General features: G+C 41.3%; 30 protein-coding genes and 4 long non-coding RNA genes across 64 annotated transcripts; 11 read left to right on the top strand and 23 right to left on the bottom strand.

The window, feature by feature from the left end:
* Positions 1 to 6,493: 6,493 nt before the first annotated feature.
* On the bottom strand, positions 6,494 to 10,147 carry hoxc12a (homeobox C12a). Its single transcript, XM_077596162.1, has 2 exons — positions 9,289 to 10,147; positions 6,494 to 8,377 (listed from the first exon to the last, which is right to left on the bottom strand). The coding sequence occupies exons 1-2, from the start codon at positions 9,992 to 9,994 to the stop codon at positions 8,139 to 8,141; spliced, it is 945 nt and encodes a 314-aa protein (XP_077452288.1). The 5' UTR covers positions 9,995 to 10,147; the 3' UTR covers positions 6,494 to 8,138.
* Positions 10,148 to 16,775: 6,628 nt separating this feature from the next.
* On the bottom strand, positions 16,776 to 20,311 carry hoxc13a (homeobox C13a). Of its 2 annotated transcripts, XM_077595153.1 has the most exons (3): positions 20,105 to 20,311; positions 19,485 to 20,008; positions 16,776 to 17,802 (listed from the first exon to the last, which is right to left on the bottom strand). In XM_077595153.1, exons 1-3 carry the CDS (start codon positions 20,149 to 20,151, stop codon positions 17,546 to 17,548), a joined length of 828 nt encoding a protein of 275 aa, XP_077451279.1. In that variant the 5' UTR covers positions 20,152 to 20,311; the 3' UTR covers positions 16,776 to 17,545. The 2 variants fall into 2 exon arrangements, with proteins under 2 accessions (XP_077451279.1, XP_077451271.1); XM_077595145.1 differs by having other exon boundaries at positions 19,485 to 20,311.
* Positions 20,312 to 25,368: 5,057 nt separating this feature from the next.
* LOC144074915 (uncharacterized) lies at positions 25,369 to 72,458 on the bottom strand. 2 transcript variants are annotated; one of them, XR_013300412.1, is made up of 3 exons: positions 72,123 to 72,458; positions 64,377 to 64,508; positions 25,369 to 26,295 (listed from the first exon to the last, which is right to left on the bottom strand). It is a non-coding gene; the product is annotated as an uncharacterized LOC144074915 (long non-coding RNA). The 2 variants fall into 2 exon arrangements; XR_013300411.1 differs by lacking the exon at positions 25,369 to 26,295 and adding an exon at positions 61,228 to 62,090.
* A 2,961-nt stretch (positions 72,459 to 75,419) lies between these two features.
* Positions 75,420 to 81,324, bottom strand: LOC144075350 (uncharacterized). Its single transcript, XR_013300543.1, has 3 exons — positions 81,157 to 81,324; positions 77,124 to 77,250; positions 75,420 to 77,056 (listed from the first exon to the last, which is right to left on the bottom strand). It is a non-coding gene; the product is annotated as an uncharacterized LOC144075350 (long non-coding RNA).
* Positions 81,325 to 86,700: 5,376 nt separating this feature from the next.
* On the bottom strand, positions 86,701 to 127,548 carry rarga (retinoic acid receptor gamma a). Of its 6 annotated transcripts, XM_077597470.1 has the most exons (11): positions 127,454 to 127,548; positions 127,214 to 127,321; positions 121,865 to 121,922; positions 115,592 to 115,938; positions 92,977 to 93,125; positions 92,584 to 92,725; positions 91,129 to 91,292; positions 90,620 to 90,796; positions 90,176 to 90,380; positions 89,938 to 90,096; positions 86,701 to 89,396 (listed from the first exon to the last, which is right to left on the bottom strand). In XM_077597470.1, the coding sequence occupies exons 4-11, from the start codon at positions 115,758 to 115,760 to the stop codon at positions 89,029 to 89,031; spliced, it is 1,533 nt and encodes a 510-aa protein (XP_077453596.1). In that variant the 5' UTR covers positions 115,761 to 115,938; positions 121,865 to 121,922; positions 127,214 to 127,321; positions 127,454 to 127,548; the 3' UTR covers positions 86,701 to 89,028. The 6 variants fall into 6 exon arrangements, with proteins under 6 accessions (XP_077453596.1, XP_077453603.1, XP_077453587.1 ...); XM_077597477.1 differs by lacking the exon at positions 121,865 to 121,922; XM_077597461.1 differs by having other exon boundaries at positions 127,214 to 127,490.
* Positions 127,549 to 139,324: 11,776 nt separating this feature from the next.
* LOC144071872 (nuclear receptor subfamily 1 group D member 1-like) lies at positions 139,325 to 144,837 on the top strand. Its single transcript, XM_077597347.1, has 7 exons — positions 139,325 to 139,533; positions 139,632 to 139,720; positions 139,837 to 139,964; positions 142,238 to 142,758; positions 142,844 to 143,029; positions 143,128 to 143,338; positions 143,593 to 144,837. The coding sequence occupies exons 1-7, from the start codon at positions 139,480 to 139,482 to the stop codon at positions 143,787 to 143,789; spliced, it is 1,386 nt and encodes a 461-aa protein (XP_077453473.1). The 5' UTR covers positions 139,325 to 139,479; the 3' UTR covers positions 143,790 to 144,837.
* A 1,809-nt stretch (positions 144,838 to 146,646) lies between these two features.
* Positions 146,647 to 149,306, top strand: slc61a1 (solute carrier family 61 member 1). The gene is made up of 2 exons (XM_077597337.1): positions 146,647 to 146,813; positions 147,005 to 149,306. The coding sequence occupies exon 2, from the start codon at positions 147,093 to 147,095 to the stop codon at positions 148,527 to 148,529; it is 1,437 nt and encodes a 478-aa protein (XP_077453463.1). The 5' UTR covers positions 146,647 to 146,813; positions 147,005 to 147,092; the 3' UTR covers positions 148,530 to 149,306.
* An 869-nt stretch (positions 149,307 to 150,175) lies between these two features.
* On the top strand, positions 150,176 to 153,827 carry LOC144075832 (protein lifeguard 2-like). The gene is made up of 8 exons (XM_077603252.1): positions 150,176 to 150,942; positions 151,015 to 151,035; positions 151,340 to 151,494; positions 151,569 to 151,606; positions 151,803 to 151,890; positions 151,982 to 152,077; positions 152,246 to 152,299; positions 152,386 to 153,827. The coding sequence occupies exons 1-8, from the start codon at positions 150,777 to 150,779 to the stop codon at positions 152,533 to 152,535; spliced, it is 768 nt and encodes a 255-aa protein (XP_077459378.1). The 5' UTR covers positions 150,176 to 150,776; the 3' UTR covers positions 152,536 to 153,827.
* Positions 153,828 to 153,985: 158 nt separating this feature from the next.
* On the top strand, positions 153,986 to 160,470 carry senp1 (SUMO specific peptidase 1). 2 transcript variants are annotated; one of them, XM_077597320.1, is made up of 18 exons: positions 153,992 to 154,673; positions 154,758 to 154,816; positions 154,899 to 155,086; positions 155,334 to 155,412; positions 155,537 to 155,690; positions 155,794 to 155,929; positions 156,002 to 156,117; positions 156,523 to 156,791; positions 156,879 to 156,942; positions 157,078 to 157,116; positions 157,203 to 157,287; positions 157,373 to 157,507; positions 157,641 to 157,772; positions 158,008 to 158,211; positions 158,285 to 158,364; positions 158,457 to 158,541; positions 159,180 to 159,275; positions 159,375 to 160,470. In XM_077597320.1, the coding sequence occupies exons 1-18, from the start codon at positions 154,534 to 154,536 to the stop codon at positions 159,435 to 159,437; spliced, it is 2,124 nt and encodes a 707-aa protein (XP_077453446.1). In that variant the 5' UTR covers positions 153,992 to 154,533; the 3' UTR covers positions 159,438 to 160,470. The 2 variants fall into 2 exon arrangements, 1 of the variants encoding a protein (XP_077453446.1); XR_013299753.1 differs by lacking the exon at positions 158,285 to 158,364 and having other exon boundaries at positions 153,986 to 154,673; positions 159,375 to 159,429.
* A 955-nt stretch (positions 160,471 to 161,425) lies between these two features.
* On the bottom strand, positions 161,426 to 177,845 carry LOC144071880 (RNA-binding motif, single-stranded-interacting protein 2-like). Its single transcript, XM_077597358.1, has 14 exons — positions 177,574 to 177,845; positions 169,973 to 170,157; positions 168,085 to 168,143; positions 167,281 to 167,372; positions 164,893 to 165,050; positions 164,518 to 164,597; positions 164,278 to 164,387; positions 164,048 to 164,094; positions 163,872 to 163,965; positions 163,750 to 163,800; positions 163,562 to 163,672; positions 163,401 to 163,481; positions 163,256 to 163,341; positions 161,426 to 163,161 (listed from the first exon to the last, which is right to left on the bottom strand). Exons 1-13 carry the CDS (start codon positions 177,646 to 177,648, stop codon positions 163,264 to 163,266), a joined length of 1,221 nt encoding a protein of 406 aa, XP_077453484.1. The 5' UTR covers positions 177,649 to 177,845; the 3' UTR covers positions 161,426 to 163,161; positions 163,256 to 163,263.
* Positions 177,846 to 178,380: 535 nt separating this feature from the next.
* Positions 178,381 to 184,965, bottom strand: LOC144071891 (uncharacterized). Its single transcript, XR_013299768.1, has 3 exons — positions 183,670 to 184,965; positions 181,707 to 181,907; positions 178,381 to 181,452 (listed from the first exon to the last, which is right to left on the bottom strand). It is a non-coding gene; the product is annotated as an uncharacterized LOC144071891 (long non-coding RNA).
* On the top strand, positions 183,976 to 259,042 carry LOC144071820 (low-density lipoprotein receptor-related protein 1-like). 2 transcript variants are annotated; one of them, XM_077597249.1, is made up of 90 exons: positions 183,976 to 184,612; positions 195,142 to 195,282; positions 204,939 to 205,076; positions 211,538 to 211,657; positions 212,075 to 212,203; positions 212,285 to 212,545; positions 220,204 to 220,366; positions 220,598 to 220,820; positions 221,467 to 221,656; positions 221,747 to 221,890; positions 221,974 to 222,210; positions 222,392 to 222,572; positions 222,669 to 222,891; positions 222,978 to 223,167; positions 223,252 to 223,374; positions 224,394 to 224,534; positions 224,955 to 225,080; positions 225,906 to 226,022; positions 226,095 to 226,175; positions 226,256 to 226,423; positions 228,052 to 228,234; positions 228,430 to 228,627; positions 229,259 to 229,504; positions 229,581 to 229,778; positions 230,818 to 231,022; positions 231,105 to 231,269; positions 231,343 to 231,587; positions 231,951 to 232,082; positions 232,423 to 232,650; positions 232,744 to 232,918; positions 233,003 to 233,097; positions 233,191 to 233,340; positions 233,427 to 233,567; positions 233,657 to 233,785; positions 233,881 to 234,012; positions 234,097 to 234,231; positions 234,467 to 234,596; positions 234,726 to 234,852; positions 235,404 to 235,555; positions 235,697 to 235,821; positions 236,200 to 236,574; positions 239,839 to 240,028; positions 240,222 to 240,426; positions 240,795 to 240,987; positions 241,141 to 241,266; positions 241,356 to 241,484; positions 241,912 to 242,031; positions 242,183 to 242,296; positions 242,360 to 242,509; positions 242,595 to 242,717; positions 242,973 to 243,089; positions 243,337 to 243,465; positions 243,534 to 243,659; positions 243,754 to 243,894; positions 243,985 to 244,172; positions 244,871 to 245,054; positions 245,128 to 245,213; positions 245,296 to 245,415; positions 245,485 to 245,672; positions 245,747 to 245,952; positions 246,786 to 246,974; positions 247,242 to 247,390; positions 247,464 to 247,557; positions 247,632 to 247,748; positions 247,837 to 247,956; positions 248,030 to 248,152; positions 248,718 to 248,843; positions 248,959 to 249,075; positions 250,697 to 250,803; positions 250,886 to 251,018; positions 251,117 to 251,239; positions 251,505 to 251,627; positions 251,713 to 251,850; positions 251,998 to 252,135; positions 252,219 to 252,338; positions 252,836 to 253,113; positions 253,187 to 253,365; positions 253,447 to 253,553; positions 253,950 to 254,069; positions 254,158 to 254,334; positions 254,473 to 254,613; positions 254,717 to 254,890; positions 255,342 to 255,503; positions 255,579 to 255,750; positions 255,877 to 255,978; positions 256,095 to 256,165; positions 256,238 to 256,331; positions 256,420 to 256,458; positions 257,249 to 257,393; positions 257,458 to 259,042. In XM_077597249.1, exons 1-90 carry the CDS (start codon positions 184,540 to 184,542, stop codon positions 257,593 to 257,595), a joined length of 13,686 nt encoding a protein of 4,561 aa, XP_077453375.1. In that variant the 5' UTR covers positions 183,976 to 184,539; the 3' UTR covers positions 257,596 to 259,042. The 2 variants fall into 2 exon arrangements, with proteins under 2 accessions (XP_077453375.1, XP_077453383.1); XM_077597257.1 differs by lacking the exon at positions 256,420 to 256,458 and having other exon boundaries at positions 183,977 to 184,612.
* On the bottom strand, positions 237,367 to 238,398 carry LOC144071886 (galanin receptor type 1). Its single transcript, XM_077597371.1, has one exon. The coding sequence runs from the start codon at positions 238,396 to 238,398 to the stop codon at positions 237,367 to 237,369; it is 1,032 nt and encodes a 343-aa protein (XP_077453497.1).
* fmnl3 (formin-like 3) lies at positions 258,551 to 289,164 on the bottom strand. Of its 5 annotated transcripts, XR_013299747.1 has the most exons (27): positions 287,236 to 287,712; positions 276,709 to 276,792; positions 276,527 to 276,607; positions 276,383 to 276,459; positions 273,646 to 273,729; positions 273,062 to 273,196; positions 271,790 to 271,898; positions 271,538 to 271,614; positions 270,811 to 270,904; positions 269,616 to 269,690; positions 269,440 to 269,550; positions 269,227 to 269,376; positions 268,608 to 268,709; positions 268,051 to 268,426; positions 267,329 to 267,421; positions 267,133 to 267,257; positions 266,651 to 266,853; positions 266,261 to 266,564; positions 266,100 to 266,180; positions 265,866 to 265,995; positions 265,543 to 265,703; positions 264,878 to 264,979; positions 263,529 to 263,621; positions 263,299 to 263,422; positions 262,061 to 262,183; positions 261,603 to 261,640; positions 258,551 to 260,142 (listed from the first exon to the last, which is right to left on the bottom strand). XR_013299747.1 is itself a non-coding variant. In XM_077597302.1 (26 exons), exons 2-25 carry the CDS (start codon positions 276,784 to 276,786, stop codon positions 262,092 to 262,094), a joined length of 3,057 nt encoding a protein of 1,018 aa, XP_077453428.1. In that variant the 5' UTR covers positions 276,787 to 276,792; positions 288,296 to 289,164; the 3' UTR covers positions 258,551 to 260,142; positions 262,061 to 262,091. The 5 variants fall into 5 exon arrangements, 4 of the variants coding, with proteins under 4 accessions (XP_077453428.1, XP_077453406.1, XP_077453418.1 ...); XM_077597302.1 differs by lacking the exons at positions 261,603 to 261,640; positions 287,236 to 287,712 and adding an exon at positions 288,296 to 289,164; XM_077597280.1 differs by lacking the exon at positions 261,603 to 261,640.
* A 199-nt stretch (positions 289,165 to 289,363) lies between these two features.
* esyt1a (extended synaptotagmin-like protein 1a) lies at positions 289,364 to 304,454 on the bottom strand. The gene is made up of 31 exons (XM_077597269.1): positions 303,651 to 304,454; positions 302,729 to 302,770; positions 299,833 to 299,967; positions 299,551 to 299,624; positions 299,363 to 299,435; positions 298,876 to 298,965; positions 298,488 to 298,543; positions 297,739 to 297,859; positions 297,428 to 297,604; positions 296,921 to 297,003; positions 296,754 to 296,802; positions 296,450 to 296,539; positions 295,628 to 295,723; positions 295,489 to 295,560; positions 295,334 to 295,420; positions 295,064 to 295,213; positions 294,142 to 294,324; positions 293,891 to 294,067; positions 293,736 to 293,818; positions 293,619 to 293,667; positions 293,453 to 293,542; positions 293,210 to 293,305; positions 292,885 to 292,956; positions 292,718 to 292,804; positions 292,501 to 292,647; positions 292,299 to 292,420; positions 292,017 to 292,112; positions 291,808 to 291,939; positions 291,223 to 291,328; positions 290,066 to 290,115; positions 289,364 to 289,987 (listed from the first exon to the last, which is right to left on the bottom strand). The coding sequence occupies exons 1-31, from the start codon at positions 303,978 to 303,980 to the stop codon at positions 289,960 to 289,962; spliced, it is 3,243 nt and encodes a 1,080-aa protein (XP_077453395.1). The 5' UTR covers positions 303,981 to 304,454; the 3' UTR covers positions 289,364 to 289,959.
* A 4,301-nt stretch (positions 304,455 to 308,755) lies between these two features.
* LOC144071623 (uncharacterized) lies at positions 308,756 to 309,874 on the bottom strand. Of its 2 annotated transcripts, none has more exons than XR_013299683.1 (5): positions 309,740 to 309,874; positions 309,510 to 309,584; positions 309,376 to 309,402; positions 309,132 to 309,154; positions 308,756 to 309,053 (listed from the first exon to the last, which is right to left on the bottom strand). It is a non-coding gene; the product is annotated as an uncharacterized LOC144071623 (long non-coding RNA). The 2 variants fall into 2 exon arrangements; XR_013299686.1 differs by having other exon boundaries at positions 309,756 to 309,774.
* A 290-nt stretch (positions 309,875 to 310,164) lies between these two features.
* On the bottom strand, positions 310,165 to 316,105 carry LOC144082209 (proliferation-associated protein 2G4-like). The gene is made up of 13 exons (XM_077609184.1): positions 315,889 to 316,105; positions 314,869 to 314,997; positions 314,686 to 314,791; positions 314,538 to 314,607; positions 313,742 to 313,834; positions 313,614 to 313,677; positions 313,451 to 313,529; positions 312,919 to 312,997; positions 312,680 to 312,813; positions 311,525 to 311,619; positions 311,322 to 311,449; positions 311,097 to 311,150; positions 310,165 to 311,003 (listed from the first exon to the last, which is right to left on the bottom strand). Exons 1-13 carry the CDS (start codon positions 315,974 to 315,976, stop codon positions 310,944 to 310,946), a joined length of 1,179 nt encoding a protein of 392 aa, XP_077465310.1. The 5' UTR covers positions 315,977 to 316,105; the 3' UTR covers positions 310,165 to 310,943.
* A 936-nt stretch (positions 316,106 to 317,041) lies between these two features.
* On the bottom strand, positions 317,042 to 328,169 carry erbb3b (erb-b2 receptor tyrosine kinase 3b). Its single transcript, XM_077608301.1, has 27 exons — positions 327,957 to 328,169; positions 326,435 to 326,589; positions 326,099 to 326,285; positions 325,295 to 325,420; positions 325,148 to 325,210; positions 324,863 to 324,981; positions 324,039 to 324,180; positions 323,824 to 323,937; positions 323,623 to 323,740; positions 323,463 to 323,536; positions 323,270 to 323,360; positions 322,602 to 322,804; positions 322,375 to 322,507; positions 322,021 to 322,114; positions 321,658 to 321,815; positions 321,132 to 321,188; positions 320,378 to 320,519; positions 320,182 to 320,301; positions 320,006 to 320,104; positions 319,750 to 319,935; positions 319,530 to 319,685; positions 319,378 to 319,453; positions 319,149 to 319,295; positions 318,985 to 319,082; positions 318,733 to 318,909; positions 318,589 to 318,660; positions 317,042 to 318,445 (listed from the first exon to the last, which is right to left on the bottom strand). The coding sequence occupies exons 1-27, from the start codon at positions 328,033 to 328,035 to the stop codon at positions 317,327 to 317,329; spliced, it is 4,305 nt and encodes a 1,434-aa protein (XP_077464427.1). The 5' UTR covers positions 328,036 to 328,169; the 3' UTR covers positions 317,042 to 317,326.
* A 2,378-nt stretch (positions 328,170 to 330,547) lies between these two features.
* arf3a (ADP-ribosylation factor 3a) lies at positions 330,548 to 334,650 on the bottom strand. The gene is made up of 5 exons (XM_077597545.1): positions 334,540 to 334,650; positions 333,039 to 333,225; positions 332,850 to 332,960; positions 332,431 to 332,555; positions 330,548 to 332,337 (listed from the first exon to the last, which is right to left on the bottom strand). The coding sequence occupies exons 2-5, from the start codon at positions 333,184 to 333,186 to the stop codon at positions 332,176 to 332,178; spliced, it is 546 nt and encodes a 181-aa protein (XP_077453671.1). The 5' UTR covers positions 333,187 to 333,225; positions 334,540 to 334,650; the 3' UTR covers positions 330,548 to 332,175.
* Positions 334,651 to 338,332: 3,682 nt separating this feature from the next.
* On the bottom strand, positions 338,333 to 341,865 carry wnt10b (wingless-type MMTV integration site family, member 10b). The gene is made up of 4 exons (XM_077597544.1): positions 341,789 to 341,865; positions 341,231 to 341,493; positions 339,978 to 340,411; positions 338,333 to 338,959 (listed from the first exon to the last, which is right to left on the bottom strand). The coding sequence occupies exons 1-4, from the start codon at positions 341,863 to 341,865 to the stop codon at positions 338,459 to 338,461; spliced, it is 1,275 nt and encodes a 424-aa protein (XP_077453670.1). The 3' UTR covers positions 338,333 to 338,458.
* Positions 341,866 to 344,463: 2,598 nt separating this feature from the next.
* Positions 344,464 to 347,961, top strand: wnt1 (wingless-type MMTV integration site family, member 1). The gene is made up of 5 exons (XM_077620518.1): positions 344,464 to 344,471; positions 344,537 to 344,652; positions 345,717 to 345,970; positions 346,252 to 346,517; positions 346,594 to 347,961. Exons 2-5 carry the CDS (start codon positions 344,552 to 344,554, stop codon positions 347,074 to 347,076), a joined length of 1,104 nt encoding a protein of 367 aa, XP_077476644.1. The 5' UTR covers positions 344,464 to 344,471; positions 344,537 to 344,551; the 3' UTR covers positions 347,077 to 347,961.
* A 4,443-nt stretch (positions 347,962 to 352,404) lies between these two features.
* Positions 352,405 to 358,283, bottom strand: ikzf4 (IKAROS family zinc finger 4). Of its 2 annotated transcripts, XM_077597192.1 has the most exons (8): positions 358,168 to 358,283; positions 357,209 to 357,269; positions 357,059 to 357,139; positions 356,706 to 356,981; positions 356,451 to 356,618; positions 355,190 to 355,345; positions 354,948 to 355,079; positions 352,405 to 354,760 (listed from the first exon to the last, which is right to left on the bottom strand). In XM_077597192.1, the coding sequence occupies exons 2-8, from the start codon at positions 357,267 to 357,269 to the stop codon at positions 353,982 to 353,984; spliced, it is 1,653 nt and encodes a 550-aa protein (XP_077453318.1). In that variant the 5' UTR covers positions 358,168 to 358,283; the 3' UTR covers positions 352,405 to 353,981. The 2 variants fall into 2 exon arrangements, with proteins under 2 accessions (XP_077453318.1, XP_077453310.1); XM_077597184.1 differs by having other exon boundaries at positions 356,451 to 356,981.
* Positions 358,284 to 358,383: 100 nt separating this feature from the next.
* Positions 358,384 to 362,362, bottom strand: dnajc22 (DnaJ (Hsp40) homolog, subfamily C, member 22). The gene is made up of 5 exons (XM_077597235.1): positions 362,226 to 362,362; positions 361,330 to 361,467; positions 359,960 to 360,569; positions 359,572 to 359,864; positions 358,384 to 359,375 (listed from the first exon to the last, which is right to left on the bottom strand). Exons 3-5 carry the CDS (start codon positions 360,507 to 360,509, stop codon positions 359,199 to 359,201), a joined length of 1,020 nt encoding a protein of 339 aa, XP_077453361.1. The 5' UTR covers positions 360,510 to 360,569; positions 361,330 to 361,467; positions 362,226 to 362,362; the 3' UTR covers positions 358,384 to 359,198.
* On the top strand, positions 361,787 to 375,505 carry lmbr1l (limb development membrane protein 1-like). Its single transcript, XM_077597202.1, has 17 exons — positions 361,787 to 362,043; positions 366,839 to 366,923; positions 370,692 to 370,725; positions 371,084 to 371,223; positions 371,448 to 371,551; positions 371,636 to 371,759; positions 371,843 to 371,911; positions 372,002 to 372,066; positions 372,481 to 372,553; positions 372,646 to 372,735; positions 372,799 to 372,875; positions 372,961 to 373,038; positions 373,116 to 373,189; positions 373,337 to 373,427; positions 373,684 to 373,750; positions 373,879 to 374,040; positions 374,468 to 375,505. Exons 1-17 carry the CDS (start codon positions 361,981 to 361,983, stop codon positions 374,551 to 374,553), a joined length of 1,482 nt encoding a protein of 493 aa, XP_077453328.1. The 5' UTR covers positions 361,787 to 361,980; the 3' UTR covers positions 374,554 to 375,505.
* A 5,376-nt stretch (positions 375,506 to 380,881) lies between these two features.
* Positions 380,882 to 385,403, top strand: dhh (desert hedgehog signaling molecule). 2 transcript variants are annotated; one of them, XM_077597224.1, is made up of 4 exons: positions 380,882 to 381,119; positions 381,212 to 381,571; positions 384,055 to 384,316; positions 384,401 to 385,403. In XM_077597224.1, exons 2-4 carry the CDS (start codon positions 381,272 to 381,274, stop codon positions 385,174 to 385,176), a joined length of 1,338 nt encoding a protein of 445 aa, XP_077453350.1. In that variant the 5' UTR covers positions 380,882 to 381,119; positions 381,212 to 381,271; the 3' UTR covers positions 385,177 to 385,403. The 2 variants fall into 2 exon arrangements, with proteins under 2 accessions (XP_077453350.1, XP_077453340.1); XM_077597214.1 differs by having other exon boundaries at positions 380,882 to 381,571.
* Positions 385,404 to 388,246: 2,843 nt separating this feature from the next.
* On the top strand, positions 388,247 to 421,932 carry kmt2d (lysine (K)-specific methyltransferase 2D). 3 transcript variants are annotated; one of them, XM_077597175.1, is made up of 55 exons: positions 388,247 to 388,538; positions 390,560 to 390,642; positions 390,798 to 390,915; positions 392,388 to 392,590; positions 392,694 to 392,803; positions 392,898 to 393,060; positions 393,645 to 393,816; positions 393,932 to 394,046; positions 394,141 to 394,319; positions 394,396 to 394,682; positions 395,031 to 395,150; positions 395,263 to 395,984; positions 396,056 to 396,166; positions 396,272 to 396,385; positions 396,480 to 396,584; positions 396,671 to 396,852; positions 397,109 to 397,273; positions 398,482 to 398,591; positions 398,695 to 398,736; positions 398,814 to 398,984; positions 399,099 to 399,269; positions 399,341 to 399,463; positions 399,825 to 399,946; positions 400,024 to 400,159; positions 400,242 to 400,319; positions 400,405 to 400,482; positions 400,566 to 400,724; positions 400,843 to 400,912; positions 401,043 to 401,281; positions 401,371 to 401,444; positions 401,769 to 401,819; positions 401,903 to 403,498; positions 403,588 to 403,761; positions 404,446 to 404,585; positions 404,847 to 406,594; positions 406,688 to 406,811; positions 407,019 to 407,100; positions 407,942 to 408,008; positions 409,040 to 409,272; positions 409,423 to 412,302; positions 412,509 to 412,658; positions 412,740 to 412,904; positions 412,982 to 413,129; positions 413,208 to 413,289; positions 413,369 to 413,541; positions 413,780 to 413,904; positions 413,995 to 414,130; positions 414,261 to 414,382; positions 414,469 to 415,810; positions 415,913 to 416,049; positions 416,276 to 416,406; positions 416,515 to 416,800; positions 416,888 to 416,961; positions 418,737 to 418,845; positions 419,534 to 421,932. In XM_077597175.1, exons 2-55 carry the CDS (start codon positions 390,594 to 390,596, stop codon positions 419,624 to 419,626), a joined length of 14,856 nt encoding a protein of 4,951 aa, XP_077453301.1. In that variant the 5' UTR covers positions 388,247 to 388,538; positions 390,560 to 390,593; the 3' UTR covers positions 419,627 to 421,932. The 3 variants fall into 3 exon arrangements, with proteins under 3 accessions (XP_077453301.1, XP_077453292.1, XP_077453285.1); XM_077597166.1 differs by having other exon boundaries at positions 398,814 to 398,999; positions 400,242 to 400,313; XM_077597159.1 differs by having other exon boundaries at positions 398,814 to 398,999.
* Positions 421,933 to 422,064: 132 nt separating this feature from the next.
* Positions 422,065 to 436,454, bottom strand: acvr1ba (activin A receptor type 1Ba). Of its 2 annotated transcripts, XM_077597126.1 has the most exons (9): positions 436,205 to 436,453; positions 427,362 to 427,598; positions 427,027 to 427,284; positions 425,382 to 425,612; positions 424,714 to 424,881; positions 424,488 to 424,644; positions 423,662 to 423,786; positions 423,468 to 423,598; positions 422,065 to 423,404 (listed from the first exon to the last, which is right to left on the bottom strand). In XM_077597126.1, the coding sequence occupies exons 1-9, from the start codon at positions 436,266 to 436,268 to the stop codon at positions 423,279 to 423,281; spliced, it is 1,497 nt and encodes a 498-aa protein (XP_077453252.1). In that variant the 5' UTR covers positions 436,269 to 436,453; the 3' UTR covers positions 422,065 to 423,278. The 2 variants fall into 2 exon arrangements, with proteins under 2 accessions (XP_077453252.1, XP_077453242.1); XM_077597116.1 differs by having other exon boundaries at positions 423,468 to 423,786; positions 436,205 to 436,454.
* Positions 436,455 to 439,209: 2,755 nt separating this feature from the next.
* acvrl1 (activin A receptor like type 1) lies at positions 439,210 to 453,169 on the bottom strand. 2 transcript variants are annotated; one of them, XM_077598962.1, is made up of 10 exons: positions 452,759 to 453,169; positions 447,065 to 447,136; positions 444,926 to 445,159; positions 444,086 to 444,291; positions 443,919 to 444,018; positions 443,690 to 443,836; positions 443,328 to 443,603; positions 443,040 to 443,237; positions 441,215 to 441,345; positions 439,210 to 440,028 (listed from the first exon to the last, which is right to left on the bottom strand). In XM_077598962.1, the coding sequence occupies exons 1-10, from the start codon at positions 452,874 to 452,876 to the stop codon at positions 439,882 to 439,884; spliced, it is 1,629 nt and encodes a 542-aa protein (XP_077455088.1). In that variant the 5' UTR covers positions 452,877 to 453,169; the 3' UTR covers positions 439,210 to 439,881. The 2 variants fall into 2 exon arrangements, with proteins under 2 accessions (XP_077455088.1, XP_077455096.1); XM_077598970.1 differs by lacking the exons at positions 447,065 to 447,136; positions 452,759 to 453,169 and having other exon boundaries at positions 444,511 to 445,073.
* A 708-nt stretch (positions 453,170 to 453,877) lies between these two features.
* Positions 453,878 to 459,935, bottom strand: ankrd33aa (ankyrin repeat domain 33Aa). The gene is made up of 5 exons (XM_077602028.1): positions 459,641 to 459,935; positions 457,898 to 458,226; positions 457,044 to 457,173; positions 456,698 to 456,838; positions 453,878 to 455,425 (listed from the first exon to the last, which is right to left on the bottom strand). Exons 2-5 carry the CDS (start codon positions 458,153 to 458,155, stop codon positions 454,617 to 454,619), a joined length of 1,338 nt encoding a protein of 445 aa, XP_077458154.1. The 5' UTR covers positions 458,156 to 458,226; positions 459,641 to 459,935; the 3' UTR covers positions 453,878 to 454,616.
* Positions 458,427 to 516,340, top strand: arhgef25a (Rho guanine nucleotide exchange factor (GEF) 25a). 9 transcript variants are annotated; one of them, XM_077601985.1, is made up of 18 exons: positions 458,427 to 458,488; positions 458,670 to 458,807; positions 463,939 to 464,050; positions 484,541 to 484,848; positions 485,218 to 485,331; positions 489,120 to 489,253; positions 491,268 to 491,334; positions 491,884 to 491,987; positions 492,101 to 492,170; positions 493,096 to 493,185; positions 493,536 to 493,628; positions 493,923 to 493,973; positions 494,060 to 494,137; positions 494,252 to 494,443; positions 494,823 to 495,003; positions 496,084 to 496,313; positions 496,405 to 496,533; positions 498,204 to 500,161. In XM_077601985.1, the coding sequence occupies exons 2-18, from the start codon at positions 458,805 to 458,807 to the stop codon at positions 498,318 to 498,320; spliced, it is 2,073 nt and encodes a 690-aa protein (XP_077458111.1). In that variant the 5' UTR covers positions 458,427 to 458,488; positions 458,670 to 458,804; the 3' UTR covers positions 498,321 to 500,161. The 9 variants fall into 9 exon arrangements, 7 of the variants coding, with proteins under 7 accessions (XP_077458111.1, XP_077458126.1, XP_077458102.1 ...); XR_013300493.1 differs by lacking the exons at positions 458,427 to 458,488; positions 458,670 to 458,807 and adding exons at positions 462,347 to 462,966; positions 516,226 to 516,340 and having other exon boundaries at positions 498,204 to 499,955; XR_013300496.1 differs by lacking the exons at positions 458,427 to 458,488; positions 458,670 to 458,807 and adding exons at positions 462,347 to 462,966; positions 509,527 to 509,542 and having other exon boundaries at positions 498,204 to 499,955.
* sp5l (Sp5 transcription factor-like) lies at positions 501,891 to 504,445 on the bottom strand. Its single transcript, XM_077599504.1, has 2 exons — positions 504,177 to 504,445; positions 501,891 to 503,382 (listed from the first exon to the last, which is right to left on the bottom strand). Exons 1-2 carry the CDS (start codon positions 504,228 to 504,230, stop codon positions 502,333 to 502,335), a joined length of 1,104 nt encoding a protein of 367 aa, XP_077455630.1. The 5' UTR covers positions 504,231 to 504,445; the 3' UTR covers positions 501,891 to 502,332.
* Positions 516,341 to 522,981: 6,641 nt separating the features above from the next.
* On the top strand, positions 522,982 to 534,354 carry slc26a10 (solute carrier family 26 member 10). Of its 2 annotated transcripts, none has more exons than XM_077597643.1 (18): positions 522,982 to 523,091; positions 529,410 to 529,520; positions 529,658 to 529,815; positions 529,904 to 530,068; positions 530,182 to 530,334; positions 530,942 to 531,024; positions 531,106 to 531,253; positions 531,316 to 531,429; positions 531,558 to 531,635; positions 531,715 to 531,810; positions 532,114 to 532,220; positions 532,441 to 532,510; positions 532,755 to 532,937; positions 533,032 to 533,086; positions 533,693 to 533,781; positions 533,849 to 533,903; positions 534,002 to 534,108; positions 534,182 to 534,354. In XM_077597643.1, the coding sequence occupies exons 1-18, from the start codon at positions 523,052 to 523,054 to the stop codon at positions 534,218 to 534,220; spliced, it is 1,851 nt and encodes a 616-aa protein (XP_077453769.1). In that variant the 5' UTR covers positions 522,982 to 523,051; the 3' UTR covers positions 534,221 to 534,354. The 2 variants fall into 2 exon arrangements, with proteins under 2 accessions (XP_077453769.1, XP_077453758.1); XM_077597632.1 differs by lacking the exon at positions 522,982 to 523,091 and adding an exon at positions 527,577 to 527,988.
* Positions 534,355 to 536,986: 2,632 nt separating this feature from the next.
* b4galnt1a (beta-1,4-N-acetyl-galactosaminyl transferase 1a) lies at positions 536,987 to 542,691 on the bottom strand. Its single transcript, XM_077615686.1, has 11 exons — positions 542,556 to 542,691; positions 541,500 to 541,714; positions 541,244 to 541,426; positions 540,667 to 540,773; positions 540,510 to 540,547; positions 540,233 to 540,413; positions 538,473 to 538,565; positions 538,019 to 538,206; positions 537,816 to 537,956; positions 537,464 to 537,701; positions 536,987 to 537,358 (listed from the first exon to the last, which is right to left on the bottom strand). The coding sequence occupies exons 2-11, from the start codon at positions 541,712 to 541,714 to the stop codon at positions 537,147 to 537,149; spliced, it is 1,596 nt and encodes a 531-aa protein (XP_077471812.1). The 5' UTR covers positions 542,556 to 542,691; the 3' UTR covers positions 536,987 to 537,146.
* An 8,643-nt stretch (positions 542,692 to 551,334) lies between these two features.
* On the bottom strand, positions 551,335 to 553,157 carry tac3a (tachykinin precursor 3a). 2 transcript variants are annotated; one of them, XM_077601882.1, is made up of 7 exons: positions 553,064 to 553,157; positions 552,745 to 552,860; positions 552,546 to 552,651; positions 552,443 to 552,466; positions 552,323 to 552,376; positions 551,982 to 552,048; positions 551,335 to 551,696 (listed from the first exon to the last, which is right to left on the bottom strand). In XM_077601882.1, exons 2-7 carry the CDS (start codon positions 552,844 to 552,846, stop codon positions 551,678 to 551,680), a joined length of 372 nt encoding a protein of 123 aa, XP_077458008.1. In that variant the 5' UTR covers positions 552,847 to 552,860; positions 553,064 to 553,157; the 3' UTR covers positions 551,335 to 551,677. The 2 variants fall into 2 exon arrangements, with proteins under 2 accessions (XP_077458008.1, XP_077458015.1); XM_077601889.1 differs by having other exon boundaries at positions 552,546 to 552,648.
* Between the last annotated feature and the right edge of the window lie 13,229 nt (positions 553,158 to 566,386).

Genomic DNA, 566,386 nt, shown 5'->3' with positions numbered 1-566,386 from the left:
AAACAATTCCATACCATAATAAATATCCTCAGTCCTGCTCGATAACTTTTTTTTGTTATTGATATTCTTCTTTTTTTCATGCAGGTGGGTGGTGCCGTCCCGTGCAAGTTGTGAGCACGAATAAGAACACTGACGCTGACCTGTCAATGCCGTCCTGACGTCTTTTGATTTTTGTTTTATTTCGGTCACGAGCCTGTTGCACTTCAAGTATTATTCAACACATGCAGGTGGCAGCATTTGCAGCATATGCCCCCCACCCCTTATATTTTACAGGGATTCTACACTTGTGGGCTTCCCGCAATATACCGAATGTGCTGTTAAACACAAATAATGTTTTTTTTCCTGTGCACAAATGTGTTTTCAGTACAATGGATTCAGATGTGGTTTGCCTTTGAATCCGAAGGGGAAACACAAAAGTCGTTGCAGAAAGTACGAACAGTGAAGCACACCATGTCTCCTCACGCAAACAGCAATTCGAAGTGGCGTCAGATTTGATCTTTTTTTCTTCTTTTTTATTTTTTTTTGGAATTTCAGCATTATTATTGCGCCTGCTAATTGTATTATTTACAGGTAAGCGCCAATGCAGTCAAAACTCGTGACACTTTTAGTATAAAAATATGTTGCCAAGGAAGGAATGCGTAATCACTCGCATGGTCTAAATGTCTTTTTGACGTCGTCATGAGCACTTTGGGGATAAAACACTATTTGTGATTTCGACATTTGCCTGTTAAAGTAAATAAATCCCATCTGATGCGTATGTGATCATGTTTTATTTTATTTTTTTATTTTTGCAGCAGAATGTCGACATTAAGCAGCGGGGGGCGTGCTTGTTTTCTTGTTATGTTTTTGAAAATAAATTAACGAGTGGTTTGAAAAGATGCGTTTGTTTGTTCTTTCCTGCCTCGCTGTAAACTTTTAATTGTACTGCTGAGGGCCGTCTTTGACTCTTTATAGACTAACAGATACAATCACACGGTGGGATTAATATAATGGTCCATTGTTTATGATTATTGGACACTTCCTAAATCCTACAGTAGACTTTTGAATTATTGCCCAATATTCTGATATCACAAAACATGTACTTTTGCGTAAAACAACACAGTCCACACCGGGGTTTAGTCAGCATAACTGCGTGTTTGGAAGAAGAAGAAAAAAACGTGGCAATGGCATTAGCTTGTTTACTACCATTACTGACAAAAGGTGGTCTCACATGATGCATTCAAGTACAAAGAAAGCAGACAGCTGTCCAGACACAGCACTTGAATTTGACCACTAAAAATCGCCTCAATACGTCTACCATAAAACTGGCCAATGGCTGTAGTAACACTAAATTCTTTTGTTCTACCAAAACCATAAAGGCTGAGAATGGGGGGAATTTGGATGTCAAATCACAAGATATTCGACGCACATCTCAACTAAACACCCACAGCTAGTATTAGTTACTATTTACCCTATAATGTGGCGCAATTCAAAGCTAATCCACTCCCCCGTTTTGCTTATACTATCTCTTAAATAAGAACGTTCAGTTAAAACAGAGCTTTTGACAGTCAACGAATAATATGGCTATTTATAGGGGTTAAATTATATCTAGAGTATTGATAAATTTATTTTCTCTTCATTTGAATAGGCACACAAAAGGGAAAGCAAGGATAAATCATTTTTTTGGGTGAAAGTTATGAAAGAAAACAGTTGACTCGGAAAATGATTTTGGAACAAACAATTGCCAGATTGGGTGGGCAGACTGATATTAATAATATGAATATTTATGATTTGCATATCTACATTTCAAAATTTCAATTTTCGCAGATGTTACAGCACGAAATAATGCACCTCTAAGTAAGTACGTATTTTAAAAAGTATTTTGCACCAAATCGTTGTCTAGTAGAACAAGTTCATAATTTAACCATTGCAATATGAAGTTATTTTGAAGCCATTTGTTTTGGGGATGCACCTATTTATGAATATACCTCGTGTGCTAATAAATGCATTAAAAAAGAAGAAGAAAAAAATCTTTGACTGTAAGTTGAAATGTGTCGAAAGCACTTCAGATGACTTCCCAGCACGACAGAAAGCGTTTAAAGCCCGCGCGGCCAATGGGCCCTTCGCAGCATTTACATCGGGGCGTTTGTCATAATGTGTCAAAATGCAAGCAGCAAACGTCCATCACTGGGAAATATTTGTCTAGTGGGGGTTTTAAGGCTGCCCATCGCCGCGCTGGTGCGTGCAGCAGATTACCAAAGAATGAGCTTTATCATGTGTTTATTTCCTCGCATGGCTGACTCCCAGCAGTTGATATTCCGCTCGCAGTAGGACCCTGGACAGCCTGACTGACGCTCGCTGCCTTTTGCACAAAAATGTCCGACTTTGGAGCGAGATGAGTAGCGAGCTTTTGGCTGAAAAGAGCGAGCGAGTATACACGGCGTCGTCAACCAACGCAGCGCTGCTTTCAAGGACGGCTGCATGCGTGGAATGTACACGCGATCTGTACTGCCAGCCCCCCTCGATGAAATATAAAGCTGCATTTGAGACTGCCTCTGAAAGTCTGTCAAAAGGAGAGCAAGCCCGTGCACACAATGGCTGCACTCTGTGGGCCGGGCTCTCTGTTGCATGGGGAAAGCCCGTGTAATCACGTTACTGTCCCCTCATGGCCTAGATAAGTTTAATTGGATGTAAGTCGGCCAGTTAAACCCGGCTGCGAGCACTTTGAAGCCACACTGAAGAGCCTTGTTTGCTTTTTTACGGAGCGCCCCGTGAATGCAGCACGCGTGAATCCTCAGTGGCGCAGACGACACAAGCCCAAAAGATAAGGGACGGGTGTTGGGGGGTGGGTGGGGGATTTTCTCTACCATAAAGCTTTCATAATCACCTGGTTACTTTTTTATTATTTATTTTTATTATGATGAAGGATGACATTATTGCTCGTCACGTGCAAAAAGGCCAAGTATGTGGAATGTTTTATTTTTGGGGGTGTCCATTGAAATGCTCTTTTAAACACAATTTCAAGGAGCAAAGATTGGTCTCATTATGTTCATTTTGAATTATAGGCGTTAGGGAAAGACTTGTCTGACGCTAAATCTACATGTACTTTAAAGCTGGTGTTTTTTTAAGCATTATTTAGCTAATTGTCCAAATGAATGTAAAGATCACGGATAATGATATATAAACAATAGTGGCAAACTATGCTAGTGAACTTGTAATTAAATGTTTAAAATTCATGGGTCGTAGCATTTTTGAAGGAGACAGTAGACAAACTTCGTTTTCAAATATAGATTTAAACAAAACATTTTCAGGGTTTATCCACATGGCGTCTAAATATTAGAATAAAAAAAGTTAACGTGATTTATTTCTTGAGCATTAACTTATCCAAATTTCAAATTCCCCAACGTGAAAGATGAGTAACTATTGCACCCACACCGCTTCCAATTAGTTGCTTTATTTATATTCTTACTTTCAACTTCAATATTAAATTCCTCTGAATGCGATGGAATTTCATTCGGCTCAATTGTTGCCAAGGACATAGACAAACAGATTAATTATCTAAAGATGTGCAAATGGCTTAAACAAGTTTTCACCCCACTCCCACACACAGATATACATATTCATATTTTTTTTTAAAAAATAATAAAAGATAACACCTATAAACTTAGCGTTTGTATTATTGACCTACGAGTTAATGATAAATAATTAGTATTTAGATAGCTCACATAAGACATTTTTTTTCAGAATTACCAGGGAATAAATTGAACCATTTGTTGAATTTTACTAACAACTGTAATATTACGTTTAGTTTATTTAATAAAAATATAAGTTAGTATTTTTGAAGGATCTGGCAATATATAGATGTCTTTTCAAATGTTCCTGCTTTTATTAACTTTTTAACAGTATATATAGTTATGATTATTTAGCTGCATGCTTGATAAATTTGCTCATCAAAAATATACCTTGAATAGTGCATAAAGCCTTGTCTGGTAAATTCGTTTAGCGTGTGATCCATATGTAAAAGCCATTCACAACGTTTTTATTGCTCTTTGCTACATAGTCGTTGACCTTCAATTTATAATTTGCAAAACGTTTCAAATTGACGCATATTGATTGCTGTTTTTTTTTGGTTTGTTGTTTTTTTAACAGTGATTGACTTAATATAAAATGAGAACAGTATGAAATCGATTGGTCAATCTTTCTTAAAACGCAATTTGGATCAATTTAAAAGTTATTTTTGAGTCTATTAGAGAGACTCGCTTTTCTGACAGGTAGTGTACGAGGCCGCAATGAAACGGACATTAAAAAAAGAGAGTAAGAATTAGAGAGAACATCTCGGGAATATAGAGACAAGTCATCTAACATAATGTCCAAATCAATAGATGACAGTTTGGAAAGGAGACAAGTGAGATGAACTGCTTTCTTTTCAGGACAATTTAAGCTGTGCACACGTATAGACTCGCACACATGCACACACACGTGCACACACACGCATACACACGCGCGCACACACACACACACACACACACACACACACACTCACGTACCTACACGCACGCACACACAGTTGGGCAAGAACAACAGTGTGTTGTATTTTTCTTGCTGTTTTTTTTTCTTGCCAACTCCACGCCATAAAGAGCGTTGGAATCAGGGGAGGGGGTGCTCTGCGCCCATGTGACACAAGTTCTCTGCGAAGGGCACCGTGAAGCTCACTGACCTTTGAGACGTGGAGACAGGCCACCATAAACACATTTGGTCAGTCTCAAAGTCAAACTTAGTCGTGAGCATGCAACGGCCTTGCCATTGTTCAAGTCCCGCAAAAGCTTTTACAATCGGATGTCTCAAGGTTCCCCCGCAGTCAGCGCTGTTTTCTTTTCAGGGTTTTTCTTTTATTGCTGGAAGGCGAAATACTGACAATTTGGACACAATCACGCAGGAGGAAAAAAAGTATGGCAGTGATCGCTGAGCGTATATTTAGGAGATGACGTGATTGCTGCGGAGGAAGAAAAAAGAAAGGCGTGCGAGCAGGAAAAACGAAATATAGTTAGCAAAGTGACACATGCACGTCAAGTTATGTTGCACAAGTTCAAGTTAAAGAGGAGTGCTGAGACGTCAGTGGAAAGCCTTTCGATAAATTGGGGAGAAAAGTTTTTGCACGGGTGAAAAGTTGACACATTAACAAAGAAAATATCGCACATTTTCACAAGCTTCAATATTGACCCACTAAACATTGACAATTATTTTTTTTCTCGGATTGACCTTGGCTGATTGGAAATGTGCCCGAAAGCAGTGCCCGAGCAAACCCAGTGAAGAGGAAGACGCAAGAGCATTTTGCATCCATTACGTACACGTGCGGCCATTTAACAAGGCAGCAACAAACAAATAATATGAAGGCGCTACTTTATCTCCGTTCACGGCCAACTGCCTATTTGACAGCTAAAAACATTACTGCTATGAATGATTGAATGATGAAGTGAAATCACAACTCGTTGCTTTCCCATCGCCTCGCTTACACTGTTTGTTGCACTTTACACACCCAAATAATGAATTAAAAAGCAAATTCGACACGTCAACTCAAACCGCAAATCTTCTCGAGATCACAGTTTAACTTAACTATCAGTGGAAGCTTAAACGTGAAAATCGTGACGTGGACATGGGGTTTAAACGTCAACCACATATAGGAGGAATTCGACGTGAAGGATTTTGGAAGACAAAGCAGATCTGCAGCTGTTGGTCATCATCCGCGGTCCACAAAGTGCGGCAGCAACTAATTCGACGTCCAACTTGAACGTTTTTTTTAAATCCAAATTTTTTTTTGCAAACTTTCAAACGAATTGGCATTAAAAGTGTACAACAAACAGTGTAACGAACACGACAGCTGAGTGAAGCCCTCGCTCGCAGCAATTCGTGTCCTGACGCGTCCACTGACTTAATTAAATTAATCAAACTATGCAGAATACTTGAGTGGGGGGCCTGAAAAGACAACAACAAACGGTTCCAGAGCAACCACATGCTCTTCATACACAACACACTCCTGCATTGCTTTCTTTTTACCAGTAGGGAGAGCTTTGCGTCTGCATTTATTTACCACAGAAGGCCTACTTTACTTTTATAAAGAACTTCATAAGCAAGTGCGCATATGTCATGGGGTGCCTTTGACGCAGCAACCCCACCCCCCACCCACCAAAAATAGTAGAAAACAGTGTGACAAGAGAGCTATTTCCTATTTAGTTGTGCCGTTTTGCACCCTATTTTAGTTCAAATGTCCCAAATAATTAAAAAACGAGCACATTTCCGCATAAAGTTTTTACCTTTTGTATTGAGGTGGCCCTTATAAAACAAGGACAACCTGTGTGGGCTCTTATCGCTCGCAGTTCACAGCGTGTGCAATTATGAGTCAACAAAACACCCCCTCAAATCCTTCCAAATGTTCAGATGTGCACTTGAGCCATCATTTCTATTTGGGGCATGTAACAAGTCAGCGTCCGGTAACACGATGCAGGGAACAGCCATCAACGTTGCAATATTCTGTTTATTGGAGACCGTACGCATATACATTCATATCATTATTACTATACAAGACAATGAAGCAATCCTTACAAGCGCAGAGAAAGGAATGCAAAAATGATGGACGAAATAAAATGAACCATCAGAACAAACAACGACTACACTGAACATTGGGGGGGGGGGGGGGGGGGTTGATGTCAAACTTTTGGCAGTTTATAATATCACAGGCCTACATATGCCCCTCCGGAACGACCACCAATAGGCTATATGGAATGCAGCATTATTGTTCAAGACGATCAATAACATAAAGCACCATTACATAGCAAGGACGGACCCAAACGAGAGTCACGTGTGTAATTACATTTTACAAAGTTATACACGAGAAGATAGGAAGATGACAACACGCAGGCCTTGGAGCATGTGTGTTTGTCTTTCTTCATGAAAACACGTCAAGAACATTCTTTCTTGGTGACAAAAACGCTTCTTCAAATTGTACAGGAATTATATATATATATATATATATATATATATATATATATATATATATATATATATATATATATATATATATATATATATATATATATATATTTAAAAAGGCAAAGAGCAAAGAGAAGGAGAAAAAGTCACCGACGTAAAAAGTGGCCCGCATAGAATGACTTTTAGTAATTTCACATTGATAACATGCTGCAAATACACTGCTCACTGCTACAGTTTACTCATTAGACTTGACAGATGGCGCACTGCATTCGCTCCGCTATAAGGGAGCACACACGTATACTGCTATTAGAATTAGTATGATTATTCAGTAAGTTACTTAGTTGTCATGAGCACCAACAATTCAGAAAACATATTTAAGGCCTAGAGGGGGAAATCTTGTATCTTAAATTGGCAACATCAGGCCTTAAACGAATGAAAAGTTCCATTATTTATAATACTTGAAAATGCGGAAACGAGTTTTCATGTGACAATAATACGTCAACTAATGTTTTTTTCCTCATCCGTGCAGCAATTCTCACAAAGGAAAGATAAAAATGAAACAGTACAATGAAAGCAGATGAGCACAGTCATTGCAGTCATTGTAATGCACATTCCCAATCCAGGTTCTTCCTGCTGCACACTCGCTGCCCGTGACCGTGAACGTGCCCACGCAAAGTGTGCATGGGCCCAAGTATAGGATGAAGGACAGATTTCGCTCCGCGATTTGATCACGTTTGTGGATAGCGTGCCTTCTGCATGGCGTTTTTCCTTTCAATATCGAACTTTTTTTGTTTATTTTTTTTTGACAAAAGGGGCGATTTTCGTTTCTCACTCACGCACACACGGTCGCAAACATACACGATTTCGAGAAATATTTCCAATTTGGCTCTTTGCTCGAACGCATTTCCTTCAAATGGGGGAGCCTGCCTCAATTGGAAAAGTAGAGCAACTCCCCAAATTTGTGCGATGATAGCAATGATTGAATGGAAAAGGTTAGAGTTTCATTTAAAAGATGATGAAGAGATGCCGTGCATGCACTTGAAGACCACGTGAGCACAGAAGGTTCGGCGATTTTTTTTTTATGGAGGGGAGGGGGAAGGGGGTGTGGGGTACTTTTTTGTTGTTGTGGCTGTTTCGAAAGTGCCTTATTGATTCACCTTCTGTATCCGCACTTAAAAGTACGCCAGGGCTTGTTCCCTCAGCATGAGTCTCTTCTTCTTCATCCTGCGGTTCTGGAACCAGATCTTCACCTGCTGGTCGCTGAGGTTGAGCCGGTCGGAAAGCTCCCTCCGCCGCTGCCTGGTGATGAACTCGTTCAGCATGAATTCACCCTCCAGCTCGGCCAGCTGAAGTTTGGAATAAGGTTTGCGCTTCTTCCTGGTCCGCGTGTGCATCGGGTACCACGGGGCACCTGGAGAAGGGAGAGGGGCCGACATGCATAGTGAGGAGGGGAGGGGCGTGGGGGCATAACGCAAAATCACGGTCACCTCCAAGGTTAGGGGGAGTCTGGAGGGGCGTCAGCCTACTGGGGGCTCACTCAAATGTAACCTTGCAGGTTTAACAAGCGCCGCAAATGTCTCGTGATCACCCACACAAGGGATATTAATACTCGATAAGGAGCCTGCTTTGCATTAGGAATCAGACCAAGGAAGCCTAACGGAATTAATTTCTTTGATAGCATCAGGAAATCAACAACAATAGGAAGGAAGCCCCCCTTCGCATACACACACCAAATCCATATCTTGCCTTCCTTCATTTGTCCGAGTGCTTTTGTGTCCGAGCCCAAAGTTTTATTGTTGCAGTTAAAGTTGCATTAACGTGATAATTAACCCGCGCCGTCTTTATTTGCCCGTTTCTGGGCACGTTAAATTAGCGTTGAGTACACATGCAACAGATATTAATCCCGTTTACAAGTCATAAAAAAACAAGAGCGAGAAAACTGGTCTGCAGGCATTCAGGCGGGGCGGATCTCTCTCTTTATGCTTGCTTTCTTTTTTCTTTTCTTTTTCTTTTTGATAATAAAAGCGCGAGGTACGTGGTGGGCGCGTCAAGCAATAGTCACGCAGGCGACGATGCGTGCGGTGACAAAGATGCTGTGGTTTTAGGAAACGGGGGCTTCACGGTGAGTTGACGCCACCAAAAAAAAGCACATGGCGCGAGGAGGATTTTTAGGGCAACCCCTAGTGGCGTGTGTGCACCTCGCAAGTCGTCCTGCAGCCTCCTCAACATTGACGCCAGGCAAGCGGCACTAATTGAGGCTTTTCCGCACTCGTGCATGTGCGGACTAGCTGTGGTTGAGCGAAAAATGGAGAGTGCACCCACCTCCGCCTGCGGCCAAGTTGCCGGCGTGGCTTCCGGGGGACACCAGGCTCTGCGTGTCGCTGGACGGGGGCTTGCTGCTCTCGTTGAGCAGCGACGAGCTGGAGTCGGACTCCATGGACTGACAGGACGGAGGGTCCTGCGTCAGCTGCTCGTTGCCGTACTCGTACTTGGCGAAGGCGGCGGCGGCAGCGGCGGCCGCCGAAACGCCAGAGGCGGCGACGGCGGACGCCGCGGCCGCGCCAATCCCGGCGTGCATCGCGTGCTCGGACGTTAGGGATGAGGAGGATGTGTCCCTCGCCCTGTCCTCCCGCTTGAGGCCGCCCGAGCCGGAGCCGGAGCCGGTGCCGGAGCTCGAGCCCGAGCCTCCTCCGTTTCCGCCGCCGACGCCGCCGCCGCCGCACGCTTCCCTGGCGCCGTTGCTGTAGTAACACTTGGCCTCCTCGGCTCTGCTGATCTCACACGAGCGGTTGAACGAGGGGTTAATGGAAACCGGGCTGCTGAAGTAGGACTGGGAGTATCCATTGCACGGCTCCGAAGGATTCCACGGGAGGGAGCAAACGTTGTCCCTCCTCGGGTAAGAGAGAGACGGCAGCCCCGCCAGTTGTCCCCCCGAGGCTCGAAAATTGGGGAAATAAAAGGTGTCTCCAGTGTGGATGTTTACCAAAGGTCCCACAAACCCTGGATTAAGGAGATTATGCTCGCCCATTTCCGCGGGCCCGACCAACAGCTTCTAGTTTATTGCAATCTGACATTTAACATAGTTAAACCTGGGGGGGCGCCTGATTGGTCACCCTCAGACCACGTGGTCAGGCCAACTTGTGCTGCTCGGGGTACCACCCACTCGCTCCGGCTCAGACAAAACAAAACATTAACTTCTCTCTATCTCATCTTTACACGCTTTTGAAAAATACTATAAAGCTTCCCTTAAAAAAAATAAAATCATACAACCTTGTTTCTTTCTTGTCTGACTCATGAGAAAGAACGAAGCCAATTCTGATGAATCTCCCTTTTTTCTGCTCCTTTTTAAAAAACTACCACACCAAGCCTTGTCCGCGGCCTCGTTTAATACCTTTACAAGCTGGCAAAAGTTTTTATTTTTGCTTAAATGCTCAATCTCATGAAAACACTTTTGGAGGGTTTGCATGTGGCATCGTGCAGCAAATTATGGTTGAATTCCTTGTCACATAAAGACGTGATGTCCCAACTTTACAAGCTTGTTTTAAAGAAAAGACTGATGCTCATTGCCGTATTTACAGTAAGAGAGGGTCAAGCAGGTTGAAGCCAGTGGCTCCGTAAAAAAGGAAGGGGGGCATTCTATAAGGTTACTTTAAGAGGGTATATTTCACGTAATATGCTATAGTACACCTCACATGAACAAGTTTAACAGATCCCTTCAATAAAGCCCCACTGACAAACTCTTGTGGGATTGTTACCCTCTCACAATTCTTTTATATGATTTTTACAGGATAACAGAGGGACACTTAATAGATGCAGCCAGCAAAGAGACTCTGTGTGCCCTAATTACTTGATTTGTGGAGTCACTTCTGATGGAGAGACCACGCACAAATATTTAAGGGCTATTTTTGATTGAAGCAAAGTTTTGAAATAATTTAAGAGGAACAAAAATATCCCGAGTAATGGCTTAATTTTAGAGAAAGACATTGTGTCATTAAACTGCAAAACACACTCAAATGTTCGCACGGAAACTTTCACAGGCAAACAAGCAAATATAAAATCCCACAACAGCTCAACAGGATAACATTTTTCATTTACGAAACTAAAAAATAAGTGTAATGGAAAAAATGTGGATTTCAATTACATGTAAATTATGTTTAAAAGACGCTGCGCAATAAAGTTGAACCAACATTTCAGTGAAAAGATCGATGAGTGCGTGTGTATAAAAAAATAAATCAATCAACAAGGAATGTAATTGTTATATAAGCGGACCCGCGTATGATCCAGCCAAGTTCACGGTTGCTTGAACTTGGTTTTGAACTCGAAAAAGACTTACGTTGCTTCTCCCAAACTTAACCATTAAATACTTTACACCACTTCAACAACGGTGGCTAAATTATAAATATTGTTTTCCTACTTTCTACCCCTTTTGTGTTGGTTTATATTGTGGGGTTGTATGTGCGCGCGTGTGTGTGGGTGTGTGTGTGTGTGAATTAAGAGGACGAGTTTGAGTTTGTCCAATTTTTTTTTTACAAAAAAACTTGTGCAATTCCAAGTGTCAAATGCGTCATTAACAAGTATGTGAGGGCTGCTTTCCAAAGTGATCATTACATGCTGCAAATGTGCTCGTGCAGTGTTATGTGAGAAGTGCAGCAACCGTTCAAACAGTATTTGAGGAAACTTTTCCCCTTTCTGCAAGCCAGTCGACATTTGAGAGTATAAAGCTGATGTTGTCACGTGTCGTACATAGAAAAAGCCCAAAAGCGTCAACTGGTTAGTTCTCTTGAAGTAGACGTCGCTGCAAATTATCCTATTTCCTTATCTTGTGCAGCGTCTCTTTGCATTTTAGGCTTCTAACCCCTTAAATAGGAAACAGCCCGGTAATCCAACGTGACGTGTCGTGCAAAATTACCCTGCACAGCCATCGGCCATGTGTGAACGTGAGAGACACGAAGGCTCGAGTCTTTACCTTGGAGAAGCGAGCACCATGTGTTGGCTTTCATGCGGCTCCTCTGCTCCCCAACGTCCGCATTTGACTTTCAAACTATAGTGCAAGGCTGCTCGGGGCCATGTCCCGCATGATCTCGATGATGTCATGGCTGGCGACCACCGAAATCCATTTGCCTTTGCTCTCATTAAAGTAAAAAAAAAGGAGCCGAGAAAAGCCTTAAAAAAACCGGGCAACTATATCGAGCATAGAGACAGTCAAGGTCACTGTCTAGTACACCGTCGCCTCGATAATGGAATTAGACTCCTGGAATCCATTGGTCGCGTCCAGACAGGGCAATAGCCTCAAACAAAAGCCCTTTCTTTCCATTTTCTCTCTTTGATTCGGTGGAGGCAGGTTGTTATGCAGGCTTGCTGCAGTCCTTTTCAAAGCTCCCTTCAAGGGAGAGAAGTGGGAACGCACAACAAGCCAGAAAAGTGCTAAAGTTGAACTCGGACGGATACACATGGGAGGGCATTTTGCAAAAAGCACCACAAACAACAACTACAGCGACGCACACGAAGAAATGTGCGAAACGCAAATAAAATATTCCCCAGAGAATCGAATGTGTGCTTTTATTTAAAACACACTCGCAGAACAGAACGAAACACCACTGCTAATTTTCATTGTTAAATTCGCCTAACACAACATTGTTACACAAACTTGACAATAATTTAACACCAGGGTGAACTTGACCATCACTTGGGAAAAGTGATCATATTATTATTTGCAAATGCAAAAAAATACAAGCAAAAAAAAACAAAATATAAGACGTTTAGTATAAATATATAAATATATATATATATATATATATATATATATATATATATATATACACACATATATACATATATATACATACATATATATATATATATACACACACACACATATATATATATATATATATATATATATATATATATATATACACACACATACATATGTATACATATATACACACAGACACACAAAATACATTTTTACATATATACTATCACTGTGTGAAATCGGGTATTTGTGTATATATCTCTATGTCTATATCATGTGTCTGTACCCCCCAGCAAATATATATATACTATATATATATATATATATATATATATATATATATATATATATATATATATATATATATATATATATATATATATATATATATATATATATATATATATATATATATATATATATATATATTTATTTTTTATTTTTTTTCTAGCAGATGATAACTAAATTACCTATTGTTATATTTGCAGATTAAATCCATTAAAGCAGCGTTGCAGCCATGGACTAAACGTAAAGAAAGAAAGGAAAGGAGAATCATTCTAAAATGTTAAATGATGTATGACAATGCATTTGGAGTGAACAATAGTTGTCTTTTAATTTTTTTATGTTATACTCAGCAAACTAAAGTAAAATGTATTGTGTTATAAAATGTATTGTGTTATAAAAAGTAAAATGTACAACAGAAATAGTGAAAAGTTATTGTTATGATCTGAACAGATAATAATACTCAAGTTAAAACTGAAAGTGAAAAGATCAGATTTACTCTATTTAATATTCTAAATCTGACTATTATTATGGTTACTATTATGTACAATTCCTAAAAAAAATGAAAATATAAACACCAGCGTTGTAATGGCACTTTTATTTTAAAGTCGTGTAATTCAAATGAGTGACTCCAAAACTTAACAAAATTCAACTCTTCTTTTCTTGTCGCCTGCGCCAAAGCTGGCATTCATTCAAGCGTAAAACTGCAAATAATAATCACACATTTTTGTTCTGAGCAACAACTGCTGGCTTTTCTACCCGCGAAACCACAATAAAGTGAAAAGTAAGAAAAGTAAACAGATGTCTATTGTGCAAGGCTGCCATTTTTTGCTTACATAGCAGCAAGCAGTACTTCCTGATATTTTCCTCTGGTCGCCACCAGAGGTTATCAGCCCCCTTTTCATGGCTCTAACTGGGGCCTACCGCACCCCGCACTCCCACCCCCCACAAACCTCACACACACTCTCACAAACGCAACTAACACTCTTTACACATTGAAAACTAAACAACCGTGTGAGAAAGTTACAATGAACGACGGAATACAAGTTTAATTCGAATACGTGCCATTAAAAAAAGGTTGAATCTGCCATTTTAGAATGAATCAAATTCATTTCAAATTGGAATTTATACTTGAGTTATGCTACACGCCAGTAAAACAACTTTTGCAAAAGTCGACTTTGTAGTTCTGCCTGCTAGTCATGGCTTTTTGGGCACTTGTTTTAATATGTATCCACAATTCATTGCTATTTTTTTTAAAGAATGTTAACACTTGGATGCGCTATAGTTAAGTTATGTAGTTAAGCTATATGGTAATACTTTTTTTTTTTTAAGAAGTGGGTACAAATATGACGATTCGTTATTCATGATGGTTGCCACGATGCATTATCTGGTTAGAAAACACACTTGAGCTTATTATGTTTATTCAATGTGTGTCTCTAATTGCTACTGGAAATATGTTTGTAGCAAATGTCGGACAAGTGTATATAACAAAGTGTACGTATTTACTATAAACACGAGACAAAGTCCGATGCATACTCTTCAAACAACAACAGCAGAGGCAAAACTGGTGAGTTTTTGCAGCTCAAACATCCCAATGTGACATTTTTAAATGTCCAAACACGAGAAGCAACGTGGCCCGCTGCCACCAAGTATAGAAAACAACAACAACAACAACAACAACAATTCTAATTCTTAAAGTTAGTGTTGTCAAGCCGCTGTGTGGTGTGCCATCTTAAAAATCCTACCTGTGCTGTGTGTGTGATCATCCACGTCCACCCCACTAAGAAGCACTTTTTGGGTAAGCGCTTCTGTAAAAAGAGCCAGTAGACAAAAGAGCAGAGAGCAAATGTTAATGTAAGGCCCCGAGAGATGGTCAGAAATGTGGTCAGAGGATTTCGGCCGACTTCCCCTTTTTTTTATGTATTTATGGCACGTCATTAAGTTTGCCTGTCTAGACAGGGAAATAACACCTTGTTTGCCTACAAACAAACCGCCAGCATTGGTGTCCAGCCCCCTATTTATTATGCACAATCTGCCGCCATGTCAAGGTCAAAGTGACTGCATAGTCATGGTCAAGGGTAAAATCCGGCTCAAAAAGTGCAAAGACAAAAACAACCACAACTTGGATTGCCAACAGCAAGCTCAAAAAAAGTTAGAGGAGGAACAACAACAAAAAAGTTCGAGTGCAGCCACCAAATGGCCGAGCACATTGCTAGTGAGCTATAATGACAGCTTATTCGATTTCCAACTGGATATGTCTCGACATTTCCCTCATCAAATAAATCCAGGCAGGAAAATAGTAACCGTGTCAAATACATATCGATTATTCCAAGTAATAAAATTGCAAATGAAAAAGCTGGGCTCACATCAATTCAAGTAAAGTTGCTCTAAATTGCTGTGTGAGCCACGAGCAACTTTCTACTTTTCTATTCTCCAAGTTTAAAATCGGCCAAAGATGTCAAATGTGGAAAAAAAAACGAAAAAAAGAGTAGCTGAAACTAAATAGTTTTCATTGGTGTTAAATTATACTGTGTAGCGAAATAACTTGTTTGCGTGTGTAAAATTAAAATAACTCTAGTTGGGGATGGGGAAGAGAAAAATTCTAATTTAAAAGAAAGCTCAAGTTAAAGGAAATCTCATCTGCGTCTACACGCGTCTCAAACCGCCATCTTGAATTGAAGCTGAAATAGAAATAAGCTACAACATACGTGAAATGCTTACAAAGATATTATTTATATATTTAGAATGAATGCAAATAATAATCTGCAAGGAGTAGAAAAACAAACGTTTTGAAATACTTGTGTGATGTTGGGCGAAATAATATATCTCTTAATATGTGTACATATAATATTAAATAGTCCAGAATTATTAATTCAAAAATATCAGGGAAGATAAGATGAGACGATTTTTTTTTTTGACATGAGAACTCTTTTCTAAACGTTCAACAAATGAATCGAATTAGATGTTAATGTAAAACGCACCATATTAAACAATGTTCATAGAATGTTGTCATAATTAGAAATGTGATTTTTAAAATCAACAAGAGCGAAGACGAGAGACAACAAAACATTTAGTCGTTAGTGTTGTTTTCTCTTTTACAACAAGGCTGACTGAAAATGTGCAATAAATTCAATATGAATATATATGCATCATATTAAACTATACGGCAAATAGAGCATATGTTAGTTATGGATTATTTAAAACGATAGAAGAAGGAAAGAACAATTATTGAACACATTTCGTAATTTCACTAGCAGCTGGGCTTCCCAAACGCCATATTTGCTGTTATTTATTTATACTAAATGTCAGTAAACGCTTATATAATTGTACACAAACGCCGCTTTTTGTAAAGCGAGTGAGAATAATTAGAAATCCATTTAACACCCAGTGCAAAGAGCGAAAGGGCAGAACAAAATTGAATCTTGAAATTATTTTTCTCTTCCCGTTTCATCGTTGTGCAACAACAAAAATGTCCGGCTAGGAAATGGGCATCACGAGTATAATGCGTATGGGTGTGTGCGTGTGTGTGTGTGTGTGCGTGGCGAAAAAAAAATAGCAGTCAGGCAAACGCTATGATGCCTAAAAAATATTAGTTGGGATTAATCTGTATGTACATCCATGCTCAGCCAATGGAGAGGGGACAACACAAGGTTTGCCTTGTGTTGCTGGGAAATGGGAATTTAGAATTTCATGATCATTTATTTATGAAACTATAACGGGATAGTGCAGCAAAGTTACAAGCTCGCAACGACACAAATAAAACGAGTGTGCATTCATGTGTAATACTCACTGACTTTAATGGTTTACAATCATTGCAGATGCATGACAGAATCCTCTTGGACAAAAAAAGGAGAACATACAGGTACTGGATACTCTAGTTTACAGTTCGGTCATACTACTTAATATGAATTAAATAATAGGAAGGCATTGCACTACACAGTTAAACAACATCGCAGCCTTAGAAGGTACAGAGAAGATCGTTGCTTTTAAATTCAGAGAGAAGAAAAGAAAGGCTTTCACCCAAAGCTCCTCTTTTTCTTTTTGCTTTTTTTTCCACGAGGATTTTTAAGTCTTTTGGGTGCAACCTGACATGAAGTCACAAACATTCCTGTCTGTATGGCGATTATACCCCGCCTCTTCCAAAAATATATATTGAAACGAAAACGTCAGCAAACATCAGTCTCATATTGTTGTTGATTTCTTTTTTTTTAAAATGACATCAGTCCTGTCGTGATTTGGTTTGGAAATAGGAAATAAGAAAATTAAAAAAAGGAAAAAAGCACGCAATACTTGACTTTAAAATACAGATATCGTTTTAAATATTATATATTTATATATGTACAGTCATATAAAACAAATATGGAGTCAATTTTCAATATTTTCACAGTTTTTAGAGCACTGCTCTCTAATTTGGGGGCCAAAAAGAAAAAAGAAAAAAAAAAGAGCGGCGTGGCCGCGCATTGTTGGGATGAAACTTAAATGAAAAACAACCAGGATGCTCTTTGAGATTTTCTTTCCGTTGTGACGCAAAGGACGGGCCAATCAAGTGGTGTGCAGGTGATTGCTCTTGGATTTACTGACGAATTTCTTCTCCTTGACCCGTCGGTTCTGGAACCAGATGGTGACTTGGCGCTCCGAGAGATTGGTGGCGGCCGAGATCCGTCTTCTCTTGTCTTTGGTGATGAACTTGCTGGCCGCGTACTCCTTCTCCAGCTCCTTCAACTGCAGCTTGGTGTAGGGGACGCGCTTTTTACGGCCGCGCCGGTAACTGCTCACCTCGGGCGGCAGGGGGACCACATCTGCATGCGGGCACGGAGACACACACACAGAGAGAACACAAGGTCAAACGCGCGTCCATAAAGACACGCAAATGTCACAGCGGATAAGATCCAAACGCTGGGGTCTTTATGAATGGAGAGCGCGCTTGGCCGCTCGTGAAATGATTCATCATGTAAATCCGACGAGATGCATTCACAGACGAGCGTTTCCCGGGAAACACACAACTATCCTTCATGCAAGTACAATGTACAGTGCACAACACGCATGCATGGAATAACATTGATTTCAGGGGAGAATATACAGAAATTGCTTTATGATGATTCCGAAGATCTACGCGTGTGTCTCTCTCTTCCTCGTTATCTACCCATCTATCATCCATCCCTCCATCCATCATCCACCCATCCATCTATCTATCCATCCATTCATCCATGAAACGATATTCCGCATATGCTGCACTGTCAATATCGAAATGCTGATTTGCGCAAGAGGCGCCCAGCAGAATTGTGGGTAATTTCGCCAAGCAGAAACAACAGTGTAGTGCTATAAGCAAAAGCAAGCAATCTTTGACAAATGCAGCCACTCCAAATAATTTTCATGTGTTTACGTTGCTTTGAAACTACTATTTGAAGTGATATAACAGAAGAAAAGTCGGAAAAAAAGTTCATTTTCCTTCCTTGTTCGTGCTAGCGGACATTTCAAGTTTTTTCAATATGGCGCTATATGTACAACATGGGGGATAGTGAGGGGAGCTTCTTGGTGTCCTGCCTGTCATCTGAAAAGCTAAACAGTGCATATGGAGCAGCTGGGTCCGTGTGTGTATGCATGTGTGCGTGCATGTGAGCGAGAGTGTGTGTGTGTGTTTTCCACACTCCTCTGGCAAATGGAAGTTAGCTTCAAGAACGAGCATATATATACGTGCCAATAATAGAAATGAAGGACAGTGCAGTAAACACCTTCGAGTGGAGTTTAGTGGGAATGCGTTTGACACGATCCTAACTAGGGTAAACTCACGCCGAAATAATACGACACGCTATCTATTGAGCAGTTATTGTGTGTAACACGATGCCGATAGGAGTGTGTGTGCGCGTGTGTAGGTGTGTGTCACAAGTGGGTCCTGATATATGCAAGGCATCACAGGGCGTTGAGGTTTATTGGCACAGTCCAAACAGGCGAAGCCACTATCTTGTCATAAAGGGGGCAAAGGTTTGCAGTGCTCTTCCCTTATTGTGCCTGAGTGAAAACTCAACTTGTGCCCATCCATCACAATTCTGCCCCCCCCACCTCCCCTCAAAAAAAACCAAGGCTGCGTCCTGAGGTCAGGTCACGAAGTGGCCTTTATTATTTATTTATTTGTATTTTTCGGGGTTGGGTGCAAGCTGTAGGACAACAAAGCCCATCAGATGGAATAAATTTATAGGCAAGCTGGAGGAGTTGTTTGTTTTGGTGAGCAATCTTCTCTTTTGTAGCGGAAACCATGCCATTAAAAAAAATCATAAGCAAAATATCCAAAGGTAAACAAAGCTGTCACGTTTGAAAAAGGCCATTCACTTTGTCCCAAACAACAACAACAACAACAACAACAAAAATAACACCAACAACAACTACTACTACTACTACTATTACTACTAACACTCCAAAAAAACTCACCCAGCTAAATGAAAACAATCGTAAATGAGAGTACTCCCAAGTCAACGTGATTTACCTGGAAAGGGCGACTTCCACAGATGACCGGACTGCGCCTGGTCCTTGGAGCAGTACACCTGCCCATCCCAGCCATTGGAAAGAGCCCAATGCTGGTAGCCCTCCATGGGAATGAGAGCGTCGTGTCGCGGTTCGGGGTGTCCGCTGATACCGGGTACCACCGACACGTCCAGATATCCGGGGACGGCCTGGTAGGAGCTGGCGAAGCTGGGGTAGAAGGCGAACTCTTTGGCTCGGCTCGACAGCTCCTCCGTGGGCAGCGCCGTGCTGGGCTCGGCATATTTGTCCGCGGGGTGGTACGAGCAGGGCTTCTGCTGCAAGTTGACATTGTGCGAGTGGGAGAGCCGACAGCCGTAGTAGGGCCCCCCGAATGGGTAGCCGTAGCCGAGCGAGGCGCCCGAAGACGACTGCGCGGCTGGGCACTGGCGAGTGCTGTCCGGCGAGGAAATATCCGAGTAGACGGAGCCTTGGTGGCCGGCTATGGTGCCGGAGTGCCGTCCCAGGGCGGGGTGCGACATCAGGTCCCTGCAGTGGGTCGCGGGGCAATTAGCGCTCAGTCCCTCCATTGTTTGGCTTTTATTCGGCGGCCCGCTTTCATTCGGGCTTTTTTCGTAAACGTACATCAAGGTGTCCGCCCAGCGTGGATGCACAAGCAGCGAAGTCGTCATATCAGGGGCTGCCGATGCTTTTTAAAAGTCGACTTCTCCAAGACGGACACCTCATTTCCAAGTACATTTTACGCCCGGCGCATGCGCACGCGGGCGCCCCTCGTGTGTCCACTTCATTAGGGATGTGGCACGTGATACGCTAACAGGTCCTCGGCTCGGCGCACAACAGCCACAGTGAGCCAGGCAGCCGGGCCGGAGGAGCCCTTTAAAGAGCCACTGGCTCGCATGTCAGCTCTTCTCTCGCACGCCACGCGGCGCTGCCATTGGCTGCGGCCGGCCAGCCTCACTCCCTTAAAGGGAAGTTTGCACACTGGAGGCGAGAGTGGCAAATGAAAACAATCTGTGCCTTTTAGCCGGCTTCCAAGTGCCCATTGAGGCCAGGACAAGCGAGCGTTTAACACTTTTTGCGTCTTCAATCGGAATCACACCAAAATGCCTTACCAGGGCGTAAAAGTGTCCTTTTAACGTCTGCTCATTTTTTTGGGAACAAGACGCCTTATCTGCGCCCCCCACGCGTGCGTGTGTGTGTGTGTGTGTGTGTGTGTGTGTGTGTGTGTGCGTGCGCGTGTGTGTTTGAGAGAAACAAAAAAACACAGACACACACACACACTCACACACACTCAAACACACGCACTTTGACAGTTTACACGTTCCAATAGTTTCCAAAAAGGTAAGTGCGCAGAAGGTTTTAAAAGTTGCACAGGAAACGATAAATGAACAATGATGTCATCTGCCTGCAATTCAGAATCATCTAAATGCGTTGAAAGGAGACAGGAAGTGCCAACAGGGCACTTACCTGTTGATATCCTCGTTTGGAGAAACACGACGTGCGTTTAACCCTCCGTATTTGCTCAAATATTGCCCTATCGTTTAGTGCACATATACACAATAGGCTAAAACGATTCAGATAATAGTTTGTAAATCCAAAATATGTATATTAGGGGCCACGTCAAAATGTCTGATATGACCAAGGTGCAAATATCACATGTTACAGCTAATATATATATATATATACATTATTTTTTGTAAATTACTCCAAAACGTGGAAGATTGGAGGCCACGTCTTCACACATCTGGAGCAATAAAACATGAAATAAAACACCATCTGACATGAAATAACCTATATAGCTGCTGCATTGAAAAATCTGATAGAAAGTTATCAAGCAACTATAATTTCAAAATAGTTCAACAAGCGATTTCCCAGAATGAAAAAAATACCCCACATGAAATGAACATTTTCGTGAGAAATATAAATATACACTGCGTCGTAGCCATGTCATCGCTAAATACTTCAGCACTGTAAAGTAGACATTGAATTGGGCGGCTTTTGACACGATGGAGGGATCTCACTGATCTCACTTTGGGTGCTGGCAGGCAACGTTTTGCTGCATTTTGACTGCAGTGTTATGAAAGTGAGTGTGCTGCATTGATAAGTAAGTAGATCCCGATCCCCCTCAGAATTTAAAAAAACGCAAAGGACTGTGTCTTTAATTTAGACGCCATGCTCCAAGTATTTGCCATGATGCTTTTATTATTGAATCCTGCACTCACTTGCGGGTCAATGTGAAAACAGAATATGCGCCTCCGTCACAGTTTATAATGCGGACGTGTTTATTTTCAGGGACTCGCGGATTAATACCAAACTGCCGTGCGGCTCTATTTTGGAGGCGAACATTTTTTTCCCGAGCGGAGAGGCCGAAATGGACTTTCAAATGCCTGACTATCAACATTTCAGGCCAGCCCGAGTTGTCATAGGAAATGTGTGTGGACCCTGCACGCCACGAAGGAAGACCCCCACCCTCTCGTCCTTTTGAGGAGAGGGACTAACTAAAGCTCTTTTGTCTTTAAAAAAAACACACACACACACACACACAAGTACGAAGGGCGCATCTATAGGTGGCAGCTGCACGGAAGTCCAAGGTCAAGGTAAAAAAAGGAAGACAAACAGGGTCGTAATCAGAGTCTAGACAGGCAAGAATGAACTTCACACGATGCAAACTAGTTGTTATTTGCAGGCGCAAACATTTGCCGTGTGTGAAGGCCAGTCCACGACATCACGAGCTAGACGCAAAAGTCTTCACGACTGGGAAAAAAGACACTCGAGTGCACCCAAACTAGTCCCCTAAGACTTGTTTTTTTAGCTGGACGCTCCACGATTTCGTAAACTACTTATTACTTAGTTTTGTAAATGATAATTGTGCAAACAAGAGCTTCAAATTTCAAATCAAAATTGCCCTAGATTAACATAGTGATCAGTGCGCATAATATGTTCCTCTATTCATTTAATTTGGACAAAATAATTTATTGATATGTAACATTTTTGATTTTGTAAGTTGGTAAATAAAAAGCGAGAAATTGTGTTTTTTACATCATTGAAATTCGTACACTGATAGAATTTGTTTTCATACAATAACACTTCAAGTGACTCTTGAAAATCAATTTTAAGTAGCAAGACCGTTGCTCGTGACAAAACACAGCTGCAATTTCATCAAACTTGTCTCAAAGTCGAAGGCATTCGTCACACACCTAAACAATTCTCATGTTATAAATATACCACTTCAAGAAACCATTTTAAAGAAATATGCTCAGCTGGTTTGCAGGCTGCGACTGCATGCAGTGAACATCGAACGATCTTACATACCAAACAAATAAAACGCTGCTGTTCACGCTTTATTTCGACTGCATATTTTCTTTCCAGTGTGACTCAGACTGCAACAAGTTGAGAAGTGACGTCAATGTATTGGACAGCAAATGCAAGTATCCTACAACATAACTATATTTTTCTTTTACTCGTTTAAAAGTACACAGCCTATTTATTTGCAAAATAGTCGGGACTATGTAACTTGAACTGTCTCGACAAGCAGCCATGTTGTGTTCTTGTAAATATCTTAACAAGCGGACTTCGTGTCTTTCCACGTAGACGCTGTCTGAAGTGAGGGTCTGTGTATCAGAGAGGAGGGCTGGGGGGGGGGGGGGGGGGGGGTCCATGCCAGCTAAAACGCTGTCTACCTGCGGCTTCCGCTCTCAGGAAGTTGGCTGCATGGCAGCGCTCATCTCATTAGCCTGCCTTTAGACTGCATACAAAATGACTCTTAAGAAAGGGATGGGGTGGTGGGGGGATACGGGCCCAACCGATGCTGCATGTGCACACGTATCAGCGAAAAAAAGTTTATTATCATCAATGAATCAAAAATCAATCTCAGATTTGGGCCGCGTCCCAATACTATTGGGTGCGGCATGCATCAGGTGCTGCAAAATGAGTTGACTACTTGCGTGCAGCAAATATGTATAAGACACGTTGAATTGGATGAATGGAATTTTCCTGTGAGGTGAATGAATGAATACAAATGTGTGTGACTAAAGTGATTTTACTGGAAATACTAAAGGCGACGGTGCGAGCGGTAAGTTGTAACAAGATGAGTCACCAATGCCGGAGGGACGTGTGCGAGCCTCGGTGTTTCATAAAGCTTTTTGGACCGCACTGCGTGCAACTTGGACTGCACAAAAAGTAAGTTTCGACAGCGTTGAAGATTAGGCACTCGGGCATAAGCAAACCAGCTGTGTGCAAGACAATAGATATTGTTTTCATATCCATCATATTTATGAATAAACACATAGATGTGTGTCGATACTTGTACTCTGGATTTCCAATTTTTCTACAAGAAAGCATTATCGTCATGGAAATATCTGATAATTGTGTTTTAATCAATTATTATTCAAAGTGCATTATATGAATAACAGAAAAGAAATCCTTGTCAATGGCACATCGAAATGATCTGTTGTTGTTTACTGTCAAGAAAAAAACAAAACAAGGAAAAAGCTCCTGGTTCATAAATGAAACTCTTATGGACTGTTTTTATTTTCCAAACAAACGTCTCTAAAGTTGTACCACGCATTTGTAATGTGCAAGCGAATGAACACACAAGAGCTCCAAACGTTATTATTAAAATATATAATAAATAACAGAAATACCACTCAACGATGCAGACGATATATATATGTATATATATATATATATATATATATATATATATATATATATATATATATATATATATATATATATATATATATATATATATATATATATATATATATATATATATGTGTGTGAATTGAGCTGAAATTGAATGCTTATATTGTTTTTTATTTATTTTTATTATTTTACATATTATCTGTATACACACACACAATTGCGCAGATAGTATACAGCGTTTTGAGACAAGATTAATCTGCTTGTACGAAACATTTTTATCTCAAACACACTACAATGTTCACCTGTTCCTTCATATCCAAATATTGCGGTTGTGTTTGCGTGCTTAGCGTTTAAATGTGTGTGCGCGCACGCGCGTGTGTGTGGACACGAGCTAGCTAATGTACAAGAAGCATTTTATATTATGTCCAAAATATTTTTGGTCGCAATACAAATCGACCAATCAAACAAAACAAAAAGGCTGTTTAATTTGGGTATTTGTATTATTATTATTATTGCGTTCAATATCCCAAATATTCTTCAAGCTAAATGACATGGGCCTAGTGAGAAATGGTCGAAAGTCAAGATCCAAAAGAGGTGGGACCGTGTAAAAAGAATATTAAAAAGAGCTAAAGCTAAGTTTTTCTTTTTTTTCTTCTTCATTTTAATACATGGGCATTGAGCTTCACGTTCCTGCCATATTCCTCATCACGTTGCATCTGAAGTTTTCCACGTGACGTATCACGCCAATATTAACAAACTAGATGAACTTCATCCCCGTCACAGGAAGTTTGCATAACATCAGCTGAATATTCGTGACACCCATGCATGTGTCCACCTCAGGCCTCGAAGGCGAGGGGTGGTATAGGCGTAGACATAGTGCGCGTGCACGAGGGTGCATGCTAATTTAAGTCCAATATTTCTACACGTGCCTAACACCCCCTCTGCGACACACGTGTTTCAATATCCTGACAAATCAAGCCCCCCCAGGAGGATGTTTTGCACCATTCATTTCCACCTACTGTTATTATAGTGTGAGCATGACGCAGGAAAATGAGTAAGTAGATTGCAACCAAAAAATTGGCTTCTAAAATCGACACGTTGAAATTCCTCCTGAGCTGCACAGACTTTTAAATAACCTCACACCTGCACGTAGAAAGTGCTCACACGAGAAAAAAACATTTTTTACGACGAGGGTGTACTCAATATGTGCCATTTTGCTTTGATTATGATGATAGTAGACCATATAGTTAAAAGCACAGGGCGTTCACATGACAATTTAAACGACCGTATCTTAAATGCATTGTTTTCTGAAGGTGCTGTGTTCCAACTGTTAAGAAAAAGCATAAGAAAAGTTAAAAAAAGATATTTGACAAACGTGTTCATATAAGTGGAAAAGATGTTTTGTGAGGGAAAAAAAAAAACGTTTTTGCAAAGGTTCTCGGTTTTGTTGGAATTTGAGTCGACTAGTTTTCCATATAGGACAAAGTCACTGAAGGGTTACAATACTGAATCATTATATTGTAATTATGCACAGTCTATAACGCCTTGCGTTACACCCTTCTTGTTTTAAACAGCAGCAAGACTGGGCATTGAACACAAATTGCGATTAGTATATTCATAGCTAATCTCAAATTCATTTCATCTCTGTGACTTTGTCTTGCGGTTATTTAGCCTTTTAAAAGGTTTTAATATTTTGACAATTCATGAATCATATTTAGAATATTTCCAAACTCAAGAATACACATTTGTATCCTACTTTTCACATTCCCATTCAACGGGTGTGGCGTGACGAGAAAAAGGAAGCATCATATAATGCTATATTTGCACAGCTCATGCACTAACAATTACATATGATAAACCCTAGCTAGCAGCACCCAGGGACTTGTGCAGTCCTCTTTTTTCTTTTTTTTAATTTACTAAACTCTCACGTATAAGTTTGAGTGCTGCTCGCTCCATCTTCATCCTAGATAGTTTTCTTATCTTTCAATCGCAGCATTGATGAGGAAAATGTCACGTGATGTGTCTGTCCATAGTAAGTCGCCTAACATGGCGGCCAGAGTGAGATGCAGTCTGAGAGCAGACCAAATAAATCCTGCAGGGCACGACGCGTCTCGTCGGAAGTCCAAGTTCAAGTTAAGAGGAGAGGAGGTGCATGGTGGTGGCGGCGGCTGGCAGACAAAAGACACACACGTTCATCATTAATCATCGCAACCTCCCAAACAGACCAAAAAGTGCACTGAGCATGTCACAACACTTTATAACATAAGATTGTCATGCATTAGTTTGATCACTCTTTATAGTCATTGTCATGACTGAGCTGTAATTGATACTTTCCAAATATCCTCTCATTTTGTGACACGAGAAGTGGTAAACTGGAGTGACTGAATGTGCAAAGCAGAAGTAAACAACCTCAAAAAACGAAATAAAACAATTTAGAAACACGATCTGAGACTTTAAGCTATTGAGCAATACGTCCGTCTGGATATTAATGTCATATAGATGAGTGGGACTATCTTCTCTTCTTATTAATTAAAAAAACCAAACTTTTCAGCTTCTCATTAATAATAAAACAAAAATACACCTTCTTATTAAGAATAATCTAACACGTTTCAAAAATATAGGCAGTGGAATACGTTACATTAGAACTATTTCTTTGGCCGACATGATTGTTATGTGTTGCATCATACTTCGATGTGACTTTAACATTTTGCCCCTCCCAAGTGAATGCGACTAAACGAACACCGCAGTGTAGTTCAAGTCCAAATAAATATTGTAAAATGAAACACCGTGAGCAAAAGTAACAATAAGATAGTTTTCTATTTTGCCGTCCTTTAATGAAGATTTGTAGGGTGCATGCTTCTCAAATGTTGCACTCATTTTGAAACTTAAACTACATTTTAAGACATCTTAGCTTGATGCAAGGAATTTGTGCATCTTTAAAAAATGAGATATGATAGCGTATGTTTGAATGCAATAATAGTACACCAATTCGAGAAGATGGGAAAGGGGGACTACTTCATGTGAATAAGGCTGAAATCCAAGTTAAATTTGATATTTCCCCAAAGCAAACATGCATAATACAACAAATACACATTTTTTCCACGCGCGTCTGTTTTTGAACGCCCCACTTGAATGATAAGGCTTTTTTTTAAAATCTTCCTTTATTTTTGATGCGGAATAACCGTTAAGTAGAACATTCTGCCATCAGAGATTTCACAATCAATACTGAATTGCCGCTTAGGAGCACGCATACGGGAAGGAAAAGAGGTAAAAGAGAAGAAGCAAGGCCTGCGTGGGCGAACCGGACCGAACTGGTGCCTTGGGCCGGCCAGCCAGCCAACATATAGTCGCCCGCATTTTCTCTCGTGTTAGAGATATCTTGCAAAACTAAATCTCTCTGTGCGACTGCGAATATTTGATGCTTATGGGGCGCAAAAATGAGTAAACACAGGAAATCTTAAAGACAATTTTGCAGGGAGAAATTACACCTGCAGTGTGATATACTTATTCCGCTGTAATGTTGCTAAAATTCGGAGTTGACACGGGACAGGCGCTCATTTGTTTGGGATTAATGTCATTCGAGGAAAATAGAAAATAGTTAGAAACTCAACTAAAGCGGCTAAAAGTGAGCCTCAAATAAAATATGTCACTTGTGAATGCGGCAAAAGTGCAAAAACATTTGCATGAGGTGACCAGTCGATTGGAACGTTTACATTCGCAGATTAAAAACACAAAAACAAAAACTATATAACGTTTATTTTTTTGACAATTCAATTTAAATTAGTTTTAGACTGCTTGATCTCAAAAAGTTACTCACGCCATCAATCAAAATACTTTTTTTTCTTCCATTTGGAGGCTGTCAAAACAATTTCAGATGTTCATATGCGCAAATATCCACATAATAAGGGGGCTATTTTTCCTTCTCGTCCTAAAGTGAATACAGACCATTGTGGAAATCTTAAAGGAAGTCGTGCGACAGTTGTTTGTCCCCAAATGTTTTCCCCTCGCAAGTCTCCAATCAATGCAGAGACGCTCATTAGTGCAACCACATTAGTGTCGCTGCAGTGCGTCGTCCATCAGCAAAATAGCAAGATGAAGTTCAAGTTCAAAGTCTCTTTGGACGGACATGCACAGTTGGGGTGCAGGGCCGCCTAATCCGCTCCCGAGACGACCCCCACAACACACACACACGTCTCAAAATAAAGTATTTGTTGCGAGGTCAACAACAAACGAACTATAAACATAAAAAGGTAGACGGACGACGCAAGTCTGGATTTATTTGGATTCTATTTAATGTAACTTGGATTCACAAATTCAAACAATTTAATTGGATGCAAAGTAAAAGCAACAAATGTGTTTTTAAATGTAAAATAAAAAGCTAATAGTAAAAAAAAAAGTGCGAGCTGATTACTCTTCATTGCAGTTGCATTTTTTTAAACGAGCGAATGAAAACAGATGATTATTTCACAGCTTGTCCACGATAAATAGTCTAATGAGAATTATAATTCCAAGTTTGCCGTGGTTTATCACAAAGTAACATCTGTTTTTCTCCACTAGAGCACGCAGGTATATCAAAACAAACATGTGCGCATTGCGACGCATTTACTGATTTCGTTGGGGACAAAACAAGTTTTGCAAAAATACAGACAGGCAAAGATGTACACCCCCCTCTTTTCCCCCCATCCCTAAATTGTAACCGAGTTTCAAAACGTTTTTATTTACCTCTATTTACCCCGAAAATGTCACTTCTATCGATACATACATTTGAAATGATATTTTTATGAACGAATTTTATATTCTAACCTGTTGAAAAATAATGCTGAATATTATAAAATCAGCTCTAAAAAGTTTTTATCCCGACAGCTTTGCTATTGGAGATAATACCTAAAAGGAATAATCAAGCCAACCAAAAGTAACACATGTCAAGATAACAAAAGGGAGAAGAAACGATTATTTTGCATGTTCAGTAAACATGTGTTTCTAAGCTAGTTCTTAGAAGCATATGCACTGATGAAACAAAAGGTGTTTTAATGGCTGGTGGGAAGACATCAGCTTGCAGTATAAAATGAGAGTAGCCTGCAAACTCAATTTGCTCTATGTTAATAGGGATTTATACTTTTCATTGAGCTAAATGAAGGGCATGCTGTAAAGGGGCAACTTAAGGCAGGAATTGACAGTGAATTCTGCGGCTCTCGTGAATGCCTGCAGGATGCGTCGCTTGTGGCAAATGGTTGCTGCTTGTGTCAACTCTTTTTACTCTTGTGAAACCTTGGAAATATCCTCATTAGGAATATTTGTCGACAGTCATTTGAAGTTCAGCATTCAGTAAGACCTTGTGTGTCTGGGAAATTCCTCCCTTAATCCGAAAGGACTCAAATCATGGAAAAACTGCTTCACGATAAAGTGCCAAAGAGGGAGAAATGCTGGAGTCGTCACTTTTGGAGCTGCATAACTCTAAAGCTCAGTAATAATGCAGCTGTGCATGTAATATTAATGCTTTTCACTGCAGATTCAATCTTAAGTATGAATACACCAGCTATTGCTGTTTTTGCTTCCGACTTTGAACTTTTGCTACCATTTGGTTTTCGGGCTTCTTTTATCCCCTGAAATGATTGCCATCATCAATATTTCTTGTGTGGCTTAAATCAAAAGTCTACTCATGTTTCAAATATAGCCTCTGAAAACACATGTACTCTATATTAGATTTTAAAACACTGTTTAAAATGAGTTTGATATATACGTTGTCGTGACATCGGTTAGCCGTAGGCTGAGCTGCACTGCATTTATTAACAGAGTGAACTAGCGGCTAATACGCCTGGACGAATATTACTTTATATTATAAGACTACTCTGCCCTCCTCCATTTTCTGTCAGAATTTTGTTTTCCCCTGTACAGAATACCCTATGTAACACTAAATATTTATATACAAACACACATACACATTACTGGGTGAAACTGGGGCCACTATTTTGGCTGATTATATACACAATTTGGATTATTTAGCTTCCCCAAAAATTGGGTTATTTAGGCCAAAATATGCAAGACAGACCTTATCATAAGTATACTTTTTATTTTATTTCTTATTGGTTGTTGGAGAGACGCTAGTATGCATCTTTCCTGCTTTCGTGGTGCCCTTCAGCAAGGTCGTCCTCGCCACTAAGCCTTTTGCATGCTTGTGTGTGTAAACCACGTCCACCTCCATGTCTGGTATGCAACACAAAATGTTCATCGGCGTGGGAGTTTCACTTTTATGACATAAAAAATTGCATTACTGCTGACCAGTTTTGGAATTCTACATTCAACTGTAGTGTACTCATTCTTTGCAAATTAATAGCCACACATATCCAATCTGTTTGAACGGGTTAAAGTTAGCAGTGATCACTCACTGCTAGTCCTACTTCTCAATGTCAATGGTACCGAATGAGGCAAAGTGGTCTTCAAATCGAGACCTTTGACAAGCCCATCAGCAATATGAATTCCATTCCATATATGGTTTGGTAATGTGTTCCCAAATAAGTTATATTTGTTCACAACAAAATATCAATAGCCAACTAAATATATGCACAATATTTGCAAATGAATTTATTAGCATCAAGTCATAGGCCTAAATTTATTACATCAACAGAGGCTTTTTTATGTATTTATTTTTAACTACATGGACCTTGGGCAATGTCAGGGGACGTTTGGCTGCAAGCTAGCACCATTTAAACTTTTTACAAAAAGAGGGAACAAACAGTAAAAAGTATCAAGGCAAGTCATTAAAAAGTTACATCGACCGCACATGATAGAAAACAGAAAGACAGGAAATCCGTAACGTGAATGAGCTAAATAGCACCACGGCGGCATTGTGATGAGTCTTCACACTGGAGCCATAGGAAGTGGCCATGCTGATCGACCATTATTACGGCAGACAGGGAGGAATGAGCCCTGGAGGTCCCTGCGTCACTACGACAAAGTTGGCGAGTTGACGTTTGCGAAACGCAAGCGGAGAAAAAGAAGCCTTCTTGTAGTTTTGGCACACTGCTGTCACGTGGCGCGTTCTTCCGTTCCCGCTGTGCTGGCACTTCTCTCAAATGTTTTGTTTCCTTTTAGCACCATTGGAGTGTAGCAGCATGCATTGCAGCGTCCATTCATGCGCTCAAAGTTTGAGATTGTGAGCGAAAAAGTGGCAATATGGAGAAAAGGCGTTGATCGAAATGAATTGAAGACAAGAAAATGAGTGTGTTCGTGGCATTCACTCACAATTGCATTGGGATTTTATAAAAAGGTAGCTAAAACAGATTGAAAATGTCCAATCATCACCTTTTTTTTCTTCAAAACTAAACACAAAAAGTGTTAGCTTTTGAAATGCTGTAAGTTGCAACTCAATGTTTTAGGACTTCATTTTGTGACAGTTATAATAACTATTTGGGTCAACTTTTGTACTGGCAGAGTTTCACTTTAGTGCTGGGAATGATCGTTGTTAGAGGGGGTTACAATAATGCTTACTTACAAATATTGTTTTCCGAATGGAATTTTCCAGGAAGTGATCGTAAAAATAGCTTCCCTATTGAAAATATTGCTTCATTTGTTGGTATCTGAATAGACGATGATGAGATCACAGGTATATGGGATTGTAGATTCAAGCATTTTCATAACAAGGGTCTTTTTAAGTTGGGCTATAACAAGATAGGAAGGTTTTAATTTTTAGTCATGACCAAGCACCACTCAGCACACTGAGGAAAGACGGCTCGTCCGAAATGATAAGTTTGTTGGGAGTTAAAGAGCAGGTCCCATAAGGGAGGATACAGCCATGCTGGAAGAAAGCATTCAAATCAGGCAGTGCCACCGTGTCAGCCTGAGCTGCCAGGCTCAGAATTATGGCCAATGTTGGCTCAAATGAAAAAGCCAATTTGTTTTCGGAGCATATTGTGGAGGAAGGACTGAGTCATCGATCACTTCCCGTTAACAGCGAACACTGCAGCCTTTGGAGTGGGCACCCTCCGAGAAGAAAATATAATTGACTTGATTGAAATTTCTTAGGTATGCATTTTGGCAGAAGATGTTCCGTAATGCTCAAGTGCCATTACTGAAAATGTTTACTTGAGGCTATGGTTTCCAAAGAATGGTTAAGCATTTATTAAATCAAAGGATTCCCTTACTTTTCCTCCCTGCCCTGTGAATATTTAAATGTTATTTTCAGTCCCAATATGAAAAACTAGGGATGCACCGAAAATTTGGGGATGAGAATTTCCGGCTGAAATGTGATGAAGAAAGCCGGTCCAATGCGCTTTGAAACGTCAAAATAATACGCCCAACAGCGGAATTTGCTTTGACGCATGTAAAACGCTGGGTAACGTGCACGACTCTTGCTCCTTGTTTGGTGAACGATGGAGTGTTGCCTCGGTACAGCTGTTCGCACTTACAATTGAACAGCATCCGCGAGGTTCACTTCCCACCACCTTTAGATCTTCTCTGTTTTCTTCTTTGAGCAGTTTAAAGGCAGAGCTACCAGTTGTACTATTCCGGTTTTATTTTATTCTCATTGCCACAGCTCTGTTTTCTCACGATGGCTCGACTGCACGCAAAACTACAGGGAGTGTTTAATGGCCACTCCGAGAAAACTGTTTAAAAATGATCCCCTCAATTCCCATCCGGAAATACAAATGAAAACGACAGAAAACGTAAAAAAAGTATTATGCAAATAATGAAAGTAAAGAATAAAGGGAGTGTGAGCCAATAAAATATTTGTATTATTAGCAGTTGGAAAATGCGTTTTACTTTGTAGAGGGTCAAATTAAACATATAATTCAGTGTTTAATCTTATTTTATGTTGTGCATTGATGACACTTCAGCACCAACTAAATATGCTCAAATAAAGATATTTGTAACTCTAAGCAATAAGACTTCACACTTTGTATATTAAATAAATAGCATAAAAATACTAATCAGATTCTTTTAATATATATGTATTTTGAATAATGATTGGGTTCAGTTTTTTCTTCTCCACCAGGCTCAGTTTTCTTATATACAGTAATAAGTTTAGGTCCAAAACTGTGCATCCATAACAAAAACATATAGTTATATAGTGTGGTTTGATTTATCCAGACTATTTGTGTAATGTTGTGATCCGGAGAAAGATCAGAGCGGAATTGTAATACATTTTTGAAGAAATGTAAGAAATTACAAATACTTTTTCCATGCCATATAACATGCACTGATTTATGTGCCACTAGATTTTTTTAAAAAAAACATGTATTCTGTTCACTGGGTATACAAAGAAAGTGACAAATACTAATGAAAAAAAGTTTGGGGGTAAAATTCTCTAAAATGTAAAACCTGCATACTGTTGATGGCTATGAGTCATGGTAGAGCCTTGTTTACAACCTTACAGCTGCCACTTCCTGTCTGACTATTAAGATACACCATGCAGGGGAATTTTGCCATCCAGGATTTGGTTGCGCTCGGGGGTGATGTGATGTATCCATCACGGCAGAATGCCAACGAGTCTGAAATTATCACTTATTTGGGCCTTTTGCCGGGAAAGCGCACCTTGTGGAGAAGCACTACCAATTTCGTCATACGCAGTTATCTGGGTATGATGACAATTAGGCTTTTGTCGAGTCAATGATGATGACAAAGCCTATGTCCGATTATGTTATGTAGGATTGAGGCTAGCAGAGTTTAATGGTGCAGAGATTAAGATGATGTATGGGAGTGAACCGTGTCAGCCTGTATCAGTGTGGCCCGTGTCGTGTAACTGCCACATTAGTGAACGAAGCAGCGACAGTCACACTCTTATGCGTGCCCACAGATACAGCCCATTCCACTGAGTATTCACTATTCTTCAATCTGCATTGAAGAAACTTTTTCAAGGAAAGATTTCCACTAAGTCCTCATTTGGATGTGAACACATATTCAAAGGTTCGATTGTGAATTGCCTTCTGCATGGAACTTTAGAGCTGAGTGATTTTGAGATTAAAATTGAAAATGGAATTTTGTTTTTATTAAGTCGAGTCGAGTTCGGGTGTTTTTGAGCAGTCCCACTAACCTATTCCAGTGTTGATGGTTTTCAAGCAGTTTAGTACTCTCCTGTTGATGTGAACAGTAACAAATAATACACAAGATAGAAAATTGCAGATTAATATATGAAATATATTAAATGGAAAATGCCATTCAAGTGCTAACTGAATGCAAGAAGTGTTGTTTGGAAGAGGATGAGTATTCTCTGCTGCGAACATTTAAAATAATATTAAGTTCATATTGGAATGAAATGTTTAAATCTACTCTATGTTCTCATGTATTAGTTGCAGATAGTTTAAAACTACTGATAAAAAAATAAAGAAATAAAAATAAATACACAACAAGTAAAAAAATAAATTGGGAAAAACCATTGAGATTAGATTAAGAACAAAAAAAACAAGATTGTCTAGTCCTAAATCAAATAAGTGATACAATCAACAACAAACAAAAAAGGCAATTTTGGGGCTGAAAATTTGTTTTGTTTTTTTATTCCAGGAAAGTCATTCTGGAGATGTTAGGTTTTTGCACAAAACCACGGATAAGACATAATAGAAGTCTCCAATATGATATGAAATGTTTTTGTCTATGTAACCTGTCTGTATGATTTATTCAATAAAGTAGAAAAATCAGTTCAACACTATTAATATTAGGGCACAAACAAACAGATGAAGGATGCAAAGCAAAAGGACAAACCTTTAATGTGAAACTAGTTATTCATACAGACAAGTCACATGCGTAAATACACACGCACGCAAACATTAACACTCGCTCAGCCGAGGTCTTTTTACCTTTTCACAAGCATTTTTTCCCCCTGAGAAAACACTTATGTGGAAAAAAACAACAACAAAATCATCTGGAGAACAATTACACTTACTCAGACTTATAAATGTGATCATTGTATCATGTTTTCCATCTACCGTGCGTTACATCTGAAAATATTAAACGTAGATTGACAAAACTGCTCATTTGAAAATATGTATTGGTACATCTATTTTTTTAATATGCTATAAATCCTCCTATCTATTTTTACCACAGAATGTGCAGTGGGGTATCCTGTAATGTGAATTAATTGCCCTTTCCAGAGCACATGACGAATTTGGGTACAGTTTATTTTACAGATACAGCACAAGATGAATAAAGATGTGTAAGATATGGAGGAACTTCTCAAGTGCAAAAACACCAACTGAATGGAACATGAACAAGTTTTTTTTAATCAGCCAGCGAGGCAACAAACAGTTTACTCTCAAGTCCGCACTGTTTTTGCCTCTTCCATCTCGTAACGGCCGTGGTAGTAACTAAAAACATTCACGGAGCGTAACAGCAGGAGGATAACAGAACAGGGCAATTCTATCACGAGCTCAAATCCGAGGCAGAGTATTTGAAGACAATCTAAAAAGTGAAAGGGCTAGCTGTCCTGTATAGCAAAACATGCCTCATCTTAGGACTACATCTGTCACCTACATGTCAAATGCTATTTCATTTCCCTCCTTGATGGTTGTCTTCATTCAACCAGTGTCATCTGCCTCCTGCTAAATATGTCTTGCTCTTCAAACCATCAACTGTATTGAAAATGGTTCATTTTACAAAATAATTTGCGTCATTCAATGAAAACACGCGCTATTGGAAACAAGTTTCCCTTCACATAGTATTCCACGGGATGTGTTAGAGCTGCCTCTTGCGGGCAATGGCTAAGCAGATATGAGGACAAGCGCGAGGTCTCTGTCCATTTTTACCGCTGTATATGTTTTATGAGCAGATTTTTATGATGGTCGGTGCATGCACGGCCACAAGGACACCAGTATTCAAAGAGAATATGCAGGGCAGCAATACACACTTGTAGCCATGCTTGCGGAGTGGTCAAGTGCTGCACAAAGAAGAGTAATGTGGCTGTGAAGTGACCAGGAAGGCCACAGAATGACCATCAGCCATACTAAATAAACTTAGCTGACAAGGTAAGGTGTTAAAAACCGGAACAATCATGTCAGCTCATGCATATTGCACAACAGTCGTGTCAAAGATTTATTTTATACTAGTTTAAATAGTCGTATCGCAAATCATCTTTGCCTCCTGAAATGAGTGGCAACGTAATCAGCTGCTCTCCCAAAATAAGCCAACACGAGTATTTTGGGTGAAATTCAGTGATATTGTCGTCAAACTCAATTAGACGTAAACTATTTTTGCCTTAATTCAATGGATATTGTGCATGACAGGCATGGATATGCAGATAGTGTTTTAAATTGCGGTAAAAATCCCTTTTTTGCAAATGATGAAGCAGTCAATATTGTTACAGTGTTTCTCTACATGTGTTGTTCCACCATTTGTAGGTGTAAAATATCTGTCGGCCTTAGATATTTTATACGGTTTTTGTTACTTTAATATAAATAGAGTGAATTAATAGCAAGCCTATGGGGGGATTTTGTAAAATTCTACCCTATCTGTGAGAACCGCTGCTTGTTGTGGACTGGATTGAGTTTACCTCCACATGGTCATTCATGTATCTCTCAGAAACCACTATATATTTGTATTTGTTTGTTGCTTTCGCATCTTGTGAACATTTCTTCAACATACTATGTTTTCTTTAATATCTTGGGGGTTCATGATTAAACATTTTCAAACCTAATACCTTTAGTGGTACGTAATTTAAGTGAAAAGTAAAGTCATGTTTTTATAAGGCTATCCACCTCACTGTTCAAATAAGCATGTAGTAAGAAATAAACACTTATATTTATAAATATGATTCATACCAAACACATACACACTAAATAATTAATGCAACGTCATAGCACAGTGTATGGCCACATTTGTAGCAATGCATTATGGGGACGATAATGTTCACGGGCCCATCATCCATCCCCCTTTTCCCATTAGATCACGAGGCATGTACTATACTATTTTCAGAATTCAACTGAGGACCAATTTGAAGAGATGCTAGTAGTATAAAGCAAGAAAAGCATCGATACCTCTTGTTTGTTCCATGTGTTCTAAGAAGTCAGCCATGTCATGCCTTACATTGCGGGAAGCGATCTGTGTACGGGAGCCTCGTAAAGGCACAGCCTCGCCTTCCTTTGCTGTCTCAAGTCCTTCCCTGTACAATATCCAGATATCCTCTCATGCACTGTGGCACAAACGCTTATAAAATACTCCCCGACATTTTGAATTAAAAGGATATCTTATTGATTGTAGTTTGCACTGTTTTCTAAATTATTCCTGGTATAAAAAAATGCTTCCTGGGTAAAAGTAGTGAGACATTATTCAATTTTGGTCACTAAAATAGAAAAATGGGATCAAAAGTGTCAATTGCTTATCATTTTTAAGATCCGGTATCTTAGGGTATTTGAAAGGACTGTAATCTCAAAGTAAATATGAATATATTGTTGGATTAGGAATGAAAGTAAAAACTTTTAACAACCTGACAAATTGGAATGACTAAAAAAATCAATACATGTAATAAGGCTTTAAAAAGGGATGAAAAACAGCTTGCCTAATCAATATACTAAGATTCTGTGGGCGTACCCATGCCAACTGTCTGTCAATCATACTAACGTTGATGCTGTTACGGTTATCGGGTTTTCTCTGTCAACTCAATCGTCCATTTTTTAACCATCCGAGCCAAAATCTAAATTCTTAACAAGACAACGTTTTTCTGATTGTTTCTCTCGGTCTGCACCATAAATGTACAGTATTTTCTCTTTTTAAAAATGACCAAATCTTTCATTCATTCATTCATTTTCTGACCTATTTTATCCTCATTAGGGTCACGCGGGCTGCTGGAGCCTATCCCAGCTGACTCTGCGTCAGAGGCGCGGGACACACTGAATCGGTGGCTAGCCGATCACACGGCGCAAGGAGACAGATAACCATGCACTCTCACCCAATTTAGAGTGTCCAATCAGCCTACCATCCATGTTTTTGGAATGTGGGAGAAAACCGGAGAGAACATGCAAAAGCCACACAGGTGGACTAACCTGGATTTGAACCCAGGACCCCAGAGCTGTGAGGCCGACGCCCTAACCGCTCATCCGTCAGGCCTCCTGATCAAGACATAATCTATTTTAATCTGATTGTTTTGTGCGACATATTGAGGAATATATATATATATATATATATATATATATATATATATATATATATATATATATATATATATATATATATATATATTAAATAAAAGAACAAATGTCAACCTCACCCATCATAGTCAAGATGTCACTGCTGACCATGGATTTGAGTTGCAGCCAATGCATGTTGGCATCATGGGGAGACAGACAAGGTAGACTACTATAAATAATTCTAAAACGCAAAATAGAATCCAACGCAAAGCCATGTTGCTTCTGCTTGAATTTTACAGTATTATCATTTGTGAAATGCTCAGTCACTCCAGAGAGGTTTAGTCGGGGATTCATACTCCTTTGTTATCAGAACAATTGGTGCGTTAGTGGACCGCAGAATCGCCAAATTTTAAGAAACGGAGAAATACTTAGGTAGAACTTAGGTTTTCATTTGTGCCGCTCTCAATGAAGTCATTTTAATATCTCCTGACTTTTCTGTAATTTAAAAAATGTCACCATGTTTTCACTGCATTGTGGGATCCAGGAAAAGTACTTATTAAAGGCATTGTGGTATTGGCCCTTGTTAAAATGGAAAACCAACTGACTTATCTCGTGGTAGGTGCGGCCAGAAAGCAGTAATGATACTCAGCCACGGCTTCGTGGCAACAGGCAACACAAATTCGAATTTTAAACCCGCCTAAAATAAAAATTGGCAAAAAACAGAGTAAAAGTTTTTCTGCTTATAGGTCAGAGATCCATCACTCACTTGCGCTCAACTTTAACCCATATTGCATCACTTATCTTCAAACAGATTTCATGTAGTATTTGGTAGCAAATCATCAAAATAAGTTTACAGTCAACACTAAGTAACGTTCAGTTTTCAGTGATTTTTACGAGGCCAGCGGGCACAAGCAGTAGTGTTTTGCCCAACGGAAGACTTCATTTACCATGAGGACCTTTGTGAATGCCGTAAAGTTCTAATCTCCCGGTCGCCTGTGGTTGGACAGAAGTACATTTTTCCTTCTAGTGGCTGTGGGCAGGATGAATGGCGATGAGGTAATGAATCCAATTTTGGCTAAACAATATCATAAAAGGGGAAAGTGACGTATGCTGCAAAGCTGGCAGCACTAGGCAATTTGTATTATTATTATATTTTTTGTGGCAGGGTTTCTACCATCCTTTGACATTAAATATTTCCAAAACTTCAGCCAACCAGCACTAAAATATTTTATTTTCCAATCCATGTCACAGTAGCAAGAACAATTTAACCATTTCCTTTTTCACTGAAAGAGGTATTTTCCATTAGGCACGATGCAGCTAGTGTTAATTCCTTTATTTTAAGCATATTAGCAAAAAAATCAATCAATCAATCAAATGAAATGTCATTTACAAAGCAACATTATGAAAATGTTTCAAAACAACAAATACTACACTTTACATCTAATCCATATTAATATTAATTGGATCCTATGAGGTCTTCTTATAATAAGATGGCATTATAAATATGTATTTATTAATAGAAGGATTCAGTGATTGACTGACCTTCCGCTATATTACCATATATGTAAATAAAAACAATCATTATATGTCTGCATTGCAATCTATTTTAAGACTATTATGAACAGTATTCATTCTGTCCAGGCATTCTGACAAGTCTGATGTATAACACAAAAATTCAGAATTCTTGCAAATTGTATGTGTTAATGTATGATATTTGTTCATACATATTGTAAAAATAAATAGGAGGAAATTAGGAGGATTTTGATGCATTGCAAATAGTGTGAATGTTTATGTTAATAGCTTTAGTTCCAAGACGGACCGACTCTTGTAGGACACCTAATATAACAGCAAACCAGTCATTGTTCATCACACATTGTTGCAATTCTTTAAACACAGCCTCACCTAATTTAAAAACTTCCTGTAAATCACATATTACTTTTGTGTGATTGAAAACACTGTCTATATTTATTTGAATAATTGTAGCATTTTTTTTCTAAATATCCAAATATTCCATTCACATTTAGTAGTTAATTCCTCATTTCCCCTGTGAGTTCTGTTAAAGGTGTAATGCAGACTGATTAGCTCTGAATCTATACACTCTCATTCAGTAAATGTTGTTACTTATGAATATATGTAAAATATATGTGTATGTATGTATATATATATGTGTATATGTATGTATGTGTATATATCAGTGGCGGGCCGTCAGGGCCTTCAAGGCCTTCTCTGCTGGCCTAAGAAATATCTGAACCATATTATATTTTGTCCATCAATACTTATTGTGGAGTATGGAATGTATTCTTATGCTTTTTATTAGTCAATAGTTTCATTTAGTGTAGTCACTAGGATAGAATTTTGCATGGGCTAGCGGAAATTTCCGTCCGTGACACCTATGAGTTGGGGGCGCATCATCTGCATGTGATAGTATAAAACATGATTAGATCACTGTCCCGCCTTCTGTTTGTACCTATGTCACATGACCTTTGTCAATAAAACTAGTCGACCTGCTGGGGGGATTGAGGGAGTTCAAACTAGTCAGGCTGGAGGATAGACGCGCTCCTGCCGCTGGCTGCTCTGACCCCCTCCTTCAGCTGAAGCTAGATAAAACTCATCATGGCCGACTCTGTGTGCTTCCTCTAATTCGAAGTTATTGAATGTTTATCGATTAGATCCAACATTTTCTGGTGCCGAAACCCGGGAGATTCATTTCTGAATTTTCGGACCGCGGTGGACTGAAGGCCAGGAATTACTGACGTCAGCTACTCTTACTTTGAAAGAGAGAGGCATTTCGGTCGATCGCGGCCCGTTTGAAGAACGAACCCCCATCGGAAAAGAGGAGGCACAAGAGACGGTAAGGGGCTGTTTAAAATTAATATTTAGGACAAGGCTGGTGGGAATCCCGTTTTTCATTCATGGAATAGTCGAGAAAAACGCCTCATAAATAGGGGATAAATTGTGCATACTGTTGAGAAGTACGTATGTCAGAAAAAAGGAAAATAGATACGTAAGGTATGCAACGGACGTACATTTAGTCGGTCTGGCCAACTAAATGTCGATCCAAGAGGTGGGCTGGTGACGCGGCTTAACCTAGGGTGGGGGTTAAAAGTCCCCCTAAGGTGGGGGTTAGAGTCCCCTTTGTTAAAAGGATTTCTGGAGATTGTCAAAAATAAAGCTTCCAAAAATACTGCACCCGATGAGTAAGAAAGCGCTCGATTAAAAAGTATAGTACTACTATTATATAAACCAGAAGCGTTTGTTAAGAACCGGAAGTAGGCCGTGACGCGCTTTATGTCGCGCTTGGTACGCGCTTGGTATGCGCTCATGAATCGAGAGGATTGAAGAGAATAACGGTTAAAAAGACGACGTAGACGGATAAATAGGATAATAAAAGATAAGTATTAAAGAGATAATAAATTAGATGCAACGTCCCTAAAGAATCGCCGTAAAATATCGCCTTAAATGTATTAATAGCGTAACATGTGACCATTGTTTTAAAAAAAAACGTTCAAACAAAGGGACGTGAAGTAAGAAGATGTGGAATTCATGCTGAGAGATTTTCCTGATCATTGAAGAATGAAACTAAAACATGGTTAACATGCTTGTGAAGATTCTGGACAGAAAGGATGAGGAGCTGCTTTAGGTGGTTGTCTTTCCTCAAGAAACTTTCTATCTTCATGGAGAACAAGAATTATATGTTTTTCACAAGTTCAGGTAATAGTCACACATTTCAAAATTGGGGCCCTCCCTATGAAGATCATTGAACATGAGCTCAAGAGGTACGGCCTTTGGCAAGATGAGCTACAAAGGGAGAGAGAAGGGGGAATGAGCACATGTAAGACAGAACAAAGGACGAAAATGGCCGAATAATGTGGAGCCAGGCAAGAAGCCCACTTTACGGCCAGGCCCCCTTCACAGAAGCGGACACCCCTCACCCGACAAGCCAAGCACACCCGGTGCAAACAAAAAGAGGGGGGGGGGGCTCGCCCATAGCTCTTACTGCCCATTTCACACCTGGACCCAGGAGAGAGCCCACACCAGCCCAGCCCAAGGCCCCCCCCCTGCACAAAGAGAGAGAGGAACCACAGCACGCAAATGCCACTGCAGGTTTGAACCTAAATCACTTGAGTCCGATTGTCTCCCCACGGAGGGGGAGGGAAGGAGAGAGAGACAGAGAGATGACAGTGTTGTAATATATTAGTGACAAATTATGGGTCCTTTATTAAACACTGATATTTATTTATATTAGGAAATGCCTAGTGAAAGGTTATTTTCCCTAAATTGTAATTGAGGTAACAGTGAGCACAGAAAATGGCTCTTATTTTAAATAAAACCGCCTTCTTAGAGCGGATAGGAATTCAGCCAGAGCTTTAACTATTGGTTTTAGATATATGACAGTGATTTGCGATTTAGACTTAAGTATTAAGAATCATCCAAATTATTAATGATATCAAACAAGAGAACAATGCAGAAATGGCATTTATCCAAATTATTAGGTAAATTTAGATAGAATAATTAATTTAGGATAGGCATGATTTCACTGAGATGGAATAAACATCATGGAATACCGTCAGTGCACGGAGGGTATTTCATTGTTTGCCCATCAGCAGGTGGAATATGCTTTGGCGTGGGTCATATTAATGACTATTAGAATATTAATGATATACGAATTGCATTAGCATCAAACAGTTGATGTCAACCAAATGACGTTAACCTATTTCTTTTGAGAATGATTAGGCTGATAAGACAGCAAAATGGAGGTAAGCTGCCAAAAAGCCCAGACGTGGGATGACGCTCTTCACCAGTAATGAAAAATTGCAGACCACTGATTTCTGAAAATGAGTAAGTGTGAATGATTGTTTGTTTGTCTTTTTGTGTTTCTAATTGGCCGACCACCAAGATATAATCAATCGGTTAGGTATCAAGGTGGAAAATGATTTAGCAAATTGGAATCGATTTCGGAATTCGCCAATAAGCCCGTTCCAGGGATGGCAACGACAAATTATGGAAAAATATTTTGTCCAAGGAATTTTTTAATGGAAAAAGCAGCAGTACTCCAAATGTGAAAATTGAAGTGGAGAAACAAATCTGCTATGCAAAATTTAGGAGCACTGAAAAGACAGTGCTTGATACCAAATTCCAAAGTACTATTGATTTATTGTGATAATGGCATCCAAATTGTGTTAACAGAATAATTGACTGAATTGACAAAAGTTTCCATATTTCGTTCCGGAAAAATATGGAAATCCAATTTAGTGGAATGTACCAAACGCCATTATTAACTACACGATTGGAATTGGAGGATGAGGCTAATCATATGTCTGCATAAAAGAAAAAACTTTAAAGAAACGCATTAATTTTGGGTTGGCAGAGGGAGATTGCATTTCTCAACAGGAAACATGATGAGCAACCCAGGATGAGAGTGCAAATGTTCCTGACCAAACCAGCAGACATGAAAATAGCGGATCCATTTTGTGCTCTGTAAGAAGGTTCTCTCAGTTGAAACGTATGCGGAGGCAGGTAAGATAAACTTTTGACGTAATCAGACAAAATGGCAAGCACTCCAATATTGATTGGAAAGATTATTGCTCGGGGAGCAATGCTATAAGCCATGAGGAACTTTTTATATTGGTTTTATTGTCTCCATATAAAAAAGCGTTTCAATTGAGACTACACCTTCTTACAGATAGTTAAAGTAAACAATTGTGACTAGATCTTCTTACATATTTTTAAAGTAAACAATTAGAGAGAAAAGAGAAACTACAATGGATAGAAATGTAACTAGATTTTAATTTTATGCCTGACTATTGAGAAATATTGATTAAGAAAGTTTTGTAGGAGCTGATTGGCAAACTCCAAAGACAATGGAATGTTACATTTGATTAAAAGACTACTAGTTTGGGATATTTTGAATTTCAAACAACTGAGGTTAATATGCAACGCGATACACATTGTTAATTGAATTGGGACTTGATTAGTATGCATTTTAAAAGTAATGGGCTTTAATTGCTCTAAAAGACAGTTATGCTAAAAATGTTGACCCTGACAAACAAGGGGTGGTTACAATTTAGTGGGTTCAATTCTATTCAGAATTATAAATGTGTGCATTTTGTTTTTGGATATTAATTGATGTGAATCTAAACTGTTACAGAAAACGGGAAAGCTGTTTTCCTGGGGAGAAAGCAGCCTGGTTTGCTTTTTGTATTTTTCCTATTCTTAGTATGATTAGTTAATTTGTGTAATTGTAGGAAAGAGAAAAAAACAAATATGGGTTTTGATCTTAACAAGGAAACAGTGTTCAAAATAGAATATCAGCTAGCATGTTTAATTTTGACTGATAAGGTATTTAAATTTTCACAAACTATAGAGCAGACGAACTGTACAAAGCTAAAGGCCTACCGTGCCTACCAAAAATGTATTCCATAATTGAGCCATAAATGTCTCAACAGGGGGGAGGTATGGTGAACAGGTATAAATACCTATTTTAAATTTTTTGTAGGAACTGTTTAATTTGTTATTTTATTGATCTGTAAAGAACATGGGATCTCCAGAATCATCTGGAGTGACAATGGAGCTTATTTTTCAAACAGCATAGTGCAAAACATGGCAAAACAACTGGTAGAACTAGCTTGAGATTAACACTTTTTGAGATAGTTATTGGAAGACCATTTCAACTTCCTTTATGGGAAGATGAAGGAGAGAAACTCATCCAAAGAACATGTAAGGTGCCGTGATCTTTTTGTATATCTTGCAGGAGGTGGTGTAGCCAGGTGACTGGATCCTGATCCGAGTCATAAAAATGAAGTCCTGGTTCTCTCCACGATGGGAAGACCCATTCGTGGCCCAACTCACCAACCTCCACAGCAGCAAAGATCGCTGAAAAGTCAAAGTCGATTCAGGTCAAGAGTTCGAGACAGGTGACTCTGAGTGGACTAAGTCGGACGGTGTCAAAACCCTTGTCCGTGAAGAAACTCATCTGACGTCTACTCACCAGCCACGAGCACCCCTCACTTAACCCTGACCTCCCATAGACTTTGCACCTCTATACAGAAGCCACAGTGAAAGCTGTTGCCACCCACATCACAGTGACTGGACTGTCAGTGACTGCACTGTCAGTGACAACCTGGGCGTATCTGAACGCCCCGCCCACAGAGACTCGAGTTGGAAAACAAGTGCAGGAAACGTCCTGCCTCATCACTGGAAAGGCAGAGCCAAGCGGTCCGCTCTTGGATGGGGACCCAACCTACATCAACATCGGGGTTCCCCGCAGTGTACCAGATGAGTATAAGCTCGCTGACCAAATTGCACGTTCATCCCGAACAACACAGCAGCTGACGGGAGTTTAACCAAGGCCCTGGAGGGTCTTCGATCCCTCAACAGCAAGATGAAAGAACAATCTGGAGAACTACTATGAAGAAGACGTGTGGTATCCTGACAACCTGAATTCACTGGGTCTAGACGCCACACTTAAATCTGCAGTGGTGCAGATGAGATGCATTCCTTTTAAGGCGAGTGAACATAATAGTAAGAGATCAAAATCAGTGCAAAATCAGTGCAATTCAAACCACATGATGCAATCTGGGGTAGTGATGTTCCTGGTGACCATAAGTTGTGGTCCGCCCCCCCAGAAAATCATACAGTTGCTATTTTCCCAACTTGGGGTGGATAAAGTTATGCTTCGTGTAAAGACATTGAACTGTTACATGAGTGTTTATTAACCAAACTGTCATAGCCCTTAGGGATGTTGCGGGACAGAGGATGGAGGTGTGTGTGCCATGATGGGAGAACACTGCTGCACCTTCATCCCAGACGAAACCAGTCAATGCTGTTTAAATTTGCAACTTCCTCATTTGCGATTTTGTTTCTGTTCTGTATTTTTTCTGTGTGTGTAATCCCCTGTATCAAAGTTATGATTTGAAACACTATCCAGCACACGCTGGTAGCTTACAGTGACATACAGTATCACCGCATGGCAAACCATACTGGAGATTATTGCGCTTTCAAAGTGTGACGAGCCTCAGTTTGTCGAGTCGTCCGGGTAATTGTACTTGTCTTGACTTAAAAAATTGTGTTCGCTCATTAAGAGGGACGCAGAGGAATTTTTCTCGAATGACGCTAAATACCTCGAGTTTTTCGCCTCTGCCTTGACAAGTGATTTTATTATTTTCCATACCCTGTTGAAAGTAACTGTTGATGATATTTGTATTCTAGAACCTGGATAGGAGGGATATAAATTGATGTCTAATGAAAATTCTTTCAAAGTAACTACAGGGGGGAAATGTGGAGTATGGAATGTATTCTTATGCTTTTTATTAGTCAATAGTTTCATTTAGTGTAGTCACTAGGATAGAATTTTGCATGGGCTAGCGGAAATTTCCGTCCGTGACACCTATGAGTTGGGGGCGCATCATCTGCATGTGATAGTATAAAACATGATTAGATCACTGTCCCGCCTTCTGTTTGTACCTATGTCACATGACCTTTGTCAATAAAACTAGTCGACCTGCTGGGGGGATTGAGGGAGTTCAAACTAGTCAGGCTGGAGGATAGACGCGCTCCTGCCGCTGGCTGCTCTGACCCCCTCCTTCAGCTGAAGCTAGATAAAACTCATCATGGCCGACTCTGTGTGCTTCCTCTAATTCGAAGTTATTGAATGTTTATCGATTAGATCCAACACTTATTATTCCAAATGGTCTGTTAGCTTCCTTTCATTGCTTTTCCCCCTGGTTGCACTGCTTCCAGATGTGTGCTTTCATATTGAAGCATTTAACCAATCACATTTCAGCCATTATTTGTTGCCAGATCAGATCTGCCTCAAAGCCTTCACAATCAGTTCTTGCGGGCTCTGCTGCATTAAACTAGACTGTTGCTTTTAACCAATCAGATTTCGAGTTGGCAACCCCACAATGATTTTTCATAGGCATTAGCATTTTGCTGGCTGGGACATGTCATTGCTTTCACCACACTATGATTGGCTAGTAGGCGGGCCAAAGCAGTACCCGAGGCAGCCGAGATCGCAAACTCCACCCACTATGGCCGATAGAAGCAAAAACAAATGGATTCTGTTTGCTTACAAGGCTATTTTCCAGACGGACTTTTCCAGAAAAAAATGGACATCATTAAGAAAGGGCGGTCAACTCCGAAGCTAGCAAGCCTGTTACAGCCGGGAAAATGGTGTGTGGGGCACTTTCAGCGCGCTAACTTAGCTCCATAAGCAAATAGTATATTGTTGTGTTGATTTAATGCTATTTTCAAAACGGACTATGCCGGAAATATGACAGGACAGGCTCGACTTTCATCATTAGCTTCGATGGCGATAGGAAAGAAGGAAGAAAGAAAGGAGGATGGATATTGTGTAAAAAGGATTTTTGGTGAGTAAAATATGGCTATATTCCTAAATAATATTTCAATTGTGGGCCAAGTTCTGATATCTGAAAAGCTCCAGTGTTTGTATTTAATCACAAAATGCTGCTAGGAAGTGGATTTTACCCCAGTTTAATTTTTGGCGTTTCACCATTGACGTCCATCGCTGTCTTTTCCCGGGAAAAATCACCCCCCTGGCCTGGTTGTAATGTCTCAAAAGCTCCAGTATTTGTATTCAATCAATAAATGATGCTAGGAAGTGGATTTTACCTAATTTTAGTGCATTTTTTGTCATTTCACGTATGGACGTATCGACGTTCATCGCTGTCTTTTTACCGGGGAAATGATACTCCGGTCCGGTTCTGATGTCTAAAAAGCTCCAGTATTTGTATTTAATCAATAAATGCTGTTTTCGGCTGGATTTTACCGCATTTTCGGGCAATGTTTGCCTGTACGCCATTGACGTTCATCGCTGTCTTTTCCCGGGAAAATCACCCCCTGGCCTGGTTTTAATGTCTGAAAAGCTCCAGTATTTGTATTTAATCATGAAATGCTGCTAGGAAGTGGATTTTACCCCATTTTTGTGCATTAATTTATTGATTATTTTTTATGTGTCGCAGCTGTAGCTGCAGTAGAGGTTTTATAGCCATAAAATAGTTTTTGAGGGTTGGATTGATACGTTGAAGGCGCTACCAGAAAATGCACCGCCCGTCACTGGTATATATAAATATAAATATATATATATATATATATATATATATATATATATATATATATATATATATATATATATATATATATATATATATATATATACCAGTGACGGGCGGTGCATTTTCTGGTAGCGCCTTCAACGTATCAATCCAACCCTCAAAAACTATTTTATGGCTATAAAACCTCTACTGCAGCTACAGCTGCGACACACAAAAAATAATCAATAAATTCAATATATATATATATATATATATATATATATATATATGTGTGTGTGTATATATGTATATATGTGTGTGTATATATATGTATATATATATGTATGTATATATATATATATATGTATATATATGTGTGTGTGTATATATATGTATGTATATATCCTTGTTTTCGCCATTTTTCAAAATACAAGCATCTCTTAACCCTGAATCGCAACAGAATGAATCTCCTTTTTAAAAATGCCCTGCAGATTCTCAATTAGGTTGAGGTCAGGGGACAATGGTGTACACACTATGACATATCTTTCCCTATTATACCCAGAAAGCAGGTTCAGTAGTTTCATTAGAATATTCCTCAGAATGGAATGGTGCATTGCCTTGCAGGAGTTATTTTACTGCGGTGGTACAGAAGTAGGCCATTTATCAGTAAACACAACTAGTTGAAGGTAGTCTATGTTTTTAGCAGCCTACTTCAAACGCTTTTTTCCTTAAGAGGCTGGTTCGAGGTGGCCAAAATTGGTTTTATGTGGGGCGGCAAGAATGTGGAGCATCAAGAGGTTCTTGCGGTGTAAGCGACACCATCGGCTTCAAATACCTACTTGCCAATCACCGGTGACTTTTTTTAAAAAAAGCTTCTCTCGTACTGTTCCATTTGCACGACCCTTGCTCAACACCTCATTATATATAACATATACATAAGATACTCACTTGCTTGTTGAGAAAAAAAAATACGGTCTGAATTTTGCTAAAATGTTGTTGAAATGCCGAATATATAGTGAGGTTCTCAGGCTGTTTTGAAATTATGACCCTTATTACTTACAGGACTGCTATGACTACACTTTTTTTCCTTGTCCAAAAGTCCCTGCACCTCATTTTTTTTCTACTGCCATGTAAAAGGGTGGTACATTCAATTTATTTGACAAACAAACATATATAGCAATGGTGATCACATTAATAAATCTAAAGATATGGAAAGACATATTTTCTCAACAGTGTGGGGGAACCCTTTAAGTGTCTGCTGTGATTCATCCACAAATCATTCTTACTTTGTACAGCACTAAAATATCATCCCAACAATTGCCATAGGTGCAAAAAAGGACAAATGCAATATTGCAAGAAGTATAAGTTGAAGCCAAGTTATAAGTAGTTGGAAGGATCAATAATGTATTAAATTGCTAGTTGATAATCAACGTGAAGTCATTAAGGACAATCCGTCACAATTTCTACTACACATGCAATTTTTATGGCAAAATTATGCCTGAAAATAAAATCAGTGACATAATAATCAATAATTCATTTTCTGCAGCCTTATGTTACACCTCATTAACATTCAGTTGCTGGTCCCAATTGCCAAAGTGATTTCAATCTGATCCAGAGTTAGTATTGGGGAATCCTTTCACTGTTTGCTTTATGATTTTGTTGCCTAATGACTAACACAAAATATGCCCTCAGCCATTTTAAATACACTGTGCGATGAGACTGATAGAACCCTTGGAGCTTAAATGTTCCTAAATGGTGGCGCCCCCTCAACAAAAACTCATTTTCACAACCGCTTCCTGAAGCTATGAGAGGAAACGACGTAGTTCTTCCTCCACGGGAAAAGCAGGAGCCCCACCATTCAAGTTATACTTTGTAATGGTATTGGGAGGACAATAAAAGTGTCAAAGCTCCGTGAACAGGCCATCACACACTGAGCTCAGGTCTGCAGCCATTTTTCAATCACAAAGAATTGCACACTTCGGAAACAAAGTGCTGGAAGTGTTACAATCATTTTAATTTGCCTCCAATTAGTATTAGAGTTTGGGAGGAGTGACGCTGATGAACGACCGATAGAGAAAGGCTAATAAAACGAACCAATCGTACTGCAATGCAACACTAATGTAGGACATAATATTTTGTAGAGAGCATGATAGTTTTGACATTGGTTTCGCCAAAATCTAAGATTTGTACATCCAAGTGATAACAAATATATTATTTTTGATTAAACGATTGAGGACTCGTTAGCTGAAGATTTATTCCAAAACACTACCTCTGGCACCAATACTACTATCCATCTACTAAGTGTCAACTGGGTCCGGATAACGTCACTATCTGGAAAAGAAAAAAATGTTTGTAATTCTCTGAGTGAAACTGGCTAAACCAACAGCAATTTACTATTCTTTGACGGTAGCTCTTCCTCTGCTTGTGTAAAGAATTTGGATTCTTCCTGTTCCTCCGAAAGCTTCTTCCTCCCTTTGTTTGTCAGTCTTGTGATGAGTCCAAGTGTACGTTTCACTTTAAACAATGACAATTTTTGAAGCGACAGAGTGAAATCTCTGTGCTGCTCCAGTTAGACAGGTGTGATGTTTCACATGGCTCTTAATATCAAGCAGATTCACTGCTGTAAAACTTTGCGGGCACATGTATACCAACGTTTGAGACGATCTCCTCTTCCAACCGCCAAGCTGACATTTATAGTTTTACAGCAAAATATCATCACATCTAACGAATGAATGCAGCGGAATTTGCTATACACTTTTATGTTACCCCGAGGATGTCACAAACTGATGTTTCAACGACAATTTAGTGGCATCACTGCCAATAGTGAATTCAGAGGAAAAAGACACAAAAGTGTTTAGGGAGCGCCATAGTAGGGTTATTGGGACAACGTTGTCTCTGTTCAAAACAATTAACACTACTTCAAATCCAAAACACAGGACTGAAATAAGCAGTTTGTATTTCTATCACCGCTTTTTTTTTCATTCAATGGGTTAAAAAAAAGATTAAAAATACATTAGATAGAATCCAATGAAAGAGAAGTATGTTTTGTTTTAAATGTTACTCAACTGTTTTACATTATGCACGGCGTGAGGTTAAAAAGAAAAATAACACATTATATTGTATCATGAAATTATTATACTATTATGAGAGATTTATATTTCCTGTCTCGGCTGCAGTGACTATTAACGTAGCTTCGACGGTACTGTCATGGAATGAGAATTTCGGCCCCCCAGTTGCTGCGTTTACTACCTGTCGGCCTCATTGCGCACTTAGAATGTGAGAGACATACTCGAGGACTTGCTGCATGTTGAAAATGTCATGTTATGGCGGTCAAGGAATCAAAAAGATTCAGATATTTGACCACGAGCTTGGGAATTACTTCTGCACTTTTTATAAGGATGAGTGGCAAATTAAAACAATACTACAAATCAGGTCCGTAACTCAAAGACACACACACTCACTTTTTTTTAAATAAAAAATAAATAAAACTAAGCATGATGAACAGAAATTAGTGACTTTTTTGTAATAGTTTCATCACTGTCTTATAGTATGCTTCAAAATGTTTTTTTTCCAATATCTTTTTTTTGAAAAACCTTATAACTTGTAGTCTGACTAGAAAGCAACACATTGGGAACACTACAAGAGAAAATCAAATTAACCCATTATTTTAATTGTAAAATTCTAGAAATACACTATTATTTTGTCACTTGAATGTCCAAAATTGGCAGCTAGAGTTTAAAAAAATATGAAAACAATATCAGATATGTAAATAAAACAATATCTACTAATATTTTGCCCTTATTAGAGCAATGAGTTTAGGCAGGACATTTCTTTCTAAAATTGGCTTCAAGTGCTGAATAAAATCACAACTAGCATATGGTGGCTTTATAGAAGAACAACAAAGAAGTATACATTTAGTTAACATTAGCAAAACATTAAACTTATGAAGACCATATAATGTGACAAAAATATGAATCTATATATTGAATTGAATGCCTTTATTGTCATAATGCAAGAATAATGAGATTTTAAGCTTCACCTTGAAGTACACACATATATACTATATATATATGTATAAATATAAATATATATATATATACATATATATATATATATATATATATATATATATATATATATATATATATATACACACACATATACAGACACACACACACAAACGAGTGCCAATGAATACAGCACATTCATTAATCATAAGATTAGTGACACCATAACTGAGCTTTGTTGTATGAACGGACGAAGCACGAGATGAAACTTCTTTCAGAAAACCACAACAGTCTAGTAGCCCTTAATTCCTGACAATTACAAATTTATTATCCCTTATGAAATATAAATTTAAGATTTGGCTTCACCATAATGTCTGACTCTAGCGAGGCACGTAACTAACACACACACACCCAAGCGAGCACACACTCAGCCACACACACGACTGTAAACGTGGCAGTAGACAAAAGCTTCTATGCAAAAGGCAAAATGATCATGATTGAATTCTTTGGGTCCAAGTGATTATAGTGACGCTAAAATATGTAAAGAATTAGTCTTTGATTAGATTTCTCAATTTCTATTTAATACAGCATAAGACAGGCTTCTCAATGATCTGACATTGAATGAGTTACCTATCCCATGTCAATTTTGTGAAGCACTTAAGTTGTTGTGCGGCAAAAATGTCCCACCTAAATCAGTGACGCAGTGTGTTGTATTATTCACAGATTTTTTTTCTATTTAATCAGTAGTTGGAAAGATTGAAAAACTTTCTCTTTGTCTCTAACTTTTGATTATGTAGGACAATGAGCACCAATATTCGATATGAAGAAGGTAACCGAAGCCTGATAGTTTACTGCGGTGACCAGCAGAGATGACATCATTGAAATTTTATGACCTCTGCCAAGGAGGTCATAAAACTCGAGGTTAGGTTTTCATTACTATTTATTCGTTGTTTGTCACCTTTGTTCTCCACCTCTGACTGATATCAAAACGTAGTTGTCTGCAACGCATGCTCAGGAAAACCATTCCGCTCGTGAAAAGAAACACTTTTTCTAGCCAATGGAAAACTTCATTTCAATCTCATAAATATCCATCATAGTAGTCCAGTTATCCTAAGAAATATGCATTCAAATTCATGAAAGATTTGGTTTCACACAAGGACAGCGATGAGTCGTGCTTTGGCCTGAAAAACGAACTAACTGCAAGGCGCTTAGACTTTCTCCAAGCGATGCTAATAAAGTATTTTGTCATGTTCAGGGGACCTAGAAGAAGATGCAACACGTCCAAATGTGATGCTTAGAACTATTGTGGCAAACTCTGGCCAAATGCTAGTTAGTCACATGATATCGAGGAGGGTCATTTTTATGGAAACTATTGCTGCTTGCTGAATTTTGGCTACTTAGGGTGGAGCAAACAACACCCACCCTTAAAGGTATACACTTTTTCTATATCTTGAGCATTTATGGCCAGTCTGTGAGTCGTGTTTCACAATTTTATCCTCACATTGTTTACTAGAGATTTTAGTATCAATAAACTTAAAAAAATATTGTTTAACAGACAGTGACGGTCAGTTTTTGTGTAAAAAAGCCAATCTATAAATTTAGGAATATCATTTAGTGGAATTCCTTGTTGGACATTTCCATGGGAAGCTGTCCATGTGTTGCACTGTCGTACATGGCGCGTCTACTTCAGGCCGTCTAAAACAGCAATTGTTGTAAATCAAAGTAACCCCATTGCGGTGCATCGTTTCTGGTGGCCCTTTTAGATAGTGGCGTAAAAACACTCATTTAAGACTTTCATATCCTTTAGTTTGGTAGTTTTCCTTTAACTAGTTTTCCATGTCGACATGTAATGTTCTCCTGTGAATAATTACTCAAGTATAGCTTTACACCATTGTCATAAAGCTGTAGCAAAAGGGGTGGAAAAAAATGTTTTTCCCCCAATGAGACCACCAAACTGTTGGCTGTTTGGTTGGCATTACCGGGATTTAAGGGTTTGGACGAGTAGGCGGAGTTTAAGAAAGGCAGAAACTGCGTCATGGCTTCCCATCCAATTGTGAGCAAATGGAGGAAAGGGGCTGCAGCACAACTGCATCTAGCAGACCAGAGTCATTTGACACCTGCGCATTGAAATCATTCATCAATGCCAACTGTTCTTTTTTCCTGCTCAAGTAATGTTATTCCGCTTGTCTGTCTCATTTTTCCTCACGTCGGATTGAGATGATGTACTGACATCTGGGCATTTATGGCGCTGGCAAACAATGGCCGCTGGCCACAGCTTAGCATACTTTCGAACAACAAGCAGGGTAGGCGTCCAAACGGATACATTATCCATTGCTAATTTTAGCTAAATCCTAAATCCAGCCAAAACATTCCAACTGCTCACAGTTGGACGAGCGTATGATAGATTTGCTGTGCATGGATAATTTATTGTAATAGATTAGTTTGAAGAGTTTTGATCTATTTCTGCATTGAGCATTTTTCATTCAGCTTGTGTGTGTGTGGTGGGGGGTGCATGGATGTGTGTGTGGGGGGGGATGAGTGGATGTGTGTGTGTGTGTGTGTGTGTGTGTGTGTGTATGGGTGGGGGATGCATGGATATGTGTGTGTGTTTCTGTGTGTAAAACACAAATAGTGATTTATTGTTCACCTTAATTTGAACATTTGCCCGTATTTGTCAGTTATGTGACTTACCATTTATCATCTTTTTGTATTCATTGTTTTGGTCACATTGATCATCTTGGTGAAAAGAAAAAACATTGCTGCCACACAAATTAAGATGACAAGCTTGACAACAGATCTAAGCATTCTATGAGAGAAAACAGTTCAGGTAAATATTAGTTGTGTTCTTTCGAAATTTTAAATGAACTGGCCCTTTTTTTTAAGACCCAGTGTATAGAATATCACTTTAAAGTATATAGTATTAAACAAAGTAATTATATGACACAAAAAGACTATGAACTGATTGTCAAATACTAGAACATGAACATAATTATTTTCACTGTTTTAACATATTTTACCTCACTATGTATGATTTTAAGCTGCTACTCAACATAATATAATGTGATATGAAAATATTTTTCTAATTGAGCAGCAATAAGATCATGTCCATTACAAATGCATACTGTACATGGTAGAAGGGAAAACACTACCTTTTGGAATCAAGCGTATATGGAGTTAAAATGTAAATAAAACTTCAATTCTTAATTTATTATGGCACCGCATCATCTCAGCAATTCAATGCTAGTCTGTTATACATGTACATTTGAAGCCCAGAATAATAGTTGACTTTTGACAACTGTCAGATGTTCGTCAGTTGGTTTCCATGTTGCTGCCATTGGGCATAATACCTACATTTTCAAAAGCACCGCAGAAAACAGCAAAAAAAATTTGAATCAGTAATATTGCAAATCATTCTCAACTCTGCATCAATCAATCATTGGTGAAAATAACAAATTGAAGTCGGGGCGTGCCAATAGTGTCCAGTATAGAAAAAGATTATATGAAATTGACCCTATTTGGACTTGGGACATGTATGCTAGTAGTGACACGATACGGTTATCTTATATGAGGTCACATAAGAATACATTATTTTTTGATGGCAAAAATCCCTGCACACGGTCCGAGCAAATCCCATTGAGTGCCTTAAAAGTCCTGTATTAAACGAAGACCCAAATGTCAGTAGTGACAATCTGCCAGTTTTGAAGGCTTCTGGTGCTTTTTGGGTGGATGATTGAGTGGTATGAAGAAACAAAGACTTAAGGGCAAGCAATAAATCAATGAAGACCTTGTTTCCCCGGGGCTATTCAGCCACTTGGGGTGTAAAACTCTTAAAGGCAATGAGTACTTGAAAGTCTGTGACTGTGGACGGATTCTGACCAGCAATTATCCTGTCTGCGTGCCTCCTCGACACTGCATACCAGATATGTTTGGAGCGCTTCTGCGACACTTGAAGTTCTGATCAGACAGACAGACACTAATGGCACTTTTCCAAGTTGCGGGAAGCAAGGGCCTCTGGCGACGGTCGGTCCTAAAACGCACGCCACACAGCCTGCACCACCCACACCACACAGACAAGTTATTGATGACCACTGACGGCTCGCCTCCTCACATGAGCCGGGGTGGCCGCCGTGGGCAACAAAGCAGTAAAAACAAACTGTCAAGGTAACGCAACTTGCTCATCAGCAGTTCCCGTCACTCGTCTTGTTCCTCAAGACAGATATCTCATAAAGGTGTGTGCGTTATAGCCCTGATTTCTCATCACCTACAGTTGCGGGGCGCCCTCCGAGACTTTGCATTTCCTTTTGGGCGGTGGCCCCGGCAAGGAGCGGGCTGACCAGCTCCTGTCAGGAGGATTGATGTGTCCAGCTGGTGAGCAAGAGGTGGGTTAAGAGACACGGGAGCAGGGGCAGCACACATTAAATTAGACGGACCAGAGGGGTGTGGTCGGGACCCTGGCGGAAGGAAGAGATGAGCTAAGACGGCGTAACAGATGATTGCCAGAGAAGGGGACGGAAGTGGCTCTACCTTGGATATCTTCAAGGTGACTCACTATTACATGTACATTCCCAGGGGTTTACTACAGCAGAAAGGGATTTAGAGCGAAGGTAAGGCGATAATTTCAAGGTGCAAAAGCTCTTTGCAGATGTCCAAATATGCAGTAAATCACAGCCAAGACCTGAGGGTGTGCAAATGCTTTTGACTGAATCGGTCTGCTGGCCAAGTGGCTCCAGAATGACTTAAACATTAACAGGAGTCTTCAGAGTAGTGGCAGTGGTCCACCCATCCCCCCATCGGCACCAAGTACACTCTGCAAACATGAGGCCAAACCAAAATGGCCTCCGTTCAGATGTTGTCTGAATGCCCCAAAAACTTTTGAAAGCTGACAAATGCCAGAGGAGATGACCGGCTTGCGTGCAAACTGACTATTTCGCCGCGTGTCCCCATTCCTAGTCATAAAGCTGCCGCTGGCATTTGAGCGGAGATGTTTGTGTGTCGAGTTACAGGTGTTCTTTTTAACGCAGTTGCTTGAAAAAAATAAAAACAGCTTTATGACTCGTTTTCCATTGCAGGTCCGAGGAAACAGAAGTAGCTGTGGCACTCAAAAATAATCTGAAAACCGAGACCTAATATGTGTATTGGATTTAACCAGAAAGGTCAAACATTAAAAAATAAAACATACTTAACTTTTAATTACACACTTAGCAAACATACTTGTTGACAGGAATCACATTTGCAGCAAAAGCAAACATTATATGTACAGTATATAGTTACTGAATATGTACAAATGAAGGCATTAGCGATTTCTTTAACGCTCCATTAACTCATGTTCAATTCATTCAGACTGGAAGAGTTGGCAGTGAATGATCATTGTCATTCGTCTCAGTTCAAATAAATTTGACGTCTATTACCGCCAAAGGCAGCCAAGGAGTTACTTGGACTGTGCCTTTGTATACCTTGTTATTGTGGTGTGTGTCCTGGCTGCTTGGGGGCAGTGTGGCGCATGCATGCGGATGAAACCTATAGTACAAGGGTTAAATAACCAGAAGAATGAAGCTCCAAATGAACTACGTAATGAATAAAATGTTTTTCAAACAAAAGAGAGGAAGAATATCTGACACCAACTAACAGTATGTTCCCACAACATTTTTGTGTTAATTTTATTTTATTTTGAAGTAGATAATAACAGTGACTTTGATGCAACTTTTATGTCATTCAATGGGTTTTACATCATGTTAGCATTAAGATGGTGAGTCAAGGATGTGTTTTATTTAAATGCATGAATGATTACAGCACAGTTTAATTGAGTTTTGATGTAGACCGCCATATGTTTTTGCTTGTTTGTTGAGAATTAATTTGAAATGTTGCCATAAAAAATATAGAGGAAAGGGAATAAGAGTGTTAAAAACTTTAGATAAAATTTTACCGTGCAGTACATTTAGAACAAATACAAAATGTGGAATTATTTTCTTTTGATTAATCGTAAGTTGTGCATGGAAACCATTCACAGAGTAGACGAACATACAAAGTTGGAAGATAACTGGTAAGACTTATCTGGATTAGGGTATAACTGCTAACAGTTAAAGGTTAACGCTATTAAAATAGAAATTTCAAAATTATGACCTATAGATATTTCAATTACTTTTTCAAAGTAAAATAGTGTAACAAGAAAGATTTTTGTACAGTTGGAATTATTAAAAATATATTTTAAATAAAAGCTGTCAGCTGTTAACCATTTGCTCATTTTAAGACTTGATAGTGTCTCAATACTGCAGCAATACTTAAGACTACATAAATACAATGTAATAACTGACAATACAAAATGTAACTGTACTATCTTTTGTTTACAGTAGCAGTACTTAAGGCACAAGTACCATAATATTTGCCCATGTAACCAATTTCTTGATATTTACATAAATAGCTTGAAATAAAATAATAAACACACTTTCAAGGTAATATTAAAGGGGGGAAATGTTTTTGACCTACATCTTCATTAATAATATCGTACTAAAATCAGACTTTATATTGTTAACTGACTGTGTGCCAATAGTATTATGGTTGAGCTGCAGAATGCCACATGACCAGAACCACCCAATCACAACTTGTAGTTCAGAAGTATCAGCTTCATAGGGGGTAGAAAGAAATGATTTCATATTTACAGTTTTTGTGGTGATTTTTTCAAATGAAGTCCAAACTCAAATGACAATTTGAAATTTGTTCATCACCAACCGTTATGTAGATAGAGTGAAATATAAAACACATATAAACACATTTAGATTGTTTTTACTTTATTGATTCTTTGATTACATGCTAGATTTATATGATATAATGTATCCATATATTATGTATTTATATAGTCCCTACTCTATATATACACACAGTACACAGTTTACACAAACATACACATGCTTATATACACATACACATAGATACTGTGAATAAGGTATTAAGTACACTATATTTATAATATATATAGTGTGTAGTATATTTACATGTGCTTTGTATAAGTATTATATATTGTTTAGACCTCTATACTCACCTATTACACACATTATACATCACATATATATATTTATGTACATCTACACAATTCGGTATTTACATGCGTGTTTGTGTGTGTGTGTGTGCTTGGTGGCGAGAAATACATGTATTTACACACACATACATATATACATATATATATATATATATGTATACATATATATACACATATATATATATACATATATATATACACACACATATATATACATACACACACATATATACACATACATATATACACATATATATACACATATATATATATATACATACATATATATATACACACATATATATATACACATACATATATACACATACATATATACACATATATATACACATACATATATACACATTTATACACATACATATATACACATATATATATATACACACATACATATATATACACATACATATATACATATATATATACATATACACACACATATATATATATATATATATGTGTGTGTGTATATGTATATATATAATACAAAATAATATTCGTTTCATAGTTCGAAATTTCAACAGATCGAAAGATTCAGAGTCACGTTACAATGCGTACAAATTCTTCTGAAAATGACGGGCGCATTATGGAACCGAACGGGCATGGATAGATTACATTTTGCGAGTTGAATGGGGAAAAAAATATTTATATAAATGATCTACTCGGCGAGTATTTAGAAAGACGTTTCGAGTCTTAGCTGCACCGTGATTTGAATGTGCCGTAAAATGAATTTATTGAATTCTTTCATCTTCCATACCGTGCATCCTCGTAATGGTTGCCGAAGTCTATCCTGGCCGACAACACACCCTCGACTGGCCGCCGACAGAGAGACAGACGACCATTCGCCCTCACAATCATACCCCCACCATATAAAATTCGTATTGCTCATAAATAGTTAAGTGGCGATATGAGTAGTATCAAAATCACTATTTTGCAATTTCTTAGCCATACAATTACAAATCTACATTTGTAAATATATGACTGTTGCGCCAACTGTGCAGTGTATTTAAATATTAACCATTTGTATGATCTTTCCAATTTTCTATAGTTTTATTTTTTTATTGTTCTTGCATTGGCAATCAGAAGACGATTTCCTCTGCCGCGCTCACTTCGCCTCTTCTGACCTCGGAATGAAAAACAATTTAATGTTTGTGCAGTGAACATTAACAGGGACAAAAACCAATACAGCCTTAGAATTATAAGAGCCTAATTCAGCAACGGGCCTTTCAAAGTTATCCTTTTACGGTGCATGGCAGAATAAATCCGAGTAACACGTGGTCATCTTCGCAAAATTAATTACGACAACCTCCATTCGCTGCATGCATTTACAATAAACGCTTTGAGAGTCTCGAGGGTGGAAAGACACACTATGACGTCCCTGTTGTCTCCATGCGTGTGCTCGACTGCCCCCTGGCAGATGCACTTAGTATTGCACTAGCCTTTCTGTACAAATGACCACTCCCTAGCAAGAAAATACGACCACCAAAAATCAACAGTCCGAGCCTTAAACGCGTCATTTTACAGCTAAGAAAAAGAATAGTCCTGCTTCTGTGAATAAAAGAAAATCATTGTGAGTATCTGAACGGATTATGGGCCGTATGGGAGATCTAACCATTCTATGATCTGCAACAAAACAGAGGGAAAAAGTCCCAGTTGGTTTCCCAACTGCAGTTTGGGGGTAGAAAGGGCCAACCATCAAATGGAGCTCGCATTGTTACTTTTTATTCATGTGTGTTCTTTTTCCCCCTTTTGTCAATGTTTGAATTTGCAGCATTTGAGCTACTTTCAGGCTATTGAGGAAATATATTTGACTTTTTTACATTTTGCATACGCTGGACCCACCACCAGATTTATGATCATGTTTGCATACTAATAACACAGGAATCCATTCTGAAAATATGGCTTTATTTTGATTGACAGCCAGAGAGTTATTAATATGTGCAGTAATTAACATGCAGGAAAAACCATTTCTGCTATTTCTTCTTCCCTCTTTAAACCGGTGCATTTTGCATATTAGAAACGCCCTAGTGCAGACCTGGGCAACCCAGTCCTGGAGGACGGCAGTGGGTGCAGGTTTTTCTTCCAACCGATCCAGCACAGACAGTTTAACTAATTAGATTTCTGCTGATTGCACTTCTAAGATACCAGATTGGTGGAAAGGTTTCCTCTTATGAGTTGAAACGAAAAACCTGCACCCACTGTGGCCCTTTGTGGAATTAATTGCCCAGGTCTGACCTAGTGCAACTCTACCCCAGTGCTATTTAAGTATTTGCCAGTTCAGTCTGACAGAAATAAAAATGCAGAAGCGATCCTGTCAAAATTTGAAATGATAACTTATAAAGAGGCAAACTTTCAAGCCAGCTGGGCAGTATATGTCTGTGTCAGGGTGTTTGCAATAAAGCTTGCATGTTCACGGCTCCACTCCCTGTAACCTGGTAAGGTTAGATGTGCTATTAAACTACCCTCTGTCACAAACACATGCTATGTGACTTCACTGCGGAGTAGCCCCAAAACTGACACGGTGGAAATGGATACTGCATTACAGTACCGCAGTTACACTAAAGGTGGCAGCAAAGGCCCTGACAACACGCCACAACACACCACAGGCCAAGAGTATCTCCAACAACACATTCCTATGACAGGTAGCTGCGTGGAGGAGCCCAACCTTAAGTGGGATGAAAGGAGCTCCCCCTTGCTGAGGACCTTAAATAGTCAATCAATAGCTTCTCTTCCATTTGAGGTGAGAAATACTGCAGTGTCTCTTTTCACAGCCGAAGAGAGTCTTGTGTTGAGCAACACCTGATAAATGGACGAAGAGGACACGTCTTAAAAGGGCTTAACGAAGAAATTGGGCAAGTGTTTGTCAAATGAGGTCATCACGATCAATGGCAGTGAGGTAAAAGCAAACCAAGGGATTTGTATTATTGCTGAATTTCAATGTGGACGAAAAGGAGATGTTGGCACAAAATTGATGCTCTCGTATTATGATTACCGTGGTTTTCTGACACTAAAGTATACTGGATTATAAACTCAACCCACCCAAATTTTCAAGGAAATTATTTGTTCATACAGGAGCCGCAGGGGAGAAAAGTTGGAGGTATAGTTGGACGATTACAGTATTTCTCAGTGCAGCGAAGTTCATTAAAAAAGATAGAATATGATGTACAAATCCTTTATTTACAAAGCTGTATTTACTGTATTTTCACTGTCTCTAGATTTTTTTGTGACTTGGGTAACATGTGTATATCCGCTACATTATATAGGAACAATCACCAAAATAATCAAACAAAAAATGAAATTTCGCATTTGCTCAAATGAACTGAAATAATGTTTGTTAGGAGCAATACTGACATAGATTTCTAACTATCTGGTACAATGAGTATCAAGATGCAGCAGAGATTATATTCCTCTATTCTGCCAGTGTTTACGTTTTCAAATCTTCCACAAGCCTTCCCAGAAAATCGAACTTTCCCATCACAGTTTTGCAGTGGTCCTTTGGAGGCAACATGGCTCCCAATGGCCCCGTGTTCGTGACCCTTCATTCAAATGTTTTGTGATCCAAGTCATTAAATTTCCAAGTGTCCAGCGTGAGTAGTGATAACGAGGTTGTACGTTGTTTCATTTCAAGATACACTTAAGATCCCTGTCAGTATAAATTACTCCCCGTGATGCTTTTTTTTTTTTTTTACCATTTGATGAGCAAGATTCCAGATTAGAGAAATACACTTGTCACATCATTTCCCGATAAATCCTGAAATAAAATGTATGCTCCGATGGCGTTTTATTTGAAGGCGCTGGTTCGGGGACATCTGGGGTAACTCAGGTAGATAAGTTAATCGAGAGGTTTGCTAATACCGGGGATAAATCGCTCGCGGGCTACAAAAAGCCGATCAATATAGAAAGCATGTAAACAAACTAGGGTGGAAATGAAGTTGAGATGGATGGAGAATAGGAGGAGGAGTGAGTGTGACCACTAGTGCTTCAAATAAAGCACATGGCTGGGGGAAGAATGGAAGGAGGTGGGTGGGCGGCAGAGACTGGGGGATGCTGAAGTGAGGAGCAGCAGAAATGCAAATGAAGGGATGGAAGACGCCAGAGGAGGAGAGAGGAGGAGAACATCCAACAGAGATGGGGGCAGCGAGAAATGGAGGGAGAGAAGAAAAAAAAAGCTTGTGTATAAGTGATTTATGCCAGTTGTATAATTTTCTACAACGCTGACCCCCCCAACAACCCTACTCCTCCATTTCCCCATCCCTGCCTGCACCCTCCCACCATGCAGGCTGCGCTCCTCCTCACTGTCACACCAAGAAGAGTCCCCGCATGGCCACAGTGGCAAAGTGATTAAGATTCTGCCGTGATGCGACTGCAGCACTTCGCAAATGGAAGACTGGACATAATTTCCCTAAAATGCTGTTTTTTATCACCTATTTCCCCTTCATCAGCTTGCCGCACACGATTGATAGCTGATGGCACCTCTGACAACTTAACGATTTTATGCTTAGATTTATGGGCTATCTGCTCCTCTCCTTTTACAGCTCAAACTCTGTAAAAATGCTTATTTCTCAGATAAGGAGAGGGAGGGCGCGCGTCTATGTGTATGGAATAGTATCATAGCCAGCAAAATGAGTGCATGGGAGATGAGCTCCTTCACTGCATTGCAGCCAAAAAGAGGCTTTCTATGACTTCATAGCTTTTTGAAAGCCGAAATTATGCCCACACATCACCGTCTATTTAATACCACTGCTTAGATAGCGGGCCACCTTGCGCTCATCAGCTCTTAATCACCACATCACAAAGCATCATCTGCTCAATGTGGACTCTTTTCCCTGCATGGCGTCATCATTTTTTAGGATTTTGCTCCATTTACTTTAAAGCAGGGAATTACAGCAACAGCAACAATATAACTATCACGCTTTTCATTTCCCATCAAATAAACTGTAGAAGCACACCAGCTTGATGTACATTAGGTATGTCATGATAAGTCATTACACTTCTCAGGTCATAACAATCTTCTTGACTTTTGATGAGTGATGTCATGCAAGTTATTTCGCAGGGAGGGGCGGGAGTGACTTTGAGTGGACTTACTGGGCTGTGGTGGTGATGAGGCCACCCTAGGAACACCTCCCGACCTGGACAGATTTACAGCCAAGTACAGGCTCCCAGTTAGCCTTCTCCTCGTCTCCACTGATGAGCCTGGCAGATCCCAGACAGATGTCCCTGGGGAGGAGAGTGTGGCAGAGAAAACAGGGTTGGGGGGGTTAAAGAGAGAGTGAGAGAGAGAGAGAAGAGCAGGCTGGTGAGCTCAGTGAATCAAAGACAGCAAAGGAGGACACACCCTGGAATGGGGTAATACCACACGTTTTAACAGGGAGCGTCTATAATTCATTACAGTTACCAAGGATACGAGCACCACCTTAGGAGGGAGGAAACCACCCCGACTGCATGTTATTCGACGCAACACATGCACGGGCGGGTGGCTGGGTGCTTAATTAATATTCAACCCTACTATGAACTTGACCTTGGTTATAAAGACCAATCTTTCATTGAATCAAATCAGCATATTTGTTGTTTGTGGGCTGCAGATCCATTCGATTTCTCTTTGTACAGTGCATAAAATTTAGGAGAGTGGCGAAAACAAGCTGTGGCATTTTATTTGGTTACGGTTACTATTCTGTCATTTTTTTTAAAATAAAAAAACTGTAAAAATTAAAAACTAAATAAACGCTACCCTTTAATTGATAGTGCCAAACTGAATGCAACTTAACAGTATTTTTTTAATATTATAAATATCTTTAACATGACATTAATAAATGCTTGAATATTAAATATGTTTAAATCTATTTTTGTGCTGCCTAATTGCACTTATTTATGGTAGAAGTGGGCGGGGTAAAAATAAAAATAAACTCAGGTACCGGAATGTTCATTTTTCTTTGTTCCGGTAAGCACTACTTACCGTAATTGACACTGGGTTTGGTCACCCAACCCTAATGTAATGTATGATAAAGATGACTAAAAATGTTTGTCTTCATTAATGCTTGCCTAAAACTGCGCATTTATGCATGAAGTGAAAATCTTTATGAAAAATGCCCTAAAATTAATCCTTCAATCTAAATACTTTCTGTGCCTCTATTATTCACATAAAACAGGGCACCTAATGAATTTCTGTAATGAGTTTAAAAAAAAACCTAAAAGTTAGGAAAATTATTTTCTTTTTATAGCAAAATTCTATCCACAGTATAATTTTTATACATATCAGGTATTGTAACTAAGCCATTTGAATTGGGAGGGTTAGCAGTGATCATTTAGGAAAATGAGAAACTGAATGGAATCTTTTGTGTTGAGGTGCAGTCTGATGAGGGTTCCACTTTGAGGATTTCATCCTGAATCGTCAGCTTCTTGTGGCTGCCACTGACAGCAATAGATGTCCAATAGATTTGAGGGATTTTTAAAAGGGCTATTTCATCCGAGTTAGCAGTGAATGATTATCGCAAGTTCTTCCAGTTCAAATCCATTGGACATATGCTACTGTCAACTGGAAAAAGTAATCTGATTTTGAAAAATTCAGAGCTGCAACAGGATATTGCAACCAGGGCAAACTTTGGAACAAAGTTGTGTTTGCCTTTGGATATTATGACAATTTTAGTTGTATTTGATTTGAAAAATGCTTGCTTCAGTTGACTCTGGATTGTTGTTCCCATCCAAGATGAGTATGTAAAAGTTGACCACAATTTCACATAAAAACCTTTGTCTCTAAAACAATGTAGTACAATGATACGCCTTTTTTCCCATGGCTCACAAAAGCAGCTTTACACTCCCTGGAATGCTTAATTACTGTGCTCATTCTACATAATTGCTGTTGCTTGCTCTATCTGGGGTTTTACTACAACTACTGTATGGTTTGACGGTGGCTTTGCAAGGCAGACACATAACACTTTAAATTTAGGGTATTTTCTGCCTTACTTGGACATTGACTAGTTCTTGAGAGTGCACAATCTTCACATTTTCTATGCGAAAGACTGATGATGGTGAGCAAATGACGATGATTACAGACTTCTGAAAGGGGCTAGAGGTAGAACTTGAGAACATTTGGATTTATCATCATACCTTTTTGTCAAATCAGGATGGTAATGATATCCTCATCTAGATCTAAACACAGTAAATAAAGGCAAGGCTTATGTAAATCACGATAATGGAAGCGATCCCGTCTTCGGAAGGTCACGAACTGGTTTAACTTGGAAAAACATTCTATGGGATTAGATAGTAAAAATACATAAGCATCCCGGTTCCAGTAAATCACTTTCAACATTTGATTAGTACCCGTTTCCAGTAAACGCCAGCAGGCGAAGAGGCTGGTTCGGTCATCTCGTCGTTACATCGGATTGCTCTATAGGATGTTTCAGATTAGTGTGAATATTAATGCCAATGGGGAGCCAGCGTGGGTGTACAAAAATGTAAAGAAGGAATTTGGAGGAGCGTTTTAAAGAGGGCCATTTCATCAGAATCATTATTTTTTTGCGGTTCTCTGAAGGCTCGTAACTGACGGCCTATGAAGAGAGACATGCCGCAGTGGGGCTTAATTTAAAACCAGAAAGGTCACTGCACTAAGAAAGGTCCTCAGCTCAGCCAAAAATATAAAACCAGGAGAAAAGGCAGGCGGCAGGGGTGGGAGCGAGCGGTGGTGGGCTGGGAATGAAAGGAGATGAGAGGAATCAGATTGAGAGTGGGGCCCAGGCTGGTAGGAAATAGGTTCAAATTATTGGAGAAAACGGCAGCGCGGATGGGAATCGGAGACGAGCAAGAGGAAAAGTACGGGTAATGATGCGAATTGCAAATGAACTGGAACGGTTCTCGGATCAAACAGATGCATCGGCTTTTTTGTTTACTCTAATGGTGTGTTTTTTCTCTCCCCCCGCACGTCATTTGTTATAATGGCCGGCAATATTAACGGAAAACACTGCATCCACGCAGTCTGTCCAACAATCTGTGTTGGCACAAACACAAGCACCCCGAGCCTTTTGCTGAGTTGGGCGCGGCCTGCTTCAAACTGGACCCGTGTTCTAATGGTCAGATGGGAGATTTGCTTTGCCATATGCAACTCAGCACAAAAATGGCTCTGACCCGATCAGTGTGTTTACAAGCATTGATGAGATTTGATTTGGCTAAGAAATGTATGCCTGTCATGTGTTGGATTTGGCCTTGTTAACAATTGTAAACTATTGGGCAGCCTACCCCCATCGTGCATCCCACAGACCACCATCCATGTCTTCAATCACTTGTTTATCTATCAGTTGGCTTTAGTTGTCCGCTGGGTTTTTGACTGCACAACATTACATAAAAACTCACAGGAGCCTCATGGCAGCGGCATGACAGCTTCTGATGTAAAGCCTCATGCTCCGCACAGATAAGGCGGGTTCAATTTTAATGTTGCTAGCACACCGAGACGCACCAGGCTCACTTGTAAAACAGAATGCCCCAATCGCTTGTAAACGCGGCAACCCGGGAGGAGGGAAGGGTGTGGGGGGGTTGGGCCGGTATGAGGTGGGGCCGCATTAAAGAGGAGAGGAATTCTACTTGGCCAACTCCAGCAATACATAGGTGGATCAATTTCGTCTCTCAAATCCCCCAATCTATTCCTCATCTCGTTTAAAAACTAATACGTACCCAATTCCAATCAGCAGCGCAGTAAAGCGCATCTTGTAAAAGGTCACGGCGTGACCTCCGAGTTGGCCCACTTTCATTTGAAATAAATACCGAACTGCCCGGTTTCAGAAGCAAGAGGGAAATCTATATTTTCAAGACTCAGACTTTGAGTGTTCCTCGTCTATTTCGGGGGAAAGGGAAACCGAGAACCCAAAGGGCCAAATGGGGGATGTTTGGGATAGGTGTGCGTCTGGCGGCCACAGGCAGAATGCCGGCATATACGTTAGTGGTGCCTCTCCGTGCACCCAGCCAGGGGAACTGATCAGATGGACGATCAAACACTAATCATTCCCTCACGGCCCATACCGAGTAAAGCTGTCATTAATTTTGCGGAATTACATCAAATCTGAGACATTCTTTATGTGGCCCACGGCCTGTAGACAGTTATACGACAGGGACTGCTGCGCTAAGCAGATGGGGCAGCTTGGCCGTGCATACTAAATACCTCCGTCCCCCTTCTCTCCATCTCCTCCCTCCCTCCCTACGCTGGTACCTACTTGGAGGCGCTCTGCTCCGACTCGCTGCCTTTGTTTTCCACCCATCTACTGCGTCTTCTTGAATATATCATCTCATCGGTCTGACTCATTGTGTCACCCGTTGCACAGACTGGCGTCCAATACTTAACCAGAGATTGTTTAATTAGAGGGCAAAGTGCATTCATCTCTGTTACTTGTTACAAAACGGCGTTCAACGCGAAACACTGGCGTGAGATGGGGGGGCCACAATTGCTGACGGACATAAATGTTAATGTTTTTCTCTTGGATGTTGACAAATCTAATGGTTACACACAACAGAAGGTCATAATCCCATTTGAGGTTTCCTTGGCAACTGATTATGGCTGGAGGCAATGTGCAATTTACGGCGAGTGACACATACCTGCCATTGCCTTTGAATGAGACATGTGGTAAGCTATATTCAGAATGACCACCCCAGGTAATGAAACTGCAGTAGCACTCAGGGGCTATGCCATTTCCTTATATTGAGAGGAATTCCAGGCCAGGTTGGAAATAAATACAATAAAAATAAGAAAATAAAATCAACAGACAAGAGGAATTAAAACGGTGCTATCACTGATAAACAGCATACTTAGACTTTGGTACCATAATTGTTTTTTGTTGTTGTTTTTGTCTAATCTAATACTTAACCGTGTATGTGTGTGATTGTGTAGGGGTGTGCAAGTGTGTTTACGACAGCCAAAGGAGGCATAACAGCAAGCTGCCAGAACAAGAGCAAGCCGTTCTATGGACAATCAGTCTACAAATTACTCCGAAGCCTATACACAATCCAACTAACCCGCACGCGTTCTTATCATTTAAAAGTCAAAGCAATTCTCTCGAACAGAAAGGCGCATTAAACCGAAAACATGGTAAAAAATCTCCGGCAAACCAGCAAATACAATAAAGGCAGGCAACAACAGATTCAGCTAGTCATTGCGGTTCAAACTATTTAATTATCTGGCTGCACAGAGTGGTACTGCTCGCTCACATGGAGACTGCACACTATTAATCCACTTAAACACAATTTATGGGGACTAAACATCGACTGTCCATCGACATAAAATTACTTGAAGCATCCTTATAGCGTCTTGAGCAGACTAAATTAGCCAAACTGGACTTCCTAATTGAGGAGGAGTAAAAGTACTGTGTGACTGGATTGACTGCTCGTTGAGCAGAGATAAATAAGCAGGCTATAAAGCGGATGAGAACACCAATAACTATAATTATAAATTACCAACATCATTTAAGATGAGGTTACTGATACGGGGTTACCTTCCTACCAAGTGTCATTTTTCTTCACATACTCTTTTTGTGAACTTCATGGCCCTCGTGGAACATCAGTCTTTGCACTTTAAAGTGAGCAACACATCGGAAACCAGTTTAAAAAAAATCTCATTTCAATCTTCTAGAATTCTCATTCCCACATGGCAAACATTTAACACTATATATTAGAAAATACAATACCAGCTCATATCAGCCTTTTAACTTTGGCACACCTGCTCCAATGTCTTAATAAATTTGGAAGGTACATAGGCAATAATAAGTTTGAATTATTTTCATGATGAGTGGCAACATTGCATTATCATTCATTATAAAACCTTTTTTCCTAGGAGCACAAAATATAAAAATCAATCCTGAAATTTGCAATTTAAAATGGAATGTGTCTTTATTTATCTGGAAAGTCTGAGATTATTAACCCCTCTTAATCTGCATGTAAAGGCATTTCTCGAAATGCATCTGGTTATCAAAATGGAATACTGCCATCTGCTGTGCAACTTTGGTACAAGCGAAAGTGTGCAGGACAACAATTGAGCAAAACCCTCAAAATTCTCCTGGAATTCATTAAAGCTGTTTGATTTTGGGCACGAGGTTTCCAATGTGGTGCTTCAAACAATTCCAAAAAACAATAACACTTTTCCACTCCCAGCTCAATCAGTGAGTAGTCAACAATAAAATTTAGTCCTTTGAAAGGTTTACAACTGGAACAAACTGTCCTGTGGCGAAATTGGGAAAATGTTTTGCAAAAACAATTATAGCATTCATTCATATCTTAAGTGATTTTCACCTTGTATCGTTTCCACGCTGAAGTCAAACAATTCTGACGCACACACTCAAACAAAATGGACATCCGTAGAGGGGATTTTTTTTAAAAATTCAAACTACAACCATGTGACACCTTTTTTACTGTCCTTCTGGGGTTTGTAGTTTAAAGCATAGACTGTGAACCTCATGAGCCAAATGATAAACTACATTTCCCCAAATTCATCAGAAGAACAGGACATGCGGTGCTGATTTTTTGTTATAATTTAGTTGATGTTGACAAATTCACAACCTCGCTTGAAAAATATTTTTTTAAGGTCAATTTCAGGTTACTTCTGTTTCCTCTCCATCAAATACCAACAGAGAATGTCCACAGTGCTATGAACAAGTATTTTCCTGTCTCCATTTTTTTTACCCTATGCTTGCCAAATGGTAACATATCAAATCATAAAATAACAGTATCAAAGACATCCCAAATAAACAAAACTTAACAGTTAACAAAGCACCCAGATAGAACCAATCTGAAAAAAAGGACAATCCAAAAGAAGAACACTGCAAACAAAAGCCATGATGCAAAGAAATTTAAAATAAAAAATAATTGCCATTATTCTAAAAAAGTGTTTATAAAGATATTTCGAAAGCGTTTGAACCCCCTAAAGTCACAGAGAAATTAATTAACCACAAATGGCAAAAACATGGAGAAGTGGTCAACATTCCTAAGAGTGGATGGTGTATAAAAATCAACCAAAAATCATCCTGAAGGTAAAAAAAAGAATCAAGGTTATTTAAATATTTCAGATCTTACTTTAGGCTAGTGTTCATAATTGAACAATATGAGGGACTTGGCAAAAGCAAAATAGACACAAAAAAGGACAGGATATTTAGAAATATATTTTCTGCAGAGACAAAGATTTAGCTTTTTAGAAGCCGTACGTCAATTTGCAACTGTCCGATGAGTCACGTATTCCCTATGACTGAGTGTCAGTAATAATTTTCTATTGATATTTTTTAATCTATTGTTACCACAGGTAAGAGCTCTCACAAAGTGAATACACTGAATATTTAACACTTTGTACATATAAACACAAAGTGAAACTATTATTCACCTAAGACATTGAAAAAAACGGCGTAAAGGAGCTATTTAAATTTTTTCCTGCTGCATATCACTAAAAGATCATAGATACATCTAAAATATTCATATAATCATCAACAATATTGTGTGACAATGTGGATGCTGTAAGCAGTACACATTTGCTCTCCTTTTCCGTCTGTAGAGTTTTAAATGCTTTTCATCAGGAAGGTGAGTAATGACAGAGCCGAGACACTGGCAAGGGCCGCCCATGAGCATGATTCAGTGTGAGGGGCACAGGTACAGCAGATGAGGCACTGACCTCTGCAGGAGTTATTTATTATCGCACACTGAAGCATATTGTCACTGTTAGTCTTGCTTGAGATAGTACTAGGAGTGAAGAAACTCCATAGAAATGGTGCTTTGTTCCATATCAGTGATGAAAAAGTGACATTGCCCCAAAAGTGACCCGTGTTTGGCACAGTGAATTACAATACAGCTCATAAATTTGGTTGTGTGACTTACTGGTCGGCTTTACAGGCCTCCTCCTCCATTTGGTGCATGGCGTTGTCAAAGGAAACCTGCATAAATTACTCCGCATTAATGTGATGTGGAATCATATGATGCCAGCTTCCTTTATGGACTGTGTGTGGTCACTTTAGCGGGCGGGGCACTGGTCACATCAGGAAGGAAACACAGAAAGATCATTCAGGGCGCGTGTGGACGGGGGGGCAATGTGGTTATTGCAATAGATTTCAATTCATTTGAACTGGGAGGCCCTCTAAATCAATGGTGACCCATTGGTTAACTGTATATTTATGCACGACATGTTTGTGTTGGGTGGGCGAGTGGGTAGGCAGAGGTGGGCAAACCGGTCCTCGAGGGCCACTGTGGGTGCAAGTTTTTGTTCCAACCGGCACAGACACTTTAGCCAATGAGATTTCTGCAGAGAACAAGAAGCACCTGACTACAATCCACTGATTGCACTTGTAGGAGACCAGATTGGTGAAAAGGTGTCCTCTTTATGGGTTGGAATGAAAACCCACACCCACTGCGGCCCTTTGTGGAATAGTTTGCCCACCCCTGGGTTAGAGCGTCGCCCTCACAGTTCTGAGATCGAAAGTTCGATCCCGGGTCCAGACCTTCTTGTTTAAAGTTTGCATGTTCTTCCTGGGCTTGTATAGATTTTCTCCAGGTACTCTGGTTTCCTTCCACATCGCAAAAACATGCTTGGTAGGCTAGTTGAACACTCTAAATTGTCCCTAGGTGTGAGTGTGAACATGAATGGTTGTCCGTCTCCTTGCGCTCTGCGATTGGCTGTCCACCAATTCAGGGTGTACCCTGGCTGGTGCCCAGAGTTGGCTGGAATAGGCTCTAGAACCCATTGCGACCCTTGTGAGGATAAGCGATTCAGAAAATGAATGTTTGTGTTGTGTTGTGACTATCAGACCCCTGGTTTGCTGGTATGGGGACACCTAGCGGCCATTCTGCCTCATTCATTTAAGCAATGTCATCAAAGTAAAGTTGGGTCTCGAGTATTTTTAATAATACATGATTAAACTTCACAAGAGAAGGAATTTATGGCAATGTATAATTTACTATCGTTTTGGTGACACACCTTCATATCGGCCAGCACTACAGTCTTGTCCAGTGGTGGGCAAACTATTCCACAATGGCCGCACTGGGTGCGGGTAGTCATATCAGGAAGGAAATGCACAGAAGCAACATTGATGGGTAAAATCATCGGAGGCTTCATTGACGAGGCTTTAGCTTTAAAATTAGTCACTAGGTAGATGTCACATATTTGTTTGGCATTTTCATGGTTTCTCTCAATATGTCACGCCAGGAAACTAAGCGAATGACGGCGGATGATGGTCAGAATCCAAGTCAAAGGAGGGTAGCGACAATTCTATCGTGTTTTATTCATTTAGACCAGTTTCCAAGTGGTGCTAGTGCAAACTCATGTTTTGCTTGGTTTATGCGTCTGTTGCTCCCAGTGCTGCCAACAAATGCTGATGCCAAGCAGCTACCATTTATGCGGTATACTTTTGGGCCTTTCAGGTTTTTTTTTTTTTAATGGTAAAATCTTTTTACGCAAATCATCCTTAATGTACTCAGGTCTTACTTTTTAAAATAACATACTACCAATAAAATGTAAGGGTTTGGCAGATTTCTAATGATCAGTTAATCGTCACTCCTCACCAATCCACATACACTCATGAAATTCAATCGAACAGCTGTGTCATAAATTCAGCTGTCACAAGTATAATAACAATGCTCAGCTTGGTCGTTTAGAAACTCTCAGTATGATAGTTTTCCTCAAATACAGAACCACACTGTAACCATTATAGTAAAAGTGTTCATTTATTATGCCTCTGTACTATCTAGTACACTACCATCATTACAGACCAAAAACCTTCTACCGCATCTAGCATACATTGGCAGCCTTCAAGATGGAATTTCTTTAGTTTTATTGATAATAATGTGTCTGTTTTCCATAATCAAACTGTTCATTTATGCTCCTCTTCCATGCATCCTTCATTTTTAAGCCGAGCGACTGAGAGTGTGAATTTGTAAACATTATTGTCCCCGAGACATCCCGTAGCTCTAAATTTACGTTTTGCGCCCCCAAACCCCTGGAGGATTTAGTGACCCCGAGGAGGAGCCACATGGGGACGAAACGGGCAGTTACATTTTTCTGGTCGTACCTTGAGCTGAATTACTGCAGGTGAAAATGACAATTACAAGGAGGAAAAGCAAACAGACTTTTGACTGAAGACTTTTTTCCCCTTTCTCAACAGAGCTACCTGCAAGACTATTAGTATAAGCGGCCGTGACGTTTGCAGATGCGAGAGGCAGCACATGAGCAAAAGGAGAAGGAGAGGGACAACTTTGATAGAGAGAGGGATGCTCGGAACAGACGTCACACAATGTTGGAAGGTTACATCAGCAGCCTGCACGATGAGCTGCGGAGGAGCCAGGAAAAGATGGTGGATATTGCAAAGAAGCAGAAGGTATCATTAGACTGCTCGCAAAATTTAACGACATCCAACAAATGATTGTGCCGCTCCCAAAAATGATCATGCGCAGTCAGTGGTGTAAGCTGAATAAAACATTGAATCTTTTTGGCGTTCTCTATGATGACTATTGTACTGTATGTTACTGAGATTTCTTTGTAATATGTTGGGTAGCGAATATAGCTACATGTCCATATCAAAACATTAGCTCTAAGTATAAGTTTATTGTATTTACACATTTATGTTACCCCGCCTGTGGCCCGGAGACAGCTGGGATAGGCTCCAGCACCCCCCGCGACCCTAATGAGGATAAAGCGGTTCAGAAAATGAGATGAGATGAGACATTTATGTCATATACATTCTATTTAAATATTGATACATTACAGTATTTACATATGGATTTAATTGTGAAACGTTTCATATCTACACTTCTTGATATTGTATGGACGCAAAAACATGGTAGAAATAGGGTTGATCCTACTTTGCATTTTCTCGATTATGTCTGGGTTACATTATATGCAAAATTCGAGTACTGTATTTAAAATCTTGAGTTAGCACAACTTTCTTGAAGTATGATTTTTTTCCCAGAATGTAGCTAGTACTAGTCTCTCTTGTTTTCCTCACTTTTCCTACCTGTATGGCCCCTAGATAGTCCAAGAGTCTGGAACAGACGGAGATGATCTTCGTAGTTTGTCCAAAGCATTCTAGGGATTGAAGAATGCGATGACACAGAGAAACTCCAGCGTGATGAAACTTCAGAACTCCATCAGCACCCATCTAGAAACTCACCACATTCCAGAAGAGGTCAACAGAACCCTAAACTGGCACAATCGAAAACAAGCCCTATGTGAACACTAATAGCACAACTCCAATTAACAGTATGATTGCTGCAGTGGTGTTGTTTAATTTGGCAACGCCTCACTTGAACCTGTTTTAAGTTGAAATACACAATCACAACCAATAGATACCATTATTTTTATTTTGTATTGTTGTCAGAAGTTGTAGAGGGTGACAGGTCATAGGGGGCTTTAAGAACGACATGTGCACAGCGGTTACCCAAAAAGACCACGAGCATGACAATCTGTGACAGGCCCTTCACGCCGTCCATCTAACCTTGGAGCTTGGAGAGTGCAGTCTGACCCTGAGAAAAGGTGGAATACAATGAGCTCGAGAAAAGCAAAGCCTGCAGCTCACCTTTGAGGTACAGTTGATGGACTCGGCAAGGGACATGACTCTTTTGTTGTCTAATGTAAGGATGGGTGCGTATCATTCTAGTAGGAGCACAAACTTATTGAGAGTTTTACAGCAGAGATGCAGACATTGGAAGAAAGATAAGCTGAAGGTAGAGCTTAGGAAGGAAAAGGATTGCAACTGGGTTAGAAAGACCACGACATTTATGAGAGTCCAGTGCTGCACTCTGAGAACATCTTCTGACTTATTGTGTACCACACGTACAGTTACAAGTGAGCAAAATGTGCCAGGAACTCCAGGAGTTGAAGACCAGCCCGAGTGTCGCCCAGAAGGAGAAGGAGTCCCTGCTTTCGGAGAAGAAAGTAGTTGTTGAATATCCTTAATGTACCGTTTATGTTCTCTTTGTAATCAGCTGATAAGCTCCAGAGGCGACTTAATGGCTTGTATGGATTAACAAATAAATAGCAGTTGTTTTTCCCCTTCTTGAGACTAGTACTGCCATTAAACTGCTACTTCATTCAACTGGACTCATTATCAGCTTTAAATTAAGTCCCGGTAACAGTTCGTATCACTCTCGAGTTCCAAATAGTGACACTATTGCTATTAATATACCAATCCATTGTTGAAGTGGGACCAAAGCGTACTGTCCTTGCAAATTTCCCAGTTGTGGGGCATCTTTGGTCCATTGTTGTCTTTTTAGCTGTTATTGAGCAATATAAAACATTTACGGCATGAAATAAATCAGTGCTTTTCAAGGCAGTCAGTGCTGCCGTTAAAATGCCTGCACAGTTTTGTCGTTGGCTAAACGCCATGGCTTTGGCCCACCACGTGCCTGCCATCCACGGCCAATGTTTTTGTAAACGCCGGTCCAGTTTATGCAAATGCTCGTTGCGTGCCACGATGGTACTAGTGGGCACCGTGTCGTAAATCGTTCGAGTGGAATCATGTTTGACGTGTAGTCGTCGTTGTAAAGTGCGTGTTTACATAACAGCAAACACAGCGTATTGTGTAGCGTGCGTGTCCACTTTATGTGGCAGACATATGGGGGTTATGAGAGCACTAGCTACTGAAGCTGCGATTATGGAAAGCACGCCCCACTGTGTGCAATGATGGCTGTATTCCCCACCACAGGACTTGATGGACTACATCTGTCAGTTGGAGCAAAAGATGGGAACAGCAGCCAGTGCCAAGTGGAGCGCTTCCCCCGCCGCTTCCACAGGTGAATGAAGCCACATTAATCTGCCCAACACCCTGCAGATGGGGACAGTAAAAGTGTTAACTTTCATTCAGCGGTAACACTAAATAGCCTTCAGACCACCTTGTGAGTGGCCTGACTCGTGAAGCTCCCGTGCTTCGTGTTCCCCTTGTCCAGGGCGTCTCACTGACCCCTCGTCGGACGTGTTGAAAGGACAGCCCGTCACATTCACTGCAACGTAATGAAGCCCCTATAGAAACATTTGGGTAATATAGAATATGCTTGTTAGATGTTTTGTGTGGATGGGTGTGTTTTCCTTTTGTGTCCTGTCTGCGTGATTGTATGCCTTTCACCTGCTGTGTCCCTTTTGGTTCTCCTTCCCGTGTGTGACCCAGATGTTTGTGATTGTCATCAACCTATGTCTGTGTATTTAAACCCTGTGTTTTGTATGTCGGGCTGGGAGTGTTATGGTAAGATTTCGCCTGGGCTGCGGAGCAAAAGGGAACCCAGGAGCAGGAAGCAGGCAAACGCGAGGGAAGTGGTGGTGCACAACTTGGGATTTTAATGAAAAACAACCATACAAATAATAAAAACCGGGGCCTAATTAACAGGAATACAAACAAGGGAGACACACACTGACAAACAGGGAAACATTACCAACTAGGAAACAATACTCCCACACTGACGTACAAAAACACAGGGTTAACATACACATACTCAGTTGATGAAAATCACAAACACCTAGGCCACACAAGGGAAGGAGAGGCAAAAGGGACACGGCAGGGGAAACGCATACAATTATGCAGACGGGACACGGACGGAAAACACACCCATACACCAAAAACCCCAACAAAACGTGACGACACCAAATGCAATTCACAGTCAACAAAACTTGGACATAAAGGTCATTTTAGCGGAAGATCTTACAAGACATAAAAATGTTTGGAGTTTCATGTCCTTGTTCGGCAAGGGACAAAGCCAGGGCCTTATTTTTCTTTGTGTGTACCAGACTCGGGTGAAAGCTTTATCTGCAGTGAAGTGCGATACCCGGGATCACAAATACGGATAATTTCATAATTCAGTTGGAGCTGTGACTTATGTCTTCTAACATCAGTCAGTGTTACTATGCGAGTTGTTTGCTATGTTCTTCTAATGTAAAGACATGCTGCAGGCCACAATATTTGTTGAAAATGTTTTGGAAATGGCTTCTTTTCTGTTAAAAACTTGACTTTTTTCCACCACACAATATTTTTCTATCTAAAAAGACTGCGACCGTTAAAGTAATTGACATCACGAGTTTAAGACTTTGTGGTTTGTTATGATTATCACTCGGCAAACTCTGCATGCATTTCATTGTTGGAGGTATTTGATGTTGCCTGTTATTGGACAATTTAGATGTTAGAGCCTCAAACAAAACAGAATTGTGCCAAGAACACAATGAGTTTACTGCATGAGCCAGAGCAGTTTGAAGGTCATCCCACATTGCCCTTAGATTGGGGACCAAGGTCATGCGCGACGAGCACTACAAATGGAGCGCATTTGAAGATTTTTAAAGGGAGATTTGCATTATTGACGCCATATTAAAATGAACATTTCTTTTGAACAAGCCTACAAATTTGCCCGCTGTCACGGCGGCTGATTTAAACATGAGCAATGCATCACACTTTATGAGCCCGCCGCTTGATTTGTGTGTACAACCTCACTCCGCAAAGTAATTAGTGAACCCAGCCAGCGGGGAAGACGCAGCCGAGTAAAAAGTAGCATATTTCTCCTTGAAATACAGCAAAGCGAAAGAATAAAGAATCCCAAAATGGTAGAATTAAGTGCCTCCACTAAATTGTACCTCACACATCTGGCCCCAAACACGAAAAAAATGACTTCGCCAATGAATTTGGAGTTCACTAATGCACACAGACAAAACGGCAGCCATTATTTATGGTGACAGGACGAGTATGGCCGGAAGATGAAAGTTTTGAGTATGTGCTCGTAAAAAGAAGTTGAGGTGGTGGGGGAGGGGAGCGGTGGGAGGGCCGAGATGGGAGGACAAGGGGACAGATAAGTTGACAGCAGGCTGTAGCAATGATTTACCTGCGGGGGTGTAGCGCCGTCACAGGCCAATTTTCAGCGTCATTAAAGCCCTCGTTCTCCCTTTCAGACACTCCCTCCGTCTAACCTTTTGCAACCACGCTGTGCGGCGTTTCTCTCACTTTTGCGCACTCGGCTCTGTATCCCCCATCCCACCGGCGACGCCTCCGACACATCGTCATGGTAACCGGCCATGTGTGACCGTCCCACGTGGGAGAAGAAGCAGCCCCCCCCCCCAATTCTTCCATTCTTCAAAGAGTCATTGTCAGTATGTACATGTAATCATCCTCGTCCCCCCTTTCTCAAGATCCACGTGACGAGAACCCAACCAGAACAGGTCAAGCCGACGTTTACGACGGATGTAAGACGCCGGCCCAGGTGGGCGCAGCGAACGGCGTTTAGGCTCCGCTTCGCAGGATGTAGCCCAACACTTGCAGTTGAATCATTGCGACGTCGAGAGTTTTACGGCGGATGTTATGTCGTTTTTATGACATTTGTGATTAGGAGTCATGACAGGCACCGTAATTATGATGTTTTGTGCAGGGCCGGGCCCCGCTGAAAATCATGGCAAAGCTTCCTCGCGAGCATTAAATTCTCCCCATCGCAGCTTTGAATGCGATTCATGACAGCATAAAGCATCGAGCCAGGATTATTTTGCCGTGACGTTATATCGCTCCTCTATTTACTCCCGGACTAAGATTTTAAATGCACTTTCTTAGACACGTTAGCAGTTGATGAGCGCGCAGTAAAAATTTAAGAGTCGCTGAGGCGCTGAAAGATGTTTTTGCAATCAAACGCTTGTTGAACAGATTGAAGTTGACAGAAACTTTGTATTCATGATATTCCAACTTTGATGCCTTCTTTTCCCACCAACTGGACTAGCATTTTTGGGCTGCTCTTGGGGAACCTTTAATACATACGTCTAAGCTTAATTCACATTCACCCGGCTCTAAATTTGCCTGTAAATAATTCAAGAGCACTCTTATGAAAGAAAATCTTCTTTATAGATAGCGACATCATCCTATGCTGTCAGCGTGTTCCCCGAGGCCTCTGGGGAGATACTGCCTAGTAAAAGTTGCTGCCCATCTTTTCATCAATACTGTATGCAGTGTCTAGATTTTTCTATTTATGATTAAAACGGGTTGTGCTGCAATTAAGCTCCATTCGGGCGATTTCCAAAAAGTAGTCATGCTTGGAAGAGAACCTTTTGATGCTTATGAGTTTATGTGCTGATTTTGCAACCTGTTTTTATTGGTCTAGGGTTTTTATGGTGATTTTATAAAGTTAATACATAGAATAGGGATGGGAAGATTACTTCATTAATCATTTGGTTGAGTGTGTATGGAGTTGGCAATCATGATAGTTGACGTTTTAAAGCAAACTAAATTACTAAAATATAGTAGTTTTGGGGGGAATGAGCAGAGGTGCTGTTGAGTCAGTATTTACTAGCTTGTTTTGTAAAGAAAGAATAACTTGGCACAAGGATGACAATCAATTAATTTAACAGCAACTTATTTTTTAGTCCGCATCCTGCATCACAATTGCATCAAACTCTGAAAGGACGCAGTAAAGTAAATTGAAAAGGGAAAGATGGCAAAATGCCTTCAAGGCAAAAAAAAATCCAAGTTATTGGTGGTCATAATTGTACTTACACAGTATTTTAGCGCTATTTATGTCACTACAAAAATAGAAAATCGCATTGGACCTTGGCAGTTCTGAAATGAATTCTTCATATTCTGTATTTCATTTAACCCGTTGGCTGCCATTAATGGTTGTTGATGAACCAGAGTTGCCTTAAAATTGAGCTCTTTTTTATTGACCACACTATGCATTTGTCAATTTAAAACTAAATAAATGGGTCTGCAACCATCCTATAGCTATAAAGTTTTTCATCAATAAACTCAATGGCTGTCATTGATGGTGATGGACATTTAGCTGGGAATGATGTGGTATGTCCAGGCTGTTTTATCCAACTTGGAATCAAAATGGTTTTGGGTTTTTTTTTCTTTGGAAAGGGCAGGTACTGCACTCCTCCCAAAAAACTCTTTGGGTACCCATCTGATTTACATACCCCATAGGCACACAGCTTCACCCTTTTGGACGTCCGCTGCTCGTTGATCCTTTCCGAGGCTTCTTTAAAGTTGGCGGTCAGGTAATCAACCACAAAAGTAAGCATTGCGAGAATAGGGAAGTGCTAAACCAGGGGTGGTCAAACCGATCCTCGAGGGGCCGCTATGGGTGCAGGTTTTTGTTCCAACCAATCCAGCACAGACACCTTGACCAATAAGATTTCTACAGAAAACAAGAAGCACCTGACTGCAATCCACTGATTGCACTTATAGGGGACCAGATTGGTGAAAAAGTGTCCTCTTGATGGGTTGGAATGAAAACCCGCACCCACTGCGGCCCTTTTTGGAATAGTTTGCCCACCCCAGTGCTAAACTTTTACAGAACAACAGCTGCTAGGGCGTACAATTGGTCAATGTTTGTATTTGGGGTGGGGTTTGCGAAAGAGCCATCATTCCATTACCACCATGAGGAGAATTGATCATTGCAAAATTGCAAAATAAAATAAAAAGATATATATTTTGCAGTCGGGTTCCATATTGAACTTCCTAGGGACCCATTCAAACATGTGGGTCTTCTAGACTGACTATATCAGAAGCCCTCACACATTTTTGCTCCAAGATCAACTTTTCAATGAGCCAAATGATGATGCCAAATTCATAAGAGCCTAGCTAAGGAAATCGACAGGGGAGGGTTCAAAATGTTATTGTTGTGCGATCTACCAATAGTTCCTAGCAATCTACATAATGTGATTACATCTTAATCCATTCATGCTGTGTGTGTGTGTTGTTTCTATCCAGATTTTCAATTGAAACATTTTTCACCATAGCATGTAAAGGAGAGATAATTTGTTGAACTCAGCAAGAAGGGAAATGGATTAATAATGTGCAAAAGAAATGGATTTTAATGTTTAATCATCTTCAGCAAGATTATTGAAAAAGTCATAACTGCGGAGTCTGAGAAGGTTTAGTAGGCCAATCTCTCACTGTCAGTGTCTTATTCTTGTGTGCGTCCTTCATGTTTGAAATGGGAAGAACGTTACATGTATCTTTCTTTATGTTCAGATGCAGATTTTTTAAATATTTCTTTAGCAACTACAGGAGATCATAAATATTGCAGTAAAAATCCCATACATGATTTGTTTTGTAATCATGTTCATCCTGCCCTCTATTGTCTTGCTATCAGCCATGTAACAGGCTTTTGGGCAAGGTCTCTTGTACAATAAAATGGTTTATGTATCCATTATTGGGTGTAATGTGTCTTATTCTGGCCAAAGATCATGGCAATATTTGGATCCTGCCGTGACATTTAACCGGCAATTAACTGTGCCATTTCTTTTCTCGCCGCTGCCACATTCCCTTCTGGCTCATTGTCTGCTTCACTCACACTCCTTATTCAAGGTGGGTTCTCCCCGTACTCCCTCCCTACAGCTACACCCCCTCAGAGTCGACCTCCTCATCATCATCATCATCTTCATCCTCACGCCTCGCTGCTCCACTTGACGGTCGCCTCCTTTTTTTTTTTTTGGTTTGAATTTCTACCCAAGCACACTCCCTCCGTCTTGAGTGCAGGGTGACGATAGCTAATTATAAAATCAATGATGCCGGGCTGCCTAGTTTACAGCCCCCTCTAAAACCTTAACTGGGAAATCACTGTGGGATTGATGACTCCCTCACTCTTTATCTCTTTTAATTAGAAATGTAAAAGATATGAAAGAGCCAGAGGCCAGAACACATCTCCGAGTTTTTTATGACGCTGCCTCCTCCTGCCAAAATCACCTCTTCCCGCTACCTGTGCCTTGTTTATTTCCTCTCCCTTCATTTTCCTCCCTGCTGGCACACCCTCCATCCTCAGTTTCGTCACCGCCCGCTTTTCCATCACTTGTTCCATTACCCTTCCTTTAAGACGGCCGGCGCTCACACACACATACGCGAGGGGAGGCGTTAAATTTACGGTCTTTGCACTTGAGAACGTTCCTCACCTTCCCCTCACCTCGCCTCACTTTTCCCTTGACTGAGCCGCAACCCTCGGCGCCTTCGTCGTACGTGTAACAAATGAGGAGCACGTCCTTTCTGTCTGCTCTGACCCAAGCGGGAGCTGTAAAATGATGTCGCGTCACACGTAACGACCCCCGCTGCCAGCTGAGTGCAGCCGACATACTGCGGGACTCACGCATCTCTGTCTTGTGCGTGGCCTCGGTTGGGTCTCGGCGTCACGTCGAGCCACGCTCCGCCGGGAATTGTATCGGTGTCAGGGGTCAAAACATTCCTCTCGCAATACTTGGGTTCATTGAGCTTTATCAGCCAACCACTTCCCTGATGTGGCTATTGTATTCTTACAGCTCATCCCAAGCCAAGCCAATTGTGATCCGGTTTGGAAAAAAAAAATGTTCGACTAAGTGAGCTCTGAAAGGATTTACTCAAGTGCACTTTATTTTGTTTTGTTGCGACAGTAACCACAAATCCATAAATTCAAGTCTCATCAATCCGAGTAGTCAAATTGAGTGGAAATTGCAAAAACAAACCAGTTTCCTCCAAAATAACTAACGTAAAAACAACTAGTAACGTTCACCAGCGTTGAAGATTAACAACTAGTCCTACAAAATGTCAATGAATGATCACTGCCGACCTTCCCAATTCAAATGGATTGGGGTTCTTTTGCCATCAATAGCAGTCAATGAGTTAATATCATCACCTGACCCAATAATGATTTCAATATTTGACCTACATCCCAAAATACCCGAGCTCTTTGCCCTTCAAAGTCAAACGTCCATCATTTTCTTCTCAACATAATCAACTATGGCCGAGCTGGGACGACGTGTGTGCCTTTTTAAAGGCTGCCCCCCAACCCCCAGGTTACCATGGCAACCCCCTTACAGCGCCTCAGTATATGAGGCCATTTGATTGTTCCTTGTAAAATAGTGTATAATGTATGAGCCTTATTTTAATTTGAGTCTGGCATTATTGATCTGTCTTTAATGATAGTTAATTAAAAACAATCATATAATTGATAGAATCTCGTCTCTGTTTATCACCTTGCTCCTATCTATTAATAAAATCAAGGTGAGGCGTTTGTATCTAAATGGCAGAGTGGGGCGGGGGTGGGGGTTCAAAATAAAAAAAGATGTTTACTATGAGTATAGCTGCTCCGCTCCTCGCAGAATTTATGAGAATATCAAAATAAGCGGATCTGATCAGCTGAGGTATGTGTTGTAAACTTTGTGCTAAAGACATAAATCGCCATTATTGACGTGACATTTACACAAGCCATCACAAAGGCTTCTTTTATTCATTTGCTTGTTTCTGACGTGCTTTGGACAAACATTTAAAAGGTGCTATTGTGACAAACGCGAGACTGTTTAACTTTAAGGCCCTGATGTCCTATAATTTGTCACAGATTGGGTGTCAGATCTCCGAGGACTCTGCTATCTTATCTCATAAAAACAAACAAGACGCTGTCTTCTAAAGATTGAGTATCGCTCAGGCATCTGCGGCCTCCAAAATCAATAAAATTTGGGACGTTTCCCGGCAGAGGCTTGACTATGCCGATTTACAATTGACTTCCTGGACTATATATCTCCTCATACATACACATATCGCCCCTTTTATTTGCACATTTGACCTTATCCACAAGTGTCGCCTATGCTGTGATGCACACCTATTCCAAGAGCTTCTCTATTGCATGTTGTCCTTAAGTTGGGGTCATAAATCAGCAAAGACAAGTTTAGCTCACAGCTAGTAGAGCACTCCATCTTTGCGACAAAACTCGAGCCCGAGCAAACGTGAGGAAAGCTGCGAGCGAGCCCCATTAATGCTGGCAGCTGCCTTCCTTCCAAGTGCTAGCCGAACAAGCGTTAAGAGCAGAGCTTTATCTGATGTCCTTGTTCACCGGGAGCCTGTGATTTATGACCCACTGCACCCACTTCCCCATATGACCTTAGCACCCATGCAGCTTTTTCTCTCTCTCTATCCTCCAAGAGCCAAATGCTTGAGTCGCAGTGCACGACTTCCCTCTAGTGGTGAAGGTTGCTCGAGTGGAGATGTTTTTGTAGACAAATGTGGACAATGCATTCACAACTGCGAGCACGGGCTCTTAAACATTTTAACTCTCTCGTACACAAATTTCGACTTTCTATCCTCAGGGGGTACCCATTTTTCTCGTTGGCTACCATGGACAGCTCCAGACCCCTAATCTATTTTAGCTGGGATTGGCGAATTAATGCTCGTTCGTTCAATACTCCCAGTCAAAATGGATTGGACGTCTAGCACTGCCAATGGCACTGAAAGATGTACTGTTACGGTCAGTCCTCCCTCCTAGTTTAAACAAATCGGATGTCGATCTGCATCAATGATTTTTAAATACTGGGAAAGGGGGAGGGGAATCTATTTTAGAGTGTTACTTGAGACTGTAACTAAAGTGCATTGTAGTACTATACCTAATGCAGCTTTTCATAATATTGTATAAATGTATTTATAATTATATAAAAGTCATATATAGACATGCAATAATGTCTAATAACTTTGAGGAAAAACTAGTTTTGTTATAATTGCTTATAGCTCCCGATGGTGCAGTGGTTCTTTCATCTGACTTCAGTGTGGGCAGCGTGGGATCAATTCCCACTTGATTGACTGACGACCAATCTAGGCTGCAGTTCCTCTTTTTCTTGAAGTCAGCTGTGTTGGCTACTGCACCCCTCGATCTTGACAAGGATGAGCAGCGTTTAAAATCAGATGAGATGATAACTGATATTTAACTTTTATTGAATGACCAAAAATAGGCAGTTCTCCAATAAAGTGTTAAATGCCTTATGTGCCAACATTTCAATTGCTGTCCACTATACTGACCACTGCCCAAGGGGTCTATTACTACTACTAGGCCTATTACCGCAGCTCAAGTTAAAGTAACAATTACAGACTCTTAAAAGTTCAAACTAGTTCCGGATACTTGGCTCAACCAATAAAACTGCAGAAAATAGTTCTCCCTTTTATAGACTTTTGACCATGATGATTGATGACATGCGCATCTGGGTGAAAGACAAAGTACACCACTAGTAAACAAGCACTAAGATTAGACCAAAGCAGAGCAATTGGGAAAATACCGTATCAGAAATTGCTTGATTGATGATTTTTGTCATTTCCTCTACTGCTGCAATTCGACTGTATGACATGTCAGCCAAAAATGAAGTTACCCGAGGGAGGGAAAATACTTCCAGGTGGAAAACAAACATTGACGCCACTCAAGGGTCATGGGATGCTTGATCTTTTTGCGTTTGGGTAGCATTTCTGCATCAGCCGATGTTGGACTTTCAAACTTTACATTTACATATCGACTCATTCGCTCCCATTGACCTTGATACACCGATCTATTGTAGGAGGAAGAATTGGGAGGAATCATTCACTGCTAGCCCATCCCTGTTAATAGATCTATCGTCGTCAATGGCACTGAGCTGTAATCGTTCACTGCCAGTGCCAGCTAAGTATATATTTGACGTCTATTGCCGTCATTGACAGGGAATAAGTTAAACAGTCAAACGAAAGTTGCCCACAAATCTCACAAAAGTAGTTTATTGTGCCTCTTAATGTTTATATGGCTTTTCTTTGTATAACAAGAGTTGACATAAACAATGGGTACACAACACATTGGTCATGTTGAAAAAGTCGAACAATAAAAACAGCGTCGTCACAAATGTTTTGCCTGCTTTAACATGATATTGACCTGATAACAGACCAGCAGAGCAGAGTCATCACACCAAGACGCTTGAGTGTGTGACAGCACCTTAACAGCGGGCATCCTATGGCTGAAAACACGCTTAATGCTCAGTCGGCACAAAGTCATTGTTCTCAGCCAGGGTACATTTTGAGTTGACGTGAATTTTTATTAGGTGATACTCCTGACTGGAATTGACACAAGTTATGATGGCGAGATTAGCCCTCCTTTTTTTCATAACTATCAGACATCTATCGCCATCAATGGTAGTGAATGAGCTCATGTGTACCACAATGGCTATTTTCATAGTTTTTCAAATCTTGAGAAAAATAACATTCATCTTAACAAATAAAAAATGGGAAACATAATGTTTTGTGCCATTATAAATGATCCAGATGAAGAGATTTGATTTGATTTTTTCAATGTGGTACGTTCTGTAAAAAGTTTAAGAACTACTATCTTGTACATTCGACATGCGACGAGCAAAAGTCAGTGGATATTAATATATAATTCTATATTCCACATTTTTGAGTCATTTCCAGCTCCACTAAAAATTCACCTTGACTCAAAATTTGGCTTGGGCACCAATAATTTTGGGCAGTACTGCGCGCACATTCACGCACAACTGAAAATGAGGAGGCCTGCCCACATTCACTTTATGGGCTCTCTCGTCGCTACAGTTCATATTGCTTGAAAGAGAAGAAGAAACTTTAAATTCTGTATATCTGCTGCTTTTCCCACCACTGCTTGCCAAAAACGGGACATTTTGGCAATGGAATATAGAAAATCATACATAAGAAGACATCTTTCTACACATTAAAGAGAAGTGAAGATATACACAAGAAATAATGACCTAATGATGGCTTTTTGGGATGAGAAGGCAGCGTGTAGCACAGATGCCAGCCTGAGTGGAGGCCAGGCCAAGATCGAGCTAAAAGGAAGTCACGCCGGCATCCACACTCCCTGCTTGGACTTCTATGTACACGCAGATTGGGGTTCAGCTAATCAAATGGGGGTCAAGAATACACACATAAATATTGCCTGTTTCTAGTGCCTGCAAGCAGCCTAGCGTTTGGTCCTCACCGAAAAGCCCTGAGTCTTATTCCGAAATGTCTTCCATAATAATTTTTCTACTTTCGGTTTGCATACAAGTATTTTTTGTTTGTTTGTCTCTTCCTCCGCACGTTTGCGTATGTCCACTGACATCATGAGAAAGAGCTCTGAGCTCGATTGTATTGCCGGTTGAACATGCCAATGCATTTGTCTTGTACAAAAGTGCTACATTTACGATCAAGTGTAAATCTGCTGTAGTCAAGAGTGTTTCTGAATTATGGCGCGAGTAGTCAAACGCCTCCCACCCAAGCCCAGTAAAAATCGGAACTTTTCCCAACTTTGGCACAACATTGAATTCAAAAGAGAATGCTGCCAATTCCTCTGACAACACAGATGTGATTATTCACCGCAACTTGACAACAGTCTTCACGGTTTGATTAGTACTGTTGTCCACAGTGAGTCCCCCTCCCCGCTATGAGGGGTGAAAAAAAATACCAAAAAAAAGCTTGTTGAACTGTTACGGAAGACCCAGCCTGCATTCTACTTTCCCTCTGAATATCCTCTGAGGAAAGCTCTTCAAAAGAAACAATAAGTCATACATAGATATAAAACAAGGGGGGAAAAGACAAAAACTATAATAGTAAATATATATAAGCATAGGTATGGACTTCTGAAAATTGAGAAAAAGAGGAAAAACAATAGTCAACAGCAATAAGCACAAAAACAAAGATGAACATGTACTGTGATTTGGTTTATCCTTGTTCTCATTTTGTTTTGCAAAATGTGCTTTTAGTCTTCAAGCGACAAAACTGGAGACAAGGGAGCACGCATCACTTGTTTTTGCCACGTGACATCCTGCCTCGCCTTGACACTGGTTTGCGTGTGTCTCTTTACTGTCGTGTCTCCTTTGCTTGATTTGTCTGGAGTTCATTTGTCGCTGAGCATGTGGGCCACAATTTAATGTGTCTGAACTCATAAGGCTCCACTGTGGAGGACACCAGGATGGCGAGAAGGCCAGCTTTTTATTGAGATGGGAGATGGAGTGAGGTTATCAGTGTGTGTGTGTGCGTGTGTCAGTTTGTGTCATCAATCAGTGCGTGTGTACGAAAGGGGCCGTTTACTGAGCCCTCCCTACAAGGCCTTTCCTGCCGCCGTCTAAATCGATGGCATCCAGAGCCCCCCATTGCTCCCCATCGCTGTCCGAGCCCCTGTCTCGCTCTTCGTCGGCCGCGTCGTCTTCGTCGTCGTCGTCCTCCTCTTCCGGCGACGGCTCGCTGCCGTTCTCCGTGGTCCAGCTGTCATCCTCGTCTTCCACCTCCTGCTTCAGCACCAGAGTGGGGGGCTGCGGTGGAGGCGGCGGCGGCGGGGGGCTATCATTGCGCTCCGTTTGGTCCTCGAAAGCCTCAGGGTTTTCCAGCATCTCCCTGATCAGAGGAGGCATCGGGCCTGGGATTTCCATCTTCAAAGTGATGGCTCTCTCTGCTCCTGGGGGGTGGAGGGGGGGATGATTTTAGGTCAGTGTGTGGCTAATTCAAGTCAAACAGGAGATCTCGATTTAGCTAGTCAATGTACAGAGATGTTCAGTATGAACATAAAATCTCAATTCATTATATGCTAGCCAATTTTCTTCTCACCTGCTCGGAAAAATGAAGTAAGAATTTAATGCCATGAAAGGAAGGAATTATCGCATGAGGTTTAACTACTTTTTTAAAGGGTTTCCACTAGAGTTGAGGTGACAAAAAGCTGTGTGACAACTAAGAGAGTCCATAGACGCAATTATTTTTTGAGGAAAGAACCCTCAGGGAGTGAAACGTGTTCTCTGAGTATGTAATTGTAGTATTAGTTTTAGGTTCTTGTATGACTCTTGAGTTAAAAATGGTCAAATCTTATCTTTTCTACAGATTAAAAAAACATTCCCATCTGTTCTGTCCTCACCACTGAATTAAAACATATGGTGCATATGGGTTATTTTCTTTTTTGTTGTGACAAGTAAAACAATTCCATCAGAATGACAAATTGTGATTACCCTTAGTGCTGATGCCTCTGAGGTCCGTAATCTTCATGAGCATGCGAGGGAACATGTGAGGCTTGTCGGGGCGACGGCGGCGAGCATAAATCTTTAAAGCCTCTAGCAGAGGTTCTTGTAACTTATCCACTTTTTGAGGCTCCTCCAGATCCATACGATCTGAAGAACAACAGAGCGCACCCATTGATGTATTAATTCTTCTGTTTATGTTATCAATTGAGAAATCCTGCGACTGTACCTCCACAGATGAGGCAGATGGCGCTAAGGAGGCCAGTTTCGGTGTCGTCCATCTCCAGAGGCAAAAGCTGCCCAGCAAAGGCAAACACCAGGTCTGTCAGCGGTCCAAAACCGGCGTTGTGCATTTGAGTCCGGTTCAAGGTCAGGCCATCGGAGAAGGTCATTGTATCCTGATCTGGAGTGTAGCGTGTGCAGATCCTGAGCATCTGTGGCCGGCGGAGAGGAGCACTTGTTTATTATTAAATTTCAACAAATAATGGCCGAGAGATAATTATGACACGCTATAAGTGCCTGACCAATCACAGAACCAAAACACAGCAAGGTCAGTGCAGGACAAAACAGTCCTCTTGCGTTACCAACTACGTCCAGCAGGGACCAGTATTTCTTCAAATCTAGTCAAATCATTTGAAAAAAAATCACTTTCTCTGGTGGGAGTTGAACTCACCAGAATGTCCAAGCAAGCAGATTTAAGAAGGGTTATCTGGTCAGCGATGGTGAGGGTGGTGAACCCTGGTAACCGTTTGGCGAATTCCACAATCTTGATGATGCATTTGGTGGAGAGCTCGCTGAACTTGTCCCAAAGACCCAGATCTAGCTGAACGCGGTGGTCCGAGCTGGAGTTCTGAACACATACACATACACACAGAAGCACAGACAGATGAGCGTGTCGCCCGCGGAGGCGGCGGGCAACCCTGTTTGCATCGAGCGCGTTTCCGAGCCCTCGCAAGCCATTTACATTTTACATCCATCAAGGGGCAGAAATCTATTTACATGTTGCATCAATCATCGGGAGGCCTCGCAGATGGCTAAACAGGGAAGTGAATTAGTTAAGCCACCACCACCATGGAAAAGCTAGGGTGAATGTATCCCTTTAAATGCAACTTATGTTACCACATACACTGGAAGAAGAAAAGAAAAAAAGGAAGATGGGGGATACATTTCTGTGTGACTTACAGTGGTGTATTTGCCCAGTTGACCAAGTGAAGGGAAGGTTTCTTGATGAGCTTTGCTGACTTTATTGACCAACTCCTCCAGCTCTCCACTGAGCTCGTAGCTCTCTGGGAGCACCACCTCCTCCTTCACGTCTTTCTTCTTCTTGTTTCTGTCATTGCGGACCGCTAAATGAGAACAAAAATGCAAGAAAAAAAGAGAAGACATCATTATTTTCGTGCAAGCACCAAAGAGAATGCTCTCTTGTGATCTCATGTGACAACACTCACGCTCTTTGTTGTTTTTACTGGCGTCATGGCCATGGAAACCAGAAGCGACTAACAACCAAGGTTGCCCTTAACAGTATTAACATATTTCCTTTAGTACCGCTTTTTCACCGGCTATCTCCGCTTTATCACCACTCTTTTCCTCGTCCATCTCTCTATCAACTTGATAGGCGAGTCTTCTCTCTCCCTCCTCCCATTCTTTCCTTCCTCTCAGGATATCCAGTAATAGCAGAGACACAATGTGATCCTAGCCTTAACATACATCCCGCGCAAAACATTACACCCACGTGCATGTCCCTGGGGCTGCGTGCATGGCGACAAACGGACATCCACCTGACTTCTGGAAAGGGCAACTGTGAATTCAGCCACTGTATTGGGAATTTAGAATGCTTATGTTACAAGAAGACTTAAAAGAATGGAATAGCTGGTGCAATTTATATTAAGGTGCGACTTAATAATCCAGAAAATATGGTGTGCGTGTATAAATCACATCTTATCGCACCTGCTCTTATATAATCATCACCAGCTTCCAGCTTCAGATTTTTAATAATACACTGTAAGAAAAAGTCCAGGCAAAATCTCCTGACTGAAATATCACCACTAAAGCGGCTGTGGGAAGTAAGTGAATATTTTATATTGGTATAGTTGTGAAATAGCAAAGCAGGGTGTCATTGAAGAAAGATTGTCGCTGTGCAAGTCTCTGCGATGTGTCAATGTCACCACATGCCTTCCGAATGCTTCCGACTTCCTGCTGACACACCTACTCTGCAGACGGCCAATCAGAGCGGAGTCTATTCAATTTAGATCCAGTCAGCTACAAAGTCATAAGAAACGGCACTAAAATTACCAACAAAATTCGCATGAAAAATGACATTCAAGGAACTTTTAAACCGGATTGCGTTTTCACAACACATTTCTTCGAAGGTTATAAAAAAATAAAAAAATATTTTAGTGCCACATACGTCATCTCGATGTTAAATTGATTAATAGCAAGTTTTATTTTAAACACCGTACGTCAACTCCGATTGAACCTTTCTGCCTAAACCACTATTTAAAGTTTATACATGATGATCCAAACTATATTGAAAGGCACAGAGAAGTGATTTCAAATTTCCCTCCCTCATCGGGAGTCAAATGGTAAACTGCTGATGTGATGGTGGGTCGGTTCACAAAGGAAAACTGCAGCACTCACCTTCCTTGGACATGCCGACCTCGAAGCACTTCTGCAGCCTGCAATACTGGCAGCGGTTGCGCGTGACCTTGTTAATCTGACAATTCTTGTCTCGGTGGCAGGTGTACACCATGTTCTTCTGGATACTGCGACGGAAGAAACCCTGAAGCGCCGAGAAGCGCAGAGCGAGACAAAAGGGGAGAGGGCAAGAAACACGTTCCTCGTTATCGTCGAGCCATCAAATTATGTGACATTTTAATTGCAAGGCAGCTTTTCCTTTGAGACTCTATTTTTAAACTTCACAGTTCTGCGCCTTCTTTCTTGGCAATTTAATTTGCTCAGGTAATGAAATCCAAAGCAATTTTCCAAACGCTTTGAGAACAGAGTCGTGTTACTACGGCGGGATCTTCTCACCTTGCAACCCTCACAAGAGCTGACCCCATAGTGATACCCCGAGGACTTGTCCTGGCACACAAAGCATGGCTTGTAGACACGAGGTGGGGGAGGTGGAGATGGAGAACTGGGTACCATCTCCTCCGAGCTGGTGCTCTGGGTCTCCACCGCTATAGAAGGGGGGATAAAGAAAAAGAGCGCATGAGCACTTGATATGTCACAAATCGTTGTCCTACGGCGATGGTGTATGCACCGAGGATGTCGACTGTGTAGAATTGCTTTCAAGGATGAAATGACAGCCGGTGGCATTTCACTTCCCGCTGATTGATTTGTTTTGATTTGTGGAGCCAGCAACAGATGCTGAGATATATAGATATGTTGTGTTGAAAATACAGAAATCAACCATTTTTAAATAAAGGTTCATTAAAAAAATAAGAAAACTAAATTTGTTTGCAATGTGTACGCAAGGTGAGAAGCTCTATAATGCCAAATTGAATTTCATCTGGAGCCAAACTGCACTTTCAATTGGACAGCAGGTCAAAGTGGCCATGATTTTTTTTTAATGCATCAATAGAAGAGGTGCAACAATTTATCAAAAAATGGTCAGTTAGCAAATCAATTCATCACTACTATTGATGATCAGTGACAGCTGGGATTGGCTCCAGCACCCCCACAACCCTAAAGAGGATAAAGCGGTTCAGAAAAGGAGATGAGAGATGAGAATTCATTATTCAAAGACAGAAATCCTTTGGAATTTCTGCTTCTCAAATTTCTCAGATTCATTTGTACTTGAAAGCTGACTGTTTATATTTGCATTGAATCAAAAGATGAATTTTCCCAACTTCTGCTTTTATTTTAGAAACAAACGATAAACATTCTCTTGCAATTGGCTGGCAACCAGTTCGGGATGTAACCGGCCTCCTGCCATATAGATAATTAGGATAGACTCCAGCAACCCCTCGACTCTCAGGAGGATAAGCAGTACAGAAGATGAAGGAATGATCAATATTTTTCTTCATACCTACATACATCTATGTACTCATCTAACAGTTCAAACCTGAAAATGAATCACAATATATATATATATATATATATATATATATATATATATATATATATATATATATATATATATATATATACTGGGAGAGAGATTAATTATGTATAACCTGCATGCACCAGCCTCAGCTTTTGGGAGCCTATCACATGATTGTGTGTGTTAATGCTTGACAGTTGAGACCAAACAGTTTTATTTTTTTTGCCGTTGAGTGACAGCTCCCTGATAAGACCAGGTGACACAACAAGTCGGAACTGGCAACTCATCATTCTACAGTCTGACTTTTTTCATGTAGACATCCAAATAGAACTGTCCCAACTAGCTGACGTTGTCAATGACGTAAATGCGTTGACTGGCACAACATACCGTTGGTGATTGATAGCGTGAATACATGGCACCATCGAGTTAGTTGAAAACTGGTTAAAATGGCGAGGCTCAAATTACCATTGTTTCGGCCGAGGAAGAGGACAGCGGCACAATTAAAATGCAGATATCTTAGGATCATTCCATGGCAGTGTTTCACCCAGGTACTAAAGCATCTATTGTTTGAGCAAACGTAACCCCAGCACCCCAAATGTGACCTCAAGTCATTGAATGTATTTGTTATACTCTATGACTCATACTATTGAGCGGGCACGACTTACAGCACACGCATCTCAATTCCCTTGACAACGTGCTAACACACATGTAGTACCCGCCAGGCCTTCTTCACACATGCACTCAGTTCAACTTTCCCCATTAGTCACCCTTAAACTTCAACCCCCCCTTAAACTTGGTATCCCGCCACCCCCTGACACACAAACCCTATTTTTCTCTTGTTTCCTGGCCCTAAATTCCTCAGCGCAGCCCTGCCAGGTTTTAATAGAGGCCTGTGCTCGTAAGGCAGCCTATAAAGGCGATCCCATAGCCTGGCTGGAGGCCCCGGCCGGGCTGGCCTTCACTTTATTGGGACTCGGTCACCTTGGGCAGCTATTCACACTCACACCAGCTGGAGCTCCCCGCCTGTAAAAAAAAGGCAATCATAAAATAAAAACAGGGAGGCTCTAAAATGTGAACTTTTACTAAACCAACCTTCCCCCAATGCCCTCAATGGAAAGCACAGAGGGCTAGCCTAAACTTAACCTACAACCCAACCCCCCCCAACCCTGGCCTTCCCCCTCTCTCACACCCATGGCAGCCGCGAGAACCGCCGACTGGACTTTTACAAGGGAAGGAAGACTTCAAAAAGAAGAAAGAGGGACATAAATGGAGGGATTTGATTGGGACAAGAGAAAATGGCAGGGAGAGAAAGGTGGAGTAGTGGACAAAATGAAGGAAAGTCTTGTACAAGACCAAAGTGACCACTACCACCACTTGTGTTGCGGCTAACGGCGAGCTCATTGATGACTCTAACAGAAAAATGTTGTGCATTTTTCATCTTGTCGACTGCTCCTCGAGCATCTGTTATTGATATAAATTGGAAGGTTCACATTGAACTTTGAGGAATTCACTTGTAATTTTGTCCCTCAAAGCCTAAGTTTGCTGGAGGTAAAAGTATTTTTCGTTGCCGTTTCTTTTTACAGCAACCTCAAAGCCAAATGTTCAACAGTTGCTGGCAGCCTCCAGTAGGTTCTACTGTCAGAAAGAAGCGGGGGTCAAGTAAAGAGCAATGCCGTCAACCTTTGTGTTTACGCAATAATAACAGCAGCCAATGAAGGCTCCTGGGTGAGTGCTGACAAGGCAGAAAAAGAGACCAGCCGAATGTGGTGAAACACACGGTGGCTGACGTCACCGTCCTGGAGCGAGTTTTCAAAGCAACTAGTGGGAGACGCTGTCTCCTATCCAGTTGGCCACTCGCAGACTGTTCGCAAGCCTCATGCGGTTGGAGTCGGGCAAGTCATCCGTGAGCACTTAGCCCGAGGCACCACAGTAAGAGGAGCCCTGGCTCTGGCAGCTGCCGTGAGCCCCTTTCGCCGCTTTCCTCAACTCAGCTCATTGCTGTTTAGAAAACAAAGGCCTGTGAAATGAGAGGCCCACCTTATCAGCGTTCCGAGGCCCAGGGCAGCATTTGCATGACAATCCCCCCATCGGAGGCCTGTGAGCTGATGATGGATGGATGAGATGAGAGGATGAGAGGTAGGATAGGTGGGTGGCTTCTGTTGTTTGAGAAGGGAACTCGGAATGGAGGGGGGGTTGACTTATCTATCGCCCGTGCTGGTTTCCTGCCAGGTATCAACTTGCTAATCCTTTCTCTCATTGCGACCCAGCTGCAGCGGCCGGGCATAATGCCTGCACGCACAATCCGATACTGCAAACACTAGGAACAAACTAACAAACGACATTTAACCTGGGCTACATAGCACTTAAGTGCTACAGACTGGGTAGGACTGTGTGGGATCATTAGCCTCATTAAGAGGGAATATTAAGGGACAGAAATAGCATGGCATCTCAAGGTGATTATTTTCAATTCTGGGTCACGTCAGTCGCTCTACTTTAAGTTAACCATATACAATATATCCAAAAGGAACGTCACGATTAATCAACTATCAAATTCATCGACGACTATGTTGACCAAAAAGAACATCCAAGTACTCTTTTCATGATCTGTTGGATGTCATTGATGGCAGTAGAGAGCCAATACATTTGGACTGGGAGTTCATTCGAATGCTGCCACACTTTCCCAGATCAAAAGGATTGGATGCCAATCGCTCCCGATGGCAGTGAATGAGTCAAAAACTGAATTTTATGTTCACTTGAGTTATCTTTGTGTTGTGTTTTTCTTTTTAAACTAAATTAAAAGTAATCTATTTTTTAATCAAACAAAAAGAAAAAAATGGATACATCATTTTGAACCCCAAATTAAAAAATATTTTTCAATTCTTTTTTTACTTTTCTAAGACAAAAATACAGGGAAAACAACTATTTTCTTTTCATTCTATTAATTCTGAATGTTTGTAAAAATGAATCAAATAATGAAAACACAGGAAAATAATACTACAATAAAAAGCCTGATTTATCTAGCCAATTAGTAGACTGATGGTGATTTTTTTTAATGAAACAAAAGTAAAAAACAGTAAATATATAACTTTTAAACCTATAATTAAAAAATGTATCTTTAATATGTTTAATGCGTTATTTTTTAACTTTTCTATTACAGAAATAAAGAGAAAATTATTTTCTTTTATTTATTCAATGTTGAATGTTATTTTTTACAATAATGTATTAAATTATTTTTTTTAAAGGCCAAAAATAAGAGCAATAAAAAACATTTATTTAACCGATTAGTGGCGATAACAATTGGCATTAAGCTCACTATCAAACAGCAGCATGAAACAGTTAGCAGCATGCAGTAAAGGAGCGTGTGGCGTTACTGGAAACACTGAAGGCGACTGTTGTTCACTAAACTAGAAATGAGAGTGTTCCTCATGTATGTGAGCAAAGGCATGACGACGCGGCTCGTGCTTGCTCTTGCAACACCTCGCTTTTTACTGCGCAGCATATGACAGCCTGGCAGCGGAACAAGTGCTCTTTCACAATAGATCTTGTCTACGTGACTTGTTGGTGAGAGCACATTTTCGATGGGATATTTGCTTAATAAGTGCAACGGCGGCACATTACGGAAGCCGCACGGCATGAGAACAATATTCTGTATAGTGTGCGAGAGATTGGCACGGCCCTGTTTGTAGGTATTCCACTCGTTTATGTGAGCAAGGCACGCTCATAGCCGCCTCAACGTTTGATTTGTAAAGGGCAGCCTGTTCCTAACAGCCTAGCAGTGTTTGAGGGGCTCATTATGTTCATGTTTTTGCTCTTCGTGTGACTGCGAGCGTGGGCATGTGGAGCCTTTGTCTCCATCTTTACCTTCATTAAACAGGCTGCAAAGCTTGCGTGTTCCTGACGCAGTTTGCCGAGCGGTAAAAGAGAGCGCGAGCTTCACAGGCGGCGCGTGAGAACGGGCCACAAAATAGGACCCTCTGTTTAAAAAGGGCTTTTTCACTGGCCGGGCAAAAGCGGCAGAAGGGGAGCAGATTGAGAAGGGGGAAGGTTAAACAGTGGGTTGGAGAACTTGCCGGCCCCTTTCTATGTGCCATGGCGCTCTACCTCGGGCCAGCAGCAGAGCTGCTGAGGACTTTTAATTTTTAAAAAAAGAGGAAAAGAAAGTACCACACCCTTGTCGTACTGCCACTTTCCTCTTTGTCTCTACCCACGTCTTCCTGCCATCCCTCTGAGGCCTTTGCTGCAAGGTCCCACACACATCACACTCATTTCCTTCCCCTTTTTTTGGAACCGTTTTTTCCTGAGGATCTCCGTCACTGCTTTTGTAGCCAGGTCTACGTCCCGCTTACATCTCCCACCGCTCACATTATTCCGCTATTTCGTTCCAACTCTATTTCACACAGCTGAGTCACCAGCGAGCTTTCATGTCAAAAGTCTATCAAAAGTCCATTGTGTGACTTGCACAAGGCTCAAGAACACACACACACACACACACACACACACACACAATGAAACTAGCTCACAATAGGGGAGGAAATAGTTTATGTACTGTAAGGCTGGAGTCAAAAGACTAATCTCATAATTTTATTTTTTTTATTTTTTACCAACCTGTATAATGTTTTACTGTTTTTTGTTGTAATTTTATTATAATTTTATATGACAAAAAAGGTGTAATAATTTTTAAAGTTGGAATTTGCAATACCAAGAGCTATTATTCAGAACAGTATTTTACACTATTTTATTTGTCCATTTAGACTTTAAAGAGCTATTGTATTAAAGATCACACAGAAGGGACATTTAAGCCAGTTATGAAGTTGCCGGACTGAGTCGCCACTTTTTTGGAAATCGAATTTTGGTCTCCATATATATTGCATGTCTGTCACCGTCGCTGGCCCTGAAACATGACAATTTACAGATAACCTTCCTAGTTCAAATGGACTGGACTATAATGGCCAGCGGCCTTAAGAAAACACACACAGCACACCCATCCAGGAATTCACACCAGTCTGTTGGAATCAGCATAAAGTCACGAAACGAAAGAGACAGGCATGATGCAAACATATAATCTGAGAAAAAAATTAGTACAACATTTTAGTGTTTGCTCATAGGTGCCGTGGTGGCTGCAGAGGAAATCTTGGACATTTCAGTCCAAAATAGCGTACAAATCCGCACACAGGCACGATCCCTTGATAAAAATGCACATAAGCAGAACGGAGCGTGGCAGGAGGTGGGATGAGACAGTACCTTTAGGGAGCATTTTTGTAAGCCTAATAAGATAGTTGGCTAAATGGGATTTTGTTATTGGAAAACAATTTCTGGCAAGCGCATCGGTGCTCTTTATTGCTCTTGTAACAGTAAGTTAAAAACGACTTGAGCAATTATGGTACGGGGCGAACAATTTGAAAAAGCAGAATGATCCTGCAGTCAGATTGTGCTTTCAAAACACCCTTTCTTCTTTACGGCACCTCATAAAAGAGCCTTTTGATATCTTCTTGATGGAGTGAGCCAAGCCGACATTTGGCAACAAGCGCCCCCTTTTCCTGTTACACACAGCCCAGTCAAAAACACACGCAAGTTGATTTCCAACGCCAAACGGCCCGTCCCCAGTGAACCTAGTAAAAAGGTTTCCTTCAAATGTCCTTGCACGAAACCTGAGGAAGGAGCCTTCTAAAAAAAGAACAAGGTGGGTAGGGGAGGATTTAGCGGGAAGTTAAATGGAATCAAAGCATTTCAGATAGCGGATTTTGATGGCAGACGTGGGCAAAAGAAAACAGTCAAGTGCAGTTTTGTGGAAAATATGTGGCCCCTCATCCCTGTGGTGAGCTCCAGCTGATTGTTCATCTGCCCACCAGAAGAGAGGGGAGCACAGCTTCACTTCAATGACTGGAGAGTGAACCCGTACCGGGCAATATGGCTCAGCCTTGGGCCATTGATCATGTCAAGAACACAGGAACGAGTGACGGGCGGGCAAGGAAGCCGGCAGCGAGCGGAGGAAGCAGACGGGCGAGACGAGGAGAGAGGAGATTCATCGAGGGAGGCCCGCAGCCTTTGATCCTCGCCTTCTTTCTCGTCCTTACAGACTTCCTCTCACCATCTGTAGCCCTGGCTCTCACCTGCCTCTCTGGCAAGGTCTCCAGAACTCATTCAATGGCTATTGCTTCCTCTTCACAACAATAGAAACCTACAAAAGTAGAAGTAGCACTGCCGTGGCTGCAGCCTCGCTCTGTCAGAGGAAGTGAGGGGAGAGGAGGTTAATGTAAACAACAACAGTAGTACTCACTCCCACTCATTAGGGAAGCGCCAAACACCAAAATGAGCAAATGCAAGACTCAAATGGAACCAGACTGGAGTGTAGGCCATTCCCAATCTGAATCTACATGCACTGGATTCTTTTCTGTTGTAAACAGAGCTTGGGAGTCAAAATTGCTTCTCACTCAATATATGTGACATCTGACTGCTCAATTTCCAACAGGCACACTCCAAACTCGAGGAGAAAGTCAAACCGGTTTCCCTGCAAGACTTTGTATGCATCCAATTTCTGTGCAGCTTCCTTTAAAAGCAGGTCGATCCAAACCGTAGAACAAAAACAAAAAAGCCACCAAGAAGAGACGGTAGCTTTCTGGTGACTGAATGACGACAGTGACTTCTGAAAGGAAGACAGTCCCTGAAACTCTCCTGAAACACCGGCATGAGCTCATCTGAGAAGATACTGTCCTTAGGAGATTTTTGAGACAGAAGTGACAACCTTCACTGTACCCAACACTCAGACAGACACACAACTTCACTGCCATGGTCGAACGTTTGACAACGTAGAAAATTAGCCCCAAAGAAAAGTCTATTTAGTGTGTCTCTGAAGTAAGTGTGTGGTTTTGGTAGTATTCAAGTATGGAGGAAAATCACCACACTCTCAAAGACGCTTGCCTGTGAGAGTGTACCTTGCAGTCATTCAGCATTCTTGAAGAAAGCATAAATCATCCCCAGCAGCGCCTCACAGCTTTGCTGGATGACTTCCTGTCTGTCAGCATAGTGGGCTGCTTCTCTCCGTGTTTTTTGGCATCCACGCTCAAACTTTGGAGCAAGAGTTGACACATCCTGGCCTACAGACAGTAAGGCAACAGTGACGATAAGACGCCTGCACCCAGAGAAGAGCGCCTACTTGCTTGCGAATGTGTCATGTGCGCAAAGTTCGTACTCAGAAACCTGGTTAGTGTCCTGTCGTGCCGAGAAATTAGGAAAGATGTTGAGCAGCGGCTAGAGAAGGAGCCCAATGAAATGACTTGACATATGCACATAACGAGCAAAAGAGAGCAGCACTGGAAAAGCGGCGGTGAAACCAAAGGAAATATAATCACCATGGCAGGGAAAAATCATGCGTCCAAGGTAAATAAATACAAATGGGACTATAAGAGAACCCGAGACTAAAATAAACATGGACGTTTCCACATCTGTGCATGAGGCTATTTGCAGAGTTCACAGTGAGGCAAAAAAATGTGTGGTCCTGGTTCAAAGATACAACAGTAGGTTAGGGAGAAATGTGATGAGTGAGGCTGTACGATGGGAACGTGTTCTCTCGTTTCCCGCTTTGAGCAGAAACACGCATTCATTCCTTGAGATGTGTTTTTAAACTCGTTCTATTACCATCCTCTTAAACCAAAACACTTGAATCATCTTTCTCCATTAAAGCAAATAGAAATGAGGGGTTTTGATGAAGAAGATTTGAATTAATTCAACATTTTGCCCACAATGATGTTATGCTAAAACTCAATTCATTGTGCTACTCCTTCTTTTGGTTTGTTTTGGCAGAATAATGCAGTGATTTCAAGGTGAGTACAGTTCATGACCTTGGCCAAATGTTTGCTCACATTTAGTAAGTATCTCAAGCTATTACTGTATAAAAAGTCAGCTTAGTGTCCCAACATTCACATTTAAAAAGCAACACTAAAAATGGGACTCCAGGCAGTTTTTAAATTTCTCTTCCAAGGTAGTACACCAAATTCTCTAATAGCCTCCACCCATAAGCCTGGACAATAGTTGTACACCATCAGCCGCCCACCACCCCCTGCCAAAAAAACTGCTGCAAAAACACTCCATTCACACAGGGAGGAGGCTCGTCTGGCTCGGGAGGCCCGTCTTGGCCTCGGCTTCTCATAACAGTCAGCCCCTAGCAACGCTGGAGCCAAGCTGTCAGTCAATAAGACGATGATAACAGGGTTGCTCTCTTCACACACGGCTCCCAGGTGTCACACGCATGCTCCCATATAAACTATACACACATCTAACTCCATGTTATGGACTCGCGGTTAGGGGTAAACACACCAATATGCACATGCGCATAGGCTGCCAATTTCCCACGTCTTTGAGCGAGGGATTCTGTTCTCACTAAACAGCAACAATAGCAGCAGCCAGATATGAAGTGTGCAAACTTGTGAAAAGTCCATATTTTTGCACTGCACTGATATGCCAAACTGTTGGCTGGGGGCGTTCACAGTTTCTGCTCAACCGAATTCTGCCTCTTGATTTGGTAGCAAGCTATCGCCACATGCGAAAGAGATTTTCAATATGTGGGACAAGAAGGCACTGCGAGTCAGCGCGACGTGACATATTCAGTCTGCACGCGGTTGATGACTTTTATTTACAGCCGTGCGACTGACGCTGCCGAGGGGGGCTATAAACTGCCATTAGGGCCGCGCCAGATTCCAACACGGGCTTGTGGAATCCAGCCTGGCACATTGACTGTCTCTGGATTGGACGCGGCAGTTTAAGTGCCCAAACAGGCACATAAACACTGCAGTCATTGACATATAGGAGTTCACATATAGACTCCACACACGCAAGCATGGACGGTATCGCCGCCTGTTCCCTGTCTATAAGCAGAATAGCCCATGAAAGTGATTTTGTGGGGAAAGCGAGTGGAAAGACTAAATCCGATTATTTATAGCCTGTGCTCTTTGTCCATATGTGGCATACCTCAGAACAAGTGTGCATCAACTGAGAAGAACTTTTTGTAAATCCTCACTGGACACAATGTAAAAGAAAACTGTTAACTGATGGGTGTACCATCTCTTTGCTCAGTCTCTTTGATCAGCAATATCTATTGAGTAAAAACAGCAGCAGCATACAAAATAAAACGTGTGCCGGTGCCAAGAAACGTGTCTTTTGCTCAATGTCAAATGAAAGAATAATTAAGAATCAGACCTTGGAACATGTCGCTCTAAACGGCACTGAAGTTGTGGGTATAAACTGGTTACATTGCTTGTGCGCTTGCTTTGTTGGAGTGTAATAGTTTACTAAAACAGGTGAGGGGCCGCCCCTCACTTATCCATTGTCACCCAATGACCTTGAAGCAGCTGACTGCTTAACCCTTTTAACTTTAGCACATTCATTGACATGATCTTGAAAGGATCAACAGGGTTTAGGTATATAGTAGCACAAGTCCTCATTAGAACTGTAGGCTTTGTCGCACAAGTCTCCAGCATGCTGCCCCCTCCAATATCCCCCCCACCCCCCTATTCATACCCCCACCCAGCAACACCACCACAAGAAAGATAGCACTATCTATCCTGCGTCCCGACCCCCCGGGCATTCTAATCTTTTAATTGAATCTTTTGTAATTATATTGAAATAACTGCAGACTTCCATCAGTGCTAAATTATCAGGGCCCAAACGTACCAGCGGTCAGGGATGCCGTTAGTTTTCCTGTACTTCTGTACACACATTTCAATCACCTTGTGATTTCACGGCAGAATGATGAATAAGTCGAGTAGAAAATTGGGAGTTAGGCGTGTGTTTTGGTAGGAGAGAAAGATTTCCCCTTCTTGTGACCCTGGAGAACTACTAGGCGTAATTGCTTCATTCTTCTAAGCAAATGAACATTGACAGAGAGGCGATTGGTCTGCTCAGGCTCCCTCAAATGGCTTCCCTCGCAGTTGACTAATCCAGTTCTCATTGACGTATGACTAAATCAGTGTCCATTATCTTTACGTGTAAGGCAGCTCAGATGTAGTAGCAGCCCCGTGGCATAAGGCACTTAAGGCACTTTTCAGTGCGGTGACAAGGCCACCACACATGGAGAAGAACTGACATTGGCCAGGCCGCAGCCCCTGACTAACCTCTGACATTGAGGTCTCACTCTGTTGAACAAAAAAACAGGAAAACTGACCACACACTTTTAAATCCTCCAATTGTTCCTGGGCCGACGGCCAACAGTAGTGACACTTATCACCGCCGGAGATTTACCACCAACACAAAAGGATGCATTCATTTTGTAGCCAGATTTGGAAAGAATGGATGTTCTAATGAGACTTTGTATACTTTCTCTTCCCTCAAACAGCAGCCGTTTTCAAAGAATGAGTTGAAACTGTACCGTTGACGAAGCAAAACAAATGTTTGACCGTTGCCTCATTCTGCGACTCTGAGCAAATCATGTGGTTATTTTGGTGTGCCGTATCACGAGCCCGGCAGGCTTTCGTGCAGTGCAGCTGGACCAGCTATAATGAGATATCACTCTCAAACATCAATTCATCAGACTCATTGAGGAGGACAATGAGGGGCAACTGCTTCGGTAAAGAGAGGCATTATAGCTCCCCGTGTCAGAATAGGGTGGCCTTGTTTACAAAGGTTATTGGGCTTGAAACAGTACACCGCAGCAGCCTCCACTTGGCTCTGCTGTGTTCCACTCCACTCCCTTACCCTCGAGGCAGCTTCTCAGGACTTTTTTTGTACCTCTTTGATTTTCTGGAACAAAGCCTGAAAGAAAAATGTTCTTCTGGAATGCAGAGGTCCACTTTTCAAGCATGTGTATTTGTGTGAATGGGTTTCAAGTAAGGCTGCAGAAGGGGTTATAGATGCCTGATTAAATAAACAATTCTCATCTTGTTATCATCAGGACTCAGCTCACTAAGGAGAGCAAGCCGTGATGGCTGGAGTCCCCCCTGGCCTAGGCCTCCACTGACAGGGCATCTGTCTTCATTAAAGCTGAGCCAGTGTGCATGACAGCCACTGAAACGCTGGTGTCTTCACGATTAATGAAGACAGATGACCCAATAGCCCCCCCTCATCCCAACAACCCCAGGCAGTGAAAAGGAACAAAAAGCAGGAGAATGGCCAAACAGAAATAAATGAAAAATGATCAGAGGCCAATTCTGTTTACCCAACTGTCTCTTCTCCTAGATTTGTTTCCCCTTCACATCGCGCTTCTTGCCCGCTTCACACTTCTCCCAACATATCATAGACACACACACACTTTCCTTTAGCACACATTGGAAGTGTATGGAAATGTGCCACAGTTTTATCTGTCCACAGCCAGGCCTCTTGTTCCAGTCGGAGGGACGAGATGAGACGAGAGAGGGAAAAAAACCCTCCCTGTGCGCATTCCGCATTTCTGATTTATTCATCCATTTGCCGTTAAATAATTCATCTCCTTATTAATTCATGGCTTCGTGTTAGACTCGAGAGGAATATCATTATCCATCTAGTATCCAAAAGCATAAACAAACCTTCGACCTTTTCTGCGCTGCAGTGGACTACGTTCAACTCACTTTTATCATCTGTACTATCGAGCAGGCTCCGTTTGTCATTTATATTTCACGAGAAACCCACCACAACCCTTCTTTCTGGTGTCGAGCCCAAATGACGAAACGTGGATTAAGGCCAGGCACGCACACACACATGCACACATTGAGCATATCATATCATAGCAGAGTTTCTCTCAGATGGCTGAGCAGCTCAAAACCAGCTGTGGGCTGAGGGGTGTGGGAAGAGGAGGAGAGGAGACTGTCTGTCCCAGTCTCTTCCTGTGCTCCTCGCTAGCCCCTGACAGCAGCCCCCTTGGCCGAGCCCTGAGGGGTAAACAAGCCAGCTATGAAAGAGAGAGAACTAGGGAGTAAGTGTCTATTTGAGAGAGAGAGAGATTGAGAGAGAGAGAGAGAGAGGGATTGAGAGAAGGAGAGAGAGAGAGCGAGAGAGAGAAAGAGAGAGAGAGATGGAATGGTTGTGTCATGTGAGAAAAAGCCAGACACGATGCCACTTACACTGGACGCTGGCACTGCCTGTCCAAGCAAAGGGGTCCAGCCCCGCGAAGAAGGGGCTCGCCTTCCGCAGCATGCATGCACCACGGCTGGTGACATCATAGAGCTGGCGGGGGCCCATTCCCAACGCCTCCATGCAGTCAAACATGGCACCCCCCCACCCCTCAGGAAAAGATTCTCCCTCTACGTGCACTCAGTCTGCTGCTGTTCACGTCAGCGGCTGCAACAAACTGCAGCAACAGCTCGCTGGAAATGCCGCCGATCCTGTCCGAGTCGTGCTCTTTCGCTCCGGGCCGGAATGCAGATCTGCTTCCTCCCTGACAGATCTGAGTGTGGTTCTTAGGTCTCCCCTTGCCTGTACTGCCTGAGATGCTCCCTGTCTGCTGTAACAGACCTAAATAACAGCCTCTCGCAGCTTTCACTGAGACCCAGACACTGCGGAGTGAACCAACTGCCTCTGCGTGACGCTCACAGAGGGGGGAGGAGAGAGAACTAGAATGCCAGAGAGGGAGGGGAAGGCTTGGGAGGAGGGTTGAGGGAAGGGGTGGGGGGCAGCAGAGGCCGAATAAGAGGAAGAGCTCATCTGGTTAGAGGACAAACTTTATTCTCATTCTGTACCAGCAACAATTCATATCTCACGCCCTAAACAAAAACAAACATGCCCCACCGCCTTATGCACGCCTCCATTCAAACCCTATCCCAGTCCTGTTTTTTCATCGCACTTCCCCCAGTTGGCCTTGCAGTACATATGAGCCCCTACACTCCCTCCTCTGAGCCCCCGTCTCTAATCATAACCATATTAAACTCCTGCCACTAGTGTTGTGAGTCTGTGAAAAAGAAAAAGACAGGGTGTTGGTGTGTGTGGGGGTGGGAGGGCTGCAATGAGCTGGAGTTGAACCCAGAAACCAGATGCCAGGATGCAAGTCCCTCCCTCCTCTCATTTTGCCCCCAAAGAACTGAGGATGGGCAGCTCTTTCTCTGGAAGTGTTTCAAGAGTGATGAATGAGAGATGCATGACTCAATCCCTGCAGTGCTATTACACAGACAAATAGCACCGGTACAGAAACACACCATGCACTAGACACACTTCTCACAGGTTCACTTGACCTGCGAAGCTCCATGTACATGAGATGGATTCATTCAAGTGAACTGAATTTGAAGACGCTTCGGGCATCAGTTCACATTTAAGTCCCATCTTATTTTTTTTATTTGGCTATCACAATTACATTTAAACTGTCTTTCCCTTCTGGGGATAATTCGTCAAAACCAAATCAATGAGCGCGCTGCTGAACATAAATAAGCTCAGTCCTAACTGTTGCTCGGCAGACGGATAGACCTTGACGGCACTAAAGCAAACAGCCTCATACAATGCGAGCTATATGATAATACAATGGCTTCAGACTGTGAGCTTTGCTCATTCGTCTACCCCTGTCAGATCAGTACAAGTGGTACAGCCCAGAAGGCAAAAAAGACACAATTTCCTGTCAATCTATGCTGCTGGCTAGGCTCTCCATAAACACACATTCATTCTGCCCCCTCCTCTTCCTTCTCCACTGTCTAAAACTTCACTCCTTTTCCTGTCTCATGAAAAAGAAAAAAATTGCTCTCACATCTTGCCTTTTTCTTTTTTTAAATTAAATTGCTTATTTGACTTCAAACTTTCTGTTAAAGTTGCGAGCACTTATCTTTTTCCAGGTCATGTCAGCATCACACAGTAGTGCGCATGCCTTGACACAAACACTTTGGCTCACACATACTTTGTTGCAACAAACAGTAAACAACATCAGTAGTTTTTATACGGTTCCCCGTACAGTTGTCAGGTCATAAAGAGGAAGCTTTATAACAGCTACTGAAAGGTTAGATAAACCGTCATCTATCAAAGATGCCTCTACTGGTAGTTTGTCGCCAAAATATGTTGGGCCTCTGTTTCAGATGGAATTATCACAACCACGAGTCACAAATGTAGGATTCACAAGCTCTGCTCCCACACACATCTTTCATCTTCTTCCTGACTTTTTCCTATGGCAGCTCATTTCACAGTATCCTGGAAAATGAACTGTCCAATCCCTCGGTGACCGCATGTTCAGCGCAATATCAGCGTTTAGTTTGCCAGAACCTCTCTTTGGTCTGATGCGCTGCAACGCAACCGATTTATAACGCAGCACCAAGGGCCAAATCTCCAAAATTATGTTTTTGGAGATTAATGGGCCATAGCCTTCTCTTTTAGTTTTACCATTTGACTACATAGGTGAGTAGAATAAGAATGGCTAAAGCCAGGCCGTCCACTTACGGAGGGCATTTATGGACTGAGTTGAGACATCTAATCTACACATACTCACACATTCTACTGCTGACCCAGGCTGGTCCCTGGCTCCCCACCCTCCTCCTCTTCCTTCCCCGGCCAGAGAGATTGAACTCAAGAAGAACCCCCCCTTGGGCCACTAACTTTCCCCCCAAAAAAACTTATCTCGCCCCGGTTCCTCAGTTTCTGGCTCACGAATCGCGCACTCAGTTGCTTCCCCCCTGCACAGACTCTCCATTTCAATAAGTTCCCCACATCCAGTTTTTCCTGACTGCATGATTTGTTTTGGTTGACAAATTTCTGCGCTTTTGTTCCGGGTTTGGGGAATGTTCCATTTTCAAGCCCGGCTGCCAAATGATTTGGTGCGTGCAAGGAAAATGCCAGCTTTTGTTCTCAGTGCCTCTTGTGATATGATTTTGTAACAATCACGTGTCACCGTTTCATCTATATAACTGAAAATGCAGCCAGCTGGACTGAGTGGTCTTAAAGTATACACCTGTGTTAGAATCCAAGAAAATCAGGCTTTACTACTGTCTGGCACTCCGATGCCGATTACAGATAAGACGTATACAACACATTGTTGCTACTTCCTCTGTATACAATCATTCAGGTTCCAGCCAAGCAGTCAACAACACAGTGGTGTGTGAGGCAATAAACGAGGGTTTCTTTTTAAAATGGCAAATGCAGCATGATACTTCTCTGTGCAGAGGAATGCAATGGTGCGGTATGTGGACATGCAGAGACAAATTGGCTGTGATGATAGAGGAATAACCCCTTCTTACAAATTTTCAGCCATTTTCAAGGTGTAACTGAGCTGATCAAAACAAAGTGCGCAATCCTAGTTTACCTGCCTGTCACATCCATCAAGCAGCAGCCAGTTTGACATGTGTTCAGCTTCAAAAAAGCGTGTAGCCTCCTGCCATTGAATGCTCATACAGTATATCTCTGGGAGGAATCTGATGTGTCAGTGAGCAGGAAAATGGGTAGTAAGATGTCCAAGTTATGAGAGAACATGTTAGTCTATGTTTGCCTCTGTTCACATGCTCGACCCCTAAAGGCTTAACACACTGCTACTTTTCACAACATTATCAGGCCTGGACATCTTTCAGCAGCCTTTTTGTCTCTCTGCAGGCCCACAGCCATGACGTTTTGCTACTTGAATTGTGTGGGATGACAGAGGGGGGTGGTGTTGGGGGGGCATACTCTTTTTTTACAGCTAGGCCCCAAAAACCAGTCTAGTAGTATATTTCACAGCAAGTGGCGCCTACGCCTTCTGGAGACCCTGCCCCCTTCCAGTTTTCATAGTAGCCTCTTTATCTACATAAGTCATCTTGTCAGTGCTGCAACACAATTTGTAGCCTCTCCTTCAACAGCAACCTTAGCTGACTTTCCTCTCTTCTTCTCTTTCAAAGTAGGCATAAGCGCCCAAAAAGTTTCTGCGAGTTTCCAGGACTTAGGGCGATTGGCTCCAACTTGAAAAAAAGGGATAACAAGAGGAAATCTGAGGGGAAGGCAGCAGAGAATGCGAGAGGAGAGAGGAGCGAGCGAGGGAACTTGAGAGTGCATAAGCCACCAGGGTTTAGGTGGATATCATTGGAGAAGCAGATCTAGCACGGCCTATCTATTTCACAAAAACCTCCTGGGTGCTTAAATTGTCAGGAAAACTAAGAGGGTCTTTCTGTCCAATCCCGCTTTATTTGGTGAATCCTGACCAGCTTCACTTCAAACCAGAAAAGAGTGACGTGCGGGGAATATCTTTCCAAAAAGGAGTCTCAGTAAGCTGTCATCTCACAACTGGTGGCGTTCCAGGGAGATGAAAGCGGGGATGTCAGATGATGCAGAATTGTTTATGAAAGGCGAAGCGGCTATAAGCGTCACTGATAGATCAACGACGAGCGGTGCCGCACAAGCTGTCACCAGCGCAAGAGAGCACAAATGGACCAGGGCTAGCATGGTTAATTTGCTGTGTATATCATGGACGCCAGAGCAGTGTTGACAGGAGGCAGATGGTTCTTTTATTTCTGCTGAGGTTTTGGCCTTTGGAACATTTCAATGGCTGCCGGGCAATTAGCAGAAAGTCAGGACCAGAAATGGAGAAGATGTTGGTGTTGGAACTAGGTAGCGTGTGTTTCACTTCTGTCAAAATGAAATATGACTTTCTCTAGATGCAACATACAAATGGTTGTTTCATTCCAGTCATTTACAAAAATCCACCCGTGTCTCGTATTTTTGATGCAGCACGTTCACATTCATATAAAGTTGTGTGATGATCTGCCGTTGGCTATAATGTGTTCGCAATTTTTCAGTTCCAACTCATGCCTTTATGTCCACAATCCATATAGTTTTGATAGTTATCCCATCTTTGGTCATGTGATATTTCACATTGATACTAGCAAATGCACAAGAGTAGTTGTGACGTTTATATCGGCCGACAGCAGAGGGTAAAATTACCAAACATGGAGGAGCCCTGAGATTGTTGAAGACTGATGAATTATTCTGTTTCATTCATACCCCACCGATGCAATATTAATCAGAATATCATCTGTTTAATAGTGCTAGCACATAAAACCTTTTTTCGCAAGAAAGCAAACGACTGCATGTTTTTGTTCCCTTTAAGGATGCTTATTTGTCATTTTCGACCACGGGTTGAGGTCATTGCACTTAGCCTATACAACAAATAAATCAGTAAATGTCATCAAGCGCGATAGCGGTAGCCAGAGAAGGATTATGTGTCCTGCAGCAGTTTTGTGTCAAAAAGCGAGGAGACGATGCCGTTTGTAAACAGCATGTATAAAGAGCATGGAGAAGGGTGTTGGGTCATCCTGGCTTGCGAGGCAGCACGAGGTAGCGAACTCGAGCTCATTTTACCATGCAAAGCCAAATGTCTCTTCTTAAATACATATGTGCGCTCACATGAGCGCAAAATATGCATCTGTGCATTTCAAAACTCATGTTCTTGACAGCTACCCCGGGCAAGGCTGAAACCAAGCACTTCAATCATTATTAAAATAAATAAAGCACCACAATGTGCTGTTTGTGCTGTGCTCACCGCGTCAAAGTATGCTACTCTCAGATATTTGACGTCTTTTCCTACAGTCTTTTACCTCCATTATAATATGCACTTTTTTCTTTCTCTGACAAAAAATGGTCTCTATATACCTCCCCGAGCTCCATATGCCAAAAAGAACCCAGTGTTTTTTTCAAAGGAATGCAAGGAGTGTTTTTAATTAAGTCAAATTTCCTTTCACTGCCGACCTGACTGAAGGTTGCGTAGGTGCAAATACATGCACTCATGCCTGGCAGCTACGATGCTAATGCCAGTGCATCTGTGTGGGTGTGAGCTATTCCAATCCATATGCGACAAACATTAAAACGTAACATGAGATGACGGCTCCTCATCTCCGCAAGAGGCACCACTGAGCAAACGCAGGCCGTTCTTCCCACAAGTTCCAACAAGCCACTGACTGTCATTCCTATGACTACTGCTCTTTTAATTTCATCCCACTGTGTTCCAGTTCTCACATCTGAGCCTCTCCCTTTCCTCTCTCTTCAAGTCACGTCAGCAGGCATAAAACCCAACAAGAGGCTTTGAACAGTCAATCGGAGACCTCGTAGCTCGGTCTTGGCCGTGTCGGCGGAAGGAAATGACCGAACAGCTTTTCAAAACATCCCTGTGGCTGACTCGGGGGCCAGGGCTCCGGCCTCCATTGGCAAAAGCTTAGAGAGGTGTTTCACTGGCTCAGTGGCGATGTTATCTCATAGTAAGTGGCCTTAATAGGCTTCCAACTGTTTGTTTGAAGGACTCCCATAATGACAGGGATCAACTGATACTGGCCTCTGCTTCGGCACGCTGTAAAGAGGCTCCTCTCATGGATGAACAAACTTATTTCCCGGCTATTAAGCACATTTGGACCAATCCGCCTCCTGCGACGTGTAAAAGTTCAGTGCAGTTGGTTGTCTTTCGTCATTTGGAAATGACGCCAAACCATCACTCGCTACATGTGCAAACACAGGCCGGCCATCACAACCCTCCCCTCCTCTGTCTCTTCCCACCTCTGTGCAGAACAGGTATTTCCAAAGACACACTGGTGCCAAAAGAGCACAGCAGCGGGAGCTGCTCCGACCTGTTGGCACAGAACTCAACAATAGTAGGTGTCACTGGAGCAATTACACACAGAGCGATGAAGATGGGCAAGAATGCGGTGCTATTTGCGACATGCACAAATATCTGCAGCTTTACTCCCTTTATATGGAATGTATTTTCTCAGTCTGGTCCACAGACACTCCTGACAACAATAAGGAGGCGTGTTAAGGCGACTCGTGGTGAAGAAGTGGAAGCAGAAGAAAAACAGGGTCTGGGCAATTTCTCAACCGAGGCTTTTTGTTCTTTAAGAGAACATTGAGCAAGCAGTGACTCTGCAGTTATTAAAGTGACTCGTAACTAGTCACTACAACTGTTGTGCAACAAAAAAAAGCACATTTAGTCATCAAGTCGCATAAGAATGTGTTTTGTAAGAGATTGGTAATTGTAGTGTGTAGGATCCTATTGTTGGGTGTTTGTTTCTTTGAAATATGTTTTTAGCTAGTCTTATCAACAATTTTGTCATCTTATTTTCTCGGAACTGTGCTGTTATTTTAACAAACGAATGTCCAAAAGTGCATGCAACAAGGTGTCACTTAATGTCTTTAGAAAAATGTCATACAATGGATTGGGTAATATTGTTAAATATTTTCATTTTACTGTGTAACTAACTAAAGCTACTAATGCGAGTACATTCCTTCTTGTTATATTGCAACTTTAGTATAAGAAACTCAAAATCTCATAAATCTCATCACAACATTATTGTGAAAATGTTTTTTCGTTTTCATAACTGCATTATTCTTCTAAAACTATCTTTATTCAGTGCGACTTAAACATTCTTTTACATAACATAAAAATGCTCTCTGTTACATTAACAAATGTGTTTATGCTCATTTGAATTCACATTAAAAGTCATGACTTCATGGCTTCATTTTTGTTGCAACACAACTCAGTCAACAACAATGATAACGCGGATAACAATAATAATCTATGGCCCTTCACTACGTTTCAAATTTTCCCCAATAGGGATTTTTTTCTCTTTTGGGGGTTCAAATATAAATAAATCTGACTTGACTTGTTCTCAGAGAATCCAAAAGCATGCATGTTAACTCATCGGGTGCCGTTAATGGGGAAAGACAAACCAAATATGCTCTCATATTGAACCATTTGTTTCATTGATTACACAGTAAGCAAGTTTATCATATTCCCACCTACAACATTAAAACTAAGGAAATTAATCAACAACCATCCTACTGATGGGACTGGTTTTATTTTAAGTTCAAGGCAGGCTAAAGTGTCCTTAGGTACAAATATTTATATAAATTTCACCCCCAATCCACTAATACACAATCCCTTAAGATCAGCCATGGCGAAAGGGTTGGAGCGCTATATGGGTGGATAGTAATTACAGCGAAGGTTCTCACTGTTTAAAACTATTTGTCAATGAGACCAACTTAAACTCTGACCCTGACCTTATTTAAGCTCCATTTACAGTCCCACCACGTGGCCCGGATGTTTCCACACAAGCTGTTCATGTAGGAACTTCTGGCCCGTGTGCTAACTTGTGCTCTGATACTTTTTCTGTTTGATGCCACTGCGAAAAACCAAAACGAGTCCATCTGTCAGCGCATTGGGATTTCATTCTGCATCAAGGGGGGTTCGTCTCTAGTTTTTGGATGAAAGACAGGCTTGTGTGAGGCCAGATGAGAGAGTGGGAAGTGTCTCTGCTCACGTTTGCATGTGTGTATTTGTGTGTTTTCCTAGCAAGGCTTGTTCTTGGATTCCACCACACCGGGACATCACCCCAGGTGTTCAACTCCCCCCCCCCCCCCCCCCCCCCCTACTTTCTGCTCCGCCCCCCCATAGTCTCTCTCTCTCTCACCTCTCTCTCTCTCTCTCTCTCTCTATCTCTCTCTCTCTCTCCCTCTATCTTTCTCTCTCTATTTCCCCCCTTTTTTTCTCTCTCTCTCTATTGGGTTCTGTGAAAATATCTCTAGGATTAGGTGGGTAGCATCTTCGAAGTGTGGGGGGTGAGGTAGTGATTGACGGCTGAATGGTTGGAGAGGTGCTCAGGCATGCTGCGGTTGAAAAGGGACGGGGGTGAAGTGGGAATCCACACAAGGGCGGATTTGGTTTGGCTTGGCGGGGGACACTCAGCTGTTGCCACCCACACCCATTATAGCCTCTCCACCTGCCACCCTTTTTCCACAGCACAAGGTTGAAATTTCAAAATCAATTCTGCTCACATTTACTGCCATGCCCGTAAAAAAAAGTACTCACTTAACACCATCCCAAACTGGAAGTCTTGCAGAAAATATGACATAATCGCCATATGTCAAATGATGTGGAAAAATAATAATAATAATATCCACCATTACTTCAATATATATATATGCTTATAGGCGAGGATGGCCTCCTTCCCATTTCCATAGCTAAAAACTCTCTCCATTGGCAACAATCTCTTCTTTGAGATCCATTTCCCATACATCTTTATCATCCCATTCTGACAAGTGAGAGGACAACAGTGTCGCCTGTGGACGTTTTTGAAACTACAATCCAGACCCACGCATCCGTAACTTGAAGTTGACTTCGTCTAATGGTGAGGTGATTCTGATTTTGTCTTACTAATCTTAAAAAAACGTTCAGTTAAGACAGAGGTTCCTGTTTGCGTATTTTTTTGTATATTCTTAAATATTTGACAGTGCCTGAGGCGCTCGTCACCTCACCCTGTAAGAATGTTGTTTTGTCACTAATTGTAGATTTGTGGGTTGCCTGCCTGAAAGGCTACACCCCCCCCTACATAAACCGACACACCCCCACGCACACAGGCACAGCTTGCGGACACAGCCGCACTATATACACACTTCTATAAGGTAACCACAGAGACTATGCAATCACTGCATCGATGGACGTGTATTTTCCCCTCACAGTTCCATTGTGGGATGGGTTTTTTTTTACACCACCCATCCTATATCACAAGCCGCCTGTCAAATTTTCCGTGTCTACAAAATTACATGTAATAAAGGGTAATTTAAGTCACCATATTTTCCACTTTCCATTGGATGTCCAAATTGTTCAAAGCAGGTTAGCCAAATGATTGTGGGCCGTATACTCTAAGTACTCGGGGCTTGAATGGAAAATGACACATGAGAGGCAGGACAAGTCAAACACATATGCTGATGATGAGAACTTACAGAGTGCAGCCATCTCTTTGGGCAGGTCAGCACTGAATCTCCCAAAAAGGCTGCTCTTGGCCAGCAGGTCAAAGGGAGAGTGGCTCCTCATGGAGTTGAAAGCGAAGGGGTACACGGCAGGTGGGAAGCCCGTCATGTGGCCCACCTGCTGTTCCCTGTTGGTAGCCATGGCAATGACGTACCAGCAGGCCTGCTGGCGGATGGGAACGCGCTCACCAGTCACCCTTGGAAATCCCCGCAAACTTTGTGTCCTCTCAAAATGTTGTCAGGATGTGGGAGAATGGATGAGTAAGGGTGAAAGCCTCTAGTTTAGTGAGGAATTGCTCTTGAGTGGAAATATTCAATTTCTGGGGAAGAGAAGACAGAAAGACTTGTTATTTTTTCATTTTATAGCATGAAACACAAGAATGAACCTCTGATTGGCAAGAACATGATACTTAAGTGGTTTCTGTTAGGACTAAAAACATGTTCAAACTGACAGCAACGCTGAACCACGCTCCCACGGGGAGGGGTAAACGTTTATCCATAATTATAATACGAGAAGAATGGGCAAACTTGACATGAACAGGTATAAGGAGAAGATCAGTGATGGCTAGTCCATATATAGATGTATGAGAGAAGAAGAATGAGAGGAACATCCAGAAAAAAAATGGGAAAAGGAGATAAGATAAAAAGTTATAACAGAGAAGATCAGGAGGTGGGGGTTTAGAGGAGAGAGAGAAAAAGAGAGAGCACTCTGTTCTTTCAGTTTTGAAGAGCATCCAGACTTGTGCACTGATTCCAGGCAATGCCATATGATTTAAATCACCAGAACTCTGCTATAAAGAGCTTCTCTGTTCCTGCTGCCAGCCTAGCACAGCAGCCTGCGTCCCTCTCAGCCCCCCTCCCTCCCCACCACCACCAGAGGCCCAGACACAGGGTCCGTGGGGTGGTGGTGGAGGGAGAAAATGAGATTCCACTGATTGCTAACTGCTGCTGTCACTTCCGACAAGCTTGTGTTGAGGTAAGGCTTTAAAACCCCTAAAGTCATTTTGGCTGAAATTTCCACAACCCTCTTGTCACTCATACAACAGTAGGCACGTAAGCAGTCATGCTATTGATTGTTAATGGAGAAGCGTCAAAAGAGAGAGAAAATGTTTTTGCCGACCGCTCCCTGAGCTTGATTTTTGGAGTGGGTGGTGTGATGAGTTTGTTTTCACAAAATGTGGCTTTGAAAATGAGCAGAGCCAAGGAATTTGGTACCGCTTGTGGAAACCCTCCAAATTATGGAGATGAAGTCAATGAGGTTGATTAGAAGGGGAATCCTGGGGAACATAAACATGTCCATCAGTACAAGGAAAATAGGGAAAAGAAAGAAATAGGGAAATAAAGAAAGAAGGAAAGAGAGAGTGAAAGAGAGAGAGAGAGAGAGAGAGAGAGAGAGAGAGAGAGAGAGAGAGAGAGAGAGAGAGAGAGAGAGAGAGAGAGAGAGAGAGAGAGAGAGAGAGAGAGAGAGAGAGAGAGAGAGAGCGATGGACAGAAAGAACAAAAGAAAGAAAGAAAGAAAGGAGGATGGACAGTGGCAAAGTTTGGGCACAGGGGGGCACTGTGAGGCGGCGCCATGTCCTATTTACGAAACTGGCAAGGAGCTTTCCAAGGCATTTATATATACCACAAAGTCTGAAATACATAGTACAAACGCATGCAATTAAGCACTTGGGGGAAAAATGACATGTGTTAAAACATACACACGCACACACCTCTCACCCATGCGTCTTTTCCAGTGCTCTGCCTCTCTTTTTTTCTCTCTCTCTCTCTCTCTCTTTCAACAGAGCCAGTTAATTACACCCTACTGCTGCAGGCCGCTTCAAACCACCACTAATTTAGAGTTCCATTACAGTAAACTATTCCACATGTGCATCCAGGGTCTGGGCAGGCTCGGGTGACCACGTTTCAGGAAGGAGCAGCCGTCGATAGGCACCAACCCCCATCCTGCCAACATAGCCTTACTTCCATCTTTCTTTTCAATTTCGCACCCTGGTCCCGCTCTGCAATCATAAACTTACGGACATCAGGGCAGCATGTAGCTGGTGCCTGTGGGTCAGTGGGTTCAATCATTAGCAAACAAACCAAAAGTTGACAGAAGACTTTAACGCTGGGGAAAAGGGAGATGTACAATGCGGGATGGAAAATCAAAAAGTATGCGCATGATGTGTTTGGCCCATTTGGGTAACTGCCTCATGCGCTCTTCAAAGAAAGTAAAATCTGCCAGCGCTCAGAGTAGAGAGTAGGATAAAGGCTTATGTATTCTCACAGGAGTAAACAAGAGTGTATTGATCCATCTATTCATCCAGTATTGCAGCCATGAATACAAAGGCGTTCTCAGCTACTGAAGCTACTCAGAGAATGCAAACCTAGCAAAATTACCCACAGAAGGAAAAGTCATAAAGAAAATAAGCAAGGAGCAGAGAAGGCAAACAGCCTTTTAAAATAGAACACGGCAGATTTACTCTCCTCCCCAAACCCAATAATGAATTAATAAAAGCAAAAAAGACGGCGCCAGTGTTTTTTAATGAGCCACATCAGTCCAGAAGTTTTTTTTTTTTAAAGAGTCATTTGTGTTTTATTAGGGGCTCCTGTGGTAGGCTGGCTTCGCCACCGGGTCGGGCTCTATAAGGGGGGACGAGGGGAATTTGGAGTGACTTCATCCGCTGCTGGAGAGGGCCAAAATGGCATGGAGGCCCACTTCCCTTGAGCCTGGGGGGCACACAGGAGGCAGCAGGCGGGTGAGGAGGAGCACCAGGTTTTCAGACTACTGCGGGGACTTTCCACCGCTGGCCGAGACAGGCGCACTGGAGCGAAGTGTCCGACCTCACAGTGCGCCACACTGCGCTGCAGCAGCCACGTTTATTACGCTTCAGATTATCTGCAGAGTTTATCAAAACCAAACCTTTGCCTGTAGCAATTGAATCAAGTCAGTTAATTTGGAGATGGCTCAACAAGACGAGGCACGCTTGGGCGCAACCAGACTCGTTTGCAAAGTTTTAGTTATGACAATGTCAAAGAATGGAGACAAGGGAAGAAAAAGGTTGGCGCCTGAATTCACACCATGTACAGTATAACGCCGGTCATACAGATGTTGCTAAACATGGCTTGCGCTTAGTTAAATCACATTAAACTCTGTTGAAAAAAGTCATTTAAAAGTATTCTCCACTCCTGTAGAGGGCGGATATCTGACAAAGAAAGAAGCTGTGTGCGTCAATTTCCACAAATCGGAGTTCTTTCACAACGAATTATTCCCAGATATCCTACGTTGAGCTGTATTAGACATTAATGGGTTTTGTTATTGACAAAGATATACTCCACCTAGACTAAATTCCTATTCAAAATGGAAATACTAATCATTAGGAACATTGATGGTGACCACTTATAGGAATCATTCCACTCCACTCCAGGGCTTGAGTCACACTTCTCACCCAGGGTCAGCTAAAATAGATACAAACCCACCCACAAACCTGATTAGGATAGGCAATATATGAATCAGATGCTGTGATGGTGTGGGAGGATTACTTTTTTATATCAGTGGTGTACAGAAGAGCTAATGTCATGTTAGACAACAAACTAGTTGGGTTAGTCTGCTGGTTGAACCCAAGCAGCACACTAAATGTTGCTTTAATTGCAAAGTCACAAGTTTGCAATTATTCTTAACAGCCAAATAATAAATTATTATGTCCACCTTTGGGTCATTTGAGATACATTGATATATGTCATCCCAACTTTGTGTACATATTTGTTTTAAGGGATGTTTTATAACTCATCACCTAGAAAGAAAAAACATTTTAAAAACTACAAAAAATACTTGTGAGCTGTAAGCACATGCAATCCTGTAATTAATTAAAAGTCATCTTTTGTCCAGATATTTGATATGAAGTAACTTCCTGCCTTTTTTTAACTTTTTAAAAACTGTTTGAACTGTTGACTTCACAGTCTCCTAATATATGAAAAGTAACCTGTATTCTTGGCAGAAAAACCTTGGTAGACTACCGTTTTTTTTAACCCTCTGACTTGTCCACTCATGCTCACTCTTTTTCAACAAAAACCTGAGCATGTCTTCCAGGCACTGTTTGTCACAATGAATTATGTTCTATAACTTTGTAAAGGAAGTGATTGGAAACACACAAGGTTATGTTAGAGTTCTGGGTCACAGGTGAAGTCATATTACTACACATGTAAAACTATTCTTTTTAAAATGACATGTCAGATGCGTTGATGTCCAAACAGACATTTTGGGATCATTTTATTATCTGACTGATGGCGTCGGCGACATTTTGTCTATTGAAACTGAAACCCATTATACTGCTGACTTTTGAACTGACAACTCAGCGTCTTTCAACAAGTGTGTGCTTAATGGCTGGGCGAGAGACACTCAGTGACAGACGACTCGCTGTGGCCAAACACACCTGCATTCCATCACCTCAAACTTGTTTGACATCTGCCTGCTCTTGGCATCGCGCAAACACGTATTTGCTTACACGCAACAATGCAAAGTAGCACTTGGGTGCAATTATTTGACATTTAAAGAACAGCCTGTTCCCTGGGAGTGCAAATGGGAGAGACGATACACAACTAAAACCTAATTAAAATAAGGTAATTGTGTTCTCAACATTACACTTTTTGAATTGACATTGCTCACTCGATTCTTTCTCGCACAGAGTCCCTAAAAACATCAAGAAAATTATGGAAAATTTTCAACTCAGCAAGACATAAAACACTTTCTTATGATGATGTCATTCTCACAATTTTCTCTTTCCATGATGTGGTAGAGCACTCTGGCGTACTGAGCACTCTCTTCAATTTTAGGTCCAACAAAACAAGAACACGCACACCACAACCGGAAAAGAAAGATGATGGAATACAATTTTTAGACATAAACACAACCAGACGATACAAAATCACCCATGAGGGAAGCGTTCTCTCCTTTTTCAACAAGCGAAAATGGAAATGTTTGTAATCCTCCGTTCTGAGAGAAAACAAGTCTTCCTCTATATGAAGATAACTCCTCGCCCCAGGAACTACAGCAAGACAAAGTGGGCCCAAACAAACACAGGCAAAACACAAAATGCTAATAGTCTAATTGAACATGCAAATATACACAAACACACCTGTAAAAATAACCATAGGGGATGTCCTCCAAATTATTTCCTAGTTAATTAAAGTGCAACAGTGGCAAGATAGACGCTTCTGTGCGTTCCCTCAAAAAAAAAAAAACAACAAAAAGAATACTTCTCTTACCTGCCATCCATTAAGTCTAAAGAGTGCAGCCAACAACAGGTTTTGACAGCTCTCTGCATGGATGGGACAGAATGGGGAACACTTTTGTGTAGCAATCTATGGCTCATAGGATGAAGAAAAAAAATGACTTATATACAAATCTTCCACTCCGGAGGTCTCATCCTCCAGTCCAACTAGTGTGCTTCCGCACGCGTCTTCACTTAGCAAGGCTGTTACTTTCTCTCTCTTCTGAACTAAGCTTCGCTCTTACGTCAGGTCTACCGGGGGAGATAAAACTGCAGATGGCAGGTGCGGCGCTTGACAGTCGCCTTTGCAACACGGCAACTCTGCATGAAAGCTACATGCACAAGCGAAACAAGTAAAAACACGCAGTGACATCAGGCGCCCCATCGCTCCGATGTAAACGCCGGTAACAAGTGGAACCTGTTATCCATGGCAATATGCCAGAATCAGGAGATACAATTCACTGACAGGCGACCGACTATGGGAACACAATGAATAAACCTTCCGTGTAAACTAAGAGGCACACGCTGGAATAAGGCTATGCTACTAAAGGTGTGGAAAACAATCCAAGTTTCCAGCATGTTCGTTATAATAAAAAAGGTCAAGGACTGGTGACTCCTCTGGTGAATAGACATCAAACACATGCAGGCGTGTACACACTAACACACGCACATATGCTAATAATAAAGAGCTCCACAGGCACTGGGTAACAGCCACTAATAAGCACATGTGTGCACAGAGGAGCACACAGGCAAAATCACGTCCTCAAGTACGTATTCATGCGAATGCGGCGTGTTGTCCACAAAAGCCTAATGAAAGAAACGTGCGTGTGGATGTTTTATTGTTTGCTCATGCTCGCCTTTGATTGAGGCAAGTGTGGTCTTCAATTTGAAAAAAAACGCAAGCTCTCACTGCAAACAAAGGCTAAGTTAAAAAGAAAAGCAAAGCCTGGCAGAGGTTATATGATCTTCAAAACTTTTTTACACGTTAGCTACTCACCAGTTCCAGGGCAAACAAATTGATGGCTTGACGCTACGGTCCGATGAGTGGAGCCAGCCTGGAGGAGGGTAAAAAAAAGGAAGACGAGATGTGTGCACGTTCTTCAGAGTCCTTCTGACAGCACCAGGAGGGCAACAGCCAACCTCTCTCTCTCTCTCTCTCTCTCTCTCTCTCTCTCTCTCTCTCTCTCTCGCTCTCTCTCACCCTCTCTCTCTTGCTGTCTCGCTCTCTCTGTATCTCCCTCTGCCGACTTTCTCCTCCTTCTCTCACTACATCTGAAAATCACTCTTTCATGCACGCTAGGAAATAATTATACTCTGATTCATAATGCAGTCCTCATACACGTGACCCGACATTTCAAATATACAGCACATATTTTCACAAGCCGCAAAACGTCTGTAGGGAAGAAAAGGCAATCGAGCTTGAGTTTCTGTTTTTAATTCTCTGTCTTCTTGTCTATTGGTTGGGCTCCTTTCCTTTCCTTCATCTTCTTGGCTACTGAGTTGTTTGCCGACTAACTGGGGTCACGCTGTCATCGAAAGTCGCAAACAGTGAACTTGCTGCTGAGAATCTCAGATAATATGCATTGTCATATTTTGATCTGGCCCAGATGGCGTTTATGAGGTCGTTCTGCCTGCCTAGAGAGGTTCACTTCATGAAACTGGAAGACACATTTCACCCGTATCTGGCAACATGAGTTCCCCTCAAATCAGATGCGATTCAATACTAAGAACAACGCTGGGAAGTCAGTTGGCATGTAGAACTGAAAGCAAGATGCTCTTATTGAGGCTAAATTAAAGCCAGAATTTGGCTTTCAAAGCATTTTTGAGGGATATACAACATCTGTCCACATCCTGACAAACATTGTGCAGTTGAGAATGTATTGAAGCACAAGATGGCTTTTGCGAAACTTTGTGGCTTTGCGAAAAATGGTGGCACGTCAGTTGAAGGGGAAGTTCTGCATGATGGCAGAGTACGGCAGCGACAACTTTGGGTGTGCCCCTCAATGTGCCCCTCTTAGCCATATGAGATCATATGTTTCAAATCTGTTTATGTGTTTGTGGTTATGGGCGTGTGCCTTGCTTTTCTGAATGTAATGTTTCTCAAGATGTTTTGGTTATGGGGAACAGTTGACAACTAGGAGGAGAGGACACACCTTAACTGGCAGCTCAACAGGAACCTTTACTGAGTGCACATTGACTTTTAACTGGGGTGCAAGTGGCTGTTTGTGTATATTATATATATATATATATATATATATATATATATATATATATATATATATATATATATATATATATATATATATATATATATATATATCAAGCAGCAAAGTCAGGTTCCAATCAATGGCTCCTTTTAAAAAAATGTAAATGTAATTTCTTTTGCATTAACATATTTCCCTATTTACGTTATTTTAGGTAACATCATGTCTCTGGATTGCCAATGGGCTGCAGTCACAATGTTGGCCCAAAAATCGGTATTGGTTGTTCAGAGCAATCCAAATTTGACTTGAAAAACACGTGTCCAGTGATTTGGACACATAACCTAAATTGGAGAGTCAGCATCTTTTGTAAGTTGTTTGAATGTTAATGTCAGATGATGCACGTGGCACTTGCGTATGATTGTTTGTATAGTATTGATGTTTTAGATAATTGGCCCAAGAAACAAATGCAAGGCCTGCCATCGTTACTGTCATAACACCAAGTTGAACCACAAAGCATTCTGTTGGATGTTGATTTAGTTGACTTTGAAAACATTTTGCACGGAACTGAATAACACTTGGAAACATTGGTTCTACAGCCAAGAATATGTATTTTAAGTAACTTTGCACAAAAATAAACAGAAGCTACACAGTCACAAATTGGTAGTAAGATGTTAAAAACAATGGGGAAGCTAAACACTGGCCAAATGAATGCTAATTCAGTCATAGTTTTTATATGCAGTAGTTATGGAAATACAAAATGAGCATAACTGAATGGTTAAACAGGCACACGTGCTGCTACGTTTGCTTTGCTCTTTTTTTTTTCCCCCGCGACGTAATCATATTCAGGAAGCGCCCATCTTAGCCACTCTGCAAAGGCACCTCTACAGATCCTTATCTCGTTTACATTTGATTCGTGAGGTGTTCCTTATGAGGCCACTGAAGCTAAAAGAAATCCCTTAACTGTTTATATAGCAGCGCTAAATCAGCAATTGCATAACGTGTAACAAGATGGCAAATACCTCTGTGGGACCTTTAAAGACTAACTGTAGTATTTAGTGGTTCGGGTGACGTGAATTTCAAATCGGCTTGATAGCATCGAGCCGACTCTAAGCATACGTAAGTGACTGAAGGTGCAGCGGAGTGCACGGAGATGGTGTCAGTGCACGGGCTGTGCTGTGGCCCTTATTAAATGGTGATAGAGGGAGGGAATCATGAGTGTGTGTATACAGCGTGCACTCGCCGTCTGCTCCTCCTCGGATGAGTGTGCGCAGGCAGTAGCGAAGAGAGGGTCAGAGGTTACTAGTGTTTGTGTTTCAGTGTCAGTGAAGTGTGCTTCAGGCAGAGATTTATGATCATTGTGTCTGGGAGGCTGCAGAATGGGGGATAATGAAGACAGATCAGGGTGCTATCTCCCTCTCTGGGCACCACTGGAAACATGGCCTCTTGCCCCCTCCATTCGTGAGTCATTAACTTCAGCCGGTGACATCACAACGCGCTGCCCTGACATCAAACCAAACACGACACTCGTTCCGGCGAAAAGCTCACCGTGGGGAGTTCAATTCCTTACAGGAAGTCATCCGGCAAACATGGGCAGTGTTAAGGCGCGAAACTCTGTGGTTCCTCTGAATGTGTTTATGACGGTATGAAATATTCATAAGAGCCGGTCGTGTGTTTCCACTTAAGATTCAACATATTTGCATTCACAAAGTAATGTAGCCGAGGCCTGGGGCTTGCTGGCAAAAGGAAAAGGAGCAAAGGCAGGCGAGGAAAGAGTAAAGCGTGCTGACAGAGGACGCAAGAAAGGGAGGAAGTGAGGTCAGTTGGTTTTACAGAGAAAAAGGTTGAAAAAGACCACGGCTGGCACAGTGATCGTGTGAGAAAGGGGTACAAAATGTGACGGGGAGTCAGGGGTGAGGGTGGGATGGATGGAGGTGTGGATTCTAGCGGGAGCGGGGTTTGATAATATTGGCGAGCGGGGAGCGGGTGCTTGTGACGGCAGGTTTTAATCAGTAACAAGATGCCTGCATTGAGATCACCATTTCCCCACGTTGAAATTGATGTCACGTCACCTTTGGTAGCGCCTTGGCAATCCAAAGGGGAACGAGCTCGTACACAAATATACACTAACACTTTCTCGCCTGTGGACTTAAACACACATCCGAAGAAATGAAGGACCTCATTCATCCTGCCTGGCAAACTCTGCTCATTTATAGTCCAACTACCTTGAAGTACGCGGTGGAATACTCACCGGAAAAAGACTTAGTCATGGCAAAGGAGAAATGCATAAGTGCGTTAAGGGCCAGGACAGGTTTCTACCACAATGTATTATTGGAGCAAAAACAAATGAGCAAGAGGTTGGAAGAAAGTTCTCATTTTACTACACTGGAAACTGCAGGGGGAACAGGGGGGAAAAATAGGAGTGTGCATAATTTCGGGGTGCATTCAGAGGTTGCGGACACAGCTACCAGTGTGTGTGCCAGCAAATGAGCGCTCTCGCCTGTTCCCCCAACATGTGTGTTCAATGAAAGGTGAACGTCTCTCCTGTCTATACTTTCCTCAAAAATCAACCATGATGTCACCATGAACCCATCTTGAACCCACCTCTGTCAAAAAGCATTACTCCAGCCCTCCCTTTCCCTCAGCCTCATTTTCTGTTCCACCTCTCCCTCCTTCATGCTCTGCTCCTGCCTTGCAAATTCTTCTCCGAGCTCCCATTCTTTGCCTTTTCCTCCTTTTTCATATTTCCTTATTTTCCGCGTTTCCCCTCTGCCTGTCTGTCCGTGTCTCGCCGTTGCTCGCTCCTCTTTTGACAAGGACACGCACATATTTTTGGCAAGCGTGGTTAATTTAATCACCCCAACATAGTGGTTGTTTGCCAAAAATGCCAGGATGTTCTGATTACCATAAACTTTGTTTAAGCTGCGGTTTGACCCAAAAAATGCTCCGAGTGCATGAAGGGAAGCCAAGCAAAATAAAAGTAGCAAAAGTAGGAATAAAGGGAGAATGAGAATGTCAGAGGGAAGAGAAGAAGAGAGAGAGAGGGAAAAGAGGGGTGGTGGGGGCAGCGAGAAGGCAGCCAGAGAGCCACATATGGAAGTGATTCTGTAATTACTGCAAATCTGTGAGCTCAAAGGGAAAGGTCTTCTTTTCCATGCCTCTTTCCCTGCACATAAAACTGCCCTTGTGAAAAGACTGGGCACTCAACACTACTGCAACACAAACTGCATTTACTTTTGGCGCTGCTGTTTCATACATAAACATGCAGCGTTTTCCAACTTGACTTGACTTTTATCCACAAGAAGGAAGTGCGGTTGATCGTGCATGGGGGTTACTTTTCTGTATTCTTTGGTCGCTGGCTCTGCAATTTTTTTGGGGGGTCTGATCACAATCAACCACCCTGCCGGCTAATCTAACGCAAACTGGGAGGTTCTGCGTGGAATACATTTAAATCTCTCATCGGCCACGCAGTTGGCTGTCATTACTCACATAAAGGCCACATTCAACAAGTTATTGGGAGGGGCGCCGAGGGGACGGGTGGTAGGCAGGAAGGCAGGCTTGCAGGCAGGGAGACAGACATGGGACGGTGATGAAGGCCGTCTAGGGAGCCTCGGGCGGACCACAGTGCTTTGCAGGTGTGTTGGTAGATACTCGTGCTCCGCTCAGAGCCCACAAAACACTCTGTGTAGCCTATAATTACACTGTGCCCTGCCGGAACGTGTTCCGCTTATGACTGCGCGTTTCTGACATCTTTACAAGGCGGTAAAAAAAAAATCATTCATTTTCTGTACCGCTTCTCCTCACAAGGGTCGTGGGGGGTGCTGGAGCCTAGCCTAGCTGACCTCTGGCACCAGGCAGGGGACACCCTCAATTGGTGGGCAGCCAATCGCCGGGCACGAGGAGAAAAACAAACATTCATGCTCACACTGATACCTAGGGGAGTGTTCAACCAACCTACCATGCCAGTTTTGGGAAGGTGGGATAAAATCCGAAATCTACACAGTGAGGACCGACCTGGGATCGAACCCACGACCCCAGAACTGTGAGTCGGACGCGCTAAACACCACGATAGAAACAAAACCGCTTTGTATACTAGGGTACGCTAAATTAACGAGGCAAAAAGTTAGGTGGAGTGCAAAGCCTACCTTTCATACGCCCGAAGCTGTGTGCCGTGTTTCAGTCTCAGCATTCCCCACAAGTTCTGTGATCGAGCGAGTGAGTGACAGGCAGAAGGCAGAAGGCGGCACACTTGACTGAGAAGGAGACGACAACAAAGTCACTCGACATATTCTCAAGAGTCTTCCTCCGCCAGCGCGTCAAGAAAACATGACACCATTTGCTCTTGACGCCTCACAGATAAACATTGGAGTCATTTGTCAGATTACCCTCGTTGGTTGCCATCGCTAATCCGTCACTGAGTCCCTTCCAGAGTAGGTTAGGGGCGTCGATAGGATCTGCCGAGCGTGCATTTTCCTAGCACGGTGGCTCCCCCTTGCCGTGTGAAGGAGAAACTGCAGCAGAAATCGCTCATTGCAATTTACACCAATCTTCTCCCAGAGGATTTTTCATTAAAAAAAGGGTACACTGTAACTTCCACAGGTCAATTCGAACGTGGTTTAAGCACTATAGAGCGCACCTGACTAGAAACCATAAATGGACTTGTCCTCATTTACCTACTGAGCACCAGGATCAAATGTGGGCTTCAATATCTTGCTCAAGGGTAGTACGACGAGGTCAACGGGGATGGGAATCGAACCCGCATCCCCAACTTAAAAGCTGCACTGGCGAAATTTAAAAAAAAAAAAAGAAAAAAAATCTAAATTATGTATACCCGCACTGGAATTTCACCTGCTATTCTCAATATGGGATGCTTACACAGGTGGTAGACAGGAACATTTCATTGAACTAAAACATTTTTATTGAACAAATTATCATCAGCATGCCAAGTTGTGTCCTCCTCATTCATATCCTGTGATCTGCTAGGGGAGACAGACACCACAGGTCCGTCTTGTGTTCTCTGAAGTACTCTGAAACAATAAAAAATATATACATTTAAAAAAATGTCACTACGTACTCTGTTTACAAAGAAGAAATAAATAAGATCCACTTTACCCTAACTTCTGTTGTTGCATGAGATCATGTCCTCCCTGAAAATCCCCTTAATTTTGTGTGAAATTGCAAATGCATGTCTAACTGGTGAGTCTTATGGTAGTTTTTGTGCCACTTTGTCTTCTCTTTTTGACTCAATGTAGATTAATTAAAAAAACAAATTACTCACATTTGATCTCCCAAAATTGAGTCATTCCACATTTTTGGTGTGGGTCGTATATTTCCCTTTTTTTCTCAATTGCTCTGTGTCGATCAAAGGACATGTTAAGATGTGTTTACTAATGGTCATCATAATGAAACACTTCTCGATCCTCACTATTTCAGAATTGTTAAAACTCTGTGTTTACAGAGGAAAGTATAGCCACGGAGTTTAGTGTCACATGCTTTTCTCACCTGTAGTGGAAACGAGACCAAAAGAGCAATTGAAAAGCGTAAAGCAAAGAGCATCCTTAGAAATAGATGTAATTATAAAAAATTGCCCCCAAAAAGTTTAACACATCTTCATTCAGAAGTTTTGGATATCTTAATTCCAAAATCTGGAAAGAGTCAGTCTCATCCTAAAAGTTATATCACTAACTAGTAAAGGCCAATATATCCAGGAAATAGGCATAAATACCGTGAACAGATAATTGTAAATGATAGAAGTGTGGAAGCCAATGATATATACTATGAGTATTTCAGAGAGTCCAAAATTGCTAGTGATGTCAGACACCTCCAATGTTTCCCAGGCTATTTCATTGGCAGTGTTGTTTATATGAAAGTCATCATAATATTATATAATGTTTTGGCTCAGACAAAAGATTACAAAATGACAATGCTGTGTATATTTTTCCCTACTCACGTTGCTGGGGGTTTCTAGCTGGTCAAACGTTTGTTTTGTGTGGTTTTCTCCTGTTCTGCAGCTTTTCTTCCACTCAGTTGTGTAGAGTATAATGGTTTCATACACTGATTTTGATTGGAAAAATAACAAAAAGAAAAAGAGAAGGCAGGGTCAATATGCCATAATGTTCATCTTTTGGGTGTAGGAAGAGGATAATACTAAGAGCAAAGAAAAAAAAAGAGCATGGATTGAATGGGAAGACGACACTATATGGAGTAACTTTTCGCCAGACCAAAGGCTTTGCTTGCATATAAAGTGGAAAGTAAGAAACAATGCAACCCCAGAGAAAGTAGAAGTGGAAAACATAGTAGAAAATTTGGGTCATGTGACCTCATTTACTTTTGCTTCTTCATACTTCTGCTAACATGCTGTACAAAGATCAGAATATTTGGCATTAATATTTCATTGGGTGTAGCATAAAAATGTAATGTAAAAGTAAGATAAACAATTGGGCGTTTTTTGATCGCTTCTGCTTATTCTTCTCCCAATGAAGATACTAAATCCAATGGTTGTCTCACCTCATCTTAAATTATCTGGCAGCACCCTGTAGCTGCTCTCACAAGCAATACATTATTTGAGAAATGATTTATTGCTTAAATTGAGTCACTTATTTCGTCATTCTATTTTTCATCAGCACACAAAAAAACCCCACATATATATATATATATATATATATATAGGAATATATATATATATATATATATATATATATATATATATATATATATATATATATATATATATATATATATATATATACAGTGGTACCTCGAGATACGAGCTTAATCCGTTCCGGGACTGAGCTCGTATGACAAGTTACTCGTAACTCGAGGTAAAGTTTCCCATTGAAATGAATGGGAAACAATTTAATTCGTTCCAACTCTCTGAAAAAAACACCAGAAACAGGATATTGGATTGAAAAAAAATGTTTTATTTCTTATAATTCGCCATATATTGACAAAGTAATAAATAACGAGTGGTTTAATAGAAATAAAGTGTTTAATCTAACTAAAATTGGCCGGATTTCGCCGAGGGGAGAGGGGCTTCGTTTTTTTTTTCCCTCCACACAACGCACTCGTAAACAGAACAAACACTCCACCCTCACGTTCGCTATCGATGGGCTGTTTGCTGTCGTACTATTCCCTTCAAAATATTCCGAAAATGATGCACACAAATGTCCTCACAATCGGAGAACGCACGACCACTTGCCAACGAGCAGCAAGCAGTCTTATCAGCGATCGCCCCGCTGCTCATCTTCTTCTTCTTCTTCTTCTTCTTTTTCACCTCAGGCGCCTGAGGATTACCCTCAGCAGCGCTAGGGCTGCCACTGGAACACGGATAAGTTCATCCAGGGAGTTGCCCAAGCCGCGATGGTAGCGTTCGGTCATTAAGGCCGGACAGCGGAGCCATAAGTGTTCAGACGACTCTGTTTCCTCGTCGCACAGGCGGCAGCGATCCGAGTCGGATTTCTCATGGGAGCTACAGGGGCGCTGGCTAGCGGCTCCTTTTAGCTTGTAGCATCTGTGTTCGCGTCCCATCGAACGGCGCCTATGATAGAGTTGCTGCCGGGGATACTTTTGCGAGCACGAGTATACTTCATTACCCAGAAAGCCCTCTTTTCACCGCGCATGCGCGTTGTGCGTTTCCTGGTCTGAATAGCTCATCCGGTGCTCGTAAATATTGTTATACACGAAAGATATGCCAAAAAAAATGCCATGGCAACCTGGCTTGGTCGCATGACGAAACTTTGACCGCATCACGGGCGAATTATTCGATCGAAATTTCCCCCGTAAGACGAGCATTCCGTATGACGAACGGTCGTATGACGAGGTACCACTGTATATATATATATATATATATATATATATATATATATATATATATATATATATACACACTCAATATATCCATAGTCTTCTTACTCAGGTTGTTTTTATTCTAAATACATACATCAAATCTGGGCTCAAGATGAGAGCAAGCGAGTACTGAATGTCTGAGTTATCGGCAGAAACTCTTTTGGCCTGATTTTTAAAATCTTTGTTATGGGCGGGTTCAAAACGGAATTTCATGTTGTCATGAGCCGAAGCCCAGTGTCATAACTGCTTTGTGGCCTGCCCCTAACAGTCAGTCGGTTTTCCATTTTAGTAAGGACTCATCCTCCTAACTTTCAACTCCTAATATTCACATTTACTGGATGCCACATTGAGTCACCCATTTTCCGAACCACTTACCCTCAGAGGGGTCACGGGAGGGTGGCTCTCAGTAATGGGATCAAGACAGTTTGTAACTGCAAAAATATGAACGTTAAAAGGTTTTTATTTCTCCCCTTCTCAAAATTTGGTGACGCTGCAGTCCACTAACAGTGCATACCAATTGTTCCAATAACAAAAGGGTATGAATCCCCAACTAAACCTCTTTCTGTGGCCAGTGAGCATTTTACAAAGGGTAGTTTTTCCAAACTGTTATTTATACTATATCCGGTGGCCCGGTGACGCGAGTGGTTAGCGCGTCGGCCTCACAGCTCTGGGGTCCTGGGTTCAGATCCAGGTCACGTCCATCTGTGTGGAGTTTGCTTTTTCTCCCCGGGCCTGCGTGGGTTTCCTTTGGGTACTCCGGTTTCCTCCCACATTCCAAAAACATGCATGGTAGGCTGATTGAACACTCTAAATTGCCCCTAGGTATGGGTGCGAGTGTGCATGGTTGTCCGTCTGCTTGTGCCCTGTGATCGGCTGGCCACCAATTCGGTACACGGTCGTTTGGTCGCCGGTCTTTTGATCGCCGGTCTTTTGGTCTCCCGGAAGGTTATTGATAATTACCATTTAAATCGTTGCTCAAATTCCCTAAATACAAACTGTGAATTACTATTTAGTCATACTTAATGCACTATTAATTATTAGGCTAAAGAAAAGCTCCAAATTTCCCATACTTTTATTGTTTTTTGTTGGAGAACTTGTTAAGACCCTGACTGACGTACCTTCCTAAGGGGACAACTCATGTACATACAAACTCTTATACACTCACACGTCGGCTCAGTGAAACTGCTCAGGGCCATTGTTGGCTTTTATTGATGCGTAGAACGTGTTGTTTTACCTTGTTTTGTCGCCGGTCTTTTGGTCGCCGGTCTTTTGGTCGCCCGTTGTCGCGGTCCGGACGACCAAAAGACCGGCGACCAAAAGACCGGCGACCAATCGACCGCACACGACCGATTCAGGGTGTCCCTCGCCTCTGGCCCGGAGACAGCTGGGATTGGCTCCAGCACCCCCCGCAACCCTAATGAGGGTAAAGCGGTTCAGAAAAGGAGATGAGATGAGGTGGGACTATATCCCCTGTCTCAGTCACCATGACACCACCTGTCCACGTGATTGTTCACCTGCTGTCTTTTCTGGCTCTCCTTCCCTTGTGTGACCCAGGTGTTTATTATTGTCATCAACTTCTGTCTGTGTATTTAAATCCCGTCTTTGTGTGCGTCGGCGTGCAAGTATTTTCTGTCTTTGTTATGTCTCCCTTCGTCGGTGAGGCTGAACATAACACTATCGGCTGTACCTTCGCAATTCGGCTCCCCGGACAGCGGTGACATCTTAACTACAATGGGTGTAATATCATACATGTCAACCTTTGCCGATAACTGCCCTTATAAATGATTATGATTTCCCCTTACAAACCCCCCCAAAAACCTTACAAACACCGTACGAGTCGTACGGTGTTTGTAAGTTTTTGGGGGGGGTTGTAAGGGGAAATCATAATCATGCTCTCTTCTCCGTCAAAATTTTATTTTCAATATAGAGGTTCAGAAAATGAATGAATAAATAGACATTTAAACAGGGTGTAATTTGAAAATACAATTGCTTTTTCAACGTGTTTTTTAAACCCGTAGTTATAACGCAGAAATAAGTCCCTAAACAGTATGTGCTTATCATAACTTTGCGTGTTTGGCGCTGCTTGGTGTTTTACAGGCAACTTAAGAGTCTCGTTGGTCAGAAAAAGCAGGTCAAAGCAGTCACGGTGAGCCCCGCCTCATGTCCATGTGCTTCATCCTCCATGCTCCAATGCCTTTCGCACCACACGCTCTACAAATTTGCATAAAATGTGTATCAGTAGGACAGCGCTCGAACCGGCACATGGAGAGCGCACATGTTGCACGGCTTTACTGAATAAAACTCCCCTGTCTCACATCCCTGCCAAGAAAGTGCAGCGAAACGTGAGCGAGGGGGGAGAGAGAGAATGGGAGAGAGAGTGCGAGAGAGAGCCAGAGAGAGAGAGGAACCGGCGAGGTACAAAGAGTGAGGCAGATTCCATACATGCAAACACACAAGTTGGTGACGCTCACATTTCCTACTCACCTGCAAACGTGACGGATGTGGGTGTTTGTATCAGTGGGTGTGTGTGTCACAGTGGCACGCGAGTGTGTTGACTCCAATTTCTTGGAAAGCACGAGAATGGTTTGATCCACCCTCTTGCTGGAAGCATCCTGGTTACCTCCAAGAAAAAAAGCAACCGCCCAGAGTGCATGTTGGCCATTCACATCCGAGACTGAGACAGAGAGGGCTGCACGCAATTGACAGCCGGGGAGACTCTTTCATCACTTGCATTCTATTTCTTTATTTTTCGTTCCACTGAGCTGATATTTTGACACTTTTGAGGCTCACTTTAGCTTCCGACTGATTTTAAAGTTGACCTTCAACATCTAGAAGCGAAATGGACAACAGCCCCGGAGGCGGTAAGAGAATTATACTTCTTCTATTATTATGACTGCTTAAACTATCATGTGAAAACAATGTAATTTTGTCTCATTGGAAATTGTAGTGACTGCTAATTTGCATGTGCTGCATAACACATTTCACAACGGTAAATGTGTCCCAAAATGTACATTTGAATCAGAAGCCATAGTGATTTGTGGAGAGGCTGGCTATACTTCCCACTGATCTCTATAAAAACAAACTCACGTGCACCCGTTGCATGGCTGCCACTCTAATTAGAGCAGTTATTGCAACCTGCCAGCGGCATTCGCGTGTCAAGTTTTGTTCAACAAACAAGCAAGCCAACTCTGGCTCAGAAGAGCAGGTTTCTTTCCAATATCAAGGCCACCCTAAAAGTTAACAGCGTGGGACCGCTATTCCAGTTTTTGACATTGACAAGTTGTTGACAGTGATGGAGTTGGGCAGTTCTTTCTCAGGGTCAGCCAAAGTGCACGTCCTCTCCTTGCCTGTCTTTTCTAATTAATGGTGAATCATTAATAGCATAGTAGAGTCACGTTCCTGTACAGGTGATGGCCACACCTTGGGCTTCCGTCCGCATGCTATACCAATCTGAAGATGACACACACTAAACAGTTAATCAGAACATACTCAGGTATTTCTGGCTGCATAACTGGCATTGCTGGGGAATGTGTGTTAGCATTTTCACATTTGAATGACATAGTATAATGGTATATAATATCAGTAAGACATTGTACAGTACATCCAGTCAAGATGGCAATCATTATCTTGGTGATGGAATTTGATAAAAGTAATATGTTACCATGGCAAATGCTAGTCAACAACTGCATTTGCTGCGACTTGCGTGACATTTTGCACAAAAGATACAGCATATTATGTACGTCATACAAATATTAGCTCCATTTATTATAACACTATAGAACACACTCATGACAAGCTCATTAATCAAAGACGGACATTGGCGTCTTGCCCCAAGTCCGCCACAGTCAGGGTGCCTGATAACCTTTAAATAAAAAGTTTATTTCATCCCAAAACCTTGTTGCCAATTAAACAATACACATTTTAACTAGTGTACTGTTTGTATACACTGTATCATAAAGGTCAGCCATAATCACCCATATAAGTGATCATCAGCATCCAAATAATTGCATAAACAACCCTCCCTTCCACAGATGCAATCATTTTAATTTGCAGGGCATTGCTGCCATAATGTATATTATGGTTTAATTTTGAAGTTCTGTGTGTTGTTGAATATGTCATGCATTCAAGCAAACCCATGAAGCAATTGCCAAAATATCGGAAACACCTATGTTGTATTGCTATTTATGAAAAAAACATCTTAGTTTTCTATTTTAGAGCTTTTTAATTACACTCTCCCAAATTTTTACACACATTCCTATGATAATATCATAGGAATGTGTGTAAAATTTGGTATTTACTAATATATAACAGTATTTTAAAGCAGAGCATAAAATCCACCACCATTTTGAGGGTATATGACCCAATTAGGATTGCGGGCAATGTTTTGTTGCATTGTCCGCAAATAGTTGGATATATTTAAAATATGTAAACAATAAATACACGGTGTTTGCATGTTTAAAACTTGAATGAATAATAAATAGACTGTGCCAAAAGTGGAGACCACCCGCCCGAAAGACAGGATGCTTCTCTAGTTCTTTGTCTCCTCCTGCTGTCACAAAGCTCTGCCACCTGACTGGAGGCAAGCTTTGCATCTTCCCTTTTGAAAACTCCAGCTAAAGGGGGGGAAAAAAAACCCTCACGTGGCCTCCCTCGCCGAGCCCCGTGCAACGCGTGAGCTACTGAGCCCCGCCCACCTCCCCGCTGCGGCTTCCGAGCTGTCACCGCCGCTTCAGTGATGTTGTTACCGCCTCCCGAGTTTGGTCAGTGGGTCAGCGATTCCACGCATTAAAGTGCGGTGTTTGTTGCTTGCCCCGTGCCCCCTCTTAATTAGTCACGTTTTCTCGCCTCATGCACATTTTGCGCGTGTCGAGTCAGGCAGGATGCCCCGCCCCCTCGTGCACTAGAGGCTGAGTCGATGCCGTGCCTTGTTGTCTTTGCAGCATCTGTCCCCGTGTCATCGTTTCAGGGTAAATACACGATTAGGGTGCGTTTGCCGCTGGAACGTGACTGTGTTTTGAAACCAAAAGGATTTCCTCTAACTAGATTGCAGCTATGGAAGAAAAGAAAAAAAGAAATGGAGTCGGGGAAAGGCACTGGTTCAAACGGATGGTGTTGTTGTTGTTTTTTGTTTAAACTCGTTACATTTCTGACCCTCAAGTATAATTTTCCATACTAAGTAGTGAACATAATGTCATGCCTACGGCCGAATTTGTCTATGAAGCACACATGTGAAACGTATGCTTAAAATACAAATTTAATGAATATGGAAATTTTAATCATAAACTGCGGGAGAGATTTTGACGTATTACACCTATCTATATGTATTACACAAATCAGCGCTATTGTAATTCAGGTGCTCCTTATAATTGCATGAGCCAGAAGTAGTGTGATGCAGCGTCAATTTAGAGAGAGGCTTTAGGCAGGTTCCTGTGATATTGACCTACTTCCGTGCACTCACTTGGAGTTCACGGGTTTGCCACAAACACCTAAAATAATTAGTAGTGCGTAATTCAATTATCCCTTATTATTTCTTGTTGCGTAAGGATAATGAATTTTATAAGAGAGGCTGTCTGTGATACATTCACCTTAACAACAGCTAGTCACTGCGTGACTGCTTAAGCAGCAGGGACGAGAGGAGTGCATATACCCGTGAAGATGTTCCCCACTCACGTTGTTTCTCCTCCTGACTTCAGTCATGGGTGAGCTCAAGATTGGCATTGAAGCGTCATTGTCTATTCAATTAATGCCGTCTACAGTGACCTAAATTCGAAGCGGCTCGGGCCTAGTGACAGTTTGCTAATCAATCCTATTTGGGAAATCCCAAGGAGGAAATTGCGGGAAAAGTGAGAGATGCATCTATGCCAGTGAGCGGCAGGCGTACTAATGTGACATGGTGGTTGACTTTCTTATCACAGTGCTGCTTTGAGAAAAGATGAGATGACTTTAATTAATTCCATGACCATGCTATCAAATGAAACACACATAAGGAATTATCTTTACCTATTGAAATGAATAGAGATGCAGTTAATATTTTTTTCTGAGATTATATAATTAAAACAAAAATTTAAACTTATAGGTGAAAGAAAATTTTGCATGTCTCCCAACATTCATTATAGATTTTTTTTAATTAATAAGGCAAACTCTGACGTATTTAAATTAAATTTAAATAAGGGAATTTTGAAAAATTCTATTAAATGAATACGGAGCAATAGAGAGGAATGGAACCCCTCCATTTCTTTGATCCTACTATGTACGTACCATATAGTCATGACTAGCCCTTTTAAAGCACCACCACTCAAAGGCAAACTTTTTAAGTTGACTGACTGTGTTTATATCAACTACAAGGCTCATCCATAAACATAAAATGTATATCCAATTATTCAGGTGGAGAAGCCATGTGTATGGGTTGAGGTAAGGGCTTAGGCTCATCTGTATGTCAGCCGGGAGAGAGGTGAAGTTCAGGCCTGCATTTTGTTGGGTCTGTCTCTGGCTCTTGGCTGGCATGAGTCAACAAATCCATTGACACGTGCTGTTTCAGGGATTATCTCAGTGAGAGAACTAGAAGCACACACACTAACATAGATGTTGTGCAAAGGCTTGTGTCAGACATAATCACTTCAACCTGAAGTCAAATCAAAGAAAATAATATTCAGAATACTGACATTTTTTTTATTAACAGTGTTTCATTGATTTGGTTTCCACACAAGTCATATTAAACACACAAATAAGAATAATGCAGCTCATTTGTGTTTTTGGGAATCTCAGGAGGGGAAGTGGTCTAACCAGTCTCACCTAAGTGCACGTGCAGCTTATTTGACTCTCATCATTATTGCCTTTATCAGCAGGAATTTTGAACACCAACAATCTATACTGTTTGTTATGTTGCAGTATTCCTGCACTCAGGGGTTCTCTTTTGAAAAAGAAAAAAAAACGTGGCTAATACACAATGATCTGCTGTTGGCGGACTCATGCAGTGGATTGACTGTTTAAAAGCCCAGTCTCGGGTTTTGTTGCTCATCTCGACACGGGACTGCGGATTTGTTTGAGGGTGAAACCGTGTCAGGAGTGCACGCATGTGAGGCAGCAGTCAGGTGTCATGCAGCTCTCCGGCGCTGGGCACGGTGCCAGGGGAGAGCGAGCGCGGCTATTATTGGAGTAGAGGAGTCAGCCGAGCCGGCAGACACGTGAGGCCGTGTCTCAGCTCATCCACAACGCATGACTAGAAGTGGAGGGGCGGGGGCAACAAAGCTCAGATGAGAGTAGCTGAACGGGCTAAACATCCCATTGTGTGTGCAGCAGCATATTCCTTTTCTTATGACAGTTGGAATAAACACGCGCCTGGTGTTTCCGGCGAATGTGAGTCCTCTGATTCCGTGCCATCCATTGTGTTTATAGCCGGCACGTTTTGTCCGGTTGAGCTCCCCAAGATGAGGCAACAAGCCTCGGCTTCTCACGGAGATTTACTGGGACACAGCTACCCATGGGGCATTTGCAACAATAGATGACAAGGCATATTGGGGAGCAATTTAATTTTTTTTTTACTCTGAAATGTAGGCACAAACGAGCAAATCTTGTCACCTAGAGTGCACTTTTCCAGTGTTTTCAACAAAGCACGTATAAATGACATCCTCTCCTACTGATAATAGTCACTTGGCGACCTGTATGAAGATAATGCGGGCGGTGCTATTGACCATAAAAGACTACAAAACTCAACCACTACGATTGCACACACTCATATCTACAGACAATTTTGAGTGTTGAGTCAGCCTACAAGGCGTGTTTTTGGTATGTGGCAGGAAACCAGAGTACCCAGAGAAAACCGTGCTGATAATAATAAATCATTAACCTTCATTTTCATTCATTCATTTACAACCTCGCTTGCCCTTGCCAGGATCGCAAGATCCTGGCGCCTATCCCAGATAACCTTGGGCAAAACATGGACTACGCCCTAACCTGAACTAACATAGAATCAACCATTCACATCCACAATCACACCAACACTGAGTGAGAAATCAACCCTACGCTGCCAGCACTAAAGTCAGGGGAATTAACCACTACACCTCCATGAACCTTTAGTTTCGAAGATGTTTAAATACGAGTTGTTCAATTCCACAGTTTTAGGGAAAGCAAACCCAGCAGTTTGAGCAGGCATTCAATTTTAGCCTGAATTAAAATGGTCATCTTTAGCGGTTTAACTCATCAATTTATTGGGCGGTTGCATCTTTCAAGTTGTGTATAGAAAATTTTAAGCCGTGCTTGCAAAGTTAACTTAAAGTGAATACTCAAAGCAGCCTGGTCTTTGCTTTATTTGCAGCAGGTGGAGGAGTCATCCTGTATGCAGGCTCCTCTGGAAGTTCAAGCCCCAGCCCAGGCAGCCCCTCTAGCGGGTACCAGACACAGTCCCCTTGCTCACATTCACAGCCATCATCACCGGAGGAAGTCACCTTCACAGAAATTGGGGCACTGAACGAGAGGCCAGCTGGATCTACTACTCCTACCCCGAAACTGGTGTTCCAGTTCCCTGAGGTCTATCGTGGGTCTCCAGCAGCCACTCAGCAGAATAACTATGCACATCCGATTGCAGCAAAAAGGCCATGTGGCTTCCATGGCACTTTCACTAGTACGTACTATATTTCCTCACTGTCTCTGTCTCCCATTTTGTTTTCCATAGACACACGGAGCAATTGTCACTCAATACTGTTTTTTTCTTCTCAACAGAGAATGGTGGAATGGTCCTACTCTGTAAGGTGTGTGGAGACATTGCATCTGGTTTCCACTATGGAGTCCATGCCTGTGAAGGATGCAAGGTTAGCCTCCTCAAACCAAGAATTGACCAAATTGTTCCACATTGTTTTAAAGACGTTTATTTCGATGTATACATATATATAAACATATTCTCATTTTAGGGTTTTTTTCGTCGCAGCATCCAGCAGAACATCAATTATAAGATGTGCGTGAAGAACGAGAGCTGTCTGATCATGCGTATGAATCGCAATCGGTGCCAGCACTGCCGCTTCAAGAAATGCATGTCTGTTGGCATGTCACGAGACGGTGAGACACGTTGACACACTTTAAAGCAAGGGGGTTTTATGTGAAGTTCTGTTACGGTGCCCTCATTAGGCAACTCAGCGGGGAAATGGGCAGTCTTACTAAAAAAGATACCATGGAAAGTTCTTTGAGGTTATCGTCCCACTAGTTTGGTGTCAATGCTCTCATGCAACCGTCTTGCTCTGCAATTTAACTGCCAATGATTCCATTACAACAATGACAGTATTTTTTATAGTGTACTAATCTGACCAAGGGGGCTTTATATCACTCGTAATTGGATGCACCACTTATTTTGATGATTGATTTTAAATCCGTGAACGATATTTGAAGACAAGTGCTGAAGATTAAATTAAAACCCCCTTCATCAATATAAATTTTCCATGGGATTCATGTGTGTTTTCTGTTACAATTACTGACAGCAACTGTTGCACGATGCACTGTGACCGCTTGCTAACGTGGTGCTGGGTGTCGTTCCCTGCCGCCGGCCAACTGTTTGGCTTTTGCTAAGGTCCGCTGACAAGAGATATTTGCGTTTATTATATGACAGCCCTTTTCAAAGCTATTTTCCCAATAATACCAGTATTTCAGATAATTTTCAAGGCCTAAAGTATATGATGTTGTGTGAAATATGAGCAATAAATTCATTGAGAGTAGACCATGTTCTTTTCCCATAAAAAGGGTAGTTTCCATTCTTTAGTTATCAGCAGTAGACCACTCACAGTCACTGTTTTATGACCTAAACTGAAAAATACAGTAAATAATAATTTGTTAAAAGTAACACATCACTCAGAACGAGTAATTTTTGTAAAACCCTTTTTTCTTTGGATCCCAATTGATGATTACATAGCACTGAATGAGCTAAAATTCTTAAATGTCATTCTATGCCTCTTAGCAGTATTCTCCAACAATACCTTCGGATAAATACTTTTCTTTCGCACACCATCTCCCCCGTGGTCCACCCCACCATTTTCCCCAAACCCTCCTTCATCTACCTGTCAGAGAATGATTTACAAGTACAGGAGCCTTACGGTCCCTGAAGCTATCTATCAACTGGGAAAGTGCAGCAAACACAGGAATTATTTTAAGAATTTGGAACAGCATTGACTTTATTATCTTGTATACGCCACTAAAACATCATTGGGAATATAAAAAAATTAAGCCAATAATGCAAAAAGGCGACCGACGCGCAGCTTTTTTAAACCAGATTGAAGTTAATATCTCTTTCATTGCTGCACACTGATTGATCACTAATCGCTTCAAATTGAAAAATAACTAGGCTGACCTAGAAAAACTGGGTTTATAATGTTCTCATATGTAATGACCTAGTTGGTGTAGTGTGCCAACCTTTCTTTTTGTCACTGCAGTTTGTCTATATGCCCACCCAACTGGATCTAATATTTAGGTTAGGCTGGTTAGTTTGGCGTGTGCCTGAAACTTCAGAGAACAGATCGGTGGCAAAACGTAGCAGAGTGACAGTAAATGTTGTTAACTTGACCCTGTTACTATGCCATTTCTTTGGCAAGTTCTAGACCGCAACCTAAAAACCCACTTTTAGTTTGTTTCAATCATTACAAAAACAGGAAAACCACATGCAACTGCCAACAGCCCCCATTCTTTACATTACCACCGCAGGCACCAAGCCCTACAAAAATGGAAATTATTATGCATGCTCTATATTGCGGTGGCTGAGAAAAAGTGGGTACCAGCAAAAAATCCAGTAAATCATCACACCTTCATGTTTTTTTTTGCATACACTAGGGAATGTAGAGCTTCCAGTGTACTTTGTCAAGTTTTGTCATTTTAAAACTTTGTTGTTACCTCATATAACCCCACCTTCCAGGCACTCACGATCTTAATTTCCATGCATGCCCCCCTCCCATATCATCAAACTTTATCTTTGTCCCTTCGAGCCCACCTCTTCTCATCCTTCTCCTGCTCACAAGCACAGTACTAGTGACATCACGCTCACGTTGCCCCACTGCCCTACTTGCAAGAGAGGGAGAGCAGGGAGAGAGTGGTGGAGGAAGGAGAGAATGAGGCAGATGGTAGCAGGGAGTCTATAAATAGCCTCTCCAGCTGATGGTTACCGTGGGAAGAAGGAAGGGGAGGAGAGGGGAGAGCAAACTTTGCATCTTACCACTTTACATGATTCTCTTTGAAAGCCCTCAAACGTTCTGTCGGTTATTTATTTTTGAGAAATTTTAGCAAAGCTAAAAGCGTTACAACCTAGATTTCCTGCCGATTCTGACCCTTTTGACTGTCCTTGTTTTCTGCAGCTGTGCGTTTTGGCCGCATCCCGAAACGAGAGAAGCAGCGACTTCTGGATGAGATGCAGAGTTACATGAACAGCCTAAATGAGTCGGCTGCCTTGGAAATGGACTCATGCTCTGTAAAAGATCGGTCTCCCAGCGAAGAAGATGGCAGCTCGAAGGAGGCCATTGGGGCCATCTCCAGAGCTTACCAAGACATCTTCCATGGTAGCGGCCAGGAGAGGGCTGCCAAGAGGGCTAGAATCACCACTAACAATGATTCTAAAGATTGCAGTCTGCAGCTTATCTCAGAGCAGACCAACACTGCCCAGAGCTACCAATCTTGCCCATTTGCCCACGACAGCAACCAATTTACATTCCACAACATGGACAACAATGTTTATGCATATACAGTATCAACAAATCAAAATAATCAACCAAGTGTCAGCACTCCTCAAAGAGTCTCTGCCAATTTTTCATGCAAGACAGAAAATATCGTAAATCAACCCTCCTGCCCATGGAAGTTGGCTCCAGGAGCTAAAGTGCTGGTAAGAACTAGAACGAACAAACATTTCTTCTCTGCGTCGTAGTTGACTCAAAGCTTATGCATGTCTTTGTTTTCCTCCTTTAAAGGCCTGTCCTCTTAATGTGTGCCCTGTATCTGGGGCCGATCGCACCAGTCAGGAGATTTGGGAATCCTTTTCTCAGTGTTTCACTCCTGCTGTCAAGGAGGTGGTAGAATTCGCCAAGGGTATTCCAGGATTTCAAGAGCTTAGCCAGCAGGACCAAGTCATGCTGCTTAAATCAGGCACCTTCCAGGTAACACATTAATCATAACTACTCTTGAGACACGCTTTGCCCTGAATCCAAAAGGCGGGAGTTGCTGAAATAAACATCTATTTTTCCTGGTCCCTCAGGTTCTGATGGTGAGGTTTTGCACTTTGTTCAACGCTGCAGAGCAGACAGTGACATTCTTGAACGGACAAACGTACCCCCTGTCTACCCTTCGTGCTTTAGGCATGGGCTCTTTACTGGACGCAATGTTCGACTTCAGCGAAAAGTTGGCTTCAATGGGGTTAGAGCCTGATGAAATGGCACTCTTCATGGCTGTGGTGTTGGTTTCAGCAGGTGAGAAATGTTCACCGGGGCGCGTATTCATGATAAACGAAAGATGCCACCACCTATAATAGTATAATAGTATACTGCTTTGAGATGAAAGCTAAGTGATGGCAGTTTTTTTTATCTACAAGCCAAAATATGTTGTTGTGTTTTTTAACTACAAAACTACTCACAGAAACAATTAAACTTGTATCACAAGACAGCACGCTCATGTATTTATTAACAGGCCACGTTATAACATGAGAATCCTCTGCTTTCCCCAGATCGTTCCGGCATCTTCGACACACTTGCTGTCGAACAGCTCCAAGAGGGTCTGATCTATGCTTTGCGCTCACTGATTACTCGGCGCCGTCCAGATGACACTTCGCTCTTTTCCAAACTGCTTCTGCGACTGCCAGATCTTCGCACCCTCAACAACCTGCACTCTGATAAACTTTTGGCCTTTCGCATTGACCCGTGAGAAAGCCCTTACAGCGTAGCAAAAGAACAACACACACATTCAAACACATTTTACCTTCCAAGGATGGAACTTTCTTTATAAGAGAGGAACAAGAGTGCAATAAAATGTGTTTTATGTAAAAATGTAGCAAAAAATATTTTGGATCCTCTGCTCAGTTGGAAAAAGTTTAAATCTACACATTGTCAGGTGCGCACACAAAAATGCAAGAAAAAAATGCAGTGACAACATAATTCATTGTGCATGGTCGATGTTACCAACAAATCATTGTTTGACTCAATATTTATAAATCAGTGTAATTAATAGTATCACAGGCCATGTTTACAAATATCATAGAACCATGACGTTAGGGACCATCCATGATCGTGTGTTTTGAGTCAGTTCGCCTTTAAGGAAATATGTATATAAGATCTGAAATATAGTCTTTCACTGTATCACCATCTCCTTTAATTCTGGAATGCCATTCAACTATTGTCACCTACATATAACATTGTTTTGGACTAAATATATACAACGTATATAAAGACTTTTCAATGTTTTCCACTAAAACATTATGTCTACATTGACATGATTATCCAAAATTTCTGCCCTGAGAAAAGTCTCTGTGCATGTTTTGTAGTTCTGTTGTTTATTTTCTCCCTGTAAATACTGTATATTATGTTTATCTAAATGTGACTGAACAGATGTAAGAGTTTGGTGAAAATAAGAATGTTCTGCTGACCTTCCAGTATAGGTGGGGGGTTGGTGTAGGGGGCTTTGCACAGAAGAACAGTGGTCGGGATTCAAAATTGACATTTAAACCACTGCCTGCATTGACATGATGTAAGCAACCAGCAAAATCCCAGGAATCACCAGCAGTCACTCCATATGCATCCTGCACCTGCCCCCAATGTTTGTCATACAAACTAAAGAGATATTTTAGCATGGCAGAGGTTATTTGATTGGTCATCTCACTGATTGTTCGAGTGATTGTGGCTGATTGAGCACTTGTTGTACATTTGTAAATCTTTGTTCTTTAATAGAAATGATATAAACTTCAGATTGTGTATTATTCTGGTGAAGTGTATTTTATTTCAAAATCCATCCCTCATTGCTCAAAGGCCTGAAGGTGACCTGAAGACTATCCCTGCTGACTTTGAGGCACGGTACACCCTGATTTGGTAACCAGCTAATGGCAGAGACATTAAATATTACATATTATCATTCAGCCTTCAATTAAACAAGTGCCCTGAATTTATCATCACAATATAGAGTTATTAATTCATTCATTTCTCCCCTTGATACGAGGTCAGGTCACAGACTTCCCTCACCCCCAGCCCCTGCCGAGGAAACTCATTTCGGTCATTTGTATCCTATTGTTCTTTCCTTCACGACCCACAGCACATGAGCATAGGTGGACGTAGGATGTACATTGACCGGGTTCAAACCTTGGTGGGTTCCGGCCTTCCGGCCTTACATGTTCTTCCTGTGCCTGTGTGGGCTTTCTGCAGGTACTTTGGTTTCCTCCCACATCCCAAAAACAGGCTTGGTAGACTGATTGAACGGTAAAAATAGTCCCTATGTATGAGCGTGTGCTTGCGCAGGTCTCTGCTTGCACCCTGTGATTGCGTGTCAACCGATTTAGGGTGTATCCTGCTTACTGCCCATTGTTGGCTGGGATAGGCTCCAGCACCCCCGTGACCCCCCTGAGGATAAGTGTCTTAAAAAAGAATGAATGAAAATAAGATAATTCTACAGGCAAAAAAATACTTGTCATTCTCTCAAACATATTTAATTTATATAGAATCAAATACTCAAAATGACCGTAAAGTGCCCTTAACAAAAGAACAATGAAAAATGTAGGCAAAACCACCTCTACATCAACACCAGTAAGACAAAGGAAATGGTCATCGATTTTCGGAGGAATCCTCAACAGACCACTCAGATGAACATCCAGGGTACAGACATTGAAATCGTGGAAAATTTTAAGTACCTGGGTGTTCACCTCAACAACAAAACTAGACTGGTCCACAAACACAGATGCCCTGTACAAAAGGGGCCAGAGCCGCCTCTACCTACTGAGGAGTCTACGGTCCTTTGGAGTGTGCAGGACACTGCTGAGGACTTTCTACGACACTGTGGTGGCCTCTACAGTGTTTTATGCAGTGCGTTGTTGGGGATGCGGGAGCACGGAGAGGGACAGGAACAGGCTGAATAAGCTGGTCAGGAGGGCCAGCTCTGTTCTGGGCTGTCCTCTGGACTCTGTGGAGGAAGTGGGAGAGCGGAGGATGCTGACCAGGATGATGTCCATCATGGACAGCACCTCCCACCCCCTGCATGAGTCTGTGGAGTCCCTCCGAAGCTCCTTTAGCAATAGACTGCGGCACCCTCATTGCAGGAAGGAGCGCTTCCGCAGATCCTTCCTCCCATCAGCTGTCAGGCTCTTTAACAAAAAAATGGCTGTGTGTTAAGACCTACCGTATGCATGCATGTACATTTATGTGTATGTATGTATGTATATATGTGCTAAGCAACACGCTTATTTAATTATATATTTATTCATGTATTTATTTCTTGACCTACTTATTACCTATCTATTTATGTCTAAAATGCCTTTCCTATTCCTGCATCCTCACCCTCTTGCCACTGGAACAACGAAATTTCCCGAATACGGGATGAATAAAGTTATCCAATCCAATCCAATCCAAATAAGATCCCTTTGTGTTTCTTTTTTTATGAAGGGCTATATAAATGAACTTGTCTGCAATACAATTGTTAGTGTGACAGGTATTGACAAAAAAACAATCTTGGAATTTATTTATCGACAATTTTGAATTAAGTTTCGAGTTACGTCCTTCAGATGATCCACGTCTTGAAAACGATGTATCACTGCCTCCTAGCGGCGATATACGAAACCCGGAAGCGAGCGTTCCTCTTGTCCATAGGCAAACGGTCTCCATTTCTCCCAATAATTCTGCTGACATTTTACACGCCTAATGACATTAACCGGTGTTTCGTACCACAATGACGGAGGAGTCTCCCAGCTCGGTAAGTAACATTACGATTGCAAATGGAACACATTCTCGCGTGACTGACAGTAGTAGCAAGCTAGCCCGGACGCTAGTGTCAGATAAAAACCCAAACACGCTATTTGTAATTCACTGACTCACGTATCAAGCAATTAAATGAGAGCTCTGTTGTCAATGTAAATGTGCACCATTGTCGTTTATCCAAAACAGATGCGGAGAATAAAAATGAATGGAGTGTTAACCATCCCAAGAAAGCAGTTTTGAAGTGAAGCGGTCACAGCAGTGTGTCAGTCGCACCATGTTGGTGACGGCTTACCTTGCCATTATTGTCCTGCTTGCCTTGTGTGTTGGCCTCGAACTCACAGCACGTCGTCTGAGCCCACCAGCACCGACGCAGACGGCTGCAGCCAACCCAGCATTCCGTCGCTTCCAAAGCATCTTCCTCCGGGCCTATCTCCTGGCCTTGTGGGCGGACTGGCTTCAGGGTCCTTACCTGTATAAGCTCTACCGCCACTACAGCTTCCTGGAGTCCCAAATCGCGATCATTTATGTCTGCGGCTTGTCGTCTTGTGTGCTGTTTGCACCTTTTTCCAGCTGGATTCCCCAAGCCCTGGGCCGCAGACATACATGTCTACTGTTCTGCCTGTCCTACTCTGCTTGCTGTCTCACCAAGCTGTCCAGAGACTACTTTGTCCTGATCATGGGTCGCATCCTGGGTGGTCTGTCTACATCCTTGCTCTCCACCACATTCGAGGCTTGGTACGTGCACCGGCACGTTGACATCCACGATTTCCCCAAGGAGTGGATCCTCGGCACCTTCAATAAAGCTGCCACGTGGAATCACGGGCTTGCCGTGGGAGCCGGCTTGGTGGCTAACTTGCTTGCCGAGTGGCTCCACCTAGGCCCGGTGGCTCCTTTTCTTCTGGCCGTCCCCTGTTTGGCGTGCTGTGCCTGGGTAGTGTTGACGGACTGGGGCAGGGAAGAAGCAGAAGGAGCGCCTGAGGGTGACAAACAGATGCCCGTCTTGGGAAGTTTGACTCCTATGTCCGCAAAGGCCCGGTTCGCACGCAGCTGCCATGATGGACTCCGGTGCTTGCTGTCAGACCGGAGAGTCATGCTTCTAGGTGGGGTGCAAGCTCTATTTGAAAGTGTCCTCTACATCTTTGTTTTTCTGTGGACCCCAGTACTGGACCCCCATGGACCTCCATTAGGGATTGTGTTTTCCTGTTTAATGGCCGCCTCAATGGTTGGCTCCTTAATGTACCGCCTTGCCACCTCCACGCACTATCGCCTGCAGCCCGGGCACATTCTCTGCTTGGCTGTTTTAATGGCATTCTTCTCTTTCTTCATGCTGACTTTTTCCACCACGCCTGGCCAGCCGAGACCTCACGAATCCTTGTTGGCCTTCCTGCTTCTGGAGCTGGCCTGTGGCCTCTACTTCCCAGCCGTCAGCTTTCTGCAGGGCAGGGTGATCCCAGAGGAGAAGCGGGCCAGTGTGCTGGCCTGGTTCCGCTTCCCTCTAAATCTGCTGGCCTGCATTGGCCTTTTGGCACTCCACGGGGAGGTGTCGGGCACGGGTGGAGGGGAAGGGGGAAGCGGTACTAGACACATGTTTGGAGGCTGCGCACTCATGATGCTGGCCGCCTTGATGGCTGTTGTCAGTCTGTTCACGCTTGGTAGGAATGACTCGGACCTCAAACTAGAGGGAACAAGAGTAGATGGTGACATCTACTGAAGGACTCAAGTCTGTAGTGTGTTTCATTTAATGTCTGTCATGTTTTTTTTTCTTTTCAGCTCAGAATAAATACAAAAAAGATGCAAAGGGTCAAAAAATATATTTTATTTAAAATTGTATCAAGTGCTAATGTTTTTTTTTTTATAATGGCCATTTTTATGGCTAATGAATGAATATTCAATATCATAGTATTTAAAAGTTTTACTTGTTATAGTCCATTGATACTGAGAGGTAACATAGGGTTGTAACTGGACATCAAATTATTTTCTTAATTGTTGCCTTTACGAAGTACAGTAATACTCAGTTTCAGTGGGTCAACCTGTTTGAAGCTTCCTTGTCTTATGAAGATATGTGGGTAAGTTGAATAATGATTTTTCTCAAATCTGTCAAATTAGAGTGATGTAAATGAAGTTGATTTGCTGCCAAACACACTTTTTGTATATCGTTTAATGAAGAAATGATAACTGAACTTGTAGGATTAGTGATTTGGGTTCCGTTGAGTTTCTTAGACAGCTTTGAAAACGGTCTCCCAAGCTGCAGATTCGATCATGATGCTTCATTGACAAGAAATGGTTATCTTGGAAAAAAAATACAACAAGAAATGAATTGAAAATGCTTTGTCTCTCAATTTCATTGAAAGCAGTTAATTCTTCAATGTAGGGGAGTGAAGATGTGAAGTCAGAGTCCAATCTGAATTCTGCAGGTTGATTTTGTATTTTTCAAACAAAATATGGTTAGACATGAATATGAAAAATAAAAGGTACCGTTTTTTTCGTCCATGTGAGTTACACATTTGTAACTAAATCAATAATTCAATATGAATCATTTAAAATTAATCACTTCAGTTTTTAAAAGCAATGATTCAAATCAAACAATACAATTTTAAATTTCATTATTCAGACAGTTTTATATTTCAATTAAACTATTCAAGGGTTTTTTTCCACTTCGATTTGTGATGGCATAGAAATTGAATTTTTGAAGGTCAAAATATAGTGTTCACTTCCCATATCGACAGGTAGAACTCTCAATTCTGGATTCTTCTAGGGCATGTGTCAAAGTGGCGGCCTGGGGTTCAAATCTGGCCCGCCGCATCATTGTGTGGCCCGGGAAAGTAAATCATGAGTGCCGACTTTCTGTTTTAGGATCAAATTTAAATGAAGAGTATAGATGTATATTACATTTCCTGATTTTCCCCCTTTTAAATCAATAATTGTAATTTTTTAATCAATTTTTTCAGATTTTAGCTCAAAAATCATTTTGTAAAATCTAAAAAAATATTTTAAAAAGCTAAAATAAACATTGTTTTAGATCTATAAAAAACTGAATATTATTCAGGGCTTTTAATCCAGTTCTTTTAAACCATTTATTTAAAAAAATCTAAATATTATATCCAAAATGGTCCGGACCATGTGAAATCAAGTTGACGTTAAAGCGGCCCGCGAACCAACCCGAGTCTGACACCCTTGTTCTAGGGCATCCCTGTGTTGGTGAGCTGCACACGCCTCTTGTTGCCTCTGTATTCAGGTTGCGTCACCAACAGAGGCCCTATTGCCCTCTACTTCAACGGTGACTTCAGTCCAGGTGGTGTCTGAATAACTGCCGTAGCAGTCCGGACAGAACCATGGGCAAGGTAAGAGCTAGGTCGTTATTTCTAATGGTCAAATAGCTTCAAGTCTATGTAACCATCCGTATCTCTGTATCCGTATGTCCTATTCACGTTATAACCAAATCTCCGTATCTGTGTAAATGTTTGTTGAAAGTAGAACCAGACCAGGAGTTGATTATTAATACAGATGGCCTGACAGCTTATCTTGGTGTGTGCTTAGTGATTGCATGTAGTTAAATGAAGCCATGTTTTATATATTTGCGTTTGTGCACCTTTTAAGAAGATCCATCAAAAAGCTGGTTGTGGTTGTAAAATAAGAAAGTGAGTTATTGGAATAAAGTCAAGGGCAACTGTGTGTTTCTTAACCCACTTCAAACATGAGTCAATTTACATTTCAGTATATGACCTGCTGTGCAAAAATAGAGGAAATGCGCTGGCCAAACATTAGGTACACTGGCTCAGCTATGATGCCACAGTGCAATCATTAAGGAAATCTTTAAAAATTGAATAACGTTTTTAGGCCAGTAGACTGAGAGCTGTTTGTGGTTTAACCATTTTCACCACAAAAAACTAAGCAAAAGTTGCAAATGTCCTAGTGATTGGAGACATTTCTATACAGATTGTGTATTCGAGTCTGATAAATGTACGAAATTGTTCAAATTTACATCGATACCAAGTCTGTATATCTGTCTGTCAAATCTTCAAACTGCTTCCAGGCCACACTCACTAACAAGACCCCTGGTGACTGTCCCAGTGGGCAAACCTCAGTTTCACCTGTTCCACCCAGCTATGAGGAAGCCACTGCAGGTTGACTTGTATTTAGAATTAGAATCCGTCTGGTACTGAAGATGATAATTGTGTTATTTTTTTGTTGTGTAGGCGCACCACAAATGGAGGCTGGTGAGTACTACATTATTTGCCTAATACTATGTTTGTGTAATATTTTGAAAGTTATGAAGCAGGGGGTCAAGTACAGCAATCTCAATTAGAACTGTGGTGGCTAATTTTCAGTACCATTCATAACATGAGCCTCATGCAGTTTTGCTTGCAGACCATCTGTCAGTCAAAAAAAGGATCTCTGCATATCTGCATATTACTATAATATAGTGACATTTGCTTACTTTGCTCGTTTACTTGGCCACTGCTGCTCCAGAAAATTAGTCATTACACATATTTTTTTTTTGTTTCATTTAATCAATGATAGGCATTATTGAGTCTCGCGACAATGATGGTGAAACACAGTTCACTTGGAATGATCAAAACATCCGGAGGGTCTTCATTCGTAAGGTACCACCAGCTTTATCCTTTGGGTTATTGAAGCCTGGAAGCCTTGAAAAAATCTGTTCATGTGGAACATTGGTTGCACATAAATGAAACTAAACAAAGAACAAATTCTAATCAGAACAATATTCTTATGTTACTTTCTGTTATAGACCCTCTCGCTTTCCTACATGACAGGAATGTTGTCAAGGTACAGTTTAATCCTTTCTTTGAGTTATATTTTTCTGTTCACACTTAACTTTTTGGTTAACCTGATTATGAAAAAGAAATCGACAGTTCTTTCTATATTTTCACACGAATACCCAGTGAAATACGTAAAATGGTAGCTCACACAGTAACTCTTCCATCTTCATCAATGGAACCTGATCAATATAATCAATATCAAGCTTCTACAACACCAAGTCAGTGATGATGTGTCTGGGCATCACTTCTGCGGTCTGTCTGCTTGTCACAATATTCAGTTTCCAAACTAAGGTGACAACATTACTTTTTGTGCCTTTGCTTTGAATTTGATATAACACAACCAAGTATTGAGTAAAAACATGCACTCACACTCTCCATTCAGATTGATGTGACAACATGCAGAGGAATGCTCCTTATATTTTCCATGGTCGTTTTCATCTCTGGGCTGGCACTTGCAGTTGTCCTTCCCTTTCAATATGTAAGTATTGCCCAGACATTTGTAGTAATATCGTACTTATACTGTGTAAAACGAGCTAGAATTAATTTTAACCAACAGAACAACTTTCCTTGGATGCCATGATAGTTTGTATCTAAATTTGCCTAAATGTTTATTCTTATTCCACAAACACAATATTGTGGATTTTAGGTACCCTGGTTGGATACCATCTATGCTGTTTTGGGAGCCATATTGTTCACCATGGTAAGTTTCAAGTGGAAATCATGTGGTTTTTAGAGCACGTGAATACATAGAGCCTAAAATTTATTGCATATCTATTGCATTTGCAGTTTTTGGCATTTGACACCCAGCTCGTCATGGGCAACAAGCGGTACACCATTAGTTCAGAAGAGTACATCTTTGCCACTCTCAGCATCTACCTGGACATCATTTACATCTTCTCTTTTTTCCTCCAAATCTTTGGAACAAGACAGGAGTAAGGAATACTCTTCATAGTGGTACAAGTGCTAACAATAGATAATATTGGTTAGTTTCCCATTTTGGTTGAAATGCTGTTCTGTAAGTCTAATGCCAATGTGTCTACCCAGATATTCATAGTACTACTATGAACCTTGTGCAATGAACTACTGTGAACTATGAAATACACCCAGCAAATCCTCTCTAAAATATGGTTTTATGGAGCTGAGAAATAACACAGCAAGAATAACCAAAACAGTCATCCACTGTTGAAATCCTCTCTATGTATGTTTTAACAGTAGCGTCTCAATTTTCTATCACTAAACAATAAACATAGATCACATTAATTTAGTTATAAAACACAGGCCTTTGCTGTCTTTACCAGCTTTGTGCATGAAACCACCTCAGTATAATATGCACCACAGAAAATGGATGGATGAATGGAGTTTTTTGTTAATTTTGATCATTTGGTTATGATAGTGGCATTGACAAAGACGATGTTGAGGAGAATCTTTTTTTAATGACATAACTACAATATAAGTACAAATAGTCACATTTGAATAAACCGGCCTTGGTTTACACTATCTTGAGTGCAGTAAAATATGTGAGCACTCGATTGGAATTTCATTGTATTGTTTTACATTGTTAAATGTAATGTCCACACATTTTCTCTCTGACTTGGTCTCCCAATCATAACAACTGTATCTAACTATTATGTATGAACTCTGAAGTGTGTGTTATGAGGATTCGGGTTGAATGATCGAGAAGTTTAACAACAATTTGTTGTATGTTTTGTTCCCTACTTGGTTTCAAATGCTGGAATGTGTACTATTTCAATTGTTCTTGTTTTCAACTGTCTTAATCATTTAATATAACTTTTATGTATAATTTCTGGGCGGCCCGGAGGATGTGTGGTTAGCGCGTCGGCCTCACAGTGGGGGACCTTGGTTCAAATCTAGGCCGGTCCACCTGTGTGGCGTTTGCATATTCTCCCTGGGCCTGTGTGGGTTTTCTCCTGGTACTCTAGTTTCCTCCCACATTCCAAACACATGCACGGTAGGGTAATTGGACACTCTAAATTTCCCCTAGGTATGAGTGTGAGCGTGAATGGTTGTTTCTTTCCTTGTGCCCTGTGATTGGCTGACCATGAATTCAGGATGTCCCCCGCAACCCTAGTGAGGATAAAGCGGTTCAGAAAATGAGATAATTTCTTTTACTATTTCCTTACTATGTCTTGCTAAAATGTCATGTAAAGCACTTTGAATTACCTTGTGCTATACAAATAAATTTGCCTTGCTTTACAACGCTCCCCAAATGCTGTGATATCATTCATGACTGTCTAAAAAAATGTAAAATATGTGACATCCCTTTATAAAGGGACGAGTTGGGCTGAGTCAAGTTTGCTTATGACAGGAACCCCTCCCTCTGGCGATTTTTCACGTAGTTGAGAGAAAAATGTCGCGACTGACGCCGGTCACTATGACGTCTACATTAAACGCTTTTACCTCCAGCCAGCAGTCGACCAATAATTTGCCGGCATAGTAATTCGTAGGTCGACGGGCCAGCCAATCAAATCATTCAGTAGTGAGGCGCACCGTTCAGCCATGTTGTGGTTTTAAATGAGGAAGAAGCGGGAGATAGTACTCTTCAACGAGTTTTTTAGCCAAATAACCCGTCGTTAGAGGTATTAAACGGATTAGTTTGAGACACAACAACATAACTGGTATTCCGATTTTATCGATTGCCACTTCTCGTGTCGCATTACTTATTTAGACATAGTTCTGCAAATTAGCTGTGTTGCTAACAACGTTGGCTAGTAAGCTAGTTAGCATTGCTAGCGAATTCTCCGCTACAAATCCTTCAGGCTTTAGGAAACTGGTTGATTTAGCCCTGTTTTAACCCGTCTCGCTCGGATGACTCGTGTTCGGTTAATTTTTGTTGACTCCAAAGACCGCTAGACGGCACTTACTCGAAGCAATTTCCATTGTCAACCAGCGGCGTCATTTAGCCAACTTTAAACCATGCTGAATAAATTGTACGAATGGGTCGAGTCTAGCGTCACCACTTTTCGCAATGGTTTTTCACCCGGGCAACCGTCTCGAACAGAACCACCGCAGGGAGAGGATCAATTAAGGATGAGAAGGAAAAGACCCATTGAATGGTTAGTGCAGAAACTTTATCATTTGATTAAACGTTAAAAAATCAATCATTTTATATTCAAACACCCCCTTCTCTCTTTTTTAAGTTTGAATGACGGGCATGTTGGCGACCAAAATGAATTTACAGTAAAGAAATCTAGAATGGGTAATTTCAATGACACCACGTTCGCCTTGTTTTTTTTAAAATTAATTATCTTTGTAAACAACTGTGCAAACGCTTATTTCAGGCGATCTTCTTGACACAGTCAAAATTGCAGCTGAAGAAATGAAGCATCGGAGTGCCAGTGTGGCGACATGGATGAAGAACACTGTTAGCCCTACATTGAGAAACATGCTGCCTGCATCCTCTGGTCACTCTATTGGACAACATCAGCCACAGCACACAAGCTCAGCTGCACAATGGACACCAGTTTGTGTAAGTTCAACATTTTGGCTGTGTACATGTCCCCATGGCTATTGTAGTACGGTGAGCATCCACATTCGAATGCAATGCTCCTACTAACTTGGCTGGTAGTTTACACTATGAATAGTCAGTGTTACAAATGACAAATATATTTGTGCGTCAGGAGAAATCAAGTAAAACACAGGTGGCAAATGAAAACAAACTAGTTTTCAAATATAACCGTAAGTAAAGGGGATTAATTTGTCTCATTTTTCCTCAGAAAAACTCAGAAATAAACTCCCATGATCAGACTTTTGCTGCTCCAGCTACAATTTTGGAGTGGAAGTCATCCACATCAGGTGAATTTCTTTCCCACAGCAATGCATTTGCTTGTTCTTTCAAAGCTTTTGTTGGTAGTGGTACAGTTCGTTTCTAAATCTACAGTGAGTGCCATTATTGACAAGTCTGTTTGCGGTTTTTAAGTCTGCAGGCGACAAGCGCACTTCACCCCTCTACATCAGGAAGTCCCAAAAATAAACGGGCACCCGGGTTACATGCCCCCCACTGTCACGCCAAAATTGCATCCCTCAGCGTGGCTGAGAAGGCCCATGAACATGAGGAAATATACCACACCGAGGTATGATGGAAGAATCAATTTTCTTTGCTTGACACTTTATTAGCTCCCATGGAGTTGTGTTGTTTGAAATGATGTGTATTTTTTTTTTGCTAACTGTGCTTAGTGGAGAGTCCACAACAAGCAGCTCATGCACCAGCATATATGACAAGACATTTCCAAACAAAATACCACAGAGGCCGTTGCACAGAATTCCATCAGGCCGCACACGCCAGGCCAAAGCCCGCTGCACAGCACAAGAGGTGTGACTTAACCGTCATTATTTTGTTGCAGTCTGTCGTCGAAGCTCTTAACTCATTGTTTGTTCTGTCCAGTCCATTCATTTAGAGGAGAAGGAGGCATACCGGCAGCTCCTGACTATTGTCTCAGGCGGTCAGTCTTGTCTTCACAACGGCTACTCGCATTCTATCACGAGGTCACAGAGAGATTTGTACGTATGCGCACTTCAGTGCTTTGTCTTAACCTGACCACACATTAATACTACTACCATTACTACTTCTGGGACTCATTGGCGGCTGCTATTTATGCCGATATATGTCCCCATTCATTTCAAGTACGAGGACAGTTATAGATTATTAGCAGCCCTCTTAGTCACAATAGACATCGCCGTCAATGAAGCTCATAGAAACAACTTTTGATTGTTTGTTTATATATTTTTGGCTACAATAGTGCTCTGAAATGGGAGTCACATGACTTTCAAGATTTCTGTCATTCATTCATCTAATCTTTTCTTTTTCTTAAGCAAAAACCAGAGACCATGACCGTTGCTTACTTGAAGTATCTCTAGATAAGTGTGTTCTGTGAAAATGAAATCATCTTGTCACACTCTGATTAGCACCAGCTTCCTGAGTTCCAATCACAGACTGCTCCACACGTCATCTCTGGCCGGTTCGGCGGAGGGTGATATTTCAGAGGGGCCGAGCAGCCCCCCCAGCCCTTTGGGGGTGTCCAGTCACAGCTCCAGCAACCTTCCCAGCCCAACAGCTTCCACTAGCAAGCAAGGGAGCTCCCAGTCATGGTCTCTGGATACAGACCACCTGATCTCCAATCAACCTTCTCCATCCGCTGTGCTGGACACCTGCTCTCAGGACACGCAGTCATCAGGTAAGGTTGCTGTTCTCTTGGCTTGATTAAAAACGCAGTAATGAAGTTGATTTTACACAATTTGTTGTTCTCATGTTTGTTTCGCAGCCTGTGATGGAGACTCCGTCATTATTTTACATGAGCAAAAGAGTGTGAAGAGCGATGCTTCGCGGTAAGGATTTTTTTTTTATTGGAATGACAGTGAAATGTAACTATACAAGCAAGATGTATCAGTGTTATGCAGATGAACAAATCACTCCACTTGCAGGTAATTTGAACAAAATGACATTTTTCTCCCCCTCCACAGCATTCCATGTTTCCAAGCTGAGTTATGGATTAAAGAACTGTAAGTCAATATCTGTTTTTTTTAAAACATATGTGCATTTTAAGTGCTTGAACAATTGTCTACCTCTGTATATCATTTGATTTCAGGACAAGTATTTATGACTCTCGGGCAAGAGAAAGGCGACGACAGATAGAAGATCAGGAGGCCTTGGCTGCACAGCTATTGCGTCAGGTGACTGGATAAGATTTGTACTAATGTGCGCTGAGGTTTTTTTTTTAAATTTCACCACCCTTTTCTGACTGGTGCTGGTTTCTAGCGGCTATCTGAAGGAGGGCAACAAAGTGCCGATGTGGAGGTTCATATTCGAGTTCCGTTGGAGAAGGAGATTCCTTTGACACTTGCATTAGAGAAGCCTTTGGATGATAAACCAGAATTCCCAATACTCACAGAGGTATCAATACCCGCACATAGTAGAAAAAATGACATGTTTAAGCTAAAATCTTAAATCTCTGAACTCTGCTTATGGCTTTAAAACTCCAGATTTGTGTCTGGCCTTACCTGTACTTTTTATCTTTATTGTGCAGGAAATGGAAGCTCAAGTGGACAAGGTGTTAAGACGCGGGAGTCCTGACGAAGTATTCAGTGAGGGTTTTGGACTCAGTCTGACCCGCAAAGATCTGCAGACTCTCAGTGGCCTCAGCTGGCTAAACGATGAGGTGAGCAGAGACTGAATGATCTGAGTCAGCTATTTTCTTTGTGAGCTAAAGAATACTTTCAATATGGAGCAGTCACATTTGTGCTGCACCTGCTGTAAATGTTCAGTCTTATTTCAATAAAAAACACCCTATTTCTTAATTCAAGGGGGATTGAATACATGATATGTTAGGCATGGACTTGAGCTCTCCTGCAATGCATGTTCAGTTTGGTAAATTGTGAACTTCCTTGTTTCAGGTGATCAACTTTTACATGAATTTGCTGATGGAGCGGAGCAAGGCCCCCAAGCTCCCTTCTGTCAACACCTTCAGCACGTTCTTCTATCCCAAGTTACGTAGTAGCGGTTACTCCGCTGTCCGCCGCTGGACCAAAAAGATGGACATCTTTTCCAAAGATATTCTGCTGGTTCCTGTACACCTGAGCATGCACTGGTGCCTCTCTGTGAGTCCTCCTGAGCAATTTGAAACCTCTGTTGGGCACATGGAAGCTGTTATTGGCAATCTCCTTTTCTCAGGTGGTGGATTTCCGAAAAAAGGCTGTCACATACTTTGACTCTATGGGTGGAAACAATGACGAAGCATGCAAGTTGTTGTTGTAAGTTAGACATTTTCACTGAAAGGGAGATGTTTTTTTCTGTGTTGACTTTTTCTGGCTTCTGATTATTAATCAAATTCTATTGATTTTAGGGATTACCTGCAAAAAGAAAGCAAGGACAAAAAGGGCAAGGACCTAGACACCACCGGCTGGACTTTACATAGCAAAAAGCGCAATGTAAGTTCTGTATCTATTCAGTTCGTCCTTTTGGTTTTTGAATTTGTTTCAAATTACTTATTTATTTTTACACTGCTCCTTATTCGGAATTTCTAATAGCACTGAGCTGATATGTTCGTTTTCTTCCCATTTGAATTAAAAACTACATTCAGTTAGTCCACCAGGTGTCACTTTAAGATCGAGGTTTCTTCCTAGTAGTGTTAACTCCTATGCACAAGGGGGCAGTTAGGCACCAATGTTTTTTTCTTTAAACAACGTTTAACAAGAACCAAGAAAGTAAGCACACATAGCTGCTTCATATCCAGTCTCACCACAACAGCCAAGTTTTTTTTTTAATTTACTCCCCTTGTAAAAGTGCAAATGATTGAGAGTTAAAAGGTTACACTGCAATGTCAGAATTGATAAATGTGCTCATTCTAATAGTTGTTAGCAAGTGTTAAACTATTGATATAAAATGGTTTTCAAATATTGTAAAATTGACTTGACAGTGCCTCTTTTAATTACAATAGTAAGGGGATTTTTTTTCATTTTAAACAATAATGTAAGTTTAGAAAAATCATCCAGTAGGGGTCGGCCAAATGTTGAAGACACCTTTATCACTTTGTCTTAGGTTTTGTGTTGCTTCTTTGCTCCCACAGGAAATCCCACAGCAGATGAACGGGAGTGACTGTGGAATGTTCACATGTAAATATGCAGATTATATAACCAAAGACAAGCCCATTACATTCACTCAGGTATGTGGTCACCAAAGTATGATTGCTGTATTGAATCATCAAGAAAGTGAACCAATTGCTAAAACGTTTTTTGGGGCTTTTTTAATTGTTTTTTTGCAGAAGCAGATGCCATATTTCAGAAGGCGGATGGTTTGGGAGATTGTGAATCGCAAGCTCTTGTGAAAGTGGTTTCATAGGACATGTTCCAGTTTTTGCAAAAAGCCTCGCAACACTAGCCCATCAGATCTTCGACTGACGCTGCCACTTGTTATCTTTAGAGGTTTCTCTAAACTTGGTCTTCAGGGAGCTAGAGGAGAACTGAGCACTGCCTCCCACTCATCAGCCTGGGGTTCGAGTTATGTTTCAGCCTCCTTGTATGCACTCACATTAAAAGCCATCACGGTGGCAAAAATATGACTAGCATTCAGCTGTAAAAAAAGTCATAACAGTAAAACTTTAGGATCTGGGAACTCATCCCTCTATTCTCTTCTTAGCACTAAATGCATTCTATATTAGTTGATGCAATATTGAATCTATTTAATTGATTGTTTTGGAGAGCTCAAGGGAGTAACTCAGATCCTTCCTCAGCCCAAATTTTGACTGTTTACTTACGCATGGTTCATCCATATTGTACCTCAAACACTGCAGGGTTTTTGTCATCAGCCATTAATATTCTCCAACTTCAGTTACAGTATTAATTTTGAAAAAAATTTAATTGTAGGGAGATGTGCGATGTGTATAAACAGCACCAATTTGTCTTTTCGGGCAGGTAAAAAGGATATGCCATCGACGCTGAACTTCATGGCACCTTTGTAGCCCTAAAGGTTGTGATTTATAATATTCACATTTACATTAAAAGTGAATTATTTTTGTATTTTGATTAAAGTGCACAAAAGATTTTCAATCGGCTTTCAGAGTGTGATTTGGATGCTGATGACCAGCTAATGAAAAAAGTACAGTTGTATGTGCTGTCGTATTAATGGTCACCTAAGAAAGAAAGCATAAAAAACATGTTCTCAACGATAAGTCTTGCAAAGTTTGTAAATTAAGGTTTCAAAGTCTATTTTATGTATGTGTCAACAGCAATTTTCAAAGTATCAATCAGAACATTTTAAACTGTATATATTTTAAACTTCAACTTGGGACTTTTTATATACTTCCTATTTTTATGTAGTGTCTTTGTAGGAATAAAATCTTATGTATTGTTCTGTCAAAATCCATTTCATTTGTAACTATCGTCGTCATACAAGCTTTAATATACACAGGAACTTTTTTAATTGTATTTTGGGAGTGCTAGAATATCGGAACATTGCTTGCATTATCAACGTGTGTACATCTAACTTCAATTTGTCATGCTTGTAATGCAAAACAAGTTTTTGTAGTACACAAAATGACACTCATTGTTAAAAAACATAAGCCTCCTTGATAGGTCAACATTTTTATTTTTTTTAAAAAGGACAATTCTTTTAAGTAAATAGCTGTTGGGATTCTCCCAAGGGTTGAATGTGAAGTGTTGCATCATGCCACAGACGTAAACTGAAATGTGACTTGACCTCAAAAGTTGACGTGGCATAAGATTCCTAAAAACAGAGACATCCAAGATTAGCAGCAATTGTTCGTTAGTCCCAGTGAGCCACCTCAACATTTTGAGTAACACAAAGAATGACTGTGAAAACAAAGCGGCAATAAAACTCCAAAAGTGACTCTTTCTCAAAGATGTAAGCTCCAAGTCATTTTACATAACCAACAAATTGACCATAACAGCAGGAACAGCTTCATGGTTCACAGAAATGACTTCACTTGTCCTTTCGCTGTGATTGGTCAGTTGATGTGGCTAAACTAAAGGTCAATTGCAGGGCGAGGAAGAACCCAAGACTACACAAGATATTAGTGACCTCTGTAAAGCTAGGCTGCCAAAGACTGAATGGTAACAGACTTAATTTGAGATTCTAGCATTTCGACAGTCACAACAACCACATCACGACACAAAAGTTCCCTTTTTATGCAGTTGCTGTATTAGAAAGACCCCTACAAGGCCATTTTTTAGGGAGGCATGAGTCTGCACTATTATGTTGATAAGGATAATAAGTTAATTGCATAGATTCAGACATTGGACATGATTTGCAAAGTTTGGACGGAGGATGTAGAGAATATTGACACAGTACCAGCTGTGAAGAGCTTACTAAAAACTGCTTATTGCCTTTAATTCAAAACTGAATATCTGGATGAGGTACGTTTGATCTGAACATCTAAAGTTTAAGGCTACATTTACACTTTGTTCCCAGCAGTACTGTTGACGAAATAGCTTGGTCTTTGCCTACATGTATCCAAGATGTGTTTTTACATGTTTTATGGGTTTTCTCAGGAGTGTATCGTAACATCTAGGAATGCTCTACTATGAATTACAAGGTTACTGATTAGCTGCCATTAATGGCAGTGAATGAGATAGTAGAGAATATTATGTCAATGCTCGTATTTTATGTAAAAACACTCATTTTGATGCAAAAGGTCGCTTGGTGACTTTGCTGCCTACAAAAAAAAATAATTAACAAACGTTTTGTGAATGGCCCTATATAAAGGTCTTGTACTGACAATAACTCAAGGGCTCCGACCCGCTCAACTCTGTCTGGGCAATGAATTCTCAAAGCTCTGCGGCGTCTGACTGTTTTGTCCGCAAAAAACCTTGGAAGAACGTGATGGACCCAAAGGGAATGTATCAGCACCCGTGATAAACTGGACAGAAATGTACCTCACATTTGATCCCTAGTAACTACAAGAGACGACAGCAACTTGAATATGGATGGAAAAAAAGGCCCACTGTGATACAATTAGGGCAATCTGGTTGATCCAGCTGAAAGGAACATAGTGTAAATCTAGCCTCAACAACAAGGAATTGATTGCAGATCAGGCAAGGTTATGTGAAGTTTGTAACAGACACAACTGAAACACTTAAAAAAATATTAATAGCCTCTTTGACATTGAATGAACAGATTGACACAGAAAGTCAAATAAAACAAAGTGGGCCAACGTACCAAAAAGATAGGAACGTCTTTTTGATGCACACGACACACTAACAAAAATAAAATCACTGTTTCTTTGAAAAACTTGAATCTAAAAAGCATCACAAATGAATATAATAGAAAACATTTAAATAATACAAAAGGAGAAAGAAAACAATAACAGAGTCCCAGAAAAATGCCAGTAGGAAAAGTATTCAAACTGCCAGAAAAGAAATTGAAGCTCTTTACACTTGATCTCCATATTTAGTTTGGCTGAAAACAAGTGAAAGACACTTGTTGGACATCAGCCCCTTTCTGAAGAAAGAATCTGGGTTTTAAAAAAATGCGCTAGTTGTAATGTGCAAGCAGAACAGTAAAAGAAGAGAGGCATTATTATCAACATCATCACTAAATGGGGTCTTCTATGTACAGGTAGGAGAAAAAAAGATATTCACTGGAATGATTTGAGTCAATGTTGCTCTTCTTTCTGAAATCAAGCACCGTGTTCACAGGAATTGGTTGATTGTCTAAAGCGTTGTCAAGATGGTTGCATCTGGAAATGACTGGAGAGCAACACTGACCAAAGATTGCGAGTGAGCTGTTTGTCACATGACTCAAGTTGCATTTTTTTTCAGTTTTTTTTTTAAACTTTGTGTTTTTCAAACATGAAGGGCACAACAAGCCTGAATCACACAGAAAAAAACAAAACTATTTACAACAAATTGAAAAGTAAAAAAAACAATGAAAAGTTAAAAACAAAACAGATTTGCTTGAAATGCACAATATCAAAACAAGTTGCCTCATTCTGTCGAAGCGCTTCGCAGCCTGACACCCGCCACCTCTGCCAGACTGGAGTAAAAGTGTTGTTTGGGAAAGAAAATGGTCCTTTCCGTGTAACAGTCCATGCTCTTCAAGAAAAAAAAATCAGACAACACAACGATGGCTGTTAGAGAAGAACACAAATGAAGGACTAAGTACACATGAGCAACAATTCCAACTCACTTTTGTTTTCACTTGTTATGTTGGTAGGAGTAGCTTGTGTGTTCAGTGGGCGTCTCTATTGCAACAGGCTGTTGGACGGCACTTTCCTGAGACGGAGGCGGTGGAGATGAGCCCGAGATACATTGAAATACAACATGTGCTTTACCTCAACGGAGATGTTGGTGGGAGGCACTTGGGTGTACTGGGGAACGTACGCCCCCTGCATAGATGCGTTTGCAGGCATGTACTGAAAAGGAATTGTGATTCTACGTCATAAAACAGAATGGCTTCAGTGTGAACCATTATCCCACTAGCGTGGACTACTACCGTGCCGCTGCTGCCCAACGAGAGGTGGCTGAGCTGCTGCGCTAGGGGACCCATCATGGACGTAGGTTGGATGGACATGGTGTGGTCCATCCCTGGTGTCAGGACGGCTCCCTATTAGGCCATAAAAATGGTCGTTGAGCTGACCAATAATGCCAAAAACAAGCGAAAGAACCAGGAAAAATACTCACTGTGGGTGGCATGATGTAGGACTGGTGGTGGATCCAGGAAGGATTATGTACCTAGCAAAGAAGTACACTGGAGATGAATTGACCTTTTAAATGGGAGCGGATTCCCATTAACTTGTGTGTACCTGATAGGTGGATAAAGGGGAATGCATGTAAGGAGAAAGGGAAGTCGGCCCAATCATCCGACTAGGACCGATGCTGTAAGGAGAGGAGTAGAAACTAAAGAGAGGAGAGGGTTTGCAGTCAGCATAAAATTGAGCCATTCCCACTTGAGTGTTTCCAAACACAGTTGCACACTGACCCGTTTTGTAAGGCTGTGCTAGGGTCATACGTAAGGGTCATTCCACCCTACAAGGAAAAAAAAATAGACAAAATAAGGGAGATGAAAGATTCACTTCAGATACTTTCTAAATTATGCATTAATGTACACTATTACCTTGGCAATCTTTCGCCCACCTCTATTATTTGCTTTATAGTGTTACACATAACCTTGTGTCATCCGTGGGATTCACATTAGAAAAATAAACTCACTGTCTCTCCATCTCTGGTCCAGCTTCGTCCGTTTTGCAGATATTTTCCTTGACTCTGACGCTTCTTCTGGCCTCCATCCGCAAATTTACATAACAAAGGCTCTGGTGGAACTAGAAAGTGGAGAAAGTTTTATTAGAAAAGTAAATACGGATATGCACTTATATAAATTGTACAATGAGCTCCGATATACATCGTAAAAAAAAGCAACTGCCCCCTCAACACTAAATATAATTGAGTCACCTGAGACCCCAGGTGGAGTCTTGATATATTTTCCATTGAAATGCTGGATGATAGCCTCACATTTCTCTGTAGACTCCATCCTGCAAAATGAATACGTCAATTTTCATGGATAATAAGAGAAATGATAATGAAACATTGATTCTCTTGTGCGCCTACACTTATAGGCAAAATATATTTTGGCAAATTACCATCGACAACCTATCTGGGATAGTGGTTCCCAATCTTTAAAGAACAATTATTTGTATTAAAAGAAAAGAAAAACATCTCTACGTACTGATGGTGTTTTCATGTGTTCATTTTGTCACACTGATTTTAAACAAAATACCAAGCTTGTTGTTTTTGAATTTTTTTCCCGGCATTATTCCAAGTTTGTACCTTGCAAAACCCACTCCTCGGCTGATTCCGTTGACGTCCCGGAGGATGCGGGTAGAAATGGCCTGGCTAAAGGGTTTCAGCATGTTCTCCAACTCCAGCTCGTCCATGGAGAGCGGCAGGTTGGAAATGTACAAATTGGTGGGGTCCTGCTCTTGTTGCTGCATGCAGAGGTAATATGAGGAGTTAGACAGGGTGCTAGAATCAACGCCTTGAGAGAAATACTGTTTCGACGTTGGCTTGCAGACCAATTGAAAATGTTCCGCTCTGGATCTCACTAGTACATCTGACAAATATTACAATTGTCCAATTTGTCAAAAACCTCCATCTGTACATTCCCAACTCTGTATGAATCCATGCAGTAGGCATCTTTACTTCTTAATCACAGATATGCTTTGTTTAAAATTGAAATAATAAGAAAATCAAGCATCTATGCTTTACAACAGAGTAAAACAATATCATAAAAGTAAGCACGTGTTTGTATCCCTAAAAGCACAATGCGTATTCATTATCTCCGGCTGTAGATGGGATTAAATCTTGTAAACGTTGTGTGAATTAATTTCCATTCCATTAGGAATGCGTGCGTGACAGCTGTGACCTGCAGTGAAGGTGAGCCCACGCTCCTCCTCCTTCTTTCACGACCATGACAGCGAACGCCGCTGTGGCTTTCAAGCGCCGATGAGTCCGAGAGTAATCTGACGCAAACATAAGCCTGCTTGTAAACCCACCGTGAAGGGAGTGAGTGAAAATCAAGTTATTTTTTTGAGCGGAAAAGAAGCCGTATGAATGTCAGTGATCCAGCTTAACCACAGATCGGCTTTTGCTGGGGCGTGGGTGCGGTGTGTGTATGTGACAGACTGTTATAATCTGTTTGGGCCAAGGCCATTGAAATATCAGTGTGGTTCTCCACCTCTCGTCCTCTGAGTGTGTGTTTGTGCCTGTGTGTGTTGACGGCTGGGCCCTGCTGACTGGGGAGCTGCTCAGACACTGAGTCAGATGCCACCAGGGAGAACAGACAGCGCCTTTGTACAGGGAAACACTTCCCATAGCGCTGCCACCACTGCAAAGCATGACACACACACACACATGCATATGCACGCGCCTCATACACAATTGTACCTGTGTGTGTTCAGGGACGGCTGTTTGTCCGCCCAAGTATTCTGCTGTGCATTAATAGCCATAAATAGAGTCGCAGAAGCACACGCCCACGGACCTCGACGCAAACACGCGCACATAAGTGGTGGCTTAATTGGCTTTTTGTTGTGCGCAGCCAGGCTCGTAAATGACGAAGCGAAAAACAGGGAAGCGCCTGACCGACAAATGTTTTGGGACACTACTTATGCCTTAAGAGATATGCACTCAATATGTAACATAAAAAACTAAGGAGACGCATATTGAAAATTAAAGCAAATGCACAAGATTGGATGGATTTGGTGGTCAAGAACATGCTCAAATGCTCTTCCAAGTGATTGGGCAAACATTCTCGCAGAGTGATAGCTCCAATTTTGTTTGTTTTTTCGCTTTTTTTTTATGTGATGCGGTCACATGGCCTAATAATTGCAAAGAGTTGCTGTTCTTAAAACGAATACACTGAATTTCTACAGCTATACTTGACTACAGAAGCGTATTCAAGAAGAAAAAGTGCGCTTGTGAGCTCATTCACTGTCGTCGTTAGCGATAGACGTCAAAACCATTACAATTGGGTTGCCTTAAGTTGACTGATCGTGTTTTATTGCCGTTGACATCCGATCAATTTTGAATGTTAGGGGATTGCGGCGAATATTTGATCAATCTAGTACGTTATTTTACAAAACAACTATTAAAGAGCTGCAATTGGCTTGCAACCAGTTCACGGTGTGCCAAGGAAAGGGAGGGAGTTGGGATAGGCTCCAGTTCCATACCCATAAAGGATGAAGATGAATGAATTATTAGAGAGGGTAAAAATACTACTTCATTTTCTGAACCCCTTATCTTTTCTAGGATCGCAGGGGGTGCCGGAGCCTATCCTTACTATCTATGGGCACCAGGTGGGGATACCCTGAATCGGTGGCCAGCCAATCGCAGAGCACAAGGAGACAGACAACCATCCATGCGCACAATCATACCAATAACAATGTGAAATATCTTAAATTGCGCAATATTTTAGAATTTACCTTGCCTGGACGTGACTTTTTATATTACTTATTTATGTTTTTACTGAGAAACACGCACTTAGTGGAGTAGCACCACTAATTTCGTTATACGCAGCTGTTGTATAGCATATTAAAAAAATCGATCCTTTTTGCATTGGAACCCGATAATTCACTTTTATATTCCGGTCTGTTAGCAATCCGCTTCCAGAGTCGAACAGATGGCATGTATTAATGAGAATTTTTGACCCGGAAGTCATACCTTGGCCATCTGAGCTTGCACGCCCACCCCCTTGAGCGCTGTAACTGCCTTTTGAGCCGACGATGGATTGTCAAAGTCAACAAAGCCGTAGCCTGTGAAAACACAATAAGATACAGAACTAGCGATATCCCAATCACAGATTTTTGGACCCGAGTCACCTGATTTTGAATATCTGCTGATAATGACTTCAAATCTATGTGAAACTATTTTAAAAGTAACTTTACAGCATGTAACAATATTTCTGAAATGTACAGACGTAAAGTACAATGAATAGTAAATAACTGATATTTGCATTACTTTTTCACTCGATTCCGATCTTCTGAAAATGACATAACCGCTCAGATTTCCAATCACAGGATTGGTTCGGTGACATCTTTATATACAACTGTATTTAGTATTCAGTATTCACATGCCACTACATGGCATATACCAATGATTTATAGTCATGAGTAGCGGGAATGTGACTCTGCAGAGGACTAGCAATATATTATGAATATATAGGGAACCCTAACAGGGAACGCTCATATGCAATATAAGTTATTAAAGATACCACGTTGTTCCTGTATAATGTTTTCATATTTTAGTCTTTGCCTGGATGACCTCTGTGTAATGTGCAGATTGCTCACGTTTGCTCTGGTGTCTCTCGTGTGTATGCTTCCATAAATAACAGGTAGAGCAAATAGTTTGCCTCTTAGCTTGTAAAAATACTAGAATGACTGTTGATATTTTGGGCGAAGTCACTCAATGACTAGTTATTATAATTTGCTATAGATTTTTTTTTTTAAACCACTGATCCATTTTCACCTTTGCACTTGTTGGTCGTCTTGTCCAGTATCGCCTTCGTGGACACAATTTTCCCATAGCTGGAAAAGCAGGGAGCATGATTTCATTCAGTCATATACAGTATTCGCATTGTAAATGTGTCACCAGTGCAGTATGTTTCAGGGCATGCGCATGCAGTGTAATATGATCCGTCTCTCCTGGGCTGTGCTGCGCAATGCTGGCCCTCGGCCACATTCTCATTCCGCTCAGCACCCTTACTTGAGCCAGCACCACAGCCTCAACTCGTACCAGTCTACACTGTATCTCTACCACAATTTACATCCACTCAATATAAATTGGAGATTGAATTGTAGTCACTTGTTTATGGCAGATGACAGGCTATTCATGTGTGTCAATAAGAAATTCTTCACTTAAATTCAGGGGTTGGCTAAGTGCCCATCTGTATTATTCATTTGACCTCCGGTGAAGCATGACTATTTCATGCCTTTTTTTTAAACTGCACAAGCCATTCCTGGCAACTTCACTCACAACAATGTCTTCTTACATCTTCATAAAGCCGTGCAATTACAGTTGAGCACTTCACATTCCAACGAGTATTTGTGATAGGCGCTTTTCACACTCAAAGCCAAGCTGACTGACTTGCACTCGGCATGTTGCCGAGTGAAAAAAAGGCGGCAGGAGACTCAGCCATGTGTGAGGGTATCCAGAGATGAGCCCGATGACCATCCACGGTCAACAACCAGTCATGGAGCAGAGCCACAGTGCAGCACCCTGGGATCCTACTGCAGGCCAGCCCCCATCCACTCCTCTCATCAAGTGGGGGAGGGGAGCTTTACTCAAATTGTACGCTAAAACTAAAACCATTTCTAAACATCTCTATGCTTTTGCACACCACACAAGCCGGCATAATAATGAGTATATTCCTTCCCGCAAATGTTATTGGAAACATAACCCTTTTTGAAGCCCAGTCAATGAAAGGAGAATGCCTGGGCCCTAATGTGGTGTGCTTAAAGGCAAATTTCATGCAGTGATTTTATCAGGCTGTGTAAAGAGCAGAAATATGAGAACCACCCCCGCAAAAGAGAACACCACCTGACCCACAAAGTGAACCCACTTCACTCCAACTCCTCTGATTCTCTCCGTCCACACACCGCTACAACCCCCTTTGCGCCGTTGCCCTGTTTGTCTTTCCCTTTCCCCTGGGCTCGCCGTTTCCTGTCGGGCTGGGCCGCCTCATGTGAGCCATATCTTCCAGACAGCTGTAAACTAGCAGGCCTCCCCCTTCCCTCTCTTACAAACTCCAGCTCTCCCCTTTTCTCTCACTCTTCTCCTCTGTCACTTTTCCTCTGCTCTGCTGGTTCTCATCACCAGGCTCCAGTCCTCAATTAGGCTCGCATGGATCATTCATCCCTGCCATACTTGTTTTAATGAGTTCCACTGGAGCTCTAACAAACATGTCCAATTGATTGGTTTACACCGCTGTTTGATATCAGGGCACTTTTTAAAGACTCCCAGAACACTCTATGGCATTTAAGACAGGCAGGGCAGAGCAGGAGAGACGGTATCATACAACTCATGTAAGATGAAATTGAACAAGAAATCATTATGTCGAGCGAGTCTCCAGTTGTCGGAAAAAAATCATGCACAGCTGCTACTAAGTGAGAGCCAAAATTACGGGAACAAACTTTTCCACGCCGGAAATGACTGCAACTGTGTCTTTCACCATGTATACTTATTTCACCTTGAATTTGATTTTTTCTTTCCATACAGCTGCCTTGAGCCAATTGCTCTCCATCTACGTAGCCGTCACTCTGTTCGTGGCTCCTCTAATTTGCTTCACGCATGCCCAAAGAGAGATTTATTGGGTGCACATTTATAGTCAGGCATAATAGCTGATTGGGTGACTTACGGCTGACAGAGTTTGACCAGATCGTGGTCTGTGGTTCCGGGATGGAGGCCCCGAATGTACAGGTTGGTTTTGCTTAGCTGCTCGCCACCGTTATTGCTGCTGTTGCTGCCGTTGATGATGGTGCCGCTGTTGCTGTTCGGGCTTGGAGGAGCCATCTGATGACTGGCGGGTGAAACATACGTCTGCTGGAAAAGACAGTTAGGCTTTAATTCAAGGCTCTTTGTTTGTGCACTTGACAACTTCCCATTTAGTGAATATAAGACGATATATTGTCAAATGTTGCTGGGAAACCATCTTATATTCATTAAAAAGTACTGTCTTTCCATCCAGTGCAAGGAAACCAATGTGACCCGATGGTGGTAAGATATTAGAGGGGGTATGAAAGCCTCTGGGACCTTACATTTGAACAAACACCACCATGGATGTTATGTGAGGTTTGAAAATAGTGAAAATTCAAGCCTCAGTCTGTGCACTGAGAAACAGTCATTCATGTACAAAGTACATAGCATTTTCCTTATCCTGTACACACCCATCTATGCATGTTTGAGCCAGCAGCATAGCTCAACATGCTGAACGGAAGGTTTTTTTCCTCCAAAAAGACTGTCCCTTCAAACATTTATCATATATTCAGAAAAATATTTCTAAATTGACTAAAGCTCTTGCTTTATCAACCCACTAAAGTCTAATCCTTCCAAAATTTATTTGCTGCACCCAGAAACTGTAAGAGCAGAATGGCTGGTATAACTGTGGAATAGGAGTCTTGCTGCACACATCCCTGCAAGAAGGGGTGACATCCACTTCACGAATAAGAGGAGCCATATATTTTATTTGTGATAAAGCTTCCACAGTTGACTGACTCAAACCTGTGTATCAAGAGACACTTTCTTGTGAGAGTGGTAGCTGTTTTGTTTTTTTCATTATGACAACAATTTCGAAGAAGTTTCAATACAAACTACCTGCTATGAATTAAGTATTGTTGGGAGAGAGGTTTTTAGCATTTACATTGACTGGTGACTACTCTGGGAAGTAACCGTTTTTTGCTTGGTCAGCTGACATAAACTCCAGCTTTCCATAACCATAAATAGGATAAAAGCCATTGAAAATTGAAAGATGGGATGTGTTAATTTTTTTAGGAAACAAACTGCTGTGTACGTGCACTTTTTTGATGGAGGGACACAAATTCAATATACACAGAATCACCTGAAATAAAAAAAAAGATGGCTCAAGTCATTCACATCTCCTGTTTCTGTTCTTCCAGACCTTTAGTAGTGAAATATCTAAACACTGCTGTAGTGAATGGCCTTCGTTGCTTCTGGCCAAGTGTATGAGTCAGGGGGATGAGGAACCGTTTGATTAGTCAGGGTGAGCAGGCATGGCCTGGGAACAATGGTACGGCTTGTTTGACACCATACGGACCAGCATCTTGTTAAGAGAGCGAACTCTTGACAGACAGAGGGGCTAATTCTGAATCTCTATTTGTGGCTGCCACAGAATTCAATATATGACTTATTTTGGTTTGAATTGAAATGACCAAAACATGTCTTTCTTCAAATATTTGTAAATATGTCCCTTGTAAAGTATATAACCACAGTTCCTGAAGGGGATAATATCTCTCTGCACGTCATAATTATTCAAATCAAACTGGGATGTTTTAATTCTAGGGCGGCCCGGTGGATGAGTGGTTACCGCGTCGGCCTCACAGTGGGGGACCTGGGTTAAAATCCAGGTCTGTCCACCTGTGTGGAGTTTGCATGTTCTCCCCGGGCCTGTGTGGGTTTTCTCCGGGTACTCTGGTTTCCTACCACATTCCGAAGACATGGTTGGTAGGCTGATTGGACACTCTAAATTGCCCCTAGGTGTGAGTGTGCATGGTTGTCCGTCTCCTTGTGCCTTGCGATCGGCTGGCCAACGATTCAGGGTGTCCCCCGTCTCTGGCCCAAAGTCAGCTGGGATAGGCTCCAGCACCCCCCGCAACCCGAATGAGGATAAAGCAGTTCAGAAAATGAGATGAGATGAGATGTTTTAATTCTATTAACATTTTTTTGGGGGGGGTCTCTAAATGATGACTGAATGAATATAAACTTTTTACTGTTTAACAACACTTCCCAAACCTGATATGTTTAAGACATCAACCCCTGTATTTTGATCTCCACTTCCTAAATAAATTTGTGTTTTTCAAAGCTTTTTACATTTTGCCCTTTTTTTTGACAAGCCTGTGGAAATTCATTCATTTTCTTAGCCGCTTTCTCCTCTCTAGGGTCGCGGGGGGTGATGCAGTCTATCCCAGCTGACCAGAGGCAGGGGACACCCGGTGTCGGTGGCCAGCCGATCGCAGGGCACAGCCTGTGGAAATCTCAAAGCTAAATCAACAGTGTCCTCACATCTAATCTCTCTCTTCTTTGGCATCAATGCAATACTGTTTGGTTAACCACAATCACAGCTCCTTCCTGTGCTTTCTCTCGCCTTTAGATAGATTATCAGGATGGATGCACCTGCGTGCCCGATGAGATGCAATCTGATGCCCGGCAAGTGAGGCCTGTCTAATAGGGATCGGAGCTTGTTAGCGCTAAAGTGGTAATCCCTCTCATGTGCTTTCCAGTCAGAAGGTAGTGTCTCATTAATAGTGCTCCTTGTGAGAAAAGGACATCAGCGAGTTGCATCCAAACCCACTTCCCATCGATCTCAGGGGTCAGACCTGTTCCATGTAAGGTGGAATCGAAGGGGTACTTTGTATAAGTAGAAAACAAGACATTGTTAGCATAGTAACTCAAAAACGTGTTTTATATTTTGGAATGGATTTTTGAACATGCAGGCATTACTATTCGCTGGCCGAGAAAGTTAAGGAAAATTGCATATTCAAAACGCTTCGCAAGAGGAATTAAAAAATAACTACTACATGAATGCCAATTGCTACATCATGAACGTGTGACATGTTAAAAATGCAGGGTATAACAAACGCAAATGAACGACAACAGAGCAGAACAATATAATTGAAGTACACATGAAAACAACGATGACAAAGGAAGCAGACTATTGCAAGAGACATGAAAGACATCATTGCCAATTGCGACAACACGAATGCAAAATGACTACAACGGGAGTAGAGATGAAGACGCACATATTCCTACTCATACTAACATCAGTCAGCTCAGATAGATAACTACTTACTACTTCTACTAAGGTAGAAAATGAGCAGCATTCAATGAATGGGAAATATGACCGGTTATGTACAAATAAATGATTGCTTCTGAGTTTTTTAGGCTTCTTAGCATCCATGGCCAATGAAACGTATAGAAAAACCTAAATTTAAAAAGGTGAAACTGATGCTCTTCTACCATCTCAGAGAAGAAATCCCACACAGCAGATTTGTTAGCCAAGGAGTTTGATTTATAGCACCTAAAAAGCCGACGATGTTGAAATCATCCGTGAATACCTGTTCAGATCCGATTTTGTGGCCAAATCCAAGAATAGTGATTATGTGATATTTAAAAAAAATAGCCCCAATGATCACCAATATTCAGTATCAGATTGGGATAACACCATTTCTTACTCCCTGAAGCTGCTCTCTCTACATACAGCATATTGTAATCTCAGAGCATTACTTACAAACCAGTACAATCCACAAACGTTTGTTTCTCTTCCTTACCTGCGGGTAGGTTTTGTGGGTGAGCATATTGGTTTTAAGATTAGGGTTCGAGCTGTGAATAGTAAATTCCTGCGAGCCTTTTCAGCAAATACAAGAGACCTCTCTATGCACACACAACACACGTTCAGATGCCATCTAATGTGATAAAGAGCCAGTCGTGCCATTTCCATAACATTTAAGGTTTTATGCAGGGAGTAGTTGCAAAGGAACTAAAACGACAGTCGAGGATTTTGACATCCAAGTCAGGAGCCTGATCCTATATGATAATAATATCATATAATGATAATATGGAGCCACCCAATGATGCCCTGGTTCTTCCGTCTGACTTTGGTGCGATCAGTCTGGTTTTGGTTCCCACTCGGTCGCAATGTGATTGCGAGCATGAGTGGTTGTCCTTCTCTGTGTGCCCTACGGCTGACTGGCAACCAGTCTAGGGTGGATTGCCTTCCGCCCAAAGTCATCTGGGTTAGGCTCCAGCAACCCCCGCAACCCTTACGAGGAGGCACGGTACAGAAGATGAATGAATGATAATATGGTGTCACTCAGTAAAGGAGTTGTGTCAAAAGATAGAAAAACTCATTTTAAATATCGCAAATGCAACAAATAATTCATCAATAGAATATATTCTTGAAAATAAAAGAATATAACAATTCTGTGCTTATTCTATGCACTTTCTCCTATGTCGATTCATTGTTTTTTGAAAAAAATTCTGAACTGTCGAGGGGGTATTAATTGCACCATGTTTCCTTTCATGTAATCAAAAGAGATCAACAATTCCCTAACAGCTCAAGTATGATAATCTACAACAAGGGACGGAAACATGTATTCATTTCAGTTATACAGCACAGCTGAAAAAAAATCATCAATGGCAACCTACACACTCTCGAGGACTTACATCCAGCAAAAACTAGGACAAGCATGGGAAAAGAATTCTTGGAGTGCCCCACATCCAGGCGACCACCTTTTCCAACTCCTTCACTCAGGTAGGCGCTATCACGCTTTGCACAAAAAAAATAGCAATCACACCAACAACAGTTAACTCTCACCATTATTTTTTTAAACAATACACCTGCCCATTTTTTTAACGCCTCTCTGTTCTGACTTTCATTCATTCATTTTCTGAATTGCTCATCCCCACAAGAGTTGCGGGGGTGCTGGAGGCGTTCCCAGCCAGCTGTGGGCAGCAGGCGGGGGGCACCCTGAATTGGTTGCCAGCCAATCGCAGAGCACAATATGATGTACAACCTTTCATGCTCACACTCATACCAAGGGAAAATTCTGCTCCAGAAGTACTATCATATTCACTGCTACAGTCATAATATCTGCACATGTACATTATACAGCAACTATTTTTCAGTATTCCATATTACTGCAACTTTATACTGTGTTGCTCAGCATTTAATACTAGCCTCCCTTTTAATTGCATAACAACTGCCCCAGTCGCATCATTGCCGCTATACCACAGAACAGTAATACCTTGACATACGAGGAATTTGAGATACAAGTAAAATTCCGAACAAAAGACCAATACAAAGAGGCATACAATTGTGGAGTGGAAAAAACATGACAGAATTTGCAAAAGACTTGAATCTCAGGGAGCTATTCACCTTTCAGTAGGACAGAAACCTTAAACATAAAGCCTGGGTTACTGTACACTGAAGTGGTTTAAAGCAAAACATATTCATTTGTTATGGTCAAGTCAAAGCTCAGACCTAAATCCAATTAGAAACCTGTAGCAAAATCGGAAAATTGCCTTTCACGAATCCTCTCCATCTAATCTGATTTATCTTGGTTTGTAAAAAGGAATAGGAACAAATTTAAGTCTCTCGCAAGGCTGGTACAGATATACTTCAAAAGACTTGAAGCTCTAATTGCAGCAAAAGTTGGTTCTACAAAATATTGACTCAGGTTGGCCAAATACTTTTGCACAACACACTTTCCATATTTTTTATTTGTAAAAAAAAGAAAAAAAGATAAAGAATAAATAATTTACTTTCTAATCCAAAATTGTATTCCTCTTTGTGTTGCTACTTCACATTCATTCACTCATTTTCCGAACCGGTTATCCTCACAAGGGTTCCGGGGGGTGCTAGAGAATATTCCAGCTAACTATGGGCACCAGGCCGGGGACGCCTTGAATCAGGAGCCAGTCAATCGCAGGTCACGAGGAGACGGGCAACCATTCAGGCTCACGCCCATATCTAGGGGCAATTTAGAGTGTCCAACCAGCCTACCATGCATGGAAGTTGGAATGTGGTCGGAAACCAGAGTACCCAGAGAAAAGCCACCCAACCCTGGGAGAACATGCAAATCTGGCAGGTATTTTTTAACATACAATTCTAATTTTCAATGCAAATATATTGTACTTAAAATGTAATGAAATGTCACGAAATCTGCTTTAAACGAATGGTGAAACATTTCTGAAGCCCTCTACTTCAATAATATTTAATGTAGGAAAAATGAAGACTTGAACATCTTACCGGGTTTGTAAAGAAAATCCTAAAAGGCGCAGTAGAGAAGCTCAGAGCTCAAGTGACTTAATCTTTTGATAAGCCGTTTTTGCAAAATCCCAAGCAAAAAAATATCAACGAGGCTCCTTGTTGTCTCGTATTTAAGTACGATTCATAAACAAAACAGCAGAGACATGGACATTTCCTAAACAATCTTTTAAACAGTCTTCTAGCATCCTGATGAGACTATTAACAACAAGGTCAGAGGAATGATCACATTCTCTTTATGTGAACTAGAGTGCAGAGGAAATCGAGGTATGGGAACGACACAGGGAGTGTATTGGGGGTGGGGTGGGGGGGGGGGGGTCGCGTTAATAGAAAGCAGAGGAAAAGGGGGAGAAATCTTTTAATCCTGCTCTGGTCTCCGCCCTCCCCTCCGAGTCAAAGACACAAACCAGGAGTTAGCACTTGAAGCTGGATTTACAAAGCCTGCCTCTGTGCGACTTTGGCCCTCCGACAATACAAAATGTGTCCAAATAAAGTGCTGCACGTCTTCTTTCATGTTTTCAGAAGCTCTCCTGAAGTAAGCATGTTGTCTGAATGGAGGATTCCAGGAATTCCAGGCTATTAAATGTGTGCAATCTGAATCCCAGCCAGCCGTGAGGCAGGGGTGGGAATAACACCGGGAAGCTATAGGGAGGTGTTTGATTTCAGCATTGTCCAAGCCTTATTATGGACTGTGGAGAATATATGCACATATTCAGCCAGGGCTATATGTTTCAAGCTCAATTTCTCAGTGTGATATTTTAGTTTAATAACCTGTCATTACATAAAGTGCTTTCAAATCCTTGCAATCCGTTGTTCCGAGAGCGGTCAAGTCCTAGAATGAACATATAGTAGCTTTGAAAATGGATGACACTGTCAATTTGTGAAACATGCATTTAAGCAATTCACTTTACACTTGTACAGCTACAGTGTGACCTTGTTCCATCTTGTTTTAGAAGTTAGATTTAGTGTAATCAAACGTAAAGTGGAACTTTTATTTTCTCTAGCACTTATTATTCGGGGTATTGACTCGGTGGGGTGTGCCACTAGGCAAGTAACAAAAAAAAAACTTTAAAACCTAGCCTACAATTTAATGAAAACATCACTCAAGTGTACAGACATAAGTATGAACTAGAAATAGGGGTTGAAATTGCTCCTCACGAGATTGTTAGGATGAGCGCTGTTGTTATTCTTGTGCGCAGTAAAGGAAGAGACGGGCAAGAACAAGCCAACACGGTCAAAGCAACTATACAAAATAACTCCAATGTTAGTTTCGGACCAGACCGTGTATAATCAAACACTAAAATACGGAACGCAAAGCCAACCGGCGAGTCGCGTGTGGTTCACTTCTCTCAAGGACACTGCAGCTTCCGCGGCCCCGAAGTGGCGCCCAGCACGGAACAAGATGACTGGCGATGATTTACCAGGAGCAGAAAGCGAACGAGGGGAGCAAAGTTTACCTTCTTGATGTTTTTTCCCGGGTAGCCGTTGTGCGCGTTGACTCCGCCGGTCCTAGGCGGCACGGAGAGCAGCATTTTTGACGCGGCGCCTTGTCCGGTGGAGCGGGGAGCCGAGAGCAGCCAGGCAGCTGACGTCAGCCGGGGAAAAGTGAGCCAGGAGCGGCGCTGCTGATTGCGGATTGCTCCCCCCTTATTTCCCGGCTCTCGGACGCTCTCCCAGTCCACGCTCGACGTAGTACACGGCTGGGCTAGCTCTCGCAATGGGGCGTGCGCAGGACGCCATCCCTCCCCCATAAATATATAAAAGGCCAATATATATACTCAACTGTATATGGGCCATTTCAAGAATCGAAGGGCATATTCTGCCCAATTTCAAATAATAATATTTTAATGATACATATTTTGTGGGAAAATATATGATTTTTTTTTTTTAAAGGCTGAAGTCCTGTCAATTCACTGCTCACGTTGCTGTCGTTGTGGGTGTGTACACTGTCATTAAAAAATGAAAGTTATACATGGACGGATAGAATAAACGAGATCTTCTATTCTATTTTATTCCGATTTCCGTTTTTGTTTGGTTTTGTTTTTTGTATTAATTCTAAGTACGGCGTTCGCCAGTAGAGGGCGTACACGCTCTTCAGGCTCAGGTAGCACACTAGTTTTAATAATTCACCATTGTATTTTTATTCAGTATTTTTGCAAACAAGTCCAACAATAAATTGCAAACACGTTAATAAAAATCAAATTAAAGAAACTAATATTAATGAAAAAAGAAGCAAATACACTACTACATTATGTCCCCATTAATACTGCATTAAAATTTTTTTAAAATGGGAGGTTTGACACTGTGAATGCTCAACATTCAGTATCATTGATGGCACTAGATTTTCAATACATTTTAACTTGGGAGGCCTGCAACAAATGGTCGATGGATTGGAGTCTAGCAATTTCAATGGCATATTCATTCATTCTTTTTTACATACCACTTATCCTGACTAGCATCGCAGGGAGCTGGAGCTTATCCCAGTCAACAACGGGCAGTAGATGCGGTACATTCGGAATCAGCCAATCACAGGGCACGAGGAGATGAACAACCATGCATGCACACACTCATACCCAGGGACATAATTTTGAGTGATCAATGAGACTAGCACGCATATTTTTGACATGTTGAGGAAACCCGGAGTACCTGGAGAAAACCCAACCAGGCACGGGGTGAACAGGCGCACTCCACACAGAAAGGCCGTAACTTGCTGGCCATCGAACCCTCGATCTCAAAACTGAGAGGTGGACATAGTAACCACAATCCCACGGTGCAACCAAATCTAAAATCTGATCCTTAAAAAAATTAAAAAATAAATAAAAGCCACTATTTTTTAGCATGTTTGCTTCATATGCTTGCACACAGTAAAGGCCCTGGGAAGATTACAGTACATTGGTATGGCAACACAAATAAACCAAAATCTGATTAGATTTACAGACTACCATACACTGTTGTAAACTGATCAGCCAAGCAAAAGTCTATGTAATGAGGATATTAGACTGCTGAAAATTAATCTAGGAAATTGAATTGAAGTCGTAAATTTAGGCCAATGCATTGATAATGAATCTAACATGGCAACCCCTGTCAGGCCTGACTACACACCACTGACCTTTTGGGGGTATGTTGATGAGTGGAACTGCCTCACAATTCGAATGCTTTGAATAAGCGCACCCAGCTCCATACGAAAGCTGAGTTAAGCTAAAATGCATGGAGTTTAGAAACAGAAGTCACAGGTGATTTCAGAATATTTGGACATTTTTGTTTGTCTGTGCTGGGGAACAACTAATTTACTCCTTTTTAAAAGTGGAAAAAATCCAAAAAGACCAAATCAGTGGTTCTTTACAGACCAAACATGTACATAATTGGGTTTACTCCTTACTTTGTATGTTGAAAAACTCAAGCGCTAGCTCTACATTTAGTTTCCACTCTGTGTGGGGTGACACAAATGAGGAAATATCCTCACCCAGAAAATGGCTTGAGTGCTGTAAAACTGCTAAATCTATACAGATACGTACATGTATCCGCTGCATACAATTAAGTGTCTCAAAGTGTTGCCTGCTTAAAATCCACATCTGGTCACAACCTGTTGTTTGTCCCACTGCATTCTCAAACATTCCACATCAAGGTCACTCAAGGTAAGCCTTCAATGTACATTCAGGTGGTGCAATGGCATAAAAATGTCCTTTTTGAATATGGAAAGCATAATTATGCTCTGAGTTTCTTGGCATGGATGAGCAAATGAAATGCAAATGAGGTGGAAAACATCACACTTTATGATCGTGGAGGAATATAGTGTTGCCTCTAAATGTGGCCTTGACAGCAGGCCACATACACAATTGCTGTGCAGCAAAGTCATGAGTGGAAAACATAGAATAATCATTGGCAAAACCATAAATCCTTACAGAGTCTCTGGTGTTGGAGTTCTTTGAATTTTAACATTGTCCAAACAGAAGATAAGGGCTGTTTTAGCGCTTATTTCCAATATATTTACTGCTTAACCATTGAAAAAATAAATTCAATAAAATAACTAATCCAATCTGTTGTAACAGTTACTTATTTCCACACTTTGGTACAATAATGTAAATCAACAGATTAAATTAACATTAAAAGAAGGTCGTACAAACTTAAGATGCCCGGCAACTGAATTCTCTGACCCTTTTGCCTCGTCTTGCATACCAAGACTGATAAGCCCTCAAGTAAGTAAACATATGCAACTGTTCACTCAACCATCTCGCGTGTTCTTTCCCACCACATATTTGCATAATGTATCCAAAGCACTCTGATCCTCAGTTGTGTGTTGAAGAAGACAAGCATACCAACATGTGCGAGTGGAGATCTACATGCACAGGGGATTTTCATCCAGGTTTCATCATGACTGTTTAGTCAAAAAGATGGGCGAGTCTAAGCAGAATTGATCGTCGTTCTCGATTGCCTTTGTCACACTAACGCGGCACAATGCCGAAAAAATGAATGCAATTTTTGCAGTAAAACAATATTATTCCACAAGGAGGTTATTAATAGAAGAGCATCAACACTTTTTTGACATTTAAACATGAAGTAATTCAGACTTCTTTACTCCCCTCCTAGTTTCAATTTATGCTATGTGCTGAGATGAGCATTGGGCCAGATGGGCTCAAGGACACTTTGGGGAGGGGCTCACAGTCGGCAGAATTTTTGAGCCCACCAACACCACACAGGATAGCGGTGTCCTCCAGGTGGTACGAGAATCAGTTTACAGTACAATAATGTGTAAAGGTCAGAGGCCAGCAGTGTCCTTTGAGTTTTAATTCTCGTTTCATGGCCGTCATGTCTTAAAAAACAAATTAATATTGACTCATCATCTGAGCGTTTGTTCTGCACTGTAAAACGAAACAAAAAAACCTAACAAACTCAAACGTTAATTAAATGGTAAAGTACTGGCAACTGTAGAATTTTACCATAAAAACAGTATATAGCACTTTGGTAGATGTCAATTTTAAATTTTTTTAAAACTAAAAATTGTGGTAGAAAAAAATGGTACTAATGCTTGAAAAATAATTAGGTGATCAAAACGGAACTAGTGTTGATGATGGTAACATCACTGCATTCCTTTTCTTATTTTCACCCCTCTCAAACTGGGATTCGGACTTACAGGCCATGTTCTCCAGTCAAGTGCACTGACCACTGAGACACTGAGACACTGAATACTGGTTAGAATACAGGATGGGTGTGCATGTTAAGAAAATAAAGGAGATTGCTGGAAGATGAAACTAGACTGCGGTATTGAACTCAGTTGTCAATTTGCTTGACTGCTACAGTGACACCACCAGTGGTTGTGGGTTCAAACTACTGTTGACCTAAAAAAAAGATACATGGCATTAGGAGACTGGTTACCCACAGAAACTTTTTTTACAATCAATTTCTATTTAACAAATATGATTTGTTATTTTATGATAGTTTGTTATTATTAGTATAAAAGTAAACCTCTAAAGTTTTCTTAAATAGCACATTTGACAACTATAACTGCCAGTATATTTTTGTACATTTAAGGGTCTTTTTGGTGTTGTTTTTCTTTTTTTTTTATTACTTTATGGTCAAACAGTGTCAGCACCTGAATGCATCTACTGGCATCTACCGATCCAGAATGCTGGGAAAATGTAGAAAGATTATGGGGACTTGTGTCTGGGGGAGGGTTGCGGAGGTGGGCTGGGAGGGTGATGGCGGTGGGGGGTGATCTGGAGAACACAGGCTGCTGGTACATGCTCGGCATTCCTCAGGTGTTGTCAGCATAGCTTGCTCGGTAATTGCCTGGCTGTGAAAACACGCAAACTGAATGGTGGGAGGGGGACCCAAGGCGGGTGGTAGTCAATATATAATTAGATTTGGGCATAATGTGAAGCAGATTGATTCTTTTTTATAGGTTGGAGTATGCTAGGGCAGTATCTGTTGAGTAATGACACAAATAACTGCATGTGGTGCAACTCCAGATGCAGAATCTGGCTGAAAGTCAGGAGTTTGATCTATACTGCAATCCATCCAAGATTGGGGAGCTCTGGTAACGACCAGAGCCGAGGCAAAAGACCCAGTGTACTGGTTTGGTACCCTTCATTGAATTAGTCATCTTCGCAGCAAAGATTTCGGTTGATTTGCATCATAAATAGCGTTCGCTGGCTCAGATGCCATCGCCTTTATCTTTGACGCCACAATTGCAAAAGAAGAAGTAGCAGGTTCTTCCTGTGTGGGTACCCCCTCCCCCTTCCGTGCCTGGCTTAAAGATGGGGGATTGAGTGCAGATGTGGCTGGAGAGAGGCCAGTCCCTCTGCCCTGGGAGAACATGTGGTCTGGGAGTATTTACGCTGGCGCTCTTTCAAGTTGTCTCCCAAACAGCATGCTGGCGTCAGCCTCTACATGACAAAAAGGGCACTCTCAGGGTGCGGTGACACCAGCAATTGTTGATTCACGGTGTTGTCCCGACAACAACAATGTCAACAAAATGTCTGTGACCTGAGGTGACCCCTAAAAGTGTCATCATTATCATGTGTTGCTATATCACCAGAGCTATTCTTGTGTCATTTGGATCAAATATTCTACACTTTCTTTTTTTTAACCTCACAGATTCCTTGCATATTTGACATTCTTCATTATTATAAGTCCAAAGGAAACAAAATAGCTTAAAAGATGTGTTTGCTTTCAAACTTTTGGTATGGAGCCCCGATACTTTTGGTCTTAAATACTCGTGTTTTTTTGTTGTCCGTCATTAAAATGCTAGTGAGAATTTAAACACAATCTGACAAAAAGTGACCTCTCATTAACACCAAAGGTCGTTTCATGCTATACTAGAAAAACACACACGCACGTGCACACGCGCACACACACACACACACGCGCGTACGCGCACTCGCACACGCACACACACACGCACACACACATCATCATCAATTGTTTTGTAAATGAAATGCAGAATCAAAACAACCAGCATAAAAACAAACAATCCCAAAAGATTTCATTTTGTGTTTTTTTGTTTAAAATGAACACACTTATTCAAGTCGCTCACTCGTGTAAGGATTCAGCGCCCCCTGCTGATTCAAATGACTGAACAACAAAAACTTCCCATTATGGTGCGACAATGTATAGTGTATTTGTACACCTTGTATTAAAGTAAAACCCAAATGCGTTGCAGTTGACTTCTGGTGTAGAGCCAGTTTCTTAATATATTTACTCAAGTGATCATTTTCCAACTCTTAATCTTGTCGAAGACCTGCATTTGGGTAGACTTATAAAAATCTAAAGGACAAGCAAATAAATGAGACAATACTTTATAAAGCTCGAATGCCCGTATTGAACGATTTAGGGCAGCCGATTCATTGAACTACTTTCAAAAGAAACGAAACATTGCACCGACCAACAAACAAATCATCGAATCAAAAAAATGCCCATGATGATAACATTATTAAATAAAAACATACTCTTTCCTCAGATACGGGGCATTATATCATATTTATTATTATTACTCTTGCCAGCACAATTACTCGTCCAATTTCTTTTGACAATTTCATACAATTCATTATACTTACCGCTAGAGGGCACCATTTGACACGAAAAGCATTGATTCAATCATTGAGACTTCACCCGGCGGAGGACATTCTCTTTTCGCTTTTGAATTAGTCTTGCAATTTATTGGACCTTTACACTTAAGATTTAAACAGCCACTCAGTTCGGATAATTCACACGTCAGCTTGGACGTGACAGTCCCACCTTGACGGTGGGCTACAAAACGCCTGAAATCGGAGAAAGGGGAGGTGTGTTGGCGCATGCGCAGAGTCCCTGCTGCCGCTCACTTCTCTCGCTTTTTGTGTGGAATCAAGAAGGTGACGTCACGGGCTCGTCCCCGGTGCTCCGAGTTAGACATTTAGCATCCACTCGTGCGGTTTGCACGTTTGAGGAGACACTTGCAGCTGCGGGGACGGCGTGTGTCCTTTAATTGAGGGAATTGGCGTTTTACCTCTCAATCGCTTTGCGGAATCCTGCGTTTGCGGAGCCGGCGTGCTCGCGTGTTGGCGCGAGGGGGAGCAGGGGGTTGCGGGGGCATGGTGGTGAGGAGCCACACTGTGCATCATGCTCCAATGCTGAGCGCCCTTTTCCAGTATTTGCAGTATTTCTTCTACATGACAGTGCTGCTGCAGTGCTTCGTCTAGACTCAGTGGTGTCTCCTGCTCTTTATTCCTTCCCCCGAGGAAGAAAAAGAAGAGGCGTGCTGGCTGAGGCTGGCCGAGGGTGTAAAACTCAAACCAACGCGCCCGGATCTTCTCAGCCGGGGTTCGGATGAGGTGCTCGATCGGACGACTTTGGGCTTAGAGATCCGGCTAAGTCTCGCACCCCGATCCCTCCCTCGAACGCTGCTCATTTCCCCAGTAACAGTGCCGCTGGGGGGCATTGCTTAGGAGATGGCGATGAGCTGGCTTTATTTGGGATTTCTACTCAGCCTGGGGGTCATCTCTCCTAACGGTGCGGCCGAAGGTAAGACGCCCGCCCGCCTGTTGGCTCCTTCAGCATTGAAGTAAAACACTCAATTGAGATCACATACTGAGGCACCCCCAGTCTAAACGCAGGCCTGTACAGAACACACACATACTCGCACAAAGCCACAACAACACGGCTGCGATCATTTCATTCATCACTGAAAGTGGCGCACAAAGCAGGCATTTGGCCTAGATCGGATTTTACTTAAGGGCCTACCTTGCGATCCAAATCACAACGTCAGGTCATTGACCGTTTAACAATGAGTCATCAAACCGACAGGTAATGGAAGACAACCGACATGTCATCCTCGTGTGCGCTTTGTCAATGTAATCCTTTATAGAGCAAGTGATTATTTAAAGAAAAAAAACAAACCTTAACCCCATCAAGATCTGGCCTCCACACATGTGGACATCAAATGTTGGGTCATGTAGGATACAATATTTAATTTGGTATGCAATTGTTTCCTACAAAATCTCATGTCAGGTATATACATTTTTAAGAATGAATACAATTTTAATGAACACATTTTTAGCAAAACTAAACTAATAGAATTAAAATGACTAAAAATAGAAATATGCATTTGTTTTGGCTCCAAAGTCTAACGTTTAAAAAAACAATCATAGTCTTTAACTCCTTTACTTCAAATGACAAAGCTAGAAACCCAAACCATTTTGACTGGGAGAGGCTCACTTCTGATTTAATTCGCTGCCATCCTCTCCCAGTCAAAATGGATTGGACGTCAAGCACAGCCAATGACAGCCAGTGAGTTCAATGAGCACCCTATATATAAAGAGTTAATCTAGCTACACTGTGCTCATTATCAATGATTGGTCATAGTACACCTCAATATTTCCTTAAAACAATGATCCTGGACTGTCCTTGATTCAGCAAACAAGATCTTAACATCAACGACCTGCCGTGCTTCCCAATATCACAATATAAAACAGTTTGGACCAGTTGCTCTCTATGTTAACTTAACCCTTTACAGGGTGATTTACTCGCATATGTGGCCATCAGATTTTGGCTCATGTCAGATACAATATTAACACATTCATGTCCACATATGTAGACTCCACGTCTCAATTGAATGATATTTAACACCACTTATCCTTGTCAGGGATGCAGGGTGCTGGAGTTTATCCTATCCTAGCTGACTTCCTTGACTAGTCGCCAGTCATTCATAGGGCAATTTATATATTATATAGTATATTATTTTGTTAAATTACATTAATAATTATATTTTTAAAAAACCCTAATGTTTAAATACAATTATGAAATAATGAATGCTAATAAAAATAAATTTGAAACAATCTCTGTTTATGGCCCTGAATAACACTACAGTTTCATTTCATTTTCTGAACCACTTTATTCTCACTAGGGTCGTGGGGGGTGCTGGAGCCTATCCCAGCTGATTTCGGGCCAGAGGTGAGGGACACTGAATCGGTGGCCAGCCGATTGCAGGACACAAGGAGACTGACAACCATGTACACTCACACCCATGCCAAAGGGCAATTTAGAGTGTCCAAACTGCCTGCCATGAATGTTTTTTGGAATGTAGGAGGAAACCGGCGTACCCGGAGAAAACTGGGCAGGCCCGGGGAGAACATGCAAACTCCACACAGGTGGACTGGACCTGCATTTGAACCTAGGACCCCAGAGCTATGAGGCCGACGTGCTAACCACTCAAGCTGCCGGGCTGGCCCTACTTTAAAGTTGATTATAAAAACGGGTTAAAATAAATGGCATTTTTAAACATTACTTCTTAAAATAAAAAATAAACAAGCATCTTAAATGGATAAAATGAATACTTGCAGGATTTTCTTGTTCATTCATTTATGTAATTTGCTTTTTCTAAACTTATTTATTTACTTTTTTTTTATAAATAAGAGAATACTTACTAGTGCCTTAGAAAATAATAATAATAATAATAATCGGACATAGGCCCCTGTTGTCGTTATCACAACACAAAAAGCCTACTTGTCATCACACGCAGAAACTGGGTGAACATGAATATGTTTCATCAAGAAGAATCACCTTTTGTATTCATTCATAATGTGGTACATATAGCAAATTTCCCATTACTGTGTTATCACTTGCCAGATAGTATATATATAAACTAAATTCTGTTTCACGGGTAGGTTTTTCCTACTATACAAGCAATAGCTTGGGTTACGAAAGTCAACAAGCTCCTCCCATCTTCTCCATCAGTATGTAACATCTGGGCACAGGGAGACCATTAATCCAACTTAGATGTGAGTGCTGAGAGGGGGAGGGAACAGCTGAAAAGCGAAATAAACCTCAGCTGGAGGCGTTTTTCAAAATGGACAGAAGGTTACGTCACCCAAGGAGTAGGAGGCTAGAAATAATATGGATGTTATATATTTGAAGGGTCAACGTTTTCCTCAGAGTTTGAGATTGAAATCCAAACAGCAAAGTGAACCAGTCCGAAAGATAAACCAGAGGGGCCGCAGCTGTATTTTATGAATGAGAAGGGATTAACTAGAGGAAGGTCAAAAAGTCATAGCAGTTCAATGGCAAGCAGACACCCGTTATTTTTGGCCCTATCATGGTAGTAAAATTTGTGTTTTTCAAGCACACTCCGGACAGAAAAGTACTTAAAGACAGACATTGGTTGGCCTTGAGTGATTGTTGAAAGAAATGCTTCAAACAATGAGATGGCTTCTTTACCCAGTAATCCAGTCTGTGTAAATTGTGTACAAACAAGACAACTGTACTTTTACTACACATGCTATACAACAGGTTCCCCTCATGTGGTGGAGGTAGTTAAGTGTATTTCTAACACTCTAACAAAACTGCACTTTGTTGTCTTTGCGGCAACATCACTTGTGACCATGTCGCTCCTGTGGTTCACGTTACAAAGTGAGCTTTTGAGGATGCCTGCCTCTGGGTTTGTTAATGAAACTTCCTGCGATTGATGAGGTTGAGGTCTGGTTTGCACTGGAGTTCATTTTAAGACTGCATTGAGCCCATTTGTGTCATATGTGCATCCCAGTTGGAAGTATTAAATCAGAGTTTTCTTCTAAGAACTAAATACAAACACTGAACTTGCATATCTTTGTGGGATTTAAGAGCATGACCACACCTATGGTGGAAAGTATGAATGTGGATCATAGGCTATAAAGACTTTGAATGCTTCACTTTTTTTACTTGAACCGTTAAATAGGACTTGGCCTTTGATTCCCTATAGAACTGATGTCTTGGACATTTGCTGGTTGTGAATTGTCGAATACTTATTTAACAAATGGTAAGAAAAAACAGATACAATTAGCACATTCCCTTTAAAAATCAGCCAACTGCATATTCTCATTTTCTGACACCCAGTCCCCAGCACCACCTTTTTATTCATTGATTTGCCGTCAATGATGAAAGTACGCGTCCATTTTGTTTCAAATGGCATCGATTCGCAGTGATGACCATGTTTCAGTACCATTTACAGCAATAGTTGTCCAATCCATCTGAACATGATAGAGACTGGCAGTAATCATCGACAGTTCTCGAATGGTAGGACATCCATAAGGGTAAATTGCAGCAAATGAGTTCAGGCTAAATATGAAAAATCCTATAAACCTATACAACATGTGGAGAAACATGTGGTTAAAATAGCCTGCTTCTACCCCTTCACATCCTTCAAGCGTGACCGTAAAGCAGATTAGAATCATGTTCCTAACATATTATGAGTGTGAGAGGCTCCAGATGAAAGAGTGTTTGTTGTTTCCCAATGGCAGGGGTGGGGTCTAATTGGTGTTTTCTGCTTGCCATGTAAGTGTTTTAAAAGGAGAAAAAAAAGTTTTCTATGACCAAGTAGTGATTATTGCATGGCCATCTTGGTAGCCCTTTTGTCCGCTCAAGAGTTATATCATTAGACTGCTGGTGTGTAATGTGCATTTAGTGACATTAGATTAGTATCACACCTCTCGAATGGCACACAGTACACAGTCTTGAAATGTAGCTGGCGGCTGTAAAGTTTTCTTAACACCTGGAGCAGCTGTGAGTGCTGCTTTGTAACTGCACATAACTAGTCGTGAACTCCTCACCCGAGGCCCGGAGCTGACCACCCAGAGTTTTGTTTAGCGTCGTAAAGGGTTAGATGGCAGGGAGCCCTGGTGCTTTTAACACCTGATCAGAGAAGGTCAAATCTGGTGAGATGCCTGTCAAGTCTCACGCTCCTTCAAGTTACAGGCATTGTGCGCAGTCGATGGAGCGAAGAAAATAGCTCTTATCTATAGTTACCACTGTAATTATGTTGATTAAAACTAAGTGATTTTTGTGAGATTGGATGAAAATATTTATGTAGCACTGATGTGGTTGACTCATTCAAATTTAGAAAGCTCACCTTTGCCTTTATCCGCAGTGAGTTGAATCATTCGTCACATTGATCTTCATATTCTTCTCAACTGCTATGCGTATTGAAACCGTAACCTCTGCTTTGGTTTTCCATAATACATCCCAGAGGCCTTGACTGTGCTACATCTGAATTATTAATGCAACACACAAATTCAGGAATAACAACTTCCATCTGCCCTCTTCTTCCCCACGCACATCCTGATAATGCAAATAGTTTGGCCTTGGGAAAGCTTCGCATTTGACCAGTGTGTGTGCGTATGGTCTAATTGCACTTGGAATAAAGTATTTCCTGAGAGGGGAAAAAGAAAATATATTTGTTCTGGTTTCAGTGGTACAGTTACCTGTCACTACAATCCTTTGCAACAAATTCCTCTGGAGATATTTGTTCCTTTCTTTTCTGGATGTGATGTTTTTTATTTTTTTTATTTTTTGTAGCATCAGCAATTTTAAACAGCAGTGCAATAAACACATCTCAATAATATTGCGGACCCCAAAAATGAGCCAGAGTAATGTTATCGTTGACTACTTCATGTACCTGAAGATTGTTGACAAAGGACTTACTTTAGTTTTGTTTTCCACCAGAATCCACTCTGGGAATGTTTAGGCAGCATACTGTGCTGAGAACACCTGGGCTTTGGAAGGCTGAGAATTAATCCTTGTATTTGCTCACACAAAGAAGAAAATCTCCAGAAGCGCGAGTGTAATGTAAACTATTACACAGTGAACTTGATTAGAACACATCTACTATCATACACTGGCAAACATGGATGATGTTTCTTTCAATGGGCACTGCATTCGTACTGTGGTGCTTTAAAATACGAATTACCCAATTTAAGTTTCTCGAAAGATAAGAGTAGTGAGCAGTGTACTCGACCTGCCTCACTTCGCAACAATCGCAAATTTTGCGTACCCACAGGAATTTATTCTTTATCCTTGGCAAAAAATATTTGTATTCCTATCATTTTGCGGAGTGACTGATCGATCCCTGGTCACCAAGTCCAACATACCAAAGGAGTTTGCAATGAACTTATCATGAGATGGATTTATAACATATGTAATTATATAATGACATTTTTTAGATTTAAAAAAAAAAACTTTTTTCTCCAATAAATTAACAAAGTAGATACTGTGGAAATACAATCATTTTTGTGCAAAAGCTGTAACTGCCCATGCCTGTTCATTTTAGGAAGGAAATATATTTTGAGTCATGAATGTAGTCAAACTTGATCACACTCCTCCTTTAGAGATAGGGTGAGAAGCCTACTCATCCCAGAGGGTCTTAAAGCAAACCCGCTACTCCCTCGCATTGAGAGGACCCAGATGATGTGGCTTGGGCATCTGATTAGGATGCCTCCTGGACCTCGTTGAGGTGTTCCAGGCATGTCTCAATGGGACACGCTGGGGAAACTATGTCTCCCGGTTGGCCCTGTAATGCCTGGGATTCCTCCGGAAGAGCTGGATGAAGTGACTGGGGAGATGGAAGTCTGGACTTCCTTGTTGAAGAGGCTGCCCGGCGAACCAACTTTAGATAGTTATTGACAAACATCTCAGTTTATTAAGTTCGAAGAAAGAAAATAAAATTACCTAAAAGATTTCATGGCTTAAAGCATGGGTGTGCAGGTTTTTGTTTTAACCGATCCACCACAGACAGTTTAACCAATGAGGTTTCTTCTGAAACCACAAGCATCTGGGGACAATCAACTGATTAGGCTTTTAAGACACCAGATAGGTAAAAATGTATCCTCTTCTTCGGTTAGAATGAGCAACGGTTAGGACACCCATGGCTTAAAATGACCACTGTCTTTTCTGTAATGTTTTTTTATTCTTTTTACTACAGTCCTACTTTATTTATCCTAATTCTGCCATTATTAAAGTACTGTGCACCGGAAAGAAAAAGAAATGGACAGTCAAAAATAGTGTATCTTTTGAAGTACAGTTTGTCTTGCAGCTAATGGAGTAACTTTTTTTATTAGAATTTGTTTTTGTTTCTACAGTAACACTTTGCCTTTTGTTCCCGCACATGATATCAATTAGATGGTGCCAAAATGTTCGTGCAGTCACTTGGTTGTGCAGTGATGGCCATATTGAGGGAGACAGATTGTAGGGAAAATGGGCCAGTTTTGCACCGCAGCTGATTTTGGTGACTAGAGACCTCCATCTTTTGGATCACCATTGCATCCTGTTCTGTCCCACAGGCTTCCTTTAAGCCTACAAGATTTTTTTGACATTTTTCCGCACGTATTCAAATCAACACCTCTTGAGCTTCTCTCTCAAACGAAGACATCACTTTCTAAGTATCGCCTTTCCCCCTTGAAGACTCCCAGTATGGATGTAATTGTCAGAAAGGGACTTGGTGTACATTCATGCATTTGCTCGCTCGCTTGTGCTTAATGCTTTTTGCCATCAACAGCGCTTTGGGGCATTTCACTGTGCAATGTTTGGACAGCTCAATGCTCCACTGGCCCCGCATGAGAAACTACAATGTGCGCGCCGTAGAGTCCGGCAGTTTACTCAGAATCCAGCCAAATCCCCCAGCTTGACCCATAAATGCATACCAGGAAGTCTCCTAGTGGTTCATACAAATTAATCCCGCAATACAATATGAAAATTGTGCTGTCAAGGAATCAAATGGCTCGGGTCTTCAGCATTGTTTTCTTTTCTTAGTTGTATATTGCCTACCCAAAAGAAAGACTTAGTACTTGTCTGTGGTGGTCAGCATTTAAACACTATTGAAACGTCCGGAAGTGCTTCAATTATGTATTTCTTTTGAAATTATAACTGATTATTTTGAAAATTCTGCCATATGGAAGCTCACAGTTGTGGCTAAGATCATTGGCAGCATGACTGCCATTAACTATACTATATCAAATTGCTGCTAGAATTTTGGCATCTTTTGTCGAATGGCTAAATAACTTGATAGATATTAATGTAACAAGTTTTGTTAAAATTGCCCACTCCAGTTGGAATGGAATTATAGTCAGCTGTGGCTATAATGTAGAATTTACAATATACCAGAGATTGATATTTTTTTTTTACATATCCCCTTAAGCAATTATGAAATTGCATTAGACTTTTATTGAAGTTGAATTATAAAAAATTGAAGGACGAAATAAATACCATGAACATTTGGACTCCACCTTTGTGAGAATTTCTAAGGCATACTATATTGTATTGGTATATTCAGACAGTAGGTGATCGTTTTCCTAAAAAGGTTTAAGGAACAGTGTTTTGAGATTATAGAGCCTTCTGTTTATTTTGGAGCAATAAATGGGCAAAGCACCTAATCCGTTGTATGTTCCCCATTTTTAATTTTTGGATTAACTTTGTTTTTTCGCTGTGTCAAAACTGTCCAAGAGACTTGCTATATGTAACTCAGGTCACCTTATGTAAGTGTTCCTGCTTTAGATTTTCAAATACAGTATGCTATGGGTTCTTTTTACTGACTACAGTTATTGAGTCATGATCTTTTCATTACCATTTCTTGGTAAGAAGCTTTTAATGCTGGTAATCTTCTCAAATTAATCCTTGTTTATTTGCTTTCATGAACTCAGGTGACCTTTCATTTCCTATTGTTGGACTGGAATAGTTTCACATTGCAGCCTAAACAGAATCTTCAAACACTGACAGGGTTTTGACAAGTTCCTTTGGAATATTAGGGAATTGCTGGGTAAATCAACAATTCACATCTCTGTGTGAAATATTTTTGTGGTTTCAGAAGAGCTCTGCCAAGGTTGCCAGTTTTTTTCCCCTATTCGTGAACCCCTCCTTAGCCACAATGTCCAATTAGGCTTTAACGCTCTCTCCTCCGTGAAAATGTCAGGCTGCGGGGAAAGCAATGAGAAAATTACAAGCCACAGTGTTATTTACAGTTTCTTGCCCGCTCTTGAGGAACAAAGAGTTCAGTACCATCACTTTATAACTAACAATGCGAGGGAATGCCTTCACACGGCAGCCTGTCAACGGGTTCAATGCTTTTACTCATTTGAGCTCAGAAGTCAGTCAGTTGACGTCAAGCCACAGTGAGCAAATCTACCTCTTCTTTCTCTAGGGAGTGGCTGGACGGGCACGTGCCCTCCAAACAAATTCATTGTGTACCAGATATTTCATCGCAATCCCACTTACTTATCATAAAGCATCAATTATTAATCATTCGAGCTTCATAGAATGATGGTGTAATGCCATGAAACATTTTAAAATCCAGTTTTGGTTTTCATATAAACAAAGCACGACAAAGTTCCAGTGAAATATATCAACCTCTTTAGATGGCTATGATTGTAATGATACCCTAGCTTCGTGCTTGGGATTGATTTGCCATCCCATTAGGTGTCCCCTGCCCCCCCAACACCTCTCTGCCTGCCAAGCACGTAGGGCAGGCAAGTTATCCAGGGGTGAGAGTGGTCTTCTTGCCTGCCGAGAATCACAATGAGGCATTTGCTACTGTCCTTCCTTGCACAGTCCCACAAAACAAATTCCAACCTGAAATGTGTCCATATTTTATGTTTTCATAACATAATATTTAGTGTGTCATACTTAAGTTTTCCTCCTTTTCCTTTTTTGCAACAAAATGATTTCCTCAAGTTGGATGTTATCTATTAAATACCCATTAAAATAGTCGGTTAATACGCCAGGCATTAAATGCACCTTGTGTAATGTGATTCCTGTTGTTTGCTGTATCATTGTGGTATGTGTCACCTTGAGTCCAAGTGCAAGGATTTAACCCCAATTACTGACAGGGACTTCTGTGATGTTGTCAGCCCCTAGGACTTTAAGCATGTCCATAAACAACCATTTCTTCTCTTTCTTTGTGGAATGCACTCAAGCAGATGTGGAACTCTTAAAATTGATTTGCGGATAGGTGAGAATTGAATGAAATTGCTGTGGAAAGGGAAAGCTTTCAAGTACAGGATGACACAAGAACATTAGAATTTTTGAATTGTGTATTGGTAAACATGAGCAAGTGTCAGCACTGTGAGACAGTAACCTTGACTAAGTAAATATTCTGCCCTTTTAGTAACCGTGGTGATTGATGCAATTCACAGTTTCTCAGCTGAGATGTTATGGCAGTCAGTGAGGAATCGCAACAGCAGATTTCAAGAAGCCATTCGTCCAGAATAATGCCATTAAGGTCATAATTCTTTTCAAAAAATGAAATATACATCAGGTGGCACAGTTCTGAGATCGAGGGTTCAAACCTTGGTGGCTTCCACCTTCCTGTGTGGAGTTTGCATTTTCAGAGTACTCCAGTTTCCTCCCACATGCCAAAAACGTGCATGGTAGGCTAGTTGAACACTAAATTGTCCCTAGGGAATAGTGTGAGCTTGAATGGTGTTTTGTCTCATTCTGCCCTGCGATTGGCTGCCAATCAATCCAGGATGTCCCCTGCCTAAGGCCCATATTTGGGTGGGATAGGCTCCAGCACCCCCTGGACGCTTGAGGATAAAGAACGAACGATTGAATGAAGTGGCCATCATTTTTTAGTCGTCATGTTTTAAGCTTTCAATTATTATGCATAAAATATTTTCCTTCATCGCTTTTGGTTTTATTGGATTGGTAAAAAAAGTTCTCCCTTTTTGTTGTCACACAGTATTTTTACTTATGAATCTATCGCTATAGCTCAACTTGGACATTTAATTTGTCACTTGCCTTGTTCAAGTAATTATGAATGGGTAAAATAATCAGGCAATCTTCTAAACTATAATGTCTGTCAACTGTATTGTGCATTTATGTACCTACCGTACCCACATTCCAAGTCATTAGAGTGGCTTACAATGCGTCAATGCGGCCTGCCTTAGTGTTTCTTCAACTTCACAGATAAGCTGGAAAGGGAATCACAAGGTCTTCCAAAGATCCACTTTCCTTTGCCAGTGGTGACAACCATAAAGCATGTCAGCAATGTCAAACTGCTGATGGATTATGAGCGTTTTCTCAGTGGTACACCGCAACTCTGACCAGAAACCCCACCTTGTATAGTTTTTACAGGTCACGCCGGGTAGTGAGTAATTGTATTCTTAGTGTAGGCAAATACTCGGTGTCACTTTTGATTAAAAACTTGCTCCAGAGTCTAGGAGTTAGGTTTGAACATTGAACTGTCCAGCCGTATTTAAAACAACAAGAATGCGGAAGTATTCAAACATAAATTTGTGGTGACACTTTTCTTCCAGCTCCTAAAGCCGACGACCAAACTAGGACCTGCAGTCCTAAGCAGTTTGTGTGTAAGGACCAGGTGACCTGCATTTCCAAAGGCTGGCGCTGTGACGGGGAAAAGGATTGTCCAGATGGCTCTGATGAAGCCCCAGACATCTGTAAGTCAACAAAAGTCATTCTTTATACTGCATATCATAAGACATCATTTATGCATACAACTGTGGAGCAATATGAACAAAAACATTTAATTTCTTTGTTCGTTCATTTGATTGGCCACTGCCAGCCCACCCATTTACAAGTTTCTCTCTGACAGTGACAGTGAACAAGTTAATCAGATATTGGTGTTTCCGTAGTATTGACATTTATGAGACTTCCCTTTTGTGCCAATTTCAAATGTCAGTCAGTTGTTTCAACTCTAGCTAAATTGACTTAACAATAATTTAATGAACAATTGTACTAGTGACAAATGTGTACAACACTTCAAAATAGTCAAATAAGACCATCAAATAAATATATTATGAATACTGATATTACCAAAGGAGTACTTGATCAACTAGTCAGCTCATATGTCTATCAGATTGATTTTTTAAAATTTAGTATCTAAATAAGAAAGTTACAGAAATGACTCTGACTTTCAGTGTGTGCTAAGGCTGCAACAGTGAAATATAGCTCTAATTACGCGGCCTTGTTTTGTAAGAGTGTTCAAGGATGTGTCAGTGCTTGTCTGGACTGTTGTTAGATTGGGGTGCTCCTTGAGAATCTCGTGCTAACTTCTCACATCTGCTGCCATCTCTTTCATGACTCTGTAAACCTATTTGTTTATATGTGGACTTATACTGGGATTTTACTGTCAGTGTGTGCCACACTTCACATCTGTTATGCCACAAGCACTTTCTCAAAAGTCTGACATGTAGAGGCCGGCATATTATGCAGGTTGAAGTGTCTTGGTATTGTGGATGAGATCATTTTGACGCCCACGTTTTGTTTTCAACAGAGTGAATTGTCACCAATCATCTGCAAGGCACAGTTCATGTTTAGTTGCTACAATAATACAAAATGAATTTAAATATATATATATATATATATATATATATATATATATATATATATATATATATATATATATATATATATATATATATATATATATATATATATATATATATATATATATAAATTAAAATAATAATGTTCAATTTTGGCTGACTGCTTGTTAGTACTGTTAAAGAGCTTTGTTACTAATATTTTAGTTCCTCTCAAAAGCAAAGTTCCCCACGGCTCCATCCTTGGCCCACGTCTGTTTTCATTCTATATGCTACCGCAGTCAGTTTGTCAGCTGATTTCAGGAAATCTCTTACTACTGCTATGCTGATGATAGACCGATTAACTTTTAGGCCAAACACAGTAATGTTACCCAGCTCTTCATCTTTCATGACTGTCCATCTGCTAGCAAAAAAATGGCTGTCCCATAATGATATTTATTTGAACTATGCCAATTTCAAGTTCTTTTAATTTTTCATTAGAATATTATAATGGCGCATTCACCAAGGAATTTTGGATCATCATTAAAAAGCACATGGCATTTGACCATCACGTCAGCAAATTCATCTAGTTCTGCGCTCTCCCTGTTATCTCAGTCTTTTGTCACTTGTTTACTGGCAATCCAAATGACTGCAGGTTCTAACATGAACCAGCAATAGGACCCGTATTACCCCTGTCCTTGTATCCCTACAGTTGTTTCCAGTAAAATTCACAATCAACTGCAAGATTCTTTTGATTATCTGTGTGCTCCTTTAACTGCATTCCACTGCACGACCTCTCCGCTCCAATAATCTTGGCCTTTGAACCCTCCGCCCATCCAAAACTGTAAATGAAAAGGTGGATTAGTAACCCCAACACTGTGGAACCATCTTCCCCAATCTTTTGGATGTGTTGAATATGTGGACTGTTTCAAAAGACGAGTAGAAACACATTTAAATTGCCAAGTTTTGCTTTGGTGCTCCCTTCATTCCCATTTCCAGTTTTTATTGTGTTTTTCGCTGATGTGGAAACCCAAAGAAGTTGTCAGAAGTACTTTTATGGTGACAGACAGTAGTGTTATTCTGCATGATGAATTTTAGAGTGGTTGCACTACTCTGTCAATATACGTTCTGCTCAATTAGCTTCTTCCCGTACATTCGATTCTGCCTTGGCATTATATTCTGTCAGCCACTTTACTTTGAGTTAGGCTGCTTCTCCTTTTATGAGTTAGCCATACAGTACTGGCATTTTACTGGAATAATCTCTTTTTTTATGTCCAAATAAGCCTGGTCTGAAGGTGAGGAGTTTCCTTAAACAGTTGTTTAGCTGATCTGTCCCTTTTAATATGAGAAGGAAGAAAAATCCCTTTAACTCACAGTGTTGATGTAGACGACAGTTTGAAGCAGAAAGTTATTTAAAGACCTGCTCTGACTCAGAGGGATGGAAAAGTGTATTTCTTATTATTCAGGATTTCCCATTTCCATCTGAAGCTCTACAATGCATTGGCTTGCTTTCTTCTTTACTGGAAATGATCATAACAGGCAATCTGACAATACCTTTGTATACAAGTCTGTTCTTACCTAATTTCTTATTGAGGTTGTAAAGATTATCATTATCTATATAGGTCAGGATTCATCCACGGTTTATACAATAGAAGGTCACTTTTAGTTTGAACGGGGTTTGTTTACTTTAATTTTTGTATTTTTTTTTAAAGAAATTAACCCAAAATAAACATTTATCATTAAAAGATTCTCATGTGTAAGTTATCTAGCTAGATATTTTACAAAACATGGCCTATTATTTAATGTGTCAAAGATTTATCTTTCTCTTCCTGCTGTGTTCTTATCGGGAATTCTATGAATCATTGCTTCCAATCAAATATTTTGCAGACATGGGCCAGAGTATTTAAAAACTAGGCCACAAAAAACAAGCTTTTAATATGAAAGTCTTAACCACTTATTTACATTGTTCTCATCAGCCTAGCAAAGGCTCCAGTTCCTGCAGTTTCATGGTTAAAACTTTGTTGCATGCGCACTATGCACCACCTGTTTAGTTTACGATGACAACGCTCTTCACTGCCAGTGAACAGTGGCGTAAGTGTGTGCTTTTGTCTGCTGAGGTGTTTTTTTTATGTTTGCCTCGCGGCACCCACACTGGAAAAAAAGTATATAAATGCGCCACAATCACACTGTCTGCAAGGCTAATTGCCTGCTATTTCCCAACTATTCATGTGGGCTGTAATTACCTCACAATGATAGACACTGGAACAAGGTTTTAACATGACATCATAACTCTGTTGCTGAAGCTGAATGAGAGCTTATTGATGGACATTCTCAATGTATTGGTCTAGATGATACGATTGTGAGCCATGTAGCATCATGTTGACATTGCCCCAAGGGAACCGATAAGTGCTTCCTCCCTACAGGACACTGTGGACAGGTGTGTCATCACCCTCTGGAGGCTGCTCAATCCCATTCAAAGGTTGCATTGAATCAGTTTCACTTGCGCTTAGCCTTAGGGTAGAGGAAGTGGTTAACAAGCATGCCCGAGGTGGAGGTTTATGTACTGTATTTTACAGTCAACCTGCTCTGTGCTGGATCGACACTTTTTTATGCCCTCACAGCTGCTTGTGATAACTTGATGTTTTCGCCTGCAGAGATTAAAGCAAAGGAGAAGGAGTTCTTGTTGTCCATGTTGGGTTAGATAACGGCTTATTTTGTACTGATTTGGGATTTTGGGAGAGTTGTAGGTTTGTACGATAAGTTCACACTTAAAACAAAAACAAGTACTAGGTACAGATGGTGCTTTTGCCTGACTTTGGTGGATGGGTTCCATTCGGCAGTGTAATTGTGAGTGCAAATGGTTGTCGATCTCATAATAACACAAGATGACTTGCGTTCCTTATATTGTTTGGTGGGCAAGTACTCTGATGTTTTCAGAGATTGAACTCGGAAGGAGTAATAATGTTATTGAATAAATGATTTTTGGCAACATCATCTTCAAAAATGAACATTTTTTAAAGTCTCACCATTTTCTTAACTTTTAGAAAACTTTCCACGTGTTGCCACAAGGCATTTATTGGCACATTTGGTTGAATTGTCAAAGTTAGTATGAATCCATAGGATATGCTGAGATTTCCTGCACTAATCTCATCATGCTGATGGACCATTAATTTAAACAGTTAAGCATCCATAAAATAGGGGAATCCCAGAATGTACCAATACCCATTGCAAATGCCCTTAAATCTACTTTTTTTGAGGATTTAATTTTAGTGCTGGAATCATTTGTAATAAAGAGATCTATATCATAAGCGCCAAGGTAAAACCTAATCAACAGTCCTTTTAACTGCAATAATATGCCTGATTGGACAAAGCATTGGGCTCAAATGGGTCTTTGACAAGACCTTCAATTGTTGATGGCTACTTTTACTAGATTGTCAGCAACCATACTTTTCTTGTTTTTCAAGTCATTTTATTATTTTTGGTCATGATGTTGGTGTTAAAATTAAAAATGCTGCGTCAATGGTTTGACTCATTTTTGCAGCTTAGTTGGAATCCATTCAGTTAAGGGGGGGGGGGCTTTCATGTCTTCATCTCAAGTCTGCATACAATTATGATTCTTGCATGAACCACATTCATTGAGGTGGAGCCAACGACTGGGAACAGATGTTTGCGTTAGCGTGAGCATGTAAGCACTTTCCCCATCAGGCAAAGTATACTTGACGTGAAGGAATTCCTTTTCACATTAAAAACCTTGAGCAACAATTGTCTGTTCAATGCTCTGTCGGACATTTTCACCCCTGATTTAGCACTAAAACGACCTTGAGAAGGAATCCTGAGGGCAACATTTTGTTTCTGTTATGCAATTTTGGTTCTTCTCTCCTCCTGTGCTTTTACTTTCTTCTTTCAGGATGAGATGAAAGAAAAGTGGCAGTTGAGTAATTAGCACTTCATTCAATAACCTCTATTGCTTTGTTGTTGACATTAAAGGGGCCCCCAAAGTTAATGCGACTCCTTTAAAAAAATATTATTAATATGCTGGAAGATCACCTGTGCTGAAATGTCAATACTCTTTGTAAAATGGCCTAAACAATATATTATTACGATAACAATGACAATCTGAAGGCTCTGAGCCCAATAATTCTGCCCTGACATTAAACTTTTTGTTTAGCTGATACTAAATACAGTCAGCCAACTGACCCTAGGAGGAAAGTCTGATGGAAAATTGGACTTGTCATTCCCCTGCAGCTGACAGAAACAGTCGTCGTGAACACCCTGTTATCTATGTGTTGCTTCCTCTCGTCTTGGGATGACCGAGGCAGGACGAGATAAATCGAGAAGGAAGTGGGTAGGGAAGACCGCATAGAAGGGATGATCCTACGGAAAAGGGCTTTGTGTAGGAGAAAATTAGCAGATTATCTTGTGGGCTGAGAAAGAAAATGGAGCTGGGTTTCACAATAGTATGTGTTTTAAACCTCTGTCCATAGTGGGCGGCCTGTTACAGTTGTGTTAGGTGGGGGGAATATTTCCCAGCCTGTAATCACAGACATGTATAACTATACTTGGAGGTGTGTTTGTGTGCGTGCAGAGGAGGGCTCGAATGATACGCTGCCTCCACAGAGGAAGAAGCAAAGCACACTAAGTCCCCCCCAGGTCTGAGATTCTGGGCCATCCTCATCTTTACCGACCCATCAACACAAAGACCCAGGGAGAGCACAGAATTTTCTCACGCCACTCAGGCACCACTTCCCCTTTGCCGCTGTCTCCTCCGCACTCCTCTCCTTCTTGATATGCCCCACTTGAATGTTGTTGTTGGCCCATCTCCTCTCGTTCTTCCTCATGTCTCCTTAGCAGTCTTTCTTCTTGCGCAATCAGGTTCCCACTAGTGGAGTCTTGCCATGACTGGTTACTAACTTCCTCTTTGTGGGTAGATCCTTTATGCAGCATGTGTGCCCCGTTTGGACAAACCCGTTTCAACAACCGTGAGCTATATTTGAGTATGCGGAGATAACTAGCCTAACTATGTCTTGATGACATGATGGTTGAAACAAATTCTTCTGCAAGATCGAAGAACTAAGTGTTATATTAATTTTGGCCAATCGTGGAGGATCATCTTCTGCTGTTGGTCAGCATTAAAGTCCCCAGAAACTGGCAAAGTCCACACATGTAATTTAAGTAACATCATTGATGCATGCTCCTTCTAATGTATTGAGATGAGATGAGTTCATTATGTACCATGCAATGCTTGCACTCTTTCTCAAGTTGGAGCTTTCACATGAAAGCTTTCACTGTATACTCTGTAAAGAACATAATCATTTATTGGTTAAAATTTTATCTGTAAAATAACAAGGGGTCAAATAAATACCCCAAATATCCCCAAATAAACCCAAATATATTTGGCAAACTTCAATGAAAAAATAATCTAATGCAGTTATTCAATAGATAACAATACAAATGACAGGATTATAGCATACGGGAGATATTTTGTATCATACCTACGATGCATATTGTTATATCATACAACACTACGAAATTCCTTTCTATTTTAAAAATGTTTTATTCTGGCGATGGACATGTTGATTTAGAGCGTGTTGGGAAACTCGACCCACAAATGACATCTTTTACAGCAAAATTCCAAAGAGCAAGCGTAAAATTTATTTGTAGGGTGGATAGAGTATTACGTTATTTTAAACATTGTTTTGCTATGATATAATGCACATAACAATTATATTCTTATAAGAGTTTTACCATATTCAATTACGAGACCCTTGGTCTTTCTTTTGACTGCTGTCTGTTGGAAGGAATGTGCCATTGAGCTATTGGCTCCCAAGTGAAACTATATGAAGAGAATACACTCGACTGCCCTCAAGTATGTTTGAAGGCACATTTGACAATTACTTGAAGACATGGGATTTAAAACTTTGGAAGCCCTGGATGTTCTTTGAATGCAATTCTAGTCGACTTGTTTTGGGGCTGCTGCTCGTTGTCGTAATTAATACACAACAAAGTGGATTTGGAGCAAAAACTAGCACAGCAGGTCGCTGTCAAGTGGGAACACTTGCCACAGTTAAGCTCTGTGTGCTGTCTCAAATGTCAGTTCCGAATGCAAGTTGCTGTTAAGAGGTCTCCCACAGTGGGCAAAGTCACCTCGTGGGAAGGCTTGCGTGTCATCCGGTGCAACATATTCATTCAAGATGACAGCAGACGATATGGAAGTCATTTAGGGCAGACCCGTCACAATGGTAAGGCGATTTGGAGGCTGTGCCCACCCCTCCAAAAGACTGTGCTGGGAAATTACCAATTGGGCTTTCCAGCCAGACTTTTACCATGATACCTTTTATTCCCATGTTTGAATCCCATTGTTGATGCCTTTTTGCCAGTCAAAACTCCTAGTCTAGAATATAACTCATCGTCTACGGAGGCATTAAAACTGTAATGGATAGTCCTTTTTAAGGGCGTCCGATATTAAAAGTTGAAATGGCTGTCTGGAGATAATAATTCAATTGTGCACTCAAATTCTTCCCACAATTATGATGGACTAATGCATGGTAGTGGGGGTAACTCTAATCTTCAGTCTCATTCAAATCCAGGGGTAATTTAGTTCAGGCTGAGAATTTTTTTTCATTCCAAACATGCGGAAATTGCTGTTTTCGATAATAATAAAATACATGGGAATATTTTCCTGACCAATACATTTCGAGAAGTTTCATCTGATATAATACCATTTGCTGAACATACAGAAGACAACAGGCTTTATGCAGACACTGCAATGACATTTGCATCTATACAATGCGCTAGGGACTCAATCACAACCGAACAATCTTTTTAACTTGCGATAATGAGTTGCCATAATTCGATTATTAGTTGAAATCTAATTGCTTGTGTAAAATGTCTACATCCAAGAGTCTTGAATAAAATTACCAGGTCAGTCTTTGTACAGTATCGTTTCCAAAGAACCAATATCGTATTGCGGGAAAATTGATAGTTTATAACTCTAATGTTTACATCACAAGGGCTTCAGTGGTCCTGATACCTTTTCTGTGAAATTGTTGGTGTGCAGGGCATATTGTGATGGTGGCATCATTTTTCTTGCTGACCACAATTGAAGGCCATTGTTTCCTCATCTTAGTCAGTATAATGTTGTGTTGTCTGTTGTAATTGTGAAGCGCAATGCAGATCATACAATGTCACAAAGTTGACAGAAACCAATGAAGGACCTTTGTAGGGAGTTCAATTCCAAAGTGTATTCCTGGTAGTGCTCTTCAAGTGGGGTTCGCTGGTTATTGAATGTAAATCAGGCAGGCTTAGAGGCTGAGGCTGCTTATATATTAGAACCCCCCAGACTGGATACCTACTCTTCTGTTCCTTAATAAAGAGTTCCAATTATAAGGACTGTTTTTATATGGAGCTTTTTTAAAATCTGATTACCCCCTGTACCATTAATATTTATTGAATACAGCACTTTTATTCAGCTGCTGTTATTTTTAACGTGATATAAAATGACATTGAGTTAAGATAAGTTCAGTATTAATTCTAAAACATTTCCACAGATAATATTCAGGTGACCACGAGGTATAACCTCCAATATTATATGTTGGTTAAAAAAAGCTTTTGAATCATTTTTTTTTCATTGAGAGAGTTGTTGGAGGTGGAACAGGTCTTTAAAATATCTGGTAAAAAAAAAAGAAAATAACTTTTTTACTTAAGCAGCTGCTCAACATTGCAATCTCAAAGACTGACACTCTGAAAGCAACATTTTAAAACAAGATTTTCAAGTTTGTGAGACTTTGTGCTCTTCACAACCCACAGAGCTCATATCGCATCTTCCGAAGGAGGTTAACTATACCTTCTCTCCCTCTGTTTGAGTAAAATGGGTCAGCAGATGTAGGATACAGATAGGAACACTGGAGATGGAGGAGTAAGAAAAAAACAACCAAAGCAAACTCTTTGCACTGCAGTGTGGGTTGAGAACTGGAGAGAAGTGTGGGCTTTGAGGCAATGAGACAGCAATCTACTGTATATTCCATACTGGCAGTGCTCAAAATGAAACAAAGATCAAGATATGTGCTTTGAAACGAAGCAGGATCTTCATATACTTTCATCGTGGCACTTGAACTTCTGTTTTTATCAGCTTTTATAACAACAAAGATCACAGTAAAATAAATGAAAAAATAGGACTTTAAAATACACTTTATGCATGTTATCATATTATTTATTAATTACAGTATGTAGTACCTTTTAATCTGGAGATCTTGTACTACTAGAACTGATAGTGACTTAGTAAGATTTATTTTCAGAAAGGCTAAATACTTTTTTCACATGAATTTTATCTGTTCTCAAGTGTTTCACAACTGTTTTTGTTACTGTCATTGACGTCAGTATATTTCAAATCTCTTTTTTGATAGGGTGCTGGCAGTAAATGAGTTAAAGCATTGTAAAATACCATCGGTTAATGATTGTTTTAAATACTGAATGTGCAATTTTATTTTCTTTGTTTAGTTTAACAGTTTGATAAAATGTTTACATCGGGTGAGTTCACTGCCACTACACAGCACTTGAGTTTCAAGTTTGTGCCTGCAAGAGGAAAACCAATTTTTTTCTTTTCAAATTCATAAATTGGCAACACTAGACACTGTAGCAAGAACGTTTTAATGAACATACGTACTTTATTGTCCTTAATAAAGTTAAATAGTCTGATAAAAGACTATAGACATTTTGAACACTGGTAAAAACTGTTTAATGTAATGTGAAGTGAGGGACTGAATCCTATGACTATTATTATACTATTTTTGCAGGCCTGCACAACAGGGTGAACAAGTGTCCTGTCAATGAACATGGCTGTTTGGACGTTGACGTTTGCCTCCACATGAGCAAGTTGTGTGATGGCGTCCCGGACTGCTCCGATGGCTGGGACGAGGGTCCTCACTGCAGAGGTACTAAACAGTTTGTACTGTAATTTTTATCTATATAAATATTCCCTGAACACACGACTTGACCATTGTGACACTGTTTTCAGAGATGCATTCTTACCATTCATTGCTGTAATTGCCCCTTGGGTGAAACACATGAAATTCTTCTTTTGGGACGGGGGATGGGAAGTATTTTTCTCAGGGGGAGCGGGATTTGTTTTATCAATCAGCTTAGTTCTTCGTGCTTTTTTTCATTTTGGGAATGATTCATGTTTAGCAAGGCAAATGAAAAAGAATGTCACAATGCCTGCCTCTAGTAATTACAAACAACAAAAGAAAGGAGGCTGGAGAATATTGGGTCCATGTTTTCATTGCTGTATCCTTGTTTCAAAACAAAATAAGACATTTTTGATTTTAAATGAACGACATCGACATCTTACCCAACCTTGCTTGAGGTAGTTTAATGAGTCACAGGCCAATGCTCGCTCAGTGATTCTGTCAGCCAAATACATCTGCCATGTCTCTAGTTGTGGGTACACAAGTCCTCAGTCAAGCAACGGTCAACACAACCCATATATCGCTAGTAATGCATGGATGCATGCTACTTCACATGGCCCAAACATACATTCACATTCTTGTAAACACACACCCAAACACACCCATTTCTCCACACACACCCCAGCAGTGTGTCCAGACCCGTTTCAGGGAAAGTTCTGGACCTTGACAACCATCCCAGTGTTTGCTTGTACAAACTAGCGGCTTGTGCAAGGGCATGTTGGTCCCGATGTCTGAAAGCGTACTTTGTCATTCACTATATCCACGTAATTTTGCCCGACTTGTTGACGCGAGTGGCCAGAAAAGCCTTTTGGGAAGGCAACTTTATCAGTCTCAATGTGAGTTTTAGATTTCCACATGAAATACCGATGACTGTTCAAACATCAGCATTATTTAACATATTAAACAACGAGGATGACATTTTTGGGTCGTGTTTGATTAACGATCATCAAGTGAGAACCTGGAGTTTGATAGGAATTGAGTGTCTTTTTAAAAATGTTATATATATGGAAAAACCTCCACTCGTGTCTTGTTAAAAATAACTTTTCAACATTAAAATTCGCTAAAATGGTCCAATAATTCAGCGACACTATTTCCTTTCCCAGGCTATCAATTTACATTAAACTCCCCAATGAGAACATTTCAAATGTGAAATAAAGAAAATATGAAAAAAAGGAACTTCGTTAAAATGTTCATGTCCTCGTGCAATTTGCCTAATACCCAATGCCAAAATTCTGTTCTTTTGTTGTTGTCTTGTTTGTTAGGTCTGGCTTTAATTTTGTTTCTTTTCGGATATTTTCATGTGTTGAGATCTCTCTGCCGAAAATCACATTCAAATTATGTTTTGAAAACAATAGTAGTCAAGTATGTAGAGGCTGTTGTGGCACACTAATTTGCTACGAAAATGGTTACTGGTTAATTATTATATAGGGAATCCATAATGTGTTTACCATTTCAAAAATGGACTGTAAATGCAATTAATGGGGTATTTTATTGTCATTGTTTTTATTGTATTTAGTGCTTACTGGTCTTTTTTTCAGCCTCATTTAATACTCTTCTAGATGGGCACCATTAGTTGTACAAAATAAATCAGAAAGTTAGTTGTTTTTTTTTGCCATGTTTGCTGTAGCATTGCCCCATCAATTGTGGCAATGGCATCGGTAATCCTTTGCTTTAGGTCAGTAACGTGTTGTACATTTTGAAAGAGGGAGTGCTATCTGGTGAACATGATGGCAAAGGAATTTATGTGAGAACGAGAAAAGGATTCTCCTGCATGCTTGAGGTTTTCATTAGGTTTTCTTGGTCAGCCACTCCTCCCTTTGCCCAACATTGTCTCTGTATCCATAAATTACTTGTCCCATACACACGTTGAAAGCGATGGTGGATGTCTTGCATGCTTAGTTCTGTAGTTTTGCTCATTTTGTTTGAATAAACCATCAGCCTTTTCTTCTGGAATAGCTATTCTTTAGGGATTCAATCAACAGCACCTCTTTTGGAATACAGGATCCCAGAATCACACAAAAGTAATTTAAAAAATGTCACTAAACACTGAATACAATAGAACAAATCTGAATAAAATATCTTATCAATTGCATTTTCTTTAGAAGGTAATGAGATGTTTTGGACACCTGTATATCTTTGTTCATGTACAAAGGTATTTACCTTTGCCAGACATTAACTATGTAAATGTATTTATTAAAAGGTAGAAAGCACAATCAACATTTTTCCATTCATACTATATCAACATTATGTTTAATTTAGCAAGTTGAGATTTCACATTATTTGTGAGTAAAATTAGCTAAATTTCTATATTCATACTTTTTGTGACATTTTGTCTCCTCCTTTTAAACATAGTTACTGACCATTTATGTCGCTGTTTTATCACATGGCCAATAGTACCTGTCTGTGTAGTCTGTTCATTGTCATCTGGCCTTTTTTAATGCATTAACTGTCTTCATAAGGGAGATTGGTCCTCTCCAGAGGGCAAAGGTCTTGCTCCTCAGAAGTGACTGATTTATGGCAAATGAGAAAAATGGGGTCATGACAGTACTCCAAGAGCTTCCCCTTCTTTTCTTGCTCCCTCAAAGGGAGTCCGTATGGTTCTAGTGCAATTGTTCATGCGTGCAGTGCATTGTTGTTATTGTCCTTCATGTCTCAGTAAGTGTGTAATGAGAAGCGGTCATATGGGTTACTGTGGAAAGACCACATTTTCATCTTTATTCATGAGCAAGTCTTGACCTGAATGGTTTTGTTGGCTGCAGTTAGGCCTGTCTTGCATGACAAGACCTGTTATGTCTTCAGCTGCCAGGCTTCGGCCACACTGTATAAGGGGGACAATACAATGCTCTTGAACTCAAAGTGTAAATGTACAGTAGAATGCCAGTAAAGCGCAATATACATAAAATTCATCAGTGGCATACATAAGTGCATGATCAATAATAATGAATGATAAAAACAAATTAGAAAATTTAATTGAAAATTGAGTTTTGTAGAATTAGTTTTTCTTTTATCATAAGTATTTTTTGTATGTATTCATACATTGCTCCAATAATGAATGCATGTAAGTTACCTCTGCCCCAGTAACAGGTAAACGTCCAATCCATTTTGATTGGTAGGGTTAGTAGCAAATGCATTGGACATTTGGTAGTGGAAAAATAATCATTTCAATTCCCAACAGAACGATGTCTAGCATCATGAATAGCACTGAAATAGTTAAATGGCATCACAGGCATCAAGGGGTCTAAAAAGGGGTGTCTTGTGCATGAAGCATGTTGCTACTGTTTGGGCTGTGATAGCTACTGTTTGCCCGATAATCAGCCTTGACTGTGTTTATCGTTGATGTCTTTGCCCTCTTTTGGCGACAGATCTGCAAACACCAGCATGTACACTCGCCAGGAAATAAGCCACCAACGTTATCATGTACACTATCAGGACAAAACTAAATGCACTACACCTAACTAATTCTCCCAAAAAGTGTTTCAAATGCTTTATCTGATTTACACAAAGCTGGAAATCTTAACAATAAGATTTGAACCGTTATGTGGGATGTTAGCCAACTTCTGATGGATTTAAAGTCAACTCTTATTTCAAGACTTTACAACCATCCCCCCTTTTTTTTCTTTACCTGACCATACAAATTATTACTTCTCTGTTGCATAGAGGTGCTGTACCCAGGCAGAGATTGAGAATTCATACTTAAGTTGTAAGATTTTAGGAAAATAATCATAATATTTGGGCAAACATATATAGTTGGATGTCCCACTATTGGAAGGCTGGTGCAGGTAGAATACATGGGAGACACGTGCAGACTTGTTTCCAGACACCGAAGGTACAAAGGTAGGAATGTCCTGGGAATTAGCGGCCTTCCAAAGTCACACACTGGAATAGCTGGTTTACACAGTGGGTTTAGTAACAGCCACTGCACAGTCATGCAAAGATTATTCAGTCTTTTAATCTGGTCCTGAAATATTAAAGAGTAATATTCCTAGTATTTGTTCATTTCGTCTTTCAACTTTTGCACCGCTTATCTTCACGTCTTATGGAGCCGCAAGATTTAATGATAAGCAAACCAAAAAATATAATTCATTATATCGGAAAATGAAATTAATGTCAACTTCCACCACAGTGATAGTCAGAGATTCCATTCTGTCAGCTACACTGTGTGGTGTATAAAATTTTGAGTGGTAGGGTTTCCAAAACACTTTCACTTTACATTAATTTTAATATTAGAAGTTATCAGCATGTCTATGCTTTCCTTTAACCACATGATCAAGTAAGTGTTGACAGTGTTAAGAAGTCTCATTGGTACACTTTGTAAAGTACATGTCGACATGGTCTTACTGCAGCTTTCACTTGAAAAGGACTTATCGAAAACATGCCTTGTACTTGTCAAACATGTCTGATTATTACGCTTTCATGCTGGCAACAACCTTTCTTCAGTCTTTTGGAGAAGATGATAAAGGAATGCCCATAAGGAGTACACAATCTTAGTACAAGGAATTTTTGGTGGGGATGGGTCAAGGTCATTATGACCGACCCCACAGCTGTACTCTTCCAAAGAGCATCTCCAGAATTTCTGAAGGGAATTTCTCTTTCATCTAAGGACATATTCAGTTGGGGAGTCTCAGATTGATAAACATTATGCTATCCCTGCTTTAAACGGGATCAAGGCATTGGCACGCTTGTTTAGGTTGAAGGGCTCCTCTGTGTCTGTGTAATTTGTTTGCTTCATTCATTAACCTCGGGTCAAACGTCCGCTGGTGCTGTTTACTTGGAGGTGGGATGTCCTAACAGACCTCATCATGCAGCCTTTCAGGCGCCGCTATTCACTTTGGTTTGCATCTTTGTTTTTTTATAGATTCATATAGATGTGTCGGACATGTTTCCCAGCTTTTGATTGATTTTTCATCACTTAAAGGAGAAGATTGCCGTATATTGTTAGTCTTTTAAAATTCCAAAGACCGATGGATTGTCTGTGTTCATTTTTTTAACAAAACAATTTTTAGTATATACTACATGAATACTGATGAAACACTTCTACTTTGACATATAAAAAGGTGCATTACAGAAGAAAAATGAAACCTTTTGAGGGGATATTTTCTACTTCTAATTGCTAGGGGTCTTTCACAGTGTGGGACCTAGTGAATGGATTCGATATGGGCCACACATTTTCCTGGGGGACTCTTCCTTTCAGTGGGGTCTCAACAAAAGGGCCATTGTGACCCACTGTGCTACTGGCTTTACATAACGAAAGAGCCTTCTTTGGTCTAATCCTTCTGCAGCCGCTATTACTTATTAGCTGTATTCATTCAGAGATGACAATCATGTTGTGGGAACCAGTAGTTAGTCATTTATTCTTTCATTGACTTAAATGTTCCTATTTATACAATAGGAGAAAAAAACTCAATATAAACAAATTGATAATATTAGATAATGATAAATATGCCATTCCTTTAAAGTGGAAGGACTGGCTCTGAATGCTCATGTTTCATAGCCATTGAGGGCGCTAGGCATCCAATGGATGTTGAATGGGGAGGGGATGGCATTCATCATTTGTTGCCTGGCTCTTCCAGTCAAAATGAACTGAGAGTGTAGCATCATCAATGGCAACCAAAGGATTAAGGCCGATCATTTGCCAGTCACGTACGTTGTATCACACACCTTCACACATGCAAGGAGTGGAAGACCCAAGTGCATCCTGGTAAATCACTGAGTGGATGCAACCAGTGGTAAAATAACAGGATTCAAGACAAGCTTTTGCTAACCTAAACCTTATACTTTTTTAATCCACACCATTGTAATGATTCCTTTGAAAATGTACTATGAGTACCACTAGTGAAGAATTGTTTCTTTATCGTTGACGACCTGGATAGTGTTAAAAAAAGAACAGCACTCTTTAATCATCCGTATAGATGAACTCTATAGTATTTAATGCAATTTACAGCTAAATGAAAACTTAAGCTGATTAATGAAATACTCTGCAATTCTGCAGTTAGTCTCTGCATTCACCTGCAGTTTTTCTGAACTTTGGACATGACCTTCTCCAGCCAAGTGTGAATGAGTAGACCTTTCTAAGTGGGCTCATGCTCAGAAATTTCTCACGTACAGTATATGATCTATTCACAACCCAATTGGAGATCATTGGAGACTTTTATTACAAGTCAGCATATTTAAAAGATGTCAACAAATTAGCTGTGTGTGTTTCAGCTCATTCAAATCACAATGCTCAATTATCATGCATAAAAGTCCAGATGCACCAACCTTTCCCTGAGAGGACATTTCGGATAATATGATAGTACTCCACCGTACATTCAAAAGAGACTGATCAATTGCCTAAAAAGCTTCAGTGTGGCCTTTAGTCACTCAATATAGCATGCCCTTCGTAATATGTTCAAGTTTTTTACGTACAGTATGTTCTCTGTGTATTTTAGAGCATGCACCGGACTGTGCTTCACATGGTTGCCAGTTTCACTGTGCTGTGACTCACGATGGTCCCAAGTGCTACTGCAGCAACGGCTATGAGGTGGCCACAGATGGAAAGACCTGTAAAGGTAGGTGGGCTTTTTTTAAAATACAGTGCTCATTATTGAATTCAATTGAATGCTTTTATTGTCATTATATATTATGTCTTTATTCATTTTCTAAATATCGTTTAACTACATTGTATGAGGGCGGGTGGTTCTGGGGTCGAGGGTTCGATCCCAGGTGGATCCGAACGCCAGTCCGACTTGCAATGTACTTTTTACGAGGCAATGTCAGGCCAATGGAGAGACAATTGTAGCAATGCCCTAAATTTTTGGGCAAAAGAATACCCTTTTTTTCATATAAACCTAATGACAAGTAAATCTTCAGAAGGAAAATGAAAAGAATGTTGTTCAGATTGTTTTAATTCCTGTAAAATATCATAAACTTGGAAAAAAAAATATTGTGTGAGGTCGATTTTTGTCATCACATCCCTCTCCTGGTAGATTTCAACGAGTGCAGTGTGTATGGAACATGCAGTCAGACGTGCAAAAACACTGATGGCTCGTACCTGTGCAGCTGTGTGGAAGGTTACCTGCTGCAGCCAGACAACCGTTCCTGCAAAGCCAAAAATGGTGGGACTTGCCATTTATCGTTTTCCGCCGCTTCATTGTTCGTTCATCTTATGGCCACTTCTTTCTATGTACTGTCCCCAGAGCCGGTGGACCGTCTTCCCATGTTGTTAATTGCAAACCTCCACGACATCCGCTGCACCTCGTTGAGCGGATCCACATCCCGGCTCCCCTCCATTCCCACGAAGCAGACCATGGCGATGGACTTCAACTACGCCGAGGAGACCGTGTGCTGGATCGACGTGGGTGAAACACCTGCAACGACACAGCTGAAATGCGCCAGCATCATTGGCCTCAAAACTGTCACTGACGTCCGCACCATTAACATTTCCACCACCCTGCACCGTGAGTCTTAAAGTCTTTCCAAATGAATTATTGACCATTTAACTATTAAAAGGATACTATGAAAATTCGTCATAGTTGTATAAAATGTCGTAAAAAATCTGTTGTACAGACACTTAAAGGCTGATTTTTTTGCCTTTAGGAACCAGTGAAAATGCCCCAAAAAAGCCTAACAGTTAACCAGTTTGAGATGTGTGTGTTGAAAGAGGGCAAGCTTTCCATTTGTCACTGAAAAGCAAATCTGAAAGAAAATGCTTCGTCTATTATTGTTCCAACAGTGCCTGACTGCACTGACAGTAAACCATCAAGTCAACCTCTTTGTATCCGACTTATGGTTATTTTTTTGCATATCATCTGGTATTCTTTTCTCAAATACAAAACAATTGGCATCTTTATGTATATGGAGTCTGTTACTTAAGGCATGCGTTGGCTGCATTGTCACGGAAGGGAAGAATGCCTGCTGTTTTACTTTTGAAGTACTCTTCAATGGAACGTACACCATCCCCCAACTTCTTTTTTTGTCCCCATTGATCTGATAGTATTAGCTATTAGGTTTTTTTCCCTTAAAATCGCAGTATGCTCGCATTCTATAATGGAGACAATGGCAAAGTGAAATGTTTTGTGGAAACGCGCACTAGCGCACACCCACACAAACACGATGCCATTTACTTTCCCACACTGTTACCCTTTTAGAAGGGAGCCAAACCAAGCAGACACTGTAAAAGCAAGGGTGGGGACACCCGTGTAGAGTGTTCCATTGATAATGAAGCCGAGGTATGGTAACTGCATTTACAGGGAAAACAAGTGGAGGCGATGGGTGTGTCGACCCCGTGACCTGAACCCTGTGTCATGATTAGAGGTGCTTTAACTCGTATAACTCACCTTTAATGGAGCTTGAGAAGTTGTTGCACTTTCCAGCGTCAGTCTTGAGACAAAATGATTTGAAGGGGATCTAAGCTCAATAAAGTAGAAATAGTACTTTTTGCAATTGACAAATGTGAATGCCTTTGCATTCCAGAAGCTTGTTTAGGTCCTGTCCCACCAGGTCATACATGCCAACACCTTCATATACCTTTGAGTCATTGATGCAGTACTCTAAAATAATGGATTTTGACACTAAACAGGCAACTTCTGATGATAATCCCCCAAAAATTAGGAGACTGACTTCATGCAATAATGTCGGTATTCTGACAACACAATGTTAACAGGCTTCCCCTCTTGAGAAAAGTTATAACAAAATTAGAAGAGAAAAGGGCTGATGCTTAATTCGGAAGGAAGAGAGCATATTTGTTGAGGATCAAGACATGATTGAAATATTTGAATTAAAATTTTAATTTTGGGCTGATTATTTTTATTCATTCTGTGGCTTTAGCTGCCTTTTGACACAGTAAAAGTAATATAGAACATGTATTGAAGAAAGACCATATGGATATTATGATTGCACAGAATTGCATGGAATCTGTTAGTTTGTGACAACATGATAAATGTAGCTGTTCTTTTCTAATCGCGTGCTTTAATCCAGAAAAAAGCTTCGGTTTGAGACAGCATAGACACTGTTTATTCTTTGGCCTGTTTGGCTGAAGTTGTTGACAAGAGTGGTGATAGAAAGTAGCTTAGTCAGTGTAATGGAGTATTTTCCAGTGTGACAAGTATAAATGTGACAGACTAAATGTAGCACATTACTAACTACCTCTGCTGCTGACTTATATTTAACGGTCCAGACATGTCAAGATGATAACCATTACAGTGCAGTCACACTCTAAAATATATGGTGGATAGAAATGGAGGATGGCGTAGGAGGCAGGAGGTTAAGTTGGAGCTCTGGAAGTTGGCAGTTTGAAGCCGGGTTCACACACAATGTGATTTATCACTTTGAGCCTTAGAGAGCATGACGGATGACTCGACTGAAGGCTCTGGATGTAGAATGCTCTGTCTGCACATCTGGAAGATAAAACCGGAAGAGATTTTGCCCTGCCCATCCTTTTCTACTGTGTGAAGCAAAACTCCACAACAGGCAACATCACTTCACCCCATGTCCTGCTGTTCACCATTCAGTCACTAGTCTTTTTTTCCTTACCCTTTGTACTTGGGCATCTGGGTAAATGCTGTTTGAAGGGTGTCCTCTGCTTATTCCTATCACTGTTTGTATACTTGGGCTGTGGTTAGTGATTGATAATTGTGCACTGAGGGGTCTGATTAAAACTGCTGTATAAATGTAAAGCTAAAGCTAATCACAGTGAAGTTTTCTCTAGATCAGGGGTCTCAAACTTGCGGCCCGCGGGCCAACTGCGGCCCTCGGGACGATAATTTGCGCCCCCCGTCTTAATATGAAAGATCGATTTTTTTTTTTTAATTTTTTTTTTTTTTTTTTTTTTTACCCCTTTCCCCATGATGGCGCCGTTTAAGTGGCAGCCAGTGGCAGTAGCTCTGTCCACTCATATTTTTCTTGTTTTACAGCATGTTTTACATTTAAAATTAGAGGGAACATTGACATGCACCTGCTTGTGGCAGGTGTGATACTGGTGTGCCGATAGCGAGCAATGATGATGTCGTGACCGGATGATTCGCCTAAAGACGTTTCGCCGACGGACGTTTGACAGACGGACAGGTCGTACTAGTATTTGTTAGTTTAATGATTAAATACAAATACTAGTATTTGTATTTAATCATTAAACGCTGTTTTCAGCTGGATTTGACCGAATTTGAGAGCATTTTGAGCCGTTTGGCGAATGGACGTCTATAGACGTTTTTTTGCCTCCATCGCGATATCATCCAGTATTTGTATTTAATCATTAAATGCTGTTTTAGGATGGATTTGACCCGATTGCTGTCATTTTACGGCTCGGTTCTGCTACATCTGCCTGCCCAAGAGTGCTTATTCCCGGACTGCCATTGATGGTAGACGAACATTGATTTTTACTATAATTTGGACAACACCGGCGGCGGGCCGGATTAAAAATCCTAACGGGCCGTATATGGCCCGCGGGCCGAGGTTGAAAAACTTGTACACACACGATCCGGCGGGGCGAGCGTTCGAATCCCGTTTCGGCGAAACCTCCGTTCGGCCGAATGAACGTTCGGTGGAACGTCCATTCGGCGACCTGCCCGTCTGTCAAACGTCCGTCGGCGAAACGTCTTTAGGCGAATCATCCGAGTACCGATGATGTCGCTCACACTGGTACTCAGTGCGCTCAGGGAGGTTGTCTTTCTGCTCAGACCAACAAAAAATTAGAGGGAACTTTGGTTCGGAGATGAATAAACCAATCACGGTGAGGTATACGGCTCTGGAGGGCGGGACATCGGCCGGGCTGTCCAGTGCCTCGCTCACTCACTCATTCATTCCTCCAATCAGCTGGGCGGAGGAGAAGCCGTGAGGCCGATCACTCCGCTCGGCGCGCACACTCCTCCGCTGCTCTCAGCATAGAACTGAATGAGGCGCTATGATCCGTGATCCAGCCTGTGTCAGTGTCTGTAGCCATCTCCGCGATTGAAACGGAGAGCGAAAGTGCACATGCGCCACAAACCCGCGCGACTGAATGTGAAAGATCAACCCGAGACTCATTCCAAGTGGAAAAACATATTACAGAGCCCCAGAGATGTCTCTTTCAAAGCCTGCCGTGAAGAGAAAGGTCGGTGATGAGCACAGACAGTTTCAAGAAAAGTGGGGAGTGCAATATTTCTTTGTTGAACACAGGGGCACCCCGACGTGTCTCATTTACACTGAAAAAGTTGCGGTGCACAAGGAATACAATTTGAAACGTAATTGTACTACGAGACATGCTGAGGGGTACGAAAAATACCAGGGAGATGAGAGAGCCAACCAGGTTGCCAGTCTTAAAACACGTCTTCTGAGGCAACAGGATCTCTTCAAGAAGGCTACCAAAGACAGTAATGCAGCAGTCAAAGCTAGCTACGCCGTTTGTGAGTTGATTGATCCTGTGCTCAGTGATCCCAAATGGCTCATGGACTTGGCTTTTCTTGTTGATATCACACATGAGCTTAATGTACTGAATAAGAAGCTACAAGGCCAGGGGCAACTTGTCAGTGCTGCCTATGACAACGTGAGAGCATTCTGCACTAAACTTGTGTTATGGAAAGCCCAGCTCTCTCAGACAAACCTTTGCCATTTCCCAGCATGCAAGGCTCTCGTGGATGCAGGCACACCATTCAGTGGTGAGAAGTATGTTGAGGCCATTTCGAAGCTACAGGAGGAATTTGATCACAGATTTGCAGACTTCAAGACACACAAAGCCACATTTCAAATTTTTGCGGACCCCTTCTCCTTTGATGTGCAAGATGCCCCTCCTGAGCTTCAAATGGAGCTCATTGACCTGCAGTGCTACTCTGCACTCAAAGCCAAGTTCAGGGAGGTGAGTGGAGAAGCAGACAAGCTTGGGCAATTTTTGAGAGAGTTGACCCCCAGCTTCCCTGAACTTTCCCGAAGGTTCAAGCGGACCATGTGCCTTTTTGGGAGCACATACTTGTGTGAGAAGCTCTTCTCCACTTTGAACTTCAATAAGTCCAAGTACAGGTCCAGACTTACTGATGAGCATCTTCAAGCTCTACTGAGGGTCTCCACTGCTTCCTCCCTCAAGCCAAATGTGACTATGTGAGAAGAAGCGCTGCCAGGTCTCTAGCAGCAAGGAGTAGGCAAGAGAAGCCGTGTTCAGAATATTTCATGTTCAATGTTCCATTCAAGTTCAGAAAGTTAAAGGTTAAAGAGCTGTTAATACAGACATTTGAAACGGAATAAAAATAATTCATTTTCTCTACTTAGCCAGCCAGTGTATATCTACTGTATGCTCATTAGTATTATTTGGTTTTGTATTACTGATTGATTTATTTTTTATTAATCTTTAAGTTAATTTATTTAATTCATTATTTTTTGTTAAAAAATAAAGATATTTGATAACGTTGGAATGTTTTATCAGTGCTTTTCTTGTGGAAATCCTGATGCGGCCCAGTCTCACCCAGACTCGGCCTCTAGCGGCCCCCAGGTAAATTGAGTTCGAGACCCCTGCTCTAGATAGTCATGAGTCTTATACATGGCTGTGGTGATGTCACACTTTTCTATGCAGAATAGCTTTCAACTATAGAAAGCTGGAGGCTTTTTATTTGTACGGCACAGCATTTCAATTATATATATATATATATATATATATATATATATATATATATATATATATATATATATATATATATATATATATATATATATATATATATATATTCATATTCTTAAAATATTGTCATCTGAATCTCTATTTCTATTTTCCCAAAAGTTTAGGTGATCATTTAGATATTTTACTTGCAAAAGTGATGAGCCTTTATTTTCATTTCGTCCAGGTTTGGGTTTTTGGCCTTTTGAACTTTTCTATGGCTTCCTTTTTTTGCTAGTCTCTTTCTTATTGTTGAGACATGATTATTGAACTGAAGCAAGACAGGCCTGCACTTCTTGTTTTTGTGACCTTTTAGGCTGAGTCGTCACTTTGCTGTTGGGTAAGTTTAGGTATTTTGTGAGCTTTAGGCCGAGTTGTCACTTTGCTCTTGGGTAAGTTTTGGTAGATGGGTTTTTCCATTTGTGGATGTCTCTAACTGTGTTGCTTTGGAGTCTCAAAGCTTTAAAAATATAACAACAACAAAAACCTTCCAGACCTCTTCAATTTCCTTGGATGGTGGTAGCTTTATAAGATCTTCTGGCTGAATTCATTTTGTGAGATGAGTTCTTATTATAAGTAAATTCTTGATTGGGCAAGTGTCTGGGTACTCAAGCTTCCCAGAATTCCCCAAAATATTTTTAGCCACTAATTTATTCATGACACGAGTGGCGTTAGGGCAGTTTGATTACCCCCACCCCCATCACTTACAGATAATATCACAATTTAAAATGGCATTTTCTGTTTATTTTGGTTATCACTGTGGGATATTTGTTTGATTAATTTAAACATTTACTTTGATAAATTCTGAAACAGAAAAAAAGAACTTAGCAAATCCATATCCAGCATATTGAAGTATAGTAAGAAATATACTCGAGTGACTGTAGGGGCTCGGTCAAGCCGATAGGTTGTTGAAAGACCCCCCCTCCCACACACACTTTGTAAGTAGTTTCCTCCATGTTTTGCACACTAGTTGTTGTTCATGACTGTGAATGTGCAAGGTGGCTGCATGTGAAAAGAAAGCGGACTCTTCCAATAAACTACCCACTTACAAAACACTTAATGAATAAAAATGTCAAAAACGAAATGACTTTCCGGAACTGTAAGTTGTTTTTCAACTTATTAGTTATAGAGGGTTGTGCAATAGCCTATGTAAGAGTTTAATCAATGCCTGATGTTGTGGTGTGCTGATATTGGCCTAAAATTTATACTGTTGGGAGTATCATTATCCCTCTTTGCTTCATGGTGAACCTTTTGTGTCAAAACCTTAGTTTTAGTCTTTCGAAACATCTTTTACCATTTTGTTCTTTCTCCTTTTTGGTATTTTGATTTCTTTTATCGGCTTGTGTTTTTGCTTAAACTCTCTTTAGACTGTAGGACTGCCTTTGTAGGAAGCCCTGAATTATTGGGGGCCTGGCGAGTTTCCCACATTTTTTAAATGTTCTGTTCTTAAATTTATTTCAGTCTTCTATTTCTTCTCCCCAGATGGCATGTCTTAATACCAGCCTCGTCATTATTTTTATTCTCCTCAATTCTGCCTGCATAGTACTAACCTAAGAATGCGGAAGGTCCCTGCTGTGGCTTGCCACCTCAAAGTATGCATGATTGGTTTGGGCCGGGGGTAGTCCTACATTAGGCCCAGATGTGTTAAGTGTATGTTCTGCTATGGAAGATGCATGTTCTGCTTTTGAATTCAGCTGACTGAAGCGTTCTTGTTGATGCTTGTCAAAGTAGGGATTTCAGTTTTGTTTTTTGTTACCGAGTCTGTGATGTGTAGCGCTTTGAACGCAAGTGATGGCAGCTGTTAAAACACAAAGTAAAATTTCTTGCCCTTCTCACAGGGGGGTGGAGGAGGCGGGAGTCTCGTTTTCGCCGAATTCACATCGAAAGTTAGACTTTAAGCACAATTTTTGCTGAGGCATGAGGTTTCATGCAAGGTTCCTCTTCCTTGACAGTTTTGCCAGAAATGTGTTGACCTTTAAAGTTCCTTTTATGAAAATGTTTGCGGTTACTTTTTGGGAAATAGATGTTCTCAGTGACCTCTTTCCTTTAAGACTTATTTGTATAGTCACAGATGTGCCATCAAACTAAAGAACGTAGGACAAAATTTTACTTCATCTGATTTCCATTCATTGCGTATGCTGTCCGAGTCATTTTATAAATAATCATCTTATTTATTGTTTTGGGTCTCCTCAGAAGGAAACTCTTCTTTGTTGAGGGATGGAATACAAATTTTGATCAAGTGAATCTGTAGGAGAAAGACATTTTTACTTGGTCTAACAAAATTACCAATGTCTTAAACCACATTTCTGCACGTCAACTTGCTCGGATTAGGCATTAAAGAAAAATTGCTTCATCAATAGGAAGCCATCATCTTTGAATTGGAAACAATGGAAATAGCCACAAAGTGACAGATTGTGTTTGAGATGTTACATGAATTTCATTTTATGTTTTAATTGTAATTTATTTTTACTCTAACTTCTCTCCCCTCTTTTACCACTTTAGATGTGGAACAGATGGCGATCGACTGGCTGACCGGAAACTTCTACTTTGTGAATGACGTCGACGACTGGGTGTTTGTTTGCAGCAAGGATGGCCAGATTTGTGTGACCCTACTGGACCAAGAACTGTACAACCCAAAAGGAATTGCCTTAGACCCGGCAATGGGGTGTGTACCTCCCTCATGCCCTGATCTCACCCCTTGACAATTATTGCAGTTTATTATTGCTCAATTGTGAAGAAATCGCCTTTGCATGATGCTGACCTAACATATTTTTGAATTAGGCATAAACCTCTGTGTCTGCAAAGTGTAACTTCCTAATTTTTACCCTTCTGAAAACTTTTGTTTCCCCATTTTTTTTTCCAATGAAATAAATGAAAATCATCTTTTGTGCTGCAGGAAAGTTTTCTTCACAGATTATGGGTCCACGCCCAGGGTGGAGCGTTGTGACATGGATGGTCAGAACCGAACAAAGTTGGTGGACAGTAAGATAGTCTTCCCCCATGGCATCACTCTCGACTTGGTCAACCGGCTTGTGTACTGGGCTGATGCTTACCTGGACTACATTGAAGTGGTGGATTATGAGGGCAAGAATAGACACACCATCATTCAAGGCCTGCTGGTGAGATTCAAAGGAGATACAGTAAAACACTGCCCTCTTCAACTGTTGAAAAAAGCACACACTTGATCCCACGTTCATCAATTTATTAGAACCCTCTTTCATAGTGTCGTTTTTTCTACTTGTAGTTAATGATCAGATCTTATCACCTTTTGAGACACGTGGTCCCGCTCTTGTCTGCTACGCATTTAATAAAAAGGCTCTTCTCTAATAGAGAAGTCCTTTTTATTACTTTTGATTGATAGAACTTAAGAGTGTGTGATTTTCCTGGCTAACGCTTCTCTAAACATATTAGTCGGGCTTGAGTGAAGCTTGGCTCAAACCCGTAGTGGTGTAATGCCCTTAATGAAATCAAGACTGCATAGGAGGGCAAGAGTGAAGGCGACTGTGTGCCTGTGTGTATTAAGAGAAGCCGGGGTGGAAGTGAGGATGGGGGGTTTGTACATTTCACTTTCAAAGATATTGAATCACAGAGAAACAAACCGTTATATAACTACAATGGCATAGGCACCTCAGATGATTTTTTTTAAAGTAGGCATTAATTTTTGGTCTCCGTTTCACACTTGGAAATTGTGAAAACATGATTGCGTAAGGGATTCGTCCACAAAGTATTGTACATAACCTAAGTGGTTGTGTGGTTGTATTGCAGATTGAGCACTTGTATGGGCTGACTGTCTTTGAGAACTACCTTTATGCCACCAACTCGGACGAAGGCAACCTGAACCCCAAGACCAGTGTGATCCGAGTGAATCGCTTCAACAGTTCCGACTTCCACGTGGTGACGCGAGTGGACCGCGGAGCTGCACTGCATGTGTACCACCAGAGACGCCAACCTAGAGGTATGCTATATTATTATCAGCTTTTTTTTCCCCATTGGTGTGGCTCAAAATATGTATGTAAAACTGTTGTGTTAAACATTTTTTTCAAAGTGCGCAGTCATGCTTGTGCCTTGGATCAATTTGGAAAGGCTGGAGGTTGTTCTGACATCTGTCTACTCGGCAACAGCCACAAGACACGCACCTGTCGTTGCCGATTTGGCTTCAGCCTGGGCAACGATGGCAAGTCTTGCAAAAGTGAGTGATATTTTTCATCTTGTGTCTACCTCCTCTGGGTTCCTTTTTGCCGACGGTGCTTACAACGGTCCTTTCTTCTTTAGAACCAGACCATGAGTTGTTCTTGGTGTACGGTAAAGGTCGCCCTGGAATCATCAGGGGCATGGATATGAATGCAAAGGTACCAGATGAGTACATGATCCCTATTGAGAACCTCATGAACCCTCGAGCTTTGGATTACCACGCCGCCAGTGAATTCATCTACTTTGCTGATGCTACCAGCTATATTATCGGGCGACAGAAAATCGACGGGACAGAAAGAGACACCATACTGAAAGATGGTAAGAATTTCAAATGCAGAGACAATCCATTTGTTGCTTAAATGACTTATGTAGGTAGGTGTTGAGGAACCTGTACAAAATCCCCTCCTAAAAGATGTTACAGCAGTATATAGTAGTGTAACTCTGAATACTATTAATTAGTTCGATTCCGTTTTCAAAGCTTTTTCTCTCTATATCTAAGGTATCCACACAGTGGAGGGATTAGCAGTTGATTGGATGGGAGGTAATCTCTACTGGACAGATGATGGGCCTAAAAAGACTATCAGCGTTGCCAGACTGGAAAAAGCTTCTCAGACTCGGAAGACTCTCATCGAGGGCAAGATGAGCCACCCGCGTGCCATTGTGGTGGACCCTCTGAATGGGTGAGCCTTTTTTTTCTCACTGGCATTCAAGGAATCTACAACTGGATTGCCAATTCGTTTATTTTTTGATTGGACATTTCTTTCGTTTTCTTCAAGGTGGATGTACTGGACTGATTGGGAGGAGGACCCCACTGAGAGTAACAGGGGAAAAATCAAGAAAGCTTGGATGGATGGATCCCATCATCAAGTGTTCCTCACAAGTAAGACAGTGCTGTGGCCCAATGGCTTGAGTCTGGACATTGCTCAGGGTATTCTCTACTGGGTTGATGCCTACTATGACCGTATTGAAATGGTTTATCTCAACACGACTGGACGGAAGGTTTGTTTCTCTTCAGAATGTAACAATCTTATTTTTTTCCCCAACCCTGATATCATAGTGTGATCCTCTCTTTTCTTATTGAAAAGGTGGTGTATGAGGGGCAAGAGTTGACCCATGCCTTTGGTTTGTGTCACTATAAACAATTCCTCTTTTGGAATGAGTATCGTCGCGGTATTATCTACAAACTGGACCAAGTCACAAAGACCGTCACGCTGCTACGAAATGAGAGGCCGCCGATCTTTGAGATTCGAGTGTATGATGCTCACCAGCAGCAAGGTAAACATGATTCCTCTCAGGAGTCATGACTAATTAATTACCTTTGAATGCATGACAAATTACAATGTTTTTTTTTTTGCAAAGGAACCAATGTATGCAGGGTTATGAATGGGGGGTGTAGCAGTCTATGCCTTGCCATTCCTAATGGCAGGTCCTGTGGCTGTGCTGATGATCAAATCCTGGATGTGGATAATGTCACCTGCAAAGGTAAGATAGCACAGAGGATGAGTTGTTAGTGTTGATGCGTCGGTGAGATGATTCTAAAACTTTTGAGAATGCATGCGTGTTCTCATTTTAGATACATTAGAATTCAAAACTGGACAGTTGTTATTTTTTCAGAGCACAAACTTGGTAGGAATATGATGGTTTTATCTATGTACAAGTATAAAATTATCAGAAATCTTGCAATTTGATGAGAATCCACACATACTAGATAAAACCCTCTGGTTATGTTCAGTGGATAAAATACACATTTGAAAAAGGCAGTTTTGCCATCTTGCCTGGGCTCAGCAATACAAACTTGTACTGATGACACAAAATTTCTGCACGTTTCTGCCCAGTTTCTTTCAACGTAAGTATGATTTCCTCGTCAATGAAACTAAAAGCATATAGTCCCTACTTTTTTTTTCATTTTTTTTTTCCTTCCTTGTGCTTAAACCACCAAGAGTTGGTCCGCAACCCACTTTTGGAAATCATTCCGGTCATTTCAGACTGAGTGATACGTAATATGGGTGTACCCCAAATCAGTTTGGAGAGGCTCACATCTTTGACTCAGGGTAGAAAAGGAATGTTTCGTTAATCATCAACAGAGACTTTAATGCAGGGGTCTCCAAATTGGTCCTCAAGGGCCGCTGTGAGTTCTGTTTTTTTTTTTCAACCAATCCAGCACAAATACCTAGTTTAACCAAGATTGGTGAAAAAGAGTTGTCTTGTTTGATTAGAATGAAATCCTGCAGCCACTGCAGAACTTTAGGGCAATAGGGAAAATTATTCACTCAGCAGGGGTACAGTCTGTCAATGTGTTCTTGACTCAACTTTCCACCCCCAAACTACACTACACAATACATTTTACAATGTAGCTGCCAGAACTGGGGGAGGGAATGGCCAAATGTTATTTCAACTTTAAGATGGACAAAGGCCGACCTATCCACCATTGAGCTATTGTGTGGAAATGTGCTCTCAATGGCCCATCTGTTTCTGCTCCTACCCCTGATCCGATCCCGCAGCCAACCCCTCCTACGTGCCGCCGCCACAGTGCCAGCCCGGGGAGTTTGCCTGCAAGAACAACCGCTGCATCCAAGCACGCTGGAAGTGTGACGGGGACAACGATTGTCTGGACAACAGCGACGAGGCTCCCGAGCTTTGCCGTAAGTGTTTTTTGACTCTGTTACTGTTGCCCAGCAACGCAGAAATAAACACAATGTTGTTTGAGGCACTTTTTCAATGCAAACCAAGCCACGACATTCTGGACTTTCCCAAATTTTCTTCTTCAAATCTACGCTATGTAGTTGTAAAGGTTTCACCTCATTAGGCAGCACATATCTGCCTAGCGGAAACTTCTTATGTCCAATTTTTGTCACAAATCAATGCTTTTGGTCAGCCACAATGTGGGTTTGTCAAAAGGCACATTTGACGTTCTTTTTTTTTTTTTTTAATTCCCACATAAATCTCCAGTAACCCCAACGTTTTGTGACTAGCCTATGTGTAACCAGTTAGTAATATGCCTTAAAAAGTATCTCAGTCACATGTCTTTGTTGACTTGTGGTTCTCCTGATGTCTCCCATAAGACCAGCACACCTGTCCGGCAGACCGGTTCAAATGCCAGAACAACCGCTGCATCCCATTGCGATGGCTATGTGATGGCGACAATGACTGCGGCAACGATGAGGATGAATCAAACACCACATGCTCTGGTACATTTCAGATCATTGCAACCTTTGTATTTCTTTGCTTTGTCTGTAGAACTTAATGTATATTTTGATGAGGGGCCAGTATATTGCACAAAAAAATCAAAATCCACCATGGCTATTGTTCACGATAGGCTCTTGATCAGGAAACATTCTCTGTATTATGAAAAACCAAAAAAAGGAAAAAACAACAACAAAATCTTAGCACAAAGGCTGACATTGCAAAGAGGCAATGTGATATGTCCACAAATCCGAATGGCCCAAGATTCGACTTCCTACTGATTAGTTCTTCAGATGTTAAGAGAATGAGAGAAGAGTTGTGAACGGAGCAAAAGCAGTGGGTATTACATTCCATGAATAATGCAATTAGCTGAGGATTTGGAATACTAAGTATTCTTGAACAGTATGGCAACGGCTTTGAACTAGCTATGAAAGTTTACATTTTACATGTAGTGCATTAGTGCATGGGTTTTCAAAGCTTTTCAGTGCCGTGACCTTATGGTCATGTTCTAAAAAAATGGTCTCAATTGTAATTTTCCCACATTGGTCTTTGTAATATATTTGTAACGGACTTAATCTGGCGTGCCATGTTACGCAAGGTTATAAGTGATATAAATTTGTAAAAGAAGAGTGCTTTCGACACTCCCTTTGGCGGTTAACAGGGATTGAACAAAAACTTTTTTTACATTTTTCTTTTTTAGAAAAAATAATTTTAATCATTATTTTATGTCCAAAAATGTTGAAGCACTGGAACGCTGCACTTAATTTCTCATGCAATATATGCATGCTGAGCTGTAAACATTAAATTTGTTCTATTTTCTTACCTGCCAGCACGCACTTGCCCTCCAAATCAATACCCATGTGCCAGTGGTCGTTGTATCCCTATTTCCTGGACTTGCGACTTGGATGACGACTGCGGTGATCGCTCGGACGAGCCCGATTCATGCGGTACGTCTGGACGTTGTTGCGCCGAGACGAGTCATTTCATTCATACCGTCTCTCTTACTCCCTTGTGTCCAGCCTATCCCACATGTTTCCCTCTCACCCAGTTCACTTGCGCTAATGGGCGCTGCATCAACATCAACTGGCGCTGTGACAACGGTATGCTACCAGACACGCTTTCTCATCAAGCCTGCACACTGAGTAATGGGGAGTCATGACTTGTGTCCGCTCCTGTGCAGACAACGACTGTGGGGATAACAGCGATGAAGCCGGCTGCAGTCATTCCTGTTCCAGTGTGCAGTTTAAATGTAACAGCGGTCGCTGTATACCAGAATACTGGACTTGTGACGGTGATAATGACTGCGGAGACTACAGTGACGAGACGCATGCCAACTGCACCAATCAAGGTTGAGAACATGATAATAAGCTTAAAGGCTGCTTAGCTTAGTAGTTCATCAATATTTTACAGCAAGTACCACCCAAAGAATACCTCGCGCTCCAATATTATCTCACTGGCTGCCATCTACAGTGATAGACATTCAATCCATTTGGACTGGTAAGGTTGGCAGAGATCATTCCAGTCGGAATGGACTGGACGTCTATATGCAATTGAGTTAAAATATGTTAGTGCAGTCGGCCAACATCGGGGGGAAAAGCAGGGTTTTTAGACGTTTTTATAAGCCACAGTTACATTATGATCAGTTTTTAAAACTAAATGAATTGGTAAAGGTAAAGGATTGCAGAATGTAATGTAATGGTACCAGACCTTAAACTTGTTCCTAAATTGAACATAAACTTAGACATTAAATTTAATTCTTGTAGTTTTAATTGAGCACAACTGAACTGCACTTGAATAATGGACTTCAGTGGACAACCACTGATTTAGAATTTATCAAATATTTATATTGAATGGGTAATCTTTTGGTGGTACTTGACACATGTTAAAACGTCAGTCAAAACATTACACGTGTATTGGCTTTTGACAGATTGCGACACCAATTTTGTTGTTTGCTTTGTCATGAAAGTCAAACAAAACAAAGGTCACTCATTGCTACAGAGGAGATTGACAACTTAGTGCAGTTTCAGTTTATGCCCAAAGGCTGTCCCTCTTAAAAGAGGTCCATCCTCCGCCACGCTGCTTCACACGATGATTTTCTACAAATCCTCTTAGTGTCTGAGTTCAGGATGCGGTTATGTTCCGCGGTTAGCTGATAATTAGACCGATTTGCGATGCTGTGCAACCAACTCGCACAGATGTTTAACATTTCTCTGTTGGCCATCTTTGAAAGATTGGGTGCCTGGTTAACCACCGTGTCAGCACTAAAGGCGAGCGTACACCGCTGTGTCCCGCTGTTTAACGTACAGCACAATCCATGTAAAATCTAAGACAAATGCTCACAAATCCCAGCATGGAGGAAACAAAGCTCAGTGTGACCTGTTGGTTTAATGAGCAATCTGCACATGGAATGTTTGTATTCTGCCCTGTTGGAAGCCATTACCAGAAATGAAAAAGCAATACTGCTATCTTTCTCCATCTGCTTGACTGATGTTCTCCTGTGAGAGGCCCAAGGTCGCTTGCTGTGTCTGTGCCAAAGATTGACCTTTGTCATGAGGCACAGTCATTCTGTCGCCACCTCAGTGGTGCCTTTTGTTATCTTGTGACATCAATCAGAGAACTGTGTGCACATTTGTTGTTTGATTTGGCACAGCGACAGGTTGTTGACCGCATCATATCTACGCAATAATTAATGGCTAGAAAGGCCTGTTGTCGCTCTCTTGTGTCCTTGCCAAGTGCATCCTCCGACTGGGTTGTTTTACAAATGTCTTCTTCAATGTTGTTGTGTTTGTTTGCTTGTTAGCCAGATGATGTAAACATACCAACATCACAGGAAATGATGGAAATTTGGTGTAATTGCACGTAGATATACTGATTAACTTTGTGGTAAAACACTTTAAAGCCACAAACTGTTTTTTTTTTATAAGTAATGGAAATTTGGTCTAATTGAAGCCAACTCGCTCCTTCTTGTCCCGCCAGCTACTCGTCCCCCAGGTGGCTGCCATGTGGATGAGTTCCAGTGCCGCATGGACAGTCTGTGCATCCCCATGCGGTGGCGCTGCGACGGTGACACAGACTGCATGGACCTAAGTGACGAGAGCAACTGCGAGGGTGTCACTCACATGTGCGACCCGGCGGTTAAGTTCAGTTGTCGGGATTCAGGTGAGGAAACCACAGCTGTTTACTCACTGGGACGAATTTCTTTCCCTTTTTAAAATCTTTTTTTTTTTTTTCATTTTTACACGTGCAAACTTGTCCTCTTGTAAATCACAACCAGTGACTTTGCGGTACACGACAATTGAATGTTCACAAATAGTAAAGATTGGCATCATGTGATATATATTTTTTTTTTTTCAGCTCGCTGCATCAGCAAGGCATGGGTGTGTGACGGTGACAGTGACTGTGAGGACAACTCGGACGAGGTCAACTGCGACGCGCTGGTGTGCAAGTTGTCTCACCATGTGTGTGCCACCAACGACTCCATCTGCCTCCCTGCCGAAAAGCTGTGTGACGGCACTGACGACTGTCCGGATGGCTCTGATGAAAAGCTTTGTGGTATGTAATCCTGCTACTCATGAAATGAAACACTGCAATTTTGTTTGTCTATGCTAGGACACCTATTGGCATAGGAAAGACCATGTTGCTACTATCTAATTGCAATTGAGAAGCATTGCGATTAGACTAAAACTGGTAAATTTACCAAAAATATTTGTTAATTTGTGGCTGAAAAGTGCTTGGGGTACTAGTTTTGGGGCACAGAATTCAAAATTCACCTTAATTTTCAGATCAAGTTTTTAAGAAATTAGTCAGGGTATTGGAAAAGAAATCTGCTCTAATACAGCACGTCTTTGGAATGACTGCCCTCTCTTTGACTGTGAAACATTCCCCCCGCCCAATCACACACGGACACACAAAAATAAGCAGCCAAATGTAAAATGTCTTGTAAGGTTGTTTTAGATACAAATTGTTGACAAAACACAAAGGAAAATGCTGACTTTCACATTTACTAATCTGTTTATCTTATCAGCAAGTGTGCAATAACCCGTACGTAGTTGAATGGTAAATACCTTATTCTTGTATGCAAAATGTATATTGAATATATTGTCCTGTCCCTGTTCTTAAAGAGAAGAGTAAACAAAAACAAACTATAATTGTAAACATTGTCCTTTTCATTCACACCCTTCAGACTTATGTTCGCTGGACAATGGAGGTTGCAGTCACAACTGCAGCATCATCCCCGGTGAAGGCTTCATGTGTTCCTGCCCCCTCGGCATGGAGCTTGGAGTGGACAACAAGACCTGTCAGATCCAGAGTTTTTGCGCCAAACACCTCAAATGTAGCCAAAAATGTGAGCAGGAAAAATCCAGCGTTAAGTGCTCTTGCTATGAGGGTTGGGAGCTAGAGTCGGACATGGAGAGCTGCAAAAGCAGTGGTAAGGAAAAGTAGTCTCAACTCAGGCTTTAAAAAGATTCTAATATTTGGCTCTTGTGCACTTGGAATGTTGTCAGATCCTTTCAAACCATTCATCATATTTTCGAACCGCCATGAGATCAGACGGATTGACCTTCACAAGGGGGAATTCACTGTCCTGGTTCCTGGCCTCAGGAACACCATCGCATTGGACTTCCATCTCAGCCAAAGTACATTGTACTGGACGGATGTTGTCGAGGACAAGATCTACCGCGGGAAGCTGTCAGAAAATGGAGGTGAGTTGGGAGCAAAGAGCAATACTCGTTTTTTACTGGCTGACGGTCATTTCGATGATGCACGTGGGGTGGTCTTTGCCATTGTGCGCGTGAACCATTCCACGCCCAAATAAATGTCAGTTCTTTATGTGGAAAGATTCTCTGTTCAATTTAGCCCCTTTTAAGCAGTTTCAGTAAAACTGTATTTTGTTCCATTTTGCCTTATTTACCAACGATTGAATGACAAAGAAAACCTACTCGATTGAGGGGGGAAAATGGTTGACTGGGCCTTTCTAGTAAACAATCTGAATTCACACTGTCAGCAGTGGGTGTCTGTGACCCTGAACAAATCTCTTAAATCATGGCTGGCCTTTCCGCCTCTAGAATTCCAGGTCCCTTTGCCAATCAAGGTTACGTTCCCGGCAAAACACTGGAGGGGCACACGGAAGGCTTTGTCTCTTCCCATTTGTCTCAGCCCTCGCTGTGCGTGACTGGAGCCCTGATCTAGCGTAGGAGGCATAACTCTCTGCTCCTCCCGACATCATCGGTCCAAATGCACTTCTAATCTGCTAGCTCGTATCTAGTCTGCAGCAGTGTTACGTAAGCATTTAATAATATTTACAGTTGCCACCCTGCCAAATGAACATCCAAACAACCTCTGCAGACTTCCTTTAAACAAACCCACTGGAGTTGTAATTGGAGTACCACTGGAAAGGCCTGTAGAGAACTTGCCTAATCGCCCTCTGCAAGAGGTGATTATACATTCTGGCTTTGCACTTGGTTTGCATGAGAGCCAATTCTTTCTGGGAAATAGTAAAATGAAACTGAAGTCTGGCATAAAATACTGGTTTTCTGGAAGTTGGAAAAGATTTTTTGTGGGTTGAATACATAGAGAAAACACCGCAACAGTGCATGCCATTATTTTCTGATTGATTCGATAAGGTTTAGGAATTGTCAAGTCATTGTGTTCTCTTTTTGAAAAGGCCAGTTGGGGATCAGTACAAAATTAAACTGAACCATTCATCAAATGACTTTTTTTTTTTCTTCGTGTGTTTTGCAGCTCTGACTAGTTTTGAAGTTGTGATCCAGTATGGGCTGGCTACTCCTGAGGGTCTGGCCGTGGACTGGATAGCAGGAAATATCTACTGGGTAGAAAGCAATTTAGACCAGATTGAAGTGGCCAAACTGGATGGCACCATGAGAACCACCCTGCTGGCTGGGGAAGTGGAACACCCTCGAGCCATTGCCCTGGACCCACGTGATGGGTAACGACAGCTAGAGCCACATTGATGTATTTCACCATTTGGACGAAAACCGAGACTCACGTGCACTTGTGTGTGTTGTCAGTATTCTATTTTGGACAGACTGGGATGCTAGTCTCCCTAGGATTGAGGCTGCGTCGATGAGTGGCGAGGGCAGACGCACCATCCATAGGGAGACCGGCAGCGGAGGCTGGCCTAACGGACTCACTGTTGATTACATGGAAAGGCGCATTGTCTGGATCGATGCCAGGTTGTGTTTAACCTATCTAATGCTCAAAATTCCAGAGAAATCGTGTTACTCATCTAGTTTGTTCCTCCTCCAGATCAGACGCTATCTACTCTGCCTTGTATGATGGTTCTGGGCTGATTGAGGTGTTGCGAGGTCATGAGTACTTGTCCCATCCATTTGCTGTTACTATGTATGGAGGTGAAGTCTACTGGACCGACTGGAGGACCAACACTCTTGCTAAAGCCAATAAATGGACAGGACACAACGTCACTGTAGTCCAACGTACCAACACGCAGCCTTTTGACCTGCAGGTCTATCACCCGTCAAGACAACCCCAAGGTAGGTTGTGCACTAGATCTTCAGTCATTTGCTACTGTGTTTGGTTTAAACTACCTGAGTTCAAGCTGGTACAACAATAGGTGGGCGATCATGAGTTTCCAATTTACCAACAAAATATAAAATTTAGTATAGATGTACATGCGCATGATTCATTGGAAGATCATTGTAGAATTTGTGCGTTTTAGAGAACCGATTCCAAACAGAGGTCTGGCCTTTTGAAATATGTAGTGCTAAGTTTCTTAAATGGACACCTCTTGAAGCTATATAGAGTTAAAAAAACACCTTGCTATTTGGCAACGAAAGCTTACTAATTATCCTCTGTTAATTCTATATGTAAATGATATAAATGTACTTCTCACACAGCTCCAAACCCATGTGCCACCTCTGACGGCAAAAGCCCTTGCTCCCACCTATGTCTCATCAACTTCAACCAAACCTTTTCCTGTGCCTGCCCTCACCTCATGAAGCTGCAACCTGACAAACGCACATGCAAAGGTAGGGACTGAATTCAATTCACATTGTCCTGGAAACCCAATTGACAGAAAACTAACATTGTGAAACAATAGCTTCTGCCATGTACATTTTGTCATGTCTTTTTGAAAAATGCGTCCTATAGAAAATATTTTAGACACTATATTAGATCAATGGGTTTCAAGCAGTGTTGTTTTTGGCAGCCAACAGTGAAATATTTTCAATATTGTCCTTAACGAAAACAACACAGGTTTCACGTTTGTTCCTGGTTGGTGGATGAAATTTCTAAATGAAGAAAACAAAAAAAGATCATTTCTATAATCATGAATATATTCATCAGCGCATCTTCATATTTGTGTTGCAGAGTCCCGCAAGTTCCTTCTCTATGCCCGTCAGATCGAGATCCGGGGCGTGGACATCGACAACCCCTACTACAACTACATCATCTCCTTCACAGTGCCTGACATAGACAACGTGACCGCCGTAGACTACGATGCCCTGGAGCATCGGATCTACTGGTCCGATGTCCGTACGCAAACAATTAAAAGAGCATTCATAAATGGCACGGGTGTAGAAACTGTTGTCTCTGCTGGTAAGACCTCTTCTGAGAATCACTGTTGATTTGATTATATTTGCATTGTTTCTCATTCCCACTAACAATTTGCTTGATTGTGACCTTCATTAGATCTTCCTAATGCTCATGGGCTAGCAGTAGACTGGGTGTCAAGGAACCTTTTCTGGACTAGCTACGATGCCAATAAGAAGCAAATCAATGTGGCCAGACTGGATGGTTCCTTTAAGAATGCTGTCATCCAGGGGTTAGACAAACCTCATTGTCTAGTGCTCCATCCCCAACTAGGGTGAGTGTTGCTGGTTTTAAAAGTGTTTACTGCCCAATATACTGGAGTACAGAGTGTGAGTGCCTTTGCTGTTTCTCACCGCAGAAAATTGTACTGGACTGATGGTGACAACATAAGCATGTCGAATATGGATGGCACCAACCACACCACACTCTTTACCAACCAGAAGGGGCCAATTGGTGAGCTATTCAACGCGAGATCTATTTTCACCCTGAAACACAAAGGCATATCAGACTTGTTTACATTAGTGTCTCATTAATATTTACACCCAGGCCTCTCTATTGACCATGACAAAGAGCAGCTGTACTGGATCAGCTCAGGAAACGGTACTATTAATCGCTGTCAGATGGATGGCTCCAAACTGGAGATCTTGGAAGGCGTTAAAGGCAAACTAAGCAAGGCTACAGCACTGGCTGTTATGGGTTAGCTCATGATTTAAAATGCTTTTTGCCCACACCCTTCACCCCACAGTGCCCCGTAACATATGAGTTAATCTACCTCTTGATAGGAGATAAACTGTGGTGGGCAGACCAAGCGACGGATCAAATTGGAACATGCGACAAGAAGGATGGCAGGAACTGGAAGGTTTTAAGGAACAACACCTCTCCTATGATGCATATGACTATTTATGATGAGGATGTTCAGAAAGGCAAGCCAATACAGTATTTCTATCTATTACAAATAACAAGGATTTACTCTTTGTAATGCAATATGTTCTCTGATCTGTCTTTTCTTTAGCAAGTGTCAATCTGTGTAGTAACAATAATGGAGATTGTTCCCAGTTGTGTCTGCCCACCTCACCAACCAGCAGGGCCTGCATGTGCACTGCCGGTTACAGTCTTAAAACAGGACAGCAGTCATGTGAAGGTAAAACTGCAACAACTTTCACTCATCAAAACCTATGCAGGATACCAGTAAGTCCTCAAAATAAACATGGTCTCTCTCTTTCTCTCTCTGAGCAGGAATGGGGTCATTCCTGCTTTATTCAGTCCATGAGGGAATCAGAGGAATTCCACTGGACCCATCTGACAAATCTGACGCTCTGGTGCCAGTGTCTGGCACCTCTCTGGCTGTGGGCATTGACTTTCATGCTGGTAAGTGACAGTATAGTGAGTACCAAGGCCTCTTTTTTTCCGCTGCCCCGTTGAAGCTCCAATGGGTAATACTCTCCTTCTCAGAGAACGACACCATCTACTGGGTAGACATGGGCCTGAGCACAATTAGCAGGGCCAAAAGAGATCAAACATGGAGAGAAGACGTGGTCACCAATGGCATCGGCAGAGTAGAGGGGATTACTGTCGACTGGATTGCAGGTCTGGTTGTAATTATTGCATCATTTCACAGAAAGAGTTTTTTTTGTCACCAACTGACTTACTGGTGTGGTATTAAATGGCTTTAGTTCACTAAACAGGACTAAGAGAACGTATGATTCTGACTTGAGGTTACAGTTAGACACTGAATACATTAATTCACATTGACACAATTGTTTTGAGTTATTCATATGTACTTTCTGTTTTTGATTAAAAAAATGAAACACTGCTCTTATAGGAAACATTTACTGGACTGACCAGGGCTTTGATGTGATTGAGGTGGCCCGGCTGAATGGCTCCTTCCGCTATGTGGTCATTTCTCAAGGCCTGGATAAACCCAGAGCCATTACTGTCCACCCAGTAAAAGGGTATGGTTGCTTACTAATAGGTTACTGGAATCTTTTGCCTAAAGTAAATTGCTTTAAATGTGTGACTGTTTGATGCCTAGTTATCCTGAGCAAGTCCATTTATCATGCTCTGTGTAATGTTTTGTCAAGGTATCTGTTCTGGACAGAATGGGGTCAGTACCCTCGTATCGAGCGCTCACGTCTGGATGGCTCTGAGAGATTGGTCCTGGTCAATGTGAGCATCAGTTGGCCCAATGGAATCTCCATTGACTATACGGTAGGGAGTCGATTTACGCGTTATGGGCGAGACACCTGGGAGACAACTTCAATGCTGTTCATTTAATTTTATATGGAACTCTCGCAGAGAGGCGAAAATCGCCTACCCTCCAAGCGACACACGACAAATAGTGCATGTGAAATTTCGTGCAGGTGATCGCAGTCGGACCTGCGGTATGATGTGAGAAAATAGAAACCAGTTCTATTTCTATCGCCTGGCACTACAACTAATCTGCACTGGTTTTGTTAATTGGCAAATCACTTGCAAGGACACCAGCCAACTCGGATATCATGTTCACACTCAAAACTTAGCCAACATCGCAGGGTGCATCAATTTACCGTGTGACACGCAATACTTTATGATGATGAAGTGTGGTGCGTGGACTTGTGCAGCTGTATCGCGCCCCGTATATTAGGTTTTAGCTCAACGGCGATGACTGTCGCATTTCACCATCGAAAATTGCCTCCCGTGTGTCTCACCCATTAGTTTTCAGTCTTTTATCATGTTTGAACAAATTGACATAATATATTCTTTGCTGTCTGCATGTGTAGGAGGGTTTTTTGTATTGGTGTGATGCCAGAACAGACAAAATTGAGCGCATCAACTTGGAAACTGGAGAGAATAGAGAATTAGTGCTGGTCAACAACAACATGGATATGTTTGCAGTTTCTGTTTTTGAGGAATACATCTATTGGAGTGACAGGTCAGGCGGTTATCAAATCTAGAACTACGTAATTGTTGCAATCACTGAGCTATGGTGTTTGATGTTGTCTGAACTTCTATCAGTTCATATTCCCACCTGCTCTTTTTATGTTGACTGAGAGTATCATTGGCTTTTGCACAGGACTCACGCAAATGGCTCAATTAAGAGAGGCAGTAAAGACAACGCCACTGATGCTGTCCAACTCAGGACTGGGATTGGGGTACAACTCAAAGATATTAAAGTGTTCAACAGGGCCAGGCAGCAAGGTAGGAAAACTTTATGTACAGTATATTATTCAAAGCAGAATATGTAAATAATCATCATCATTTTCAGCATTTCTATCCATGTTGCGAGTAGACTAATCTCATACCTGTCAACCTCTGCCGATAACTGCCCTTATAAATGATTATTGATTCCCCTTACAAACCCCAAAAAAACCTTACAAACACCGTACGAGTCGTACGGTGTTTGTAAGGTTTTTTGGGGGGTTGTAAGGGGAATCAATAATCATTTATAAGGGCAGTTATCGGCAGAGGTTGACAGGTATGTAATCTGCCAAAATTCAGTCCCTGAGAAAATCCAAAACAAGAAAACACCCCTAGCAATTGATGATGGCGTAAAATTTGCTCATTCTTTCCACCTAGGCAGCAACATCTGCAAACATAACAACGGCGACTGTGAACAACTTTGTCTTTACCGTGGAAACGGACAGCACACTTGTGCCTGCGCTCACGGCATGCTCGCCGAAGACAACCGCAGCTGCCGCGATTACGACGGCTACCTCCTCTACTCGGAGCGCACCATTTTGAAGAGCATCCACCTGTCGGACGAGACCAATTTGAATGCGCCCATAAAGCCGTTCGAAGACCCGGACCACATGAAGAATGTCATCGCCCTGAGCTATGATTATCACGGGGGTGGTGGTAAGGGAGCCAACCGTATCTTCTTCAGCGACATCCACTTTGGGAACATTCAGCAGATCAACGACGACGGAACAGACCGCAAGATTGTGGTGGATAGTAAGTACAAACAAAACTCTCTTTGAAATGCTCCTTATTGGCTACTACAATAGCTACTATTGCACATTGTACTCTATGGTACTGAGTAAAGTACTGTTCGTTATAATATGCAATATATACTTATGTTAAAAGTTTAACACCGTGATGATTCTTGGCTTTCCATCGTTTCTCTGTCTCTTACGTATTTAAAAACAACAGAAAACATGCACAGGGTTGACAGTTTTAATGTTTAATCAATACCACAAAGTGATGACATTGTGAAGATGATGGCCAGTTATTAGAATATTCTGTATACACCCGGGAGTGTTCACCAGTCAAACTGAGGGCACATATTGGGAAACAAGATAAAACTCCTACATAGATCTACTGACATGTATTTTAGAGTCTTTAGTGTTTTGTCAGGTGGGAGAACGTTGGAGTGGCTAGAGTAAACGCAAACTTGGCGCAGGAAGGGCGGCGTGCCATTTCAAAACAAAACTTCGGAACTTTTAGGAAGATGTGTGAAGTGAGCCCTTGTGAACCGTGGTTCATGAAACTCTGTGAAACAAGAAATATTTTCAACACATTTCTTACATTTGATCAATTCAAAAGGTTTAAATGAGATAGTGTTCTGACCCAATGCTCTGCAAAGATTTTTTTCCTCCTATTTTTTTTCTAAATTGGCAATGCAAATCAAACTAAAACTACCATTAATAAACACTTTTTATAAAATGTTCTCTTTTAAAATATTTTGAGTTTGCTGCTCACTGCAATCAAACCAAATTTCAACCCAATGTAAAACGAGGAATGAATTTAGGTGTCAGAACTTGTGTCCAGATCAAAAGTTTGCACCATATCCCCGCCCATCATCATGTGAGGACAGGCAACCAGGGAGTTTTTACAGAATATCCAACGCTCCCGCCCCAGCTTCAACAACTCTCTCCTGAACTTCCTAGACATTAATCCATACAGCACAGGGTTTACCACCGCAACTGAGGATGCCAGCAATCGGGGCAAAACAGCAATCGTGTTGTAGCCCTTTGAGCCTTGAATGGTACCTCCGATGAAGGAAAACATGAGAACATAGGAAGGCAGCCAGAGAAGAGTGAAGACCAGGACCAAGAGGGCTGACGTGTGAGTGACCTGACTCTGGTAGCGTTCCAGCTGGGGGGCATTTCCAAATAACCGCGCGTGTTGAAGAAAGCAGTAGATCTTTGCATACATCAGCACGATTATTCCTAGCGGGAGGGCAAAGCCAAAGAAGAAGAGTCCGATGCTGTAGACGAGCTGGCTGAAATCCGAGAGAAAGGCAAAGCAGTATACAGCTCTCGAGGTGGTAACTGTACGGAAGGCAAACTGGGGTGCCGCCAGAGCCGAGGCCGGAAGCCATAGAAGCGCTACCGTCATTTTGACACGACTGTGCATTCTCCAGCGGTACGCCCAAGTGGGATGCACCACCGTGAGGTAACGAGTCACGGCCAGTGCCGCCAAGGTGAAAACTGATGCAGATGAGCAGGCCACGCTGAGGAAGCTGACGCCTTTGCACAGGAAGCTCCCAAATGGCCAGAATCCCAATGTGATGGCTGACGTGTGGAAGGGCAGACAAAGCAGCAGTAGCAAGTCGGCCGCGCTCAGGGCCAGCAGCAAGGTATCGGTCCCATGTGGAGGATGGTGATCTTTCCGCCTCCGACCTGTTAAGGTTGTGATGACCAAGATTTGTCCCAGCAGTCCGGTCACCAGGATTAGACCATCCAGGAGGGGCACCAGAACCTTAATCACAGCTTCCTCTTCCCTGTTTCTTTGTCCGACTTCACTTATATTTACATGCTGCTCCGACATTGCCATGTTTTTGCTGTTAAAGTTGACTAACCCATAAATCTAATAGCCTGTTAAGCACCAGGGTGGGCGTCAAAGGACTCAGCAATGACACACTCCTGTAATAATAGCAATGAGTAAAGTTGACCACTCATACGGCTCACCTCTGCATTTGATTTTCTCAGTTCTACACGAATCCCACATTAAAATAAATATAGAAAATCACTTATTTCGCAATTCTGTGTGCTGTTTGCCCATCGTCCACTCTCGCCGAATTGCTGAATGCTCGGTTTTGCTAGGAAACAAAAGAACATGACCTTACAGAGCAGTCGTTGCAGTAGTAGTCCATGTCTGAATTGATTTTTGCCGTCCGTACACAGTGTTCCAATTCTTTCTGAAGATTTGTTGAAAGTCCTTCTTCTTTAAAGGCAGCTGGATCTAGTAGTTGAGCACTGTGGTAGGTGGTAACTTGAGTGGTTCACTCAAACGAAAGTCCCAAGCTTTAAGCAAGTCGACTCTGCTGGTACAACAACCAGCCATTACAGTCCTGACCATCCTTCATACTACAAATACTTTGGTAATGGTCTTCAAAAGGTTTCTCCCACTGTTTGCACAAGACAAGATAACAAGGGGAGTGTTGCTGTAAAACCCCCACTTATGTAACACTGTATATATAGAACCAATTTGATTCATTCCCATTCTGACTGTTATTATTTAATTGTGAACTGAAAAAGTATGACTATGTTTTTAGGTTGTTACTGGTCTTTTAGGTGCATTTAGTCCAATTGATGTACAGCGATCCATTTTGGGAACTTGTGGCTGATTCCTGTAAATGTCTCAAAGAGCTCTATTGACTTTCTGCATGGATAGTTCTTGTTTTTATGGTTGCGTTGAGTGATCATAAAGGTCATTAATAGTACCACTGAGAACAAATAGACTCTCGCACATCGGAGCCCATGGTAGAGTGCAATTCCGTGTTTTAGGAAGACGGGATGCCGTCTTCACGAAGAAGTGGGCGTACACAGCTGCTGTGCGTTGGCCTCCCCCAAGGCTCACTTGTCAAGCTGTTCCGTGCCAGTTCTCTTCCCAACCGTGAAGAGGGTCAGCCACAGGGGGTTGTATTTGTATGTGCAGGCACTCAGCCATGCAGTGTCAAGACGACACACGCGCTTTAAACTCACGCCAAGAACAGCAGTGTGGCGCAGATGTGTAGTTTCACTTCTCTTATTTGTTTCGGTCTAAAATAATGGCAATTTCTTATCAGACATCGGTGCAGAGGTTTGAGAAAAATGAAGGCTGAAAAAGATGTTTTAAGTATGTTTATAAAGTTTTATAGACGTTTGTATTAGATGCATAATCCTGTCGCTTCCTAGTCAAACGATTTGATTGTGATTCTTATTTATTAGCTTGACAGCAATACAGCATCTCATAAATGTTCTTTAAAGAGCCACTTCCACCCTTTCTTCCCAGATGTCGGTTCAGTTGAGGGCCTGGCGTACCACCATGGTTGGGATACGCTCTATTGGACCAGTTACACAACCTCCACCATTACTCGCCACACTGTGGACCAGAGCCGCTCTGTGGCCTACAACCGCAACACTGTGGTCACCATGTCTGGTGAAGACCACCCCAGAGCCTTTGTGCTGGATGAGTGTCAAGAGTGAGTCATTAATAACGAAACATGGCCAGGCCGGCCGGGCACAAGTCCAACTGCTTTTCACTCTGCTTTCTTCCCAACGAGTCGTTTGTTTCCCTTTGCTCAGCCATTACTTTTATTCAGTGGCATGTTTTCGCAAAGCTTGCTGCAGATTATATTATCAGTCCTGTGTTTGTTTTCTTGATGCTCCCCGCAGTCTCATGTTCTGGACAAACTGGAACGAGCAGACTCCCAGTATCATGAGGGCCTCCCTGAATGGGGCTAACGTGTTGGCGATCATCGGCAGTGATATCAAAACTCCCAACGGCCTCGCTATTGACCACAAAGCAGAAAAGCTCTACTTCTCGGACGCCACGTTGGACAAGATAGAACGCTGCGAGTATGACGGGAGCAGCCGATATGTAAGGATGGATTCTGCTAACTATGGGAATCGGGCAAGGGACACCCTGAATTGGTGGCCAGGCAATGGCAGGGCACAAGGAGACGGGCAACCATTCACGCTCACACTCATACCTAGGGCAATTTAGAGTTTTCAAGTTTTTTTTGCCCCCGTGGCTGTTCATTATTGCTTCAAAGTGGCTAAGGAGTGGGCCACAGAAGTTCCATGTATCATTTGGATTACAGTATGACATTATCATGCATAAAGTGTTCCATTTCTTAAAACTGATGTTGCTTTTACTCTCGATTACAAGCATGGTCACAGAGTAAATTCACCTCATCTCAAAGTCATGCTGTATCTGTAATGAGCCCCCCATTGTGGTCCATTTAGGTGTTATTGAAGAACGAGCCCGTGCATCCGTTTGGCTTGGCCGTGTACGGCGATTACATCTTTTGGACAGATTGGGTGAGGAGGTCTGTCCTCCGAGCTGACAAATACACAGGTGGAGACATGAAATTACTGCGAGCTGACATCCCTCAGCAGCCAATGGGAATTGTTGCAGTGGCCAATGACACCAACAGCTGTGAGTTGCATTCATTGCAGTTGATTTTCCATAATTGGCATCAGGCAGTTACATTCCTTTTGAATGTTCTTCTTCTGTTGAGTCCTTTATTGCAGAGATAATAGAATGCTCACCCTAACATAGTTCCACCCTACTTTGTCATGCATCCTTCAGGTGAGTTTTCTCCTTGCCGCACAAATAACGGAGGCTGCCAAGACCTGTGTCTACCCACATCTGACGGGAGGGTGAACTGCAGTTGCCGTGGAGACAGACAACTTCTGGAAGACAGCACCTGCTCTTGTAAGGAATGAAGAAAGTCATTTATTTCAACTTGTGAACACAAATGGGGTTGAAGAAATACAACTCCATGATTTTTTTTTCTTTATCAGCACTGAACACATCATGCAGGAGTGTGGATGACTTTGAATGTGGAAATGGCGATTGCATCAACTACAACTTGACCTGTGACGGCATGGCCCACTGCAAGGACAAGTCTGATGAAAAGCAGTCCTACTGCGGTAGGGATTCATACAACTATAAACTCTACTGGCAATATGTTAAAATGAAGTCCCCAAACTGTCTGGGTTACTTTCTGAGGTGGAGGAGGTTAATGGGTTTCAAATTTTCTCCATGTTTGGCTTTTAAATATGAAAAGATAAACGTGATTATATGTTTATTTATTATTTGACCCTCGTTAAACTGTTTTGATTCTCCTGACACCTTCAAAACAAAGTGAAGTGCACAAGCAGCTAAGCAAACAGTCACAATAAATAATAGTTTACCTAATGTATCTTTACTTACCTTAAATACTTGAAAAGGCAACAAAGAAAAGGCCCTTATCTCTTTTATTTTTTGTTTAGTGGTAGGTTTGGCATGATTTCAATTGACAGAAATAAAGACAAACAGTTAATAACAGTTTTTTTCTGTTGTACTGTTTGTGTGTAGCCAATCGAATTTGTAAGAAAGGCTACAGACGTTGCATGAATGGCTGCTGCATCGGTCATCAGTTCTGGTGTGACGGCAAAGACGATTGTGGCGACAACTCTGACGAAATGCCCTGCAACAGTAAGTTATCGACATCAATGCATATTATTTTACATTGCATTTTGTTGATGTGTGATCTTGTGTTTTGCTTCGGAGCTAGTTTAAGTGCAAGGAAGTTTTCATTTGCATTGACATTCTGTTGACCTATATGATTTTAACTGCTTGCTTGTAGTGACCCTGTGCAAAGTAGGGGAGTTCCAATGCAAAGATGGCAGCTGTATCTCCAACTTTAGCCGCTGCGACCAGGTGGTGAACTGCGAGGATGCCAGCGATGAAATGAACTGCCGTAAGATCACTTAATGAGAGATTTTCTTCAGGCTCTTCAAACTGACTTTCTTTGCTCTCTCAGAACCCACCGACTGCTCCCGTTTCTTCCGCTTGGGAGCGAAAGGCGCCTCCTTCCAGAGCTGCGAGAAAACCACCCTGTGTTATCTGTCATCGTGGGTGTGTGACGGCAACAACGACTGCGGGGACTTCTCCGATGAGAGGAACTGCCCGGGTGCGTAGCTTCACCTACTTTTAAGCCTCTTTTTTTCTTTAAGCGCATTATGGCCAACTTCTTGTTCCTTGGTTTGCTTTAACAGATAAGCGTAAGCTTAAATGCCCTGGAAACTTCTTTGCTTGCCCCAGTGGGCGCTGCATCCCAATGAGCTGGACTTGTGATAAGGAAAATGACTGTGAGAATGGAGCCGATGAGACACACTGCGGTCAGTCTAATATTACCATTATCAGTAATTCAAAGTCCAATTAGTACAAGACTTTATGTATGAAAATTCTGCTCTTACAAAGTTCATACCAGTAGTTTATGGCACAATTTGAACACTGGGACAAAATGTTTGTAACACTAGCAGCAAACTCATTCTAACAGTGATTCAAAAAACATGATGTTTTCTTGTGTGTTTTTGCGTGGGCCCCGTTGCCTATGTCACCTACTTTAAGAGAAACTTTGTTTTCCTCTCCAGACAAATTTTGTTCATCCACCCAATTTGAATGTGGAAACCACCGTTGCATTTCCAGCAACTGGGTGTGTGACGGCTCTGATGACTGCGGGGATGGAACGGACGAGGATGAGAAATGCAGTAAGCCATTGCCAACATAATTTCTCTAATTTATCATAGTTGTAGGTGGGACATTTCCTCAAAATGTGTGCTGCAATTTATCCTGAACTTTGTATCCACCTACTACTTTCTGATTAATAGCCAACCATCAACTTTGTACATTTCTGTTTAATTATAGTTCACCAAATCAAAAGGTTTTAATAAAACCCCTTGAATTTTGCGAGTGCTTGTCATTAAACAGCATCATTTTCATTTCCAATGAACCCAGAATCCAAAACCTGCAGTCCTGAAGCCTTCCAGTGTCCCGGCTCTCATATGTGTGTGCCCCAGCTTTGGAAGTGCGATGGAGACAAGGACTGTCCCGATGGAGCTGACGAGAGCGTCAAGGCCGGATGCTGTGAGTTGTGCATTAACCCTGCGTTATTATTCATCTTTATTCCCAAATGTATTCTTTTCCACCTTTAGTGTACACCAACAACACGTGTGACGACAACGAGTTCATGTGCCAGAGCAGGCAGTGTATTCCCAAGCACTTTGTGTGCGATCATGACATTGACTGTGCTGACGGTTCAGACGAATCTCCTGAGTGTGGTGAGTGTGTGCAGTCTAAGTTGGGAAATTTTGGAAAGAAAACATCCACTCCAAATGGTGGAGTGTCTTGAAGTAACTTTATTTCCTTTGGCAGAATATCCAACGTGCGGTCCTCATGAGTTCCGCTGCGCCAACGGCCGTTGCCTCAATCAAAAGAGATGGGAGTGTGATGGAGAATTTGACTGTCAAGATCACTCGGACGAAGCTCCCAAGAACCCGCGGTGCACTGACTCAGGTTGGAATGCCAGGCTAGAAATGAAAAAGTTACAATCCCTGGTCTTGCATGGATTTAACAAGCATAACATAACATGCCGTGGGATTTCAGAGAGGACATGTAACGAGTCGGCCTTCATGTGCCGCAACGGGAAATGTTTGAACGAGACTCTGCTGTGCGACCGGAATGATGACTGTGGTGATGGCTCAGATGAACTCAACTGCTTCATCAATGAGTGTCTTCACAGTAAACTGAGTGGCTGCTCTCAACTCTGTGATGACTTGAAGATTGGCTATAAGGTAGGACATCTCAGTGAACCCCTCTCCCCATTTTGCAGCTGTCCAAACAACCTGACTCACCCCTTCTTAGAAGAGTTCTTGTTTTTTGTAGATGAATGGTATTTCCATTTGTTTCAATGAGGAAGGATAACTTGAGGACTAATTCGCTCATTTTGACATAGAAGTGGGCTGCAAGGGGTAGAAACTGACTTGGGGCATGGGCTTGTGTAAAACTTGACTCTTTTTGCTGAAAGGGGTGTTTAAAAAACATTTTGAACTATGCCTGAACTTTCATGTTTGTAGTCACGAGGCTCAGCTCAGAGCTGCTTTCAAAAATCAGAGAGTGTGCCTCCACGGGTTCACCTGTCTGACACAGTGAACTTTATTGTTAAATATTCTATACATGCATGACATGTGGCATGAATGAAATATCAGTCCACTCAGCCCAAAACCAAAGTGCAGAATGTAGAATTAGCTTGAGTGATTGTGTAAATTCAGCTTTTAGGATACGAGCAATGTGAACTGTATACTGCAGGGGTGTCCCAATTTTTCCCCCCCAAGGGCGCTTTGAGAAAAATCTGATGATGTAAGTAAGGGCCAACTTGAAAACCTTCCACTTTCATTTGTTAAATGTTCACATAGATTGAATGACTATTGCCAGTGGCTTCTGAAGATGATCACAAAGACGTTAACCTCTCTTTTGCACTTGGCACTTTTAGTGCAGATGCCATCCCGGGTTCCAGTTGAAGCGCGATGGGAAGACGTGTGTGGACGTGGATGAGTGCACCACCACCTATCCTTGTACTCAGCGCTGTATCAACACACACGGCAGCTTCCACTGCCTCTGCGTGGATGGCTTTGAACTCAGCCCCAATGATCCCACCATCTGCAAATCCACATCAGGTACGTCCCTGATTTGGATAATAGGAGCATTTCCTTGCTCAATATGACACGCTCAAAATATTTTTGTGTGCAGAGGAGGAGGCCTACTTGATCTTTGCCAACCGATACTACCTGAGAAAGCTCAACCTGGACGGTTCCAACTACACTCTTATTAAACAGGTAGAGAAAAGAAATGAGAGATTGTTAGTGTTCTTTTTTTCTTTTTCTGCTTCCCGCGAACTCCATACCGCTTTTGTTTTAGGGTCTGAATAATGCCGTGGCACTGGATTTCCACTACGCAGAGCAGATGATCTACTGGACTGATGTCACCACTCAGGGAAGCATGATCAGGCGCATGCATATGAATGGCAGCAGCATGGAGGTGTGTCGACAACTACATATCATTGCATTACCCGTGGTGATGCGCATAGGTTAAACATTTGACTCGCAGGTATTGCACCGGACCTCTTTGAGCAACCCTGACGGTGTGGCAGTGGATTGGGTCGGTGGAAACTTGTACTGGTGCGACAAAGGCAGGGACACCATTGAGGTGTCCAAACTTAACGGCGCTTATCGGACAGTGCTGGTTAACAGTGGTTTGAGGGAACCTCGCGCTGTGGCTGTGGATGTGCGCTATGGGTGAGAACTCACGTGTGCTTGCAAGAATACAACATGTATCTACCGTGCATGTAATCCTACTTCTTTTTGTGTAGGTACCTGTACTGGTCTGACTGGGGCGACAACCCCCACATTGGAAGAATCGGCATGGATGGCACGAATAGAAGCGTGCTAATACAGGATAAGATCACATGGCCCAATGGACTGACACTGGACTTTATCAATGACCGCATATACTGGGCAGACGCCCGGGAGGACTACATTGAGTTTGCTAGTCTGGACGGCACCAGCAGACATACAGGTAATTTTTCTTGGAACATTTAAAACTTTGCAGGTCATTTATGGAATAGGACATAAGTCATCCCGTCAAATTCTTTAACCATATCGCTATATACCAGGTTCCAGCATTTTCGATTAGCTAATGACATGTGTCACACGTCAATAAATGTGATGGATATGGATTAAAACTGTATTTTACAAGCAAAACGCACTTGCGTCAAGACAAAAGCAAACATAAGGCTATGCAAGCAGAATGAGCACATTAAGGTTATAAAACCTAATCAGGGATATTGAAATTTACGTAACACAATTCTGGGCAACCACTCACTTTCTTTTTAATATGAGCACTCCCTCGATATCCTCTTAGCGACATTACTGCTGCAATGTTAATTTGCCTGATGTATTGAACTATTTCCTGTTCATAATTCATCTCTTGATAAATCACTAAGTCTTGAATTTTTCAACATGCACTCACATTTACGATCAGAAAGAATAGGCATTGGGGAACCCATTTTTTGTTGTTTAGGTCTGACTGCTGTTACTATCTAATCACGTTGCTGAACTATAGTATTGCTTTTAAAATTCAACATTTTAAGGCTTGGATAGTGGGGATGTAGTAATATAACATTGTAGGTAGGTAAGCGCTGGAGGAAAAAACTGACATAATAGAAGAAAAACTGAAATCCGTTGCAAATTCCATACCCAAAAATCAGTTTGAAGCGGTCAAACCTTAAACAAGAAGTAGAAGAGCTGTTTTTCTGTGTTACGGTTTTTACGAAATGGTATGTGGAAGTTTTACACTTGGATAACAGTCCAATATGGTGAATTGTGATATTTGTTGTTTTTTGGGGGCAGTTCTTACCCAAGACATCCCGCACATCTTTGCCATGACATTGTTTGAGGAGTACATTTACTGGACTGACTGGGAGACCAAGTCCATTAACAGAGCTCACAAGACTCTGGGGACCAACAAGACCACTTTGATCAGCACCTTGCACCGGCCTATGGACTTGCACATTTACCACCCCTATCGTCAGCCGGAGGGTAAGAAACTTCCCTGCACACTAAATAGAAAGATTCCTCGTAAACTTGACAAATTATCATTCATTCATTGTTCATGACACTTACACCCTGTACTGGTTACCAGCCAATCGCAAGGCACAATGAGACAACCATTACAGACTCATCTGAACGGACAATGTAGAGCGTCCAATCAGCCTACCGTGCATGTTTTTGCCTATCATGCCAAATTGAAATGATTTGAAAAATTGGAAGAAAGCCTTAAACTGTTAATTGTTCTGCGTTTTGCAGTGAGCGGCCACCCGTGCCAGACAGACAATGGCGGTTGCAGTAACCTGTGCCTCCTGTCTCCTGGAGGGGGCTACAAATGCGCATGTCCCACCAACTTCTACTTGGCTAATGACCACCGCACATGCATGTCCAACTGCACAGCAAGCCAGGTGACGCTAAATACGAAGATGTCTTCCAGGCTTCAATACGAACTTGTGTTTATTTCCACTTTTGATGTTGTAGTTTGTCTGCAAGAACGATAAATGTATTCCTTTCTGGTGGAAATGCGACACGGAGGACGATTGCGGCGACCGCTCGGACGAGCCCGCCGACTGTTGTGAGTGTAGATTTTGTAAAGTATCTTGCAAGTATTGCAATTTGCTTAGGAATAATCTCTCCATTTCTTTTCAGCTGACTTCAAGTGCAGGCCAGGCCAGTTCCAGTGCGGCACGGGCATTTGTACCAACCCAGCTTACATTTGTGATGGAGACAATGACTGTCAAGACAATTCAGATGAAGCCAACTGCGGTACGGCTCGTATTCCAACGTCCGTCGTTCGATTGCACAATGGCTCCACTCATATTCCCATTGTGTATTTGTTCAACCTCCACTGCAGACATTCATGTTTGCCTGCCCAGCCAGTTCAAATGCTCCCACCCAAGTCGCTGCATCCCAGGAATCTTCCGCTGTAACGGCCAAGACAACTGCGGCGAAGGAGAGGATGAGAAGGACTGCCGTGAGTTTCTTTCATCCCGCTTGGATGGATCACTTCTCACCGGAATAATATATTTGCTTGCTCCTTTCTGTAGCTGAGGTCACATGTGCACCCACCCAGTTCCAGTGTGCCATCACCAAACGCTGCATACCTCGGGTCTGGGTGTGTGACCGCGATAACGATTGTGTGGACGGATCTGATGAACCGGCCAATTGCAGTAAGGATGGACTTTTGAGAGACAATTAACGTAATATTTATTGTGTAGTATTTTTCGCACAAGGCGTATTTCACAGCCTTTTTACTGTTAACCAATTGAGCATGGGAGAAAGCAGCGAATCACATCGTACACTGGATTTGACAACATCAAAAGGTTTTCCAAAGAATAGGCCAATTTATATCCTTCTATTTTTTGTATTTTTATAAAATAATTACTAACCTCGATTGAATGTCATTCTCACCCAAGAAGCAAAATATATTATTATTAGATTTGCAATACTGTTACCTGCAAATCCTGTTATGGTTCTGATTTCAAATTGGAAATATTAGATAGACCGTTTCATAAAAACTTACCATGAATCTGTAAATTGAGCTAACCAAATCTTTCATAGTATGTGACCTTTTATGAATGAATATGGAACCGAAAACCAGAAAAGAATTTTGAAGCCAAAATGCCCTCCAATTGTGAAATGTCTAATGTGCGTGTATTTGCTAAATTGGGAGCATTTCCTGCCCTACATTTTAAGTCCGTAATAAAATCACTCCATAAATGCTCCCAACTCTAGCCCAGATGACGTGCGGTGTAGACGAATTCCGCTGTAAAGACTCCGGACGGTGCATCCCGGCTCGCTGGAAGTGTGACGGTGAAGACGACTGCGGCGATGCCTCCGATGAACCCAAGGAGGAGTGTGGTGAGTATGTCCACCTCCACCGAAACTCGATCTGTGGCCACGTAAGGCCAAGGTAGGGAAAACTTTGTCCGCTTTTGTTGAATCTCATCAATGTCGCCGTGATAAATGTGTGCAGCCGAGAGAACGTGTGAGCCCTACCAGTTCCGATGCAAAAACAACCGCTGCGTGCCGGGCCGCTGGCAGTGCGACTACGACAATGATTGTGGCGACAACTCTGATGAAGACAAGTGTGGTTGGTGTCTTGTCCTCATTTTGGCTTCCCCACTCTCACTAATGCTAAACTCCCTTTGCGCTAACGACACTTGGGTGTCAAAAACATCCAGTCACTGTCATTGCAAATGCATTTCACCTCATCTGATGTCTGTTTCATTTCATACTATCCTGTTGGCATGAGCAAGAGGTGAGTCTCTTCCGCATTCACGTGTCATTTCAGAATTTTCCTATCAGTTCCCTGGCATGTATTTGCGTACTGCGCATTTTTAACATATTGGCTGCTCATGTCTGCAGTAGATCTCCAATTTGTCTGAACTGGGAGGGTTGGCTCTGAATGGTCACTGTCATCCATCCCTGTTTACATGGATTGGACATTTATTTGCTGTCAAGGGTAACCAATGAGTTATGTTGCACATTTATGAGATGAAAATGATTTTACCTCCACCGGTAATCTATGTTGTGCCGACAGTTTTACTCTTTAAAGTTCACTAATTTAATTTAGTCGTGTTTCTGCTTCTTTGTCTTGAGTCTTGAGATCTTGTTCAGTATAAGAATTTGTGTTCATGTACAGTATACGTCAGCCTTTTTTCTCAGTTTGGCTGGGCTTGCGATTTATGCTTAGGTGTGACCTATGTATGTGCATTTTTTTTTTTTTTTCACAGTGATAGCCGTGTCAATGGGGCTATAGGCATGAGCTTTATTTCCAGAGTTCAGAAACTAGATATTGAAGGTTTTAATGGACTTGGTAGTGATATTGAAAATGGTCATTTGCTCTCAACATAGAGCTCCCAATGCAGATTTTCTCTAACTTCTGATCTGATTTTTTTAGACGGCTAAAAATAACGCAATTGATAAATCATATTTTTTTTCTATTAAGGTCAGCTCTGATGGTACCTCTTTCAGAAAATCTCAGTTTGAAAATATGTATTACACCATGCACTTTGACAAGCTCTGGTTTCTAAAGAGAAGTAGTAGTCCCACTCAGCAGATGTATTTGCCCTATGGTTCAATCTATTGCAGCTGAAAAGTACATCGGTGCTGAAAACATACATGTATAGTCAGTTGATTGCATCCAATCTAGTGATCAAATCCATACCATCCGATACTCCAAAAAGAGCTTTATCGATCGCTAATACAGATACTGACTATTGTATCGACACAATAATTAGTTTATCCTTTTAGTTATCTTAATAACTGTTAACAAACAGGTATTTATTTACCCTATTGCACCCTTGTTATTATTATCCTTGATGATTGGGCATGTAAGGTGACTTGTTTCTTTCATCTTCACCGTGCATTTTTGACCGATGCAATTCATACTCAGGTGCGAGCTATATTCTTTAAAAAATCTTGTTTTATATACTATATACTATATATACACGTAAATTTAAAAACTGGTTTGCATACCCTGTGCGTATCAGTGTCACTATTTCCAATATCTGTGGCCAAATGTGTCAATGGCTAATATATGCGAGATTCAGTGTATTTCTTTTGCCTCTCAATTTTGCCACGAAACGCAAATACCATTGCGGTCTGTAGTTTCTAATGAAATTACAAAATGTTATATCTTAGGTATGTTTGTGTGAGTTTGTAACCACCCACTGTCAATTCTTATTTTTTTGCATTGTCCTTTTGCACAGTGCCTCGGCAATGCTCCGAAAGCGAATTTGCCTGCACTAACGGCCGCTGCATCGCGGGACGCTGGAAGTGTGACGGAGACCACGACTGCGCTGATGGGTCTGATGAGGTATCGAACTCCGTGTTTACTCTCATATCACAAGGATAAAGTTTGACGTGTGCCTGCTCATTGTTGTTGAATACTTCTCCAGGATGGCTGCGATGTGAAATGTGACAATGACCAGTTCCAGTGTACGAATTCACACTGTATTCCTATTCGCTGGAGGTGTGACGCAGACCCAGACTGCATGGATGGCAGTGATGAGGAAAACTGTCACACTTCTGGTGTGTACACAATTCCTTTTTTCCCTGTTTAAATTCTGTCAGATTGAGTTGTATCAAGTTTGACAGGACCCAACTGCGAGTCACACTGTTTTTTTCAGCTGGCCGCCACTGTCCCTTGGATGAGTTCCAGTGTAACAACACCCTATGCAAACCCCTCGCCTGGAAGTGTGATGGAGAAGATGACTGTGGGGACAACTCTGATGAGAATCCGGAACAGTGCAGTGAGTGCAAGCATGTGAATCACAGTTGACGCTGCAGTTTAAAAAAATTAAAATTTAAAAAAGGAAAAACTAGGAACAGTCCACTGTACGTTCTCAAGTGATATGTATTTATATTATTTTTAATCCTAACTTAGTTTTAATAATTGTTTAGCAAATGCAGAAGCATAATTAAATTAAAAAAAAACATTCTGAATGTTGCATTAGACCTAATCAAGTTTTCTCCTACACGTTTTTTTTTCTCCTGTCACACTTGTGTGATACGTAGGGAAGTTCCAGTGCCCTCCCACCAGAGCATTCCGTTGCCAAAATGACCGTGTATGTCTTCAGATGTCAAAGAGATGTGACGGCATCAATCACTGCGGCGATAAATCAGATGAACTCGACTGTGGTAAGTTCCTGATTTTAACCAAGCATCTTCAATACTAAGACAAATATTTTATAATGGAAATTGCTAATTCATGTGTGTCCAACAGAGATTCATCCAGCCGTTCCTGCCTGTGAAAAAGATGAGTTCTTGTGCTCCAATGGGAAATGCATCAGCTCCACTTTAAGATGCAACGTCTTTAATGACTGTGAGGACTATGGCTCAGATGAGATCAACTGCAAAACAGGTTCAAATGTCAACCGAATAAGTGTCTTGTAAATGTAATGCATCACATGGAAAAGTGATAATGGGGACAGCCCAAATTTGAATGATTAAAGACCCAAATCTCAAAGTTTCAACATCTCTGCTGACGTATCAATGCACGTGTTAACAGAAACCAAGCTAAACGACTGCAGGAGTAACCGAACCCAATGTGGCGACGGGGACGAGGCCCATTGTGTCACCAATGGCACGGACGCTTTCTGCTCCTGTAAGCCGGGCTTTCATAAAATAGGATATCGTACATGCGGAGGTAAACATTCAGAAAACCTACAAATCTCAATGTTTCCGTCACCTAGCTTTGGGTCATGAGTTACCTTCTTTGCTGTATTTCAGACAAGAACGAGTGTCTTCAGTTCGGGGTCTGTTCCCACATTTGCAACAACTCCAAGGGCTCCTACAAATGCAGCTGCTACAAGTACTTCACAAGGATCAATGACACCTGCAAAGCTGATAGTGAGCACAAAACCGAATTTGCTTTAATGTTATTTTCATTCCAAATGTGCTTGCAGTTTTCCTCTCGTGTCTTTACACGGGATAACAATAGCTGGGTCTGTTGGGTAAATAGCATGACATCATACCAGTAAACCAGTTAAAGACACATGAATCCCACCCCTCTTTGCAAATGTAGCCCATCTTGTTATTCGTTAAAAAAATCTTGTTCTATTATGCTCTAAAATGCCACAAGATGGCAACCAAAGACCATCTAATTTGAAATTCGTCTCAAGGAATTAGGTTGACGTGGTACAGTTTAAGACAAACCATCCTGGCTTTGTTTCCCCTTACTATATTTAAGGTGAATTTATGTTTTAGCATAGTTTAATTTGTGGTATGTTTAGGCTCCAACTATTACCTTTAGCAATTATAAAGGTTTTAGGGATGGTGTGACTTTTTCACTATCCATGAGAAACAACTGAGATCATGCATTTCTAAAACCCTGATATGTCTTTCAGACATGAACAGCAGTCAACAGGTTCTTTACATAGCCGATGACAATGAAATCCGCAGTCTCGACCCCGGCATGCCCAACTGGCGCTATGAACAAACATTCCAAGGGGATGCCAGCGTGCGTATCGACGCCATGGACCTGCACGTGAAGACCAACCGCATCTTTTGGACCAACTGGCACACGGGCCGCATTTCCTCCTATGAACTTCCGGGACAGTCCACTTTGTCCCCGAACTCCCACCGTAACAGACGCCAAAGTACGGGCAGGGTCACAAACCTGCAGGTAAGACTTTTTATTTATATGGAGGTTGGGCTTTGTAGCAGGGCAAACATTTAAAAAAAAAAATCTCATTCAGATTAAAGAGCTGAAAATGCCTCGAGGTTTAGCCGTGGACTGGGTGGCCGGTAACCTGTACTGGACAGATTTTGGTCGAGATGTCATTGAGGTGGCCCAGATGTCAGGCCAGCATAGCAAGACCCTCATCTCTGGCATGATTGATGAACCATATGCCATTGTAGTGGATCCACAGAGAGGGTACAACATTGACTATCTTTTTATTTATTTATTTTTTTTACTTAAAATCTTCATTTGGATTTTGTATATTTGTATGTGCAGCACCATGTACTGGGCAGACTGGGGAAACCATCCAAAAATTGAAACTGCTGCCATGGATGGAACACTGAGACAGACTCTTGTCCATGAGAATATCCAGTGGCCAACAGGTTGGATCCGTAGCATGTACTCATTCACTGTTTTGGAAGTTCTACCATCCACATGTATATGTATTATGAAGGGCAAATTACATGCTTCCAGTATATTTTGAATGGAAAAGTGTGTAAGTTCTTGCCCAGCTTGTCTGTGAAATTCAGCCTTGTAAAAAAGAATGACTAATGACCATGCTGATAGTGGCAAAGCATTAATTTGCATTTTAGATCAGCACTTGTTGAAGTTAAACAGATTAACCTCAACTCGATTATGAGGTTAGATGATCAAGTTTGCTCAAGCCACTTGAAAGGGGGTATGTGCCAGAACACAATATTTGGGATTTGAAAGAGTTGACCATTTCCCAGCTCCAAATAAGCACTGTATTGTATACTATAACATGTTTTACTCCCTAGGTTTGGCAGTGGACTATTTCAACGAACGTCTTTACTGGGCGGATGCAAAGCTGTCAGTGATTGGAAGTGTTCGCTTAGATGGCTCAGATCCTGTCATTGCTGTCTCTGGCATCAAAAATAGTTGAGTGCTCTCATTTTAAGAACAGCACAAATAAAAATAGGAGTCATGTATAAGCTTGCCAACGTTAATGTTTTTGTTCCCTTCCAGACCTGTCCCATCCGTTTAGCATCGATATCTTTGAAGACTACATATACGGAGTCACGTTAGTCAATAACTTCGTTTTCCGGGTGAACAAGTTTGGAAAAGGGACCATGGAGACTCTGACTACAGGCATCAACCATGCTACTGACATTGTCTTGTACCACCGATACAAGCAGCCGGAGAGTGAGTGGTATACGCGTTAGAAAATTATCGTGATGGGTTTGCCGCCTCATGACTCGTGAGGCAACAACAATCCCACTTTATGGCGTCCATCTCAACGATGGAACTTTCTCATGGTTTCTATTCTCACTTCTGTCTTAGTGACAAACCCCTGTGACAGGAAGAAGTGTGAATGGCTGTGTTTGCTCAGTCCCAGCGGACCGGTGTGCACCTGCCCCAACAACTACATCGCCGACAACGGCACGTGCGTGGAGAGGTCGAGCCCTACCCAGTCGCCGTTCTGTAAGTCTGCAGTCCTTCGTGCACGCTTATTTTAAATGAATATCTGTGGGAAGAAATCGAATCTTAATCCTCAAAACGACGACTTGCACTTTCGTCTTCGCAGCCCCTCCGTCAGGACCGTGTGAAATCCAGTGTTTGAATGGAGGGAGCTGCTTCCTCAACGCTCGACAGGTGGCCAAGTGTCGTTGCCAGCCCAGCTACACTGGAGAGAGATGTGAGATCAATCAATGCAGGGATTACTGCAAGAATGGCGGCACTTGCACCGCATCTCACACAGGTGAGAATAAGTGGGAAGCCTAGCAGCGATCATTCGTCGGCAATGGCAGCCAACTAGTTAAGACGGTCAAGTTATAGACAAAGGAAGTATCGTATTTTCACGACTATATGGCGCACCGCTTTTAAAGGGGCAGCCAGGCATGGCAAAACATACACCAGCTTAAACATACGGACACACGCTAAAAACACGTTTTTAAAAGGCAACAGAAGCAAAACTGAGTTCAGTTGTACTTTATTTAGCCATTTTACAATGTACTCACTTTTTTTTATCAATCATCACCCACATATCCAAGTACGGCAATTTTAGTTTTTTTTTATTTGACATAAATTCTGACCTTAAGAGTAGAATCGGACCTATGTCAGGGTTACGTTGCAAGCATGGAGATGAAACTCGAGGACTCCCTTTACTAAAATTATTTGGTAGTTGTTGAAAAGTGGTTTGTTTTTGACAGGTGCTCCGACATGCAGATGCCCGAAAGGTTTCACGGGGCCCAATTGTAACCTCCACACTTGCCAGAACTATTGCCACAATGGAGGCAACTGCTCGGTCAACTTGGGCAATCAGCCAACCTGTAGCTGCCCAACAGAGTATCACGGAGATCAATGCCAGTACAGTAAGTGGACATACTCACCTTCTCACTGCATAGGTGTTTGAATTAAAACTTCCTCACCCATGTGCTTTTCTAAAGTTAAATGTGAAGGCTACTGTGAGAATGGAGGAACGTGCTTGCAAACTTCAAACGGCACAAAAGTGTGCCAGTGCCCCATTCAGTACGTCGGACACCAGTGCGAAGTGAACAAATGCGTCTTCTGCGGCACTGGGCGCTGCTTGACGTCATCCGCGGGAGAAGTCTCCTGCAGGTAAACGCAATCTTAGAGGAGAGGAGACGGACTTGTTTTCTCCAAACGGCTCTGCCCAGCTTGTCAGCATTTTTTGTTTCCAAAAAAGATGACACGCTCATATTTGATACCCGTTTGTGTGCGTAGCTGTCCCAATGGTCAAATCCAACCCAGCTGCTATACCTGCTTAGACTACTGTGCCAATGGACAATGTACAGTTGACACTCGCACACTACTGCCCCAGTGCAGGTAAGATGAGTCATGAGTTTTTCAAGACGCAGTTTTCTTTCCGCCATGTCCAAAGTGCACCAACAATGAGACAAATCAAATCTAGAGACCAGAGTCTTTTTCCTCTTCGTTTCCAGGTGTCCTGCTGCATGGAGAGGTTACAGGTGTGAAATTGCCTCATCTGTGGATTCCTCCACGTCCGGTGGAAGTGAGTCACACTCTCCTTAGAAATAGAAATGGTGTACTTTGACCTTGGCTCAACAAGTTTGCTCTGCGCCAGGCACCGCCTCGGTCCTTGTTCCTGTGCTTCTGCTGCTCCTACTGGCATTGCTGGTAGTCGGCGCCGTCGTGTGGTACAAGCGGAGAATGCGAGGGTAAGACTGCTTCTTTTATATTCTTCTTCTGGCTTTTTAATCTTTTCTTCTCTCCATCTCCATCAAACACCTATTTCCTGTCTCTCAGGTCTCAATGGCCAGGAAAATCTCGCTCTCAGTGTTCGCGGTAACATGACAGGATTACATTATTCATCAATTCAAACATTTTGTAAACCCCAGCCCCCCCCCCCCCCCCCCCCCACCACCAAAAACAAGCTAGTACATGCCATACACCTATCCCTCTGCCCACTTTGTTATGAATGTGTTAGTCGTTGCTTGCCTCTTGGTCCCAAGGAGCCTAAAGGCGCATTTCGACCACAGGAAATTATAACTTTTGAAATTACATTTTGCTACTATGGGAATGATTGTGTAAATTTTGTTTTGCAGTCCTTAAAAGCCGTATAAAGGTAACAATCTTAAGGGTTGACCGCATAGTACTGTCAAAAAAATTGTTCCTTTTACTGTTATAATGTTTATTACTATTACGCTAATACTGAACACAATGGCCCCCATAGTAACAAAGGGAAAGAAAAAAAGATCCTGGAATTTTAGGTTGAAATGCGACTTATAAATCTGTTGATTCTTATATGGAATGGATTTTATTTAGTTTGTTTTGTTTCCATTTTTATTGTTGCCTCTTCATACTGTTCTTTGTTGTTCAGTACATGTTAAGTTCTAATGATGTGCACTTGCTTGGTGAAGTTGAACTGTATTCTAAAGAATAATGATGACATGTAGACTGTCCAGCATTCTCTCCAATGCTGATGTGTTTTCTTCAGGTTTATTCACATGGGCCTTTTGTCAAAAAGGAAAAGCTCATTTGATAAACTTAGTGTCTTGACGTGTGGATTTTATGTCCCTTCCCTCATGTCGCCCCAGCTATTACCTGTCTATTTAGCTGTTGTTGTTTGTTGCAGTGCCAAAGGCTTCCAGCACCACAGAATGACAAACGGGGCCATGAATGTGGAGATTGGCAACCCCGCCTACAAAGTCTACGAGGGAGACCCCGACGATGACGCTGGGGAGCTCCTGGATTCAGACTTTCCTTTGGACCCAGAAAAAGTAAGAATAGGACAGTGCTTCTGTCCTTCATACCTCAATTGTACTAAAACCTTTTTTTCTGCAGCCCACCAACTTCACCAACCCTGTGTACGCAAGCCTCTACATGGGTGCCCACAACAGCAACAACTCGCTGGCCAGCACAGATGAAAAGAAGGAGCTCCTGTCCCAGGGCGACGAGGGCATGAGCGACCCCCTAGCGTAGAACCACGCAAGCCCCCATAACCCGTTAATGGCGTTGGCCCGGCTCGTGCCAAAGCCCAAAATCTCCCTTCTCTTATGCCTCTCTCACCGGAAAAGAAAAGCAACGTTAAAAAACAAACAAATCGGGAACACTGTATAAAATGTATAAAATGAAGGACTACTTTTTTAAGTGATTGCAGTATTATATTTTGTTCTCTGACAAAAAAAATCGTCAGGTGATGAAAAAATAAGCATTTTATAAACATTTTCCTCTTTATTTGACAGGCTTTGCTCACCTCCCCGCAGCTCTTCCTCCTCTCTTTCATGCATTTAGCCACTACCTCTGTGCAAATGTAAAAGAAGACAGGTACCATTGGCAGTGGAACAATTTTGGGAGGGGATTCTTTTTATTTTTGTATGAATTGTATAGCGGGCAAAGAAAAGAATTTTGTTCCATCTTCAAAAACATGTCAGAGCAATTAAGTCCTTGCATTGTGGACGAAAGGGCATCGTCTCTATTTCAGGTCCAACGATGAGATGTTTTGTTTTTCCAGCTGCACCCGACATGTATTTGTGGAGGTCTTGCTACATTCAAGTGATTGTCTTTTACCTCCTTGCACAGAAAAAAAGTTATATATATTTGCATATAGATGATATATATGTATACACACACGCAAACCTATTAACAAAGTGTCTTCAAAATGTACCCAGGAGCATCAGTAACAAATAGCAGTCTGTACTTTAGAGGAAAAAAACATTCATGTCATTTACAGTGAATGAGAGTGTGTGAGTGCTGAATGATGATGATTGTAACGTTCCAGGTTGAAATGTCTGGGATGGAAACCGTGGCCTTTGTTTACAGTTGGAGGCAAATTGTGTTGTGACAGCAGACTAGAGTGAAAAAAGACAAAAATTGGCCGAGAATTGTTTTTTGTTTTTTTAATTTCTTTTCTTTTGAACGCAACTGTACTTTGAAGAAGGGTCCGCATGTTTATGGGAGAAGATTTTATTAATACGTGTAATTCCATGGTCTTGTCATTTAGGTTAATTTTCACAGTTGAGTGCATTCCCAGGATGGAGACTGATTAGCTTCCTGATAAGCATTCCTTTGTTAAAGCCTTTGCTATGCTGCTAATGTTAACCATCTGTCCATCTCAAGAATGTTCTTCTGGCTGTTGCGCGCTCAGCCGTGCTGCTTTGTTCTGAGTTGGTGAGCCCTAACCTGCCATATAACTCTTGTGTTGTGCTCACACTCAAACACAAAGTACATTCTAGAAGAAAGCGGGTTTACCCCCTACATTTTTAACTGATTCATTTTTATTTTCTTTTGAACATCTGACCACATAAATTTGGAACCATCAATAAGTTGGCAAAAACTCACATGGATAGGTGTGGTTCTGATTTTTTTGTTTTTATAATTCAGTTTTTTTTATATAAGAAATTAAATTGATTTTTATAGTAGAAATCAATGTTGGATCCTGTCTGTTCATTTGGATTTGAATTTAAGATATTGCTCATGTAAAATAGTGTTAACACTGGAAGAAACTCAACACGAACAAGAGATTATACATTCATCTTTTTTATTATACAAAAAATGATGGAAGATTAATTTTCTAGTAAATTTCTCAATTTGATGGTACATTAAATGAGTCAGATTTATATAAGAAAGATGAATTAGTGTAAAAATCTCCCTTCCATCTCTACTGAGATAAAGCTATTTAAAAAAAGGTGGGGGGAAAATCCTTCATCCTTTCAGCATTATGGCTGAAAGAAGTTCCACCAGTAATCTACATACTTCTCATGTGAGACTTTACGTGAAGTAAAATATGATCATGATCAGAAAAGGCACATGCGTGACTCAAAGTAAGAGGCATTAATTTAGCATCTTGCTACATTCGGAAATAACTGCACTTTTTCCATATTGATTCAGTATCATAAAGCTATTATAGTCCAGGGCAATAGAAATACATTCTTAAAATGTGTAAAATACCATAAAAATATTAAACCATAACACTGTTTACACCAAGGCACATAATGAAGCAAAACAATAGTTTTTTTGTGCCAAGGTATACAGTATGCAAACAACTTGCAATAATAAGAAACGGCTTCAAGTGAAGGGTCCCCAAATGTCTCTGTCATTCATTGTATTATGAGTATTACATTTTTTTTCTGCCATGGGGTCCGTGTGCACTTGCAAGGCTAGAATCGCAACAGCTCACCTGTGCAGAATGTGGCACCCTCTCACTGGCCTACTCGAATACAAAGTCTTGAAGTGAATCATCCTTTATGCTTCGCTTCACTTTTAAAGTGGCTGTAAAAAAGGCCTCCATAAATAAATAAATTACCCAGCTAAAACAAGGCCTCTGTCCTGACCCCCACCCACCTAACCTTTATTTTCAGTCTTTGTGATGCGCAGCCTCAGGGTCGAGACGGACCGTCGGAAACATGGTCAGGAAGATTATAGCAAGTGAAAGGGGGTCGGGGGAGGGTGTTGAATGAGTGGTTTAGGGTCTCTTCCAACCGTTCCGGATCAAGGCGTCAGCTCGCAGGTAAGGCTGGTTTCTCAGATCTGTGAGTAGAGGGAGGGTTGGGCGGACAAATGTTAGATGAGACATAGGTTGAAGTTCAAGACGTAATATCCCTGATATATTGTTTGCTGTCTAAGGGAATATTGTCAAATTCCCAAAACCTTGTATGTCAGCTGACTGTGGGGGTTGTCCGCTGAAATTCAAAGCTTTTAGGAATGAAACGAAAGCAAAAAAAATTAAGACGTCAACTCTGAACACTGGTAAGACTCATGATCGCACTTATACAGTATGAGGGTCAACAGGCTCTTGCGTTTGCACTACAAAATTCATGTACTCATTTCTGAAAAACAAAACAAAACACTGGCCATAATGTTAGCTCATGTGATCCAATATCAAATTTCATACTTTACTCTATATTTCAACAATATATTCTTTACAATACTTTGGCGCTTAATGCTCGTGCCTGACTTCTGTGAGCTGTTGCTTGGCTCATTTTGAGTTAGGGGTAAAAATATGAAATCCTTTCGCATTTAACTGATGTGCTGCCTTTGATGGCAGACTTTTCAGTTAATCCTTCTGTACGAAATACATTGTATAAATGTGCTTTCCTACATACCTAGCCTAAAGTTATGGCCGCTGAGTGTATTTTTATTATTGTGGCTGTATGTAGTGCTGTTAGAGCCTGTTGACCCGACAGCACACCGCAGACGACAGTTAGCACGGGACACATTATAGTTTGATAACAGAGAGTTGAATAAACACTGGACAACATGCAACATATAGGAGTGGATGATGATGATGATGATTATGGTGATGATGAGAAAAGCATTGGGGTCCTGTAACCTCGTCTTGTATTATTCATTCATTCATTTTCGGAACCGCTTTATCCTCACTAGGGTCGTGGGTGGTGCTGGAGCCTATCCCAGCTGACTCCGAGCCAGAGGCGGGGGACACCCTGAATCGGTGGGCAGCCGATCGCAGGGCACAAGGAAATGGACAACCATGCACACTCACACCCATACAAGCAAACTCCATACAGGTGGACCGACCTGGATTTGAACCCAGGACCCCAGAGCTGTGAGGCCGACACGCTAACCACTCATTCGCCGTGCTGCCTCATCTTGTATTAGCTTTCTGTCGTTTTTGAATTGTTTTTAAACTGCCATAACTCAATTTTTAAAAATGATTTATGATTCAATGTGTTATTTCTCTCTGTTACGTTGTTAGGCCACTTTACCCATGAAAAATGCATTCATTTTCCGAACCACTTATCTTCACAAGGCTCGCAGGGGGTGCTGGAGCCTATCCCAGCTAACTACTACATGCATTTACTTAAAAGAAATTTGAGGAAGGATTTTTTTTCAGTGTCACAAATTCCCTAAGAAAGGGTGTTGGGTAAAAGCAGATCAAAAGACTGCGAGCTGGATTATAATTGCGTGAGGCTGAAGCAGCGGACACCTCTGGAGCAGCACACAATTTAAGCCAGGCTAACCTTTCTTACCCTTGTTAAGGAAATACTGTCATTTATCTTCATTTCGGCTGGCAGGGTGGGACGACAAGCAATGGGCGGTCGTGGAAAGAAGAGTCACATGTTAGTGGGAAAACCAACACCAAACAGGTTAGTCTCATGAACCAAAGCGCTGTGGGTAAAACCTTGTGAGCCAAACCTCTTCGTGTAAATAATATAATGCATAGCTTTTTTCGGTCCTCACAGTGATTCCATTGTGCAAGTTTTATCTTTGCTTGTACTCTTAGTGCCTCGGTTATTTTGCACATGTCGACACGTGATTGGCGCAAAGAGGTTTGGCCGACTCTTATCACCTGATAGGAGTCTTTAGGGGTCAAACACATACAAAATGACGGCCCAAGTTAGTGCGCTCTGGCTGTGGGATGAAGTGATGGAGATCATGCTGCATGCAAATTGGAGGGGTAGGGGAGAGGGACGCATACGAAAAACACCTGGACGGCCTTGGAGTTAAAGGGGGAGGGGCTAGCAGTTGGCTTCGTCGCAGAGGTTGGCTTCACAGAAGAACCGTGAGCCACGTTTAGCCGTGCGGGCTGTGAAGGGCACGCTCTTCAGTACTGGGGGGAGGGAGGAGGAGGAAGAGAGAAGATGGTCTTTATCAGGAGGGAAGCGCCAAACACTGGAACACTTTCACACAGTATTAAGGGGATTGTCATGACAGCTGCGTTTCGACTGGATGGAAGATGCCAAACTTTTCCCTCAATGAAAAGTTTCGCAGGGCAGGAAAACATTCGCTTCACTCAAGTACATTTCAAGCGCTGATTAATGACTGAATACAAAACGCAAGTTAGTGAATGCATTACAACCCTGAGGCTGTGACTGGGATTTTTCTTGAAGTAGGAAGTCCACATTTGGAAAGTGGACCCAATAGAGTGATTTCACAAAGAACTTAATTTCGCTCATACACTGCATTGACAGGGTATGACAAGGTAGACGTCCGGTCTGTTTGAACTGGGAGGGTTGGCAGCGACTGATCAATTATTTCAAGATAACATGTAAACTGTTTACCTGCGTTACAGTTTTACACATTCCTTTGAGTCCTCTCAACGGTTATTAAAGTGACAAGAATCAGGAGGATTTGTCCATCAGCCTAGTCTTTAGGGGTCTAAAGGGCTGAGTGAGGGCAGAATGATTATAGTAACAGGGTAATAATTAAAAAAAAATAATAATACATTTAAAAATCAATATATACATTTTTTGTGCTACTTGACTAGCTGCGGAATAATGCCACTGATGTCACACTTGTTTCCTGAAAAAGCGGGTGCGGTTTAAAAAAATAAAAATAAATAAAAAAATGGCCCAGAAATGAGGCACAGAAAGGTTAGTTTAGGTCGTTTTGGACCATGTTCCGAATTGCTACTGGGTTTTGGTACCTAACCCAATGACCCACAGAATTCACACGGGCCCCTATCACTGTTAAACCCGACTCTGTGACAACCTTGCTCATAAACTAACTCACTCATTCACTTGTTGGTAATAGTTGCCCAATCTATTTTTACAGGGAGGGCTGAAAGTGATCATTCAAGTGAACGTGCCACGACCGCGTTGGATTCCAGATGCGACGGCGTGCACACCACGTAGCACAATGTGCATTTCAAAGGAGCCGAAAAGCGAACAACCACGGTGGTCCCAGGCCCGTGAGGGGACCTAGGGGAGGCGCGACTCGGCCCACCTGTGATGATGTCCTCGATGGTGCCATCCTTCCCCTCGTACACGGACCGGTGGTCTTTGGCCTGACGCTTACGCAGCTCAGCAATGAGCTCCTGTTGTTGGTTCCTCTTCTTCTGGGCTTGAACCTGAAGAGCAATCAGCAGTATGTGTTGTTTGAAACACTTGACTTAATCTTTTTGATGTGCCAGTACTTCATTTTGAAATGCCGGGTGGCATGTGCTTGGACTGCACCTTAGAGTCATGCTGTTTAGCCTCTTGAGCCAATAACTTTTCTCTCATGGCTTCTTCCTGCTTTTTCCTTAGTTCGTTGTCCTCCACTGCATCCTGATTAGGAGGAGGAAAAGCGCAGCCGTCAGCATCAGGAAATAAAAATCAATGCAGTTGCCAGGCTATATTTGGAGCAAAAATAAACAAAGTCTGTCCTAACCTTTATACTACCTTTCCTTCGACTTAAGTGGAAAATGTCTTCTTGTCAACGAGAGACTTCCTTTCAAACTTAAAGGAAAGCACTATTTAAAATCTATCAATGTTTAACACTGCGCATCCAAATCACGGTCAAGGGGGGAGCCTATCCCAGCTGACTTTAGGCAAAAGGCAGAAGAGACACTAAACTGGTTGCCAGTGAGTCATAAGGACTATTTAAAATCAATTTCAAATTTACGTTAACGTATACTTTTTGTTGATATTCATACCCAGCTTTTTAATCCTTTTTTCCTCCCAATTTCATCCTTCACACATTTCTGTGCACATTTTCAGTACTCATCTTCAAACATGTATTTCAAGAATTTCGAGAAAAAAAATGCTCAAAATGGCAGTGCAGTCCATTGAGATGCAAGATGTATTTTGACAAATAGCCTCGCAAATGTGTTTATAAACTTTTAAAACAATGAAAAGCTGCAAATGCTATAAAATAGGACTATGTAGAATATTTCTAGATTACGGATTTCGACTTAATGGTTGAAGGGGGTGATCATTGCTTGTTTATATAGCGCATGATTTTCCATACTAATTTAGTATGATCGAAATTAAAGACAGTTACAACAATGTTTCTAGGACAACAACTTTTCTAGGACAAAAATGTCACGCGCCTTTGTGTACATTCACTCATCTTTCTTAGTGGCCTTTATCTTGAATTATTACCCCCATAAGGGATTACATTGTAGTTACCATCTGAGGTAACGTCCGCTTCATAAAGCTTAGCTTAAGGTGGTCTTGTTTTATCAGACGCTTTGGACAGGCATCTACACAAACGTCCTTGTGCTGCACATTTCCGTAAGATGTTGCCATAAATCTGGAGCGAGAACAATGTGAGGAAGTGTGCTGTGTGACGGGGCGGCACCTAGCCGCACGCCACTGGAGAGGAGGAGTGGACGAGAGGGAAGGAGCAGTCTAAACAGTCCAGCTGCAGCTCAACACTCAGAGCCAGCTGGTCTTTCCTGTTATTTGGCCTCAGACTGCGCACCACGTCCTGTGGCAAAGGGGTGGCCAAAATTCTACCCTGCTCGTCGGGAGGAGCTTCCTGCACAATTGCAGGGCTTAGGCCAGATGTACTATAAGATGCTACCCATGCATAGTGTCACCTTGTAGGCCTTGATGAAGCGCACAAAAACGGGGAAGAACACCGAGGGTGGAGTGGTCTTGGCGCTCTCTCCAAAGTAGTTGACCACATTATTGAAGGCTTCCTAGAAATGGAATCAGAACAGAACATAGATAGGTCACTACTTTCATCAAGTATAGTGATTTGTGTGTAAGATAAAATTTAGACTAGACAATTTCAATTATTTGATTGCTAAATGTGCCCTGGGATTGGCCGGCCACCCATTCAGGGTGTCCCCTGCCTGGTGCCTGTCGTTAACTGGGATAGGCTCCAGCATCCCCCGCAACCCTTGTGAGGATAAGCAGTTCAAAAAAGGAATGAATGATTGGCAAATCACTCAATTCAATAAGCTTCATGAGAGCGGAAAAAGAAAACAGTGCTTAAACTGAGAATAAATGAACATTTTGAAACCTTTCACCTGTGTTTTTGCTTTCAACTAGATGCTGAATGAAGTAGCAAAGTTAAAACTCAAATATCCTATTTATGCAATTTTTTAAAAGAAGAGTTTGGCAGCATTGGCAAAATTTTATTCGGGCACCTGAGCAGTAATTAGTGAAGCCTAAGCAGCCACTTAAAAAGCCATTCTCTCACTGAGTATTTGTGTCCTCGGAGTATTTTTTTCACGGTAGCTGTGGCAGCATCCATTACCTCAGCTGTCTTGGCATCCCTCTGCAGCTTCTCCAGCTGGGTCTCGCTGGCCTGGACAAAGCCCTTAAGGACCGAGTGGTCATGGAGGCTACATTCTCTCCGGATCAGCTCCATGCCTTTTCCCAGTTCTCGCACATCCAGGAGAACGTTTTCCAGCGACACTTTGTACAAAGGCAAGAGAATACATAAATTTGCCATCATTTTAAATGACATAACAGTACCACATTCTAATAAAAGGAACATTGTATGAGTTGTTGGTTGGGTGGGTATTTTTGTCTATTCTTTTGACACAAATTCCTGTGTTTATCATCTTTTGCGCCCACCTGCTGCAGCTTTATCCACAAAGTGCAGTTCATTATAAAAGTTGGCCAGTTCCAGATATTTTTCTTTCACAATAAGAGCTATGTAGTGGAGCAGAGTCATTTTCCGGTCTGTCGACTTGGTGTCTAGCAGCTGTGAAGCAAAATAAATGAATCATAACCAACCGGCCACTGTAAATTGTGTAGGAAGATGATAAATGAGCACAAGTGTCTAAAAATGTCTGCTGTGTGACTCACCAGATCAAGACTTTGCAATTTGAAGCCATAAACGCAACCGCGCTTACTGCTGTTCATATAGTTGCCCAAGGCTAAGATTATCTGGAAAAACAAGTTGGTAGGTCATGATAGTAGAGTTAGTGTAAAAAAATATATATATACATATGTATATATATACAAACCTCTAGCATTCTTTTTAACTTTGGCGAGGATTTGACAGAGCCGGAAGCAGCAATGATGGCGTTGAGTTGCGGCGTGAGCATGCCGATGTTGTCAGTGAAGTTCCCCACGAAGGTGATGATATTCATCCTTTGCGTGAGCCTTTCAATCTTGCTGAAGAGGAGCATGAAGCGGTCCTCCTCAGCCAGCTGGTCCAGCGGACGCCGCTCCCGTTCGTACTGGCGCATTAGCTTGACCTCGGCCTCGGTGGGAAGGAAGCGCATCAAACACTCCACAAAGTCCACAGGTAAGGCTTTCAGATCGAATCTTGGATGGGAGTAGAAAATGTAGATAGTTTTAGTTGCTTTCAAAGAAGAATTAAAACGGACAAATGAAAGGCAGTGGTTGAATACTTCTCTATTGCTTTGCAAATCTCCTCTGTGGTTTTGTTGGCCTTTCTCAGTGTGATGGCCAAGTTCTTGGAGCGATTGGTGTCCAGCAGCGTAACTTTGTTGACCGTTTTCTGAGCAACTTTGTTCTTTGTGCACGCCAGGTCCACAATAGGACCTTGTGCACGCGTTTTAAAAAGCTCCTCAAACCTCTCCAAATCCAGTTCCTGCACAGAGGGAATCATTTAAAAAAACAAAATTGCAACCTCACTGCCTGCCATTACAGTGACAGACAAACTGCATTTTTTTTAACATTGATCATTCAATAAATGTCATTTATTAAGTCATCTCATTGGCCAAAGGACAGCGATAGACATGCAATCCATTTGGACAAGAAAGAATGGCAGCAATTGTTTGATCGCTGCATGGAGTTGATGTCAATGACTATGAATGATTTAAATGAAAAAGGTAATAGGTGATAATGTGAGTGAAATAATGCACTTCACCTCTAGCACCCGTTCATCATCAATTTCATTAAAAACAGTTCCATTGATCTGATTGGGCTTTAGAGCAGTCCAGTTAAACACAGGGAGGCGGAACTTAGTCTTGATGGGTTTCTTGATCCTTATAGCTTTAGGAAAGAATAAAAACATCAGCTTTGGCTCAACTAGTGCAGTAGGGAGGTGTTAGAAGTGTAGTTACCTGAGAGACCGACACTCAAGATCACTGAAGGAGACGCTTCAGGTAGAGGAGGAGGTGGTGGCGGTGGGGGTGGCGGAGTGGGTACACAGTAGGCTGAAACAAGACAATAGAATATTTATTGTTGAATAACCTATCTTAAAAAGAACTACCTTTTCACTGTTGTTTTACAGCAAATGTCTGTAAAAGTATCTGTAATAATCTGATGGTGGTGGGGACATAATTGCACCGCCTTTCTTCCCAATTTGCAACTGGGTTTTGAATCCACACAATAAAAGGGTGGTCGTCGAATGCGCGGACTATTGAGCCTCTAGTAAAGTCTAGTTTCAGCTTCCAGGCACGCTCTTTTAAGTTCTCGTTCTCCTAACCTTCTCAACGCCAGCCCTTAGCTCAGTAGTCAGCACGCTCGACTGTTGACAATGTGGCTTTAAATCCCAGTTAAGGAGAAGAAAATGGATCGGAATGATGTCACTGCCACCATTAAAACAGAATGAGGGTATGGGAGAAAAAATGCAGTTCATAGTTTTTTCTAATGTGATTTAAAGTCCAAAATGTATTGTTATGGCAACATTCTACAATTTTTAGGTGTACCTACCAGTTTAAAATTCTGGTAACCACAGCTGCCAATATTTTAACGAAATCCTTGTTTTTTTGTTTGTTTTATACAGCGCATCCTGCACCCCCAACCCCCCCCAAATACCACGATGGTGTGTCATTGCACTCACTTGAGGCTGAAGGAAGTGGAGGAGGAGGTGGAGGTGGCGGAGGAGGTGGGGGTGGAGCCTCGCTGGCCGATGGCAAACTGGGATCAAGTGCCCCCGGTTCCGTTACGACCGGCGATGGACCCAAAGACTGCGTGCTGATATCAGCCAGGGGGACGCCGACGCCAGCAGCACCCGCCTTGTCTGAGCCTGAGCCACAGACGGCAAGTGGCTCGATGGCAATTTCTCCGTCGGCTTTCTTGTGCAAGCGGATGGTCCCTTGTTGCTCCAGCTCCAGCAGCCGCCTCTCAATGTTGAAGTGCCTCTGGAAGGCGACGTCCTTCTCCTTGATTATCCTCCGCAGGGTGTTTACTTGCGTGTTGGTAGACTCGTACGTCTCCTGAGCAGTCACCGGGAGGCGGTGTGGAGCGCAAATCAAGACTTCAAAGGCTGAAAAAACATCCACCGTCCTGCCCACCTAACCTCCCATCACACTTATTTTGTTCCTTCTGAAAATTATTTTTGTCGCTAGAGCCTTTGAAAACTATTGAAAAGTATTAACCTTCCATCCTCTGGCTTACCCGTATGGCTTGAAGATCTTTATCCTTCTGGAGGAGAATCTTCTCCAAGTCGGCTACCTTCATCATTGTTTCATTCTCAACCTCCAGGAGCTTCTCGGTCACCTGAGAAAGAGCATTGAGGCCATTGCTTATCATAGGGGGTAAAATGCCGCAGTAACAGCATTCCCTGTTCCCTCCCTCCCACACTCCTATTTACACTGAGTATCATCAATGAGAAATCTGATCTAGCCAGCAGGAGCATGATGCAGCAAAGTGACGCAGCTTTTATTTTGAATATGACGACTACACATGCTTCTCTGGAATTCAGCCTCACCCTCCCTCATCATTCCTGACCCCTGAGAGCAGAGTTTGTTATGAAATTCGGCAAATGTTGTCAGGGCTCCCGACGACCTTTTCCATGTTTGGATGGTCTTTGTGAAGCGGCGTGGGATGCAAAGATGGAATGAGCCAGCATGAGAACAGTAGTATCATTGTTACGCGCATCATATTTGACAATCTTGACCAACCCATTATTAAGTTGAAGTACTTTTGAAATGAAAACACTGAGTGCCACACTTTTCTAGAAGTTACAAGCTGCATATTCATTACCGACATGGTTTCGAGGGAACGGTGCACTTACATGAGACAGGTGCTCCTCCAGTTCCTCTACCTTTTCCAGTGCTGCATTCTTGGTCTCAGCATCTTCAAGCAGTCCGCCCACATCGAACACATTGTCCAGATAGGCCTGAATCTGCACCGACAGCTTGTCGCTCTCAGTGTGTTTGCATTTCTGAGGGAGTTAAATGACATCATTAGCGAAATGACAAAAAAAGAACAACACAAAATGACCCACCTCAAGGTAGTCATCAAGGCCGAGCTTAGTGAATTCAAACTGCAGGTGGACTCTGAAGTTCATGTCCTCCACCGAGTGGACCACAATGTTGATGAACTGCATGCAGGCAACCTGGATGCCAGGCAAACATGCATTTAGATAGCAGCCTCATCAGAATAAACGAGAAAAGCTCTTACCATAAAGTCGATGTTTCCCTCCTCGCTGCGGAAGTTATCCATCAGGCGCTCAAAACGTTGCTTCTCTTTACACACCTACAAAAGGCAAACATTTAGTGAGCTAATGTTACATAATTTGTAGTCAAATTATAAAATAATTTGCTGGTGTTAAACAATGTGCTTCATGAGTAAGAGGACAATCCGGAAATGGAACATAAGCGAGTTTTCTATGGAAAAAGCTACTTTATTATCACTTTGTACTCTATTCCTGTATTGTTTGCTTTGTAGTTCGCTGTTTGTTAAATAATTTATGTCTTCTAATCAACAGAATTTTCTTCAAATGTATTATTTTTTAACTAGAGTAGTTAATATACAGAAAAAAGCAAAAGACAATAGGAAGATAAAATGATTAAACATATTCTAAAATTAGTTATGCCTCTGAGAAACTAACTTATATTTTAAAACAAATTATTTTTGTCCTCTCCAATCCAAGCAAGGCGAGTCAGCTGAAAATAATACAGGGCACAAATCTTCTTACCAAAAATGTCCAAGGAAAAGTATAAACAAACATTCCCATGTTTTTCTAGTAAATTCTTTTGCTTTTTTCCTCTTTTTATAGGTCTTAATAAAATAAAAAATGAACAGTCATTTTTAGCTGCCAGTAATCAGTCAATTTCATTTGCAAGGGTCATTAAATGGAGACTTTTACAAATACCATTAAAAAAATCTTATTTTTGATGAATAGGCTGAATTGCTCTGTGTTCCATTCAGGTCTCTTTGCAGGAAGAAGTTCATCTTGAGCATGCAGGTCTCCTCCGCCTGTTGTCAAGGAGTTGACCTATCATAGTTCAAGGTTGCCTAACATCTGGTCTCCTAACGAGACAAATGACCTCTGCAGGTCACTATGGAGATTCTCTTGCACGCTTGAAATTGCCCATTGCTGCTCAATTTTAGTTCTTCCTGAAGAAATGTGGGATTTTTAACCTCTTTCTTTCTGTATATGTATATGTACATACATACACATACATATATTCATATATATATATATATATATATCACCATATATTGGCTAATTAAATCTATTCTTTGAAAGCTTTGACAATTGGGAAGTTGGTTGTTTTCCTTTACATTTTATTCATGCAACTTAATTTGCAAACCCTAGGAATGAAAAACAAAATAAATTAGCTCAGATTGAAATGTGTATATCTTAGGATACCTCTTTGAAGTTGTCAAAGGCTGACAGGATGATCTCGTGGCCTCCTCGAACAAGACAGACAGCAGCTAGCAGCTCAAGGACCAACGCTTTTGTCCTGAAAGAACAGAAGGAGGCTCCAATTAGGCTAGCAGAGAAAGTCCAAAATCAAGCAGTGATTCTTTCACGTTTGCAATGCATGACTTTTGAGTCTAGACATACTATATACTATACTGCAGGAGTAGTAAATGCATGTCAGTCACAACATTTGTGTATAATTAACTAATAATACTAAAGCTGAAGCTGGGGGCTGGGCTTAAAGTTTATTTTTTAAGTCTGCCCCCTACCACTGAGTGATCATTGTAAAGTTTTTAACCAGTGGGCTTTAAACACTAATCTCCTTTCCATAAGTCAGCCATTGACTAGGGAGAAAGGCAGGCATGTCAAATGAACAGGGGACAGGCTTTATTCACTGGGGCAAATCTAGGATCTAAAATTGCTAAAGCATAAAGTATTACGCAAGTAGCAATTTAGCAAAACCTTTCATTACCAAATCACCTCTGTAAAATTTGTTTGAATTTAGAGGGAAGTAACACATTTAGGATCTGAACATGCAAAAGCATCAAGCACAATGCATGCAGAAAATGAATTTGAAGTATTGTGATAAAACATTCCGATATGCCTTTTCATAGACCCTTTGTATTTCAGGGGGATGCTGTGAAGAAATTAAATTAAAAAGATGAGTTCTTACCGTGAGCTTTTATTGTTCAAACTGAGAGCAATTTCATTGACAGCGTGTGCGTGAGACATAACCATATTGAAGCCATACTGTATGAAAAAGACAGACACACACAACACAATGTGGTGAGACAATAACATCGCTATATACGTACAACATGTACTGCCTCACAGCACAGCAAGCATACGTGTCAAAATGAATACACAGTGGAAGATTGTGATGTGGGTATGAACCTTAGGCTCGTTAAACAACACTGTTTGATACCTGGTAGTTCATAATTGCTCTTAAGCACATGATGCACACATGGACATCATCCTTCTGGCTCACAAGTCGTGAGTTCTTGATTGTTTTGTTGCTGGAGATGGTGCCATAGCTGCAACACATGGTGAAAGTCATCACTTGGTCACAATTCAGCACATACGTAAATGCTCTCTCCAATAGCGCTGTCCGTCTTGATTTATTCCTCCACTTCACTCGCCATTCACATGACTAGTATGTCACGTGCCGAGAAGCATGAGAGAGAATGAGGTCTGGCACAATGAAAAGATCGTGTCGGTTTTGAGGTTACAGATGCATGATGGGAGTTGCCTGGTTTCCTCGCTGATGTCAAGAGAAAGTCAGCAATTATGTAACGGATTTGTACAGTCGGCATGCCTAAATAGTTACTTGTGCACTTTCAAAGTGCCTTTAGTAATCACTGCTGAGTCTATAAAGTGCATATTGTGTATAAGTATAAGGCTATTTCCTCATGTGCAGGTTAACATTCTTCTAAATACAACAAAACTAAGTTCTGATGAGTAATTTAACACTGTTCTCTTGTTATTGAGAAAGTGAAACATCAGTAGTTGGCCTTCTTTACAGGAAATGAAGGCTGAAGACAAAGCTGTTTTAATAGACTTGAATTATTGTGCTGTCCAGGATGCATTTTTCATACAAGAGGTTGTTTAAATGTGTCAGGAAGTTGCATAGAAACGGAAAGGAATAACGAGCAAGTCTGAAAAGAATCTAATAACATGATTTGTTGGTAAGACAGAAAGCATCAGAGCTAACCACTAATCTGCAAACACAGCTAGTCATTATTACAGAAAATATTTTCAATGAAACCGTCCAGACTGAAAAAACTTAAATAGGGCTTCAACTTCAATTTTGGCTTAAGTGGTAACATTCATATGGCATCTGCAACCTCAAAAAAAATCCTAAACAGAAGACTCCCTGCAATTCTCACGTTGTATTATTCCAAATTTTACCAAGTATACTCTAAATAGGACCAAAACAGACCTTTACATTTTGTTGAAATTTGATTAGAATGCTCTAACAACGTATAAAGTTGGGCTACTATTGATGCACAATATTTCAGTTTTGATCTGTGATGCAAAATGTACAGAATACCGATCACTCAGTGCCTTTGCTTAGCCTAGACAGCACTGGAAATACAGGCGAGCATGCTGATGCACTTTCATAGCGCATGTTAGATTTGCAGGGCAAGGGATAACGGGGGGAATAGCGGACGACACAAGGCAGCTCAGCGATACATACCGGAGGACAGACTGGCGGGCCGAGCGCACCAGTGTGTTGCAGAAGGGCTGATGCAAATCCTCTATGGATCTGTTCCAAGATTTAGCCTTCTCCAAGAAGCCATCCTCCACATTCTCCAGCCCTTCAAAATCCAACCTGGGCCACACATACACAGACAAAAGCCAAGAAAGAGGCGCAGGGGCGTTTCGATGAGATGCAGGGGCGCAGGTTAAGCGAGCGAGGCAGCGAAGGTTATCACAGGACCAATTCGCCCAAGTTTCCACAATACACATGTGGGCACAATCTTTGGACACCGCTTTAGCGAATAGCTCCTCATTAGGTTTTAACAATGGAGAAAATAAACTAGCGTCCGAACACGTGTCTACATAGTGTACTACAATACCTGCCCACATCCATCAAAGCATACAAACACATCCAAAGAATGCAATGAGCCCACAGCACGTTTAATGCAAAAGCAGCCCATTTGGCCCGGCAGGACACAACGTGCTTACTCAGCGGCTGCTGCCCAGCCCAGATATTTTTAAGAAAAGTTCACGGGAGGAAAAAAAAAAACAGCAGGCGCGGCCATGTGTAAAAATACTTACATGACAGCACACTGCGCAAAGGAGAGGTACTCCACCAAGACGTCAAGACCTCTGTTCTCATCGTTGAGGAACTCCCTGACCCACCTATGACGCAGAACGACACAGAGCACATAAATCAAGAGCTCAGCCTTATCCTTTACAGCAAGTCTTTCAAAATGAATTGACAAATTCTCAAACGTTTGATGTGGAGTAAAATGAATAGAGAGTAGAAGAAATATTAATCTGTGTCTGATTGTTATAATCGCACTCAGCTGCAAATTGGAGTGGGACCCAGATGAGCAGGAAGCAGGCAACAAAACAGAGTGCTGGTGCACAAAATTGAAGACATTAATGTAAATTTACAGGAAAACCTTACAAACTGGGTAAAATTAACAAATAAACAAACTTAACGGGAAATGACAAATACTCATTCCGACGTAAAGATGACATAAACCAAATGAAACAATAATCCCACACTGACTGACAACAACACAGGGTGTAAAGTTGAACCAGGGGTGGGCAATTAATTCCACAAAGGGCCGCAATGGGCCCAGGTTTTCATTCCAAGCCATAAGAAGAAACTTTTCCCTCAATCTGGTATGTTAGATATAAAATCAGTGGATTGCAGTCAGGTGCTTCTTTTTTCAGCAGAAATCTAATTGGTTAAACTGTCTGTGTTGGATCGGTTGGAACAAAAACCTGCACCCACAGCGGCCCTCGACCACCGGATTGCCCACCTCTAGTTTAAAAATATAGGCAGGGGATGACAAAACAATTACAAACACCTGGGTCACACGAGGGAATGGAGCACCAGAAAAACACAGCGGGTAGAACGCATTCATAATTAAGTGGACAGCACACACAAGGAAATAAACACCCATCCATCGAAAACCCCAACAAAACGTGACACTGATCGTGTAGGTTTTTAGTTAAAGGAAGTGTTTTTTATAGGCAGCATGACGATCAACATGATACGGTAAGAACTGTATTTCACATTGCTTAGGTGTCTAAATGCGCATATAATTTTTTAAAACTGTTGAACGTGGCACCATCGGATATCTGGAAATTGCACCCAAGAAAGAACCTGGCTTGTGCAAATGCACAATTATTTTCCTATTATAATTTCATTTCCCCATTATGCTACAAAAAGGAGTAGAGTTATTCAGGTGTGCTTTCAATAAATCAATAGGTGTCAGATAGCGACGAAAAAAGACAGAAAATGTGTGCGTGTATGTGCGTGTGCTTTATATACACTATATACACGTATATAACCCCATAGATGAAGTTATACTCACTTGTATCATTTGAGTAAATTCTGAAAGGGGGACCCCCTTCCATGACAGGAAGCCCTTGTCAAAGATGGAGCGGAAAGCAAATTAGGCCAAAGCTTCCGATTTCCACCCAATTAAACCATTTTTTAAAATGGAAACTTGAAACAAAGGAACAAAAACTACAAAGGAAAACGATGTGAATGGAATATAACTGGAGGAACTGGATTAAGTTCAAGTTTTGCGTCATCAAACACACTGTTAAAACAGTCCTAAACTATAGTGTAAATGTTTCTTGAAAGAGATTGCTTGGGAAATATAGGAAAGGAAGCAGGAGTCATAGGGAAGGCGGGCAAGTAAGAGAGGAAAAAAGGGAGGTAAGCGATGCAACAGAGGAAACAGACAAAGCAGTTTAGGTGAAGGGGGAGAGAGAAGGGGAGTGCGAGAGGCGGGCATGATCATTGGTTTCCTGTCTACGAACTCCCCCCTTCTTTGCCTCTGACCCCTTCTTTTCACACCACTTCTCCCTCCGCCTGGCTGTGGATTGCTCACATTTTTTGAAGAGGGGGGTTCTATGTCAGGAATAAGACTCAGACACAGTAATAAAGTACATCAAGTCATCCACATGCTCTTGAGTTTCCTGAAAATGATTTCAACTTTGTTCCTCTTCTGGGGAAATTAGACAAATGCTATGAAAAATTTGATCGGCATCACTCCGCTTCTGGATTTTCACAGTAAAGGAGCAGTGTGCCACCGTATGGCGCTATTCTTCTTGATAGCGTGGAATTAATAATCTTAATGTGGTTGAATTGGTTTGGTGACCACGTGTATAACTCAAAACACCTGTAAGTATGGTCACTCATATCTCATAGCAACACTGTTTTCCATTGGGCAGTCATTGTGCCGCATCATTTCTGCCTAACAAGTACAAGGCCAAACACAACAATGCTATTGTGGCAGTTGTGAAATTTTGAACGGCATCCAAAATTACTTTTATTGTCTAATCGAAACTGTAATAAAAAGAACTGATGGTAAAGAGAGTACAGTAATGATGTTATGCAAATATTTGCTGTCTTAAAAGTGCCAAGTTATTTTGTCACAATGATTTTGTAATGATGAAAATTGTTTAAAACCTTGTGAAGGCTATTTGCTCCAAAAGGTGTGAAATGTGTAACGTTCTAACTACCCTTGTGTGGGTTCTTCTATTTTCAAAGGTTGGCCGGACAGTCTTCCTGCCCTTCTGTCATACACAACAAAGCTTCCTGTTCAGCACTACTACACAGGGGTGTGTACATGGCAACACAATGACTACCATCTGGGTGTTCTGAGGCTTTGGCCTTACGAAGTGGATCTAGGGAGATTGGCGACTTGAAACAATAGTCTTGAGGGAGATCCCAAAAGACTATTCTTTGAGAGGAAAACAATAAAGGGCTTTCTTTAAGTCTTGACACAGCAATAACCAGATGTACAGCAAGGAAATGGACCCTTACCCTATGTGGTTTGTTCTCAAAGATATCTCCAGCTCCCTTAAAACTTTAGTTGACTCTTGTACCCTCCTGCGGAACTTCTGGGAGACACAAAGAAAGCAGGGTGTTAATTTATAGCCACTTTTACCTCAGTTTGTTGTTCCCCACCTTTCTCGTGACACTGGGGTCTAAGTAACCTCGTATTTTCTCGATGTAAGCGTGAGGTGGATTCTTTACTTGAAACCTCTCCTGCAGGCCAGACAAGATAAATGCATGTGATTTAATTTGTTCATTAAGAGGGATAACCTATATATATATAAACATATACTCTTAATTTCCTCGGAAAATACCTGGTCACAAATCAGGTCCCATTTCTTCTCGTTGTCATACTGCCTGAGAAGCCGTGCTTTGTCTGGAGGAAGATTCATAGAGTTCTGAAAAATACACAGAGTAGCAGATGAAATGAAGTTAGCAGTGTCTAGTATGAGAAAAATCTGTTTTAACTTCAATGTCTTCATATATACTCAAACAATTACTTTCTAATTTGGATCAAATACTAATGTCTAAATTTTGACCTCAACAATAGATTGTTCACGGAGATATCAGGTGAAAAAAATCTCACTCCTTTGGAAGTGACACAATAGGATGTTTGACTAAATTGAAATGTGTGTCAAATAAAGCCAATTATAAATCACCTAGAACTTTTCCACCACAAATCAAGCTGAGATATTTAAATGAAAAATGTTGTAGATGACTGTAAATTCGAATCCCAAACTTGCCGCTGGGTTAATTTTACAATTTTTAATGCCTGGGTGTATGTGAGAGGTTTTACGAGCCTATGCAACCAATGTCAGAGCTTAGGTTAAAATTTAGGTACTTTTTGTGGCGATGATCTCACTTCCTGTGTTGATGTTCAGTGCCCTACCACAGCGAACGGACCTCAATTTTACTGCATGTCTCTGTATGGAGGCCATGTTTGCCCTTTAACCATCACAATTGCAATCAGAACCGAAAGTTGTAATCCAATCCTTGCAGGTTAAAAAACACAAAAACAGCCCAAAGCCTGAGGCATCCAGTTAACTGTGGTTCACATTAAGCTCAAACTGCTGTGATTAGTGTGAAGACAGAGTATCTTACATCGCATCAGGACAGTTTGGGAGCATTTACATGCAAAACTTGTTAATGGGATTTGACGTGATCGCCTTTGAAGAAACATGCAAGATAATTTGTTGTGGTGACCGTCATGTAGTGACAAAAACAGTGTGCTCATGAGGATGACCACAAACACGCTGTCAACTTGACACTTACCTTGTGACAATAAAACAGGTCAACAATAAAACAGGTCAACCATAAAACGCATATAACTGGTTAATATGGGTTCACATATTGAAAAAACACATGATGTTACAGAAATATCACATGAGCGCAAGATTAGGATGACTTTTTTCCCATATTGGAACCACGCTGCTCACTCATGAATCACGTTGTCTGCAGTGAGCCAAAGAAGAAAAAGGGAACCAAAATTAATGTGATCATAACCTTTGCTTCCACATTCACTCAAATGACCCTTCATTTAGTATATAATTACACAATTTAATGGGATCCTTCAACACATTGAACTGAACTGATTAATGAGTGATTATTTTGCTCATTTGAATGTATTAATCTTATTAATCTAGTGTACTAAATGGTCAATAAGGTTTGTAAAGTTACTGAAGAGCAACTGTCAAAACTGAACAATAGCATTTGCCAATACATGATTTTCAACTGTGAAAATCTATACTGCATGAATGGCATCATTTGCATTTCAGTGCTCAATGAAGATAAGGTAAAAGCTCAAATTTACAAAAGTTTTTCACTTTTTATTCAAATTCATGCAGGGGAATGTCTCATTGTACTCTTTTAAAAATTCAAGTAACATAATAAGAGAATATATTTCATTGACTTCAATGGAGATGAAGTTTGGTAACTTTTCGTACAATTCCCAAAACTCTGACAGTTCATCAATTACCTTTGCACCATTTCAAACTATGTATTTAATGTGAACAACTTGACTTTGAATAAGAAAAAAACTGGTGTGGGCAATATGGGTTTTCTAAAAACTATGATCATTATGTAGAAATAAATGAACTATTCAACCTGAACAAAACAAACAAAAAAAAACGCTTGAAGCTACTACCCAAGGAGCAAATGTGCATGTGGTAGATGTTAATAGATTTGCTTGACAAAAGCCACAAAGGAAAATAAAAAAAGGGGAGAGAAGCAACATGCATACCAGATGTCCAGAATTACAGCAGGAATGTGTCCTGTTTATAGAAGTAAATTTGATCACAACTAGTCAGACCCCACGCACACCTCTCTCCTTGCGTACTTTTTTAATCTTTCTAGGAAATATGCTACCTAAGACTATCTCGGCATATTCCAGGTTTATCTTTCTCAAAACTCTATGAACATTGTCATCAGGTGACAGATTTGATATTTCTGTCTGTTTGATTGATGGTTGTTGTGATGATTAACATCATTGGCAGCCATATCTTTGAAGGGAAAAGACAAAATTCTGATTCCGGGGCAACAAAAACAAAACTCTATTAAACCCGCATATCACCCCTACAGCATCTGTGCAGGCCTAAAGCAGAGTTGTTTGACCTTTTTTTTTAGCCAGTCATGCATAAGCACTGCTAAAGACTTAGAGAACATTTTTGTACTTACTACTTAATTCTGTAAGTGAATAGTGTGTAGAACATCCACACAATCGAGTGGGCAAGGTAACATCTAATGTACTGTTACGGAGTTCAAAATGATAAAAAAATGGGTGAGGGGTGAAAATATGTCTCTGCTGTGGATGAAGCATATGTTATAAGGGAGTAATAAAACCCTCAGCTGGCCTTTCACACACCGTGACAGTCGACACCCGGGGCACAGATGTGTGTCAGGTTAAATGCCAAAAAGGGGTGTTAAATAATAATAACAAATGTGAGAAGGTAAGAAAGTTGAGGTCAAGAAATGCAGAGGATATTTCCTTCAAAACCTGATCAGAGAAATCTGAGCCAAGTAACTGAATTTAGTTGACTTAATTTTGGTTTTTTGAGCAGAGATAACAATCTTGCACTTCCTGTGTTTATAAGAGGCTTAAAAAGAAGCGAGGGAGTGAGAAGTTATGCGTTATTTATTGCTGGGCCCATATGAGGGGTAAAATACTACAGAAATGTAAAAAATGTTTGGCTCTGTTATGCGCTACCCACGTCTTCTCCTCCAGTGTGGCCCTTCTGCTTAGACCAGACTCCATTCAATGCTGAGCTTTGTTTTGATTTGGTGCTACGCCATTCCCATCCTTTGACATTTGAGACTTTTTTCCCTCCATATAAAAAATGGTTAACAATAGTTGAAGGGCAGGGTCGCAGTTTAGCCCCTGGTAATCTTGAGAGCCAAATCCAGCTCAAAAGCAACACCAGTACAATACATAAACCTGATGAACAGGTTCCATTACTGACACTATCTCTTTCATCACTGGGGCTACTGTTGTAAAGCAGCAGTGGAGCTAGTATTTGGGAAACAAGGTGAATGTTATCGTTTCAAAGTTTAAAAATATGGACGACACCGTGTCATGTTTATTCCAGTAAAAAGAATATATGAATTTTAGAATACGTATATACATTCATTCATTTTCAGAACCACTTATCCTCACAAGGATGGCAGGAGGTGCTCGAGCCTATCCCAGCTGACTTCGGGAACCAGGTGGGGAAAACCCTGAATTGGTGGCCAGCCAATTGCAGTTCACGAGGAGATGGACAACCATTCACACTTACAATAGGGGCAATTTAGTGTTCAACCAGCCTACTGTGCACATTTTTGGAATGTGGGAGGAAACCGGAGTACCCAGAGAAAACCCATGCAAGCCCAGGGAGAACATGCAAACTTTGAACCCAGCACCTCAGCACCCAACAACAGGCAGGATGACCACATACACACAATATCAGTGGAAACTAGATGTTATTACCACAAAATAAATTAAAAAAAAACATGTTTTGCTTGTAATGTAGCTCTTAGTAAAATATCTTCCTCCCTTTGTTAAAATAAACAGTAACTAAACTGAATTTAAAGCTTGTTGAATCGTCACTAGATGATTTGCGGAGTCACAATTACTATTATCGGCACACGACACAAGAACTAAGAAGTAAGCAGTAACAGTGTGACCTTAAACAACTCTGATTAAATGTGTTGACATGTTTTGGAGGTCAGTTTAACTCTCAATGGAACAGGCTGACGATAAGATATGGCCATTGATGCAGAGCACAGACATTTCAATGACTGCTGAAGAGAAGATTTAGCTTTCAAAAGGTCGTTTGTCAGCAGGGACGGGAGGTTATGGGGATTTGGGTGAAAAGTTGGACTTGCAGGCAATTCAGTACAAATGGCAACTCAAAGGAGCAACTCCAACTGCCCGTACTGGACGCGCTTCTAATCCAAGGTGATTTATAACCTTGCCTGAGCCCATTTTATGACCTTCAGCTCCCGCTGTAGCATCCCAGGGAGATGAGTGGAACAGAGGGATAGATGTTTTCCTACATGACCTTTCATTACTTCACCCTTGGATAAGAGAGAACATTGAAATATGCCAAACAAAACTCATCTCTTGTATAACCCCTAACTAACCTACAGAAGGTCTAAATGTCCTCGTGAAGAAAAACATCATTCTGAAATCAAGCTTTTCTTCTCCTTCGTGTTCTTACAGAATGGGGACGTCTATATTTAATGTTTTCTTTTTTTCTTAATACTAGTTCTTTAGTGGCAGCCCAGCGGATGAGTGGTTAGCGCATCGGCCTCAGAGTGGGAGAACTGGGCTCAAATCCAGGTCGGTCCACCTGGGTGGAGTTTGCACGTTCTCCCCGGGCCTGCGTGGGTTTCTTCCGGGTACTCCGGTTTCCTCCCACATTCCAAAGACATGCATGGTAGGTTGATTGGACACTCTAAATTGCCCCTAGGTATGAGTTTCAGCGTGAATGATTGTTTGTCTCCTTGTGCCCTGTAATTGGCTGACCACCAATTCATGCCGCCTATGGCCCAAAGTCAGCTGGGATAGGCTCCGGCACCACCCGCGACCATAGTGAGGATAAAGCGGTTCAGAAAATGAGATGAGTTGAGATTATAGTTTTTTATCCATGTCTGACAAAAACGCAGGGCCAATATGCATACTGACAGAATTGCTTAGTTTGAGTACAAATAGTTGAATGATTCCCTGCTTCCCTGCTGTTCTGTATGAAAAAGTACATAGAGAAGTGGAGCTCGAGTGTACTGACTTTTTTAGCTCTGCGGAAGAAGGTCAAAGACTTTTTCATGAATTTGGAAAATGTCTCTTTTGACTAATATTTGTTACCAGTGGCCTTGAGTAAAAAATGGTATTTTCTTGCAGCCCCATAATGGCTCTTTATACATTTTATGATGTGTTACTGGCACTTCTTCACAGCAGGAAACACAAAAAAAAATGTGTTTCCTTTTTTCTCATAGACTAGACGTGGTTGTCATCAGCTCAGAGGGAAAAGAGTGGGCGGCAACGCTGCTCACAACAGAGTAACTCAGACACAGGCGACCCGGTTTACCCCAAACAAATCCCAGTGTCTGATCATCAGGGAGGGGTCCCGATAAGCAGGGCTCTACTGTAAGATGAATCAAGGACTACAATGAAAGAAAACTATCGTCACTCAACTACTGCTATCTCTTACAAAGGTGTGGTAATATTTTATTGTAATCATTCGAAAAGAGCCCAACATAAAACATGAGTTGTCTCTTGTGAAGGTAACATTAATAACATATTCACTGCCATTAAATAATCATTAATTAGTTGTATTATTCACTGCCAGTGGAAATGGATTGGATGTCCAGTGACTATGGAAGTCAATGTGGTAATTGGTACGGCAATTATTACATGATGAACTAACTAAATCAACCAAATCACCCTAACAGGTTGACAATATGTTTCTATAAATAATGGGTGATGCAAGTGATTATATAAGGTATTCTTTATTACCTATCTATTTGTCTAAAATGCCTTTCCTTTTTCTGCATCCTCACCCCCTTGCTACTGTGACAACGCAATTTCCCGAATACGGGATGAATAAAATTATCCAATCCAATCCAATTCTTATGACACGTCAGAATGACATTTGACACACGAGGGCACAAGATGGCGGCACGGACGGGTGCAGCGGTTCTTTGCTCTCCAGTTTGGTGTTTTGTTTTCTCAGTCTTATCGTAATTTAAGAACATCTGCGAGGAAAACATTCACCAATTTTGTTATACGCAGCTGTGTATGATGACAATAAAAGCTTTTAGTTTGATTTGATTTGACTTGCGAATTGGGCAAAAAGTATATATATGCATCGTGTTGTCTATTTTGTTAATTAATCTTAGATATATTGTTTGACTTTCTCTTTTTTCTTCCTACGAAAAACAATGAGAAGGCGGGATGAGCGTCGCAGATGTCGTCACGGCGTTTTTGTGACTTCCTGAGGATGCAGGAAAATCAAACAGCTCCACATAACTAATGTCAGATTTGTTCTAAATCCCTGGCCTGTAATCTGACCGCATATTGAACTAAAGGGTGTGCAAATGAATTGCGAGAGTTTTTCAGGTCCTGGGTAAGTACTGGGACTATGAGAAAACACTGCTAACCTTTCTCTGAGCAGTCACCCGATCAGGCTATCGCGCCTTGGATTGGTAATCTGAACTAGGTGGTCAGAACAAAGCGAGAATCTTGCACAAAGCTGCTAAAAGACTGTACCCAAACAAAGCTGACACTCCTGAGAGCTCGAACACCTCTTTATGCTTGTTTGAAAACAAAACACTGGGACACTCACAAGCTGACAGGATTTAGTCAACTATTAACGCATGAGGTCAGGCAAGAAAATGTCTGTTTGATGGTCGATAGTTAAAACAAAGTAAATTCAAATGTGTTAGTCGCAGAGGTGTGCGGCATAATAACTATAACTAATAAGCATCTTGTCTTTGATTTAATGATGAACAACTGGATAGCGCTAACCATCTCAGAAGCCCAGCAGTGGACAAATGGTTCAAATGGACAACCAGAACTTTGCCTAATAATCATTAGGAGGTATGAAATCCACTTTGACCAAAGTTAACAGTGTATACAAATGCAGGATCTAATTTCCTACTTTCTTTACCCATAGCAATACGATCCTGTTGAAGAAAGTGAGAACTTTCCCTCTTTTCCCTTTTATTTTACCACCAAATGGACCTTTCACTTTCTTGCACCTCCATTTCACGGGTTAAATGGCCCAAGTTGATTGATGGCAGTAATAGCTGGCTTCAAGCTAGAGGCTGTTATCACAAGGCATTTTAAAAGCTAAGTGATAAGGAATCAAATATCTCGAGCTGAAGGTCCTGACAGCCAGATGTTTGTCGAGTTCTGAATGTACTATAAGTGAACCTGAATGGTAGTTTTGTGAGAGCCCTGTAATCAAATGGTATCAAAACGATGGAAAATCTAAGAAATTGATATAGAAGCATGAGGGAACTAGTTAAAAATAACTGTAATGAAGGGTCATGAATGAGGCAAGGGAAGTATTCCTTCATTCCTGTGAGCCTGACATCCTGTTTGTTCTCCTCTTTGCATCCGAGGGAAGCCCCCGCCGACGGACAGTATTCACAAGGAATGACAAGAATGCAGGTATACGAACGCCTCAATTACTCATCCTGGACATGCTCTCTGACAGGCCGTCCAGAATGAACAAAAAGACTAAAATCAAGGAAAAAAGCACTAAATTGGAAGCCTATTCTGAGATAAGGAAGAAGTCGAATTATTTATATAGAAAGTTACAGCACAGTAGGTAGGTATATGTAAAAAAAATACGAAAATAATTAGGAGCTCAAATCCAATTGGCTCTTTAAATTGGAATTAAAAATGACTGTAGCAGTACACAAAAGGAACTAGGGGGATGAGGCCCCCTTTCTAAAACAACATCGACTGACAGAGTTCCCATTGTACTGAGGAGGAAATCATTTCTCCAATCTAGTGCTTCGGGTTCAGCTGCATTAGAGCGGCTTGACACCGACCATAGATGCGGGCATATACATGCATGTATCAATTAGAGAGTTGAATGATGTCAAGGCTCTGCATGTGCAACTGTGTTGGTACACCAAGTCACACATGGTGTAAGATAATTGCATACATATTGCATCTGCTCACTCGTGCACTTTAACTTGACCTCTGCTTTCCAAATAACGGCAAGGACAGAATTACAGAAGCACTAAAACTGCCCATAAAATGGGCGAATAGTGGCCCAGGGGTAACACATTTAACTCTGGCTTTTAGCCATCCACCTGGCTGCCGTAGCGGCGGTGGGTGTCTGAGCCAGATGTACGTACAAACAACAGTTAGAGAAGAAGAGAAGTGATGCATGTGTGTGAAAGGGAAAAACAGTTAAGGCCTGAAATGAATGGCAATAAATAACCCTAATCTAGGTTTATGCTCAGTAAACACTTCTCGCATCTTGACTCCATTAGATGCATTTATCAGACACAGAGGCTTTCTTTGGATTTGAAGAAGCAGCAAATGAGTCACACTGTCATTGTTGCTTTCATGCATATTCTGTCCGATTCAAGTGGATGTCGGCGACTGTCGGCACTGGAGGAGTGTGACCAGTCATGAAATAAAAACAGTTTCCACATTGTTCCCTCGGTAAACAATTAGGTACGAGTGTGCTGCTTCTCTTTTGACCAAAAAAAAGAAAAAGAGACAACTTTGGTAAAGTCATTACCACTGAGAACAGTGGCAGGCCGCCATGCCGTTCAAAGGGAAATTTCCCTCTCTCGAATTCTACTGCGGTTTTAGTCCCGACTAGACCGCAGGAATCCAGCGGTGGACGGCGCAATGAAAGAGGATTCTATGCCAGACGCGCACCTTTGAAAGTGCCACCCACTCCTCTCACATCGTTTTGGTAAGCACCGACTCATATGGAGAAGCTTATTTTTGCGCCACAGTGCGTTCTGGGAATGTGCACGTTGGAAATACTGACTGGGGGCCTGAGCCAGGGATTGGATTTCAATAGAGGAAGTGAGTAAGAGTTGCCAACTAGTTGGGAAAAAGTGCACAGATTGGTGCCACTATAAGGGATGGACATACTACTGAATATTTTTTTATTAATCATTCATTAGATTGCATAATGGCTTCTGAGTGTATAAGTAAGAAGATTCTACATCCCAAAATGAAGGACGGAAAATGTAAAGCAGCACAAAAGTTAGGGTGAAAAGGGGTAGTTAAGAGAAAGTATTTAGGGTTTGGAATGCATTTCATTTGTGGTAATTTAACTCCTTCACTACTACGAACGGGTCCTGTTAGAGTTATTAGGGCAACAATAATACTACAACGGGCGAAGACTGCGGCACCCATGACATCATTGTGGGGTCCTGTCATCCCACTGGGAGATCTGAATGCTTTTGTCCAGGAGCAGGGCAGTCATTCACACCGACAGACACCCAGTCACTCCCGTTCACATCATCGTGCTGCAAGCGGTGGGAAATTCCATGTCAAATAACATTTTCCAAACTTTTTGCAGCTGCTTTGATGCGAGCTACAAAAACATACAGCAGGAAGCAATCTGTGCTTGATTTAGAGTATTTTGGTCTAAGTATAAAAAAAGCACTAAACTCATTGCCAGATGAAAGAACAGTGACCTTTTCTTCCTGAAAAACTAAAAAGACTCAACTGATGTACCTTTATCTCACTGCCAAAAGGCAAGCGGACCACCATTGTCTGATAAGAAGACTAAAATATACAGGCTTGTTATGCTTTCCCACAATGTGAAGGAAATGTGTCGCTGGGAACAGGGTGGAGAACTTCTGACAGAAACACAGCGTAAATGTTGAGTCTACTACCGTCTTGCCTAGAAATCATCTCTGCGTGGCTGCACATAATAACAGTGACAGATCAGCAATTGCCATTTTGGCTTTGGCGATAACTAGGAGGATTTCAAGCTTTGTTTGTAGGTGACGCCATGACTACGGATGTGTGTGAAACTGTCAGTTACATGACAAACAAGTACCAAAATGTAAATGACTCGGGCAAAGGGTCTTGTTGTGTTGTAATCTGATTGATTGTCATCATGTCAAGCAACCACTGTAGATTATGTCCTTACATTCTCAGGAAAAAAAGTATGTCATTGTCTTAAAATGCCATGTCTAGTCAATGAATTACAGTCAACTAAGGCTGTATGTAACATCATTGCAGGTGTACCTTATGATGACATTCAACCTCTATGACAAATAATGACAGCTAAAAACAGGTACGTACTCTAAACATCTTATTCCTTTGCAGCAAGGGGAAACACCTTAGAAAGGTCTTTTTAAAGCAACACTGAAACAAAAAGTGTCCATTTCTTCATTTTGGAAAGACCGCACAACTTAAAAGTGCCTGACAGTGTCACTTGACAATAAAAGTGGGTGTTGACTGAAAGCCCATTGTCACAAGAACTCTACTTGATTGGGATGAGTGTTGTTTTCACACGTTTATAGATGGCTTATAATACAATGTAGTGTTGTACAACCCCACTACAGTTACTGTATAATTGAGGAAAAAAAGAAAAAAACAGACCCTCCCTCTGCATTTGCACCGTGCTGTGTTCACGCTTTCAGCCAAATGCTGAGTTGTCTGACTTTTGGGGAGACAAAAGAACCGCACGTGAGGAGGGGGGTAATGGGCGGGTCAGCACAGGTCTCCTCATTTCGAATTGCAATAGTTTATCATTAAAAAAATAAAAAAATACAAATAAAAACTGACTTGACTTCATTTTTTACCGTGTGCCTTACAACATGCATTGGTAAAATTCGCTTCGATCTTGCGGGAGAAAAGTGCAGCAACTTACCAAAACGATGGCAAACTTCTCCTCCAGTTCGGTGGGGTCCGGCATTGGCACCTTCAAGGGCATAATCTGATGCTTCATCTCCGACTGGCCATCCACACTTTCAATATTACCCATTATTGTTTTTCTTGTCACGACAGTGTCGTCTTTTCTTTATAAAAGGCGTTCAAATGGGGGTTTAAATGTGTCAAAGTGGGATAACAGTAATTTAAAGAATTTTCCAAATATTCCAGTGACGCGATCAACGTAATAATCCAAAGGATCCACTTCTCCCATCTAAAAATTGACAGTGCAGTAGTCTCGTTTTATTAAATCCAAATGCCATTTATTCAGGCGTTTCCAGTCCACTCTTCTTTGGTACTGTTTTCCACAACGAGTCTAAATATTCGACTTTCCTCCCGCGGGCTTTTCGAGTCTAACTTTCCAAATCGCTTGAGGACTTGCTGCTTGACTTTCTTTCTTAGCTACGACGCGTTTCCATTCATTATTGTTGAGTGGGTGAGTGTGATTAGGCTCCACACAATGGGCGGAGTATCTTGTATTGGAAACACCCCCAGATTTTAACACGCCAACTTTATTGGTCTAAACACCTGTCAATCACATTGTCGTACCGCCCTTACATTTCACATCTGCACCCACTGTCAGGCACAGCTGGAAACGCGTTAGTTGTCGTTTTGGCGCTATCTACCGGCAATTTAACGTCACTGCAGTAAAACTTCGACGGGACAATAGAAATAAATCTCACATGGGTTGTTGACATTTGTGCCATCAGAAACTATACATTTCAAAGCTAAACTCGGATTCGCTTTAGCCATTCAGTTCAGGGTCTGATGGCAAAAATAAAGGGATATGTTATATTATCATATCATATATTGCATTATTAAACAAATATGCGTTGAACCCAGGAGCGGGAAGCAGAAAACGGAGAGTGAAGTGCTGCTGCACAACTTTTGGATTTTAATGCAAAATAATCATACAACTAATAAAAACTGGGAGCCAGTTAACAAAATAAATAAATAAACTGGGAAGACACACACCGATGAATAGGCAAAACATCACTTACTCAAAACAGGAATCAGGAAACACGAAACAAAACTCCCACCAAAGACATACCAGGACACACAGGTTTAAAGACACATACAAGGGTTGATGACAAATTAAAAAACACCTGGATCAAACAAGGGAAGGGAAGCCAGGAGGGACATAACAGGCGATACGCATACAAATCACGCAGACAGGACACACAAGGAAACCACACCCTAACCCCAAAAATGTGACATATCATTTCTTTATATATTGTAGCCATTCCACATAGCATAAACATGCACATGCTGCAGACGCACACTATAATAGTGAATTAAATTAAAAATTAAACATAATTGTGGGGCAGCGTACAATATGGGACGTTTGGGGATTTATTTTTATTTGTATTTTTTTTAAGTGGGGATTTTGGAGATGTTTCATAAGACTTTTGTTGATAGTTATTTCTTTTACATCTCTGCCCAGCTAGTATAATGTTTGTTAGACATTTCCAGATAGTATAATGTTTGTTAGACATTTCCAGCTAGTATAATGTTTGTTAGACATTTTTCTTGTCAAATTTAGTGGGTGCGGATTCTCGTTATATGTGCCATATTGTTTGAAAATTACAGTTAATTTGAGTTGAAAACATAGACAAACAATTCATGGGAATGAAAACTTTATTCAACGTCATCAAAGCTGATGTTACTCATGTTGTGTTTGAAAAAAAACCCAGCAAAATTTGTTTTAAGCCTTCAGTACAGTTTTCTTGGCCAAATTCACACGTGAGCATTGTAGTAGAATCTTGGTGGTAAAGTGATAACCGTGCAACACAAATTCCCATCACTACTTCATACTATATTTACTAATTACTCATTATGAAACAACTGCTTTGCGTGACAAACAAGGCCGACAGCAGTGAACTGTTGAATCAAGCACTACGAATGCAAGAAAGCAAGCATGCCATGAGTTGATTCTGTCAAAGGCTTCTCGTCATAAAAGCACAGTGATTGAGACTTTTGAAAGTTCCTTAGCTCTGTTGCCAAAGATAACTACCAGGATCCCATTTTGTAATACTTGGGTTTATAAAAACAACATTTCATCACAAAGCTCTGGTTAAAGCATATAAAACTTCATTTGGAACATAAACGGGAAATACTATCCCAATAAACCTTTCTGTAATACTTAAGGCAACAATATAAACACACAAACAAAGCAACATTGGGATCTTTTGTAAGATTGTAAAAAACAAATCTGTAATTTCTTTCAGTCACATTGCAGACAATAAATTCGTATAACATTCTTGTACCTTTGAATATCCAGCCCTCGCGACAATACAATTCTAAGAGGACTTTTACAGTTTTTTTATATCATCGTTTCGTACAGCTATATAAATGAGACATATACACATTTGTAAATTTAGGCAACATAGTTGCATTATTAAATAACTATCCAGCCAAATATTCTACTGAAGAATGTATTGAAAACAGCAAGGATGCTTGACAGTTAACATTTTATAGGTGGCAAGCGCGCTTCCCCTCATAAATACTGATGAACTGCTTTTTTGTGAAGTGTATGTGTTTTCTTTATTTTCCTCCAGCAAAGATGGAAATTGCTATTTAAGCTGAATATATACACGCAAAACTCACAGGCCACAGAAGCAACACTAAAATGTTAAATAGTACCAATTATTCAGCATTTATTCTTCTAGGTTGACTCTGGCACCAAATCACACCTGAAAAGAGAGATCAGTTGTTGACAGGGTGGTCATATTTCATCAAATCTCAATGCTGTTAGCCGTTGAAAAATTTACCACTGTGTGACACCAGTCTTCAGGTCAATTTGGTCCAGGTCCAACTGGAGCTGTGGGTAAGAAGGAAGTTGCTCATAATTACTTTCAATAACAGTCACTTTATGTAGTTGTAACTGTGCATTTTCAAAGAAAATCAGATATGCATCATCACGAAAAGGCAAAAATAACAATGTCATTGTTTTGTTGAACAACTTTTATGTAGATATCTTTCAAATAGGTTCAATTTTATTTTATTTTTTCCATAAGTTTAGTGTATTGGCCTTCCCCTACTAGACTTTTTGCACGGCAACGCGCTCGTACATAACATAAACAACTTTAAATTAACTTGGATTACGATGCAGACACACTCAAAAATAAGTTTAATCTAACCTTACACTAAACTTAATTCTAATTTTGTTTTACATTTTTATACCTTTCTTCTCCCGGCTGGGTTGGCACTGTTTGCCCCGCCTCCACCCTGAGTTTCAGATGCAACCTATCGATGGTAGTTTGCTTTTGTATTCCCTTCAAAATATTCCGAAAATTATGCACACCAATGTCCTCACAATAGCATGACCACTTGCCAACGAGTAGTATATATAACTCATATTAGCGATCGCCTCGCCATTCGCAATGACTAACGGGAAAAAAACACTGAAAAAATACAACGCCCCGCCCAGTGCTCGCAGAGACATTACAAGAGGGAGTTGCGACCAGAGAGACATTACACGAGGGAGTTGCGGGGAGAGAGACAGTGCCCATGATGTTCTTATGAGCAGCCTCTCGCGTCCGCTGTCTGCTCGTACTATATCCAAATTTGTCTCGTATCTCAAGATAAATATTTGCCCAAAATTGTACCTGTATCTCAAATTTCTTGTATGTTGGGCCACTCGTATGTCGAGCTACCACTGTAATTGTGGGGCAGTGTGCAATATGGGACTTTTGGGCATTTTTTTTTTTTTAAGTGGGGATTTTGGTGATGTTTCATAAGACTTGAGTTGATCATTATTTATTTAACTAGCACGTACAATGATTTACTGAAATACTTAATACAACAACATGCACTTTCTGTTTAAGCGCCGTATAAATATTTTCTCCCTTCAAGGTACTAAAAGCGCTTTGACAATGTCTCCTTGTTTCACCTACTGATAATGCAGGAGCTTCTTTTTAGTGCTTACTTTGCCAATAAGCTCCCTCTCTCTACTCATGAAGGAGACGCTGTTCTTCACGGATAAATCCAACCTCCTCTGTGCTGACTCCTCCAGAGAGAGGTCAAAGTCAAATCTAGAGAAAAGGAGAATGCAGAATTTGTGTCGCTAAATGGTACATATAATGGAACATTGTCTTTTAACTGTTTTATTAAAAATAGTTGTGGCTATGGACTGTCTGACAACCCATAAATTGTGAAATATCACAGGTAAATATTTGGTAGACGCATTTTTTTTCCAGTTTGAATGGTGTGATTGGGCATGGTTGAAAAGTAGTTAACCCATCTGTATCACAGGTATGATAGGTTCAAAACCGGGCTCAGGAGTTTCTGTGTGGAATTTGCTTGTTCTCCCCCGTCCCCCCGTCCCCGAGGTATGAGTGTGCATGAAAGGTTGTTTGTCTAATTAGCAGGATAACAAAATGAGTCCGCCAAGGATGAACTATTTTGGTAACAAATGCCCAATAGCTTGCATGTAGATAAATATGATATACAGAAAATTCCATGGATCTGATTTAAATTGTAATTTAAGGTGGAATATAAACATATTTCTGACCTCTCATTGAATTCTGGGTTGAGATCCCTCTTCTTGGTTGCTGTTCTCCTTTTAGTGGTTCCTTTCTTGTCAGGCAGCAGCATGAATGTGACATAGGAGTCGGCGCCATCTTTAGAGCAGGCTACCAGGGCTCTGCAGGTGCATACACTCATTCTTTACTGACTGCGCTTAGTGGAAAATACTTCACATGTGGGAATATAAAGTGAGACCTGCATGCATGGACGGTGATGAAAAGTCTACTCTCTTCTGTGGAGTATCCAACACTGAGCTTCACTTGGCTTGAAGTATTTGAGCCGTCACTGACCCTGAAGAGCACAATTAAATAGGGTGTATCTTTTGTCTGTTTATTTTCCATAGCAAAAAAGTGACTGCCATTGACGTCCAATCAGTTTGAAGTGGAAGGTATGACAACAAATTATCCTTTTTGCTGCCAATCAGTTTAATCAGAAAGGACATTTATTATCATCAATGTCAGTGAAATGATTGCTTACATTGGGAATCCTGCCCTGCTCCTTAAATCCAAATGGGAAGGATCCCATCTGGGAATGACAGTTTCACCAACACCCTCTTCGGCTGGGGCCCTGCGGCACACCGACAACTGCGTGTCCAAGATCTGTTGTGGGTGACGTAAATGTTCGATTTAAGGCTCACACTTTTGAAAAGATTCAAATACGGAGGCTGTATAGACACCACCTTGAGTGTAGCCCTCAGTAAGATCTGACTCTCGGGCAGTGCTCCATCTAGGGCAAGCCAGCGGTCCACCACCAGGTTTGGCTCAGCCATCACCTCCCTGAGTGTGAGAGTCAAAGAGCCCAAAGTCTGGCCCCAACTGTGGGAGAGCTAAATGGAAGAGGAGCACTCTTGTAAAAGGCAAAATGGTCCAAAAGAGAAGATATGGATGACCCCTCACCTTCACTGTGAGCGTTTCATCTCTGGGATCTCGAACTAAGAAATGAAACGCTTCATCCCATCGAGGGGACGTGGACCGCTCACTGACCTTCACCAAGAGAAGTTGATATATCTTATAGTACAAGTAGTGCTGTATTCATTTTTGTGACTCTAAAGTCTTTGACTTACCTTAGTTCGGTGGGATACATTTTTTAAGATGACCTCAACTCCAACCTTTGGCTCTTTCCCATTTTTCTTCAACTAAAATCAGGAAAATTAGTTTTTGTTTTCATTTTAAAAAGTGTTTGCTTGCATAGACATTCATTTTAAAAGAAGAAAATGACTTGCAGGTGTTCAATCATTTTCTATCACACTTGTCCAAATTAGGAATGCAGGTAAGCTGTTTTTGTTTTTATCTCAGCAGACTTTGCAATGTCATTGCTTATTATTGTGCTCCATAACAATAAACATTTCTCCACTTTGGTTTGAGATTGATGAGATCGTGTGATCTTACTGGCAGTCCGTGAGCACGCTCTACATACACAAAGAGCACGGCTGTTGATGGTGCAACCTTGTTCTGGAATGACTGCTGGGACTGGTACAGCAGAATCTTTATGAAAATCGGGAGGGAAAAATATTTTAAAAAGAGACAATCTCACCAAATAAATGTCACATAATCTTATCTCGCTGATAAAGACTGAGAATTTAGGATATTGTATCACTATAACGCATTATATCATTTTAGTTTCAGTCCAACCTGCTCCAGTCTGGATAGGTCCGTCACTTTAGGCAGCCATTCTAGCAGCAGGTGAACCCTGCCTGACTTGACGTCATTTAAAGTGTACCACTGTAACAACAACATGGGCATTAAAAGACTATCAAACACAAAAAATGCTTTACCATTAATACAAAACGCCACACACCGTATCAATGAACTGCCCACCGATGATGTCACGCAAGTTGAGTTTAAACCTGCAAAAAAGGATGGTGAGTTAAGTCTTGCAGAATGGGGTGCTTCCGGGTACAAAGTGAGGACTCACCTTCCCAGGAAGTCATCCTGATCGATGTCCTTGTCAAATAATTCAAACTGAATCTCTTGGCCTGGAAGCTGAGTCAAAATCACCTAAAAAAAAAAAAAGACATGTATATCAAGTGACGAGAACCACACAAACACAAAATGAAAAAGAAAGAAAACCTCAAAGAGTTCATTCCAGATAGGATTGAGGTTCTCTTTGATGGTGTGGCTGCGGAAAGTGATGCCAGCCACACGGATCTTGACATAAGGGTCACTCTTTCCCTTGACCATGCCTCCCATGAAGTTATCCTTAGCGATTAGGTTTTGGGCCTCCAGCAGATGGATTCGAAGAACTCCCTTGAAGGGATGATCCAAGTCAAGTGTCATGTGAGATTCATTTTTTTTCGTAAGCTGTAGAGCAGTTGTATCACCTCAGAAGCAAACTCGGGGTCGGGCGTGGTGTGCTGCGGGCGTGACGGTGGAGGTTTAGCTAGACCACCACCTCCCATCAGGTTCACTTCAGCTGTGATTCCCCCATGACCAGTGCCGGACCCGGGAGCTAATGGGCGGGGCGACGGAGTGGTGGGAGTGGCATCATCGCTTAGCCATAAAACCTAACCATGAAACAAAGCGCAAATTAAGAGGAGTTGCTTTAAATTCACCCATTTTAAGTTTAAACAACGTGGCGTCGGGCTTTAAGATGTTAGAGATAAGTATTTGTTGTTCATTTGTCCTGTTTCTAATCAAATGTAAAAAAGGGTATGAAGCATCATTATAATCAACAAAAAATGAGTAAGAACAAGACTATTTAATAACTTCTGAATAATGTGGTTGGTTGTGGTCTGATGGTGACAGGAGAAAATTCCAATAATTCGAAAAAGATGATCATTTTAAAGAAAATTTCATGAGTAAATAACTTGTTTTGGTTCTTTAATGTTGACAGCAATAAAGTTATAAATTACAGGCATTTTACCATTTTAATATAGTTTCTACCTCTGTATTTGTTTAACCTGACAACAGAAATCTGCAAAAATATGTAGATTTTCCATGCCAATTTTTTTAAACTACTGATATATAATCATTTTTATCTTTTGTAAGGCAAGAACGTGATTTAAAAAAAAGAAAAGAAGAATTTGATAATGGCAGATTAAATCGGCGATGCTCAACTCTTTAATTACCCATTGCGTTTGTTTAAAGGTCAAATGAGCACTATTTGAGGTTGTGTGATTATACTGCACTAACAAGTCAAACAAAAAGAACCATCACGTACGGTGTGGTTTGACAGCACTTCAATGTTTAACTTGTAAATTGCGAATTTGTGAAAAAATAATAATAATAATTTAAACAACCAACCCTTAAAACAATTTTCATGTAGATGCGGCTTGCGGAACCAGAATTCTCTAACTGGAACCACTGGTCTAGGGTGAGTTCAGACAACCCGAGGAGGCGAGCCAGAGGGATAGTCAGGCTACCCAAGGATAAAGCTCGGTCATCATCTTTCACCTGATTTGACAAACACAGGAAAAGAACAGGATGAGAAATTACGGTAAAGTGACAATTCCATGTTGTTGAACTCACAAAAAATTAAAAAAAAATGTCCTGAAATGTAGTCAAGACGCTTACTTGAATATCAATATCTTGTTTGCGAGGATCCTGGATGAAAAAGGTAAACGCTTCCTCCCATACAGGGTTGCTGCAACCATAGCAAGTCTGTAAAGGAAAGAAAAGATATTTTGCGAACAGCTTAAGTGTCTGTTACAAAAAACACGTCCAAATACCTTGCTTTCTCTTGTAGTATCCTGGATAGAGATTTGCACCATTGGGCTGGGGTCCTTATTGCCCTTTCTCATCTAAAACATAAGAAAATGAAGACAGTGTGAAGGTGAAGAAGTTGCCGGTCAGAGACAACGATCTTACAGGCAGTTCTTGAGCTTGATCGAGATAGATGGCCAAAATAGCAGCAGATGGTGGATCAGCGGTTTTGCTAGTCAGGTTCTGGTTTCTCTCGGTTACCTGGAGGATCAATAATAACAGAAGTAAGTAGAAAACATCACGAATACAATGAAATAGTCTTTCTCTTAATTGCAGTGGCTATATTCAATAGTTGAGTCAAAGTATTTAAAAGGAGTCTTCAACAAGTGTTCCTTAAACACAGCCTATTAATTACTGGGTGACACAGAAAGAACCAGCACATTTCCCTCTAGGATAAAGTACTTTATTAGTCTTGAGATTTCACCGTACTCTACACAAATTCATAGGAGAAGTGTATGTATTCATGTTTTACAGTAGGGACTTTGTATATTTCTGTAACTACAAATTTGTCAGAAAGGTACTAACGCTTTAGACTAGAGCATGTATTTAAATCATAACAAGAATTTTGTAAACTGCATGTGGACTGGTGGAATTTGGAGTTACTATTTGCAACCATTCTGAAATAAAACACTCCAAATTGAGAATTTGCCAATATGGAGCACCTTTAGTGCTAACTTTTAATGGGAGATCTTGCATTTTAAATTATTCTTTAGTAATTATAATAAAACTAAACCCCGGTCAGTCAGTCAACACCTTATTGTGATTGACATCGAATGCAGCTGGCAGTGATCCCAATTGATATTGTCGTTGTCGCTCACTGATCACATTGAATTACTAAGACAGGCCACTGTACAATACAATTAAAAGATTCTCTTTTGAAAAAAACCCAAGATTCTTTTAAGTATTTTGTCTCACGCATATTCGCACCTCAGTCAATCTGTCAGCAGAGGATAGAAGCGAAAGCCACTCCAATCGGAGGTGAACGCTGCCAGATGGTACATCCCTTAGATTGAACCACTGTACACAAAAACATCCCAGTCATGTAAACACAAAACTTTTGTCATTTTAGCGCAGATTTGAAGTCTTAAGAGAGTAGGCTGAGAGGATCACAAGGAATTCCTTGTGACCCTTGTGTGTTGTCACATGCTAACAGATTAGAAATGTTTTACACAAACCAGTTTAATCGACTGAGTAACAGTAACACCAAATGATAGCATACGAAATAACTTACATCATCCACAACTCGTGCTTGTTTCACAATATCAAGATCCACTTTTGCCCTGAAAAAGACAGAAGAAAGGATTATTTGGGCAAAAATACTTATCCTTTGGATGATTCAACCATCAACAACGCCACATGATGTAAGACGCACAAGTTATATGATCATGAGTAAGCTACCTGCCCAGAAAGTCATCCTGGTCTGGGTCTTTGTCAAAGACTTCCACTTCCAACTCCTGACCAGGTACTTCATGGACAATCACCTGACACACACATATCCACATAAATGGACACAAACACAGAGGCACACACAACACAAAAAGACAACACAATCACTACGGCCCAAAAATAATAATAATAAGACAAAAAACTAATCTATTGAAAATTTTATTCATCTACAGGGAGTTTTGGTTCAACTCGCAAGTGGCGCAAATGCGTATCATTTCAACTAAAGGAGAATACTAATCTGTCTAATGAGAAAAACATTTCCGCAATGACTTGCTTATCGCAAAAATTGCGGTTTCCTGCAGCCAACGAAGATCCAATCTGAACTGAACCGTTTATCTCTAAAAGCGGGTGATGTGTGCAAAATTACACACTTATTGAAACATTCACTAAGAAGAGTCAAAGCAGGCCCAAAGAAACGAATACTCATACGTATTTACATACAATTCCATCCACACTTACCTCATACATTTCCCTCCACTGTGGGTTCAAGTTGCTGTCCACATGATGTGAGGTGAAGATCTGTGTTCCAACGCGAATCACAGCATACGGGTCAGACTTGCCATCAATCAGACCTTTGATGACGGTGTCCTTGGCGGTCAGATCTTCAGCCTCCAGCAGGTGGATACGCACAACTCCCTAGAATTTGCATATAAATGCAGATGGATGATGTATAATCACTTCCTACTGCAAAATGTTCAAGTTATGCTTGCTTGCGGCATGGATTCTACATGTTCCCCAGGCCACGTAGTATTACAAAAACAATCGGTTACCCTTGGAAGAGGGGAGCGGAGCTGAGCAACCTGCAGGTCGGCCACCAGGGGAACGGTGAGACGATTTGGGAGGACCAGTTGGGAGGCTATTGCATCCATTATCATAGTGTCCGACATGGCACTGCAATGAATGCAAGGATGTTGTGTGTGTGGCGGGGGCACAGACAAAACAGGAAATGGCACTGAAAACAATGAGAACGTTTAAAAACTCATTGGCAGTGAGAATACAATTTTTAAACTGACATGTTTTGAACAACCATGACAGCAGATAAATTGTATTTTCACTAAATCGGAATAGTGAAGAATGAGATTGTCTCATTTGGAACAGGTTCACACGTGTTCATTTCTTTAAAATTAGGAGGAGGCTGATTCTATAAACTGATGTTACTTTTGGACAATGAATGATGGAGCTTCATATGATTCAAGTCTTGAAATGAAATAAGAAAGACAAGTTGTTAATGCAAAACCCTTCACATGCTAGGCTGGCATCAATTGAAGAACCAAAATACTGTGAGGAACATATTCATCTGAATATGTCTCGGTCAATTCTTGACAGCTACAACATTAGGTACACTGGGAATAGAGCAGGGTCAAAGTCTTACCTTTCAAAAAAGGTTTATTATCACAGTGATGTAACTAATACGCTATGTTGCGTGCTGTCATTGGGTCGCTCTTGTATGAGGATGCATTTTTGCAACTTTTCTAAAAAATAAAAAAAATAAAACATAATACGGACTTTGTCAACTCACTTCAATCCAGGAATATCCAATAGGTTGGTCAGACCAGTCCAGTTGATGTCCAGTTTCTATGACAAAATGAAAGTTGAAATACAACATTAAATGAGTGGCAGGTACAGCACCCCTTTAAAATCAGAGTCCAATCACACAACAGCACAAAGAAGAGAAAAGAAGTTAACATTTTCCCTTTTTGGCGCTCTTTTTGTAGTTAGACGCTTTGCTTGGGGCACCTGCACAAGTGCAGTGCATTGTCCAAAGAGGAGGACGTTTTTTGCAGTTGTTCAGTTAAAGCTAAAACGTGTTCGCGTAGTCAGAGTTATCCAACAATATGCTGCAGACACACCTTCACCTAATCTTTATTGAGCAATCTGTAAAATAATGGGAAATTTAGTAAACTCACTGGTCGGCGAATGAAGAACATGGTGACGGCTCCAACCAGCGGTATGTCTCCAATCAGAGGCTCAAGGATCACACGAAGCATGCCGTTGAGCTAAAGAGTGAAGCACAGGTGTCTCTGATCTTAAAATGATGTGTGAGAAAATGTCACTCTTAAAAAGTTGAGCTATGTGTGACCTGAATCAAGAGTTTTTCAAGCAATGAATCATCAACTGTTTAATTATTTCCCTTATATTTTATTAATTCATTGTTCATTGTTTATATAAAAATCACTTATTGATAAAGATGATATTTTAGTTAAATAAACAAACAAACAAAAGTTAGAAATATTTGGGGGGCCTCTTTCCGGGCAGGGTGGAAGTGGATAATGCCATTTCCGTTCATTTTAATTTAAAAGAAAAAAACGAATTTGAGATTATGGTCATTGATAGTGGTGATGCAAAAAAAAAATGAAGCAGGTACTGTCTCAAGGCAGCACTGTATTTCAATACCTGAATTCCTTTGACTCCAGCTTTGCAAAAGTACTTTTTGATTTCTACGTTGATCTCGACATCACCGGCGTAGCTGTAGGAAGACAAATGTTTATGTAAGGAAAGCAGCTGATGTAATGTGTATATGATTAAAAACTGTTTTGTCTTCCACAAACATTCAAGGATCCATTCCTACATTGAATGATTACCTGAGATATAAATCCAACATGACTTGTCTCTTATCCTGTTCAGTGTGTGCCTTTACGCCGACCACTTTTAAAGCCTGTCAACACAACAGCTGCAATTATAAACACACATAAAAGGCAAGCAGGTTCATTGTAAGTAAAGGTGCAGGTAAACAATATGCATTGCCCTAACACGTATTCCTGGTCAAAAACAAGTCCTTGTATTAGACATTGTATTACCCCAAAATATCTGATAGAGCAGAGGGCATCTTTTATGTTTATGACACACAATGGCCAATGACATACCTTGTCACCTATGTTGACCTTGGTAAAACTTAGTGTTTGTAGATGAATACTGGAGGCTCGGATGGCTGGAGCAATGGTCTCCAGGAGTAGCTTTTCCAGAAACTGGCCTATGAAGGGCCATGCTTGCTGGAGAATCTATAAAAAAAGGTTTATTGAATAAAGCTATACATTAAAATGATACTTTATGGTATACATATTATTATTATTATATATGTGTATGCACACGTATGTGTATATGTATATGTATATGTGTGTATATATATATATATATATATATATATATATATATATATATATATATATATATATTTCAGCAACACGCTTATTTATTTATATATTTATTCATGTATTTATTTATTAACTTATTTATTACCTATCTATTTATGTCTAAAATGTCTTTCCTATTTCTGCATCCTCACCCTCTTGCTACTGTGACAATGAAATTTCCCGTATACGGGATGAATAAAGTTATCCAATCCAATCCAATAACAATAGTGGCAATTTAGAGTATTCAACCAGTCTACCATGCATGTTTTGGGGATGTGGAAGAAAACCCACGGAATCCCAGGGAGAACATGCAAACTCCACACAGTGGGGACCAACTTGGGATTGAAGCCCCGACCCCAGAATTTATGAACCCAACGCGCTAATCACTAGTCCACCGGGCATTCATTCATCTAAGGTACCGCTTTATTCTCATGATAATCACAGGAGTGCTGTACTCTGACCCAGCTGACTTTGGGCAAGAGGACGGGTATGCCCTGAACTGATTGACATCCAATCAAAGGGCACAAATAGATAAACAACAATTTTCACTCACTTAAGGGGAAATTCAGGGCAATTTTCAGGCTAGGTAGCTACTTTAATGTCCTTTGATTTGTTTGATGTGCTCAACAGCAGATTTGTTCTCATTAAGATTTTTTTTCTTAATCTTCTAGTATTTTGGCTTTTTGTCTCAGGAATTTTTCCCCTTGTATTTCAACTTCATTCATTTTCAACACTACTTATCCTTGTCAGCGTCGCGGAATGAGACCTGTCCTATCCACAGGCGTGAGGAGGACAATACCCGAAAGTGGTCGCCAGTCAGAAGTATATGTGAACTTTATATCTGTAATCCTTGAGGTATTGTTTTTTTCCATAGTCTTTCATATTCACAAAAAAATGAATTTAATTGTCAGAAAATTTTAGATTTTTTTGTAATATAACAACGTTGGGAAGAGGGACTTGAGGACCCAATTTTTTTTTTTTAATTGGTGGGGGTTGGGGGTAGTCTTTAAACCCACGCTTAGCATCTGGGTCAAAACTTGGATCATTTGAAATTTGGGTAAGTTTTATTTTCTTAAAAATACGCATGACTAAGCAAAATAGAGTTTTTCCACAGGTATAATTTTGCGTATAATATCAGTTATATATAGTCAGTCAGTGTATAGTTGAATCGGCCCAATGTAATGTATGTGAACTGTTCATTAGTAACTGTACTTCAGCTTCATCACGGATGGGAAAAGAAGATTTCTGAGTACACATAACTTTTCCAATGTGTTAGTATAATTAAAACGAGTATTGAATGAAATAAATAGATGATTAAAGAAATAATAATGATGAATGTGTGTAGGCAAATTGCGACGTTCCACTCACATATAGTACATGACAACAAAGGGCAAATAGTTGGTAGAGGCATGCTGGTTGTTTCCGTTATAGAAAAAAAAAAGTCATAAAGGAAATGACTCAAGCACAGCTGTCAAACCTAATCAATTCAGTTTTGTAATTTTGCAAATTAAATTCACAACAGCAAATATATTTTAGACAGCGTCACTTTATCGAAAAATATGCAAATTTTGAGTTTTCCATCATCCACTCAGTGACAACAACAACATGAGAACAATGTTGATTTTCTAAAAAGCTTCCCAGACTGACACACGGGTGTTAACATCAGCGTTTGGGTGTCAAGTGTAGCGTGAGGCCACTATAGGGCTTAACTGCTCCACTGACTATCATTTCCAGTCTTCTCTTGAACCCAGTGATGCTCTCAGTCAACACTGTCAGACGGGCACCAGTTATCATTAGACATTTCTGCTCACGCAGGAGTGATACAGTCAATTTTGTTTTAACTGCCAGAAGAAGAAAAATCTTGTTAACAGAACTGTTGAATAGACACATTATGGAGATGATAAATCTGCACTGTGGAAAGATGATTTGCACCAATTATTTTCTGACAATGTGGGCCTCTGAAATGAGGGTTCAACTGATTTTTGTCTCCTCAAGGACACTTGTCCGTATTAGTATTCACATCCACATTTTGCCCGTGTTGAGAGTAATGGCGATATATTATAGCCACTCTCCCTGTAGCTTAATTACCCCCGTGGATGGCCTGCACAGATGGAGAGGCTCCAAAGAGAGCAGGGTCATCCCACGTCCACAAAAGTGCTCTTCCTCTGAGTAGTAGCGAGGAGGTTTTTGCATTTTAAGCGACTCCTGAAGCATTTTATCATACAGTTCCACTATGTACTTCCAAACTCTACTACTGTCTGACTACATATTTATTTATTTTTTATTACCAATTTATTGATCCTTTATTTACTAGTTTTTGTTATTATTTATTTGTCTGTTTGTTGTTATTGTGCACTACATGGTGAGGCTTTAAATGTCATTATACTTGTATAATGACAATAAAAGCATTCAATTCAATGTGTTTGCTGACTTTGACTATGGCGTGCCTTCTATGAACGTAACAGGCACGCTTGGGAATCTATGGTGAAATTGCAGGATTTGGAATAAAACCAAAATAGAACTAGGAGGAAAAAGTAAGTGTACTTCAGAAATACCAGAGATTAAAATACAGAATCCTTTTCTTCCTTGTGTCATCCATATATGATACAGATAAAGATATAAGACTGACCTTATTTAGCCACTCTGCTTTTTCCACATCTGGAAAGTTCACCTGAGAAGAATTGACAAATGTCAGACATTCTACATATTCAAGTTCAATGCTGACGAGGTCTAACGCACTGGATTCTTCGACTTACCTTTTCCTGAACATCACTACTTAGATTTATTCATCAAACAGAGTCATCATGAAAGTTTAGTCAGATGCCATTTGTCAAGCATAGATGGCATGGAAATGTGCGACAAGAGCCAGGAACCGGAGCCAGAAATCCACTCTGAAAGCGCTAGATCATTGCACACTGAAGGCGACAATGGATTTCGCACCCTTGACACTTGGTGTTTACATATTGGGGACACATGTACCTTTTTTGGACCCTGGAAAAGATCCAAGCAGCTACTTTGGATTTTAAACGAGGAGCCCGCTGGGTGTGTTAATGAATATTGCACCTTGAGGGTGACAAATGAGCACATGCAATTCTATTATTTCTCAGTCTGAGATCATACAAATTTGAGCCAATGCTCCCTCTTTGTGTCTCCCACACACTCACACTGACACACACACACACACACACACACACACACACACACACACGCACACACACAGTCTATCCATCCTCTCATGCTTCCTCTCCAGATATGGTGGTCCACAGCTCATGGGTCAGTTATGGGAAGCACCATGTGTTTTTTTGTCCTCCCTTATGCATGTAATGTCAAAACCCATCCCATTTTCCCTTACTCCAAATCCTACATTTGAAATCCTGTTGAGTTTATGAATTAACCGGCCTCTGCGTACTTGGAATGTGCTGGCCAGGAGAGGAGGAAGAAATCAAACAAACTTTCACGGTTGACTTATTAAGAGGTAGTAAGCAAAAATCCAGAGTGACGCAGGAATTTCAACATATCAAATACGGAGAATGACATGGATTCATCCTTACCCAGGGAGGTAGATCTCGTTTGAGTCTGAAGAGCTTCTCCGTCGTGAATTCCATCTCGTTTTCCAGGAGGTACATGGCCGCGTTCAGCCTCCTGGCTTTATCCAATCGGCCATGCTTCCAGCCCAGGTAGACCATGAGCCCGACCAGGACCACGGCGATGCTGATGCCATAATATCCGGCCAGGTAAACGGGCAGCAGCGCGCCTAGGCATTTGGCGAAGGACCACAGGGCGCCCACTGCCCGCTCTCCAGGGGGGGCTTGGCCGCTCATCGGGGGGCCGCCACTCATGCCCTCTGCTGGGGCTCGATCATCTTCCCCGGCGGACGGCATCGCTCGCACGAACGACTTCAACTCACTCCCCCTCTCCTTTTGCCTTCTTCCACTCCGCGAGTTTTCGGCGAAGGGTTAACCCGGGTCGGCGTGCACAGATGGCCGCTTCGGTGACAGCTTCCCCGCTTTAAATCATGACGAGACTCCGCTCTCTTCTGACCTCGGTTCCGCAGAGCAGCAAAAAGACGAGAAATTCCGTGTTTCGCAGACGTGTCTTCTGCAGACAGCGGGGAGTTGGCAGGGCGGGCTCTGAACTCCCAGCCCTCCTTCTCGTCAAATCCGGCAGATTAACGCTTAATCCCAATTATTCTTTTTATACGCATGAAAAAGGGGCGAAATCATGTGCGCGCAGACACATATGCCTTCAGCAAAATGCTCGCCAAGCGATGACTGCCCGTTATCTTTACATAACAGGCACAGGAGAGCTGCATGCAGCCTGCATGCGCAAGTGATCATCTACTGCGGCAGCCTGCTGAGCACGACTGCCTATATATACATTTATAATGGAGCCACTCCATAAAGATAATTGATTCCAACAAAGCTACAACTTTACAAGCTATCTAATGTCAGCAAATGACTGTGTCCAAGATATATTTAAATATTACTATATATCTCAGTGGCGGTCCGTGCATTTTCTCGTAGCGCCTTCAATGGGTAAAATCCACTTACTAGCGGCATTTAATGATTAAATACAAATACTGGAGCTTTTCAGACATTACAACCGGCCCGGGGGGTGATTTTCCCGGGAAAATACAGTGATGGACATCAATGGCGAAACGGCAAAAATAGCACTAAAATGGGGTAAAATCTACTTCCTAGCAGCATTTAGTGATTAAATACAAACACTGGATCTTGAATACAAACACTGGAGCTTTTCAGATATCAGAACCGGGCCCACAATTGAAATATTATTTAGGAATATAGCCATACTTTACTCACCAAAAATCCTTTTTAACTGTACACAATATCCATCCTCCTTTCTTTCTTCCTTCTTTTCTATCGCCATCGAAGCTAATGCTGAAAGTCGAGCCTGTCCTGTCGTATTTCTGGCATAGTCCGTCTTGAAAATGGCTTTAAATCAACACAACAATATATTTGCTTGTGCAGCTCGCTACAGATACACTTTGGTCGCTCTGGCTAATCACTAGCCAATCATATTTAGTGAAAGCGATGACGTATCCCTACGCCTGCGAGAAGGCAATGACGTATCCCTACGCCTGCGACAATGCATTGTGGTGTTGCCAACTCGAAATCTGATTGGTTAAAGCAACAGTCTTATCGACGCATGTTTAATGCAGCGGAGCCTGCAGAACTGATTGTGAAGGCCTTGAGGCAGATTTCTGACCCTGGATGAAATATGATTGGTTAAATGCTTCAATATGAAAACACATCTATGATTCAGATATTTCTTAGGCCAGCAGAGAAGGCCTTGAAGGCCCTGACGGCCCGCCACTGATATATATATATATAGGTCAGGGCCTTCAAGGCCTTCTCTGCTGGCCTAAGAAATATCTGAATCATAGATGTGTTTTCACATATATATATATATATATATATATATATATATAAATATATATATATATATATATAAATATATATATATATATATATATATATATATATATATATATATATATTAGAGTGTTCAATCAGCCTACCATGCATGTTTTTGGAATGTGGGAGGAAACCAGAGAACCCGGAGAAAACCCATACAGGCCGAGAATATGCAAACTCTACACTGGTGGACTAACCTGGATTCAAAACCATATTAAAAAAATGTTTTACAGTAAATGTTTTAAATTGACTAAATGTTAGGTTGAACAGTGGAAGAGTGGTTGGCACGACTGCCTCACTGTTCCGAGATTGAGGGTTTAGGTTTATAGTCTGATAGAGCATTCTAAATTGTTCTTAGGTATGACTGGGAGCAGCCTCCAACAGTGAAACTGGATTGGACATCTCGTGCCATCAAAGTTTGCCGTTGACTTAAATGGGTGCCCTATAAAGGGTTAATATTAAACAAATTGTACAAATAATGTACCAGACAAAAATAGCTGAATTAAACATAAAATGCAGCTTTTAAAATGGTACATATTTCTTATTATGGATTGTGGGGTTTAAGTAATTGCCCCTTTTTACATTATGTATTAAGTGCAGCTAATCAACCAATCCATAGAAAAAATATTTTCAATGACTCCACCCAAGCCTGATTAGGTCCAGACAAGTTCCATCCAAGAGTTGGTCAAAAGAAAAACAAAATGCCTTGAATTATCTAGAGTTAAAGTAATTGTGAGCAGCCCGCTGAACAAGTGTTTAGCTCATCGACCTCACATTTCTGGGGTCGAGAGTTCGATCCCAGGTCGGTCCTCACAGTGTGGAGATTTTATGTTCTCTCCGGGTACGGTACTCCCGTTTCCTTCCACATCCTCAAAACATGCAAAGGAGGCTGGTTGAAAACTCTAAATTGCCCCTAGCTATGAATTGTTGTACGTCTCTTTGTGCCCTGTGATTGGCTGGCCACCAATTCAGAGTGTCCCCCACCTGGTGCCCGTAGTTAGCTGGGATAGGCTCCAGCACCCCCTGCGACCCTTGTGAGGATAAGCGGTTCAGAAAATGAATGAAAGGAGTAATTATCATTTTTTCTGTCTAAAAAGCATTACAAATTTATAATAAAACTTAGAGGCTCCCGCAATCCACAGAGACCATTTAACACGAAGGGAGAAAAGATGCAATAGTGGTAGAACCTTGCCTGCAAAATTACCCAAGATCACAGCCACGACTCATCCACGAGGTAACAAAGAAACCACGAGGACATCTGCAGGCCTTAGTTAAGGTCAATATTCATGACTCAACAATAAGGACATAAAGAGAACCCATGGGGAAGTGCTTTGACACTGCTAATAAAAAAACAAACACTTGACCTTTATGCTTTATAGGCAACAACTCTGAATTCTAAGTGATTTGGGAGAATACTATATGAATTGACAAGACAAAAAAAATACTTTGTGGATGGTGTATGTCTCATTATACATGGAGAAAATGTGACAGTATTTCAGAAAATAAAGAACTCCTTCAAGAAGTCAAAACACCTTGATTATGCTTGTGTCAGGTCAAAACTTACTATGCATATTTTTATGTGATTTTATTTTCAAATGGCTGATCAATTACCATGACCTGACATTAGATTATCTACTATAACGCTCAATTTTTTTATAGTATTAGAGTGGAAACTAATGAAGTATACAGCTCAGTGCCTCATGTTGTGACAGACCAGTAATAGTAACACAAATTTTAAAAATCAGTAAAATCCATAATGATTTTCTACTATGAAACAACACTTGTGCCAGTACATTATAAAAGGGAAGGCACTACCATTTCTTGTGGAAAGGAAAGGGCTGAGTCTCTTAATAGTTGCCTGGTTGCTGCCAATTAATCGTATTTGCTCAGAGGGTGTAAAGTTTGATGAGTACTTGCACAAACACTGGTTTGCTGATCTTCAGCAGAAACTAAGCACAGTGGATTTACAGAATGTTTTGGCAAAAAACACAATGCATTACGGAAATAGACACATGCAATTGTGTTGCATTCCATGTACGAAACAATAAAATGATTGTGAAACATCTGAATCATTTGACATGGCTCGAATGAGGAGTCACTTCCCCTGAATGTTGAGTTATAATTCAGAAAATGAATGAATTTGTAATTAACATTTGCTGTGACTAAAGATTATATTTGAAACATTGAATGGAACTTCCATTGTATAGTTGTTTTCCTCTCTCTTTGCATGAAGTTTGAAGCGGTGTCATTTCATTTCGGAGGCTTCTTGTGAAAGATACACGGAGGGCTCACACGGTAATCATTGACTGTCAGCTGAAGGGAGGTAGGACTGGACACAAGAAGCAGAAGCTGCAGTCATGGGTGTTTTGATCAGAGTTTAGATACTAGTATATTAAAAATCACACAAAAATAGGAGCGTCATTCTGATATTTTTTGTACACTATACATATAGTTTCCAAACTTAGTTGCAATTGTAATATAAAACAAGCAGTAAATAAATTATTGAGGGTATAAGTTTTACTAAAAATCATTTTTGTGAGCAGAGCAAATTCTTAATTCACATTGAGAACATTTCAGGGAGAAAAAATAAACACGAGTGCTTGTTGGCAATTGAGCTCAGAACAAAAGGTTGTGACATTCCCACTCTCATCCAAGTCACAGGACAAGGTTTAAATAAGATCTTATTTTTCTAATTTGACAAGTGCCCTCCCAAAAGCTGCTCACAAGCACACCATGTTTGGGAATGGTCTGGGGTTGCTGTTAGAAACAGGTCAGAGGCCACTTTTTATTTTCTGTAAAAATAAACTTTTGGATACATCTCAAGATTTTTTTTTTTTCATTTGATGATTGATTTGTCGTTGTACTGTTGGATCAACAGGGCCACTTGTATTCCCTTAGTTATCCGTTAACTTTCAGCTTCAACTTTTCACTAGTGGGTTATAAAATTGCATATTTTTAAACAATGATTAATTTTCTGATTTTGTCTAAGGATTACAATAAATTGGAGAAAACCTAAGATGCAGCTTTAACATTTTGTTCCAGTTCGGACCTGGATTTTAAGAGCGAACAGGAGTCCAAATATGTTTGGGTGGCTAACAGTGAAATAAAAAATAAAATAAAATGCATGAATTCAATTTGTTCATTTTATACGGCATGTTGTTTTTTCCCAGGCAGTCTTATATGAATGTGTGAAAAAAGGCTAACAAAACTTGAAACAGAAATGTTTTCACACCCAAATCTTTAATCAACGTATAAAGAAAAGTTTGAACAGTTTAAAAAGAGTTGAATGCACAAACAAATGTCCAGAAAAATCTTGGGAAAGTCCATCAACCAGCAGGCGTTGATTTGGGCCGATGAGGACATTGATGTCAAATTTCCACATGAGGGCGCCCATCCGCCACTCAATCCATCCGCAGTCTGTCTGTTTGGTAACTGTCAAAAAAGACTGCTCAGATGACATGCGGATGGCAGTTTATTTACTTGGACCTTTGCCTCATCTTTCTCCTCTTGCGCTTCAGTCTGTGGGGTTCATTAATATCAACCATTATTTCATTTTTTTAAAGAAACGCGTGAGTATCGTTTCGGGCAATAGCTCACCTGCGCATGCGCTTTTTTCTCCACTGCGGGAAGGAAAACGTTGTTTTTTAGTTAAAAAATAAAAAGGGCAAATTACATTGCAGTCACTAAAGATGAGCAACCAAATGCATGAAAAAATAAATTCTTACAGCTACATATTATAGTGCGCTATGAAACAATAAATATCTACACGCTCATCTGTCGAGCTAACAAGCTTAAGGTTCTACAGGGGGGAAATGTCATTTAGGAGAAAAAAATTACATACCTTGGCTCGCATAGCGACAGGCCTTGTCTGAAAGAGTCCGATAGAAAAGAAAGATTAATTAGATTTATTCAAGCAACAAATAGATTACCACGGATTCTTGCATCAAAATATAAATACATATACGTACTACGTACCAACAGACGAAAGGCCGTCTCCTAGCTGACGTCATAAAGAAGCGACTGTTTGATACATCACTGTATTGGTGCATTCTGGGAAAATTAGTCCAGTATCTATTTTAACGTCATATATTGGGTTCAATATCTGTAGTATGATCCATATTATTTTAGCAACACTTTCACTGTCACCTTCTGTACATTTTAAGAGATTGGACATTGTTATTCATTCATTCATTAATCTTCCATACCACTTAGTATTCTCACAAGGGTCACAGGGGATGCTGGAGCCTATCCCAACCAGCCACGGACAGCAGGCACGGGACCTCACTCTGAATTGGTAGCCAGCCAATTGCCTGGCACAATGTAAAAGACAACCACTCATGCTCACAATCACACCTCCACTGATTGGGAATTGAACCCAGGCTGCACATGCCAAAATCATGCAGAGAAATCAATGCCCCATCGGGTGGCCCAATATTGTTTTCCCCACTTAAACAAAATAAACTGTATATTTTCAAGCTATAAATGTTGTAATTCATCCATACATTTCTATTTCCAGCTAATATTGTCTCATGCCCACACTAGATGGAAACAACAAACAAAAAAGGCCTGGCCTCATGTGATTTGCATTTAAAAATCACTAATGTTAAAATCCAAAACAAATGTACACAAATTATGTCAGGTGGCTTTTTAATGATTCCAAAAATAGTCTCTGAACTGTGGTTTGTTTTTACAAAAGTATCCCTAGTGGACTTCTTATGTAAACAGACCTGTTGGAGGCACAAGACTGTAAACTGGTAAGAGCATGCACAATTGAGGAAAAAACATCCCCCAACCATCTGTGAAATGGACCCTCCTGTAAATCCTTGTAAATTATTGCCAACCAATGGCTCGAGGCTCGATGCCTCGTGGTGTACACAAAAATGGAGCAGTACATCATTAAGCATACTGTTTGTGTCATGACTTGAAAGGTGATTGTAGTTACTTCAGGATGGGAGATTACAAAATTAAGACCACACAAATTGAAGTTCAGTTTCACTGCCTTGGCTTCCAGTCAGGGAGGCTGCCACACTGATGCGATATTGAGCTTTCTTCATTCTTGACCTCTGAGTCAAACCCCTTGTAATTGACAATATTTTTTTTCATATGGAAAAGTGGGATGAGGGCCAAAGGTCAAATGGCTAAATGTTCCTGGGAGAATTTGCTCTGGATGAGTTGTGTCCACTGTTACAGAGACAAATGCCGCCTCAAGGACAATGAGATTTACACTGGCGGTGTCAATCTTTTTATGTGTTTTAGGTAAAATGTAGAAATTTAAGAGCAGCTTCATCCCAGACTGACGTCAGTTAAATTTCAGAGGTGTTGCTTTGCCACAGGTTCCTCCGACAGCTGGGACAGAAGCGGTTATGACGTCTGTTCTCAGAGTGCGTCAAAAATTGCTCAATGGGAAATTTATTCTGCAGCTTCTGTCTCCATCGACTGCCCCGTTGCATTCTCCACTGTCTTTGAGGCCTTAATGAACGAGGGAGACAATGCATTTTAAATCAAAACATAAAAGGTGAAAAAATAAATTGCCAGAAAACGCTCAGTGGAAAAAAAACTCACCTTCTTTTTCTTTTTCTTCTGCGCCTTCCGACTGGCAGAGCTTTGAATCAAAGCCTAAATTAGAGGATGGGGGGGAAAAATAAAATTTATTTGATAAACTCAGTGACCTGAACACAGTATATGAACATTAAATGGCATTGAAAACGCCAAGTCAACCCAGCAGAGACCTGTCCACGAGTTAGACAGTGGTCTTTGGCAGCATCCCATTTATCAAACATTTCTTACCTTCAAATCCTTGTCCTCCACCTGGTGCTCCGACTTGTAGAGTTCAGGTTCATAGAGGCTGTTTGTAATTCGCAGCGGTCCGTTGGACATGAGCAGCACAGTGAACTTGAACTGTGCTACAAACTCACCTGCACATAAGAGCAGGCTTAGCATGGCATCATTATTGAATAACAGAGTGGCCAGCAAACAAGAGGTCAGCTCACCTTCTTTCTCCTGGAGGACATTAAATGGCTGCAGCAGCTCGTGCTTTGCACACTCCACCACACCCAGCCTGGCCTTGCCCTCATCTTCAAATGCTCTGGGGAAATAAAGAGAAGACATCAAAGATCATCAGGGTGCCTATTTCCAAGATCAAATTAAACTTGTATTGGTGTTACATTCTACACTACCTTCCATAAGTGAGATCCACGATATAGACGTACAAAATTGAAATCATTTTTTAGGGGTGGGATTCGAATTTTTGAAAAATCGTATTCATTAGCAAATCTGTAAATAATCTTTAATCAAATTTTAATCGCACTATACTATTTGTGCTAGAAGTATATATTTTTTTAAACTTAAATAGATCCTAGTGAACCACTGACTAATATATAGATAAACAAAACAATATGAAATAAATAATAATTGTTACACAAGAAGAAGCAGGATTTCATGATCTATTGTCAGGTTTTGTGTATACAGCCGATCATTGATATATTATAATTTGGCCGTGTACAAAAAGCACATGCCTTTGAGTGTCGTTATACTTCTTGTCAATAACAAGAAACCTGTTGGTGTTTGTGCGCTTTTCAGAGTTAAAAAAAAAAAAGGGGGAACAGAGCATTTTGGCTCATGCTTGAATTGTGCATTCTTTAGTGGTAAACAGTGTGACAGCACCCAAAATAAATGGTGAATGTACTCAAATTAAAACTAAGATACACAATTAAACCGATAATAAAATTATCTTGCGAGTGCATAGAAAGAATCTATGATTGAGGGAAAATGTATTTCCTTTTTTGTGGAAATTAGAGATGAGTTCTGTAAAACGGCAGTGGACGTAATTTATTTTCAACATGTAGTCAATTTAAGAACAAGCCAAGTTGTAGACAACAGAAGCAGACAGAATTTAAAAAGTATAAAAAATTGTCACAAAAGAATGTAGGTTGAAAAACATGAGATATAACTTGTTACTAATAATGTTAACTTAAACTCTGCTGGTATAGGTTGGGAAAAAAGAGATTTCATTATGTTCTTGTTCCCAATCAGGAAAACATTTCTTTATGCACTGACTTCTACAGGTAAAATAGTTTTGAAATAAATCAACCATCATCACACAATAAACAATTTTGTACCCTAATGGAATAAAACATCAATATTACCTCAGAGTGAAAGCCATCTTATCGAACCGTCTCTCCATCTCACTAAAGAAATTCCGAGAGGTCTTCATCTTCAATCCGTACACTTTGTTGGGGTCCCGCTTGTAAACAGTGGTCCTCAAGCCGCCATCTTTTGCCTGAGTGGCAACACAATGCATGGTTTTGTCTTGTTTTTAGACACTCCGTTACTTGAAAACTGTCGGTGGAAAAATGAGGAACATTTGATTGTATTCCTTTCTCACCTTCCCCTCTCCAGTGCTGATGAGCACATCCACAGCATACACTTCGTGCACCTCAAACTCGGCCTTCTCGTGGTCTTTCCTACAAAGGAAAAACAGTAACAATGTCAAAAAGGCATAGGCCTACTTTCACAGAGGAGTGAAGCACATCTGAGTGGATATTTAATTCTAAAAAAAAAAAAAGTCTAATAACTCACACTTACAATACACTTGTGAGCTCATTATGCACTAGTGCAGTACTGAAAAGGTGGGGCTCAACATTGTAAGTGATTGTCAATAGAGCATTCCTACTTCTCAGTAACAATGAGAATGTGAGAAACAAAGCCTGACTTGGGAAACATAGAACATGCGGGATGTATTCCATTGTTGTCTTTGCTTACAACGATACGTTGCTCTTTTTTGTTGGACCCACAGGCATCCGGGTTGTTTTCCCCCACAATAAGACATCACGTTTTACGTAGCATGCATGGTGTAGCAAAATTCTAATTAGGAGAAAGCTGCTCAGTGGAAATATATGGCAGTTTCTTAAATGCACCTTTGCTGATCCGATGGGTTTTGGATGATTGTTTTCTCTCCATCGATCACATGCTGTTTGAGCTGATGGGACAGCAGGCCTGTGGACAATCAAGTCAAATTGAGCTCCCGGAATGCAGAAATACAGGCAATTTGAAGTACAAATTGGAGTTTTCCCAATTCACCTTCGATTGGCGAGCACTTGAATGACTTTGCGATCTTGTTCAATGCCTCTGTGACCTGTGTGTTCTTGAAATGGAGGCGTGAGCGTGATTAGACGAGGAAGTGTGATTCTGTGAGTCGTGAACGTTACCTGGTTTCCAGGCTTGACAAGACGCAGGGCAGCCTCGGCGCACATATGAGCTGCGATCATCACGTCAGCCTTGCGGCCTGTCAGGGGCTTCTCCTGCACATACAATATGAGATAAATGGAATGTAGCATCTCCTATCATTAGGGTCCCCACGTGTCTCGCATCCCTCTAGATGGCATACGAGAATCGTTCATCAACAGAATGCCCATCTGCCGCTCATCCTTGTTGTCTCTCGTGTTAGAATTATGTATCAAATAGCATCCGAATCATTTGTGCATACAGGTGTCCACCCGTTTACTCAAACCAAAAGTGCTGTTTGGTTCATGTTGTGCTATCAATTCCTTGAATGTTACAATGTCTCTCACGCTCCTCCTGCTAGGCTGGCTCCCACTTTCGTTACGTCACTTTCAGGCTTCAGCTATCACGGTAAATGTTTGCATATAAATATATTTTTTTAACTTTTCACATCTTTTTCAGATTATTCAGACTTCAAAATGATGCCTTTACTTAGTAATTAGGTATAACATGTGGGGGTGTCTTGGGAAGTTGTTCGATGCATTAACTGGAATTATTTACTAATTATTTATTCATTATTATTATTGATTGATACTTTATTTGTTGTTATTAGTGCACTGCGTGGTGAAATCTCATTATACGTATGTCAATTCAATTTCTAATTGAGCAATACCTTCATGATAGGAGCATATTGACATTGATTGTGATTGTATCATGAGAGCCCATTGTACATGCAGGTTAAACAGTGTGAACACTATCGGTTTGATGATTTTATTGTTTTACCTTGGTCACACCAACAACAAAGCTGTGTGCCACGTTGGCGATAAATCCATCCACGTGCACTCCAAGATCACTAAATGAGTACACAACAAAATAAGCACGAAAAACATCTAACATCTTGTTGCATTTGGTTTAAATACTGTCATCTTACACTTTGACAAGGTCCCCGTCCTTGAGCACGACATCGGGATCACTCTTGAGTGGGGAGTGATGGCACACGCAGTTATTAACAGAAACACACGTTGGAAATGCGATACCTGCAAGAAGAACATAGGGTTAGACAAAAATTTGATGGGAACATCATCCATCAATACTCCAAAATCAACAAGCAAACCTTTCTTCATCTCTTTTTCTTTCTTGAAGATTTTCCCAGTTTCTGACATGATGAAGGCATCACCTTTATCACACAGGCTTATCACTGGGACACCAGCCATCGCCGCTTCAACCACCATCTTTAGGGCCTCTGCAAGGTTAATTGAAAAACTGCTAAATGCGGAAAAAGCAAATTTTGATATTCAAATGGCCAGTCATGTCTTTGGCACAGGTGCCCACTCAACCCTGTGTTATTACAATGCAATTATAATAAACATTAGACACATTACGGCAACATAATATGCGTATCAGCTTTAGATATTTGTACAAACAACTTGAAATGGAATGCTGTGTTTATAACACTACTGAGAAAAATAATGTACTGCAATTTAGCCGTCTTATCCATATGGCTGAGAAACTACTTTTCAGAATTCAGTTGTGCATTTACAAATATGTATATAGAGGAATTCAGATTTATCAATTGCAATCAGTCATATTAATTGCAACAAATCGTGAATAAAAAAAGACCCGGTAGAAATGATCGTTAGCCACGCTGCATTTTGGCAATATAGGAGGTGATTTGACCTCGTTTTGAACGCTATACTCAATGGTTCTTGGCGCGTCCGCTTAACCACGCGTGGCTGACGTACTAGCTCCTATATTATTGGCTTTGAACCTTTTATGATATTACAGATGAAGATTTCTCCTTCCAACTCATAATTTCATTGTGATATTAGTCCGTGGCGCTTCCAAGCTCGCTCGCCATTACTCAGCCTGTTAGCAGCGCGGCTAGCTCTTGCTAACGTGATAGCAGCGAGGCGATACAAACGACCGTACGGACACATTGCAAAGCCTTGCGCGATACGTTGACCTCAGTCCAGTCCGGTCCGCCCCGGCGTGCTTTTAACAAAATTGGTGAATTCTGCAGCGAGAGATAGGCGCACTTTAGCGGCACATGGCACAGCAGCTGCCACACGAGCTAACGTGAGAAGAATTCTGGCATTGGCGATCTGCTGTCACGTTTAACTCTACAACTACTTACGATTGGCAATCTCGGCCCCCATTTTATACTTGGTGACCACCAAATCATCGGCGACGGTCTGCTCCGGTTTCTCTTCATCCCCAGACATGTTGGTAGGATGTCCAAGAGGTCAGAATAACTTTTATTTTTTCCCCCCACCAACAACAACCTTCCCGGTGAGTGTCAGTGAGACGCAGGATGGCCCACGCACGAGCGCCTACAACCATGAGATCCCACCCCCTGCCAAAGATGAGTTTACTTTGAGTCAAGATAGTACACGTCACATTTACTTTTCGTACATTCGTGATTGTTTTCGCCCACTTTCAAATCAGGTGTGAAAACGAATATGAAATATACTATCTCAGATTAACCACTAAACCTGATTGGCCCCTTTACCTTGGTTTTGCTATTTTTTCCCTGAAATTAGAAATTCAGAAAATTCCTTTTTTGAACCGCTTATCCTCACAAGGGTCACAGGGGGTGCTGGAGCCTATCCCAATTAATTACAGGCACCAGGTAGGGCCAGCCAATCACAGAGCACAAGGAGACCGACAACCATTCACACTCATACCTAGAGGCAATTTACAGTGTTCAACCAGTTACTCTGGTGCACGTCGGCCTCACAGTTCTGGGGTTGTGGTTCAATCCCAGGTCGGGCCTTCTGTGTGGAGTTTGCATGTTCTCCCTGGGCTTGTGTGGGTTTTCTCCAGGTACTCCGGTTTCCTCCCACATTCCAAAAACATGCAGGGTGGGCTAGTTGGACACTCTAAATTGCCCCAAATTATGTGTGAACATGAATGTTTGCCCGTCTCCTTGTGCCCTCCAATTGGCTGGCCACCGGTTCAGGGTTGGTGCTACTGGTGCCCGTAGTTAGCTGGGATAGGCTCCAGCAGAAAATGAATGAATATTTGAATTGCAGTTGATTTTCTTTTTCAGAAATCATTAGACTACTCATTTTTGGAAGGCAAGGCATGGGTTTTATTGAACAAACACAAAATAAGAATAAAAAGTTTGATACAAAGTACTGCACAGTGTTGTGTATGTACCTAATAGTTGTGAAAATTATTCATTCGTGTAATAGCCCATGCTAAAATGGTACCCATATATGAGTTTTATTTGTTCAATTATTCTCTACTTGGACACATAATTATTTTTGTTATGTTGAACGATTAGTTCAAATTCGTCCAGTTGACAGCTTGTATCTTAAAATAGGCTCACGTGTATCAAAATCACTCCTGTGTAACTAAAGTGTCAGTATACAGAAATGCCTGCAAAATTGCTTTACAGCCTGTGCAATGTCCTCATTTCATGCACCCCAACACTGAAAAATGAGCCACAACATTTATTCCAGTTCATGATATAATAAAAGTATTGTGGGGAATATCATAAAGCACATATTGGAGGACAACACACTTAACCACAGCAGCTGGAGGCTGTATGCACGTCCCAGTCCGCATTATTATGTACGTACAGCATCTGGCTTTAGGAACAACCTGCTGTGCCAGTAGTCGGGGTTGTCAAATGATGAGCTGTTGCCAGGCTCGCCCATGCCTGTGCATACCTTGATGTATCCCCCAATCCCGGTGCACCGGCTGCTGCCCACCTCCCCCTTCACTGGGAGGTTCTGGTATTCTGCCTGGTCCCACCCACTGGGTATTCCTTCAAACGGAGCCATGTCCTCATACACGTTCCGTCCGTCATTCACGACCACATCTGGCATGCGCAAACTACTGACATTTCCCTGAAGGGTTTGTTGTTTATTTTTGTGCTGGCAATCCCGCGTGTCTCCTAATTGACTCTCGTCTCCCTGGAAATTTTCGTATGACTCGTCCACAGATTTTTTCGTTGCCTCTTCCTCTGTGGACTCAGAGCGTCTAATGTCCATATATTCATACCTACCGTTCACCGGATGTGCCTGCACAGTTTGGATGGATTCCGTTATACTTAGCTGATGTTCCTCTGGGGAATCTGCTGTACAGTCCCTACAGTTTTCATTGACCTGGTGATTCTCTGCAGACACAATCAATGGTGAGGTGTCCTCATGAGGAGTTGACAGAGTGACGGAAGTTGTTGAAGGTAGTGGTTTGAAAGTATCCCCTGTTGAGGCGTCGTTGTCTTCAGTTGAGTGAAGACCGGGATCAGATTTGCAACTCATCACCTCATACTCCAGAGCCAAATTTTTCATCTTTGTTAACCGTGGTTTGATTTTATACGCTGCGGGCCATGCCACAATCAAAGTGTTAGTGATTTGAATCAGGTCAAGTACATCACTGAGATTTTGCATTTTACCTCTTTCTGGAGTGTTTAGTGATCCTGGAAGGACATAACCATATTTCTCTATCGCGTCTGCTTCCTTGTCCGTCTGTCCGGATGAAGATGGACTTGATGCTGTTGAGAGTTTCCTCGTCCTACTGCTGCTTAAGCGAGGAGCAGCCCTTTCAGAGCCAAGCCTGGTCCTGGGAAAAGCCCCAGGCCTGAAGCTTTCGTCCCACAGGTCTGTTTCTCTGCCACCCCTTCTGACCTCTGACCTTTCTGGCAGCGTTCGCACCGAGCTGCGGCGAGATCTTTGGAAGCGCAACTTTAAAAGAAAGAGGAAAGCAATTCTTACAGGTAAAATGAATGTTTTCTCAATATATTTCCTACCAATTTTTAGTGCATACTATCTGTATTTAGTCCAAAAAAGGAACCAAATTGTCATCCGTGTGCATCTGTGGATCTCACCTGACGGATGCTTTCTAAGGGACTAGGAGTCATGGGTATGTATCCAACAGTTCCCAACTGAGAGGCAGCACTCTGCGATTCAGTGAGGAACAAACTTAATTCACTTTTGATAACAGGTCTCTGCGTTCAAATAAGTTCAATTACCCCGTAAGAATTCATCCTTGACCGAGACAGACTCCATGAGGGAGAATGTTGCAAAGGTGGGGTGTCAAAACCATCCTCCAATGTGTCCTCGTTTTCATCCATCAGGTCTGGGTCAAGCAGCCCTCGCTCAGAATCTCTCCGATGAACGTCTGGCAAGGCATTGTCCTCTCCATCCAACTGCAGGGCAAAAAAGTCCAAATATGAGGGTTATTGTTATTTAAAGTAGAATCAATCAAATGAGGAGTCTCTCACTTTAATGACAAGGTATCTCGGTGGGTCTCGGGCCATTCGCGTAAAGTCACTTGTCAGCTCCTTGAAAGTGGGTCTTATATTTTCATCAATCATCCAACCTGAACAAGGAATAGCTCTTTTTCACATCTTGTCGGCACGACGGGAAGAAGCGTTGCGGCACTCACATTTGACCATGACCATGTAAACGTCTATGGTGCAGATGAGAGGTTGTGATAGACGTTCGCCTTTCTCCAGAAGACACGGCACCTCTTGTGCTTGTGCCGACCCGTAAGGCTCTGCCCCAAAAGACATCATCTCCCACACTGTCACTCCTTGTACAAAGAAATATTAATGTCCCTGTAAAATGACAGTGATCTCGCATCTACCAATCAATTTATTGACCGAGCATCTCACCATAACTCCACACATCACTTTGGTGAGTATATCTTCGAAACAAGATGCTTTCGAGAGCCATCCATTTGATGGGAGTCTGCGCAAGGACACAATAGTATGCGGCGCAATGTAGTTACCTGACAGCAATATTTGGTTGAGAAACTTGGTACAACCTTGGCATTAGTATAGACATATTTCTTCTCATCGGGGTAAAGGAGATCTGCCACAGCGTAGTCCGAGATCTGGACCTGGCAGTTGTTCTTCAGTAGAATGTTGCGTGCTGCCAAGTTCCTATGCACTACACAGTGTTCCTCCAGGTAGTACATACCCTGACACAAAATAAACGTCATCACAGTGCACGATTCCCAGAATGTAGACTCCATGTCTACTTACCTTGGCAATTTGCACACACCAATTGAGCAGACGCTGGGAGCCCAGGCTGTTCTTGTGCTGCCTAATATGCTCAAGTAAGGACCCTAGTGTACTGAGTTGGCTGACCAGCTGCAGGCTGGGTCCCGGACAGATGCCCAAAATTCTCACAATGTAGGGGTGGTCCAGGCTGCCCATGGACAACATGTGCTGTTGAGCGCATAGAGATATACAGATATGGAAATGTTCCCTTTTCTCATGCAATCTGTGGGATTCTTACGTCGGTTATCTCAGTGAAAGTCTGATGGCCCGAACTGTCCTGGATAGTCTTGATGGCCACTGGGATCTTAACTGTCTCCCCTTCTGGAGTCCAAAATCCCTTTAGAGTATAAATATTCAATAACATGTTGTGGATTCATCAGCTGATGCGCCAAAAGGCAATAATTTGATTGATACCTTGTGCACTGTGCCGAAAATACCAGAACCGAGGACTTTGAGCTTTTTTAGCTCTGATAGCTTTAGGATGTGGGTGTGAACTTTGGTTCCTTTCTCCCCAGGACCCAGCGGCTCAAAACTCTGTCAAGTCCCACATTCTTTATTAATGAAGGCAAAGGAGGTGCCTTTGCATAAACAGCCCGATAGACGGACTCACCTCTCCACTCTCTAGGTACCTCCTCATGGCTCTTTTGCGGCGGATGGCCAGGCCTCGGTGGTAAAGAACTCCCAGGAAAAACAAGACGAGGCAGAATATCAAGCCAGCTGGTACACCTAAGGCGATGCCTGTGATTTGGCCACTTCAGAGTGTGAAGATAGTGTGGAAATGCAGGGTAAAAAGGTCAGTAATAGAGCAAAACCAAGTTGAATGGAGATATCATGGTTTGTTTCATGTGGCCGTAGCGACATGGAGACCAGATGATAAAATATGCTCTTATTGGTTTCGCACAGCTGCAGACTAACAATGTAGTGTGGTTCATGAAATACCATTTGACTGGCCTTAGTAGTAGACAGACATAGCCCAAATGTTTAGAGAGAATTTTGAGAAAGGCATGATAGTTCAACAGGAGACAAGTTACTGTATATTGTTCTTCTTGTTTATTTATAATCCTAAAGAACTATTGTATTAAATCTGGTGTCACATTAGAATTATGTTTCAATTAAGTAAATACAGTAATACCTTGACATACGAGTTCCCAAAAATACGAGAAATTTGAGATACGAGACTAATTTTGAGATACGAGCATACGAGACAGCCAGGTGACCGAGAGGATGTGTATGATAACACTACACTGTCTTTCTCGCCACGTCTCCCTTGTGTAAACATATCTACGAGCACTGGTTGGAGCGTTGCATTTTTTCTGTATTTTTATATGTTAGTCCGATATTTACGTGTAGCAGGAGAAACTCACCTGCTCGCTGCTAGTCTGACATTTTCCAAACAATCCCTGAGTCCAGGGCCTGAACATCTAGTAAATACATAGGAAAAGGATACTGTAAGTTGACAAAATATATAGACACTTAGGATCTCATCTCATCTCATTTTCTGAACCGCTTTATCCTCATTAGGGTCGCGGGAGGTGCTGGAGCCCAGCTGAATTCGGGCCAGAGGCAGGGGTCATCCTGAATTGGTGGCCAGCCAATCGCAGGGCACAAGGACACAAATAACCATTCACGCTCACACTCATACTTAGGGGCAATTTAGACCATCCAATCAGCCTACCATGCATGTCTTTGGAATGTGGGAAGAAACCGGAGTGCCCGGAGAAAAGCCACGCAGGCCCGGGGACAACATGCACACTCCACACAGGTGGACCGAGCTAGATTTGAACCCAGGTCCCCCACTGTCAGGCCTACGCGCTAACCACTCAGCCGCTGGGCCGCCCACTCAGGAAGTATAAGGTTTTTATTTAAAAAAAAAAAAGAATTTCAGCTCACCCTTGGGTGCAGTTGTGGTGACACGGTTCACATTGACCTTCCTTGTTGGGATATTTGAAGATGAGCCCACTCTGCCCATCGTTAAGGCCTGCAGGGCAAGAAGACATACAGTATGGACCGTCTTGAAGGTTGGCGCACTCTGCGCATTCAAATGCACCCTAAATAAAAAAAAATGCTGTTAGAGTGACTAGAGTGACACAATAGAAAATATGGAAACCTAGATTAATAAAATGAGTTTTTAAATACTATTGTTTTCAAATTAAGATAATATGGAATTAATTCACCGTCAGATAATATATTTATATTGTATTGATAACGTTTGAGTTGAACGTTTGCAGTAGCAATGGATTTGGAAGCATCTACCGGGCCCGTGCAGCTGGCTTCTCCTTCCAGATGTTTACACTCTGTGTGACATGCAACACATTCTCCGTCAGCCCTTGCAAATTCTCTTGAAGATCTGTGGAGACAAAAGACCAAATATAAGTTAGATATGATTATATTAAACAATAATCATGTCTTAAGAAACTGTAATGCATTATATGCTTGCAGGTGAACTTAATTTATCCTTGTCTAAAAATGTTTTGAACAAATTCATTTAAATTGATTCAAAAGTTTAACTAATGATCCGTTAAAGTAAATGTCATTTATGATTGTCCAGATTTTTCACGGGAAGAAGCTTGTTGCGAGTACTGTATGCTACCTTTACCATATACTGACCCAGTATAGAAATGACAGCTGTCCACGCAGGTGCCATTTCGGCTGTAGTTCCTACAGGACAGACACTGGTTAGGTCCTGGGCCCCAGCACCCAGAGGTTGAACACAACGGGTCACAAACATGGCGCTCAGCAACTACAACATACAATGCAAAGAATCAGATATGCTCAGACTTGAGGTTGAACCAAATGAACCAATAGGACAATGAGAGCCATCCAGCCAACCTCACCGCATTCTGCCATCGGCCTATTGCTGTTGATGCTGTTGAGTCTGACACGGTGACCCCTGAACAGCTCACCCCAGTTCACGGTGTGGTGGTAGCACAGTTCGGCATTCTGACTGATGTACACGCTGCCATCGCTAATCTCTCGGAGAGAACGCAGGCCCAGCGAGGTGAGGGTGGGGATGCGCATTACCATAAGGGAAAATCGCCTGTGAATGATAGTTTGGTGGGGTTGTGGGACTTTTTTCTGGCTTCAAATTTCATTTTTTCCACTATAAATGAAATACAATACAAATATAAACTACTATGAGGTAGCCCATTCTACAAAATATTCCACAAATTAACATGATATTACGCACATGAATATTATTGACTAATAAAAACCATGAAAATTAGAAATATTATTACTCTTACGTTTACATCATCAATCCAGTTTTTAGATCATTTTCATTTCCTTCTCCCAACATTAAGTTTTCTTTTTTTACCTTACATTTTTTATCATAACAAATTGTCCTATATGATGATTGTTATATTGTTTTTGTACTGAGACATAAAATGGCTTGAACCCCAAGTTGTATTTTCTTACCACAAATTACACTTTAATGTGTTACAGAGAAATATCACCTGTAGAAACACACACACTTAAAAAAACACGTCATCTAAATAGCACTTACTTGTAAAGTGACCTCCCTTGAATAGTGGTGAGACTTGAAAATACGGACAAATCATTGAGCTCTTCTGGCCATGACTGGATGTTCAGAATATCTAATAATCAAACACAAACGTGCCAAAACGGTTTTGTCCATATTAAAATATTGCTTCGACAAGAAGGGAAGCATTTGCTGTTTATGTTGAATGGCAATATACCTGTTATCTCTATGACAGTGCGGAACACTGACAGCTTTTTGGCATCCAGAGGTGGGATCTTTTTGAAGTCATCGCTGATGAGGCCAAACAGAAACATAGGAAGGTCCACCAAATTATGTGGATTTCAAATAAACAGCATGAGACATACTAGTATACATACCCAAGAATCCCTGTGACCAAGAAATGAAGACTTCCTTGGATTTTCGTGCAGTTGATGAAGCTGTCAATGTTACTCGAGTCCACGGTCTGCCTGTGTTCCCCACCAGTGCCTTCGCATACTTTCAGGAAAAAGGAAATTCCAATAATAAGTCGACCACCCCTTTTGCCCCATGCCCAATTTGAGTATTTGTTAGTGTCGAACCTTTTGGGCAGAGTCCAGTGCAAGGCTCACAGCGTCTGTGTCCCTCCCGCTCCACCTCCATCTTGTTTGTAGGACAGACGCTCACACAGGAGCTGTCGTCTACCACGAAATGAGCTACAACAGAAGTGTTTGGCGAGAAAAAACAATCAAATTGAAAGAAATCCACCGTGAACTATGAAGTTGTGTGTATGTACTGTATGACGCAGTACACTCACTGGGGCACTGAGAGACGCAAATGGATCCATATTGATATTTTGCATTGGGGTTGGTCTCCATCTGGAACATTTGCTTGTTATAGATGAGAGCTTGTGGACACTGAGGCACGCAGGCTCCGGAGTCATTAAAATGGCGACATGCCTACATAGAGTATTAACACACAAATGGACCACATAAACTCACTGGACACTTGGTTTCCTGCAAAATCAAACAATTACTATATATACTACTCCTCTTTAGCCATATATGCCCTTATATATATGTATATATATACATATATATACATATATATATATATATATATATATATATATATATATATATATATATATATATATATAAAATATGTTCCATGTTTCATTTGCGTGGCAAAAATTTGCATTTTTTAATGTATTTTGTGTGCCTTTTTCAATTTCACAAAAAACAGATGAAATACCGTAACTATAGACGTAGAGGACAGATATACAGACCTAACTGCAAGAGCATTTTCAACTTACATTTGAAAAAATGACTGCGAACCAAACTTTGCTCAGCCGATTTGTGCAAAATGTTTGGGCTGTCTCAAAGTAATTCAAAAACTAATTGCCCACGTTAACATCATTACAACGTATACCATATGTAACATTTAGCATTACTAATCTATACGTAATCATAACAAAATCTAATAATCATGAGCATATTAGATTAAAAAATGTTTTAAATGGGTGAAATGTGGACTTAAATCAGCTCCGCCCAAAATCAAAACCTCCCCCTAATTAGGTTGGACTAATTGTATGTATTTTCCAACCCACTTTGATTCCCTGGTCGTGAGTACAACACTTACAAAACAGTCAGTGTCCAAAGGGCCCGTGCATCCCGCTGCACACTCAATGTGACAGCAGTCCCTGGGACTGGTCCCGAAACAGCGACCGTTACACTGCGGAGCGCATACCGTCTTCGTCACTGAAATGCATAGTGGCCAAGAGTTGGCGAGATCTCATTAAGCCGTGTGTTGGGCCATTCGGTATCAATTCGGGGGTCAGTTACGGGGTGAAGAGTGCAGTTGAAATGGAAGACTAAAGGTCGGCGAAAATCCTGAAAAAAAGAATGGGGGCAATTGTGCACTCACAGATCTGACACTGCTTCTCATTTGGCCCCCAGCAATAATCCCCACAAGATTTGTGGCACAGCCCTGAGACAACAAGGACATTCGCTACCACACAATGCATAGCAATTCAAACAATTCATTTTATTTGGTAAAAAGAGCATGCCAAACCTTTCTCGCCATTGTAGTGAATGTCAATGGGAGCATTGATGTCCCGTATTATGTCTTGCCAGTAGATCCACGGGCCATAATTTAAGTATTTATTGTTAAGAATTTGTACACCTCCCTCCAAAATCTCTGCAAGAAAAAAAGTAGACTGGTTAACTTTCAGCATATTTTGCCCAATGCAACAAACGCACTGTTGCAAATCGACCTCACCAAGCGTTTGAATTAAGACTAAGTCTTTGTATTTAAGTCTAAGTATTTGTTATATGAATCAGAAAAAAAATTTCATGTTCCATTTGCTTTGTATCATTTAATGTCTTAAGTCGGGGTAGATAATTTACTGTAATTTACTGGCAACCAGCACCCTGGCAACTCTCTTGAGGATATGTGCTTCAGAAGATACTACATAAATGAATGAATAACAAAAATATCAATTATTTTTTTGTATTTTGGTATGCAATGAAATGCCATATTGAGTTGCATTTATTTAGGATTTCTCACATTTTAAGTAGATAGCACTATTCTATATTATTATCTGAACGGGGGAACACAAACAAATGGTGTGTTGTCTTCTTGAAAATTACCAAACCTAATCTGTATATGTGAGCAGCTCAAGTAAGCTTTTTCCTCATTAGAGTGTAGTAAATTAAGTAAATTTTATTTCTACAGCGCTTTCCCAAAGTATCACTGGGAGCAAAAATACAACATTGTAAAAGTCAACTTTTAGAATATTTACTAATCCATGTTTCAAATCCTCCGAAACTACTTGTGGAGTGAGTTCTTTTTTCAGCTTGTGTGACATTTCTTTACCTGTCAGATTTGTGAGTCCAAGCTGGTGCAAGCCTTCAGATCCATCTTTGGGATAGTTAAAAAAAACAGAGAGGGCAAAGCGCTTCTCATAAAGACTGCTTCCCCTGATGACCCGCAGTTGTTCAAGGGGAATTTCCTGAAAGTGATTCATGGCGATGAGTACGTAGCCAGTCACCTCACGGATTGTCTGGTGGGAGGGAAAAAGCTCATGAAACAAAACGGCTGAGTCAAGATGATTTCATTTTTCTGAAAGATGGACAACTGGGAGAAAGAACCCAATTCATGTGATGGATCTCCACTTGGTGTTCATATTGACATGGGCATCTTATTTCTTACCTTAAGGAATGAGAAGTCCCAGTTACTCTCAATCTGTGTGACTTCTAGGTTCCCCATAATGATTTCACAGCTGTCATAGCGCTCCTTGATGAGGTTGTACTGATTCTCCTGTGACCCAGTAGAGCTCAGTCCATTCTGGGTACCAACACACACCACTAACACACATGAAGAAGAGGTATAAGCATGATTGGATCAATGTGCCATTATGTCAGCGTTGTTCTACTGCCATCCTGTTTCCTGCTGATTGTGAATGTGGCGATGAGTGTGAATTTATGAAAATCAACTGTGTGAACAACTACAAAATACAAAAGACAGTAACGTACTATTTGACAGATCAGCATATGCAAGTAAAACAATCATTATTTATTTACTATACACTTACTATAAAATATACACACACACTGCTTGGTTTCTACCTTGCTCAATTTTGTTTTTTTTTCCACTTTTTTCAGTGTAACTTGCCCATGGGGGCAATAATTTTTGATTTCTTGTGGAGAGGCAAAACCCTCACAATTAATTTCTTCTTCAAGTCACCTTGACCGCGTCTTCACATTTACTCAAAGTCAAATTCATTTCCTATCTCACAATTTATAAGAGGATCTCCCTCACATACAAACCCTCTAAGTGCTAACGTCATGACTGAGCGCAGTGGATACTTCCTCCTGCAGTATTTTGTAATGTGTACAGCAACTTATTGATCAACTTAAAAATAAATAAAGAGTAAAACAATTTATAGTCCACCACAGACAGAGCCATCCATGCCTCAGGCTAACGGAATAAAAGGGCTCGGGGTCGAATAGAAGGGTCTTCTCTCATACAAAGTTCTTCTTGTCATGAAACTATAAATGTGGACAGTCTCTCTCTCTCTCTCTCTCTCTCTCTCTCTCTTAGAGCAGCAATAGAACTTCTATGTGCACTCACGGGTCTACAGTATATGTGGGACAGAAATGAGGGGATGCGCTGTTGAGATCATAGTAAAACACAAAGCCTTGTGTGTGAGTCGTCTGTGCTGGCAGGGAGAAGGGAAATATCTTAAACGGAAGACATGCAAATCTCTTAGTGTGCTTGCACCAGTCAACAAAAGTAACACAAACTCGTTGGATTGCAAAAGACTGTAGTATAATGACAGGCTTATTTTGAGACAATCCATTCATCATTCAAAGCATTATTTCTTCAAATTTTGCATGGAAAATGAAAATCTAGTAGGTTTTGAAGTGTTGCCAAGCACTCAATTAATAATAACTGCCACTCTGTAAAAATAAATAATTTAAGGAATATTGACTGGTTAAAAAGGGCACGTGGCTCTCAGACACACTTAAAATCTATTACGTTCCTTAATCACTGTCAGTTTATAAATAGGACTGTTTTATAGAACAACTTCAATGTGCTTGATTAATGCTCAGTAATAACAGTAGAAAACAGCTCTTGAAGTGAACAGGAATAATCCTTTAATCTCTAAGGCCAAGTATATTATATTGTTATTACAGGATTCTAATTATAAAGACAAAAAGAGAGCACTTACCATCATGTGTTTGAGATATTGTCGTTTGTAGACTCCTCAATAATGTCAGAGAGAATAAAAATACTTGCCACTGGTTCATGTTGATATCAAAACAATTGTTTAATCTTTCACCATATCCTAGAAGTAGAATAAACCTGATGTTTACACGTAGAAGAGCTTGAATTCATCCAACTATCCTTTCCTTCCCACAACTTCCTCAGGGAACTTCTTCTTATTATCATTTAAATGTGCAAAAGGTCCAGATCAACGCGCCAATTCAGTTGATGAAAACAACCAACAAGTGGCATTTCATGTTGGGATGGAACTTCCCTCCCAGATGGGGCCTTGTGATTGGCCATAGAAGGCATTTTTCCTCCAATCAGAGGCTGGTCCGTCTTTGGCGGATGTTGTTGTCATTAATTGATTCCAAGGACAGCTGCGGCATTGACTATATGGAATTGTCAAATGAATAGATAGAAAATTATTGTCAAACATAAAAAAATAAAAATAAAACTCCGTACCATGGTAAAAATGGCAGTGTGAATACAAAGTCCAACCTTTGTGTTAAGGCTGGGAACTCTGTGCATCACTTTTAAAGCACAGATGTGTCTAAAGGCGGCCTGTGCATGTCCAAATGCTGCTGCAGTACATTGAGTGGCTACTCTGTTCGCCCTGTAAAGAGCAGTATTGTACCCCTTGCAGCCTGCTTCTTAATCACTTCTTTGATGCGCATGGGTCAGTCAGCCACAATGCTCACATTGTCACATGGTCAAGTAACTTCTCAGTCCCATAACAGGCTTAATTTGCAAAGATGGCCTCAAAGTAGTCACGATTCCGCAATGTGACGCCAGGGGTGAAAGAAAGACCTTATGGGGAAACTCAGTAACTTTTACTCACAATCTGTGAATCATGCTGAGCTCATTCTCATTGTTGTTACTTGTAAAGACCCTCCAAGGTTAAAAATAAATCCATTTGACAAAATCGGACCAGTGAAGAAGTGCAGTTAAGCTATTAAGTTTTAGAACAATTGCAGCAATTTAAAGGGGAATAGCTGTTGTTTTCGATCTGAGAGCTAACAATATGTAATGCATCTGCCTCACAGTGCTGGGGTACAGGGTTCGATTCCAGTTGTCGTCACTGTGTGTATGTTCTCCGGGCTTGCGTGAGTTTTCTCCGGGTACTCCGGTTTCCTCCCACATCATAAAAACAAACAGGCTACACTCTAAATTGGCTCTAAGTATGAGTGTGAGTGTTAATGGCTGTCTGTCTCCTTGTGACCTGCGATTGGCTGGCCACCAATTCGGGGTGTCCCCTGCCTGTTGCCCATGGTTAGCTCGGATAGGCTCCAGCACCCCACACAGCCCTTATGAGGATAAGTGGTTCGGAAAATTAATGAAGTCAATTGAGATAGCCTCTAGGAAGCAAGTCATGGTGTAGTGGTACATTCTTCTGACATCAATCCTGGGATCTTTGGATCGATTCACACTCAGTGGCGGTGTGATTGTAAATGGTTGTTTGTCTGTGTGTGCCCTACGACCGGTTGCTGACCAATTTAGGACGTAGCCTGCCATTTGGCCGAAGTCAGCTGGGATAGGCTCGGTTACCCCGAAACCTTGAAAGCGATAATTGATGTTAAAAATGGATGGACCAATGGATTTATGAAAGCCCTAATGAAATAGCAAAGAATATGGAAATTTGAAATTGTCAGACTCCACAGCAAAGACGGGATATTCAAAATCAATGGGTGATCAATGAGAGTGAGGTTATAGTGGGTTGGGTTTGCAGGGAAGAAAACCACCTTTGCTAGAGTTGGCATGTAATATTTTGGCCCGGAAACATGGCACACAATTTGCTATGGTAAAGTCAAAGTGAAAGTCCTTCTTTACCAGCAGGAGGAGACAGAGCCTGAAGATCCTGAGGATTACTTCTTCAAGGACCTATGTTTCATCCCCTTTCCTTATTCCAGCCCCCTGACAGCTACATTGAAATAATGGCAGCCAAAAAGTCTACAAAGCAACTTACTATAATACTGAGATGCAGAGAAGGCAGAAAATGAAAACAAATCATTATCATTTTTTTTTGTTAAGACAATAATAGTCACCTAGCCCCATACAAAATCTGCTCATGAGCTGGTTTGAGCGTTCTTTTATGATTTTCTGCACTTTAAGCCACAAAGTCAGCCCCTCCCAAGGCAAGCTGTGGGGGTGACTGCTGTGGCCTTTTGCAGTTATGTCTCCCTTCAAAGATTGATGAATTGATTGTGGGGCTGCTGCCAGTGTGTCTGTGCCCTGGGCGAAGGCGTCCGGGTTACGGGTGGGAATCCCAGCTATGGCATCTGCCCTGGGGCGACTATTGTGACCGTCCTGCAGGGGGCCGGAGAGCTGGTGGCCCCAGGAGCAGCTTTGACTCACATACTGCTGTCACACCCCTGGAGACAGAGTGGTACTCTCCCATACAGCCACCTCTGATGAGAGTGGAACTATTTGTACCAAGTTCCTTTTAATTTTATCACTCTTACACTGACCACATTGCACTTGCTCTCGAACAACCTGAGTTGAAGATCTGCAACTAACCAAATTGGGAAAGGTGAAGGCTAACAAATAAGACAAAAGCATGTTCATTCCCTTTATTGATCAGTTGGTGTGGAGACAGAAGTATTGAAATGACTTATAATTTAACACATTATGCCATAATTTGTTACAGTTCATAAATGTATATATGCTTACTTCATCAAGGTACAAGTCTGCGCATCATAACAAAATGTGTTGTTGAAAGAAATGAGACATCTTTAAACTAGTTTTTTTTTAAGTCGAACTCAACCAGTGGAAATGTAAGGCTGCATAAACAATGCTTGTCACACACCCACTCTCACACAATCAGTCATCAATGATGCAGGCACACCATCTGACAGGCGTATCAACAAAACATTCAGTTTAACCACAAATACTTTGATATACTTTTTACCTACGATGATATACAAAAGCATGCAGTTGCATATTAGAAGGTAGTTGGGTCTGACACTGCATTAAAATGCATCATGAAGCTCCTAATGAATTTTAGTTTTAATAGTTGTGATCGATCACAAAAGATGGATTTTAAGTAGTCAAATAACTTACTAAACTAAACTAAACGTGTAATTCTATCCATTGGAAAATAAACATTTGTCCATATAAGTATATTATACCTTTTCCTTTTTTTAATGTATTTATTTTTTGGGGGAAGACGGTATCACAAGTGACACACAAGTCATACGAGTTTTCGGCTAATCGGAGATCAAGCGATGACAAATGCTTTGATAGATATAATGCAGCTGCTTTCACAAGGATTTTTTTATGGTAAAACTTTCACATTCAGTCATGACCACCCTCTGCTCCTCATTCTCACACCTGCATCAGTACAGTGACCGCACGTCAGCAACACCAAATATATTAACAGAACCCTTATCGATCAGGGCAAGTGGACCAAGCACAAAATTTTATTTACAGCAATCGGCAGCGAGTCATTCCCGTAAATCCGTGAGCCTGAATTGACTGTATTAACATGCAGCACGGTAAGCAGTCATATACGTTTGTACTGGTTTCACTGCTCCCATGAGAAAATAAGTATTATATCACTTCATTAAACTACACTTTCATGTATTTTAGAATAAATAAATTATGATAAAAGATTATCTTACCATTGATAGTATCCAGTGTGTTATTAGTTAAATTAAACACACCAAAATTGACATTCAAAATTAAATATATGAAAGCATATGTTATTAGGTAAATAAAATACATCAAAAATGACATTCAAAATTAAATAAATGAAAATATGCTCTTGATGCACCGCGCTGGTTTGAAAAACAATGAGGAATACATCACCACAATATTTTTTTTATAATTTGCTAGTCCCCTAATACTAATAAGACATTAGTTATAATTTACAGTACATTAAGTACAGTTAGGTAACAACACACCTCTGTGACAAAACCATAAATTGTTCAGTAAATAAGATTTGTAACGTACATCCAATTTATGTATCCAGTGTATAGAAAGCAAAACATTTTGATTAAAAACTCTCACTGCAGATCCAAACAAATCAATAAATACTCAAGTAATAGAACAAGAGGGGTGTGAAGGCCATTGCGTAACCTGGAAGTGGCTTCTCAGCACTGCCTCTCCGTGTAAACTCATTGCATCCCCCAAAAATATAAGTACTACCTGGAGCAGACACTTCCCGGCTCTCCAGACCACAGCCTTCATTTTTTGTTCTTCAGCTGATTGGCCAGCCAGTCCAGACCTTCATAGAGGCCATCCCCACTAGTGGCACAGGTGGCTTGAATGTACCAATTGCGGTGGCGAAGGGAGTGCAGGCCCAGCTTGTCCGTGATCTCCGCTGCGTTCATGGCGTTAGGCAGGTCCTTAAAAAGAGAAAGACACCAAAAATGAGACCAACTGGTCTATTATATATATTGTTAAATGCACAGGCAATCATCAAAAACAAACAAACACACCTGCTTATTAGCGAAAACCAAAAGAACAGCATCCCGCAGCTCATCCTCAGCAAGCATCCTCATGAGTTCCTCTCGAGCTTCATTGACACGCTCACGGTCGTTGCTGTCCACCACAAAGATCAGCCCTAAAGAGAGAAGACTGTCCCCTCAAGCAACAGTAATTGTGTTATGCCAGAACAGCTCACCCCAGTAGGACTTTACAGCATTTCCACTAAAGTTGCTTCGAGGATTGACAAAGCGTCAAAATCCATTGAAATCAGCTTACGCCAAAAAAGACCCGATTGCATTTACTGGCAGTGGTGACGAATCCATTTGTTTAGTGGTGTACGGCTGAAGAGTGATGACCTCGTGTAAAACATTAGTCAGACTGTGCACGCAGTAGCATTAGAGAACTAATGTAGCAACTAAATCTGTCTTACCCTGAGTGTTTTGGAAATAGTGCCTCCACAAGGGACGAATTTTGTCCTGGCCACCCACGTCCCACACGGTAAAGCTGATGTTCTTGTATTCCACAGTCTCAACATTAAAGCCTGAACAAGAACAAATGAGAAAATGATAATAGGAGTTGGGTTCAGTGTTAGATGACTTTTATCATGGTTTGCACGCACCAATTGTGGGAATGGTGGTGACGATCTCCCCCAGCTTCAGCTTGTATAGGATGGTTGTTTTCCCAGCGGCGTCCAGCCCCACCATAAGAATCCTCATCTCCTTTTTCCCAATCAGGCTTTTTAACAGGTTTCCAAAGATGTTGCCCATGGTGACTAGCAACTCGCTTCTTCCTCAACTGCAAAGGGACTATGACAAGAGGAAGTGTTGAAGGCAACTTCAGCATGCACAACGGAAAAACAAACCAGTGAGCGCACATTTAGAATTTCCAGACCACGCAAAATAAACATGTGGTAGTGACACTGTGGCTCTTAAAGATAAAACTCTAAAGATGTAGGTCCAATCCGGAAGACAGACACTAAGTGTTTTACATCTCAGAAGGTGCTTGAAATAACAGAAAATCACAAGGCAGCACCTTTTTTTTAAATGTAGGTTGACATAAAGTACATGTTGTACCAAAAGCCACTTTTTATTATAGTAACTGGTAGAGATGTAGTAAAGACCATTATGATTAAAGACAACAAAAGCTCAACCTTATGTCATTACCATACCAGTGCGTATTACTGTAACAACAATTAAAAAATATATTGTCTCATTACTAATATTGACACTTAAAAAATATATTGTGTCATTACTCATAGTGAATATTTTTGGTAAACACTCACGACATTTTAGGCAGACCTGAATAATAAGATGAGTTCCAATACAAAATTGAATTTTGTTTTTTTAAGTGAATGATGAGCGAATTTAAGAGACTCTCACATATACAGATTTATTCATTTGACAATACATTTCTTAGAGCGTATACAGTTATGAATAATTCCACTGAATAGCAGATTTATTTATTTTTTAAATATCGTACACCTTTCACGCTTATAGACAAAAATGTTAACCAGCAAAACACCCACGAATATTTTGACAAATAAATTATAAAATTACTGAGAGATATAAAAACACTATACTTCGATCATGCAGGTGAACCTATTGCTTTAGCAGGTTTATCATTCACCTGAATGCGTAACATGGGGGAAAAAGACTCCGCGTTCTCTAAACCCAGGTTTAAGCAGAACCTTTTCAAGGAAACGTAAAATTATGATTATATTTTATGATTCTCGGGGTGTAGGGGATCATTGCAGGAATGCTGCATTTTGCTGCAGTCGCTTAACCGCGTGTACCTATTCAAGTGGCTCGCGAGGGATCCGTGATGGTGGCGATGATGATGATGATGATAATGACGACCTCGACGAACAAACGACGTTTTCGGATGCTACATATTAAAAGCTCGTTTGGTTTGATTACATTGAAGTATTATTTTGTAGCACCGTGTGTGTAATCGCCGCATAGTCACGACAAGTACAATGGTTGCCTCATGTCGTCGATCAAAGAGCGTCCATTGAGCTATATATTAGGAGTTGGCTTCCTTTATGTCAAATATGGTATAATTGTCCCATCTATTCGAATAAACGATGATCCATTTACCCATTGACATTTCATGCCACTTACCCGTCAACGGGAGGCTGCCAGCTGGCCGGAGAAGACAGTCAGGCGAGTATCTCGCGATGATACACTGACGTAATCTCGCGGTATTTGGCTACAGTAATGCAGCAGCCAAAGAGTATGCATTTAGTGTGCTTGTGTACGAATTAAATGTCTTTTTGCCGACTGGATGGTCTTTTTTTTCATTGAATTCGACTATTTAGTTTTGTTTTTGTTGTCAAATGAGTTCATGTGAAACAAACAAAGGATCTGAACTAAAGATGCTTGAATAATTGACAAAGGGATATTTACTGTCTTAATAAATAAGTAAACTGTAACAGGATGCTACGAGCGTGACCCCTCCTTTCTTATGGGTGTCAGTGTTGTAGAGTAAAGTTGGTCTTGATCACTTATTGGAAATAATATCTGCACTTCTACTTGGGTTTAGGGAGTACTTTTCCACCTCTAAGCATAATATAGAATTTACATTAAATTACACCTATGTAGGGCAGCCAAGTAGACAAGTGGTCGGCCTCACAATTCTGGGGTCAAGGGTTTGATCCCAGCTGAGTCTTCACTGAGTACTGTAAAGAAACACATTTCTTTATTATTATTAGTTGTTCTTTAAAATGTTGAAATATATATGAAGGACGCAAAAAAGATCAAATTAGATGTGGAGTCCTCAATCTGTTTCTGAACCACTTATCCTCACAAGGGTCGTAGGAGGTGCTGGAGCATACCCCACGTAACTATGGGCCACCGGGCTGAGGACACCTTTGAATCAGTGGCCAGCCAATCACAGGGCACAAGGAGATGGAAAATCATTCATGCTCACACTCATAAGTAGGGGCAATTTAGAGTGTTCAACCAGCCAACCGTGCATGTTTTTGGAATTTGGGAGGAAACCGGAGTACCCAGAGAAAACCCACACAATCCCGGGGAGAACATGCAAACTCCACACCATGAGGAGCGACTTGGGATCCAACCCTCGACCCCAGAACTGCTAAGCTGATGCGCTAACCACTCGCTCCCGGGCCACCGCGTGGAGTATAATGCAAAAAAAAAATATATATATATATATATGTCTACATTTAATAAATAAAAGCCAAGACACGGCAAATTTGAATGATAAAATAATTACCAATGAAGCTTCAAAATTTGGAGGAATTTAGATTTTATCGTTACACCATCCTCTGAATTTAATGAAACCTTGCAGGCTCTTTTCCACTCAACAAAATACGAGTACATACCACGACTTGGAGGAATGAATTCACCTTACATGGTCTTTAATGTGTTCCCAACTGCTCAGACGTCGTCGCCGTGGCCTCGGTGACATTTTGTGCGAGTGCGGCACGAGATGTGTTTATCAATCCAGCAGTTGAAGGCTCATGAATAAAGAGGGGTGCGGATGTTTGCAGCTGCACAGCAGATTACGGGGTGGAGCGAGCGGTGGGGGCTCACAGTGAGTTTTGCGTGAGCTGAGGGTTTTGTCGAGGGTTACGGTGAGGTTACGGCGGGTTCGGGTGGCGGAGGTGGGCTGACTAGTTATGAGTTAAAGGAACCTTTCCTCTGAAGTATTTGCCAGCGTGCACCCCAGCAAACACAATCACAAGTCTGGTTGGTTCTGCTAGCTGAACTAATGAGGGCCTTGCATGAGGAGGGCAGGGTCTTTGATGTTCTGGGTTGCTGCTTCCTTGTGTTTTCTCTGCCGCTCTCCTTCCCGGCCTCGTCCCACATCAAAAATGAAAGGGGAATTGAGAAGCAGATGTTGTGAGACTCGTATTTATATAGCCTGCACATTATTCATCCCTTCCCTATATACCCCTGTTTGTCCCTGTTCTGCGCTCCAGCGTGGATCTACTGTATCTGACTATCTTTGTATGCAGCTAAACACACTTAAATCGACTCATTTTAGACATATAATCACGGTGTCAATCATAGCGGGTCACTTTTATCTCTCAACTTCCTCTCCGGTTGCCGCTCTTTAATTTCATCCCAGTCTGGTTGTCATTATTCTGGCGCTGTCAAAATGTTGCTACGCATGTGTCTCGGTCTGCAGCAAAAAGAGGGAGATTGGGAAAGATTGAAAACAATTCCAGTCCGTCCAACAACCGTTCTCTGACGCTCGAGTGAAACGATGACAGGAAATTCCCCGTTTCAGCTGCTCCGGGGTGAAAGGATGAAGAAACGCAAACCAGAAATCCAGACCTTTATCATTCCATACCGGTCACTCTCTCTTTTCCACTTTCCACAAAAGTATAGTCGATTCAGCCAACGGCACTGCCATTCCTCAGGAGTCAAAAGCTATTTACTCAGGTCTGTACAAACAATACTGAATTGACACAAAATCCACTCGCAGACGTCTGCGATATTATGAACGATGCGACCCTAAAGCTCAACCAGGTGCCGACTTTACCATTTTGCTGAAAGTGCACAACAGAGTAAAGGAGGTCATTGGGAATGCTGTCAGCTCATCTGTGAACCAGAACACATGTTGTGTTGTTGTGTGTCTAAGTGTTATCAACACTTGCAAGAACCTCGTGGTTAGCACATCTGCCTCGCAGAGGTACAGGGTTACAATCTCAGCTCACTTCAATCTCCATCTCCTCATGCGTGTTTTTTTCTGCTAGTGCTTCGTTCACCATCCTTCTAAAATACTGTTTACCTGTTGAACGTCTCAAAAATGTTGTCAATAGGTGTAGATGTGAATGGTTTATAGTTAATTTGACTTGATTTTTGCCATAAAAATAGCTGATGCTCTCCCTAGTTATAACATCTACTACAGAAAATTGATTGATGGTACTTCCCATTACCTGTCCAGCAATGCACTCATCTGGTGCATCACCTTAGCAACTATGTTACAGTATGCTGTCACAGCAGCATGTTTCAGTGACTTTTTCAACTCTGGAAGAATTACTAATCCTGCTTTCTGCTCTCTGCTTTTTGGCGCTTCTCTCCAGTAATAATAAATGTCAGACTTTAATCGACAATATTCTGTAGCCTATAAAAGGTCTTTTCACAGAATGATCTGACTATAAAAAGTCCTTCCAAGATCTCTCCTGGACAATTCTGAAGAAGGAATGACTCCCAATTAAAGAATAATGAGGCCTCTGTCAACATTTTTTTTAAAGTGAGGAGTCACAAGGTTTCTTTTAAAAGCGACATCTTCCAAAAAGGGCGGCCCAGCGGCTGAGTGCTTAGCGTGTCGGCCTCAGTGGGGGTCCTGGTTTCAAATTCAGATCGGTCAACCTGTGTGGACTTCGCATGTTCTCCTCGGGCCTACGTGGGTTTTCTCCGGGTACTCTGGTTCCCGCCCCCACATTCCAGAGACATGCCTGGTAGGCTGATTGGACACTCTACCGTGAAGGGTTGTTTGTCTCCTTGCGCCCTGCAATTGGCTGGCCACCAATTTAGGGTGTCCCCCGCCTCTGGCCTGAATTCAGCTAGGATAGGCACCACCACCACCCGCGAGCGACCCTAGTGAGGATAAAGCGGTTCCGAAAATGAAGTGGAAAAAAAGGAAAATCTTCCAAACAAATAAACAGACAAATGTTTTGTTGTGTCCAAACCCATGTGTGTAATATATACAAATCATCCAGTAAAATTAAAGAGCATTAGAAGAGATTAATTACAACCAAACTTTTCTGGATACAAGCTTTCAGCAAATGAAAACCCAGAATTATTAAAAAATTGATTTACAAATATATACATGTCAAGTTAAAAAAAAACATGGATGGACTGAAGCAGCAGGACTGAGAGGAGAGCACTGAAACACGGCATGACATGAGTCTTTCAATCTCCCTCTTGGCCTTGTGACGATACAAAATGTCAAGTTTCGGGTGCGAATGGCTTTGAGGAACCTTCCAAATTGTATTACACATGAAACCTAACCATTGACATTACCAAGGATTAAGGGTTTTCCATGTCAGATGCCAAGGCTGTCAGTCTACTTGCACACACTGACCCATTCTGTGACACGGCACTCCTCGCATAGTACGTAGCAGCACCAGTGAAACCTACAATTGCAGCGTTGACTGCGAGTCTCTTTGAGTATATTGAGTCCTCTGCCGCAACACAGCGAGCCACAGCTGTCCGTGCCGTGGCTAGTTTTGTTGCAGATGCGGCCGTGCGTGCCCAAAGAGTCTATGGCCACATTGCGCTCGCAGAAGTCGGGGGACTTCTCAAAGTACACCAACTCTCTGGATACGCTACGACGGCGAGCTCGGTTCCGGTTCCCCATTTTCCTTCGGCGGCCGTTCCCCATTCGAGGATTGAAAACTCCATTATTCTTGTTCTGGGAGTTGACCAAGATGGCCGACAGGAATTTTTCCTTGAGTATTGAACCCACCAGCTGGAACTCTGGTGATACATGCCAACAGGTCTTGAACTGGCAACTCCCTGAAGTGCCGTGACATTTGCATCTCCTCTTCATGTTGTCAGCAACTATCTGCACGTGAGAAAATGAACCGTGAGAACAGATTGGACAGCGCTATCTCTTGATGATGAAAACACTGCATGAATACTTTGTCTAAGTATTGAGACACCTGACTTTTAGATAGTGTGTACTTCATTTCAGTTCCACTAATAAACATGCGATAACTGCTTGGCTAAGAAAAATATCTCCTCACTTAGTTGAGTTTGAGGTAGCTATGTATTGCGAGGCCAAATTACACTTTGGAAGAATTTTCAAAAAGGCTGTGAATGAGTGAAATAGAGCAAAACAGGAGTGGGAGAAGCCTGATCAAAAAGACAATAACCCAATCGCAACTGTTCCTCAACAGTTGATTTGACATTCTATTTATCAACCAACTTTACTATTATCACTTGTTAATGCAAAGAAAAAATACTTACAGACTTTTAAAATACTAGGTGACAATTTACCAAAGAGAAATGGGAAATCCTCAGGGTGTATATCCCTATATTTTAAGCAATGATGGATCATTATTCAGACCTAGGCCTTGATAACGAGTGTTGAAAATCACAATAACATGACTATGGGGCATTCGTAATACATATAAATATATGAATATCAATTTGGCAACCTGAAAGAGTGGATATACATAATCTTTTTGAGTGTGAGGCAATTTTACTTGTCTGACATTTCCCTGTTTCATGAGCAAGTGGCATATTCAAAGACCACGCAATAATCTTAATCTTCTATTAGAGACTTTGCATTTCACAATTCAAACGGATGAAACTCTGTCCTATCCAGGCATCTGTCCATCAGTACATCGGATCATACACCTGAATTTCATAAGTGGCCCTGAAACCCAGATCAATGTGCAAAAAAATCCTATGCTTATCTTAGTATCTGTAGTATACAGTCGATATTTGGTGGTAAACATTTGATGAATATAATAAAATCAAATGTCTCCAACAATGAATGATTCAAAGGGTGTGGCTCAAGAATGTAGTCCTTGCGCTTCACAAGGACCAAGCCCTCATTAATAACTTTTTGTGCTCACCTGTCGTCCGACACGGTTGTTGTGTATCCTCATACGAGCGTGGATGTCTCTCGGAGAACCTCGGGAGTCGAGCCACTCTTTGGAGAAACGCTCTCCAAAACGTAAGTCGTGATTGCAGCCCCTCCACTCCCAAGTCTCCTGCAGGGGCGTCAGCTCATCAGGAAAAGGCTTGAAGCCCGCAGAGTAGTGGGCGGAGTGTGGGTCGGCGGGCAGGTCGCCCAAGTGACTTGAGGATAGTGAGTCCACATTGAATCCCGAACCGTCCTTTTGGGGCCTCTGCAGCTGCGCGAGTTTCAAACGGAGCTTGTCATCATCCAGGCGACGCTTGCCCCCGCAGCCGCACGCCCCCAGCTTGCCCATGCTGCAGGCCGAGGCCACCGAGTGTGCCACACCTGCCGCGAGCAAGGCAAGCGAGAAAGCGCTCTCGCGAAAACCTTGTGGAGAGAGATACAGAACACAGCGTAAGGGACATGCCATACAACTTTGAAAAACATTCATTCATTCCTCTTCCGTTCTACTTATCCTCACAAGGTTCGTAGAGTGCTGGAGCCTATCCAAGCTAACAATGGGCAGTAAGCATGGGGTACTCTAAATTGGTTGCCAGACAACTGGAGGCCACAAGGAGGCAAACAACCCAACTCCCTGCCCCGTGAATGTTTCCATGTTTTTTTAATATCAATTAGAATGCTATTTTGTATTGGAGCAGAATCTATTTGTACCTTGTTTTAATTTTGAAGCTCATACCACACTTTAATGTTTAAAATTCCATGGGGTTCGGATGGAATTTCGTCCCATTGTAAGTTGTACACAAAAATTTCTAACAAGATAAATCTTGTTTTTTTTCTTATTATTTTTCATGTTTTTAGTGTCATGTTCAATTCAGTCTTTGACCTGTGTGGAATTTGCATGTTCTCCACGTGGCTTCATGGGTTTTACACATGTACTCCGGGTTCCTCCATGATCCCAAAAACTGGCAGATCAACTTGTATTAGGTCTGATCATGAATTATTGTTTGCCTCATTTTGCCCTGCAAATGCAGGGTGTACAGCACATACTGCAAATAGTTGACTGGAAAAGGCTCCAGCAGGGCCGTGATCATCGAGGGAATAAAAGAAGCAAAAGATCAATGAGTGATTTAAAAAAAAAATGAAAATTTGGCCTATTGAGTGCGGGTTGTTGGCCTTTGGACAACTACAAATGAAAATGTTTTTGCCAAATGGAACTTTTTCCATGTAGTACTCTTGGAATCTCACCCCTGTTGAGGATATTGCTGTGGTGCAACAGTTTGCCGAGGTTCTCGAGTGATGAGCAGTTCCACCGCTGGTCCCGCAGCTGCTGCTGACACTCGTGGATGGCAACCTGAATGCCCTGCAGAGCGGAGGCCGTCACGTCAGGTTGACGAACGCACATCCTCATCTGACGCTTACTGAGGCCATCCAGTCGCAAGCACACCGAGTTGGCGGTTAGAACCGGATCTCCTGCCAGCTTCAGACTGAGAATGTCATTACACAGAACCCTGCAGGGAACGTACAGTAACTGTGTAAAATTAATAAGTAATTGTGAGAGAAAGCAACAGACAGAGAGACAATTAATACGTCCAGATAAAACATTGATTTACAGTAAATTTGAATGAATTATAAACAGAAAACGCCATTGTTGCACCTCAGCCTGTTTTGAGGGAGCGTCACACAAAATGATGAAATTAAGAGACAATTCAAAATAACCGCTTTGCAAGTCAACTATCAAAGAAAGTGTTTTATGGTGTCTAAAAGTCGTCAATGTGAGTGTAAATAGCTCTCAAATACACTTACGTCAACGCAGGTAGTAATAACAAGGCTGCCACCAAAATAGGGCACCTGTCCAAGCGGAGTTTGTTTGGTAGTTCCATTTTCTGTCGCACCGTGACATTAAATCGCTGCTGAAGTTTCCCCGTGTTTATAAAGACTTTTGATTATTTTGTTGGGATGGGGATTTATTGTCAGTGCGGCGGCGCCAAACGACAAGAGACTGAAGACAAGAGCGCAGAGGAGTTGACGCACATTGGAGCGGGGGGGGGGGGGGGGGGGGGGGGCGGGAGGGAGGCAGGAGGGGTGAGGGAGGGAGGGATGGAGGGGGCGTGTGGAGAGGGGGGCAAAGGCGATTGTTTGCAAAATATTGGCCACTATTGAAGTTGTTATTATTCCACAACGTTCTCAGTAAAATAACATTCGGGTGGGGTGAGGCAAGACTCACGATGAGCAAAGCATGTCTGGATAGTAACTTGATATTTTATCGATTACTTTTCGTATTATTGCGTGTAGTTGTAACCAACGATTGTGCTGACGTCTTTAAATTGCTGCTGTAACACAATGAATTTGATTTTTAGATCCAGCGGTGAGCATCTGTTAAATAATGAGCCCCTTACACAGAGAAGCAAAGGTAATCCTAAATTGTTGCCTATATTGTTATTATTATTGTTGATGTTATTGTTGTTGTTATTATTATTATTTAGGTGGAAACTCAAAAACAAAAATAACAAAACCACATTTAGGTATGTGCACTAATTAACGTTACCAATAAATAAGTGAAACTTCATATGACTCAAAAGAGACCGAGTCGATATCCCAACAAATCAACAAATAAAGCACACAATAAATTTAGCATTTTGAATTTGCACATTTCACATATAAATCTCATTTCGTCTACGTATTTAAAACACTATCGGTAAACCACTGAAAGGAACATTTATTAAAATGTGTCAAGAAAATTTAGAGTTACTTTAAAGATTGTGGGAAATTTCTCAATTCGGCTAAATGTTATTGTATGATCTGAGCAAATTTCAAGAAAAGAATGAAAAACATCCTTGAAAATCTTGACAGCTGTAGTCTTTTTGACTTTCTTGCTCGTGCGTAAAAGTTGCTCGCCACTTTTACGCACCAGTATCCTTGCGTCAAATCGCGGTTACATCACACTGGCGAAAATCGACAACTATATAAAACACCCTGCGAGAAAGCATGCGGATTGTTCATGCAGAGTGAAGAAGATTCATTGATGGATGTGAAATTAAGGGGGGCTCTGGACCTTGCCACTGTACGAAGTAGGCAGCAGCAGGCAAGCGGCTCCTTGCAGACAATACACCCCTCACACGCCCCCCAGCACCTTCATCAGAGCGACGACTTCACTTTGTCATCTCAAAGTCTTTATTTCTCACAATGCATACATTAGAGAAATAATATAGCGATTTATTCAAACGGACTGCTTTGTATTATTTATATATTGAAACAGGTGTCTGCAGGGACTACGAATCCCTAAAAAAGTGCAAAAATGTTATAACACTAAATTAACCCTCCCACCCCCAACACGGTTCACATTGTTACACCAATTCATCTAATCTCCTTCCATTGCCTAAACTGTGGCAATGAAAAGTGCATTAGCATTCTGCCTTGGCATGTATATCTAAGTGGCTTAAAAAAGTGATTTGAAGTTGATTTGTATATAAAAGGCTCCCCCTTTATCCGGATTGGAGCTAATCTGCTCGGTGTCGCATGACTGCTTCAGGAAGCCCCGTTTGTGTGCCTTCATATAAAAAAACCGACTACTAAAAATGGAGGTTGACAGTCTCTTTACAAAAACTCACTTCCTTTTACTGTCATCATCGAGATTATTCTGTATGGAAGTATGGAAATGAGCAGATAAGTGTCACACACACACACACACACACGCGCACACACACACACACACACACACACACACACACACACACACACACACACACACACACACGCACACATGAAGAAATTTAGAGACATGATTGTTACCGGTGAATGGGGGGATACTGGAGGCCGTAAATTGGAATGAGTTATTCCTCTCTTCGGGGATTACAAATGAATGTGCGCGAGCGTCAACTCTTGATGCGCAAAACAAGGAATAGGGATAGATGGAAGAATATATTGTGCAAAGAGTTGGCGGATTTAGAAGGACATATCAAACCCAAGCCCACCCCAGCCCCCCTCCTCCCCGGGCGACTCAGATTGCGCCGAGTACGACCAGCCGCAGCAGCAACACATGAGACGGAGCAGAAAATATTCCCGATTCCGCGAGTAATATGCGCAACTATAGGGATTTGCCCCCCCCCACCAACCACCCCAGCCCACCCCAGCCCACCTCCTCCTCGTCTGCCTTTTCTGCACAGTTGTGTTTCCTTATTCATTGTGTGCCCCTATGAAGAGCATTAACTATCCCTCCCTCCAATCCTATTGAAAGGGCTCCGAGGAAGAGAGAGAAAAAACACAGAGGGAGATGTGAGCAGCAAATCCCTTTTTTATTCCCCCTCGTAGCACTCAATAAGAGAAGAATGTGTTGCCTATCTGCTGTCACCGCCGAGGGGATCAAGTCTGCGGGACTGTCCCACGCGTTCCACGCACCGCGCAGAGCATCACTCCGAGGGACGCACTGAGGAGGAGTGCAGCATCCATCCACTCCACGTCGCACACGCCAGTCCATTGAGGAGCTGAGGTAAGACACCATGCATCCGGTGGACCGATGACATATAGGAGATGAAAATATGTTATTCTCCAAAGGTGAGCGAGAGCGCAATGAGGAGTCTGGCTCTTCTGCTGGGAGTGAAAGCCGCGTGCATCCTCCTAGTGTCGTCCCTCTCGGGCACCGGGGCGGTCAACAATAGTGGCCGGTGGTGGTGAGTGCATGCACACACACAAAACAAAACAAATCAAACAAACAAAATGGCAACTTTTTCCAGGTTTTTTTCTTTTTTTTGGTAGATCCTGATGACTTAAGTTTGCCTCATTTGCTCAATTAAACCACATTGTCTTACAATTTCTCTGTCTGACATTTGAACATTTACATTTACTGAATTTATTAACGTGGTAGATTAATGCATTATCATTTTGCTAAGATATAACACATTTAAAACATCAACACCCACATTTTTTTCTTTTTCCAACTGATTATCTGTTTATTTACGTTAATTAAATTGTGGACTGAGACGTTTTAAGCAAAATATTTCATATGGTTTGGAAAACATTGCTGTTAAAGTTGTTTCCAAATCATCTTAAATATTTAAGATGATTTGGAAACAACTTTGCTGTTAAACTTGTTTCCAAATCTTAAATATTTTGCCTAAAACGTCTCATTTCACAATTTATTCATTCGGAAAATGAATTAAATAATTGTAAACTGAGATGTTTTAGACAAAATATTTGGAAACAACTTTACTGTTGACTAACACTGTGAGGCATGATATTATGCTCTATTTTTTCTTTTTCTTTTAAAGTAATGCAGTTCAGACTGCTCTCAGCTGGTCTTGATTTAAAGACAATTTAAGGACACGCAGGGTGAAGTATTTGTGGGTCATCTTTCACATATAAAATGGTGAGAAGGCAAAAAATGCATAAAACGACTGGATAATACTTTTAAATAAATGTATTGTCTCACAAACATCGATAGTATGAATTGATGCCACCTTAATGAAATGACTGACTTGAAGAGGCAAAATGTGGCAGAACATTTAAACTGAACAGAAAAATTCAAAACAGGTGTTGGATCCGTGAATTAAAAAAAACCACACTCCTCCTGCTTGAAATTGAATTGTTAGTGCTTTTCATCCTGTTGTTGACGGAACCAGAATGGAAGAGACACAGAAGGGTACATAACTGAAATGGATCAACACCTGCTGTGATTTTTGGTTTTTAAACAGACTACCGCGACACTTGATTTGATTCGATCGTCTCCTTGCGCCAGGGGTGTCGTCAACGTGGCATCGTCGTCCAATCTCCTCACCAACTCCAAGAATGTGCAGTTGGTCTTGGACCCCAGCCTAGCCCTACTGAGTCGTCGTCAACGTCGTCTGATTCGGCAGAATCCAGGAATCTTGCACGCCGTCGCTGCTGGGTTGCACGCAGCAATCAAAGAATGCAAGTGGCAGTTCCGTAACCGTCGCTGGAACTGCCCGACCACCCACAGCCCGGCGATATTTGGCAAAATTGTCAACCGTGGTAAGTCTCTCTTGTCTTTCTCTCCAGGCCATCTGGAAGACTTTGGGGAGGATGAAAAACAATCTTGTTCATATTAAAACAGCCTTTTCATAAAGTTTTTCACTGAAGAAAGGGGATTTGGATAGGAGGATGGTGGCCGGTGGTCAGAACTATTGCCTCACGGTGAGGGTTCTAGGCCTTCGTGCAGTTCTACATCTACTAGATGTGATTGACGTGCTGTTCCAACCGGGGTTTCTCATTAAACTAGTGCACAGTAACAAATTTTGCTGTTGTCTCTCCAGGTTGCAGAGAGACCGCCTTCGTTTTTGCCATCACCAGCGCCGGAGTGACCCATGCGGTAGCTCGCTCCTGTTCGGAAGGTGGCATCGAATCGTGTACCTGCGATTACCGACGCAGGGGTCCCGGCGGGCCGGACTGGCACTGGGGGGGCTGCAGTGACAACGTCGATTTCGGCAGGATGTTCAGCCGTGAATTTGTGGACTCCAGTGAAAAGGGTCGAGATCTGCGCTACCTCACCAACCTGCACAATAACGAGGCCGGGAGAATGGTAGCGATCGACAAAGAAAGTTGCAGGGGGTTTTGGGGTACCTGCCAATGGTGACTTTGTTGTCCACTCATTGCAGACGGTGTCCTCAGAAATGCGGCAGGAATGCAAGTGTCACGGCATGTCTGGCTCCTGCACCGTGCGCACCTGTTGGATGCGGCTACCGAGCTTCCGCGCCGTGGGAGACTTCCTCAAGGACCGTTTTGACGGCGCATCTCGAGTCATCTACGCCAACAAGGGAAGCAATCGCGCCTCACATCGTGCAGACCCTCGCCACCTGGAACCGGAAAACCCTTCTCACAAACCCCCCTCCACGATGGATCTGGTCTATTTTGAGAAATCGCCTAACTTCTGCTCCAAAACTGGCACTTTGGGAACTACGGGTAGAACTTGCAACAGTTCCTCGCCGGGCCTGGATGGGTGCGAATTGCTCTGCTGCGGACGTGGGTTTGAGACCCGGGCCGAGAGTGTCACGGAGCGGTGCAACTGCACATTTCACTGGTGCTGTCACGTCAGCTGCCTGAACTGCACCAGTTATAGAACTTTACACCAGTGTCTATGATCAGGGCCGGGGAGAGTTGCGGCTAAATATTTAGGCCTGTGATAAGCAACACCTCTTAGAAATGATATAGCAGGCAGTGAAGGTCACAAAGTATGTATGTGTACAGGTGGCTGCTTAGGGTAAACTGACAGGGATCTTAACCATTCATTGTTACTGACAGAGATGGACTTGTAATCCATTCAATCTAGGAGAGCTCACAGTGAATGATCACCACCAAATTTCAATCAAAAGACAAAAGCACAAACAAACGAACAGGGTATACACACACACACACACACACACACACACACGTCATGATACTAAAAGTTCCACATTATCATTGTGTCTTTTCTTGATGTCAACGTGGTCTCGTCACACTATAAAATATTAGGTTGTTGTCGCTTATGTAGGCCCACGCAAATAATCCTCCAACAGCTCTCTTGTAGACATTTAAATTCTGGATGCAAATGTCAACATTTGATGGAAAGGGATAGAAGTGCATGATAGTGAATGATCTAGATATCTTTTTCACAGATTTAAAAAAAACGTGTTTGTTGGGGGGTGCATCAAAACTACTAAAGCCTATCGAGAATGACATGGCCAGTATGAAAAATGGTCTTTACTTCCCTCCTCCATAAAGCATTTACTCTAGAAATTTAGTTTAGTTTTCAGTTGGACCAGCACCTGAATTTCAACCATGATCAGAATGCGACTACAGGATATATTTAGTAGTCAATGTGTCCCTGACCAGGAGGACTGAGAATAATTTTGAATGTCTTATTAAGAATTAAACCGACATCATATTGTGCATCAGCTGAGAGAACCAAAATACTGTATATAATAAAAATATATGAATATATTTATAAAGATCATTGCTGAATGATGTATGCACCTGTCAATGCTAGAGAAAATGAGATCACTTTCGCTGTCTCTGTTTTGTATGTTTAAGATTATTTCATGGAGTAATGTACCTGACCAAATTTTTACATGGAACAGAAGTGTACATTTTGTGTTTTGCCATGCACTGAATACACCTCTTTTTATCTGTTTAAATGTAAGAAATATTTATTTGCAAGGTTTTTATACTTCAAGAGTAGTAAGACATAAGATGTGACACTCTTTAGGGAAAAAAATGTGATGTAGTTGTTTTTTTCGGTTGAATGATAGAACAATAAAGTCTATATTTTTCAATTAAGTGCTGAATATTTTCACTCTCTGCTTTTGTGTGTGTGTTTTTGTTTTTAATGCTCAACCAAGTGATCATATAAGTCTGACCCTGGGTGTCCTGATCTTTAATCCTATTAGCAGTGGCTCACAAAACATCCTTGCATCTGTGCTCTCCGCTGAAGACGGCTTGGCTTATCCGGCCAAATATACCTTTCATGGCATTGGAATGAATATTTTGGCTTTCATGCAGGAAACTAAATTATAATAACAGTGAAAGGAAAGAGTTCTCTCCGACCACAGGACAATGGAAAGTGCAAAACCTTCCTTGACTCATCACCATCGGGGCATGTGGCCAGAGCACAAGGGAACAGGTGTGAACTCTTATGGCGGTTTACTGACTATATAACTACAGGTGGGAGTAGCAAAGAAATACATTACCCATATTCAGTTTTAGTAGGCGAAAACAAAAGATGTTTAAGAAGGCAGAGTTCAAATGGTAGGCATGGGTGTGAGGTGGGAGAGTTCGAGGGTGGGTGGGTGAGTGGGGGGTGCCTGTGGGAGTGCTGAGGAGTCAGTGATAATTAGCTCAATTAGTGACAAAGGCAGTGTAATAAATACCGACTTAGTGTCTGGGTCCCTGCTGGCCTCTCCTTGCGCGGCCTGCAATGCAACCCGGGCATGATGGACAATTCATTAAACTGACAAAATACCCCACCGTCCAGGCGTGACGCAGCGAGTTAGCACCCTACAGGCCCGGCTCATTGTTCTAATTGTCTGGGCTGGAGTCACTTTGTGGCCGCCTCCTACTTCACCCACCCCGCCTTTACACTCCAGCCTTCAGAAAAGCAATGGAGTTAATGCCCCTACCTTACTTTGTAAGTAGGTGATCGGCAGGTTTAGGAAAGAAAAAAACTGTGAGAGTTCCTCGGGGTGGGGGAGGCGCTGGGATTAGGGAATGGAGGTTGCCCGGGAGTGCTGGGAGCAGCTCCGATCGGAATGTAGCAGAGATGAGTCCAGAACCTCGGATGCGGGACAAAGCGAGAGTTAATAAGGAAAGATTGAAGGGACCGGCGACAATGGGGCGCCACCCGAGTCGAGATGAAATTGCTTCCGAGGATTATTGGGAGAGGGCGTGAGCGTTGTCTGCTTTTTGTGCTTGTGTGTGTTTGGTTGGGCATTTGTGTGTTTGTGCTGCAGTGTGTGTACAGAGGCAGGGGGAGAGCTGGTTTGATGGCTACCCCTCTGGTTGGGGAGCAGGGGACCAGCGAAGGCTAACCGGCTGTTCCCACAGTCTGTTCTGCTGAAGCCACCTTTGACACACGGGCCTGCCAGGCGGTGAGCAGGCAGTCGTGGTGAGAAGGCCGACTTCCAAAACGACAAAATTGTCCCTGGACGACCACAGGGGAAGTGCGGGCCCGGGATGAGAGCATGATGAGACCAAACTAATGAAGAAATGGCCGGAAAAAAGATGCGTTTGCTTTAAATTAAACCATGAAAAAACTTGGAACTGTTTGACCCACATACGCTTAGCGTGACATTTTGTACCTAAAGGTGTTTATGACCCATGTTTGAGCTTTTATATCCTGGCTGATCTTACACCACATCAGCTTCACATTAAAATTCCTCTCTTAATCACGGATGCCAATTTTCCTGGGTGGAGCGAACTCCAGTTTGAAATGGCAAATGTATTGGGAGAATTTAGAATATGGATGGATTGCTATTTTAATTGGGTGGAAAGGTAAGTGGACAAGTAGTTGGGTGAATGGAGTTATGCAATAAGATTGTAGAAGGAAATGGCAGATGGGTGATGGGTCAAAGATGATAACAGAGTGGTGGATGGGTGGTTGAGTATGCTGATGGAAGACTGGATCAAAGATTGAAGGTCGATAAATGGGTGACTCATGGATGGATGATGGATGGACGGATATTACTGCAGGTGAATAGGTGGTTAGGTGGCAAGTGCGTGGATAGATTAAGAAATGGATGAATGAAAGTATGGCTGCATGTATTGGATGGATGATCAATGGTTGGACAGGCGGACAGATAGATAGATAAAAAAAGGAATTATGTCAACAGAGTTTGTTTCCACAGAAAACCTTTTTCACATGCACGTGTGTGCGTGTGTGTGTGTGTGTGTGTGTGTGTGTGTGTGTGTGTGAGCGCGCATGCACACGAATGTGGCAGCTGGAAGGCAGACCCAGTGCAGGAGAATGGTCCCCCAAGCAACTGACCTTTTTGGGCAGATGGCAGTTCCAGAATGAGAGCCATGCAGCATCACAATGGACTAGGCCGCCTAACATCTCCATCACTTCATCATCCGGCAACCTGCCACAGGCGACCACACAAGAAAGGGAGCGTCACCACTTAGGGGGGAATGTGCTCAGACTTCAAGGTCGCAACACATGCCACGTGCACACCAATTTGACTTTAATTAGGTCTGCGGGCCAAGAGCGCTGATGAGAAGAGATGCAGGCGACACCTAAAGCGCAGTCCAAACCTCTAGACACTGACAAACAAGAGCTTTTCCATTGCATGGCTTTATGCGCGGAGTGAATCATTGCATACGGAATGTGTCCAGGGCGCTCTAGCACACTGAGCAATCTGTACGATGTCTGTGGTCAGGCTCGGTGCTCCAGTTGCGTGAGAGAGCGAGATCAAGCTGCGAACTCAAGGTGGGAAAGAAAAAAAAACATATAACTTGTAGATGACTTAGCAAAATGGGCCATCTTTGAGTTGACGGAACACTGAACCCTGATATTTAAGCTGTTTATTAGAGAAGGGCAAAAAAGGTTTTTGGTTTGAATTAGGAGCTGTGTTTTACAGGAGAAGTGGGCAAGGGCTCAACACTGACACACCAGTGGAGGAATGTTTATTTGCAGCACGCCGGGAGCCGAGTGGCTTGCAGGAACTATGACACATTCTTCTGTCACTGGCACTTCGGCTGCATTCACACGTTCACAAGTTACGCACCTATTCCACAATTTCCCACCTCTGCTAACTCAAGACGGCGCACGGTAGCATGGCAACTCCATGGCAACCGATCTATGGATGGATAGACTGAGGACAGGTGCTCGGGTGACGACATACATGTTTTTGCAGTACACAGTTTTGTTCATTATCCAGCCAGGCCACAGTCGGTAAAGAAGGCATTTCTTATTAAGGCAACACAGTGGAAAAGAGGACAGGCAACTAATCTTTCCATGTGCAATCATGCCGGTAATGGCTTGCAAGACACAAATGCGGCAGTATTGCATTCTCCCCTTTCGCAAAAACATGCAAATTTTCATGGTGTCACATTGTACACGGCTTTCTCCCACCAGGCTCATGTCTGTGTAATGGCTCATGTCTGTGTAATATCTAATAGCTTCCAGAGTCCCAAAGATCCTAAAAGTTCTCCCAGATGCTTTTCAATACGCACTTAAAAAAGAAAGACAGAATGCCCATTTTGGAATTGTCCACTGAATTTTAATCGTCATCTGTTACACAAAGCTGACCCACAACACAGAAATAATTTTAATAAACAAACATTTGTCTTTTCTGCACCTTTGGTCAAAAGTGTTGAGACTCTTTCTCATTCAACTGAATGGTGAAAACCTATGACTGCGGGTGTAGCAAGAAGTTTTGGGTAGGATAATATGTGTGTAATATTATGTTAGTGTACCACAAAACATCTATCAAGCAATTTCCTGCAATCTTATAGTAATAAATAATTGCCAAATAGAAGATCTTGAAATGGTGAACTTTGGGTAGTGCATTAATTGAATGATAAATTTCCTGTCTGATTTTATCAAATGATACTAGCCATTATTAATTGAGTTGAGTTTGATTTATTTAATAAAGGGACATTACATATTAATGAACATATACATTTTCATGTAAATTAACATATAGATATTGGTAAATATGTAAGATTATTTCAAACCTTAATCCAGGTGATAAATAATACCATTTGTCTATGAATTGTGATTAGTAGATCTCTGCATAAATTGTGTTAAAAAAAACTGCCCTTAGAAAGGAGCCGTTGCACATAATCAACTGTGAAAAAACAACATGGTTGTCCTCTAGTGGACAAGATGTGGCACTACTTATAGTAATATTGATAAAGTTGTAGTTGTAGTTGACAAAGTCAAAAATACTCTTTCTCCTGTAAAGAACTGGTGGTAATGATGCAAGAACCCCAAATCACCTTTACAATAAACTGAACTTTATTAACAGTAAAAAGTTTGCAGAATAGCGAGGGCAACGCAGTTTTAACTGCTGAAACATGTCAGAATGCAACAGTTTTTAAATCAGTGATGAGGCAGTTGAACATGTTGAACTTTGAGGTAAGTTGTTTTTTGTCGTGTAACATCACTCACAAAATATCATAAAACAACAACACACTGAGGCACAAACTCATGCCTCCTTTTTCACTTCTTTTTCCTTTTCAATAAAAAATAGATCACAATCAGGTAAAAGCAGGGCAGTAACAAGCACACATGCTGTGTTCCATTCATACAGGTTTGTCTTTTTCACATACTAAGTGCAGTTTTAGGCTCTTTTATGCAAACAATCTCAAGTACAATCTGCAATAATGAAGAAAGTCAAAGCATTACAGCAGCAACCCTACAATAACAAGTTAAGAATACTGAGTTTGGTCTCATTCGTGTTCCCATAATCAACAAGAACAAAAAGTCATTGTACTGTAGCGATAAGGTATTTGGGTGCTAGAAAGAAGCAGGAGGTAACAAATCGTCCGCTTGAGGAACATGTCGGATAAGATTTGGAATATAGCTGATTAAATACACCAAGGCTGAAACGAGCAACACTAACAAGCCCACCATGAGTGAAACTCAACATAAAGCCAGTTAAGATCTCCCAACTTTTTAGTGCCACAATGTAAGATCTTCAGTTGAATATCTATTCTCAGTCACAAATGGTGCAGCAAACTTGAGTAAATAACTAGTGCAACATGGTGGGAATCTGAGAGAGGCTGGCAAATTATATGACTGTCATCATGAGGATTCAGCAGTTATTTCAGTGCAGAGACTGAGCACAACAAAGTAAAGCCATTGCGTGCTTGGGCAAAGACAGGGACTACACGAGTACCATCCTTGCTCATTGTTTTCCTTGGAAACCTCATGGCTCATGGTCTGATCTGCACCAGCACTGCAGGGCTCACGAAAAGAAATTCTAAATTGTCTTCCGTCACAGTCGAATTTTGCTTCACAAAATTTCCTCAAGGCAACCCCAGTTTCTGACTTCACACACTGTAAACAAGTTAGAGTTAAGGCAGTCCTTTTCCGTTTTGACAAAAGCTGCACCCAATCCCAGAGGCACGGCGCTCTCAGTGCATACGGATCTTACCTGACACCCGTCACTAGTAACGCCCTCCACGCACCATTGAACAAAGTTCTTAGTCAGAATGCAATTCTTCAAATGTAAACACAGTGCTTCCAACTATTTGGTAAAGCAAATTCAATCAAGGAAAAGATGTCTAATCATGATTTCTCAGCAACTTTTCCTTTCTTTTTAGTTGAGAGGAAATCCCCCAAGAAGGCACTTTTGAAGCAAAATCACATTTTGCCGGATGATTCAATAAGCGAGTGCAGTTAAGTGCAGCCATCATTTGCCACCGTTAACTTGGAGGTTTCTTCATCCACTTCTGCTTGTTTGGAACAATATAACATCAAATTTTTAATTTGACACGGGGATGTAAACTCGTGATCTGGTGCAGAGCAAACATGAGCCCACCCACCTCCCACTCCTACCCATTCCTCTCAAGCCAACAGGTGCTCTCCTCGACTCATGTGGGAGGAAAACTCATAGCGGTCCCGGCTGCGGTGACCGCAGATGTTGCACTCGAAAGGCTGGTGGAAACCGTGGCAGCCCATGTGGATGGTGAACATGACGTGATCTAGGAAGAGGATCCGGCAGTGGCGACAGTGATAATAGTGCAGGGGTCGACCTTCCCTGTCCAACACCTGCACTCTCTCTCTGGGGGGAAGTGGTGAGCCAGAGCTCCTCTTCATTAGGGTGGGCGGCGAAGGAAAAACCCTGTCCCAGTCTGAGTCCATCTCTTTGGCCTGGCCGAGGCTGGAGGCGGAAAGGCTGTGGGGAAGTGCGAGGGTTTGGTAGTGGAGGTGCTGGTTGTCTTCAGAGGTACGTGTGTGGACTGCAGCCCTTGTGCTGAGGTCTTCTGCGGTGCTCTCGGTATCTGTGGAGTCGGGACATCCATTGGGTGAGGTTGTGTGGCTATAAAAGGAAGCGTGACTTTCGCCTGCTTCTTGAGTAGATAGGCCGAGGGCCACCATTGGCAGTCCGCCCGGGGCTCCTTGAGGAGGCGCGTTGCTGTTAGCGGAGCCCGTGTGGAGCTCATACAAGAATGCAGGATGAAACGCATTGTCCCCTAGTTTGCACTTGGAGTCTTGCAGCTGTTTACCACCTGGAGCGGTAGAGTCTCCAGATGCCTGAGGGTTTGTATGCTCCCCTTCCCTCTCGGAACCAGAGGACAAGTCACACGGGACTTCAAGCAGGTCAAGGTTCATGTGCTTGTCACCTATGGGAACAGCAGATAACAGACTCACAATGTAGCCTTTTTTTGTAAAGACTGAATGAAAAGGCTTCATATACAGTTATCTCCATTATCTGTCTGGCCAAGTTTACACCAAAAGTCCCCCACCAAAATGTCATGTGATTGAACCCACACATCCGCTACAATGTTGAAGGACAAAAAGACAACTAACCCAGAAACCTCTGTGGCGTTGACCTCTTGCGTTTAGTGATGCTGACAGCTAATCTATCTGCAAATTGTGGTTTCTCATTTGTCATGTTCAGCGAGGGTTTAGCCATTACCTCTATATTTCCTGACAGATCATCTAGAAAAAAAGGATCATATACAAGTAATGGTTTTGCATGAATGTCCATGATTAATTTAACTTACATGAACCATTATGCAGGGACATTTTGCGTTTGTGTGACGTCTTACCCTGCTGTACGGAATTTTTAAATACTCCTGCCTTCTGGTCCTGACTCTTTAGGAAACTGTAGCAACGGTCAAAATGATCCTCCAATGTGCTTTTTTGTTTGTAGCTGCGGCTGCAGTAGATACACTTGTATGGTTTTCCCGCCAGTGGTGAAGAAACTGCAATTCGAGAAAAAAAATTGAATAATGTAGACCTAAAACAAGATCCGTAGAAATGTGTTCATCATGTATTCAGTAGAACATTGTGAATGATTTCCTTGACTTCCCTTGAAATCAGGGAATCTCGGTTATTTACCTCTTTTGCCTTTTAAAATGCTTTTTAAATAGATTTCCCTGTTCCCAAACAACACATCTCATGATATTAGCAAAGTTATGTGGAAGTAGTGAAATGTGATCAATTTTTCCCTGTGCGGTCGATTGGTCGCCGGTCTTTTGGTCGGTGGTCTTTTGGTCGCGGTCTTTTGGTCGCCCCGACCGGCCCGCGACAACGGGCGATCAAAAGACCGACGACCAAACAAGGTAAAACAACACGGTCTACGCATCAATAAAAGCCAACAATGGCCATGAGCAGTTTCACTGAGCCGACGTGTGAGTGTATAAGAGTTTGTATGTACATGTGTTGTCCCTTTAAGAAGCTACGTCAGTCAGGGTCTTAACAAGTTCTCCAACAAAAAACAATAAAAGTCCGGGAAATTTGGAGCTTTTCTTTAGCCTAATAATTACTAGGGCATTAAGTATGACTAAATAGTAATTCACAGTTTTTATTTAGGGAATTTGAGCAACGATTTAAATGGTAATTATCACTTACCTTCCGGGCGACCAAAAGACCGGCGACCAATCGACCGTGTACCCATTTTACTGTATCTAATTACTATGATGGCCAGCGATTGGTGGGCAACTGATCCAGGGTGTATACGCCATCTACTGCCCGTAGTTTGGTGGTATAGGCTCCAGCGACCCTCGTGAGGATGAGGGGCTTGGACAATGAATGACAATTACTATGACTCTTGAGTTCCTAAATTCTGTGCATATTATATAAAAATTGTTAGGGTAGGTAGCATAGGACTGCAGAGTGTAACACGACTTATTTATGATCACAAAAATAAGCATGTTCTAAATCGAATACCTATAAAGTGGGTTTTTTATAAGTACAGCATGTTTCTACGGCTGTATGTGAATCTTGTTGCGTTGTATAAGCAGCCATTGATTTGGTGTATTTTATTGTCAAAATGAGACACTGAAACCTGGGAGGCAGTTCATGTACCTGCATGTGTACGTAGGTGTCCAGCTAGGGCGTCCCTCCTGCGGCAAGCATAGTTGCAAATGGGGCATTTGAAAGGTTTCTCTCCAGAATGCAACTTGATGTGACGTAACAAGTTGCCCTTTTGGGTGAAGGAGGCTCCACACTGGTTACACTGAAAAGGCCTCTCACCTAACAACAACATGGAGGGATGAAAGCCTTCAGACATGTTGCCCTTTTCATTTCCTAAACTCCGACTGTTGGCCGATGCCTGCTCACCTGTATGACTTCGCTTGTGCACCATCAACACATTGGGTCCGATGCACACGATCCCACACACGTCACATTGAAGCTTTCCACTCGGGAGTCGAATGGGTCCTGGTGAAGCGTTATCGCCAAAAAGATTCCCTTGTCTAAGCCCAGTGCTCTCTGTGCTCCCTTCTTCCATTAGCTCTAGTATTCTGTCATCCCCACTTCTGCTCTCACCGAGAGCCCCTCTGTTATTCGGCTGCGGCGATTTGTCTTCACTGCACAGCTCCTCCTTGACAGAATTTGCTGTGAAGGGAAAATCAAACTCACTTGTTCTACACTGCATTTATGCATAAACGCAGACTATATATTTGAAAACAAACCTGTAAAGAGGCAACGATTCAAGGACTGCTGATTCTTAGGCTCATAGTGATCTGGGTCTGTCGATGACTCTTGGCCATTGCCTAAAAGAGACAGTAAAGTCAAAATTTGTAGTACAAACAAATGAGGTGGGTGTTTCACTTTTCACGTACCTGATGCATGAGAGCATCCATTGCAGTCATTGGCATTCATTATTTCACCAGATGCCTGCATCTGTGCAAAGATCAACCAGAGGTCTTCTTGCATTGAATTATACATTTTGAAAGAGAATATTTGTCTCCTTGTGCCCTGCGATTGGATGGCCACCAATTCAGGTTGTCCCCCGCCTCTGGCCCGAACTCAGCTGGGATAGGCTCCAGCACCCCCCGCGACCCTACTGAGGATAAAGCGGTTCCGAAAATGAGATGAGACAAATGAATGATACGCCATTCTAGTTATTGGCCATTATTAGTATATGTTCATCTGTCATGGAGATCGGGTTATTTGGGAAGCCGATGGAAAAAGCTGTAGCTTTCTTTGTCAAATGAAATGCATGGCTGCAGCGATGTCTAGAAAGGGAACGGCGAACAATATGCTGTCTCTGGCCGCTTGGAGAGCAACAGGCGCGCCAGTCACATCAGGGCACGGCTGGGTGGTGGCAAGCGGAGTGTGGGGGGCGCACTTCAGCGCCGACCCTCAACTGACAATCGTTCATGTGGGTGGTAAAGCGACCGCGCGGTTTGTTTCCAAATAACTCCCCTGCCACCACATATACACACAAATCCACTTATGGTGGTGCGTTGCGTTTGACGTCCGAAAAAAAACGCGTCTGGGCACTAAAAAAACGGTGGCGTGCGTGTCACATGATTGCCATTATTGTTGACACCCACCCCCCCACGCACGCATGCGGCTGTCATTCAGCATCGAGCACATTCAACGGTAGGCGCTTGCAATTACAATGTTTCTTCAATGTTTCTCGCGCGCCGTTGCTATGGCAGCAGAGCACACGACAAATGGAATTCAAACGCCTTCAACTCCAGCGGAAATAAAAGACGTACTTTCGGATGGTAGTCGATGAATGTTGTTCATGTGTTCGTGGGTGCAAAAGATGAATCGCAAAGCGCCTTCTTACCTGGACACCCCTCGTTCTTGCCCCTTCTTTTGAAGTGTCTGGATAGCGGTTTGTTTTCAAAGCGACAGCAGCATCTCTCGATTTTTTTTTTTTTTTACCTGAGCACCCCAAACAACTTCCGGGCAACAGATTACCGAATGCATCGATTTCCCAAAAATGTGAAAATAGATTCATACGCCTGCATTGCCCAAAACAAGACAAACATTTACTGTAGACTACTTGTTTCGCGTTGATTTAATTGACTTAATTTAAATTATGCATTTTACTTCCAATGACGGATATGAAAAAAATACAATTATTTGAGCATATGAAGGCCAAACAAAAAGATGAGATATTTTACAGTTAAGGCACATGGTTTAAAACAGTTTGTCAGCAGACGAGTAAATCACCACAAGAGGGCAGCAAACTACTATTAGCAATTCACACACTCTGGGACTTTGTCTTTCAATACTTGACAAACTAACATTAAATGAAGAGAATTATATGATCTATGAATTACTCTAACAATAAAACCATTAATGGATTTTTCCACAGTCCCATATCTTATTTTATCTATTTTATTTATTTACCTTCTTATGTTACATAACTCATTTGTTTGAATCTGGATCCTAAATTCATAAATAAAGCAGATAGAAAGTTCCCCCCAACACTGTAAAAAAACAACAACAAAAATTAATTCTACGGCAAATACTGGAGGCTACGTTCCCAGAATTGTACATTTAAAACAATAGGGGAAAGAAGCACATGTTAGCTGTTCTTTTACAGCAAAGAACAATAAAACATTTCAATATGTGCAACTGGTCTGAGGGTGACAATGTAATTCTTCTGGGCTCATTGTCACACCTCTCCATCCAGGGTTCAAATCTAAGCCAATGCCTTGGCCCAGTCTAACCTCCACTGCCTCAATTTGAGGTTCTCATGGATTAAGCAAATGCGGTTTGCTTGCTAATGAATTGCAAGTTTGCTTATTTTTTCCTTTGACAGATTTACCCTTGGTTGTACCAACTTATTGAGGTTTGCAAACTCCGGATCTATCTGAAGCGACGAGGCTTGTAGCGTCGTAAGAGAACCTCATACGCATTTTGAATCTTGACAAATGTCGCTTCAGCGTCTTTGCTGGGATTCTGGTCAGGATGCCATGTTTTGGCAAGCTCCCGATAGCCACGAGTGATCTCTTCAAATGAGGCCTCTGCTCCCAATGATAACATCTGCAATATGTAGCACATACCGTATGATAATAGTTAGACTTTACATTAAGAATTAGTTCAATTACTAGTGTTTTTAGGTGAGGAGGCCAGATCACACCCATGCAATTTCTATATATTTATTTCAATGTTGAAAGATTTTTTTTTAGGTATAGAAATGTTTTGTGCTGCAAGTGTGGTCAGATATGAAATTACTGACCTTCAGTGCTTCTTTTTCCTGTTCAGAGTAGTCTTTAAGGAGTATTTCCAGCATTTTCTTCCAGGCCTCTTCATAATAGTTTCCTCCAGTCAAGAGGCACATCACACGATATGGCATTAGGAGAATGTACTCCACTACATTTCTGAGCCAAGGAAGGAACCAAAAAATCTCTAGCAGGGCGGCCATGCAGTCAGACAGGTAATACAAAGTGGCAGTGGTGTTATTGAAAACACAATAGCCCAATGGAGCAGAGAAAGCCAGCCAAGCTAGAGTCAACCTGCAAAGCCGGATACCTAAAAGTACGAGTTTGAAAATAAACATGATATTTTTAAATATTCATTGAAGTACCATAGACTGATTTGCGGTGATTGAAATATGTTTGTCCTACCGAGGTCCTGTTTATTTCCTCTCTGAGCTTTCTTGTACCTGCGATGCTGTGTGGCAGTGATACTGGCTGCCAGGCTAATGGGCAGGGGGGATAAAGTGCTACCATTGAAGAGTGGAGAGGTTACGAGACACGCCGTGAGAGTTTTGGGGAGATCAGAGGTTTGGTGACCAATAGTGGACACCAAATGCACCCCCGCACCCACACACAGAGGCAGGACAAGCAAGTTGAAGAAATTAAGGGAGTTCAGCCCAATCAGGGCTACGGCACCAAACTGGATCCCAACACACACCTGGCCAGCGAATCTAATTGGGTTTACAGGTGGAGGAGACGTGGCCATCGCGCACCTTCTCCTTTCCACCATTGGGTCTTGATTTGCTTCAGCCACATACGTTGGAATACGGAGAAACTCTCTGATCCAGCCCACGCCGAAACCCCCCAGGGTGAGCATCCACAATAAAGCATGATTGTCTCTTCCTAAATATAAATGGTGAAGGCCGAAAGGGCCCCCCACCGCCCACAGGGCGTATGTGACCATGACACTTTTGACCATCTTGTGACCGCCGGGATTACTCCTGGTACATGTGAGAATTCCTCATGCTCAGGTTCAAGCCTGGGGGAAAAGACCCATGATCTTAAGTTATAGTCTTTTCTTTTTTACTTTGAAATTATGCCATAAAAATGGTGATCATACGCTGCTAGCCCTCCTAGTTGATTTGACATCTCTACCTATATCTTTAAAATTAAGTTTATAAAATAACAATTGTCAAATACATTTTCAGATACTGTATTAGTGTATTCTGATAAGGCCACTAAGCAAAATAATGTGTTTTTTTTAAATGCACAGTGACTTCATTCACTGCCAGTGTAAAGCGCTTTTAGCTCCAAATATAAACAACAGCCTTTATCTTAAAAGTTGGTATGCAATACTACAGCAAGTGACTTGATATGAAAACAATGATAGCAGACTTGTTTAGGATACAATTCCATTCAAAAAATGACAGGAAAGGATCAACGATGAAAGTAGAACTAAAATATCCTTCCTTTCTCAATAATCTTCAAACAGGAGATGTTGTCACATTCAAAATGAACTGCAGATTTTGTTAGACGGCTACTATGCTATCCATTGGTTTTCTATTTTTCCACATGAAATAAGCAGAAAGCCAGACATGATCATCAATCCTGATTGTGATGTCTCCGGAACTTTTCAAAAACAAGGTATAGGCACATGATATTTTACCATTTTATAGTAATTATTCAGTGTTCTTTACACAGCAGAAATTAAATCTATGTATTATTTCCTGGGTGTGAATCAAACATTTTAAGCATGTACACTTGACAATTATGTTTTCTTTTGTTGTGTTTTTACTTACTGAGTTCAAATCTTGAAGTCCTTGTAATGATCATTACGTTGTCAGTCCCACTACGGTTGAAGTTGCAACAGGTTGGACTTTGGATCATGACAATGAAACTGGCTCAGTCAGCACGTCATTCTCATCAACATTCAGGGCCTTTGATCAATCCAGTAGATAAGGAGTTTATTCACAAGCAAAATAAAATATACACTCAAACACACTACATTTTTCATCACCCTTGTTATAATGTTACTTTTTTTTCTATCTCACAACGTCTTACAACATAAACATATTACAACACATAAGTAAATTGTATCCAAATGCAATTTCAATTTGGGATTTGGCTCCAGCACCCCCCACGACCCTAATGAGGATATAGCGGTTCAGAAAATGAGATGACATCTTAACTTCATCGTGTAGTTTGAAGATAAACGTTTACCTGTGACAGGCGCCGCAATTTAGACCCGCCCCTCAGTCCCAGTCCCGCCCCCTGGCTTCTTAAGTGAGTTGGGTAGCATCGCGCTAGTAATGATAGCAAACACTCAACTGGACTGTAACCCATCCACGTCCCAAAATCAGCATTCCCGAAAAGATGCCCCATTCATTTAAACTTTCAACGATTTGAACTCCGGGCTTACAAACCCGCCTTTTTTGTTATGTTGTTGGAGAATGGAAACGGACGACGTGTCGGTGAGGGAGCAACTTTTCCACAACCGTGTCCGGGAGACAATCGTAAGTGCTGCTTTCACACCGATGTCGGCTACTCGTGTACTCAATGATGCCAACGAACAGGCAATGTCTCACATAAGTCACATTTGTTTTATTGTAAACCATTGGAAACAGTAAAGACTGAGTCTATCGATATTTTACATGTGGGGAACTTAACTGAACTAGGCGCATGAAATGTGTCTCACCCCCCTGGATGGGTGGGGGTCCACGGATGCAGCTGGTCGAGAGGAAATAACGTTTGGTGGCCCCAACCTTACTTGCTTTTGACATCCCCTTTGCTCTTTATTCCTCTTTTCCTGTTTGTCCTACACGAGGACACGCTGACAAATTATCCTCATGGCGCACAGACCTTTAACCCTTTGAGGGACAGTGGTTACTATATTAGACAGTTCAAAAGTTATCACTTAGCAGCTTTTAGAAGTTTTCGAGATTGTTTCTATATTTTTTTAAATTCATACTTAAATACTACTTTCTCTTTCACTCATTTTCTGAATCACTTATTCTCACAAGGGTCATGCAGGGTGCTGGAGCCTATACCAGCTGACTTCCCTTATTATTTTCCCTTATTGTATTTAGTTGATTGTGAAAAAGATGCACAAATTACATTAATTTTATTCATTCATTATCTGAACTGCTTATCCTCACAAGGCTCTTGGGGGTGCTTATCCCAGCCAACTACGGTCACCAGGTGGGGGACACCCTGAATCGGTGGCCAGCCAATTACAGGGCACAAAGAGACGAACAACCATTCACGCTCACACATACCTAGGAGCAATTGAGTGTTCATTCAGCCTTGCCTGCATGTTTTTGGGATGTGTGAGGAAACTGAGTACCGGGGAAAAACCCACACTAAGGAGGAACATGCAAACTCCCAAATAGTGAGTACCACCCCGGGATCACACCCTCAATCCCAGAACTGAGGCCGACACGCTAACCACTTGCCTGCCGGGACGCCACAATATTGGCTAAAACAAAATTAATAAAAATCGAATTAATAAACACAGAAATACACACTGGTATCGGCCCCAAGTAACCCCGTAATGTGGATTTTGTAGCTCATTTCATGCCATTCATAACGGCCCCTTCCAATCAAAATCAAAAACACAGTTGCAGGAGAGTTTAATCAGGCAAATCTCAAAACTGTTCTGCTAAAATTTTACCAACACGTAAATTGTCCGACAGGAGAGGATAAAACTCTGCATCATGTTTACTCGAAAATCAAAGTTGCAAACAGAGCCATACCATGCACACATTTAGGACAGTCAGATCATGCCTCTTTGTTCTTAGCCCCAATTTACACTCCCTTTAGCCGACAATCAAAGGCACAAAGGCGAACCATTATCACATGGGTTGATGACGCCCTCCCCCGACTCCAACAGTGGGAAACTTTCCACCATGAGGACCTGGGATCCTTCACAGACACAGTACTGTCTTACATCAAGTACTGCATGGTTACGGTCACTGTGGAGAAAACCGTCCAGGTGTACCTAAACGTGGATGACCAGCCAGGTCCGATCACTCCTCTAGGCCCGAGATGCAGCCTTCAGATCCGATGACGGGGCACTCTACACCGCAGCTCGCGCCAACCTTGAAGAGAGCATTAGGGCTGCCAAAGCAGACCACAAGAGGAAGATAGAAGGGCAACTTGACGACCTCCAAACGATGTGGCAGAGCATACAGACCTTCACCAACTACAAGGGCCAAGGTACGACTTCTGCGGACCCAGATGCGAAACTGGGAGAGGACTTCAACAACGTTTTTGCCTACCTCAACTTCTAGTACATTCCACACCAAGTTCGGGATGAAGCTCCACCCCACTGATTGTGGAGGTAGTGGATGTGAAATGTGTTTAATAAAAATCAAACTCAGAAATACACACTGGTTATAGCCCCAAGTAACCTGCTAATTTTGTTTTTCATAGTACATAGCTCATTGCATGTCTTCATATCGGCCCCTCCCAATCAAAATGCAATGGATGCCTCAATGGCAGCCAATGACTTCGATGAGTCCCCTGTGAGCGTTAAAAAAAGGAAAAGAAATCATAATCTGTACATAAAGTAGTGTAGTCTAGGTTTTTGCAGTGGATATACTGTTTTGTTTATACTCCAACTCGCCTAGAACTGTTATGATAAATACTATTTAAATTTATTGTTTAATAGTAAAAAATGATCATTGGGTATTTGGTAACACATAAAATTAATTTGTTTTGAATGTACTGTTAAAAATATTTGTTTTAATACACCCAAAAGAATTTGTCAGTGGAAAATGATATTACTGTACCACATTGACAAAGAATGAGTGCTCTATGAATTACAACGAATTCCAGCCACAGACTAAAAAAGCTAGGTTTTATTCATAGGAGTGATTGTCTATGTTATACTTGCTATGATCAGATTGACTTCATTCAACCGTGGCTGGCTTCATTTCCTCACACGATAAGTTCAGAAGCTCAACCTGCCAGCTGGCTGTCCTTTTTATTTGGAGTTTGCATATTTCACACATTCCTGACTGAGATTCCGTCATGCATTTTTAACTTCCTCACACCAGAAATAATTGACCACTTGGAGTGCTTTTCACAAGTGTGATTGTAATTATTTCCTCATTTCTCTCACATGAACACACGCTAGTTGTAGCAGGAAAATTTGCTGACTGGTTGATTCGAATGTAAATACTTTTCTCAAAGTATCACATGGCCTAACCCCTTAGTAAAATTTAGACTCCTGCAACTATGTATGACCCCGAGTATCCTCTATCCAAACCCAAATATGCCCAGGTACAGCATGAATTGCTCATATGGACAACGCTAGTGATCGCCCAAATATCAGGCCAATATTTGGCAATTTGACAAATATCGGTATCAGCCTTTTTTAATCCGACAGGCTGATATAAAGAAATCAAATTATAATTGGGTTATTTTGGCTTAGATGCAGACACGCCTCCCTCCTGCCTGTTATGTTTATTACCTATCTATTTATGTCCAAAATGCCTTTCCTATTCCTGCATCCTCACCCTCTTGCTACTGTGACAACAAAATTTCCCGAATACGGGATGAATAAAGTTATCCAATCCAATTTCAGCCTCTAACATAGACGACCAAATACTCGTTAAGTCGGTGGGTTTGATGTTGTTGTGACTGCTATGCTTCAATTTGTGGCGACCTTTATTGGTAATAAACACACACGTGACCCATGATGGAAGGGGAAGTACAGTAACTTTCAACAACATAAAACCACATTGGCAATTACCTCGTTTGGTAATAAATGGACAGCATGCACCAAGATGGTCCATCTCATTTAATTTCAATTTCTGACTAAATAATTTACACACTGTGTTATACAGATCACATGCTAAACACAACATAGCACGAGCATGCCAAATTTGTTCAAATTCCACATGAAATTTTGTCATAGATGAAAGAAATATAAGAAAACTCAAAAGAGAAGTCATGCAACTTTGACGTCTGTCCTAAATTGCTTCCTTTTCAGTTGTCTCCATTTTTCAAATGAATCCCCAATTATTTGATTCCAAATTTTCCTTGATTCATTTGAGATTTGCAATGATTTTTTTGTATTGGTAGACAACAAATTGAATTAATACAAAAATCACATACGACCAAGAACTCCCCATCCTTGGCAGAGGTACTCAATGTTTCAAAGTCAAAATGTTGTTGAAGTAGATTCCAGAGCCACCCACAGATCACACCCTGGGCCTAGTAAAAGACTTCCAAGATTTTTGAAAAGTTTGTTACCTGACATGTAATGTGCAACAAATATGAAAAATAGTGACAAAGACTAAGGTCACACCCCGAACCTAGGAAGCGAGTTAAAGAATTTATTATCAAAAACTCCAAATAAGATTTGTCGGCTGACGTGTACTTTACTTTGTGTACTTTGCTAGGTAATTTCTTGGGATGTGTACGCATCGATCCTCAAGTCTGATTTTACTTTTACTTTTCCTCCCACTTTCCAAAAACATGCACGGTAGGCTGGTTGAACACTCTAAATTGCCCCTAGGTATAAGTGTAACCGTGAATGGCTGTCTGTCTGTCTTCTTGTGCCCTGCAATTGACTGGCTACTGATTTGAGGTGTCCCCCGCCTGGGGCCCATAGTTGGCTAGGATAGGCTACAGCAATCCCCGTGACCCCTTGAGAGGTTAAGTGGTTCAGAAAATGAATGAATGAATGAATGAAACAATCTGTTATTCTGTGTCATCAATCATGTCATTTATGTGGAAACCTGCTGTTCATTTTAATAGTATGTTTGCAGTCCCGCAGGCTGAAACACTCCATTTGCAATGTATACAGGCATGATTGCGATGGATTTCTAAACTTGATTGAAGGCTTGCCTGCAGTGATCAGCTCACGTTTTCATTCAGTGGAAATGTAGTTGAGCATGTTTAAACACTGTGCAGGTGAATTATGTAAACCAATACTATGGCTTTAGTGGTGAACTGAATTAGAGAAGCCACTCGTGCAGATGCGTTGATAGATGTTGGCTTTGTTTTGGGCTATTTGCTAAACCAACATTGTGATATTGTGTACCTCATTCTGGGGCAAAATGTAGAGACCCATCAACCAACAGAGCATGAACAATATATTTGACCTAAATATTTGAGTCTTATGTCAAAGTGTAATCAGTAGGCACCCTATTGTGACATAGAATATTAAACCTAAATTCACTGTTAATCTCTCTTGTACAGCTGTCACTCATTTTGAGTTTTATTTTAATGAGGTGATAATCTCTTTCATTTCTATGATGGATGTGCCTCAAATGTCATGTCTTTCTGTGTGTTTTGCAGATCTGTGTACTTCTGTTCACATGCCTCTACATCTTGTCCTACCTCATACTCGCACGCTTCAAGAAGACTGCAGAGTTTGTCACTGGTAAGTAAATTTGTTTTTGGATTATGAAAACGTAATGTGTGGCGTTTCATCAACCCTTCTTTATCCGGTCAGAACCATCTTTATCTGAGTAATGGGAAGTATGCTACGTGTGTAGACATTTGGGTTAGGCCAGTCTGCAAAAAGCCATCTGTGGGGGGGGAGGGGATCCAATGTGGTTAGCAATTTTCTCTTCTCCCCCGCAGTAAGTCTTACATTTGAATCTGCTATTTAATTGGATTTTAGATTTTACTGTTCACTTTTGCTAAACTCAGATGTCTAATGAAACTGAGAAATCATTTTTTTCGTTCGTGTTTCTTTGATACACTGACCAATAAATTTGATTCTCATTACCACGTGTGAGAAGATAGTGGTGAGAATAATGCCTGTTGTGAAGTGGGAAAGGGAATGCACAAATTTGTGCTTTCGTTATAAGTGCAGAATTGGAAGAATTTACAGGAAAGTAGTTGTGACTTTATGCACAGTCTAGAGGCCACACATTTCGAGCAAGCACCATTATTTAAGAATGTCATCATCTTTTTCTCAAGTACATGCCAGCAGAAAGAATCTTGTTACAGAACAAGAACGTAATTTATTTTTTCTGCTATAATAGTGGAGATGCTTTTAAATGCCAGAAGTCTTTTATCTAACCAAATGAGTGTTTCAGATAGGCTGCCATCACTCGTGGTGTCAGATAAACACAAAAAGGCTTTGTCTGCATCCAAAATGAAAAAGAACGCAATACCAGTTTCATTTGTGGCTATTTCATTTTTATTTCATTTTATCTCAGTTTGAGTCCATCAGCATTTAAGTGCTGTGCTGTAATTGTGCCTGCTTATGTTGTACACAAACATGAGAATATTTGTCATTGATATGTAACAGTCTCTTATTTACTAAAAATGCGAGTATGAGTAACGTTTGTTCCCTACTTTAATTGCGCTTAATTTTTTCTCTCTGAAGAGGGTAAATCTAATAGTGATCTATGCTTGGCTTGGCTTAAACTTTTAGGACTCCGGCATCCAATACATAATTAGATAAAATACTTTCCATTTAAACGAACAAACCTCAACTGCAGCCCAGAACTGATAAACCCTTTCAGACATCCTGGCTGACAGCCCGTAAACTATGGTAGGCACCACACAGTTTGGGAACGTTTGACGTTGAATTGGTCTCAAAATGTTAGGCCGTGGGAGTGTGTCATTTTCTGTATTTAAACTTCATTTTCTCCGTTATCATAATTTTAAGATATTCCTGATTTGCATATGTACGTCTTTTGAACAACCATCTTTCACATAAAGGCCATTAGTAAAGTACTAAAAGACAATGTTTAACTTTCTTTTCCTGCAGTGCCATGTAAAACATATTTTCTAGCACTTTGTTGTGTTTGCGTGAATGCAAATTTAACTTATGTATACATACCGATATAGTTGAGGCTTGGTGTGGATGGAAGACTGGAGGTACAGAAGGTGTATTTGGTGTCATGCAACTCTGTCTCGAGGCAGTATCCCTTGGAATCAAGACACGGAAGAGGGCGGTGAAGAATGTTGTTTCAAGATAAACACCAAGTTGTACTTTTGACTTGTAGCTTCAGGCTCTTTTTACACTGACACAACCATCTTGAAATTTTCAATCAGCAAAAATGCCAACAATATTTTTCTCCAGCAATTGTCAGTGTTTCAGTGTCAGGACGGTCAGAAATGACCACCCGTTGTTATTTAGATGAGCACCAGTATTGTATGTGTCTGTGAAGTCATATTTAGCAGAGTTATTGGCTTTATTTTGGTAGGATTGGACGATTACATTTCAGCCTGTTGTTTAAAATGTAGCAGTCACAGAGGTAAATATGGTCTTGACTTGGGAATGACTTGCAACCTGTTTAAATACGCGTCTTCATTCACACCTCTGTAAGGGAAACTGCTAGGTTGTAAGTTTTCCATCTCCCGACGTTAACATTTTCTGTGTTTTTGTTGTCAAACGTGCAAAAATCCTGTTTGCATTTCTTTGGGCTTACGTGGTTGGCAGTTATATAATCAATTTAATATCTAGCCTTCATTGAAAGCAGCTGTAGGATGTCCAACGGGCCAAGTGTCTTAACTCAGCTGTGACTGGGTGGACTTCTTTACATGTTGTGGAATTTTGGATAATTATGTGTTCATATCCACGGAAAGCACAATAACCCTGCAGCTAAATGAGTAGTGCAATGCTCTGACGTCATTTATGAAATTGAGGAGCCAAAAACTTGTTTTTGCTCCACAGGCATATGTACAGTTGCTATTGGATTGGATAACTTTATTCATCCTGTATTTGGGAAATTTCATTGTCACAGTAGCAAGAGGGTGAGAATTCAGATACAGGATAGGCATTTTAGACATAAATTGATAGGTAATAAGTAAGTTAATAAATAAATAGATACATGAATAAATAAATAAATAAATAAGCGTGTTGCTGAAGTATATATGTATACACATACGCATACATGTGTGTATATGTATATATGTGTGTGTATATATATATATATATATATATATATATATATATATATATATATATATATATATATATATATATATATATATATATATATATATATATATATATATATATATATATATATATATATGCATACATACACATAGATACATATGTATACATAAGGTAGGTCTTAACACTCAGCCATTTGTTTTGTTAAAGAGCCTGACAGCTGATGGGAGGAAGGATCTACGGAAGCGCTCCTTCCTGCAATGAGGGTGCAGCAGTCCATTGCTGAAAGAGCTTTGGAGGGACTCCACAAACTCATGCAGGGGGTGGGAGGTGCTGTCCATGATGGACATCATCCTGGTCAGCATCCTCCGCTCTCCCACTTCCTCCACAGAGTCCAAAGGACAGCCCAGAACAGAGCTGTCCCTCCTGACCAGCTTATTCAGCCTGTTCCTGTCCCTCTCCGTGCTCCCGCATCCCCAACAGACCACTGCATAAAACACTGTAGATGCCACCACAGTGTCGTAAAAGATCCTCAGTAGTGTCCTGCACACTCCAAAGGACCGTAGTGTCCTCAGTAGGTAGAGGCGGCTCTGGCCCCTTTTATACAGGGCATCTATGTTTGTGGACCAGTCTAGTTTGTTGTTGAGGTGAACACCCAGGTACTTAAAATTATCCACGATTTCAATGTCCGTACCCTGGATGTTCACCTGAGTGGTCTGTTGAGGATTCCTCCGAAAATCGATTACCATTTCCTTTGTCTTACTGGTGTTGATGTAGAGGTGATTTTGCCTACACCAGTCAACAAAGGCTGTGATGACTCCCCTGTACTCTAGGTCGTTCCCGTCCATCACTCGTCCAACAATAGCAGTGTCGTCAGAGATTGATACAGTATGAGTGTTGAAACCATATGAAGTATTTCAATATAGTATATACATGGGCATGTCTTGGCATTCTCAATTACTCATCTGTTGGTGTTTTATGTGTGTCAAACTGAAGACTTCAGTCCAATACTTGAACAGAATGTTCTCATACATGTAGCCTCCCTCACGCCCCTCTCCGAGGCCACTGACAAGGTTGACTTTTTCCATTCCTGTGGACTGCTGCCGCTATGCCTTCCACTATATATCCATTGTGCATATAGGACATTTCACATACATCCTTCAGATTTTCCATTTCTCATCCCAGTAAAGGCTAGCAAATATGTTAGCACTCAAAATGTTCTATTTAAGATAAGAAACACGTTATTGTTGATAAAAAAAATAATAATAATAAATCACTGCTCTCTTTCAGATGATATTGAGGATGCAACTGTCAACAAAATTGCGTAAGTAAAAAGCTTGTAATGATTAACTGAGTCGGGGCAATCTGTTCTCACTCACCTATGTTGATTGGTGTCTGCGTGAGTGAACAGAGATGCATGCTCTAGGTTTATTGCCTGGTTGACTGTGGGCCTGATTGGATAGGATTGTGAACAGTCCAATTTTCGTTTGATCTTTGTCCTTACACGCTGGCACTTGCCTTGCTTCTGCTCACCACCTTAGTCTTTCACCTATAATGTTACTTTACCAGACCAGTTTCAATGTATACGTGTATGAGTGTATATCGTGTGTATATGTGTGTGCGCGTGTATATTAGTTATATATATACACACACACATTTTTAATTTTGTCCCGTACCCACAGACTCTGGCTGTGTACATTCACCCTGTCCGTTGCGCTATGTGCGGTGCTGCTGCTTCCCATCTCGATTTTGTCCAATGAGGTGCTGCTCACATTTCCAAAGAGCTACTACATGCAATGGCTCAATGGATCCCTTATCCACGGTGTGTTTCTTGATTTGATATCCTCATATTCCAAATGTCAGGAACTGTCATTCCGTCTGTCCTTTTAAGACTGTACTGTTGTTCTTCCAAAATGTGTCTCTTCATATGGTGTCTAGTCTAGTGTGATATAACCTTTTTAGAAAGAACAGAAGTGTGCCTCCCAGCGGTTCACTGCACAACTGCAGTGGAAGCGAAAACTTGAAAATATTCCTTCTTTTTGTCAGGTTTGTGGAACCTAGTGTTCCTTTGCTCTAATTTGTCCCTGGTCTTCCTCATGCCATTTGCCTACTTCTTCACTGAATCGGAGGGATTTGTAGGCTCAAAAAAGGTAATAGTGCATCTTTGACTACATTGAGCCTGATTGTGCACGTGTTTGTTTGGAGAAGAAGACAAATGTTTTGTTTGCGGCCAGGGAGTCATGGCACGAGTATATGAAGCAGTGGTTCTGCTGGTGCTGCTGGCTCTGCTAGTGTTGGGCATCGTTTGGGTGGCATCAGCCCTTCTGCATGACAATATGGCAAGGAAGAGCCTCTATGGTAGGTCTTTAGATTTAGATTCATGTTTGATCTGTGGCCACTTCTTCCATAAACCTCTGCCTGTGTCTACTTGTGAATTACAGACCTGTGGGAGTATTACCTTCCCTACTTGTACTCGGGTATCTCGTTTTTTGGAGTGCTGCTGCTCCTGTGTAGGTCTCACTCACAATTAATTTCTGAAGTTGAAACTAACCTTCACTGATGTTTTTTTAGTTTAACCTGTATGTTTTGGCTTTCTTCAGTGTGCACACCTTTTGGGTTATCTCGGATGTTCAGTGTCACGGGCAGCCTGATGGTCAAACCTCGGGTAAGTCACAAAAGTAAGGCGTGCAGCCCTCGACATTTACTTGACAACTACAGTATTTTCTGCACTGTGACACACCCAAGTGTAGGATGCACATTCACTTAATGGCCTATTAAAATTTGCTTCATAAATATATAAGGCACACCAGATTATAAGATGCAGTAGTAGTAGTAGTAGTAGTAGTAGTTAGTGATGGTGGTGGTAGTGGTCGCAGCAGTAAGGGATTGTTATTCATCCAGTAGATGAAGCTGTAGTAGAAGCAATAGTAGTAGTGGTTAGGAGTTGTTATATATCAACTAGATGGAGCTGTGCTACAGGGAATTTCATGCAATGATTAACCAATGTTCATTCATACATATGGCACATCGTATTATAAGGCGCCTTTATAGTGCAGTAAATAGTTATGGGCTCCCTTAGCTTTTTGAAGATGTGGACGACGCTCTCAGTTGCACGGCGTTTGAGGAGGACTCGCTCTCCAGGAAACTGAAGTGTGAGTAGTAGCTCCCTAAACATCTTTTTTGTGTGTGTTTTGTTTAGTTATTTTTTTAATCAATTTTCATGGTGACATTTTTCTGGTCAAAGGTGGCAGTTCTCAGTCGTGCTGGGTCCAGCTGAATATCGAAGCCATGAAGAAGGAGCATCAAGCAGTTCGGACAAAGCGCATTGCTTTGGGTTAGTTTGACTTCCTCTACCAATGTGCCCAGTCGTTTTCTCAACTTTATTTTGTCTTTACAGAAACACGAAGGAAAGCTTCGCCTTGGCAGAGAAACTTAGGTTATCCACTGGCTATGCTTACGCTCCTCGCCCTTACAGTAAGTGTTCATGTTCTTGCACGCTGTTTGAAGCCATTCTTCCAGTTAGAAAATGGGACGCGGTGTAATGATTTTGTATTCTCAGGTGTTGTGCGTTCTGATGGTTTGTTTCAATGTGCTGGAGTTGCTCCTTGATGAGACTGCAATGCCCAGAGGGATGGAAGTAAGAATTTAGTGGAGGAAAACTGTTTCGTAGCATGTAGTGTACGTATACAAAATATGGAGCACTTTTCTTGTCAGGATCCTCATCTCGGGATGGCCTCCTTCTCAATGTTTGGCTCACTGGGTGCAGCAGTCCAAGTAGTCCTAATACTGTATCCTTTCATTAATTGTGATGTTATTATACAGTATCGCACATAGTAAGCAGCAGTTTGTTGTCTTGTGTGGAGCCATATTTATTCAGGCTTGTAAATTTTTGGAAGAACTCTACATTTCTATATTGTCTTAATCATGATTGATAGCTATCTCATGGTGTCCTCAATCGTGGGATTCTATAGCTCACCCCTCTTCACCAGCTTGGTGCCCCGTGCACAGGACACGCACCTCACACAGGTATCCCAAAAGCTTCTTGATTATGCTTTTTACTCCGTCAAGTTAAACATACAATTTCTTGTTTGTTTTATTTAACCTCATTCATTGTTGAAATGTCAGTATTAAAAAAGACATTATTTTTCAAATTCTAAGCATTAAGTAATCATATATTAAAAAAATTAAAAAAATCTGCCACCCTATAGGCCCTCTGCATAAAAGTATTTTATGAAGTTTTTTTTTTTTTTTTACATAAACTGTAATCTTCTTTTCCCTGCAGATGATTGCCAACTGTGTTTCGCTTCTCATTCTGAGCTCGGCCCTTCCGGTCTTTTCACGTACACTTGGTATGGATGAGTAGACCGGGGGCACCGCAAGCATTTGGCACATGTAGTTTTGAAAGCGGCCACAAGAAGGCGTTTTTGTGTTGATAGCAAATCCAAAATCAAGTGCTTGGCTTTCCCTTTTCTTGTAGGGATCACCCGTTTCGATCTGCTGGGAGACTTTGGCCGCTATAACTGGCTCGGGAATTTCTACGTGGTGTTCCTCTACAACATGCTGTTTGCTGGCCTCACCTCCGCCTCGCTGATCAAGACGGTCACATGGGCAGTGCAGAGGGAGCTGATCCGCGCATTTGGTTGGTACCATTTTCTTTGTGTGGCTTATGCTGATATTAAATGCACTTGGACAGCCATCAGATTTTCCCAGCATCGGCCCCGTTTCCCTGTGGGTTGGCCGCTTTTCCTCAGATAGAAAGTATACAATTCTTACAGGAAGGTGTAAAAGGACAGGAGGAGAGTTAAATCCCCTTGGGGGACCTTCAGGCACACCGCCCAAAACTCGTCGCAGCACACACGCATACACACCCACAAATCTTCCACCCAAAATAAACAAGCCCCCAAGGCAAACGCACACACGCAAGCAGTGCCCCTTCCTTACATTTCAGATAGCATCTCACCACTAAGGCCACCTCACTTTTGTTCCAGCTAAACTACTATTTTCCCAGCTTTTTGGACTCCACCCTTCAATTGTGCTCAATTTGATTTCATTCTCTTCCTTTACAGGTCTCCACCGACTACCCTTAACTGTCTCGCGCTCCACTGTCCCGTTCAAGCTTCTCTTGACAAGTGGACTGTCGAAAATCCAGTGACTTTCACCTCGACATCTTAAACAAAAAAGGAAAAAAACAGCAACTAAGGCCAGTCCCGAGCAGGGGTGAGTCCACTGGCGGGTTCACTGCTCAAAGATGTTGGACCAAAATATGAAAGCAGTGTTTGTGCGTTCATAAAACAGGGCTATGGCTCCAACAGGTCAAATGGGAATCTAGGCCTTGGAGCCCCCCCAAGTGGGGCCACAATGCTTCTGAAATGTGTGCAAGTCAGCAAAGCTATTTTCAAGCATTATGCTTTAGCTGTGAGATCATTTCCTCTTCCTGTACCAGCTCGCTCTCGCTTTCTCAGTGACTTGCTCACAGTTGAAGGGTGTTTTACTATTTTAGGAGTGTAAATCTGACTTGCGTGTTGTGCAGCGAGTACTGGTGTACTGTACAATCGTGTTAAGAAAATGGGCCGACGGGGTGGCGTATTTTTAGTCTGTAAGGTATGCACTCCCTTATTTGTGTACATCTATTAGTTTTCTTTTATTTATTTATTTTTTGATGAGCAAGTTTACAAAGTCACAATTGCTGACTTACAAAACTGCACAGTAAAAAAAAAGCTTTAAACTTGGTCTTGCGCATTGATGGTGAAGCAAAAGACGGCGGGGAACATGAGACTTAACCAACCAATCAAACTGTGAATTATAACACTATTTTGTGGGGAAGTGCAATAAGTAAAAAACACACTTAAAATGTGTCAATTTTTAGCTGTCTCCACTCGTGAATGTGTTTAGTTTTTTTAATTTTATTTTTTTTAATGGTGCCAGTTAAACTTTGGATCTTTTGTATCTTGAGCATCTGTAAACGTTTCCACTTTTTCGCTGTATCAGCAGATTAGACGTTGTCGTGACCAGCAGGGGGCATGGTATCTCAAATCCAATCTCCTGTGTTTTGTAGGCTTTCTCTGCCCTTTTTAACTTAATAACCTTAATTGATCACTTCGAAACTTGTCTTTTTTTCTATATATATCTATATAGAAAAGCATACATCGTGCTCCATCTTGTATAACATATATATATATATATATATATATATATATATATATATATATGTATAATATATATATATATATATATATATATATATATATATATATATATATATATATATATATATATATATATATATATATATATATATATATATATATATATATATATATAAATAGATGGAGCATGATGTATGCTTTTCAATATTCACAATCATGCATTGAGGGGGGGACACCTTACACATATTAGTAGCCCATTAAACAGTTACATTCTGTGACTGTGATATTGTTTGGAAAACAGAATCTTTAGAGATCTTCTCACAGATTGCCAGAAATGCTCATTGTTGACCTTAAAACACTTTTGTCGTTTTAACTGCAAAAACAATAAAAGATGATCCTGTTTTTAAGGAGTTTCTGGATTCCTCTGATTAAGTCTACCCAATGTAACAAAAGCATCAAGCCGATCTGGTCTGGGTACTTCGGACCTCCACCCTTTACGGTTACACTTCTTTTAATCAGCTAAAGAAGAAAGAAGTATTTTGACTTGTCTTTCAGCGGCATCCAGCCGTGCCGCCGTAATAACCCTTGCCCCCGCTTTCCCTTCTTCCAGGCAAATGCTAGATGAAAAATAAAAGTCCAATCGGCCGGAATAGCATTCTCTCCTTCACGTCTCAGCCGCCCACCTCCTTTCTTCCATCACTCTTCCTCGCCCATTGTCCATTTCCTCATCTCATTTTTCTCGAGCCAGTTCAAGAAAAGGCCGGATCGTGATTAATTTCTCTGGCTTGATTTTTGTTTGCGTTTCTTGTTTTGTTTCTTTGGATCTCTTAATCACGATTATTTGCATTAGCTTTTGTTTTGCATTGTGTTTCCTCTGAAAAAGGAAATGAACTCGCATGGTGCCGTTGCGTTCTAGCACATCTGGCGGCTGCCCGAGCTCTCGGGAAATTCCAGATAGGTGTGATGAGAGACGGACAAATGCACAGCTGCTCAGTCCATCGTCCAATATTAATATGCATATAAAAAGTTTAATTTTGGAGAATTGGAAACATGTTCAAATGTGTGCAAAACCAAATCCTTGGTGGTCTTGATTTCCATGATCACACCTGCAATGCATAACACATCACCATTCATCTTTCCCCATTAAAATGTTGATCTACACAAAAAGTATTGTTGCCTATAACTTCTTTTTTAGTCAATACCATTCTGCATTGTGATGTCATGTACCCTGTTAAGTCTAAACAATGAATGTACAGAAAATTAACATTTTGGGGGGGTGGGGTTTCCTCTTTTTTTTTTCCTTTTCATAAATTTGTATGTATCATAAGCCACTTGATGGTGTATAGATTCATTCTGACCGATTTCTTGCGGGCTTGATTTCCCGCTGATGGCAATATGATTGTGAGTGCAGATGTTTTTGTCTGGAGACCAGTCTAGGGTGTACTCTGCCTTCCGCTTGAAGTCAGCTGGGATATGCTTCGGCAACCCTTGCAAAGATGCGCGGTATGGAAGATGAATGACTGTATCATCGCCCTTTTTATAGATCTGTTTTTCCTGTTAAATTATAGGTGCATTGCATGTAAAATGGTATAAATCAGGTTTTTCAGGAGAAATATTTCATTTCTCAAACGGAGGACCCGAATACTCATGTATCTAATACGATAATAACGTTTCTTCCCCTCAGTATTTTATATTGTGTTCATGGAATAGCATAGAAATTCTTCAATGAATCTCATCAAATTAACTCTAGGAAGTGTTAATGTCACATGGCAAAATGCTGAATCCATATTTGCTCAATATTTTTTTTCTAATGAGTAAAAAAAAAACACCTGGACCAAATCTTCTGTATATATATATATATATATATATATATATATATATATATATATATATATATATATATATATATATATATATATATATATTATAATAATAATAATAATTATCCAAATAAGCTTTCTTTTAGGGAGCACTGTAGTTAAGATGCTGAAGTAAATGCTGTGCACTTTGCTCCAGGGGTGATCAACTTCAGTCCTCGGGTGCTCCTATCCACTCTATTCTCCATACCTAAATCAAATGATCAACTCATCAGCAAGCTGTCTAGATGCTTGATAACGATCCTGGTTATTTGATTCAGTAGTAATGGTGAAGGGAGACATGGAAAAAAGACTGGATAGGGGCCCTCGAGGACGAGAGTTGGGCACCCCTGCTTTATCCCATCTACCTTTGCCAAGAACTTTTTCCAAATCAGGGAAATATGCTACTTGTGTTTGGTGTTTTTTTGTTTTTTACTGTAAACTCAGATACCATAGAAATAAATCATTCTCTCCTTGCAACAAGAAGTTCAAATGCTTGGAGTAAAGGAAATGAAAGGGTTACAGGCAGTGGTCCCATTGGGTGACACACACCATTAGACTGCTTGTCAGGCATATCTTGGACAAGGCAGCAGACAGGCTGCTTGTAATGGGATGAGATATGCTATCTTTATTGTCAAAACATAAGAATGAAGTCGGAGGGCGTTGGAAGAGACAGATTAGCTTTCCTGCCAGTGAACTGTTTGAACTGTATGCCAAAATGAATTAGACGCTGTTGCCCCCTCGTTTTTGTGCTCGCAAATGACCGACGCTCTTACAGGAAAAAGGCGAGACTTGCCGGCTAATCAACTGATAATGGCGCTCGCTCTCCCTGCCGGGCCTTCTGTGTGCACGCTCATGGCACGCTTGCTTCACACGGCCAGGCAGCATTGAATTGCAATTTTTGGGGGGGACGGCGTCGGGGTAAAGCCGTGCAAATGGCTGTGTTTTGCATTACAGGTAGACGTGAAATGTACAAAATTTAATAGAATTGTCGAGACACGTTCATAAAATGAGTTTGAACATCATAGTTGTTGAGTTTGCATGCTTGTCTGGGCTAAGGAAGTTCCACCCTTTTCAGTTTGACCCCCGTACAACATTCTAGAGCTACAAGCGCAAATGTTGGTATGAATATTTGACTTTTGTGACAAGTTCTTCTGATTAAGTACTTTATTCAAAACTGTGGTGTACGGCGGCATCAGAATGCACCACCCTGCTTCTTCCTGCACTGATAACCTAGTGAGAGATATCGGTGGGCAGAAGGAAAGGATGGGTGTTGGAGCAGCAAATCCTTGACTTAAATTTCCCCCCAACCCTTGGAGCGGCCTCCATCTGAGGAAGTGGAACCTGTTCAACTCTGAAAAGACAAGAGAAACATAAGGGATGTTAAAGCCAGCGTTGTTCCAATGCGAACATTTCATCTGACAACGTATGCTATATTATAAGTGTCACAAAGTCTCCCCAAAATAGTGTTGTTGTTTTTTTAACATGTTAGGACAACGACGCCACGGGGCTGCTATGCGGGGATAACCAGGGGAGGAAAGATGTCATTTTCACTCATATGGCTTTGCAGGAAGCTCAAGCAGTCTCCCACCAATGTACTCCCATCCTGGAATGGGGGAGTCAAAACTTCATAAGAGACAAACGGCGGCAAGGGGAGGGAGTCATAAGGATTTGGGCGCCAAAATAAGATAAAAGGCAAACAAAAAACCAATGACCATAACTTGAGTCCCAACTATTGCCCACAGATTCTCGCTTCCTTCCTTACTCCCCTTTCATGTAACCTTCTCAAATTGCTTTGTTGAAAAATGTCGACACGGTGGAGATGTAACTGTTCACGTTCCTAAGCTGATATCTCTCATCTGAGCTGCTTGCGCCAGACTTGAGCTTAGTCTTGTTTAGTCATTAGGACAGGAAAATGCTGTTTCAGCTAGCCCACCCCTCCCTACAACATCCTGGGCTCCTCTGGAACCTTCATGAGTGAGGATGCTAATTGTTGACCTTTGCAGGAGTACCCCAGAAATGCAAATCTGTGTGAGAACATGAAAAAATGTAGTTCGTGTTTCCATATGAATTCATATTTTTAAAAATTAAAACAAAATAACTTCACTTTTATTGACACTTAATAATTTAATTTCTCAGATATTCACGATCATAAGGAAAGAGTGGAGAAAAAAAAGAAGTCCGCAGCAACCATTTTTTCTTTAAACGAAAAGACATTCAATCCTTTGTGTGATCATTTCTGGGACATTAATGCTACTTTCATGGCCCTGTGTACTTTTTATCTAGCAATTGATATTGGCAAAAATTGGCAATTTGGTGATTTTTACAGGTCCCACAAAGCACGGACAAATAGGCTTAAGGACAGTTTTTTTCCCCACATCCATCAGAACTCTAAATTTGCGGTAACATAACACACATTCCCTTCTGAGGTAATATGAAAAGATGTTTGGGTGGTGATCTGCCTCCTACTAGCTGACTGAAGGTAAGTGAAAGACAGTGTGAGGTAAGCGACCTGTATCCATAACAGCAGATTGCCAAATTACTAGTCCGTAACTATCAATTATTTAGGTCTTTTGCCGAGTAAACGCAGCTTATGGAGAAGCACCACCAATTTCGTCACACGCAGTTTCTGGGTGTGATGACAAGTAGGCTTTTTGTGTTGTTGATAATGACGACAGGGCCTATGTCCGATTATTATTATTATTATTATTATTATTACTATTATTATTATCAATGCTTATTATGTGTAAGCTTTTAGAATCATGCACAACTTTAGGATACGGCAATTGTAGTTGAAGTTTCTTGGCAAAGAATTTATTCATTAATCTTTGAGGAAATAATCTCAAAATCAAGGAGAGTATGCAATGCAAGCATTTCATTGAGAGATTCTTACAGTCATTTCATGTGGTGGTCCATGTTTACTGTAGATACTGGCTTGAGCATTTGCGATGAGCTACAAGCACCATCACTTGTATCTCAAGGCACTATTTGTAGCACTTTGAGACTGCCAATGATTGCACTCTCCTCCTTTCTCGCATTATTATCACCCCCATTTAAAGGCTCTCCCCTGCTATTGTTCTGACGTGGATAAAAATAAGATGTTGTTTTCCAGTGTTTTCAGCAGAAAGGTCTTGGGGGCACCAACTTGGTTCCTCAAACACAGGAAATAAGGGAGACTTTTTGGGGTGTCAAGGCTGTACACTTGTTTTCTCTACTTGACCTTCACATTTAACTTTCAAGTTGGTCTATTAATAACGGATACACTTGACCCCCCTCCTTTCCCTCCTCCTGAACATTTGACGAGTCTTTCCTGGTTATTGATTAATGAGGCCAATAAGTGCTTTGAAACTCTTCCACCCTTGTCATCGTCACTGAGCGTCTAGTGTCCTGATCTGATATCTGCTATGTTGTAAGGGAGAGAGGATGACGGGGGTGGAGTGGTGTCATTGTGTTAGCACAAGTCGACTCAATCTTATGTCCTTTCAAAACTTGAATTGGAGGCGTGTGCTGTCCCAGCGGGCCAGGAGGAAGGGAGGGAGGGCAATCGGCTCGGGACTCTTAATAAGACCCAATGGCTGGTGCAAGGTGGTCATGCAAGAGCGCCGCGACAACACCCGGGTGGACGCTGGACAAATAAGAGGAGGATGACAGCTTGGATTTTAAGGGCTGATTTTGGGGCACAAGTTGTGTGGAGAAGCGGCTGTGCATCGTGACAGGTAGAAGATGATGACTTGAATTGTAGAGGGGACTTTAAATCAGCAAATATGCAATAAGGAAGTCTAACATGAATTGATTTTTCATACACAAGCAATCAGTGCTTTGCAATGGACCAAGCTTCGACCCCTACCTGAAGTTTAAAGCCTCCCCAATGAAGAAGCAGCCCGGCGGGGAGCTCCTCCTGCTCGCCCTGTGGACCTGTCTGAGCCTGGCTGAGGGATGCGGGCCGGGCCCTGGCTACGGCGTCCGGTCCAGGCCCAGGAAGCTGATGCCAATGCACTACAAGCAGTTTTTCCCCAACTTCTCCGAGAACAACCTGGGGGCCAGCGGAAGGGCAGAGGGCAAAATCTCGAGGAACTCGGAGCGCTTCAATCAGCTGGTGTGCAACTACAACCCGGATGTTGTGTTCAAAGATGAGGAAAACACCAACGCTGACCGCTTCATGAGTAAGGTGAGACTGTCTTTTGCATTTACGATCCATTCGTTCACACGGATTCACAGGGGTAAAAAAATAAATAAATAAAATTAAAAATAATATTAAAAAAACTACCTACATGATTAAGTTACCTAAATTCCCATTCGAGAAAAAGTCCTTGTTGTGTATATATTGTGGTGACAGGTGTGCCTAGAATGAACACTATCATCCTCACCATATTAATACAGAAGTTCAGATTTGGCTCAGTTAACCAGGACATTTTTTTTGTACTTTTTCCCACGCGCTCACGCGCAGTGGGATCATGGGAAGCGATCATTTCCATCCCATTGATGCTGCAGCTCGCTTTGCTTGTTTGGGATATAAATCAGTGTAATGAATATCCTTGGTTGTAGTGTGTGCCCTTCTCATGCCCACTTTTTTGCCCAGATGTAAGACGCTCATTGTGCGTCACTTGGAGAGAGGTCGCCTATACAAAATTCTCGCCCGCTGAAGTAATGGCACCGTTGGAAAAGCCAGTATTGTAGTTGTGACAATGAAACGCCTCTCTTCAATGGCATTGGGAGGAAATGTATCTAGTTTGCTTTCTGTCCCTCTCTTTTTCACCCTTTGCTGTCACATTCCGAAGTCCATGCCAATACATTTTCCCAACTGCTTGGCTCCCTTTCTCCCACTGCATTTTTTTCCAGCACTCCTTCCTTAGTTTTGGGACACCTTCAATTAGGTCAATTACTTGTAAGACCAGGGCATGCAGCAGGGTAAGCCACCTTGGCGTTAACCTGCACATTTCTCATGATTCTGATGATGTTTCAGCAACTAATTAAGCTTAAATGTGCACGAAACATTTCCTAACTCAATCAAAGGCTCATGATTTTATTGTATTGTTGTCAAAAGAACCAATTTTGTATTTTCATGATATTGGTAATTTACACCTCAATTCAAAATCGTTCCAGCCTTGCTGCAGTATTGTTGTAGCAAATATTGTATTGATTTTATTGATAATCAGATTGGAGTAGAACAAAATCAACAATTGTATTTTTCAATATATTACAAGTACTTATTTGACCTGATCACGAAGATGAAACATCAGGGAATTGACATTTGTTTTCGTCCATATTAAAAGTATTTTTTGTCTGATGATGAATGAGATTCCTTGTACCCTGCGATCGATCGGCTGGCCACCAATTCAGGGTGTCCCCCGCCTCTGGCCCGGAATCAGCTGGGATAGGCTCCAGCACCCCCCGTGACCCTAATAAGGATAAAGCGGTTCAGATATAGATTTTTTTTCAAAAGGCAAACTTGCTCCATCAATATTCATTCATCTTGCACACCACTTATCCTCACAAGAGTCACGGGGGCACCGTAGCTATCCTGGGTAGCAGACGAGGGACACCCCAAATTGGTTGCCAGCCAATTGCAGAGTGGCCAAAAACTCACGCTCACATTCACACCCCCATCGAGTGGGAATGAAAGCCATACTGCTCGCACCAAAATCAGAAATCAGGTGTAAGTACCATTGCGTGGCTGCGCTGCAATATTTATACACTACAATAATAAACATACAATCATGTTCATTCCACCTTTTGTTCCTGCAAAACCCTGTCTGTTCCCTTTATTTATTTATTTATTTTCTTTTGCATCCGTGCAAAATTCTGTTTCACAAATATGAAATATTTTTTGCGGCTTGGCTCGGGGTGTCAATATGAAAGACGGTTTTGACATCCAACCGACTCAGCCCACCCCTGAGCAACACTATCCTTTCCTATTGTACGACTACGCTGGGAGGCCAAAATTTGTTGGCCCACGGACCCCCAGAAGTCACAATTCTAAGCAAATGTCTCTGGGCTGAAATTCATACTTGGGAGAGGCAGAGAATGGCCTTGATTATTCCAGCACCCTGTTGAGAAATGCAAAGGAATGCAGCAAATTCGCTACTGTAGCCATTTTATCATATCACGATTATTTGAGGAAAGGAGGCATTTATGTGCCTCCGGACAAATAAGTCCACCACGCTAACTGTTGAAATGGTGGATTCGCACACTTGAATGTGTATTCTGGTCACATACTGCACTTATCTGTACCAGGCTATTAAATGATAACAAGTACTGTTGTGCTTAAGAAATCAGCAAGAGTAACAGTATTTTCTGGAATCAGTATACATTGTTTAGTTAAAACGTCATGTCAAATGCTGCAAGGCATTCAGTGTTTTGAACAAGAAACCCTCAAATGAATAGAAGTTTGGTACTTATTACCATTTCCATTGCACCAGCCATCAAAAGTGGACTGCTAGTTTAAAATCTGTCATTTCAGCAATTTCCATCTGTTAGTGCCCTCTAGTGCACAAAAAGAGTGACACCACAGAGAGAAACTGTCTCTCAATTCAATTAACACTCAGATAAAAGCAAATGTTTGTGTTCAAGGGTTCGATTTTTTTTTCTTTAACATAATTTAAGATTTATGCTCTGAAGAACCCCTCTACTGTGTTTTGATTCTTCTTGTAGCGCTGCAAGGAGTGTTTGAACAGGCTGGCCATAGCAGTGATGAACCAGTGGCCAGGGGTGCACCTCCGGGTGACAGAGGCCTGGGACGAGGATGGTCACCACCCTGCCGGATCTCTGCACTATGAAGGTCGAGCTGTAGACATCACGACGGACGACAGAGACACGGACAAATATGGCCTGCTCGCCCAGCTGGCTGTGGAGGCGGGCTTTGATTGGGTCCACTACGAGTCCAAATATCACATTCACTGCTCTGTAAAAGCTGGTAAGAATTAAGAGAGGCGTCCTTTCCTTTGCCATAATTGTTCCCGCAAGCCTTTCACTCATTTGGAATTGTGTCTGTGTGCAGATCACTCAGTTGCGGTGGAAAAAGGGGGCTGTTTCCCCGGCTGGGCTCGGGTAAATGTTGCTGGAGGAGGGGAGAAGAGCATGTCATCACTAAATCTCGGAGACAAAGTGATGGCCTTGTCTACGACGGGCCAAATAGTATTTAGTTCAATCTTGTGCTTTCTGCATCGAGATCTGGAAGCCCGGGTCACCATTCTGTCTCTGGAGACAGAAGACGGCTATAGATTGGCCGTCACGCCAAATCACCTCGTTTTCTTAGACCAAGACTGCACAACGGACAAAAGTAAGTATCAAGCACGATTTGCCAGCAGAGCCAGGGCCCAGCATTGTATTTTGATCCACCGATCAGACGGTCAGATACGTCCGTCTCGAATCACTTCCCTTTCACTACAAGAGACTGTGGGAGTGTATGCACCTTTGACACAAGATGGAACTTTGTTTGTTGGCGGAGTGCTGGTGTCTAGCTACGCGCTCGTGGAAGGGCACACGCTGGCACATTGGGCGTTTGGACCTCTGCGACTTATCTCCTCATTCAAGCAATTACTTTGGGGAGAAGGCACGACGCAGGAGCAGACGACTTGCACTAACACAACCTCGCTTCATTGTAAGGCGTGTTTCGATGGGAATTCTCCGATCAGACATCAGGAAAAGGATGACACTTGGAGAATAGAAAAGAAAGGGAAACTGCTTAATCAGACACCGAATGTTCATTGGTATGCTCGAGTATTGTACAGTTTGGGATCTGTTATTTTAGACTCAAACTCTTTTCATTCTTAGAACTCTAGTATGTTTATCTTGACAGCACAAGAACTAACACGTTATCCTTTGAGTATAAACATCATATGGACATTTTTGATCTCTATTTTTTCCTCCAAATCAACAGATTGTATATTTTTATACCGCTTGAAATGTAATATATGTTTCATATTTTCACCTTTGCACCAAATGTATTGTATGACCTCACCTTTTATCACCGAACATTAAAATGTAAATTAACGAGAAAATGATGTTTCCCATTCTTGTTTTTAAAGAGGCACTAAACTTGCTGACACTATTTACTCAGATCTGAATTTCAACCGCCAGCTAAAGCTTTTAAAGGAATCTGCCTAATACCACCAAAAAAGAACAACCAGAACTATGGGATTTCTCTCCAAAAAAATATATCCATATATTCGTCTCCTCAAGCAGATTGGACTACTACAATGCTGTATTTACAGGTTTTATTATAAACTGGGTCAGAATACTGAAGCCAGAGTCCTCTCAAATACAAGTTAAATGGTCCATGAAGTAAGTACGTATAGTTGTCACTGGTGAGTAAAATGATATAAAATCTTACTGCTGGCTTACAAAACAATGGACCCAAACCAGAATACGCACATGCTTGATTTGCTTGATTCCTATGAAGAATCCAGACATTTCATGTCATCTGGAACTAGTTCGTTTTGCGTTTCAAGAACAAGAACCAAACAGGGATAGCCACGTTGCTATTTGCTCCTCAACTGTCGAACAAATTACTTAAAGATCTGAGGTGTGCGTAAACAGTTAGTTCCTTTAAATCAGGGGTAAAAACACTATTGTTGACTATATAACTTGTATAGTTGTTAACATTTACAGTGTAAGACTTATGCTATTAACTATTTTTTTTTACTTTCTTGTTGATATTAATGTGAATTTCACATATACGTTTATTTAGCTGATCTCTCCATTCTTCCTTCACCCCCACTAAAATTGGGAGCACCAAAGCATCAGGCAAGCTCATCTTGAGTTGCCCACTTCCTAAATTATTAAGCATACAGTGTATAAATAACACAGTAGTTAAATATATACATGTGGAATTGCTTTCGTTTGGTACGATACTTATTCGATCAGTTTCTGCCATACGTCACTTTTCTTGCCTTTGCTTGGCTTGGCCTCGTTGCTGGTTCTCGAAGAGTTTTGTTCTCTATGCTACATGTTGCCCTCATATGTCTGCAAAATGACGATGACCTCCAGCTTCAACGAATCATGTGAATGTATTTGCATCAAGTGAGTGAATGTTTTATTTAAGAAGAAATAAGGAATATTTAACCGATTGAACTAAGAGCTCCTCACAAAAGCTTGGCCCTTGACTGACATACATCTTTTTGTGCAATTACGCGAAGGAACACCGCTGAAGCGGGAGTGTTATTGAGTGAATTGTTTGTTTATGTGTGATTGTGAAACAGTGAAGTTTGGTGTCACCAAAGCACAAAACCTGCAAAATGAAATCACAGAGCCAGATCTGGCTAAAAGCAAATGTATACAATTTTTTTTTTAACACGGATGCTTCAAATTGTCTCCTCCCAATTCATGCGGTGTTGAAAACATCTGTGGAGGTATTCTGAGGGATTATCCTTGGGTTGCAGGAGACAGATGGGAAAGGAGGCACTCTGCTGGACGACGAATGGGAGGAATTGAGTGCCCTTAATACCACCCTCTATTTACAGCCATTGGCCAATCAACCTGTCCTCTAACCACCCCAAACACACACACAAAATCTAATCCAATTTTGCTAAATCTGAATAGGGAGTTAACTAATCCTGTGCGGGGAGCAGTGTATACAACCTTTTATTCTTAAACGAAAACCTCCTCTGACCACGAAATAACGTACTGTATTTATTACACTGTTGTAATAAATATGAAGTAGTATTTGGGTGGTGTGATGCTTTTTTAAGAGTGTTTTGCACTGTTTTGATTAGATATTACTGAATTTCGATTACTATTATTACTATTACTAAAGTATTGATTATGTATAGATTAAACACTACAAATCACTGTAATAGTTTACCCTAATTCTTTTTGCCACTTTAGGGTCACACAGAGGTCTTTGCACACGCGCAAGAGTGCAAAGTGGCATGCTCAAATTCCAGATCAATCCCACACAGCACACAAGTATATTCCGTATTTCTTCCTTCATAGTTTATTGGTAAAGGCAAATCAAACCAATTAAGTTGACATAATTAATAACGACGACGTTTGCCTGCCTTATGTGCGATCACCTTGTAAACGCAATTTATAACACCAAATTAGACCTTTTATAGTTGAGGACCATTCGTTTTATTGTCAAACGTGTGTAAATGGTGTTTAATTGTAAAATCTGGTGTTATTGTTGTTGTTCATGATTCAAGTCAGAGCGCACGCAAATGCGATCAAACAACACAAAACGACGCACTGCACTGAAATAATTCAGAATGCAAATTAATTCTCACAGCTGGAATTTAAAGGGTAAAAATGTACAAAAATGACCACAGGGTGATTCGAGACGACAGCAGACGACGCTCCTATCTCGTCTTGTTCCTGCTATTATAACAACCTAATGAAAATGGCTTCCATGCTTAGGAAAAATGTAACGACCTCCACTACTATCGGGTGTTAATATCCTCCATGTTTCCGCGCTGTGCCTGCCAACAACCACCGGGCAGGAAAAGATAAACAAAGCACGACAGCAGCTTCATTTTGTATACGTCGACACACTTAACACTCGTTTCGTACCAATGATATTAACAATTTGGCGATTGTGAGAACGCGGTTGAGTATTGAGCAGTTTTGCCAAGTGTGTTACACTTAAAAAAGGACATCTGCACGAGGTTTAGTGGCTCCTACACCAAAGAATGTTGTTAAATCATAAACCAATCCAAATGAAGGTGTGTTTTCACGAGTCTGTGCAGATCTTGCGAGTCGGATTCCACAACACGACTGTGGCTCGCCGCTAGCGTTCAAGCTACATCCACTCGCCCGGCGATGAGGAAACATTGACCGGGGTTCGATTGGTAAAGATATCTCGTGGCATCGGTGTCTCCCCGTTCCCCCCCCAGATTGGGTGCGCGCTTTCGGGCACCGAGCCGAAGCGCCTGTGAGCCGGCGTAGCCCGGCGATCGCCGCGTAGTCGTGTTAAAAGTGTACACAGTACTAGTAGAGTAGTGAGCTGAGCTCGGTACTCGGCAGCAGCCTTCCTTCCGCCTGTATGCACTTCCCCCACCCTCTCCCTCTCTCGCTCCAGCCGGCTAGCCGCAGCGTTAGTCCGGTACATTAAAATGAAGCGACCACAAGCGTTACGGGAAGCTGCCGTGTGGCTCTTTGGATTGTGCTGATGTATGACGAGACGCTTTTGTTTTCGTAAGGTCAGTCCCGTCCATTGTGACTTTTCTCAACTTCTCGTGCTAGCCGTAAATAGAGACACTCTAACACTGACCTTAGACCGGGTAATGTTGGCTCCCATCTCGGTAGCGTTTAGCTGTTAGCTTGTAGCGAATGGCGCGGTCTACTTGCTGGAGACTAGCCCTGTTACCTGAGCGCTTACTTGGGCTTGATTCATGTTATGCGCTGGCGATGTCCGGGGGATTCTAGTCGAAGTTAATGGGCGTCATTTACAGAAGTGATTGCAGTTGTGCATGCGACTAAGCGTAGTTTTCGCAGTTTTGGCTCTTCGGGACACTTGGCTGCTACGTCACCATCGATGCTTGTTCATTTTTCCGTTTCAGTTCGTCGCCAGGGACATGGTCTAGACTATTTGCTGGAGCATTACGAAGCCCTCAAATCGGTGTTTACATTGAGTAATGGTTCATACTGCTGTTATCCAACTGTATGACGTTTTTTTTCTCAGGCATGGCAGCGAGATGCATATGTTGCTTGCGATTATCAACACAATAGAAGCATTCAAGATCACCATGAAAGTTAAATTCTTCATACTTTCAGTGTCAACCTAGCTAATAGGGCGCTATTTTGCCATCACTCACCACTTTAGCGAGACACCATCGAATACATTTCCTTAACTAAGTATTTGCTCATTAATTAACTAGATTTGCAGTTCACTAGCTACTGTTATTGTAGTGTTTCGACTGTCACATGTATGTCGAAGCCGACGTCCCATTACGGTCATCCACTAAATTTACTCCATTGTTCACCTTTAATTTTTTTAATCAAATTGCGTCAATCAAAACAGCTCAGGGTGTCTTGTTTTTCTTTTTCGTCTTTAAAAAAATGCCGCTTAAATGCGCACCTTGTGTTGTGTACACACACAGACACACACGTATATTGTTATGAAAGTGTTTAATGATTTAAATGTTGTATTTTCTATGCATGACACGTGAAAGGCATTCATTCAGCCTCCCAACAGCCGAGTTGTTCTTCCAATTGCTTCACAGAACGCGCATGTGTGTGGAAATGGCAACACATGATACATTTTTACTTCTAACTTACCGACTAGTGCGTGGAAGTTGCAGAACACACTAGCGTGGCTACATAGCGCACATTCATTTGGTCTCTTTTCTGACATTGGGAGATTAACATCATACGAGTCCACATCGGCGGCGCTGCCATGTTATTATTACGCTGGATCGGAGATCTGTACTGTAAGTCGCTTTCCGTCGACATTGAGGGCACGCAGAATGCCCGACTCGGTCTAAACGCGATCAAGGCCATGGCTCGGTGATACTAAGTATTTGTTATGTTGTTGATACAATGGCGAGGCAGTCGTTAGATCTACTGTATTTAGTCGACGAGGTAAAGCTACGAGCGGAACTGTATTGTGTGCGACTGTAGATCCGCACGACAACAACAGCGCTGCAACAGGAAGTTATCAACACGGAAGTTGTGTTTTCTTTGTGTAACCTCACATATAGTCGTTATATATAGACACACACAGTTAAAACTCTGCCTTTAGTTGTCAGGCGTTCTGTTTTTTGTGCGTTGACATCTAACTTGTTTGATGAATAAGCACTTAATGTGTTAATTCCTCTCCTACCGGTGGGGAGTTCCTGTGAAACCTGCACTAAATTTCCCAATTTGCAGACAGGGTCGATTGCGTTATGCCCAATGTTAGTCAATAAATTATGCCAATACACATTGCTTTGTAGAAAATTGTGTGTTTAAATAAAGTGCTTGGAATGGATTGAGCTTGCAGTGTTTGTATTTCTGTTTGTAAAACAGAATTATTGGACTTGTGTAATTAATGTGGGTTTTCTTTCCCCAAAACTCTTTGCTTGATTTTGAAAGCTATCATCAGATACGATCAACTTGTTCTTGTCATTGTGTTATCGTTAGTGCGATTGACTTATACAAGACATCGATATATATTTCCCGGTCATTGCCCTACTTTGAAAATAATAACTTCATTTTACTATTATGTACCATTTTGCTACAGATCTCTGTCAAGGAGGTCAAAGTCATCTTGGGGAATGGAAGAGCAGAAATCAAACTGCGACGAAAGCGACTCCGAGCCAACAGGCAATTACCATTTCTTCTGTATTCAATTAGCTTTGCATTTTTGTGTTGATTAAGCAGTTATTATTTAAGTTTAAAATCTAATATCATGGGCTTCAAAATACATTGTCACCACTGAAAATAATCTTAACTACAGTTTGAATACTTTTCTTTTTCAGCTGATGATAATGCTCCCGCTAAGCAACTTGTCACTTTGGAAGGAGAGTCCCAAGCTCTTCCTGCTGCTGCTGCTGATGACGTGTCCGGGCCTACTGTCGCTTCTTCAAGTGCACCTATGTATGCTTCATGTTCACTTTCTTATAGCAGTTATCACTCTTGGGAACACAATCCCAACATGACATTTTCAAATTAGACTTTTCCATATTTGCGTCCGTCTTGGAGCATTTTTACTGATATTTAAAGAAACCAAATATTTTGTGTTCCTTGGCAGTATAAGCAAGAAGAAACTCTGCACAAGGAAATAAAAGCTATATACAATTTTGCGTTTCTTTAGCACATCCACCTGCCTACCCTGCCTACTGCCAATAGTTAGCTGGGATAGGCTCCAGCACCCCCACGATCCTCGGCGATAAGGCGCAGAGAATATAGACTTTGGTTGATTTAACCAAAAACGAATAACGTTATAAATCTAACAAATTATAGAAGTCCTCAAGTTTCTCAAGTCATAATGCACTTGTAATCCCACTTATTGGTAGATAGTATATTGACACCTTAACTCAAGGGTGTCAAACTCAGGTTGGTTCACGGGCCACATTAACGTCAACTCGATTTCATGTGGGCCGGACCATTTTAGATATAATATTTAGATTTATTTATTTTTTTAAATCGGACTAAAAGAACTAGAACAAAAGCCCTAAATATTCCGTTTTTTTAATTGATCCAATACAATGTTTATTTGAGCTTTTTTCTTAGTAAGGGAAAATGTCTTAATCATTTGTTCCTCATTTCAAAAGGAAACTAAATATTCTTAAACTATGTTCAATAAAGTGGGAAAACAGAAAATATTTTATATATTTATTTTTAGATTTTCCAAAATGCTTTTTGAACTAAAACACAAAAAGAAAAAAATGGATTAAACATTGAAATTATTGATATAAAAAGGGTAAAATCAGGAATTATAATATACTACATCTATAATCTTCATTTGAATTTGATCCTAAAACAGAAAGTCGGCACTCATGATTTACTTTCTCGGGCCGTAGAAAATGATGCGGTGGGCCATATTTGGCCCCCGGGCCGCCACTTTGACACCTGTGCCTTAACTAGCTAGCTTTGTATACTATACTTTTTGACACTTCAATATAAAACAAAAATAGACAAATAAGGGCTTATGAAAGTTAAATTATAATGAATTTTCTTAATATGAAACACTGCAAATAAGGCTGGCTCAAACACTTAGTGGCTTTTGTACGTCTTGTACGCCCCCTCCTGTAAAATGAATAAACTGTTTATAGCATACATATCCATCCTCAGATCGAATGTGAAATGCCCAAGATTCCCTAACTTAAATGTGTTTGACATTGCAAGCAGAGATTTCCTGCATCCGCTACCAAAAAGTTTTGCTGATCTCAAACCTCAAGTCATGCAATATTATGTGAACATTTTGCATGAGACACTCCTTCATGCATTACAGTTGAAAAATAACTTAAATATGCATTGGTGACTGTAAATGGTTGGATTTCAAATCTAATCGACATTGCAACGTTTGAGTTAAACATAGATTTGGTATGACTGTGTGTTTTGAATAGAGAGCGGGTAAGGGCTTGTGCTCTTTGCAACTGTGTGGAGCGCAGTCTTCATGGACAACGGGAGCTCAGACACTTGGGATCGACTTCAGAACTGCCAACTCTCCAGCCATCAGCTTCTCCCCTGCCACAACCTGGAAATGATGAGTTGTCTTCCATTGGATTTTCAGACACCCCCTGTCTGGCATCACTATTTGATGACTCAGGTGAATTTCCAAACGACAATTACAACTTCAAAGCTTAAGATAATGCGTGGCTAAAAAATACAGGAGGCAGACGTGAATCAAAATTTACCTGTTTGCAATGCAGGGGGTTGTTGGGTTCATCACTGGTGTGCGGTGTGGTCAGAAGGAGTGCGACACGTGGATGACGACGGGTTGGAAAACGTGGACAAGGCTGTTATCTCAGGGACACGGCGGGTGAGTGCTAATGTGGTAAAAAAATCTCGGAGAACACTTCGGTTACTTTCATGCAATGTCACACACATTGATATCTGTCATTTGTTTGTTACAGCTTTGTGAATACTGCAAAAGGCTGGGTGCAACCATTCGATGCCATGCTGAGGGCTGTTCAACCTTTTACCACTTCCCTTGTGCTGCAGCGAGTGGATCCTTCCAATCCATGAAGCTGTTGTCCCTTCTCTGTCCACAGCACATTGACAAAGCAGAGGACTTAGGTAAGACTAAGCACGTCTTCTCTTCATTGCTGGTTTCGTAACGGGTGCCCCTACAATATTTCCTCTTCCTAGTTTCAATAGTTTTACTGATAAGGCTGTTATCCAGTTCCTGCCATTATCGATTTAGTCCAATTCTTAACATAATAAGCTTAAATTGAGCTTTAAAAAATGAACAGTAAAACGTTTTGAACTTCTTTGAGAGATTTAACATGCAAGATCTTTGCAATTTAACTATATAGTGATTTTTTAAAACAAGTTTTTGGATGAAAAACACTTATCCAAATTTGTCACAATTTTGCAAAAGCACATTGTAAGTTGCCAAAGTAAGATGATCATGATTTTACACCCAGAGCACTTCTAACTTTACTGTGAATAAATTCACTTACCCTAATAACATGAGATATGAGAGATTCATTAAATAGGTGTGAAGACGAATGAGTGCTGTGCACCACTGGTTTGATCTAGTGCAATGGCTTGAACTGCTCGCATTAGCATCACGTTATTCTTCAACATGGACTAAAACTAACATGGGCTCACATGCTGATAATATTCTATTTCTTTTAATATTGTTTTTCCTTCTGTAGCAGGGGAAGAGTCTTGGTGTGCAGTATGTGACTCAGCAGGGGAACTCACAGACTTGCTGTTCTGTACGGGTTGTGGCCTACATTACCACGCGGCCTGTTTAGAGATTGGGGCCACGCCCATCCAGCGGGCAGGATGGCAATGTCCAGAGTGTAAAGTGTGCCAGACTTGCAGGTGACTCGATACAATCTCATGTAGTTTAATGCTTGCTGAATATGGCGTATGATGTGTGTGTGCTTGGGTAAATACTGCTGATCTTGCTCATTCCCATTATTCTGTATTTCGACAGACAACCGGGAGAAGACTCTAAGATGTTAGTTTGTGATGCCTGTGATAAGGGCTACCACACCTTCTGTCTGCAGCCAGCCATGGATTCTCTCCCGACTGATCCATGGAAATGCAGAGTAGGTCACATTTGTCATCACTTCATTTTCTTCCACTCAAGTTGACAGGCTTTTTTGACCATTGATTTAATGTGGGTTATGTGAATCATGCCAGAGGTGCCGTGTGTGTATGGAGTGTGGCATTCGCGGACTCGTCTTGTCAGGCTCTGCTCAGTGGTTCGACAACTATGCCATGTGCGAGGCCTGCCAGCGTCAGCGTAGCTCCACGTGTGTCGTATGTGGAAAAGAGCCACACCCATCTGTGGCTCTTCAGTGTTGCACAATGTGCCATAGGTTAGTTCAGTAATCATGAATTAATCTTTTGATTCTAGTCCCATGAAATATTCTGACTATCTCTCGCATATCTCAGGTGGGTGCACGGAGACTGCATGTTCCCAGAAGCCAAAAGCATTTGCCAGCTTTGTAAGGAGGATAGACATCAACAGGACCGTCTCACCGAAGCATACCCCGCAGAGACACAGACTACAGAGGTGGCAGATGAGACCGAAGGGCAGATAGGGATGGTGGAGATGACTATCCAAACGGAGGCCGAAATAACGACGCAAGAGCGGGCAGTTGGGATACAAAGCCGAGGAGGCACATCAGAGATGGGGTCGGCAGATGCAACAGCCAAACATCTGACACACACGTGCTTAGGTCAGTCTGCGTCCCTCACACCTCAAGGTCAGCAATGTAGGTGGAATAATTCCAGAATATGGAACATGCAGCTCTCTTTTGAGCAAGGAGCTTGAGAGTTTGTAGCCATTTATTGTCCTCCTACTTTATCTCTCTGGCTGTCAAACACACAGAAATGAATACAAGTGTGCTGTTTCATATGATTGGTTGTTGACCAGTCCATGATGTACCTTGTCTTTCGCCCAAGTTGATGAATGGCTCCTGTAGTATCATTCGGTCCACATTACAAGCCTAATCAAGCCTTAGAGGTTGCTGAAATGTTTCTAATTTTTAATGAGAATGCCAAGTTTTAACCAGTTCTTTGTACAGGTGCGGAGGCTTCCGTTGTTGAGGCACCAGATGTAGGTGACACAATCCCGAGGGAGGAGCTGAAGATAGAAAAAGAAGACTGCACTCCAGAGCGAATTGCTCTGGCATTTGGGTGTCCAGGTAAGAAGGACCAACTGTTGACCTACATATTTATTCATGGACACAAAGTGTACTGTAAAGAATGAAATATATGTAAATGATTTAAGTAATAACATGTATTCCCTAATCCTAGCCGGTGAATGCTCGACCAAACAGAGGGGCCCTTGTCTACCTGCTGATGAAAGGAGAAAAGAACAAGGAGTCACCCAAGTGATCAGAGATGACTCACAGGATTCTACTGCTGAGAGACTATCTCAAAACACTAAAGTAGAATCTACACAAGAAGGCCCCGAAGTAATGGAAGTTGAGAAGCGGGAAAATCTTCCTTCGGTGGAGAAGCCTCTCTCGACAGTGTTAATTGGGCCTGGTTCTGGTGGCATTCAAAGTGCAGAGTCGTTCAGTAAGACGCTGTCAGAATGGTCACCCTCTCTAGCATCTGTGGCCAAAGTGGAGCATGTATTTCTTTGTGATAAGCGGGATACAAGTCCGCGCCGGGTGCACCAGTCGGCCTTTCATCTTTTACCGCCTGCCACTCAAGACGAACTGTCTGTCAACATGGAGGAGAGGCTACTACCTCACTCTGACGAGGAGGAAGAAGAAGATGGTGATGACATAAAGGAGGAACCACAGGAACATGAAGTTAAGCCAGAATTACTGCTCGATGAGTTGTCCAATATGAGCCACGGAGATGAGAGTAGTAGTGGCTTCCTAGGCTCTCCTGGAGAAGTTGATCCTCACCTCTCCATGGAGCTCGGCCGCTCCGAAACGGACGACTCGCTTCCCTTTGAACCGCTCGGAATTCACAACGAAAAGGTGAAGCGCAGGGGATCCCCTGGACGTTCAAGGGTCAAACAGGTTAGTGCTGATTCTAGAACAGATTTTCCGCCCTAAATTCGGCAAATTAGACTTATTGTACTTTTTATTAGGGTCGAAGCAATAGCTTCCCTGGGAAGCGTAGACCACGTGGTGGTGGCGGAAGAGGGCGTGGTGGGAGGTCTCGCCTCAAAGCCATGGCCTCTTGCATCGATGCCTTCTTGGTGAGCTAAAATTTCTCTATGATTTAGATTGCATTACGACAATAGAAAGAAGAGTTTAAGAAAAAAAAGCACCTAACTGTGTTTCTTCCTCCCACTTTTCCATAGCTAAGCATGACTGCAGACTCTGCTATAAGTAAGGAGGAAGATGACGAGGAAGATGATACTATGCAGAATACAGTGGTTCTTTTTTCAAATACTGACAAATTTGTTTTGCTCCAGGTAGAGAGAACTTTGATTTCAAACCATTCTTACTTGGTTTGTGTGTCAATATTACATGCATCTTCTTTTTCTTTCTCCCTGATGTGCTTTTCAGGATATGTGTGTTGTCTGTGGCAGTTTTGGAAAAGGTGCTGAGGGACAGTTATTGGCTTGTGCTCAGTGTGCTCAATGTTATCATCCTTACTGTGTGAACAGCAAAGTAAGTGCACTGTTACAATTTTAATACGATGTGTCCCACGTAGTCATTTGTATGTTGAGAGAGACTAAACTTCATATCTTGAACAGATCACAAAGACGATGCTGCGTAAGGGTTGGCGCTGTTTGGAATGTATTGTGTGCGAAGTCTGTGGGAAGGCTTCAGACCCTTCCCGTCTGCTGCTGTGTGATGACTGTGATGTCAGCTATCACACGTACTGCTTGGACCCACCCCTGCACACAGTGCCCAAGGGAGGTTGGAAATGCAAATGGTAAAGCAGAAAACACCTCTTTCAAAGCTTTGTACATCCTTGTAACTTTGAATGGGGTCAAATGGAAATGAATTCCTGGGAATTTGCATATTTATGTAAAACATTTATCAGACCCTCCATTAGCAACCAGAAGCCTGACTCTCATCTTACTGACTTCTGTAGCAAAAGACAAATCAACCATTCACTTGATAGATTTTTAGGGGATGTCGCACCTAGAGTGATTAATATAGCTAATGTACGATGCTATTCATTGCAGGTGCGTGTGCTGTGTACAGTGTGGTTCCAACTCGCCAGGCTTTCACTGTGAGTGGCAGAATAACTACACTCACTGTGGCCCTTGTGCCAGCCTTGTCACCTGTCCAGTATGCAGAGAGAATTTCATGGAGGAGGAGCTGCTTCTTCAGTGTCAGCACTGCGATCGGTGGGAGTTCCTTTTCATTAGAACTTAATGTGTGTGTGCATGTGCTGGGAATCAAATCAATGAATTATTGCACAGCTATTAATGAGGTGTCTTTCGAAAAGCATCTAGTATGTAAGTGCAGTATATATGTGTAGATATTCTCTACCCCCTCTCCAAAAATGAACGATTTTTCTTAATGCAAATAACACTGGCTGCAGTCAAATGTGTTTTGTTCATTTTAAACTACAATCCCCCATCCCTTTGTAAAGACACTGATCACACACATGCGAATGGATGCGAAATTCGTTGGCATAGGCCAATGTTCCCTCTAATTTTTCGTTGGTCTGAGCAGAAAGTCAACCTCCCTGAGCGCACTGAGTACCAGTGTGAGCGACATCATCGGTACTCGGATGATTCGCCTAAAGACGTTTCGCCGACGGACGTTTGACAGACGGGCAGGTCGCCGAATGAACGTTCGGCGGAACGTCCATTCGGCGACCTGTCCGTCTGTCAAACGTTCGTCGGCGAAACGTCTTTAGGCGAATCATCCGGTCACGACATCATCATTGCTCGCTATGGGCACACCAGTATCACACCTGCCACAAGCAGGTGCATGTCAATGTTCCCTCTAATTTTTCATGTAAAACATGCTGTAAAACACGAAAAACATAAGTGGACAGAGCTACTGCTACTGGCTGCCGCTTAAACGGCGCCATCATGGGGAAAGGGGTAAAAAAAAAAAAAATCGATTTTTTTTTTTTTACTGCGCGCCATATGATTTCTGCTGCGCAGAGAAGACGAGAGTAGTGCGCAATTGCGCACGCGCGCAGCTTAGAGGGAACACTGGCATAGGCCCAAATTTTGGGGCAAGTGCTAGGATGCAGGAAGAGTGTAAAGAAAGGACGGAATCGCTCTTTTCACTCTCCTGCGAGCTGTTTCATCCCTTCGTCGGATATAACACATTCTGTTTATACAAGATTACAAGTCATTTCTCAGATGTCTCTGCTCGTCTTGTTGCGAGTTACCATTAGATAAAAATGATTGTTTTTTAATTCTGCTTAAAGGTGTGTCACAATTCTATTGTCTCACACCACAAGACAATCTTGATTTTATGGTTTTGGGCTATTACCTACGTAGCCACCCACTTGCCTATATACTGTATAAATTTGTCATGAATTATGTGGTACTTGGTCCCTGATTCATTCTGAATGTCATATTTTCATATGAAGATGGGTGCATGCTGTCTGTGAGAGTTTATACACAGAGGATGAAGTGGAACAAGCATCTGATGAGGGGTTTGCATGTACATCATGCAGTCCTTATGTTCCCAAACCTGTCGGTAAGTCTAAAACATACTTGATACATGATGTTATTTCCTTTGAGTGTTACCTTTGAAATTAATACATCATTTTCAATGTTATTTACCTGTCTCCTCATTGTAGTTGAGTCGGCCATTATGGCTTCAATAAGGATCAAGGAGCCAGGTTTGTAAATTTTGTGGGCGAGGTTTTATGCTCAATGTGTCCTTCTTGCATTCATTTGCACATCATAAACTTTACAGAGCCTCAGTTCTACCGGTTAGAGGGTGTTTGGCTGACAGAATCAGGAATGTCCCTCCTGCGAACCATCTCCATGTCTCCTTTGCTCAAGAGACGCCAACGCCGGTCTCGCCTCGGTGCTCTGTGTTGTGAAGGAGGCCCCGATGGAATGGATGTGAGAGAGGAAGGCGAAGGTGAAGAGGGAAAAGGTTGACACATTTTTTGTTCTCTAGGAGATTCCGAACTGCCTTAAACAGTATGTGATGGAAATGCTCGGCTAAATTCAAACTGAATGTTCTCTCATTTAGCTTGTGGGGAGTCTATGGATTGCGACGCTAAAATAGAGAACCCTGGAAGCCCTGACCGAGAAGGTTGTGTTGATGGAGGCACAGATGGCATGGCTGAATGTGATGTTCTCAAAGGGGGGGCAGACGATACTGAGGATGGTAAAAAAAGAAAACGGAAACCATACAGGCCTGGTAAGCTTACATTATTGAAGTAAATGCTTTGCTCAATATTAAAATAATGAATAACAAAATCACTACATCAGGAATTGGAGGATTCATGGTGCGACAAAGAAAGTGTCACACACGGTTAAAGAAAGAGTTTTTTGCCCAGCTGGCTGGAGAGACTACTTTAGATGGACATCCAATAGAAAGAACCATCGAAGACGGTCAGTTGCTAGAATGGATTTTTCATTTATGTTATGCATCCATATAATTAGAATATTCCTTGTGTCTTATTTGACAAAATACTCTAAAGATAGAGAAATACAGCATGCTTTTAGCCCCCCCCCCTTTTTTAATAAAGCCTTTTGGTTTATTTTGCGGATGTGTTCCTGTCTCCTCTGAATGACGTTAAAAGACAATGAAATGAATTCAAAGTATAGCATTTCATATCATGGAAACCCGTGCCATTTAGAAATGAATACGTTTTGAAATTTAAATTAAAAAAATATTCAGAGATAATTATCCAAGCATCTATTTACAATTGGGAATCTTTTTGGCTAATGTGTTATATGCTCTTGTGAGTAGGACCCCATCCTGACACAGATAACATCATGGACCCTAAACCATTGGATGGTGAAGAACAGGCCAAGAAACGTAGAGGCAGAAAGAAGAGCAAGCTTGAGGACATGTTTCCAGCTTATCTTCAGGTTTGTTGGTCTCTCCCTTACAAAGCCCTTATTTTAACATTCAGTCATGAGGGCATTGCTTGTTCTTTTTTGTGCAGGAAGCTTTCTTTGGAAAGACTCTTATAGACTTAAGTAAGAAGGCTGTCATGACAAGTCCTGGGCAGAGGCCAGCAACATGCCTTCTTCAGCCATCATTACCAACACCATCAGTAGTAAAAATTTCTTCACCAGAAAGTACTTTGACTCAGCACTTAAAGCAAATAGTTTTGTCTGATTGATGGGAAGAATTTATGTGTAATGTTTAACTCTTCACTAGCTGAAACCAAGGATCGTATGGTGCATCATCTCAAGCAAGAGGGGATTGAGGCCCCCCAGGCTCAGGGCGAAGGTGCAGGTTAATAACTAGACATTTCAGCTAATTTATTGCTTTGGTTTGTAAGTAGATGTGTTACCATTAAAGTGCCTTTTTTATTTTTTAGGTGTCACTGAATCATCCTTAACACTGAAGGACCTAGGGTCAACCGATCCTCATGACTTTGATGGTAAAAAAAGTGAAGGTAATCCTTTCAAATGACATTTATATTTCATTGTGCACAAAAGCACTATTTTAGAGATATTAAAGGTTTTGTTTGCACGTCAGGTCTTCCTCAAGGAGTAGAGAATCAGGATTCGGAACAGTTTTTCAGGAAGGTTCTGGGGGTGTCTGAAGGTGCCAGTTTGGAAGGATTGAAGCCCATCTCGGAGGGCAGTAAGGGAGAACTCACTTGTAGCACTCTGCCACAAAGAGCTCTCCTCTCAGGTGTGTAGAATGTGATACCCTTGGTTGAGCCTGGTGTGATTTCATTGGCATTGGACCTTGATTTAAGTGAAATAGGATATGGGATTGAAATTGCTACATATATATCCATATTCTGTAGGGTCTCTGCCCTCAGCTGGAGTGATGGATGCATTTCCTGCCCTTTCTCAGTCACCGTTCTTTGACATGCGGTAGGAAGTGCCACATTTTTCATTTAGAATTCCATAGCTCAAATCGCAACTCTTCTCCGCACGACACTTGTATGTATTTTAATTGCACATTTTGAGGAGGGTTTGCTTCATCCTCTTACTCTCTCTTCAGGGACAAAGGAGGGCTGTTCAGTCCAAATGGCGGTGAAGAAAGTCCATGGGCTACTCCGTCTACCCCTGTAACTCCTTCCTCCCCTCCAACTCCCACGGAGGCAGAAGGTGATGGACTGTCCTACAACCAGCGCAGTCTCCAGCGATGGGAGAAAGACGAGGAGCTGGGAGAACTATCAACTATTTCTCCTGTGCTTTATGCCAACAGCAACTTTCCCACTCTCAAGCAGGACTACCCAGGTGTGTATGAAAGGCAATTAGTGTTTGATGAACAATCTTGTCACTATATTACATTACTACATATGTTGCTTTATTTTGCCCATACCTAGACTGGGCAAGTCGCTGTAAGCAAATTATGAAGATCTGGAGAAAAGTGTCCGCAGCTGACAAGGTTCCTTATTTGGTAGGTCTCCTCATTTTTGTACAAAAGAAAAATGGATATTGCATTATATCATTTATATATCAACTGATTGACTGCCATTTACAGTAATGGATGTCCAATATATTTAAACTCTGAGGGTTTCCAGTAGTCATTCACTACAAGCTTTTCTATTTCAAATGGATTGGATGTCTGTCGCCATCAATGGCATTGAGCAAATTAATTTTTGTTTGTTTAGAACTGCTACAAAATGTAATCATTTTGGTGCTTTAGTGGGTATCAAGAAATCCGGAATGTTTTTAAAAAGTATTGCATTCAATTTCATGTAAACAATTTTTATTTTAATAGCAAAAGGCCAAAGACAACCGAGCAGCTCAGAGGATCAACAAGGCACAGAAGGTTAGTTAAAACTTTAATAGCCATGGCAAATGAAAGCCAACAAAATTGTGATTTTGCCATTTATTTTTTTTCTAATCTCATAGCAGGCAGAGAGTCAGGTGTGCCGGCCGATTAAAACGGAGCCAGTGCGGATTAAAGGAGAAAGACCCAGTTTACACCTCCAGATCCCCCCGCCTTCCGGATCAACGTCCATCTCCTCCCAACCAGGCTCGGCAGAAAGTCCGTTTCCTTTCGCCCCAGATTCAGGATCTTCCTCTGTTTTTTTCTCAGATGGTCTGTCAAAGACCCCAGGATCAGCTGAAATCCATACAGATCCTTTTGCCAAGCTCCCGCCTCAATCGCCCCGCTCTCAATCCCACCCACCAACTCCTTTATCCTATGCTGGGGCAAGCCCAATACAAGCATCCTCCTCAGGTTATTCTGCTTCCGGCCCACAGGGTCCTCCTCAGGGACGGCCAGCTAGTCTTGGCCCCTTTGACATGCAACCAGGGACTTCCGGAGCCTCCAGACGGGCTCAGCAAGTCGATCCCTATTTCAGATCACAGTTACAGCAGCAACAGGGTCATTTATCACAATCTCAGCAAGGCTCTCAAGAATCCCATACACCTCTACAAAGTCCTCATTCAAGAAGTGTGGGGATTGGGATTGAGTCCCCCATTTTCTCACCACCCCATAACACACACTATGGAGACCCTCAAAGAAATCTCCAGACAGAATACAGTTCATCTCCAATACCCTCAGTTGCATCGTCACCGGCCAGCCAGTATAGGGCTGATATGAGTGCACCATCTCCTCGCTCCACACCAGTCGCAAGACCTGACCTTGCTGCTGGCTCTCCTGCTGGTATGCTGGAGTCTGGGGATGGGTTGTTTAAGGCCCCGATGACCCCACGCATGCACCAAGGGGAGGGTGGAGCGCTTCATCCTGGAGCATCTCCTAGCCACCCATCTGAAGGATACAGGCAGTCTCCCTCGCATACTTTCTCCGACCACCACATTCAGTCTCCTCTCAATCCCAAATTGCAGTCAGTTGACAGTTGTTCTCTCGGAGCTCAGAGACACCTTGTAACTCAACAGGAATTGAGCTCGAGATTTCCCTCCAGTCCACAATCCCAAGGCAGTTGTCAGTCTCCTCAGACACCTGGGGGGCTATCCAATGATGCCTATTCTGCACAATCTCCTGTTACTCCACGTTTCCAGTCACCTGAGCACTGTTCTCAGCCACCTTCAAGGCCACAATCCCGAGACCCATTTATGACAATCCACAAACCACCTCGCCCAACTTCTGCTGCACCTGATGGGAGTACTGGTTTCAAAAGCTCACCTAATCCAAATCAGTCACCTCAACTGCATTCCAGTGGAAGTCCCATTAGGGATCCTCTTTCTTGCAAACCCTCAGCTCCACCCCCTCCATTTAGCCCTAGCGCAGGAACCATTCAGATACCCCAACAGCAGGCACCTGGTCAGCCTCAGCCGCAAATACAGCAGACTACCGTTGCAGACACCTATAGCTCTAGACTGGTCCCTCCATCTGGAAGTCAAGAACTGACGGCTGTCCGCCCTCAAGAAGCCCCTCATCCACCATCCTTTCAGGGCACTCAAGAAATGCCAGATGTGTCAACAGTGCAAGACCCTTCCCTAGTTGGCTTAAGTCCCTCTGAGCTGGAGAAGCACAGACAGGTATTAAATTATTGACCTAAGAATAGTCTTGCGTGACTGCTAGTTTTTTTTACTAATTATTTTTTTACGTTTGTGTCTTGTGGTTATAGCGGCAGAAATTAAGAGAATTTTTAATCAGACAACAAATGCAACGGAACAATATGAGACAGGAAAAAGAGGCGGCGGCGGCTGCTGCGGGCAATGCATCGCCTGGATGGCTTGCAGGAGAGATGGGCGCATTTCAACAAGACAAGAGCCATAGAGCACCACCTCCTTATCCACAGGTACAGTGAACAATAATACATAGAGATGGGGTCATTAATAGAACCGCTATCTTTCTTTCATATTAGAACTCCATTTTGACTTCCTAATCTCAATTGAATGGACTTGTAAATATTTTTTTTCTAACAGTATTTGATTCTTTGGTGTAATAGCACTTTATACAAAACATCCACTTTCTTAAAGAACAGAAAGCCTTTTTTGCTAATGTATGTTGGAGAAATTGGCGTGTATCGTATTTTCATGGCTATAGGGCTCACAAACGTAAAGGGCATTGTCTCAGTTGCGGGTAAAATTTCTGTATTTTGCCCATACACAAGGCGCTTCGGCTCAATGGGCGCAACATTACGGTAGTGCTAGCATGACATACGCTAGCATACATGTTTCCTGCTAGCACTACAGGTGTGAAAATTTGGTAATAAAAAAATAGAAAATAAAAACAATCGCGATATAAATCAATACGGAAATAAGAATTGTGAAATGTCTGCCAATTCATGGGGAAAGCAGCAGCAGAGTCAGTAATGAGTGTTGATTTTCTTCTCAGTTAAGTACAGTGATGGCATGTGTTAAGATGCTGTTTGTTTGTTCTGATTGAGTTGCCACCATTTTATGAGGTGTTTCCAGTTTGTATTAGTGGGTGGGTTCAGTGTCGTCACTTGTGAAAAGCAGTTCCTGTTTTCTTTAATTAGGATCGTGTTGCTGTCCCAACTGCCACTGCTCAGGTGTCCACTATGGGAAAGATACCTGTGAATGCTAGTGGAATAGGAGACAAGCTCATTGGCCCATCAGCTGCAGGAACCCCTGCTATCATGGATCCTGGTACACTCAGGTATGCTTGCAAGTCATCATTTATTCAGATATTAAAAATTTTAAATTGAGAATGCATTTTGCCTAATCTTCCATCGGCTCTTGTCTAATCAACTTACTAGCAAAATGATTATTGTCTTATTTCTACGTTCATATCTGATCAAATAGAATTATGTAAACCCAATATTAACTTTTTAATGGCTTTTTTCCACAATTAAATCAATAGCTTTGGTAGTTTTATTTGGCATATTTCCCATCTTTTCTTTTTGTCGCTGTTCTTTAGGCCACCAGGGCCCACCAAGCCTCAGGGTGTGTTTCCTCGTCCTCCATTCCCTGCTCAGTGGCATGGGCATGCTCCAGGACCAAGGAGATTTCCCCACCCTGGGATGGAGGCTATGTCCATAAGGCACAATCTCACCTCTCCTGTCAACATCCAGGGCATGGAAGGCATGGGGCACTCTCACCCCATGCTACCAGGACATGGAGGAGATAATATGCAACCAATAGGCCAAGGGCCACCACCACAGTTTATTGAATTAAGACATAACTCGCAGAGGCTACCACTTCGACCCCAGTTTATGCCTCGTGGACCTCAGCCAAGACAACGTCTCTTTGTTCCACAAGAGATGCAAGCACCTTATGTCCAGCAGCATCCCATTGTGCATGCTGGTGCTATACCGTCAGATGGGAACATTGACTCGCAATTGGGATTACAAGAGAGTGAACTGTCAGTTTTATTACCTCGGCAGCCTGCATTGCCAGGAACCCAGCAGCCCCAGGTAGGAGTGTCGCCACTCGAAACTACTGCTGCCAGACTGCGTCAGCTTCCGCAATCAAGTTTAATCACAGAACACCAAGCTGCTGTGGTAGATCAAAATGAGACACTGCCAGAATCTGATCTTGGGGGCCTTGGCGATGCCCCTGGAGAAGGAGGTGTTGAGGATGAGGAGGATTTAGCTCTTGACTTGGACGCAGACAAAGGAGATGATGAATTGGGTAACCTTGACAACCTAGAAACTAATGATCCACATCTTGATGACTTGCTTAATAGTGATGAATTTGACTTGCTGGCTTACACTGATCCCGAACTGGACCAAGGAGACCCGAAGGACGGTTTTTCAGACCAGCTGCGTTTAGTGGAAGCAGAAAGTGAAACCCCATCAACAGCCCTTGGGTCTGCACTCGTTAAGGAGAAAGTAAAACCCAAGCTTGAGCCTGGAATGAAGTCCCTGTCAGCAACACCAAACTCCCCAGGAAGGTCATCGACTCATATGCCACCCTCCCCTAACACAGTGGCTAAATCCAAAGAAAAAATAGAACCTCTCACCCCTGAACTCCTCTCAGGACAGGTTGCTGTAAAAGACGAAATGGTAGAGGCTGTCTCTCTGCTTTTAGGGGGGACAACACCTTCAGCACAGCAAGCGCAACATCCAGCTTCCCTCAGTTCTGTTCGTTTGGGAGGACTTCCATACCCACTTCAGGACCAGGATGGTCCCTTGCAGTTCCCTGCTGCTGCACATGCAGATATCAGCAATGATGCACTTGGCCTGCCTGATGTTGGAGGACAGCATTCTGCTACTGTAGAACTGGCAAAAGTGGAGAGCTCATTGGATGGTGAACTCCCTCTCCTAATCCAGGATTTGCTGGAACATGAGAAGAAAGAGCAGCAGAAGCAGCAGCAACAGCTTGGCTCCCTTCACCAGGACGGCATAGCACCTCATTTCCCCTGCGTTCCAAATCAGCAATCAAATCAACAGGGACCCGGACCATTAATGTTGCCGCAACACCATCGGCCACAATCCCAAGCTGTAATAGGGCAGCCTGGCTTGGTACCCCGTGCTCCACACATGTTGCAGCACCAACAAAGGCTTTTGGGACCAGCAATGGCCTCTTCACCTCACTTGGCCATGAGCCAGCAGCAGGCCATGGTGAGACTGGCGCAGCCAGGAATGCATGCGGGTATCCATCATCCACCGCAACAACCTGGGGTGAAACAATTACCTCTGGCTAATAATTTCTTCCCAGATAAAGGTAAGCATTATGGCTTTTATCTGTATTATTTTCTGCAATTTTTAATTTTCCCCCGCAACAATCACATTGACAATTATTGTGTTGGTCTTCCAGATTTAGACAAATTTGCCACTGATGACATAATGGATCCCATTGCCAAGGCAAAGATGGTGGCTCTTAAGGGTATCAAAAGGGTGTTGGCACAAGACCCCATGGTTGTGCCACCTGGCATCAACAGGTACTTTTCAAGATTTTTTTTTCGAATCATTTTAAAAAATGAAATTCATAACTGATTTTCTTTGTCGTGTTTCTACTGATATGGAAACCTAAACTAGAGACTAAAGACAATTCAGTGTTTTCGAACTTTTTCTGAGCTAGACCAAAGATTTGTCTTTGTATCGTTGTAGTAGTGTTGACATATTTGTATGTGTTCCATGAATTTTAGGCAACAGGTTTCTCTGCTAGCTCAAAGACTGTCATCTGCCTCAGGCTCAGATGCAGGTCCAATTTCATCAGGACCTTCCAAAGTAAGCTCTCACTTCTGGGTATGCGACATATGTGAAGGGGCGATATACCTATTCTTCAGATGTGTGGTATTGTTCTATAAAGCACATTCACATAACAATTCTACCTTAGGTTGATTTGTGAAAGCTATATTTTTGTTTCTCGACCTAAATGTCGTCTCAAACGGCTCTAAATGGGACTCGGACTCCTTAAGAACCTGCCCCGTTCTCTCTCTGTCTTCACTCCAAGATGTACTTTTCAAGGAGCCAACCTCCCGCGATCTACCTTTTTTCCTGAGCCACCGATGAAGTTCAGCTGTTATGCATGTTGATATACTAAAGGATAACAAAGTCAAAAAGATCTATTCTACTCATATATTTATTAAGAAATATATTGATGGTTCTTACAACTTATGTTGATGTATATTGCAAAACCACCAATGCACAATTCAACTTTATTTGTATAGCTCTCCGTTTCTATCTGCGCGTTACCACGCAAGTGCAAGGGACGAGAGAGCTGTGCTGCTGCTCTTAAAATACTCATTCATTTGGCGCTAGTGGGGTAGCTCGCTTGGCATTGGATTCGGAGGGAGTGCAGCTGAGACGCGTCTCATCACCATCAAAGCAAGTGCAGCACACGTCAAAGCGGGGTAGGAGCTCGGTGAAAGAGGTAGTGGTACTACCACTGAGCGTGACAGTAGCACCCACCAGTAGACAGGAGAGATTCAATGATTTCTCTAACATGCATGGTGCAGAAAACCACCCTTATTGTGTTTTTAACCAGGGATTGACCATATACTAGTATGATTTAAAAAAATTAAATAAAGAAATTTGCATGACCCCCCCTCCATATTTTTGTGTTTAGGATGGAGAAACCAATGATCCAGCCCAGTCCAGACCAACCCCTCCCCAGTTTGTTCAAGGAATCATCAGTATGTATGGCACCAAAAGTGCTTAAATTACTTGCCGTATTTACTCGCATATAAGCCGCTTTTGTCGGACAAAAACTGATGACTGAATCGAGGGTTCGGCTTATATGCGCATAAAAAGTCGACATGCACGAAACTGCAAGTTGACAACGGCATAACACTACAAGGTTATGGCGCCATGACGCCGTGACGCAAGACAATACGGCCGATACAGTCATTTATTTCAAAATGGAGAAAAGATAAACAGATAAAACGCTAAATAAAATTTATTTTGACGTCTGAATGAAATTAAAGAAAAAAACTTGAAAAAAACTCACTTGTGCCTGTCACTGCTTCTCAGGGCATCACCATCTTACCTAGGACTCCCAACTTACCTAGGGCGCTGCCGTCTTTACTAGTTAAATGTGCTCTGACTGGCCAGACGCGAGTAGCCTTGATTTTGAAATAAAACAAAATTCCACTTTGGTTTTTTTCCGTGTTGTTTCTTGTTCGAAAGTGTCAACTATTGCAGTAATATGAACTATCGAAAGAATTGAGATATTTTGAGATTAGAAGCAATATGGCTGCCACAACATCTTAAACTTCTGGTAAAATGGTAAAAGTGTAATTTCTGTCATTAGAAAGCATCAGGTTCTCATCAAGATAGACATATCTTTTTTTAAATTAAATAATTTGATATTTTGCATTTACAAAGACAGGCATATTAACTTCCTTATGATATTGACCCTAACAATGTGCTTTTGATTCATACAGTATCTCAGAAATACCACGTATGATGATTTTTCTTAAGATTTTCCTATCAAAGTAACACATTTGTACTCCCTATTAAAACCAGGAATAGGAGGTGAAAATTGTGAATCAAGGGGCAGTTTATACACGAGAAATTGTAGAATTGAACAATTTTAAGGGTGCGGCTTGTGTGGGCAATTTATATGCGAGTAAATACCGTAAAATTTGTAAAGCTCGTTTTCTGCTTTTGCTTTTTAGCTAATGCATTTCCTGTTGACGTGTCTAAGGTAATTTTCATTTTACAGATAATTCAGAACAGCACCAGTATGAGGAATGGCTTGTTCACACTCAGCAGTTACTCCAAATGCAGTTAAAATTTTTGGAAGAACAAATTGGTGTCCATCGAAAATCCCGTAAGGCACTCTGTGCCAAACAACGCACTGCAAAGAAAGCTGGCCGAGAATTTGCTGAGTCAGATGCTGAGAAACTTAAGTTGGTCACAGAAGAACAGAGCAAAATTCAGAAACAGCTTGACCAGGTATGCACATTTTTTACATGTTACCAGTTCATCTATTATACAAATCAGGGTGAAATGATGGTCGCAGTTGTTACTTTGTTCTTTTGTCTTTGAACGTAGGAAAATCCTGTTTGACTACAAATATTTATACAACAATCTGCTTTGTCCTAGGTACGAAAACAGCAGAAAGAACACACCAATCTCATTGCTGAGTACAGAAGTAAGCAGCAGCAGCAAGGCCCTGGTCTTCTTACTCCAGGACATTCTACTCAAGGAACCACACCTCATATGTTTCCCAAAATACCTGGCCAGGTGATGATGGGCCAGCAAGGATCGCCAGTCATTAGCCAGCACCCTGGCATGGTTCCACAGGGTGGAATGCCTATCCGGATGCCGCAAGGTCAGCCTTTCATTGGAAGAGCCCAACCCCAGGTTCCTGTACCACTTGGAGCCAATGGTTCAAGGCCACCGTGTCCTCCTGGGGCTGGATCAGGATTCTTCCCACAGGGCCCACCTGGAATGCAAGGTTCTGACCCAAGGTTTCTCCAGGAAAGACAGCTTCAGCATAGGATACACATGGCAAAGCTCCAGCAACAACAACAGCAGGCGATGATGAGCCAGCAGCAACAACGCAGTCAACGGTCGGCCTTAATAAATCAGTCGCAGCCTGGTGTGATGGGAAACCCACTTGTGTCCCAGCAACAAGCAAATCTTCAACAAGATATTTTAGCAGGTCAGGTTAATCAGCAGAGCATAGTGCAGGCCTCACAAGTAATGGGTGCAGGCCAGTCTGTAGCTCTGCCACAACAGAACTTTAGTGCTAGCCAGAGTCAAGCCATGGTAGCATCACAACCAGGGCTAACCGGGAACCATCCAGTTTCACAACAGCAACACCAACAACAGAGAGCTCCGGTCTTGGGTCCGACGGGACTTATTGCATCTCCTGGTCATCCTGTCTCCAGGGGTCCCCAGGTTCAGATGGTTCAGCAACAGCACATTGTGGCAGAACGTGTGCCTTCTTCACAGCAACAACAGCAGAATGTGACAAAGGCCTTTTCTCAACCACAGCAGCAAACCATTTCACAACTAAGGCAACCACCCCCAATGATGATTCAATCCAGCCAAGAGCAAGGAAAGCTTTCCCAACCTTCCACACCACAAATGGGCTCATCCCCTTCAACAGGAAGTACCACACCTCAGCCATTAGGAACTACAGATAGTCAAATGGTAGACACTAAAGAGGGTGACATTCTTAACCCTAATACCAAAACCCCACCACAGCACAGTGGACCCTCCACCCCCAATGATATATCCCAGGTAGGCCCTTCAAATGATCAACAATCTGATTTGGGGGGAAAGCAACTTCATCACCAGCACCAAGAACAGGCTTACCTGTTGCAGCAAGAACCACCACTTCTCGAACAACAAACCAGTCTGGCTGCGAATCAACAAACTGGTGTGGTTCAGCAACTGTCAAAACAACTGCCATCTGCTCTTCAGAGGGAAGATTCAGGTAGTGGTGACAAGCCAGCTTTGATAGTTAAAGAAGAAGGCAAATCAGCAGATTTCTTAGCCCAGCAGCAGCATCAGCAACAACAACGGCTTCAAACAGTCCCAAATGCCATGCCGCAATCACACAATCCCAACATCCAGCAGCAGATTGGCCAGCCACATTCTGTAGTAATGAATCATCCACAGCAGCAAACCCTCATCACACAGCAGCAAAAACAGCAGGCCATGATGGGCATGATGAGAGCTCAGCAGCAGGGCGTGATGGCCCAGAGGCCTGGGGCTCCTCCGGCACCGATACGCCCACCTATCAACCTCCAGGTCCAAGCCATCATTGCTCAAAATCCACAGTTGCGCAATCTTCCCCCAAACCAACAACTACAGCACATCCAAGCAATGATTGCCCAGAGGCAACTCCACCAGGGACCAATGATGCGGATGGCAATGGGTCAAGGACAGCAAAGTCAGGTGAGACATCACATGTTACCAGGACAAGTGCAACACTCTGGTAAGCCAATGCCAAGAATTGAAGTGCAGCATATGCCATATGGAGCCACAAAGCCTGGTATGTGCACTCAGCAACCGAGTGGTTCTCCTCAGTTTCAACAGGGAATCATGGTGCCAGGACAATCACAGCAACATGTAGGAGAGGCAGTACAACATCAGGTTACTAGAGGACCGTTACCAATGCCACGATCCCCTATGGACCACATTCGCATGATCAGGCCCACATCACCACGTCAGTCGCTACCTCCACATCCTGGTGATCTAAGACACCCAATGAACCAAGCAGTCGGGATGCGTCCACCCACTCCTACCCACCACCAGCAGCAGGCTTTAATGGGTGCTGCAGCAGTCCGCATGCAGGGATCCCCTTCTCATGCATATTCTCCCAGAGGTGCTTTTGGCATGAGCCCGACCCACCCGGCCTCGCCACTTTCATCGCACGTTTCTTCACCTTCTTTAGTTGACAATAGGGCTGGAAGGGGAAGCCCATACAGTCAAGTCAAGGCGTCTCCGCTCAGGTCACCAGGAACCAAGACTCCCCTTGACTGTCCAGGGCTGAAAGTAGAATCACAGACGTTGGTCAGTGAAACATCTCCCACCACCCCATTCATTCTAAATGGACCACGGACAGGATTACATTTTCAGCAACAGTCACCACAAGTTGCAGAAAGCCATGTTCCTTACCCACTGCAGGTCTCCACAAAAGGGGATCTATGCAAGTTGACTGTACAGAGCATTAAACAGGAGCCAAGAGAGGTGCAGTGTGATGGTGAAGGAGAAACCCATTCTGGTGCTATAAAGCGAGAAGCTACCACAGATGCAGTTTCTTCTGGAAGACACTCAACATTTATTAACTCTGATGATCCCAGAACTGAAACCGGACAACAATTGCTTCAGAAACTCTTGAGAACCAAGAACCTCCAAATTGGAGCCCAGAGGCCCTCTGATGGCATCCACAATGAGATCAATGGCCACATTAACAGCAAATTGGCAATGTTAGAACAAAAACTTCAAGGGACTCCGAGAAATATGGAGGTATTTTGTATTTATGTATTTAATTATTTAATTGTGTTTGTTTATTTATTTATCTATTTATTTATATATATTTGTCTTCATTGAGTTATGTAGTGGAATTTCTTTTAAGCTTCTGTTAACTTCTGTTTTTGACACATTATCATGACTGAGTTTATTATGGTGATAAAATTAATATTTTCTCTTTTTTCCCTATTTTTAACCTTTAGGATTTACAGTCAATAAGTAAAAGGGCTCCAGCACAAAAACCAAAGCGCACTATTAAAGCACCTGGCGATCGAGGACTTAACGCACGGAAGAAGACTAAGAAGGAAGAAGTTGGAAGAAGTGCTGAAGCGCTTCTTAAGCAATTAAAACAGGTATATTTATGCCGAAATATTCATGCATTCACTCAACTGAGTGATTCCATTGGTAGTTACTAATTGAGCTGTACTTTTCAGGGTCTCTCTCTGTTACCCCTCATGGAACCTTCCATCACAGCTGGCTTAGATCTGTTCGCCCCCTTTGGGAGCAGCCCAGCCAATGGAAAAGCTCAACTTAAAGGATCCTTTGGAAATGCAATCCTAGACAATATTCCAGACTACTACTCTCAGTTACTAACCAAAGTAAAGTCAAACTCAAGTCTGTGTGCTCTATCGTTTATTTTTGGACGCTCTTCATGGGAAATTGTCTGCCTTCACAGAGCAACCTCAGCAATCCCCCGACACCTCCATCTTCCTTGCCACCGACACCTCCTCCTTCTGTACAGCACAAGCTGCTTAATGGAGTGACTCCTGTGGAGGAACTGTCTCAGGGTCGGAAAAATTTAGAGTTGCGAGACAAACTAATAGGTAAAACAATGCAATCTAATTTGCTTTTACGCTGACGATCTCGGCTTCAAATGTTCCATATTGCCCTTACTTCTCCAGAAGCGGTTACAGAGGAAACAAAGAGCGTAGACATTCTTGCGGCGCTTCCCACTCCACCACATAATCAGAATGAAGACATCAGGTAAAGCGATGGTTCTCAGCCATTGCGTCAGTTAGTACTTTCTTCCAAACTTTGACCAATTTAGGTGTCTTTTGAACAGGATGGAGAGCGATGATGAGGACACTCCAGAGAGTATCATCCCGGCATCCTCCCCTGAGAGTAACATTGGAGAGGAAACTTCTCGTTTCCCTCGCCTGCTGGAGCCAAAAGAAGAGGAAACAGAGAGAGCAATATCCCCCATAATTCCCCTCATTCCTCGCACAGCTATCCCAGGTAAAAACAGGCAATGTTTGACTTTTATAGTTTAGCAGCTTGACCGTGTAATTTTCTGTAAGCATACACAGCGTAACATTCATTTCTCTAGTCATAGATTTATACAGATAGATACATTTTAGTTTGAGAGTTGGCGACTAGTCGACATGCCAGCAGAGATAACAGCTTGATTTTTGTCGGTTTTATTTTTGCAATTTGTAACGGAAATTTCTTGCTACTTTCACATTTCCTCTGCTAGCATTCTCAGTGGACAAACAGTTTGAAACAGCTGGCGAGGGAGTGGTTTCTATGTCCAATCACTGGGACAAGGCTAAAAATAACGAGGTGGCTGTCACCTTCACGCTGTCCTCCATGGCAGCCAAGGTATTACATGATCAAATTATTGTTTCCTGTTCCCACTTTCTTGTTCTTGCATTCGCAAGTTGAGTGAGAACTAACCCATTGGTTTCTCAGAAACTTAACCATGTGATGATGGCAATGGCCCAGCTGCTCAAGATAAGGATGCCAGCTTCGTACGAGGTGACCTTCCCTTCTCAGAACCCTGACATGTCTGGGGTGGACGATTCCAGAAAAGGCTCTGTCCAGTCAAGTAAGTACTTAAAACGATTTTAAATGCTTTCCCCCCTAGTCGGTAAAACTGGTTTAATTGTTTAAAATTGGATGACGCCAAGTGTATTTTGTTGAGGATCTCATTATTTTCGGCAAACCATGTTTTCCAGGTGCTCTCAGTCTAAAAGACAATGCCTCATCCAGTCAGGATGAGTGGTTAAGGCAATTTGATGTGTCTCTGCCAGGCTGCACATTAAAAAAACAAGTGGACATTCTGGCACTCATCAAACAGGTTTGTTTCCAATCTCTTTGTTGCAATGTGCAGTTGCTGTGGGGTACATTTCTTGAATTGCGTACGTCGTGTGCATTTTCTTTCAGGAATTCCCAGATAGTGAAGACAAAACAGTCCACCACTGTTACACAACAAATGTAAATGACTTAGATGTGCGGCACCTTCCGATTATACCAGTGGAAGAATCACCACCTCCATCACCATCCCCTCCTCTTCCCCTTCCTCTTCCTTCCTCCCCAGCTCCACTTCCAAGTAATGAGGCAGATCCTTCCAAAAAGTCGTCCCCCTCGCCCCCCTTGCCTACTACACCCATCACTGTCCAAATCAAGATGGAGGCTGAACAGGACATTGAGCCTCCTGGAGAACCGGTCGAACCGGTTGCGTCCACAGGTGCAGCTCCGGAGAAGGGCTCTGATCCAGCATTTGAGCCGTCTGCTCCTGAAGATCAACTGATTTTTACTACCAAAAAGGAGGAATCGGTCAGCGATCCCCTCATCTCAGATAGTCCCAGTCCCTTGGAGTCCTCGCCAAAGGCCATCAAGCAACGCAGGCCTCTCTCCCCTGGCTTACTCCCCAATGTGAAAAAATGGAAAGGGATTCGCTGGAAACGCCTGCAGATTGTCATTTCTATACGAAAGGGTGGCTCCAAGAAGGAGAGCAGCCGTGAGGTCTCTGACCTGATGGAGCGCCTTCGCATTACTCTGCGACCCGAGAGATTGCCACGGGATAAGCGCAAATGCTGTTTCTGCCATGAGGAGGGTGACGGAGCCACAGATGGGCCTGCCCGTTTGCTTAACATCGACGTGGACCTCTGGGTGCATCTCAACTGTGCCCTGTGGTCTACCGAGGTATATGAGACGCAGGGGGGTGCACTCATCAACGTGGAGGTGGCGCTGCGTCGCGGATTGCGCACAATGTGCGCGTGCTGTCAAAAAACGGGCGCCACCAACAGCTGTAACCGACTGCGCTGTCCAAACGTCTACCACTTTGCTTGTGCCATCCGCGCCCGCTGCATGTTCTTTAAAGACAAAACCATGTTGTGCACCCAGCACAAACTGAAGGGTCCCAGTGAAGAGGAGCTCTGCTCTTTCGCTGTTTTACGGAGGGTTTACATCGAGCGTGACGAGGTCAAACAGATAGCCAGTATCTTGCAGCGAGGGGACAGAGTCCATCTTTTCCGCGTCGGCGGCCTCATCTTTCATGCTATCGGGCAGTTGCTGCCCTCCCAAATGGCCTTCTTCCACTCACCTACGGCCATCTTCCCTGTCGGCTATGAGGCAACACGCATTTACTGGAGCACGCGGGTGCCCAACAAGCGTTGTCGCTACCGTTGCCGCGTCAGCGAGGATGAGGGCCGCCCCTTGTTTGAGGTGCGTGTTCTGGAACACGGCCTCGAGGATCTCCAGTACCGTGACGTAACGCCACAGGGTAGGACATACTTGATTCGACTCTTTTGTGCTTAATGTGGCTCTCAATGTTTTTTTTCCGATCTTGAACTATACCAATTTGTTTACCCCGTTTTGTCAACAGGAATCTGGGAAGATGTGATTCATAAGGTTGCCAAACTCCGAGATGATACGTCCATGTTGAAACTATTTACGGAACACGTCAAAGGGGAAGAGATGTTCGGCCTCACCATTCATGCCGTCATGCGCATCACGGAATCAGTAAGGGACAAATATATTTGTAGTCACTTTCATGAATATAAGGTGCAAGAGAAGATTTTGATCAAGTGCATCTCAGCAGAAAGAATCTTTGTTGTTGTTGTGATTTATAATAGTATAGAAATAAAACTTGAATAAAACCCAATCTTTTCTCAGAAGTAGACCAAATTGCAGTTAGTAGACGTTTTCATTGGTAGTTTAACATGATATTATCACTTCTTTTTTTTAGTTGCCTGGGGTGGAGAACTGCCAAAACTACCAGTTCCGATATGGCCGCCATCCACTTATGGAGCTCCCTCTCATGATCAATCCTACTGGTTCTGCTCGATCAGAGCCCAAAGTCCCCACGCAATGCAAGAGGTAAAGAGAAATAATTGTTCATGTTTGATCTTCATTTTTTTTTTCTTAGGCCTCTCACAATTGATTCAGTTGACTCGCTTGTCTGTCTGTCTGTCTGTTTGTCTGCAGGCCTCACACCTTGAACAGCACCAGTGTGTCCAAGGCATACCAGAGCACCTTCACTTGTGAGATGAATACGCCATACAGCAAGCAGTTTGTCCACTCCAAGTCTTCGCAGTATCGGCGCCTGAAGACTGAGTGGAAGAACAATGTGTACCTGGCTCGCTCTCGAATTCAAGGCCTGGGTCTGTACGCTGCTAAAGATTTAGAGAAGCACACCATGGTCATCGAGTACATCGGCACCGTCATACGCAATGAGGTGGCAAATCGCCGGGAGAAGATCTACGAGTTTCAGGTTGAATTCCGACTCCTCGTTTGCTGGAAGAAAAAAAAAAAATTAAGTCGCCCTATCCAACTAATTGTCTTTTACTTTCTGTCCTAGAATCGTGGCATCTACATGTTCCGTATAAACAATGAGCAAGTGATTGATGCAACTCTGACGGGTGGGCCAGCTCGGTAAGTAACCTTGAGTATGTGCGTGTTCATTGGCCAAACAAAATTTTGAGGTTACATAGTTTTAAATGACATAAACAAATCCAAACGTAAAGCTGCTATCAAATGATGACCATTTAAAGACATGGACTTGACTGATTGACTGCAATAATAGATGAAGAATTGAATTGAAATTTAAAAAAAAAAAAAAATTCACACAAAACAATGCATCAGGCATCACCCAAGTTTTATAAAAGAGTGCTATAAAACAGAAACATTGTCAATCAACATAGTCAAAAAATAAAAATGACTGCGCCCGTTGTACATGTGGAAAATGAATGTGGCACAAAAATCTGTCTGTTTTTCTTTTCTTTTCTTTTTTTTTAAACCATTCCATAGTTGTCCATCCAAAACAATATATCAGGGAAGGCCCACTTTTTTTTTCAGCAATTCTAGTTGTGACATCACAACCACAATCTCTCATTTCTCATCTGTGTTGTATTGCACTAGGTAGTACATATTGACAGAATGGCAGAACGGTCACACAGTAACGAGAGGAGAGAAAGCCTATGGTTTGCATGCTAGCAAGCAGACTGCAAAATTATTTATTTATTCATAAAACTGAAAAAAATATAAGTAAAATAAAAAATATGGAATCATATATCAAATTATAAAACTAACTAGATAAGTGGATATAACATTTTACACAGCGACGCACTCGTAACAGAACAAACAAATTTAAATTAAGTTGGATTAATATATACAGACACACTCAAACATACGTTTAATGTAACTTTACACAAAACTGAATTCTAATTTTGTTTTACATTTTTATACCTTCTGGCCGGGTTAGCTGTTTGCCACTTCTCCACCCTGACGTTCGCTATCGATGGGCTGTTTGCTGTTGTATTCCCTTCAAAATATTCCGAAAATGATGCACACAAATGTCCTCACAATAGGATAACGCACGACCACTTGCCAACGAGAAGTAGTCTTGTATTAGCGATCGCTCCGCTGCTCATAAGAACATCAGGGGCACTGGCTTGCAACTCCCTCTTTGTAATATCTCTGGCTGCAACCGCTTTGAAAGGCGCCTATGATGATGGCATTACAAAGAGAGAGTTGCGACCAGAGATATTACAAAGAGGGAGTTGCGAGCCAGTGCCCCTGATGTTCTTATGAGCAGCGAACAAGACGTAATATAATACTCCTCGTATTAGAGATCCCTCCGGCATTGGCGCTGAGTGACGGAAAAAAACACTGAAAAAATGCAACGCTCTGCCCAGTGCTCGTAGATATGTGTTATACACGAAAGAGATGCGGCAAAAAAGACAGTGCGCTACCATGATAAACAGCCTCTCATGTCTTGGCCACCTGGCTTTCTCGCATCTCGAAAAATTTTCTCGTATCTAGAGATAATTATTTGCTCAATGTTCCTCGTATCTCGAGCTGCTCGTATGTAGAGGTGCTCGTATGTAGAGGTACCACTGTATAATAATATCTTCGCATAACATAAAAATCAGTCATTACCTATGCGGATGCGAGGTCTTTATGGTCTGAATTTTCCTTTTTTATTCAGTGACCTAAAATATCCACACATACAACATAGAATTTTATCTCAATCGTTTCTAACCACTGCAACACATACAAATTGACCAATACAGCATTTTTTACGAGGAGTTAGACTGTCGGGCAACGATGGTCTACAATAGTTTGCAACCATATCCAAAAGATGGCACTGTTGAACAAGCAGCAATCCTCCAGGTAGTTTGTGATTGAGCTAATGTGGTTTTCTGCAGCTACGTCAACCACTCGTGCGCCCCCAACTGCGTAGCCGAGGTTGTGACCTTTGACAAAGAGGACAAGATCATCATCATCTCCAGTCGCAAGATCCCCAAAGGAGAGGAGGTATGCTACACACCTACTCTAAAATGTATTTACAACTCCTAAAATTGCAACTACAGCTCAATGTCAACCATGACAGGTAAGGATTAGTGATTTACAGAAGTGATTGAGTTCATGTCAAGTGCAACCTTCAGGAAAAGTCTGTAGCCTCAAAACAAACATCATTACAACCAATATTAAAATATATATGTCATAAAAGTCAGATAAAAAAATGTATTAATATTTATTTTATATATATATTTATATATATATATATATATATATATATATATACAGACGTACGTACATACATGTCTGTATATATATATATATATATATACAGACGTACGTACATACATGTCTGTGTATATATATATATATATATATATATATATATATACAGACGTACGTACATACATGTATGTATGTCTGTATGTATGTGTATATATATATATATATATATATAATTTGGAATTGCGACATAGTCAGGTGCACCTTGCAGTCTGAAAATTCGAGTAACTGCAGCAAATTCTGCAAAAAATCTTAACCTACACAAAAGCAAAACCAATAAAAGGAGTCTAGTAGACATTGCGCATTGTCATTGAAAGTCAACATTCTTGAGTCAAGCTGCTGTTGACTTTTTATATGCAGTGTTATATTTATCAAGTAATGTCAAAAATGGATTTCCCCCTAACATGTTTGTGCGTTACAGCTGACTTACGACTACCAATTTGACTTTGAGGACGACCAGCACAAGATCCCATGCCACTGCGGCGCCTGGAATTGTCGAAAGTGGATGAATTGAGACCAAGGAAGGAAGCAAGGAAGGTGGAGCATGGCCTCCTTTCTGCGCCAAAGCCTAATCTGTGTTTTATTTTTATTTTATTTTTATTTTTTAAACTTGACTTTGCCAGTGCATAAGCTGCTCTCATCCAAGTGGAGGTAGGCTGGCCTCCATCTTATAGCATGTAGCCAAAGGTTTGACGAGCATTAATCACCACCACCCTCACCTCTTTTTCGATGGTGGACATACAACAACCAAGGGGCGCTCCTTACTTCCCCCCGACCCCCGTTATTTTCTCCCCCCCCGCTCGGCCAGAATCCTTTGTTTTTAACCAATGGGAGCAATCGCGTCCACAAGCACCATGCATCCACAGAAAAGAAAGAAAGCCATGTTAAACTACTACAAATGACTACTCCTGATTATTTTTTCTTTTTATGAATCGGACCTACAAGTACTTCCTCTCTCCCCGCTGATAAAACGGCACCCCCCAAGCATCAAATCATCATCAATGAAGACAATGCGGACGTTGGCTAGCAAGACAATCTTGGTTGAAAAGAACTTTTAGGAATTCTAAAAGGCTTGTTGGACCCGGTCTACCTCATTGAGTGAAAGCGGTAAGTGACTGCTTTGTATAGAAATAATAAGAAAAAAAGACAAAAAAAAACCAAAAACAAACAAAAAGACAAAACTGTTAACTCCCACTGCGGAATTTGAGAGGGGCTGTCTTGGACAAGCAGGGAATCTTAAACAGCATGTTTGCTCAGTTTATTCTATGCTGATGATCATTTCCACCCTGACGAGGATGAAGAAGAATCCCGACTTATTTATACAGATATGAACTATTATGAGCGTTTTTGATAAGCATTCAAACAAAAAGGCAATCAGAAGCTCAGCGTCGCCCGGTGACGCACGACTACTAAAATGTCCTTTTTCAAACGCACCCGCTTCCTCTCTGTCGCATTTAGTGGACAAAATATTTTACTGTAGTAGGTCTTCCTTTTTTGCCCGAGCGCAGCCTGCCGTCTTTTTACTCCTCGTGATGTTTGTCTGTGTGCGCGAGTGTGTGCGTGATTTTCTAGCGTCGGTACTGTCCTCCAGGTTTGAACTGATGGCAGGGAAAGACTGATTGGATAAAAGGGCATTTGTTTCCTCGTCTACCTGAGAGTTAAAAGGAATAATACTTTTAAAAAAAAAGTCTTTAAAGGGAGCTTTAGTCAAACTTCCCACACTGCTATGTTCCTCCTTTCCCAGAAAAACACCTAACACCTCACAGGATTCAAAGAAAAATGCAAGCTTGTACAAATGTATATAACGCGATATGCATACGGGGGCCCCTCAAACCCCTTTGTAATCAATAATGTGTAGAGAAATCAAACGGAAGAGAGAAAAAAATCAACCACTGGATATCATTTTAACAAAGCTGTACATACGTATAAATATATGTAAAATGGCAAACTAATATCTTTATGTATATGAACCAGAGTGTTTTTTTTGCATTAACCTGTTTTTCTATTGGTGTTTTTTGCTATAAGCTCAGAGAAAACTTTGTCGAAACAAAATAATGTGGTGAAGAGAAGCCAAGGCGGTGACATAATGGATCACATGGCAGTGCATAGCATTTGTATTTATGTCTTTTTTTTGTATTTATGCTTACCAAATCATGTCCCTCGTTTGCCTCCAATTTGATGAATATACTCATGAATGGAAGCGGTTATTCTTAGTGTCATGCTTATTTTGTATCTTCCCTTTAGAAGTGACTGTGTTGTGAAGTGCTTATGTGGAATCATCCCAAAATCAGACCCCAGATTTAACCTGGTAATGAATTGCACTCTCTTATAAATCTATCTATATATCGAGACACAGTGGAGACGTTTGCTCAAGTATTAGATATTGATCAAGTATCCCAAGCAGTGATTTTACTTGTTTTTGCTGTTTCTATTTCAAGGGAAGACCAGAATGAGTTCGACATTTAAAAAAAAAAAAAAGCCTCACTGGATTTTAGCCTGAGACATTTTTAACTTTTCTGAAATCTTAAAGTTCACTTCGTATCTTTTAAGTTCGCTTAAATTCAAGGTCGTTTTATTTTAAACTTCATCTACTTTTTAAAAAGAAAATGTATCGGTACAGCAACTTTTAGGGATGACAAATAAATATATTGATTTTTATTGTAAGTGGCATGTTTTGTATGAATATTCTTTCGAATTGTACATATTTTTGAAGGAAGCCAGAGGTTTCTTTATATTCAGCCCCCAACCCCTGCCCCCAACTCCCTTTCATCTTATGTCTGAGTTTGTTTCTTGTAAACAGAAATAAAAATGCATTTTGAATATGTGCATTTTTTTAAAACAACTGTTTTATGAACATAATCCAATATGGACCCCTTACATGGAGAGTCAGTGAATAAAGTTTCAGTCGACCATGTGAATGACTCAAAAATAAAAAGACAGCCACTTAAGAAGAAAAAAAAAGAATTTATTGTATATCATCTATATACACTAATCCTGAAAATATATGCACGACATGGATTTAAAAAAAATTATACATGGACAAGATGTCTAGTGGCTGTGTATCCATCGCATAAAAAAAAAAGTTAAAACTAAATAAAGGGTCAGGGCAGTTAAACTTTTTGGACAATTTACACCTGCCATGACTGACTCTGCAGCTGCATGCATGAAAGACAAAATGCAAACAAATATGAACACACGGATTCCTGATTAGAACTTAACAAATGCAAAACATGCAGTTTGACTTTGGCGATCGTTCCAGGAACTACTTTTGACATCATGCTTGACCTTTGCAATCAGACAGGAACCAGGAGTCCAGGTCACTCCCCAAAATATTCCAGTGTTAGTGAAAAGAGTTGTGTTCAAATAGAAAACATGTGGAATCAGTAGTACCAACAAATAGACGGAGGAGGTTGAAAAATCCAGTAGATTCATCATGTCAAACAAAATTTGTTTAGCTGAGAAAAAAAACAGAGTACCATCACTTTTCACATTGGTGCTTTCAGATGAGGAGTGTTAATTAAAACCAAACCAAAAAATAGTCACCCATCATCAGTAGTGTCACAGAAGAACAATTCATGACAGAAATACAGAATAGATATATCAAAAAGAATAAACAAGTTGGAAAAGACCCTTCGGCTCGGCGCACCGATGTCGCGGCGCAATTCGTCTCACAGTGTTCGTCCACATCAAGTCAAAAGTCAGAATAAATTAAAAGACTGTTTGCTGCCGGTCCGCCGGTCACCAGCGCAGAGGCAGCAACAGAACCTCCCATATTGTATTTTCTTGAGCGCATGTCACAGCCAGATGATGGGTTGTAGAAGACCAACATTGGCCACTGGTTTCTTCCAATATTCACAGCCAGGGGGCAATTTGGGATCCATTTCTTTCTTTAAAAAACAATGAGAAATGAACCCACACTGTACGATAGTAGTTCCCGCCCGCCACGTGGAAGATGAAAACAAAAACAAAAAAAGATGATAACGAGAGCGGTAGTGCTGTGGTGCATGAAGGCGGGTATTAGGAGGAAGGAAGGAAGGGAGGGAGGGAAATAGCGAGGGGGAGAGGTTTGAGGCGAGGCGACATCGGAGGGGGTCTGTCGGTTGTCTCAGTAGTTTTGGCTAAAAAGGTGAGGTAGGCCTTGGCTAAAAAAACTGGCAGGGCTGGATTCACATCTTGATGTCCTCCTCCACGCTAAGCTGCGATAGCGTCTTCTTGATGCGCAGCGCCGTCAACCGCGCCGCGCCATTGGCGTACCAACACTCCCGCATGATCTTCCCCATCACGCGCAGCGACTGCGCACGACAAAACATGAGAATGCAGCCTGACTGTGGTAAAAGGGGCAAACAAACGCTTACCTCGTAGCTCTGCCACCAGTTGGGCACGTTGGGTCGCAGCTTCTGCTCGCACACCACTTTCCTCATCTCCTCTATGGAGGGGTCGGAGGGCACCAGGTCATAGTAGGGCAGCTGGTACTCCTCGTGGATACCTGGGGGGTGGGAGGTGTGCTCAGCTTTTGTCACGGGCTTCAGCGTAAGGAAGGGGGTCTCACCTCCGGCATTGCAGCGCCGTGCTATCTCCCAGTACACCAGCCCCAGAGCGTAGATGTCAGCGCACTTGAAGGAATCAAAGTGCTTCATGTTAATGCTTTCGTCCAGCACCTCCGGAGCCATGTACCTGCCAGAGAGCGCAATCCAGCCGTTAGGATGTTCGCTCGATGAAAAGAAACCCCAAGCCCCGCTGTAAAAAAAGGGCAATTTAGAGTGTCCAACCATTTTTGCCATTATGAAAACTGAAATATTACCAATTGTTATACTTTTTCCATGATGAATGATTTTATATAATTTCTTCTAATTACGAATGCCATTTTTGTCATTATGAAAACTGAAATATTACCAATTGTTATACTTTTTTCCATGATGAATCATTTTATAGTTTCTTCTAATTATGAATGCATAAGTAAAATCATTCCAAGTAAATAAAAAACCTATATTGATGAAAGTAAAATGAATAAAAACAGAAATGCACTTTCAAATGCAGCTTTTTCCTCCATAATATTTATAGCTCATTGCATGGCACTCATTGATGCCGATGCACGTCCAAAGGAAAGCTAAGAATGCTCATCTTCCGGTGCCATTGTCGGCGCTCCATTTGGACAAACGTGAGGGGGGAGGGCCAAGTTCAAAATGAATCACAAACCACAAACAAACACAAATAATTACTGGAATTAAATCAGCTCCGAAACAAAAAAGAAAAAGGAAATAGTGCTAACGTGCTCCGAGGATCAATGCCCTAGAATACACTTAACAAAATGTCCTTCAATCCTAGAGTGACCCACATGTCTAAACGTTAAAAGACAGGAATGCGGCGAGTCTTACCTCTTGGTGCCCACCCGCTGGTTGGGAGCAATATCGATCGTGTCCGTGATGGATTCGTGGCGGACGGCCAGGCCGAGGTCGGCGATGGCGCAGGTGCCGTTTCTTTTCACCAGGATGTTCTTTGACTTGAGGTCACGATGAGCGATGCCAGGCTTCCCTGCGGAGTGTGGCGAATCCGGTCGTTACTTTCGCCCGGCCCGAGCGGGGTCTCCGGAGCTCGTCTCACCCTGAGTGCCGAGGATCTCCATGTGCAGATGCGCCAATCCGCTAGCGGCCGACAGCGCCAGCTTGATCATGCCCTCGATGGTGACCGAGTAGCGGTTCAAGTAGTCAAAGAGGGAGCCGTGCTCGTGGTAGTCTGACACCAGCCACAGCTGAGTCCACGTGCCATTATCTGAAGAAGAACAGAACCGAGCACTGAAGAAAATAAATGCACAACTATGAGGTGGAAAATGACAAAAAGAAGGTGACAAGGTGGATATGGCTGTTTCGGTTTAGATGAAGAACAACGAGGACATGCACGGTTTTTGTCTTGATAAAAATGGTCGTTCATTCATTTTGGAACCGCTTATCCTCACAAGGATCACGGGGCTGCTGGAGCCTATGCCAGCTGATTCCGGGCACGAGGTGTACCCTGAATCGCTGGCCAGCCAATCGCAGTGCACGAGGAGACGGACAACCATTCACGCTCACAATCATACCTAGGGGCAATTAAGAATGTTCAACCAGCCTACCATGCATGTTTTTGGAATGTGGGAGGAAGCTGGAGTACCTGGGGGAAAAAACCCACGCAATCCCAGGGAGAACACGCAAACTCCACACAGAAGGACAGACCTGGGATCGGACCCAGGAGTCCACAACCGTGAGGCCGACAGGCTAACCAGCAAAAATCACCTTTATTGTCCGCTGCAATGAATCCCAATATGTTCTCGTGGCGCAGCATGATCGTCTGATAGATCTCGGCTTCTCGAAACCAGGAGCGCTCCTCCCGTGATGAGAAGATCTTCACCGCAACGTCTCCCCCACGCCACTTCCCTCGCCAGACCTCGCCGAAGCGGCCCTTTCCTATGATTTCCTGCAGCACGATGGTCCTGGCCACGGTCCGCTGCACAAACAGGGGAAGGCCTGTCGGAGGCAGTAGGAGATCAATTGGCTTGTTTGGTAAAAATGTAGAATGCACCACCTACTGCGAATGAAAGCATGTTAAGAAGCTGTTTGAGAGCAAAAATGACCTCAACGGGCACGGAGGTGCGTGTTCCCATCACAGACATGTTTCGACACATTCCGAGCTGATTACTCTGGAACCGCAACATATTTCCACTATTATTATCCCTTGCACCGCAGATAAAATGATTGCTGCAAAGTTTCCAGACTTGTAAAATACTTGTGATTACCACAAATCATTGTAAGTGCCTAGAAATTTGTGATAAGACTTCAGGTCAGCGTGACTTACAGGTCAAATGGGCACAAGATGCATCTCAGGGGAACAAAAAAAAAACATCTAAATAAATACTTCACAGGGTCCAGATCCCAGCCTAAGCATCCAAACTCAATGTGTCGCCATGTTTTATAGAGTAGATGATGATGGTGACATACAAAGCATTGCTCACATTTCATCATAGTATAAGGAATCGGAGTTAAATAGGCTAATGGGTTAAAAGGTTATTACAAAATTTCTTTTCGCACCTCTGTGACCTTTGGCCTCATCACCACAACATTTATTCTTCTCTTCCCTTTCATATTGCAAACATCCTGCAGGTTTGATGATAATGCTTTTATCTGTTCTGCAGTTATCTTCAACATAGACTTCCAAACAGACACAGAACCAAATCCCTAAACTCCATTGTAAATACAGTAATACCTTGACCTACCAGTGCCCCAACATACGAAGAATTTGAGATACAAGTAAAATTCCGAGCAAATATTTGCCAGGAGATTCAAGACAACTTTTGAGATACGAGCATACGAGACAGCCAGGTGGCCGAGACACGAGAGGCTGCTTATGATTTCTGCGCACTGTCTTTCTCGACACATCTCCCTCATATAAAGATATCTATGAGCACTGGGCGCAGCGATCCATTTTTTTCTGCTTTAGTGCAGAATTAAGTGAAACACAATGGGCCCAAAGCATGGTGCCATGAAGGGTAGTGCAAAGAAAAGGCGTATGATGACAATTGCTATTAAGCGTGTGTATAGGAATCTAAGTTCATTTAAGTTAAATTTAAAGTTTATGTTGTTACGAGCTACAGTACTGAGTTACATTACTGAATAATGTCTAATTTTAGTATTAAACATCATAACTAGTTATTTGTTACTTTGTTAGTAGATGGTGAATTACAACCAATAAAAATGCTTTTCCCGTTGTGATATCCTGTTTTTCGGTGGGGGGGGGTTTCAGAGGGTGGGAACGAATTAATTTGTATTTAGTTCATTTCTATGGGAAACGTTGATTTGAGATACGAGTAAATCGACATACGAGCTCAGTCCCGGAACGCATTAAGCTCGTGTCTCAAGGTATGACTGTATAGTGTTCTATTACCAGAGCCTGATCCGGAGGTAGACATGTCATAAATGAGGTCCTGCAAGGTCTTGTCCTTGGCCAAGTACAAATGGTCACAGGACGGGTCCTCCACCTCGAGCCTCTGCCTGTGACTGTAGGCCCTCTGATGATACTGGAAGAGGAAAACTGCCACCATGAGTAGCACGCAGAGCAGAAAGACGGGACCCGCGATGACCGCCACTAGTTCCACGGGACCCCAGGAACCACTTGCGCCTGAAAGTTCTTCTTTCGTGGGCACTGGGAAGGCATAAAGGAATACAGTGTCAGTTTCACACCGGAAAGGCGAGCCAGGCGCCCATCTGGCAGAGCCTTACCGGGAACGATCAGGTCAATACTGTTGCAGTAGTCTACATAGCAGCAGTGAGTGTTGAGTAGACCCTCGGCGCTGAGACAGTAAAAGGGTTTCCCGGGCGGAACCAGGTTATCGCTGTTGATGCAGATGCGCACATGTTGCTCTTCTCCCTGGTTGTTGTATGTGGAGGCCATGCAGGCGCCATCCGTCTCGCATTCATAACCCGTCTTCTCACACGTTGTGCAGTTACAGCGGAGAGCTGATTGGGGAACAAAACAAAAAGGGCATGAGTGATCATGGTCATTTCACACTAAATTCGGGCACTTCAGGGAGAACAAATATAATTGAAATGCACTTTGCGCCAGCTCTGAGTACTTGGAGTCTCGCAAATGTAATGAAAATCTGTTTTACTATGATCAAGTAGTGTTAGAAAATACTGACTTTTCTTGAACACATTGCACCAATTCAGCACTGTTCAACCCTATATATAAAGGGGGGCTTTTATCTCATTGGTTACTATAGAGGGCACTAGACGTCCATTCATTTCTGACTGGGAGGGCAGGTATCGATTATTGTGCCTTCTTAGGCACTGAAAGATGAGCATTCACAGCCAATTAAATTAATTGGCCGTCTATCGTTGTCAATGGCAGTCTCTAAGTTAAATGCTATTAATGAAAAAAAATCTACTTTTGTGTTAGAGGGCCACTATCGTTTGTATTTGTTCATTTTGGTTTTATTAATTACCTTTTTATAAACATTTAATTCCAATTTTTATTCAAGGACAAATATGCTTGCTACTGGAAGCTAAAATTTTTGGTCAGTTTACCAGCGCCAGTAAGGGCTCAGCAAGCAGAGCTCAGGAAACTGATTAGTTTTGGAGCCAAATGCGATTTAAAGTCCAAGCGCACATGTTTTCATTTAGCTCTGGTCAGTCTTAACAAGCTTTTACCAAGTTTTGACATTAACAAATGCAGAGCTCGTCAGGACCTGATGGAGTTTAAGCACTCGGTCCCGAGAATAACTAAACCCTGTCCTTTCAAAATCACTGTGTAGTCTGTAAGTAACATGTCACAGGCCAAAAACTAATCCTTCAATTCCAAATGAAGAGCGGACCTCTCGAGAATTGACTTTGGACTAAAAAAGCAGCAATAAGTCAAGAAAAGAGGAATTCTTATCTTTATTCTTTTCCAGACAGGCGTGACTGTCAGTTCAAGCTCTAACAATGTCTGGCACAGAGAGAGCAAAGATTTAGGCATGGAAAGCTTCCACTAATCTCCTGTCTTATCCAGAGGGTCTTTTTGACCAGAAAGGCTCTCACACAACTTCTTTATGACAAGTATGGCCGAGCGGATTTTTGTCAACAGTTGACCAATGGTGAGCCGGGTTTGCATTCTATCCCAAATTGCATTTGTATGAAGTGCACCTTCTGTTGTACGCAAGAAAAAAAAATTGTGACATCCTCACAGGAGTTTCCATGCTACTGAAGCCTCATCTCGTGTGGGAGAGGGGTATTTTTTTTACAAACATGTCATGGATGGTATGCCGATGTGACTAAGCTGTGCTTGTTTACTGGAAGGGGAGCGTCAAAGCAAGAATATATAGTCATATTTCTGCTGTGCCTAGCAATTTGGGAGGCAAAGAGGGAGAGGCTGAAAATCTTGGCTCAACGTGTGGTATGAGTACCATTGTTGGAATGCGAAACTGAATTAAATATGCTACATTACAGTAATACGAGTGCCACGAAATAAGAGGAATTTGAGATACGAGTAAAATTCCGAACAAATAATTACCTTGAGATACGAGCATACGAGACAGCTGAACTTTCTCCCCGCATCTCCCTCATGTAAAGATCTCTACGAGCACTGGGCGGAGCGTTGCATTTTTTTTTCCATGAGTGGTGTACGCCTAACAGAGCGGGCTCGCCACTACGAGAGGAGTTTTTCAACAATATGTTAAAAAGAATCACTGGAATAAAGTTTTCAGAAGACAAGGGGAATTTCTGCCAAGTGGAGAAAGTTGGGTCTCTTAACAAATTCGTAGGGAAATGAGCCAAATCACAGTTCAGCATTAAATCATTTCCTGCCATTGACGGCGATAGATGTGACAATCATTCACTTCCAGCCCCTGTATGGCCTAAAGCAGACAAACAGCTCGAGTCCTTTTTTGGTGAATTCTGTTCTTGTATGCACATTATTCTTAGTCTTTACACTAGTGCTTTGTGTGGAGATTAAGAGAACATTAGTAAGGATTGGAGCAGGCGGGCCTGGGTGAACAAAGAGGCGAGCGGGAGAAGGGGGGATGGGCGCCGCGAAGTGGACCGCCATGGTGAGTGGCAACAACCCCAATATTTGAGGGCCAGACGGGGTGGGGGATGGGCTGGATACTATAAAAGAGGCGGGGGACTAACGAACCGGTCTTACAGAGCCCCCCAGCTGCGATCGGAGTTCCGCCCGAGGGACCAGCTGTTAGCGTCATTAAAACCCAGTCTAGACTTTGACTTACAGAAAGGTGGGGGCAAGTAACAGGAAAAAAGGGAACAGTGAAGTTAAAAGTTTGTCAAGTTCCTATCATTCCGTACATGCTGAGACAGGAAATGACAGTTGTAGAGAGGAAGAGATTAATAATACATTGTTGCCCCAACTGGTTTTGCCCCTACCTGGACCAGAAAACAACCCACACTATAGTGCCATTCATCCTAGCGACACAATGCACCCCTGTTGACTCCTTTGTGAGTCTATCGGCTCGAGTGCGTTCATGGGTTATACAAAGCTCCTTGTGCGAACTGTCGCATCAGAAGCAAATCACACAAAAGCACACTGATGTTAGCGTGTGTGTGAAGAGCACAACGCTATTACCCAAATGCACTGTCTGAAATTCGATACCTCAGATTCAGATACCAGACAGAGTTGATCAAGACAAACAGCCGCCACCAGACAGCTCAACACACAGACAACATGCACAAGTGCCTCTGAATCAATGCTCCAGGAAAGAGGAAAGTCATTACCTTTGTCTGCATCTCGGAGTCAAATTACTGATTGGCTTCCAAAGCCAAGTCTCTGCAACTGGGAGAGCAGGTACCATAGAACTACTGCTACTTCATTTTTGTAGTTAGGATTTGCAGTTGTGAAGACTTGATTGTCTGTATTGCACCATAATGTCACAGTAGCATATTGATACTCCAAAACTCCCAACGGACTTTACCAAAAAACTTTGATTAACCACAATAAAAACATTTCTTTCAATTTCGGCCATATGCTTGATCCACACCTCTTTTTATTTATTTTGAGCAAATGATTGAGAAATGTAAAAAAGTTACTGTGTAAAATGCAGGTCAGAAAAGTACTCGTGTCTGCAAATATATTGAAAAGCACAGAAATAAATTACAAGACATTTGCTTTCCTAAGTGCAAGAACAACGTCCAGAGCTTGTCACAATAAAAATATTATTGACTTATCCTCCAACAGATAAAATGATCATCGGGTCTTGTTTTTTTTAGCGCACGATAAAACGTACCATTGAAATTCATAAACCATATGTCGTTCCCTACCTGCAAGCAAACAAAGTCTCTGCTGGAGGGGAAACTTACTCATTTGTACAGAAAGTTGGTTTACAATACCGTATATCTTGGCATTGATCTAGTCCAAGGGTCAGCATTACTGATACAGACACGATACATACGTAGTAGCCGAGTAAAGGGACGGGAAAGGTCTCAGTAGAAGAATTGGGGGGTGGGGGAACGGTATTAATGTAGCCCTCCAGACATGAACTATCTTTGCAATTGAGTGCAATTGTGGGTCTGACGGTCATTGTATCCCCTTGTGGTGCAGTATCAGTAATAGTGGCACTGGGTCAGTCACAGTGCACGCCGTCTGCTGCGCCAATTAGAGCCCAGAGCCTGCTGGCCTAATGGAGGTCATTACTGACTCTAGATCATCTCAGACTTGACCTGAATCTATGTAGCCCCCTCGCAATGTTAGAAGTCATTGGTCAAAACAGATTACTACGTTAAAACATTGCTCAGGATAATGGAGACAAATTCGACATTTTTTTGTGGATTTTTCATTTCTTATGCATGTATGTTTACCCATTTAAAGCAGTTGTTTCCTTTAAAAAATATTTAATTACAGCAAGATAATTTTCACCAAGATGGAAAGGCTTTTATAAACTGGTGTAATAACAGCCCTCAGGTCTTGAACCTTTAATATGAAAACTGTTGGGTAATAGCTAGCTAGCTGGTTCTTAGCCATTAAATGAAGCTCGTAAAACTTAATGCATTGAAGCTTTCAGGGTGCATTCATTTAACAAAAAAAAGCCTTTAAATTGGAATCCGCCCCAGCATAGAACCATGTGCAATGAGATTTACCGGACACAGTCCAGACATTTGCAAACATGCTCTGCCCATTATACAAGCTGTAAGGGTGGACTAATGAATAGGGCTGTCACATACCTAAACTTTTGCAGGTGATTAATTGAAGAAGATTGTTTAATTGTTGAAATGCTCAGCATGCTTAAAAGTTGGGTGAAGTGTCTTGCCCAAAGACACTACATCATTGGGGACAGGTAGGAGCAGGTATTAGAACCCCAGACCATTCAATCAAAGGACAACACGCTGTGTTTGTTCCACATGTTTAGTTATAACATTTGTGATATTGGTTTTTGAATACAACGGTCCCCACCAATGACCTGAACCATTAAATAAAAATAAAATAAATTGCTTAGTTTTTCCCAGCGTGGAAGTGTTACTTACCAAGTTTCACAAAATACAAAAATAAAATTAGAAATTATGCCACAACATTTCCTGGTGCAGTACGAAAATGCTTTCTTAGTGACACACCTACCTGTCTATTCGTTTGTGACTTTCACCATGAATGAAGCCCACACCAAAGAGTTCATTCTCAAGAGCGCTAGCAGCAGGAAGGGGCATCATATGACGCTCATTTAATAGTACATAGAGCTACAACACTGATAAAACAGCGTGGACATTGATACAGTAGTAAGACACTCCCGGCTCTGTGTCTGAGATCAGATTGCAAGTGTGTCAGGTACACACAAAGCTGACGGTGTCATGCGAGAATGCAACAGGCATAACTTGCTCCTAATCTGAATGAAGTCAACAATACGTGACTTGCCAAAGCAGTTTGGAACAAAAATATTGGCCAGAAACACAGGACTCTTTCCAATCTACACGAGCTAAACCACTTTCGTGTGGGTCTGGTTTCGGGCCTTGTATTACATAATCCTCCAAAGGGTGCTCAAACCACGGCTTCACACCAACTTGTGGGCTCCCTTTCACTAAAGACCCTGCCAGCTGGACAAACCAACCACCCATAACCCCCATCCCCCAACTTTTATCAGTGTCGGCAACACATCCAACCCCCACACTCACACATCAATGTCAAAGTTGGCGTATCCTCTTCGAATAAACATGACTAGGATGACATCATTCGTGTTCAATACGCAAAAACTGGGCGAGCGTGTTCAACAGAACCCTTGGGCGGGGGTTCTTTAATAAACTTGTTTCGATCAGCCGTTATTGAACTTTAGGTCAGAATTGCGTGAGTTTATATTTGATTGGTGACTCTCAAAGAGAAACATTTTTATCTTTTAATTGTCCATCTTGACAAAAAAAAAATCCCAAAGTAGAAACAAAAATCCTTATTAATTTTTAAAAGCAGTAGATTTGATAGAGTTTACATTTGGATACATCAAGCAAATGCTCCAGTTATCAATTTTTATAAGGCAACAGATGTGCTCTGCAGTTAAATATATTTAAAAAAAATACTCTCTCCCATTTGTTTTGAGAGTTGTCCTTTTTGGCTTATCTAATGTTCTGCAATGTTGTGATGCAGATAATGTTTACCCTTATATTTAGAAAGTGCAACAGGCATTAAAATGTCATCGATACAGGCTGCAAACAGTCCCTTAGAGACCAAACTTGATTTAGACTAAATGTGATAGGCCTTTAAAACATGATAGACAAAAAAATAACAAAAGAAGGCAATGGGATTACAAACAATTAGAATTAGTTTGGAAGTAGTGAAGATATAACATCTGCCCACAGGGTTTAATTATCCCCTTTATCAGATTGTTGGCAAGACATCTTGTTGACGTTACAATAAGTGTAGTGTTGCACAACCAGCAAATTATGACAATTCAAAATCTTCTCTTGCAAATGTTTTCCACATCAAAAACTCATTGCTGTTTTGCATCATGTTACAACATTCTCCTCCAGTCATTCTATCTTGCATTACACAATTCTTTGAAATATTTCTGTGGAAAATGGGCGGCCCGGCGGCAGAGTGGTTAGCGCGTCGGCCTCACAGTGGAGGACTTGGGTTCAAATCCAGGTCAGTCCACCTGTGTGGAGTTTGCATGTTCTCCCCCGGGCCTGCGTGGGGTTTCTACGGGTACTCCGGTTCCCTCCCACATTCCAAAGACATGCATGGTAGGCTGATTGGACACTCTAAATTGCCCCTTGGTATGAGTGTGAGCGTGAATGGTTGTTTGTCTCCTTGTGCCCTGTGATTGGCTGGCCACCAATTCAGGGTGTCCCCCACTCCTGGCCCAAAGTCAGCTAAAATAGGCTCCCGCACCCCTCGCGACCCTAGTGAGGATAAAGCGGCTCAGAAAATGAGATTAGATGAGTCCTTCATGTTGCTGTTGTCTGGGGTTCCTTCTCTAAATTGAAGTTTACAATTTGTACCTTTGGAATCACTACATTTCCAGACTTTTTCGATGAACAAGTATCTCCACTTACGCAATACTACATGACTCAGTGGCTTCCAATGAAGACGCTAGACGTCCAATCCATTTTCACTGGTAAAGTCGCAACGAATAAGCTCAGCAAATAATCACTGTCAGCCCTACCAATCAAAAAGAATTGGAGATCTAGCGCTATCAATGTCACTGAAACGTGACCATTCTCAGTCTGTTCTCTCAATTTCAACAAATCGAACGTCAATCGTTGTGAATGGGTTAAGTGGGGTATACTTTTACCATCTCTGCTTGTTTATAGGGGGGGGGGGGGGGGGCAGTGAGCAGCTGGTTTCATCTGCAAGCAACAGAAGCAGAAAGCAAGAAAAGCAGAGCAGAGAAGCTGCCCTAAAGACCCCCACTTGCCACATTTCCATCACAATGCACCCAGACTTGAACTGTGACTCCTGTCTGGGGTTTGTGAATACATGGCGGTCGTCAACCCATGCCAGCATTCACACACATTGGGCGAGCACCCTTTTCAATCCTTTGCAAATGGGCACTAGGGCAATATGTTTGCTCCAAGCAACACATTTCAGCCCTTTGAGTGGGTTAGGGCTCCATTCTGAATGTTCCAACCCCCTCATGGTCACATTTAACAAGGCAACTGAGTCACAAACAAGCACAACCAACACACTTTGGTATGCGTCGGGTACTGGTGTGAAGTTTTACCATGTTTTTTTAAGAGTCACGGTTAGTAAACTGCTCAATTTTGCCATACCAGTAAGTAGACCCCCTGGACCGCCCAGTCGCCTGCGAGAGATAAACTGGTAGCCAGCTGCTTCCCACTTCTAAGTAATGACAATTGCGTGAATGTCGAGAAAACGTGAGAACCGAAGGCTGTTGACTCAATACGACTTTTGCCCGTGCCCAAAATGGGAGCCGAAAAAAGCAAAGAAAGGCAAGGGCTGGAGGAAGGCAACTACCCCACTGGTGAACACGCTTCAAAAAAGTAGCCGCTGTTCCCACCGGAATAGTTTCAATATAACTACATTTTACGAGAACACTACCTTCACTGTTTGGCAAACTCAAACTACATTATTTGTTAAATTAATGATGTAACAGCCTTAATAGCAATTGTAACCAGTTAGAAGCTGTCATTAATTAAAGTGAAACAAAAAACAATATAGTTCGCCATCGTTCGATATGAAGTTGATCAAAATGCACAGTCGATTCTGAATACTTGTCGCTTATGTTCACGTCGTCATTCATTTTGGCTCCAATATAGCGGCGTAAATAGAAATTGTCACCTGATGGCCACAGCTCTGTAGCTGCTGCCTGGGCCTAATGTGGCTAAGTAGCATCAGTTTACATCACATTGAGTGCAGTATGTACTGAGTTATACTAATCTTTTATCACATATGTACTACCTTTTTTTTTACACTGTTTGAACTTACATTTTCTAATAGTGACAAAACATCAAATAAAAATGCTGCAGCCTGTGCAAGCTTAGTGCTATTAACTTCGATCTGTTTTTTAATCTATATGAAATAAATATATTATTCTTTTTTTTTGGGCCTACCTGTTTAAAAAGAAACATTTTTCCTCCAAGAGGCAAAACAGTTTACCATTTATTTAACCTTTATATACAAAAACACAAAATAATACAATTTAGAGCTGTAATCGCAATATACCGCGATATCATTGTTCAAGAATATCGTATCCGATGGCGTCCCATGCCTACACACATTACAGATGATCCAGTAAGAATGTTGGGTCAATACGGCACCAAAGTAAGATGAACTTGTTCCGACCCCGTCCTACATTCAGGACTCGTGTATAAATATAAACACGGGGTTAGTATCTTGTCGGCTAGCAGACACTCCGACGTAAACAAGTAACGCGACCGCGTTGTTGTGCATTAGGCTGGCTTCGATTAAGCAAAATCACCTGATCCAGTGTTCTCCCGTTGAGAACAAGCAAGAATTCGACTTTTTTTTGTAGGTCAACGCTAGTTCGACGTGCTTAGCCAAATCCCCTCCAGCGTGCAGCAGCAGCAGGAGCAACGCCATGGCGAGGAGCGAACGACAACACAAGGCAGCACACAACGCTCACACGGCGGGCGAGCACAGCTAGACAAAAGCCGAAACGGGGTGCTCGACTCCAACTTACCGTTCCCGACAGCCAGCAACCCGAACAGGGCCAGCAACGCCCGGCCGGTGTGTTTCACAGCCATCGCTCGCGCATTCCCATCGCTTCACGCACTAAAACACGAGAAAAGTAGACTGACTGCAACACAACACAAGCCACAAATCCGACCGCACTAGCCACACACACACTTACACACACATGCATACATACACGCACTCGCACAGGCAACACGCGCGTATACATGCGCGCAAATTCACGCGCACGTAGCTAGCCGGGCGCGTGAGGTATTTAAAGGGGCAGTGCCAATTTAAAGGGGAGGGCCGTGTGTCCTCCTCGGAGGTCAACAGCAGTGGTTTATGACCGCTGCTCACATAACATGCTACAAAATAAGTCACTTTAATGACTTGATCACAGTGCGACTGTTTATTTCTCCCTTGTTTGATAACGCAATGTGTTCGAGATAGCGTCCGTGTTTGTTGGGGATTGCATGGAAGGAGCTGAACTCATTTTCCCTTTGAGGAGGGAAAAGGGGGGGCGATGGCCGGGAAGGAACCCTCATAATAAAGTGTTTGCCGATCTAGATAAAGCGCGGATGCAGGATTTGTTTCATAATATTATGAATTCAGGTCATCCCCTCCCCAAAAAGGAGCGCAAATAGTAAAACAAATCTGTCTGGTGTAAACTCGTATATTTTGGAATGGTTTTTAATGCTGTGCATTTCTCTCATGCATTATTCAGAGATTTGTAAACTTCTGACTGAGCCCCAGGAGGATGTTTGATTTGGAAAAAACAAACAATTTGCATCTAATTTTTTCAACAGCATTTAATGCTTTGTGTTTAAAATAACGCTTTAATTGGCTGGTTTGCATTGAATTATTTTTCTGAAACAATAGCTAAATGTTGTCCCCGTTTGCATGGGTTTTCTCCGGTTTCTTCCTACATCCCCAAAACATGGCATCTTAATTGTCCTTAGTACTAGGATGATTGTTCGTCTCATTGGGCCCTGCAATTGGCCGGCAACCAATTCAGGGGTTTCCCTGCCCACTGCCCAAAGTTGGCTGGGATAGGGTCTAGCACCCCCACGACCCTTGTGAGGGTAAGCGGAACCAAAAATGCAAGGATGTGAAATGGGTCTAAGATAAGTAGTGAGCGCATCTGACTCACAGTTCTGAGTTCAATCCAGGGCATTGGGTTCCCTGTGTGGAGTTTGCATGTTTTGTGGGTTTTCTCCAGGTATACATCTGTTTCATCACACATCCTTAAAACATCAACTGCAGCCCTATTTGACACTCCATAGGTGTGTGTGTGTGTGTGTGTGTGTGTGTGTGTGTGTGTGTGCCTCTTAGCTGGATGAGACCCCACCAGTACTCCAGCAAGGTTCATGACGATAATTGACACGCAAGATCAATAAATGAAAAGCTAAATGGTGAAGGGATAGTAATAAACAGCACATTGGGATGAATAGGGAGAATTTTTTTAAATCAATTAATAGGCGCGGCAGCCCGGTGGCTTGAGTGGTTAGTGCGTCGAGTGGTTAGTGCGTCGGCCTCACAGTTCTGGGGTCCTGGGTTCGAATCCAGGTCAGTCCACCTGTGTGGAGTTTGCCTGGTCTCCAGGGGCCTGCAAGAATTTTCTTCGGGTACTCTGGTTTGAGTGTGTGTGAATGGTTGTCTGTCTCCTTGTGCCCTGCGATTGGCTGGCGACCAATTCAGGGTGTCCCCTGCCTTGTCCCTGAAGTCAGCTGGGAGAGGCTCCAGCACCCCCTGCGACCTTAGTGAGGATAAAGCGGTTCAGAAAATGACTGACAATTAATAGGCTTGATTAAAATGGACATTGGAATAGCCCCTAGCCTCAAGTGTTTTGTTTGAACTTCACTTCATGTCCATTCACCTTCTGACACTGGCCTAATTTTGGGGTCCAAAATTGGAAGGTTTGAAAATACACTGCATACATAATCAAATCTGCAAATAACCCCTGTTTGCTGCAAGTTTGCCCATTAACTTACCTTGCACAGGAATATAAAAGCGCTCAATTGGCTGAAATAATCAGCTTTAGGATCATTGCTGTGAACGCTCATCCAAACACCACCTGTGGTGCTCACATTTGACTGCTGTACTTTACATTTCTGTCTCTAACAAACCTCTCCTCTGGGAAAATCAAAACACATGAGAGGGGAAAAAAGCAGAAGTAAACTTTAAATTCATTTCGCTTCTTATTACTAGCCTGATTTGCTTCACAATAAATTAATTGCATCATGCGCCAATGTGACCATGTTTGCACTTCAAATTAATGACTCAGGCTAAATAGAATAGATGGAAATAAAGCAATGCCCCACAATGACAATTGTATTCACATGTGACAACCACAACTGCATGGCCAAACAGATAAAGACTTACTAAAAGTCAGTTAATCCAATGTGGGAAATGATTATTGCTTATTAATACATTTTAATTTAATTGGCATTCTAATTCCACAGTTTTTAGGCATGACTTGCACATTCATTTTTATCTAGGAATGGCTGAGCTACAAAAAAAATAGTATTGAAAATAATAACATTAGGACCGACAATTACGTCTTTCCACGCAGGAGATCAGACATCTCATCTCATTTTCTGAACCGCTTTATCCTCATTAGGGTCGTGGGGGGTGCTGGAGCCAATCCCAGCTGTCTCCGGGCAAGAGGCGGGGGACACCCAGGACAATCATACACACTCACACCCATACCTAGGGCCAATTTAGATTGTCCAATCAGCCTACCATTAATGTTTTGGAATGTGGGAGGAAACTGGAGTACCCGGAGGAAACACACGCAGGCCTGGGGAGAACATGCAAACTCCGCACAGATGGACATGACCTGGATTTGAACCCAAGACCCCAGAGCTGTGAGGCCGGCGCGCTAACTACTCGCCCCAGCGGGCCGCAATGGGATCAGAAAACAGAACGCTAATATGTTATATGCAATTTTATAATTTTGTGACCTCTAGTGGCCAAAATAAGTTTACGTTGGTTATAAACCACGAGTCCAAATACTTGAAAAATACATTTTTATTCAGTATATAATAAGGAAGCAGAAGAAAATTGTACATTTTTGGAGAATAAAATCTAAAACAAATACTATTACTAAAACAATAATAAATTGTGTTCCATATACAGAACATACACAACTATACATAATGTGTGCAGATAATAGGTAAAGGTGCTTATAGAACAGAAATTGTAGTATGTTGAGCAGAGTCATTTTTATTCATTGCCAAAATCATTTTCAGTCTGTTCTCAGCATTTTCAGGGACTTTGGTCGAGGGGCAGACAAATTCCCTTTGGTCAAAATAGTCTAGACCAGGGGTGGGCAAACTGGTCCTCGAGGGCCACTGTGGGTGCAGGTTTTTGTTCTAAACGATCTAACACAAACTGTTTAACCAATGAGGTTTCTTCCTAAACAAGAAGCACCTGACTGCATTCCACTGAGATATCAGATTGGTGGAAAGGTTTCCTCTTCTAGCTTGGAACGACAACCCGCACCCATCTGGAATAGTTTGCCCACCCCTGGTCTTGACACTACAGCTGAAAATGATATTGTCTTAGTAAAATGGACTGAGAGTATGAGTTACTAACTGAAAATATGTAAATTATTCAAAGCCTGGCTGGGAGGATTGTGGCAAGAAATCACCTTATGTTTCCTCTTCAGTTGTCAGTTGTCTTCTAGATGTCCTGTTTGAGTTTCTTGCTATTGAAGTCACTGTCATGATCCAATTTGGAGAGGGTCTTCTTAACACGTAGAGCTGTCAGGCGGGCTGGTGGGTTCTGGAACCAACACTCCTTCATGATCTTCACAATGGATGACATTATCTGTACACACGGACAAATGTACGGATTAATAAGATGATGAACACAAACTGTCACTCCTCCTTATGTTCTGTGTAGTATTTTCACCATTCCACATTATTTATTGAAGCTGATGTTGCGTCTTCAGCCAGTATGTCAGCGATGACATGGAATAGGAGGTTGTGGGCAAGGATGGATTGTACATGATCGAGCAGAAACGTCGGTCCTTCAAACTTATACTAGCAAAGACAGCAATCATTGGCCTGTCTTTGTTTGTTGTCGGGCATTAAGATATAACCTTCCTAATTTATTAGTGGGTTTTTTTAAGATATGGGATGCCATTAATTCAATTTATTGGATTTTACTTGTGATGAAAAAAGAGATATGAACATTGTGTGTAAGCATGAGCTCGAGTTATTTTACAAAATGCAGCAGTTTGCTTTGTAGTAAACCGTTCTTTAACGAAAAGGGCATATTAGAGTTATTCCTAATTTAAGTACTACTTACTGTCAGACTATTTTTTTAAATAAACTTTGACTGAAGTACAATAAATAGACTTTGGTTTTGCCTCATAAAAATATAAGAATTTATTTTATTGGTTATTTGAGAGAAGGATTAGTGGCATTTCAAAGTCTTTCAATTTTACTGGTCACACATGCAAGCACACACTGTGTGTATGCAAACAAACATATCCTATCGTCTAAATTGATGATTTCAATTGATGTATGTATGTATTACTAGTATTTATTAAACATAATTACTATTAAAAATGGAGCCATGGACTCAATTACATTAATATCTAAATGCAAAGCTGTAGATCTCAGAATATGGCGTGGAGAATGGAGCAGCAGGTTCAAACGTTATTTGATACTAATTCATAAACATGGAAATGTTCACATTACACAAAAAAGCAAGACATGAATAAAACGGATAATTCCTATCTTGAGGAGAAAGAGGCTTGTGGTGGTGGACTTTGGAATGAAATGGAATATTGTAATCAAAGCCCACTAATCGTGGCGTGAGGTCAACCATGTGAAAACTCACTTTCCAAGCAATTCTCTTTAAGACAATTGTTGCTGATTGAGTAATCATCTACATGAAAAGTGGTCAGAAAACAGTACAAGTTGAAATCTAAACCTGACATTGTTGTGATAAAACACTGCACATGGACACAGTATTTTGATATTGATGATGCACAATCACACCCTACCGGGTGGGAATGCAGCCTGTTGTGCAAGCTGGGCTTCTGCTGGTCTACACAGACCACTTTCTTCATCTCTTCAAAGCTGGGATCAGTAGGCACCAGGTCAAAGAAGGGAGGACGGTACTCTTCCACAATCCCTAAAAAAAATAAAAGCATATTTCAACTCCATAACCTCTGCTGAATGATATATTGCAAGAAATTCCTTGAGGCTGGGTGGGAAACTAGGCTAAATGGAATGCACCATGTTGGAAGACTCATTATCATCCTCATGAGGAGACAAGTCGGTGACTTATCTACATCTTTTTAATCGATAAACATGGATGTCTCGTCAGAGCAGCAATCCCCATTGAGCTCAGTTTAGTGGGAGCAAATTTGATTACACAAAAACACAGGAAAAGATAGAAATTCCCAGAAGTCAGTGCTAGGATTAGAGAACTGCACACACAATATATTACAAAAGTGTGTAGGCAACTCGCAGAGTGAGTTATTTATGTGCATGCGTGTAACTATGTGCAAGTATCCATCTGCACACTTTGGCGTCTGGTGTATGTTCACGAGAGTGCCGACACCAGATAAGACTGTTTATAATTACTGTAGTGCTAATCATGAGAGAGGATAGTCGAGACAGACACAGACAAGGGAAAGCCGAGTGCTGAGAGACATGGAAATAACTTATCTCAGTGTCTCTAATATACATAAAACCAGCCGGACATGTCTGAGAAAACACAACACGTAGTACAGTTCAGTGGATTCTTTCCCAAAAGTATGTATACTCACAATACTATAAAAGATCTCAAAATCTTTTTAACAAACCTATCATACTGTACATCCAATGGATGAGTCATCCAAAGATGGTCGTTCGAGAGTAAAATGAGTTAACCACTGACGAATTTAAAATCTAAAGAATGAGTGTAGAAGGGACTATTGTGGGCTGTGAGTGGGGATTACAGTTTGACAATTTAGCCGTATTGTACCGAGAAACCAAGAAATAATCTGAGCTCCACCTTAACCAACTGGTTGCTCGTAAAATAATCCATAGACACCAGTATTTTATATAATATTTGTAGGAAGCTCAATAGTCGCATATACCTAGTCTGGTACTTTATTTTTACAGATTATCTTCTAGTTGGCGTGGAGTGAGCCACCTGGTATAGAGGTTCACTCGCCTGACTTCGGTGCGTGCGGACACGGGCTCGATTCCCGCTGGTGGCCGTATGATTGTGAGTTGGAATGGTCGCCTGTCTCTGTGTGCTCTACGCCTCACTGCTGACCAATCTAGGGTGTAGTCTGCCTTTTGCACGAAGTCGGCTGGGATAGGCTCCAGCAACCCTTACGAGGATGTGCGGTATGGAAGAGGAATGAATGAGTGGTGCTCGCTACTGAATTAGTTACATTAAAAACATAGTTGTTTTTTGTAACACAGATTTACATGACACACCCTGCTTCATAATAGAATGAAAATAAATACAGAAATGACGAAAAAATGTTTCTGGCACTATACTTTTCAAAAGTCCAATATTCTAACACTGCTTCAGAGGTGAGCCTTGCCTGCATACAAGAGATATGTACTTGTTCGCTTTTATTCTGTAGGGGCTTATGGCGAGCCACACAGAAATCCCCAGGAGGCTGTATGTTATGGTCAACATGATGCCTGTAGGGAAATGGTAAATGGAATGGTTGAAGAACAAGAACTTAGTTTTACCTTTTCATTTGGACAATGGTAAGTATGTTTTGGGGGGTTTGAGCTGGGAAAATATATCTGCTTAAAGCTTCTTTCTCTTCCACCAGTAAGAGTGCTCTACATAAGTTACAATGCTGATAGTGCGGTTACCATTGACAATTGTTCTGCGCGAAATTTCCCAGAAGACCAAGCCCAAGGCCCAGATGTCTGTTTGCTTGTAGGACTCAAAGACGTCTATCCGTATGCTCTCATCCAGCACCTCAGGCGCCATGTAGCGTTTTGTCCCCACACGAGGGTTGTGGCCAACATCCAGATAATCATTGGTCTGAGAGTGAATCACAGCTAGACCTATTATAGGAGAAAAACACAGCAGCGTGCTTCTGTAGGCTTGTTGAAGAATGCGAGGGGCTGTGATGTACGTATTAGTGGAGGTCTCACCAAGGTCAGCGATGCAACACTGCCCGTTCCTCTTCACAAGGATGTTTCTACTTTTCAAATCTCGGTGGGCAATGGCAGGTTTGCCCTGTGAGCTGACGATCTCAGTGTGGAGGTGGACCAGACCACAAGCCACTGACAGGCACATCTTCAGGCAGCTCTCGGGCTCTAAGCTGCTGTACTGCAGGAAGTCATAGAGTGATCCAAGCTCGTGAAAATGGGTGACGAGCCACAGCTGGGTGCTGGAATTCTTGGATGTCATATCAGAGGCTATGAAACCTGAAGTGAGAACAGAAGACAGCTGTTTTAGAGTTGGCCTCACGCCTGATGCTCCACATATGTCAGTATGAATTCCAGCGCAATACCCAGCACGTTGTCATGCCGAAGCTGGACGGTATTGTAGATCTCAGTCTCTCTGAACCAGGACTGCTCGTCTCTGGAGGAGAAGATCTTGACTGCTACACTCTCCCCCATCCATGTTCCCCTCCACACTTCCCCATACCTGCCTTTACCTTGAATGTCAACAATAAAAACATTGTCAATTGCAAGAAAATTCAGAAGACACCAACGGCAGTAATCATATTTAAGACTAACCAACGCATTCCACTAGTGAAATCTGCCTGGCCATAGTTCTTTGGACCAGGTAGGGGAGCCCAGTACCGCTCCCTGATGTGCAGAACTCATCAAATATATCCTGGAATTTAAAACCCAAACTCTGTAAAATATTACAACTTGACAAGGTTAAACATTAAATTACTTACACCATACGTGGGGTCTTCTCCCACTGGGACTTTAAGCATGGTGGCATCATGGTCTTCGGCATTTTGGAGACGGATGTGTGCTCTCCGGAAGTGCAGAAAGATCAGCAGGCCACACAAACTGGCCACGGTCAATAACAGCAGTAGAGCTACAGTGATCCACAACTCTGGACGGAGCTGTTGTGGCGCTACTGTGGTTTTCTCACCATCTGCATGGCCCAAAAACATATCTCACTGTGATAAAGTGGATGAAGTTGTTTTTTTTTACTGCCCGTAAACTGCACCGAGTCATATTTCACTATCAAAGTACTATAAAGATGGCAACTTTAATAGTAGTTTGTAACAAAACCCCCTGTTTTGAATGTTGACTTTCAGCTGCTGGTTGGAGAAAAGCAAGGAAGGTGTGCATAAAGTACTGAAGCACTGACCGATTGGATCTGCAGTTTGAAGTTCATTCATTCATCCATCTTCCATACCGCGCATCCTCGCAACGGTTGTGGGGGTTGCCGGAGCCTATCCCAGCCGACTTCGGGCGAAAGGCAGAGTACACCCTAGACTGGTCGCCAATCAGCGGTAGGGCACCAACAGAGACAGACAACCATTCGCACTCACAATCAAGTCAAGTCAGATAAGTGAACCTCTCTACACCATGAGGTGGCCTCAGTTGGAAGTCAACCACGAAATGAAGTTAGGCCTGTAAAATGTAACAGTGGAGTGCATCCTGAAATTTCAGTAAAAATCATTATACCCCTAACCCGTCATGTTCAAAGTGATGTGAAAATATGGAGATGAGCACAAAGTGTGAAGTTCATAAACAGTTCTGTCAAGGTGAAGTTTACTGACCAATGTTTGGAGGCGGCGTTGCAAAGGCATTGCATTGGTTCTCTTTGCAGCAGAAGATATGGAAGCGTTCAAAGACGGTGAAGCACTGCTCCATGTAGTGCTTGGAGAAGCAACCTTTCTCCTCATGGCCGTGCACCCATGTGTAGAAGCATATGTTGCCCCTGCACGTATCGTTTATGCATGTGCCTTTTTCATTTATGCAAGAACACAGCAGCTCCTCACCACCCATTGAATCTGAAAGTGATGAGAGGAATTACAAAGCCCTGTGTTGTTATTGATTACAATACCTGGATGAGTATGATTTGACATATACATATACAGAATTATCAGTTTACCAACAATTTTACCAATCGAGTTAGCATCTAAGAATTGACTTACTAATTTCCCGGCCACCAGGAGGCAGAGCCATGTTCAAGATGAATGTTCACTTTGAAAAATTGTATGATTTGGATTGGATTGGATAACTTTATTCATCCCGTATTCGGGAAATTTCATTGTGACAGTAGCAAGAGGGTGAGAATACAGATACAGGAAAGGCATAGTTACAAGTTAGACAATGCAGTGGCAAAGGCCGCAGAACAACAAAGCAATTTAATCCAGCCGTTTGTTTTCTGTACTATTTATCCTCAGCAAGATGCTCTTGAAATGCTGCAAGCCATTTGCACAATTTATCTATGGTAGTTATTCTCAAACTTTTAACACCAAATACGGGCTACAAAAATATTTGACTGTCCAACGACCATTGGGATCAGAATGACCAATACTGTATTAGAGTTCCTTTGTGAGCCCAAGCATTTACCGCTTTTTGTACTCACACTACTTTAACAATGTAAAATTATTACAATATGAACAGATTCTATTATTAGATATCATTATTATAATATTAAACTGCAGTTAATGATTTCAAATGTAGTACACAAAACATATAAAAATGGTATTATAATAAGTATTTAAAAAGAAACCATTGTAAATTATTTGTGAAATGTATTATGCTTCCAAGTTTAATGCAACTGAAATGTAATACAAAAATTCACTCTATTGTTTATTTTTAAAAGGGTATAGCCCAGTTAAACATTCAGTACAGTTAGTAGAATTATCTTCTATGTTAAACTTGAATTTGAAATAAATCGATTACTTAAGTAAAAACAAAACAAAACAAAAAAAGCAGTAACCCTAACCCTCACACACCATTGAATGATATCCAGGAACTGATGAACTTTTGACCCTAAACTTGTCAAGATAGAATACAGGAACATGAGAGGAAATTTGCCTAATTAAGAGGAAGTACATTAAATGTTAGGAAAATTAGCTTGTCTGCGACACAAACGTAATTTACTGTGTCGTCACAATAAATCATGCGCACTGTACCAATTGATATTCAAAAGTGGATGTGTAATCAATATGGTTGCTTTGTAATATAATTTCTTCATATGTAAGAAGATTAGCAGCCTAAGTGCAAATGACTGTACTATACTAATTATAGTACTATGCGATATAGTGTAGTACAATGTGTTTGTCTGAAACGGCATCAAAGTTATGTGTTTTCCCTTAGAGGGCCATCATAACTGTGTTAACCTATCAAAACGTTACTTCAAACTATTACTTAAAAAGAACAAATTGAATGATAACTGGTTGTGAAATTGGAAACCAGTAAAAATGATTCCCCCAGGTACTCTGGTTTCCTCCCGCGTTACAAAAAACATGCATGGTAGGCTGCTGATTAGACACTCTAAATTGTCCCTAGGTATGAGTGTGAGAGTGAATGGTTGTCCGTCTCCTTGTGCCATGCGATTGGCTGGCCACCGATTCAGGGTGTCCCCCGCCTCTGGCCCAAAGTCAGCTGGGATAGGCTCCAGCACCCCCCGTGACCCTAATGAGGATAAAGCGGTTCAGAAAATGAATGAATATTGGATGACATAAATACCTCGCAATATCTCCAAGTTTTTAACAACAGCAATTTAAACACAATTTTGATGAGAATTATTTAGTCAACACACATGACTTGCTTTCAAGGGCTACAAGGAAATGTGTGCTGGGGAGGATCAGGCCCCCAGGCCTTAAGTTTAATACCTATGCTGTTGTTAATGGCTTGCCGTACACTTTCATTGTGCATTATGTGTAGCATTGCCCTTCACTCACCTGCATGGCATGCCGGCATGAACAGCACTAGTCCAACAAGTATCGCAGTGAAGCCAAGCGGACTTTCCATCTCTGTGAACAACACAAAAAATAGTTAAAAATGCAAATTGTGTTCCTGCTTATGATTAGAAAGCTGAAATGTGATTTGGTTAATATATCAGCAGCTCTGGGAGTGAAATCTCAAATGTTCAGAGCCTGAGCAGAAGCGATAAGGTTCAAAACAGCGGTCAGTGGGCGCAGCCTGTCTGCCCATATTCTAATTGCTTGGGATGGGGAGAAAAAAGTGAGTTGGCGTGGGGGAAGTCTGTAACAGCACTCAGAAGTGTTTGTATAAGTGGGCTGAGGCTGCATGTGGCGCTGTGCTCCCCAGGCTCCAGGCCTGTCGACTCCTCAGCTGCCCCTGTTGCAGAGTAAATATTGATGGCGATGCTTCCTGCCATTGAGTGGCCCCACCCGGCTGGCCGGCGAGACTCTGGCTGCTCATTGTTTAGGGCCGGAGGTCACGCAAATAACACAGTCTTACATACAATGCGGAAGCATGCTGTACTTAGGTGGACATTCACGTCATCATATTACGACAACCAGATGTCATTCTGTTCGAAATGGTTCTAAAAATACAATTAGGATAACAATAATGAATTGATTTATACAGGTATTCGGATTCACATGTGAATAAAATCACTATGTGTGTCTGGGAAGCTTGTGTGTCTGTCTGTCTGCTCACCAAAATGGTGTTAGGCCCGTGTTGAAAACAAGCTGTTTGGCGGCGTAGAAAAAGAACGCCTACATTTTGACTTGCCAAAGTCTCAAACAGGTGTGGTGAGTTTTGTGCTGACACAAAAATCCACTTGCAGACTTTTGTATACCTGTGCTTAGAATGATGATAAGGCCCACTTTTGTAAGCGAGCAGAGTGAGGGACGTAAAACTAACGCAGAAAAAAAGGTTGACAGTTTGAGAAACACATTTTACAGTCAAGTATTCGAATATTCAAGCTACCCACAAAGATTGGATCCTGGATTGAAAGACTGCATCCGTGAAACGAGAGGTGGGTCGCCACAACACTTGTTCTCCGTGCAAATATTAAATACAAATTTAGCTTTTAACTAAAAGTTGCTAGTTTTTTGTTTATATCTGCTATTTCCAACCAGTGCGTGATGATAAATCATCAGGTGTGCCACAGGAAATGATCCAACTTGACATCATGGATCTTTGTCAGATTATCAAGCCTGGTGATATATAGTGACAGAACAATGAAATGTTCTTCCTCCAGATGAGCGGATGCAATGAACCTGTGTATTTACTTTTTGTGACAGTTCAAGCTGTCTCCCTTTCCTAGTGTAAAATATGAGCCTTACATTGCGAAACATTGGCTTAAATAATCAGCACTTCTTGCCATGCATAAAATGTTTTCGTGCAGTGTGTCTCTTTTACAGCAAAGCAGTGTAATATGCACACATTACAAAAGTTGTGTAAATCCCCTCGGCGTTGATGAGTAAAAACCACAAGCATCTCAAGAAGTTGAGGCTGCTGGATCACAGAGATTCTGATGCTCATGCATGTTACTCCACAAATAACTAACCTATATCATGTGAAAACAACATTTCTACCTTACATGAAAGTCTGATAAATTCCTGACAAACTATCTTTAGACTCAACGCCACCCACCCCAGTCCAAATCTGCCTCCTACTCCCCGCATAAGCCATATTTGATCAAACGTGAGCTCGCACTTCCTGTATTGTGCAGCCTGCAAGTCACTGCTGGTAAATCTCCAAATCTCACATAAACACAACCCCACCCTCTGAAATTCTCAGTGGAAAACCACAGCTGGGTTTCATTTATCTAGCTATCACTTTATGGTTTGCTTGTCCCGACATAGTAGGGGGGTGTAATCACGTCTTGCATCGTAGGCCGTTCTGACATTCGACTCCAGAACGCTTCCTCTCTGAGCCCTCTCCTGTTTGTCCCTCTTGTGCCCAGCGCTATACCCCGTGACCTGAGGGGAAAAGATCCATTGTCATCTTTTCCTTCCATCGACAGTTTAGATTCAGGGAGGCAGATCTCTCATTCCATCTGGATGACTGTGTGGTTTGAGTGGTGGATGGTAGAGGCATACAACAGTACAGCAGCCTCAATGACCCACAAACTGGGCCTCACAACTCAAACGCAAAAGCTCGTTGCAAAATAACCGCACGTCTTTTAAATGTAAAACTATCCAGCCTACCCCCAAACCTTGTGAGGATAAGGGGTTCGGAAAATGACATATGAGCTGCCCAGTCTTTTAATAATCGAGGACGTTTCTATAAGGGCATCCTACTCATAGGTGAGGAACATTATGCATTTTTGTTATACAACCCTAGAGTCATAACCAGCGTTTGCAACTTTCTGAAAATTACAGTGACAGACTGGAATGACTCAGTGTGTCTTCATCTGGCAGACAAAGCAAGGCTTTGGCAGGCATCTTGGCTCACTTAATGTTTGCATGTTTTCACATGCATGAGTGCTATAGAATTGAATTAAGAAAAGCATGAAATCTAGATGTTATTTTATTCACCTGAAGTGGAGAAGTCAGAATTGGTGGTTTGACTTAAATTGTTTCTAAACAGAATATTTTTTAAAGTATTTATGTATTTGGCCATACCGTGTATATACAGTAGCATTTCAATTGCATTCAAGTCCCTACTTTGGCAAGACCATTCAGAAGATGATTTTCTGGCTTTTTCAGGTTTTTGGATAACTGTCTGCTATACAACCAAAGTTCATTTTAGATTGTGGTCATCAACTAATGGAAGTAATTGGCTAAGAGCAGAAGTCATGGGAACGTCAATCTCAGCAAGTTGTCCAGGTTCTAGAGAAAAAAGCACCCCCAGACTACACTACTACTGTCATGTTTAACTGTTAGTAGGGTGTTCTTTTTCTGTAATTCTGTGTCATATTTCCACTAGCTGGATGAGACGCACACTTTTTGAGAACGTTTTACTCTTGTGGGATGTTGGGAAATAAATGATTTTTTTTTATGTTTCCTGTCCAGTCTCTTCATTGTTGTTAAGAATGAACATTGACAGCAACTGACACAAGGTAGGCCTTTAATTCTTTAGAGCAGCGGTCCCCAACCTTTTTCTCACCCCGGACCGGTAAAGCTCTGTCTATTTTCTCTCGGACCGGTAAAGCTCTTTCTATTTTCTCGTGGACCAGCTAATGGGGAGGGTGACAACTTTAGACAAAATTAGGTGGGGCTGGGGTCGGTGCACGAACAACGTCCACGATGGCAAATAAAAGTCCTAAGCATAATAGTAATTATTTATTCGTATTATAACACCTTTTCAAATTTCAAGTAGGAGGGCGAGATTGAAAATGTTAATATTTATTACTCTGGTGGACTGGCACCAGGTGGCTCGCGGACCGTTGGTTGGGGACCACTGCTGTGGAGGTTGTCGTGGTTCCTAAGTGACCTTTTAAATGAGTTTGGATTGTAGTCTTTGGTTTATATTGTCTGCCGACTAATCCCGGGAAGGTTAACCACTGCCCCTTGTTTACTCCATCTGTGAGTACTGGCTCTCGCTGTGAGTTGCTTGAGTCTCAAAGCTTTCAAAATAGCTTTCTAATCATTTCCAGACAGATATAGATGTAGGATGCCTTTGCCTTTAATTTGTGAATTTCTTCAAACTGTGGCCTTTTGTTGTAGCTTTATTTAGATCTTTTAGTCAACTTATTTGTCTGATATGTTCTATTATGTTTACATATGTTTAGATTCAGCAGGACTAGAGGGAATAAAACATGTGATTAATGCAAATGAAGTCAGAAACATTGATAAAGATTGACAGAATCGGCTTGCCCCCTAAGTGGTCGCCATAGCAAAACAATCGATCCGCATGAGAGACACAGGTGGGTATCAAACTCGGGTCACCACATTGGCAGCGGGACGCAAAGACCACTGAGGACTAAAGGGTGTTTTCATTATTATTTTTTTTCAACAGAGCCAGGAAACTTGAAATGTTTTTCTTTCCTCAGAAAAAAAATCACTACGTTAAAACTGATTGTATACATATATGTTTCTTTGGGCTATTGAATTCAAGAAATTGTTTGTGCAATGTTCACAATAAAAGATTAAGATTAGACAGTTTCTGAAGCATCTTGGCAGGTAGATATTGGTCTCAATGGCTCTTCTACTAACCTGTTTTTGTGCTGACATAATAATAATATCTGTTCTGTCTGTTCGTCCAGTGTGCTCCAGCCCCACTGGACTGACTGACACAAGAGCATTTGAAGAGTGAAGAGAAGTGAAATACATCATATTAGGACTGGAAAAATAACCATAATAATCTTTATGTATGAGCAAAAATATTATTCACAACTGACTTTACAGTTGCTCGTTATGAATGTGAGCGAAGCCATTTGCACTGTGACATTTTAATGCACACCTGAAAAGAGGTGTCATATGTCCTCTTTCAACTATAATTGCCTTAAGCATAAAACAAAGCCCTTTGAATGACTGGCAACCAAATCATGGTGTCCTGAATTGTGCTTTAGTATCCTTTGTGACCAATAGAATTGGTATCGGGAACTTGAATGATATCAGAGCACCACAAAGCACTATAAACCCTAATACATTCACAGAAATCTGAAATTATAATACTATACTTACACAACACTATTCCGTTATGTACTGTATGGTGTCTGCATTTTTTAAATTTACCACACAAATTAGCTATAAAATATTAAGACTTTTGATTAAAGTTGATGGAATCTTAACCAAACTCAAAACTTTACAGCTGACTCAACTACATAAGGACAACTGGTACAATCTTAATAATTATGAGCTAGTTCAATATAGATTTGATTATAGTGTGTGGTCAATTAAATTATTGGTCGCTTAAGAACTTTGCAATTACATTATGTCCAGTACAGTTTAAATTTGGTTAAATTAAAATGCAAACAGGTTCAGACTGTTCCAATTATTTTTGTTTAATATATAAATGAGCCAGCCCGGTGGAGCGAGTGGTTAGCGCGGTGGCGTCACAGCTCTGGGGTCCGGGGTTCAAATCCAGGTCGGTCCACCTGTGTGGAGCTTGGATGTTCTCCCCGGGCCTGCGTGGGTTTCCTCCGGGTACTCCGGTTTTCTCCCACATTCCAAAAAGATGTATGGTAGGCTGATTGGACACTAAATTGCCCCTCAGTGTGGGTGTGAGTGTGCATGGTTGTCCGTCTCCTTGTGCCCTGCGATCGGCTGGCCACCGATTCAGGGTGTCCGCTGGGATAGGCTCCAGCACCCCCTGCAACCCAATGAGGATAAAGCGGTCCAGAAAATTAGATGAGATGAGATTTATAAATGAATGTATAATCAATGTTAAAATACTCAATTATGAAAATACAGAGTGACTGAGATTTCACTATTTGTTATTTAATATGATTTGATGTGTTTCCTTAGCATTATTTAATAACCAAAATTTAAACAAAATTTAATGTCTTAACTTTTTCTATATCTGGGCGATTAAATGTCAAACTCGTAGCACTAAGTAACAACAAAATAATGCGGGGAAAATGTATTCTCCTTTATCTCCATCTCAAGTAGATCATTCGATGACACCTGTTAGTTGAAGAAGTTTGACGGTTCGGTGTGAAGTACACGTGATGTCTGTATTAAAATCATTTTTCATCAGTGACAAATCGGTAAAAATAAATGTGATGCCTTCACCTGTCATCAGCTTTCCTTTCAACGTGATGCGTTTGGATACCGCACGTCTCCCATCGTCGTCCAACTTCGAGCGCTTAAAACACAAACGTGGCCAAGAATTAAGCTTTATACTTTTCATTCCACTCCGAAAGCTCAAGAGAAGATGTTTGATCCAAAGAGAGCTCGCATCCTGCCGTTCCTGAACAAAGTGGTCCCCCAGAAGCTGGTGATTTTTTTCTTAACCCGGTCCATATATACGGCATAAGTAAAAATGAGGGGGGAAAAACGATATACACTGAAAACGTGCGATCTTATCTCATCTTGGATCTTGTTCCATATTTACACTGACACGCAAACGAGAAGCCCGGAGCCAGGCTGCTTCCACCCTATTAGGGTTGCTTCAACAAGTTTTGTCCAATGGAGGGGAGCCTTTTGTTGATGTCTTTGACAGTGATCAAAAGGCAAGATTACATTTTTTTTTCTTGCAAAGTGTACAGTTTTGTCCCACCCCTCATTGTCCCGCTCAGCCCTACTCAGCTCAGTCAGGAATGTTCTCATAGCGGTTTTCCTGTTGCTAAACCTCTCATTTTCCCTTTCCCCCGTGGACCGAGTCTGCACTGCACACGGACAGGAATGTGCTTCAAAGACCCCTCAAAGATACAATAACACTTCGTGGGGGGCAAAACCATGGGATTTATTTCCTTCAAACTTTGTTATTCACCCCCTTATAGAAGAAAAGGATTCTTAACCCTATAGAGGGCAAGTGACTATTTTTGGTCATGTAAAAAAAATGTCATTCAAAAGCATTACTGAATGGGCAAAGTGATCACAAAAATAGTTTTTTGTACCAAAGTTATTTAATTCATATTTTTGCAAACATCCATAAAATGATGCTCTTGAAAATGACCACTGGGCTTCAATATAGAATGCATTGCACTCAAAAGTCAAATACAAATGATACATCAATAATAGAGAGAAAAAAACGCAACCTAAGGGTTGGATTCAACTGATATGTCCTAAAAAAAAGTACAGTACTGTAAAAGGAACATATATATATATATATATATATATATATATATATATATATATATATATATATATATATATATATATATATATATATATATATATTTATTTTGGATTCAATTAAAAATATTGCTTTGGCGCCATCTTCTGGCCCGCTGGTGCCAAGGAGCTATTGTGAAGTGAGTTGAGGAGTTTCACGAGGTGTTATCAATAGTATGTTCCTTGATTGCCTCAGCCATGTTATTGACGCAACACATTTCTTTTACTACCTACCGTGAGCCATATTCTGCTCATATATATACTATACACCTTTGCATGTTTTTGGTATTCACCGGTGAATGAATTAAGAACATTTGTGCTTAAATTTCTTAGGAACAAATGGAGCTATACCTGTGAAATCTTGAAGAACTGTGTGGTGAAAGCCATGAGGACATACTGTATAAGGCATCTTGTATATGCTACTTTTTAGATTTCCAGCATTCAGTATTTTACATCATGTTCAATGTAGCAGCACACCATTGAATATGCCATTAAATGTGCCAAAAAAACTGGGTTCAAACAATGGTTTTCATAGAAAGATAGGGAAGCTTTTTTTTCCTATATATACGTACAGTACATTCTACATGTCATTAATACTATGAGTGCAGAGCCAGGTAAGACTTTGACATCATATTAAATAGAATTAAAATGATAGCTTTAATTATGGTACATAAATAAGTAAAATCGAATTGAATGCCAGACAGGGCATGTTTTGTGAATTCTGTCAATAATGCGTATTGCATTTATCCTGTAAGCGCGTAGAAACTTCAAGGGGACCTTTGATCCAAACGTCCAAATCTGGTGATGTTTAATCTTAACATTTGGAGCCCTTGGCTCTCCTCTTCTCTTCTTGTTCTTTTTCCTTTTGCTTCTTTTCTCTCTTTTTCTCTTCCTTGGCTTCCTTGTACCTCCACACTGGAGGTTCCAGGTACCCATTATGCAATTTCTTTTTCTTCTCTTTCTTTTGAGTAGGCTCCCCAGATCTAGTCACTTCAATTTTTGGGACGCAACCCGAGGGGAAGATACTGTTCCTGTGTGCCATGCTGCGGGGAATAAAGCCTCTCATACCCCCGGACGGCACACTTTCCCTTCGCTCGTTCTCCTGGCAGCAGGAGGTCAGGGATACCGAGGCGATGGATGCAGGACTGGGGGAGGGGGAAGCGAAGGAGCCGTTGCTGTGAGACACCTTGCTCTCCTCCAGTTCCTTGCTGTTGTGCTTCTCAAATAGTTCGGGAACAGCAAGCCTCCGCTTCCCAATTTCCGGGGGGCTACTAGGACACAGCGGATGGCAAGCAGTGGCCACCAGAGGGCTGTGGATGCTCGTAGTCATTCGCACCATGTGATCCATGACCCCATTCTCTTGGGGGTGTTGAGGGAAGCTGAGAGTCAAGCTGTCCATCAAGCGCTGCCGCAGTTTCTGGCCTGCACTTTTGCTGGCTGCGGCCTTTGCCACCAGTTGCTTGAGTTCTGGCCATTCAGGTTTGTAGTTATCACAAAACTGCTCAGCGGCAGGGTGCGCTTGCAGGTAGCGTATCCTGTTCATTGTTTCAAATCTACCTGTCCTCAAAACCCAATCCTTCAGGCCGCGGCCTTGAACGTAGTCCACTGCATTCATATCCGCACCTGTGTGTGACAAAAGTGGAATGGCTCCAGGCATATTGCAGAGTACTAATTACCACGAAAGAGTCACAGTTACAGGATTTGAATGTTAATTCTGGTCTTCCTCGATGGAGTGTGTTAGTAAAATGTCCTTAGGTGTTAAGGTGAGATTTTTGTCCTCCAGCACAACGTAAATGAATGAGGAGAAGTAGTATAGAAAATACATAAATGGATTGCTGGATAGACAGTCTGTAAGGGTTGCTTGGTTTTACGCTTTTTGCCCCTGGTGTCCTGTCTGAGTGATTACACATTGTGTTCAGCTGTCGTTTCTCCGCCCCTGGTGTATTCCCTGCTTGCTCCCTCATGTGTTTCCCCAGGTGTTCCTAATTGTCTCGTCAACCCATGTCAGTCTATTTAAACCCCACTGATTATGTCATTCATCGGATCGCCTCCTTTTGTTTGTCCAGGCCATGTTTCCACGTTACCTCGATCCCTGTTCCATGTGCCTTGTTACCCACTTTCCCGGTTATGCAATTTGATTTCTAAGTCTTTGTTATTTTCTAAGATGCTGTCTAAGTTATTAAAGTTATTAAAGCCTGCTTCCCTGCAATTGTGTCCTATTCCCCGTTCCCTCGCCTCGACGTCTTGCCAAAGAGGTGACACAGTCAAATAACTCCACCTTGTGACCTCTTTTGCAATTCAGTGAGTGGATCCCAAAAAAAATGCAGATGTGTAACTTTATTCTTCCTATCAACAATTGTCATTCAATTCATTGGATGCCAACGCATCAGACAGAATGCCAGAAGTCCAATTCATTGGAACAAATGACCTCCTAAATCTTGATGCTGCCATGGTTGCGTTTTGTCTGGTCAGCAGAGTATTTAAACGCAGATGATCCAAGAGATATATACTTCTTAGTCGCCTTTGCCCATTTGAAATCTCATTTCTGGTGCTTGTAATTAGTATTTGCTAGATGTGCGTTTTGTCTTGTTTTTGTTACCTTTGTTTTTTTTGTAGACTTCTGTGGATGTTTTTGTCATAGACTCTTTGTGTTACTTTATGTTGGAGTGTGTTTCTGAGTATAACAAATATTGTAACGTGCCTTCTTGGTATAATGCGTCTGTTTTGAATTCAATATATACTTCTGCCTCCTCCGTAACAGGACTGGCAGTATAATCACTGGCAGCTTCTCAGTTTAAATGGATTAGATATCTATTCGTGTCAATGGAAATGGAGCCTGATCATTCCCTTCCAGATGTGAATGTCAAACCATGAAGATAAAAGCCATTATCTTACCATGCATGAGGAGAGCCGACACGCAATCCTCTCTGCCCTGCAGGCCTGCCTTGATTAGAGCAGTGAAACCACGGGGATCCCTGACCTCGGTGTCCACACCAGAGTAATAATTGAGGATGTAGTTTAGAATTGCGGCGAAGCCTGAATAAAGTAAAACATTGGTTTGAGTGAGTGTTTAACATATTCACTACCACTGACAGCGTTAAAAGATGTTCAAGCCATTTCAAGGTTGGCAATGATCATTCACATTGAATGATCACTGGCAGCTGGCCCAGTTAAAATTGCTTGGACGTCTATCACCATCAATGGCAGGAAATGTGTAGACCTCATTTGTGGGAGAACATACCAGACTGGGCTGCAATCATGAGGGCAGAGTTACCATCGTTGTCTTGGTGGTTGATGTCTATTAGTGGGCAGACATGCAGTGTGGTGATGACATCCACAAAACCTTTGCTCACGGCTACCATTAGTCCATTCTGACAGGCAAAAACATAGACAAGATATCAACAATCAACATGTTGGTCTAATCTACCCATTATTTCACAAGATATAATTCATACTTTATAACAATGCTACCTTGAGATATGACTTATCCGAATTGTAAATATTTCAGTATGGTTTGAGATTCAAGTGTTCCTGGTTAAGACTGTTGTCTTTGAGTCATTTAGACTCATATCTGAAGGCACCATTATATATTTTGCTCATATGTGATCATTGACAGTTACAGGGCTAATACATAGTAACATTTGACTTAAAGTGGTAGTAGTATATAAAACTGTGACCGTACATTTCGTCGAAAGACGTTTGGTCCCCGGACGTTTGGTTGACCGGACGTTTGGTCGACCGGACATTTGGTCGAACGGACGTTTGGTCGAACAGACGTTTGGTAAAACTGACGTTTGGTCGCTGGGTTCGCTCGCTGTCAAATTATGACAGAGAGTTTACTGTTGATATTTTATATTAGATATTTAGATATTAACTCTCTCTCTCTCTCTCTCTCTCTCTCATGATTATAATTTTGAGAGCTGGTTTCAACATTAACAAACCGGCGACCAAACGTCCGTTCTACCAAACGTCTTTCGACGAAACGTCCGAGTACCATATAAAACAGTCTGTGGTCCAGGTAAAATATTAGTGTCTAGCTTAGTGTTAAGGTAACGTGGCAATTCTTACATTGATGTTAATTCAAATATTTCTCACCCGACTGTTAATATCCAATTCCATGGCCTCTTCTTTGGTAACGCCTCTCTCCAGCATCCTTTGCAGGGAGACGGGATCATTCCGAACGCATGCCTCATATAGTGTTGTTGGAGGCTCTGCATACTTGTCATCTCTTTCAAAGTTAGGAAGCAGTGAGTCATCAGAGAGGGTGCTTCCACTGTCAGAATCATCCAGGTTCATCTCAGAATCCTCAGATTGGCCAGTGCCCAAGTGGGGGTCCTCACACAACGAGGCCATGAGCCCCCGCTGGTCAGCCACATCTGCCGTGATCACACCTGAGCACCTTGTCTCCTTTGTGCCATTCTCACCTGGAACAGCAAAAGCACACAGTTCGTTGTTTGGCTTTTTAACTGATCGCAATAAGCAGGTTAATCTAGAGCATAACAACAATGGTTCATCTTGGCCCGGACCTTGATGTAGATTAAGTGGTGAGAGAGGGCGTGACCAAAGCCTAATGCGGATGAGGAGCTCCGCTTCACTTCAACCCACTTATCCTGATTTACCTGAAGCGTAAGCTGAATGTGCAGCATGCCTTTTACTACCGTAGTCCGTTATTGGGCATAAGAGGAGGTAGAACCTGTATTTATATTAAATATGCCATCCGATCCATATTATTGTGCATTGTTGTTGATTTCTTTCCTTCTGAGGACGCAATTGGCACCTATTTCGTAGAATTGACCATTGAACAAAAACAAAAACATTTTGGAATGGCAAGTTAATTTCAGTATTTTTGTGTCCTCTGTTCCCAAAGTGACCAGCAAGACAAGACCAGAAGGCACTCAGGCTTCGGCAGCTTCATCAAAGATACAGCAAGCAATTTGGTGGTTTATTGCCAGTCAGACGTCCACCCCCCAGCCATGCTGCTGGGTGACATGTAACAGGACTGATGGTGAGTCTTCCTGGCAGCCTGATGACAATAATGCATGAGTCAAGGCTCATGTCTGCAGTATGTCGTCTGATATTTGGGATTTTCATGCTCTCCTCAATCTTTGCCTGCATCACCTATATCTAGTCAGCTGCTCTGAAAATCTCGTAAGGTTTTCCGCCAAAACAACAAAGCAATATATTTCAAAGCTACTCACACCATTTAAAACAAAGTAGGTCAAAATCCTGAGAAGGAATAAAACTCAAACATGTTTAGTTGAAGGAGCACCTTACACTAAACCTAGCTACAGTATCTATTTCTCTTTCGTCCCTACTGTCAATTTTTCAAGTGACTGGAAACATAACTTATGTGAAAATGAATGCACAGATAGTATTATGTTTCTTCCTTTTCAACAGGAGGAAGTCTTCTGCATCTTAACCAAGTGGGCTTGACTGTTTTTACATTTGATATAACCCCCTTTTTTGTTTTCTTTGAACTAATAGCACAAATGTTATAATTGATAAAATGTAAACTACTATAACAGAACCAAATTCCACCTCTTGAAAGTGATCATTCCGAAGTAATGGCATAATTTGAATCAACAGTTGCTCAACTTTTAAACTTCCAGTGCACTTGTTCTTTACTTCCAAGTTTTGTCTTTAAAGTTATGCTTCTGCTTTGACTTCCTGCCAAGCCCTACCTTCCTCTTCATTTCTCTACTGTTCAACCTTTCTCTGACGTTGAAACATGAACCATCCCTCATTGACTGTGACACCCAAATGTTAATAATTTTGAAATAACACGACATGTCGCACAGCTGATGGAGATAGCAAGAACAAAGTCTAAAAGAATCCAACCTTTGAGAGTCCTCTTCCTTTCTGTCAGTGTTGATGTCTGAACATAGCATCTTGTTGTGTTGGACTCCTTCTCTTTTACAAATTTGGTTAAGTTTAAGTTCCCCAAAGTGACTGTGGCTCCGCTCTGTTCCCTCCCTTCATCTCTTGTATTGATGGCCAGTTACTCCTACATAGACTGTGTGGTCCTAAATCAGGCAGCATGCTCTCGCTCCCTCATCCCGATTACAGAAGATTTAGGGATTAAACGAAAGAAACAGACAGCGGCAACCCTTGCTCCTCTCATAGTCTTCTGAGGTAGTCGAGCAACCCCACCCCTCCTCTCTCGCTCATCTTTCTCACTTGTCTCCTCAGCTCTCTCAGTCCTTCAACAGCCCCCTCTGCCCGTCTGTTGTGCCACCAGAGCCAACCTCGCACTTTGACTGAGTCACAGTTGAGCATTCGTCCCAACTCTGCCGTGTCTTGGAGCTCAATAGCGTCTCCTCGGTTCTGTTTTCCCATGCAAATCCATTTGCTGTAACAAACAAACAAACCCACCCGCCCCTGGTGTGGCGCTAGGATGGGGGCCTGTGAGTGGTAATTGTTCCCATGACAGAGATGACACGCACACAAAGACATGCACGGAAACACACGAGCATGTCACAACACCAGTGGGGCCCAAGCCCGAAGAAATTGGACGTCGGAGTCAGGAAGGTCATTTGGTTTAAGTTTTGGTTCGTCCAATGTTGGATTTCAATGCAGACTATATTTATTCTTTGGGGCATCTGATGGTATAGCGACGAGAACATGTCATATTACCAAGTTTATTCAAAGCAACAGGGCCTCAAACACATGCTCTCAAAGGGTGCATGTCACCAGATTAACCCTGCTGTTATCTGGCGACTTGCCTCATGATCGTGGTGGAGTGGTGAAACATTTCCGCTCTTGATGGGATCAACTCTGCCGCCCTGAGTTCAAATAGTGATATGCATCACGTGCATTTGAGGCTTACTTATACGGAACTAAAGGTTTAGAAATTAGACCACATACTATATTATGAGCAGAGGTGACAAAAGTACACATGCAAGTGTTAAAAAAACATGAACAAGAAGGTAGAACTTTAAGTATTGCTTCAATACCAGTAGATGAAAATAACAAGAAAATATGGGTTATTTGAAGTGACGACATGCTGTAAATTTAAGATATTTTAACTGTTAGACATGCATTGAAATGCTGTGGTTCCAAATAACTGACTTTCATCTCTTAAAAAGAAAAGGCATCGGCGATATCATTTTTTAACACAAGAGGGCAACCTCGCACACTAATGACAATTTATTAATTGACCTTGTTTTGGCACTTGTTGTACCAATCTCCTTTTGGACCCCTACCTCCATTGTGGGACCCCTTGCCAGGTGTGCTTCCACTAAGAGGTCAGTATGAGCGGAGGGACCTTGAAGTGAGGTTTGGGAAACAGCAGCTAATTTTAGTCTGCTTGGTGAGTAACTCTGTAAACGGCCATGTGCAGCTAATATTAGACGATTGGCACTTTGTCAAGGATTGCTTTTTTCCAGCCTTTTACTCAAGAGTTTTCCATGTAACACAATCCAAGTCTGCTTTTGAATCTGTGGGGAATCAAACAGTTTGGGGTGGTGAATCAGCAAGGACAGACAACTAAATAATATACTGTATTCATGCTGAGCAATGACATTTACAATGATTTAGGAATGGTAATTAGAATAAGGAATTAATGTGCTTCACTCAAGGACACGTGATTATGTCACTTGGAAAAAAGTAGCTTTTTGAAGCCTGTGCAGACGTACAGCACATTCTGTCTGCAGCAACTTGATCTGATTTAAAGCGGGCCAAAACGTCTACAGTGAAATAAGCGCTTGTGTCCAGTTTGGAATAATGGACTATAATAATGGACGTTTATCTGACTGAAAGGGAGATTCAGAACTCAGAAGACACTACAATTTATCATGTTTCATTTTTACACTGTAAATCCGCTCGCAGTAACATTAACTGTAAAATAGTGTTTTGTCCGCACTAGAGTTTTCTGGTTTGTATTCACAGAAGCACAAAAGGTGTGCATCACCGACGTTTTAGGTTTGGTCTGAAGTCAACAGGACAGACGCGAATATTAATGTCTTAAATTTTCTGATTGTAGCTACTGAATTGGAAAATAAATATACTGCGATCATTGTAAATGATGCAAACAAGCATATGGACAATATTTTAAAATTGTGTCTTGCAGTTGGATATCCTTTCATGTGGATAGCGAATTAGAGTGAAGTTGTCCTGTAGTCATACATTTTCTTTTCCTTCTAAAATATGTGACCCACTTCTAGAGGATTTATTGCAAGTGTGATAAATTGCCTTCTTTGGAAAGAACACTTTATTGATAACAGCAGTGAAACTTCATTAACTGCGTTCTTCATGGACTTTCATTGTAGAATAATGTCCAATGACATCCTTAAATGGGCTTTATCCCACTTTATTGTTCAGCAGCATTAAGAAATTGCAATTCGTCATCGACATTTTTAGCATTCGGGCATTTCATGGAGTTGAATAAGATCTTGGTACAATTGATGATAGTCTCATAAATAGATGATCTTAAGGGGTCCTGTTTTCAGACCTTATTTGGGGCTGCCCCCACCGCTTGTGGGTTCACACACACCATGTGTCACTGCGACTTGGACACATTTGCTGTGAGGGAGGGAAGAGGTGGAAGTGTACTTTGAAGAAAGCTCAGAAAACCTGTAGAACGGAAGCTACAATGATATTCAGCAAGGAATTTTTGACTTGAAGACAAGGGAACAATAATGCAAGCTGATGGGAGGAGGGTTCCATGGGTGAGAGGGTGGTAATCTCAAGCAGCCAATGAAGAAGTAGACCGGAGGATTCCAGAGGGGGTGATGAGTCTCAGTTCACCAGTTGGACTTAGAGAGAAGGACATGACAGTTCATCAGCAACTCTTGACAAGAGGATACATACTCGGAGGCAGGCAGTGCAAGGAGGCCCCAATAAATCTTGAATGTGTGTTTCGCAGGAGCTTTTCATTATAAACTGGGACGAGTGCCTGTCCCTCGATCCTCTTTCAGAACCGTTCCATTACATGAAGTCTGCGGCTCAGATAAATACATGGACTTCTCACACTGCAGGCCAAAAACGCATTAGGACGAGAAAACGAGAGACTAAAGGCCTATAGAAGTAGTGGGATTAAAGATTGTAAAGCATAATCTGAGGTGGAGAGAATGAAGGCACTTCAAAAGAACTCCGGACGCACTGACCAGATGTTGGGAGCCATGGCTGACATGCTTACTTCTGTGGCAATGCCCAACCAACAGTGGGTGAGTTGAAACAGAGTCTCTCCTCATTGCTTAGAAAGGATTTAGGAATTATGGATGACACACAAGGCAAAATCAGAAAAAGAGGGATGCCACTCGTTCAACTCACTAAAAATGTATTTGGAATGCGAATGCTTTATTTGTGTGACAATGTATTCGGTTGGTTGAAATCAATGTTTTTTTACATTATGGAGGAATGTATGGTTTGACTCCATTTGTTATCTTGAACAATTGTCTTCTTTTGAGTGACAAGTAAACGGATGTCTGTTCTATCTGGTTTTGAGTGGGTGGACCAACCAAGGACAATCAGAGGGTTCAAATAAACAAACAAGTATTTATATATATATATCTATATCTATGTCTCAAAAATCCAGAGTCTTTAATAATTGGGAACATGTTTTTATGATGTGTAAGAAAAGCCATGCCAGCACAAGGAAAGGTAAATTCTAAAACTTTGATCTTCAAAGGTTTTGCAGATAAATGAACCACTAGGCAGTGCTCTATGGATATTTGTCAATTTTGATATGCATTTTCAAATATGGTTCCTTGTATACAGTAAAAAGTCAAATAGCTTAAAAATTCATTTTATGAGGATGATGAAATTATAATGGTGGTAAAGCAGTGCCTGACATAATATTACTGTATAGAGAGTCTGGTATTTTGTTGGCCTTTACAGTATTGATTTTATTTTTACAATACAATGTTTATTTAAAAAATATATATATAATGCTCATCTGCTGATACCATTTTCACATTTTATGGGCTGAATCCTCTACTGAAGGACCGTTCAATCTTAATGGCAGCCTACCACAATTTCCACTGAATTGTTTCTCATGGAGTAAAGCCACGGAGGCCGTGATGGAAAAACACAAGCGCGAGTGTTAGGTTTTTGTGGTTTTGAGACTCTAATCACTCTTACCAAGACCTCCTCCCGTAAAGGAGGACTCCATCTGACAAAGGCATCTCTGTATGCAGCTCTTGGAGGGCGGTGAAATGGACCTCCCATCGAGCAAAGAGGGAAGGGGGGCGGTCCAGGGCTGTTGCGATCCTGAGGAACAAGACTGGGAGCAAGCCAGTGAAGGAACAGGTAAGACCTGAAAGCTTCACCCAGCGTGACACACTGTCACAAAGCTACAATGTTCTCTAAACATTGACCCTCACCAAACCAGTCGGAGCCATTGAAACATCCCACCTCACCTTTGGTTCTTTATGTGACACGTCATGCCTGTAAATCCCCTTAGCAGCCATTCAATTACTTAAGTTGCACATACGAGCTGCCGTAAACTCAGCCAAATCAACATTGCTTCTGTCTGATTTGACCCGGAAACTGTTTCAAATCAAGGGCCTTAATTTATTAAGTCCCCGAATTCTTTTATGGAGATCAAGTCCAGTGTTGGTGACCACTTTGTTTGGCGAGCAATACAGAGTCCAAAGCCCTGGATAGATCAGCTTGGTATGGAAACACACAGAAATGGAATTGGGCAGAAAAAATGCTAACCCACAAACTTCCAGATAGAGAGTTTACAGTGAAGACATGGTTAGAAATGAAGAAAAAAGTCTTTTGTAGAATAAAACGAATTGGAATTAAGTTTTAAATGCATGTCATTGAAGTTTTTAGGCCATAAGAGAAGGGTTTCTAAGGCCTTTACAGTCCACCACTAGAAACTAAGTTATTAATGCCTTTCCTTTTCCCTGAGAGCAGTGGAACAAAAGGAGCTTTGTCTCTTGATGAGAGTTTGGATTGGATTGTGTGTCTATAGAAAGTGTGTGGTGGTGTGGAGCATATGGTTGGCCTGCCAACTACTGCGGAAATCAGTGCTCGCTCTACCATCACTGCAATTTTGTGGGGGAGTGAGCCCATAAGGAGCTGTCGATGATGCTTATCTTTAATGGCCTAATTTTGTTGGGGTGTGCTTTGTAAAAAAGGGAAAGGTAAAGCAGCATAGAGAAAGTCATGTGGACATTGACTATAAGGCAAATTGTTTGTTCCCCTTGTCATCTGCCTTTGCTGAGTGTATTTGCATATAGGCCAAATTTCCTCCGGATAGGAAATTGGATGGAATATGAGTGAATGAAACGGCAGGAAGACCTCCAGACCACAATAACAGGAGGCAGACTTTTGGGATCCCGGAGTTGTTCACTTTGCAGATTCCAGTGCCATTCGTTATTGCAGCACACGTAAAAATGGCTTGGATATACGTGTGAGAAGGCTGACCCTTTGGATTATCATAGTATTTATTATTTTTAAAATGGAATTGCATGTTTTTTTTCCATAAAGCTAGTTATGAGCCTATCCCAGCCAACTATGGGCACCAGGCGGGGGACACCCTGAATCGGTGGCCTGTCAATCGCAGGGCACAAGGGGATGGACAGCCCTTCCAATTCACACTCATACCTAGGGGCAATTTAGTGTCAAACCAGCCTATCATGCATGTTTTTGGGATGTGCAAGGAAACCGGAAAATAGAAGGTATTATTATGATTTAGTATTTAATTTTTTTAGGAGACCAGGCTTTCAGACAAATTTTGTCTTTGACTTTGAAGCCAAAATATGTGAACAAATGAACAGAGCTCATTTAACAATATCTGACAATTTGACACATATTTTGAAAGAGCCTACAAGCAGCAAATTGTGTTCATTATGTATTTAAAACAACCACAAAACTTCACTTTGGGGTTCACTACCACCGTGATGAGACGTACCTTCATGGGTACTAATATTGACAGACTAATGAATACACTCAGTCTTAGGTTGTGTAACTTTTAAGCTATTTTAACAAAATATCAAGAAATGCACATACTATATACATAATATAGAAATACTCAGAGGCATCAATGAATTGTCTGCAAAGAACAAACATTACTATGGCTTACTGAGCAATTGTAACATCTCCTTCATGTACGTTTACTCTATATAGCTAGAGTGTACGTATGCCTACTAAAGTGAAACATGCGTCAAAAAATTGTGGGTTCCCTACTTCTCAGTGGTTGTGCACTCACCCTTACCTGTGACACCCTTATCTTTCCTGTCTTCCTCTACCTGTCCCATCAGTCGCTTGTGCATACCTTCCAAACGCGGTCTCCCATTAGTAAAATAAGTCACAACCTTTTTGTAACGCTATTTCTAGTAAGGCGGTCAACTATGTTTGTGTGACTACATTTTTGAAGACCACGATATAATGAACAACAAATTGAGTATTGCACACACCACCAATGCACACCAATACTGATCTATGGAGTGGTAAACATTGATTCATTCATTTTCTGAACTGCTTATCCTCACAAGGGTCGCGGCAGGTGTTGGAGCCATCCCGGATTGGTGGCCAGCCAATCGCAGGGCAGAAGGAGACAGACAACCATTCACGATGACGTTCATGTAGGGGAAATTTAGAGTTATTAATCACCCTACCCTGCATGTTTTTGGGATGTGGGAGGAAACTGGAGTACCCAGAGAAAACCCACATAAGCTCGGGAAGAACATGCAAACTCCACACAGGAGGACTGACTTGGGATCAAACCCTCGTCCCCAGAAGTTTGAGGCTCACGCGCAAACCACCCGGCGGCCGGGCCGCAGGAATGGAAAACATTTTAAATGAATGGTTCATAAAGCTTCTTCAAAGAAAAGTGTATAGGTGATGGTATGCATGATGAGAGTGATAACAGTAACATAGATAGCGACACTGTGGATGTGTGATTGCATTCAGCTATGGTAGGCTACAAAGAGGTTAGCACAGTGTTTCGAGTGCATGATAGGGATGAGAAACGGTGAGGCCTCTGCCATGCTTTTGATGGCATTATTGGTCATCTGTTATGCATTAGAAACAAGGCGCCTGGCCGTGGCTTTACAGGAATCACAAGACTAAGACAGCACCAACTATCAAATTAAAATACAAAACATATATATCATTACCATATTACACACCATTACAGTGCTTTGCAAACATTAGACTTTTTTAATAGAAGAAAATATTCTTTCTTCCACTCTGCATTCCCAATTGACGGTAATCCCTACTCCTATTTTACCGCTGGGTAATGTTTTAAACGGCACAATTTTAAAACTGTGATCCTGTCGAAGTGTAAAGAGATTTTTAAAAAATATTTTCCTTCAAATCATCTCAGTATTTTCCATCGAAGTAGTTTTTTTACAGACTCCCACGGGGTCCTAGGAGAAAATGATAATAAAGACAGGCACCTTCAACAAAAACAAAACAACATTGTATGAAGGCTTTATTTACCGAAATGGTTTATAATACTGCACAGATATAATTCAATGTTGTTATGATATTTTGTCATTTACAGATATAAGTTTTAATGCCTTTAAGTTATGAAAGGGCTGACTTGATTAGAGGTGTAAGAGGCTTTACTTAGCACTCTTACTTCCATATACAGTACAGACATCATCTTTCAACAAACCCAAGGTAAATGAGCAGAATATGCATGAAATCATTTATATGCAGTTTGACCAGAGGCTGGGAGAGTGCTGATCCCAGAAGCCCCTGGGAAGGACTTGTGCGTGTGACCTTAAACGGGAAGAGATCAACCTGAAGCTGCATTACATTGCATTGGATGGTCCAAGGGATAAATAGCATTGTCTCATGTCACACAAAACTCTGCGTGGGTAATAATAATGAAATAGTGTATGCCACATTGAGTCGCAAAGACAAAATAAAATTCTGCAACTACGTAAGACCACATTTTTATTGTCATGACAAAGAAAAAAGAAAATTCTCAACAACAATGTGGATCTCAAAAAGATTTGTAGGTTAAGTCAGCATTGTATTGCAGTTTAGAAGTAACTTTCCCAGTACTGGAATTAGCTTTAGTCAAAATATATTGACAGTGTCAAGTCTGTTTGTGTGTTGTGCAACGAAAGCCGACGGCGGTGTTGGACCCTAAATTGCTCATGGAAATTAATTTGAAAGATAGCTTACAGTCAAATTAGCCAAAACGTTTAGAATGTGAAGAATATGTTGCGTCAATCCTCATATTATGTAAAGGTTCTCACTCATAGAGAATCACGCACTAAAACTCTCACTGGCAAATGACCACATAAACAAAGAAAACCAACTCAATTCTCTACTCGAAACAGCTGGAAATAATTTCCAGAATGTGAAAGGCTGAGGCATATAGTTCTGCAATTTGTGATGTCTCTAGAGTGAATGTCTGCTTCTGCATGGTCTAGGAAAAAACACATTTTGCTGTACACCTACAACATCTGCTGTTGCTGTAATTGGGCAGAAACGGCGAGTACTCCCAGGACAATATGACAAGAAACATGACAGTGACTCCTGCTTCTTGATGGCATTTTGTCCAAAGCCTAAAACCACCTCCTCCTGTCAACATGTCAAGGATGCCGGTTTTCCTTAATTGGCTCATAGTTTAGAGAAGAAGGGAGAGAAAAAAGGGAGGTAAAGGAAAACAGGCAAGGGGAGTAAGACAGAAAAAAAAAATCTAAGCAAGCATTCTTTGGCAGAATATCAGATCGCTGAGAGGCTAATGTCAATGGAGAGTGCTTGGTGAAATGCGTGTGATTCTGCTGAGTTAAAACTCGTGCTATGATGATCAAATTTGCTTTTATCCAATCAAGTGTCAAATGGTCCTGGAAAATAGAAACAAGGGCGCAGTAGAAAATCAATAAATTTCAATCATTTTCTTTCCTAAACCACATCCCCGAGTGTTTCTTTTATAATATAATTATATTGATACTGTGTAATGTTGGGTTTTAGTGTTGCGTGTGTATGCGTGGTAGTGCGTGCGAGAGGATGTCATTGAGAGCTTAGGGTAAAAAAATAAAAGCAGAGAGACAAATTGGTGTTAATGCTCATCTCACATCGTCTCCCACTCTCCCTTCAAGTGGGAGGGAGATAAGCATATTTTTTCATTTTTCGGCACATAATTTTTGATAATTCCTCCATGTCGAAGACTGATAAGGTCATTTAATTAGTACCAAATGAGTAAGTTACTCGCTAAATGGCCTGGGTTACAATAGGTTTGAACAAATAATGAAAGCACTTTAATGAGCAGCACTGATTATCAAGCAAAGCTAGGCTATACTTTGCATACAGTATTGATGTTAGTTACGCAACAGGTCCTTGTGCCCTCTACTGGGTGTATTGTACAGTCACACCACTCATAAATGTTGAATGCTGCTGGACTTCCCTAGTAAATGAATGGGGATTTGATTGACCAGTTTTGGAGTTAATGCTTCAAGCTGGATTGTATTCTAGATTCCAGTTTGTATAGCTTATGCATTTCATTTGGTAATTCATTCATTCATTTTCCGTAACAATCACAAGAGTGGTGCTGGAGCCTATCCCAGCCAACTACGGGCACCGGTGGCGGGGGACACCCTGAAATGGTGGCTAGCAAATCGCATGGCACAAGGAGACAGACAACCATTTACTCTCTCACTCATACTTAGGGGCAATTTAGTGTTCAATCAGCCTACCATACATTTTGGGATGTGGGAGGAAACTGGAATACCCGCAGAAAACCAACCCAGGGCTGGGGAGAACATGCAAATTCCCCACAGGAAGGTTGGAACCCAGCTAGGGTTGACTTTTCGATCTGCGAGGCCGATGTGCTAACCAACTACCCACCGGGCCACTGCATTTAGTAATATTAAATATTTTTTTCTGAACTTCCAATTTGTGGTGGCTGGAGTGTTTAGAAAAGCAGTCAGTGTCTGATGTGGCCACCATTTACGTAGTGCATGAGTCCAACATATAACCGTTCCATTAAGTTGATTGGGTTGCTGACCAAGTCTGTGGAGTTTTGGTCCACTGGTCATCAAAGGCTTTGAGAAGGGTGCCAGGAACTGTATCATGGTGTCATATATGCCAATCTTGTGAGCTGTCTGTTCAGCAGGTTTCGGACAATATTTCCAGGTAGATGTTGAATGTGAAGATCCATGGCAGGTCTGCCTACAGGTGGTCTGCCATCCTGAGGCAGGTCGGATGGACTCACAAAAACATTGGGGCTGTGCGAAGATCAAATGTTGGACCCTTATTTATGTTTAGTCATTTGATTCTAAAAAACTGCACCTAAAAACGAAGATCTTAAGTGTAGCTTGCTTTTCTCTTGATGCGTGGAGTTCTGGGATTTCTTTGTCTGTTCTAACACATTAGACATTCACTGAATTTAAAGCTGCATGGTCAGGCCAATTGGCAAACATTGTGAAATTTGAGATCCCAAGAAAACACGAAGAGAGAAGAAAAGCTTGGTCTGTTGGATTCTTGTTCATAATTGAACTTTGGCACTGGCTGTCTAAAGCAAAAGCATTCTTGGATGGCACTTGAAAGAAAACTGCAGTATGTTACACCTACGACCTAACATGGCTTCTCCTCTGTTCACAATGTACTTTGTCAGCAGAGGTGTCTTTGTCATGCATGATCAAATCGGAAAGTGCAGATGCACTTTTTATCTGCTCATGTGCATGGAAGTTTTGGTAGACGGGGGATAATCGAGCAGACAGAGTGAAAGTGAGGGGAGAGCAGAGGAAAAACAGCTGAGAAGGAAAGAAGAGCCGGAGGCGACGGCCGTGGTTTGTTGGTGGGGGGCGTACAGGAAGAGAGAAAATTAGGGGAGTCTGAACCTTATCCTGAAACAGCCAGTGAGGGGAGTGTGTAGACTCCACCCTCCAAACTCAACCCTCCCCCTACTCTGTCTTTTGCCCCTCTCTCTGCCTCTCTCCTCTCTCTCAGCTGAAGCAGTCCGTCATTTGACCAGACAGTTCACCGAGGCGAGAGCAACACATGAAACCAAAGGCGAGCCAAAGATGAAGACGGACGACAGGACCATATACTGTGTTGGATCTTTGTGAGGCTGTTAATAGCCTCTTTGTTGGATTCTTTGCGGCTTCTATTGTGAACTCCTCAGGACTTGAACCGTCAGGGCGCAACTAAGGAGCAGACCACACTGACCTGCTTTTTCATTCTGGTTGGCATTTGAACTTTGAGGGGGGTAAGGAATTGGAGCGGGCCATGCCCACTTCTGCTCATGCTCCAAAAGCATGAAAGGGGGTCACCATCACCACCGCCACCACCGAGGCTGCTGTGGCTGCCAACACTTATTCCGAAAAGTCCTGACTAAGTGCGGCTGCTGCTACGCTAGAGTCAGAGGTCAGTGTCAGACTTTCTCATCTCTTCCACGTTTGCTCCTTGTCTTTACTTTTGTTCCTCCTATGATTACCTCACGTGAACATCTCTAGCCTCAATCCTCTTGCAACAGGTGTGACACACTTACACTAAGTATTGCTCAAATAATAGGAGCAGACTAGAAACAGGAAAAGAGGATATGCATCATTCGTTCTTCTATTGAAAACAATTCGGGATTAGTGTTTATGTGAAAGTGTCTTCCAGCTGAAGAGCGTGTCAGTCAGGAATGCGTGGCACGTGGCTGGATAAATCGCAGTGGGGGGGGAGGGGGGGGGGGGCGTTCCTCAGTACCCAAAACACAGCTGACCCCCTCCCCCTTGACCCATCAACTTGGACTGCCTGGTTGTAATGTTGTAATGAAGCACAGAGGGAAAGGTAGTAGTCCATTAGGCAACATTGCGGCTGAGTAAAAGCAGCGGGTGGCGTGGAGTCAATACTATCGTTGGACACAAAAGTCAGAAGTCCGTGTAGCGTTTGACCACTGGAGTATATGAGTCATCTATTTTGAGTGATCACCTCACTAAGTTAATCATCTGGTGGCAACATGTGCTGTGATGTTTCAGTTGTGTGTTCGCACCCTTTTGCACGCCTGTATGAAAGGGATAAATGGGCAACCTACTGCTGAGGCCTTGCATATATAGGGGGTCTCATAAAGAAGGCTTTAATGTTATTGGCTGGCGTTCCTGGATAAATACCAAGGATTCCTTGAGTTTAATCTCTTATGTAATAGATATTCTCATTTTCCATAGCCTGCAGCTCCCCACTGCACCTCTCGCATGTTATCATAGCAAATTCACTGGCACTTAGATGATGATATGGAATCATGTGCGTTTGGGGGGGGTTGAACCAGTATATTTTGTCAGAAGTCCCAATGAAAGAAAGAGAGCAGCTGGGGAATTATATAAAGCATGATATATTTTTGAAGCAAAACCTTCATGATAATGTTTTGAAATGTGAAGAGGAATCTCGATATATATTTTCATCGCTCCTACTTGTAGTTTGAATTCAGATTCTTCACATTACATGAATGACTATTTGATTAAATGCAGGAAGATGTTTTGAGCATAGCCACAGAACAAATTTAGATTGTAGATCAGGACATTTTTAATGCACAGCTTCCTTCTTCAAAATTTGATGTGCTGTATGTAAAGTACTTTCCCATGTAAAATCATTAGTTTAATAATAGGGTTGTTTTGGGGATCATATCCAGTTTCTACAGTGAAGCAAAATCTATGATTAGAATAGAACCTCATGGTTCTTGTTGTAGAATAATGAAAACCAGTTCGGACGATATCGTCAGTTTAAAAAAACCAAATACTCGCACTGGAGTACAAGTCGCATTTTATGGGGGGAGATTTTTTTTGATAGAATCTAATAGTAATAACAGTAATTACCTCTTGAAAGGAAATTTAAAATAGAGAACAGGCTGAATAGTGGTAGGGTATCCTAATGTAACACAACACATGAATTCTAGTAATAAAAATGTTTGTGTTTATTGATAATATAAAACAAAACACAGTGCGCAAGGCATTCTGGGGCGGTTGAATGTACTTTGTCTGACAACACCACATGGGTTGCTCTTAGATCTGTCTCTTGGAAAGCACCTTTCTGTTCTGCTTCATATCAAAATTGTCTTGAGATTTTTTTTAATCAATTTAGTTTTTGTAATTTTCGGTCCATAGGCCACTAGTATAGTAGACATAGTCCGAAAAATCTTGTATGCATTTTTTACATTTAGTCAATACAGTCATGTTGTGTTCACTTGCCTAATGTTTTATGGTGGATTTCTATTAATGTGTCAGTCGTAGTTGTTTTCAAAGTAGCTCATCTGATTTGAGTTTGAGCATGTTGCTCATCCCCAGATGCTGTGAAGCATCTCTGCATCCTGGCCTTTCTTCTCAGACGATGGCCATAAACTTTCTTTCCTGGTCAGTCATGGAATCTTTTAGTGTTTTTATGCCACTCCATTCTTGTGGATCAACTGTTTATGACACATCAACCCTAAGCACCCAGTAAGAGTAACGAGAGTTAGTTTTAAAGATTTATTTTCAAGTCAATTTTCCCAAGAGATGGTTCTGTTGGGCCCTTGTTTATTTTTAACTGGTTTTATTTTAAAGGGTATTTCGTGTATTTTAACAACAAACAAGCCATTGACGTGTACAGAATTTCAGTGCACCGCATGAGTCATTTTCTAATTGAACATAATAAAGAGTACTTTCGTGTCGGATGACACGCATGCACCAGCTGGTCACACGATACAAGCCTTTCATTTTCACAGTTGTGTTCCCATTACATAAAAACTCGAAAGGATGTCATTGTCACTCATATAGCGGCTCATCCTCGTCTTCAACTACCATTGCATTCTTTAATTCAAATAATTCAGTCTTTTTCTGATTAAGTTCTCAGAATGTCTTTTGCAAAAATATGGCACTATACTCCAATAAACTACTTATTACTAATTACGTTGTACCATTTTTTGTTAATGTTGGCAATGGCAGCGTGAGGGGAAGCACAATAAAGTAACCTGAGCCATCAGTTTATGCAGTGCATTTGGGAGGAATTATTGATCTGAGAACTACTCAACTGAACTGGTGGTGGAGATAACGGGAAAATGGACAGGTGGGAAAAAAAGAGAAAGGAAAGACAAAATCCAAATATGTTACACTCGATCTTGGTGATGTTAATGGACTGTAGGTTGGGGACAACCTCAACTCCTTGCCAGCCAATTGCAGGGCGTTCATGCTCACACTAAGAGTCAATTTCGACTGTTTGACTAGCCTACCATGCATATTTTTGGCGTGCGGGAGGAAACTGGAGTACCCGTAGAAAACCAACACCCAGCAAGGGATTGATTCCTCAATCTCACAACTGTGAGGTGGACCTGCTAACGACTCTTTCACCGGGCCGCCCCAACAATGACAATGGTTTCAAAAACAAGGTTTCAAAGTGTGTACTGACACAATGTTCTGTTTTTCTTCATTATCACACTTTTGTGTTGTATTGCACCAAGTGAAAAAGCACAGCTTGAGTGTTGACTGATGCATGTAATAGGTTAGCACCAGGATACCTCCAAGCACCACTCTTGTTCTATGCGCACTAGGAATGTGAGCCCAAATAAAAAGACAATTAATCAAAAATGACCTTTTTTCGCCATCAAGGTGAACACAAGCCTGGAAATCAGCTATTCAGCCATCTTGCAGAGACACTAACTCTCAGACAGAGGTAATGAATCAATGGAATTGAAGGAAACGGATCATCAAAAAATGTGCAAAGACTATTTGTGTTTCTGAATGACTTGGGTCTTACCAAAGTATCTTACAGTCATTTTATTTTTGTTTAAGAACTTTTGCCTCGGCGGCTCGGCGGGGCGAGTGGTTAGTGCGTCAGCCTCACAGTTCTGGGGTCCTGGGTTCAAGTTCAGGTCGATCCACCTGTGTGGAGTTTGCATGTTCTCCCTGGGCCTGCGTGGTTTTCCTCCGGGTACTCCGGTTTCCTTCCACAATCCGAAAACATGCATGGTAGGCTGATTGGACACCCTAAATTTCCCCTAGCTATGGGTGCGAGTGTGCATGGTCGTCCGTCTCCTTTTCTCCTGCGATCGGCTGGCCACCGATTCAGGGTGTCCCCCACCTCTGGCCCGCGGACAGCTGGGATTGGCTCCAGCACCCCTCAACCCTAATGAGGATAAAGCGGTTCAGAAAATGAGATGAGATGAGAACTTTTGCTTCTGCCTTTATAATGAGTTCAGTGGCTCTTTTTTGTGGTATCTTAGCACTTCACAATTCAATATAAACTATTCAACAATATCCTCGAGCAGTTTCTGTGTGCCTAAGTCTTAAGACATGGCTATTTTTTTAAATGACAAATCAATTGCAATTTGACAGAAAACAGCCCTGCTGGCAAAAGGCGGGGGAAAATTGTCGCGACAAGCAGCGTGCCTTTTTATGTCTCAGCGGGAGAACCTGTTTTTCTCTTCAGCTTATAAGGCAGACTTTGGACATTATGGAAAAAGCAACCAAAATAGCTGAATTGAATGGTATGCTGCTGCATTGACGCGGCCTGACCTCCTGTTCGGAGATATTTTTAATCTTTGCTCCTGAGCCCACCTCGTCATCTCTCACCCAGTTTCTTTGCTGTGCAACCAGTCTCCATATTTTTTGGGTTCATCGCCTCAATTATGCGAAGAAAGGACAGACAGGAAAAGGACGAGGTGACCTGTGACAACCCTTGTTCCCGGCATGGATTTTGGGCTGAGTGCTGGGTGATTTTTCAGCGTGGAATTTGAGAATCCAGTGGAGCATTAGAATCCTTCATTTAGTCTTCCCGTTAGCCCCCTGCCCCTCCTCTTTTTCATCTTTCAGACAGTCCGGCGTGTGGCCAGCCAGCCAGTTATTAATGATGTCCTCTCCTGTTTCGTGATGTTCGCGGTCTACCTCTTTTTTTTGCTCAACCTTTACTTTTGCTCCATTTGCTCAGACTTATTTTTAAAGCTCTCGCGCACCTCGACTCTAAAGTCCTTTCTTCAACCTCAAGGCTCTATTTGTAATTGTGGAGAGAAGGCAAAAAGGGGAACAAATTATGAAACACAGGAGTACATTCCATACCTTGTTTAGAAAGAATTCTCCCACAGCACAAGAGAGCCAAGGCAGCCACTTATTTCCAACCAATCCCACCCACCCCCCTTTGGGTCTTATGGTTCATTGTATTTCTTTTACTTTTATTTTCCTATTTTCCACCATCCAGCTAAGACTCGTTTGATTATGTATACATTTTACAGTGTTTTAATACCATTTGTTTGGGCAACAGACTGATTCAACAGACTGAATGCTGTAGCAACAAGTTAAGTGGTGATTTCTTAAGTAGTTATTCCTCTTCACACTTTCTCAGAAAAAGAAATCAGTTCAATCGGATTAAATAGAGGGAGATAATTGTGAAAGCCAGCGGACTTCAAAGAGGAATAGATGGCGAGCAGCAAGTAGTCACGGTCAGAAATTGTTTTTTATTTTATTTTATAGATGATCTATTCATAATCTAACTGAAATATTACACGTCCCTGACCCCGTTTAAAAAGTAGACATTTCTAGGAAAAGAGGACGTTTGGCCACACTACTGATCATTCATTATAGATAGAACATGAACATTTAAGTAAGACTTTTGTGTTTTAAAGACTTTTAAAGAACATTTAGGGTCAGTAGCAATAATTTAGTACAATTTGAATTTATATTGTTAGCTGCTGCCATTAATTGCTGCCTGACTTCTCCATCACCTTATAAAATGTCTAAAATAAGAGATGGTCTCCTCCATCTGCCATCGCCATCTTGTTTTGAAGAAGTGCACAATTGCAAGCACGTGACTGGTACGCTCAACCTCACAGGTTTGCCATCAGTCTAATGGTTTGAAGTTTGCCAAAACACTTGGTAGCCCTTAATGTCCTGTATTGAGGATTTTGTTATTTCATGACTCAAATACAAGTAAAAAACTGACAAGAAAAAAAAACATCCTATTTTAGGTTCAAGTCATACTTAGTAGTATAGTTTATGAACGACTCATACACTGAAGTGATTTGTGTATTTGTGAGAAATCCTCCAAATGGCCAGAAGCTGAAGCGTTCTGTTTGAGTGGAAGATTTGAAGAGGAATAGTCAAAGGCTGACAGGTGCAGAGGATTTACTATTTGAAAGGAAGCCATCATTTGTGCTCACAGTATTATCTCGCAAATAACTCTGAGTGGTTTCTGTATAAATATTGATGAATAAGATATGCTAATTAATTATAACGCATAAATATGCCAGGTCCGGTGTTTGTGTGTGTGTGTGTTCCCACCTGTGTTGTTTTCTTATCTGTGCATTTGCTGATCTTTTGTGTGGCTGTCCCTCACTTTCTCCCCCTGGGTCTCGTTGCTATAGGGATGAGTGGGAAATGAAGTGGAGAGCCATGGAAAGGAATGATAATATTTGTCTGGAAAGCCCATCAAGTCTGACAGAGAACCGCATTCATAGCACAGAAAGTCTTTTGCTGCAGGAACATATCTGTTTGTCAGGGTTGGACGTGGACGCCTGCTTTGGTGGCTCTCTCGTGCGCAGTTCAGTTCATCTGCACACCTCATCCCAATATGCGCTGAATGCTGATTAGCTTTTTAGTACCTTCGTAGGTTGAATTTTCAGACATCGATTTCAACAGCTGTAAAATCTCTTTACAAAAGTCATCAAAGGAGTTGCGTTTTTCTTTTCCTTTCAGGAAAGCTGCAAAGGGAGATTTAATACCAATGAAATAGTTGTGCATAAATAGTTGTCTGTGGTCTTTCCAAGTCGCAACGGCCAAGTCGGTTGGGCTTTGTCTCCAGATTCTCTTAGCCTGCATCTTGACGACCGCTGTTGCCGGTATGTAGGAGTATGTATGTAATGTATGGTGTAAAGTTTAGCAAATACATCTCAATAGACTAAATAAATACAATAACATCACTTTTAAATGACTGTAAAGAAACTTATAACTGAGGAATTCTGCCATTTATGAAGAATTCCGGATAGATTTCTGATTCTGGCAACTAATAATGCCTGGAATATGATTGATTAAATGCTTAAATATAAAAACACAATCTGGAAGCTGCGCAATCAGGGGAAAATCAATGAAAGGAAGTTGACATACCATTTGGAATTATTATATAATTATTCATGAACATCATATAATTAGCATTAGTCTATGATTCAGATATTTGTTTAGGCCAGCAGAGAAGGCCTTTCAGGCCCTGGCGGCTCACCACTGACTTATGCACACCAGTGATGAAGCATCATCTTTTTACCAAAAAAAGATGACTTTCATAGGTTGGCCATAATCTTTGTGCAGCCCTGGTGATGTAAATATCCGACCTTGGACATTTGAAATGGAGCAGTTCACCTGCATCGGGCGAACAGTGACTAATCTATTCATCACTTGGTATTGTTTCATAAGAACAAGATAAGTGGTTTAGTAAACACAGACCCATGTAAGTCTTTCGCCCTATGGTGATTTGGTTCTTGCTGAACACTGAACAGCTTTCTTGTTTCGTTACTTAAGAGTGACCGCGTGCTGCTGGAAGCATGGCAGTCAGTGTGTCTACTCTAAAAGTGGGTCAGTGGGAAGACAGGAAATCTGTCTTCTCTTGTCTGTCTCCCTTTATTGTCATCCCCCAACATCATTGCAATGCATATTGTAATTTCCGAAACTGGGAGGGCGCTTTTATAATCCTACCTGAAGATTTGACCTCAAAGGGCTACCTGACCTGCCGAGTTGCTTATGCCTGTATGTGCAGCGCTCAGAAAATGTGGAACTCTGCTTTGCATGCGATGAGGGAGTTATGTGTTGACATCCCGGGGGCACGACCCAGCAATAGTGCAGTGCAGACAGATGCAGAGGGCACTGTGGCAGGTCATTTGAGGGAGGATATACAAGGCTGCGGTCAGGGGTGGGCAACTTTAAGAGAGAGGAAAGAGGAAGGGTGGAAGTTAGGCGAGGAAAGTCAACTGCCTGTATTGAGTCATCACACATTCAAACAAGGAAAATAAAATCGCGTGTAAGCTATGGACCAAGCGTGCGAAATTGCCTGCATTCATTAAAGGGAACATTGATTTTGCCTTCTGGTAACAATCACTCTTGTAATTTGTGTAAAGTTCCTGCAGTCAAAGTAAACTATTTGTGCCATTAGATTCTAAACCCGTAGGACTGAATGTCCCACAAGTCAATGGTAATACTCTGCACCATAAAAAGTTCCAAAATTTATTTTGCTTGGGAATGACAGCTGGTGATCTATGGAGTCCATCACAATAGCATCTTGGCTTTCCCGTCCATAGGACTGTGATAAGTGCCTTGTCTCCCTTTTAGCTTGCTCATCCTCCTTGCTGAGTGTCCATTTCCTCTAAGTAGGTGAAATGCAATATACCAGTAGGTAGCGCATGGGATAAAGAGTAGTCATCAGTGTCATCAGGGTGAGGCAGGGGGAATAGAAACGTAATGCTGTCTTCTGCTGGATTTCCACAGTTTCAATCTAAAGCTGCTGTCATTGTTTTTCAATGCCTCAACTGTATAGGTTTCCAACTGTTATGACTGCAAGACCATCTGCCTCTTTTTTGCCAGAGGCTCATTTTTGCAAAGGTCCTCACTGAGCTATAAAGACAACAGAGACCTCCAAAGTGGGGTGGCTGTGAACAAGTATGTTCCATTTCCGTCGACGCTTTTAGCCTGATTGTCCACTCAGCAGCTCTCCCAGACAAAGTGATCAATATGAAAGGAAAGTTGGATCAAAACAAAGACGGTGAATGCTCACAGCTCATCCATCTCCATCGATTCACTCAACTGTTTTGCTTGTATGAATTCATGTTTGCTTACACTCCAATTTTCGGTCACAAAGCTCAACAATTTTGATTTAGTTAAATGTTTACCTCTAGATTTATTTTGGTGCTTTTGCATGACTGGGCAAGTCACTTGTTGATTGGATTTTGCACAATAAGGGAATGCTTCCAGCACAATGATGTTGTGAAAATGTGTTTTCCTTTGGGGTCCTAAAATCTAGACACAAAACGGTTGCCAGTTGCTCTGATGGATGATCAGCAAAAACACTTTATAATGCATGGTACGCCAGAAATTTGTAAAAGCATTTTGTAAACCCATTAATTGCTCCAGAACCTCCTATTTTTTGGTGCGGGGTGAGATCATGTTTTAAATACAGTAGTACCTCTACTTATGAATGCTTCTACATATGAAATATTCAGGTTAGGAAAAGCCTTGATGTTGAAACTTTTGCCCCACGATAAGGAATAAAAATTCAAGTTACGAAATGTCAAACAAAATCACACATCACTTGAAATGTCAATACACTTCCTGTGTCTGTTTGTTTGTTTTTAATTCTTGTGGGAGAGTTGCTTTCCCATTGGCTATCTCCCAACACCTCGCTGGCCTCCCATTGGGTAGAAGGAAGCTGTGTCTCCATGATGCCGAAACCGAGGTTAACGCGCTGTAGGCAAGAGCCAGCTCGTGCGGGAGGGCAACCACTACGTCCAACATAACATCTATGTAAAATATGTCTCTAAATGCTAAAATCCATGTTACGAAACAATTTCTGGAGAAAGTTAATTTCATAAGTAGGGGTACAACTGTACAAAGAAACCACTTGTTATGGTTGTAAAGAGTCATTTTAAGCATTTAGGCAGAAACCTTAACAGTGTCTTCAAAACTCCATTGTTACTGCATGCAATGTAGCATTGATGGTAATCAAATTATATTGCATTGAAAAGCTAAGAAATTGGGACTAAACATGTGCAAAAAAAGAAAAAAAAACCTTCGCATCTGCATTGAATTAATAGTTAATGGTCGTGGAACGGCCGAGGCAAAATTGAGTGGTCAACAAGCAGAGTCCTGTTAATTCACTGCTATTTAAATCTCACTTTTTCCACCCATAGGTAGATATTGTATAATAACTTATATTTGTACGACTCCCCAGAAACAACATTTAGAGAGCTTCCTCTAAAGATGCCATTAAAAACACCTAATTATCAGGTGATTGATTGTTGATATTCCCAATGGTTGAGAAAATCTAGTCAAAAGGTAATTTGTTGACTTTTGTCTCGAGGGTTGCCAGTTCACTTTGCCCCGTGAGTAAGCCACAGCAAGTCTAAAAGAGAAGAACAAGTTGTCTTGTGGTGCTATGCTTCTTTATAACTGTCACAATTGTAATATTTAAGATGCGTTATCTAAATCACTGTGGGTAAGCTTTGCTTTGAAGCCCCATTATCATGATGAATAGTGTTAGGTAGTATCAGCACATAGCAGAGCCGAGGGAGAGTGGGAAGCCTTTTTTCTTCCTAATTTTTGCAGTGTGGGTGTATAATGTCAAATTTCTAATCCAGCAGTGTTGTCGGGGGAACATGTTGCTTTGTGGGTGAGCTCGTCGGTTTCCTTTGTGCTTTCCTGTTGCTGTGACTAAAAGCGGCCACGGATATCATCACAGTACCTTCCTGAAGGTTTCATAACCATATCGAGCTTTAGCTTTGCTGGGTCATCCAGGAAAAGGCAGAGTTGCCATGGTGACAGATGTTGATGCGATGAATGTGTGCATTATACAACCCCAATTTCAATTCCAGTTGGGACTTTTTCTTAAACTTGAATTAAAGCAGAATGCAGTGACACTACAATAACAGAATATTTGATTCTCAAACTCATAAACATTTATTTTTTATTCATTCATTCATTTTCTGTACCGCTTATCCTCACAAGAGTTGTCGTGGGGATGCTGGAGCCTGTACCAGCCAACTGTGGGCAGTAGGTATGGGACACCCTGAATTGGTTACTAGCCAATCACAATAAAACAAATAATGATTCACGCTCATACTCAGTGCTATGGACAATTTAGAGCAGGGGCGCTCACACTTTTTTGCTCCAACATCTACTTTGCAATGAGCTATCCTCCCGCGATCTACTTTGTCGTTAGAGTTAGAATTCATGGGTGGGCAAATCAGTCCTGGAGGGCCGCTGCGGGTGCAGCTTTTTGTTCCACAGACACTTTAACCAACAGGGGTTTGCTGAAACTAGAAGTGCCTGACCGCAATCCACTGATGGCACTTCTAACATCCCACATTTGTGGAAAGGTATCACACATGACTTACTGCAGGGGTGTTCAAACTTTTGCTCGAAGATTTACTTTTCAAGGAGTTAACCTTCCACAATCTATCAATGATATAGCTCAGGAAATATGTAATGATATCAGTGGCGGGCCGTCAGGGCCTTCAAGGCCTTCTCTGCTGGCCTAAGAAATATTTGAATCATATTATATTTTGTCCATCAATACTTATTATTCCAAATGGTCTGTTAGCTTCCTTTCATTGCTTTTCCCCCTGGTTGCACTGCTTCCAGATGTGTGTTTTCATATTGAAGCATTTAACCAATCACATTTCAGCCATTATTTGTTGCCAGATCAGATCTGCCTCAAAGCCTTCACAATCAGTTCTGCGGGCTCTGCAGCATTAAACTAGACTGTTGCTTTTAACCAATCAGATTTCGATTTGGCAACCCCACAATGCTTTTTCATATGCATTAGCATTTTGCTGGCTGGGATATGTCATTGCTTTCACCAACTATCATTGGCTAGTAGGCGGGCCAAAGCCATAGTAAGCAGCCAGAGATCGCAAACTCCACCCACAATGGCCGACAGAAGCAAAAACAAATGGATTCTGTTGCAGATTCGCTCACAAAGCTATTTTCCAGGCGGACTTTTCCAGAAAAAAATGGACATCATTAAGAAAGGGCGGTCAACTCCGAAGCTAGCAAGCCTGTTACAGCCGGGAAAATGGTGTGTGCGGCACTTTCAGTGCGCTAACTTAGCTGCACAAGCAAATAGTATATTGTTGTGTTGATTTAAAGCCATTTTCAAAACGGACTATGCCGGAAATATGACAGGACAGGCTCGACTTTCATCATTAGCTTCGATGGCGATAGGAAAGAAGGAAGGAAGAAAGGAGGATGGATATTGTGTACAGCTAAAAATAATATTTGGTGAGTATAATATGGCTATATTCCTAAATATAATATGGCTATCTATATTCCTAAATGATATTTCAATTGTGGGCCCGGTTCTGATATCTGAAAAGCTCCAGTGTTTGTATTTAATCACTAAATGCTGCTAGGATGTGGATTTTACCCCAGTTTAATTTTTGCCGTTTCGCCATTGACGTCCATCGCTGTCTTTTCCCGAGGAAATGACCCCCTGGCCTGGTTGTAATGTCTCAAAAGCTCCAGTATTTGTATTCAGTCAATAAATGCTGCTAGGAAGTGGATTTGACCTAATTTTAGTGCATTTTTTGTCATTTCACGTATGGACGTATCGACGTTCATCGCTGTCTTTTTACCGGGAAAATGATACTCCGGGCCCGGTTCTGATGTCTAAAAAGCTCCAGTATTTGTATTTAATCAATAAATGCTGTTTTCGGCTGGATTTTACCCCATTTTCGGGCAATGTTTGCCCGTACGCCATTGACGTTCATCGCTGTCTTTTCCCGGGAAAATCGCCCCTCTGGCCTGGTTTTAATGTGTGAAAAGCTCCAGTATTTGTATTTAATCATGAAATGCTGCTAGGAAGTGGATTTTACCCCATTGTTGTTCATTGATTTATGGATTATTTTTATGTGGTGCATCTCTAGCTGCAGTAGAGGTTTTATAGCCATAAAATAGTTTTTGAGGGTTGGATTGATACGTTGAAGGCGCTACGAGAAAATGCACCGACCGCCACTGAATGATATATACCTCGCATTAAAGTATGTGAGTGGCAGGGAACGGTGTGAAAATCAATTTTCGATTCACGCTAAATCTTACTGCGAACATGCCAAATTCATAAGAGCCTAGCTAAGGAAATCAACAGAGGTGGGGGGATCAAATTGTTATTGTCATGCGATTTACCAATGGTCGCTGGGCGAGATACTGATAGTTCCTTGGCGATCTACCAGTAGATCGCGATCTGGTCACCCCTGACCTCTTCAACCAGCCTACTGTGCATGTTTTAGGGATCTAGGTAAGAAACCGGAAGACCTGGGGAAAACCCGTGTGTTAAACCCATGAGTTTAATGTAGAATTATATCCAAGTAAATATTTAAATATAAATTACATCCCAAATTTAAAAAATTAAAGATTTTTTTATTTCAGCAGTAATCGTAAATGTCTCTTCTTCATGGAAAGTTGGAGAAAGTTTTTTTCCACCTGCAGAAAAGGAATAATCAAGGTTCATAACTCAGCATAACTCAGGTTATTGCAAAAAACAAAACAAAACAAAAAACAAAAAGATGTGCACATAAAGTGTAGTTGAATACACACAATGAGTTTGAGAAAAGCAGCTGCAGTTAGAGGAGATGCAGCCGGATGGAAATGAGGGACAAGAAAAGCAAAAAGAACAAACAGATCAAAGCAAGCATTTTTTAAAATGAATAAATCATGGATGTCCGCTTCTCCTGGCCAACTTTACTGCCACTTCCATTGTACGTCTGAGATTACAATATCTGTGGAGTGTTTTAGTCACCACACTGTAGCTCTAGACTGAACTAAACAGAACATTCTTCTACCTTTCATCTGATCATGGGATCCAAACTCAAAATGGTAGACTTCCTGTAAACAGCGAGTCAGCTCACAGGAGCACAGCTGTGTTTTAGGGGGGCAGGCTATTTTTATATATCCACTCTTTGTTTTTATTTCTCTCGCTTCCAGTCCTCAAGCCACCTCCTAGCGACCTGCACTACTGGCCTCATTTTTGCTTCAGTTTCTGTTTTCCTCCCAGAGTTATTCATTCTATCATAAGCCGAAAGTCCAGCACTATTCTTGATCTGTGAACATGGCGAGTAAGGTTGCGTTGCGATTGACCTTGATTCAACTTTCGGAGACCCGGCGTGATTTACCTCTGCTCTTTCTACAGACTCCTATTCGGCAGCAGCCAGTGAGGGTAGCATCTCAACCTCAGTGGCCTCCCTGCCTCCGCTGGCTTCGAGCAGCTCGGCCCCCAGTTCCCCCGGCTCCAAGCAGTCCGTAAGCACACTAAAGAAATGGCTCACAAATCCCGTTCGCAAGCTCAGTGCGGGGGCAGCGGCCAAAAGAGAGCGCCAGATTCGCAAACTGGAGGAAAAGCCTCCTTCTCTTCCCTCCCACAGTCAAAGCCAGGATCTGCACGGCTCCCTGAGGTCTGACGAGCCTCTCACAATTCTGCCCGTCACACATACAGAACTGGTGAGCATAAAAATGTCATTTTTTTCCAGTCACATAACACAAATACATAACGCTTCAACTGCCTTATAATAGGTACACTTTAGGCTAGTTGTGGTGGGAACAATGGTGGCTACTGTCTCTAGAACAGATGTTTGTTGTCTATTGTATGCATTACAAGGGCTAGAGAAGGGCTTCCTCTTCCCGTCTTACACCTAAAATGTTACAGTTACACCAAACATTCAGTGACAGAATGTGATGTGGTTTCACTCCGAAACACTTTTGCCACCAACCGAAAATGTGTGTGCAATTGTATGCTTCTGCAAGGCACGGTGCTTTTAAGACCCCATGACACTGTCTTCCTGACCTGTGGATGTGTGTGTTTGTGCGCAGCAGGAGTGGAAAGACGGCTTAGCTAGCCCAGAAGATCTGTCGCCGGCAACGCTCCAGTCCCCTGGTTACATAACTGATTCGTTGATTGGCTGCACATCGCTGCCTCACATGCAGGTCTGTAAAATACTACACATACTCTTAGAGTCATCGTACATGTAGCCTTCCTTGTATTCGAGGAACACAAGTTCAACGTTTCTGACTAAGGTTCCCATACATAAGTACTCTTGTCTCCATGGACCTCTCGTAAAATAGCAGCAGCGACAAGTTTTATTGGTGGTAGCGGTGCTTATTTACGGAGCAAAAACAAACACACAATATTGCTCCACATGGTAAGAAAAAGTAACATAAATGCTTAACCACAGCAAAATATGTTATGCTAGACAGATATCAGGGGAGTTTAAAATATTACAAAGCTCCCTCTGATAAAGATGCAAATTTCTCTAATCGGTTTGTGGATGGATTTCTTTACTATAACTTTACAAAATGGCCAACTTCTGACAGAAGATGCCAATTCAGTATGTCCTCATAATCTGACAATTTGTGAGTAGGGGAGTTTTCAAAGTATGTCAAAAGACCAGAAACGCTTTGTGCAGCTTTGCCTGTCCATTTCATTGTTGATTGGGTTACTTAAGTGGGCTCACCAATGGCTGATCCCTAAAACAAATTGATAAACAGTTCCCTTTGGATAGGAGAACAGATGAGTCCCCTCAAGCCTGTGCACTGAGTCCTCTCCTGTACTCCCTGTACACATACGACTGTACACCGACCCACCAGTCTAACTCCATCATCAAATTTGCTGATGACACCACTGTGGTCGGACTCATCTCAGGCGGGGATGAGTCTGCTTACAGAGATGAGGTCAATAAACTGTCTTTGTGGTGTTTGGTGAACAATCTCACACTAAACACCACGGAAACTAAAGAAATAATCCTGGACTCGCAAACGCAGCACAGATCTGGCCCCACTCCTCATAAATGGAGTATGCGTAGACAGGGTCCAGTCCTTCAAATTCCTGGAGGTCCACATCACAGACAAGCTCTCCTGGTCTACCAACACCACTGCAGTTTTGAAGAAGGCCCAGAAACGACTCAATTTCCTGAGGGTACTCAGGAGGAACAACTTGGACACTAAGCTTCTGGTAACCTTCTATAGAGCCACTGTGGAGAGCATACTGCATTACAGTGTGGTACGCTGGAAGCACGGCAGCAGACAGAAGGGCCATGCAGAGAGTGATCAACACTGCCCAGAAGATTATCGGCTGCTCTCTGCCCTCACTGGATGACATTGCCTGCCCTCGCTACCTCAGCAGAGCCGGGAACATTGTCAGGGACCAATACCACCCTGGTCACAACCTGTTCCAGCTGCTGCCCTCTGGCAGACGCTACAGGTCTCACAAAGCACGGACAAATAGACTTAAGGACAGTTTTTTTTCCCACAGCCATCAGGACTCTGAACTTGCGTTAGCACGACACACAATTCTTTCTGCGCAATAACTTTGGGGGATGCAATAACAATGTGCAATATTTTAGATTGTGCAATATTTTAGAATTTACCTAACCAGGATGTGACTTTTTATACTTTTATATTACTATTTATTTATTTTTTACTGGGAAAACGCACTTTGTGGAGTAGCACCACCAATTTTGTTATACGCAGCTGTGTATGATGACAACAAAGGATTTTTTTTTAGCTGATAAAAAAACAAGACAAAAAGAGGTGAGCACTCGAGGCAAGAAATATTTTAATGTGTCAGCAACACATCAAAGGACCCTAATAAGATTACATCAGCACGTTGGTCTGCCAATCTTCAAAGGCAGAAAACGAAGGAGGTGGCAGTCATTTTAAAGCTGTGCTTTCTGACTCCTATGCACTCCTCCATTGACCATGAATGCATTGTTTCATTTTCTCTTTTTAAAACACCATTGTCTCTAATCTACACCCCCCTTACACAGACGTTTCCTGCCAAATGCATGTTTTGTAATACTTGTTTCTTGGTCAGTGGTATGTATTGTGATTGCACTGTGCGAGACACAACAAATGACTCCATCTAAATGGTTATCGTCATGCACACCTTTTGCAGTCATCTTGACCCACATTGCAACACATTGTCCGACTAATGTCTTACTGAGTGGAAATAAGTGGGACTGTTTTGTGAGATATCATCGAAGTGGTCTTTAGCTTGCAGGGGGCGGGGGGATGGGTTTGACCAAAAACCTGCATAAATGCATTTTTCAACTGACTCGGACATAATGAGAGAATGGAAAACGTGCTGGATCTTTTTCCAAGCCAAACTATGAGCGTTACCACCAACCGCCAGGGACAGAGATATATTTGAATGACTTCATCATATGAGGACCCCATGCCTGATAAATGGTACCAAAGCAGAGTGAGCAAAGACCTCATAAAAGCCACACCAGGCAATATATCCTGAGATCTTAATCTTAAACATTTTAACACATTAATAAAAGATATTGTTCCTTATTGATAGCCTTTAGTTAAAAAAAAAAAACTTGCACTGTTGATTCTTGCTATGGGTTTTGCCACAGAACATCTGGATGAGATCAGGGAGCCGGCCGGGACGACCTGTCAGCCAAGCTCGAGCTCTCCTCTATAGGCACATTGATCCAGGGATATAGGTGTCCAATCCATTTTGACTGCAAATGGATTGAACGTCTACCGCCGTCACTGGTTGCCAATGAATTGAAGACCCATATTTCTGCCTCTATATAATTCAAAGGCATTAGTTACCTCCGCTCATAGGCGAATCCTACAGAAAGAGTCTTTTGTACCCTTTTGGATATCTCTTTTTTTCAATCAGAAAAGAAAATTTTGAATAACTCCAGAACATAGAAAGGGATTATCAAACTTGGGAGATATAATAGTTGTAATATCAAAGGAGAGAGGTGATTAAATTTTGGTCAAAGGTCACCAAAGGAATTTAACTATAACTTTTTTCATACTTAAAGTGAGTGCTTAATCTACCAAATACGGTGATGCTCTCTGTGATTGGTCTTCTTGATGTATATTTTTGAAACGTTTCTGTCTGTCTGTGCTTGAATTTTTTTGTGTTTTGTTTTAAGTAGGGAAGCCTCTGCTTGGCTTGACTGACAGTTCACATGGATTTGGACAGGCAGCTGTAAATTTATGCTTATACCATCAAAGTAATGTGAATAAACTACCATCTAAAATTAGAGCAATAACTTCTTAATATGTTCATTTTTGTTACAGAGAAATGGGCTATAAAAACAAGCAATGCAGAGTATTGAGTCAAGACTGGTGCTAGCTGCATACAGAATGTACTCCTACAGTCCTGGGCTCCATGTTTTTCCTCAGGAAATAGTGTCAATTCCAGGAAAACAGCATGAGAAGGGGGCCATTATATAGCACTGAACACTGTTGATTAGTTCAGCACCACTTGGGCCGTGCTCTGCCGAGGAAGGACATGTTGTCGTAAATGCTACATCAGAAATCAAAGCATTCCTAATGCATCACTTATTAGCTCAAATTGTCAGATAGTAAACAAGAAAATAACATTTATGAGGTCATAAATCAGTCCTTTACTGCGCTGGTATAATTGTATGGCTCATCATCTAAAGTCAAAACTCAATCAAGGACATTTACTAGCTTCATTTATCAGCTCCTCTACTAACTTTTCATGATAATCTCCTCATCTTCTTCCTTCCATTTCTCTGCAAGTGATGATGAGTGTCAATCTCCTTATCACCCGATTCCTCATGTGTGGCCGCCGCCTCTCGTCACCTTGGCAACCTGCGTCATTAGAGTGCACCTCCTGCTCTTTATCGGTGCTCCTGCACATTATTTGCCACATGAGTCCACAATAACGGTGCATCGCCTGTGATTTATACTTTTCTCTGAATGTCCGTTTGTGACTGTGTGCTCAGGACACTCTGGACACTCAGTCTACCTCTGTTGTACCAGATGACAGCGTCTCAATCCTGATGGACGACACATCGAGTCAATGGTCTTCGGTCGCTGACACAGAGGAGGAAAGAAAGAGTGCACTGGAGAAAAGCTTGTAAGTTTTCTGATCAAGGTCCTGACACAAGTTTGCCTGCTGTAAACCTTTATTTTAGAGGTCCTTCAATATTTTACAGCAAGTACCACCTCAAAAAATACTTGCCCCTTCAGTGAAGTACCATATTAAGCCTAGAAATAACTCACTGGGTGCCACTGATGACACTAGAGGTCCAATCCGTTTGACTAGGAAAAGCAGGCAGCGGCCTGTCGCTCAAAATGGATATTTTTCGCCTGTCAATGGCAGGCAATAAGATAAAATATGTTAGTGTATTAGGCCAAATGTTCAAAAAAAAGCAGTTATTTTATAAAACACTAAAACACCATAGCTAGATTGATCAAGTACTGCTAATCACATTAGTCACTTTTTTTTACCTCACTTCTTTTTTATTGTACATATATCATTTTTCTGACTATACTTATTTATGTCTACACTCTATGGTGAAGTTTTAAATCTCATTGTACTTGTATAATGATAATAAAGGCATTCAATTCAATTATAAGCTTACGTTTCAGCACAAACACTGCATTTACATTTTAAAAATAAGTAAACAAATAATGTACTTAAATATAGGTTTAAATGATATTGCATTATGTTCCTAAATGATTGAAAATGTACAGTTCTTATATGCTAAATGTGAATCTTTCATAGTTCAGGTTCAATATAAGTGAACTTGATTAGTGTACTACTGTTGATTGAAAAAAAGTTGTTTGAGCTTTTAATTTAGTCAAAATTTTACATACTACTAGAGGCAGCACGCCTACCACTGGTAGTACTCGTACCACACTTTGAGAATAGCCACGTTATTTTGCGGTCATGTTTGTGGCAGGGAAGACAATAAGAAGCTTTTGAGCTCACAAACCTGGCAGTAAAAGTGTGTTGAGTCTCATGAAAGCAAGATGCGACTGGCAGCTAGTGTGTGATTTTGCATCTAAAAGCGATGTGGTGATTTGGCAAATAGAACATTTGCACAATTGACCTTTGACTAAGAGGCACGTAACATCATCAAGTGAGCTGTGTAGGACTTTGCATCAATAGCATAAGGTTAACAACGGCATTAAGTAAAGCTTGGAGCAGTCAAGCGATATTTTTAATTGAATGATTCAGACGACATCGTTAGATCCGAAACTGCATTTAAAATATAGCTAATTACAGCTGTTGAGTATAAAAAATACACCATAAATATCCAATGGAAGCTTCTTTTAATAATGTTGGTTTGCCCATACAATTTCAAACTGAATGATTTACATGGGGTGGCTTTTATCAAACAAATGTTTGATCTCATTAGCAATTATTGACAGTGATAGATGTCCATTCCATTGAACGTTTACTGCCAGCCCTGGCAGTTCAAATGAATTGGATGATTATTGCCTTCTGTGGCACTAAATAATGACAATTAACTGGTAGTCTTCTCAAAGATGTAAAATTTCCAATTGAAGTAAAATTCAGTGTAATTCAGTATAACAGATTATGTTGATCTGAGATCTATCGGTGTTAAGGTTGCAGGGGACTGGAGGCACTCCCGGCTCACTTCAGGCATAAAGTTGAAAAAAAAAAGTTTGAACTGGTCACCATTTGTACTCAAAATCACCCAGTGACTCAGTGGGAGTTGCTTCTGCTTGCACTCTCATGAAAGAATGCATAGAGTAGACCTGATTTTTAAATGGACATATGTGTATTTCCACATTCATCTTGAGAACATCAGCTTGACTGATTACACTCTACAAGTGGGAACTTTCCATAGTGAAAGCTGCTGTCCCCCTGCCCCGTAATAAAACTGTCATGCCGAACAACCCCACGGACCGAATTGGATCCCCTGGACGGCCCCTTGCAACCCCCAGCCCGTACCTTTGACACAGGTCCTTATTTGAGCAAATATGTTTGCTCCAAAACTATATTGCACTGGGAGGTGAATAGCTAAACAGCAACAGGGCCTGTTCAAGAGTCAACGCGATATCAGTGTAAAGTATGAACTGAGTTATGCACTTATCTTACACTATTTATCTCTTTTCAGGTATGTACTGAAGGAGCTTATTGAGACGGAGAAGCATTATGTAGCAGACCTGGGCCTCATAGTTGAGGTAAAGCGAAAATGACTCAAAATCCTTACCATCACAATTTTGGCATTTTCCTCCTGCTGGGGCTGTCTTCAGTTTGAAACATATTTAAGGAATTATGAGCTTTGGGTAGCATTAAGGCAATGCCTCTGCTGGTGCCTGTGATATTTTAAAAAACTGGTTCATACAGAGGTTTATCTCCTCTGAAAGTACCATGTTGGAAAAAATAAGTTGTGTTAGTTCCTTCTTGGTGCTTTTTCTGCCTGCATATACAAGACTGGTGAGATTGTGCATTAAAAATAAGTGCCTGCTCTACATTTGCTCTCATAGTAATTCAATTTTCATCCGATCTTTATTGGTTAACCTAAGTCAAATGTTCATTTACTCACCAACATGTGGTCAATCTTCTCGAATGCCCTTCCTTTTTATAGGTTGAGTGCAAATCTGATAGATACTCTACATGCATTTTCAAGGCAAACCATGCATATATTCTGTATACTTTGTCTCCCATGCTGGTGAAATGTTTGGCCCAGGGAATATGCATCGAATGTATAGGATATCCTTCTTTTGCAGGGCTACATGGCCACTATGAACTCCAAAGTTATACCGGAGGACATGAAGGGAAAAGACAAGATTGTTTTTGGAAACATTCACCAAATATTTGACTGGCACAAAGAGTAAGCACATGATTGTGTTCCCTTCTTCCTGCTGCAATGCTTTCGGTAGATGACAAAGAAACCTTGTCTCACATGAGAATGATGACATGTGTGTTTATGTTGGTGTTGTCTAGCTACTTTCTGGGAGAGCTGGAGAAGTGTGTGGAGGAGCCAGAGCGACTGGGTCAGCTCTTCATTAAACATGTACGTATACATTCAGCGAAACAAGCATGAAAGTGGGTAAACGTGATTCGTAGTCTTAACCTGACGTGCATGTCTGCACGTAAAATATATTCTTGCTTTAAATTCTGTTTTGGTTTAGTTCTCTCCTACATACAAAGTGTAATTTTTGCTGCATGGACGACTTTGGACTGCTATGGAGTCACAGGACACTGGGTTGCAAGATTAGATTTGTTTGCTTTGGCTAAGTGGTAACACATGTCCGCAGAACAGACACTGACTAATCTGGCCAACTTTGCTTTGTCTGATAAAGATGAAGTCGACTCTCCATAGCACTTGAAACAAGTTGATGAGGCTCAGTAGGTGAGAAAAACAACTTGCGGTGGAGTGAAGAAACGTGCAACAAAATCTAAGGCTGGTGTAACACTGTGAAAACAAGCAGAGGGCGAACTAATCAAAAGCAGAGGATCCATTCTGCTTTTAGCAAGAGCTACGTCACCAAATATGCGCACGCACCAGCAGCACTTATGCATTGTACTTACAAATGCAATAACTATCCAGGACATGCAGTGTTACAAGATGTCCATATTCAAGCTGAGCAGCTCAACGGTTTCCAAGTAACAAACCTTGTTGCTATAGGTACAGCTTGGTGCTGCCCATGAGTGCTAAAAGGGCTCCGGTTACACACAAGGAAACATGGCTAAATTATACGTAACCTGCATGCAGGGTATGTCTCTGGACAGCCCTACTTTTAAAAGCCTATTATTATAAAAGTGTCCGCTTAGTTGACTTCATTCCTAATAATAATCACAAGACTCCGATTCATTTATTTTTTGTGTTTGCGATTCCGTGAAATAATTCCATTTATATCCCAGTGAAGCATTGTTCAAGTTTGACTTTCAGATAAGTTTCAATCAATTTTTGACCAAGACATTTGTCTGTCCTGCAGGAAAGGCGTCTGCATATGTATGTTGTGTACTGTCAGAACAAACCCAAGTCAGAGCACATTGTTTCAGAGTATATCGAAAGCTACTTCGAGGTGAGCATCTCACACTTTTAATTCATTGAAGGACATTGATGGATGTTCGATCCATTTTGATTGGGAGAGGTTGGCAGCAAATGATTGCTGCCAAACCTCCAAGACAAAATGAATTAGATGTCTAACGCTGTTCATGGCACTGAAACAAAACCATTCACAGCCATAGACAATGGGCTTTACAATTGTAAAACTTACTTAATAACAATAATTATCACATTGTACTGTTCAGTTTATTTATGTGTTTCACACAAGACAAACATTAAGAGTAACATTTGCTCCTGTATTTACTTTCATGCTTAATTTGATCACTTGCCGTATCGTCTTTTGTCTATTTTTTTTTATTGCTACAGGAGTTGCGTCAGCAGCTGGGTCACAGGCTGCAACTCAATGATCTACTTATCAAACCCGTCCAGCGGATCATGAAATACCAGCTGCTCCTCAAGGTGAACAGTTCTAGATTCTGATAAGATGCATCAATTTCCTAATGTTTCCCTTCTTGTAAGCCAAACACTGCTTTTCAGTTTGTGATCAAGTGTCAAATAAGTGCACATAATTAGTAGGTATTAATACGATGGGCATTTAGTGAGCTATTTGTATTTTAGGAAGGATTTCCGAGTCTTTTGGTTGAAACCCTGTAAATATAGTACAAATGACAGCCACAATGAGCATCCAATGTCCTAACCCCCGAATGGAAAAGCTGGTATTCTTTGGTGATCGTGCTGTGTTTATTTGCCCAGGACTTCCTGAAGTATTACACTAAAGCTGGGATGGACACCGAGGAGTTAGAGGTGGGAGTTCTCCTGTGTGAAGTCTTAACGTTGTCTTTGCTTTTCAGCTCACGTTGCTCTTTATTTCTCTATGTCTTTTTGAACAGAAAGCAGTAGAAGTAATGTGTTTTGTGCCAAAACGTTGCAATGACATGATGAATGTGGGTAGACTCCAAGGCTTTGAGGTAAGACCCAGGGATTTGGAACACAAGTCCAAAAACAACAACACACTCCTTGTTCTAACTATAGTAGTACCACTTCCTCTTTTTGTTGTGTTGCCCCCATGGTGCATCTACCAGGGGAAGATCACAGCCCAGGGGAAGCTACTCCAGCAGGACACCTTCACTGTTACTGAACAGGACAGCAGCTTCCTATCCCGAGCCAAGGAAAGAAGGGTCTTCCTGTTTGAGCAACTGGTCATCTTCAGTGAGCCAATTGACAGGAAAAAGGGCTTCTCACTCCCAGGGTACATCTTTAAAAGTAGCATTAAGGTAATTGTCTGCAGAAGAAGCATCTCTATAGTCAGAAGGTTAAATCAAATCAACTTTATCTCTTATAGCCTTAATCACCAAAGAGAAAATCCATGAAAAGGAAGAGAAGCGGCAGTAAAACAAGGACGAAATCTATATTTCAAAGAGTACCCACGCCCAAATATTGAATGCTCTAGAATTCGCTGCCTTATTCTTTAAAGTATCGCTCAGAGTCAGCAAAGTACCATTATGCTGTCAGTGTAAAGATGGGAGAGAACATAAGATACCACAAAGTCCACAACATAGGAAACGCTTCTCCATTTAAAACCCTTAAAAGCGCACCACAGGTACTATAGATAAAAGTAAACATGATGAAGTCCACATGTGGAATGTGTTCCAGGTGAGCTGCCTGGGGGTGGAGCCCGCTGTGGAAGGTGATGACGCACGCTTTATGTTGACATCGCGCAATCCTGATGGAAGTCTGGTACACTTCCAGTTGCTGGCCTCCTCCCCAGAGACATGCAGAGCCTGGGTTAAAGATGTTGTTCAGATCTTGGAGACGCAACGCAACTTTCTCAACGGTGAGTATTAAACACCTAGATCTATATAATAGGTATAACTCTATGATTTATTTCTGAATTAACTGTTGACCCAGGCTGGGTATACCAGAATTGGACAGTTTATCCTCATGAGTGTTGTCCAGCTGGCAATATATTAGTGGTGGCTTCCATCCTGGACTGGTCATCATCCCGGCACTCACATTCACAGTATGAACTTGCGGCCCAATTTGCTTTTTGTTACACCCCAACAACCTTTTTGATGAAAAGTGTGCTGAGTTGGGTACCAAACTGGTGCAGCGTCTACAGGGATGTGAACTCTAATAATCGGACATAGGCCCTGTCGTCATCATCAACAACAAAAGCCTAATTGTCATCACATCCAGAAACTGCGTATGACGAAATTGGTGCTCCATAAGGTGCGTTTTCTCGGCAAAAGACCTAATAAGTGATAGTTTCGGACTCGTAATTTGGCATTCTGCTGTTATAGATACATCGCATCACCCCCCGAGCGGATCACTTACCTCTCACTGTCTTTCACTTACCTTCAGTCAGCCAGTAGGAGGCAGATCACCACCCAAACATCTTTTCATATTACCTCACCCCGAAGTTATTACACAGAAGGGCTTAGCTATAGTATCTCTATCGGTTGCACTGCACGTGCTGAGCTGAAAATTGAAACACTCTACTTGTCGATCGATCTTCATTCTCAATCTTATCCATGGCCACCAGCTGTCGGTTGTAACCAAAAGAACAAGATCGCAGACACAAATGGCTGAAATGAGTTTCTTCTACAGCGTGATAGGTTCAGTCAGTCATACAGAAGGGAATCAAAGCAGAGTGACTGCTTCTTTGCGTTGTGAGTAGCTAGATGAAGAGACGTCTGGTTGGGATTCTATATTGTGGGTTGTCCTAGGTGATCCAGGACATTTTGGACAGAATATGTCTACCTGCTTTCCCGGGAATGGCTTGGCATCGTTGTGGAAAGGATTTACGAAACTGCTGGAAAATTAGAAATTTGGGCTCCTGCGTGTCTGTAACCCATGAAATATGGATGGATCAGTCCTTTATAATCAAATGCCGATAATTGTGTGTTTCATTCAGCCTTACAGTCCCCTATTGAGTACCAACGACGAGAAAGCAAGTCTAATAGTTTGGGTCGCAGCATGAGACCCCCTGTGTCAACTGCCAGTGCCCTGAGGCCGCACTCGTCAGCGTCCATCGACCGCCACAAGATGCCCTCCCTCCATTCCCATAATACGTCTCTGCCTGCCCTTTATCTGCCCAGCCAAGGCCCAGCTCGCGGACCCAGTGAGACCTACTTACTGCCTGATGTGGGTTACTCCTCCTGTATTTATCAATTTGCAGATGATTCAGACCTATTGTATATAAATGCCCTCTCGAACATACAACTTTTATTTGCAGACTGTCGTGGTCCAACCATGTACTCCTGAGTCTATTTCTCCATCGCAAGTTCAACTGACCTTGTCCAATTCTTCCTGCTATCCTACGGTTACAAACGGGCTGTACACGCCTGCCACACAAACTACGCAGGTAGGGCCATATTTTACCTTTTACCAAAACATGAATTGATTAGGGAAGAGATTAAAGACACATTTCCTCAAACTCAGTTAAAGCCTTGAATTATTTAGCGAATAGTCTTTGGTCCCTCTCGCAAACCTTGAGCCAAATTCCATAGCTTGTTAATATGGCAAACTGAGAACATACTTATTCCATTCTCGCACTGAGAAACTCCTCTTTTCTTAAAATTATAAATTCATTTTCACTGGCATTTTATCTTTAGCAATTAAAACATGTTAATACACCATTACTGAAGACCCAAGCTCAACTTTCAGATTCTAAACTACTAGGATGAATATCAACTTTCCAAAATGACAAATTCATAGCGAAAGAAATGAATGAGCACATGGTGCATTTTGAAACCCTGCATTGGGTGTGTCAAATTCATATTTTTTAGCATCAAAGTTATGGTTGTGAACGCATATGCATCTTTGGTTGTCTCATATCTCCCCATCTCATTTTCTGAACCACTTTATCCTCATTAGGGTCGTGGGGGGTGCTGGAGCCTATCCCAGCTGACTCCAGGCCAGAGGCAGAGGACACCCTGAATTGGTGGTCAGCCGATCGCAGGGCACAAGGAGACGGACAACCATACACACTCACACTCACACCCACACCCACACCTAGGGGCCATTTAGAGTGTCCAATCAGTCTACAATGCATGTTTTTGGAATGTGGGAGGTACCCAGAGGAAACCCACGCAGGCCCAGGGAGAACATGCAAACTTCACACAGGTGGAGGTGACCTGGATTTGAACCCAGGACCCCAGAGCTGTGAGGCCGGCGCGCTAACCACTCGCACCACTCGCACCACTCGCACCACTGGGTCGCCCTTATCTCATATAATGATGCAGTTTATACAAACAGCTAAGAACCATGAATCCGATGCATCCGATTTGCATTTGCGGGCCCTTCAAAATTATATGGTGGCCCAGGTCCGGCCCCCGCACCTTGAATTTGGCACCGCTGCCCGACATAAATTCACTCACTTCTACAGGAAGGGGAAAAAATACACAGAACAAAGACTGCGTGTGAGGCCAGACTATGTCTTGATTGGTTGTCATGGATACTCAGAGGGGAAAGCGGGTTTAAGAAAGCACTGCACATGACAATGGTGGAAATCGTGAAAAAAGTCAGCTACACATAAACAACATATGTGAGCGCTTGAAAGCAACATTTGGGAGCAGCTGGACAGTCTCTTGAGACTTTTCACATCAGTCTATGTCCTGAATATCAATTTTTAATCAAGTTACAAAGAGAACGTTAAAGAACTTTTTCTTCTCAAACTTTTCAGCATTGTTGTAGAACATTACAATCAGCAATTCTGCTCAATCGGTCAATAGTTGTTCACCGTGTTCTGATTTGGCTCAAGCTGGAATGGCTTCGTACATAACAACAGGAAGCAGACCGAGCCAGACGAGGAAGTGGGCAGTGATGCCTATCAAAAGGAGATCATTTTTTCCCCATACGGGAGGAACTTCACACTGAGACTGCTGCAGACACTGCATTGAATTCTTTCACGTGTTCATTATGTACAGGAAAAAGGCAGTGAAGGTTGAACTCGTGCTGAAAAATAATCTTGACTTGACTGTGTGTTATTGAAGTGCTTTCTTGTTAGCGTGACTAATTCCGTACTCCCCTCAGAGAGCCGGCGAAGGCTGCCGTAGGGGTCAAGATTGTGGAAGCCAGGCTCCGTTTTCGGGTCCCCTTTCCGGACGACGCCCGAGCAACTTGGCTCAGCTCGCTGAAGATGAACTATGATCTTTTCCTTTCTCATGAAGGAGAACATGAGGACTGAGAGAATTCGGTAATCTGAAGGAACCTTTGAAGGAACGTTAAGCAGCACCTGTAATTATCTCTTTTCTTTAGAAAAACAAAAACAAAGCAATTGCAAAAAGCAGGATGTTGCTGGGAAAAAGGACAATCAGCGTTATGACAATTACTGCTTTTTACTTTATTGTGGGTTTTATAGTGTGGGGATCAAGTTGGTCTGACTATCAAATGTTCATTCCTAATTGGGGCGGTCACTGGAGTGTGCCTTTCAGCGCGTATGCAATGATGTATGGATGCTTTCCCCCCATGCATGAGCGTGTGCAAGTTTCTGAGTGACTTCTTCCTGAACTATCCGTTAATAATATACACCTGGCCGTTCCTCAGATGACTGTTTAGTAGACAGGCTTAGGAAACCCTTTCATTGTGACCATTCACATTAAATTCAAGAGTTGGTGTGAGAAGGAAAGAGAACACAGACATGGTTGCCTTCCATGAGACCAAGTGTAAAGATTGAAGTGCACGGAACAAGTTCCCTGATAATTGATATTACTCTGAAGACACATTTAGGTTATATTGTGCTTTTGCTGGAAGATGTGAAGACCTCTGGAGGGCGCCAAGCGTCTGGCACTGCTACAGTAGCAAGGCTGTGTTTATTTGTTCACATGCTAAATTCTATGGTGTACTTTTTATTTTAATTTTTTTTAATGTGCTATTATTTTGCAATTATTTCAAACTCCACCCAAAGTTAAGAAGTTTTTTTTTCAGAGGACTGATACGTGTTTGTGATATCCAAAGATTAAAAACCTGTAATCAGTTGTTTACTGTTGTCCACCATCCCATGAATACTGTAAATACCATTTAAGATTAACCAATGGAGGAGGGAAGTAAAAAGTACAAATACTTGATTAATATGCTTCAAACGTTTTAAGGTATCTATACTTTTCTTATGTGATTTTCTGATGGCAGAAACATGTTCTATTGCATTTAAGTACGTTTTCATTCGGTGCTTCTTTTTTTGGCTACAGGATTTGGAAGTACTTCTACTAAACAGTCTTTTATTTTAACAGATTTAACCTCAGAGTTTCAGCCAGTAACCACACATTTTCTTCCAAGTTTTATCATGTGTGGATGCACACAAAAATGCTACTTCAGCTGTTCATGGAGAGCGAAAAAAAGTAGAAGAGAGTCTCCTAGAGGTGAGCTTTAGATGCATGAAATGAATGAGGAGCGCTTTTTGGCCAGTAGAGGATGATGAAGTTCATCCTCTCCAAATAGCCAGCATGGGCCAATCATACTAGGCCAGGGGTGGGCAAACCGGTCCTCAAGGGCCACTGTGGTTGCAGGTTTTTTGTTCCAACCGAGCAGGTCACAGACAGTTTACCCAATAAGATTTCTGCAGAAAACAAGAAGCACCTGACTGCAATTCACTGATTGCACTTGTATGACACCAAAAAAATGTGTCTTCTTTATGGGTTAGAATGAAAACCCGCACCCACCACGGCCCTTTGTGGAATCGTTTGGCCATCCCTGTATTAGGCCCATTCACATTTATGATCATGTTCTTCTGCATCAGTGAGAAGAACTAAACCGAACTAGAGATATGCAGCTGAATGGAGGCTTTTGGTAAGAATACTGCGACTGCTTAGCACAGCACGGTTGTACAAATATGTTAATGTTTTGGATAAATGAATTGGCTAATGCAGATGTGGTTTATTTATCAACCTCTGCTCTTTTTTCTCTTAAGAAAGAATGTCGTAATGTAAATTTTCATACAGTATTGATGCAGATGTATAAATTGATAATAAATATTACTGTAGTTGAATGTAAAAGCATAAGCGTGTTGGAAGTGACAGCAGTTGACACGTGGTGCTTGGCCCCCACTTGATACAATTTAAACATATGTGGCCATGCAAAATATAATAGTGTTTGATGAATGGATTTTGAGCAGTCGATATTTAAAGGTAACAGTTTAAATATTTTTTATGTTGATGCCAATTATTTAGTGGTTTGGGCTTAAAATATTTAATGGTTCCACTACCACCTTAATGCAATCAAATATAAAGTTCTAACTTAAGAAAAGCAGCTCCAAATGCCAGCGCCAAATTTTATGGTTAGTATTGTGCTCTTTTCTTTATGAATACTTTTTGCTCTAAACATCCCGTTTTACAATAATAGTTAAAAAGTTCAGACCTGCTAGGTTTCATTAAACCACATTAAATCCCCTTCCCCCACTTTGGCTGATTTTGTTAAACAAAAAAAAAATCTAAGGTCCACAAACACACTGGATGTAGCACAGCCAAAAGAAATGTAATGATGCAAAGAGCCTTTTGGGAATAAATTAATACAATTTTGTGTGGAAAAAATATGTAAATATAGGTTGTTAATCTAGGTCGGTGCTATCATTGCTTTCTTTCAAATATGGATGTTGATATGTATCTGGCGCTTAAGTTGTCTGACCTCTGTGTTGGCCTGAATTTTGTTCAGTGTGAATGTTTGTCCCTACACTATGTGCGATCAATCCATCTTTCATCACTGCATATCTAAACCACCATGAAACATTTTTTTCAGTGCAAAACATTATACATGCTGCAGGTGACGCAACACACCTTTTGATAGCAGTGAAAAAAATTGATGTGCAATTGCCATAGAAAATCTTTCAGGTTAGTATCATTTAAATGGACGTTTTTAGGACTTTAGTTGGAAGCAAGTTTTCTTCCTTACCTAAAAATGAAAAACTCTGCTTCATTGCGTGTAGTCATTTTATGTTAATGTTTGGAGTGCAAAAAAAAATTCAAGTGAAAAAATATGACATTATTGCTGGGTTATACTTTGCAAGCCATTTGCTTTAGTCAGCTTTGTTTTCCCCTGAAATCGAAGTCTGCTATGTTGTTGAACCCCTTGATAAGAATACAGGCGAGGGTCTGGCATCCCCCTTGAAGAAGGTTCAAACAGAATTGAAACAAAGAGCAGGAACCCCCGGATGAGCAGACATCTGGTTGGCCGCTTTCTGAATAAAGGCCCATTCTGTGCTGTAAAGCGGAGCCTATCGTAACACGACTGTGATATACGGCGGCGGGTCGCGAGTGGGGGCGTAGGGTATTAACTTTCACAAGGGTGCAAAATCAAAGGGAGTTTCAGTCACCACCGAGGGGGTCTCACCAACAGGGGTCCCATTCACAGTGAATTCTTCGTCATTGCTCTCTGTGGCATCTGTTGACTCGGTCTTGTGCGTGGAGCGAAAGAAAACAGCCATTAAAAGGCCACATGACTGTGAACTTGATTGCAGAAGGCGCAACAAACACCCATCAATGGGATGAGTGTTTACTCAGAGGTGCGAAGTTCTTTGAAGAGCCCACCATGTTGGCCTTTTTTCACGCCAGCAGCACAATGGGACAGCGTTGCTATTCTGCCTCGGATGAAATGAATGAATAGGGCTTTGGGGGGGATTCACACATTAAGAGAATGAGATGGTCGAATTAACCCGCGTTGGAAACGTGTGAGAAGGCATGATTAAAGAAGCGCGTGGCCGTTCTACACGCAGATTGTTTATTCAAAAATGTTCAACATGCAGCCACTAACCCGAGTACATGGTTCACATTGATACATAATTTACAGTAAAATTGGAATGTTTTGTGTACAAATTCTGAAACAAAACTGAAAGATTGTCTGTGTCCAAAATGATAAGCAAAAGCAACCAAATTTGGGCGAGTCTTCAAATGATTCACCAGGTCAGCGGACTTATCCATTCATCCTGGGCTTACTTGTATGGCTTACATTTAAATGCACAAAGGCATTTTCCTTTTTCTTCTTAAAATACAGTATATAACAAACTGATAATGTGAACCCTTTTTCCCCGGTTTTTGACATAAAATAAACTTTAGCAGGAGTGTAAAATCCTTTTTCTCTTTGACAAAACAAGATGTGCGGATGCCGCCTAGTGCAAACATGGCGTGAAGTCCTATAATCACTCTGTTTCGATTGCAAAGGTGGACAGCAGACGTTACTCTCGCTTAATGTTGGCCAGGAGAGCCTCTGAGCCTTGCGACGGCTGCTGTGCCGACCTGCTCTTCCGGGTCTGGTGGGTCTTGACGTGCTTGGAGAGGTGGTCGCTCCTCATGAACCTCTTGCCGCACTGCTGGCACCCGAAGCGCTTCTCGCCGGTGTGCGTGCGCAGATGCCTCTGCAGCTCGTCCGAGCGCGTGAAGCTCTTGCCGCAGAAGAGCCAGTTACAGATGAAGGGCCTCTCGCCGGCGTGCCAGCGCAGGTGGGCCTTCAGGTGCGATGTCTTCTTGTAGACTTTGCCGCACTCGGGAACGTGGCAGATGTGCAGTCTCTTCTTGCCAAACTCCAATCCTCCACCGCTGGCTTGACAGTTGGGGCACTTGCAGCGCCTGCAGCGGCGTGTAGAGCTCAGCAGGCCCTTGGAACTCCCTTGCAGGAGGGCAGCTATCTGAGGTTGATGGCCCAACACCAGCTGCCTGCCCAGGGCAAAGGGATGGCCGGAGGGTGTGGCATTGCTTTGGGGGAGGCTCCACCATTGCTGGCCCTCGGCCGCATGGCCTCCGGCCAGGTGGTGTCTGGCTGAGGAGTTCTGGAGAAAGTTGGGGAAGTTTTGTCCCACGCCGCCGTGCTGCGGGTAGTAGGAGCCGTTAGCCTGCGGCTGTGAGGACAGCGCTTTGACGGGGGACAGTTCGAATGAGTAGGACGGCGTGGGCTCAGCCGGAGGGGTGAGGGGAAGCTCGTGATGGTGGTGGTGGTGGTGAGCGTGATGGGGGTGATGGTGGTGCCCCAGGCTGGACTGCGCGTGTGTGGGAAACTGCACCTTGGGCACGGTGAAGGTCATTTGGTGCGTGCTGAGGGCCGCGCCGGGCGCCACCTCATTGCTCCACAGCTGGAACATCCCCGATGCCGAGCTGACCGCCCCCTCGTAGGGGAACTGGGAGCCCTCGGAGCCCGGCGTGCCGCTCACCTGCCAGGCTTGGCTGCAGGTGGTGGCCAGGAAAGAAAGGGCGTTGGGGTGGCCCTCGGGCGAGGAGCTGGGCGTACGATCCTGAAAATGCAAAAAAATTAGAATATCGTCTTACAGAAATTCAGCTCTTCGGTATGATTGTATCTTATTAGTCAGCATAAAAATGATTAGCGGCAAATGCAAGATTGTAACTTTATGCACCAATACTATCAATTTAGGAAAAAAATTAAATTGACAAATTGTCGTTTGAGATGGTTTACTTATCATTGATGGTACGTTAACTCAAAATTAACTTGTTGAATAAACACAATTGCATGGTGTTTTGAAAAGTAAATATTTTTGCTTTGGGTGTTGTAATTGTTTGAAATTAATCAGTCAGTGGTTGGTAAATCTTATTAATTGCACACTAATCGCATACTAAGATTGACTTTAATATCATTCACTTTTGCAGTTTTCTTTTCTTAATATTCGAATGTTTAATCGGTTCAACACAGCCACTCCATTCAGTAGACTGTAGTTAAATTTAAGTTAAACATTATAAATAAAATTAATACAGCAAAAACAGAGGTTTCTCAAACTAAATCAATGAAAATCAAACTCATCTTGATGTAACTTTGACACAATCATTAAAGTTAATAGAAATGAAGGAAAAAGTTACTACTTTCTCAGAAAATTTCAATTGTACAAGTGTGCGCTTGTAATTAAAAAAAAATCAACCGCGATTGACTGTTTTATCCAGAATATTCTCAAAAACAGACAACTTTCTATCTCTAACTGCGGACGTTCATTGAATTTTCATACAATTTCCCTATCCCGTTGCGCCATCATCTCACTAACCGACCCTTAACGTCACACAAGCGGGACTCGTGACCTACCTGTAAAAAGGTGTGCAAAAAGTTGTCCGTCCTTTGTATGGTGAGCGCAGCCATGTGTCCTAGCGTCACTTCTCTCCTCGCACATGCGACAATAATAAAGTCTCACCCGGTCCCGCACGATCGCTCTCGGCAAGAACCGCAACGGGCCAATCCCGCGGCATTCAAACCCACGTCCACGCGCGTCAGTGGAAAGCTGGCTTTGCCGATCCACAGCGAGAAAAGGCGCACCAATCCAAATCCTTGCGAGCAACTCCTGAGGAGGGGGAGCTGCCAGCCTCTCCCCTTTATAGAGGCAAAAGAGTGGCTCAATGGGGTTTCCACAATTATGCAGGAGAGCAAATCATTGCAGGGGGGTGGGGGTTTGTAGTTTCAAGGGTTGGGTCACTCACTCATGATTTCACTTCACCCTAAAGTTGTTCCCCAACAACTGGGGCAGGGGTTGGGACCCTTTTTGAGAGAGAGAGCCATAAACAATTCATATGATCTAATGTTATTTCTTGAGAGCCATTCTCAGAATTGAAAAGTAAAAATATATGAAAATTTGTGATTTTTTTTCTTCTTTTTTGTCATTTCACCACTTTTAAAGTACAAAAAGTCTCTGAATTCTTTTGACAACATTGTTATGCTGTTGCTAATCAATCAGTATCAATGAGATTATTGATGCAGAAGAGTAATGAAAAACTAAATTATGATTAAAGTGGTGCTAGAGGTAGTGTCAACGCCACGTGGCGCTCCTATTGGTGCGTTCGGGACTCGGCTCTCTCACCAGTGATTTCCATATTTTACCTCACAGGTTAGTGGAGAGCCATATGCACCCATGGCAAGAGCCACATCTGGCTCCTGAGCCATAGGTTACCTACCCCTGATCTGGGGGAAGGTGTCTTTCCCCCTATTGGTATGAACTCAACTCCTGCGAGGAGATTGGGATTTACACTAAGAATAGTGTAGACCAGAGGTAGGGAACCTATGGCTCTCAAGCCATATGTGGCTCTTGATGGGTGCATACGGGTCTCTGCTAACCTGTAAGCTAAAATGTGGAAACCGCTCATGAGAGAGCCGAGTCTCAAACGCACCTACGGGTGTGTTGCGTGGGTACACCACTATGATGGCAACACTACCTTCCGCGCTGTTTTATTGTTTTTCTTCATTGCTCTATTTTTCATCCATACACTCATTATATAGCAATAGCGTAACAATTGTTGTTAATTGTTGGCTCTCCCTGTCAAAAAGGTTCCCGAGCCCTGGGGTATATATTGAAATTGCTAACACTCACCTAGATGTGAAGAGGTGTCAAACATTCCTATTTGTCAGTTTCCTACCTTGAAAAAAATCATTGTTTATGATGTAGGTGAACTTGTAGAAAAAATGTTATTGTTTTAGGCCTGAAAGCTGTTTTTAACTAAGTTAGGGTGTGGTCAGTTGAAAATGGATTGCCGTTTTTTTTCCAGTAGTATCAAATTTTCTCTCTCCACAGTTCACCTACTTATGTTGTTACTACTTGCACACAATTATCCATATCTTTTTGTTGCAAAAAAACATAGTGCAAAAGAAACTTTTCGGTCATGCTAATTTTATTTATATATAAAACTAGAAAATATTTAAAGTAATGTTCATTCATTCATTTTCTGAACCGCTTATCCTCACAAGGGTCGCAGGGTTAAAGCTGTTTTTTTAATGTATTTTTTATTTTTATCTTTTAAATGGGGATCATATTGTTCTAAAACCTGACGTGACCCAAAATTTTGATCAGTTTTGGATTCCGCAACCAACAATTTGTTTTAAAATAGCTAAAGAGTAGTGAAACTTGAGTCACACGGACAGGTGTTATACGCCATGTTTTACCAAATGAGTTAGTGGGAAAATAAAAGTGGATGAATACAAGTTACTTTTGGAGAAACCTCACACAACTTATTGTATCAAAGTTCTAACAGATTTACACCGAGGACCGTAAAACTGCTTAGTCTGTTGAATGAAAACAAAAATGAAACAACATTCCTTACAGCAGCTTTGTCAAAATCTATATTTAATTCGAGAAGTACCGCTTCAACGTCATCGTGGGAATTTGAATAATAATACATATATTCAAAACACAACAGTCTCTGATGAGGATTTTGATACGGGAAAGTGCAAGGTTAGGTTTCCAGTCAGCAAATTAAGCCTCCATAAATTTCAGTAGCTAGTTTTTTTTTGTTCAAAAACAAACATCCAAATTGCCTTCTTTTTTTTGGTTGTTGCTACTTCGCGTCTTAATGATAAACTTTATGTGGAATGGTTTTTACACACACATCCCCCCCCCACAAAGCTAATTGATATAACTCAATCAAAGTGAGTTCTCACCAGTAGGTGACACATCAAATAGGCTGCTCTGTGTGACATTCTCACATTGGAGAGTTCAAGTGGAGGCCGCTTCAGATGTGCTCCATTAAATGCAGATTGAGGCTTAATCTCATTCTGTAAATCTGCTCACCATTACAATGTTAAGTGTTTAAATCCAGGCTGGGAACCCGCTTCTCATGTAAATTGGGAGCTCTGCATTTATCTGCTGCTCCTTGTTCCGCCGACTGTAATCCCTAAATAAACACACCTCACAGAGAAGGCAGCTCACTCGTATTACAATATAGTTCGATCAGAACGCATTTTGTTGATCAGGTTTGGCACATATGAGAAGAATCCAAGTAAAGATTACATGACGTGTTATTCTAATTCTTTTAATGTTCTTTATCGTTTACTTTATAGAGCAAAAGTCACCAAGCTCAAATGTGTGTGACTTTTTCCTGTCATCTCCTGCACGAATAAACTCAGATTTTTTGGTAACTGTGCGAACCATCACTCCTTCTATATGTTCTCCTACCTGTCACTCCATGTGAATTAATTGTTTATTTATGGTAAATTGTGAAGTGATACCTCTGCATATTTCAGTTGTGGTACACATCTCACAAAGAACCATAAAATCAATAGATTTGTTAACATTTTGTTGGTTTCTGTTTTTAAACTTAACTATTTTTTGGAGATTCCACTTTTGAGATGAAATTGGTTCTTGAAGGACATCCTTTTTTTCTTCCAGGAAACTGAGATTTTATATAACAGTTTGCCTCCTAATGATTTAATATATAAAGAATAACAAAAAAATAACACTGACCAGAAGACACCTCTCAATCTGTTGTGAATTTAGTACAATTTGTTATTTTACGCTTAGTCCTCGTCAATGCATAATTTAAATCAGTGTAAAACTCACTGTGTAAGACTTACTGTAAAATAACAAATTGTACTAAATTCATGACAAATTGGGGTGTCTTCTGCTCAAATAACTCTGTTTTTCTCTTGTTTTTCTGTTATCCAAGACTTTTTTCTCCAAAATATTTTCTGTTAAAATGTCATTATCTAAAGTCATAAACCTTAAAATAATTTAGTAAAATAATTGTAATTGAAAAGACACTTCAGGTGTATTTAAATGTAATATTTCCCCTTATCCGCTCAGAAAAGGGAGAGCCCAAATGGATCTTCCCTGTACAATTGTATCGGTGCAATGCTAACAAAACGAATATAACGAATGTCCTAAATGTTTATAGGCCATAAGGTAGCATGAAGGTCACTACAACTTTGATTCTATTGCACCCCTGGAATGTATCAAAATGGCCTAACTCTGAATGCAAAAAGAAAGGCCGGTTTGGTAAGTAAGGATGACAGGAGGCAACAGTACTGTATGCGATCATGTCTCAGCTTTATTACGGAGCAGAAGTTGTTAATTACCCCGACTCTTATTTCCTGTCCCCTCTCATCAACCCCCTCCTCCTCCCCAAAAATCCCCCGCCACCCTCCGACACAGCCCCCCCACCCGCAACCCCAGCACGCTGCCTCCCAGATGAGTGGCTTTGAAGTGCAAAGTACTCTCTCCTCACTTTGAACTGCGAAAACAATGCTCATGTGGCTTTGCTTACCTTCTTCATGTTAGCTCATTTAAATAGACCTGGATACGGCTTCCACCGTTTTCAAGGGAAAACTCGCTTCGAGAGAAAGAGGTCCCCGTGCTCGCCGAACAGCTGCCGAGATGGCCGCTAATCAGGCCCGAGCTGTCTTGCATTTGGACGGCGCTCCAGCTGACTGCTGGGCGCCTGCGCCAGAAAAAAAAAACCTGCTGTGTACTTCCATCCTGGAAAAGAAATGGTGCACAATCATTTTCAATATGATTACATTAATGTAAAATAAATAAATCACAACCGCATCACAATGATGCTGTCATAGTTCTCTATTTGTGCAGCAACATGGAAGGAATCACACCTAAATTCAAGACAAAAAATAGTACTCATAAATGACCATTGAATCATGGATGTTTCGACTGGTTTTATTTCGATTGTCCTGTCTTGTCACTAGCAAATGTTACATTTTAAATCGCTAGTATTTTGTAAAAATCCTTATCGATTTCTGACTGAAGATAGTTGAGGTCAAAAGTTCATGTTGTTTGTTGCCATCTTTTCACATCCCGGGATCATTGTCTTGTGTCAGAGCTCCGACACCATTGATGTGATAGTTATCTCAAAAACAAACATAAGAGTTTGTGTTGTCACGCTCCCAACCAAGTGGGGCAGTGATAACAGAGTGAGAAGTGGGAAAAAGGTTGAATTGAGATTAAAGTAAAATAATTATCCAGCAACTATCCACTCAGAGACAAATCTGGTTATAACTAAAAAGATTAGAGCATTTCTTAAAGACAGCAATGACAATGTGGAAAGCACATTGAAGGAGACCTACAGAACACTTAAATACATTTGAATGATTATTAATAATTGATAAATACAGTATATATAATGATAATGTCACCATTTGATGAAAAACCTTGCTGCTGACCATGACACAAAAATAATGGTTTAGTCTATTCTAAACCACTTTTTAAAGAAATGCTATCAAGCCTAATAGAGAGAAGGAAAAACTAAATCAATCTTCTGTTACATTACGATTGAGTAATTCTGATGAAGACATCCAAGGTGCTTTAAAATAATATTGTTGTACAACACGATTTGTATTCTTTCTGTTATCACAACTATGGCCCTTTAAAATTGCCTGGAAAAAAATCTGTTTAAATAAGGGAATAAAACATATGTTCTCAGTAAATTGCAAAATATTGTTTCTATATCAAAGAAGAAAACAAATCCAATTGAATAATTCAAAATAATAGAAAGGTGAATTATAGAGCAAACAGAAGTTTAATGATTAAAATGTTAAAGATAAAAAAAAACTAACATGTTGTACTCATTCTGATGTATTTGGTTGAAGATAATTTAAACTCTTCAAACTTGTCTCAAAACTTTGAATATTTGAGTGGCTTGTCAAGCTGTTTTTATCTTGCCTGCAGGGCAGTTTTATGTTTTAAAAGCTTCACCACTAAATTGTCCCAGCTGCCTCGACCATCTGCACTCGAAAAGGACAAGATCTGCACAGGAGAGCAGCCTTTGTGCTGGTGGCCATGTCAAAGAAGGCCACTTTACGGCACATCGCCAACTCAACGGCCCTCGTGTGACAAATGTGACCTAATAGCTGACAGACAGACGGACAGCATGATGTTAAGTGTGCTGCTTCACCCGAAACCATTGAGCTACGGGACAAACTGTGCCATAATTAGCATGACACTCTGCTTCTTGAGGATGATGAGCTACATATACATCAACAGCTGGACTTTACAGCGCAACAATTTGATACCTCAATCGGGAGTCTGTTGCTGCTTCCTATTGAGCTCAAACTGTCTTTGAGACATATGCCGGCCAGACATTGAGCTTGAACGAGCTTTTTAAAAGGCATAAACAACTAGGGGCTAATCTTTCAACAATTCAATTCCTATTATTATTTTTTCGGCTTTGACTTGCAAGCAAAAATCGAGCAGTGAACTCACGTAATAACGCTTGATTACCTCAACTCTTCAGAATGAGCACAGGCATGATTGCAGAAGATAATCCACTATTCAACATTTATTTAAATATAACAGTTGACATTTACAAGACTCCTTTTTGATTAGCTAAAAAGTACTGGCATTTGGAAATGTCTGAACATGGCTTTTTTGACCCAGATCACTCAAATATTGGCGATCATCGACTCCTTGCTTTCTTTTTTTCTATTAAAAAAGAGTATTTCTGCTGGGATGCACATGATCAAAACATTGTCTTGATCTTTAAAACTCTCGTTTGAGTGGCCAATATTCCCCGTGTATAAACCCGATTCAAAAGGAGTACATGAGTGCCAATTCACTAGCCTTGAATATAAAATACATTAGGATTACATTTATCATTAACATTATCTTTGTTTGGGTGGCAAAGATTAAATTCGGGGTCTATTATGCCCATGATGCATCTTTTTTCACGTTCCGGAAAACCTTTTGCCATGCCACCTGTCTCTTTATGGTATTAAAGCACTCTCTTACTCATTACCAGGGTCCCCATGCTCCTAATTATCTTCCATGTTGTATATTACTCTGCCAAATGTCTATTTCTTTCTAAGAAGAGGAAAGAAAAACATGCTCCCCTGATTGCATACATCACAAACATCAGATGTTGCAACATTGAGGAGAGTAAATCATTCTCAATAATAATAATAATACTTACTGCTCATTTGCACCAAAATCTTGCTACTTGCACTAATTGTCTGTGTCACATAGCATATTGGTACTGTGTAGTGTAGATGGGATTTAAATCTTTAGATGGGCATTCTTTTTGAGTTGCAGATAGATTTTATTCTGTATATAGTTATTTGCTGTATTTATTACGGTTACACTTTTGAACCAGAGCTGCACAACAATTTCTTCGTAACATGTACAATTACAACAAAGCATTCTATTTCTCTCGAGATGTAATGACATAAGGTATACACGACAGATTCACATCAGTTGAAGAATTATGATTTTCTATGACTGAATTTATTGAGTACATAGTAAGCAAAGTTTTGCCTGGGCTCTAGAAGGAGTGATGCAAGTTTTATGCATGCACCGTACGAAGCTATTTGGACGGCTGGTGTATTTTATGTAAAGGTTTGGAGTACTTAAATTAGGATTTCAAGTTCAGTTTACACATAGTAAAAATTGGTACTCGGACGTTTGGTCGCCGGACTTTTGGTCGCCGGACGTTTGGTCGGCCGGAAGGTTATTGATAATTACCATTTAAAATTGTTGCTCAAATTCCCTAAATACAAACTGCGAATTATTATTCAGTCATATTTAATGCCCTATTAATTATTAGGCTAAAGAAAAGCTCAAAATTTCCTGTACTTTTATTGTGTTTTGTTGGAGAACTTGTTAAGACCCTGACTGACGTCCCTTCGTAAGGGGACAACCCATGTACATACACACTCTTATACACTCACACGCCCGCTCAGTGAAACTGCTCAGGGCCATTGTTGGGTTTGATTGTTGCGTAGACTGTGTTGTTTTACCTTGTTTGGTCGCCGGACTTTTGGTCGCCGGACGTTTGGTTGCCGCACGTTTGGGTCCGGGCGACCAAACGTCCGGTCACGGTAAAAATTGTACAGATCAGGTATATGCTACACGCCCAACCAGGTGTATAATAATTTATTTCCAGTCGTAGGAAGTGACGTAGATTTATACATGCGTATTATCTAGCGAGCTGTACGGATTGGGTAGTAACATGAGCTAAGTGTAACTGCTTGTGACTTCTTGTCTTTACGACGGCAATTCCGGAGGGTAAAATTGTCTCAACAGTCAAGTCAATTAAAGGTCGCAAATAGTTTGAATTTGAATCCTTTGATGTCATTGCGGTGTTCCCACGTCTCAGCGTGTGAGAGGCCCAAAACTACAATTGCTCCCTCATCTCTTGTCCATTAACATGAACATACCCCTGAAGCCCTGCTATAAAATCTCCAGTCAGGCAGACAGGTCCCATCTCCACTTGTCAAAGAAAACTTTTATCAATACCAAGAGCACTTGAAGTTTGTTTGCATTTTGTTTTCCAGCACTCTTAACAACTTCAAAAGTCAGATCACAGGAGTATCTGATCAAAGCGCTTCATGGTTAGTTCTGGAAACACAGGAGTGCTACGCCACGCTTTGATACTCTACATCAATATTTCAATTCAACAATCACTTGACATGCACCCATGCTCCCAGAGACGGAAGACGAAAGGGAAGTGAGTGAACTTGCAAAAAAGAAACATATTGAAGATATCTTCACCTTCCCTTAAATCAAACAACAGTGCATAGCGGCCGCAACACAAATTTTAATTCTCAACAATGTTTGAATTAGGAAAGCCATGTCCCAAATATAACATTTACTTTTTGAAATTGATCCACGAAATTATGATAACCCAAAAAACTGACACGGTGAAACTCCAAAGTGTGAGCAGAGCATATGTTTCATGTTTTATCAAAGGCGAGTGGTGCATGGGCTCGACTGCGATAAAGTCGAACACAGTCCATCTGGCGCACGTCACTTGCATGCAGCTTCATAATCATTTCATCATCTCGACAGGATACGACAAACGTCTGAAGGTTTTGCCGCGTTTGATGTGAAAGACTGCGTGTATACTTGTAGTCCATTGACCTGCAACGTGACTGATGCGGAAGCCTCCATGATGCGTTCGTAGAACGCATCCAAATAAACAAAACATGTTCAACTGTACTTTTTAAATGAGTGTGGAAAGAATGACGCAATCCAGACACTTGGTAGCACTTTATTAAAGCAGTCATTCAGTGCATATTTTCAAGCATTTTAGATGAAACGTAAGTCTTATAAGTAAACTCTTTTATGTTTAATTATTTTCCAAAGAAGAAAGGGCACAAAACACTGTAAGGTCATGAAAATTCATTCACATTCATCAGTTTCATGACTCACCCTTAACCCTTTAAGATTCGGGCCTATTTTGTCCGATTTTACATGCCTTTGATGTTTCCTTTATATTTCAAAGAAAGGCTTGTCTACAATGGCCTGGTTTGTCCCTCTTGTCAGGACAATAAACAATTTTGTTTGTCACACTTTTCCTAATGACAACCGAACAACCTCGAGAAACTGTTTTCAAGCTTGATAGTATTTATTCAACTTGTAAATAAGACTGAAAAGTTTTATTTGTTAACTCAACAGAAACACCAGGTCATTGATGTTTTTGGCCTCATACTATTCATCAAAACATGTAATCATTAATTCATTCATTTTCTGCGATGAAACCAACAACATATGTTCCTGCCGAAAATTAACGATTAAAAACGCAACCAAAGTAGATGTGATTAATGCCACAGAGTATTGAGGTAAATATCAATATCTATTAATTCACAGGGAGGATTTTCTGATAGGTTTGAGGAACCAACAAAAAATGCTTTCCCTAAATCGGAAGCATGAAGATTTATTCACTTAGTAATGTTGGGATGAGATGGCAACAAATATAAGTGTTGGACAAAATCTGAAAAAGTAGTAAGATCAGGAAAAGCTTCAGAGGTGTTAATCATTTAAAATGATTAACCTCAATGGTGTCATTGTAGATAGCGGTTATTGCACACCAGCCCTTTTCACAAGAGGTTTAAATTAATGTTCATGCATTTCGCCAGTCAGGCATTGAAAATTGATGACAACTAATTTATCAAGAAAAAATTGAATTGTTTATTTATGGCGGTTGCTGTGTAAATTCCCCAAAACCATGAATTCCCTACAATTGCTTGTCAGTGCATTGCCACAAGGAATGAATAATAGAAAAAGCCAACGCAGAGACAAAAAACGAACAACTGGATTATCAATCATAAAGCGTCTCTATACACATTCAGACAAAGATGAACAAAGGTAAATAACGAGCCCTTAACGCTTGACAATACCATTTACAGCCATCAAGTTAATGTGGGTATTGTAGTATCCGGGGAGCGCTGCCAATTGATCTTATAGCTTTGTTCTTTGGCACTGGGCGACGGGACAGGAGCACCTGTCATTGGGATTCAATCTGCTCCCGAATGCAACTGAGGCACACAGGCATTTACCAGAAATGGCTTCCCTATTTTTTTTTACATTTGTGACTTAATTAATCACATTTCTTTGATGAATTAATATTAATTCATTTCTGCGAGCCGCTTACCTTCACAAGGGTAAAAAAAACGTGTCAAGTTTCTGAATCGTCAGCAACAACTGGGCAACTCCTGCATTCCTGATCTATGGTCATTAAAATATTAATATTTCAACATTAATGTATTTATTTCAATATGCTATAATTTCATCATTTCTTTTCAAGTTAGGTTAGGTTAGGTCTTTATTTCATCCCGTATTCGGAAAATTTATTGGTTGCAGTAGCAAGACAGACACAAGACATTGTAGACCTAAGTAAAAAACTAAATACCAAAATGCAATAAAAAAAAGACAGAAAAGCAGAAAAAACACAAAACGAGCAAGAGCGGACGGAGCTACTGCTACCGGCTGCCACTTGAGCGGTGCCATCTTGGTTGCAGTAGCAAAAACGGATACAGACACAAGAAAAGACGTTGTAGAGTTGGATAAAACTGGAACCACACACAGGAAGTCTTCCATAAGATGGGGAACTTCTGCAGACTGTGACCGAGGTTGAAAATATGCAGAGTCACTCTTCCAAGCTTATCCCCACAGTCCCTCAGTAGTCTGGAGCTGAAGAATCAACAGTAGCAGAGTAGAACCCCTCGACTCCTTTTCCGGCCTGGTAAGCGCCGACAGCTCTTCCATCTTATCGGAGAGGGATCTCACTTTCCCCATAATAATAGATGGAATGGTTGGTCTGAAGTGTCGCTTCTTCTCCCGGCACTTTTGTCCAGTTCCGGATTTCCAGCAGCATTGAGGTGTTGCTCCGTCTGCTGCGTATTGTTCACAGCTAATCCCATGTGTATGACAGCGTAGGCATGGCTGAATGGTTCCAAAAAAGAAATAGCAGAAAGTTGTAAAATCATTACAGTAAAAAGTATGACGTGCAAAGTAAAGTAATAAGGAATGTATTAAGAAATATTAAAATGTAATAAAAAAGATAGAAAGGCTGTAAAACACGAAAAACAAGACTGGACAAAGCTACTGCACTGGCTGCCGCCTGACGGCGCCATCTTGGGATTTAAAAAAAAAAAAAAACCTATTAATACCTTTTGCCCATAGTTAGCTGGGATAGACTCTTCCACCCTGCCGACCCTCGTGAGGATAAGCGGTTCGGAAAATGAATGAATTGTCCATTCTTATTTGTCCTGTTCATCTGCTTAAGCCCATACAACAAGAGAGTCTTAAAAAGCCTGGAACACTTTTAATGTGCAACATTACTACCTCTTGTACTTGTTTATATCATGTTGTTTATTTCATGAATACAGCTGGACAGAAATCAACCTGGAGGGATAGAGGTAAAGAAGGGAGAGTCATTCAAAAACAAATTTAATATAATATAGTACACAGGGAATTGGCCTTTTTTGTGCTGGGGATGGCTTTGAGTTAGTGTATCTTCTCAAAAAAAATTCTAGGACTTTTAATCCATTCATCTAATAGCAATCCAAATAAAACTCCTCTTCCTTGAAGTTGAAGAACAGGAAAATCATAGGAGGCCAAACCTGAAATGTAATTCATATTGCATGTGATGCCCCCCAACGTGCCATCTGTCTAGGGAGCCAAAATTGGGCATGCTGCAACAAGATCTCATGGCAAGACTCCAGCTAAAATTGGGCACGCTGAGCAAGCTGCAAGGGGCTGCGCTGGCGGAGGTGTGTCACCCCGATTTATTTGTAAACGCCGGCCTGTGATGCCACTCGGCATTAAGCCCCTCTGTCAGCTCGAGCTGCGTAATGTGAGAGGAAGTGTCATCCTGTCAGACCTGTGCCACGGATCAGCTCGCTGTTTGTGTGTGTGCGTGAGGAACCCAGTCGTGCTCCACAGAGGAGGGTGCAAATGACACGGAGGCTCTTTCATCTAATCCTTGTGGTGCACATTTGCACCTCACTAAGTTGAATTGATGACTACTGATCAAATACTCATAGTTGGAAAAGGGGGAATCACAAAGATTGCTATTTTTCTCTTCAACCTGCAAAAAGAATTCTTGATGATGTTCTGAGAACTTTTACTTCTTTACATATAACCCCACAGAGGTACAAGACAAAATTAGCTGCATTTCTTTGCAATTGGTTGAAGATTTAAGATAAACTTCATCGAGCCAACTTGAGGAGGAAACTTCCAGCAGGCCTCGTGTCAACGTCATTCAGACAAATGAAGGGTGACAGGCCGAGCTTTGCGTCGTCACAGTCGGCTCCTCTGCGGGACTCGTCCCACAGCTGAACAGAAGGCTGCGCTTTGCAAAACAAACCAACAAACAGGCAACCTGAAGAAGAGTGTGATGAAAGAGTAAACAACATGGTCTGTGACACCTCCAAGTAGGTTAACAGTTTTACATGTCAAATCCTAAGCTGCCGATGACGGAGAAAGCCGCGGAGTCCGTTTGATTGCTCTGCGTTCCCAGTTTATATCGATTGGATGTCTATCGCTATCAAAGGCACAGAAAAACGACCACTCACTGTTATAAATCTGGGTTTATGTTGCCAGTCCAGAATTCAAATGGCTCGTCCTGCGCAGTCCTTTTTCTTAAAGGAGGCAGGTGAATTGTATGGATGGCACAATAAAACTGGCCAGCCATTGTTTTTACATTTCAACTCTGCTATCAGTTTTTTTTCTTGTATGCTGTAATATTCATGGAATTGGCATTTTTTTGTATTCTTGAATCAGTGCTGTTTTACACCAATTATTCATGTTTTCACCCAATACCAGTTTATCTTTTCAATCCTTTACGTAAAGAATTTTTTAATCATTGTTTTTCATGTATTGGATCATTTTGGTAGCAGTGAAGTACAGCACATGCAACGTTGTGTTAGGGTGGCGGGCTGGCACGAGGAATAAGGGATGGGACCAAGTGCATAGAAACAAGGCAAAAACCATAGCAGGTGCGAATTAAAAAGTACGTATTGAATATGAACCTGTTCTCACTCCAAAACCCTATTGGGTGACGGCAAAAGAAAATTGGCGTGCCGAAGCTTGTATCACTTGATGAATCGCTGTGTTTCGACTGTGTCAGAAGTTGAATCAAATGACAGTTGTCACATGAGTGATGACAGACGAAGCGCCATTTCTCTTTTCTGGGGACGGCCACAGGCTCCCGTCGCTCATCATGGCGCAACCTCAAACACGACAATTATGTGTCCCCTCTTTTTGTAATACAACAGGTTGGCAATGTTGAAGCAAGGCACTATTTTATCTCAACATCTAAACAGATGAGTCATTCTTCATTGTCAATATGACTGTTAAAATAAGGGAATTGTGGAGTTTAATGAAATTGCTTGAATAAAATAAACACCACTAAAGATATAGGTGCTGGGATTTTTTTCCATTTATATAATTTATGCAAATTTGGTTTGTACATTTAAACCCAGGAATGTTCTGAATTCTGACATTGCCCTTTGCAAGACGGATGGATTGACAAAATAAAAATACACGCAACAAATAAAGTCTACCTTATTTTACATACTATACGTGGGCCTATAGGTCCCCTACCGAGGTGTATACGGCTTAGGATAATTTTCTCATGTAATGAACACAGTATCTAGGCATCATTGCATTATCTTGTTATCATGTAGAAACTTTTATTGATGTGAAATGTGCTTTGTCTTTCCTCATAAATGCCACAAATTGTCCACCTTCTTGGTGCAGTGTAAATGGCCACTATTACACAGCCCAATTGATCTTGGATTGACCGAAATGTCACCTTCAGCACATTGGATATTCAAGCTGACCTGCTTTAAAACAAAAACAATAAAAAAAACTATTGCAAGCCAATCTATTCATGTTGCTGAACTAATTGTAAAGCAAGGGATTCAAAAGCAGATGTTGCATTTCAAAGCAGTTGTGCATGAGAAGACAGGTTATGATTTATGCTAAAATGTGTGGCTTCAAAGCGCCCAACGAGCCTTCTAAACAAATTGAACAAGTCAAGCGCTATTCACCCAGGACCGGGAGGGGGCCCGGCACATGCAGATCACAGGCGCAAGGCTGCTGCTTGTAATATCACTCAGTAGAAGAAAAAGCGGGGTGTCTGGCGGTTTTCCCACTTGGGGGAATCAGAATAATGTACGAATGCAGCTGCAACACCTGTGCAGACGTGAAGCACCTCAACAATCCTCACACTGCTAACCTCCTGGAGCATCATCCACACATGGAGGGTGGGGGTGGGTAGCACCTTGAGACCCGACATGCTTTCCTTTGGATGGCAAAATTATTTGGGAGGAGATGGAAGACTTAGTCGAGGGTTTGTTGCCTGTGTCAACACTCTGACGCAATTGTCGGAAAGCTGGTGACTTGTTGGTGGAGACTGGATGATCTGGGTTGGGGTCTTTCACCTGTTTTTATCTCAGTTGTCTTCTACATCAAGCAAGGCGTGTCAAAAAACGTGAAAACCAAATATCTTTCAGTGAATCTAATTGTAGGATTACATTTTTAAAAATGGAAGACCAGGAAGGTGAGGAGGTCACTGGCTACAGCGTCTGGTATACATACACATTCCAATCAGATTCAAAGGAATAAATACAACAGATTTAAAAAAAATACTTTACAGGCCAGCTAAGGCCGCCTGATGGTGGCTAGGGGTTCACTTGACTGTCTTCGGTGCGAGTAGGCACAGGCTGGTGGTGGTATAATTGTGAGTGTGGGTGATCAAACAAACTCAGCAGATGTACTTTTTGTTCATGATTACGAAATTGGCACTTCAAAACATGTTCGTAGGGACTTTATCCACGGCAACGCACTCGTAACCGAACAAACATTTAAATTAACTTGGATTAATATATACAGACACACTCAAACATACGTTTAATGTAACTTTACACGAACTGAATTCTAATTTTTTTTACCTTCCTTCTCTGGGTTAGCTGTTTGCCACGCCTCCACCCTCACATTCGCTATCGATGGGCTGTTTGCTGTTGCACTCCCTTCAAAATATTCCGAAAATGATGCACACAAATGTCCTCACAATAGAATAACGCACGACCACTTGCCAACGAGAAGTAGTCTTGAATGAGCGATCGCGGGAGCTAACAGGCTAAGGAAGGAAAAACAGGAAATGCAACAGCTCAGTCTACCCACGTATTGATTGTGGGTAATGAAGTTTTATTCTGAGAAAGGGTGCCATTGGCTATCGGTGTTGTGTGCACGAGTATACTTCATTACCCAGAAAGCCCTCTTTTTGCCCGCACATGCGCGTCGTGTGTTTTCTGGTCCATGTGTAGGAGAAACTCGTTTGAAGAAATCGTTCAGTGCTCGTAGATATCTGTTATACACGAAAGAGATGCGGCAAAAATTATTTGCTCGAAATTTTCCTCGTATCTCGAGCATCTTGTAGGTAGAGATGCTCCTATGTAGAGGTACCACTGTACTTTTGATTCTGAAATTATAGTCCAGTTGTATGACATTAGCAGAATCACTGGAAATAACATATACATTGGGAACTTACTAACTTATGCCCCTTTGAAAATATTTATCAAGGAAAAGCCTCTCCATGCATTTACAACAAGGGAATCAACAGAAGAGGAAGTGAATGGTGCCTCTGCTTCTTGGCTGCGTTTAGCATAAATTGATACTTTTTAGGGCACAGAAATATTATACCATCAACTTTTCTCTCATTGACTACTCCCCTTTCGTGACCGGACGATTCGCCGAAAGACGTTTGGCCGACGGACGTTTGGCCGACGGACAGTTAGGCCTTCTCTCCTTGAAGGCACTCTTTTATTTGTTGGTATTGCAGTCGCCTTGAGTCTATTATATTTCATTTTATATATATTTATATATCACGATTGAATTTGAAAAACAACTAAGATGCTGGCCGCCACAGTAATGAAACTAAACAGAAGATGGTACATTACTTCTGGTAACGCCTCTGACTTTCTGGCCCACAGCGAAATCGGATTAAAACTGTGTCTTGTGCCTTTTGTGGTTTATTTTACAAAGACCTGGACTTTGGGTTGTAGCTCAGTGAAGTATATCAGATTCAGTAAAGTACCCCCATTAGATGATAGTGTGACTTTAAAGGCAGTGAAATAATTGATGATATGATTTTTACATACGGACCGCTAACTTCTGTTGTCTCAATTAAGTCGAGAACTCAACCCTTTAACAACATTAAACATTTATAGATTAATTCATATTTTCAAAAAGGTATTATTTCAGCATTTATTTTATTAGGTTAGGCAATTATTGCAAGTTTGATGTAGTTAAATAATAAAACTAAAATCTGACATATACTTGTCGGTACAATACAATAATTGGATTTATTGCAAAACATTATTATTCCATGAGACAACTGGACAATCATGACAGCATGAAGAGGTACTAATATTTTTTTTCATTTTAACTATTAAATTATCATATGATCAATGTCTACCTCTCCCATTTAAGCTTCTCAGAATCTTTCCATAATTTGATCATAGCAACGTATCAAAGATTTCTCTTACAAGTCATTTCCCCGTCTGTTTTCTCCTATTTGATGCTGCCTAAATTGGGATGGGAGAAAGAAATCGCTAAATTTTTAATTAACTTCATAACATCTGCACTTGTGCTTTGAGAGTGCAGCGAGCTTTCCTTTTAACCTATTCCAGCACATTTGCACACCAAGGTAAATCTTGATGCTGGCATGCTTACAGAAAGGAAGCGGAAAATCAAAAATGGAAATGAACTCTCACATGAGTGTGTGTGTGTGTATGTAGATCAAAGAGACAGGATTATTCAACTTTTTGCCATTGCTTGATCTTCAAAAAAGAAAAGAAGGAAAAAGTAGGGAGAATCAAGACGGAAGAATCAGTTTGAGTCAAGAGTGTCCTTCAGCTCGTTTATAAACGTCCTTTTTCCCCACTAATGAAGTGCATTTGCGTCTGAATTGACAATCGGTATATCCGCCTCACAGTTTAAGCTTGGTGTTTGAGATTGGGCATCAGCCTTTCTGAATTTTCTTCCCCGTCAGTCATTCGCCTTTCGATGTGTTGTCACTTTTTACCTGCTTACCGCAGTCCTGGTTGCAGGTGAAATAAAAGTTATTTCCATTACTACTTGGCCAATGCCAGAATTTTATGGTTTTGAGGCAACCTGGCTTTAAACCTGAGCCTACATTTTTGTAAATTGATGAAAATCCTTTGGGAGTGCACATACGTCTGGAGCCAAATACAACCTAAATCAAGGTATCCTTTCTGAAGATGTTTTTGTCTCTATCACTTGATGTATTTTGAAGCGCTTCTGCCAACTAACTTCTGTCTTTGTGAAATGCATACTTGTGACCTAATGGCCTTACTTGTTTTAATTTCTTTGTTTTGACCTAATGCTTGTGCTTGTTGCAGGAGACCCTTGAAAGTTGAAACCAAAAAACGGCTCAGTGCAAGGATGTTGATGATATCAATACACATACACACTCTCATACCAAGCTCCTTTAACAAATCTCCCTTTAACATACAAAGCCCACAATGCTATCCCAAAAGAAAAAAACAAGGCGTCTCTGCTGATGGCAGGTCATGACATAAAGCCATCTGATTGCATTTGCTCTACCACTTTTATCCACAAGAGAGCACTGCTTACTTATTATTTTTCACTAGCAGCACCTAACCATAACGACTTCATCTATAAAATGGATTTTAAAAGTATTATTATTATTACTATTATTATTATTTAATTTATTAATTCAGTTGAGGTGTGGAAGCCACAATCATACCCCAGCACTGGACGGTGAAGTCATAAGAAGACAGACCAAAAGCAATAACTACTACCATTTAGTCAACAGTCGATTTATTGGTTATTGAGGTTCCAATTCCTCAAGATTAGACAATACCTGACCAAGACTTGCCGAAAACCCTAGGTCAGTGAGGTTAAGACAAGACCAAGACTTGATTATTGTTTACGGTTTAGGTTGCAGTCATTTTTAGAGGTGGTGCAATATTATTGATGCATTCATTTTCAATGCCGCTTATCCTTATCCTATCCCATTAGACTTCCGACAAAGGGGAGCCTATATCATAGATTGGTCGCCAGCCAGCCGTAGGGCACACAAACCATTCACACTTACTGTCAGTGGGAATCAATCCCATGCTGCCCTCACCGAAGTCAGGTTAAAGAACCACTGCACCATTGAGTGACTGGTGTGATATCAGTTTAAAAAAAAACCTGTAAGAAAATGTCTAATGTAAAAACAATCGTTTTCTCAACCGCTTAGCCTCACAAGAGTTGTGGTCGAATATATCTGTTATTTATATTTGTTTTAACTTTTTTATTTTAAAAAGATTTTACAAATGACATTGAGTAAGAAAAAATGGTGATATTGACAAATTTTCCAAGACTGAGACAACACAAAGACTAAGGAGTCCAGGCTCATACAAGATCAATACACTGGTATTGAAAGTTACAACACTACCAATGGCTCTAAATTTATATAACAAAGGCACACACCTTTCATAGGTTTTAATAAACAGGTACAAATTGAACTCCAACACAACATATTTATTTAGTTGATTGTCAAAACAGACTTTTTTCACCAGATGACATTTTGCTGATGGCTGATTTAAATCATTTACTAACTTCTCTCGCATATAGTGTGTTCTCTTTCAGTTACGTGGGTTTCAACACAGCCCAATGAAGAGGGTGTGTGCGCGGGGGTCTCTGGGCTTTGTCTGCCTGTTTATTGGGGCCATCAGATAACAGGCAGGACAATGGCGCTCCATTCTGAGGGCTCACTAAAATGAGCAGGAAGCAGAGGAGAGCGCCTAGGCCGAGGCTTCTGGAGGACTCCCAGGGGTCCGCTCAGCCCTGACAGAGCAAGCCACCGATGAATGGCTGCCGAGACCGAGAGGAAATGTGAAGCTATTGGCCACCCAGCTGGAGCCACTGACATCCTTTGATGCTGTGCTTGAGAAGGATGGGCCACTTGCAAGAGAAAGGTGGGAAGAGGTTTTAGTACGTATACGAGACACGGGCATTACACTACTGCGATAATTGCACTTTGCTCTTTATCCAGCCTTATTAAAAGATAACTTCACATTATTGGTCATTTAAAAAAAAAAACTTGGCATCTTAAGAGGCGTGCACAAATTGAATTGCATACCTTTATTGTCATTTATACAAATACAATGAGATTTAAAGCTTCACCATAAAGTGCATACATATATAAGTAGAAAATGTAATGTAAGTTAAGATTCTATTCATCTTGATGGTGGTGAGTCGTAGTTTGGCCAAATTATTTCAGTCCTCCCTCTGATGATTGCTAATCACAAATCCAAACAGCTGCTGTGAGAGCTCTGGTCAGATGGTCAAAAGTTTGTTGTTTCAGTTAAGCAGCTGTTTACTGTTATCTATAAAATGGAGTAATCCTTTATCCCAACTTTTTTATGATTGACTCCTTGCATTCTGAAATCACATGTTCAATTTTCCATTTCTTCTTATTGGAAAATATCAAGATTGGACTGAAATGAAAGGATTTAGTTGCGTTAGACTGTAATATCTTCTTGTCAGTGAGACTTTGACGAAGAGTCACTTGAGAGTCATTCGTGCAGCAAGTCATACCTCACAGAGTTCAGGGAGCCTGTCTTGTGTTCTTTCTTTGGCCTTAAACATGTGTGACATGTTATATGTACAGATTCAAAGACTGGAGCTATTTAGGTTTTAAAGGGACAGACATGACCTTGATCATGTCCATTTCATTTTGCCGAAGTGTAGTATTCATTCATTTTCCGAACCCTTTATCCTCACAACGGTCGCAGGAGGTGCTGTGGCTTATCCCAGGCAACTAAGGGCACCATGCAGGGGACACCTGAATTGGTTGCCAGCCAATTGCAGGACACAAGGAGATGGACAACTATTCCCACTGACACTCATTATACTCATATTATCCAGTATGTATTTAACCGAGCATACAACTATTCTCACAGTTATTTCTTTGGAACTTTTTTGTCAAATGGATAGTACGTGAGTCATTGCAAACATGCACTGCTCAACATCCACATGGTAAGTGCGCCAAGCCAGGTGGAGAAAACGAAGACGTGAATGTGAAACTGTGCTCGTGACAATTTTCAGGCTCACTTTCCGGCCTACGCAATATGCTCACACACGGCATCAGACGTCAAACAATAAATTGGTTGTGTTACTCTACTGTACATTAGCCTAAAATTAGGAAGTGATGCAAAAAAAACCCTAACAACAATGGATAGATTTATTTTCTTATTTTTGCTTGCAGATGCATTGACTCCATTTAGAGGAATAAAAATTTAGTGTTCATTTTATCCATGATGTATGCCATTTCATTAAAATTGTCACTACCTGGACAAAGAGACAATAGCCAGGATTCATTCTAAACAAATCTTATTACTCGTACTTCAGTTAAATCTGTCTTATTTAGTTTTCAAAAAAATCTGACCCAATGTTTGAAAAAAAATTAACTACATTGCAGATAAAAAGAATTAGGCCAGCAACATCATAGTATCTCCCATTTTTAGTCAATTAGTGTTAACACCAATCTATCCCCAGAGCAAAATAATTTACTTTTTGTATCTATTGAGCCCAATGGTCAAAGGTCACCCCTTCACCAATTGAAAACAATGCAATTTATTATTGTATGAAAAAAATCATAGTTGGCAAAAATCTCCCTTGAATAAATAATAGCATTTTCAGTGCATATGTTGAACTTCTGTGTCCTTAACTTAACCGAGAGTGTGTGTGGCATGACTGACAAATAACAGCAAATCTGCAAGGCGACAGGAAGATTTTGTTTTTTTGGCAACTCATGAAGTCAAACAATGTAAATAGTTTAACAGCGAGAGGAGGGCTACTGATAGACAGATAGGAGTAGCCAGCGGAAAGGGATGGGAGAGGTAAGGACACAGAGACACAAGCAGCACTCAGCCTCAGAGACAAGGTCATTTCCAACTTGCCAGTTGGGGGGGGCGTCACAGGCATCCCATAAAGCAGATAAAGAACAATTCAAGGAAGAAGGAGACTGGAGCCTCTCCTTGGATGAGAAGAATAAAAAAAAAACGGCACACGCCCGGCATGTAACTCGAAGGCCTCAAGGAAAATAGAGTCACAAAGTCACTGTTCAACCATAACACCACTTGACATCAAAGTGTTTACGAGAATTTCAGACGGTAAGGTCATTAGAATGAGTGTTAAGAATGACTACAGCCATTCAACTTGTTCGCTGCCATTGACGGTGAAGGCTGGACATCCACCATTATCAAAGGCACCCAATGCATTAAATAACTAGCACAAATGCACATTTTTCCTTCTATGCCACGTTGGACGTTCTTCTTGTTTGGCGCTAACATTCCATATCCTTTTCCATTCAGCGCATTGTTCCTTTTACCACTGATTAACATCTTGTTTAAACAGCTCGCAGACACACCACACTGTTGGTACTGTATGTTCATAAATCCTCCGCTGCTGATCCACACAATGGTCTACATTCCTGAAATTGAAAGGAAGTCCCTTGTATCAATGCATCTCAACACTTCTAGGGGCATCGAGATTCTAAAGAAAAATAAAGAAGACCTGACAACGTGATTGTTGATCATGATCATGCCCGTATTGCTTCTCATCTTGTCAGCAGCTCTCTTTTACACAGCATCCTCTCTTTTTTCTCAATAGTCTTTAAAGGTAAAATTATTAAAGTAACCAACTGCATAGTTGCTCTGGTGGTATGAATAGGACACTCTTATCTAAAAAGGCAGTTGAAATGACTCACCACCCCAATACGAAGTGATAAGACTATGTTATGCAATGGAGGTCTTCCACTGCATCACCTTTGACATTACATTTTTAAAATGGCAGCCTTAAACATCAGCAAAATGGAAACACCTTTCTTTCGTCACATACAAATCCTGTTTGCTTCCTTGCAATCGCTCCTGTCCGACAAAGAACAGAACCCAAATCAAGACGTAACAATATGATCGGAGCGAAGGTGTGGTTTGATCCATGAACCAGTCTGACATGTGTGATTGAGTTTCACAGGAGTCACACGGGCACCAGACCCCTTGCCCTGAGGGGGCATGCTTTAAACACCCACCTATTAGAGACATCCATCCTTTTCGGAAATGAACTCCTCGCTAACGCGGTCTGAGGTTACACCTCAGCTCCACCAACAATAGCACTTTGATGTACAGTTTTACATCCTTGGACATGCCGCAGTCATTGGACACTGAAAAATGTGCCCTTCTAGGTTTTTTAAAATTAATTTTGGTAGCTCAATTGATTAAGAAATAAACATGGTGAACAGTCAGACAAAATAAATTATGGTTAATGATCATTGAAGTGGTGGCTACTTTAATTGACTTTTGTTTTTATAATGCAAAAATAAATTTATCATTTATTAATTCCAAAAAAATACCAAGATAAATATCAAACATACAATAATGCTTAATATTATGAGCCCCAAAATATAATTATAGTTGAGAATTGGCATCCACATTTTTCTCATCTCATATAATTTTCTGAACCGCTGTATCCTCATTAGGGTCGCCGTGGGGTGCTGGAGCCTATCCCAGGTGGCGGAGGACACCCTAAATCAGTGGCCAGCCGATCGCAGGGCGCAAGAAGACGGACAACCATGCACACTCGCACCCATACCCAGGGCCAATTTAGAGTATCCAATCAGCCTACCAAGCATGTCTTTAGAATGTGGGAGGAAACCCACGCAGGCCTGGGGTAAAACATGCAAACTCCAGACAGGTGGACATGACCTGAATTTGAACCCAGGACCCCAGAGTCCACATAAGTGGACATCCCGTTTTGTGTCACAAGGCCACACTAAATGTTAACATTGTCACCAATGTGACTAAAAATGGGAGGTTTTATAAGGGTTCAATCTTTTATATCATTAAAACGTGTCACTTTGCCCAGAAATGGCTTTTAATGGAGCATGTACGATCGTTAGATTGTGAAATATATAATCAGAGCACTTTGTCCCTTATGGTGAGCTTTAAAATCAACAGAAGCAAACATTTTTTTATTGGTTGTTTGGTTCCCAGTCAGTCAGTTTTGAGATGTGGTACCCTGAAATGATTACAGGGTACCATTACAGTGAGTGTAATCAATATATGAAAACATCAACATAAAGTTTTTTATTCATTCCATTTCTGAACTGCTTCTCCTCACTTGAGTGCCGGAGCGTACACCAGCTAAGTGCGGGCAACAGGCAGGGGACACCCTGAATCGATGGCCAGCCAATCGCAGCAAATTATTATTCTTATTTTTTTTGTAATCTTAAATGTAGTATTTGAGTATGATTTAGCAATAACCCTTTGAGCAGCAGGACCCAGAGGATTTGAGGCCCCTCTAAAGCAACCTGCCCCAACTCACCTTTTTGCGTCCCTCTCCAGCGTCCACTCCACTTAAGGAAAAAAAGTCAAGAGGGTAACAAAACAAGTAAAGTTTCATTTGGCAAGCAGGGAAGCGTTGAGGCAGCAGGGCCAGACTTTGCTCTAAAAGTCATGAGGAAATCTACATGTGGACGCACTTTTTAGAAGAGCTTCTTCTCCCTGGGGGTCTTCTTATCATCATCCACTTTAGCCATCTACACTATGAGCGCCTCCGTGGCCGTGTACCGGAGCATCTTCACCGAAGACCGGTTCAAACAGGCCTATGGCTCCGAGGAGGACAACTCGAGGGGAAGATCCAGTTTGTGGGACAAGTTGACCGCGAGGTGCAGGTGTTCACGGCGGTCCTGCCTTCACCTGCTCCGACAAAGAGTTCCTATTTTCAACTGGCTGCCGGGATACCGCTTTAAGAAATGTTTCTTGGGAGACACAATCGCCGGACTTACAGTTGGCGTTCTCCACATCCCTCAAGGTCAGTCAAGTTAAATTAAACAACTGATCTAAAGTGGAACATTAGAAAATATATTTTTTTAAATGACTGATCAAACTTATTTATTGAGAGAAAAACTTTATTTTGGCAAGTGCCCCAAGTAAGTGGAGTTCATCTTACATTTTGAGTCATAGAGGCCACTATATATTGAATTGAATGCTTTTATTGTCATTATACAAGTATGAGATTTAAAGCTCCACCATTAAGAGCACAAATAAATCATCAACCAATAATAAACAATAATGATAATAATGATATCAATATCAATATACTTGGTATACAACTGTGGACCTGTGACAACATAATGAGATGTCCACATATATATAGAGGCACAGTCATGTCAAAATGAATTAAAAACAGAAACACACCCTTTTTGTGTCCCCAAAGACATCCTCATGTAAATTTGACTTTTTAAATATGAGTGCTTACAGCAATCGTTTGCTGTTGGCCTCTCCTAGTCAAAATGGATTGGACGTGTATTACTGTCAATGGGAGCCTAAACAGGGTTAACACTCAATTACTGTATAATTAGCAGTCACACTGTAGTAGTTGCACCCACAACCCATAAGAGGACAAGGATTATTTATTAAATGGATGAAGACAGTAACCCTATGTCTGACAGGTCTCCAAAATATTCCAGAAAGGGCCACAGTGGGTGTAGGTTTTTGTTCCAACCTATTAGAGGAAACCTTTCCACCAATCTGGTATCTAGAAGTGCAATCGGTAGATTGCAGTCAGGTGCTTCTTGTTTTAGCAGAAACCTCAATTGGTTCAACTGTTTGTGTTGGATCGGTTGGAACAAAAACCTCCACCCACAGATCCCCCGAGGACCGGTTTGCAGACCCCTGCTGGGTATGACAACTGCTATAATGTATATTAGTGCATGAATATAGATGTATAATATAATATATAATATAATATATAATAATATAATAATATAATATAATATGATATAATATAATATAATATAATATAATATAATATAATATAATATAATATAATATAATATAATATAATATAATATAATATAATATAATATAATATAATATAATATAATATAATATAATATAATATAATATAATATAATATAATATAATATAATATAATATAATATAATATAATATAATATAATATAATATAATATAATATAATATAATATAATATAATATAATATAATATAATATAATATAATATAATATAATATAATATAATATAATATAATATAATATAATATAATATAATATAATATAATATAATATAATATAATATAATATAATATAATATAATATAATAATATATAATATAATATATAGATGTATGAAAATTACATACAATTATTAGTGATGATCAATGTGATGATCTAATGTTAAAATTGGAATTTTGTGCTTTTTATGTCCCTGCAGGCATGGCTTTTGCACTACTCACATCTGTAGCACCGATATTTGGTCTCTACACATCTTTCTTTCCTGTGGTTATCTATATGATTTTTGGCACTGGTCGCCACGTATCCACAGGTAGGGACGCAGCATATTTTTCAATGACTACACTAGTTGCGCCGTCAAAGATGCGATACAGTGGAAACTGTGAACCCGGAACCATATTATTCATATCATCTAAATCAGTGTCACTGAGGTCAAAGGACTTCTTGCAGGTACGTTTGCTGTGGTGAGTCTCATGACTGGCTCTATCGTGGAGGAAATGGTCCCATCACCTCCAGAACTGAACGCCAGTTCGCATGAAGGGTCTGATTTTGAGCTCCAGAGGATCGGCGTGGCCTCTGCAGTGGCACTTCTTTCGGGAATTATCATGGTAAGGTGGACCAGCCAGGAAGACGCAGGCCACCACTGCTGTTTGAGTCCACTCAAAAATGTGTCAAATGAATTGTTTTGTGTTCCAGCTATGCATGTTTGGTCTTCAGTTGGGCTTCCTCTCCACCTATCTGTCCGAGCCTATAGTAAAGGCTTTCACCAGCGCGGCTGCCTTTCACGTCACTAGCTCGCAGCTGCAGAGCATGCTCGGGTTGCGCCTCTCTCGTTACACGGGAACGTTCTCCCTTTTCAAGGTGAGCAGACCCGGATTACTCCTCTGATGTTTACACACCAAACAACAATATTAGAAGAAAGAAATATCATCTTCTAGTATGAACTGGCCTGTGCAATTCTGCTGTGTTTTCAGACTTTAGCATCTGTGATGGAGAACCTGCCTCAGACGAACATGGCAGAGCTGCTGATATCCTTAGTGTGTTTAGCGGTGCTGATCCCGATAAAAGAGATCAACTCGCGGTACCGGCAGCGCCTTCGCACGCCCATCCCCGTGGAGATCCTGACGGTCAGTTTGAATAACTTTCTTAGCTCATTCGCTGCCATTTACGGCGATAGACAGCCAATCCAGTTCAACTGCAGTGATTGTTTATTATGCCAGCGTAGTGATTCCATGCAACCAAATGTTTTATTATGTTATGTTTGTATAGGATGAGGTCTCGATAGAATCTTGTAATTTACTGCACCCCCATTTTTAGTATTGTATTGTGTGCACATTTAGATTATCTGGAAAGGGAATTTGAAATTATCTTCCTGTAGTGTGTCAGTCGACTAGATTTGAACGTCCCGATTATCTTGTAGTGTAAGGCTACCTTTAGACTACTATTTAATGTAAAATTCATGGCAAAGTCTTGGCCAGGGGTCCTCCTATCCAGTCTGTTTTCCATGTCTCTCTCCTCAAACACACCTGAATCAAATTATCGACTCCTCGGCAATCTCTCCAGAAGCCCAATAATGATCCTGATTATTTGATTCAGTTGTGTTGGAGAAGGGAAATATGGAAAACAGACTGGAAAGGTTCCCTTGAGGACCAGACTTGGTGACCCCTGATCTAGATGATTTTGGAATTATTTTGCCGTAAATGTAACTGTGTGGTTTTCTTTTTGCTTCTTTAGGTGATTATTGCCACCAGTGTGGCCTATGCTTTCTCTTTGGACTCCAATTATGACATTGAGATTGTTGGCCACATTCCAGCAGGGTAATTATTCACTAGATGAGATCAGAAAAATAACCTAGAATGCATCAAATTCATGATGCTTCATCTGTATTGCCTCTGCAGATTTCCAAGGCCACATTTACCTGCCATACGTACATTTCCTGACATTGCTGGGGACACCGTTGCCATCACATTTGTTGGTTACGCTGTTTCTGTCTCACTGGCGATGATCTATGCGGACAAACATGGATATTCCATCCACCCGAACCAGGTGAAGTCCTGAAATCCCTGCTGAATCTTTTCCCAGTCCATTGACTTAACATGTGATCGCAGGAATTGTTGGCTCATGGCATCTCCAACACTGTGTCCTCCTTTTTTACCTGCTTCCCAAGTTCAGCCACTCTTGCCACCACAAACATACTGGAAAGTGCAGGGGGGTACACACAGGTGGGTTTTTATCTAGGTTTAACATTCACCCGTCCACTATGCTGCCAGGAATGCTTATATTTACATGTTAGGGTAAAAAAGGAAATTCCTTGGTTGCATTAGGATCTTGTGTGTGTTTCTTTCTTCAGTTCTCCGGCTTGTTCACCAGTCTTGTTGTGCTAATTGTTCTTCTGCTCATTGGACCGCTATTTCAATTCCTACCGAAGGTGTGTTTTAGTCCAGGAACACAGGTGAAGAATCAGAAAACAAATGCCAACTCAGTTTGTTTTGTTTGTTTACCTCCAGGCGGTACTGGCATGCATCAACGTGACCAGCCTAAGGCAAATGTTCCTGCAGTTTCAGGACTTACCAGAACTGTGGCGAATCAGCAAAATTGACTTTGTAAGGCCATAGAAGGGTGAAGCGCTAGAGGTTATTGGATCTTTTCTGGAATGTGATCCCTAGACTCGACCAGTCTCCCGTGAGCACAGATTGAAGATGACTAATTAATTCCTCAGTTGCCATTTATAAACAAGAGCTTTCAAAAGCACAACTAATTGGGCTTTTCAAACTTCAAATCAAAGCTGCGGGCATTTTTTTTGCTAAACAGCTTTACCCTTTACGTATATGGACTCTGTTGTCTAGTGATGCAAAATGTCCTAGGGTATAAATAAATATTTTTTTAAGAATGTTGAATTTTTGCAGATAGTTTGGGTGGTCACTTGGCTGTCTGTTGTGGTTCTCAATGTGGATCTTGGTTTAGCCATTGGGGTGGTCTTCTCAATGATGACTGTAATCTGTCGCACACAAAGGTATGCTTTTTAACTATTATTCTTTTTTAAAAGTCATGTTATTTATTTTATTTTCATGATTTTTTTTACATATCTGTAAGTTTATGACATCAATTAGAAAGCAATTTGTAATTTTACTTGAAGTCACACATTCATTTCCAGTGTACTTCAGTTGTGGCTGATCAGTTAGATGATGAATCATTCATTTTGATCAAGGCTTGTGAACCTTTTTTTCCATCAGGGCTGGTTGCTCCGTGCTCGGCCGGGCTAGCAACACTGAAATTTACAGACCCCTGGAGAATCATAGTAAGGTGAGAATACAGAACATTCATCTTCAAGTCCCTCTGAAGTGGAAGAAAAGTCCTGCAAAAAAAGAATGCTGTGAAAAAGTTGAATGATTATATAAAATAATGCTCGGAAATTATATTTTCCAGCAAATACGTGCGTACACTTCAATGCAAAAATGTATTTAATGGCAAATGTCCTGAATTTATTTTCCAGGGTCTTTATGTATGAAAATTCAAACGGAGAAAATGTTATTCTGTGTCGTTCCAGTGCTATGAGGTGCCAGGGATGAAGATCCTAACATACAATGGGCCTATTTATTATGGCAATCGTAGCTTCTTTAGGGAGCAGATGAGCAGCCTGTTGGGCGTGACACCAGAGAAGATCCGCAGCAGAGAGAAGGCCAGAAAAGCTCTGGAGAAACATGACTGTCAGACCGCTGTCAACACAGTGGTACATCTGCAAACTCACCTAAAGTCCACAAAATTATCCTTTTAGAATAGTAAGATTTTTCGAGCACAACCATGTGCTGTTTTTGATTCCTCAGGAAAGAGGAATTGCTAATGCATCATTTTCTTCAGAAAATGAGTTCTTCAAATCTGGTAAGTATTGGTGCAGACAAGATGTATTTCACCCTTAACGTGATTTTTTTTCTTCCAATCAGTCAAAAGTTTTGAGACCGGGAAGAAAAAATTCAACAGAAAGACAAAGTTTTGTAAAATAGTGAAATCCTACTAAAGCCTGTCACGAATGGATAAACAAATGGCACTGAATTAAACATATAAATACACAATCGAATATTAATTCATCTTCCGTACTGCACATCCTCGTAAGGGTTGCGGGGTTGCCGGAGCCAATCCCAAACGACCATTCGCACACATAATCATACCGCCACCAGTAGGAATCGAACCCACGCTGCATACTCAAATATGTCATGACTTAATTAAAATGGCAATAAATTAAATACATGTCATTAGTTGTGTCATTAATTGAAATGCCAGCTCATTTAATGTAAAAACATCATTATTTTACTATTTCATTTTTTTCATGGCCTTCTTGAATGTATTTTGTCTGTCACTTGAAATGAATGTAATGTCGATCATTGTCAAATGTAAATGGCAGCCAATGAGTTAAGTATGCTCTGTAAATGTTATGGCAAGACTAGACTTGAAGTTATTGTAATTACAGTTCCAAATGTCTGTCTTCAGAAGCATCTGAGCACAACGTCCAAGTAGTATTAATCGACTGCAGCAGCGTAATATTTGTTGATGTTGCGGGAGCGAGACTTTTCACTCAGGTCAGTGCACAAAAAGGCGGAAAACTCTCCGAGGCACCTGATGTCAACAATTTTTGTTGATTTGCAGATGTGCGTTGAATGCCAGAAGATTGGAGTTCATGTCTATTTGTCCAACTGCAATGGTAAGACCTTTGCATCTTTCAGAATTGTTGGTGTATTTTATTTAGAGATCATAGCATCATCTGGAATACAATCTGATCACTGATTTCTCTTCCCCCAGAGAGCGTTTTAAAGATTCTCACAGCAAGCGGTCTCATGAACCACATGAAACCCCAGCATATTTTTGTCACCGTACACGATGCCGTGATGTACATTCAGCAACAGAAGGTATAATACAAAGCAGCGACAGATGCATATTGAATTTAACGATAACCTAAATCTTCACTGTTGTTCATTGTAGGAAAAACATCCGGAAAGCACCACGACTGTTTGGGTGTGAGACACCCACACCGATTAAGGCTCCAGTTTTGACGCAAATAGAACAATTGAACTTGTGGCCCAGCACATTACATCGTGTGTTTCAAAGAAGCAGTAGCCTGTTGTAGCCTTTACAGTGTTACTTATTTTATGTAAGCAACATCATGCTGGATTTTAGCCAAGAACATTTGAAAAACATAGTAAAATGTGCACTGAACTGATTAAATACTTTATATTTATTTAGTTTGTGCAGTACAGGACATGCCGTACTTTAGTATTTGTGTCTGCCAGCGGCTGTTTTTTTTCCATAACAAATATATCACTAGACTAAGATTATAAGACTATATTTCATTAAAAGTGATGAATTCTTCACCGATTTGTAGCCTTTGTACATGTTTCTTCAATACATTTTATTACAGGTTTGGAATGTGAAGCATGCCAGGCTATTGAGTTATAAAGTACAAGGACTTATGAAAACTTGATGAAAAGCAGACAGACTACTTGACCACAATATCCGAATGGTTTTGACTTGGAAAGGCTTGGCAAAAATATGTAGTTTTCATATTTGAGTGGAACTATTTCATCAAGAGAATTTCTTGAAAAGGCTCATGTACGTCCCTTTTAACGATGCTGCCCTCCAGTGGTAAAAAAAGGCTTGTCCTCGCGTGCCCTGTTACCTTGACCTATAATAAAACTGCATAAAACCAGGACACAAAAGGCAAAAATTTTAATTATGTCCTCGCTTGATGTTCGATAGCCAAGTTATTTTTTCAGTGCACATTTCAAAGAGGCCTCCAGACACCTTCCCTGAGGATTTTCTTTTTTTAAGCTCAAGGAGTGTTCCACTAATTGGCCTGAAGTAGACCACTCTTATTAAAAGATGGTACACAAGGTTCTGGCCAACTATTTACAAGCCAGATTTTCTAGGCAAACCTACTAACATGAACAGCAGCCTACATTTTAAACAAACCACTGTCACACACATAAACATGCATATTTCGGTTCTCTGTGTCCGGGTTTTTGGCGCTGGTGTGTTATTTAAATAAGAACAGCTTTAATTAGGACAATTGCAGTTGAATTATTGTATCTTTCTTTGTATAAACAACATACTGTTCATCTGTCAGATATCAGAGATATATAACATGAGAACACTAAATTCACAATATTCTCAAAAATACACACACACACACCCACGCAAAACATAGCGGCAAAAATAAGTCAAAGCTGACATTGCATTTCCAACTATTAAATTAAGAAAACAAATGTGGGAATGAGACATGGGACAAGAATTAAAATGACTGTGCTGAGCCGAGGCCTGTTAAAAGTTATTATTATTAATTATAAGAGGGAGAAAGGGCCAACATCAATGTGTCCATCTTAATTGTGAATTACGCTACAGGAACAAAGCAACTGTGTAAATACTCACTCCCTTGAATTGACAAAAGGTGAAACATGAAGGCAATTTTCCGCAACGTGTAAAAACTTCCTTAAGCTTTGGAGTTTTTCAAAATGTGAAAGTTAAATCAAAAACCACTGAGCTAATGTCAGTGGTCATAACATGAACTCGGGAGGAAAAAAATACATTTTAATATCTGCGATGAACTGGCCACCATAAGATTTTCCATAATTGAGGATAGGCTCCAGCACCCCCCGCAGCCTTTGTGAGGATAGATGGTACAGGAAATGAATGAACATGTTATTATTGGGGCAGATATTTGAAGTTTGTGTTGTTTTTAGGCCCTTTGGAATGTCCACCACAAAGGAATTATTGGAATTATTAATAAAATAAAATCATTTAGCCAAACAGGCTAAATGTGTTTGGAACCACTAAATCAAATCAATTGTGAAATGTAATGCCTGACAATTTTTTTTTTTTTAGAGTTTTTTGTGCCGTGAGAAATTACAAGTGAAAAATACATCAAAATCAACTTTTGGTGACATTAGGTAGGTGTAAAAAAATGATTTCAAAATACTTTTGTCTTGTATTTTATTGGATTCCTAGTGATAATAAACAGATTGATGAGAACGATAAATGTAGGGGACATAGTTTTAAATTACTAGTAGAAGATTTTCAGCTGGTGCTGTGCCTTGACAATTTTTCAATGCAAATAAATGTGCCGCAGCTCAAAAAAAGGTTGGGGAAACACTGCCATAAGTCAACCACTACCATTGACAGCAATTTGCGTCAAGTCAATTTTATTCAAAATAAAATCAATGCCTATTGCCGTCAATGGCACTGAAACAGGATCATTTGTTGCCAACCCTCCTGGTTCCAATGGATTGGGCCTCTACTGCCCTCTATGACTGCCAATTAATGAAGAAGCACATCGGCCTTGTTCCGTTTTTTATCATGTCTTCATTCATTGGTGAACGTCGATTGTATTTGACACGCTTAATGGAGTTCCTGTATATTTTGGAAATAATGTTAAAATGTTTCTTAAAATTGACCTGTACAATTATTGGTTTTGTGATGTAGATAGGATGGAAATCAAATTTGCATTACATTCTATTTTTTTAATTCCTTTTTATTTTTCATTGTTCAACACTGGAAGATACACACTGTCATGAGGCACAAATATTAACCGCAAGGTGGCGTTATGCTCAATCGTTGAACGATGCCAGCACCATGTCACGAGCACTTGATGCAGAGAAATTTCAAGACAAGAATGTCTTTAGAATGTGACAAGAATCGCCTGCGAGGTTTTTTGTCATACAAAAATGGATGCATTCCCCATCAAAAGAAATGAAATGAAAATTATAACTTTACCTTCACATAATCACACTGCTATTGACATCATTGGATAACTTTATTCATCCCGTATTCGGGAAATTTCGTTGTCACAGTAGCAAGAGGGTGAGAATGCAGAAATAGGAAAGGCATTTTAGACATAAATAGATAGGTAATAAGTAAGTTAATAAATAAATACATGAATAAATACCATGTGAAATTAGTTCCTGGCCATGCATTTGAACCTGTTGGTGAAGTAGAAAACTTCATCATGAATGTGATCCTCAACATCACTCTTGGAGTATCGAAACTCTTGATAGGCCTTTTCAGAAGTTGTTTTAGTCCATGGCAGTTTGATCTTAGATGCGTGGTTCACGACGACATCACTGCAGGAGCCAATGTGGAGTGAGCCCAGCCCGTCAATAAAGAACTCTTTGAGGATTAAAAACAAAAAAAAAGTTTTCTTGCATGCTTCCACTTAATGAGCGTCATGACAAATATCACCAGACCAGAATTTTGGGAGACAGAACTACTCACCCAGATGCCCGCGGCGAGACAGGCGTGGGTTAAAGCCCACCTGCTGCACTTTTTCCGTTCTTCCCATGAAGAAGTTGATGACCACGTCAGCAACCACGCAGGTGGGAAATCCCTCAATGGCATGATGATAGCCACCCATAATATATATACAGTCACCATCTTCACCCCCCTCTTTCACTGAGATGGTGTGACGGAAAGTTGTCGTCCAGCCAGTTACCTCTCGGACTGCGCCTCCAACCTGTAGCATTTAAATCACCAAGCAATGTTAAAATAGCAAGCATCATTTCAGGATTACAACGATTTCCACTTGTGTTGTTTTATTGCTGCCACACCTATGTAGTAATTCTCTTACCAGATCGAGACTGGTCCCCTCAAGGATGCCCACCATTTTCTCCAGCTTGGTGTCCGCGGTGAAGATGAAATCATCATCCACCCAAAGAAGATATTTGGTGGTCACCTGAGAGACTGCCAAATTTCGCCCAGCAAACCAACCCTGATGATAAAATTTGACATCACTGGCAATCACGACTAATAGTGATTTGAATAAATATTTACCTTTCCGAATGGCATGATGTATTGCTCAATGTGAGGACCAGTCACTTGCTGAGGGTGTTCATTATCATCTGCGATCACGATTGTCATGCTTGGATAATATTTACGTATGCTCCTGATGAGATTTTTCAGATGATTGTAACGTAGAAAGGTTTTCGTCACAATGGTGACAAGACTGCTTATATCGCCATCTTGGGAGGAGCCACAGAAGCAATCATTACACTGAAGATTAAAGAAATAAATATGTTTAAAAGGATTACTGTAGAATAGTGGTGTCAAACTATTTTTAGTAACGAGCCCCGTTCGGACGTTAGTTATGTCCGCCAAAGGACTGCCATAATTAATGAATTACACACATGATTTACTTTTCCAGGTCACACACAGTGATGTGGCAGACCGTATCTGACCGCCAGTTTGGGACCCGTGCTGTAGAAGATGACAAAAATACTGAAAAAACCTTTTGGAGATCCAGAGTTGTAAAGACTCGGAACATCAGGATGTCCAATTTTGATGGTGAAAAATGAGCGGTGACCTGCAGTTGTAAACTGAACTGTGGAAAGAAAAAGGAAGCAGCTCCATTAAAACCAGTTTTCATGTTGGTCTTTAAATGGGATTATCATTCTGGGAATAACTACTAATTGGTCCATTGCATTTCGTCATCTTTACCATTGTCATTTTTCCAGTACACTTATTACAGAAATGTGTTTTGTGTCATATTTTAGCTCAAACCATCACAAAGGCTATCTATCAGTGGCTTGGAGGCTAGCGTAAACAGAATATACCCTGACATAAATCTCACACTGCCTTTCGCAACCTTCATTCATGGGCAACCAAACAAAAATGAGACAAGCGCACCGAAATTTAGCCTCACTTTAGTCTCAGATTTACTTCCTTCGTGTGATAACAAGTTGAATGCAAAGCGCTTGTTCTGTTTTGTACAAATGGCAACACAGGAGTCATTGGTTAATTGTATCTTTTGCCACTTTATCACAGAGCTTTTCATTTGTCTGTAAAAAACTCTAAACACCTTTATTAAAAGGTATCAGAATCTTTGTAAGAAATACATTTGTTATCTGGTATTTTTTTGTACAGAATACTTTTCTGACCGGAGTCATATAAGTGGATATGAAAAGAGCGTTTTGTTCTTTACCACTAATTGGATAGCTGGTTCACCCTGTGATAAAAGAGAGTGAGTTATATTGCTGAAACATTTTGCTCAATATTACCGCTATATTTAATGGACCCTTTTGTGGCAATTCATCTAAAAATTATAAAGATGCATCAATGTATTGCAATTCATCAGAGAATGCTTTCAGAAATGTAGAATTAGTATTCAGTTGTATGACAGATGAAAATAAGGCACATAAAAGGGTCCTTGCATGAGTTAGGTCCACAACAAACAAGTTCAACTTGTTTTGTAATCACACGGTTCATTTTGGAAATCAATCGACATGCCATTCATCGGTTCCAAAACTGCTATCCCCAAAAGGTTTGTTTTTGAATACAAGAAATATATTTTGATGGTACCTCATCAGAGCATGTAAAACTACTACTTGTAAAAACAAATAAATACAACGACAGAATTAAACCATTAGTGCAATTGAGTTTTATATTAGTTAGTTGCATGTGTTGTGACAACATTTTAATTGAAATGTCTGTTAAATAAAACATTTAAAAACTGCCACATGGATTCTGTTCATTATCCAGTTGATGGCATTTTCCATTATGCGTTAACATAAAGCTACCAGACTTAAAGGCCAAGCTAAAAGGGGCAATTACATAATTCTGTTTAGCATGACAGTAAACTTTATTTGGGAGGGTTATTAAATCATTGGTTGCTGGTGACAGCAATATATGTTTTGCATCCATTTGCTGTTTGTGACCAAGGTTCAACTAGACTAGAAGAAGGCCAAAGTCCTTTTATTGTCTTTCTGATACATTCACATGAGTGCGAGGCGGCTAGTGGTTACTCTTTTTTTTTAAAGTGACTTGTCATTTTCAGTTCCAAGACTAATTATAACTATATGGCCCTGGGTTGAACAATCCCTATTCGAGTTATGATGTCTCTGTCTATCTTCTCTAGGGACGTGCAAATATATGTAAATTAAAGTGAATTCAACATAACTTTTCGAGCCAACAGTGTTGATTTAGATCTGTTTGTAACGCCGCCTTTTGTATTGCATGAGATTTTTTGCATGTGAAAAACAAATAACACACCTGTGTCTGCTGTTCTGGGATGGAATACTGTGTTTGTATAGGTGATGAATTGCAGCTGCCTGTTCAGAGCAGCGAGAACAGCACTTGACAGGCTCATGTGCATCTTTCCGTCTCCTTTAACCAAGACCCCGTCCACAGTAGCAGCCACATCAAAAGTACCCAGTGTTGCGGTCAAATTGACCTGTAATAGATTTTGGGGAAAATAAGAATTAATCAATACAATGCTCATTTTTACTTTATTCAAAGTTATGCAGAATGACATGAAGGCTGAACTTACAGCATGGTTTGATCTTGGTTTATCTAGAAGAACCAAACCTATGAGAAAAATAATAGTTTGAGGTACATTCAAACAAAACATAGAACAATATTTCTAAATGAAGGGGAAATGTGCATTTAAATCATAGTTCTGATTCATTTTTGAATCCAAGCGTTACCTGGTATGATGATTGTGTTGAGTGGACGCACTGCTACACCCTGAGAGGGAAACTGAAGAGGACTATTTCCCTTATTCACAATCAACACATCTGCAGGACTGATGGACCTTCATATATGCAATACTGAGTTAGTCATTGGGGAGAAAAAACGGCATCATTGGTGGCCAGTGAAATCAACAATGCATAATTGTGTCTATAATCACTTTACATGTCTTTTTTTCTAAACAACACCTAACAATTGGGGATTAGTCAACTTAAAGAAAGCAGTTGACTAAACTTTGCTTTTCACTGCATCTTTGTGCTTGTGGTTAGGATGTGGTTTGTTCTTGAGATTAGTCATCACCTTCCTCTTCGCGAATCCAAAGGTTTGATTAGTAGACTGGAATTTACTTATATATTTTATCTCTCATGATGACACCAAATAAAATAAGCAAGCTTCCAAGCAGATAAAAAAAGTAAATAAATGCGTTTTTAAACACTATATACATCATAACAGTTAGTAGTAGGCATAAAAGTATTTATCCTACAGATAACTTATTTGTTCAAACCGTCCTTATGTTGCAAAACAACAATTTACCTCAACTGAAAACGGTGGTATTCGTGAGCTCTGAGGCGTTTCACAGCCTCAGGGTTAGGATGTGATTGTAAGTATCTCGAGACTAGGTTGTGGGCCTTTACACGTGGGAAGAGCAGGTTGGAGAAAGGCAGATGAAATGTCTGGTTATCAGACATGCACACACACGTATTTCTTGCCAAGCGACTGTAACGGAAAACAAATATGTGATGACCAACAGCCCTGCAAATGCAGTAAATTGTTATTAGATACAACCTACCCTGCGACATCCTCCTTTATATGATATGAAATGTCACTGTGATTATTAAAGCCATCCCAAATGCTCTCCATAATGACAATCTCCATTTCACGTTTAATTCTTGCCTTTGCGTCAACCTTTGAGCCCCTCGGTGGGCTCCATAAATAAAACAGCATGATCAACAGGTAACTGCTGATGACAAGTAGTCCCAGACATTTTTTGCAGCTGACACGCATCTAGAGTAAAGATTACAACATATTGCATTATGTCAAAATACAAGTAGTACATGGAATACAAAAACATGTTACGTTTTGTTAAAAAAAACAAGGATATGTCATTTACACAACTAAATTTCCCCTTTGCAATTAGAGAAGTAATTGTGTCATGTTTTGGAAAGTTGTGAAAGTGGAAGCGGAAAGTATTTTACAACAAAGTACATACAGTTTGTAAAACACTGACACAATTGGAATTATTTTCTTTTTCTTTTATATTCTAAAAAATGGGCGAATTATATTTTTGGGGTGTTACAAATGTAAGGTGTTGTGTGTGTGTTGTCTGATTAATTTATCATAAATCATGTGATAAAATGTCTCTTGTCTTTTGCTTAATAACACAATGCAGCTGCTATAAGCAATGGATAGAAGATATCACTAGGACAGTATCTAAAAAAAATCTCATAATAAAAGACACTTTTAACCGTAACCGAGGCAAAAGAGTAGCTAATAATTTTGAATCAAGTAAGTAAAATGAAATGGAGAAACTACTAATCTAAACAAATGTTTCAAAAAGTGTGGCAAGACAGAGCATGTATTTGAACGCGAACACAGGCGACACTCATCAAGCAGCAAACCAACTGTAGCAAATTATAATCGATTAATTAAGCCGCTAATGATCAGCTCGAATAAGTAAAAGTTTGATTCAAAATGTGAAAACCGCGTGTCAGACTTGAAAGCGTGCTTATTAAAAAAATGTCCCGATCAAATTCACTAACGTGGCAGATTTCTCCGTGGGCGAGTGATACAAAATTATTTACATTTCCTGCATATATACATATTTTTATTTATTTATTTATTTTACCGGGGACGGCAGCTTGACGACTCTGTCCGGTCTTGGGATCCAACTCGAGTTTACTCAGAGGCGTGGGCGACATATCAAGAGTGTTTGCGATTAACGTGTAGCTGCTTGTAGGTGGGCGTCTCCTCAAGCAGCGGAGGTCGTCCCAACATCGCTGTCATTTACAGGAAGGCAGATGCGGCTGCATGGCAGAATTGTCCGTTTATTTCATGCCAAATTTAGACGTATTGTAGAGAGCAGACTTGTAGACTTGAAGCAAAATTTAACGCCATATTCCAAGTTATCAGTTGTCTTGGAAAAACAAACTTAGTGCATGCTGTTACCCCCTTATAGGATAAGACACTATATTCATTCAGTACCGCTTATCCTCACAAGGGTCGTGGGGGTGCTGGAGACTATCCCAGCTAACTATGGGCACCAGGCACCTGGAATGGTGGCCAGCCAATCGCAGGGCACAAGGAGACTGACAACCATGCACACTCACACCCATACCTAGGGGCAATTTAGAGAGCTCAACCAACATACTGTGCATGTTTTTATTTTTTGTGACAGGAAATTGGAGTACTTACTACCGAGAGAGAAAAAAAACAGGCAAACCGAGGGCGAACATGCAAACTCCTCACGGGAAGGTCGCAACCTACCTAGGATATATAACTTAATTGTTTTCTATATTTTTAGGAATAATAAAACGATTCATTCATTCATTTATCTTCCGTACCGCCCTTCCTCGAAAGGGTTGCGTGGGTTGCTGGAGCCTAACCCAACTGTGTTCGGGCAAAAGACAGACGTCACCTAGACTGGTCACCAGTCAGTCGTAGGGCAAACAGAGAGACAACCACTCACACTCACACCGAGTGGGAATCAAACCCAGACTGCCAAAATCAGGCAGAAGAACCAGTGCACCATCAGGTGATTAATAAAATGATAAATTCATGAAATGATATTCATCCTTTTTTTCCCCAAGATGGCGCCGTCACGCGACAGCCGGTGGCAGTAGCTCTGTCTACTCTTATTTGTTTTTCGTGTTTTACAGCCTTTCTATCTTTTTTTATTACATTTTAAAATTTCTTAATACATTCATTTTTACTTTACTTTGTACTTTTACTTTAATGTTTTTACAACTTTGTGAACAATACGCAGCAGAAGGAGCAACACCTCAATGCCGCTGGAAATTCGGAGCTGGACAAAAGTGCCGGGAGAAGAAGCGACGCTTCAGACCAACCATTCCATTATGGGATAAGATGGAAAAGCTGTCGGCGCTAACCAGGCCGGAAACGGAGTCGAGGGGTTCTAATCTGCAATGTCTGGTGTGTCTTGTGTCTGTCTTCCTACTGCGGCCAGGAAGTTTATTGTTTTATTTATATCTTGCAACTGTGACAATGAAATTTCCCGAATACAGGATGAATAAAGTTATCCAATCCATTCATTTTCCAAACCGCTTATCCTCACGAGGGTCACTGGGGTGCTGGAGCCTATCCCAACAAACAACGGGCACCAGGCAGCGGACACCCCAAATCGGTGGCCAGACGATCGCATGGCACGAGGAGACAAAAAAAAAAAATTCACACTCACACTCATACCTAAGGGCAATCTAGAGTGTCCAATCAGCCTACCATGCATGTTTTGGGATGTGGGAAGAAACCAGAGCACCCGGAGAAAAGCCACACAAGCCCAGGTAGAACCGGGAAAGAGGAGGACTGTGAGGACGACGCGCTAACCACTCATAAAATTTTATTGAAAACTAAATGTTTACAACTAAAAAGGAATAAAAACAGAACTACACTCTGATTAAGGCCAACAATAGATGTTCAAATAATATAAAGGTGCTACGAAATGCCACAACAAGAGACTTCAAAATGAGGAAGGAATCCTTGGGCTTTCTAGTCTGTTGTTCTGTCATTCTATCGGCATGTACTAGCCACTGCAGGGCTATAAAGTTAGGAATGTCAATCAACTGCGAACCTGACGCGCCTTTGTCCAAAGTTCAAGGGAGGCGTCTGAAAATAGGAGTGAGAAGTCAATAGGAGTTTAGCTCTCAAAACAAATGAAGGTCCACCGGATCTTCTCAAGGGAGGTGTGCGAAACACAGTGAGAAGTGGATAGTCAAGGACCCGAGTCTCAAAACAAATGAAGGTCCAGCGGATCTTCTCTATATTCCAGCTGTCCAAGAGGAGTGTTGTTTTAGGCTAACTCAGGAGCGAGCATTTACACGGTTGCAAGCAGATGTACTTTGCTTTTCTAATGTCAATAAGCTAAGTGAAGCAAAGCGTTCTTCATTGCAAGCAAATATATAATATAACCCTAACATTCTAAGTAAAGCAAAGCGTTTTTCATTGCAAGCAAATATATAATATAACCCTAACATTCTAAGTAAAGCAAAGCGTTCTTCATTGCAAGCAAATATATAATATTGTAAGACTAATAAGCTAAGTAAAGCAAAGCATTCTTCATTGCGAGCAAATATATAATAATGTAAGACTAATAACCCTAACATCCCCCCCTGTTATTATATATTGGTATGTAATCCCATAATCTTTTTTTATTTATGACAAATACAAATACACTTGGGGGAAGTCCGTTGTCGTAAACGGAACAAACACTCCACCCTCACGTTTGCTATCGATTGGCTGTTTGCTGCTCATGGGAGCATCGGGGGCGCTGGCTCGCGGCTCCCTTTTAGCTTGTAGTATCTGTCGTCGCAACCGCTTTGAACGGCGCATATGATAGAGTTGCTACCGGGGATGCTATTGCAGGGAGTTGCGAGCCAGTGCCCCTGATGTTCTTATGAGCAGCGAACGAGAAGTAATATAATACTCCTCGTATTAGATAATAATAACAGGAAATGCAGCAGCTGAGTTTACCCACGTATTGATTGTGGGTAAAGTTTTATTCTGAGTAAGAGTGCCATTGCCTGTCGGCGTTGTGTGCATGAGTATACTTCATTACCCAGAAAGCCCTCTTTTTCCCGGGCATGCGCGTTGTGCATTTCCTGGTCTGAATAACTCATTGGATGCTCGTAGATATTGTTATACACGAAAGAGATGCAAAAAAGACAGGCGAATTATTCGATCAAAATTTCCGTCGTAAGACGAGAATATTGTATGACGAACGGTCGTATGACGAGCTATGACTGTACTGGTAAAAACAGTCAAACTAAAGCACATAGTCCTGTTTCTTTTTTGACAGGAGTTATATAATTTATTTGCCCCACTTCACCACCATAAGCCAAAACGTGGAATCAGTGGCACAGTTTGTCTTGGACAATGGGCACACCATGTCTCATCTACCGCATCCAGATTCAGACCATGCCCTGTAAGGTTCAAACAGGTAAAGTTAGCACAGTGGAAAAATTGGCTTGCCATTCACTGCTTTCGTAACAGGATGGACACCATTTCAATATTTTTCATTTTCTCTATAAGCAGGACACTTTTTTTTCTCTTGTAAAAACACTTCCCCCAAAGAATGGTGATTGATGGAGTTGTTATATCTGATCGCCTATTTCTTCATTGCGAGCAAATATATAATAATGTAAGACTAATAACCCTAACAGGTCTGATGCCCTCAAAGGCAGTCCATGTATAAATATATAATGAGATTTATATTTATTTTATTTATATTGATATAATTTTTAATGGCGGCCCAGTGGCGCGAGTGGTTAGTGCGAGTGGTTAGCACGTCAGCCTCACAGCTCTGGGGTCCTGGGTTCAAATCCGGGTCACATCCACCTGTGTGGAGTTTGCATGTTCTCTCTGGGCCTGCGTGGGTTTCCTCCGGGTACTGCGGTTTCCCCCACATTCCAAAACCATGCATGGTAGGCTGATTGGACACTCTAAATTGCCCCTAGGTATGGGTCTGAGTGTGCATGGTTGTCCTTTGTCTCCTTGTGCCCTGCAATCAGCTGGCCACCGATTCAGGGTGTCCCCGTCCTCAGGCCCGGAGTCAGTTGGGATAGGCTCCAGCACCCCCCGTGACCCTAATGTGGATAAAGCGGTTCAGAAAATGAGATGAGGTCTGTTTTAACACTGATCCTTGATCATTTCTGAAACCTAAGACTGACATTGGAGGATGAAAAAGCTGTTTAAAAATTGCTATTGCGGAAATTCCTCAAAAACCTTCGTGTCAGCAAATAACAGGAAAAGGAAAGACTGAAGCCATTGCCAAATAATTTGTATATGCTTATGTCATCAGATGTGCCATTTCAATCCTGCTGTTGAGTAGTCCCCTATCCCAAATAGGAAAAAAATGGAAAAACAGGATACTTTGTGTTCTATTACATTAATCTGAGCCTTGACATGAATAGAAAAACAATATTAAAGTAAACAAAATTAAACTCAAACCAAAGAGACAAAAAAAGGGAGAAAATTGGAGTTGCGCCAGGGGAAGAATAGCACCACACTAAAATAAAAATGTAATTTCACTCATCCTGTGAAGAACAGAGACATGGTTGGAGAGTATATTTAATTTTAAAAATGTTTTTCTGCCTTCAAAGTAACACTGGGATGAATGTTTTATTTCAAGGTTTGTTGTTTGTGAACGTTTGATGTCAACTTTTAAACCTGGTCACATGTGTTTCAGTGCTTTATAAAGGAACCTGGGTTTTAATTCACATATTGAGCCTGCAAGTTCCATGCATCTTCGTTTTCAAATAGGACTCCAATGACAACACGTTCTAATCTAAACAATTTATTATTATCCAAGTCTGAGGAGTCAAATACAGCGCGCTGGTTGGAACAAGAATGCGGAAGTCTCTCTCTCCTGCAAGCACCAATATACAAGTTGAGGACAAAGAAGACCCATCCTCCTCCGTCTTATCAGCCGTCCATCATCTCGTGTCCATCGTCCCTTATGTTTGGGGGACCTGGTTTCCCAGATGTGTCCTGCCTCCTCTTCTCGGTTATTCCGTCGACAGGGCCCTCCTTGTGTTCGTCTTATGTCCCCCTTTTTATGACCTTCCCTACCCGCATCAGTGATAAGGCCATGAATTTTCCCTGCTGGACAAAACAGACTACAGTGGTACCTCGTCACACGACCGCTCATAATACAATATTCTCGTCTTACGACGGAAATTTCGATCGAACAATTCGCCCGTCATGCGATCAAAATTTTGTGATGCGACCAAGCCAGGTGGCCATGGCACTGTCTTTTTTGCATATCTTTCGTGTATAATAATACTACGAGCACCAAATGAGTTCTTCAGACGGGTTGCGACCAGGAAACGCACAACGCGCATGCGCGGTAAAAAGAGGGCTTTCTGGGTAATGAAGTATACTCGTGCACACAACGCCGATAGGCAATGGCACTCTTTCTCAGAATAAAACTTCATTACCCACAATCAATACGTGGGTAAGGTCAGCTGTTGATTTCCTGTTATTCTTATCTAATACGAGGAGTTTTATATTACTTCTCGTTCGCTGCTCATAACATCCAGCGGCACCGGCCCGGAATTCCCTCCTCGCAATATTTCCGGTCGCAACTCTCTCTCATAGGCGCTGTTCAAAGCGATTGCGACCAGACCCATTACAACGAGGGAGTTGCGAGTCGGTGCCCCCGATGTCCCCACGAGCAGCGGAGCGATTGCTAAAATGTACTACAAGACTATTTCTCGTTGGCAAGTGGTCGTGGGTTATCCTATTGTGAGGACATTTGTGTGAATCATTTTCGGAATATTTTAAGGGAATACATAGTACAACAGCAAACAGCCCATCGAAAGATTACAACAAAATTAGAATTCAGTTTTGTGTAAAGTTACATTAAACGTATGTTTGAGTGTCTGTATATATTAATCCAAGTTAATTTAAATTTGTTTGTTCCGTTTACGAGTGCGTTGTCGTGGGAAAAAAAACGACCCCCCCACACCCCCAAACGTCTCTGTCTCCCGTTGGCGAAATCTGTCCAATTTTAGTTAGATTAAACACATTTTATTACTATTAAACCACTAGTTATGTGTTACTTTGTTAATAGATGGCGAATTAGAAGAAATAAAACATTTTTTCCAATCCAATATCCTGTTATTGGTGTTTTTTCAGTGGGTTGGTACGAATTAATTTGTTTCCCATTCATTTCAATGGGAAACGTCCGCTCGAGTTACGAGAATCTCGTCATACGATCTCAGTCCCGGAACGGATTAAGATCGTATGTTGAGGTACCACTGTAATCTCTTTTGGCAGTAAATAGTCTTAACATTTGTTTGTTGACTATTAACAATTAAACATGAAGCTAGCTAGTTCTTAACCGCAACTAGGATGTATTTTTCTTAAAAATTAATGGTCAATTATTTATTGGACCAGCACAACCCGAATTCTCCATGTACTGCCCATCATTAGTCCGAGCCTGTTCTCAATTCACTTAACAATACAACCGATTATGAGACGTCAGATGTCCAGAGTGATGTTAGTGATGAGGAATTGTCTACTAGTGACTTTGTCTTTGTAGAGTTTGCAGGTAAAACAAATCTTGTCGGAATAATAGAGAATGTTGAGAGTTTTGAGATCAGTGCAACGTTTTAAAAGAAAACACATCCGAGGTAGGTGGATGGAAAGGCCACCTTCAATTTTTTTTAGGTTGCCCGAGTGCTTGCGTGCTTAAAAAATGGCTCTCGACTGCATTCTTGCTGAAACTTGTTTGTCAACTCTCGCTCCACTCCTTGAAATAATCAAAGCGATGACTTTTGTGCTTGGATTTTGTTTGCCTTTGTGTAGCGTTTTGCCCCAACCCAAAAAACAAACAATGGAACAAGTGTCGTAAGATCTGTCTGTGCATTGTGAAATAGCTTTACAAGTCATGATGATATACGTGTTGGGGACCACACCACGACATTAACCTTTTTTAGGTTGCGTTCTTCTTGTTTTGTATCAAAGAAGTGTATTTTTTTTGTTCTTCAAATCTTTCATTAATGTTCAATATGTGATTATGTATTGATTCTCAATTTCAATTTCAATTTATTCTGTCTTGCTTAATAGATCTACCATTTCCAACATACTAATGCACTGGTGATATAGGATCCAGAGTGATTGTTCTCTCCCCAATGGTTCACCTTCATGTCGCATAATAGTCTGTGGACATGAAGTATTTTATTTTGTTAGGGGGGCATCTAGTGGTCGAGAGTGTTGAAACAATATAGTATTGGGTCTCAGTTGCCTTCAAACGTGATTTCTTTGACTTTAATCCTCAGTATTGTATTTCTATGCGGTCTGTTTTGTTCAAATCAATTCAAACAAATGTAAAAACAAACACACAAGATACTTTATTTTACTATGTAGAAACAGGAAAATTTCACCACCAGGGAAATTAGAATGTTCAAAATGATATTATGGAATAGAGTGAGGTGTCATTTCAAATAAAATAAGGGATTTACATTTTAGGATTTTGGATAATCTATACCTAACTAATACAGAGCTGGCATGTTTTAGGGATGCTGACAACCAATGTTCTTTTGGTGAAACGAATGTGAAAATTTGGCTTATTTGTTTTTGTATTTGTTTTACGATTTCCCCTTTAGTGCTAGGTTTGTGAATTTAAGAAGTACTATGTCATGTGTATTCATTATTTATTTCAAATATTTCAATTGATTTAGTGTAAATGTAAATTTATTGTAGTTATATTTTATATTCTGTAAACTGTTTGACCTGTATTTTTGTATTTTTTGTTGTCCAATTAAAAAAATACTTCCACAATGCTGCTGTTGTTAATAACGATACATTTTAAATATGTAGTATTTCAACATTAATGTATTTTCAAATGGGGTTCATGTGACTTTAATTCCACCTCATTTTACACCGACTTTAATTAAAATCCACCAGCTCACACAAAAATCATCCCAGGGGCAAAGTAATTTGACAATCCTAAAATAACATTTTTGGACAGGACAAGACAGGTAATGATGAGTTTGTCTTTTACAGTAATCCAAAACAAAAGTACATAGAGTGCACGATTGCTTATTTTTTCAAAGGGATGTTAATAAATGAAAACATTTGGCATGCCATGTCTTATACATATTCAAATGAATGTTTATGTACTAAATAGAAATGTTAACAAATAATTTGAACAGGAATATCTGCATTTAAATTGTGCACCTGACCGACCTTGAAACTGAAGTAGAGACGAGGTTACCTGAAAGTACATGATTGCAGTGGACATGACAAAGGGATAATTGGTCAATTTGTTAGGGATGATGCAAATAAATAGATTTGCAATTCCTATGAGACAGATCCATTACGGATCCTGTCATCCAAGTGATTGTCAGTTTATTTATCCTGTAAACACAGAAAAAAATAAAACAAATTGGCTATTGATGTGAAATTAAATGTTTCCGAAGATATTTGCTGCTGTTTTAAAAGCATTTTTGTGGGTAAGAATACATATATTTTTAAACACAACACTAAACAATACTCTTAAATCCCACACACGTTTTTCAATTCTGATCTGTGGTTGTTGTTCCCCTTATTGATGAGTCCTATTCTCGAAGGTTGGTTGGAGGCGACTTGGATAGGCTGGGGGGAGTGGGCATGTGCTTTCATTTTGGGTGCCTGAATTCACCGTACTTTTAGTCATGTATGACATGTACAATTCCACAGGTCAATTCACACCATATGACACAGGCACATTTTGATTGCTGATCCATAAACAAGAGGATAATGATTGGATGTCCCTATACATGTCATGCGCATTATATGATGAAAATGCCAAAACGCCTCATGAAATCTTTCCTTAAAATAATATTCCTTAAGTGATGTCATAAAAAACATAGATTATGGATAAATGCTAAGAATTACATCCTTTTAAATGTTGTTTTTATTTTTTATTTGTCTCCAATCCGCAGCCAGCCGGGATAATAACAGTTATTTTTTTTGTCCCTAGTCACTCTATACTTTATTCAAACAACATCTAAAAAGCATCCCAAATGCGTATATATCATTTTTGAAATATTTGTTGTGAGCTATTTGGAAGAGCAACCATTCTTGAATATTCATTATAATTGCACAAAAGAATACATTCTGTATAAAATAATTTTATTTTCAACTTTGAATCAAGTATAGAGAAGAGTTATTCTTCAGGGGCCACTTGGCAGGGTTATATGATTCATGTTCTTCTCCCTCATTTTGTGGATGTTCTTGCTTTCTATCTTGTCACAGCCCCTGAAGAAACCTGCGGAAAAACACACCAAATCCCATTTTTTTCTTTAATTAAAAAATATATGAACTCCAAATGCTTTCAAATGGTCAAATGTGTTTGACACCCTAGCATGGTTTTCGCTTCGATCATTCAAGGACATACTCAAGATCTTACTCAAAGAGAGCTGAAATGCTCCATGACCACATGAAAACACGAAAGGGAATGGCTACATAAATAGTTTCAATCTGTGAATTCAAAGCTCCAGTGAATGAGACCTCACATACTATAGAATTGTATTGAAAGAGAAAAGTCCTTCACCTCATTCGACACTTGTTCATAAAGATTCCTCTTCTCTCTGGTAATGCTCTCTGCCATCGACCATTGTCTGATGTAAAAAGAACAACAATCACAACAAGAAACAAGTTATGCCTGCACAAATTAGAAAGAAAACATCCTGTGACAACAACATTTTAGCACTGCTAAAGCAGTATTGAATAATCTATGTGAATTGCACCTTAGGATGTTTTCCTTCATTTCTGTCAGCTCCTACTACACTGGTCAAGTGTTCTTCATGATAATAATTGATTTATATCATTGTTTTAATTGTCATCATTGTTTATTGTACAAAATGATCTAATTAAGTTAAATGGCATACTAACCAGGCTCAGAATTTCTCCTTCCCATTAATCCAACAAAGATATCATGCATTTCCCCTGAAAAGAAGCAAAATGACATCATTGTTCATTAAAAAAAAAAACTATCAAATAAGAATTACTTACTTTTTTGTGGGTACTGCACAGCGTCTTCAAAAATAAACAACATTGCATGAAATTTTGTACAGAAATGTGTTGTTATAATTAAATCAATCAATTTAATCCTCACCTGCAGCATCCCTTCTCCCCATCAGACCCACAAAACTGTCATAATCCAAATCACTGTATCTCTTCATGAGATTTTCACGGGGGTTATTTAAACCCAGAATCTGCTGCTGTAGATGAATAGCAATCAAAGCAAAACAGTAATCAATCGATTAATAGAATTCATGGTTATTATTAGAAAAACTTATTTGGAAACAACCTACAAGTGAAGTTAGTTTGGCCGACTCGGGCTCCTCGCATCTGGAGTGACTGCATCGAAGTTTGACGAAGAGAAGCAGGGACACCAGTAAAAAACCTCTTCTCATTTTCTCAGCAAGACCTGCAAAATAACAATTTAATCATCCACTCCCTTCAAAGTTGATTTACTGCTGATTACTGTCCTTTAATCCAGGAACCAAAGACTCTTGATGCGCTTTTGATGCATAAATACGCACTCAAAATGTTGTAAGAATTGCTTGCTCTTGACAAATATAAAGTTCTTAAATCTAGTCCACTGTGCCAGTCCATCCATGGTTTTCTTACCTGTTGTGTGTAGACAAGGTGCTCAGTTGCGTGTCCAGGTGCAATGTGATGGGAGAGCTGCTCCGGATAAATGGGGGGGGTCTTCTGTTCGGGGGAAATAAATAATAACTGGATATCGGAGGAACGCCAATCAGCAAGTAGAACGTAGGTGGAAGAGAAGGTCTTATATCATGCTGCGATGAAAAAAGACATAGCCGGCTCAGTGATGGGTTCTCCCCACCCCTTGGCACACACACACACACACGCACACACACACACGCGCGCACACAGACACGCACACGCATTTACACGCATACATAATGACACCGGCTTCATCACAAAGCCCACACATATTGTGAAAGTATAATTAAAGCAAAAGAGAATTACATAGTTGAAAAAGTCCATTTTCTTGTGGTTCATTGACATATATCCATCACTTTTCAGTCATCCTGCTGGTGCCCTCCCTTTTATGTCTTTCCAACTCATCGACCAGTTGACATGGTCACTGTCAAGATCCTAATCTTTTTAGGAAGTCATTACAAAGATAGCAGCTGCCTCTGCATGTTACAATGTAAGATGGTGATGAATGTGACAAAATGAGCTGCACAGCTGCGCTTGAGTTGACCACAGTGTTGAAAAAAACCCAGACAAAAACAAAAACAAACGTACAGTACATATTTTTCTTTGGAGAAATCTTTTTTCCTTTATTTTTTTATGGAAATGAAGATCTTTAGAGTCAAAGAATATAGAGGAAAGTCCAGTCAGACTTTCAAGTGACTACTATATTGCTCGGTAATTGGTTATTTACACATTATATGATTTAAAGATGCCATATTGTTACCAAGAGTAATACCATCTTTACTTTCTTTATAAATTGATCTGTTTTTTAGATGGATTTGAGGCCAATAAGCAATAATTTGCCATCTTAATCTGTACATATGATTTGTAAGAGATGTTTATTGTATTTATCATACAATTTGAGAAAGTACCATTAAATGTTTTATATTCTTTGGAAACTTTTCTTTGGTTTATTCATGGTCAACCTATTGTGGGTTGAGTTTCTCAGTAATTCGTGGCATACAAGTGACACATTTTTATTGAAAAATTAAAAATCAGACAAAAAAAAACCAATTACATTATCCAATTCTGGTCACTACACAGTTAGAATCTCGGTCTGAAGCCTTGGTGTTACATCTCTGGTGATGCGATGCGTGGAACGTAGTATAGGACCCAAATGCAGGGAAGCAGTCAAGGACTTGGAAGGAGTGCTCTCGCAAAACTTAAATTAGTAAGGGTAGGAATCTTCAGAAAATAACAAGGACTTGGAATCAAATAACAAAATCAAACCTGATGTGGAAAGACATGGGGTAACGAGGAACTTGGCATGGAAACTTGGCATGAATCAAACAAGATAGACGATCCGACAATGACTAACAAACACACGGGGTTTAAATAGACAGACAAGGGTTGATTACGAAGTACACGCAGCTGGTTACAAGAGGATGGGAAGCCCGGAGGGACACAAGAGGCGAAAAGCAAACAAACCAAACAAAACCCCAACTAACTCTAACACTTGATGCTTAAACTTTGGTTGAACTGATATTAAAAAAGACAAACATAAACGTAGTAAAAAAAATCCATTTAAAGTGCCAAATTGAAGAAAATTTTGAGCAAATATTTCAAAATTATAAATACAAGTAATATGATATAAACAGAAATAAATGTAAAACAACATTTACTAAATGGACATTACACCTTCAAGGCACTCAAAACCCTGTGACACTATTCACTCATCAATTCATTTTCTGAACTGCTTATCTTCATAAGAGTAGCGGGGGGTGCTGGAGCCTATCCCAGCTGACTTCGGGCACGAGGCAGGGGAAACCTTAGCCAGCCAATCGCAGAGCACAAGGAGACAGACAGCCATTCAGGCTCACACTCATACTTGGTGGCAATTTAGAGTGTTCAACCAGCCTACCATGCACATTTTTGGAATGTGGGAGTAACTGGAGTACCCGGAGAAAATCCACAAAATCCTCACACTTCTCTATCTTGCCCATATTGGTTGGCAAAGTAGAAGCATCATGGCATTTCGTTTGGCTATATATCATGTGCAGTAAAAACAACAATAATAATATTCAATATTTATGTAAATTAGCTTTAGTCATTTCCCCTCTCTTTGAGCAACTGAACCCTCAAACAGATTTCCTACTCGCACTAAGTCCACCATTTATCTTGTAATTACACGAGCAATTACTCTTCTCTTGTGTTCGTTCCAAATGCAAAGCCACATGAATATTTCATTAAATCAAAGTTTGACATCACAGCTACAAAAAATCAGTCACGTTAAAGCTTTGCTTTTTTTGTTTTATGATCAGCAACTATGTTATACTAATGAATAGTAACTAACGAATGATAAAAGGTTATCCTAAGAATGGCAACCTTTTGGTATTGCTATGTTTTAGTAATGATATCTGTTTTCCGTATTTAGGGTGTTGCTGCTTGTGGCAACGTGTGGGCAAGTTGAGAGAATGCTGATGGGAGATCAGACAGAAGAGGGGAAGTCATTAATTGTGTTTTTACATTATTGATGAGTGTTTTTGTCACCCTTGATAAATAATCAAAGCAGAATAAGGCAAAGCGAGGGGCTGTTTTTCCACAAAGGTGCCATACCTCTTGGATTACCTCAGATAAATCCTGGGCAAAATGGATGTCACAGGTCATTATATTCATTTTACACATTACATACATACATTACATTACATTGTGTTTAGATGAAAGCCAACAGCCACTGTATGTACATTGGCACATTGAAGTATAAATCTCAAAACAAGAAGACACCAAACTTCAAACTATTTTTTGTAGTCCAACATGCTAATTCCATTCAAGCCTTTTACTCAAATTTGCTTATATTTGTCTGCCTGCACTACAACTTTGTGACACCACTTTCAGATGTCTTGAAGAACATTTATTTTTGACTGAACTCACCACCTGGGGCAAAAAGGTCAGACAAATTCCACAAAAATGAAATTAATTTAAGTTAATGAAATGAAAGAAGTATGTTTTTTTATATTCGAACGAGCAGGAATAACAGAATATGTTTATAATGATCTTTTTTTCCCTAATTTGTTGTCTGTTTTGTGGCACATTTAAATGCATGTTTAAAAAACTGCACGTTTTAGGAATGTGGGAGGTCAGTATTGAGACCTCTAGAAAACACAGACATGCACTAAAAGATCTGAGCAGAGAATTAACCCGGAATGTTTGTACTGTGAGATGGATGGACTAACTGCTTGAGCTCTCACAGTAATTGAGGTCATTTGTGACCCGATAAGGGCCAGCGTGAAGTTTCTTCCTTCATCTGTGACAGCGGGAAGGTGGGAGGTTATAGAAAAAAAGGGTGGAAGACCAAGCTTTCCGACATGCTGAGCTCAATGAATATAAATGCAAAGAATGACATGTGAGCCGATGCATGTGGCTCGTGTCAAACTGCCTTTTACCCTCTTCAGACGGAACCATATTGTGTCATTCACATTCACATTTAAGGAATATATTTGAAAATTGTGAATAAATTGATTTATATTAGTTGAAGTGCCACCTTGAGATATTTCCTTAATTCTTCCTGTGATCCAGCTCTTGACTCAAATTACTCACATCGAATCACCTTTTCGTAATGGATAAATATTTAATATAGAAGCAAAACATGAACCAAACGTCAACGCGTATCTGGAAAAACTGACAAGTTGTATGCCTCATACCTCAAAGCAACACTCAACAGTATCGCGATGTGATTGGGTGCATTATGCCATAAAGACATAGGCCCACTTTAAGACCCAACGCCAGAAGACACGCTCACGCCACATAGTTCAGAATTGACGTAAGCACACGGAAGTGCAGCCGCCGTTTTGCGCCTGTTGACGGCGAGCAGCGCACAAACGCTCGCAGCGCACAAACGCTCACAGCGCCGTCACGCTGTGTCCCTGATGGAGCTGCCAATCATCTCCTTCTTTGCGCCAAAATGGCCCGAGAGGCAGAAGATCAAGCTAGTTCCAACCTGGAGTTGACAGGTCTGAGTGACGTCACAGCTTGGGAGGGAGGTGTTTCCAAAGAACATGTGAGCCCACTCAGGCGGAAAACACGCGGCAGAGCGACGCAAAAATCGTGAGAATGCAATGACGCGTGAACAAAATGGTCCATTTTTGCTGTATGTGTTCCACATTGCACGCAGTCTTTGCAGTTGTACTAGTGAGAAGTCCAAAGGGGATTGGAACATGTGCGAAGAGGAAACCAGTGATTGACACTCACATGCCATTCCCGCTGTTTGCTCTTGCTGGTGGCGATGCGATGACCAAAATAAACAGATTAAAAAGATATCTAGCCCCACTGAATCACAAGACGTTCTTGTCAGTAATTGACTTAATGGGCTGGAATCTTATTGGTGGGATACTGGATAACATTGGTGCTTCTTCATCCTTTTCTTGGAGGCATGGCAAAAAAGACTTTGATGGATGCCATTTTAGTTTTCACACTGTAGTCGGTCTCGTAATGTTCTCATTTGTCAGTCCGATGTGTAAATTGGAAGGAATCATTTCCCCTTCTTTTATTCTCTCCTCCTTTCCTTCTTTCTCTATTTCCTTCTTTTCTTCCTTTCTTCCTCTCTTCCATGGACAGATGTGGTCACCTGGAAGCTTAAGTTTGTATTTTTGGTAATTTTGTCCCAGTTTGTATTATTTGTAAGGTTATTATTTGTAAGCACTTTCCTCTCGTTTGCCTGCTTCGTCCTCCAGGGTTGGACTCGCTCCACAGGCGAGGCAAAATCATAACAAAAGTATTTTGCTCGTGTTTGGAAAAATGCTGCTTATTTTAAACGCGTCCTCAGCAGAGGCAATCAGTATCTGCTTTTCACTCCTTATCCAGTGTAAAGTGATCCACAAATGATCCACAAAAAATCATGAAGGATGTCTCCTCTATTTTTTTTCTTAAACAAGATGGTTCCCTTTGCTCCATGTTTATTTCACTTGATGTTTCATTTGGCTGCTACCAAAGTAGCATACACATGCTTTGTGTTTTGTGTTCTCTTGAAACATTTTCTGTTAATAGGTGTCTAAAGCACCACCATGAGAGGACTTCCTCATCTCTTCCACAACCGTAATTTCACCAGCGAAGAAAAGGCGAGGGCCACTTTTTGGCTTCCCTACACTAGCTAAATGAAATTGAGTGAGCAAATCACTTGGTTGCGCGCTACGCTTCAACCCAATGTTGAATGTTGTTTTTCGGTGACTACTGGTGTAAAAATGTACATTTTGTTTATAAAGCTTTTAAACTTGCAAAGTGCTTTGAACAGTTAAAATAAATACATACCGTGTTTCAGGAAACATTCAATTCATTAGTTCAATGTCATATCATCTTTCCCCGTTGAAATAAAGATAGTATCAATATAAGTTGTTTATGTTTTTTTTAAACAATAGAAACAGCTCACTGTTACAAGTACTTTATATAAACACATACAGTAGAATTAACATAATGATATACTATTAGAGAAATCCAACAGCATTTTCGTTTTTTGCTTAAACTCAATATTTGATTCGAAAAAATGTTTACCCACAGGATTTAGTGTCCAATCAGCCTACCATGTGTTGCACCCTGCATTTAATCTTAAAACACAGGGAGAAATAATCAGAACAGTGATCCGTTGTTGTTTCTTCAATCCAACTTTTACTGTTATATTTTATCAACACAAAAACCTATAATATACAATTACACCCATATATATATATATATATATATATATATATATATATATATATATATATATATATATATTAGCAACACGTTAGAACCCAAAACATAATGTACAACTACACCCGTTCAACATACGGTCATAACTTGTTATATCTTTTCTTTTTACAACTTCGAGAAGTCCTTCTACTATTCAACAGGGCAAACAATGCAATATCAATAACATAACTTCCTTGCTATGACCATCATAGACACTGTACAGGATAATGGCGGCCGGAGGTAGCATGCTGAATGTTATAGCCATGTGCATGACCCGAGACTCGCACATTCACGCTCGCAATTCAAAAGTAAATAAACATGACCAAACATTATCTCCTTTCTCACACGCTAAACAGTGTATATTGCAAACCACAAATTCAACCGGCCTCTACAACAACCAGCATACCTTTTAAACACAGGGAGAAATAATCAGAACAGTGATCCGTTGTTGTTTCTTCAATCCAACTTCTACTGTTATGAGGGAAATCTCCCGTGTTTGCCAAGCTATGTGCCAAGGCATCAATAATCGAATACCGATAAACTCTTTAACATGTCACACTTGCTATGTGGATCAAGGCATCAACAATCGAACACCGATAAACACTCAATCCAAACCAGTCGCACATCCTCAACACGCGATCGCCAATAAATAAAACACTAGCATGTCACACATGCATATTTTTGGAATGTGGGAGGAAACCGGAGTACCCGCAGGAAACCCACACAGGCCCGGAGAGAACATGCCAACTCCACAAAGATGGACATGACCTGGATTTGAACCCAGGCCGGCATAACCACTCGCGCCACCGGGCCGCCTAGTATGGAACACACTTGCATTTTACATCCAATCCGTTCCGGAACCGATCAAATACATTGGAAAAAAAATCGTAATTGAAAGACTATTTTCTCAAATATAGAGTTTAAAACCAAACAGCATGTTGTATTATTGTGGCGCTTGAGTAAATTACTGACGTAAAGAACTTCTACAAGTTACAAAACTTTTCGTAATTGCCACATATTATTCCTTCAGGGAGCTAGAACAATTGTTTCGTTCTACATCCACTCAGGTTGAAATGCTTGATGTATAACTAGATTTGAATGTATGTGGCAGTACTAGTAATTCTGTAGGAGAATACAAGGTGAGTCTTGTATGAAGGTGAGACAGTACAAATGCCTTTGGATGTTGCCTTGGCTTTTTGTATTGTTTGTTTCTTTCCACAGGAGACCCGGACAATAAAAGCCATGATTCATGGAGCATTCACCTATCTTGCCATACCTTCTAGTTACAGTTTTTATTACTTTTGCCGTATGAAGGGTCAGGTATTGATCACGTCTGACACATCCACAGTCCTTTTCTTAGCTGGGAAGAAAGGAGCAGCGACGATAAATTGTGAGGACATAAAGTGGAGTTTGATCAGTAACAGTCGAAAGACGTAGAAGTACTACTTTGGGGGAAAAAGGGGTACGTTTAATATTATTTGCCAACTTGGGGTGTATAAATGTTGTATGGCTCCATAGACATCTAGAGTCTACTGCATCTAAGAGTAGGTATTATGTTTGTCAAAAGTTTAACTAGGTTTGTGCTGCCGAGGCCTAATTTGAATCATTATTGAAACAACACTTGAGGGAAATTATTTTTCATTTCGCTATTTGTTTTCAAACTTTGCCTTTGTGCAAACTGTCCCAATACCATGTTTTTACAAGCCCCTAAGTCATGTTTGCTATGCTGCGAAGGTTTCTCTTGTGCATCAACATGGTAATGCGTTTTTTCATTTTATTTTTGATGAATACTTTCTACAACCGGAACGGATAGCGTGAACTAGTACGGGATCACTGTACTGTATGTTTAGATGTCTGTACAATCAGCTCATTCGGTGCCATTGACACTGCGAGATGTCAAATGTATTTAAGTTGAAAGGCTGCCTGTGATCATTTACTCAACAGCAGCCAAAAGTTTATACAAGTTTTATGATGGGGAAAATGTCCTCTGAGAAAATAATAATTGTGTGTGCAATTGACTATTCACTTTTGTTCTCACGACTGCAACATTTTCATTACTTTAGTTCCTTTATTGCTTGTATGGAGACCAAGTTGTTATCATATTGTTTTAACTCTACCGTAGAGCGATAGAAATATTGGAAAAAAAAAAGCTCCACTGCCAGTGCACAGATAAACGCACTCACACATATAGATGACTGATATCCATAAATGCCAAGTTCCATCCATAATAGATAGGCAAACCGGGGCTGGTGAAGTGATTATGTGCAAAGCATTTCGGCGTCCTGGCAAACACAGCTGGCACCATGTCTATCATGCTTGATATGAAACCAAATTGCTTAGTGTGTGTAAAATTATAAATTGTGTTTCAGCTTTCTTGATGCAGCGTTTTGACTCAGTCACTCACACACACGCAAACAAACGGATGGGCTTCTTTATTTCCCCTTGCTTGCTGAAGCAACTGTGACCCAGCCGGAGGACATTAAGCGGAAAAGGATGATAAGAGCCGATAAGATACCACAAGGAACACTTAAGTCTATTGTTAGACATTATAATCTCGTTATACTTGACTATCTCATGATGACATCATGAATCATAATTCATTAGAAATCTGCTATACCTCTGATAATGAGACCTCTATCTGCCAGCATTGAGCCCTAATTCTTATCATGAGTTGTTTATTTTAACCCACCAAGTAGTCTGGTAGATAGAGTAGTGTACTAAAAATTAGTTGGGATCTATAGGATGATGATTCATTTTTTGGGACACACTTTGGAATGAGAGAAGTATGTTAATGGTGGAACATCTTCATTTAGTGAAGTCTATTATAGCTGCATAATACTTACACTTGTGGCTGCAATGCTGTTCTAATTATTGAGTCAGGTTAGCCAGGTCCTTTGTTTTAAGGATATTCTTATACATTGTATAATAATACGAATAATAATAATAATAATAATAATAATAAATATCCATGACAAAGCTAAGGCTTTTAAAATATTTATATTATAGCGAGTTATAATTCTCTTTTGGGGTATAAAGTACGTGTTTATGGGGAGATTTTTACCATACAAGTTCAGAACAGAGGCACAATCAACATAATACGGCGTAAGTGGATGAGAGAGAAAGGAGAGTGGCCGACTTAGAAGCTTGGGCTCTGTAACATTGGACATCGGGTGCCTACTGAATTGTAAATATCTTACATTTTTTGCCCCTAGATTCTACACGCAAGCAAAGCGATTGAAATACTGGTAACTTATCATCTGAAAATACAATAACCGTGATTTTTCTTTTTGCTGGTGCCCTTCTGGCGATGACGGGGCTCACAATGGCATGTTGTTTTTGTTCCAATTTCATTGGTAGCAACTTTTCTTTAGCCACACACCATTTGTCACTTGGTCAAAGCAGCTTACAGTGAAATGTTTTGATGAAAATAACAGAACACTTACCAATTGGCCCAGATTGATCAGCCGGGCTGAAGCAAGAATAATATGAATAATATTGCAAAAATGCACCGTAATGGTGAGACTGTAGACTGCACTTACTAACTATAAGCCGCAAAGCCCAAATTTGACAAAATATAAGAAATAAATCTATACACCACACCTGACTTTAAGCCATAGGTGTGCATGTCATATATTTGCATAGAGAGAAACACAACTTGTGTTTTTGACCAACAAAGTGGGAGGAAAAAACAAAATCACCAGTAGTACTGTCACAATTAATAAGAATGAATTTAGCAGGAGACTTGCAGAGCAATATTCCTGTCCTGTTTATTACCTACTCCTGTCATTTGTTCATGTCAACATATTTATCAGACCCTAAAGCAAACACTCTGCTCAATTTCACCACAAATGCGCTCTGGAGGACCTCAGGTGTTGTGCCTTCCCACCTGCTTGGACGTGAGGAATTTGTTTCACCGGCAGGCCATCATCAATCTGCTGACGTCTGCTCTGCCAATAGGTTAGCGTTGTTTTGTTTTCTTGTTTAAAGAAACATCTAAATAATAAAACCACTGAATTCCATTCAGCTTCCAGCACATCAGGGGTAGATGTTCATGTATTGGTCACTGCCATGGTTTATGGGACAGATCAACAGAGAATAATGAATGGTGTTAATTAAACCTGGACAAGCCAATGGATGGCTGTTTACAGGCTTAGTTGAGGTAATTTGGATTTTTATGAAAGTGCTCCACTTATATAAATTACAAACATATCGGACAGTTCTCAGTGGTCGCAATGCAAACACAGGCTGATTGTACAGATGGTTACCATGCTATACTGTCGTCATTACTACGGCTCTCATAACACTGTCAAACAAAATGATCCATTTACAATGCAGCATTTAAAAAATTAAATGTGCATTATTTTTTTATCTCGCCTGAAAACTCTTGGATAGTTAAAAAATTATCTGACTTGTCTGTTTCTTTTTGGCCATTTGTCTTGAAAAAGACTCAAGTGGCAGGCATAGTATAGCACTTGTGGACATCTGCACACGGGGAAAACAAAACACTCTACAGTGTCCGCTGCTATACTTTAGAGCGCAAAAATGTTATTGCTGTTCTTCGCAAGAATATGAGAAAAGAGAGGCAGATAATCCCGAATTGTCTAGTTTTGCCACAAAGGATAATTAACAAAATGTGTTAACCCATTGCATTCACGACTGAAAAAAGTCCACAACTCATATTCTGTCATCACTTGCATGAAGAGCCACTTTTGCTTGTCTCCGCTGAGTTCAATTCAGGTGTGTGGACTCAGTCTGTTTTCATACACATGAGTAGCTGCTTCAATGAAGAAATAATTAGTTCACAGTACTGTGTTACAGGATGGAGTGGGAAAATCTGCACTTTTTCACTCCATAGTGAGACGAAGCATTTGGCTTGATATTCTCATGCTAATACAACTTGTATTATGTTAACACGTGTCATACCAATTCCAACTAAGTGCATGATTTAACTCCAAACCAAACAGCACAGAGAGTTTGACCAATGAAGTTCCTGCTCAGACAAGCAACTGACTGCAATCAACTAATTACACTTGTAGAAGAACAGATTGGTGGAAAGGTGTGCTCTTCATTGGCCGAAAAGAAGACCTGCCCCCATTGTGGTCCTAGGTTGAATCGGTTTGACGCATGTGGGCTACAGCAAATGTCTGCCCTCTCACTTTGCAGTGCACTTTATAAACATCGTTCCGCAATTTTTATATCCATGTTTTCTGCCAAAGGGTATAGCACTGTCCAATCACTTTTTGCTGCTTACAGGTAAGAGTTAACATGCATGTGTATTCAATCATGATTTGTCTCTTTATTCCCTCTCTTCTTTCTCTTTATTCATCCCTAAACCTTTTCTGCCCAACTCCATTTGACCACAACAGGAGCAAACCAAATTCCCATGTATTGCATTAGAAATGTTCCGGTCTTTGAAGCAGGGTTGTCAAAACTGTGGCTCTAGAAACAAAACAAAACAAAAAAATATGCACTTTCAATGTATCTAATTGACAAGGTAAGAAAGTCCGTTAGTTGAGAAAACTTTCAGAGGGAAAGACCAAATTGAACAATGGATCCAATTGGTGGAATAAACTAAAATCGAAAGTACAGCTGAAGGAAAATGTTAGGGTTATTAGTCTTACATTATTATATATTTGCTCGCAATGAAGAATGCTTTGCTTTACTTAGCTTATTAACATTAGAAAAGTCATTTTAGTACATCTGCTTGCAACGCATGTAAATGCTTTGCTCCTTTGTTAGACCAAACAACAGGAAGGTCGAATACTCTTGGACTGCTGGAAGGTGGAGAAGATCCTTCGGCTCTACATGACCTTTATTTGTTTTGAGAGCTAAAACTTCTAATGTAACTAGGGTCCTTGACTATTGACTTCTCACTCCTATTTTCCCACCCCTCCCTTGAGAGCTGAGACGTCCATTGTAAATAGAGTCCTTGAAGCTAATAAACAGGGAAAAGATGCATGTAACGCCAGAATGAACCTGGACAGAGACGAGTCGGTTCGATTCTCTCTTGCAAGAATTTCACAGAGGATTGTCCTGTCTCTTTATTTGTGCGTGCATTTGGGAATGCCTATAGGTGAACCTATCAGAAAACATATGTGGTCTTTTTGGAATTTCTTAAAACTAAGTTGAATGATACATGTTAAAAAAACATCTTTTTGTGGTATTGGTTAGAGAAGACTGTATTTCAGTCTAGCTGTGCAGACAATTATGTTCACAAAATTAGGCCCACATAATAGAATTTAACATGTAATAAGAAGAAAGACCGAACAAGATTGCCTTGGACAAGCTTCTCTCTAGAATCATCTGTAGGCAAAGAAATGTTTCCCAAACCAACATCCTGTTCTCCTCAGGGAAATTAAGCCGCAGGCATTCTGACAACATATATTTCCACTTCAGGGATTGACAAAATAGCTTCAGGTCCACAAATGGTATTCATTTAGGCAAACCTTGAAACACAAGATCCCAAAAATATCTAAAAAATTGCAGTAGTTTGTGCTGGCGGATGGCAGATGGCGGCTGGCTAACTTGTTGGCATGGCAGCAGCTAAGACAAGAAGTGCAATTGTGTGTGAATAGGCTCTAGCCCTTCATATCAGAGTGGGTGGTCAAGGCCAATTGGGCGTGTGTGTGTGTGTGTGTGTGTGTGTGTGTGTGTGTGTGTGTGTGTGTGTGTGTGTGTGTGTGTGTGTGTGTGTGACACAGGCAATGACGAAGGGGAATAGAATCAACTTTATTCAAGAGGCCAAAAATTGAGATGGGAGGGATTCATGCTACAATTCATTTCAATGTGTTCACTCTAAAAGTCTCATTTTATGCCACATAGGTCTCAAAATTGGGGCTATTTGCAAGGATTGGGTACATTTTTTCCTGATTTCACTCTGATTGTGGAGCCTATCTGAGTGAAGTGCATCAATGTTATGTATCAAAAAGCAGTTGGAGAAAATTTGGCCTTTGTAAAAATGGATTGTATGGAAGATTGTTCTGCTGGAAGTAGCCTCATGTTCCAGAGTGAGTCATTTTTAAGTTGTTTACCATTTACACCCTCTGAATTGTAGATTCATCAGAGCACAAGGCCTATTCCAGGATTTCAAAGTCCAATGTTAGTAAGTTCATTCGAGGTGAAGCCTCAATTCAGTGCTTGAAACAGGAGGCCGAGAGTCTCACTCGTTGGCAAAAAGAACCTTATTCTATCTCTGACAGGCTGTTAGATTGTTCTTCACTGTTCACCCTTTACACTTACTGTTCATTCTTTTCTTCACATCATATTTTCAGTTCCCTCAATTTGAAATCATTTTAATTTTATTTGAAACATTATCCTGGTGATTTTAGTTAACAGCAGATTTAAAAAAAGAAAATCTACTCTCAACTATGTGAATATTCTCATTCTCAGTTGGAATTTTTAAAAAACATCATTTTGACTTTAATGTGGTGATAGTCTCTTTAAAACAGATCAGTGCTTTTTAATACATCCAGTGTCACTTAATTGGTGAGAAAATTCTGGGGTTATAATTTAGAATCATGAGAAGCAGAAGTGTCTGTCTGTCAAATTGCTGTCACTGTTTTCCAA

This window comes from Stigmatopora argus, chromosome 1, assembly GCF_051989625.1.
Source record: "Stigmatopora argus isolate UIUO_Sarg chromosome 1, RoL_Sarg_1.0, whole genome shotgun sequence".
NCBI lineage: Eukaryota > Metazoa > Chordata > Actinopteri > Syngnathiformes > Syngnathidae > Stigmatopora > Stigmatopora argus.
Note: the sequence above shows the minus strand (reverse complement) of the source record. Positions and strands in the feature narration are given on the sequence as shown.

Excerpts from the sequence above, each read along its gene's own strand:
- hoxc12a (XM_077596162.1), bottom strand. The coding sequence starts at position 9,994 with ATGGGCGAGCATAATCTCCTTAATCCAGGGTTTGTGGGACCTTTGGTA. Across the intron at positions 8,378-9,288 it reads CAACTTGGCCGCAGGCGGAG|GTGCCCCGTGGTACCCGATG; the intron begins GTGGGTGCACTC and ends TCCCTTCTCCAG.
- hoxc13a (XM_077595145.1), bottom strand. The coding sequence starts at position 20,151 with ATGACGACTTCGCTGCTTGTGCATCCACGCTGGGCGGACACCTTGATG. Across the intron at positions 17,803-19,484 it reads GTGGAAGTCGCCCTTTCCAG|ATGTGGTCCCCCTGCCGCCC; the intron begins GTAAATCACGTT and ends GCCCGCATGCAG.
- rarga (XM_077597470.1), bottom strand. The coding sequence starts at position 115,760 with ATGGCTACCAACAGGGAACAGCAGGTGGGCCACATGACGGGCTTCCCA. Across the intron at positions 91,293-92,583 it reads GGTCGGCATGTCCAAGGAAG|CGGTCCGCAATGACAGAAAC; the intron begins GTGAGTGCTGCA and ends GTTCTCATTTAG. Across the intron at positions 90,797-91,128 it reads AACTGGGCAAATACACCACT|AACTCCAGCTCGGACCACCG; the intron begins GTAAGTCACACA and ends GTATGTGTTCAG.
- LOC144071872 (XM_077597347.1), top strand. The coding sequence starts at position 139,480 with ATGCACATCCGATTGCAGCAAAAAGGCCATGTGGCTTCCATGGCACTT. Across the intron at positions 139,965-142,237 it reads TGTTGGCATGTCACGAGACG|CTGTGCGTTTTGGCCGCATC; the intron begins GTGAGACACGTT and ends TGTTTTCTGCAG. Across the intron at positions 143,030-143,127 it reads TTAAATCAGGCACCTTCCAG|GTTCTGATGGTGAGGTTTTG; the intron begins GTAACACATTAA and ends CTGGTCCCTCAG.
- slc61a1 (XM_077597337.1), top strand. The coding sequence starts at position 147,093 with ATGTTGGTGACGGCTTACCTTGCCATTATTGTCCTGCTTGCCTTGTGT.
- LOC144075832 (XM_077603252.1), top strand. The coding sequence starts at position 150,777 with ATGTACGAAATTGTTCAAATTTACATCGATACCAAGTCTGTATATCTG. Across the intron at positions 150,943-151,014 it reads CTATGAGGAAGCCACTGCAG|GCGCACCACAAATGGAGGCT; the intron begins GTTGACTTGTAT and ends TTTGTTGTGTAG. Across the intron at positions 151,495-151,568 it reads TCTGTTCATGTGGAACATTG|ACCCTCTCGCTTTCCTACAT; the intron begins GTTGCACATAAA and ends TTTCTGTTATAG.
- senp1 (XM_077597320.1), top strand. The coding sequence starts at position 154,534 with ATGCTGAATAAATTGTACGAATGGGTCGAGTCTAGCGTCACCACTTTT. Across the intron at positions 154,674-154,757 it reads AGGAAAAGACCCATTGAATG|TTTGAATGACGGGCATGTTG; the intron begins GTTAGTGCAGAA and ends CTCTTTTTTAAG. Across the intron at positions 155,413-155,536 it reads GTGGAAGTCATCCACATCAG|TCTGCAGGCGACAAGCGCAC; the intron begins GTGAATTTCTTT and ends GCGGTTTTTAAG.
- LOC144071880 (XM_077597358.1), bottom strand. The coding sequence starts at position 177,648 with ATGCTGCTCTCCGTGCCGCCTAGGACCGGCGGAGTCAACGCGCACAAC. Across the intron at positions 163,482-163,561 it reads CGTTGGGCAGCAGCGGCACG|TACATGCCTGCAAACGCATC; the intron begins GTAGTAGTCCAC and ends ATTCCTTTTCAG. Across the intron at positions 163,342-163,400 it reads CCACCAACATCTCCGTTGAG|GAAAGTGCCGTCCAACAGCC; the intron begins GTAAAGCACATG and ends CCTCCGTCTCAG.
- LOC144071820 (XM_077597249.1), top strand. The coding sequence starts at position 184,540 with ATGGCGATGAGCTGGCTTTATTTGGGATTTCTACTCAGCCTGGGGGTC. Across the intron at positions 222,892-222,977 it reads TCAACACGACTGGACGGAAG|GTGGTGTATGAGGGGCAAGA; the intron begins GTTTGTTTCTCT and ends CTTATTGAAAAG. Across the intron at positions 226,424-228,051 it reads TGCCAACTGCACCAATCAAG|CTACTCGTCCCCCAGGTGGC; the intron begins GTTGAGAACATG and ends TTGTCCCGCCAG.
- LOC144071886 (XM_077597371.1), bottom strand. The coding sequence starts at position 238,398 with ATGGCAATGTCGGAGCAGCATGTAAATATAAGTGAAGTCGGACAAAGA.
- fmnl3 (XM_077597280.1), bottom strand. The coding sequence starts at position 287,349 with ATGGGTAATATTGAAAGTGTGGATGGCCAGTCGGAGATGAAGCATCAG. Across the intron at positions 269,377-269,439 it reads GCCTTGATGACTACCTTGAG|AAATGCAAACACACTGAGAG; the intron begins GTGGGTCATTTT and ends TAACTCCCTCAG. Across the intron at positions 267,258-267,328 it reads CTTGAGTGTCGGTCTCTCAG|CTATAAGGATCAAGAAACCC; the intron begins GTAACTACACTT and ends TCTTTCCTAAAG.
- esyt1a (XM_077597269.1), bottom strand. The coding sequence starts at position 303,980 with ATGCCGTCCGCCGGGGAAGATGATCGAGCCCCAGCAGAGGGCATGAGT. Across the intron at positions 297,004-297,427 it reads AGTGGAGGGAAATGTATGAG|GTGATTGTCCATGAAGTACC; the intron begins GTAAGTGTGGAT and ends TGTGTGTGTCAG. Across the intron at positions 296,803-296,920 it reads CAGGATGACTTTCTGGGCAG|GGCAAAAGTGGATCTTGATA; the intron begins GTAGCTTACTCA and ends TGTCTTTTTCAG.
- LOC144082209 (XM_077609184.1), bottom strand. The coding sequence starts at position 315,976 with ATGTCTGGGGATGAAGAGAAACCGGAGCAGACCGTCGCCGATGATTTG. Across the intron at positions 312,814-312,918 it reads TCAGCACTGGAGAGGGGAAG|GCAAAAGATGGCGGCTTGAG; the intron begins GTGAGAAAGGAA and ends GTTGCCACTCAG. Across the intron at positions 311,620-312,679 it reads AAGATGGCTTTCACTCTGAG|AGCATTTGAAGATGAGGGCA; the intron begins GTAATATTGATG and ends TTATTTCCCCAG.
- erbb3b (XM_077608301.1), bottom strand. The coding sequence starts at position 328,035 with ATGAACCAGTGGCAAGTATTTTTATTCTCTCTGACATTATTGAGGAGT. Across the intron at positions 319,686-319,749 it reads GGTGTGTGCAAATTGCCAAG|GGTATGTACTACCTGGAGGA; the intron begins GTAAGTAGACAT and ends ATTTTGTGTCAG. Across the intron at positions 318,661-318,732 it reads CAAGGATGAATTCTTACGGG|AGTGCTGCCTCTCAGTTGGG; the intron begins GTAATTGAACTT and ends ACTGAATCGCAG.
- arf3a (XM_077597545.1), bottom strand. The coding sequence starts at position 333,186 with ATGGGCAACATCTTTGGAAACCTGTTAAAAAGCCTGATTGGGAAAAAG. Across the intron at positions 332,556-332,849 it reads CTATTTCCAAAACACTCAGG|GGCTGATCTTTGTGGTGGAC; the intron begins GTAAGACAGATT and ends TTCTCTCTTTAG. Across the intron at positions 332,338-332,430 it reads TGGTTTTCGCTAATAAGCAG|GACCTGCCTAACGCCATGAA; the intron begins GTGTGTTTGTTT and ends TCTCTTTTTAAG.
- wnt10b (XM_077597544.1), bottom strand. The coding sequence starts at position 341,865 with ATGGAACTACCAAACAAACTCCGCTTGGACAGGTGCCCTATTTTGGTG. Across the intron at positions 340,412-341,230 it reads CAGCAATATCCTCAACAGGG|GTTTTCGCGAGAGCGCTTTC; the intron begins GTGAGATTCCAA and ends TCTCTCCACAAG. Across the intron at positions 338,960-339,977 it reads ACAACCGTGTCGGACGACAG|ATAGTTGCTGACAACATGAA; the intron begins GTGAGCACAAAA and ends TCTCACGTGCAG.
- wnt1 (XM_077620518.1), top strand. The coding sequence starts at position 344,552 with ATGAGGAGTCTGGCTCTTCTGCTGGGAGTGAAAGCCGCGTGCATCCTC. Across the intron at positions 345,971-346,251 it reads TGGCAAAATTGTCAACCGTG|GTTGCAGAGAGACCGCCTTC; the intron begins GTAAGTCTCTCT and ends TTGTCTCTCCAG. Across the intron at positions 346,518-346,593 it reads ATAACGAGGCCGGGAGAATG|ACGGTGTCCTCAGAAATGCG; the intron begins GTAGCGATCGAC and ends CACTCATTGCAG.
- ikzf4 (XM_077597184.1), bottom strand. The coding sequence starts at position 357,269 with ATGCAGGCATCTGGTGAAATAATGAATGCCAATGACTGCAATGGATGC. Across the intron at positions 357,140-357,208 it reads TGGATGCTCTCATGCATCAG|GCAATGGCCAAGAGTCATCG; the intron begins GTACGTGAAAAG and ends TGTCTCTTTTAG. Across the intron at positions 355,080-355,189 it reads TAAAAATTCCGTACAGCAGG|ATGATCTGTCAGGAAATATA; the intron begins GTAAGACGTCAC and ends CTTTTTTTCTAG.
- dnajc22 (XM_077597235.1), bottom strand. The coding sequence starts at position 360,509 with ATGGTCAAAAGTGTCATGGTCACATACGCCCTGTGGGCGGTGGGGGGC. Across the intron at positions 359,865-359,959 it reads AGGAAATAAACAGGACCTCG|GTATCCGGCTTTGCAGGTTG; the intron begins GTAGGACAAACA and ends TCGTACTTTTAG. Across the intron at positions 359,376-359,571 it reads AGGAAAAAGAAGCACTGAAG|ATGTTATCATTGGGAGCAGA; the intron begins GTCAGTAATTTC and ends TACATATTGCAG.
- lmbr1l (XM_077597202.1), top strand. The coding sequence starts at position 361,981 with ATGGAAACGGACGACGTGTCGGTGAGGGAGCAACTTTTCCACAACCGT. Across the intron at positions 366,924-370,691 it reads GACTGCAGAGTTTGTCACTG|ATGATATTGAGGATGCAACT; the intron begins GTAAGTAAATTT and ends GCTCTCTTTCAG. Across the intron at positions 373,428-373,683 it reads AGGACACGCACCTCACACAG|ATGATTGCCAACTGTGTTTC; the intron begins GTATCCCAAAAG and ends TTTTCCCTGCAG.
- dhh (XM_077597224.1), top strand. The coding sequence starts at position 381,272 with ATGAAGAAGCAGCCCGGCGGGGAGCTCCTCCTGCTCGCCCTGTGGACC. Across the intron at positions 381,572-384,054 it reads CTGACCGCTTCATGAGTAAG|CGCTGCAAGGAGTGTTTGAA; the intron begins GTGAGACTGTCT and ends TTCTTCTTGTAG. Across the intron at positions 384,317-384,400 it reads TCACTGCTCTGTAAAAGCTG|ATCACTCAGTTGCGGTGGAA; the intron begins GTAAGAATTAAG and ends GTCTGTGTGCAG.
- kmt2d (XM_077597159.1), top strand. The coding sequence starts at position 390,594 with ATGGAAGAGCAGAAATCAAACTGCGACGAAAGCGACTCCGAGCCAACA. Across the intron at positions 396,167-396,271 it reads CTTGCATCGATGCCTTCTTG|CTAAGCATGACTGCAGACTC; the intron begins GTGAGCTAAAAT and ends ACTTTTCCATAG. Across the intron at positions 396,585-396,670 it reads CTTACTGTGTGAACAGCAAA|ATCACAAAGACGATGCTGCG; the intron begins GTAAGTGCACTG and ends TATCTTGAACAG.
- acvr1ba (XM_077597116.1), bottom strand. The coding sequence starts at position 436,268 with ATGGCTGTGAAACACACCGGCCGGGCGTTGCTGGCCCTGTTCGGGTTG. Across the intron at positions 424,645-424,713 it reads GGAGATCCTCGGCACTCAGG|GGAAGCCTGGCATCGCTCAT; the intron begins GTGAGACGAGCT and ends CACACTCCGCAG. Across the intron at positions 423,405-423,467 it reads ACTGGTGGCAGAGCTACGAG|TCGCTGCGCGTGATGGGGAA; the intron begins GTAAGCGTTTGT and ends TGTCGTGCGCAG.
- acvrl1 (XM_077598962.1), bottom strand. The coding sequence starts at position 452,876 with ATGAAAAGTATAAAGCTTAATTCTTGGCCACGTTTGTGTTTTAAGCGC. Across the intron at positions 444,292-444,925 it reads AACGCCGCCTCCAAACATTG|ATGGTGAGAAAACCACAGTA; the intron begins GTCAGTAAACTT and ends TGGGCCATGCAG. Across the intron at positions 441,346-443,039 it reads GCGCAGAACAATTGTCAATG|GGATTGTGGAAGAGTACCGT; the intron begins GTAACCGCACTA and ends TATTTTTTTTAG.
- ankrd33aa (XM_077602028.1), bottom strand. The coding sequence starts at position 458,155 with ATGGCCTCGTTGTGTGAGGACCCCCACTTGGGCACTGGCCAATCTGAG. Across the intron at positions 457,174-457,897 it reads AATTGGATATTAACAGTCGG|AATGGACTAATGGTAGCCGT; the intron begins GTGAGAAATATT and ends TTTGCCTGTCAG. Across the intron at positions 456,839-457,043 it reads CATGATTGCAGCCCAGTCTG|GCTTCGCCGCAATTCTAAAC; the intron begins GTATGTTCTCCC and ends TACTTTATTCAG.
- arhgef25a (XM_077601962.1), top strand. The coding sequence starts at position 462,871 with ATGAAGGCACTTCAAAAGAACTCCGGACGCACTGACCAGATGTTGGGA. Across the intron at positions 462,967-463,938 it reads CAATGCCCAACCAACAGTGG|CTCTTGGAGGGCGGTGAAAT; the intron begins GTGAGTTGAAAC and ends CTCTGTATGCAG. Across the intron at positions 485,332-489,119 it reads CATCGCTGCCTCACATGCAG|GACACTCTGGACACTCAGTC; the intron begins GTCTGTAAAATA and ends CTGTGTGCTCAG.
- sp5l (XM_077599504.1), bottom strand. The coding sequence starts at position 504,230 with ATGGCTGCGCTCACCATACAAAGGACGGACAACTTTTTGCACACCTTT. Across the intron at positions 503,383-504,176 it reads TTTTGCACACCTTTTTACAG|GATCGTACGCCCAGCTCCTC; the intron begins GTAGGTCACGAG and ends TTGCATTTTCAG.
- slc26a10 (XM_077597632.1), top strand. The coding sequence starts at position 527,721 with ATGAGCGCCTCCGTGGCCGTGTACCGGAGCATCTTCACCGAAGACCGG. Across the intron at positions 531,636-531,714 it reads TATTTCAATTCCTACCGAAG|GCGGTACTGGCATGCATCAA; the intron begins GTGTGTTTTAGT and ends GTTTACCTCCAG. Across the intron at positions 532,221-532,440 it reads GTAATCTGTCGCACACAAAG|GGCTGGTTGCTCCGTGCTCG; the intron begins GTATGCTTTTTA and ends TTTTTCCATCAG.
- b4galnt1a (XM_077615686.1), bottom strand. The coding sequence starts at position 541,714 with ATGCGTGTCAGCTGCAAAAAATGTCTGGGACTACTTGTCATCAGCAGT. Across the intron at positions 538,566-540,232 it reads TCCCAGAACAGCAGACACAG|TTCAGTTTACAACTGCAGGT; the intron begins GTGTGTTATTTG and ends TTCTTTCCACAG. Across the intron at positions 537,702-537,815 it reads AGGGGACCAGTCTCGATCTG|GTTGGAGGCGCAGTCCGAGA; the intron begins GTAAGAGAATTA and ends TAAATGCTACAG.
- tac3a (XM_077601882.1), bottom strand. The coding sequence starts at position 552,846 with ATGAGAAGAGGTTTTTTACTGGTGTCCCTGCTTCTCTTCGTCAAACTT. Across the intron at positions 552,652-552,744 it reads CGGCCAAACTAACTTCACTT|CAGCAGATTCTGGGTTTAAA; the intron begins GTAGGTTGTTTC and ends ATTCATCTACAG. Across the intron at positions 552,049-552,322 it reads AAGGAGAAATTCTGAGCCTG|ACAATGGTCGATGGCAGAGA; the intron begins GTTAGTATGCCA and ends TTTTTACATCAG.